The 576,716-nt window shown below is 39.6% G+C and overlaps 2 protein-coding genes and 1 pseudogene across 8 annotated transcripts; 1 reads left to right on the top strand and 2 right to left on the bottom strand.

Moving 5' to 3' along the window:
* Window positions 1-105,141: 105,141 nt before the first annotated feature.
* On the top strand, window positions 105,142-438,259 carry ABCI15 (trigalactosyldiacylglycerol2). Of its 7 annotated transcripts, none has more exons than XM_089438559.1 (7): window positions 105,226-105,649; window positions 105,776-105,881; window positions 105,997-106,583; window positions 203,755-204,084; window positions 278,795-278,910; window positions 436,711-436,801; window positions 437,882-438,259. In XM_089438559.1, exons 3-7 carry the CDS (start codon window positions 105,999-106,001, stop codon window positions 437,978-437,980), a joined length of 1,221 nt encoding a protein of 406 aa, XP_089294685.1. In that variant the 5' UTR covers window positions 105,226-105,649; window positions 105,776-105,881; window positions 105,997-105,998; the 3' UTR covers window positions 437,981-438,259. The 7 variants fall into 7 exon arrangements, with proteins under 7 accessions (XP_089294681.1, XP_089294686.1, XP_089294685.1 ...); XM_089438557.1 differs by having other exon boundaries at window positions 105,226-105,683; XM_089438555.1 differs by having other exon boundaries at window positions 105,142-105,279; window positions 105,365-106,583.
* On the bottom strand, window positions 310,070-339,906 carry LOC149152877 (ERAD-associated E3 ubiquitin-protein ligase HRD1B-like; annotated as a pseudogene).
* Window positions 438,260-536,676: 98,417 nt separating the features above from the next.
* Window positions 536,677-537,993, bottom strand: LOC149152875 (uncharacterized). Its single transcript, XM_089443627.1, has one exon. The coding sequence runs from the start codon at window positions 537,991-537,993 to the stop codon at window positions 536,677-536,679; it is 1,317 nt and encodes a 438-aa protein (XP_089299753.1).
* Between the last annotated feature and the right edge of the window lie 38,723 nt (window positions 537,994-576,716).

Below are 576,716 nucleotides of genomic sequence, written 5' to 3'. Positions count from 1 at the left end.
CATTTTCCAAATGCGTGTTCCATATAAAGCATGCCACAAGATCTTCACTGCCAAAGCCCGTCCAAATTTATCAATGTTCTTTAAACCTAACCTCCATCCTCTTTCCTCGTGGAAATGTCTTCCAACTGAACTAGATGTATCTCGTTTACATCTTTAGAACTTGACCAGATAAAGTTTGACATTATGGAGTTTATCTGCTTAATAATATGCTTGAGCATCAAATAGTGTATCCAATATGAATTAATATTCTACAAGACCAATTGTGCCAAAATCAACCTACCCCCAAAGTCAGTGATTTTAATGACCAAAATATAAATGTTGGGCCTCGAATATGCCCATTTTTCCATCGTACAAATACCATTATTCATACCTTAAATTCCTATGTTTTTAACTCATTTCACACTCTAATTCCACACTTTGTCGTTAATTCATATCCTACACTTCGTGGTTGATTATCATTAGTTTTCTTGACTTTTCAGTGATTAGAGATGATTTTGTCATGATTTACTAATGATGTTTTTTCCAAGTTTATTTACTACAGGGATTCATTGCCGAAATTCTTCATAAGTCAATTAAACTAGTTTCTACAGGTTAAGTACAAAATGCATGTAGATTAAAATCTCAATTTGTGATCAAATGAAGAAGAATCTTGAAATTCTGACAAACGGGTTTTGTTCAAAGCACCCTCATTCAAGTAAGCCGAAAACCGTTTGGCAAAATTCGTCATTGAGAAGTTATGGTCACGGGAATATTCCAGTGAAAGTTAAGTATAGAATCAGTGTCGAAATTTTGAGTTAAGTACAAATTTGTTGTTTGACGATTTTGGATCAGCCACAATTCCATATATTTTGGGTTGAAGAATTATTTTGTTTCTTTTTCAAGCTATATGGAGCTGCAATCAGATATTCTATATCTCAATAGTGCACATGGATCATGAGATTTCCCAAGACAATTTTGCCATAACCAATTCCAAAAACATCATTTGAAATGTATTTTTGTAATTTTGTTAGCATTTGGATAAGATCAAATCCTTGAGCTTGGGATCTCAAATTGTAAAATCATAGTATATATTTCAGTCATTCAGAGCAAGGGAGTGACAAGGAGTTACAAAGAGTTACATAGGAGAGGAAGCACAATTACATTTGTTGGTTGTTGTATATTAAAACTTTGTTTTTGGATGAATAAAGGATGATGAAGTTGTTGTAGCTTTGGTGTCCATTTTATGAATTGAGTTTAGACTTGCAACACATGGACAGGAAAGGCCGCCTGAACCCATCGTGTTTGCAAGGTTAACATAGATTATGTAAGTGTGTTTATTTCCTTTTTTATATTTAATTTCTTGCAAATGGTTTGAATCATATTAATTGTTTTATCAAATTATTTTTGCATTTTAGATTATGTAATTGCTTCCTGATTTATGGTGTGATCCCGGGAATAGTTTTAGGAAGTGTGTTTTGTTTCAATCAATAGATTCATATTTCATTTCCAAGTTGTTTGCTAAATAGTTTTCAGAATTCCAGCACTTCAATTTGTATTCTAGATTCATTTATGTTTTGTAGATCTGAGTAGAGGGCAGCAATTTGAGTAGAGGGCAACGAGTGCATTGTTATTGGTTTCATGTTGCAAGTTGTGGAGTAAGCACTCGATCGCATTATGTAATCGACCGCAAACTGCACTTGGTCGTATTCTATACTCAACTGCATTCTGTACTCAGCCGCATTCTGTACTCAACTGCATTATGTACTCAGGCTGCATTCTGTACTCAGGCCGCGTTTTGTACTTAGTTGCATTTTGTACTCAGAATTGCTCTGATTTAGTTAATTAGAAAAATCTAGTTTGGAAGCGTGAGTTGTGTGATTTCAATAGAGTAATTATCATAGTTCATCATTTGTTTATTTTGCAATTTATGGAATTAAAGACCATTTGTTAATAAATTGTGTTGTGTGAACAATTAGCTTTAGGCATAAATTTTATCTTTTACATGTTAAGTTATTTTGAATCAAGTAGCACTCGTTTGAATAGATCATTCATTATTTTCCCTGATTTCTCAGTAAGTTTTACTTAATTCATTATTTGATTGAAGTCATTCCTTTCCTTATCAATAGATTAGTTTCCAACTAGGAATAGAAATTTCATACTTAATCTAGGAATATATTTCAAATTTCATGATGTTAGTTTAGGTTAGATGCTATGATCTTACATTACCTATGCTTGTTCCTCGAAGTTTACGAGTCCCGGATTGATAATTTAATGTTGGAATTATAACACATAATTTTCCCAACATTTTTGGCATCGTTATTGGGGAGGTGCTAAAGGGATTAGAGCATAGTTTCTTTCACAAAATTTTCTATGTGGTGAGGATTTTTCAGGACAATCAAAGGGCGGAGAATGTACAGTAAGACGTGAGTGAAGAGCCACACATCCACTATTGTGGGGTTTCTCCAAAGTTTGGTTGTCCAATTAAGCAAAGTTTTATTGCAATTAGCAGTTTTTAATTCATTTAGATTAAAAATTCAAGCTCTTTAAAGATAAAAAAAAATTAGGGTGTTGTAAGAACCCCCGGGTACTGATCCATGTTGTGAGATAGGGATCATCAATTAGCAGGAGAAATTCAAAGAATGATTGAAAGCTTGAAGAATGTTCCTCGAAGTACTTTCTCAAATCCTAGCAGTAGTTGCGATATCTGCCTCTTAGTAAGAGTTCATCTTGACCACATTCGGGAAGTTATCTATTTTTCCACAATCAGAAAAAGATTTGGAAGTCTCCCTTGATTTATCTTGTCTATCCACCAAGGAGATCAAGTAATCATGTACCAAATCCAATGAAGAGCATCCTGCTAAACCTGAGATAGAGGAACTTTCACTGTGTCCATCAGCAAGCCTTGTATGCATTCCGGAGACCAATTCTCCAAGTTTTCCTGGCATGACTGAGGAGGGCTTTCAGAGTGGTTCAAATGAAGAAATGGGCCAATACCACCAGGATTACATCAAACATTGGTTCCAGATCACAATCCAGTCAAAGTACCACTCTCATCTTCAAGTACTCTTTGTATCACATCTTTCAAAGTTGTTGATTTTTCATGCTCATGTATATTCTAAATTTTATATGTTAAATCTGAGCATGAATATATCCTTGTACTTGATCCGCACATGGATTCATTGGAAGTTCTCTTTCACTTGAAGGAGGACATATTTTCTCCAGTATAGTAGGAAAGTTAGTATTGTAAATAAATAAATGAAAATAGTAAAGAGAAAAATAAGTCCTTTTGTGAAAACCAGTTTGTCTGGCGCAACTGGACAAGGACTTTGCTTGAAAACCAGGTAACTGGCGAGCAAGGTTCCCAATAAAGTTTGTAAATTTGTATGAGTTCTTCAAATCATGTATATTTCAAGTCATTATGTCTTGTACTTGTGTTGGTTGATGTGGGATCCCTTAAGGCCCACCTGCCAACAAACCTTGTCCCATTGACATCAACAAATTATCTGGGACCAAGGTTAGGGTTAGATAAGGTACCTAGGAGCCTGCATGCCTTAATGGTAGGTATCCTTGTCATCTACTAAGGAAATACATCAATGTTTCTTGGTGGATGAATTCTGCAGTCCATTCGACTTCGACAAATCCATTCATGGCTAGTAGAATGTACCTAGTGCCTTGATTCCCATTGACATCAAAGGTGGGATATCTCGCATTGGTTAACGACATCCTCAATGGTCGGTAATCCAATGATTCTTTCTTATGTTCGACATCGACATCATTTATTCACATATGCAAGATAGCACACGGGTGTATAGCGGTTGAAGACTATATAGTTTTAAGATCTCAACACAGGTTTGCAACAGTTTGGATTTTTGTATCAAAATTCCCATTGTCATTTGCAGTAGCAGTCACCTTTCCTCGGTTGTTTTGGGACACACAACTCCTCAGGCATGGGGGAGAAGGTGACCTTCAGCCTTATTTTTGACAAGGTTAATCCTCTCTGTGGACAGAGACTATCCCTCTAGCTCAATGAGTGGGTCTAGCAACTGAAGGGACAATCAACTAGACATCTTCCTAGATTATAATTGAAAAGTAGAACAAGAGACAAGGCCTACCTTTCTCTGATGCTAATCTGATTTCCTTTGTTGAGATTCTCAAACCGCTTGTGTCACGGACTTGTTCTTGCTTCTTTCAGCGTTTATGTACCTGCACAAGTGACCAAGAGATGACAAAGCATACCAAAACCAATAGTAAATCCAATAATAACCTATCTAGCTGATCAATGAATGCCAAACCAATACATACATGAACATATATATTTTGGGAAGATGAACCAGCAATTGTATTATTTTATCATTTTTGGGATTCAACTGCGTTAAGTAAGTCATTCAAACGTATGACCATTTCCATGAGAGGTAGTCGTAACTGACTAATTTCTCATGATTTTTGAATAGTTCACTTAGCACTCATTGCATCGGGTGATGCTCACAGGGGTGAAGAAGTGGGATTGAAACTAGTGAAATGTGGAGAACGAATCACATAGCATCAATCATCACTTCCGGGGCTTGCACCCCCCGATGTGAGCATCACCCGATGCAATGAGTGCTAAGTGAACTATTCAAAAATCATGAGAAATTAGTCAGTTACGACTACCTCTCATGGAAATGGTCATATGTTTGAATGACTTACTTAACGCAGTTGAATCCCAAAAATGATAATATAATGCACTGCGTAAATCCCCCATACTTAAATTGTATTATTATTTAAAGTATAAAGGGGAAGCTTACAACCATAGCCTTGAGGTTGAAAGGCTCTCCTTGAGTGGCAATACAAGTTCAAGCCAAGAAACTCTCCAACACTCCTTCTCCAAGTCTAATGAATAGCCTCTAAGCACAAGCTCAGAATAAGGGTGCAAATGGACATAGAGCAACCATTTGGGAATGGGAGAAGAGGAATTTATAAGCTAGGAGAGGGAGTTAGGACTCCTCCAAAGATAGGATTAGGCCCACATCTCAAGGAGGTAGCTCATAGGGATAAGACAAAGAGGTCAATTTAGGAGGATTCGACCTCATCTACCCGAAACCACCTCCATCTCGCCACTCTAGAAGCTTCTAGATCATGAAGCTTCTCATCCTCTTTGGTAAAATTACCTTTTTAGGATCATCGCGGGCATGATAGGGAACAAAGTGATGCCATCGCGGGTCAAACATGATGCAAAAGGCGACCATTGTGGTTTTGAGCTTCATAAGAGCAATGAACCTCATTCTAGGGTCTTAAGAGTTATTTCTTCAGGGAAAGCTCAAGACATTTTCCAAGCAAAGTTAAAGGAGGGATATGAGCTGTATACATGGATGAGTATATTGTATGATGGTCATGTTTCGGGCACTTCGGGGTATGTCACAAGGAAGTGCAGTAGGCGTGAAAAAATACTATGTAACACTTATTCAGCAGATCAGATCAGTAGTCACATTAGCTCCAGCCATTCCATCCTCCACTTCATCTTGCGGCACCGAGCACATCAACAACAAGGTAAAACTTGAGGTAAATTTGGCTTATGATTCTCTAATTCATTAGAAAGGTTAAAGAAACTTAATGATTCACCACTTCTCATTCCACGCATTTCATCTTTCATAAACCATTATCCTTTTATTTCCTTCCATTCATTACGCTTATACTCTGATTACAAGACCATGTTAAAAGCAAAATCCTTGTGGTATAAAAGTAGTATCTTTAGTGTCTTCTCCTCCCATGAAAAAAATCAGAGGATGAATTCATTACTACCATGAAATGATAAAGTAAACCACCTATAATACATTGGCCTTACAAAGGCAGAGTATGTAAGCACCCATTCACCATTTCCATCATCACCTCATTTTCATCCATCACCTCTTCGTCATCCATCCCTTTCTTGTCCTCAATTTGTACTACTCTGTAAATTAGTGTGATATGTTAATGTGAAGAGTTTTGCCCCACAAGGACCAACACCTCCAAGTATTCAAGCAGTGCTACTCCACAAGAACCGACACCTTCAAATATGCAAGCAATGTTGTCCCACAAGAACCAAGATCATCAAAATAATGTCAAGAATTTGTCAATAAGCAAGGGATTTGTTTGCATGAGGACATGCAAACCCTCAGGCAGGGGAGGATGTTGGGCCTTGAATATGCCCATTTTTTCGTCGTACAGATACCATTATTCATATCCTACACTTCGAGGTTGATTATCATTAGCTTTCTTGACTTTTCAGTGATTAGAGATGATTTTGTCATGATTTACTAATGATGTTTTTTGCAAGTTTATTTACTGCAGTGATTCATTGCTGAAATTCTTCATAAGTCAATTAAACGAGTTTCTACAAGTTAAGTACAGAATGGTTGTAGATTAAAATCTCAATTTGTGATCAAATGAATAAGAATCTTGAAATTTCGACACACGGGTTTTGTTTAGAGCACCCTCATTCAGGTAACCCAGAAATCGTTTGGAAAAATTCGTCATTGAGAAGAAGTTATGGTCAGGGGAATATTCCAGTGAAAGTTAAGTATAAAATCGGTGCCGAAATTTTGAGTTAAGTACAGATTCGTTGGGTTTGACAATTTTGGATCAGCCACAATTCCATATATTTTGGGTTGAAGATTTATTTTGTTTCTTTTTCAAGCTATATGGAGCTGCAATCAGATATTTTATATCTCAATCATGCTATGCATGGATCATGAGATTTCCCAAGACAAATTTTCCATAACCAATTCCAAAAACATCATTTGAAATGTATTTTTGTAATTTTGTTAGCATTTGGCTAAGATCAGATCCTTGAGCTTGGGATCTCAAATTGTAAAAGAATAGTATATATTTCAGTCATTCAAAGCTAGGGAGTGACAAGGAGTTACAAAGAGTTACATAGGAGAGGAAGCACAATTACATTTGTTGGTTGTTGTATATTAAAACTTTTTTTTTGGATGAATAAAGGATGATGAAGTTGTTGTAGCTTTGGTGTCCATTTTATGAATTGAGTTTAGACCTGCAACACATGGACAGGAAAGGCCGCCTGAACCCATCGTGTTTGCAAGGTTAACATAGATTATGTAAGTGTGTTTATTTCCTTTTTTATATTTAATTTCTTGTAAATGGTTTGAATTAGATTTAATTGCTTTGTCAATTTATTTGTGCATTTTAGATTATGTAATTGCTTCGTGATTTATGGTGTGATCTTAAGAATAGTTTTAGGAAGTGTGTTTTGTTTCAATGAATAGATTCATACTTCATTTCCAAGTTGTTTGCTAAATAGTTTTCAGAATTCCAGCACTTCAATTTGTATTCTAGACCCATTTATGTTTTGTAGATCTGAGTATAGGGCATCAATTTGAGTAGAGGGCAGCAAGTGCATTGCTATTGGTTTCACTTTGCAGGTTGTGGAGTAAGCACTCGATCACATTCTATACTCAGTTGCATTCTGCACTCGGTCGTATTTTGTACTCAACCGCATTCTGTACTCGACTACATTTTGTACTCAACCGCATTTTGTACTCAGGCTGCATTCTGTACTCAGACCGTAAACTGTACTTAGCTGCATTATGTACTCAGAATTGCTCTGATTTAGTTAATTAGAAAAATCTAGTTTGGAAGTGTGAGTTGTGTGATTTCAATAGAGTAATTATCATAGTTCATCATTTGTTTATTTTGCAATTTATGGAATTAAAGACCGTTTGTTAATAAATTGCATTGTGTGAACAATTAGCTTTAGGCATAAATTTTATCTTTTACATGTCGAGTTGTTTTGAATCAAGTAGCACTCATTTGAATAGATCATTCATTATTTTCCCTGATTTCTCAGTAAGTTTTAATTAATTCATTATTTGATTGAAGTTATTCCTTTGCTTATCAATAGATTAGTTTCAAACTAGGAATAGAAATTTCGTACTTAATCTAGGAATATATTTCAAATTTCATGATGTTAGTTTAGATTAGATGCTCTAATCTTGCATTACATGTGCTTGTGCCTCGAAGCTTACGAGTCCCAGATTGATAATTTAATGTTGGAATTATAACACATATAATTTCCCCAATAGTAAGTCTTCTTTCAATTTTTTGGATCAACCATCACCACTCTATAATACCATAATTGTTTGTTTTCAAGTGGAAACCAAGATATTTGAATCCCCTATCCATTTCCACCACCTCAACAACAAAAATACCAACAATCTCTGACACAGTGACATGTTTAGGAGATGCTTCAATCAAGATATATTTTGATTTGCTGATATATGGACTAGTTGCATCGCTAAAAGAGGAGATGATCTTATGTAAATATTTCCATTCCACTGTGGATACCTTCCCAAAAATTAGAACATCATCCACAAACATAAGGTGTGTTATGGATATATTTTTGGTCATCTTAGTACCCACAAAGGAACCCCTATTATGTGACTTGGTAATCAATCTACTCAATTCAACAATAACCAGTAGAAATAATGAAGGATAAAGAGCAGCCTTGCCTCAACCCCCTTGAGGCCTTAAAGAAACTAGAAGGCACTTTATTTATTGACACAACATAATTTACCGAGGTGATACAAGCCATAATCCAATCAACAACCTCCACAAACAAAACCATTTTTTTGTAAAACCATCCTAAAAACACCAATCTACAGAATCATATGATTTAATCAAGTCCATTTTCAATAACAGTGTCTTTTTTCTTTTTACCTTTATGGAATACATGCATTCATGAGAAATTGGAACTGCATCTTGGATTTGACAGTGTTTTGAAAAGAAAATTTGTTTAGGGGAATTAAATTTGGATAGTATATCTTTCAACATATGTTGCAATAATCTTAGAAACCATTTTATATGCAATATTGAACAGAGAAATAGGCTTATAATTCTTGAATGATGAAGACTTTGAAACTTTTGGAATCAAAGCAATAAATGTAGAATTTAAATAACCTGATATTTTACATGAAGTTGTCGATTCTTCAGTTAAGAGAAGCAGATCTAGCCCCATAATATCCTTGAAATGTAGGAATAATTCCACAATCCACCCATCCGGACCTAGCTTTTGTCCCTAGAAAAATACTTTAGAATAGATACCACTTCTTCAAATGTGATCGATTGCCTAAAAGCCACATTGTCCTCCTTTGTAAACATCTGAGGATATGTGTGAATGACCCCCAATTGAGTATAAATGTCCACCCCATCCCTAGCTTTATATATATATATATATATATATTCGCAAAATAAGTGATAGCTTTCTTATGTAGATCCTTTAGCTTGTAAATTTTCCTACTTGCTTTGTCCTCCATATCCCAAATAGTATTTTCTATCCTTCTTTGTGAGGTAAAATTATCAAAAAATAATATGTTGTTATCACCCCCTACAATCCAAAAGGTGTGGCACTTGAGCCTCCATTCTTCTTCTTGTTGTTTTAGAATCTTTCTCTTTTGTGATTCTAGTTCTATTGCCATTGGGTTCTTAGCATCCAAGAAGAAACCAGGATCTGATGGGTCAAATATTGATTCAAGTTCTCAGTCTATCTCTACTAATTCTTTTTTATTACTTCTCTTTTTTCCTCTTTCCCATCATCAGACCACCTTCCTTAGTTCTTTTAGCTTTAGGAAAACGATATACATCTCGGAAGTCTGTTTACGATATACCACTTTTGACCAAGAATCTCTAACTACATTCTCAAAGTCACTGTATTTTAACCATGTAGGATTGAATTTAAAAGGGATACCCTGCCAATCACATTCACCACACCATTGCAAAAAAATTGGAGAATGATAAGACATCATCAATGAGTTGACCCATGAACACATCATACTAAATTGTTCCATCAAGTTATCATGAACTAAGAACCTATCCAATCTTTTTGTAATCTCGTCTAAACCAATATGTCTATTCCTCCAAGTAGGAATATGAGGAACCGAAGAATATCCACCGAATGGTTCTTCACAATAAGCTTCCTAAATAAACCGTGTGATGGATCCAATTTACATCTCAACCCCCATATCTCTTCCAATGTGTCAGTTGATTGTATTTTGGATTTTTTTTTTGGTTTTTATACACAACAGGAAAGCCTATCATAACTCAGTTGTAAAACCAACAGTGGGGACAACCATCACTAGATCTTATTTGTGAATTCATGCTGACTCATCATAGTTATTCAAGGAAAACCATGTCACCTAGAATTTCTCGTTGGTGGTTCGTAAGGGAGCAAGATTTCACTCCTGCAAGATGCCTCTAAGTCTTGGGTCGTTAATCTGTTTCCTCATGTTCAAGGAAGAGAAGCTCTTAGCCAAACAAAAATAATGTTAAGATGATGTGATCATATTATTATTATTATTAAATTCATTTAAAAATAAATAAATAAAATTTATTTTACACATCTTAAAAAACGTTATTAAAAAAACACTACGACTAATACTCTAAATTTAAAAGCTAAAATAATAGTTTTTTTAACTTGAGAATTATATAGCAATTAAAAAATAAATTAAACAATTTTAAAACTATATTTTTTCAAATAAAAAATTTAACAAGTCGTATCTTACACATGTTAAAAACATTATTAAAATAAGCACTACGACCAATTCTCTAAATTTAAACTTTAAAATAATAGTTTTTTAAACTTAAGAATTATATAACAAATATAAATTAAATTAAACAGTTTTAAAACTATATTTTTTCAAATAAAATTTCTGCAAATATTTATGAACAATTTTAGATAACTTCTAACAACAATTTTAAATATAGCCCGTGGAAAGCAGCTCAATTGTCGATAGCCATATTACAAAGTATTATGTAAATTGTAAGATACAAAATTCAAATCTCCTAGGGGTGTGTTTACCCCCCCAAAAAGACAATTTAAAATATAATTTAAATGAATTTAAATATATAATATCTATTTTTAAGATTGGAATGAGAGAATCGGGTTGGCAGGACTAGGAGGGGTTATTTTATGCACTGACAATCAAAAGGAGTCACAATATGCTTGAGGTATGGGCATCTCTACCGAAAATCAAGCAGAAGTCTTGGCACTATGACAATGACTTGAAATAGTTAAAGCTAAAATAATTGTCAGGTCAATGGTCTTTGACGATTCAATGATAGTGATCAAATAGGTAAAGCAAGTTAAAGGAAAATCGGCTACTTCTCTTACTCCAATATAACAAAGGATATCTCTACAACTCAAACATTTTAAGGAAATTGAGTTTTATCATATATGTTTTGTGGATAAATCCGTTTTGCGGACAGAAGCAATCTCCCTAGGTTCAGTGGCTTAACCTAGAAACAACCAGACAAAATACAATGTCTTTCCCTAGAGATATTTGAAACATAAGAATAATACTTACTTGGAATCCAATGCAAGCTTCCTTCTTCTCTTCACTTGTTCCCTCAAGCCCCAACTTTGACTTCCAAAAGTAGAACCTGCAAATCAACCAAAACAAGAAAAGAGACCAAAATAGACAATATGATATATTCAAATAACTCTAAACAAGAGATAAAGGAATCTTATTCTACACATATAAAAGCAAAGGCGTAGTGTATGGGAAAAATACTTTGTATTAACATCAATAAATAAATATTACAACCCTTTTTAGGCCTTGATGTTGTGAATCTCTGCTAACTTTATCGTCCTTTCTTTGCCACAATGATAAGCCTCCAATCTCATCAATATCTAAGGATGGATTATGGACCTCCAAAGTGAAATAGGCAGCATAAGAGCAAGAATTAGAGTCTCCAAAATCCATCCAGACTCAATAGAAGGTAGTTCTTATATAAGATAAATGAGGAAGTTTTAGATCCACCGTACTAGGGCTAGATCCACTTTGAAAGGGGATAAGTTCCATGAGACAAAAGATAAAGCCTTACTAGTAGGAATTCAAGATCATCTTCAACAGTAAATGGAAGAATCAGCTCCCAAAGCATCCAGAAGGGGAAGCTTCAAAATTATATTTTATTTTACCTCATTTCCAAATGTCATCGCACTTATTGTAAAGGCAACCTGCGCTGACCAACACAACTTGTATGTGTGCAACCTGCACCATTGCAGTTTGGCAATAGAGTAAGTGTGATGGTGTCTTAAATTAGGGTTTTGAGCCATTGTAATATAGGATCGTTACAACTTTTAGGGAAATTTTTGATTTTGGTCTAGTGGGGGATTGATGCAAAGTGTAATGGATGGTGAGAGATCCAGGTTCAGGGCCTCTGGCATAACTATGAAAAAATGGCATATAACATATTTCCCCCTAAAGCATAAAGCCAAAGGTTGTGGATGAGGACTGAAGTGCTTTACTATGTGGAAATTTTGGATCAATTTACTAGTTGAGATAAATCATCAATCAATTGTTATAATACATTATTATCATGATATCACCGTTGAGGTAGACATGCCCATACTGAACATATAATCCATTTTACATGTACAATGATCAAAGTCATGTCCATTGATTATGCATTATGGACCCATGTTCGTAGGACTTTTTGTATAACTATAGCCATTATACTTCATAGATTTGTGTATGAATGTTGAAATCGCAGCCCAGATGGATGAAACTAGATCTGGGGTCTTCCATCTCGTCACTCAATAGTATGAATCTAACCATGTGAATATATGTCTTGAAGTCAAACATGGTAAATACAATCAGATTACCGGGCAATGATGAAAGTCGTTAATAGATGTGAGAGAGACCATCGATAATGATAATGGCCCTCGACATAATAAGCCTAATCTATGAGGTGTGAATAAATGAGTTTAAGTCGAACACCCCACAAAATCTTTCAGTCAAAGGCCATTGGTGAGAACCTGGCGCAAAAAGCAAGGAAACTTGCTATTGAGGTATGCAAGTTCTAAGGCACTGAGGGGAGTTTCATGATCCACTTCCTAGATAATGTACTGAAGTCGATAGGAAGCAATCCGTCATAGGAGGGCCTTGATGTATCCCCCATCAACGACATGAAATGAATACCAAGAATTGAGGTTGAATGTCATAATGCAGAGTTCATTCAGGGATAGATGGCATGAAAGAGGTTGTAGGTATTACAACAGACGTTCAACTAAGGGTGGACTTCTCTTGAACATATCAACTATACTTATATTACGAATACTTTTGATAAGGCATAATCAACAAGGAGGTGCCAAGCGGATTTCCCAACCCAAAATAATCACAGAGGTGAAAGATTCTCATGTTTAAGAGCGAATTACTTCCAAAAATTAGGTTGTATGCCATGTTTCCCCAAAAATTTCCTTCTAAGTATTTTTAACGAACCTTAGGAAGGAGTGGCTTGGTCTCGTCATGCTTGATGAGTCCTATGTTGTTTATATTTTATGAGTCCAGCGAAAGGGTAACTCAACTTATTTTTCATATTTAGAGAGTTTGAAATAAAGGCCAAAAATAAAACTCCGAGAGGTTCCTTTTTGTGAATTTAGTCCCTTGGGCCCAAAAAACTGTGAAACAATACCTAGGAGAACCTTTTAGCCATGTTTGACTAAAGTATTCATTTTTCATAAATAATCAACCCAGTCCATAAAAGGGGTAAACTTATATTGGGCAATCATCCTTTCATTTAATGTAACGATTGTGAAAGAGACAAGTGTTTGACAATCTTTTCATGTTTTAGGAGTCTTAAAAGAGCTTAAGGAAGACTCAAATGGGGTTCCTTTTTCGTAAGTGCTAACGAGCCCGAAAAAAGTGATAAAGTGTGCTCATCTGCCAAAATGACTTGCAGTAAAATTTTAATTCAATACCTGTACCATTTTTGTCAAATGTCATTAAACTTGCTCAAAAGGCAGTAAAATGATTAAAAATCTATGATATATGACATTAAATAGGTTAAAAATATTAAAAATGACCTATCTTTGACATAAAAAAGATAAAAGTGATTTCATTTTTACCATTTATCATTTTTATCATTTTGAAAGCTCTAAGAAGGTTTTGTGCCTTGAATCTTCTGGGGTTGATTGTGGCCATTCTCATGGACGGTTTTCAGTGTCACTTGTTCGAGGTAAGAGATATTTCCTTCCTCTACATTTTCATGGTTTCCATTTTTTTATTTCATGCACTTTTTGTAAAGTTTTAATAAAAATTTAGGGAGAGATTTCGCCCTCCGCCCATCGCAGGTTCCCTATATCGGGAGGTCTGAAGGCCTATTTTAATTAATATTGGAAAGTGCGGCTCATCACACCTACTGAGAAAGTTAATTGCAATGGGGACACACTAGCTTTAAGAATGAACTATGATGAGTGCTGTTGAACCTCAGAATTACCCTCTCCTTGAAAACTTTTCTCACTTCTTTCCCTTGTTTTTTCCATAAGAATACAGATCCCCGTCAATGATAAATGATAGATTTTGTCTTAAGGAGGGCATTAAATGATTGACATGTTATATTTTTATGTTTTTGCTATTTGAATAAGTTTTTGTAAATTAGCTATAGAACGCAGCCTATTTTGTAGCTAACTGTGTATTCCGTAGCTATTTCCATGGTCTGGCAGGTTCCAGGTGTCAAACAAAGAAACTAGTCACATGGGCATCTCTGGAATCGGCTCCACATGAATCCTATCCTAGTCACTCAGCCCAGATCGATAAGAAAGCCAGCTCAAGACCATAGTCAAAGGTGGAGTCAAACATATGAAACCCAGAAGCAATAGGACTCTTTGTCTACTCTTTCGTGGTTAATTAATAAATCCAATAGTTCTGTTGCAGCATTAACTTGGATCAGCCACCTGTGTTAATGGTTCTGTGCAACCATCTTGCTTGAATTCAAGTCACCTATAGCTGATCAAACATTTACGCAGTCCTGTTGTGATACATGTAGACCACCTGTAGCTAATTTTCCTCAAAGACAGTTATGAATATTTTCTTTTAAATACCAGTTGTACAGAACCGAGAGGGGTTCAAAGTTTTTGATGTATTAAGCTCAGACTTTCAGCTCTGTAATTTTAAACTTTTGTTCTTGTTTATAATATAAAGCCGTGTGTTGACCAATAATCATTTGAAAGAGCATTTTCAACTAGTTAGCAACTCAACCCAGTCAGTTGCAGAGGGCCCCTGCACTGAAGGAGGTTTTATTTTCATTTGTTTCTATTCAGTTTTAATTTCACCATTTGCTTTTAGCAGTGTTTCTAACTTAGGTTGATTTCTTGTAATTTGATTTCTTTTAGTTTTGATCAATACCATAATGTTAGAACTCAATTGTGCAGTCTTGTTTCTCCAATCCATTTCATAAAGGAAACGACTTTGTTTCTAAAACAAAGTAAGGTTGAAAGTAATGAGAATGCTTTATTGACTAGTTTACTCCCTGTTTTTTCTGTTATTTATTTTCCAGTTCAGATTTCAATGCACTGTGTTAACGAATGTTTTTTTATCACCATTTCAATTTGATGCCCATCCTAAACTAAATGGTTAAACATTCACCTTACATAATGGTTGAAACCAATCAATTACTTTCTACATGTTTTATTTTGTTCTCTAGATCATAAAGTACAAAAAGTTGCTTGTATTCCATCTCAAGAAGGTTATCTTTCAAAATTGAAGGTTAGAGTAACTAGAAGTACTTCAGTTAATTTCATTCTCTGTATTTATTTCAACATGCCTTACAACTTCACCTTTTAATTTTAAGGATTAGATTCATGACTTAGGATTAATGACAAGATACGACAAATGCTCTGTTTTACCTTCTTTTAACTTAGATTTTGACTAGTCTTAAGTTCTTGTTGCACCTTTAGGAAGTTTAGATTCAATTTCTCACAGTTCAGTTTGTACATCATTAGGAATCAAAGAACAGAAATCCCCAAAACAACATAAAATACAAAACAGCGAAGTAGGAAGGTTTAACTAAGCACATATAGTGTACTACACTTCATCAGCTTACAAACCTCGGTTGATAATTCATGCAAGCAATTTAGGACACTAAATTGACTAAACAAGTGCAGAGGAGCTTGAAAATTATGATATTTTAGCTATATTTCCCCAATTTTTTCACACTTGCAATCTAATTCATTTCTCCTTTGACATTTGTAGGTGTTTAGAAAAGCAAAAATGGTGCTATATTGGAGGGAAAGAGGACATGAGCTCCAAGATGTGATTGCATCAAATGAAATTGGGACAGTATAAGCACTGAGAAATTGTGGTTTGTTGAAATATTTCTAGATCCATGGAATGAGAGACTAGATGGATTTGTTGCAATATTTAGTGAGGATCTGGGATGTACAAGGACAATATTTTAGAAGTGGTGAACACATAGTGACCATAGATGTTGAAGATATCTATTTTTTACACGACTCTCACAGAGGGGTGCCCATATTTCTTTGTTTGATATCGAAGAGGCAAGAGTCAGTGAAGTACTATGTTGCTACTTACTGTGACAACTCTCAATCCAACAGTGATGGGAATATTGAGTTCAAAGACATTCATGAGCTTCCTCTCAAAATTATCTTATTCACTATCACATGTTTGGCCAATAGTGTTGCTCCTCATCTGGCAACTAAATCCAAGATGAAATATGCATTAGAGTGTTTGACACCTACAATTCTTAACTGGTGTGAAGGGGTAATGGCCAACTTGAGGGAAAAACTAAACGAGGTAAAAATCGGGCAGTTGAACAACTTTGGATATGGTTCCACTATAGTCTCATTCACCTTAGAGAGGATTCCACTACTATGACCCCATAGGATATCACGGGAGTTGCCTAGACCTAGACAGCCTCACATGAGGCAATGGGTAGACATGATGGCTCACCATGGGGGAGGACTTATGATGAGGTTCACTCCTACATTATTTAGATCGTTGCGAGAGCAATTGATTATGGTCAAGGACTATCCATATGTTGGAGTAGATTTCAGGGGAGATCCATAACTTGTCATACCTAAGGGTTAACAATGGGATGATGCAGGTAAAAAGCACTATCATTTTGGATTTTTAAGTTTTAAATTTTTTTTCTCTTTATGTGTCAGAGACTAAATATTGATTTTTTATACGAATATTAGACTATTGCAACCAATGGGCATGTCAATGCTCCATTGACAAGCACAATCACAGTTTGGATAGGGTGGAGCCGTTGGGGTAGAGAAGGTTTATCCAGACCTAGTAGAGACACTGGCTGAGTTCAAGCATCACATAGAGGGTTTGACCTGAAACATTCTGGATACAGGGATTGATGACATCCCTATCCGTTTAAAGATATATACCATAGGAGTGTCAACTCTTATTGGTCGATTGTTACGACGGGTTGCTCATGCTATTGTTTGCTATCACAAACATTACGACTAGTCACCTAGGACTTTTTAAGACACATTTTGTTTTTTCATGTACTGGGATATTATAAGCTTTGAGCCATATGTGTCTCAGACACACTTTTTATAAATTCCAAACACTATTTACAATATATATCTATGGAGATTTTCTACTCACTTCACTGTCATGTATAATGTATGATGATTATTGTGCTTTTACAAATGTTGCAAATGTCTACCTAAAAAATAATTAGCTAATGTTTCTATTAATGTATTTAGACGTCTTGGAACATGTTGATATTCAATGTAATCAACATATCTTTCTAGGAGGTGAAATCTAAAAACAAATCGTAATATCATTGGACTTCTAACTGAATAGATGTTATTAAAATGCAGTACCATGAGTTGAGAATCAAGCATGACAACTAAACAACGAATTCCATGTGAAATGGCATCAAATAATAGCTCGATCATCATGTTATACTAATTGATATTATTAGTTGTGCAACCGATACATATTCCTTGTAGACTTATCAACTTGTCAATAAGATCATATATTTCCCATGTTGCGAAAGAAGGGTTTTGAGTACTATGGCTAGCACCATTAGCATAACCAACACAGGGTTGGGGGAACGCCGACATTTACAAATCAAATGTAATACAAGATAACCATAAGTAGTAGAAAAATTGCAAGAAAAATACACTACAAACAAACCATTAAATATGTACAATATATACAATGTGACTATGTAGAAGAAATTCTCGACATAGTATTTTTTTAGGTACATCCCATTGTGAGGTTGCACCAAAGGAACTTCGTCAAGATATACTATCTCGTAGGCCCATTTTTGCAAGCATATATTTGACTAGGTATGGACCTAACCACATAAGTTCAAGCTTTTCAGATCCTAACTTCTCGCTTTCTTGGTCGTATAAAAGGACCAAATGACCTTATGAGAAGACACAAGGCTTGACATTCTGATCAAATTGTGTTTTAATGTGTTTTTCATGAGCCTCATTAGCCATCGCAGCATCACGATGAATCTCATCTACGCATGTTAGGTATATATCCTCGGCAGGGGTGGCGGGAAGAAGTTTGATGACTAGTCTTAATGATGAGATTATGCACTCAATAGGGAGAACAACTTCCAAACCATACACAAGTTGCAATGGTGTGAATTTGGTTGCAGTGCGACGTAGGTACGATATGCCCCCAATGTTGAAAAATGAAGGATGTGCCAATTCAATTTATGAATCCCTACCACACGTTGAAGCATTGTTTTCAAAACTTTTCTTATAGCTTCTATCTGGTCGTTGGCTTGCGGATAGTAGGGAGTTGAGTTGTCATGACATAAATCCAACTTGGAAATCAATTCAGACATCATGTAATTATGAAAATGTTTTCCATGGTCTGTGACAATGGCTTGCAGTACACCAAATCTCATAATAACATGGTTGAACATGAAAAGTGCAACAGTTTTTCCACTGATGTCGAATGTAGGCATCGCCTTGATCCACTTAGTGAAATATTCGAATGCAGCTATAATATAACCATTCCCCTCGGCTAAGCGAGGGTTACATATCATAAATTCGATACCCCATTTATCAAATGGTCCAACAACGACTAATGGGTGTAATGGAGAGGATAGAGCATGGGGTTTGGGAGTATATATTTGGCACACATGACACTTTTAGACGGCCAAGATACAATCTCTGAACATGGTAGGCCAAAAGTAACCAGCACGTAGGATTTTCTGTGTGGTAGCATAACCAAACATATGTTCACCACATGCTCTAGCATGACAGTCTTTAAGGGCATTCTGGACTTCCTCATGTGTGAGACAACGTCGAAAAATCATGTCGACACCGCAACGATAAAGAGTATCACCAATTATAATATAATGTAAGGCTTGATACCGAATGTGTCGTCGATCAGAACGAGTTAATTCAAGCCAGAAAGTTTGGGTTTGGAGATAAAATATTATATCTACATACCATGGATCAGAAGAATTGATAAGAAACAACATCTCATCAGGAATAAAATCTTCACTGGTAGTTTCTGCATCCGGGCAGGGAAAGTCACATACCAACTCGACGAAGACTGGCGATTTCATAGAATTGGATTTGACAAATTCCAAATCGAACTCTTAGACAATTACAATCCACTTTGAGTATTTTCCCTCACGCATTTGTCACGATAGTATATAACTAATGGGGTTGTAATCAGAAATGACAATAGTCTTGCGAAGCAATATGTAATGAGGAAATCTTTGGACATACTGCATCACTGCCAAAGCTAACTTTTCTACATAGGAATACTTGGTCTCATTATCTTTCAAATTTCAACCAAAGTAATAAATTGCATGTTCGTCGCCCGATTCGTCCTCCTATACTAATACCATAGTGATAATTGTACCATATGCAACAAGGTATAGAAAGTAATAATGGTGATAGTTAGGAGGATGTAGCAATGGGGCATGGGCTAATACATATTTTAAGGCATCAAATGATTTTTGGGCAACATCATCCCAACGAAAAGGAACTCCATTTTTCAATAACCGAGTAAAACCCTTGGTGATTTTTGTTTATTTAGGAACGAATTAATGTAGAAAGTCCACTTTCCCTTGTAAATGTTCTAACTAAATGAGGTTTGAAAGAGAAGGAAAATCGAAGATTCCCTGAAATTTCAACGGATCAATACAAATCCCAAGCTTAGACACAATGAAGCCTAGGAATCGACCAAATTCCACACAAAAACACATTTGTGCGGGTTTAAACGTATTTTATAATGTTGATATCATAAGGAAATTGCTCGAAGATGTGTAGGATGATCTTGACGATGTTTCGAATGGGCAATTATATCATCAAGATATGGTTGCACGATATGTTTAATGTCATGAAAAGCATAATTCATCGCTCGTTGAAAAGTTTCCCTCGCATTCTTGAGTTTGGAAGGAAGTTTTCTATAAACAAATGTGCCCCATGGACATATGAATGTGGTTTTATGTTGGTCATAAGGGAGTAGATTTAGTTGATTGTATACAAAAAATACATCCATAAACGAGAATATTTTGCTTCTAGCACAATCATCAATAATCTGGTCAATAAAGGGTGTCGCATAATTGTTCTTAGGACAAGATCAATTAATATCCCTATAATCAACACATAAGTGAATGGTACCTTGTTTCTTCATCACTAGGATGATATTTGAAACCCAATCAGCTAATGGAACAAAATATATAAAACTAAGTTGCAAAAGTTTTTCAACTTTTGCTTTAATTGTGATAGCTTTCCTCGTTTACACCAGACATAATCGTTGCATAACAGGTTTTGTATTTGGGAAGGTTTTAATTTCATGCACCACAATGTTTGGGTCGATGTCTGGCATCTCTTCATATGTCGAAGAAAACACATCATGGAATTCTTGAAGTAGGGCCTTATAAGTTTGAATCTCATCAGGAGAACAAGAGGCTCCTATGTGAAATTTTTCAACAATTATGGGCTTTACTAAGATGTCGATTCGAATGGTTTCCTCAATATTCCTCAAATTATTTTTAGAAATAACTTCATATACAAAGATCGAATTATGGGGGTGTACAGTAATCTCAAGTGAAAATAAGTCATTGAAATTATTCTCAAGGATTTAAAACTTGGGTAAAAAGGAGAAACGATGATGGTGATTGTCCCATAGTTTCTTATATGAAGACATGATTTCCTTGATGCTTCCATCAGTAGGAAAGACATCGTCGAAAGGGTCAAAACATGAAACGAAAATTAACTGTGAATACTAAGAATGTTTGTCAACCATGTTCACTTAGTTGTTTGTTTGGGTAATTATCAGGCATGTAAGGTGAATAGCTTCATAGGCTAATTCAATAGGATTGAGTGGCATGCGGTCACCAAAAGATTCGATATTAGAGTCGTTGGGTACTATCCATGGATCATATGGTTTTTGAGATGGGATAGTGTTAGACATGATCATATTGGTTGGGGCAACCGTAGTAGAAAATTCAGGATGCAGAATCACAAAAGTTCCCATTAAAGTTGAATCTTTTAATAACCCTACCCCAATGTTATCGTAAAGAAGAGACATTTTATCCACAAGTGGATTATTGTCAACAGTCTAGGAATTACAACATAAAAGGCGAATTGGTCAATCGTCACGATTTTCCCTTGATAAGGGAAGAGGATAATTAAAAATATGATAACAGCACATCTGTCATAGCGTAATTCTAGTTATGACCTAGTAGGAAGTTATAATCTTATGGTCCTTTGATGTCTTCTACCTATATTTAAATTATTTTAACTTCTAACTCGATGGGTAAAGAGTTCAATATTCCATAAGGATTAAAGTCTCTCCCGTAAAATGGTTTTAGGGTCATTGGTAACTAATAGATTGGTGGAGAGCCCAGGACTTTCCAACTCGATAGCGGCATGATAGAAGTGGAGGCACCCTCATCCACACTATTCAAAACACATTCTTGCCTCTAATAGCAAATTGAATCTTGAATGCAAGTTGATGCAGAAGTGTTATGCAAATGACCACTCCTTTACATTACATAAATGAACAATTCTTCGATGATTCAAATGATAAGACCTCCTTTACATTACATAAATGAACAATTCTACGATGATTCAAGTGACAAGATCTCCTTTATATGTATAGGAGTCTAAGGGGTCACAATATAATCAGAGTCTGCATAAGAATAATAATGTAAGTGCATAATTATAACAATAGTGGATTTCTATGGGGCACCACAATAACAATATGGGGGCTACATGGGCACAACAATAACAATAAGGCAGATACACTAGTATTATAGGGACCTAACATGCTCCTTTCCTTAAAATAAGGTGTTTTCCTCAACACTTGAGTAGTTTTGGATGCTTCTATATAAAATTCTCATACTCCCATGTGGAATCTTCAATGGGTAAGTTCTTGCACTTAATGAGATACTCTTAAATTGATCGATTCCGTAGTGGTCAGGTTCTTGTTTCCATGACTACTTCAGGCTCAAATATGATTTTTCCTTTTGCGTCAAGTTCTGGCAACGTTGTTTGAACTAGAAGCTTGCCACTGATAACCTTCTTTAAGCATGAAACATGGAAAATTGGGTGTACTTGGGAAGATGCAGGAAGCTCTAATTTGTATGCCATAGTACCAATCTTTTGCAACACCTTGTAAGGACAGTAGTACTTGCGTGATAATTTATTATCCTTCTTAGCTTGCTTGAGAGACATTTGTTTATATGGTTGTAACCTTAAAAATACTTAGTCATCTACATCAAAAATTATTTCACTGCGATGCTTATATTCCTGTTATATAATTCGATTCTGCACCATTGTGAGGTTATCCTTTAAGAGTTGGAGAATTTTTTTTTGATGCTTGATGTGATCTTCCACTACTTGAACCTTAGAATTTTCTCTTAAAGATGATGTGATGGATGGTGGTTGATATCCATAAAGGGCCATAAATGGGGTCATTTTTCCTGTAGTATGGAAGGAAGCATTATACCAATATTCAGCTAGAGGTAACCACTTGACCCATTGTGTGTTTTTATCATATACAAAGCAACGAATATACCCTTCCAAACATTTGTTCACTATCTCAGTTTTCCCATCAAATTGACGATGATAAGATAAGCTATGAGCTAATTTAGTACAAAGGCAAGAAAATAAGTACATCCAAAAATCCAGTGAAAATGGGATCTCTGTCACTTACTATAATCTTTGGGTTGCCATGAATCTTTTGAATTGTTTCCACAAATGCAGTAGCAATTGTATTGGCTTTAAAAGGATGAGATAATGCACAAAAGTATGGATACTTGGTAAGTCTATCAACTACCACCATGATGACACTCTTTCCTTTAGGCTTGGGTAAACCTATGACACAATCCATAAAAACCTCCTCCCAACGTTGACTTCCAATAGCTAAAGGTTGTAACAGACCCGAGGTCTTAATTGTCTCAACTTTATTTTGTTGGCAAACCAAAGATTATTCCACAAACTTTTGAATATCATATTTAAGGCCATCCCAAAAAAATTCCTTATTGACCCTATGGTAAGTTTTTAAAAATCTCGAGTTCCCTCCTAAGGGAGAGGTGTGCAATTCCAAATAAACTTTTGTTTGAGTTGGGAATTCTTACAAATATATAAGCGATCTTTGTACCATAATGAATCATTTTTCCGGCTAAATGTATGAGATGTATTGGGATCTTGTTGCAACTTTTGAATAAGTGACCACACCTCTTCATCATTCTTTCATTCATCCATTTCTTATGTTATCCGCTCAGGTTGGATAATAGAAATGGCACAAAGCAATGCTTCCACATCTTCATCCTTTCTTGAGAGTGCATCTGCAACAACATTTTGCTTCCCTATTTTGTAGATTATTACAAAATCATAACCCAACATCTTTGTCACCAATTTTTGCTGCTCTTCTAAAGATAATCTTTGTTCCAAAAAGTATTTAAGACTATCATGATCTGTTTTTACCTTGAAATGTCTTTCCATTAGGTAAGGTCGTCATTACAACAATAATCATCAAGACTCATGATGCCACTGGTTGGGATTCTTTTTTTGTTGAAGCAAGAGACTTTCCTTCTATATAAATAACCCAAAAGTAAAGTTACAATAAGTACAAAAAGGCTAAATATCTCAAGACCTACGAAACCAACGAGATCGTACTATCAAGGATGTGACCCACTAAACAACCTATAGGACAAGCTAACCGAACAAATAGTCCCCGCGATTACAAGTTGACCCAAGGTCAAAGTCCGCCATACCTCCCATCATAAACTCGCAAAGATTAAACAAACGCGCATCCCCCCAAACTAGCCCGAACAAATCTAACTGTCGATTTCCCCCACCAAAAAGGACGGCGCCGAGAGATATCGGAGAGCCGAGATGCAAGGTTTTTAAGGCACGATGAAGGGTGGTAAGGCGACCCCCACCCCTGCCACATGTTGAGAACCGAGTGGAATCGCTCTCAACGAACCAAAACCACTTACCATTTGAGAGCCTTGCGATCATAAGAAAACTGCTTAACGCCTGGTTTTCCGAACCGAAAGAAAAGTGCCGAGGAATTTCCTTTGTGGGAGCGATCCAGCCTATCAAACTACTGAAACTGACAATGGAGCTCGCCGCTGAGATATTCTGTAACTGCAAATGAAACCTTATGTCACCCTTCAAGAAACGAACGAGATAAGTTCCCTTGCCCCAAAGGAAGTTATCACCATGCAGAGAAAGCCCTTTTTCAAAGAGCTGACCACCGAAATGAGTGAGAACAGGCATCAAGAGCTTTTATCATACTCTGCCCGTCAAGCCAAATAATCAAAAATTTCCTTGTCCTCTATGGCTTGAGCATCGCAGAGAGCTTTTAGCCTGCTTGGAGGCATCTCCTGCCAATTCATTTCGATTCTGCAATCTGGATTAGTCACTCCTTGGTTGGCCAGTAGATCTGCAAGTTTATTGGCCTTCCTCCAAACATGATTGAAGCTAACCGTTCACAGACTCTGGAGATGTTTTTGGATTCTCTGGTACAATTGTATGAGTCTCCAATGTTTTGAGACCCTTTCAGGCATTGTTCCATAGTTGATTTTCTTAACTGCATTTATAGAAATCTCGGAGTCTGCTTCGATGAGAACATTTGAGCTGTGATTGAGTTTAAGAAGCTCTAGACATTGTTCCAAAGCCATTAATTCAGCCATGTTGTTGGTGGCTTTGCCTAAATGACAGTGGAAGATAAAAATTATTTTTCCTTCTTCATCTCTTAACACACCTCCATAACTTGCAGTCCCCGGGTTGCTTTTTAAAGCCCCATCAATGTTGCATTTCAGATATCCTTGAGGTGGAGGATGCCAGTACTCCTTTTCCCTTTCCAAAACTCTTTATTTTTTGTTAAGACCCTTGAGGATGATCTCATGCATTCCCAGCTGCTTGAGAGTTCTCAATTCAAGCGCAGTGGGAGGAATCGAGGGATAATTGTGCACAATGGTGGAAATGGTTTCCTTAATCTGCTTTAAGATCAATTCCATCAGGCAAAGAGGAGTAGTTTTTCCATCCTTGAAAATTCTCTTATTCCTTTCCTTCCAAACATTCTAGATAATGAAGCTTGGTGTCAAGGTCCAGGCTAAATTAAGGATCTCATACTCTGAAAAGTTTTTTCTCCACTTGTTCAGGGTGTTAATAATGCTTCCTTTATCTCTGTCTGTCTGTTGAAAAATGATGTTGAAAGAATCCCATAACCAGGTGGTATAGGTGCAGTTGTTGAGAATATGCTCCATTGTCTCCTCTTGAGCCTCACATAATTGGCATCTAGAAGGCCCCATAACCCCCCTCTTCTGAATGTTCTCCCAAGTTAATATTTTCTTGTGATGAACTAACCACATAAACAGTTTGATCTTCATCCATCCTTGGTGGCTCCAAAGTTTTTGCCAGGACTTAGCCAAAACGCAGGGATCGAGGTTAAGGGTAATTCTTTTTGCTTCTTTGATATTAAAGATTCCTTCTTTGTTTTGGCCCCATCTTAACTGATCCTGCCCATCTGTAACCAAGATCTTCCTCTGTTCTAATATTTTCATGAGTTCTTCTGTTTTTGCTTTTATGGGGCCATCCCCTCTGCATTTTATTTTCCTCCAGCTTCTCCATTTCTCAGTGTCATGAGGAAGATTCCAGAAATCCCTAACATTTATAAGTCCTTGGAAATCAGTTTCTTGCTTGATGCTCATAAAGTCCTCCCTTAACAACATTGGTTCTTGTTGCCATTTATCTTCCCAGAAGAGAGCTTGTTCTCCTGCTCTGATTTCCCAAAAGCTGTTGTTTTGTACTAGGCTCCTGTTATCCCAGGCTTTATTCCAGATGTGAGAGCCTTTTAAGTTCCCTGACATTCTGATAAGATCACTCGTTTTCCAGGAGCTTACATATTTTTCTTTCCAGGTTTTAGCCCAATGTGCCCCTGGTTCTTTAACCCATCTCCACCAGAGTTTGGCTCCTAAAACATTACTTAGAATCTCCTGATCGTCTAAGCCTAGGCCTCCATGACTTTTGGGTTTACAGATTTTATCCCAAGAAACCAGGGCCCATTTCTTTCTGGTTTCCTCCTTGCCCCAGAGAAAGTCTCTCTGAATGTTCCTGAATTGCTGTAAGACCCCTTTGGGAGCTGGCAGGGTTGATAAAAAGAAAATAGGGATAGATTGAAGAACTGCCTTCGTCAAAATCAATCTGCCAGCAAGGTTCAACGCTCTAAAAGTCCATCTTTTGATCTTGTCTTGCATCTTGTTGAGCACCAGTTCCCAGATACTTTTGTGCATTGGTTTATCCGTGAGGGGGATTCCCAAATACTTTGAAGGGAGGACCTCCCTTTGGAAGCCTAGAATTCTGGAGATGTTCCTTTGAATAGCAATGTTAGTGTTAAAGAAAAAAATGATTTGGAGAGATTGACTTCCATACCTGAGGCCGAGGCAAAGTGATTTAAGATTTTTTTGTATGTTGTAGCTTCCTTGACTGTGGGGATACCCTGCAGCATGGTGTCATCCACAAATTGTTGATGAGTCAAGGCTTGGCCGTTCTTCGTTAATTGTAGGCCCTTGATCTTTCCTAAGACTTTGGAATTTTTAATGGTTCGGCCCAATCCTTCCATCATGAGGATGAAAAGAAAGGGAGATAGTGGGTCTCCCTGCTTGAGGCATCTAGAAGGAGTGAAGATCTCCGAGGGTGAGCCATTTACCAGAATTGAAAAGCTGGGTGAAGTAACCAAAGCCATAACCCATCTGATCCAGTCATGGTCAAACCCAAAGGCGGAAAGGACCTTTTTGATATAGATCCAGTTCACCTTGTCATACGCTTTTGCAATGTCTAATTGCATGATCATATCGACCTACTTTTTACTAGTGAGAGAGTGAACAACCTCATGGGCCTGAATAATATTATCCAGGATTTGCCTTCCTTCCACGTAACCAGACTGTTCCCCGGAAATCAAAGAAGGAATAAGAGGTTTGAGTCTGTTGGCCAAGATCTTGGAACTAATTTTGTAAACAACATTGCATCAAGCAATGGGTCTGAACTTATCAGGAGTCAAGGCTAAGTCCTGTTTGGTGATCAGGGAGATGAAGGAGGTGTTGAGGGCTTTCAGAATGGATCTTCTTCTTCTGGAGTCCTCTACCACATCCAAAATATCATGTTTGACAACATTCCAGCAGGCCTTGAAAAAGTCCACATTAAAACCGTCTGGACCTGGAGCTTTGCCATTCTGCATATCTTTCATCACCGTACTGACCTCTGCTTCGGTTATTGGTTTGTTCAAGTTAAAGTTATCTTCTCTAGTTCCCATCCTTTGGTCTCTATCTAGATTATTTTCATTTGTGATGCCTCTAAAATGTTGAACCATCACAGCTTCAATATTCTTGTGAGAGGTCTGAAGCTCCCCATCTTTATTCAATATTGAGGAGATTCTATTGTGCATTCTATTGGCTATGGTGGAACGGTGGAAAAAACGAGTGTTTCGTTCACCTTCTTTGAGCCATTGAACTCTTGATTTTTGTCTCCAAAAGATTTCCTCTTGTTTGCATAAATTCTCCCAGTCAAGGTTGTGTTTTTCAGCTTGTTCACTTTTGGTTTTATCAAAACCATCTATGATCATTGCTTGATTTAGTTCTTGCATTTTGATCTCTACTGATTTTTTGTTTACAAAAATGTTACCAAAATCCTTCTTGTTCCATTCTTTGAGTTTGATTTTTATGTGCTTTAGTCTTTTATGGAGGAGGAACATCTTGGAGCCCTGAACCTGTAGATCTTCGGACCACCGTTTTTCAATGTTGCTGATGAAGTCTGGGTGGGAGAGCCAGATATTCTCAAATCTGAAGGGTCTGTTTCTAGGATCATCAATTCCCTTAATTTCCAATTGAATCGGCCAGTGGTCTGAGCCTCCAAATGGGAGAACACTTGCATATATTTCTGTATTTGTGAGCATCAGATTCTCGGAGATCAAAAATCTGTCTAACTTGGAGGCAACCTGAGCATTACCTCCTCTTTTGCTGTTCCAAGTAAAAAGACCGTTATGCGTTTCTGAGTCAACCATTTTCATGTCTTCTGTGAAAGAATGGAATCCTACTGAATCTCTACTGAGGATTCTGGTGCCTCCTTTTTTTTTCTGAAAGAGATTTAATCATGTTAAAGTCTCCTCCAATGACCCAAGGGATTTCTTTATGTCTGCTTCTGAGATCTGCCAGGGAGTTTAGAAATCTAAGATTCTCATCTATTCTCTGAGGACCATAGACATTCGTAACCAAAAAGGTCTCATACATCCCCATTGGTTGAATGATAGTTGATAAGTAATTTCTCGTTGCCTCCGCATCTACAATGCTGACTTTTTGGGGGTTCCAAAGAGTGAGTATGCCTCCCGCTGTGTTCTCTGCTTTGACTTCTAGAAACTCAAATTTACTGAGCCATTTGTTATGGATTTGTTTTATTTTCTGAATGGAGCATTTCGTTTCTTGAATGAAGATTATCCCGACATTGCTAGTTTCATTCTGTTACTTAGCATTCTTTGTTTTCTTTTACTACCTAGACCTCTGATATTCCAGGATATGAACTTCATAATTAAAGATTTTTAAAGGAGTAACTGGTTAGATCTTTCATCTTACCCGAATCTATCATTAGCTTTCCACACTCCATCAAGAGCTCATTTTGCTTTTTTCTGCCTCTTCTTCCCTGGATTTCTGGGGGCTAATCCTGGAATTAGTTTCATTGTTTTCACCCCTCCGTTCTCCTGTTTGTGGATGTTTTTACCTTTCTCCAGTCCTCGTTCTTGTGCTTTCCATAAAAACAACTATTGTATTCTGTGGCAATCTTCTTGAGGCAGAGAATCTATTCCTCCTTTGGTTCCTTGCATCAAGAATCCTTCCAGATCTAGGTTTTCCTTGTCGAGTATTTCTTGTAGTTCGTAATCTTCCAGATCTATTTCACTTTGGGTCATTTCCTGGTCCATTTCCATTTCTGTTTCACTTTTCCTGGCTTATTTTTGGGAGTCAATGTGTGGAGAATGATTTGTGTCCTCTTTTTTTCCTTTTTCTTTTACATCTTCCTCCTGATGTTGATTCTTTCTTGTGATTTCTTCAGGCTCTTCTAGCACTTGAAACTTATTATGACTACCTTTTTTCCCCTCAATATGTTGTTGCTTTGATCCCTTTTTTCCTCCCCTTCCTCTACTATACACTTTCTGAAAGCTTTCAGTGTCCTTCGATGTATTAAGTTTTTCTTTGTTATCTTCTTTGCTAAGAGGGCAGTCTCTTAACAGATGCCCATGTTCGTGGCATCTTCGGCATCTGAAGGGGATATGTTCATAGTCTACCGTTTGCACCCACTCCTCATCAAAAACTTCCAAGATAACTTCATCCGGAAGTGCTCCTGATAGATCCATTTCCACACAGATCCTAGCAAAGGAGGTATATTTTCCCCTTCTTGTGGCTTCAGAAGCTTTGACATAGCGTCCTAGTTTATTGCCAATGGCAGCCAACGATTCCGTTTGCCAATAATCAAGAGGTAGAGAGTAGAGCCTTACCCACATAAGAACCGAAGAGAAAGTCTCCCTCTCTGGGACAAAGTTCATTCTCCAAGGTCTCATATAGAGACCTGCAGCAGCAAAAAAATAAGGTCCTCCTTCAAATATTCTGTCTTTATCTTCAATGTTAGAGAACACTACTGTGAAGAATCCTTTTGACCCAAGATGTAGGTCAATGCTTCCTTTGGGCTTCCAATGATACTTGATCCACGTCTGTAAAGCCTTTTCAGTGGGCCATAGTCCCATGAATTTATAGATAATGGCGTAGGTTCCCATATGTTCCCTGTGCTCCTGCAGAGCAGGATCATTTAATATTACTCGAGGAGTGATTTCTGCTTTTGGTTTGCAAGGTCCTTTTTGTTTCTTGTCTCTTGCACCGAGACTTTTGTCTTCTTCCTCTTTGTCCTTTGTGCTGTTGTTTTCTTTTGTTCTGGTCCCATCTGTTTCCTTTTCATTGTCCCTGTTTCTGTAGTTCCTACCGTCTTCACTATTTCCAGGTGGTGATTTACTTCTGCTAGCCACTACATCTTTGTAGGAGGGAGCCGAGCTCCCTCCCCTGCCACTCTCCATTAGAATCGAACTCTGCTCGCTCTAGAAAACCTAGCCGCTTCGTTTCTCCTGCCGTCGCGTGCCACTGGTTGGGATTCAAACCTAAGTGGGGAGGATAATAATTATTCTACCTAACCACCAAAGGTAATCCCTATTAATAGTATTTACTATGCTAGTTATTTGCATAAATAAAGTACTATAATTAAAATAATATTTTTTATTTTTATTTATTTATTTGTGTATTTTTTAATTTATATTTTCTCTTTCTCTTTTTCCTCTTCACTATGATTGTGACTACTTTTAATTACTTTATTCAAATTAATTATGTTTTTTAAATTAATTATATTTATACTTCAATTTACTTTGAATTTTCACATAACTTTTGAATTCCATCTCATGATTAACATTTTTTTTAAGTTAGTTTACATTACCTTAAAATAAAAATAAAAATTACATCATTTCATCCATCACAGATTACCCAATGCAAGATAATACATTTATTGCGGGCCTGGTCCCAGAGCTCAATATTGATCATGTGTTTGTCCTTCTTCTTTTTCTTTTTTTTCTTGTGTACATCAATCCATTCCGAGGAGTTATCAGGAACAAATTTAGAGGATACAATGACTGCATTTCTCTGAGACAATTTTGCTGCAGGGAGTTTTACAATATTTGTTGTTTCCTTATCACTATCTAAGTGAAATGATCCACGGAGATGTATGTGCCTGCTCATTGACAAAGACAAGATCATGGTTGAGTCTCTTTCATTCTCAGTCGAGGGGTGGACCCCCTTAGCTAAGGGATGAGATTACTGCACATGTGGTTGAGTTGAGTCTTAAAGATTTGATTTGCTCACAGGATTCTTTTGTTGCTACAAGTTATCCTTCTTGTGAGCCAAAGAATTCTTAAATCATTTTAAATCTTTTGGTTCTTGCAATCTACAACTCTTTTTCTTATCATTCGGGTAGGGATAGGACCCTTTAGAAAAAGGGCAGACATTATGAAGGTGACCAGGCTATTGACATATCTTACAACGAAAATAAGTGTTCTCATAGTCCACCAGTTATGAATAAACTTTTCCCCTCCACTTGAGGAGGATTTTATTCAGCAACCCCTAGTTAAGATCTATTTCAACACAAATGTGTGCAAATGTGATAATGCCCTTCTCAAGAATTTCAATGTCTATATTAATGAATTGACAAAGTAAGTTTCTTACATCGGAGAATATTACTGGTTGTATCAAATAGGCAGATTTATGAAACTTACCGAGACTAGAGTGGTTAGAGCAATTATGGAAAGAAGATTAAAATATGAAAACCAAGGTTGAAATGAGAGACCAAATTAGCCCCAAACCAAGGTCTCAGATCAAAACAAATTTAATGGTCCTCTAAATTGTTGTATTATACCACAAAGAATCTTTTTGAAAATAATACAAATTCGTATTTGGGGTCCAATTCTAATGCGCTCATTCTTGAAGCACGGATATCGATGGCCAAAATCCATTAAAATGACAAAAAAATATCCTTTCATGCATAATCTACATAAGCCATGTTGGATACAATATTATTCGCTTCAAGAGACGGAATATATACTACCCAATCCACAAAAAATGTTGGCCTTGAGAGATCTTTGGGATTCAGAGGTGAAATCCTTAGCTTTAGGGCATCCTTAAGAATTTGGACTAGGAGGAGGAGGATGCACCCCAGCCTTTGGCTTCACCGTGTAATCCCGAGACTAGATAAATTGAGGCATCCTTGGTTATGTCATACTCATATAGCAATTTTGGATCTTGAAACTGCCTACATCCAGTAGGAGCCAAAAACAACCAAAGAGGATTCATATTTAAGCCTAAGCTCTGACTGCAAGTGTAGAGAAGAGATTTATGAATTTGACTTACAAGAAAAAATAACCCACTAGGATTGGTTTCACAAATATGGTAAATTCACAAGATCTAAGGTGATAACCTCATCTTGGATGCAAGAAGAACCCTGTAACAGAAGATATTTCCCATGATTCACTGCATCTTGTAGCAGATCAAGTTTCTTCAAATCCTAAACTTTAAGCAAATTATCCTCATCATTGGTATCATCTTGCTCATCCCTTGATTGAACCTTGGTTAGATTCTCCATGACCTTCTTATTAAGCTTAAACGAGGATCTTGTCTCTTGTGTTGGTTTCCAACCCTTCACCACCAACGGCCCAAACTTGCCAATATTGTCGATGGTGTCCTCTAATTAAAAATCTTGTTAGCAATAGATTGCACTAGGGCAAAAGGGGTTCTTTAACATCGTGATTTGTAGAATTAGGATTTCGAAAGACGATAAACTCACTAGGCTTGTGAACCCTCGCAAGCTCTAGTCACAATTGTTACATATGAAAACTAGAGGCTGAAATGACAATAACTAGAGATGAAGGTTTCAAATTGATTTCCCCCTCAAATCAATATGCCTGATATGAGGGCTACTTGTGGGAAACTAAGTAGGATTTACATATGTCCAAGGTGCCATCCACAAAGATAAAACCCCTGAGGCTTCTGAACACGCAATTAGGTTCATCATTATGCCTCATTATCAAGCCTGTTCAAGGCAAGGGGTCTATAATGTTGTTTTCCCATACAACAATGCAACAATTTTCGCAGATCGGTCTAGATCACATTGTTGGTAAAATTCCTCCACATCATTGGCGACGGCTTTGATCATTCCAGCTTGACGACCCTTGAAATCCTTGAAAACGTGTTCAACAATGCCGCCATTGTAATGTCCAACAACACCCTCCTTGCTTTGAATTCTTTCTAAAAATATGATTAACATATCTTTAATATAAAATCATGTTTTTATTTAATTCTTATATTTAGGAATTTGAAATGTAATTTTTTATTGTTTTAAATATAAATTATTTCATTACTTTTAAGGTGAAATTGAGAACTTATCTTTATTATGCCTGCAGGTAATACGCATATGTTTTTATGTTGACCTCTTATTAATTTGGTCAAGCTTGTTAGATACTTTTCAATTTCATAAAGTAAAACATTAATGAGCACCAAGGTAGCACAACGACCATCAATGTTTTTCCGTGCAAACCGTGGAAAAGGGAACATAGGATAATGTTTGACAACTAGGATAATGAGACTATAAATAATATCCCCGCCATCAAGGTGGCTCATTTTGGGCCTATCTTTGCATATAAATTAATATATCACTAATTTAATGACGTTGAATGAGATCGCGACTAGTAAAGCATTTTCATTGTCTCATAATGTAGATTAGGTTTTGACTTCAACATTTCACATATATGAGTGAAACAATATTACTGTAGGTTTATTTATTTAAAGAATATAAAAGATTAATTTTATCGATAGGCATTAGCAGAAAGTGGAAGAAAACATTTTGAGATAATTACAATTCGTGAGAAATTGGAACTGCGTCTTGGATTTAACGTTGTTTTAAAAAGCAGAATTGTTTAGAGGAATTAAATTTGGATAGTGTATCTTTCAACATATGTTGCAATAATCTTAGAAATTTTTTTATATGCAATATTAAATAGAGAAATAGGCCTATGAAGCCTTTGAAATTTTTGGAATCAAAGCAATAAATGTAGAATTTAAAAAACTTGATATTTTACATGAGGTCTTCTATTTTTTAGTTAAGAGAAGCAGATCTAGCTTTGTAATATCCTTTAAATGTAGGAATAATTCCACAGTCCACCTATTCGGACCTGGCTTTTGTCTCTGGCAAAATAATTTAGAATAGATACCACTTCTTCAAATGTGATCAGCCGCCTAAAAACTACGTTTACCTCCTTTGTAACATCTGAGGATATGTGTGAATGACCCCCAATTGAGTATCGATGTCCACCCCATCCCTAGCTTTATATAGATTCCCAAAATAACCAATAGCCTTCATATATATATCATTTAGCTTGTAAATTTGCCTACTCGCTTTGTCCTCCATATCCCAAATAAGATTTTCTCTCCTTCTTTGTGAGGAAAAATTATCAAAAAATATTATGTTGTTATCACCCCCTACAATCCAAAAGGCATGGCTCTTGAGCCTCCATTCTTCTTTGTTTTGTTTTAGAATCTTTCTCTTTTGCACTTTTAGTTCTAATGCCATTGGTTTCTTAGCATCCGAGAAGAAACTAAGATCGAATGGGTCAAATATCGACTCAAGTTCCTGGTCTGTCTCTATTAATTCTTTTTTATTACTTCTCTTTTTTCCTCTTTCCCATTATCTAACCACCTTCTTTAGTTCTTTTAGCTTCACGCAAATGATATCCATCTGGGAAGTCTGTTTATGATATACCACTTTTGACTAAGAATCTCTAACTACATTCTCAAAGACATTATCTTTTAACCATGTACGATTAAATTTAAAAGTGAGACCCTTCCAATGGCAATAACATTCACTACACCATTGTAAAAAAATTGGAGAATGACTAGACATCATCAATGAGTTGACCCATGAATGCATCATACTGAATTGTTCTTTCAAGTTATCATGAACTAAGAAGCTATCTAATCTCTTTGTAATCTAGTATAAATCAATATGTCCATTCCTCCGAGTAGGAATATGAGGAACCGGAAGAATATCCACTAAATGGTTCTGCACAATAAGCTCCCTAAATAAACCGTCTGATGGATCCAATTTACATTTCAACCCCCATATCTCTTCCAAAGTTTCGCTTGATTGTGATTTTGGATTTTTGTTTTTTTTCTTTTGGTTTTTTATATACAACAGGAAAGCCTATAATAACTCAATTGTAAAAACGGCAGTGGGGACAACCAACACTGGATCTTATCTACGAATGCATGTTGACTTATCATAGTTATTCAAGGAAAACCACATCACCTGGAATTTCTCGTTGGTGGTTCATAAAGGGAGCAATATTTTACTCCTGCCAGATGCCTCTAGATCTTGGTTCATTAATTTGTTTCCTTATGTTCGAGCAAGACGAGCTCTTAACCAAGCATAAACCATTTTATTATTATTATTATTATGATTATTATTATTATTATTAATTGCATTTAAAATTAAATAATAAAATTTTATTTTACACGTGTTAAAACACGTTATTAAAAAAACACTACGACTAATTCTCCAAATTTAAAATCTAAAATAATAATTTTTTTTTAACTTGAAAATTATATAACAGTTAAAAATTAAATTAAACAATTTTAAAACTATATTTTTTCAAATAAAATTTTCACAAATCATATTTTACACATGTTAAAAAACATTATTTAAATAAGCACTACGACCAATTCTCTAAGTTTAAACTTTAAAATAAAAGTTTTTTAAACTTGAGAATTGTATAACAAATAAAAATTAAATTGAACAGCTTTAAAACTATATTTTTTCAAATAAAATTTCCACAAATATTTAAGAAAAATTTTAAATAATTTCTAACAACAATTTTAAATATAGCCCATGGAAGGCAGCTCAATTGTCGATAACCATATTACAAAGTATTATGTAAATTATAAGATACAAAATTCAAATCTCCCACGAGTGTGTTTACCCACCAAAAAAATAATTTAAAATATACTTTTAATGAATTTAAATATATAATATTTATTTTTAAAATTGGAATGAGAGAATCGGGTTGGCAGGACTAGGAGGGGTTATTTTACACCATGACAATCAAAAGGATTCAATATGCTTGGGGTTTGGGCATCTCTACCAACAATCAAGCAGAAGTCTTGGCACTATGACAATGACTTAAAATAGTCAAACCTAAAAGAATTTGCAGATTAATGGTCTTTGACGATTCAATGATAGTGATCAAACAAGTAAAGCAAGTTAAAGGAAATTCGGCTACTTCTCTTACTCCAATACAACAAAGGATATATCTACAACTCAAACATTTTAAGGAAATTGAGTTTTATCATATATGTTTTGTGGATAAATCCCTTCTACGAATAGAAACAATCTCCCTAGGTTCATTGGCTTAACCTAAAAAACAACCAGATAAAATACAATGTCTTTCCCTAGAGATATTTGAAAGATAAGAATAATACTTACTTGGAATCTAATGCAAGTTTCCTTCTTCTCTTCACTTGTTCCCTCAAGCCCCGACTTTAACTTCCAAAAGTAGAACCTGCAAATCAACCAAAACAAGCAAAGAGACCAAATTAGACAAGAGATCAAGGAATCATATCCTACACATATAAAAGCGAAGACTTGGTGTATGGGAAAAATAATTTGTTTTGTATTAATAGCAATAAAGAAAGATTACAACCCTTTTTAGGCCTTGATCTTGTGAATCTCTGCTAAGTTTCTTGTCCTTTCTTTCCCATAATGATAAACCTCCAATCTCTTCGATATCTAAGGATGGATTATGGACCTCCAAAGTTAAATGAGAAAGATAAGGGAAAAAATCAGAGTCTCCAAAATCCAACCAGACTCTATAGCAAGTAGTGCTTTTATAAGATGAATGAGGAAGTTTTAGATCCACCGTACTAGGGCTAGATCTACTTTGAAAGGGGATGAGGTCCATGTGACAAGAGATAAAGCCTTACTAGGAGGAATTTGTGATCATCTTCAACAGTAAATGGAAGAATCAGCTCCCAAAGCATCCAGAAGGGGAAGCTTCAAAATTATATTTTATTTTACCTCATTCCCAAATTTCATCGCACTTATTGTAAAGGAAACATGCGTTGACCAACACAAGTGGTATGTGTCCAACCTGCACCATTGCAGTTTGGCAACAGATTTAGTGCGATGGTGTCATAAATTAGGGTTTTGAGCCATTGTAATATAGGATCTTTACAACTTTTAGGGAAATTTTTTCTTTTGGTCTTGTGGGGGATTGATGCAAAGTGTAATGGATGGTGAGAGATCCAGGTTTAGGGCCTTTGACATAACTGTGACAAAATGGCCTGTAACATATTCCCCCCTAAAGCACAAATCCAAAAGTCTTGGATGATGACTGAAGTTCTTTACTATGTGGAAATTTTGGATCGATTTACTGGTTGAGATCAATCATCAATCAACTGTTACAATACATTATTATCATGATATCACCGTTGAGGTAGGCATACCCATACTCAACATATAAGCCATTTTACATGTACAATGATCAAAGTCATGTCCATTGATTATGCATTGTGGACCCATGTTCGGAGGACTTTCTGTATGACTATAGCCATCATACTTCATAGATATGTGTATGAATGTTGAAATCGCAGCCCGGATGGATGAAACTAGATCTGGGGTCTTCCATCTCGTCACTCAATAGTACAAATCTAACCATGTGAATATATGTGTTGAAGTCGAACATGGTGGATATGATCAAATTATCGGGCAATGATGAAAGTTGTTAATAGATGCAAGATATACCATCAATAATGATAATGGACCTCGACATAATAAGCGCAATCTATGAGGTGTGAATAAGTGAGTTTAAGTCGAACACCCCACAAAATCTTTCAATCGAAGGCCAATGGTAAGAACCTTGTGCCAAAAGCGAGGAAACTTGCCATTGAGGTATGCAAGTTCTAAGGCACTGAGGGGACTTTAATGACCAACTTCCTATATAATGTACTGAAGTTGATAGGAAGCAATCTGTCATAGGAGGGTCTTGATGTATCCGCCATCAACGACACAAAATGAATACCAAGATTTTAGACACAATGTCATAATGTAGAGTCGGTTTAGGGATGGATGACATGAAATATGTTATAGGTATTACAACAGATGTTCAACTAAGGGCGGACTATTCTTGAACATATCAGCTATACTTATAAGGAATTGGCAGCATTTTCTCAAAGACCCATTATGAAGACTTTTGATAAGGTATAATCAAAAAGGAGGCAAGGAGATTTTCCAACCCAAAACAATCACAGAGGTGAATGAGTGTCATGTTCAAGAGCGACTTACTGCCAAAAGTTAGGTTGTATGCCCTGTTTCCCCAATTTTTTCCTTCTGAGTATTTTTAGCGAACCCTATGAAGGAGTGGCTTGGTCTCGTCATGCTTGATGAGTCCTACATTGTTTATGTTTTACGAGTCTAGTGAAAGGGTAGCTCAACTTCTTTTTCATATTTAGAGAGTTTGAAAAAAAGGCCAAAAAAAAAAACTCCGAGAGGTTCATTTTTCGTGAATTTAGTCCCTTATGCCCGAAAATGCACAAAACAATACCTAGGAAAACCTTTTAGCCATGTTTGACTAAAGTATTCAATTTTCGTAAATAATCAACCCAGTCCATAAAAGTGGTAAACTTATATTGGGCAGTCATCCTTTCATTTAATTTAACATTTGTGAAAGATACAAGTGTTTGACAATCTTTTCATGTTTTGGGAGTCTGAAAAGCGCTTAAAGAAGACTCCAGGGCCTTACTTTTTTGTAAGTGCTAACGAGCCCGAAAAAGTGATAAAAGTGTGCTTAGCTACCAAAATGACCTGCAGTAAAAATTTAATTCAATATCTGCACCATGTTTGTAAAATGTCAGTAAACCTGCTCAAAAGGTAGTAAAATGATTAAGAATCTATGGTATATGACATTAAATAAGTAAAAAAGATTAAAAATGGTCTATCTTTTATATAAAAAAGGTAAAAATTATTTCGGTTTTACCATTTGTCATTTTTACCATTTTGAGAGCTCTGAGAAGGTTTTTGGCCTTAAATCTTCAAGAGTTGACTGTGTCCATTCTCGTGGATGGTTTTTAGCGTCGCTTGTTCTAGGTAAGAGATCTTCCCTTCCTCTACATTATCATGGTTTCCATTTTTTTATTTCATGCACTTTTTGTGAAGTTTTAAGAAAATTTTAAGGAGAGATTTCACCCTCGACCCATCGCAGGTTCGCTATATCAGGAGGTGTGATGGCCTATTTCAATTAATACATGAAAATGCGGCTCATCACACCTACTGATAAAGGTAATTGTAATGGGATACACTGTCTTTAAGAAGGAAGTGTGATGAGTGCGGAGGGGCTTGAAAATTTTGATATTTTAGCTATCTTTCCCCAAATTTTCACGCTTGCGATCTAATGCATTTCTCCTTTGAATTTTTTAGGTGTTTAGAAAAGCAAAATGGCGCTATCTTGGAGGAAAACAGAACATGAGCTCCAAGATGTGATTGCATCAAATGAACTTGGGACAGTACAAGCACTAAGAAATTGTGGTTTGTTGAAATATTTCTAGATCCATGGAATGAGAGCCCAGATGGATTTTTGCAATATTTAGTGAGGGTCTGGGATGTACAAGGACAATATTTTAGAATGGGTGAACACATAGTGACCATAGATGTTGAAGATATCTAGTTTTTGACAGGACTCTCAAGGAGGGATGCCCATATTTCTTTGTTTGGATATCAAAGAGGAGAAGAGTCAGTGAAGTACTATGTTGCTACTTAATATGACAACTCTCAAACCAACAGTGATGGGAAGATTGAGGTCAAAGACATTAGTGAGATTCCTCTAAAAACTATCTTGTTCACTATCACATTTTTGGATGGTAGTGTTGCTCCTCATCTGGCAACTAAATCCAAGATGAAATACACATTAGTGTGTTTGACACCTACAATTTTTAACTGGTGTAAAGGGGTATTGGCCAAATTGAGGGAAAAACTAAACGGGGTAAAAATCAGCAGGTGGAACAACTTTAGATATGGATCCATTGTAGTCTCATTCGCCCTAGAGAGGATTCCACTGCTATGACCCCAAAGGATATCACGGGAGTTTCCTGGACCTAGACAACCTCACATGAGGCAATGGGTACACATGATGGCTCGCCATGGGGGAGGACCTATGATGAGGTTCATTCCTGCATTCTTTAGATGGTTGTGAAAGAAATTGATTATGGTCAAGGACTATCCATATTTTGGAGTAGATTTCAGGGGCAATCTTGAACTTGTCCTACCTAATGGTTAACAGTGGGATGATGCGGGTAAAAAGCACTATCATTTTGGATTTTTAAGTTTTACATTTTTTTTTGCTTTTTATGTGTCAAAGACTAACTATTGATTTTTCATGCAGATATTAGACTAGTACAACTCGTGGGCATGTCATCGCTCCATCGATGAGCACAACCACAGTTTGAATAAGGTGGAGCCGGTGGGGTAGAGAAGGTACATCCAGACCTAGTAGAGACACTGGTTGAGTTCAAGCACTACATAGAGGGTCTGACCTGCAACATTCTGGATACAGGGATTGATGACATCCCAATCCGCTTATAGATATATACCAAGGAGTGCCAACTCGAATTGGTTGACTGTTACGACGGGTTTCTCATGCTATTGTTTGCTATCACGAACATCATGACTATTCTCCTAAGACTTTTTAAGCCACATTTTGTTTCTGCATAAACTGGGATATTATAGGCTTTGAGCCATATGTGCCTCAGGCACACTTTTTGTAAAATCCAACACTATTTACAGTATATATCTATGGAGATTTTCTACTCACTTCTCTATCATGTATAATGTATGATGATTATTGTGTCTTTACAAATGTTGAAAAAGTAAATCTAAAACGTAATTAGCTAATGTTTCTATTAATGTATTTAGACATCTCGGAACATGTTGATATTTAGTGTAATCAAAATATCTTTCTAGGAGGCGAACTCTAAAAACAAATCGTAATATCATTGGACTTCTAACAGAATAGATGTTATTCAAATGCAGTGCCACGAGTTGAGAATTAAGCATGGCAACCAAACAACGAATACCACGTGAAAGGCATCAGATAATAGCTCGATCATCATGTTATACTCATTGATATTATTAGTTGTGCAACTAATACATATTCCTTGTAGACTTATCAACTTTTCAATAAGAGCAAAAACTTCCCATGTGGCGAAAGAAAGGTTCTGAGTACTATGTCTAGCACCATTAGCATAACCAACATAGGGTTGGGGGAATGCCAACATTTGCAAATCAAATGTAATACAAGATAATCATAAGTAGTAGAAAAATCAAGAAAAATACACTACAAACAAACCATTAAATATGTACAATATATACAATGTGACTATGTAGAAGAAATTCTTGGCATAGTATTTTTTTTGGTACATCCCATTGTGAGGCTGCACCAAAGGAACTTCGTCAAAATATACTAGCTCATAAGCCCCTTTTTCAAGTATATATTTGACTAGGTATGGACCTAACCACATAGGTTCAATCTTTTCACCTCCTAACTTGTCGCTTTCTTGGTCGTATAAAAGGACCAAATAACCTTATGAGAAGACGCGAGGCTTGACATTCTGATCAAATTGTGTTTTAATATGTTTTTTATGAGCCTCATTATTCATCGCGGCATCACAATAAATCTCATCTAGACGTGCTAGGTATACCTCCTCAGCAGGGGTAGCGGGAATAAGTTCGACAACTAGTTTTAATGACGAGATTATGCACTCAATAGGGAGAACAACTTTCAGACCATACACCATTTGGAATGGTGTGAATTTGGTTGCAGTGCGAATGTAGGTACGATATGCCCACAAAGTTGAAAAATGAATTGTGTGCCAATTCGATTTATGAATCCCTACCATATGTTGAAGCATTGTTTTCAAAACTTTTTTTATAGCTTCTACATGGTCGTTGGCTTGTGGATATTAGGGAGTTGAGTTGTCATGACGTAAACCCAACTTGGAAGAGTCAATTCATACATCATGTAATTATGAAAATATTTTTCATGGTCTATGATAATGGCTTTTGGTACAGCAAATCTCACAATAACATGGTTGAACACGAAAAGTGCAACAATTTTGCCACTATTGTCGATGTAGGCATCACCTCGACCCACTTAGTGAAATAATTGAATGCAACGATAATATAACCATGCCTCTCTGCTAAGCAAGGGTTACATATCATAAATTTGATACCGCATTTATAAAATAGTCCAACATTGACTACTGGGTGTAATGGAGAGGATAGAGCAAGGGCTTCGCAGGTATATATTTGGCATGCATGACACTTTTAGACGGCCAATATACAATCTATGAACATGGTAGGCCAAAATTAACCAACACATAGGATTTTTTGTGTGGTATCATAACCAAACATATGTTCATCACATGCTCCTGCATGACAGCCATTAAGGGCTTTCTCGGCTTCCTCATGTGTGAGACAATGTCGAAAAATCGTGTTGACACCGCAACAATAAAGAGTATCACCAATTATAATATAGTGTCAAGCTTGATACCGAATGTGTCGTCAATCAGAACAAGTTAATTTGAGACAGAAAGTTTGGGTTTGGAGATAAAATATTATATCTACATACCATGGATCAGAAACAACATCTCATCATGAATAAAATCTTCACTGGTAGTTTTTGCATCCGAGTAGGGAAAGTCACAGATCAACTCGACGAAGACTAGTGATTTCATAGAATTGGATTGACAAATTCCAAATCAAACTCTTAGACAATTACAATCCACTTCGAGTACTTGTCCTCACGCATTTGTCACAATAGTATATAACTCATGGGGTTGCAATAAAAAATGACAATAGTCTTGTGAAGCAATATGTAATGACAAAATATTTGGATAGCCTGCATCACTGCCAAAGATAACTTTTATACATAGGAATACTTGGTCTCATTATCTTTCAAATTTTAACTCAAGTAATAAATTGCATGTTTGTTGTCCGCCTATACTAATACCATAGCAATAATTGTATCAGATGCAACAAGGTATAGAAAGTAATCCTAGTGATAGTTAGGAGGATGTAACAATGGGGCATCGGCTAATACATATTTTAAGGCATCAAATGATTTTTGGGCAACATCATCCCAACAAAAAGGAACTCCCTTTTTCAATAACTGAGTAAAACCCTTGGTGATTTTTCCATATTTAGGAACGAATTTATGTAGAAAGTCCACTTTCCCTTGTAAACGTTATAACTAAATGAGGTTTGGAGGAGAAGGCAAATTGAATATTTCTTGAAATTTCAACGGATCAATACAGATCCCAAGCTTAGACATAATGAAGCCTAGGAATCAACCAAATTCCACACAAAAAACACATTTGTGCGGGTTCAACTATGTTTTTTAATGTTGACATCATAAGAAAACTGCTCAAAGATGTGTAGGATGATTACGACGATGTTTCGAATGGGCAAGTATATCATCAAGATATGGTCGCATGATATGTTTAATGTCATGAAAAGCATAATTTATCGCTCATTGAAAAGTTTCCCTCGCATTCTTGAGTCTGAAAAGGAGTTTGCGATAAGAAAATGTGCCCCATGGACAGATGAATGCGGTGTTATGTTGGTCATATGGGAGTAGATTTAGTTGATTGTAGCCAGAAAATACATCCATAAATGAGAATATTTTGCTTCTAGCACAATCATCAATAATATGGTCGATAAAGGGTGTCGAATAATTGTCCTTAGGACAAGATCAATTAATATCCCTATAATCGACACACACGTGAATGGTACCATGTTTCTACATCACTAGGACGATATTCGAAACCCAGTCATCTAATGGAACATAATATATAAAACTAGGTTATAAAAGTTTTTCAAGTTCTGCTTTAATTGTGATAGCTTTCTTCAAGTGCAACGGACGTAATCGTTGCCTAACAATTTTTGCATCTGAGTAGGTTTTGATTTCATGCACCACAATGTTTGGGTCGATGCTTGGCATATCTTCATATGTCTAAGCAAACACATCAAGGAATTCTTGAAGTAGGGTCTTATGAGTTTGAATCTCATCGAGAGAACAAGAGGCTCCTATGTGAACATTTTCAACAATTCTGGGCTTTACAGAGATGTCGAGTGGAATGGTTTCCTAAATATTCCCCAAATTCTTTTCAGAAATAACTTCATATACAAAGATCAGATTCTGGGGGTGCTTAGTAATCTCAAGTGAAAATAAGTCATTGAAATTATTCTCAAGTATTTCAAGATTGGGTAAAAACGAGGAATGATGATGGTGATCGTCCCATAGTTTCTTATTGGAAGATATGATTTCCATGATGCTTTCATCAGTAGGAAAGACATCGTCGAAAGGGTCAAAACATGAAATGGAAATTGATTGTGAATCCTAAGAATGTTTATCAACCATGTTCATTTAGTTGTTTGTTTGAGTAATTTTCGGGCATGTCAGGTGAATAACTTCATAGGCTAATTCAACAGGATTGTGGCATGTGGTCACCAAAAGATTCGATATTAGAGTCATCAGTTACTATCCATGGATCATATGGTTGTTGAGATGGGATAGTATTAGACGCGATCATATTGATTGGGGTGACCGTAGTAGAAACTCCGAGATGTGGAATCATAAAAGTTCCCATTAAATATGAATCTTTTAGTAACCCTACCCCAACGTTATTGTAAAGAAGTGAAATTTTATCCACAAGTGTAATATTGTCAGTAGTCTAGGAATTCACAATGTAAAAGGCGAGTTGGTCAATAGTCATGATTTTCCCTTGATGAGGGAAGAGGATCATTTAAAAATATGATGAAGGCACATCTGCCATAGCGCAAGTCTAGTTACGACCTAGTAGGAAGTTATAATCTTATGGTCCTTCGATGTCTTCTACCTCTATTGACACTATATTACCTTCTAACTCGATGGGTAAATAGTTCAATATTTCATAAGGATTAAAGCCTCTCCCGTAAAATGATTTGAGGGTCATTAGTGACCAATAGATCGATGGAGAGCCCAGGACTTTCCAACATGACAACGGCATGATAGAAGTGGAGGCACCCTCATCCACTACTGTTTGGAACACTTTCTTGCCTCTAACAACAAATTTAACCTTGAATGCAAGTTTATGCGGAAGTGTTATGTAAATGAACACTCCTTTACATTACATAAATGAAAAATTATTCGATGATTCAAATGATAAGACCTCCTTTACATTACATAAATGAAAAATTCTTCGATGATTCAAATGACAAGATTTCGTTTGTATATATAAGAGTCTAAAGGATCACAATATAATTAGAGCCTACATAACAATAATAATGTAAGGGAACAACAATAACAATAGTGGGCTTCTATGGGGCACCACAATAACAATATGGGGGCTACATGGGCACATCAATAACAATAAGTGGGCTAAACTAACAATAACAATAAGGGGGCTACACTAGTATTATAGGGGCCTGACATGCTCCTCTCCTTCAAAAAAGTGTTATCCTCAACACTTGAATAGTTATGGATGCTTCTATATAAAATCCTCATCCTCCCATGTGGAATCTTCAATGGGTAAGTTCTTCCACTTAATGAGATACTCTGAAATTGAGAAGATGCAGGCAGCTCCAATTTGTATTCCATAGTACCAATCTTTTGCAACACCTTGTAAGCACAGTAGTACTTGCGTGATACTTTATTATCCTTCTTAGCTTGCTTGAGAGACATTTGTTTGTATGGTTCTAACCGTAAAAATACCTAGTCATCTACATCAAAAATTATTTCACTGTGATGTTTATATGCCTGTTATTTCATTTGATTATGTGCCACAGTGAGGTTATCCTGTAAGAGTTGGAGAACTTGTTGTTGATGCTCGATGTGATCTTCCACTGCTTGAACCTTAGAATTTTCTCTTAAAGATGATGTGATGGATGGTGGATGATATCCATAAAGGGCCATAAATGGGTCATTTTTGCTACAATATGGAAGGAAGTGTTATACCACCATTCAGCTAGAGGTAACCACTTGACCCATTGTGTTTTTTTATCATATATAAAGCAACGAAGATATCCTTCCAAACATTTTTTCACTCTCTCAGTTTGCCCATCAGATTGAGGATGATAAGATGAGATATGAGCTAATTTAGTACCATGACAAGAAAATAATTACATCCAAAAATTTCCAGTGAAAATGAGATCTCTGTCACTTACTATAATCATTGGGTTTCCATGAAGCTTTTGAATTGTTTCCATAAATGTAGTAGCAATTGTATTGGCTTTATAAGGATGAGATAATCCACAAAAGTGTGGATACCTCGTAAGTCTATAAAATACCACCATGATGACACTCTTTCCTTTAGACTTCGGTAAACCTGTGACACAATCCATTGAAATCTCCTCTCAATGTTGACTTGGAATGGCTAAAGGTTGTAGCAGGCCCGAGTTCTTAATTGTCTCAACTTTATTTTGTTGGTATACCAAACATTGTGCCACAAACTTCTGAACATCATATTTAAGGCCATCCCAAAAAAAATTCCTTCTTGACCCTATGGTAATTTTTTAACAATCTCAAACTCCCTCCTGAGGGATAGGTGTGCAATTCCAAAATAATATTTTGTTTGAGTTGGGAATTATTACAAATATATAAGCGATATTTGTACCATAATGAATCATTTTTCCAGCTAAATGTATCAGATGTACTGGGATCTTGCTGCAAATTTTGAATAAGTGACAACACCTCTTCATCATTCTTTCATTCATCCCTTGCTTCGGTTATCCACTCAGGTTAGATAATAGAAATGGCACAAAGCAATGCTTCCACATCCTCATCCTTTCTTGAGAGTGCATTTGCAACAACATTTTGCTTCCCTTTTTTGTAGATGATTTCAAAGTCATAACCCAACATCTTTGTCACCCATTTTCGCTGCTCTTCTGAAGATAATCTTTGTTCCAAAAAGTATTTAAGACTATCATGATCTGTTTTTACCTTGAAGTGTCTTCCCATTAGGTAAGGTCGCCATTTCTTTAGTGCATGTAGTATTGCCAACATTTCCTTCTCATAAATAGGTTTGCGTAAATACTTTCCTTTGATTGGAAGGCTTTCAAAAGCAATGGGTCTTCCTTCTTGCATTAAAACAACACCAATTCAATTTCCTGAGGCATTACATTCCACAGTAAAAGCTTTTGTGAAGTTTGGTGTAGCTAAGACGGGTTATTGGCACATTGCCTCTTTCATATTTTTAAAGGCCTTTGTTACTTCTGGAATCCAATAAAATGCATCTTTCTCTAGTAATGATGTTATAGGTGCCGCTATTCTCCCATAATTCTTAACAAAGTTGTGATAATACCCTCTCAACCCAATAAATGCTCGAAGATGATTTATAGTTGTGGGGGGATTTTCCATTCCTTAATGGCTTTGATTTTGTTAATTTCTACCTCAACACCCTCATGAGATACAATATGACCCAAATATTCCACCTCCTATACTCCAAAGAAAAATTTGGAGGTTTTTGCATATAATTGTTTCTCCTCCAATAGTTTGAGCACCTTGTCAACATGTTGAACATGATCTTTCCAAGACTTGTTGTAGATTAGTATATCATCAAAAAATACTAACATAAATTTTCTAAGGAAAGGTTTGAAAATGGAATTCATTAAACCTTGAAATGTGGAAGGTGCATTAGCAAGGCCAAAATGCATGACCCAAAATTCATAATAACCCTCATGAGTTTTGAATGTTGTTTTTGGGATGTCTTCATTCTTCATTCTAATTTGATGATATCCTGAATGAAGATCCAACTTGGTGAAGTAAATTGCTCCATGTAATTCATCCAATAATTCACCAATGACAGGAATGGGAAATTTATATCTAACAGTGAGCTTGGTGAGCTCCCTATAATCCGGACACACGTGCCATTATCCATCCTTCTTGTGCACCAATACTACTAGAGAAGAGAAAGAAATTTGACTAGGTTGAATTATACCAGCCTCTAACATTTTTTCAGCCATACGTTCAATTTCACTCTTTTGTGCATAAGGATATATGTAAGGCCCGTTGTTTGGAAGAACACTTCCTGGAATTAAATGAATAGCATGATCATGATCATGAATAGGTGGGAGGCCTTTGGGAGTCTCAAACACCTTGGAATGATTGTCCGAGACTTTTTGGAGATATGGAGAAATAGATGATTTCGATGTTTTAACCTTTAGAGAGCATAATTGTGCAATTATGCCACATTAATCTTTCTTCAAAAGATTTTTCTTTCCATTAGATTTGATTATCTTCTTGGTTTCCCTATGATAACCCTTAATTCAACTTCCTTTCCTTCCCCAAAAGAATTCAAGAAAAGTTCTTGAAAATTAAAAGTTATCATCCCTAAAGATTGTAACCATGGGACTCCTAGTACAACATCAACACCGCTCATTGGAATATAAAGCATTAGACTCTTCAATACATATTAACCCATGGTTAGCTTGATATTATGGCACTTTCCAGAGCAATTTATAGTTCCTCCATTTGCAACCATCACTTGACACTCTGGTGTTGGATATAAGAAGCAATTCGATTCCTTTGTTATCTTACAATGAATAAAATTATGGGTACTACCCGAATCAATCAGCACTATTACCTTTTTCTTCTTGATATATCCTTCTACCTTGAGAGTTTAAGGAGTGGTAATTCTTGCCAATACATTACAAGATATGGTTGGATTCATTTCTTCTTTCTCTAGGATTGGTTCTTGGTGTATATCCTCCTATTTTGATGTTTCTTGTTCCTTTTCTTCCTTCTCTTCAAAATCTATGTAAAATAATTTCTTCTCAGCACACTTATGATATTTAGTGTATTTTTTATCACAACTATAAAAAATCCCTTTTTCTCTTTTTTCCTCCAAGTTTCATGGTGTCAACCTTGTAGGTTGTGGAAGATTAGGAGCATCAACACTTCCATCTTTATAGTTATGAGTGGTAGACTTATTTGTTGCCATAATTTTGCTTTCAATTTTTCTTGCCACTTTGAATGCCTTCTCCAATGAATCGGGTTCCCAAAGGTGAACCTCATGTTGGATGTTATATTTTAAAGTCCCTATGAAGATATCAATCCTATGCACTCTAGAATATCGATTACACTAATATTCAATTTTTGGAAGTCTTCCATGTGCTCCGCCATTTAACCCTTTTGATTGAGATTTATCAATTGGCTAAAGAAGGTGTTTCTCTTTGCATCTTCATAAAGTGCTACCATTTCCTCCATAAAAATTGGCCAGGTGAAAAGTGGTATATGAGAACAAATCCATCTATACCATACAAACTAATTGGGTTCTAAATATAGAGATACAATATGTAACTTTCGTGAGGGTTGCACATCCTGTAGATCAAAATATTGCTCCATCTATAGTATCCATGTTACCAGATCCTTGCCATCAAACTTCATCATATCTATCTTTGAAATGTGGTGGTTCTTAAACCCTACATTTGAGTCTCCAAAATAATAGTTCATATTCCTTTTGTCCTCATCATGATTTTCATGGATTACGTTGTCACCACCTGGAAGCCTTTCTTGCAACAACTTTGTCAATCCTTTCATCTTGACATTTGTCATTGCTTCCATGTATAATTTTAAACCATGCATGTCGTCTTTTATTTCTATTCTTAAACCATCAATGTCGCCTTTTAATCCATCCATGTCCAATTTTAAGCCATCCATGTCATCTTTGATTTCTCTTTGTGAGAACGAAATTTGTTGCACTTGGTCCCGTAATTTTGATATATTATGCTGCAATTTTTCCTCTTCATGCATCATAGTAGAGCTTTCTGGGGGCATAATAGGTGTAGAATTATTCATTTTGGAAGAATTTTAGAACCAAATACTAATATCTATTCTTCAATATTCCCTTTGAATCACTTCAAACTGAATTTTCAAACAAAAGTTATTCAAAATTTAAAAAATACAATTTTTTCTTGCTTTTTAAGAGCTCGATATTGAAATTGTTGTATCTCCATAATTTCATATTTCCAAGGTCTAAAATCCAGCCTTGTGGTAGCCATATGAATATTATTTCCAATTCCACAACTCAAACCAATATTTGATTCTTCATTATATAGTTATGCCAAATCTCCCACGATGACTTGATTATGGACTCGTTCAATAGAGCGAATTTGTACGGGATTCCACGTGTCACTGTTTCAACCTTTAGCCCTGAAATTTCTACATGAAAAACAACAGTTTGTTCACTTTCAGCCACTTTTTACATAATTCAAATCTGATTCCTGAAACAAAAGTTATGACGATTTTCCCTAGGTCAATTGTTTGAGACTGAATTCTGGAGCCTGCAAAAACCCTAACTTCTTTGGACCATATCTCAAAAAATATAGCAAACCAATATCTGAAATTCTTGAAAAACGTGCACCAGGATATTGGCTCCACATGGTCGCAATTTCATCTTCTGAATCTTCATAGAAAAAAAAAAATAGCGGAAATGTCACGGTGACCTGTTTGAAGTAGCAAAACCATAGAATCCACAGCTCTGATACCAAATGTTATGTAATCAGATCACAAAAAGATATATCAACTACTTAAAAAGTATCCTCTTCGAGGTGGAAACCTCCTTTACATTACATAAATGAACAATCCTTCGATGATTCAAATGACAAGACCTCCTTTGTATATATAAGAGTTTAAGGGGTCACAATATAATCAAAGCCTACATAGCAATAATAATGTAAGGGCACAACAATAATAATAAGGTGGCTACACTAGTATTATAGGGACCTAACAGGAATTTGGGCATATGGTTTTCTAAATTAAAGACAATTAGGCTTGAATCTAAAGGATCCACCCCTCCAATTATTGCTAATAACGATTTCCTCTATGCAGGACAATTTTGTAGAACTTCAAGGGTCAACATAACCAAAGAAGCCTAGGAAAAATATTCAACTATGTTATAGTTCTGGGTAGCTCTTTCATGAAGATTAAATAGTGACTTACAAATAACTCCTTTAGGAGGAGGTTTAATTGTTGTTTCAGTAGTTGGTCTCTCAATTTGTAGAGGACTAGATTTAGGTGGAGTAGAAGTGGAAGGTTTATCAGTAGCCTTTCCATTTGGAGGATTCAAGTAACCATAGTCCTTATTTCAAGTAGCCACCAAGACATATTCCTGACACATCACTATGTTGGAAGAATTTTGGGAAGAGGAGGACGACCCTTGTGCAACCATTTTGGTCTCCTGATTCGGGAAAGGATATGTCAAAATAAGAGATGTAGTAGACGTAAACTTTAAGAATCGATTGATTTATGCATGGTGCGAATATTCCTTGGTGAAATGATCTTCGTTGCAAATGATACTAGTGGAAAGAGGACTCGTAAAAGGAGAAGCATCGACTTGTGACATTTTCTCAGCAGATGGAAACATACCAGCAACAAGTTTCTCCCCAACTAGAGGATAAGGGTTATAAGAATTCCATTGCTCCCCAACTAGAGGATACCTAGGGTAAAATGGAATGGATGGTTTCATGTGTCCTAATCCACTAAGAAACAATCCATATTGTTGTTCCAAAGGAGTCTGGGGTGGAAGAGTTTGAACATGTTTTGAAGTACTCGATAAGGATGGATCATATGGTATTCCAGATGAGGAAGGTAGTGGATAAGTCCAATATCTAGTTGACAATCTCAAAAAAGTTCTAGACAATGATTAATGTCTGGGTGGTACTGATGGAACACCATAAAGGTGACTTTCCAATAAAGTGGTAAACATAGAAGTGGTTGACCCTATGGTTGATTAACTCATAATGATAGATACAGGTTTGGTGGTTGTTGTTGATTATGTCATGGTTGACAAATGAATGGGCACGTCAGTTTGCTAAGAAGAGTTCAAGAGAGAATTATACCAAGGATTGTGATGGAAATGAGAATTATACTGAGGACTCTAATGTGACTGAGTATGAAGCATGTCACTAGGAGGAACTTGATACAAAGGAGGAAAATCATGAACCAAAGGTATGCAAATAAGAGATCAAGGGCTAAGAGAATTTCTCTCAGGGACGTCTTCAATACTCAATAAAACAGCTGGAAGTAACTCAATTTCACCGCTTTAAAACAAAGGTTTCGAATAAGATATAGGCAAAGGAGTAAAAATATTGAGTTTAGAAATTACGATTTTGTGGTTCTTAGGGTTCAACTACTGTAGAAATTCATTGTAGATTCAAACTACAAATTGCAATGTGCTAAAACAATTGACTTGAATCTACTCTACTGATCAGCGAAAACAATAATTGATCAATGAGATCATGAATCATATAAGAGAAAGAACTCAATCACACATAACACAATGATTTCATGGGGAAAGCCACAGCGAAAGACCCCCGCTATCTATATATTGCATTAGTCAAAGAATTTGGATGAATACAATATGCTCTACTAAACCTGCACAAGTATTTTCTATCCTCTGCCTGATTGACTGCCTTTGGCCAATACTTAGCCAAATTCCCAGCCTTCCAAGCTCCTAATTCCTTGCGTTGTTCCTCGAGGAATTAGCCCCTATTTAATTGGGAAATTCCTCAACTATGAATTGCACAATCCTCATAGGCCTTCTTTTGATTGCATGCACCATCGGTTTAATTTAGATGATTTTACAACTGATAGTACATTGTCCCCGAACTTCAATCTCAACTGGGTCTTTCTCTGATCTTAAATGCATGAGTTAATTATGAGTGAATCTTTAATTTACTAGTTGATCACTGCAGGCAGCACCACACTACACTTCAGGCAACACCCCATTATACTACAAGCAACACCACATTGTACTATAGGCAGCACCACACTACACTTCAGGAAGCACCCCATTATACTTCAAGCAACACCACACTCGACTGCAAGCAGCACCCTACTGGACTGTAGGAAGCACCACACTACTAGACCTCCCACTAATTCCTCCATCAGTTGGAACTAGTTTAACTAACTTTAACTTAGTTAGACTAAATTAAATAATTACAACTCAAAATAAACTCAACTAGTGCTCCTAATTGTAGGAGACACTCTACATGAGTCTAGTTAGACCCTCAACTCGAATTAACCGAGCCAACTAAGTCAAATTAACTTAGTTAACTATTACAAGTTGCCATGGGATGTGGAATTACAATTTTTTCCCAATTTAATTCAAGGACAAAATTAAATCAGGATCTTTCTTGATGTTATTTTTAACATTTCTTGTTGTTATTTTCAACAACTACCTTAGGTTCCAAAGTCTCAGTTTCAAGAAGTTCATATTGTACAACTTCAAGTTCGATTGTTTCAAAATTCAACTACCTCAGTCTCTAACTCACTAGTTTCAAAATATGTAGTTTCGGGGTCGGTAATTTCCGAGGTACCGAGTTTCGTAGATTGAAATTTCTTAGATTTATGATGTGTTGATTTACCAGGCGTTACCTCTGAGGGTAAACCTTGCATTGTACATGAACGACGATGATGATTTTATTCCACGGTTAATTAATTAATTAAAACAATAAAATAAAAAAAGGGGTAACTAGGCATAGAGGATTACCAAGTCATTATGAACTGCAATATACCGTAAGTATGTGTAGGAAATTTCTCTGAATGTTGTGCTCGGTGTATCACAGATGAAAAGGTGGTCGACTTGGTTACCTATGGTGGGTTTGCAACCTAATGGGGACTTCTTATATACCTGGAGGTACGTGGAAGCATAGTTTGTGGTAGTGTTGTCTAATGCATAACCGTATGATGGGAGTGTTCTTATACAGTTGTCATATGTGGAACGCCTTCCTATATACCTAAAGGTACATGGAATAACTATCCTATATACTACGAAGTGAGTGGAAAACTGGCCATCCTGAGAATGTAATGTAAACTGTTAACAACAACTCGCACGTTTAGAGACATCGGAACACGTCTTCTAGCCTAAACCACTAGATGTGTTTTTAATGTTTTAAATGCTCCTTAGATTCATTGATAAATTTTAAAGTTTGTCTTGAATTAAGGTTTTGGTTTCAAGTGTAAAAGTGAATTCACCTGAACTCCTAAAATGCAACTAGCATGAGAGAACTCTTTTTCATTCGATGAAGATCTAACTAAAGGAAGGGAAGAGGTTTCAATTCAATCAATGCAGAAAACAAATCTTCCAAACAAGACCTTCAAAGACATTATTTCAATTCGACTATTTTAAAGCCTTAATGCATAACAATAATAAACCTTTTCTTTTGAATTTTAAATTTTCAATGTAAAGAAAATCAAAACTATGACTAGATTACTGAAGCAAAACCAAATCAAACAGATTAGAATTGTAATATGAAACATATTTTAAGGAATCAATAATCAAGCCAAATCATAACAAGTTCTAATTGACAAGAAAAACAAAAATGATTTCCTACCAAAGAGCAAACAAACTCAAATTTCTGACAAAAATGTTGGCTTTACAGAGAATAACACAGACCAGAGACTCAGAAAACCACAACAAGAAAAACAACTTTTTAAAGCAAGACAGGGAAACTACAAATTTTCACTTTCTAGTTATCATCGTATGTAATCTATGGGCACCAATGCGATGGGTCGCACTTAATGAACTGCAAAGTTGCACTGCAGCTCACTATCTCAAAAGGACAAGTGTGATGGGGCTAATTTGCACAAAAAGTGAAAGAAATACCCTCATCAAGCTCGAAATTTAATTTTCCAGAGCCAAATCATGGTCTGAACAAGATAAAAAGGGTCGACTACAAAGGCCTAAAAAATACGACAAAGAAAATCACCAAAGGAGAATGTGCCCCTAGTGGACTCACCAAGTTGTTTTGTGGATAAATCGCTTCTATAGACAAAAGCGATATCCCTAGGTTCAATGGCTTAACCTAGAAACAACCAGGAAAAATACAAAGTCTTTCCCTAGAGATATTTGAAACATAAGAAGAATGCTTACTTGGAATCCAATACAAGCTTCCTTCTTCTCTTAACTTGTTCCCTCAAGCCCCAACTTTGACTTCCAAAAGTAGAACCTACAAATCAACCAAAACAAGCAAAGAGACCAAAATAGATAATATGATATATTCAAAGAACTCTAAACAAGAGATCAAGGAATCCTATTCTACACATCTAAAAGCAAAGACATAATGTATGGGAAAAACATTGCACTTTGTATTAATAACATTAAATAAATATTGCTACCCTTTTTAGGCCTTGATGTTGTGAATCTCTCCCAACTTTCTCATCCTTTCTTTGCTACAATGATAATGCTCCAATCTCATCAATATCTGAGGATATATCATGGACCTCCAAAGTTAAATTAGCAACATAAGGGTAAGAATTAGAGTTTCCAAAAGCCAACCCAGACTCTATAGCAAGTAGTGCTTTTATAAGACAAATGAGGAAGTTTTAGATCCACCATATTGGGGCTAGATCTACTTTGAAATGGAATAAGGTCCATGGGATAAGAGATATATCCTTAGTAGTAGGAATTCGAGATCATCTTCAACAATAAATGGAAGAATCAGCTGCCGAAGCATCTAGAAGGGGAATCTTCAAAATTATATTTTATTTTACCTCATTTCAAAGTGTCATCACACTTATTGTAAAGGCAAATTGTGCTGACCAACACAAGTTTCATGTGTGCAACCTACACCATCGTAGTTTAGCAATAGAGTAAGTGGGATGGAGTCTTAAATTAGGGTTTTGAGCCATTGTAATCCAGGATATTTACAACTTTTGGGGAAAGTTTTTATTTTGGTCTTGTAGGGGATTGATGCAAAGTGTAATGGATGGCGAGAGATCCAGGTTCGGGGCCTTTTACATAAGTGTGACAAAATGGTATACGATGAATTGGCGAACAAAGGTACATCCTTGGAACAAGGAGCATTGGAACAATATCAAGAGAACATAATACATCTACCACTTCCATGAATTGTTGGAACAAACATACTACCAACAAATTTGAATATAAGGGAGATCAACCAAATCTCTCAAATCTAGAGATCAATGGTGGCGTGTCCCAGGTTTGAAAGTATTTACTCTCGTTTAAAGTCTGGCAGCATCTAGATAGGAAAGTGTAAACAATTTGAATGCCCTCAAGGCAATGTGTGGTGGCCTTAAGCGTGCTCGATGTTTACCATGAAGACATTAGCATTCCTTTTTTTTTTTCCAAAGATAAAAAATAGTGATTCCATTCATTATGGTAATGATAAAATTAAATTCTACATATTCATGCATTGGGTACATTCAAAATAAACATAGTTGGTTAGATCCCTGTAGCCATCTTAAATCAGGGAACAAAAATTTTATTTATCAATGAAGACACTAGCATTCCAATACATGGATCATTTAAATACACATATCCTCTGTATAGGGCAGCATTTGATTAAATTAATGGGAGAGATATACACAATGGGCGGTATGATCTCCAAGGATATGGAATTAACTGCCCTTCGTTGGTGGAATCGAGGTAGGATCTATCCTCATATGGCATTCCTCAGTGAATTTAATATAAGGATCGCACCAAACTACACTCAGGAAGTGTCCCATAGAGAAGCGAGGAAGCAGGATTCCAAAGGCCCTTCTAGAAGCATAATTTTGATCCAAGGCATTGTAGTGGCACACAGTGACATGAAGCAACTTGAATAGTCACAGGAAAAGATGAATCAATTGCTAGAAAGGCTCTTTGAGGTGGTGGAAAACATGTAGACTATTGCGAGAGAAAGGGAGGACCTGGTTTACAGGTGTTAGTTTTTATAGCACCAGATGTGTTCTAGACGCAAAATTTGGTGGAGAAGCTAGAATACATGAGATCTTAGAAACCATAAATCGTATCTAGAAATTCCACCTAGAAGTGACATCTCAATTAGATTATTAACCATTTTTTAATATTTTCTAAGTCTAAATTTAGGGAATATGATTAATTAATCAGTATTAATTAAGTCAAGGCAAGAATCATCTAGACACAGATCAATCCAGAGATGATCCTAGACATTGATAAACTTTTAATCTTGGTCGTTGGTGCTCCAATAAAGGATTATAAGAGGAGATCGATGTGGTGATGGAGAAATCACTAGAGAGAACTAGAAGTTTGATTTCTTAGCAGATTGATTTCCAGAGTAGCAACAATCAGTTGCTAGAGAGAGATAGAGATCGAAGCAATGAGCGAGAGGTAGAAACAGTGAGGCAGGAGGAATTATTCCAAATCTAGTGAGTGCATTTGCATAGCGGCAGAAGAGCCACAGAGACGCTGATGGAGGAGCAGCGCATCAGCTTCTAGAGGCAAGTTCGATTTGCTAAGAGGGAAGGACATCTTCAATTCCAAAGGTTGGGAAGGAGTCCCGGAGTGTCAGAGAAGCATCTTTCCAGCCAACAGAGGGAATAATGACTTCATCAGAGACTAGTCAAAGGCTTGACGTCACGAAGGTTGCGTAGATCAGCGCAGAGGCTGATGCAAAGGGTCAAAGGGTCGAGTTTTTGAAGGAAATTTGTGTCGAGGATTTCCCGTCTAGTGAGGAAATTCCTCACTAGATTTTTGCGAATATTTTTCTCTGTAGGATTTCTAGATTTCAGCATCTAGTTGTATTCATAATTTCTCACTGCTACATAATAATAAAACCCTCAGTGGTTGCACCGGTTTTCCCAAGTTGGGTTTTTCCAGGGACATTTGTCCAAAAATAATTGTGTTAATTTTATGTGTGTGTGCTACAATTCTCAATTTTTGGCGCATTATTTTATTTGTGAAGGTTGAAATGTGTTTATTTCGACATTTGTCGTAGCAAATAAATTGTTAAATTAATTAACAGTTACGAGAAATAATACCAGTTGTTGTAATAGGATTCAAGTTTGGAATTTTCACATGGTATCAGAGCACAGTTGATCAACTGACGAGCTTAGAGGGAAAAATAAGGAATTTCATTACACAGTGTGGGAAGCAGGCCGAAATTCCCAAGGGAAGCGTAGTCTTTTTCCAGGAGGCCCAGTTGCCTGAGGAATAACTATTTTTCTAAGAGAGAAGAAGAAAAATTTCATCCTTCCAGATCGAGTGATTCCATAGGTAGAGGGAGCAACTCAATCATTTCGTTGAGCATATCTCTAGTTGGACGCAAAGGTCTTTGCAACAGTTTGCTAGAGCAGAGCCAAAGTAGGGGTAGCGGAGAGAAGATTACACACAGAGGGAAAAATTTTCCTCAGGGAACTTCTAGTCTCAATAAATTCAATTTTCCTTGCAGATTAATAATGGTTGTGAGGAGATCTTCTCACTCCAGAAGGGAGTGCGAGTAGTAGAGCAGCAACTGAGCAAAAGGAAAGAAGAAGTTTTCATTAGTTCATTGAGATGGCCACTGTTGGGCTTTGTGATCAGGACAAGTTGGATGGAGCTTCAAACTATGTCATCTAGAAGGCAAGGATGTCCTTTCTTCTATATGAATATGGCCTGAAAGCCTATACGGATGCAATAGTGCCAGTTCCCCAGGATGCATATCAATAAAAATAATACAAGAAGGAGATGGTGTGAGTCAAGTGATTGATCTTGGATGGAGTCTAGGATCATGTTGTCTCACATATAGCGGGAGAATATACTGCCAAACAGATGTGGAATGCTCTCTCCACGTTGTACCAAGGTACTTCCGAGCAATGGAAGATGTACCTCTAGGAGAAGTTGAGACTCATCCGAATGTAGAAAGCGAAAGTCATAGACCCCTTCCTAACCAGGCTTTAAGAGGTTTGAGGCCAACTATCAGTTGTTGGGGCAGTGCCTCAACCCACAGAGCTAGTGCGATTAGCACTCAATAATGTCTTAGAGGATTGGCAGGTCATTGTCCAAAGCATATTGGGCAAAGACAGACTACCAGACTAGGATAGAATCTAGGCCGATTTACAGCAGGAGGAGTTGAGATGAGCTTTGTTAAAGAGCTCCATCAACGGCAGCAATAGTGGATCGAAGATGGTGAAGGAGGAGGAGAATGTAGCCCTCACATCAAAGGGTCCCAATAAGGGACAAGGGGACTAGAGGAAGAAGAAGAAGGACCTGTCAAAGGTCAAGTGCTTTAGGTGTGGTGAGCTCGAACACTATAGTACCAAGTGTCCTATCAGGAAGAAGGATAAGGAGGAGAAGCAGGCAGCTTGAACAGAGATCGATAGGCTTTCCTCTAGGTTGGAGGAAGACTTCGCTATGTTTGTTGATATACCCCCAGGAATGAGGTGGGGTGACTTGGTGCTATAGCCCCCGAGAGCTACAAAGATTGGGCAGGGTCCCTAAGGAGTCCACCTCATGGATAAATACCTTTCTACAGGGGCTGATCCGGATTTAAACAGGAACGCAACAAATTACAGAGATAACCATATACACAAAGATGCAGCGGAAATAATACTTCATTTCATTAATGGAAAATACTGAAATATGCTTACAACCAGAAATGGAAATAAACCAGCTAGGGCGATGGTAGCTTATCTCTGAGAAGAGATGTGATGGCTACATGCCTCTGAACTGTGTTACAATGAGGCTCGAAGGCCTATTTATTGTTGAGAAACAATGGAAAACCCTTAACATTCCAAAACCTAACCCTAGGAGATGAAACGCCAAATTGTGGGCCCCGTTTGGGGTAAATTGGTACATCAACTTCCCGGGGTCGTAACTTTGGCATATGATCTCCGTTTGACGCGTACAATAGCTCATTAGAAATATCTATCCGAGCACTATCATTGTTGGAACGGGTGTAGCCCCCGGATTCCCCAAAAAACGTCGTTTAGGGCCTCAAAACGGCTCCGGAAGTTCAGGACCTGAAAAACTGCTAAAAATAGTAAGTTGTGCTACAAGTAAGGAAACTGAAAATGATGAGAAAGACAATGATGGGGGTCCAGGTGTACTTGGCAGGTGGCCACCAATATCCACCTGGATCATTCCTCCCCCCTTAGGAAGCAATGGTCCCCATTGCGTTGAGCTCCCCCATGAGATGAGGAAACTTTTGCTGAACTTGTTCCCTGGGGAGCCATTTGCCCTGCTGAAGGAGTTGGCCTGCTTTGACAACTCGATACAGTTGGATATTCTGTTGGCGAGTGTTCTTGATCTGTGTGTCCATGATCCGATCAGTTGCAGCTTGTTCCATGCAATCTGGATTTAATTCTGTGGGTTTGAGCTGTTCTGCAATGTCGGATGTGTCTAGCAATGGTGGAAAGTATGGCCGAAGGCGGTCCACATTGAATAATGGGTGCAGGCCAAGGAATGGGGGAATGCTGAGATCAAATGCATTGTCTCCCATAGCCTTAGTAATGGTGTAAGGACCATATCGGAGTGGTCTCAATTTCCGATAGGCTCCAGTAAGGCGTTCCTTTTGCAAATGCAACCAGACTTTGTCGCCCACCTGAAACTTGTGTGGCACCCGATGTTGATCATGTCGCTGCTTGTACTTGGAATTTGATTTCTCAAGAATATCATGGACCTGCTGGCGAATATGTTGGATGCGCTCAATGAAGCTGGTGGCCTTATCTGTTTCGGACTGGACATGAGCTAAATTCATGTGAGTAGCTGCAAGTGGCATGGCCACATCAATGGGGCATAGTGGCTGGAATCCCAAACCCACCTGGAAAGGGCTATGGCCAGTGGAGCTGTGAAGAGCTCGGTTGTAGCTGTGCTGAACATAGGGGAGGCTCTCGTCCCATGTGCGTGGATGCTTTGAGTTATACATGCGCAGAATGTGCACAATCATCCTGTTGACAACCTCTGTCTGGCCATCAGTTTGAGGATGGAAGGCTGTGGACTTCGTGAGTTTGGTGTCCAGCATTGACCAGAGACTGGACCAAAATGTGCTGAGAAACCGACTGTCCCGATCTGAGATGATAGACTGTGGGATCCCAAAGTGCACCCACACTCGTTCAAGGAAGATTTTAGCAGTGGCTTCTGCTGTGATATTCTTCTTGTAGGCCATCATAATGGCCATCTTCGAGAACCTGTCGACGACCACAAAAACACAGTCATTTCCATGCTTAGTGGAAGGAAGGCCTGACATGTAATCCATGGAGATGGATTCCCAAGGTCGGCTAGGGGTAGGCAACGGGGTATAGAGGCCGTGCTTCTTAATGGTCGGTTTGGCAATGGCACAGGCAGTACATGATCGGATGTACTTCCCAACATCCTGTCGAAGATTCGGCCAATATAAATAATTTTGCAATACTGCCACTGTTTTCTCGACCCCGAAATGCCCAGCAGCCCGACTGTAGTGTGCTTCCCAAATCATCTTGGCACGCTCGCTTGAAGGAACACAAAGGTGACCGAGGTGGCATAATAGGGCATCCTGGAGGTGAAAATCTACAACATGCCGACCCTCCAAGAGTGTCTGGTATGTGTGGCCGAATTCTGGGTCGCTTTTGTAGAGAAGTGGCCAATCAGAAGTCTCGTGCCCACAAGAGTTGAGCACGGTGGTTAGCGCCATGATCGGTGGTCGACTGAGGCAATCTGCAACATTATTGGTGCTGCCCTTTTTATACTTGATATTCAAGTGAAACTGTTGCAGGTATGTAGACCACTTCTAATGGCGATCATTCTGCAATTTCCCTTGGGTCTGTATGAACTGCAGGGGTCGGTGGTCTGTGTGGATGACCGTTTCCTTCCCCAAAATGTAATGCTTCCATTGTCGGCAGGCCTGTACAATGGAATACATCTCTTTATCATAAGTGGGGTACTTCCGGACTGTGTCTGAAAGTGTTTCACTGTGATATGCCACTGGATGTCCATGTTGAGTAAGGACTGCCCCAATAGCATAGTCAGAGGCATCTGTCTCGACCTCAAATGGTTGTTGTAAATCTGGTAACGCGAGCACTGGTGTCGTGCAGAGGCGATCCTTCAACTCCCTGAATGCCTTCTGTTGAGATTCAGACCAGAAAAATTTTGCTTTCGCCCCTCCCTTGGTGACTTGACTCAAGGGCCAAGAAATATGAGAAAACCCCAACACAAACCTGCGGTAGAAGTTGGCCAGACCTAGAAAGCTGCGGAGCTCTGTTAGAGTGGTTGGAGAGGGCCAATCCCGAATGACTTGGACCTTGGCTGGATCGACATGCACCCCCTGTTCATCAATGATGTATCCCAGATACTGAACCTGGGTCATGCCAAAAGTGCATTTCTCCAAATTGGCACATAGCTTGTGTTGCCGCAGTGTTTGGAGAACCTGATGGATGTGGTGGAGGTGCTCTTCCCAACTCTGGCTGAAGATCAGAATGTCATCCAAGTATACTACTACAAAGGAGTTGGTGAGTGGCCGCAAGATGTCATCCATTAGCCTCATAAAGGTTGCAGGAGCATTCGTCAATCCGAAAGGCATGACCAACCATTCGAAGAGGCCCTCCTTGGATTTGAAGGCAGTCTTCCACACATCGGAGGGTTCAATTGGTACCTGGTGATATCCTGACTTCATATCGATCTTGCTGAAATATTTCGCCCCCTTTAGTTGGTCTAGGAGGTCATCAATCCGCGGGATCGGGTACCTATTACGGACAGTGATCTTGTTCAGCACCCGATAGTCAATACAGAGTCTCCACGTCCCATTCTTCTTCTGTACCAACACGATCGGGCTCCCACAGGGCGATGAACTCAGACGGATGTGACCTTTCTGCAGGAGCTCCTGAATCTGTCTCTTGATTTCATTGTTCTCCAGAACGGAGCGCCGATAAATTGGTCCATTGGGTAGCGGCGCACCTGGGGTCAGATCGATGGAGTGCTTGACTTGACAGTGCAGAGGAACCCCTGCCGGGGAGGTGAAGATGTCCTCGTACTCCTCCACAATCTTGTCCATCTGTAGTTGTCATGCAGAGGGACCCCGTTTGGAGGCCGCGGCCACTGTCTTCTTCTTTCCTTGAGGGCGTATCATCAGGAAAACAAATTTCCTGGTTTTGGAAATGATCTTACTGCATTGTTTTGCAGTAATCAAAGAGATGGCGGCAGATGGTGCTACCTCTGGTATTCTGAACAACTTATTTCCCAATGTAATAATAACAGCACGGGGCCTTGATTCATACACAGCATGTCGCTTCCACAAGTATGGTTGTCCTAGTAATACATCACAAACTTCAAGGGGAGCAATGTCACACAATACCTCATCCCTGAAGGGCTTGATGTTGTATGGAAGGCGACACTGCTGGCTCACGCGAAGATCTCGTCCTTGGTGAAGCCACCCAATGGTGTATGGTTGTGGATGTGCTATGGTCGATAAGCCCAACTGCTTCACGACCTCTGTCGAAATGAGGTTCTTTTGACTCCCGCTATCAACAATGAACTGTATCGGGGAGCCCTTTACCCACATCTGGGAGTGGAAGAGACGCTCCTCCTCCTCTGGATCTTCGGGTTCATTTTTCTGGATCTTCGCGGTAGCAACAGTGGCGTTGGGATCCGCATCAATGATCTGCTTCCCTTTTTCATACCCCTTATCGGGTTCTGACTCAGAGTCGGAACATGCATCTGATTCTGAAACCTTTAGCTCAGCCACCAGTGACTGCTTGGCCCGGCACTCACTTGTGTTGTGAGTGGAGCTCTTATGGAACTCGCACCATTTTCTAGTGTCCTTTCTCGGCTTCGCGGCGCTGTTCTTTGCTTGCAGCTTCGGTTGGTTGTCTTGGGTTGTCCCGCCTTGGATTTGTCCTTTGTTCTGTGGTTTAGGGGCACCTTTCCCCTGCTTTGGATTCGCAGATCCAAAGTCTCGCTTCTTTTCTTTAAACTTCTGCTCAACCTTGACGGCATATCGGTACGCTGCGCCGAGCGAGGGGATATTTAGGAATTGTATTTCTTCCTGGATGTACTTGTGCAGGCAGCCACGGTATTTGAGTATCAAATGTTGCTGCGAATCCTTGATACCCAACTTTGTGCGAAGGGTATGGAAAAGATTGGTGAACTTCGGCACGTCTTGGTCCCTTCCCTGCCGCAGCGTGGTCCACTTTATGTATTGATCCTCATAGCTTCCGACAGGGTAGTACTGCTCCTTGATGGCATCCCGGAACGAATCCCAGGTGGGTGCGGCTGAAAATAGTGAGCCAGTACTTTCATCCTTCTGCTCGCAGTAGGTTTCCCACCAGTCCTTGACGTGGGGGGCTGCTTTGAGAAGAGCAAAAACAATCTTTTCCCCACTCGAAAATTCATGAACAGAAAAATAACCCTCTAGCAGATTTAACCATTTATCTATGGCATCTGTGTCTATCTGACCCTCGAATATGGGGATTTCAAAATTAACTTGTACCTTAAAAGGTGTGGCGTTTCCAGAGTAGCTGCTGGAAGCCGATGCGCCGCTTCTGGATAGCCGCTAAAGGATCTGGGCAAAGCTGTCCATCATCGCGTTCCGTTGTCGCTCGAGGGCTTCTTCGAGCAAGATTTTGATGGGATCTCCTGCCCCCTCGTCTTTCTTCTCGTCCGCCATGGGAGGCCGTCGGGATTTGGGAGGCTGGTCTTGCAAAGGTTCAACCAGTTCAAGCCCTAACTCCTTATATCCCGACCTTGTTGGGGACATGCAAAGAAAAACAGAGAAAAAGCAGACCGCTCTGATACCACTCATCCGGATTTAAACAGGAACGCAACAAATTACAGAGATAACCATATACACAAAGATGCAGCGGAAATAATACTTCATTTCATTAATGGAAAATACTGAAATATGCTTACAACCAGAAATGGAAATAAACCAGCTAGGGCGATGGTAGCTTATCTCTGAGAAGAGATGTGATGGCTACATGCCTCTGAACTGTGTTACAATGAGGCTCGAAGGCCTATTTATTGTTGAGAAACAATGGAAAACCCTTAACATTCCAAAACCTAACCCTAGGAGATGAAACGCCAAACTGTGGGCCCTGTTTGGGGTAAATTGGTACATCAACTTCCCGGGGTCGTAACTTTGGCATATGATCTCCGTTTGACGCGTACAATAGCTCATTAGAAAGATCTATCCGAGCATTATAATTGTTGGAACGGGCAACATCAGTCCATTCCATGGACCCATGTTGCCCCCGGATTCCCCAAAAAACGTCGTTTAGGGTCCAGGTGGACTTGGCAGGTGGCCACCAATGGGGGTCCAGGTGGACTTGGCAGGTGGCCACCAATATCCACCTGGATCAGGGGCCCACAATATTTGGTAGCAGGATGGATTAGTGGCAGTTGAGGCAATCAGTACTAGAGTGACAGTTGCATACTAGTAGCAGTCAGAGGTTGGGGAACACAATGCAGCATTGACAGTAAAGCAAGTGGCTCAATGCAGAGTTTGCAGTAGCACAGATTCCCTAGTGACATTGCATATGCTAGTAGAAGTCAAAGACTCTAGAGACATATGCATCATACTAAACAAAGTTGATTTAGTATTTTGGATGCTTTTCAATTGCAAATGTTGCAGTTGCAACAACAATAGATGAGATGGATTTGCAGTGTAGTGGTAGTGTCAACAACAACACATATGCAACATATATCGAAGCTATGGAGTGGTTGGTGGGCAGTATGGCCAGACATCAAAAACATGATGGGAGATGATGTAGAGATAGTGTGTTGTGGCAAGGAGTGCAGCACTAGAACACATTACTCGCTAAGAGGTAGTGTTAGTTTTTGTAGCATCAGATGTGTTCTAGCCACAGAATTTGGTATAGAGGCTAGAATACATCAGATGTACAAAACCCAAAAATTGTTTCTGGAAGTTCCGCCTAGAAATGTCTCAATTATATTATTAATCATTCCACCTAAAAGTTCTACCTAGAAATCTCTCTTCAACCAATCTCCCACGTGCCATATTCCAAGCATGAATGTGGGACTCATAACCAACTGAAAAGAACCAAACAAGCAGGATGCTACTGGAATTCTTCACCTACACCGTGAGGAAATTTAGTGTCTCTTAGTCTCTCAGGCTTTACCGTAATCCACGGTATGATGTAGGGATCATTAGGCCCTACACTGAAACCCACCCTCTAGGCTTCACCGTACATCCCATCCTGGGACTACTAGGCTCAATGGAGAGAAAACCACCTCTTAGCTTTACCATATATATCGTAATTCACTGACAAGGATTCCTAGGCCCACTAAGGCACACAATCTTGGCTTTACGACAACCCACAGTCTGGCTCAGGGGTTACTAGGCCAGTGGCTTTACCATTATCCACAGTCTGGTTCAGGGACCACTAGGCCATGTGTTTGTCATTTCGGAGATCCACCCCACTGAGTTTTGAATCCATCTGACAACCCAACTCAACTGAAGTATGAGAACCCATCTCATCAAGGCTATCCGGAAATGGTAAGGCTAGGCCGAAAACATTGTCACACTTGAAAAAACTCATGCCATGACATAAGAGAACCACATGCAATACCATGCATGCCAAATCTAACACGGAAATCACATATGAAAATCAATACCTGCAAAGAATCCTATTGTATCTGCTTGATCATGCTCTTCCTTGCTTGCTTTTTCCTTCCTCTGGCCTTCTTTGCCTTTCTTGATCCAATGCCAAAGTGCTCCAAGAAAACTCTAAGTGTCCAAGGGTGAGAGAGAGAGAGAGAATAATGAGGGAGCTCCAAAACTGAACTAAAAAAAGGTACTAACTGATCCTCAAAAGCCTTTTTATCAATTAGGCCTCTATTTTCTTCATGTTCCATTATTTTCCTTCAATTTCCTCCTCACATGCAACTTGTGGCCTTTCCCCTTCCTTTTCTCCTAATTTCCATTATTTTCATAAATAATTGTGCCGAAAATGCCATTTTTCCTTTCCAAACCCTTAGCCATTGCCTTTGCCAATTTCCTTAGCCATAATAAACCAAATGAACACCCACTAGGATGTCTTGTCCAACATTTAGCTTGGAATAAGTGTCCCATCAATCATGGTGATTATTTTTAACTTGTATTACATGGAATTTTCACCAAGGTTGTTACATAACCATCCCCCTTGGGGGACACCATCATTGGTGTTCAATCACACATATACCTCAGCAAAACCACTGGAAAGAAAACATACTACTCATGGAGCTTTATAACACAGCTCGATGTAGTATGTAAAATGATCGCCTTGCTAAAATAAAACCAACATGACAAATATAATGACATGACACTCATACCACTTATTGGAGCTTAAAACATAGCTTATGGTGGTACTTACATCCACATACATATGTGCATATCATAACATCACACCAAAACATATACCAACATCATACCAAAACTACTTTTCCTGAACCAACAAACAAGAAGGATACATAGCTCCCATCTGATCTACCATTTTCCATGTAGCTTCATCGGTCCCAAAGTGCTTCCACTGCACTTTAACTTGCTCGATTCCACAATTCTGGAGCATGAGCACCTTTTTCTGCAATATACACTAAGGCTCTAGCTGGAATTCTCCGTCGGATTCCACCTGCAATACAGACCAATCAATCATATGATCAACATCTTTAACATACTTCTTAAGAAATGACACATGGAAAAAATCATGGACTTTCACTGTCGGAGGTAGTGCAAGTCGATAGACTACTGGCACAATCCTCTCAATAATGTTGAAGGGTCCATAAAATCGTGGTTCCATCTTGGCACATGATCCAATCCGTCAGGAGCTCTTCTTTGGTTTGATGCGCAGGTACACTTGTTACCCAACCTAGAATTCCTAGAACAGCCTGTTCTGATCTGCATAGCTCTTCTATTTATCCTGTGCTACCCTTAGATTATTCTTTATAGCCTGTATTTCTTGTTCCATGTCTGCCAACATGTCCGATCCAATCAACACCATGTTAACTGGATCGCTCCAACTAATGGGAGTATTGCAACTCCACCCATACAATGCCTCAAATAGACTCATCCTCAAAGATTCCCGATACCCATTTTTGTAAGCGAACTCTACCAATGGAAGATACTCTTCCCACTTTCATTGTTGATGCATCACATACATCCTCAACATGTCCTCCAATATCCTATTGACCCTCTTTGTCTATCCATCTGTCTGCGGATGATAAGTTGTACTGAAGGCCAACTATGTGCCCAAACCTGCAAATAACTCCTTCCAAAACTTGGAAGTGAACTTTGCATCCCTATCTGACACAATCTTCTTCGGAACATCATGCAATCTAACCACGTCCCTGATGAAGACCTATGCTACATCACTATCCGAGAATGTAGACTTCATTGGAATGAAGTGTGCACCCTTTGTAAACCTGTCCACAACAACCATTATGGAATCATGTTGTCTCACTGTCCTCGGAAAACCTATGATGAAGTCCATGGAAATGACCTCCCATTTCCACTTTGGAATCACAATTGACTATAGTAGTCCACCTGGATGCTTACACTTTGCCTTCACACGCTAACAATTGAAACATCTAGCCACAAACTCTGCTACATCCTTCTTTAGATTCGGCCAATAATAAAATTTATTTACTGCAGTCAATGTCTTTTGATAGCTTGGGTGACCTGAATATGGTTTCACATGAAACTCCCTCAAGATCACCTTCTTGAGCTCACTACTATCTGGCACATATATCATGTCTCTGAATCTAACCAATCCATATGTTGTAAGGCAATAGTCCCATCCAGTGCACTTGCACGTATAACTATACTTATACCACTACATGTACCTGTACCTATGCTACTACATGTACCTGTACTACCACATGGGCCTGTATTACCACATGTACATGTATATGTGCTTTGCTGCAACCTGTGCATAATCTCCATGTGCCTGACATCCTGCAGTCCTGCCTACAAGGTCTCATCCTGTAAGTCTATCCCATAGGAGCTCATAACTGCTAAGTGAATTACCTATATCCACCTGTTAAGAGCATCTGCCACCATGTTCTCCTTTCCTTTGATATACTTGATCTTGAAGTCGAACTCATTGATCATGGCCAATCATCTAGCCTATCGGGCATTCAGATTCAGTTGGTCAAGCAAATACCTCAATCCAGTGTGATCACTCACCAGTACAAAACTCCTGCAAAGAAGATAGTGCCTCCACATCTCCAATGCATGTATGATCACTATTAACTCAAGATCATGTATCAGGTAGTTCTTCTCGCGCTCGTTTAGTTTTTGTGACTCATAGCATACCACTTGTCCATACTACATAAGGACCCCACTAAGTCCTCTCTTGCAAGCATATGTGCATACTACATACGTCCGAATCTACAATCTTTAACACTGGAGCATGTGTCAACAACTGCTTAAGCTACTCAAAACTAGCCTCACACTCCTTTGTCCATTCAAAATTCTTACCTTTCGTCTGCAATGATGTAATAGGATAAGAAATTTATGAGAAGTTCCTAATGAACCTCCTGTAATAACCTGCCAACCCTATGAAAGATATCACCTCATCCACATTCATGGGAGATACCCTCTCCATAATGGCCCTTGTCTTTTCTAGATCTACTGCAATGCCCTCCTTGGAGAAAACATGTCCCAAGTAATGTACCTCAGTCTATAAGAAACTGTATTTGTTGAGCTTAGCATACAATTGATGTTCTCTCAACAATCTCAATACTGCTGCCAAATGCTCATCATGCTCTTCCTCATTTTTAGAATATACCAATATGTCGTCAATGAGCACAATAACAAACTTGTCCAAATAAGGACGCAACACACTATTCATCAAACACATAAATGTAGTTGGGGCACTAGTCAAACCAAATGGAACTATAACAAACTCATAATTCCCATACTTGGTTCGAAATGCGGTCTTGTAGATGTCCTCTTCTTTGATGTGTACCTGATGGTCTCCTGACCTCAAGTCAATCTTAAAGAACATTGTTTCTCCCTTCAGCTGATCAAACAAATCATCAATCCCTAGTAATGTGTACCTGTTCTTCATGGTCACTTTGTTCAACTGCGTGTAATAAATGCACAATCTAAGAGTACCATCCTTCTTCTTCACAAACAATACCGGTGCGCCCCAAGGTGAAACACTTAGCCTAATGTATCCTTTGTCCAAAATTTCCTTCAACAACAGCTTCAACTATACCAACTCAGGTTTGCTCATCTCGTAAGGTGCTTTTTATGTGGGCGCTACCCCTGGCACTAACTCAATAGAAAAGTCTACTTCCCTGTGAGGTGGCAACTCTGAAATCTCTTCGGGAAACACATCCTGAAACTGTTGTAGAACTAGGTACCTTCTCAAAACATCTGCATCCTCAACTTCCTTACCTTTGTCACTAGAAATGTGCACTGCGAATAACACACACCCTTTTTTGTGACTGTGCTTTGCCTGCATAGCTATCACCATCCTAACTGATGTGGCTTTCTTCTTTCCCTGTAAGACTCTTGGTTCCCCATTGTCATCCACACACTCAATGGCTTTGTCATAACAATCCACCTTGGTTCTATGAAGGTACAACCAATCCATGCCCAACAACATATTATATGATCCCAATGGTAATACATTCAAATGTGTTGCAGTAGGCATACCATTTAAATCAAATGCACAAGCTCTTACCCAATGATGAACTCGCTTCTTTGTACCTGTAGCCAACTGCATTAACCAAGGTTATGCATGCAATACCTTACTCAAACTGCAGTTATCCACCAAGTCAGGACTAACATAGCCATAATTAGATCTAGGGTCAATAAAAATAGATATAAATTGATAACAAAGCTTACCGTCCATCTCAATGATAGATGCATGGTGCTCTGCTTGTCTGTTTTCCACGGCAACATAAATACAAGGAATACTCTACCCCACATCCCCAACAGTCCTCCTGTGCATTGTATATCTTAGGCCTACCACCCTGATTTTGCGGACAATCTCTCCTAAGGTGTTCCTCACCACATGTCCAACACTCCAACCGTCTAGTATCATTATCTTTGTGTTGTTGTTGTGATCCATGTCCTTGTCTAGTCGGATTAAACTTCTTTTTAGGTGCCACATTTTCTTTCTCCCTCGCATTTTGAGGTCTTGTTGTCTTAAGCTGCCATTTACCTTTACCTTTGTCTTTCCCTTTCCATCCTTGTTGAGATTCATTCTTACGCTTTGACTGTTCATAGCAATGATTCAATTTCCCAATGACTTCCTCAAGTGACCAAGGCTCATCATACTCAATTCGATCTCTAAATGTTAATGGTAAACCAGTGACAAATTGTTGAACTTTAGCCTTCTCATCTGTAAGATGTGGTGCATACCTCAATAGCTCCAGAAACTTGGTTGTGTACTGTTCATCTGTCATTGACCTCATCTTTAGCTCATAAAATTCTTTGGCCTTACTGTCGTAGTACCTTTCTGACAAGTATTTCTTCCTGAAAAGCCTCTTGAACTCATGCCAACTCAAGTCCTTCATCCTGATGTCTCTGACCTGCTTCACGTCTTCCCACCAAATGTCTGCTTTACCTTTCAAGCTGAAGATAGTGATCTTGGCCTTCATATTATACGTGTATTCATGAAACTCAAAGAATTTGTTCATCCTAAGTATCCAAGCCTCTGCATCTTCCGACTTCTTCACACCTCCATCAAAAGTAGGTGGATTTGCTTTCTTAAATTTATCTGGCAAGTATCCCCTATCACTCCTCCTGTACAGATGATAAAGATGACGATCATGATGTCTATCCGAACAAGAACTAGCATAGTACTTGTACTCATCACCCCTCCTATCTAGAGTGTCCAATAACCTACAATCTATCACTGTGTCGGATTTACCCGACATGTGGCTACCAGGAGACCTACTGCCATATGCCCCATTAGTCATGTCCTCTTGTCCATGGTTGATCCGAAGTGGCCCTTGTTGATGCAATTCTGACAAACTTTGAAGGAGTGTTGCATTAACCTCTATTTGTTTCTCTTGTTCCTGTATGATCCTATCATTTTCTGCCTTACAACTCCTTATTTCTTCCTTCAATCTTCTCAATGTGGCTTCCAAATCATAAGAGTGCCCACCACGCTACTCATCTAATTCACAGGGAGAGTCTTTGTAGTCTACCACCTTGCTATTCATTTTGACCTTTCTCCTACAAGGCATAATATGTTAGCTAAACCAAATCATAATAAACCAACATACCTTAGTATAATTTGGGGAGGATACCTCATCTGCAAGATCATCCAAATCAGCGTGATACATGTATAAACATAATCATAACAACATATAAACATATAACAACTAAGTGCGCCAACACATAACATCATTCTAGCTAGAGTCCAGTCATCACTGCATGACCATATCACTACACATACTATAACTTATGCATGACGACATCAACCATACTAGTGTACGTGGACAATACACAATCATAAACATAGATGATACACCAGCATACATGTGGACAACACATCAACATAAACATGGACAACACACATGCATAAACACATATAATCAAGCATAAGCAGACAATACTTGTAGCAATAGGTAGAAACATGTAACCAAGCATACAAGAACGATACATGGAAGCAACATATAACAACATGTAACCAATCACACACTCATGACGACATACTTCATACAACAACATCCTCTTTCACATGGTGACATCACTACAACCATGACTGACACCATGCATATGCAAAAATCACATAGACGACAAGGATGATTAACACACGTGAAAACAACATGAATGCATTACCAACACACCACCCATCCAGTCCAAGGGGTGAACCATGCTTTGATACCACTCTGTAATACCCTCCTCCCAAATCTACCTAAGTAACTGTCCAATAGGGGTAAACATGTGATGAGAGGCTATTGTAATTGGATTCAACCTCCTAGGTGACCTTAAGGAAATGGAATCGATGGAAACACATCATACAGACCTTCCACATCAGCTATAGGACCCCTAAGAACCATCCCAACACTTCTGGTAACCAACCCCTGGGTCCCACTAAGGTTTTAGGTCACTTGACCTCTAGATGCTCCCATGCTATGGGCCTGACAGCGTCCAGGAGGCTTTGGACGCTCTCATGACAAGGCATGCTAGCATCCAAGGACTATTTTTCTTAGTGTTGTGCCAGCATCCCCGGGATTTGAGCCACTTTTTCAGGCCCAGATCCTAGGTCACTGCCTAGAATTGAATGACACCTTTAGAACAGAAAGATAACAAGGAAACAATGATGCAAATGCAAACACTTGAACAAGCCCTTAACCAAACCTCTACTAGCCATGACAGGAATTTCGTCAAACATGTCACGAATATGTAATCTACAAGTGTAAACAACAGATTTAAGCATAGGGGCCTCATACTTATCTGAGAATCACTATGAAGCATTGTTCTTTTATATCATTTGCTGCAATTTCATCTATTAGGTCATACATACATTGTTCATTCATTTACAAGTAAAAACACGATGAGAGCCATACATAATTATTGTCATAAAACATATACATAACCAACATAATACCAACAAAAATACCATGAATACACCAGCCATCAAATTCACATATAAGCTAGTACATTTACACATGAAAAACCAAGGGAATACATTTCTCATTAATGAATGAAGAAACCAACCGGGGACGGGACTACCATGTTCCACCCAACCATAGATTGGCTGAGACAAATCTCTCTTCAGCCAATCTCCCCCGTGCCATATTCCAAGCATGAATGTGGGACTCATAACCAACCGAAAAGAACCAAACAAGAATGGATGCTACCAAAGTTCTCCGCCTACACCATGAGGAATTTTAGTGCCTCCTAGTCTCTTAAGATTTACCGTAATCCACTGTCTGATCCAGGGATCACTAGGCTCTACACTGAGACCAACTCTCCAGGCTTTACCGTAGATACCATCCCTGGGCTACTAGGCCCAACAGAGATCAATCCACCTCTTGGCTTTACCGTATATCCCGCCATTCACCAACAAGGATTCCTAGGCCCACTGAGGCACACAATCCTGGATTTGCCGCATCCCACAGTCTGGCTAAGGGGTTACTAGGCTAGTGGCTTTACCATGATCCACAGTCCAGTTCAGAGACCACTAGGCCATATGTTTTTCATTTTGGAGATCCACCCCACTTAGCTTCGAATCCATCGAGAAATCTAGCTCAACCGAAGTATGAAAACCCATATCATCAAGGTTATACGGAAATGGCAAGGCTAGGTTGAAAACACTGTCACACTTGGCAAAACCCATGCCATGACAGAAAATAACCGCATCCAATACCATGCATGCCGAATGTAGCAAGGAAATCACACGTGCAAATCAATACCTGCAGAGAATCTTGTTGTAGTTTCTTGATCCTGCTCTTCTTTGCTTGCTTTTTCATTTCTCTTGCCTTCTTTTCCTTTCTTGATACAATGCCAAAGTGCTCCAAGAAACTCTAAGTGTCCAAGAGTGAGAGAGAGAGAGAGAGAATAATCAGGGAGCTCCAAAACTGAACTGAAAAAGGTACCAACTGATCCTCATAAGACTTTTTATAAATTAAGTTTCTATTTTCTTCATTTTCCATTATTTTCCTTCAATTTCCTCCTCACATCCAACCTGTGACCTTTCCCCTTCCTTTTATCCTAATTTCCATTATTTTCATAAATAAGTGTGCCAAAAATTCCATTTTTCCTTTCCAAAGCCTTAGCCATTGCCTTTGCCAATTTCCTTAGCCATAATAAACCAAATGAACACCCACTAGGATGGCTTGCCCAACATTTAGCTTGGAATAAGTGTCCCATCAACCGTGGATATTATTTTTAACTTTTATTACATGGAATTTTCACCAGGGTTGTTACAAATCCTTTGACCTCTAATTTCTCTCTTATTGTATTTGGCCACTTCTTGAGCATTGTTTTTATCTAGTACTAGAATTCGGCCTTTTTCACAGAAATTATAGTCCAAATGTGAAAGTTGTTTCAAAGTCAAACTTTGGTCAAATGAGGGAATATTCTTCCTTGTTTTGTCTTCGTCTTCTCTCTCCTTTCACTTGTTTTTTCGTCTTCTTCGCTAGGTTCAAATGTGATACTTGTTTAATGATGAATCTAATCCCAAATGAGTTAAACTTGTATGTTATATATAGTTGTCCAGGAGGATCAAAGAGATGTCTATTGGAGGTCCAAGCCAACTTGTCCGAGGAGGGGTGACATGGTCATCTTGTGGACTTTTGAATCAACATAAAAATTCAAATTCCTTTTCTTTTCAAATGTGCAAATGGGGCATGACTCAAATACATTTTCTTTGACTCATAATAAATTCTTTTTTACTCTTTAAGCATGAAGAACATGATTTGAAAAAAATATAATAAATATAAATATATTAATAACAAATTTATATTGTGAAGACCAATTCTAGTTACAACTTCAACACATGACCTTTGGTCTTACACGCCTATGAGTTTTGGGTTGGGGTTTTGGACCTTTTTTTTTTTCTTAGGTTTTGGCCCAACTTTTTTTGTAATATTTTTTTTAGTTATCAAAATGCACTGAGATGTATCTCTGCTCCTTTTTGGGTTTTTTGTGCGGACCCCTACAGTCTTGTTGTTAAGATGTAAATCTTCTTCAGGGAGGCTTGGTCTTTTTTGTGGCCACTCCATAGATCTGGGTTTTAAATACCCAGTTATGTGCAAAAATTATAGGCATATGTAAACGATTTTCATTTTAATGAAAAATTGTTGTCGAAGTTTTCTTTCTAAAAAAATCATCTTTGAAACATAATGAAATTACAATAAAGTTTTTTTTTTTTTTTTTTTTTTAACTTGAAAAAATTCATACTTTCTCTTTATTTACCGATTTTTATTTTTTCAATTTTATCTTTTCTAAATTTTAAAATATCATATTCATACACTTTTTATATAATATGTGAAAAGAAATTCATACTTTCTCTTTATTTACCAATTTTTATTTTTTTCAATTTTATCTTTTCTAAATTTTAAAATATCATATTCATACACTTTTTATATATTGTGAAAGTTCTTTTCACTTTTATTAATAATATATTTATTTAATACAAATTTATTAATATTTGTTTATTTGTTTCTTTAATTACAAGAAGATTGTATTAGTGTAAATTTAGATCTGAGGTGCAGTAAAAAAAACTAAAATTACATCAAAATTGCTCTTTAAGTGGAGCTAAAAGCGTATATTTTATAAAATCGACAGCCTAAAAGCATAGTCTTCCATATGCTTCCGAATATGGATTGATTTTCCAAAATTGTGCATATCTTTGTTTGTATAGAACTTAACTTAGAAGTGTTGTCCAACCTAAGGAAGATTCTAAATATCAAGAGGCATTTAAGTCTAAAGTTGCCGTGGAGGAGTTAACTACATTTGTTGTAGAGTCAAATATGGGAGGAGCTTCCTAACATGATAGTTTTAATTCTTCGATTTGGGAAATGTGTGTTTGTATTTCATCTTCCATTCCCTAGTTAAAGAAATGGGTATTTTGATTATGGAAGTCAAGCTAGAAGTTAAATGAAACTACTAGATCTGAGGTTGATTAATCTCCTACCACAATTTTTTTTATACTTCCATCTGACTGAAGGTATTATCTTGAGTGTTCTTTTTAGGATGCTGGGCCATTTTGGTTGGTGAGAGAATTATTGCAGAACTGGCTATCGCCTTAGAATATTTTGGAGGTTTCCTTAGAGAGAATTGGCTGAGGGACAAACTCAAGGGAAGTGCAAAATAGAGGAAATGTTTTCTATTCCTAAGAAGAATATCGAGAGGATGGAGAGCATTGGAGAGATCACATACACACTAAAATTAATACCAATAACATTGGGAGGAACTGCTTCCATGCCAATTGCCATATATGGGAACTATTATATGTTTGTCGTGTATGATGAGGATGACTAATTTGTTATGTGGATTATCATTTGAAACCCCCAGTTCATGTGTGTCGATTAGGAGGGGCAAAGTACGAGAGTGTAATGTAGGAGAAGAGTGAGAAGGAGATCTATGTTGTGTGCCAATATAGCCTCCATCTTGCCGGCTACTAGATCACCTAACCACGTCACCACGTTCCCTTCTAATGTTATGTGTTGTGTCATGGTTAGGGTATAGGGAAGAGGAAACCTTGACCATTGAGAATCTGAGTTCCAACTAAATGGTGTATGGCTTCATTTGCTAGAGTGTAACTCTTTTATTATGTTGATGTGGTACATGAAGGACTTGAAGTTCCTAAACACATATTAATGGTAGTCGAATATTTTTTAAGGTAGAATTGAGTTTGTCATTTGCTGGAAGCAAATGAGAGTGGATATTTCTGGTTATAAGAGTGGTTTCCCTAACTATTATGAGTTCTTTGAGATTTAATGGAATAACTTGCTTATTCCTTGGTATACTGTGTATGTCTCTACTTGATTGTTCAAGACTCTCCCTAAATTCCATGAAAATGATATTTTTTCAATTGCCCCAAGTAGCAAAAGCATCCCCACGCTTGCCATCACTAAATTCAGTATGATGTATTTATTATAATATCTAATTTAATAAAGATATCTAATAAAATATACAATTAAAAATTCAATTCATTGCGCCAAGAGGTGCATTCTACAACACATTATGAGGGTGATGTGTAAGTATGTCTGTTCAATAAAATAATAATAAAATTAAAAAAATTAATGTCGACCCTAAACAAACAAACAAACAAAATGAAAAAAAAAAACTACAAAACAGTTATCTCACACGTTTAATAGTTCTTTTATCGTATACGTTGAATTTTAATGGGTCATAAATTTACTTTCAACAAATTATTTTAATACATTAAAATTCCAAATTAGGTAAAATTTTAAACATCTTTACTATTTACTAAAGCCAATACCATTTCTTAAATCAAAGGAAAATGGTTAATTCAACACAAATAATTGAAAATCCTTCTCCAAAATCTTTTAATTTTTCTCTTAATTAAATATTTGTAAAATAAATCTTTAAAAGGAAGAATCTTATGGATATATTAAAATCTTTAAAGACATAAATATTTCCACGTCAAAGTTGTAATATTTGAAAATATTAATTTGATGTAGTTTTATTATAAACTTTGTTATCATGCCATGTAAAACACATTGTTAAATCTAAGGCGCAGTCTAACTTATAGACGAAATAACTTTTTTCATCAAAATGCGACAATACAATTTCATGTAAGATTGTGATTTTTTGTTGTTTAAAATACATTTTTGTATGCATAAATGAATTTAGCACCCCGAAAAACCCTCGAGGCACTCAAATTCTATAGATTAAACAACCTAAACTCGAGTTTCTAAATATATGTCGGGTTTTAACCAGAAAAAAGTAATCTAAAAAGGTCATTTTGTCTATAAGTTGGACTATGCCTTAAATCTAATATTAATATTAATATATTATAATATCAATATTAATATTATTAAATTTAATAACTTTGGATTAATACAATATTAAATTTGTTATATTATAATATATATTGTTATATCATGATATATATTAAATCTAGATATATATGGGAGGGAAGAACAAAGACATAAAGAGATAGGGGTGGAGAGATAGAGTGAGTGAGAGAAAGGCGGAGAAAGGGAGAGAGGGGGATAGGAGAGAAAGAGATAGAGAGGAAGGATGAGAGAGAGAGAGAGAGAGGGAGATAGAGGAGGAGAGAGGGAGGGATAGAGAGATGGAGTTGGAAGGGGAGAGAGGGAGAGAAGGAGAAAGACATAGAGAGAGAAAACTGGAGAGAGAGAGAGAGAGAAATGAGGGGGAGAGACAAAGGGAGGTGGAAGTGGAAGGGAGAGAGAGGAAGGAAGAGAGATAGGACATGACAGAGAGAGAGAGAAGGAGAGAGAGAAGGAGAGAGGGAGGGAGAGATAAGATAATTATATTTATGTCCAACTATTGACCACAAAGTAGATAAAAGGGACTATTGAGTACAATGATGCCTATACAATGCAGGAGAACCAAACGGTCTCCTATAAAATATACAATGCATGAATATAAATGATACAATGCATGAAATGCCCTGGCAGAGAAGATCCAAGAGCTAATGGGTATGAGGATCAAACCCATCTCTCCTAACATTGAAGGCTGAATGAAGAACATTGAAGAAACTCAACAAAGTTTATTGGCCTAATGAAGAGCCGGTGGAAAGTGTGGATTGTCCACTAAATTGTTTCCTGGGAGAGTTCGTGCGCTGCTGAGGGCTGGAGGACCCAGTTAGTCTCCCAGGAACGGATTTGAGATGGATCTACTGCTGAGATCTCGTGTGGCAGGGTGAGGTCCCACAGATCCTCACTAATCTAGAGTTTGGATATGTACTGGTATCAATTTTTCTCTTGGTGCCCTTGTCTAATGTTATTACCCTAAAAAATGTCGTGATCCTCTATGTGGGGTCTAATATGATGGGAGGCTGAAAAATATGCGCTCAAAAACTAAGAAACTCTTGGGAGGTTGTGATCCTTTATCAAAGAGATGGAATTGGAGGGGGTAGAGAGGGAGGTAAGAAGAAAGATAGAGAGAGAGAAAGGTGGAGAGAGAGAGAGAGTGATAAGGAAGATGGAGAGGGAGGGAGGGAGGAGATCGGGAGGGAAAAGAGATAAAAGTGAAGAGAGAGGGAGAGAAGGGGAAGGGAGAGAGGGAGGGAGATGAATAGGGTAGGAGATATAGATAGATATGGAGAAAGAGTGTGTATTTTTTGGGGGTAATATAAAGAGACAAAGGCAAGACAAAGGGAGATAGAGATATATATGGAAGGTGAAGAGAGGGAGGGGCAGAGAGATAGATATGGAGAGCGAGAGTGTGTGTGTTTGAGGGGGGTGAAATGTTGATTTTCCATGATCTTGGGTCTAGGTTAGAATCTTAAAATATCTGACGCTACCAAACCAAGAATCTCAATGATACTACTTTGCAAAGCGAAATATAAACAACAGTAAATCACACATGCACATAATATAGACAATTTTTTACATTTTTCAACCCATATTTGTTATATTAAACAACATATAATACATCAATCTGGGACTCCCATATGAGGGATAATGGCCCTCATACATCCACTGATACAAGAATACAAACTGGGGCTTGGTCTCAGTACATCTGTTAGACTCCGTCTTGTATGTCAAATGTGAGATTAATTATTCTTCAAAACCCTGTTTTGAAGAAGAAATCATTAAATGTGTTTTTAGAATATGTATCAAATTCTCCAGCTCTTCAAAAGGCAATAGCTTCCCCAGCTCCTATCTCTGCAAAAAACACAAACAGAAGAAAACAAAACATCATCAGCAATCAGCTTGTCAGTCTTCCATCAAAGTCAAATTCATCAAAATTTATCTCTTGTCAACTGCTAAAGGAAAAACCTGTCAAAGCAGTTGGCAATCACCTACTCTGCTCTTCCATTGAAGGAAATTTGCCAACAGGCACATGGCCTTTGGTCAGCACCTCTACTTCTTGTTGTTGCTATTGTTTTTCTATACAAACAACTTGGCGTGGCATCACTGTTTGGTGCATCAGTTTTTGTGCTTCTGTTCCCATTACAGATATTTATTATTAGTAGGACAAAGAAAATATCGAAGGAAGCATTGCAGCATACAGACAAGAGGATTGGTCTCATGAATGAAATTCTGGCTGCAATGGACACGGTCAAATGCTATGCATGGGAAAATAGTTTTCGGTCAAAGGTCCAGACTATTAGGAATGATGAGCTCAGCTGGTTGAGGAAGGCTCAACTATTGGGATCGTGCAACAACTTCATTCTGAGTAGTATTCAAATCATTGTTATTGTGCTTTCTTTTTGGCTGTATACTTTGCTTGGTGGTGAATTGACACCCGCAAAAGCCTTTTCATCTATTTCCTTCTTTGCAGTATTGAGAGGTCCACTCTATATGTTCCCAGTCTTGATAATTAAGGTTGTTAATGCTAATGTATCTTTGAAAAGACTAGAGGATCTGTTTTTGGCAGAAGAAAGAATATTGCAACCAAACCCACCCATTCAGTCAGGCCTACCTGCTATATCGATTAAAAATGGAGCTTTTTCTTGGGACACAAAGGCAGAAAAAACTACACTATCCAACATTCATCTCGATATCCCGGTTGGGAGTCTTGTTGTTGTTGTTGGTAATACGGGCCAGGGTAAAACTTCTTTGATCTCAGCAATACTTGGAGAGATATCTGCAGTTGCAGACACGGAGGTAGTTGTCAGGGGAAGTGTTGCCTATCTTCCACAAGTCTCATGGATCTTCAATGCAACAGTTCGTGACAATATCTTGTTTGGGTCTCCTTATGATCCATTACGTTATGAAAAAGCAATCCATGTCAGTGCATTGGAACATGATCTTCAGTTATTGCCGGGTGGTGATCTCACGGAAATTGGTGAGAGAGGAGTGAACATTAGTGGTGGCCAAAAGCAAAGAGTTTCTATTGCCAGGGCCGTATATGCTAACGCAGATGTTTATATATTTGATGATCCTCTAAGTGCACTCGCTACCCATGTTGGCCATCAGGCATTTGAGAAATTCCTCAAGGATGAACGTAGGGGGAAAACACAAGTTTTGGTTACCAATCAACTGCATTTTCTTCCACAAGTGGATAGAATTGCGGATAATGACCCTTCAGTGACTATATGTGAATGAAACGAACAGTGGGAGCAGTAAAGCAGTAACTAGTGTTGTGCATGGCATTGCAAGACTCCAGTCTCTCCACTCCATGCAAGGAAAAACCATTGAAGATCCAATTAAGAATGCACAATTTTCTTATTTGCATAATGTTCCTAGTGGGGATCTAGTCTACCAAGCCCTTGCAGTTGAATTTTGGGGTGGCTTTCTAGAGAACAAATCTAAAAATATTGTTGAGGAATTCGAGAGAAATGGATGTTCAACACAAAATGATTTTAGAGTTGGTCCTCATGCAGTTGGTTCAGATGGAAGCATATACCTCCGTACGTGGATGAGATCTACATCATGGGGAACTGGGGATTCTATTGCATTTTGGAAACAAAATTCAGGGAGGCAAGCACTGATCATTGCGAGAAACCTTGTTGTGGGAGATGCGAATCTGGTGGAAAGGGCTGTACTGAATTGCAAAAAGAAAAACCAGATGTTTGAAAAGACACAAGCCACAATCAATGTCGCACTGTTAAAAGGAATTCCAAGCAATATTGACCTTTTCAAGGAGCTTGTTCTACCATTTGCAATCATTGCTATCAATTTCAGAAAGCTTATATGTTGGGAGAAACCGTTGTTAACAATTTCATTTTTTGGAGTTGCATATACACTCATTTACCAGAATATGGCCAAATGATATGATAACAATTTGCAGCGACATCTCGGCTTCACAGAAATCGTGCGCTTCAACTAGCGACTGGCCTCATTACCCCGTACAGGATTTTGTTCCATGATTTTCGCCAGCGATTGATCCTTTGGAGATTTTGTGGGATTACGGGCGATGTGGCTCTTAGAAGGCGGATTGTGAGCTATTGCTGATGCTACCATATTGCATGTGGTTGGACGTGTTGGAGTTCGATGAGTGGCATATTATAACTCTGGCTATTAGGTCGTTCCTGCAAATAAATTTGAATTAAACGTTGAGTGCAACCATGCAAACCGCTCTCAGTACAGTTGTCACCATGAGCTGAATCGGCCGAATTTTAGTTTAAAGGTTGTTTTATTAAAATGGCAAATGTAACGTGGCAAGTTGAAAATAAGTCAAGGCTATCTATCACAGCCAAAGAATGGGATTCGATTTAAGACTTCAGTCCTGATCCTATGGAGATCTGCGCTCCAGTCTTGTCTCTTAATTAGCCAATTATCAAAAGATTTAGAGGAACGTTGTTCTATGTTTAGAATAGATGAAACGCCCTTTCCTAATTTTTGTAATTGCAGTTGAAACAACACCTTTGTTGTTGGGTCGATTTGTTTTTCCTTAGCAGCATGTATTTATTATATTAAAAATTCATTTGTAAGAAGAGGGTAGAGAGAGTTCTGAGAGCTGGTGGAGAACAGAGAGCTCCCATTGTACAGTTTTGACAGAGATTGTAATGAAAATACACAGCTCTGACTTTTGAGATTCCTGTGGTATGAAATTTAGCATAAGTTTTCCTTCTGTTTCATATGTAGCCTGTTATGTTTTCATTTCATTTCATGATCGTTTCCATTTGAACAAATGAAGTGTTAAGGTAGAATTCATAATTTTTATGCTCTGCCTTTAAGTTTGTTCATATTCAATGTTTTCTTCTGTTTGACAAGGATTCATCTTCTATGCCCTTGTCAACTCCTTAGCAGTCTTGCCAGTCCATTTAATCTCAATTTGATGTTAAATTTCTTGCCTACCTTGCCTCAGGAGATAATCTGTGTTTTTGATTATATTTCTCAGTTTCAAGCTGTTCTTTGCCCCATGCAGCCCAGAAAAACCCCATCATTTTATTAAAAACCCCTTTTTATCAATTTACTAGCCTAAAATCAGTTTCTTTTAAAATCATCTCAGCCCCTTTTGAAAACTTTTTGCTGAGATAGACTGGAGAGAGCCCTCTCCTGCCCCGTAGGGCTAGCTACGAGGCTAAGTGGTTTGATGTTACCTTGAGTTTCGCCTTCTTCAGCCTGAGGCAAATTCGAGCGCTAACAACATTAATGACCAATCTCCCCTCAACAAGATACTCTAACCATCTGGGTGATGTAGTCGAATCTCTCAGCTCCTCTCGGTCGTACCATGTACTTGCCTAGTCCTTCGGCTCTTGATTTGTAGCTCCTGCCTCTATCACTACTCCAAGTCCATATGGACACTAAACCTCGGTTTTCAATCTGCTCTCTAGTTGTGCATTAGTCCATCAAGGGCACAACACATCAAGACTCATGTCAAGTTGTTCACAACTCTATTTGTGAACAACTCTCAATTTACCCACTACTGCTCCTCACCTACTTAGGGACTTCAACCCATTATGGTCATCATGCGTTGCTCCGATGAAGACCAACATAGGGCACGGAGGGCTGCCACCTATCACGTGAAGATTGTCCATCTCTCACAATGAACACGAGCTAAGAGGACTACCCATCATATGTTCTAGAAGTCCTTCTCCACACACAAGTTTCTAGCTCCACAACTTGCTCTTGGCTGATCAGAACCTTGAGCTTCAACAACTACCTCTCTCGCAACTATCTTTGTCCATTAAGGTGTTGCTCACCAGGCTCCAACTTGCACACTACCACAATGTCCTCCAACAGGCCATAAGTTCCCAATCCATGTTAACACTTGATCCACTCTCACGCTACCCTCCAACAGTCTATGTTGTAGCATCTGCACCTAGTTAGGGCATCCTCAGACCTAGGAGACCCTTACACACGGATACCCATAGACTTCTCCAACTCTGCCCTTTGCTATGCAATAAAGGATCTATTACACAAATCTAGGCTCCGAACTTCACTTTTAAACTACCCACTGGTTAAGGCTTCTAACATGACACATCAACCCTACATCCTTGACTTCCACATGCTGCAATAACTATGTCCACACTAGGACACCTACATCACTCCATAGCGGGATATGCTCCTAAATAGAGTTCTTTCATGCCCAAAGCAACTCCAACAAATGGCTACCAACAAACAGCAATGTAGACTGATCCAAATCCGGTCAACTTCTTTGACCCAACGCACCTCCAAACGCTGCTCAAAATCTACTTGCACACTGTTGTTTGTGACTGTTCTGGTTAGGGCACTAAGGGAACACTGCTACAACCCTTAACTTCTCCAACAATCCACAAACAACTCTCTAGAAAATTGTGGTTTAGGCTGGGAGATATACTCCTCCTCCACTCCAAGGGTAAGGGCAAAAACCAACCCTTCAAATCGCCCACACAAGCCTTGTTGTTGTGGTAAGACTGCGGCCTACCACACAACACTTATGTTGTAATACGCTGCCCTGAAACACTACCATAATCCAACTGCAATCCTCCAAATCAGCCCCAAACAAAATTGTTTCCAACCCTTATGGCCTTGACCTAGCAACCAACATACTCGGCCTCCAACAATAGTCTTCAAACCCTGTTCTTCCCGTTGAAATAGTACTCCAACCCATGCTGCCATAGCCTCCCTTGTTGCGGCCTTAAAACAAAGATCTTTGTTCCTCCACGAGTTGTCCTCGAGGTATGCGTTGCACTTTTGGATGCCCTTTAAGTCTATATGTCACCCTCTATTTATACTAAATAAAGGGGCTACAAAATGTCATGTTCTAGGGGCTTCCACAACTTGTCACATGCTCGTTGCGTTAGAATCGTCTCACTGAGAGTTATCATCCTCATCCATCACATGTCGAAAACTCGTCACGGTTTTGGCCCAAACATCAATGGGTGAAAAACCCCAGGCTTGGGTTCTAAGCCCACAAGCCTACTTGTGGAACTTTGACCTCCAACCCTCAAACACTAGGGTTTGGAGTACCTCCCCTACACAAAAATCAACACTCCCTCTTAGTGAGGGAGGTACTTCCAAGACTAGGAAGTAACCATCATCATCTAGCGATGACACTAGCCCATCTGGCATCCATCACTGCAACATACCCTATAGAATGAATCAGGCAATCTTGTTAGTGCCTCTACCTCAACATATATGAACCTAAAGATCCCAAACCTCTGTAAGACTGCTCCCTCTAAGGCTAGACTTCTTGTGAGTCTACACGATCTCCACTGGCTCAATTCTACAAGCACTCATCCTCGTAGATCAAATACCACTCACGCAAATCCCTCCAATCTCGGATATGCAACATCACGATCCCATCAAGACTCTAGCCTGCCAACCTGTAGTCCATCACATGAAGCCATCTAGATCAACTTGATCTCGTCTAATCCAAAGAAACCCTCGAACTGTCCCAACCATCCATGGAAAATCAACGGAAGTCCATGATCAACAATTTGCCCTACACCAAACTGTTGTTCTCCAGGCTCACCACCAATCCACCAGAAACCCAAACCAATCTTGCTGCCAAGCTAGTCAAGACCACATATCCATGTCTTCAATTCAACCCTCTCTTCCATGATCTAGACACCCATAACTCCCTCTGAGTTGCTTCGTTGTGCACACTCTGATTCACCATCCCTCAAAGTAGCTCAGACATGCTCTGATACCATGTTGATTTTCCACGATCTTGGGTCTAGGTTAAAACCTTAAAATCTCTAACGCTACCAAACCAAGAATCTCAATGATACTACTTTTCACAATGGAATATAAACAATAGTAAATCACACATGCACATAATATAGAGAACATTTTACATTTTTCAACACAACTTCATTATATTAAACAACATATAATACAACAGTCTAGGGATCCCTTACCAGGGATAATGGCCCTCATTCATCCATTGATAAAAGAATACAAATTGGGGCTTGGTGTTAGTACATCGACGACCAATCTACCCTCAACAAGATACTCTGACCATTTGGCTAATGTAGTTGACTTTCTTAGCTCCTCTCAGTCGTACCCTGTACCTTCCCGATCTGCAACTCCTGCCTCTATCAATACTCCAAGTCCATCTGGCCACTAAAACTTGGTTGTCAATCTACTCTCTAGTTGTGCCTTAGTCCATCAAGGGCACAACACATCGAGACTCTTTTCGAGTTGTTCACAAATCCATTTGTGAACAACTCTCAATCTACCCACTGCTGCTCCTGAGCTACTTAGGGACTTCAGCCCACTATGGTCTTCTTACACTACTCTGATGAAGTAGTTGTGCCTTAGTCCATCAAGGGCACAACACATCGAGACTCCTATCGAGTTGTTCACAAATCCATTTGTGACAACTCTCAATCTACCCACTGCTGCTCCTCAGCTACTCAGGGACTTCAGCCCACTATGGCCTTCTTGCGCTACTTCGATGAAGACCAACATAGGGCACAGAGGGCTACCACCTATCACTGCAAGATGTCCATCTCCCACAATGAACACGGGCTAGGAGGACTACCCATCATCTTTTGTAGAAGTCCTTCTCCACACACAAGTTTCATGCTCCACAAACTACTCCTAACTGATCAAACCCTTCAGCTTCAACAACTGCCTCTCTCGCAACTACCTTTGTCCATCAAGGAGTTGCTCACTAGGCTCCAACTTTTCGAGCATACTGTAAGTGTACAATCCAAGTTCACACTAGATCCACCCTCACACTTCCCTCCAGCAGTCCACGGTGTAGCATCTGCACCTAGCTATGGCATCCTCACACCTAGGAGACCCTTACACATGGCTGCCCATAGAATTCTCCAACTCTGCCCTTTGCTCTGCAATGGAGGATCTATTGCACAAATCTAGGCTCCAAACTTCACTTTGAAACTGCCCACTAGTTAGGGCTTCTAACATGACACGTCAGCCTTACTTCCTTGGCTTCCATAAGTAGCAACAACTCTGTCCACACTAGGACATCTACATCACTCCATAACGGGATCTGCTCCTAGTTGGAGTTCCTTCATGCCCAAGGCGACTCCAACAAATAGCTTCCAACAAACTGCAATGTAGACTAATCCAAATCCGGTCAACTTCTTTAACCCAACGCACCTCCGAACATTGCTCAAAGTCTACTTGCACACTGTTGTTCCTGATTGTTCTGGTTAGGGCACACTACTACAACCCTAAACTTCTCAAACAATCCACAAACAACTCTCTAGAAAATTATGGTTTAGGTTGGGAGATACACTCCTCCTCCACGTTGAGGGTAAGGGCTAAAACCAACCCTTCAAATAACCCATGCAAGCCTTGTTGTTGTGATATGGCATGTGGCCTACCACACAACATTTATGTTGCAATATGATGCCCTTAAACATTGCCACATTCCACCCACAATCCTCCAAATCAGCCCCAAAAAGACTTGTTTCCAACCCTTAAGGCCTCAGCCTAGCAGCCAATATACTCGACCTCCAACAATAATCTTCAGACCCTCTTCTTTTCCTTGAAATAGTCCTCCAACCCATGCTTCCATAACCTCCCTTATTGCGGCCTCAAAACAAAGATCTTCGTTTCTCCACAAGTTGTCCTCAAGGTATGCATTGCACTTTTGGATTCCCTTTAAGGCTCTACATTACCCTCTATTTATACTAAAGAGAGGGGATCCAAAATGTCATGATCTAGGGGATTCCACAGCTTGTCACATACCTAAAATGCCTTAGGCCGACCTTGAGATACAAGTGTAAACCCATCATTCACCTTCAAAAATTCATTTCTCCTCAATGAAAACTTGAAATCGGATGATTTTCAGTGCGTTAGAATCATCTCACCGAGAGTTATCATCCTCATCCATCACATGTCAAAAAATCATCACGATTTTGGCCCAAACATCTATGGGTGCAAAACCCCAGGCTTGGGTTCTAAGTCCCCAAGCCTACTTGTGGGACTTTGACCTCCAACCCTCGAACACAAGAGCTTGGAGTACCTCCCAAGATACACAAAATTCAACACTCCCTCTTAGTGAGGGAGATACTTCCAATATGAGGAAGTAATCATCATCATCCGGTGACGACTCTAGCCCATCTGGCATCCATCACTACAGCATACCCTGTAGAATGAATCCAACAATCTCGGTAGTGCCTCTACCTCATCATATCCAAACCTAAAGATCCCAAACCTCCATATGGTTGCTTCCTCTGAGGCTAGACTCCCTCTGAGCCTACAATATCTCCATTGGCTCATTTCTGCAAGCACTCATTCTCCTAGATCAAATACCACTCGTGCAAATCCCTCCAATCTCGGATATGCAACATCACGATCTGTTCAAGACTCTAGCTTGCCAACCTGTAGTCCATCACATGAACCCATATCGCTCAACTTGATCTCATCCAAGCCAAAGAAACCCTTAAGCTATCCCAACCATCCATGGAAAATCAATGGAAGTCCATGATCAACAATTTTCCCTTCAACAAACTATTGTTCTCTGGGCTCACCACCAATCCACCAGAACTCCCAACTAATCTCACTGCCAAGCCAGTCAAGACCACATTTCCATGTCTTCCACTGAGCCCTCTGCTCCATGATCTAGACACCCATAACTCCCTCTCAGTTTCTTCGTTGTGCACACTCTAATTCATTTTCCCTCAAAGTATCTCAAACATGCTTTGATACCATGGTGATTTTCCATGATCTTGGGTCTAGGTTAAAATCTTAAAATCTCTAACGCTACCTAACCAAGAGTCTCAACGATACTACTTTGCACAACGGAATGTAAACAACAATAATCATACAGGCACTAAATATAGACAATTTTTTACATTTTTCAACCCAACTTCGTTATATTAAACAACATATAATACAACAGTCCAAGGCTCCCATACCAGGGATAATGACCCTCATACATCCATTGATACAAGAATACAAACTGGGGATTGGTGTCAGTACATCGATGACCAATCTGCCCTCAAGAAGATACTATGACCATCTGGCTGATGTAGTCGAATTTCTCAGCTCCTTTGGGTCATACCCTATACATGGCCAGTCCTTCGGCTCCCGATCTGCAACTCCTACCTCTATCAATGCTCCAAGTCCATCTGACCACTAAACCTTGACTGTCAATTTGCTCTCTAGTTCTGTCGTAATCCATCAAGGGTACAACACATCGAGACTCCTGTTGAGTTGTTCACAACTCTCAATCTGCCCACTGCTGCTCCTCAACTACTAAGGGAATTCAGCCCACTATGGTCTTCCTGCATTGCTCCGATGAAGACCAACATAGAGCACACAGGGCTACCACCTATCACTAAAAGATGTCCATCTCCCATAATGGACATGGGCTAGGAGGACTACCCATCATCTATTGTAGAAGTCCTTCTCCACACACAAGTTTCCTACTCCACAAAATGTTGATGGCTTATCAGACCCTTTATCTTCAACAACTTCCTCCCTTGCAACTACCTTTTTCCATCAAGGTGTTGCTCACCAAGCTCCAACTTTGACATGATCACACTGTCCTCCAGTAGACCGTAAGCACCCAATCTACGTTGACACTTGATCCACTCTCACACTGCCCTCCAATAGTCCATGTTTTAGCATCCACACCTAGTTAGGGGATCCTCACACCTAGGAGACCCTTACACATGGCTACCCACAAACTTCTCCAACTCCGCCCTTTGCTCTGCAATGGAGGAGCTATTGTACAAATCTAGGTTCCAAACTTCACTAAGAAACTGCCCACTGGTTCGGGCTTCTAATCTGACATGTTAGCCCTACCTCCTTGGTTTCCATAGGTTGCAACAACTCTGTCCACACTATGGCACCTACATCAATCCATAACGGGATCTGCTCCTATTTGGAGTTCCTTCATGCCAAAGGCAACTCCAACAAATGGCTCCCAACAAACTGCAATGTAGATTGATCCAAATCAAGTAAACTTCTTTGACCCAACACACCTCCAATGGACCTCCAAATCTACTTGCACATTATTGTTTGTGGCTTTTCTGGTTAGAGCACTTAGGGCACACAACTACAACCCTAAACTTCTCCAACAATCTACAAACAACTCTCTAGAAAACTACAGTTTAGGTTGGGAGATACACCTCTCCTCCGCGCTAAGGATAAAGGTTAAAACCAACCCTTCAAATAGCCCCATGCTGTTGTGGTATGGCGTGTGACCTACCACACAACACTTATGTTCCAATACACTGCCCCAAACAAATTTGTTTCCAGCCCTTAAGGCCTCGGCCTAGCAGCCAACATATTCGGCCTCTAACAACAATATTCAGACCCTGTTCTTGCCCTTGAAACAATCCTCCAACTCACGCTACCCTAGCCTCCCTTGTTGTGGCCTCGAAACAGAGATCTCCCTTCCTCCACAAGCTTTCCTCAAGGTATGCATTGCAATTTTGGCTGCCCTTTAAGGCTCTACTTCACCCTCTATTTATACTAAAGAGAGGGGCTCTGAAACTTCATGATCTAGGGGCTTCCACAACTTGCCACATGACTAAAACTCTTTAGGTCGACCTTGAAATACAAGTGTAAACCCACCATTCACCTTCAAAAATTCATATCTCCTCAACCAAAACTTGGAATCAGATTATTTTCATTGGGTTAGAATCGTCTCATTGAGAGCTATCATCCTCATCCATCACATGTCAAAAACGCATCATGGTTTTGGCTGAAACATCTATGGGTGAAAAATCCTAGGCTTGGGTTCTAAGCCCACAAGCCTACTTGTGGCGGTTTGACCTCCAACCCTCGAACACTAAGTCTTGGAGTACCTCCCAAGATACACAAAAATAAACACTCGCTCTTAGAGAGGGAGGTACTTCCAAGATTAGGAAGTAACCATCATCATCTGACGATAACATAAGCCCATTTGGCATCCATCACTGCAGCATACCCTGTAGAACAAATCCGGCAATCTCAGTAGTGCCTCTGCCTCATCATTTATGAACTTGAAGATCCAAAACCTCCATAGGTTTGCTCCCTTTGAGGCTAGACTCCCTCTAATCCTACACGATCTCCACTGGCTCAATTTTGGAATCACTCATCCACTTGGATCAAATACCATTTGTGTAAATCCCTCCAATCTCATATATGGAACATCATGATCCGATGAAGACTCTAGCCTGCCAACCTATAGTGAATCACATGAATCCATCTTGATCAACCTGATCTCGTCCACGCCAAAGAAACCCTCGAGTTGTCCTGACCATCCATGACAAATCAACAGAAGTCCATGATCAACAATCTGCCCTACAACAAAATGTTGTTCTCCAGGCTCACCACCAATCCACCAGAACTCCCAACCAATCTCGCTACCAAGTCAGTCAAGACCACATCTCCATGTCTTCAACTGAACCCTCTGCTCTAAGATCTAGACACCCACAACTCCCTTAGAGTTTCTTCGTTGTGCACACTCTGATTCACTGTCCCTCGAAGTAGGTCAGACATGCTCTGATACCATGTTGATTTTCCATGATCTTGGGTCTAGGTTAGAATCTTAAACTTTTTGATGCTACCAAACCAAGAATCTCAATGATACTACTTTGCACAACGAAATATAAACAATAGTAAATCTCACATGCACATAATATAGACAAATTTTTAATTTTTTTCAACCCAACTTCGTTATGTTAAACAACATATAATACAATAGTCTAGGGCTCCCGTACAAGGGATAATGGCCCTCATACATCCACTAATACAAGAATACAAATTGAGGCTTAGTGTCAGTACATCGACGACCAATCTGCCCTCAATAAGATACTTTGACCAACTAGCTTATCTAGTCGAATCTCTCAGCTCCTCTCGAGCATACCATATACCTACCCATTCCTTTGGCTCCCAATCTACAACTCCTGCCTCTATCATTAATGCTCCAACTCCATCTGACCACTGAACCTCGGTTTTCAATCTACTCTCTAGTTGTGCCTTTGTCCATCAAGGGCACAACACATCGATGTTGATTTGGGGTAGCATCGGATGTGCTCTAGCCATGAAAATTGGTGGAGAGGCTAAATCACATGAGATCTCCAAGACCCATAAATGGTTTGGACAAATTGTACCCGGTTTAAGAGATATTAAAATAATTAATATTTTTAATGGAGTTCCTAAGTCTAAACTTAGGAAAAATAAAATATTAATGGGTATTAATATAAAATTGGGTTAGAAGGTTCCAAAAGTCATGGATCAAGCCAAATCTAATCTTAGTCATTGATTAGAGATTTAATCTCGATCGTTGAAGGACCAACATGAAAAGTCTAAGAGGAGGCTTGAGGGTTAGTTGGAGAACACACCAAAGTGATCAGTCATTCATTTTGCTAGAGTGGGGTTGCTAAGCAAGAGTGAATTAGTGATCAGCAACGAGGCACAATGAGTATTGGATAGAGAGGCAAGGATAGTACTAAGAGACCAGTGCAGAAGCAGGGAGAGCGAGAGTAGCAGCCAGTTCAGGCCACGCAGAGCCCTGCAGAGACAACGCAGAGGCCAGAGGGACTGCGTCATCCACGCAGAGGCTATTGGAGTGATGCGGAGGGTCCCAGAGGCTGTGCAGTGCCTCAAAGGGCTGACACAGAGGGTCCTAGGGCTGACGCAGGTCAGCAGGAGGCTGACAAAGAGGCCAGAAGGGCCAATGCTGAGCTTCAGTTATGCCGGAGAGGGTTTCGTGGGACATGTTTTCTGAATACCTATTTCCGCATGTAGAGTTATTGTTGTCATGTATTTTTCTCCGTCATGCGAGTCGGTTAGGCACCCATTTGTACTCAAGGAAATACTGCATAATAATAAACCCTCAGAATAGCTGCACCGATTTTCCCTCATTGGGTTTTTCCGGGGACATTTGTCAAAAAATAACAGTGTCACTTGTGTGCTTGTTTTCTTTCAGCCAATGATTTGTAGATGTTGTGATTGTATTGTGTTTATTTTAGTATTTAAATGTTTTAAATAATTTGTTCAGTATTTACAAGTAGAAGAAATTAACCAGTTGAATACAGATTAATTTTCTAACGGATAGACTTAGAAAATTCAACACGGTATCGGAGCGTGGTTGCAGGTCACATGAGAGTTGAAGGCATCAACTAAGCAGAGTATTTGCAGCATAATGAACTGTCCAGAGTGACAGTAGTTGATCCTTGCAGAAGCAACAGAGGAAGGGTTGATGCAGAGGGACATCGTCATCAGTTTGGACCAGAGAGATGCCAACGCAGAGGCTGAGGAGGGTAGAGAGAGGCTCACGCAGAGCCACATAGAGACTAGGAGGGTTGATGTAGTGGCTGAGGGAGCTATTTTTGTTGTAGCTGGGAGTGCGTAGAGCTAAGAGGCTCAATCCTTGAGTTGCTAGGGCGAAGGAATTTGTGGGCAGTTTGCGAGAGCGAAGCTGGTGGGGTACTGTGGTCAGAACAGTACCTAACAGGGCAAGACCAAGGTAGAGGAAGTTGCTGTCAAGGCAAATTTCTAGCTAAGGAATCCGGATCAGTGTTGCAATTGCACAAAATATTGGAGAGGGGCAACTTGACATTTGGAAGAAGGATTTCTAGGAGGGAAATCGGGACTTAGAGGGAGTCCAGAAGTGAACTTCCAGACGAGAAGTAGAGAGACTCGGAGGAGTCGAACTGAGAACTTCCAGATAGGAAGTAGAGAGACTCAGCAAGAGTCGAACTGAGAACTTCCAAGTGGGAAGTAGAGAGACTCAAAGGAGTCGATAGAGAAGATCAGAGAGATGGTCGTGAATGGGCTGAGAGATCAGGACAGGCTGGACAGAGCGTTCAACTTTGTGGTCTGGAAGGCCAGGATCTTGTCCATTCTAGACAGATATCGTATCAAGGGCTTTGCTTGAGAGTAATGGCTATCCCATTTGACCCTGTAGCTAATGAAAGGTAGGAGGAGGCAATGGATAAGGCAAAGTGAATCATCCTTGATGGGGTCAAGAATCATGTGGTCGCACATATTACCGAGAAGGAAATGACAAAGGAGATGTGGGACACTTTGAAGACATTGTACTAGCATACTTCCGTGCAGAGGATGATGCTCTTGGAGAATCAGCTAAGGTCATACCAGATGCTGAAGGGAGAGTAGATAGATGTCTTCCTTGGTCAGTTGAAGGAGATCCACAACCAACTGACTTCTATAAGGGCCATGTTGGATCAGGAGTTGATGGTGAGGACCGCACTTAACGAAGTCTCCGAGGATTGGGAGACATTTGTCCATAACATATTGGGTAGGGCGAGTCTTCCAGATTGGGAAGAACTGTGGGTGACTCTTCATTAAGAAGAGATCAAACGGCTGACCAAGATGGGGAGTAGCAGCAAAGGGGTCAGGATCAAGAAGGAAGAGGAAGAGGATGCAGCTTTGGCATCTGCGGGAAAGTAGGAGAAGAGGAAGAAGAAGGACCTCTCCAAGGTCAAGTGCTTCCATTGTGGGGAACTGGGTCACTATGCGAACCAGTGTCCGAGGAAGAAGAACAAGGGAGAGGCTTCTGACTCTAAGGCAACGCCAGTGAAGGCAGAGAAACAAGTCGAGGAGGATGACGATTGTGCCATGAGTGCTCATGTGCCACTTGAGAAGAAGTGGGGAGACATCGAGCTGTAGTCAAGAGGACCACAGGTGATGAGGGGCAGGATCCTTGAGGTACCCAACCTCTTGGATTATACCTTGCTATGTGAGCCCCGAAAGTAGCAGGACTGGTAGATGTCGGTAGAGACAGATGCAGATGAAGTGGCGGAGAGTGCTACACTGCAGGAGTCCTGGGCAGCGCAAGGCTAGCAGGTTGCAACAATGCGAGAGGCACGAGAGTGTGGAAATGATGTAGGATGGCACAAAAAGGTGTGCAATGGTGCGAGATGCAGGGGAGTTGTTGCAGCAACACAGAGGTCAGTAGAGGGAGCACTTGTTAGCTGTAGAGAGAGCTTTAGCATCGGGAGTGTTTCTAGCCTGACAGAGGTGTCAGAAGTTGGGTGGATCAGTTACTTAATTCTCAGTAATTGAGTTGCAGTGCAGTAGCAGTATGCAAGTAGCACGATGCATCGTGATGAGAGGGGGATGCAGTGCAGATGTAGTGTTGGGAGGATGGACCAGCAACAACACGGATGTAGAGGGAGTTGTCGTATGGATGCAACAGTGGCAGTGGCAGGACCATGGGCAATAGTATAGGATGCAGCAGTGTATAGGATGTTAGGTAGGGAGGCGTGCTGATAGGGGGATGCAGTGCAGATGCAGTGTTGGGAGGATGGACCAGCAACAACACGAATGCAGAGGGAGCTGTCGTATGGATGCAACAGTGGCAGTGGCAGGGCCATGGGCAACAATATAGGATGCATCAGTGCAGAGGATGTTGGGCAAGGAGGCCTAGCATCAACATAGGTACTGGTGCTGGATAATCAAGGTGATGCTTAGTATGGAGTATTACTAGAGCACAATCCTCGCTAAGAGGGAGTGTTGATTTTGGGTAGCATAGGATGTGCTCTAGCCATGAAAATTGGTGGAGAGGCTAAAGCACATGAAATCTCCAAGACCCATAAATGTTTTGGACAATTTGTACCCAGTTTGAGAGATATTAAAATAATTAATATTTTTAATGGAGTTCCTACATCTAAACTTAGGAAAAATAAAATATTAATTGGTATTAATATAAAACTGGGTTAGAAGGTTCCAAAAGTCATGGATCAAGCCAAATCTAATATTAGCCATTGATTAGAGATTTAATCGCGGCTATTGAAGGACCAATAGGAAAAGTGTAAGAGGAGGCTTGAGGGTCAGTTGGAGAACACACCAGAGTGATCAATCATTCATTCTGTTAGAGTGGGGTTGCTAAGCAAAAGTGAATAAGTGATCAGCAACGAGGGGTAGTGAGTACTGGACAGAGAGGCGAGGACAGTACTGAGAGACTAGCGCAGAAGCAAGGATAGCGAGAGCAACAACAAGTTCAGGCCACATAAAGCCCAACAGAGACAATGCAGAGGCTAGAGGGACTGCGTCATTGATGTAGAGGCTGCTGGAGTGACGCAGAGGGTCCCAGAGGTTGCATAGTTCCTCAGAGGGTTGACGCAGGTCAACAAGAGGCTGACAAAGAGGCCAGAAGGGTCAGTATTGAGCTTCAGTTGTGCTAGAGAGGGTTTCATGGGACATGTTTTTTGAATACTTGTTTCCGAAGATAGAGGTATTGTTGCCATGTATTTTTCTCTATCGGGTGAGCTAGTTAGGCATCCAGTTGTACTCAAGAAAATACTGCATAATAATAAACCCTTAGAATAGTTGCATCGGTTTTCCCACATTTGGTTTTTCTGGGGACATTTGTCCAAAAATAACAGTGTCACTTGTGTGCTTTTTTTCTTTCTGTTGATGATATGTATATGTTGTGACTGTATTGTGTTTATTTCGGTATTTAAATGTTTTAAATAACTTGTTCAGAATTTACAAGCAGAAGAAATAAACCAACAAAATACAGATTAATTTTCTAACGGATAGACTTAGAAAATTCAACAATCGAGACTCCAATCGAGTTGTTCACAACTCCGTTTGTGAATAACTCTCAATCTGCTCACTGCTGCTCCTCAGCTACTGAGGGACTTCAACCCACTATGGTATTCCTGTGTCGCTTCGATGAAGACCAACATAGGGCACGGAGGGTTGTCACCTATCACTACAAGGTGTCCATCTCCCACAATGAACACATGATAGGCGGACTACCCATCATCTGTTGTAGAAGTCCTTCTTCACACACAAGTTTCGGGCTCCACAGACTGCTCCTAGCTAATGAGACCCTTGAGCTTCAACAAATACCTCTCTCGCAACTATCTTTGTCCATCACGATGTTTCTCACCAGGCTCCAACTTGGACATTATCACACTGTCCTCCAGCAGACCATAAGTGCCCAGTTCACATTCACACTTGATCTAGTGTCACGCTGCCCTCCAACAGTCAATGAGTGACCAAGTCCACGCTGTAGCATCTACACCTTGTTAGGGCATCCTCACACCTAGGAGATCATTACACACGACTACCCATAGACTTCTCCAACTCTGCCCTTTGCTCTACAATAGAGCAGCTATTGTACAAATCTAGGCTCCAAACTTCATTGTGAAACTGCCTACTCGTTAAGGCTTCTAACATGACATGTCAACCCTACCTCCTTGGCTTCCACAAGCTACAACAACTTTGTCCACACTAGGACACCTACATCACTCCATAGCGGGATCTGCTCCAAGTTGGAGTTCCTTCATGCCCAAGGCAACTCCAACAAATGGCTCCCAATAAGCTTCAATGTAGAATGATCCAAATCCGTTCAACTTCTTTGACCCAAAGCACCTCCAAACGTTGCTCCAAATATGCTTGCACACTGTTGTTCATGACTATTCTAGTTAGGGCACATTGCTATAGCCCTAAACTTCTCTAACAATCCACAAACATCTCTAACCACGGTTTGGGATGGGAGATACACTCCTCCTCCATGTTGAGGGTAAGGGCTAAAACAAGCCCTTCAAATAGGCCACGCAAGCCTTACTATTGTGGTATGGCCTACGACCTACCACACAACACTTATGTTGCAATACATTGCCAATAAACATTGCCACAATCCATTCACAATCCTCCAAATCAGCCCCAAACCGACTTGTTTCCAGCCCTTAAGGCCTCGGCCTAGCAGTCAACATACTCTACCTCCAACAATAATCTTCGAGCCATGTTCTTGCCCTTGAAACAATCCTCTAACCCACGCTGCCCTAGCCTCCCTTACTGTGGCCTCAAACTCAAACAAAGATCTCCCTTCCTCCACGAGCTATCCTCAAGGTATGCATTTCACTTTTGGATGCCCTTTAAGGCTCTACATCACCCTCTATTTATACTAAAGAAAGGGGCTCCAAAACCTCATGATCTAGGGGCTCCCACAACTTGTCACATGCCTGAAACTCCTTAGGCCAACCTTAACATACAAGTGTAAACCCATCATTCACCTTCAAAAATTCATATCTCCTCAATGATAACTCATAATCAGATGATTTTCATTGCGTTAGAGTCGTCTCACCAAGAGCTATCATCCTCATCCATCACATGTCAAAAACTCATCACAATTTTGGCCCAACTAACTATGGGTGCAAAACCCCAGGCTTGGGTTCTAAGCCCACAAGCCTACTTATGGCGCTTTGACCTCCAACCCTCGAACACTAGGGCTTGGAGTACCTCCCAAGTTGCACACAAATCAACAAAGGGAGATAGAGAAATAGATGGAAGCTGAAGAGAGGGAAGGAGAGAGAGTGTGTGTGTGTGTTTGAGGGGGGTGAGATAAATAGACCAAGAATGAGAGGTGGAGGGAGATATAAATATAGATGGAGGGGAGAGAGAGGGAACAAAATTTATTGCACTAGATTCATTGATTTCAGTGTATATGGTGATTTCTAATCCTATTTGTTATGAAACTAGCTCACGAAAAGATAGAAAAGATAGATCAACGACTTAGAAATCAGCCTCTTCGAGGGGGCAACCTCCTTTAGATTACACAAATGAACAATTCTTGGATGATACAAATGACGTCCTCCTTTCTATCTATAGGAGTCTAAGCAATCCCAATACAATCAGAACCTACATAACAATAATATTGTAGGGGCACAACCATAACAATAGTGGGCTTCTATGGGTACAATAATAACAACATGGGGACTATATGGGCACAATAATACAATAAGGGGGCTGCACTAATAACAATAAGGGTTTACACTAGTAGTATAGGGACCTAACATGCCCCTCTTCTTCAAAAAGTGTTGTCCTCAACGCTTGAGTAGTTATGGATGCTTTTGTATAAAATTCTCATCCTCCATGTGGAATCTTTAGCAGGTAAGTTCTTCCACTTGATGAGATACTCTGAAATTGATCGATTTCGTAGCTGTTGATTTCTTGTTTCTGTGACTGCTTCGGGTTCCAATATGATTTTTCCTTCTTCGTCAAGTTTTGACAATATTGTTTGAACTGGGATCTTCTGCAACTTTTGAATGAGTGCCCACACTTCTTTGTCATTGTTCCATTCATCCTTTTCTTCATTTATCCAATCTAGTTGGATAATAGAAATGGCACAAAACAATGCTTCCACGTCCTCATCCTTTCTTTAGAGTGCATCTGCAACAACATTTTGCTTCCCTTTTTTGTAAATGATTTCAAAGTCATAACCCAACATCTTTGTGACCCATTTTTGCTATTCTTCTGAAGATAATCTTTCTTCTAAAAAGTATTTAAGACTATCATGATTCGTTTTTACCTTGAAATGTCTTCCCATTAGGTAAGGTATGATGTTTGGAGGAACACTTCCTATAATCAAATGAAGATCATGATCATGATCACAAATATGTGGGAGGCCTTTGGGAGTCTCAAATATCTTAGAATGATTGTCCAAGGCTTTTTGGACATCTGGAGCAATAGATGATTTCGATGTGGGAACCTATAGCGAACATAATTGTGCAATTATGCCTCGTTTTTATTTCTTTAGAAGCTTTGTCATTCCATTAGAGTTGATTATCTTTCCAGGTTTCCATGCGATACCCCTTAATTCAACTTCTTTTCCTTCCGAAAAAAATTTCATGAAAAGTTCTTGAAAATTAAAGGCTATTGTACCCAAGGATTGTAGCCATTGGACTCCTAGTACAACATCAACACCACCCATTGGAATGGAAAGCATTGGGCTATTCAATACATATTCTCCCATGGATGGCTTCATATTATGGCACTTTCCAGAGCAATTTATGGTTCCTCCACTTGCAACCGTCACTTGACACTCTGGTGCTGGATATAGGAAGCAATTCAATTCCTTGGCTATCTTACAATGAATAAAATTATGGGTACTACCCGAATCAATCAACACTATTACCTTTTTCTTCTTGATATGTCCTTCTATTTTGATAGTTTGAGGAGTGATAATTTCAACCAATGCATTACAAGATATTGTTGGATTCATTTCTTCTTTCTCTAGGGTTTCTTCTTGGTGTATATCCTCTTCTTTTGACATTCCTTGTTCATTTTCTTCCTCCTCTTCACAATCTATGTAAAATAATTTCTTCTCAGCACAATTATGACCTTTACTGTATTTTCTATCATAACTGTAACAAAGCCCTTTTTCTCTTTTTTCTTCCAATTGCTGTGGTGTCAACCTTGTGGGTTGTGGAAGGCTAGGGGCAACAACACTCCCATCTTTATAGTTGTGAGTGGTAGGCTTCCTTGTTGCCATAATTTTACTTTCCAATTTTCTTGCCAACCTGAATGCCTTCTCCAATGAATCAGGTTCCCAAAGACGAACCTCATGTTGAATGTTATCATTTAAATTGCCTATGAAGGCATCAATCCTGTGCTTCTTTGGAATATCATTTACCCTTATATTCATTTTTTGGAAGTCCTCAATTTGCTCTACCATTGAACCCTTTTGTTTGAGATTTATCAATGGCTAAAGAAGGTGTTGCTCTTTGTATCCTCATAATGTGCTATCATTTCATCCGTAAAAACTGACCAAGTGACAATTTGTTTATGGGAGCAAAGCCATCGGTACCATACAAACTAATTGGGTTCCAACTATAAAGTTGCAATGCGTACATTTTGTGTGTTTTGCACATTATGGAGATTGAAATATTGTTCCATCTGTAGTATCCATGTTACGAGATCCTTACCATGAAACTTCCTCATATTGATCTTTAGAATGTGGTGGGTCTTTATTCCAACATTAGAGTCTATAAAATCATGATTAACATTTCTTTTGTTCTCATCATGAGTTTTCTCTACTACCTTTTCGCCATCAGGAAGCCTTTCTTGTAGCAACTTTGTCAAACCTTCCTTCAAAATTTCCACGTCGTTCTTCAAATCTTCAACGTTGTCATTCTTTGAATCACGATTAACGTTTATTTTGTTCTCATTCTGAGTTTTCTCTATTACCTTTTCGCTATTAAGAAACCTTTCTTGTAGCAACTTTGTCAAACCTTCCTTCCAACTTTCCATGTCCTTCTTCCAATATTCAATGTTGTTCATACCATCCATCTTAGCTTCCATGCCTTTATTTAAACCATGCATCTTATCTTCCATGTCTTTCTTTAAACCATCCATCTTAGCTTCTGTTACTTTTTGTGAGAGTGAAATTTGTTGCACTTGGTCTCATAATTTTGATATATCATGTTGCATTTCTTCCTCTTCTTCATGAGTCGTGCTAGAGCTTTCAGGTTGCTTACTAGTTGTTTCCATTTTATTTCTTCGAGGCATCAATTAATGATAATTATGCTTCACTATGCCCTTTGAATTCCTTCAAACTAATTTTTCAAACCAGACTTATGCAAAATTTTAAAAAACTACACACCCTTTTTCACTTTGTAGGAGCTTGATATTGAATCTTATGTATTTCTGAAACTTCGGATCTCCAAGGTATGAAATTGCAAACTGTGGTAGCCCTCTAAGTCCTATTTCCAACGCCACCAGTCTGACTAAAATTGGATTCTCCAAGAAAGCGTTATGCCCAATCTCCCAAGATGACTTGATTATACACTTTTTTAGTAGAGTGAACTTGTACGAAGTGCCATGTGTCACTATTTCAACCTACAGACCTGAAAAAAATGCTAAAAAAACTACCATCCGTCCTCTTTCTGTAACTTCTTACGAAATTTCAATCTGATACTCAGAGAGATAATTATGACGATTTTCCCAAGATCACTTGTTTGGGATGTAATTTGGGAGCCTGCAAAAACCCTAAATGTCTTGAACCATATTTCCGAAAATATAGTGAAACAAGATCTGAAATTTTGGCTCGAGATTAACTAAGATTTAAGCTCAAATGGGTTTTAATTTTAGTGTATGAACCTTTGTAGAAAAAAAATTATAGCGAAAATTCCACGATGACCTGTTTGAGATGGAATTCTGGAGCTTGCAAAAACCCTAACTTCCTCAGATCATATCTCCAAAAAATATAGCGAGACAAGATATGAAATCTAGGTCCGAGGATCATCGAGAATTTCTACTCAAATGGGTTTTTTTTAGCTTTTGAAACATCGCAGAAAAATGTTATAGCGAAAAGGCCACGATGACCTATTTTGGAGCAGCGAAACCCTAGAATCCAAAGCTCTGATACCAAATGTTATGAAACCAGCTCACAAAAAGATAGAAAAGATAGATCAACGACTTAGAAATTAGCCTCTTTGAGGGGGCAACCTCCTTTAGATTACACAAATGAACAATTCTTGGATGATACAAATGACAAAACCTCATTTATATATATATGAGTCTAAGCGATCCTGATACAATCAGAGCCTACATAACAATAATATTGTAGGGGCACAACAATAACAATAGTGGGCTTCTATGTGGTACAATAATAACAACATGGGGACTATATGGGCACAATAATACAATAAGGGAGTTGCACTAAGAATAATAAGGGTTTACACTAGTAGTATAGGGACCTAACACTATTTTATTGCTTGCATTGAAGGAGGTAAATTGAAGGAGACGTGAGAGAGAGAGGGAGACACAAATATGGATGTGGAGAGAGGGGGAGAGAGAGAAGGAGAGAGGGAGGGAGATAATGACATGGTTGGAGGGCACAAAGAGAGAGAGGGAGACACAAATATGGAGGGGGAGAGAGAAGGAGAGAGGGAGGGAGATAATGACAAGGTTGGAGGGCAGAGAGAGAGAGAGAGAGAGAGAGAGAGAGAGAGAGTAATGGGGGGAGAGAGAGGGAGATAGGAGAGAAAGCAATAGAGAGGTGGAGAGAGGGAGGGACAGAGAGATGGATTTGGAAGGGGAGAGAGGGAGAGAAGAAGAAAGGCATAGAGAAAAAAAAGTGGAGAGAGAGAGAGCGAGAAAGAGAGTATGTTTGGGGGGTGATATAGAGAGACATAGAGAAGGGGGGAGAGAAGGAGAGAGGGAGGGAGATAGTGATAGAGTTGGAGAGAGAGAGAGAGAGAGAGAGAGAGAGAGAGAGATGAGGGGGAGATACAAAGGGGGGTGGGAGAGGAAGGAAGAGAGAGAGGACATGAGAGAGAGAAGGAGAGTGGGAGGGAGGGAGACATAGAGTTGGAGGGGGAGAGACAAAGATGGGGGAAGAGAAAGGGAGAGAGAGAGGACGTGAGAGAGATAAGGAGAGTGGGAGGGAAGGAAAGATGGAGTTGGAGGGGGAGAGAGAGGGAGGTAAGAAGAAAGACATAGAGAGAGAAAGGTGGAGAGAGAGAGGGAGGTAAGAAGAAAGACATAAAGAGAGAAAGGAGGAGAGAGAGAGATAGAAAGAGGAGAGCATGAGGGAAGAGAGATAGAAGGGGGAAGAGAGGGAGAGAAGGGGAAGAGAGAGAGAGAGGGAGAGGAAGAGGGAGGGAGAAATAGATAGATAGGGAGAAAGAGTGTGTATGTTTTGGGGGTGATATAGAAAGACAGAGGAGAGATAGATAGATATATAGATGGAAGGTGAAGAAAGGGAAGAAGGGAGAGATACAAAGAGGGAGGGAGGGACATAGAGATAGATATATATGAAGTGTGTGTGTGTGTGTGTTTGGGGGAGGTAAGATAGAGAGACAAAGAAGGAGATATTGAGGGAGATATAGATATAGATGGAGGGGGGAGAGAGGGAAGAATATTTCTTGGACTAGATGCATTGATTTCAGTGCATATAGTGATTTCTAATCCTATTTTATTGCTTGCACTAGATGCATTGATTTCAATGTAGATTTTGATTTCTAATTATATTTGATAGCTTGTACTAGATGCATTAATTTTAATGTAGATGTTGATTTATAATCTTTTTGATTGCTTGCATTAGATGCATTGATTTTAGCGTAGATGTTGATTTCAGATTTGATGTAACAATTTGCATTGATTTTAGTGTAAGCACAAAAAAATTATTGACAATGTGCATTATTTTCGTGTTATAGTAATCCAACCTATTAATATTGGAGAGCAAGAGTGACAAGTTATGTTGTTTACTGCAATAGCTCGAGCTAAATATTTGAATGGTTTATGATTTCAACTGCCCTTTTCATATAATCGATATGAAAAGATGACAAAACTAATAATGTCACTACTAATATGCCAAAAGTTGTGACACTATGGAGTTAGAGGGACACTATTAAGAATTAATTAGCAGTCAAAAGTTGTGATTCCTAGAATTTCAAGAGTAATCTTAACGTAGTAAATTATTAAAACTACTCTTCAAGATATATTTAGTAATACTTTGAGGGCCACTATTAAGAATTAATTATTTGTCAAAAGTTGTGATACCTAAAATTAAATGAAATATATGTGCAATATCAATCATTCTGTAAACTATTGACAAGATTGTCTCCCTTCTTCATCACCAACTAATTATTAACATAGAATTACATACACATATAGAAAAATAACAAAACAACTATAACATTCACAAACATTACCATCAAAATCCAAACACATAAACACACAAACTACTCAAATCATCTAAATACAGACGTACAAACCAATCAAGGAAAGGAACATAGACTAAATTAAAGAAGAAAATGATATGTTAATGTCAAACAAAAAAACATAATGTAAACTTTAAAGTTTATCTCAAACATATACATAATAATAATAATAATCTAAAAATGTGACATTGTTGCACTCACCTGGACCAGATCCATCTAACTCCGAATTTATCATGTGCCGAGAAGGATCAAATCCCTTATGTGAAAACCTTTCTCAAATTCTACACTCCAAAAAGAAGATTTACACCTCAAAAAATTTGATCCCTCTCCATCCATGATAGATCCAAAATTAGATAAATCTAAATCCAAAGTTAAATAGATCAAAACTAATAAAACTAATCTTAAAACCAAATACATAAAACTAAATACACTCGAACACCAAAAACCATCATAGTAACTAAACTCAATTTATATATCCAAATTCTATTTAATATAAATAATGGAAAATTAATTATCGCTCACATGTAAAATTATTCCACCTATTATGGAGGAAGCGAGATGGGTTCCTTCACACTCCAAGACACACAATACAATTAGTTAACATAATCTAAAAACTACACAAATGCAACAAACTAGATCAGTGTAAGTAGTTGATTTTGTGTATCAGATTTTGAACCTCCATTTCAGTTTACCTAAAATACCCCTTAGGTCCTCATTTTTTCAATAATTTAACAGAGCTTCCTGGGATCGTTGAGACCAAACGTATTTCAAAAAGAAAACCATTGACACATGACAAGTACCGTGAAACATTTTTTTCTGTCTTCGTTTTAGTAAGTAAATGAAGGAATCCGAAATTTTATTGCGAAAGGTGAGGCCCCGCGGGGAAGCTGTTTATCCTTTGACCAAGCTGGAATGGGCGTTACTGCTTCCTGATAAACATGGGATTTGTGCAGGCACTGCGCTGTGGAGAGATCGATCATCCCATCTGTACAGTCCTACCCAAATTGTCATCATGAACCTTCACAAATTCATAACATCTACAGTCTGTTTGCTCTAATATAACCACCATTCCAAAGTGGGAGTGAGAAATATATTGTTTTGCTGTACCCCTTCCGAGCGAGCGAGAAAGCTTGCTGAGAAATGTGGAAGTGGTGTCTCCACGGATGAACAAAGAAGCTCATATATCTAATGTCTCTTCAGCATTTGGCCTAGAAATGTCTGTTTGCAGCAGCATTTGGGTCAAGTATCACTTCAATGAGAACAACTAATCGGGTGATTTCAGTAACTAGGTTTGGTATTGAATCTCCATTTGCGTCACTTCAGAAATTACTTCTCTGATTGAATACCCATCCGGTTCATTTCAGGGATCAGGTTTTGCCCTTTGGGTCAGTGCCAGGTCCTCCTAAAAGGGCAACTTTCTTCATATCTGGATGCTAGTTTCCTGAAATAGTCCCACGTCATCCTCAAAGGGTAACTTTCTTCATATCTGGATGCTAATTTGCTGAAATACATTTCAATTTTTGTTTTCAAAAGATGGGCTTAGATTTTGTTCACTGATGCTATTGACTGGTCTTATACACATAAGAAATGGAGAAGGTTGGAGATTTAATTGGATTAAAATCAATGCGAATAAACAATGGGAACGAAATTGCCAAAATGAGTACGTGCAAGGCTTTGATGTCCACTGGACCACTTGCTTCTCAAAATGTTGAATTTTTCGGCTTCACCCCAAAAGTCCTTAACATGCCACTGAAAAGGACTTTCAGAAGTGCATGTGTAAGGGCAAGCACAAGCAGCAGCAGCAGTACAGAACAAAACCCATCTTCCTCTCCTCCCAAGCAGAAGAGTCAACTGCTAGCAATACTTGACCTCCCTAGTACTGTGTGGAGGCAGACACTTAATCCCCTTAGTAACTTTGGATTTGGCAAGAAGAGCATTCGAGAGGCGGGTGTGGGATTGTTTATGATATCAGGGGCTGTCCTGCTTGCTTTTACAGTTGTTTGGCTGAAGGGTTTACAGCTTCGAACTCGGTTCAAGAAGTACCAGGCAGTGGTTGAATTTTCTCAAGCATGCGGACTTACAGTTGGGACGCCAGTTAGAATCCGGGGATTTACTGTTGGGAGCGTTGTTCAGGTCAGGCCGAGTCTCGAGAAAATTGACGCTGTAATCCAGGTTTGTGACTTTATTCATTTCTCTGCTAGACATTGTAATTTGCCACGCAACAAGAAAACTCACCTGACTCAGGACTGTCCCCCTTGCAAAAAGTGGTCAAATAAATCAGAGAACTTTCTAAATGTTTTATGCCTTTTCTTGCATTAGGGAAACCGCTTACTAGTTTCTTCTTGTTCTGACAGTGTTGTTGAGTGCATTCACGCCATTTCAGGCCAGCTAGATACATATACAGTACAGTTGATGACTGGCTGTGAAAGTTGAAAACAGAAGGGAATGGCAAATATAACTATATGCGTTGAACTTTTCAAATGCATCCCCGTAACCGCAACGTTTTAATCCCCGTTTTCAAATGCATCAGATTATCGTTTTTCATTGCCTTATATTGTCTCCTCCTTTGGCATTTCAGTGGGATAAAGGTTGAAGTTTTCATTTTCCCCGAAATTTTTACGCGTTCTTGTTTGTTTCTCTTCCTCATCTCTACCTTTTCTAGAATTTCATGCAATCCATTACTAAACCCTGTTGATACCGTAACTGGAAGCGATTTGAACCCAATTGGAGTTAGTCTGATTTCCATATTCCAATATTTGTTATCATTTATTTTTTAAATTCTGATTATAATGATTGAAGAACAAAGGCATAGCGCTTCAAAATTACTTCTCAAACAAGCCTTTGAAATATTTCTTGTTTTTTAATTGGAATAAAAATTGGTCATTAGATTAAAATTTTACATAGAAAATATGCTCGACAAACCACGACCAAGCATGCATTAGTGTCTAGTATGTTAAATTTCTGAACCCAGTAACCTGGTAATTTAATTCATAGCAGATTTATCACAGATCTGCTGATTAAATGTACGACTGGGATCGTAATTTAAACAAAAATATTTGGTGGAAGCACAACCAATCTCAATCACACATTATACAAAAGTTTCCTTCCCAATCAAACAGTTCTTCATTTCAAATAACTCCAGAACCTACTTGGGCTCCCTTACTGGGAAAATGGCCCACAGCAGAAAATACACATACAACAAGAACCTCGATCTGATCCAGTTGATTAAATCTTGCTTGGCTGATCTGAATCTCCCTTGCTGCTCCTTGCAGTTCCCTCGAACTTGGAACACTTGAATGGAAGTCCTTCGCCACCCAAATCACTGAGATGTCCTTCTCTCAATGTCTTGTGTTCACTCACTGTTGTGTCTTCCCCCTTGGCCTAGCCTTGCTTTTATTAGCTTTAAGTTATGATCGAATCCACAACCCCAATCTTCAAAGTGATTGACAATTGAGATTGACGATTGAGATTCATCTAATTCACCAATGCAAAAACCTTGCATTTCATTAGGTTAACTCATTTTATCTTATAAAATAAATTACTTTAATCGCTAAAGTAATTTGCTAAGGTTCAAGGTGTATTAGGCGACTTTTGCACGCCCAGACACTTAAGCCTGTGCAGAAGTACCTGCCCAAGCTACAAACATCAACGCAGTAACCACATAAATGCAAATCAGTTTCTAGATGGTTAACCTTTAATAAATGCTTTTTGAAATGTCCATGAATAATGCTGATATTTACCAGTCCTATCATCCTAGCAAAATTGATGCCATGTACAGCCTGTTACTGCTCACTGTCACATCAGCACAATCTCCCCACACTTTATGCCAACTCCTAGAAACCCATGGGGGCTGTCCAAAATCTACACTTTTCACCAACAACTGAAAGAGACCAGTGCATAGAAACGCCTATGTATGATGAAGGTTAGGAGTTAATAAAACAAGTGCTAAATCTGGTGTATGAATCAGTACAAACAAAAATACAAACTAGCACTTGAAATCCCACTCAAATATCACAAGAAACAATTACCTTTTATGCTCAAGAGTGAGGGTAAGTCACATACACTGAGTAAGATGATTGTTCTTTGATTACCACTTGATAATATGCTATGATTTGGACGAGCTTGCTCTTGTCCTGCACTTCCAGATTTGCAAAGTGGCAAAAAAACACAGAAAATCCTGGATTTGGACTGCCTTACAAGTAACCCAGAAGTGTGGTAACACACTAGGATGAAAGATGCTTGGGTGATTTTGCTTGGACACTAAGTTAATAGTGAAATAACAGCCCAACAGTGAAATTATATAGGTAAATAAGAAGCTACAGCAATCTGGAATAAAACTTGCATAGAAAAGAGGGCTAATCCCCTTAGTGGCAAGCCCAAAAAATCTCCCATTCAAAGTAAATCAATTTCCAGCACTTTGGGAGGTATAAGTCATTTCCAAATATGAATAACATGCATTTAAAACAATTAAAAAATGAAACTAAGGTTAAGTAGGGTTAGAGACAACTTTTCTCCACCAAACCCTAGGCTTAGGATTTCATCAATCCTTGAAAGAGCTTTGCTGTAATTAATTTCCAGAATTGAGAAAACACTTAAAAACCCTCAAAACAATGTTACATCAATCTTTTAAGCACAAACAAGGAGGGCCTAATTTCTCCTTTGGGCCAATATATCAATAATTTAAGCACAACTCCCAAGACATCTAACTTTAAGATGCAATCTAAGCTCGAGCTAGATAAATATTTTTTGAATTTTATATTTTATATTTTTTTGATTTTCTATTTTTCTATTTTTTATATTTTTTGAATTTATGGAAAAATAAATGACAGGAATTAAAATTTTGGAAAAACAATGGTTGGTTGTTGGGATTAGGTCTTAAGTGCGTTATCTCCACTAGAGTAATTGGGGTCAAGATGAATGCCCCTCTTAAAATTTGGTTATTCAATGCTGGTGGATTAGGGCAATCAGCTAGAACTCTAGAAGATAAATTAACCTCTTTTCTAATCAAAACAAGTCATGAAACGAAGGCCCGGTTAGAAAGGATCCCTCTAAAGGGGAAAGTCTTCAACCACAAGATCAACTATTGCATGAAATAAAGTCAAAACCTTTGCTAAGGAACCCTTGAGGGTATGGCCCAATAAGGAGGATTAATGCTTACCTCAAAACAATAAAGGAGAGGGTGAGAGAACAAACCCTTGACATTTCCTTCCAAGTGACAATGTTGCCCTTCAGTGGATCAATCATAGTAGTCTTGTATTATCACTATAATGCCTTTGAAAATATAGAAGAATAACCAAGAAAGAGAAACTCCAATAGTCAACACCAATGCTTCATGAAAATAATTATATTATGGCATAATGATCTCCAACAATTCACAACCATTTGGGAGGAGAGTGAGCCTTCAATTTATACAAGAGGCTCACAACATCTCTCCTCCTTTTGCTCCATAGAGTTAGCTAGGAAACTTCAAGAAACAAGTGACTTGTCATCCACAATATGCTTGGACTAAGTCATTACATGATAATTTGTTTTACATTGCTTAAAACCCTCAAAAGAGTTATATGTCTCATGAAGAGAGGTTCAAAATTTGAATTGCATGAAGAAGGCACGATTTGCTTGAGGAGGGTTCGGTTTTCCTTAGGAGGGGTTGATTTGCCTTAAGAGGACAACATTCCACTTGATTTGATGTTGCTTTAGCTTGAGGATGCTTGAAAGATGGAAAAATACTCCAATGTTCACCTTTCGGTGTCCAGTGTTCCTTTTTGAGAGTCTAACGCTCATCTTGGGTTTGAATTAGAACCTTGAGAGATGAACGTCCCCTTCCTTGTGAATGGATCCCTCAACTTCTTGCTTGAAATGGGCTTGGATTGGCTTGTGTGATGGAATAGATTCCTTCCTAGACAAGGGCGGCTCCAATGTTCACTTACTTTGCTTCATTGTTCACTTTATTACCCTTTAGAACCTCAACGTACACCTTGAAAGTGGACGACTCCTTGAATTATGCTTGATTTGATGCTTTAAGGCTTGAACATGGTCCATTGTTGTTACCAACTTATGGTTGTTTCTTGTTTCACCCATAAGTCACCTAATTGACTTGCCATATCATCTTTTAACCCCACGGTTGCAATAAAAGAGAGGTTGGCCCCTCCAAAGGGTATAAACTATAATATAGCTTCAAAGTGCACATTGAGGAGGGTGTTTTGCATGCTTTGACTTGGAGATAGCTTGGATTGCATAGGAGTGCAATAGGGCCTCTTTTTCTTGCCTTGGAGAATCTAACATATGCCTCAGGGGCCATGAAATGCATTTTGAATTGTGAGGCCATATAAAGTGTTGAGTAATATAAACCATGGCCAAAGGTCTCCATACATATGTTAAAATGGTCCATGTGGAGAAAATTATAGGTGTGCTAAAACATGGGTGTTTCCACCCTCACTAATCGAAATCACCTTTTACATGACACAAAATTGTAAGCATAAGTGAGTAATAAGGGCTCCTGTAAATAATGTGTTCTAATAGATCTACCTCCAAGGTCTTCGAAACCTACCCAGGATTTTAAATGCTCACGAGGTAGGGAGATACCACCCACCAAGGGGTAGTCAGTATGTAAGTACTATAGACCCAGAGGCAATGAAGATTACTAAAAGCGCTGGGCATGACCATCCAACTAAGGGGATCTGGGATACGACATAACCAACAAAAATATCATCCCACATGGCCTTATAAGGCAAAAAATTCTACACATTTGGGCTTATAATAACGTTGACCTTGACCAAAAATCTGTGTACACCGTAGAGGATCTAGGGTGTAACAGGGCCCAAAATAAATTCACCATAAAGGCATTGCAAATTAAACTAGTGGAGAAACTATAATATCAGGCCAATGGGACGAAGCGAAGTGTCATATCAAGCTGCTACCTGGATAGTGCCACGGTGGGAGGAGGGTTTTTATCCCTAGGGCTTAGCCCCCATTTGTTTGCTATGAACTTAGGATCCATGAGAATTGGTTGTCATACATTGTTTCCCTGCTCAAGCTTTGTAGGTTGCTTTGGTCTGGAGATCGCTAGAGGAACAATAAGGAAGTTATAAAACTAGGGTGCTTAAGGAATTTGGGCTAGAGGCTAGCTTTTATGCTTCTCTTGGTGCTCAAGAACAATATGTCAAACTCTATATTGAGGGTGACTTTTAGTAGAAGCTCAAGAATGAGTTGAATGGGCTAACTAGTGATCAACAAGGGGAACCCTATTGATAGTGCAAGGTACACCAACCCAAATCTCTAGCAATTAACACAAAGAAAACTTTTATCTTTGCCTTCCTTTGCACTTGAATTTGCAAGTGTAGATGGGCACATATGAAGGAACTATCATGTCAGGGAAAATATTTGCATTTTTGATTAGACATTTATTTATTGTTTTCCAAATATGATACAAAATATCACTGCTAATCATCTTCCATGCTATCTAAAACTCAATGGTCGACCAAAGTTTATCTCATAGAAGGATTGATTTCTAGGAAATGGGAGAAGGGAGCAACTAGCTATTGTAATGTCCTCTTCTAATTAATTTCTCAAGGGAGGGTGAAGTAGCCTATCCAACTCCGTAGGCTATAGTCATTTATAAAGGGGGAACCCATTATTCAATGTTATTGGGTAAACATTGGGTAAATTGGGGTATTTGGAGGAAAACTTGTGAAAGAAGCCAATTTTGGGGCAAAATGGAGGGAAAGTTGTTAGCCCCTCAAATTAAAATTAGGAGAAGAGACCCCAAAGGGAATCTATAAATAAGAGAGAGGAGAATCATTTTTCTCATCATGGATAGTTGATCTTTCTGATTTGTGACCTGAGGCTCCTAACGGTTTTAAGGCCCCTTATCTCTGATTGGTTTCAATGGTGAAAGATTCCACCTTAGCTAATCCCCTTCTCCTCATTTTGTTTAGCATAATGTTTGAAGCATCCTTTATCTATTATGGCAATCAAGGGTTTTTGAAGAAGGCTTTGTTTGGGCAGTAAAGGATTACTTTGCGGTAGTGCTGGCTTGTGAAGGCAATTATAGGGCAAGAAGGGTCTGCCAGTAGCAAACAACCCTAATCCAAGGCATGCAAAGGAGGCTTCCCGTAGCGACGAGGTCATTTGGGGGATAGTTCTTTGGCTACAAATCCCCTAATACCCTAGCTTGTGGCAACGACCCTCTTGAGGGTGATTTCTCTGTGGCAAATGAAGTTAATCAAGGCAGTGATGGCCTCTGAGGCCATTTACTATAACAACATGGTCATTTGAAGTTGTTTTGGTAGCAAGGAACTCGTCTTGTGGTTGTGGGCCACATTTGAGGGTTTTTAGGGCAACAACTGCTCTCTAAGACGATATTCAGATATAGTTTGTGGCAACAGACTGAGGCCAGGAGCTGAAGAAGGTAGTCTGGGCCAACGATGTTCACTTTAGAACAACAACAAGGCCCGTTAGGGCTGTCTGATGATAATACAACAACAAGGCAACGAATTTGTGAAGGCCAATTGAGTAGTAGCAAGAAGGAATTGTAAGCTAGTTAATTGTGTTGCTGATAGGGTAATTAGTATTATAATCCCTATAAAAGAATGCCACTATTTCTTAATTGTTGAGTGCTGTACAACATACTGTGCTGGTGTAACAACCCTAGGAAGTGAATCTGTGGGAATTGTGACCTGATATGTACTGTTGGTATTGTTGAAGATCATCTACTTGTTTAAATTGATGTGCATTCAATGTCATCTTTGCTGAATTGAAAATAGGATATTGTGATAGTAGTACAATATTGTCTTATGCTTCTAATAACCCTAAGGGAAATTTTCCCTAGGGATACTACAGTGATATCAGAGCTGTGCATCTTGCTAGCCTGTGAGCATATGAACCCTGGATGTTTCTGGGAGACAGGGAGAGCATTATAGTCTAGAGGAAGGGGGGTGTCCACAACTTAGTCATGGGAGGTAGGGACTGCTGGAAATTCGATTAAAAGATTGAATTTCTCTTCATGATAATTACTTGTGACATTTTATATATATGTTTTTCTATTTAACAATTACTTCATCATTAGGTCACCAAGCAATTATACATATACAAATATAAAGAAAGTGCACAACAGACAAGAGACACCAGAGATTAAGCCAGAGGCCGGGGAAAAACCCACAAGGGGAAAACCCATCAGCCCTTTCCTTATAGATTCTTCATCAACAAGAGAAATCCAAGTCAAACTAACCAATGAACCAAGTGCCAAGTCAGCCTCTAAACTCTACCATTTTTTGTCCACAAGATGATTAAGCAATCTACTTGTACATGTCTGCCACATCACAAAGATATAAATGCCATTGAAAGCTTTCTTCATTACAAGAAAGGTGCCACAAGAACTCGCATCTTCATAGAGGGGTATATCACATAAACTTGCATCATTATCACAAAGATTTGCATCATATATATATTGTGAAAGTTTCACTACTAAAATTCTATTACAACAACTTGGCGAATCTATCCAAGAAAAATATTGGCAAAAATTTACTGAGAGATTTTACACTCACTTCGAGCAATCTCGACACTGTCTAACCTCTGAAAAGCTAGCCGTCCAAGTGGTTTGCGCAGGCTTTGTGTCTCCCTAGCGCTTATTATCATACACACTGCCTGAAACAACTGTCAATCTAGCCATCCTGCCTACTATTGACAGGGAAAATGCTTCTCTGAGCCTCTAGATTTTTTTCTGGCCTCTGGAACTGAAAACATCTTCCTCTTCAACGGGATCGAACTGCTCTTCTGAAGCAACTGCACTGTCCCTTCATTGCTTCCTGGAGAAAATCTTGGCCTCCTCTTTTTGACTCTTCAGAACTGGAAAACTTCCTCATGATTCACTGCTTTTGCCCCTCTCTGTCTCTATATCCCCTCTTTGGCTCGAACTCTTCTGGTAGAATGCTGTTGCTCTCTGGAAAGTCAAACTGCCCAATGAAATCGATCTCAAGTGTGTATACCTTACCCATCAACTTCTTCTTATAATCTCATTATGGGACTCTAATGGCCAAGATTAAAACTTAATCAATGGATGAGATTATTTCCTAGTTGACCCATGTCAGTTTATGGAGAAATCTCACCTTCCTCAATTAATTACCGTTAATTAATCATTTTCCCTAAGTTAGACTTAGAAAAAATTTAATTACTGATTAATTAACTTAATTAAGAAGTCTCTAGGCGGATTTCTTGAAACCTATTCTGGGTTATGGAGTCCTAGTGTTTCTTAGCCTCTTTGACAACTATCTAGACTAGAACACCATCCAATGCTACAAAAACTAACATATATCACAGAAACTTGTGTTATCATCACAAAGACTTGCATCATATATGTATCACAGATACTACAAAAACTCACATCATATGTCCACAAGAACTCTTAACATGTATCCATAGGAACTCACATTACAGAAATAGATTAGATAATAGCAACCTCAGAGCCTCTGATATGTATACTTTAGATTCTATTCCTCAAACCGAATTCCTTTCCACAGAAGAGACCGAATTGATTGCCAAGTGGTGGAGGAATGATGCCAATATATAGTCGTTTCCTCATGCGAAAAGACACGACTCTTGGATAGGCCGACTTGTCATTTGGAGGGCCGACTTGGTCAACTTTGGAGGGACAAATGACACTTACAAAAATTCAAATTTTCTTTCTTTTGCAAGGGTCACAAAGAACATGCCCTTTTACAGTTTCTTTTGACCAAAACAAAGCATGAATAACATACTTGACAATAATAATAATAATAATAATAATAATAATTTTCCTTCTTTTTGTTTTTACATAAAATACATAAGCACAAAGACAATTATGAAGTTGGAAACTAGTTACAATTGCCAACACTCCCAATTAACTAGGGGGGTATTCATAATGACTCATCAGGATATTCTCAAGTTGAAGACCTGTATAAGAAAGGATCTAGATTGATAAGCATCATCGATGATAACATCCCCATAACCAACATTGTCAAATCACCAAGGCCTTGACAAGTAAGCTCTATCTCTCCTCTAGATCAGAGCACAATGCTGGGAGGCATTCAATAGGACACCACACTACATCTCCAAGGTACATACTCCACCTTGGATCACTGGAGTATGCCCTCCGCTGGACCATTGTTAGTCCACTAGCCCATTCTTTATCCAAGTCCATGTACTTGACTTGGGGTGTTAATTGATCCAGGTGGACATTGGTGGCCACCTGCCAAGTCCACCTGGACCCCCACCATTGTTTCTCTCAGCATTTTCAGTGTCCTTAATTGTAGCACAACTTACTATTTTTAGTAGTTTTTCGGGTCCTGAACTTCCGGAGCCGTTTTGAGGCCCTAAACGACGTTTTTTGGGAAATTTGGGGGCAATATTGGTCCATGCCCAAAGTGGTAGTGCTCGGATAGATCTTTCTAATGAGCTATTGTACGCGTCAAACGAAGTTCGTATGCCAAAGTTACGACCCCGGGAAGTTGATGTACCCATGTACCTAAACGGGGCCCACAGTTTGGCGTTTCATCTTCTAGGGTTAGGTTTTGGAATGTTAAGGGTTTCCCATTGTTTCTCAACAATAAATAGGCCTTTGAGCCTCATTGTAACACAGTTCAGAGGCATGTAGCCACCACATGTCTTCTCAGAGATAAGCTACCATCGGCCTAGCTGGTTTATTTCCATTATTGTTTGTAAGCATATTTCAGTATTTTACATTAATGAAATGAAGTATTATTTCCGCTGCATATATGTGTTTATGGTTATCTTCGTAATTTGTTGCGTTCCTGTTTAAGTCCGGATCAGTGGTATCAGAGCGGTTTGCTTTTTCTCTATTTTTCTTTGCATGGCCCCAACGAGGTCGGGATATAAGGAGTTAGGGCTTGAACTAGTCGAACCTTTGCAAGACCAGCCTCGCAAATTCCAACGGCCTCCCATGGCAAATGAGAAGAAAGACGAGGGGACAGGAGATCCTATCAAAATCTTGCTCGAAGAAGCCCTCGAGCGACAACGGAACGCGATGATGGACAGCTTTGCCCAGATCCTTCAGCGGCTACCCAAAAGCGTCGCATCGGCTTCCAGCAGCTACTCTGGAAACGCCACGCCCTTTAAGGTACAAGTTAATTTTGAAATCCCCATATTCGAGGGTCAGATAGATGCAGATGCTGTAGATAAATGGTTAAATCTGCTAGAGGGTTATTTTTCTGTTCATGAATTTTCGAGTCGGGAAAAGATTGTTTTCGCTCTTCTCAAAGCAACCCCCCACGTTAAGGACTGGTGGGAAACCTACTGCGAGCAGAAGGATGAAAATACCAACTCACTATTTTCAGCCGCACCACTTGGAATTCATTCCAAGATGCCATCAAGGAGCAGTACTACCCTCTCGGAAGCTATGAGGATGAATACATAAAGTGGACCACGCTGCGGCGGGGAAGGGACCAAGACGTGCCGGAGTTCACCAATCTTTTCCATACCCTTCGCACAAAGTTGGGTATCAAGGATTCAGAGCAGCATTTGATACTCAAATACCGCTACTGCCTGCACAAGTACATCCAGGAAGAAATAGAATTCCTGAACATCTCCTTGCTCGGCACAGCATACCGATATGCCGTCAAGGTCGAGCAGAAGTTTAAACAAAAGAAGTGAGACTTTGGATCTGTGAATCCGAAGCAAGGGAAAAGTGCCCCTAAACAACAAAACAAAGGAAAAGCCAAGGTGGGGCAGCCCAAGACAACCCGCCAAAGCTACAAGCAAAGAACAGCTCCGCGAAGCCGAAAAAGGACACGGGAAAATGGTGGGAGTTCCATAAGAGCTCCACTCACAACACAAGTGAGTGTCGGGCCAAGCAGTCACTGGTGGCTGAGTTAAAGGTTTCAGAATCAGATGCATGTTCTGACTCTGAGTCAGAGCCCGACAAGGGGAATGACAAAGGGAAGCAGATCATTGATGTGGATCCCAATGCCACTGTTGCTACTGCCAAGATCCATTTAACCTGAAGATCCAGAGGAGGAGGAGCGTCTCTTCCACTCCCAGATGTGGGTAAAGGGCTCCCCACTACAGTGCATTGTCGATAGTGGGAGCCAAAAGAACCTCATTTCGGCAGAGGTCGTGAAGCGGTTGGGCTTATCGACCACAACACATCTACAACCGTACACCATTGGGTGGCTTCACCAAGGACAGGATCTTCGCGTGAGCCAACAGTGTCGCCTTCCATACAACATCAAGCCCTTCACGGATGAGGTATTGTGTGACATTGCTCCCCTTGAAGTTTGTGATGTATTATTAGGACAACCATACTTGTGGAAGCGACATGCTGTGTATGAATCAAGGCCCCGTGCTGTTATTATTACATTAGGAAATAAGTTGTGCAGGATACCAGAGGTAGCACCGCCTACTGCCATCTCTTTGATTACTGCAAAACAATGCAGTAAGCTCATTTCCAAAACCGGGAAATTTGTTTTCCTGATGATACGCCCTCAAGGAAAGAAGAAGACGGTGGCCACGGCCTCCAGACAGGGCCCCTCCGCACGACAATTACAAATGGACAAGGTCGTGGAGGAGTACAAGGACATCTTCACCTCCCCCGCAGGGGTTCCTCTGCACTGTCAGGTCAAGCACTCCATTGATTTGACCCCAGGTGCGTCGCTACCCAGTGGACCAATTTATGGGCTCTCCGTTCTGGAGAACGATGAAATCAAGAGGCAGATTCAGGAGCTGCTTCAAAAAGGTCACATCTGTCCGAGTTCATCGCCTTGTGGGAGCCCGATCGTGTTGGTACATAAGAAGGATGGGACTTGGAGACTCTGTATTGACTATCGGGCGCTGAACAAGATCACTGTTCGTAATAGGTACCCGATCTCGCGGATTGATGACCTTCTAGACCAATTAAAGGGGGCAAAATATTTCAGCAAGATCAATCTGAAGTCAGGATATCACCAGGTACCAATCGAACCCTCTGATGTGTGGAAGATTGCCTTCAAATCCAAGGAGGGCCTTTTCGAATGGTTGGTTATGCCTTTCGGATTGACGAATGCTCTTGCAACCTTCATGAGGCTAATGGATGACATCTTGCGGCCATTCTCCAACTCATTTGTAGTGGTATACTTGGATGACATTCTGATCTTCAGCTAGAGTTGGGAAGAGCACCTCCACCACATTCGACAGGTTTTCCAAACACTGCAGCAACACAAGCTATGTGCCAATTTGGAGAAATACACTTTTGGCATGACCCAGTTTCAGTATCTGGGATACATTATTGATGACAAGGGGTGCATGTGGATCCATCCAAGATCCAAGTCATTCGGGATTGGCCATCTCCAACCACTTTGATAGAGCTCCGCAGCTTTCTAGGTCTTGCCAACTTCTACCACAAGTTCGTGTTGGGGTTTTCTCATATCACTTGGCCCTTGAGTCAAGTCACCAAGGGAGGAGCGAAAGCAAAATTCTTTTGGTCTGAATCTCAACAGAAGGCATTCATAGAGTTGAAAGATCGCCTCTGCACGACACCAGTGCTCACGTTACCAAATTTACAACAACCATTTGAGGTCGAGACAGATGCCTTTGACTATGCTATTGGGGCAGTCCTTACTCAACACGGGCATCCAGTGGCATATCACAGTGAAACACTTTCAGACACAGTCCAGAAGTACCCGACTTATGATAAAGAGATGTATTCCATTGTGCAGGCCTGCCAGCAATGGAAGCATTGCATTTTGGGGAAGGAAATGGTCATCCACACAGACCATCGACCCCTGCAGTTCATACAGACCCAAGGGAAATTGCAGAATGATCGCCATCAAAAGTGGTCTACATACTTGCAACAATTTCATTTGAATATGAAGTATAAGAAGGGCAACACCAATAATGTTGCAGATTGCCTCAGTCGACCACCGATCATGGCGTTAACCACCGTGCTCAACTCTTGTGGGCGCGAGACTTATGATTGGCCACTTCTCTACAAAAGCAACCCAGAATTCGGCCACACATACCAGACACTCTCGCAGGGTCGGCATGTTCCAGATTTTCACCTCCAGGATGCCTTGTTATGTCACCTGGGTCACCTTTGTGTTCCTTCAAGCGAGCGTGCCAAGATGATTTGGGAAGCACACTACAGTCGGGCTGCTAGGCATTTCGAGGTCGAGAAAACGGTGGTAGTACTGCAAAAGTATTTCTATTGGCCGAATCTTCGACAAGATGTCGGGAAGTACATCAGATCATGTACTGCCTGTGCCATTTCCAAACCGACCATCAAGAAGCAAGGCCTCTATACCCCGCTACCTACCCCTAGTCGACCTTGGGAATCCATCTCCATGGATTACATGTCAGGCCTTCCTTCCAGTAAGCATGGAAATCACTGTGTTTTTGTGGTCATCGACAGGTTCTCGAAGATGGCCATTATGGCGGCTTGCAAGAAGAATATCACAACAGAAGCCATTGCTAAACTCTTCTTTGAACGAGTGTGGGTGCACTTTGGGATCCCACAGTCTATCATCTCAGATCGGGACAGTCGGTTCCTCAGTACATTTTGGTCCAGCCTCTAGTCAATGCTGGACACCAAACTCACTAAGTCCACAGCCTTCCATCCTCAAACTGATGGCCAGACAGAGGTTGTCAATAGGATGATTGTACACATTCTGTGCATGTACAACTCAAAGCATCCACGCACATGGGACGAGAGCCTCCCCTATGTTCAGCACAACTACAACCGAGCTATTCACAGCTCGACTGGTCAGCCCTTTTCAGGTGGGCTTGGGATTCCAGCCACTATGCCCCATTGATGTGGCAATGCCACTTGTAGCTACTCACACAAATTCGACTCATGCCCAGTTCGAAACAGACAAGGCAACCAACTTCATTGAGCACATCCAGCATATTTGCCAGTAGGTCCATGACATTCTAGAGAAATCAAATGCCAAGTACAAGCAGTGACATGATCAACATCGGGTGCCACACAAGTTTCAGGTGGGCGACAAAGTTTGGTTGCATTTGCAAAAGGAACGCCTTACTGGAGCCTATCGGAAACTGAGACCAATCCGCTATGGTCCTTACACCATTACTAAGGCTGTGGGAGACAATGCATTTGAGCTTAACATTCCCCCATTCCTTGGCCTGCACCCAGTGGTCAATGTGGACTGCCTTCGGCCATACTTTCCACCATTGCTAGACACATTCGACATTGCAGAACAGCTCACACCCACAGAATTAAATTCAGATTGCATGGAACAAGCTGCAACTGATCGGATCATGGACACACAGATCAAGAACACTCGCCAACAGAATATCCAACTGTATCGAGTTGTCAAAGCAGGCCAACTCCTTCATCAGGGTAAGTGGCTCACCAGGGACCAAGTTCAGCAAAAGTTTTCTCATCTCATGGAGGAACTCAACGCAATTGGGACCATTGCTTCCAAAGGGGGGAGGAATGATCCAGGTGGATATTGGTGGCCACCTACCAAGTCCATCTGGACCCCCACCATTTTTTCTCTTAGCATTTTCAGTTTCCTTAATTGTAGCACAACCTACTATTTTTAGCAGTTTTTCGGGTCCTGAACTTCTGGAGCCGTTTTGAGGCCCTAAACGACGTTTTTTGGGAAATCTGGGGGCAAAATGGCCCTTCCCAAAGTGGTAGTGCTCAGATAGATCTTTCTAACGAGCTATTGTTCGTGTCAAACGGAGATCGTATGCCAAAGTTACGACCCCGGGAAGTTGATGTACCGATGTACCCAAACGGGGCCTATAGTTTGGCGTTTCATCTTCTAGGGTTAGGTTTTGGAATGTTAAGGGTTTTCCATTGTTTCTCAGCAATAAATAGGCCTTCGAGCCTCATTGTAACACAGTTCAGAGGCATGTAGCCACCACATCTCTTCTCAGAGATAAGCTACCATCGCCCTAGCTGGTTTATTTCCTTCTGTTTGTAAGCATATTTCGGTATTTTACATTAATGAAATGAAGTATTATTTCCGCTGCATATACGTGTTTATGGTTATCTCTGTAATTTGTTGCGTTCCTGTATAAGTCCGGATCATTAATCCTAATCTGTCACAGTACATGACTCAAGAATATCTGTCCAAGATGCTTATCCAATCCACCATTCTCCTTATCCATGCCCATATACTTGACTTACGACTGTTAGTCCTTGTCAAAGTAAATGACACAAGGAGGACTATGTGTCCAACCTCACATCCTCTCAACCTGGGAGGAGAAATCCACAAGCCCAAGCTTGCCTCAGATGTACTCATACTTCCCGTACATCAGCTACCTATTCAATTGTGGAGATCGGTTGTAGCTTTCTTGGCTCCTACATGCATCATATTCTTTAATCAGCAAGTGCTTCGACCTATCATGATGAATTGGGTTCTCTAACAATCTTCATACGACTTTGATTATTACAAAGTATCATGGTTGAATCCAACACGCCATCTAAAAATAAAATCCTTGCTCATGAAACCCATGAGTCAAGCATACAATCATTTTATTTTTCTTCTTTACATCAATTACATAAAAATCACAATTACATGTCATTATGAAGACCAAACCTAGTTACACTTTTCAACAAAGAGGTCTGAACATCAACCTTTGTGTAAGTGTCATAATCTTCGTATGAGTAAGGGTACAAACCTTCAACTATAATTTTAGAGATACAGATTTCAAACTTCAGATTTGGTGCTTTCATCTTTGTGAGAAGAAACACTTCTATGGTTATTCGCACATAACATATCTGTTTAAGGACAAGGAGATTTGTGCTTGAACAATGCCACTTCAGATATTAGCTATAGATCTTCGATCTTGAGGAGGAATTTGACCTCCCAGTATTATCATTAGTATGTGTAATAACAAGTGTCTTTGATACTCCAGTCATTCTACCAGATTTTATTTTAAAGGAACAATATTTTTGAGACTACCTCTTGGCTTCTTCTTGGGATCATGACTAAGTCTTTTGTCCTTGATGAACTTTTGGCTTCAACCTTTTGAAATATGTTCTGAAACTTGTTCGATCTTTAAAGCATATTTCACACCTTCTTTTGACCTTTTCCAAAAGTTTCCATTAGCACTTATATCATCTTCATTAATAGCCCCAAAACTTCATTGCAATTCTGTTAATAAATCTGATCACAAGATACCATATTTCTATTCTTAGATGCCACGTACTTAGGTAGCTCACATTTCACTGTAGTAGTAGTATCACAATAAACTGGTATACCCAGAAGTATATGTTCATAGTAATCTTAGATGTCACATAAAGGTTTTGCCATAGTAAGCTCAGTTGTTATAGAAAAATGTCATAGAGATTCAGATTGTCCTTTGTTCTTCTTTTCTTGCTTGAGCGAGGGTACACAAATCTCTTCTTATTTATATTTACTTCGGCCTTCTATTCTCCTTGAGTACTTCGTAGATTGCAGAAATGATGACTTGTATATTGTGTGTTATGTTCTCCAATTGAGCGATGATGTTAGGCCTATTCTAGTTCTCTTTTTCAATAAGAACTCTACTGTCAACCACAATCTCGACTTCTGGCGTATATGTTATTTATAATCTTGGCTAGTCGAATTCAGACCTTGTTCTTAGCTTTGAAACCATGTTGGAAATTCAATTGTAAGATTGAATTTCTCTTCATGATATTTACTTGTGACATTTTATATATATGTTGTTCTATTTATGTAATGTTCCAAACTTAAATAAACAGTGATGTGCAAAGCAAAATCGATTTGTATCACATAAAATTAAAACAATCAACAAATGCTCATAAAACTCCAGAAGTGAGAACCAGCTGAGACATTCTATTAATGAATGGAGCAAGTACAATAGTATGGAGAAATGCACCTAGGTTTGCCTCAAGGGCAAGCGTGACAAAACTTAGGTGATAAACAATAATATCAAAAGCTGGAAATCACTGCTCCTCTACTGCTTTGTGCTGCCCCCAGAAACTGCACTGCTGGCTAGAAAGGAACTGCAAGAATCACTGTCTCCGGTGTTTAGAAAATGCTGAAACTTTAGCTCTAGGTTCCTTGACCAAAACCAACAAATACCCAGAAAGGGTTTGGTCTGAATCCAACCTCCCATATTAGGCCTCCAATATGCGCTACGTCCTCCAAACTGCTCGAGAATGCAACCTACAAGGAACACCAATGAAATCATCCTCCCAAGCTCCGAAAATGAAGCAATCTCCTCCACTAATGCTTCCCTTAGCTTCCCCGACAAAGTTCAACCTCAAAGATTGATACTCTACCTCCCACGTGTGCACCAAGTGCTGCCTCTGCGCTGGCCCAGGAAGTGCGAAAGTCACACTGCAAAGAAGCACTCTCCTCCAGCTCCCAAACTCTCCAAAATGACAACAAACCTCCTATGCCTCCTCTCTGAAAAATCTCCCAACCAAACTCCACTGCAAGACTGTTAAAATTGGCAACTAGGGTCAAACTCCATGTGGGTCACCTCATTTATGGCCGCAAATATTTTTCCTAGTTTCCTCTTGTCGAGAGGTGTAGGATTGATATAAAGATCAACCGATTCCGACAAGTATTTATGGAGATATGAATTTATTTGTATATATTTGACAAATTGTCAAGGTCGGCTAGCAGTTAAATGTGTGGCACACATGCCCAGTGAATCATATAAATACAAGAGAGGTTGATTCATTTTCTCATCATCTCATCTCACTCATTCTTCTCTCTCTCCCCTTAGCTTTGGGTTATACAAGGAGCAGCTCACACGTGGGAAGAAGGAGGACGCATTAGGGCAAGGAGGACGTAGAAGCTACTGAAGGTCTCTTTGACCTGCGTTGACTCATCAAGGGTGCAGTTTTGGTGTGGCTGCCTCTCTTAGGCAGGGCACAGATTTTGGCACAAAAATTGAGGCAATCCGTCCACAAGTTTGACTAGCATTGACTGCCCTAGTTTTGGGCAGCAGGTTGACTTCAGTCAACAACAGTTTGACTGTGTTTTTGGAGCTGTTCAAGGGCTGTTTCTTCAGGCTGTTCGAGGGCTAGTTGACCGGAAATTGACCATGCATATTGGAGGTCAATTCCAACTCGTTTGACCAAGTTTGACTTCTGTTGATCTAGGGTTTGCTATCGCTGATATTAAATTACAGAATTCTGATTTTGTACTATTTTTTTCTGCTGAACTATTAAAGATAAAAGAAGATTTGATCAAAGGGTTTCCCCACATTAGAGTTTGTCTTTGGCTAGCCGCCACATCTTGTGTCTCTTGTCTTGGCTTGTTTTTTGTTGATCGTTTAATGTTCTATTTGCACTTTACTTAATGTATATGTGATTGCTAATCTGTGGCTAATAAGAAGAAAAAAAGTAAACTGCTCTAAGCATAGAACATACCATAATTTAACATGGTATCATAGTTGAGGTGAAGACAAAGCCCAAGCAAGAGCAATCACCGAAGAGAAGGTTGGCAAGGCTATCTTAAAAACTTCATGGGGTCCTCAACACTCTTCCCTACCGAAGACAACCTTCGTGAGAAGTCTGACTATCACGGATGGAAGATGTCTCTTGATTTGACTTTAGAAGATCAGGAAGTGTTGGACCATGTGAGAGGCAATATTGTTTTGCCTCCATCAAATGGATTCGCTGCCGCCAAAAGCAAGTGGTCTAAGGGAGAAGTCAAAGCAAGGAAGATCATCTGGGACTCTATCGACAAGCGCCTGGTGGCCTATGTTTCCAAGGTGACAACCTCCAAGGAAATCTACGATAGACTGGTGAGTTTATTTGAAGTTAATGATGCAAATCAAGTTCTGTTCCTTAGAAATAAGTTGAAGGAAATTAAGAAGTGCAAAGATGAGAGTATGCAAGCATATTTCTTAAGGATCGCTGAGATCAAGAATGATCTCCTATCTATTGGGGAAGTAGTTCCTGACAGGGAAATGACTATCACAACTCTTGGAGGACTGCCACCTGAATGGTATATATTCAGGACTACTCTTCTCAACAATAATGTCATCCTAGGATTTGAGGAATTGATGGCTAGATGTATTCAAGAAGAGACAAGGATGGAAGAGCAAGAAATGCCCGCACTTAAAGGCCATCCCTTTGCCTTTTCTTCTCATGCTAAAAGAAGAAACAATTTTGGGGCTAAATCCAAAGGAAAGGTTGGACCGAAGGGTGGAAGAAAAGGACGATGTTACAATTGCAATAAAATGGGCCACTATGCAAGGGAGTGCCCTGATAAAAGGGACTCACACCATGACAATGACCAAAATCACTCTCAAGGCAATCAAAGGAATGGCAGGTCCAATGGCAGAGGTAAAAGAAATGCCGAAAATCAAGGAAGAGGACAACCCTTCAAGAAGGCAAGAAACTCCAGGTATGAATCCAACGTTGTTAACAATAAGCAAGATGAATATTGTCTACCAGCGGCCCTCTCTACTACTGCTCCCTCGGACACGCTGGGAAATTGGCTTATTGATAGTGGTGCCTCAAGGCACTTCACTAGTTTCAAAGAAGCTCTCTCTAATCTGATAGAGAAGGAGACCAACCTAGAAATTGTTCTTGGGGACAACGCAAAATATCCCGTGAAAGGTGTAGGGAATGTCACTCTTCAATTGAATCAGGGTAATACAATTCATTTGCAAGAAGTCCTATATGTACCGGATCTCAAAAAGAACTTGGTGGCCGTTTCAACAATGGAAGACAAAGGCTACAAGGTAACCTTCATCGATGGCAAGGTACGTGTGGAAAAAGAATTTTAAAGAAGCTTTCACTCTTGGGTTTCGAGTCGATTCATTATATTAGGTCGGAGGAAGTCCGTTGGGTGTCATGTCTTGTGACACATCATTTCAGTCCGAATTATGGCATCAGAGGTTTGCTCACCCTCATTATAAAGCTCTACCCAATGCAAGACAAATGGTGACAGGGATGCCCGAGTTCCAAGTAGAGAAAGAAGGTGTATGTCCGGGATGTGCCGAAGGGAAGCTCAAAAGGGGACCATTCCCCTCAAGCCAAAGCAAAACCTCTGATATATTGCAGTTGGTTCACTCAGACATATCTGGTATGATGCCTGTGAACTCCTTGGGAGGATATTTATATTACCTCACTTTTATAGATGACTATTCTTGCAAGACTTGGATATACTTCCTGAAAAAGGAGGATGAAGTGTTCACTTGGTTTCGTCACTTCAAAGCCCTGATCGAGAATCAAACTGAAAAGAAAATCAAGATCTTAAGGACTGATAATGGGACTGAATATGAATCCAATGAGTTCCATGACTTTTGCAAAGAAGCTGGCATTAAGAGGGAGACTACAACACCATATAATCCTGAGCAGAATGGTGTGGCGGAAAGGAAGAATCGTACGATTATGGAAGCTGTTCGTGCTATGCTTCACGATCAAAGACTTCCAAAGTTTCTATGGGCCGAAGTTGCGAATACCGCCATATATGTGCAAAAACGATGCCCTCATCAAGCATTGGGTTCCAAGACTCCCGAAGAGATGTTCACTAGTAAGAAACCTGCTGTATGTCATTTTAGAATTTTTGGAAGTCCAGTATACTTTCATGTGCCGAAGGAGAAGAGGAATAAATTGGGTGCATCTGGAAAGAAAGGAATCTTCATGGGCTACAACGAAAACACTAAGGGCTATAGAATCTATGTGGAGGGAAATCGAGATTAGCCATGTTGTCACCTTTGACGAAGATATGGCTCTTAGCAAAGTTGACAATCTTCCTACTCAAAGGGAATCTAAAGAAGCTGACACTAGGGAACCAAAGGAAAAGGAGGATGAGACAATGCCCAATGTGGAAGAACCTATGGATCCTATTGATCCCCCTTCGCAAGAGCCTTCCTCTTCTAGGAAGAGGCCTTCATGGCTAAGGGGGACACTTGACGATGCTGAAGGGCACGTTGCACCCATGGGAACCTTCCGGGAAAGTAAGAAGCCAACCAGGCATCAGGGATACTTGACCATCATGAGCACGATCATCCAAAATGAGCCTTCGTCATTCGCAGAAGCTGTCAAGCATCAAGTATGGAAGGATGCTATGACTGAGGAATATGAGTCCATCATGAAAAACGATGTCTGGGATGTGGTCCCCAGACCCCAGGACAAAGCAATTGTCACTTTGAAATGGCTTTACAAGATAAAGCACGTAGTTGATGGAAGTGCGGAAAAGTATAAGGCTCATTTTGTCGCTCGTGGCTTCTCTCAGAAGGAAGGTATAGACTATGACGAGATATTTGCACCTGTTTCCCGATATACCACCATCCGCTCGATCATAGCCCTTACTGCTTCGCAAGGATGGAACCTACATCAGATGGATGTCAAGACCGCGTTCTTGCATGGTTCGATCAAAGAGGAGGTCTATGTGGAGCAACCCGAAGGATTTGAGATTCATGATCGAGAATCTCATGTGTGCAGGTTGAAGAAAGCCCTCTATGGGCTAAAGCAGGCACCCCGAGCGTGGTATGAGAGGATCGATAACTACTTGATGAATCTGGGATTCACTAGGAGTGAAGCCGACCTTAACCTTTACTTTAAGGTTGAAGATGACAAACCTCTCAAATTGGTGTTGTACGTTGACGACCTCTTTCTAACAGGTGCAGACCCTCTCATTCTCAAATGTAAGAGGGAGTTGGCTTCGGAGTTCGAGATGAAAGACCTAGGATCGATGCACTATTTCCTAGGACTGGAAGTCTGGCTGAAACCAGGGGAGATTTTCCTATCTCAAGGAAAATACGTGGTGAAAATATTGGAGAGATTCGGTATGGTGGACTGCAAGCCCGTGACTACCCCGATGGAGTTTGACTTCAACCAGTTAAGCGGTAGTGCTGCCGGACCTGTTTTACCAAATGCTACCGAGTATCGTCAACTCGTCAAAGCATTGATGTTCTTGGTGAACTCCCGTCCAGATATATGCTTTGTAGTCAACACGTTGAGTCAACATATGGTTGAGCCTCACCACACACATTGGATTGGTGCCAAGAATCTATTGAGATATCTTCGTGGCACAATCACTCATGGGTTGAGATACACTGCCGGAGATGTGAGACTACTTGGATATACCGATGTTGATTGGGCAGGTAGTGTGGTGGACCGAAAGAGCACTTCCGGGTGTTGTTTCTCTTTGGGATTTGCCTCGATATCCTGGATGAGCAGGAAGCAGAAGTCGGTGGCTTTGAGCACCGCCGAGGCAGAGTACATTGCTGCTAGTATGGCCTCTTGTGAGGCGGTCTAGTTGTGAAAGCTCTTCAGTGAGCTGTTTGGATTTACATTGGATACCACCATGATCCTGTGTGACAACCAGAGTGGGATTCGTTTATCAGAGAATCCCGTATTTCATGATCGCTCCAAGCATATCGATATCAGGTACCACTATATTCGGGATATGGTGTAGCGGGGAGCAATAAGGCTCCAACATATCGGTACAGATGAATAGGTCGTCGACATTTTGACAAAGCCCTTGGGAAATGTCGAATTCTTGACTTTCCGAGAACGACTTGGTGTCGTTCAGAGACCCTCTTATGAGGGTCAAGTATGATGTATTGAGCTCTGGGAGTTCCAGGGGGGCGCAGGGTACTTCTTGGAGCGACATGCGACCACAGGGCGACTCACCATCCTCTAGTGGTGCACTATGTACAAGGTGAAAGGTTCAACCTTCCCCAGTGACACGCTGTGGCGACTGAAGGATAGGATGATTAGTTCTCCTGTGGGCTCGGATGATTAGTTCTCTGCGGCGACTGTGGAACAGGATGATTAGTTCTCCTGTGTGCCAGGATGATTAGTTCCCCGTGGCGACTGTGGAACAAGATGATTAGTTCTCTTGTGGGCCAGGATGATTAGTTCTCCTGTGGCGATTGTTGGACATGATGACTCGTTCTCCTGTGGACAGGATGATTAGTTCTCCTGTCGAGGCATCCTACCCATGCAGTCTGGGACTCATGGGAAGTACCTCTCATCTAATCAATGAGTAGGGAAATGGGGTTAGGGACCATTAGTAGTACTCTCGATGGACACATCGTTGTATCTACCATATTCCCTATGCTAGGATGACCTCCATTGATTTGGGATCAGTGAGAGTGGTATGACACACTCTGAGACCGACTTCGGGTCAATGGAGGATGGTATGATACATCCTCGATCATTTCTTCTTCTTCATAGTTTGAACAAAGCAGAGTAGAGCAGAGCAGGGCCAAGCAGTACAGGGCAGTGCATTTGATGGCTGGAATAGTAGCGACGGTCAGACGGATTGCAGATGGAGTTCTCCCTAGTTGAGAGGGAGTGTTAAAATTGGCAACTAGGGCCAAACTCCATGTGGGTCACCTCATTTATGGCAGCTGATATTTTCCCTAGATTCCTCTTGTCGAGAGGTGTAGGATTGATCTAAAGATCAACCGATTCCGACAAGTATTTATGGAGATATGAATTTATTTGTATTTACTTGACAAATTGTCAAGGTCGGCCAGCAGCGAAATGTGTGGCACACATGCCCAGTGAATCATATAAATACAAGAGAGGTTGATTCATTTTATCATCATCTCATCTCACTCATTCTTCTCTCTCTCCCCTTAGCTTTGGGTTATACAAGGAGCACCTCACACGTGGGAAGGAGGAGGATGAATTAGGGCAAGGAGGACGCAGAAGCTGCTGAAGGTCTCTTTGACTTGCGTTGACCAAGCGTTGACTGATCAAGGGTGTGGTTTTGGTGTGGCTGCCTCTCCTAGGCAGGGCGCAGATTTTGGCACAAAAATCGAGGCAATCCATCCATAGTTTTGATCAGCATTGATTGCCCTAGTTTTGGGCAGTAGGTTGACTTCAATCAACATCAGTTTGACTGTGTTTTTGGGGCTGTTTCTTCAGGCTGTTCGAGGGCTAGTTGATCAAAAATTGACCATGCATATTGGAGGTCAATTTCAACTCGTTTGACCAAGTTTGACTTTTGCTGATCTAGGGTTTGCTACTGCTGATATAAAATTATAGAATTCTGATTTTGTACTATTTCTCTCGGCTGAACTATTGAAGATAAAAGAAGATTTGATCAAAGGGCTTCCCCGCATTGGGGTTTGTCCCTGGCAAGCCGCCACATCTTGTTTCTCTTGTCTTGGCTTGTTTTCTGTTGATCGTTTAATGTTCTATTTGCACTTTACTTAATGTATATGTGATTGCTAATCTGTGGCTAATAAGAAGAAAAGAAGTAAACTACTCTAAGCATAGAACATACCATAATTTAACAAAGACACCACAAGCAAATTCGACCTCCTCTTCATTACATCCTCCAGCAATACGAACCACCTAGAGATGAATGCAACTGTTGGAAACCACAATGAAATCCTCCTCTAGAAGAATGAAGAAAAACCTTCCTAGGGTGACACTCGAAGTCCCTCGAAGAAAGGGTGAGCTCTTCGCTTGAAGAGCTCGTGCTAAACAACAAGTGACTTAGCTAAGTAGCTCGAGCAACCAAAGAGAAATTGATATGCCAAAAGATGATGAAATGAGGAGAGTTGCCTTCCTTATATAGATTTCGTGGAGCACTTTTTTCCTCCGATTTTCCCTCCATCGTGGGCCCTCACTTAACCATCGACTTTTCCCCTCCATGCAATTCGAACTAGGGTGTGCGTATTTCCCTAGTGTGGGTGGCCCCCACGTGGAACTTAAACACAACAAAATAATTTTTCCTATGTCTAATCTCCTAATAAAATCGAATGGGCCCCACTATTTCCAAAATTGGCCCCAAAATGCAAAAATTAATCTTGTTCCAAATTAATTTACAAAGGGACATGACAATGCTCCCCTCCCAAATGTTGCTTGTCCCCAAGCAACTTCAATGCTGGATGCTCAAGTATGTGCTCCCCTTCCCAAGTAGCATCCTCATCTGGTAAGCTCTTCCAACGCACCAAGTACTCTCTGATGACCCTGCTCCTAAGCTTCCTCTCCTTGGTCTCCAAGATGGCCTCTGGCTCTAAAATCAGGTGCCCCTCATCATCAAGCGGAGGCAACTCCACAGCTACTGTAACCTGTTGCCCCAACACCCTCTTGAGGCATGACACATGAAAAATGTTATGGATCCTGCTCCCTAGTGGTAGCTCCAACTCGTAAGCCACCTCTCCAACCCTCCTGATCACCCTATAAGGGCCAAAGAATCTCGGCTGCAACTTCTCGACCCCCTTCTGCTTCAGCGTGGACTACCGGTAAGGCTGCAATCAAAGGTAGACCAAGTCCTCCTCCTCGAAATGCCTCTCTACTCAATGCCTATTGACATACATCTTCTGCTGGTTCTGCTCTGTCTGCAAGTTATCCTTTAGAGCCTTGAGGTTATCTTGGCTCTCTAGGATCCAATCCTTGGCCTTTGGGGCCCTGCTGTCTCCAAAAACAATGTCAGCAAAAGAGAAAGCATCATAACCATATAAAGCACGGAAAGGAGTCATACCAATGGACATGTGATGTGCGGTGTTGTAATAATACTCTCTCAGATGCAACCATTGAATCGAAGTCCTCTGCTGCCTTGTCACATAGTTCTTGAGATAGCCCCCTAACCACTGGTTCACCCTCTCTATCTGGCCGTCGGGCTGTGGATGATAGCTGGTGCTCGGGGTGAGCTCAGTGCTCACTAGCTTGAAATTCTCCTGCCAAAATCCTCCCATGAATCGACTGTCTCGGTCATTGACTATAGTCTCAGGGAGTTTGTGCAGACGAAAGACCTCCCTGAAGAACAACTCTACCACATGTGAGGCTGAATATCGTGTCGGTATGGCAAAGAAGTGTGCAAACTTGGTCAGTTGGTCGACCACCACAAAAATACAATCCTTTCCTTGCACCGAGGGAAGTTTGGTGATGAAATCCATAGGAATACTCTCCCATTTTCCCTCAGGGATGGGAAGAGGCTGCAAGAGTCCTATTGGATGGGTCAACTCTCCTTTGTTCCTTTGGCAAGCTTCGCGCTCCTGCACATCCCTCAACATGTCTCCTTTGAGGCCCTTCCAAGTGAAGCACTCTCTCACTGCCATATAAGTCTTCTTGAACCCCTGGTGCCCAGACAAAGGAGAATCATGAGCTGCTCGAAGGACGTGCTCCCTCAACTGGGATCCTGAAACCAGAAATATGCGCCCTTTGTAATAAATAACCTCATCCATTACCCTGTAGCGCTCATCTGCGTAGATGCCCTCCAAGATGTCGCACGCCCGACGATCCTTGGAGTACTCTACCAATAATTGAGCCTTCCAATCATGGCAAATGCTCATGAGTGAAAGTCTTGCTGGTCTCCTGGATAGTGCATCCGCCACCATGTTGTGCTTCCCCCGCACATACTCAATATCAAAATCGTAGGCCTGCACCTTGCTGACCCACCTCTGTTGCCTGTCATTGAGGCCTTGTTGCCCCATGAAGTGGCGAAGTCTATTGTGACCCGTCTTCGTCCGAAATCGGTTCCCCACCAAGTACTGTCTAAACTTGGCCAATGCATGCATTATGGCCAACATCTCCTTGTTGTATATTGAATATGACATCTCATGTGGTAGGAGCTTCCGACTCTCAAAAGCAATGGGGAGCCCTCCTTGGGACAAGACTACCCCAATCCCCACACCTGATGCATCGTACTCTAATGTGAAAGGCTGTGTAAAATCCAGAAGTGCCAATACCGGGCAACAACTCATCACTTCCTTGAGGCGATCAAATGCTGCCTGAGCTCCCTCTATCTACGCAAAAGCCTCCTTAGTCAGATTAGTAAGGGGTGCTGCCAATTGTAAGAAGCCCTTCACGAACTTCTAATAATAGGTACAGATGCCCAGAAGTCCACTTAGCGATGTCACATTCCGAGGCTCTGGCCAATCCCGAATGGCCCGAATCTTCTCCTCGTGCACCTTGACCCCATCTGCGCCTATGATGTGCCCCAATTAAAGCATCTATGTGTTAGGCCCCTATACTACTAGTGTAACCCCTTATTGTTATTAGTACAACCCACTTATTATATTGATGTATCCATGTAGTGCCCATATTGTTACTAATGTGCCCCATAGAAGCCCACTATTGTTATTATTGTACCCTTACATTATTATTGTTATGTCGGCTCTGATTATGTTATGACCCCTTAGACTCCTATATATAGAAAGGAGGTCTTTTCATTTGTATCATTGAAGAATTGTTCATTTATGTAATGTAAAGGAGGTTGCCCCCTCGAAGAGGCTGAATTCTAAGGCGTTGATCTATCTTTTCTATCTTTTCTCGAGCTGGTTTCATAACATTTGGTATCAGAGCTTTTGGATTCTAGGGTTTCGCTGCTCCAAACAGGTCATCGTGGCATGTTCGCTATAACTTTTTTCTGTGACGTTTCAGAAGTCGCAAAAAAAACCCATTTGAGAAGAAATCGCGCTGAACCGTGGGTCCAAATTTCAGAGCTTTTTGCGTGATATTTTTGGAGATATGATCTGAGGAAGTTAGTCTTTTTGCAAACTCCTGAATTACATTCAAAACAGGTGACCTGGGGAAAATCGTCATAACTTTCTCTCTGAGGATCGGATTGAAATTTCGTAAGAAGGTACAGGAAGAGGACGGACTATAGTTTTGTGTATATCGTTTTCAGATCCAAAGGTCGAAATAGTGACATGTGGCACTTCATACAAGTGTGCTCTTCTGGAAAGGTCTACAATTAGGTCATCTTGGGAGATTGTGCATAACTCTTTCTTAGAGAATCCAATTTGGATAAGACTGGTGGCATTGGAAAGAGGACGCAGAGGGCTACTATAGGTCGCAATTTCAGAACTTAAAGATCCGAAAGGACAGAGTTACAGTCGTTTCAAGGTCGAGCTCCTAAAATCAAGAAAAAGCAAGATGAGGAAGTTTGATGGCAAGGATCCGGTAAATTGGATACTTCAGATGGAGCAATATTTTGATCTACATGGTGTACAACTGTTACAAAAGGTATGTATTGCATCTTCATATTTAGAACCAGATCAATTTTTATGGTACAAGGGGCTTTGTTCTCGTAAACAACTTGTTACGTGGTCAATTTTCACGGAGGAAATGATAACACATTATGAGGATACAAAGAGCAACACCTTCTTTAGAGCAACACCACAACAATTGGAAAGAGTAAAAGGGATTTTTGACATAGTGGAAAGAAAAATTATGGAAACCAGGAAGCGTACCCCTCACAACTATAAATATGGAAGTGTTGTTTCTCCTAGCCTTCCACAACTTACAAGGGTTACACCACAACAATTGGAAGAAAAAAGAGAAAAAGGGTTTTGTTACAATTGTGATAGCAAATGCACTAAAGGTCGTAAGTGTGCTGAGAAGAAATTATTTTACATAGAATATGAAGAAGATGAAGAAAAGGATCAAGAAACATCAAAAGAAGAACCCCACCCCAAAGAAAGAAGAAATGAATCAGACCATATCTTGTAAAGCATTGGCAAGAATTACCACTCCTCAAACTCTCAAGATAGAAGGACATATCAAGAAGAAAATGTGCAAGAAGTGAAAGATCAAATCGAGAAAGAAGAAATGAATCCAACCATACCTTGTAATTCATTGTTCGAAATTACCACTCCTCAAACTATCAAGATAGAAGGACATATCAAGAAGAAAAATGTTCAAGAAGTGAAAGATCACATCGAGCATCAAGAAATGAATCCGACCATATCTTGTAAAGGATTGGAAGAAATTAACACTCCTCAAACTCTAGAGATAGAAGGACATATCAAGAAGAAAAAGGTTCAAGCAGTGAAAGATCACATCGAGCATCAACAACAAGTTCTCCAACATTTAAAGGATAACGCCACTTCGGTGCAAAATCAAATGAAACAACAGGTATATCAACATCGTAGTGAAAAATGTTTTGATGTAGGTGATTGGGTATTTTTACTGCTACATCTCAAGCAAGCTATTTATGAGAAGGAAACGTTGGCATTACTACATGCACTTAAAAAATGGCGACCTTACCGAATGGGAAGACTCTTCAAGGATGAGGATGTGGAAGCATTGTTTTGTGCTATTTATATTATCCAACTAGATTGGATAAACGAAGCAAGGGATGAATGGAAGAAGGACAAAGAAGTATGGCCACTTATTCAAAAGTTGCAAAAGATCTCAATTCAAACAATATTGCCAGATATTGAAAAGGAAGGAAAAATCATATTGGACCCTGGAGCAGTCACAGAAACAAGAACCCGACAGCTACGAAATCGATCAATTTCAGAGTATCTCATCAAGTGGAAGAACTTACCCGCTGAAGATTCCACATGGGAGGACAAGAATTTTATACAAAAGCATCAAGAACTACTCAAGCGTTGAGGACAACGTTTTTTGAAGGAGAGGGGCATGTTAGGCCCCTATACTACTAGTGTAACCCCTTATTGTTATTAGTACAACCCACTTATTATATTGATGTACCCATGTAGTGCCCATATTGTTACTAATGTGCCCCATAGAAGCCCACTATTGTTATTATTGTACCCTTACATTATTATTGTTATGTCGGCTCTGATTATGTTATGACCCCTTAGACTCCTATATATAGAAAGGAGGTCTTTTCATTTGTATCATCTAAGAATTGTTCATTTATGTAATGTAAAGGAGGTTGCCCCCTCGAAGAGGCTGAATTCTAAGGCGTTGATCTATCTTTTCTATCTTTTCTTGAGCTGGTTTCATAACACTATGTCAACCCAAACTCGCACTTGGACATCTTGGCGTAGAACTGCTATTCTTCCAATATACGCAAGACTGTCTCTAGGTGCTATAGGTGCTCCTCCCATGTCCTGCTGTAGATCAAGATGTCATCAAAGAATACTAGTACAAACCTCCTCAGCTGGCCTCTGAACACATGGTTCATGCACGACTGGAAAGTAGCTGGTGCATTGGTCAACCCAAAAGGCATGACCAAGAACTCGAAATGCCCATAATGACATCTGAAAGCTGTCTTCGGGATGTCTTGCTCCCTCACCCAGATCTGATGATACCCCAACCACAAATCTATCTTAGAGAAGTACTTGGCTCCTCTAAGTTCGTCCATCAACTCATCAATATGCGAAATGGGATACCTGTTCTTCAGCGTCTTCTTGTTGAGGGCCTTGTAGTCAATACACATGCGGAGAGTCCCATCCTTCTTCTTCACCAGCACAACTAAAGAAGCAAATGGACTAGAACTCGGTCTGATGTGGCCCAATGCCAATAGCTCCCTAATGGCCCTCTCAATCTCATCCTTATAGGCTTTGGGATGCCTACAGGGTGTAGTAATGACTGCCTGCACATCAGGCTCCAACTCTGTAGTGTGCTCAAATCCCCTGTCAGGTGGTTGTCCCGGCGGTATATCTCCAAAGACTACCGGATATCTATCCAGTACTGCCTATATGTCTGGATGTGGTGGCTTGGCCTTCCCCCCAACCTCTGAAATCCTCAGCTCTATTGCCCATGCTATGTCTCCATGCCTCAAATTGACCTCCATCCTGTGGGCCGAAATTGTCTGAGGGGGGTACAAATGCATGCCCCGAAGAACCACTGGCTTGCCATCCGGCCCAACAAACTCCATCACAAGCTGCTTCCAATCAGTGGTAACTCGACCAAGGGAATACAACCATTGGACACCCAACACCACATTGGTGTCTGGTACATCCACCACGAAAAAGTGGTCTGTCATCGAATAGTTCCCCATAGTCACTGTTAGAGCGGGAACATATCGAGTGCACTGCATAGTCCTGTCTCCTGGTATTAGGACTGAAAACCCCTCAAACTCTGCAGTGGTGATGCCCCTCCTCTGGACCATCTGAGCATCAATAAAATTGTGGGTGGCCCCACTGTCTACTAAAACTGAGACACACTGCCCTTGCATCGTACCTTTGATCCTCATGGTCAAAAATTTGGGAATCTCGCACAAAGAAGCTAGGACTCCCCCGGTTGGTGCAAAAGATGCTCGTCCTTGTGGTGGTGATCCCCTCCCTGCTGGATCCTTGCTATCTCCTCCACCAAGTTCCAACTCCACCTCATCCTCCTGATCGCTATCTGATAAGACCTTGATAGAATGAGCCTTGCCTGCAGTGCACCGATGGCCTGGTGCCCACGACTCTCGGCATGTAAAACATAACTTGCTCCTCCTGAGGTCCCCCCTGGTCTCATCATCCAACTGTCCCCGCCCTTGGGATGCTCTTTGTGCTGCGGGCGCTCTAGTGTCACTTCCCTTATGTGGGTAGGGAGTGCGTGAAGGAAATGGACCTCGAGTTTTGGGGCTGCCCCCCTACAAATCTCAAGTGCAAGACACTGCCTCCAGAAGAGTAGATGGTCTGCGTGACTTATCAAGTCCCCGCATTGGCTTTGTCAACTCCTCCACGAATGTGTATACTCTCCTTGCATCTAACAAATTAGGTACCATGGCTGAGACCCTCAAAAACTCCAAAATATAGTGCTCCGGATGTTGTGCCTTTCTAAGCTGAGTCAACTCCCTGAAGTGTGCCTCCGGATCCCTCCGATCAAAGCGCTCCACTACTCTTCGCGTGAAGTCCTCATAGGAGGTCACGCTAGCATGCCCCAGAGTGGACAATCCATGAAATCACCAATCGTGTGCCTCCGCCTCCAGGTGCAATGTGGCCATCTTGATGGCCTCTACTTCCGTCATCCTGTTGAGCTGGAAGTATGTGTCCAACTTCTCTACCCAAGCACGTGTTGTGCACTTGGTAGTGCCATCATAGGTAGGAAAATACATCTTCCAATAGAACGATGCAACTCATAGTTCTGCGTACCATGGCCTCCATAGCCCTTCCCTCTCTCATTTTGTTTGAGCTGGCAAAAATCTTTGAAAGATAGAGCCTCTTTGAAATCAGCTCCCATGGATTGCCACTCCCTGAAATGCTCTCCCATCAGAGATGGATCCTCTCCTCCACTCGTTTCACCCTGCGCCAAAGGTAGGAAAGAAGGTAGAGTAGCTCGAGTTGGCTCACTCGAAGATGGCCGCTGCGCAGTAGGTGAAAGATGATCAAGTTGTTGAGAGGCCCCTGAGGTCTCTCCAAATACAAACTCCTGGTGAGTGCTCTGCTCCCGATTCTGCATCTTAATCTCGTCTAGCATTTCCTTTTGCCCCTTTGCCAGATCGCTCAAGGCCTTCAAGAGACTGTCGAAGGCCATTTCCTCCCTACTCTTGGGCTCTCCCATATCTTCTGCTACAACTGCCTTCCCACGATCCTCTGAGTCTGGAGTAATTTCCAACTCTCTTTCCCTGCTTCGGTACCTTTGCCTCCTGTAAGTAATATTTTGTCGGTCCTCCTCACTCATAGGAAAGTTCCCCATGACTAAGCCAAAATCTGAGCTTTGATACCACTGTAATGTTCCAAACATAAATAAACAGTGATATGCAAAGCAAAATCGATTTGTAACACACAAAATTAAAACAATCAGCAAATTCTTATAAAACTCCAGAAGTGAGAACTAACTGAGCCATTTTATTAATGAATGGAGCAAGTACAATAGTATGGAGAAATGCACCCGGGCTTGCCTCAAGGGCAAGCATAACAGAACCTAGGTGATAAACAATAATCTCAAAAGCTGGAAATCACTGCTCCTCTAATGCTCTGCATTGCCCCCAAAAATTGCATTGTTGGCTGGAAAGGAACTGCAAGAATCCCCGTCTCCGGTGCTCAGAAAATGCTTAAACTTTAGCCCCAAGCTCCTTGACCAAAACCCACAAAAACCCAGAAAGGGTTTGGTCTGAATCCAACCTCCCAAATTCGGCCTCCAATATGCCCTACGCCCTCCAAACTGCTCAAGGATATGGCCTGCAAGGAACACCAACGAAATCCTCCTCCCAAGCTCCGGAAATGAAGCAATCTCCTCCACAAATGCTTCCCTTAGCTTCCCCGACAAAGTTTAGCCTCAAAGACTGATTCTCTACCTCCCACGTGTGCACTAAGTGTTGCCTTTGCGCTGGCCCAGGAAGTACTAAAGTCACACTGCAAAGAAGCACTCTCCTCCAGCCCCCAAACTCTCCAAAATGACAACAAACCTCCTATGCCTCCTCTCTGGAAAATCTCCTGACCAAACTCCATTGCAAGACACCACAATGAAACTCGGCCTCCTCTTTACTACGTCATCCAGTAATACGCACCACCTGGAGATGAATGCAACTGTTAGAAACCACAACGAAATCCTCCTCCAGAAGAATGAAGAAAAAACTTCCTAGGGTGGCACTCGAAGTCCCCCAAAGAAAGGGTGAGCTCTTCGCTTGAAGAACTCGTGCTGAACAACAAGTGACTCGGCTAAGTAGCTCGAACAACCAAAGAGAAATCGATATGCCAAAAGATGATGAAATGAGGAGAGCTGCCTTCCTTATATAGATTTCGTGGAGCACTTTTTCCCTCCAATTTTCTCCCCTTCATGGGCCCTCTCTTAACAATCGACTTTTCCCCTCCATGCAATTCGAACTAGGGAGTGCATATTTCCCTAGCGTGGGTGGCCCCAACGTGGAACTTAACCATGACAAAATAACTTTTCCTAAGTCTAATCTCCTAATAAAATCGAATGGGCCCCACTATCTCCAAAATTGGCCCCAAAATGCAAAAAATAATCTTGTTCCAAATTAATTTAGGAAGGGACATGACAATTTAGAAATTACTTCATCATTAGTTCACCAAGCAATTATATAGATACCGATATAAAGAAAGTGCATAAGAGACAAGAGACACTAGAGATTAGCCCAGAGTCCAGGGCAAAACCCATCAATCATTTCCTTATAGATTCTTCGTTAACAAGAGAAATCTAAGTCAAACTAACCAGTGAACCAAGTGCCAAGTCAGCCCTCCAAACTTTGCCATGTTTTATCCACAATATGATCAACTAATCTGCTTATACTTGTCTGCCACATCCACAAGAAAGGTGCCACAAGAACTCACATTAGTATAGAGAAATATATCCATAGGAACTCGCATCTTCATAGAGAGGTATGTCACAAAAACTTGCATCATTACCATAGATACTCGCATCATATATATATCACAGAAACTTGTGTTATCTTCACAGAGACCCACATCATATATGTATCACAGAGACTACAGAAACTCACATCATATGTCCACAGGGACTTGCATTATCATCACAAAACTATTAACATGTATCCACAAGAACTCGCATTACAGAAATGCGCATCATTATGGAGCTTTAGATCAGATAATAACAACCTCAGAGTCTCCGATATGTATACTTCAAATTGCATGCCTTATACTGAATTCCTTTCCACAAAAGAGACCGAATTGATTGCCAAATGGTGGAGGAATGATGCCAATATATAGTTGTTTCCTCATGCGAAATGACACTACTCTTGGACAGGCCGACTTGTCATCTGGAGGGCCGACTTGGTCAACTTTGGAGGGACAAATGACACTTACAAAAATTCAATTTTTCTTTCTTTTGCAAGGGTCGTGAAGAACATGCCCTTTTACATTTTCTTCCGACCAAAACAAAGCATGAAGAGGATGCTTGACAATAAAAATAAAAATAATATTTTTTCTTCTTTTTGTTTTTACATAAAATGCATAAGTACAATGACAATTATGAAGACCGAAACTAGTTTCAATCTCAAACAGGGACAAGCAAGAGAGCCTTTTCGGCATCTTGAATGAGCTATCAAGGGGGCAACAACAGATAACCCAAGGGCAATAACAAATAGCCCAACTACTAGCACAAGGGTAGCAACATATGGCCCAAGGATGGCAACAAATGACCCTTTTGTTTTTCCATGGTACTTGAGAATCTAGGTTAGGGTCTTAGAATCACTGACTCTACCAATCCAAATGCCACAACACTACTTTGCACAGTGGAACAAGTAGCAATAAATCAACACGTGCACAAATATAGACAATTTTTTACAATTTCAACAACCTAACTTTGTTATATTAACAAAATGTAATACAACTGTCTAGAGCTCTCGTACTAGGGATAATGGCCCTCATACATCCACTGATATAGGATACAAACTAGGGCTTGTTGTCAAACAATTATGACAACCAAACTGCCCTGAACAAGATACACTGACCATCTAGTTGATGTAGCACGCTTCACAATTGCCTTGGTCGTACCTTGAACATAATTGTTGGTCCTTCTGCTCCCAATCTATAGCACTCCCTCTATCAATGGTTCTGGTCCTTTAGGTCATTGAACACGACTCATCAATCTGTCTTCTAGCTGATCATTTGTCCATCAATGCATTAACACTTAGGCTCTTATGTTGAGTTGTTCACAATTCTGTTTATGAACAACTCTCAACTGCCCACTGTTGCTCCTCAACTCTTTTGGGACTTCTTCCCTCTATTTTCTTGCTGCGCTGCTCCAATCAAGACAAACTTTGGGCCAGAGGGTTGCCACATATCATTGCAAGATGTCCTTCTCCAACAATGAACTTGGGCTGATCTAATCTACTCACTTAGCTGCCCTTTGTCCTTCAAGATGTCAACACTAGAGCCTCCAACCTTCACCCTCCTTACAGTTGTCAATGTCCTTCTTGGCAACTGATCTAGGGCTACTTTCAGGGCCTACTTGTTGCCCTCCAACAACCTTAAGATGCCCTTGATCTAATCTGCTCACTTAGTTGTCCTTTGTCCTTCAAGATGTCAACACTAGAGCCTCCAACCTTCACCCTCCTTACAGTTGTCAATGTCCTTCTTGGAAACTGATCTAGGGCTACTTTGAGCACCTACTTGTTGCCCTCCAACAACCTTAAGATGCCCAATCACAATTTGTCCAAACTGAACTCTATCCACTAGCAACAAGACAACTCAAATATATCAACACATACCTTCTTGAGCTGGTGCATTTGTTGTAGGTTCTGCTACTTGGTTAGGGCTGATATCAATCAACGTCAGCCCTATTTTCTTGCCTCAAAACCCTCCCACAATTGCAGTCTTCCTTCCTTAACTTGCTGCTCCCATACGATGGCTCCAAGGGTGATTTGCTCTTGGTTTTAGGCCTTTTGGCCCCTCCAAACAACCTCCTTTAGACCTCGGCACCTTCTGCAATCACTTCAGGCATTTGCGGACCATAAATTAGAGAAAGATCCACACAAAAGCTTGCCCAACCAGCCCAAAACTCTTCCTAGAATAATCAGCCTAAACTTCTGATCACTTCGACCCTCAAACAGTGATGAAAAGACACTTAAGCAAGCTCCCTTTTCCTTCGTTGGGGTCTCCTTAGATCTGCGGCCACTTCAGATGATATGTTTCTATGTTTTGTTGCACTTGGATTTGTTATTTGAGCCTCAACGCCTCATCTATTTATACACTTCTCTTGGGTGCCAACGATTAGCCCTTAGGGTACACTTTAAGCCCAACCGACTTATCCTTTGTGCCACAAACTCACATGAAATATATAAAAATTAATATCTTGCATTGTAGAGCTCCTCTTATAGTGTTCTTTGCAGCCCCTAGTTCCTTTTAGGGTCCTCTATAATCTCCAAGAGTCAAACCAACAAAATTCAACATGGTTTTGGCCCAACTGCTTTGGGTACAAAACCCCCACCTTGGGTTCTAAGCCCACAAACTACTTTTCTAGAGTTCATTCCTCCAAAACCCCAAACCATAGGGCTTGGAGTACCTCCAAAGTTATAAATCTCAACACTCTCTCTTAGCGAGGGAGGTACTTCCAAGACTATGAAGTAACTCATCATCACTGTCACTGTTGGCGACACTAGCCCAACTCCTGGCGCCCATGACTCTAGCATACCCTAAAGTATGGAATACGCCCTTCTCGGAAGTGTCACTACCATTGGAAGTCTCTTGCTTCTTCTTCTCTGGAAATGCTTTAGGCCATTCCATGATTACTTCTTGCCAGCGGTAGAAGCACCCTTGCTCCCCACTGACTACGCACTTTTCTTGGGCTGCACATTCTCCCTCTAACCCTGCAAACTCCCTCTAGAACTCAGCTCCTTTTGAACCTTTGGAACCTGGACTTTCTTCTCTAGAACCTGTACTTGCTCCTCTAGAACCTGCACCCGCTCCTCTGGAACTTGCACTTGGTCTTGCTTCTTCTTCTCATGATTTATAGGCTTGCCCGTCAGCCTATATAGACCATGCTCTCTAACTCCAACCACAGCACCTGCGGAGCTAGAGCCTTTAGGCCCGAGTCTCACCTTTCCACCTTGGAACAACACCTCAAACCCCTTTTGATCGATCATTGAGACAGACAAGACGCTGAACTTGAGCTTCGGTACCCACGTTACATCCTGAACTCGCATCAGCTAACTTGACTCCGTCCTGAATGGCACAACACCAGAACCTCTGATCTCCTTTTGACTCTTGTCACCCATTGTCATGTGTAACTTCGAGTCCCACTCAGCGATCGTCTCAAATACATCCCGTGACCCTGTCATATGCTTTTGTTGAGAAATCCATTAGGTCAACAACTTAGGGTTTTATTTAATTGATTTCTCTTATTTTGACATTTTCTTGTGATGTCTTCTTATTAGTTCTTTTTTAAAATTATTATGTTCTTATGATCAAGACGAATGCCAAACAATGAAGATCACAAACACAAAAGAGGACACAAGATGTAGGCACTCAGCTAGGGCAAAACCCCTATGAAGGGGAAAACCTAGTCAAACTCTTCCACTAGTAAATTCAAATCAAATTGAGATAACTAGGACCTAAGACCAAGACAATTGATCTCCTTCACTCCACCAAGTCAACCCTTGACATAAACTCTTCAGATCAAGGCATCAAAATCTTGGCTTCTTTCCTGCAACTCCTGAAATTCAGCCTACACCTTTTGCTCCTGTAACTTGCCTCAGATTCTTTGCACGTGTGGCACATAAATACATAATTTTGGTCTTTCTTTGCTTGATAAACTTTCTTTTCTTCTTTGCTTGAGTTATTTGTCCTTTTCCTCCACTTCTTACTTCCTTCTTCTACACGAATTGCAATTTGAATGAATTTAATGATTGAGTTCTCAAATATGTCGAATTCCTCCTTATTTATAGTTTCTTTGAGCTGGTAGAATCCCTTCATGAGGTCCGACATGTCCTCTCTTGGGGCCAACTTGGTGGAGGAGGCATAAATGACATTTTTGTCTCAATAATAAATTTGTTTCTTGATTTACAAAGCCCAACAAGGGTCTATTACATGATGACAAGGACTAAGACTGTAGACACAAAACCTAGAAGCCTACAATGGAGGCTTTGACCTAGAGACAAAATAAACAAAGCATGAAACTCATGCTTAAATAATTTTTCTTTCTTTGACAAATACATTACATCATGATTCAAATACAATTATGAAGACCGACACTAGTTACATTCTTCAACAACTTCGACGCACCATTGTCGAGGTACCATGCAGTCTCATCAATGGCACCCTCAAAGAAATGGGAGATCCAAACAAAATCCTCACTCTCCAATCTCTTGGTGAGGTCATCTATCTCCGTAGAAGTGGTGATACCTACAACTTCCTTCCCCTTCTTCTTCTCTCCATCTCCTTGCTTCTTCCTTGGACACTTCGTGGAAAAATGACCATACTTGCCACAGTCAAAACAATTTATCTTATTCAATTTCTTCTTTTGCTTGCCCTTCATCCTTGCTACAAGTGCCATGTCATCATCAGAAGTCTTCTTCAAATGAAGATCCTCATCTCACAACTCTTCTCAAATGAAGTCATCCCACATCCTATTCCAGTTCGACAACTTCTCAATGGCAACGATCCCTTTGACTAACAACTTCCATTATGGAGTGAACCCCTTCAAAGTGATCCTCACCATCTCAGAATCTAAAATAGTCACACCGATGGCGACAAACTCATCTCGAACCTGAGACAATCTTGTCAGATACGAAGTGACCCCTTCACCCTTTGTCATCCTGGTGGCCTTCGACTTATCCTTTAATACCAACTGTCGATTCTTGTTCTTATTCTGGAATAGATCCTAAAGAGCTTTCCGCATCTCATGGGCATAGTTGTTCCCAGACAGATGAGGTATCAAAGGATCGATGACACCATCTAGGACGATCAACTTGGCTCTTGTATCCATCTCTTTGTACACTTCCATCTCCTTAGGGTTAGTCGATTTCTTGATCTCTTTCTCGACAAAGTTCCAGATCCTGTTCACCATCAGAACCAACATGATCCTTTTCTTCCAAGGGCTATAGTTGGACAACCCTTCCAACCTGTCCTCGAATCGCAAACCCACTGACATCTTCGACATTGTTGTGAGCCCTTTAACAACAATGTGACCAACTCCCTCTTAAGTTGTACTCTGCTGTGCACACTGTGACTCACTGGCCCTTCAATGTAGCTCTGATACCATTTTGTTTTTCCACGGTACTGGAGAATCTAGGTTAGGGTCTTAGAATCACTGACACTACCAATCCAAATACTACAACAAACTACTTTGCATAACAGAACAAGTAGTAGTAAATCAACATGTGCACAAATGTAGACAACTTTTACAATTTCAGCCACCCAACTTTGCTATATTAACAAACTTTAATACAACTGTATGGGGCTCTCGTACCAGGGGTAATGGCCCTCATACATCCACTGATACAAGATACAAACTAGGGCTTGTTTTCAAACAACCATGACAACTAAACTGCCCTGAACAAGGTACATTGACCGTCTAGTTGATGTAGCGCGCTTCACAACTGCGTTGGTCATACTCTAAACACAACTGCTGGTCCTTCTGCGCCCAATCTACAACATTGCCTCTATCCATGGTCCTGGTCCTTTAGGTCACTGAACGTGGCTCACCAATCTACCCTCTAGCTGATTATTTGTCCATCAATGCATCAACACTTAGGATCTTTTGTTGAGTTGTTCACAACTCTGTTTGTGAACAACTCTCAATTGGCCATTGCTGCTCCTTTGAGACTTCTTCCCTCTATTGCCTTCCCGCGCTGCTCGAATGAAGACAAACTTTGGGCCAAAGCGCTGCCACCTATCACTGCAAGATGTCCTTCTCCGACAATGAACTTGGGCTAATCCAATCTGCTCACTTAGCTATCCTTTGCCCTTCAAGGTGTCAACACTAGAGCCTCCAACCTTCACCTTTCTTACAACTGTCAATGTCCTTCTTGGCAACTGATCTAGGACTACTTTGAACACCTACTTGTTACCCTCCAACAACCTTAAGATGCCCAATCACAATCTATCCAAATTGGACTCTATTCACTAGCAACAAGACAACTCAAACATATCAACACATGCCTTCTGAATTTGGTGCATTTGTTGTAGGTTTTTCTGCCTGGTTAGGGATGATATCAGTCCATGTTAGCCCTAATTTTCTTGCCTCAAAACCCTCCTACAACTGCGGTCTTCCTTCCTTAACTTGATGCTCCCATATGCTAGCTCCAAGAGCGATCTACTCTTGGCTATAGGCATTTCGGCTCTGTTGTCGCTCAAATTGTACAGGTGTTGCGATAATGACTTAGGTCAGGGGATGTCATTCTGATCCCTGACCTCTCCGTTCTAGTTGTCTCCCAACAACAGGGTATGGGGGGTAGTCCCTATGAAATGTGAAGATGAGAGGCTTGTTGACAACCAACAAGTCTGGGAGACACGATTGAATGGCCTAGCTACTTGGTTAATTTTAGCAAGACTTAAAGATTAGATTAGATTTGAATGTGAGACCAATGCCTTATGGAGTCAACTTCTTGCTTATTATCAATTAGATGCCAAGTAACTGGATTAACAATCGCTGCTTAGAGGCGTGACTATCCTAGATGAAGTGCAAATCCTACAAGCTAGGTGAAATGCAGAATCTTGGTTGATTTAAAATTAGATGCTTATTTCTAAATGTAATCTTCCTCTCAACTATTTTGGAACTAGTCTCCAGAGTAGCTTGTGGAATGTAAGCCAACGGGAAGCAAGCAAAGGCTTGCTTAACGATACTTCCCCATGTGTTCCAACCACCCGATGCCTCCGGCGCTGCAGAGATTGTGGCTTTGACAACTGCAAGGTCATCGTGTTAACCACTAAAGAGGTGCTAAGTCCCTTAAGCTAAATTGAGAAAGGGTGGCCCTAAATATCTATCAACCAAGCTTATGCTTGGAGGTAAATTATTAAGTGCATAACTCACTTAGAATGATGTGCAAGCATTATGAGTGTTTCTTAAGGTGAGATTACTTAAATGTGTATTTAGTTATGATTTTCTTCAAATTAAGATATTAAGTACTTAACAATGTTTAAAACAAGTAATCTCAACCACAAGACAAGTGCCAATTTAACAAGTGCCAAAATGTACAAGAGATCCTTTCAAAACAATTACCCAAGTGCTCAAGACAAAATTATCTTCTACAAGATATTAACTCATAAATGATAACAATGATAGCAAGTAAGGAAACTTAGAGCACTTATCCACTTTAACAATTAGCCAACTATTTTCAATACATGATGCCAATGATAATTATTTGAGATGATGGCTTCACAATAAGATTGTTAATGATCTTATACAAGCCAAATTCCCAAATCGCTTAGTGACATTCAATTCTTGATTAAGAGCTTCTCAAGATATGCCAATATGCCAAGGATTTACAATAACCATAAACCAATAATGGCAAAGGAGAACAAGAGAAATTATTTAATGATTCACTTAGAAGCCCAACACTAATGCTAATTAGATTTCTCAATGCCAATGATTCAAACACTTCAGAGAGTAAGTTACTTGAATGCCAATTAGAGACGATTAGATCAAAATTCCCAAAGAAACTTGAATCATGCGACTTGAGATTAGAGTGCTTTAGTGAGTGAAATTATTAGATGTGATCTTATGAAACTTCATCCGACTCACAACAACAAATATGTTAGAAACCAATGGCAATTTTTACCAATGCTAATTATCAAGAAATCATCTATGCTACTTGTGTCCAAATGAGCATTGATTAACTTTTATGACAGCAGTGACAAGTTATGAGATCATTGAGCTATCAATGTGCTTAACTTATGCCAAATGTATCAAACAGTTTCCAAATGCCTAACCACACTTGCCAATATGAAATCTTGGATATTTTAGCCCTCTTATGATGTAATTATCACTGGTATATCAGACCTTAGAATGCAGAAATGACAAAGATAAAATAGGTGAAATTTACCCAAACAAAATTTGCTCAATTTATGCAATTCATTCCTTGGTGTGTTAGGCAATTTATGAATTGATTTTAGGGCACTTTTATGAGTGTTGTAGTACTGTTATGAATTGATTTGACTTGCTGAAGCGAAACAGAGGTAAAATGAGGGTTAGATGATCGAACCCTTGGGCTTTCGGCCTAGAAGAAGCTAGCCAAACTTGCCCAAATTTTGTCCAAGGGTTCGAGCACCTGTAAAAAGCAAAATTTGTGCCAAATACCACTACAAAACACACCAATATTCAGTCCTGAAATCAAATGCTCAATCAAAGATGAAACAAGGGCAAATGAAGGTAAAAAAAGGGCAATGCTAGGCCCTAGAGGGCTAGCGTTGAGGTGAAGAAAGGCTGCAAGGCCTTAAAGACCTGCCGCAAGCCCTAAGAGGGCTGCAACTCAAGGGAAATTCCCCTTAGGGACTGTGGAAAAGGCCAAAGGCCTAGCTAAAGGCCACGGGAGGGGCTACAAGGAGAAATGGAGGGCAATCAAGGGAAAGGAGGGTAGGTTGAGAGGAGAGGAGGGCTATCAGAGGGTAGGAGGAAGGGATAGGAGGAAGAAAAGGGGAGTGGAGAAGAGGAAGAAGGGGATGAAGGCCTGCGGCAGGCCTAGGACGGAAGGCAGAGGGCCTTATGGCTAGGCCTAAAAAGGCCAAAAATGCCCATGGCAAAGACTGCAAGGGCAGGCCGAGGCCTTTAGAGTCTTATGGCTAGCCTTGGAAGGCTAAAAAATGCCGACGCAGGGGCTTCAAGGGCTAAAAGACTAGGGCTAAGGGGGACACTGGGCCTAGAGGCCCTAAAAAAATTCAAACCCTTGCCAAAATTCGAATTTGCTTCAAATCTTCAACTTCACTGCAAAATTCTTCAATAGTTAGCCATGCAAAAGTTCTAGAGACTAGATATTACTCTCAAGGGCCTAGATCTAGCTCAAAATCCCCATCAAGTCTCTTTGAATCACTTGGATTTGACCTGCACAAATGAAAATACAAGTGCCCAAAACCCCTATATATACAAAAAATTTCAAAAACATCAAAACCCCAAAACCCCAAAACCCCAAGCCCCAGCTACAAACAAGGGTTAGAAAATAAAATTTATTTACAAAAAATAATTATACAAAATTTATTTACAAAGTATACAAGTGTATACAATGCTTGAAAGATTTTTTGAGGAATAATTTTTTAAATAGAATTTTGACAATGGCCAGGTGTACTTCGAAAAATAGATGTTAACCACAACCTTAGCGAAGTTAGAAAATCACATAAAATATTCGAAGTCCAAACAAGGTCAGCTTGTGCCCATAGTCTATGAACTTGGAGCCCAAGGGTTGGGGAACCTGCAAACTCTATATATTTCTTAAGAAAATCGTTAGAACATACAATGAATCAGATCACCTAAGATAAGCCCACAACTTACCAATAGAATGTTCCTATCATCTACAAATGAAATAACAATTCAAATATAATTGAAGCACAATATGGGAAAGCACATACCCAACACATACCACAGATCAATGAGACAAAGACACCATGAACTATACCCCAAAGTCTTTTATTATGAAATTCAAAATGTTCCTAGCAGGACTGTGGCTTCACACCAACATCTACAAAATTACATCAGACCAAAGATCATCATGATTCAAATAGAAGCAAAATGCCTTCTATTTATAGAGAAATCCCTGCAGGTGGAAAATAATGGCTAGTTGGCTTGGTCCCTGTCAAAATAATCTCGACAGTTGATAAATCTTTGATCAACTTTTAATCTCGGTCGTCGAAAATACTTCTTTTTGAGGAGTTTTCGAATTTCTCATTAAACCATTTTTTTATTAGTTCAAAAATAATTATTTTTGAACTAATTTCCTAAAAAAATTGACTTTGACCTAACTGCCAAGGTCCAAGGGTCCAAATTTTCTTGAAATTTCCAATATTCTCTTGGTGGGGACCTCCAAAAATTTAATTTCTTTTAGACCCACAATTTTTTTCATTTGGAGAAATTAATTTCTCTAACATTTTAATTTTGGCTCTAAATTAATTAATTTTCTGGCTTAGGATTTAATTTTATTTTTTGCCAGAAAAATTAATTAATCAATTCATGAGGGGGTTAGTTATTTTTTCACCTTCAAATATTTTAGCCATGGTGTCTAAGTATGAGGGACCATGCATTAAAATATTTTTTTACATAAGATTTTACAAATTCAACCCTCAAAGGGGGAATATCCATTCGTTATAGACCCTCACAAAACTTACCCAATTTTGTGACACAATATGATCTAGTAAACCAAGTGATTTTAATAAAATAATTTAGCCAATTAGCTTAAATTATTCCCAAATAATTTTTACAATAGACTCGACTAAAACACTAGGACTCACCTAAGACTCCGGTGATAAATTCCACCCTAGCTTTAGGGTGAGGCTGGAGGGAAAAAATCTGCCGATCATTCATGTTTAGAAACATAGATAATTAGTGAGACAAGAAATCCCCTAGGATGAAATTCATCGCCAAAATAATAGGCTTACCTAGGTTGTTACAAAAATATGCAGTCTTACTAGCATCATTTACATTACAAACTTGCAGAATGGGTTTACAATGACTCAATAAGCTCTTGGCTGATGATCCAGATCTTTGAAAAAATTCCTTCAAGTCTTTGGTTCTCGCTTCCTTGGAATGTTGAAAAAATGGGTGTAATAGACCCCTCCAAACAACCTCCTTTAGACCTCGACACCTTCTACAATCACTTCATGGATCTGCGGCGTGTAAATTAGAGAAAGATCCACACAAAAACTTTCCCAACCAATCCATAACTCTTCCTAGAATATTCGGCCTGCACTTCTGATCACTTCAACCCTCAAACAGTCATGAAAAGACACTCAAACAAGCTCTCTTCTCCTTTGTTGGGGTCTCCTTAGATTTGTGGCCACTTCAGATTATATGTTTCTATGTTTTGTTGCACTTTGGATGTGTTATTTGAGCATCAACGCCTTCTCTATTTATACACTTCTCTTGGGTGCCAATGATTAGCCCTTGGGGAAAACTTTAAGCCCAATCGACTTATCCTTTGTGCCACAAGCCCACTTGAAATATATAAAAATTAATATCTTGCATTGTAGTGCTCCTCTCTTGGTGTTCTGTGCAGCCCCTAGTTCCTTTTAGGGTCCTCTACAATCTCCAAGAGTCACACCAACAAAAGTCAATATGGTTTTGGTCCAACTCCTTTGTGTACAAAACCCCCACCTTGGGTTCTAAGCCCACAAACTACTTTTGTGGGGCTCATTTCTCCAAAACCCCAAACCCTAGGGCTTGGAGTACCTCCCAAGCTACAAATCTCGACAAACCCAATTTTTTTCCCAAGTCATGGCAAATCTAAACATTACAGACAATAATGTGGCTAATAGTGGTAACGTGAGTTTTGCAAATGGGAGCAATAATGATAATCCTGGCCCTTTCAACAACCTTGCACAAACAAACACAGGGGCAACTAGTAGAAGGAACCACATGCCTCTAATACCCCAGTTTCTTGATGGTCATGGGGCAACAGCCGAAGGAGAAATAGAACAAAATGGTGACTTTATAGAATATTTTCGTGATATGCATTGTTAGGGGAAGATGTACAGGCAACCATGACTTTTCATGAGTTTAGTAGCATTAAGTACGAGAATAGGCCCAAGGCACAATAGAATCATGATCTAATGCACAAGGTTGGGAAACTGTCCATTCCCTCTTTTGATGGGTCATCCAAGTGCTCGACAAGGGCTTGGGTACAAAAGCTAGACACCTACTTCCAACTTAACCCAATGTTGGAAGTAGATGCTATCAAATTTGCCACTTTGCATCTGGAAGGGGAAGCACATGAATGTTGGTACCATGGATTGGTCACTTTGGGAGATGTCAACATCACCTCTTATGATGACTTCATTCAAAGGTTGATAGATCGATTTGACCAAAAGGATCCAGATACACACTTTAGAGAGCTAGCACAACTCAACTAGATTAGGACACCAAAGTCTTGCATTTCAGAATTTGAGTGGATAACGGTCATGGTGACAGACATATCTGAGCAAAGATTGATCATGCTCTTCACGAAAGGTTTAGCCGAACCCCTGCGTGGTTGGGTCAAAGCCTTCAAGCCCACTACATTACAAGAAGCCATCACTAGGACACAAGATATGGGAGATGCAGTGCCTAAAAACAAAGTTCCATCCAAACCATTCATCTCTCAGAAGAACAAAGATGAGAAACCATTTTAGCAAGAATGGAACGGAAAGGACAGGTCGGACGATGAGACGTGGAGCGAGTTGAAGAGAAAGAAACTTTACTTTGCTTGCAAGGAACCATGGGAACTAGGTCACAAATGCTTGGGAAAGGGGAAAATCCACTATATTGAAGTAGTGTTAGATAGTGACAATGAAGATGGTACAACGCCAACACCAAACAAGGAGCCTAGCAGTTCCAATGAATAGTCCCTTGAGGAGACCCAAGGAGATAATAGACCCCTAAGGCTGGTACTGTCGCCTCTCTCTCTGGAGTCCCTAAATATTACACCTTCAGGATTAGGGGTGTCATACAGGGGCAACGAATCACAACTTTGGTCAATGGTGGAGCTACACATAATTTTGTTGATGCAGCTTTGGTGGCAAGGAGAGGTATTCCCACAAAAGAATTTGAGGGCTTCGACATGAGGGCAGCTGATGGATACACCATACAACATGACATGCACACAGATTATCACACATTTGAGCATGACACTAGGTAACTACACTTTCACCGATGATTTCTATGTAGTAGAACTTTCAGATACCAATGTGGTGTTGGGGGTTTAGTGGTTATATTCATTGGGAAGGTTCTCAATGGACTACCAGGTAATGGAAATGGAATTCAGGGCTTCGAATGGCAGCAGGGTAGTGTTGAGAGGTATGTCCAATGGTGATCCTTGAATTATATCAGACAAGCAAATGGAGGCAATATATAGGCATGGAAATGTAGCTGGTATAGCAGAATATTTAATTACAAATCAGAAATCAGTGGATAGCAGCCAACAGTATTTTGGTACTAACTTCTAAGTACAAGAAGAACGTTAAGGCTGATACACTTTCCAGGAAACCAGCCATATCCTCACTCATGGAAATCCCCAGAGATTGGAAAGCCCACCTTCCGATAGAATATTCCAAAAATAAGTTTGCCTGTGAATTGATGGACGGCCTCATCCAATGACAGGTACAGGGTAGAAGTTGAGGTCATTTTCTATAATGACAGGATATCTTTGGTCCCTGTATCTACACTCAAAGAGGAGATCTTGAAGGCCATTCATGACTACCCACTAATAGGACGAGATGAATAGTTCCTATCAGAGATTATATACACTTCTTGTCCTCACCCAATGGCCTGCCATGACATACCATCTGAGGCTACAGATGGGATTGAGGAGAAACCCTCCAACACACAATTTTCTGATATCCATATACAGGACCCTGGCTTTTTTATACAGCAAGGACAACCTTTTGATTTTATTACTGAAGGTCAAGATCAGAAGTTGCATCGAGTTGGCTTAAACTGGCAGTCCAGTGAAGGTTCCCAAGAGCATGTCTTGCGCCAGAGATCTTTAATTTCCACACACTTATGATTTGGAGAGGAGACAGTCACATGACGACTCTCTTCATCAAAGGGAGTGTATTTCGGGTTATTTAATTTCAAGGCAGGTATTCAAAAATAGTAGAAATGAAGATTTGACTGTGAATGGTGTTGGATCGACCCATATGGTGCATAACTCAGCATCTGAGATAAAGGTAGACTAGTAGTATACATTCAGGAGCAATTACTGAGGAGCTATGTTATTCCTCAAAAAACAATGAGCTGCAACTGTCTCTGCAAGACTCTGATTCACTTGTGCAATTCTCACAAGATGATATTGACAGTTTGGAATTCAAAGAAGCCAAGAAAAACAAACAACGGAGTTCTAAAGGTAGAGGGGCAGTTAAAGTGACCGTTGTTTCGAGTCAAAATTGGTAGACATTGAAGCATAGAAGTTCCAAGGTGCAAGAGTTGTCGTCATGGAGTACAACTCTTAATTGAGGGGTATCAGTACATGTAGCAGATGTGAATAATCAGTCAAACAGATTGCTTTTATTGCTGGGATATCAAGTGCAGGAAAGAATTATATACAATGGTGCCAAATATTCAGAGGAAAAGCTGCAAAAGATTAAGCTGATGATACAAAGCAACCTGTACCAATACCTTAGTATCATGCCTGGGACTCGTAAGTGTTTTGAGGAGGAAAGTTTGACAGGAAGAGATCACACTGCAGAGGATCGACCTACCTCATCAGGGCAGAGTGAACAAGAAGCTGATGTTCAAAGTATTTCTTCCATCAACCTGAGATTGAAGGTTTTTTCTGACTGGCTTCTGAAAATTGTGGTGATGGGGGATTTTGATACCTTTTTCCCAGCTGCCACATGTTAGTATGCCCTTGTGGTTGAGGAACTATGGAGGGACCCTGTAATTCAAGTTACATATGCAAGAAGAAATGAGCTGCATATCTTCCCTGATGTTGCTGGTTACTTCTTGGAATAGGCTGTTGAGGTATCAGGTAATGATTGTAGTCCAATGGCAGAACCTTATAATGAAAACATTGATTTTCCAACACCACTTGTGAAGTATCAGCTTATTAGAGTAAATGCTAAGGGATTAAATGAAGGATGTAAGTGGCTGGAAATGTTTGAGAATGTACCAGCTGTAATCTTATGTGTCGCTATGAGTGAATATGACCAAATGTGGGCTGACGACAACAGTGCCTTGAGAAATAAGATGATATTGGGTAAAGGACTCTTTGAACGATACAATATTCATTCTACTGCTAAATAAATATAACAATTTTCAGGAGAAGATCAACAGAGTGCCACTTACTGCATGTGAAAGGTTTAAGGATGCCAACCCAGTGAAGGCGCATCACAACAATTAGTCGCTGACCCATCAAGTTTACCATTATGTGGCAATGAAATTTAAGGATCTCTATGCAGCTCTCAGTAGCCATAAGTTGTTTATATGGCAAACGAAGGCTTGGGATCGTCTCACAGTGAATAAAGTGTTCAAAAATGTTTGTGGGATTTTAAATTGCGCTGCATATGTGTAAGGACATAACATGCAATTGCTTGAGGACAAACAATATCGGGAAGGGGGAGCTATAATGTCCTGTTCTAATTAATTGCCCAAGGGAGGACAAAGTAGCCTATCAAACCCTGTAGGCTATAGTCATTTATAAAGGAGGAAACCCATTATTCAATGCTATTGGGGTAACATTGGGTAAATTGGGGTAATTGGAGGGAAATTTGTGAAATAAGCCAACTTTGGGGCAAAATGGAAGGAAGCTTGTTAGTCCCTCAAATTGAAATTAGGAGAAGAGACCCCAAAGGGAATCTATAGATAGGAGAGAGAAGAATTATTCTTCTCATTGTGGATAGTTGATCATTCTGATTTGTGAGCTGAGGCTCTTGAGGGTTTTAACTTTTAAGACCCCTTATCTCTGATTGGTTTCAGTGGTGAAGGATTCCACCCGAGCCAATCCCTTTCTCCTCATTTTGTTTAGCATAATTTCTGAAGCATCCTTTATTTGTTTTGGCAAGCAAGGGTTTTTGAAGAAGGTTTTGTTTGGGCAATAAAGGATTTCCCTGTGGTAGTGTTGGCTTGTGAAGGAAATTACAGGGCAACGAGGGTTTTCCAGCAGCAAACAACCCTAATCCAAGGCATGCGGAGGAGGTTTCCTGTAGCAGCGACGTCATTTGAGGGCTAGTTCTTCGGATGTGGATCCCCTAATACCCTAGTCTATGGCAGCAACCCTCTGAAGGTGATTTCTCTGTGGCAAATGAAGTTATTCAAGGCAGTGAGCTTCCTACTTGAGGCAGCGAGGGCCTCTGAGGCCATTTACTATAACAATGTGGTCATCTGAAATTGTTTTGGAAGCAAAGAACTGGTCCTGTGGTTGCAGGCCACATCTGAGGGTTTTTAAGGAAGGGACTCCTCTCTATGACCGTATTCGGATGCAGCTTGTGGCAGCAGAGTGAGGCTGGGAACTGAAGAAGGCAGTTTGGGCCAACAACGTTCACTCTAAGAAAACAACAAGGCCCGTTAGGGCTCTTTGATGATAACAGGGCAACAAGGCAGCGAAGTTGTGAGGGCCAATTGAGCAGTAACGAGGACTTGTAAGCTAGTTAATTGTGTTGCTGATAGGGTAATTAGTATTGTAATCCCTATAAAATAATGCCATTGTTTCTTAATTGTTGAGTGCTGTACAACAAATTATGCTGGTGTAACAACCCTAGGAAGTGAATTTGTGGGAATTGTAACTTGATATGTATTGTTGAAGATCATCTACTTGTTTACATTGTTGTGCATTCAATGTCATCTATGTTGAATTGAAAATAGGATATTGTGATACTGGTACAATATTGTTTTCTACTCCTAATAACCATAAGGGCAAATTTTCCCTAGCGATATTACAATTGTGGAAGTTAAAGGTTCCCGATTGAGCAAATTTGGCTAAGCTGCAAAACTAGAGGAGGTGCTTAATGGTTTCATTCTTCCCACACTGAGTGAATGTAGGCTGTGGCACCCCCAAATAAATCAATTGTTTTGCAATGTTTAATTTGTTGTGTACGAAAGACCATGCAGAGAACGTCTTTCTGGGTTCGAAAGAGGAGTTCCAGATGGCCATTGGCCTATAAGCCAAGTTTTTGCTTCAACTCGAGTCTCCATATCTTGTTTAATCTTGTAGCTAATGTTGGTTATAAGTCAACCGTTGTTATAGGCAGTAGACTCACTTCTCTTAAATCCATTAGTCCAATTCAACCTTCAGCCACACCACCAAGCCAATGGCCCTTATAGGCCTGTTACCCACCAAAGTGGGTACCCCTAGGAGAACTTTTCTCCTAATCATCTTCTTCCAACCGACAGCCAACAGTCCTTGACAACCACCTTGTAGCCGATGTGATGTGCCATTTTATCTCCGCCATCTGCATTAGTTATGTGTTTCCTCGCCCATTTGTCAAGATCACATGTTAGGAGGCGGGCAATTGGATCCAAAAGGTATGTTATTCATTGTGCAATCGGGTACTTATGCTTGTTTTTCATTTGGGTATTTGGCATGGATTGTTGGGTGACTTGGAAGAAGGAAGGGTTTTGACCGTGGTTTTCTTCCCTCACCTTAAATGGGGGTTTAATCTTCAATCCTAGTCCAGTGGGACCTCCCCTAATGGCCAATGGCCTTAGGAAGGGCACTACTTGGGAAACCCTGATTGAGATATTGTGGTCTCTTTTTCCCATTCCATACTTATCACTTCCCTTCGTACATTACGAGCTCTATACTCCATCTCCCTTCTCTGGGTCCACATGACCATGGGTCCACTGGGTTCTAGCACACCCCCTCCCCTTGTCCACATATTTGGGTCGGGCCTGTAAACATTGCACCAAAAGTTGATGCATCTAAAAGAAAAGTAAAAATAATATCATGACCACAAGCAAGAAACAAAAGAAAAAAAATTATAAAATGCAAAAGATGGTTGGGACATTAAAATTAGCACGTGGGCAAAAGCCAAGCATGAGCTCTACCCCTTATCATTATGGCCATCACTCGGTTCCTAGGGCCAATGTTACCCCATCACATCAGAAAAGGAACCCTTGCATGTCCCAACCCTTGGTGGACGATGGACTACCCCACTTTTAAGGGGGTAGCTATTGCTACACATCATTCATAGCATGCTCTCAGTTCCTAGAGCTTTGAGCAGTAATACAAAAAAAAATCAAGAAAAAGGCAAAAGGCAATAAAAAGGGTTGGACAAAGGTCAGAATGTGGATTTCCTCATCATTGCTACGACCATTGGCTGACCCTCCATCATATGCTATCTACCCTATGTCCCAGACGATGGACTGGAGCTTTCCATCATTCATAGCATGCTAAGTAGAGCTTTGAGCCATCAAGAAAAAGGCAAAAGGCAATAAAAAGGGTTGGACAAAGGTCGGGGTAACTCATGCATCAACGATTGCTCCCGTGTCCTCATCATTTCTACCGACCATGGCATATGGCCCTGAGACCCTTATTATATCATATGCTACCCTTGCATGTGGTGGACGATGGACTGAGCTATTGCTACACATCATTCATAGCATGCTCTCAGTTCCTAGAGCTTTGAGCAGTAATACCTATTGGACTCAGGGTAACTCATGCATCAACGATTGCTCCCTCCTCACATCTATATGCCCAGAATGTGGATTTCCTCATCATTGCTACCACTTTGACCATGGCATATGGCCCTGAGACCCATTAATATCATATGCTACCTATTGATTGAAGGATGTACTTGGGACCTATCTTTCCCCTTAGGGGCTGGGAACACCTAATAGGGTCATTTATTAGCCACTCCTACCTAGGGAGGTAACACTATTACGTGATCAAAGCCCCAAATTTGGAAGGGAAGCCCTGTATGAAGTGTCAATTTTCCCTTGACTAACAAGCTTGGTCCACTTAGATGCACTAATGATTATTGTACCTAATGGTGAAGATGCAGCACTGGACATTGTGTGTGATTGGCAAGTGGTTTTCATCATGGGTTGGGCAACTTAACTGGGGCCCAAGTCCACTAGAGGAGCATTATGACACCCTACAGGTGAAGTGTTGAGAGCCATGGGACTCCTACCACTTGTAGAGCATCATTCCATTCCATGGGCACCTACAACACCCCAACAGTCTGCACTTTGCCCCACATTATTCATGAGATGATGCACTTGGACCAGTGTGCCCTAGCCAGTTTAGCAATGATCACATGGTTTGGTAGCTGATCCAAGGCCCAAATGAGGTTTGTCTCACTCCTTGAGACATGGGAGGGCTAACAACATCCTCTGAGCCCTCAAAGTTGGAGTAGAATCAAGCTATTCTACTACCAGGAAACCCATGAAACCCATTTTGTGCCCCAAACACAAAACTGGGGTCCATAGGATGATTTTCATGGAGATTTAGGGGCCAACCCTTAGATTATGGTTTTTCGAGCCCTTTACACTCACTTTGGCGCTAGAGGAGCCCAACACATGCCCTAGAAGGGCCGACACATGCATGAAATCAACATTTCGACCTTTTTGTGCGTAATTGTTATGTTTTTACATTGACTATGAGGTTGGCATGGAAACTCACTTAGTATTTGCCCATTATTTTATGACTTGAGGGGCTTTTAGACTAAAATTAGAGATCACTGGACATGTATATATTAGAGAGACCTCATTTGATCTCTCTCATCATCACACTTGGAGAATTCAGACCTTTTGAAGGAACTCACACTTGTTTCTTTGTGGCTATTGGAGATTCTTGGAATGCATTTTGATGTTTGGAAGCTATTTTGGATTGTCTTTGGAGCTATTTCTTTGGTGAATGGATGGATATACTACATGTTATCTTGTAAGTTCCTATTGTTCAAGATTATTATTTTGAATTGTCTAATGTATGGAATTGCCGCTTCTAGATTACGCTTGATTATGCCCTAATTTGTTGAAAATAATTTGGGAAGGCTATCTAGTTGAGAATTGAAGATGTTACTCATTGTATAACATGTAATGAATGTTCCTAGTGGAGGAATTCTTATAACTCTCCATCAAGCTCCATTGATCATTGAGTGGGTAAATGCTGGAATTTTGGTACCCCTACGACATCAAATTTCGGCCTCCTTAGCAACGAATTAGGCTTATCTTGAGGATCCTTGACTCCATATGCCCAAAGGACAAGGCATTAGTACAAGTCTTTGGTAATCAACTTTAAATTTCCTCCATAATTTTCTCTTTTCAAATTCGGTCCCTTTAAGACTAGGGCGGCAATCTAGGTCTTGGAGTGAAATTTTAGGGAAGATACTTTTTGGTGATTTGAGAGCCTAAACATCAAGAGATAGGTCTAGGCTACCTACCCTATCAATTTGGTGGGCCCTAGGTGTTGCTCTAAGAGGGAAACCCTAGTTTCTTCTCCCTCAACTTGAGGACTTTCTTGAGGGTTTCATTAGCCTTGGATTAGCTGAATATCATTGTGATAAACCCTTACCCTCGATTCTTGACCTTGTGAATACTAATTACCAACGAAAACCTCAAAAATCTAGGTCTTGAGCCTCCTTTTCTAGGGATTTCCTTTGAGAATGTTTTGCTTCTTGGAAGCCTTGAATCATTATTGAGCCTCTCTTTCGAATGAGCTTTAGCTTGATCACCTTGTGCTTTATACCTAGCATATTTATTCTAAGTTATCTCCTTCCTACCGGGACTCCTCCCATTGGTGAAAGTCCTCCTCCCATTGGTGAAAGTCCTTAAAGAGCAGGGGAATTTGGCTGAGGGGACATTGGGCCTTTACCCCATTGTTAGCACTTTGTCTAGCTTTTGTCTTGTAGGGTTTCCCTCTCCAAGGCCTGCTAGATTTTGTGGTAACAAGGCCAAGCTTTAAGAAAGATTGTCTAGATCAGGCCTGGCCTCTTCCAGTCTCTTGTTTGAGCAACATAAGGATCCCTGATAATTTTATAAACTTCCTAAAAAACTTATTGGCCAAAACCATGTTGAGTTCACAAAGGGTTTTCCAACAAACATGGTATTAATGACTACCAAAGGATGTCATCATTGAAGGCTAGGCAAACTACATAGAGTTACTTTTCTAAACCAAGTTGTGTTTAATGGCCTTGTAGGCCTTCCATTTGCTCTTAGAAACCGAAGCCTTGTTGATGACGAGAAGGTTAGGGGTAATCACAAGGGCTTGAAATTCGTATTACTCCAAATCTTTAGCCTAAAACCCTCCAAAGGTAATGCAATTCCTCAACGATTTTCTTCAAGATTTGTGTCCTCACCTGGCCCAAATGACCCATTTCATGCATAGGCCTTGTTATCACTCAAATTCTATGTTGGAAGTGGTGAAAGCTCTAATCCACGCCATATAATGCAAGTGGAACCTCGATAGGTCACCCACTGTCACCTCAACAACTCAACTTCATCTCTTTAGGTTGATTCTCCTTCGCCTTCAAGGGGGCTCCCCTACTAGGATCACTAGGGCTTGGTCAAGATGAGCACAAGGTGATGGAAAAGATAGCAAGATAACCTTAATGAAACATTGTTTGCTTGTTTTCTAAAGAAATAAAAAGGTGATGGAGGGACTTGAAGATTAGTGCCAGTATCCTTCAAGGTTGATGAAGTCAAGATGAACCAAGTGGTAAGATGAAATCCTCCCAGGTCAATATAACTGGTTGAATTAAAGGGAATGGGTTTGGTATTGGACGTAAATCGCCCCCATTGTTGACTTAACCCTCTTGGTGACTTTTGAACTTGCTTAGGAGTGGCCTCTCTCAGAGTGGCATCTCTAGCCTTCAACTCTTGTGTGCAATAGAATACCAAACCCTGCACAATTCAAAGTGCCCCTTTAGAGATGGTCCAGTTGCTTGGATTGAGCGACATGCAAGCAAAGGAAATCAAGCGGGGTCCTCCCCTAGTTGGCTCCTTCTACATAGCATATTAGCTCATCCATGGCCAAAATTGTTAGCCCTAGCATAATTTTACTTTTCACCAAGAGTGGTTAGAAATACAATATACCTGAACAACACATATAAAGGAAAAGGAAAAAAAATCTACTCCACACAGATTAGCCCTCGACAAAATTTGCTCTCAAAAGATATTTTCATTAATCTCCAAAGAGGGGTGCTCTCACGATCCAACCATGCGGAAATCCTTCCTTTATGTAAACGAGGAGACAAGTTTCCTTTACCATAAAATAATATTATTTTCATGAAATATCGTAGTCTAAGAGGACCAAATGTAGTTAAGACTAAATCTAATATAAAAAAATAAAAATAAGAGGGTGGCTTTGCCACATCTACAATGTTTACTTATAAAGACCCATAAAAGAGGATTGTGCATAACATATATAATTTTCGATAAGCCTCAAAATAGTTCCATTCCCCTTCCATGTTTTGATTAGGCCCATTGATCAAACTGTTACCCACTCAAACCATCATCAACGTAATAATTAAATAATTTGTTTAGGCCGTAAAGGCTAGGGTTACTCAGCCCAATTCTCATAAACATATCTCCTATACATTTCGAGGTCGTCCTCTAAAACAGGTTGGTAGTTTGTGCCCTAGCCGCGAGATGTGTGTGACCTACCTCTGCTAATCTGTCTGAATAGGGCATGTGACCCTGATCTTTTTCTGGTGTAGCCACAAATGCGGGCTACCAATCTGACTCCAAAAGCTCTTGACTCCAGCGAACTCTTTCGATCCCTCATGATGTGGCCATTCAAGCTCCCTTTGGTCATTCAATTAGGAGTTCATGTTAAAGCTTCGGGGTTCATATCATGTGTTCTCTCATTCTCTACCTTCGAAAGACAATTGGAGCACTTGCTGGGTTCGAGCTCACCAGATTCATGTGGTCTCATGTGGTCTCGATTTCTTCAATGCTACAATTTTTAGAGGATGTTCAGTTGTCTTGTACTTTGGCAAACCGATGTACTTCAGCATAGAGGATACACAGAAGCTCTTTCCTTTTCTGGGACTAAAGTATTTCAGGGCCACCTTTAGAACCCCTAATAATCTCATATACTAACTCATGGGTTTTTTTGTTGGAGAATTTAGTAGGGAAGCTATTAAACAATTCTCCTTATCCTTGATAAAAGCTTGTGAACTTATGTTATCTTCTTTTATTCTTTATTCGATTCTTTTCATCAAACAACTATCAAGAGCATAAATCATAAAAGACAGTGGACACAAAATATAGGCTCCAAGCCAAGGAAAACCCGTCCAAGGGGAAAACTCAGAAATAATCTCTTCTCTTCTTATAAAATCTGATCAAATAAGAAAACCAAGGCCCAAATACCAAAGTCAAACCTCCAAGCACCAAGTCAGCCCTCTAAAGATTCCTCCTTCAAACAAGCTCTAGTCAACAAGGTCAAAGAAAGCAAACTTAAAGATCCTTGGTCAAAGCAGAGGTTTGACCCTCTATTTCAGGCTTGCAGTTCGGACTTGCAATTTTTGGCTAAGGTGTCAAGTCAAGAAGGTAGGTTAGCGTAAAAAAGGACACTCAGAACCGAATCACTAAAAGGATCATCAAGAGCTAAGGTAAAGATCAGAAAAATCAGTTTGAAGAGAGGCATCAAAAGGAGTATCAAGAAAAGTCAAGGCATAGAAGAAAAACAATGAATCTTCAAGTATGCTTAAGGACCAAGTTCAAAAGGAGTCTAATAAAAATTCTGGGCACAAATATTCTCAAGATTTGATCTCAATATAGGAAGAAAGAGACAGTGATATTCATCTCTCTATACATAATCAAACTCTCTCCAAAGTCAAGCAAAGTTTTAGGCTACAATATTAGCTTTTCAACAAAATGAGTAGATCCTCTGTCCATGTACTTAAAGGAATAGCTTTTGAAGATCACCATATTACTGTCTCAAAAGACCGAAAGCCTAATGACATAAAAAGTGACCCTCTAGACATTGAGGAAAAAAGATTGTTCAAAAGACAACAAAATCTCAGAACCAAATTTCTAAACAACCTCAGAGAAAGATCGAGCTCCTCAAGAAGATCAAAAACATAATATTTTATCACTAAATCTCTGTGGCACAAAGAGTGCAGGCACCAATCATTCTTGTTCTCCGTAACACGATCAGTCTTTCAAGAAGACTGATACTCATTTATACATTCTGAAAAATATGGTGGAACCAAGAAATTACAAGTAGAAGAATCTCATGTTGAAATTCTGTGGCAAAGAAGTTTTATAATGTTAAAATTTGCAACTAGGGCCAAACTTCATATGGGTCACCTTCTATGAAACCAGATTCGTCATTTTTTCCTGAAGTGTCTGAATCATACGAATCAGACACGATTAGAGGGAATTCAAATCCCAAATTCGGGACACATCGTGTCCTAACGGGACACGCTCGAATCTGGGTCGTGTCCCATTAGGACACAACGTGTCCCGAAAACCGGATTCGAATCCGATGAAAATGAAACCCGCAGGCTTTAAAAACAACGCATTCCTTTTTTTATTTACCATTTTCTCTCATTCCTTTTGCAAACAGTGAGCTGTGGGTTTGCTGTTAGAAGTTTGGAGCAAGGAGCCAAGGGTTTGGAGCGCTCGGCAAGGAGATTCAAGCACCAGGTAAGTGCATTTCATCTCTATTTTTTTGCATTTGTATTACAACAGTTTGTATATGCATTTCTTTTACAAATTTGTGCATGTTTTGTTTATTTTTTTTACAGTATTCATGGCTCAATCAAGGGCAGCAGGTAGGGGGCAAAGGAAGGGGAAGAATGTCCCCATTGGAGATGCCCCTCCTCCCCCAATATCATCAGAGTCTGCTGCAAGTAATGTTGAGGGAAGACTTCCTCCTAAAGACAACATTGAGAAATATCCCTTGTGGAAATATGTCACAAGAGAGGATGGGCCAAGCACCAAGGGGAAGGGAGGAGGCAATGTGCATTGGAGATGCAACTTTTGCCACAATACTTTCACAAGCACATATTACCGTGTGAAAGGCCATTTGTTGGCTTTACCAGGTTGTGGAGTTGGAGCTTGTAAAGCTGTTCCTTTACAAAAGAGGAAAGAAATGGAAAAAGAGTTCACTGTTGGTATGGAAAATGTGGCTGCAAAATCAAGAAAAACCAAGAATGATGACCCCCTTCCATTTTTGAGGAAAGGCACCACCAAATTTCCATTTGAGAGTTCTATTGGGGGACAAGCAACGAAAAGAAAGGCAATTTCACTTGGTCCAATGGACAAGATTTTTCAAAAAGAGAAACGGGAAGAGCTTGATCTCACCATTGCCTTTTTTTCTATCAAAAATTCATATCCTTTAATGTTGCACACTCACCTCTATTTATTGAGATGTGCCGAGCTCTAACTCACGGTCTCCATCATGGTATGTGCCTCCTGGTTCAGAGAAGCTTAGAACCACATTGTTGATGAAGGCGAAAAAAGTGGTGCAAAAAATGCTTGAGCCTATTAAAGCATCATGGCCAACATCTGGGGTTAGCATTGTTTCTGAAGGATGGACAGATCTAGCACGACACCCACTCATCAACTTCATGGTGTCTTCCTTGAATGGTCCAATTTTCTTGAAAGCAGTGGATACACTTGGAGAATACAAGGATGCACAATTTATGGGTGAGTTATTTATTAAATTTATTGAAGATGTAGGTGTTGATTCTTGTGTGCAAATCATTACAGATAATGCACCTGTTTGCAAGGTTGCTGGCATGATTGTGGAAGCTAAATATCCACAAGTGTTTTGGACACCTTGCACTGTCCATTCATTGAACTTAGCACTGAAATCCATTGCTTTTGATGTGCATTGGATTGGTAACATTATTGAGGAGGTCAAGACGGCTCTTGGGGCCATGGTTATTTTTGAGTTTTGGTCTTTTTGGAGAAAGACAGATCAAGTAACCTCTAAAAGAGTGAAGGACACAGTGCTAGATGATGCTTGGTGGGAGAGGGTAGATCTAATTATTCAGATCATGGACCCTATCATTTCTTTGCTTCCATTTGCAGATAGAGAGAAACCCATCCTAGGAGAGGTTTATGAGGGATGGGATTCCATGATTGAGTCTGTGAGGAGCATTATTCTACAGAGTGAGTGCCCCGAGTATGAGACATCACCAGAGGCCTTCTGTGGTACTATACAAGGATATTCTTGTCAACAGATGGGACAAGAATTGCACACCTTTACATTGTTTGGGTCATTCATTGAACCCAAAATACTACAGCCATGAGTGGTTGAATGGTGGACCTTCCCGCAGATTCCCTCCTCACATGGATGGTGAAATCTCACAGGGGAGGAAAGATGCATTCAGGCGGGTTTTTCAAGATAGAGCATTGCTTGATGAGGGGGAGGATGCCTTTGCAGAGTTTTCCACTGGCATTGGTCGATTTGCATGATATGATGTGATTAGAGACAGGGGGGCTAAGAAGCTCTATTCTTGGTGGGCAAACATGGGGCAACAAGCCCTCCTCTTCAGCAGTTAGCCATGAGGCTCCTCTCTCAGGTGATTTCATCCTCTTGTTGCGAGAGGAATTGGAGCACATATGGGAATTTGTATAGTGTGAAAAAGAACAGGCTTGAGCAGTCCAGGGCAGAGACAATGGTGTATGTGCACACCAACCTTCGTCTTATTTACAGGCAGAGGGAAGAGTGGTTGAAGGGAAAGACAAAGATGTGGGATGTCTTTCCTGATGATATGGGTCTGGACAATAGTGTTGAGTTGGCATTGGCCAACATGGATCTCAATGATCCAGTGCTAGAGCCTGTTAGATTTGATGACGGTGATATTGTAGAGGGGTCATCCTCCACACCAGCAGATGCAGAGGCGACTATGGATACAGGGGAGGAGGAGGATGTAGAGGAGAGCAGTGGTGACCATGATGATGAGGACATTGATGCTGATTCTGATGATGACTATGAGGATTGATGACTCATGAGTCATGGGCTACCTATTGCCTTGAGGCTTGTATATCTATAATTGTTTTATATTTTCTATTTCTATTTGCCATTGGCATTGCACTACCTATGTAACACATTTTGATTTGATGACTTAATGAGAAAACTACAGCTGTCAGTGTCTTTATCTTACTATCTTGTCTTTCTCCTATTGGATCATTGATGAATTGAATATGTATTATGATTTATCATTTATGAATTTATAATTTATGATTCATTGATTTATCATTTATGATTTATGTGACGGTGACATGTATTTGAATTTTGTATGTACTGTGCATGCTATAATGTTACTAACTTACTTTGTAAACAATAAAACTAACATCTAGATGAAGATCTATGTTTGAAATCAATGAATTTGGATAATTAATGAGAATTTGTGTAAGAAATATCTAATTTTTAAATATATATATATATATATATATTATTTTTTTTTTAATAAAATAATATATAACGAATCCTACGTGTCCTGTTTTGAGGGGTCAACGTGTCTGAATCCGACACTCGAATCCCCATATCTTACAAATCCCAAATCCCCGTGTTAGGTTACTTAGGTCACCTTATTTATGGCAGCTGATATTTTTCTTGGATTCCTCTCTCCGAGAGGTGTAGGATTGATCTAAAGATCATCCGATTCCGACATGTATTTATGGAGATATGAATTTATTTGTATTATTGACAATTTGTCAAGGTTGGCCAGCAAGCAAATTACCCCCAACTCAACCTCAACGTTGCATTTAAATAGAGGAGACCTCAAGTCATTTGAGACACACAACATCTCATGATCTCTCTCCACTTGTTTGGGTTTGTCTTCTCTCAAGGAAGACGTAGTGGAAAGAGTCATCTAAGAGAGCCCTAGACGTAGTCATCAAAGGTGCCCTAGCCGCAGTTGAAGGGAGAGCCCTAGCAGCAGTCTTGAGAAGAGATCTAGCCGCAGTTGAAGGGAGATCTGGCCGCAATCAAAGGAGCCCTAAGTCGCAGTCAATAGAGGCCTAAAGACGCAGTCAAGAGAGGCCCTAGCCGCAGTCAAAGGGAGGCCCTAACGCAGCAAGAAGAAGCCTGTTGACAACGTGAAAGAAGCATGAGAATTTTGGGTGTGTTGTAGGTGACAGCGAGGGCATTTAAGGGCTGTTTCAGGGGTCCGTTTAGAGGACAAAGCTGCTGGTTGGAGGGCCGAGGCCCTGTTCTTGGAGGCCGAGGCTAGGAGGTTTGCTTGAGGGCTTGCTGGAGGGTGGACAGTCCTCCTAAGAAGCTGCCGCAGACCTAGTTAAGGTCCTGTTGAGTGCTGCAGCTGTTTTAGGGAGACTAGTCTATGTGTTGGGCTTGAAACTGCCCTAAAGGAGCAGCGTGGAGGGAAACATCCCATTGGAGGACAACCACAATCAATAGGAGCTATTCTGGGCCAGTTTGATGGGCTGTTAGGGACTGTGGTTAGTGCCCTAACCAGTCCCAGATTTGCAGCATTGCAGCAAGTTCAAAACAATCATCATTAGCAGAATGAAATCAGAATTATGAGCAGTGTTTGGGCTGATACATCTTGTTGTTGGAGGCCGAGTTGACTGAGCTTTGACCAAGCTTGATTGGAGGTCAAATCTGACTTGTTTGACCAACGTTGACTTTGCTGGTTAGGGTTTGCTGTTGCTGTCATAAAATATCAGTTTTGTATATTTGTACTATCTCTCTCTCTGCTGAACTATTGAAGAATATAAGAAGAATTGATCAAGGGTTTCCCCACATTGGGGTTTGTCCCTGGCTAGTGCCACATCTTGTGTCCTCTTGTCTTGGCTTGTCTTCTACTGTTTATGTTTATGTTCTATCTGCATTTTACTATCATGCTGATGTGATTGCTAATTTGGATATTGATATTGGGCTAATAAGAAAATTGAAGTAAATTGCTCTTAAGCATAGAACATACCAAAAATTAACATGGTATCAGAGCTGAGGTGAAGACAAAGCCCAAGCAAGAGTGAAAGAGAAATCACCAAAGACAGTTGGAAAGGACAAAAGGCTCAATGGGTTCCTCATCCCACTTCCTGGCTGAAGACAAGCTCCGTGAAAAGTTTGACTATCACGGATGGAAGATGTCTCTTGATCTAACATTGGAAGAACAAGAAGTGTTGGATTATGTGAAGGGTAAAATCCCTGAGCCTCCATCAAATGCACCGGCTACTACAAAGAGCAAGTACAACAAGGCTGAAGTCAAAGCGAAGAAGATTATCAGAGATTCCATTGACAAGCGTCTGGTGGCCTACATCTTCGATTTGAACACCTCCAAGGAGATCTACGACAGATTGGTAAGCATGTTCAAGGTTAGTGATGCAAATCAAATTTTATTTCTCAAAATAAGCTGAAGGATATTAAGAAGGGCAAAGACGAGGATATTCAATCCTACTTCTTAAGAATCACCGAGATCAAGAATGATCTTCTTGCGATTGGAGAAATCATATCTGACAGGGAACTTACTATCACTACCCTTGGAGGGCTCCCACCCGAGTGGTATATATTTAGAACCACTATTCTCAATAATGATCGAATTCCAGGGTTTGAAGAATTGATGTCGAGATGCATTCAAGAAGAAACAAGAATGGTGGAGCAAGAAATGCCTTTTACTAAAGGCAACCCTACTGCATTCTCCGCTCATGCCAAAAGGAGAAACAATGCAGGGACTAAAGGTCATTTCCATGGAAAGCCTGGATCTAAGGGAGGAAGGAAAGGTAGATGCTTTGCTTGCAATAAGTTTGGCCACTATGCAAGGGAGTGTCCAAATAGAAGGGACACATCACATGATGACATTCACACAATCATTCCAGGGGCAACTTCAACAACAACGATCAAAGGAATGATAGGTACAATGGCAAAGGGAAAAGGAATGCAGGACATCAAGGAAATGGTCGACCCTCCAAGAAAGAAAGGAACTCCAGCTATGAAGAATCAAATGTTGTTAACAATAAGCAAAAGGAGTATTATCTTATATCGTCCCTCTCTTCTACCTCTCCCCCGGACACTTTGGGGAATTGGCTTATTGATAGTGGTGCTTCAAGGCACTTCACTGGATACAAGGAAGCTCTCTCTAATCTAATAGAGAAGGAAACAAACTTGGAGATTATTCTTGGAGACAATGCCACCTATCCCGTAAAGGGTGTAGGGAATGTTACCCTTCAATTGAATCAGGGTAACACGATTCATTTACAAGAAGTTCTATATGTACCTGATCTCAAGAAGAACCTGGTGTCCATTTCAATAATGGAAGACAAAGGTTACAAGGTGGCATTCATCGATGGAAAGTTACGTGTTTGGAAAAAGAATTTTAAAGATGCTTTTACTCTTGGGTTCAGGGTTGGCACTTTGTATCAAGTTGCAGGAAGTCCATTGGGGACCATGTCTTGTGACACATCTCTACAATCTGAACTATGGCACTAAAGGTTTGCCCATCTTCATTACAAGGCCCTACCCGATATGAGACAGATGGTGACAGGGATGGCCGAGTTCAAAGAAGAGCATAAAGGTATCTGTCTGGGAAAACTTACAAGGGGACCATTCCCCTCAAGTAATAGCAAGACCACAGATATATTGCAGTTGGTCCACTCCGACATATCTGGTATGATGCCCGTAAGCTCTTGGAAGGATGAAGTAAACACTTGGTTCTGTCACTTCAAAGACTATGTGGAACAACCTGAGGGGTTTGAGGTTCATGACCGGGAATCTCATGTATGCAGGTTGAAGAAAGCTCTCTATGGCTTGAAGCAAGCACCCTGGGCTTGGTATGAGAGGATTGATAGCTATCTGATGAAGCTGAGATTCACTAGGAGTGAAGCCGATCCAAACCTTTACTTTAAGGTTGAAGATGATAGACCTCTCATACTGGTGCTTTATGTGGATGACCTCTTTCTGACAGGTATAGACCCTCTCATTCACAAACGTAAGAGGGAGTTGGATTTTGAATTTGAGAGGAAGGATCCGGGACTGATGCACTACTTCCTAGGGTTGGATATCTGGCAAAAGCCAGGAGAAATTTTCCTATTTCAAGGAAAATATGTTGTGAAGATATTCGAAAGATTTGGGATGGTGGACTGCAAGCCTGTGACTACTCTGATGGAGCTTAACTTCAAGAAGTTATGCGGTAGTGCTGCCGCACCTGAATTGGGAAATGCTTCTGAGTATCGTCAACTCATTGGAGCACTGATGTTCTTGGTGAACTCCCGTCCGGATATATGTTTTGTAGTTAACACGTTGAGCCAATATATGGTTGAGCCTCATCACACACATTGGATTGGTGCCAAGAATCTTATTGTAGCCTAAAACTTTGCTAGACTTTGGAGAGAGTTTGATTCTGTATAGAGAGATGAAGATCACTGCCTCTTTCTTCCTATATTGAGATCAAATCTTGAGAATATTTGTGCCCAATATTTTTATTAGACTCTTTTTATGCTTGGTCCTTAAGCATACTTGAAGATTCATTGTTTTTTCTTCTATGCCTTGACTTTTCTTGATACTCCTTTTGATGCCTCTCTCCAAACTGATTTTTCTGATCTTTACCTTGGCTCTTGATGATCCTTTTAGTGATTTGGTTATGGGTGTCCTTTCTTAAGCTGCCCTACCTTCATGACTTGACACCTTAGTTTAGACCTGCAATTTTCGGACGTGTGAGAGAATACAAGCTCAAAATCAGATTTTCTTCTTTTCCTTTGACTTCTTCTTGCTTCCTTGACCTTCACTATTGCTTCTTTCTTCTTGCTTGCTTCAGATCGAACTTGTTTCTTGTGCAGATCAAATGTGTGTCAAATGAGGTCGAAACTGCTTCTATATATACACATCTGTGGAGGTTGAATAATCTCTTCTAGGCTAACTTATCACTAGCAGTGCCGACTTGTGCTTGAAGGTCCTTTTGACTTTCTAGACATAAAAATAATATCTTTTACATGTCACAACTTACCCAATAGGGTCTTATACAAATGATATTGACTTTCTTGACTCGTGACAAATATTCTTATGACATGAAAAACCCTAGAAGCATGAAGAACATGCTTAACCTAGATGACCAATCAAAAGAAGCATGAAACACATGATTGAAAATAATATTTTTTCTTTTTTCTTTTGCTTGTTACATAAGATATACATAACGACATGAGTACAATGAGAATTATGAAGACTGAAACTAGTTACATTTTCCAACACTACCTCTTAACTATGGAGGTATTCATAATTGTGCAATTGGTACAGGGATATTCTCAAATTGAAGAGTTCTAATAGGAAGAGTCGGATTGGTAAAGCCATATTTAAGCATCAACATCATATCCAACATTGTCAAAAGAGTAAGGCCTTAACTTGACAAGCTCTATTTATATCAGAGCATAATATTGGGAGGTTTTATGTGAGACACCACACTAGCTCTCAAGGTACATACCCCATTAAGATGTTCACTAGGTATGTCATTTTAGGACTATTCTTATCTTGGATTCCCAATCCTCAAAGAATATCGGTCCTCTTTGACCACTCTTGTCTTGGATACCTGTCCAATCCTCAAAGAGTGTTGGTCAACAAGACTACGTCCTATCTTGGATTCTATATCCTTGAGGAGTATTAATCTTAAATGCTTATCCAATCCTCTATTGTCCTTCCTAGTGCCTTCACTAAGATGTACGACTGCTAGTCCTGGCCTAGTGCATGATACATAAAGAATATGATGTCTTTAACATCATTCCTTCTCAACCTAGAGAGGAGATCCTTATTCCCTCTTGATTGGGGAATAGATCCTTGCTCTTTCTCCTACACTTAAGGAGACTTCTTACTCCCTCTAATGCATAGAGGAAATTCTTTTACTTCCTTTCAATTAGGAAGCTTTCTAGTGTGTCTTCATCAGTAGATCAATTACTAGTTCTTCGTGGAGACCTTCAAGTAGCAACATGGCTCCTCTTCTTCTTTGTATCTTCATGAAATTGAGTTTTCATCTTTCTAAATGTACTGGAGCCAAACTGTGACAAGATTCGGGCCATCAACCTTTCATATCTATTTTCTCTAGTCATCATCCACAAAGGCATTGTATTTAGCTAATCAAAGTAGAGTTTAATCAATAACTATTTTTAGACATGAAAGTGATCTTCATCGGGTTATCTCTTTGTACTGCTACCTCTTAATCCCGAGATGATGTAAGCATCTTGATCAAAGCCATCCACTCAATTCATTTATTTATTGAATTGAGTTTTAAACCAATAGTTGTAGATATACTTGCCTCAATTGCCATTATGCTTTTCTGCAATTTCCTTCTAGGCAGCTAAACATATATTGACCAGATAACCAAAACCAAGACATCAATATCAAAATTACCTTAATATGATGGCCTCTTCAGATTTCTGTTTACTTCTGAGATCAACATCCTTTCGCATGGTCTATCTTCATCTTTTACCAAAGATCCTTCTCCATGCTAATCACTTGTAATCAAAATGCCCATGGAACAAATTGTTAGTTTTTGTTGCATCAAACATGTGTTCTAGTCTCGACTTGTGTCAGTGAGGCTAAGAGCACGAGACCTTCAAAACCTAGAAAAGGTTTCGCGAGATTAGATTGCGAAACACCTTAATTAAATTAATTAACCATCATTTAAATTTTTCCTAAGTCTAACTTAGGAAAACTAGTTAATTAATAACAATTGATTAAGGAAATGTGAGATTGCTTAAGAAACTCACAGATTGAGTTTGAGATGATCTTAGTCGCTGATGGGGATCTAATCATGGCCTTTGGTTCACCAACGAGAGATTATAAGAGCAAGACATCGGGGATGGAGAAACACATCTAGTGAGAGGGATATTAGGGCAAATCAAATTTCCCAGAGAGCAGAGATTCAACTAGGGAAGAATTTGAGCCAGTGATAGAGTGGCAAAAATTGAGGAGCAACAACAGAGAGATTCAGGAGGAGATTTCCAGTTCTAGAAGAGGCAACAAAGAGAGGCCGAGTTATTCCACAGGAGGATGCACAGGGGCTTGCGCAGAGCCTCAAGGAGGCAGTTCGATTCAACTGAGCAAGAGATCGATTCAAGTGTTAGAGGTCGGGATTTTCACCAAGAGGCCAAGTGAATCATTTCCAAAGGCAACAACATGCTGGACGTCTGATTTAGAGGCAAATCCGGGCAATGCGTGTGAGAGATTGTGCAGAGGGTGATGCAAAGATTTCCGTATTGGAAAATGTAACGATGCTCGGTCTTCATAATTATTATACTCATATCATTATATATATTTATTGTAAAAGAAAAAAGAAAAAGAAAAATATAGTTTTGAAAGCATGCGTTTCATGCTCTGTTTTTATTATTGTCAATTAGGTCAAGCATGTTCTTCATGCTCTAGGCTTTATTGAGTCAATATAATCCTTGTCATATGTATAAGACCCTTATGGGCACATTGTATCAAGATAGAAACATTAATTTTGATTTTAAAGTTTTATTTATGGACTACCAACGCTAAGTCGGCCACAAAGAAGCCCATTCGAACCCTCAAGATGACTATATATTAGAGAAGAATTCGACCTATTGTGGCACCAATCCAATCAAGTTCGATCTGCACTCAAGAAAGAAGAAAAACAAGAGCGAAGGCTAGAAGAAAAGAGAAAAATCCAAGTAAGAAAGAATAAACCCTAAATTTGACCTATACCAACTCACACATGCAAAATTTTCTTGGGATATGTGTGAATTGCAGGTCGAATTACAGACCTGAAGCAAGAAGCCAAAATCTTTTTCAAGTTGCAGAAAGACTCTTTTGACTCTTGTTGACTTTGATTCTTGAAAGGAAGACTTTGACTCGTTGGAGGAACCATCAAAAGGGAAAGATTTTGACTCTTTAAAGACACTTTGAAGAAAAATTTGATTCGTTGAAAGAAACACCTTGAAGAACTTTGACTCCTTGAAGGAAGATTCCTATTCTTTGGTACTTTGAAGGAAGACTTTTGAAAGTAGATATTTTGGAGGGCTAACTTGGTGTTTGTAGGAAGTCCTGGTTGTCTCATTTTGACCTGGTTCTATAATAGAATAAGAGTTTGATTGGGTTTTCCCCTAGAAGACGGGTTTTGCCTCGGCTGAAAGCCTACATACAATGTTCTATTGTTCTTGTGATCTTCATGTTCTTTTTGATTTGATAGTTGCTTGATGAAGAGAAGATAAAAGAAGATAACATAAATTAAAATTATCACAAACTATTATCAAAGTAAGAAAATATTTTTTGCCTTTTGATTTTCTAACATGGTATTAGAGCTAAGGTGAGGAAGGTAAAAGTCAGCTTGAACATCATTGTCCCAAAGAAAATTACAAGGAAGACTACTTTGAAAGGGACATTTGAAGACATCTTGGGAGATCTTACAATTTTTTTGGAAAATCATCACTTGTAAGGAAGAAGAAGTATCAATAGCCTTTGAAGCATCATAACCTTGAATCAATCAAAAGGCAAACTAGAAAAGATACCTATGACATTAGCATGTGTACCTATGGCATCATCAATGAAATCTGAGCACAAGCTTCAAGGAGCTTCAAATTTTAGAGCTTGGAAGACAAGGATGGATCTTATCCTTGCTAGGCACAATGTCTTAGACATTGTGTTAGGAAAAGTAAAAGAACCTACAAATGATGATGGAAAAGAAAAATTGAAGGAGAATGATATTTTAGCCGTGAGCCTCATTGTGGATTTAATTAAGGATAATCTAATTCTCTACATATCTGCTCAAGATACCTCAAAGAGAATATATGAAGCTCTCTCCAAACTCTTCACAATAAAAAACATTAGCGAAGTTACTAGCCTAAAGAATGAGCTTCGAACTATCAAGATGACAAAGGATGATACCATATCTTCATATTTTGTGAAAATCTCGCGTATAAGGGACGAGCTCCAATCAATTGATGAAATTATCCCTAATAAGAAACTTATAATATCAACAATTTAAGGTTTGCCCAAGTCATGGAATGCATTTGTTCAGCTGGCATCAATAGTTGGAAAGAAACTCCATCATTTGAAGAACTATGGTATGCATGTACTCAAGAAGAAGCTCGACTTGCTCTAATAGGAGGAAATCAAGAAGGAGAAAATGATATCTCAAATGCCTATTCAGCCCATTTAAAAAAAAAGGAGGAAATAAGAAATCTGACAAAGGTTCAAAGAAGAATCATCACAAGAAGAACGATCTATAAAAAATTCAATGTTTTTATTGCCATAAATTTGGGCACTATAGAAATCAATGTCCCGAAAAATCAAATGATAACAAGAAAAGAGAAGGAGATCATGCTAATGTTGCTCATACTGAAGAACCATCAAAGAAAGACTTGAAGTCTTGAGGATTACTAGTATTTTATTTCCTTTAATTCTAGGTCTTTAGTTTTTGTGTGAAACAACTTAATATATCATTGTTGTTTTGCTTGAAGCCTTAGTTTATAAACTTTGATTTGTAAAACTGGTAATAAGAGAGTGTGTCCAAAATTCCTGGACATGTTCTAGATATATCTCAAAAGATGTCTAGATCTATTCAAGATCAAGTGAGAGCTGCTGCAGTTCACAAAAATATAAGTATTTCTTCTTTCATATCATTATTTTTAATTTCTTCAAGTTTATCTAGCCTTATTTCTACTCAATTATAACCTTTCTTTATGATTTCTCTGAAAAGGATTGCAGGCAAATGAAGTCAAAAGATTATGGCTAGATTCAGAGGGAGCAGTCCAACTCTCAAGATAACAATAAGAATTCCACTTATGGAAGCATTGATAAGAAGTATCTTTGTTGAAAACAATCATTTAGTAAAGTATCAGGATCATTATATACAACAATATTATGGCATCATAAGGATCACAAGGATCCTCTACTACAATGGAATTGTAGCATGAAGGAAGTCTTAGAAAAACAATCCAAAAGGAAGGAGAAGATTGCTTGAGGTATGTTTTCTATATTGTCTTTGGATTATTTGAAAATATTTATAGTATGAAGCTTTTGAAGCTATTTTATAGATCTTGAGTTTAGGGTTTGCTGATATTTAGGTTTTTTCGAAGCTTAGATAGAAGTAAACCCTAGAAAACAAAAACCCTAACCCTAGTTTATTGTTTCCTCTATGAATCCCTAATTCTTGGGGTATGACATCTAAGGTTTGCTAACTAAATGTTATAATAGAAACCCTAATAGAGTTTTGAGTAGGGTTCCAGGGTTTGCACTAAACCCTAAAAGATGGGATGAAGATGGATCTTAGTAGTCCATGTCAAAACCCTAGGACCAAAATGTTTCCACTGTAAGCAAAAATCCTAGAATAACAAAATTTGATATCATGGTTCTTGTATATTGTGCTTGGTTTATTTGTTAATGAAGATTGCAGGTACATAAAAATGTTAGAAAGAGAAAGATGTAGAAACCCTAATGATGTTGAAGTTCTTATCTAATGAGCATGTTAGTGATTAAAGAATGACGCTGAATATGATGAAAAAGGAAGCTGTTTGGTTCCAGTTGATTGGAGGATCGATAAGTCCCACTGTTATATATTTGTGATAACCAAGAAGTATAAGGTTGACCAAGGTCCATGTCTCATATTAAGACTAAGCATATTAAGGATTAAGATGAGGACATATATTTGAGAAACATGATTGGATTGGTTAATACCTCTTATTTTATTAAGACATGATGAGTTGCTATACCTTAGGTTGAATAGCCCATATGATGATACTTGTTGAATAGTGTAACTAGGTTCGGTCTTCATAATGACATGTAATTATGATTTTATATAATGAGATGTAAAAGAGAAAAATAAATTTATTGTATTACTTGCTTCATGGGTTTCATGAGCAAGAGATTTTATTTTTGAGTCAAGACTCCCATTGAGAGTCTTTAGGAATTATTTGTCATCTAGTCATAAAATGATAGTCATTGTCATGCAATGAAGTCATGTTACACTTTGTAAAAGGTCAATCTTCTCTATGTAAAGTATCCTCCAAGACCTTGTCACTTATCCTCTTTTAGTCGGGCCTACAATGATGGAAGAACATGCTAGAAGAAGTCAGCCTCACTGCTTGTCATCATGTCGGCATAAGGGTCATGAGTTGAAGTATATTAATAGCCACACTCAACCTCACATAGAGGCAAACAACTCGACATACATTCGGTGAAGAGAAGTGCGAAGAAGGGAGAAGGAGGATTCTTCTAGGCATAACGAAGAAGATTTCTTCTAGGTCAACGAAGAAGGTTTCTTCTGGGTAAGCGAAGAAGAGTTTCTTCGGGGGATAGCGAAGGAAGGATTCTTTTGGGGTCAACGAAGGAAGGGTTCTTCTGGTGTACTTGTTCTGGGTGACCTAGATAAAGATCTAGAGACCGAGATTCTCTAGAGGAAGCCAATAAGATCATAGAGACCGAGTTTCTCTAGAGGAAGCCAGTGAGATTATAGAGACCGAGTTTCTTTAGAAGGAGCCAAGAAGAGCAGTTCGAGATCAAGAAGAAAGTCGAGAAAGCAGAGCTTCAAGGTTAGTGACAAGGTTCTTGGGAGGATACTAGAGTCAAGGGTCTTTGTCATGGTCTTGGTACTCATCAATTGAAGATCTAGAAGAAGAATTTTGCTTTGGTTTTCCTCTCAAGAGGTGAGAGGTTTTGGCCCTGGATGACAAGCCTACATATTGTCACTTGTCTTTTACTATGCATATTGGTAATTGTCTTGATGAAAAGAACACAATAATAACATAACGAAGAAAAGACTATAAGATAAAAAGTAAAAGTATATCACAAGCAATTATCAAGCAAAGCAATCTTTTAACTATTCATGCCCTAGATTTCTCAACAATACTTAGGGTTGGTATCTTGGTAGGTAGCCTTGATGATACCTAGATCCCTGTTAGGGTTTGTACCTTGGCAAGTAGCCTAGATGGTACCTAGATCCCTATTGGTATCTTGGTAGATGATAGCTGGAACCATATTAGGGTGGGTGTCTTGGTAGGTAGCCTAGATGACACCTGGATCCTTGATAAGTTAGTGTCTTGGCAGGTAGCCTAGATGACATTTGGATCCTTGTTGAGCTGGTATCTTGGCAGGTAGCCTAAATGACATCTAGTGTCTTGGCAGGTAACCTAGATGACACCTAAATCCTTGATAAGTTAGTGTCTTGGCAGGTAACCTAGTTGACACTTGGATTCTTGGAAGTACCTTGGCAGGTAGCCTAGATGCTACTTAGACACCTTGGCAGTCAACCTAGATGGTATCAAGATCTCTAAGCATTGCATATTGTGATTATGATACTCTTCTTAGAACATTTCAACTTGAGGTCAACTTTATACCATTAGTTTAATTATGAATACCTCCCTAGTTAAGAGGGAGTGTTGGAAAACGTAACTATGCCCGGTCTTCATAATTATTATACTCGTATCATTATATATATTTATTGTAAAAGCAAAAAGAAAAAGAAAAATATAATTTTGAAAGCATTAGTTTCATGCCCTATTTTTGTTATTGTCAGTTAGGTCAAGCATGTTCTTCATGCTCTAGGGTTTATTAAGTCAATATAATCCTTGTCATATGTATAAGAACCCTTATGGGCACATTATATCAAGTTAAAAAAAATAATTTTGATTTTAAAGTATCATTTATGGACTACCAACACCAAGTTGGCCCTGCCAGTGAAGTCAGCTTTAAGGAAGCCCATTCAAACCCTCAAGATGACTATATATTAGAGAAGAATTCGACCTATTGTGGCACTAATCCAATCAAGTTCGATCTACACTCAAGAAAGAAGAAAAACAAGAGCGAAGGCTAGAAGAAAAGAGAAGAATCTAAGCAAGAAAGAAGAAACCCTAAATTTGACCTATACCAGCTCACACATGCAAAATTTTCTTGGGAACTGTGTGAATTACAGGGCCAAAGATTGTAGGCCGAATTACAAACCTGAAGCAGGAAGCTGAAATCTTTATCAAGTTGCAGAAAGACTCTTTTGACTCTCGTTGACTTTGATTCTTGAAAGAAAGACTTTGTCTTATTGGAGTAACCATCAAAAGGGAAAGGTTTTGACTCTTTAAAGACACTTTGAAGAAAACTTTGATTTGTTGAAAGAAACACCTTGAAGAAGACTTTGACTCCTTGAAAGCAGACTCCTATTCTTTGGTACTTTGAAGGAAGACTTGTGAAACAAGATATTTTGGAGGGCTGACTTGGTGTTTAGTAGAAGTTCTAGTCAAGCATTGGCTATCTTATTTTGGCAGCTTTAAAGGGAGTCTTTGAGCAAAATTTCTAGATCTGTGCAAACCAACCAGACAGTTCGAATTGTTGGGTAGGAAATTCGATTTCCAGATCCAGTCAGGTGAAAATATTTGATTTTCCTGGTAACAACTCCAATAGGGAATGGTTTTGTTGGGAAGTAGTTCTGGTGAGCAAATTAGTGAGTTCGTTGAGCAGATATGGGCGTAGTGATTTTGCAGCAGTTTTCGCAGTAGCAAATCAATGCTGGGTGGAAGAGAAAAAGCACACAAAGAAAAGAAATCTTAGAATTTCCCTGAGGATTTCCAGATCCAATTTTATGGAGGAAATCTAGATTTCCATAGTAGAATGTAGTAGCAGGGTAGTTCTACACATTCCAGGAGGGAGTGCGAGTAGCAGAGCAGGAAAAGGGGGAGATTCCTGTTTATTTTCATAGATTTGATTTTTGCTGAAAGGGCCTCAACAGGATTTCGAGATCAAGATAGGTTTGATGGAGCCTCTAACTATTGTATTTGGAAATCCAGAATGAATTTCCTGCTAGATGAGCATGGTCTGAAGACGTATGCAGAAAATGTTGTAGCCATACCCACAGATCAACATCAGCTAGAAAACTACAATAAGGAGACAACCATGGTGAAGACGATGATCCTCGATGGAGTTTGAGATCATATAGTCTCACATCTAGTTGGTAAGAATACTGCCAAAGGAATGTGGGATGCTGTTGCAACGCTTTTCCAGAATCCTTCTGAGAACCAGAAGATGTTCTTGAAAGCAGAGTTGCGAACATCGCGATTTTTTTTGTGTGGCCGATTTAATTGCCGATTTTTTTTTTCCTCAAAAAATTTGCAATTTTTACCAAAAATTCGTGATCCAATCAGTAAAAATCGCGGGTCGCGAAAACAATGAGTTACAAAACCGATTTTGTGGTTTTTTTCCCTCATTGTTTTCAGACAAAGGGCAAGAGTGAGAGCTGAGGAGGAGAATTCATCTACAAGGGCAAGAGAGGAGAAAAGTGAAGGAATTTAACATCCCAGGCAAGAAAAATTATAGTTTCGACCAAGTTTCTTCAACAAAGTGTGGTTTTTAGGTATAAGCATCAAATTTGGCCATTTTTTGTTGTTTTTCCTTGGGTTTCTATTAGCCATTTATTTTCAATGATTTTTGATTGGATTTGATTGTGTTTTTTTTTCATTTTTGTTGTATATAGTGGAGGGTTTATTTTAGTCAAAAATGGAAAAGCTTGATTGTTAGATTTATTAGTTTAATTTCTTCTTGTGCCCTAGTTTTTTTCCATCATTTTTGCTTGGGTTTGAATGTGTATTTTTTCCATTATTGTTGCATTGAGTTGAGGTTTTTTTGTTGTCGTCAAAAATTCAATATGTTGTATGTAAATTCTAATTTTGTTGTTTTAACTTGCAATTTTTCTTGTTCAAACTTCAAACTTCAAACTTAATCTTACATTAAAACTCAAGAGTTCAACAAAGTTACAAACATGCCAAGGAAATTGGACCCTTTGTGGGAATTTGGTGAACTTGATGGAGGGTTTGACAGATCAAACTTGATTTGCAAGTTATGTGGGCATCATATGACGGGGGGGTATACAGATTGAAGTATCACCGTGCACAAATACCTGGACATGAGGTAGGGCCTTGCACAAATACAAATCCAAAAATCATCTGAAGAGTTGATCCAGATTTAAACAGGAATGAAACAAATGACAGATATAACCATAGATACAAAGATGTAGCGGAAATAATACTTCATTTCATTAATGTAAAATACTGAAATATGCTTACAAACAGTATGAAAATGAGACTAGCTCGGTGATGGTAGCTTATCTTTGAGAAGAGATGTGGTGGCTACATGCCTCTGAACTACGTTACAATGAGGCTCAAGGGCCTTTTTATTATTGAACAATAAGAGCAAACCCTAAACAACCAAAACCCTAACCCGAGGAGATGTAACACCAAGAGTTTATGGGCCCTGTTGGGGTTAGTTGGACAACCAACTTCCCGGGTCGTGACTTGGTCATATTAGCTCCGTTTGACGCGCATGATACCCCGTTGGAAAGATCTCTCCGAGGACTACGATTGAAAAGATGATTTTTCCACTTAGAGGATTTATCTATAAATAGAGTCATTTGAGTCTCAAGCCATCAGAGGTTTGGCTAAGAAAATTTTGTAGAAAAGCTAATGTAATGCTACTGTCCTACTGGGAACATTTTTTTGAATCATAATAAAGACTTTGAGGTCTAGTTCATGGTGTTTATTGTCTACTGATTTGTGGTATGTGTTGGGTATGGGCTTTCCGATATTGTGCTTAAAATTTTAAAAGTTTTTCTATTCATTAGATGGGGATAAGATCATTCTATTGGTAGATTTTGGGTTTATCTTAAGTGATTTGATTCGCCTTATGTCTAACAAGCTTTCTTGAAGAAAATATATAGTGTTTACAGGTTGTCTAGTCCTTGGGCCCCAAGTTCACAAACTGTGGATGTAGGTTGACTTTATTTGGACTCCGAATATTTATATGGTTTATTTAACTTCGCTAAGGCTGTAGCTTGCATCTATTCTTAGAAATACACTTAGCCATTTATCAAAAAATTTCATAAAATAATTTTATTTCTCAAAATTCTTTTCAAAAGCCTTGTATATTTGTACATTTGTAAATAATTTTGTATAATTTATTTTGTAAATTATTTTTCTAATTGGGGTTTTAGGGTTCTGAGATTTTTTGTATATATTGGGGTTTTGGGTATTTGTAAAATTTATTTTTGCAGGTGTGATCAAGCAAGAAGAACTGGAATAGAGCCCTTGAGGGTAAGATCTAGCCTCTAACTTTTTTTTGTAGGGCCAACCATTGAAGAATTTGCAATAAAATTCAGATTTGAAGCAAATTAGAGTTGGGGTTTCAAGTTTTGGGGCTCCCAAGCTCGGATTTGGTCTCTCCAAGGCCAGCGTCTTCCTCTCCCTGCCCTGCGTCATCTTTCTGAGGGTCTGCGTCATCTTTTTCAGCCCTTCCAAGGCTGGTTGTAGCCTCTAGGCCTCTCGGCCTTTCCTTTTTGGACCAACGTTGAGGGTTTAAGGCTTTTTCAGGCCTAGCCACCTTCCTCCTTGACCTTGGATGGCTGCCCTTAGGGCTAGCCATGGGCTTTTCCAACCCTTTCCTACCTTCTTCCTCCTCTACGTCCTCCTCTCCAGCTTTTGTTCTCCCTTCTTGGCTTCCTTTTGACCCCTGTTGGCCCTCATTCAGCCCTAAAACCTAGCCGCTAGCCCTTAGTGGGCCTTCTCCCCCTAGTGTCAAGCCTTTTTGGCCTTCTTCCGCCTCCTTTGCCTCTTTCTTGGCCTCCTAAGCCTTCTCTTGCCCAACGCCAGCCCTGTCGGGCCTAGCTGTAATATTTTCTTTATAACAGTGAATGAAAAGCCCTAAAAAACACATCTAATTGGTCAAAATACTTCAAAATTTGCATATAAAATTTTCCTAAATTTTTGGCCACTTGGGTATTGAGTATCTAGCATACATCTAGTTTTTAACTTGCTGAAATATTCTTGCGTAATTGAATAATCAGATCTGATATTTTCTGAATATCACATCTGAAAAGCCCTAAAAATCTAATTTTTCAGTTTGGCAAGCTTACTCTAAGTCTTGGGCATAATTTGACACTTTTTGTAGCATTGATAACTCACTGTTTACATATTTCTTACCGTTGCAATAAGTGTTTTCAGATCTGATATATCACTGAATATTGCATCTTAAGTGGGCTAAAATTCATTAATCTACTTTGGCAAGTCATTAAATTACTCCTTGGTCATGTTGTGATTCATATGTTGGGCAATTTCCTTATTTTAGAGTGATATACTTACTGCTGTCATAACATCATCATAAGTAGCTCTTTAATAATTTTTTGGGTTCATAGTGGTTTGTGTCGTTAAGCTTTAACAATTGCTTGTCTTGTGTTAGATTTTGAGAATTTGTTAACTTGGAATTAAAATTACTCACACATCTAAGTTCTAATCTTGTTAATGTTTTGAGTTACTTTGGGCATTTGAAATCTAAATTGAAGTATTTCTCTCTTATATAACATAAGATCATTAGTAATCTTGTTATAAAATCATTATTGGAATATCTTGAGTAATTGTGATTGGCATCTTGTGTTAATAACCATTGGCTAATTGATAAGTGGATAAGTGCTCTAAGATCCTTCAATTGTTATCATTGGTTAAATATCTTGTGCAGTGATCTATTGTTGGCACAAAGCAAATTGGCACCTTCTTGGTTGTGAGATTGCACATAACTCATTGATAAGTACTCTTGTCATTAACTTAAAGTACTTAACACATTAAGCTAATCTCAAAGCTAAGAATTTCACTCATTATAATTGCATAAGCATTCTAGGCTTAGCTTGCATTAAAAACTTACCTCCAAGCATAAACTTGGTTGATAGACTCTTAGGACAACCCTTTCTCATCTAACTTGAGGGATTCAACCCTTTTTAGTGGTTAACACCGTGACCTTGCAGTCATCAGATCCACAGTTTCTACAGCGCCGGAGGCACTGGGTGGTTGGAATATAGGGGGAGGTATCGTTAATCAAGCCTTTGCTTGCTTCCGTTGGCTTCCATCCCACAACCTACTCTAAATATTGATCTCAAAACAGTTAAGAGGGAGGTTCCATTTAGACTAGGTTTATAATTTTAAAGTAACCAGGATCCTTGCGTTACACCTAGTTTCTAGGACTTGCATCTCATATAGATTAGTTGATCATTTAAGCATCATTTGTCCATCCGATTACTTGGTCTTGATTTGTAATAAGCAAAAATTTCGAATCCATAAGGCACTGGTCTCATTTCTAAATCTAATCGAATCCTTAAGACTTGCTAAATTAAACCAAGTAGCTAGCCCATTCAACTGTGTCTTCCGGATAAGTTGGTTCCCAACTTGTCTTTCATTCTCTCATTTTCATAGGGTCTACCCCCCGTAGCCTGCTATTGGCAGACAACTATAACGGAGTGGGCGGGGATCATAGTGACAACCCCTACCCTGAGCTGTTGTCGTGATGCCTGTACAACTGAGCGACAACATGGCCCTTTAGTTAACTGTAATTTCCTCCAAATAATTTAAACATTGCTTCTATTTAGTCCGATCTTGGTTCCTTTTATACAAAGACTTTTGATGTACATTAAGACTATATGATACTTAGCCTTTCCTTACTTGTGTGCACAAATCCTTGTCCTATTCCATAGAGGTCTCAGTGCTTATAAAGTGACTGTAGTTTCAAGTTGGCCGTTCTAACTATGCTTACAGTGCCTCCAATCAACTCGGCACTAGGTCCTTTTAGTTGTTCAATTCCAAATGTCTTTCTATTCCTTGACAAAAATGCATAGACTTCTGAAGATTTTCGGATTCCTGAGGTGACACATTTTTCATATTATAGATATGAATTCTTACCATAATATCTATGCTTAGGACTTCGCTTCTTCTACCAAAGGATTCAACCTTGAATGGGCTATTAAATCTAACCTTTCGGTCTCCAGGAACGATGCTTCGATATTCTTCAAACTACTTCACTGTCTTGCTCAGGCTTGCGGCCTAATCACAGCGGTAAATGCTTTGTAGATATGCCCAGAATGTCAATTTCTTTGCTCAAACTTTCTTTCTAGGAGCTCAGTGCTAGGGAACTAGTCCTTGTTGAAACCTTCTAACTGCCCTTATGCCAATGAACCATGCTCTGATACTATGTTGAGTAATGTAGGGCAGCTTAATTAGGGCTTGTTTAAATTGCTTTCTCTTATCTTTGACACTTTCCTGTGATGTATCTTATCAATTCTTCTTAGTGGATATTATATTCTTATCTTCAAGACAAATGCCAAGCTGTGAAGATCATGAAAGAAGGAACACAGGATGTAGGCACTCAGCCAGGGCAAAACCCCCATGAAGAGGAAAACCTAGTCAAACTCTTCCACTAGTAAATCAAATTGAGACATCTAAGACCAGTAGACCAACAAAGAGACATCCTGTACTCCACTAAGTCAGCCTTTAATAGTGAGACTATCTTGATTCTCGAAGTTAAATGTCAACCCAAGTCAATTCTTCAAAAGGGAAATCAACCAATGTTTCAGTCTTCACCGTAACTTCGTCCTGCAACACTTCGGACCTATAATACCTTAGACTTCTTCGCATATGAGATAGGATGACAGGAACATTACAACTTCTTTTAATAGATAGATACTTATTCCATCTTTGCTATAGTTTTCCCTTCACTCTTTCAACTTCCTCGCATTCCTTCTTTTCACCTGGGTAATTGTAGATCGAAACTGCTAAGTTGCAGATCGAATAACACATGGATGGTCAAGTCACACTTCTTTATATAGTCAATGTAGCTTTCTTGGATGGCAGGCCGACTTGATGCATTTGATGGGGGTTGCCTTGATGGAGGCAAGGCCGACTTGATGGAGTAGGGGCAAGACTATTTTTATTTCTTGACATGAGAGGCCAAGAAGGGTCTATTAGATAATGATTTTGACTTTGACACAATACAAAAATCCTAGAGCACTAAATGGGTGCTTTGACCTATTGACCATTGACCCAAGCATGAAGCCCATGCTTTAATAAGTCAATTTCTTTTACAATATTTCTTTCTTTCTTTCTTTTGACAAATATAATACATCATGACTCATACAATTATGAAGATCGACACTAGTTACATTCTTCAAAATGCCTCAGTCTAAGATCAAAAGGATTGAAGCCCTTGTATAAGGTCAAAGTCATTATTGCATTTGTGAGAAGATCAAAGACTCTAACTTATGTTGATAGTATGCGAAAAGGCCTCATTTATTTCAACAGACTGAGGGATGCCTCAGTTTGAAGACCTAAATGTTGGAATATATAACTAGGTGCGGTCTTCATAATTATCATTGTATTTTTATCAATTTGTATTTTATATAAAAGCATAAAGAAGAAAAAGAAATTTCATATTAATTGTTATTTTCTTTAGTCAAAGCATGTTCTTCATGCTTCTAGGATTTATTGAGTCAAAAGAAAATTTTTTTAAGCATCAAAGAGTCAAAGTCCCATTTGGACTTGTAAGAAAAAGGGAAAAATATTTTTTGTCCTCCATAAGACCAAGTGGGCCCTCCAGATGGACAAGTTGGCCTACCCAAAGGACGTGACCCTTCGCATAGACAAACAACTATATATTGGCACATGTTATCCTTCATTTTGGCAAGCAATTTCGTTGATTTTGTTGCGGCAAGAAATGTGAGTTTTCTGAGGCAAGATATGCGAGTTTTTCTGTGGTATAGAATCTGAAAAGGATGCCAGTTCTTCTGTAACATATGACCTGAAAAGATGCGAGTTCCCGAGGCTGAAAAGATGCAAGTTCGTAAGGCTATTTCTGTGATGATATGCGAGCAAAGGAAGGATTTAATGTGTGTGAAGTGAGAGTCATAGAAGGAATTTAATGACTTTGATATGTGAGCCATAAGAGGACTATAATGCCTGTGAATGCAAGCTATAGGAAGGACGAGGATCTCTGTGGGACAGGGCATCTAAAGGACAAGCTTGTGACAGATTGAGTTGACCATATTGAGGATAAAACATGACAGAGTATGGAGGGCTGTCTTGGGGCATTTGTGGAGGTATTTGTCTTGGTCTTGGGTCTTGAATATCTCACTTTGATCTAATTCTATAAGAAGAGGAATTTTTTTGGGTCTTTCCCCTTGTGGGGTTTTCGCCTTGTCTTGGAGAGCCTACATCTTGTGTTCTTTGTCTCTTGTGTTCTTCATATATTTTGGTAATTGTTTGATGAAAATAAGATATTAAAAGAAATAATAAGCCAACAAATTCACAAATAATTACCATGACAGAAAAATCAACTCTAATACATAAGCATATTGTTTTCTTAACATTAAAGACCAAATTTTAGAAGGCCAAGAGTGCCTCAGTCGAAGATGAAGACCAAGAGGTCACAAATTTGACTAACCATGCCAACAAGAAGGAAAAATCATTGGAGCATGCCTTGTTTGGTAGGAGTAGTGTTAAAATTGGCAACCAGGGCAAAACTTCATGTGGGTCATCTTATTCATGGCTAATAATATTTTAATTAGATTCCTCTCGTCGAGAGGTGTAGGATTGATATAAAGATCATCCAATTCCGATAAGTATTCATGGAGATATGAATTTATTTTGATTATGGAATTATTATCAAGCCGACCTACAACTCATGTAGGCTCAGAAGCCCAACAGTCGCATCTATTCACCCACCAACGTTGTGTATATATATAAGAGGACTTTTCCTCATTTGGACTCACTCATCTCATCACATCTCTCTCTCTCTACTGCGCATATATGAGTCTCTTCTCTACTGCGCTGAAATGGGTCTCTCTCTCTCACACATTTGAAGCCGGAAACTGCTGAAACTGAAGCTGCAACTGCAGAAGTAAAGATTGACTTGCGTGGCCTAGAAGATCTCCTCTTTGGAACTGCGCTGTAGGTTCATCTGAACCTCCTTTGAAAGCCGCAACTTTTGGTGGTGGAATGAAGTCAATCCGACGAACGGTTTGCAAGATATCGACTGCCCTAGTTTGAAGCCGGAAACTGCTGAAACTGAAGCTGCAACTACAGAAGTAAAGATTGACTTGCATGGCCTAGAAGATCTCCTCATCTGAACTGCGTTGTAGGTTCATCTGAACCTCCTCTGGAAGCCAAAAGTTTTGGTGGTGGAATGAAGTCAATCCGACTGTCGGTTTGTGAGATATGGTCTGCCCTAGTTTGATAATGAAGCCGCTAATGCTGATGCTACTGATCTAGGGTTTGCTACTGCTGATATGAATCAGATTTATTGTACTATTTCTCTCTGCTGAATTATTGAAGATAAAAGAAGATTTGATCAAAGGATTTCCCCACACATTGTGGGGTTTGTCCCTGGCTAGCCGCCACATCTTGTGTCTCTTGTCTTGGCTTGTTTTCTATCGATCGTTAATGTTCTATCTGCACTTTACTTTATGTACATGTGATTGCTAATCGGTGGAATATAATAAGAAAAAGAAGTAAACTGTTATAAGCATAGAACATACCATAACTTAGCAAGTAGTCTTGAACATAAATTTTTGTAATGTTTTGTACTGACCTACTAAGCCAACAATGTCATTGTGCATAAGATCTACTCCTGAATTGTGGAAGGTCCTATACATAAAAGAAGGGATTGAACTGACTTGAAGTATTATAGATCTGTTATAAACTCATACCTGAAGGACTTTGTTGCCATGCAAAGCACATCACAGTATTGGGTTGTTCAAAGAAGAGTATGAGGCTTGAAATGTATACCCATACAAAGATTAACAAAGCTAGAAGTCTGTGGTTAGTTCTTGGAACAAGAGGTGCACATCAGCAATAATTTCATTCAAAGTGTTCTTAGACCTCAATGATCTCTTGTCAGCATAAAGGAACTATGTTAATGAAGACCAAGTATAGGCATGGGTGAAAAAGTCTGTGTTAAAAGACTTGTATAATACATTTATTTGGAAGCTGTTGATGTCTAATATGCCTTGAAGAATGAAAACTAGAACGCTGTGTCAATATTTTGGAAATGTTGTCTTATCGTATGCAGTTATAAATGGATCCTTAAAGAATCCTTTAAGGATACTTATATGAACCATCTTGGTGTATTCATGTATGATATGAGTAACCTGCGTGAGCACAATAAGTAATGACTAGAAGATGCAAAGTCTATAATATATCAGTGATATCTCTATTATTGACAAGATGACCTTTGAACTATAGTCCTATAAGTCTTGAAGAAAGCCCTATACCAAAATATATATTGGATAACTTCACAAGCATGTCACCAATATAAGGAATGACCCTTACAACAAAATTTGAAACTATAGGGTTCCGTGTTACCTTTGGAAACAATGTATTATATTCAAAAGCAGGGTGTTATTACAAAGCATTGACACCTTGCATTGTTGAGTGCAAATCCTGGAAGATGCACACCTTGATAAAAGAAGTTCATTGGATATGAAGCTTATAATGAAGAAGAGGTTGAATTCTCTTTTAAGTTTGAGACCAAAAAGACCTCTCAAGAAAGATAAGTAATGTGCAGAACTTGCTAGCTGAATTGATAATGCTGAAGTAATAATCAAGTATGATTGCACAATGGGTATTTGGATACTGAATATAATGCTCAACCCTAAATGATGGAATTTATTGAAATCGAGCTACTGCTACAATGAGTCTAAGGAAATTGAGTAACTTTTTTTGGAATAACCAAGTATAATCATTGAACAAAACTTGATTGATTGATGACAATGATGGATTTCATCACATGTGAAAAGGGCATATTGATTCTAGGGCTTTGACATTTGGATATCTAGGGTTTCTAAACCCTAGCAAGTAAAAAGGATTGGATAAGAAAGCCCTAGGGTTCATGGACAAAACCTTAGGATTGAATGTTTCTGCTGAAAGAAGAGAAACCCTAGCACATGCAAGGAAGGAATCACTTCATGCTAATGATGAGGACAAGGATGATAAAGTCACAAGATGGATGCCCGGAAGCTAAGAACAAGAGGGAGTTGGCATTCCCTATAATCCTCAAAAGATAAGTATTTTATTTTTCTCTTCTTTGATTATTACAATTGTTGTTGTTAGCTATTCACTTGTCTTTGTATCATTTGCTTGGTTGTAATTGTTCTTCCATGGCCTCCTAGTGAAGATTGCAGGTGCATAGTAAAAGCTTCCAAGGATTTTGCAAGCAGATGGAAGAAGTAGAAGAACGAAGCAAACCAAGAGGATTTCCCAGAACCATGATTTGTGTTAAGAGATATTGTGTCCAATGAGTTCCGAGCTCAAAGGGAGCAGATAAATCAACAAGTTTGAATTATACCTTGATTGTGTCGAAAGGAAGTCAAATGGATCTACGAGATCTAGCTGCTAGCATGCAACAGATGTCAACATAGAAGCAAGATTTGAGAAGGCTCTCCTAAAAAGAGGGAGAGGATCATGACAAGACATTTGCCCTAGTTGTTAGGTACACTTCTATTATCATTTGCACCAGGTTGATGCAGAGATTTCTTTCCTCAATAATTGAGGAGGAAGAAGTGTACATAGAGCTATCTCAGGTTTTGAAGTGCATGAGAAGAAGCCTCATGATTGAAGAAGACTATCACAAGCAGACACATTAGGCTTGGTATTTTTGGGTTAATGGATCAAGGATGATCCTATATGATTTGTCTTTGACGGAAACAAAAGAAATCGCGTGAGAGGGAGCAGTTGTGGCAGAAAGAGTTGCCTTTGTAATAGAAGGGTGCAGTCAGAGAGCCTTGTTTTAGCTTCAGAGGGAGTAGACCTCCAAGTTTGAGTTGATGGGCTGTCATTGACATTCTCATGTTGATATACTGTAAGGTAGCAATAACAGAGGGAATAACCTGTACTACCACAACAAGATATGTTTTAGTGTGAGAGGGAGCACCCAGTTAGGGCGACATAAAAGTAGCTATGGTGATGGACCCAGTGAAAGGATGTTGATCAGTTTTATGAGCCAAGTCATGTTAGTCAACATGGGTCGAAGTACCAACATGGTACAATTGGTCATGACAAAGTTAGTTATGATTTGAGGTTTGTCTCAAACAATAAAGTACAACTGTAGATTTCAGAGTGGGAGAGAGTGTTGAAGTCAGAAAGAATTTATCAAGATATTGCTTCAGTTTAGGCTCTGTTATAACTTCTTGAATGAGCAGGAAACAAACATCTGTTGAGATCGAGTATATTGCAGCTTGGTTGGCAAGTTGAGTAGTATGGCTTAAGAGGCTACTTGCAGGACTGTCTTGATCAAGTGCAGGTGACAACCATGATGATAGGTCGAAGCACATTGGGATCAACTACCACTTCATTCGAGATATGGTGCAGAAGAGAGCAGTGGAGCTCCAGTATATCTTCACTGATGAGTAGATAGAGAATATTCTTACGAAGCCTCTGTCCAAAAGTTTGTGTACTTCAGGGACAAGCTTGGACTTGTGGAGAATGCTTGTCTCATTGAGGAGGAGTGCTGATGACATAGCATCATGGACTGATGTTCTCCCCGTGTCATTATGACCTTGGTTGGAGAATGGTTTGATAGTGTTAAAATTGGCAACTAGGGCCAAGCTCCATGTCGGTCATCTTATTTATGGCAGCTGATATTTTTATTGAATCCCTCTCATCGAGAGGTGTAGGATTGATCTAAAGATCATCTGATTCCGATAAGTATTTACGAAGTTATGAATTTAGTTATGTTATAAAACAAATTGTCAAGTCGGCCAACAACTTGAGTAAGCTTAGAAGCCCAATAGACGTGTCTATTCATCATCTACGTTTTTAGTATAAATAGGTGAGGACTTGAAGTCATTTGGATACACACTCTTCATGTGATCTCCTCCTCACCACGTCTTGGGTTTTTGGTGAAGGAGAGACACACAAGAAGATACGTTGGATGATGCCCTAGCTTATATGCTGTAATGGAGACACCTAGCCGTTGTTAGAGAAGGAATTCATATGATGTAATGGGATATGCTGTAATCATACACAACAATATATACGCACAGACATTCATACGTTGTAATGGGATACACTGTAAACATACGCATATATATATACGCACAACACCTTATATGCTGTCATGAAGACATTTTCCACGCAGTCATGGAGTCATCTAAACGCAACTTATACGCAGTGAATAGAGACTCTCACTCACTGTCATGAAGACTCTTATAGGCACCAGCCGCAGATATAAAGAGGAACCACTGACAAGACATATAGCCACAGGAGAACGCAGTCATGAAAAGGAGCCGCAGTCACCTCCGCATGGTAAAGGGTTTGACTGCACAACTTGGGTGCTTGAGGAACAACAGCCTCAACATATAAATATGTAACTCGGTGCTCTCATTCCATACGCAGTCACAGTGAGGAGAACTGGGATTAATGAATTATTGAAAATCTGGGTACAAGGAGAAGCAGTGACGAGGGTTTCTAGCAATGTCTCTATTGAATGAAGATTATGCCTCAAGTCAGTCCTCGCAAAACGAAATAGGTCTTTGATGATGATCAAGAGATCCTTGGTATACCTGTAAAAGGACTCAGTCTCGATATAATGATAAATGAGATCATGAGCAGCATAATGATGCATGATGATATGAGCATGGGCAGCATGATGATAAACGAGATCATGAGCAACATAATGATGCATGATGATATGAGCATGGGCAGCATGATGATAAACGAGATCATGAGCAACATAATGATGCATGATGATATGAGCATGGGTAGCATGATGATAAATGAGATCATGGGCAGCATAATGATAAACGAGATCATGGGCAGCATAATGATGAATGAGATCATGAGCATGGGCAGCTTGATGATGAATAAGACCATGGAAGATGCAGCATGATGAGCAGCATGAAGATGAGAGCAGCTCAATCATCAAGGTTCAACACATGTGACAATACAGCATGGTGTCACACGGTTATGTGCAACAAATGGACGAAAAGCAGTACTATGATAGGTGAAGGAGTCACCTTAGAGAATTAGTTGAAGCAATATGTCTTCAACTAATTTCATGCGATATCAAAAGTCAAAATATTGACTTCTATTGTAAATGTACTATCTCTCTCACTTTCTTTGCTGAACTTTGAAGAACATAAAAGAAGAATTGATCAAGGGTTTCCGCACATTGGGGTTTGTCCTTGGCTGGCGCCACATCTTGTGTCCTCTTGTCTTGGCTTGTCTTCTGCGATTTATATTTATGTTCTATCTACAGTATACTTTTTGCTGATGTGATTGCTAATCTGGAAAAGAAATTGAAATAAATTGCTCTAGCATAGAACATACCTAAAATTAACAGATAGATTAGATAGCATCATGGTCTGACATTCTCCTTGTGTCATTATGACTTTGATTGGAGAATGGTTCAATGGACAAACATTCTCCTTGTGTCTATATGGCCTTGATTGGAGAATGGTCCGATAGAGGACAATATTCTTCTATAAGAAGAATAGTCCCAGAGGCCGCTTGGATGAGCAGGCGCCTCTCAACATCATGCTCAGATCTCTTTCTAAAGTGAGCTTATTTGGCATCAAGTTTAGGATGAGGCCTTTGGAGTTTCACCTAGACTATGTATGTGGACTAGTCGTTTGATGGTGAACTAAGACTGTATTGGGACTAGTCGTTTGATGGTGAACTAAGACTGTATTGGGACTAGTCTGTATGTATGTCAAGAGTACCATTACTGTAAGTCTGAGGTACCGACTACTTGATTGATGCTGGTAATAATGGTTATGATGATGCTTATCTTAATCTTGACCCTTCCTTAAGAGAATTTGTCAACTGGAGAACATCTAGACAATCATTATGAACACCTCCCTAGCTAAGGAGGAGTGTTGGATTCTATAGCTATGGTTGGTCTTCATAATTAATATTTTTATCATTGATGTACTTGTAACAATATATTTTTATATGTAAAACATGTTCTTCATGACCTCAAAAGAAAAATTGAATTTTGAAATGTTTGGTTTTGGCTCCACAAGAAATCCATGTCGGCCTTCCCGAGATCAAGTAGGCTTGGCCCCAAGGAGGCACCCATTTGACCCCTTGAAGAAGACTATAAATAAGCATTCGTTCACCCTCCAAAGAGGCAATTCGGATCACTCATCTCAAGCATATTTATGCGCATGTAAGGGAAGAAGGACGGGGACAAGAGGAAAAGAAGATCGAGATTTCTCCAGGTGTTTGACCTCTCTCTGCTCCTCGCACGTGTGAAGTGTTTTGGGCTGAGTTTCTATGGAGAAGTTTGAACTTTTTGTGATAGAGACAGGCCGAAATTTAGAGCTATTGCAGACCTTTGACTGAGCCTTCTGACAACTATTTGAGAAGGGTTGACTTGGCTTCTTGGTGGATAGTTTGTCTTCTCATCTTTCTGGTCAGTCTGTCTATGACTTTGATGCCTTTCTTTTTGAATTGATTCTCTAAGGAAAGGATTGCTGGGTTTTTACCCCAAGTGGGTTTTCCTAGGGTAAACTTTGTGTTGACTTTGTGCATTGTGATCTCTACTGTTCCTTTTATTTTTTATGGTTGAATTGCTTAAGTGTAATTGCTTGATGAAGAAATTGTAAATGCTATAAGAAGATATAAATCATCAGAAGTAATTATCAGTTTTCAAAATTAAGGAAGAAAGAAAAAAAGATCCTGTCACTAGTATGCCTTTGAAGAAAGCACACTTTGTTGAAGGAAAATAGGTTGAGTCCCTCTTCAAGGTTAAAGATCAAAACTCCTTTTCATAAGTTCAAGTCATTTGCAGATCCAACACTATCTTGTCACATAAACAATTGAAGACATGTTGGATTGAAGTTCTTGAATAAATTGATGTCATATGTACTGTTGTGTAGCTATGGGTATTTGAATGTTGAGACCTACTTTGTAAATATAATACTCAACCCAGAATGATGAAGCTTATTCTTTGCACATTGATATGAAGACCAAGTCTCTAAAGGCCAAATATTGTTGCTACTACAGTGATTGTGAGGAGGTCGAATTACTTGGTTTGGAGAGATCAAGAAAAATCATTGGACAAGACATTCTTGATTGATTGATGACAATGATAGAGTTCATCTCATGTGTAAAAACCATATCAATTTTTGATATTTGGATATGAAAATTGGAAATCTAGGTTTGAAAACCCTAGCAAGCTAAAAGGCTTGGATAAGAAAGCCTTGAACCTAGATCAACATTTCCATTGAAAGAAGAAACCCTAGCACATGCAAGGAAAGAATAATCATGCTGATGATGTGGACGGGGATAATGAAGTTGCAAGATGGATGCAAGAAGGCTAAGATCAAGAGGGCTCTGAAATTTCTCTATAATCGTCAAAAGAGAGTGCAGAAAACAAAAAGAGTTCATTAAGATATTGCTTCAGGAGATTTCTTGGATGAGTAGGAAGTAATCATTTGTCAAACTCAGTATTGCAGAGGTTGAGTATATTACAGCTGGATTGGCAAGTTGAGAAGTAGTATGACTTCAGAGGCTACTTGCAGGATTGTCTTGATCAGGTGAAGGTGACGACCACGATTACAGGTCGAATCATAGTGAGATCTAGTACTAAGACATGGTACAAAAGGAAGCATTGTTGCTTCAGTACTATTCTATAGTCAAGCAGATTGCTGACAAAGCCTCTGTCCCAAGATGAAGTCTATATACTTCGAGGACAAGCTTGGAGTAATTGAGAATGTATCTCAACAAGAGAGAGTGATGAAATTACAACATCCAGGACAGTTATTCTCCCTGGGTCAGGTTGACCAGGATCAGGGAAAATGGTCCAGAGTGATAACATTAGGGACAAACATTATTCCTGTGTCAATTATGTTGACCAAATTAGGGAGAATGGTCCAGCAGAGGACAATCATTCTTCCTATGTCAAGTATGTTGACTACGTTAGGGAGAATGGTCCGACAAAGGACAATCATTCTTCCTATGTCAAGTATGTTGATCAGAATTAGGAAGAATGGTCTTAGAGGCCCAAGAACACTTAGTTGAGTGGCTCACTTTTAACATTAGGCTTAGATTACTCTCTAGATAGGTTGAGTGAGCCCATTTAGCATCAGGCTTGGAATTACTTAGGTAGAGTGTGGCCTTTGGATTTGGGACTAGATTACTCAAATAGATTGAGTGTGTCCCTAGGTTTTCACCACGGGTCAAAGAGATTGACCAAGATGATGGTGAACCAGGACTTGGTTAGTATACCATGGGTTAGAGGTGTCGACTAGAATCATGGTGACTAGTTAATGCGAAAGATATACCATGTGTCAGGAGTACCAACCAAGATTATGGTGAGGATGCACCATAGGTCAAAGGTACTGACCAGAATTATGGTAACTTGTTGATGCTGATGATTTACCATGTGTCACAATTGTTGACCAGATTATGGTAATTGGATAATGCTAATGCTGTTGATTTACCATGTGTCAAAGTTGTCGACCAGATTATGGTAATCAGATGATGTTGATGCTAATGAACTGTTATAACCTTTTAGAAAAAATTGTCAACATGAGAACATTTAGATAGTCATTATAAATATCTCCCTAGCTAAGAGGGAGTGTTGAATTTTGTAGCTATGGTCGGTCTTCATAATTAATATTTTAGCCATTAATGTATTTGCAATGATAAATATAAAGCATGTTCTTCATGTTATTGTCAAAAGAAAAAGTTTAAGGCATGTTCTTCATGTCCTATTCAAAAGGGAAAATTTGAATTTATAATTTATAATTTTTGGCTTTAAGAAAGCCAAATCAGCCCAGTTAAAGAGGCACCCATTCAACCAACCAATCTTCTATTTATATGAGGCATTCAACCTCCTTCTCAAGTATAATTCAGATCACACATAAGATGATTTCTCTGTTCATTCAAGCAAGGTAGAAGGAGGCTAGAAGGATGAAGAAGCTTGATGATCTCTCTCTGTCTCATTTGACTTCCCACGTGTGGTATTTTCTTTGCTGCTGTCCTCACATGTGTGGAACGGAAGGGCCAAACTGTTGAAGTATGACTGAGCTGCAGGACCAAGAATTTGGGTGCAAAAGAAGGCCGAATTTCGGCTTTAGCTGAGCAGACCAGATAAATTCTCTAGGGTAGATGTTTGACTTGGCTAGGAAGGAGTTGGACCAAGTTTGACCAAGTCTCTTTGCTGGTCAGTTTGATCTAGTGGTTGACTAGATGATCTAGCTGTGTCTTTGTTGAAATGAAGAACAACTGTAAGGAAAAGGTTGTTGGGTTTCCCCCATGTGAGTTTTCCTAGGATAAATGCTTGTGTTCTTGATTTGGCTATCACTTTATGATCCTAATGTCTATTTTTGAAGATATTCTGTGTAATTACCTTATGATGAATGTAAATAAAATAAATATTAAATTAAGAAATCATAACAAATAATTATCTGTTTAGAAGACCTACGAAAAATCAATAACTTGAGCCTACATGACTCAAAATTAAATTAAATTCTTTTTCTTGGGTTTCAAGCCCATTCCTTTAGATCAAAGCCCCCAAACTTGGGTACCTTGCCCATAAGCTATCTTTTTGTGGGTTTTCTCCACTCAGAAATACCCTCTAAACTACTCAAATTTCAAAACTCCTTCTTAGTGAGGAAGGTATATCCATGTCCTTCTCATAGAAATATCCAACTCCATGACTTTCCTTGCATGCCCATGACTTCCTTGCATGAACCATGACTTTCCTTGCATGGCCATGATGTCCTTGCATGCGCCACATCTTCTTGTGCATGATCATGACTTGCTTTGTGTGATCCACAATTGTCCTCGCATGGTCTACAACTTTCCTTGTGTGCGTCATGATTGTCCTTGCATGGGCTACGACTTTCCTTGCACCACCACAACTGTCCTTGCATGGTCTGTGACTTTCCCTGCATGGCCTAGAAGACTCCACTCTCTTGCTTGAACCTTGAAGGTTAGACTTCCACTGGGAAACTGAGTCTCCTTCATAGTCTCCCTTTGAAGCCAGACTCGCTCTGAGCCTACACAACCTCTCCCCTTGACTCACTCTGCTTTCCCACCTGGAAAGTGCTGCAACAACTGAACTTGTGTCCTTTCAAGGTCAGTTCTGAGCTGTGGTTGAACACTAGGCCTAGTCCACTCTAGATCACCACAACTCAACTCTGCAAGTATCCTCATCCTCCTAGGTCAAATACCTCATATGCACATGGCTCCACTGCCATATGTGCAATTCTGCAACCGAATGAAGATACTAACTCACGATCAACCTGCCATCCACACGGAGGTACCTCATCCATGCCAAAGCACTCCTTAGTCCTTGCTAAGGCACCTTAACTGTCTCAACATACTTCGACAAGTCAACGAAAGTCCAACATCAACAACATACCACACAACATACTGCTGTGCACCGAGTTCTCCACCATTCCACCAAAACTCCTACCCTATCTCGTCACCAAGCCAGTCAAGACCTAATCTCCATGTATGTTGATTTGGGGTAGCATCGGATGTGCTCTAGCCACGAAAATTGGTGGAAAGGCTAAGCACATGAGATCTCCAATACCAAGAAATGGTTTGGGCAAAATCTAACTAGTTTGGGAGATATTAAAGTAATTAACATTTTTAATGAAGTCCCTAAGTCTAAACTTAGGGAAAATAAAATATTAATGTGAATTAATATAAAACTGAGTTAGAATGGTCCAAAAGTCATGGATCAAGCCAGATCTAATCTTAGCCGTTGATTAGGGACTTAATCTCGGTCGTTGAATTGTCAACGAGAAAAGTATAAGAGGAGGCTTGAGGGTCACTTGGAGAACACACCGAGTTGATCAAGAATTCGATTTTCTGGGGCAGGGCTTGCTGAGGAAATCGAAGGAGTGATCAGAGTTGCAGTTGAGGGGCAGTGAATGCAGTAGCAGAGAGGCAGAGATAGTACCAGGAGCATCAGTGCAGAAGCCGGGAGAGGGTTGACGCAGAGCCAACTAGAGGCCACGCAAAAGCAACCAAAGGCCATGCAGAGGCAGCCAGGAGCTGCGCAGAGCCTGAGGAGGGCCAGCGACAAAGGCTCCAGAAGCTGACGCAGAGCCTAGAGAGGCTGACGCTGGGCTAGAGAGGTTGACGTTGGGCCAGAGAGGCTGACGCAGACCCTAGAGGTTGACGCTGGGAGATTTCGTGGGGCAGATTGGGGCTGATATCTGTCTCCGACTGAGAGGTACTACTGCCGAGGGCATTCTCTATTGGGTGAGCCATTTTTGGCACCTAGATTGTATTCTAAAACTGCTTAATAATAAAACCCTCAGATGGCTGCCTCGGTTTTCTCGCATTGGGTTTTTTTGGGGACATTATTCCAAAAATAACGTTGTCACTTGTGTGCTTGTTTTTCTTCAGTTGATTATTTGTATGTGTTGAGACTGTACTTGTATTTATTTTCAGTATTTACATGGTAAATAACTTGTTAATTAACAAAACAAGTAGGAAGAAATAAATCAGAAAGTACAGGAAGGATTTCTAACAGTTAGACTTAGAAATTCCCACAGAGTGATCAGAGTTGCAGTTGGGGGGTAGTGAATGCAGTAGTAGAGAGGCAGAGATAGTATTGGGAGCATCAGCGCAGAAGTTGGGAGAGGGTTGGCGTAGAGCCAGCTAGAGGCAGCCAGGAGCTGCGCAGAGCCTGAGGAGGGCCAGCGTGCGAGACGTAGAGGCTCCAGAGGCTGACACAGAGCCTAGAGAGGATGACGCTGGGCTAGAGAGGCTAATGCTGGGCCAGAGAGGCTGACGCAAACCCTAGAGGTTGACGTTGGGAGATTTCGTGGGGCAGATTGGGGCTGATATCTGTCTCCGACTGAGAGGTACTACTGCCGAGGGCATTCTCTATTGGGTGAGCCATTTCTGGCACCCAAATTGTATTCTAAAACTGCTTAATAATAAAACCCTCAGATAGCTGCACCAGTTTTCTCGCATTGGGTTTTTCTGGGGACATTAGTCCAAAAATAACGGTGTCACTTGTGTGCTTGTTTTCCTTCAGTTGATGATTTGTATGTGTTGAGACTGTACTTGTATTTATTTTTAGTATTTACATGGTAAATAACTTCTTAATTAATAGAACAAGTAGAAAGAAATAAATCAGAAAGTACAGGAAGGATTTTTAATAGTTAGACTTAGAAATTCCAACATGGTATTAGAGCGTGGTTGTAGATCACAGGATAAATGAGGGCATCAGCAGCAGAAACAACTGTCCCGAGTGACAGAAGCCGTTCCTAGCGGAAAAGCAGCAAAGAAGGGGTGACGCAGTGCCTGCGTCATCAGTTCGAGTCGGGAAGAGGATCAATGCAGTGGCAGAGAGGAGCAAACCTGGCCTACGCAGTGCCCGGTCATCTTTTCTTAGTCAGGAAGGATTGACGCCCGTGGCCAGGAGGTGCGAATTTTTCTAGTACTGAGATTGTACAGAGCCTAGAGGTTCTAACCTTCAGTTTGTTGGGGCATAGGAGGCTGTGGGTAAGTTGCGGAGTGAAGCTGGTGGGGTACTGTGGTCAGAACAGTACCTAACAGGGCAAGACCAAGAAGGAGGAAGAGGAGGATGCTGCCCTAGCATCTAAGGGAAAGCAAGAGAAATGGAAGAAGAAGGACCGCTCCAAGGTGTTGATTTGGGGTAGCATCGGATGTGCTCTAGCCACGGAAATTGGTGGAGAGGCTAAAGCACATGAGATCTCCAATACCCAGAAATGGGTTGGGCAGATTCTAAACAGTTTGGGAGATATTAAAATAATTAATATTTTTAATGGAGTCCCTAAGTCTAAACTTAGGGAAAATAAAATATTAATGTGAATTAATATAAAACTGTGTTAGAAGGGTCCAAAGTCATGGATCAAGCTAGAGTTAATCTTAGCGGTTGATTAGGGACTTAATCTCGACCGTTGAATTGTCAACGAGAAAAGTATAAGAGGAGGCTTGAGGGTCACTTGGAGAACACATTGAGTCGATCAAGATTTCGATTTTCTGGGGCAGGGTTTGCTGAGGAAGTTGGCCTTTCCTCCTTTAACTGCTATAAACTCTAAACAAATGTGGCCTGCCTACATTACAAAGAACAAAACCTCGACCTCTTCTGATTAGAACTCTTCCAGCCTTGATTTAGCGCTAAAACAACTTAGCACCCTTCCTTGAGGTTCTGTCCAACCCTCAGTCACCTCAAAATACCTTGCTGCCAGCGTTCTCCACCTTGTTCTCCCTATCCTTAGGTCTCGGTCCAATGTCTAGAACTCAGTCAACCCCTTTTCTTCAACTTGGATGCCCTCGGTTTGTCCTATTAGACTGCGACATATTTTGTTTCTCCTACGGTTACCCAGGCAGGCGTTGGGCCTGTAACCTACGGCCTTCTATCACAGAGTTTTTCCTGCGGCCATCTATCAAACTAGCTTCGACTTGCCTTAAATCACACAAAACAAAGCTAAACCACCCTCGGCCTCTAGGTCTAGACCTCGTCCCTCAAAGGCAAAACTCCACTCGACATCCAAGAGAAAAGGCTTCCTCACTGTGGCTATCCTCCAAGCTTTGTGGCTCCTTTAGGGCTGATCCACTTCACTAATGAAGTCACATCTCATCCTGCACATAAGCCTTTCCATTGGCCTATATTTATACTAGTCCAAGGGTGTGAAACCCCAAGGATCATGTCCCTTGGCCTTGCTGGCCGAGCTGAGCCTACATTGACTCGAAATTAAATTATTTTTTCTTCTTTGGTTTCAAACCCATTCCTTTGGGTCAAAATCCCCAAACTTGGGTACCTTGCCCACAAGCTCTCTTTTTCTGGGTTTTCTCCACTCAGAAATACCTTCCAAGCTACCCAAATTTCAACATGCTAAGAATCTGAAACTGGTTAAACCCTTATGAAAAGAGTGGATAAAAGAGTTCTAGATCTACAAAAACAAAAAGCTGAAAAACGGAATAGCAAGCTAAATCTGCAGGAATCAACCACATATAACTTTATATTAGATTGAAAGAAAAGATTACTTCTGCAACTAGCAAAAACACTGGCTTGAAATTCAAACTCTATAACGAGAACAATGAAGTGCCTGTCTCCTTTATACAATAAGAGAAGAGGGGTACAATGACTATGGACACATCCAGTGAAGCGCTCCCCTTTGAAGAGGTCAAATCCTAACTCTAATGCATCTTGCACCCTCATGCATGGATAGGTTTCCCCGTAATAGAATACCCAATAAGGTGAAGTGAATGCAATGAAGCATGTGTCCTACTTACCTCAGGAACTGCACCCTCCCACATGGACAAACCCTACATGCAATGTGCCTTACCAACATTGGGATCTGCGCCCTCCAAAGATTGCTCATGCATGGGCCTCCTTGCATTGGGATCTGCACCTTCCTAATCTGGAACATGCATTGAAGCATGCAAGCAAATCACCTCACCTCAAGTTACTAAAGACTAATGCACCCTCATTAATGCACCGCCTTTCCAGTTAACAGAAGGCAACTCTGCACAAGGCTATAGACTCGAAGGTATTTGCTAGTCACGCTGCTGATGAAGGAGAACAACTCAGAGCAGGTAAAACTAACATAAATCTGGACTAACCAACACTTCAGATGCAATAAACCCTGATGACATCAGCTCTCCAAATTCTAGCAGTGTACTCCCGTTGCAACAGGAATGTTGGAACTTTCTTTATATAATTAAAAGCATTTTTTGGCTGAAATTTTCGGACCACTCAAAGACACTTGAATAGTTGTTGCTGACTGAAATCTTTCCACTGGACCCCAGTCCTCTACTTATGTTCAAATTTGCAATTTTAATCTCTTCTGTTGTTTATGTACATGGATTATGATATAATGATTTCATGTAATATTTGGTTGGAATATTTATTTTCTGCGTGTTTTTTGATATTTTCATAAATTGTGTAGTATGATAGACTTTAGGCAGGGCATGGCTGAAGTAAAGATCTTCCAGTTTCAAGGGGTAGTCAGAGAAGTACCTTGACATAAAACATCGCCCTCTGGCAAATTTTAGGTGTCATAACTCATTATTTCATCGAGAAATATAACTAGCATTTTTATAAAATATGAACCCAACAGTTGTCAATTTTCTTTATGTTTGATTGGACTCTAGGGATCATCTTATTAGCCTTTATATGTATCATTCTTAAACTCAATACCTCTTTTACAGGTTGTGGATGAAAAAGTTGTTATTCCTCGCAATTCATTGGTTGAAGTGAATCAGTCTGGTCTTCTTATGGAAACTCTTATTGATATCACACCACGCCCTCCTGTTCCTACACACGCAGTAGGTCCTCTTGACCCTAATTGCAATAAAGAAGGGCTAATTGTTTGTGACAGAGAGAGGATAAAAGGAGAGCAGGGTGTAAGCTTGGATGAACTAGTCGGGATTTACACCAGGCTGGGTCGGCAAATGGATGAAATAAGTGTTACCAAAACATATGATTTGGCAGAAAGGATTGCTTCAACTGTAGAGGAAGCGAGGCCTCTTCTTGCAAAGGTGTGCTTGTTGATTCCTACCAATGCCATATTTTCGAGATATTTCTTAGTAACATGATATATATTTTCATCTTCTTATTATCAGATGATAAAAAGTTGGCATGGAGGTGAATAGCATAAGCTTATTGAAGTGGATATATTTGCAAAGTTCAATGTACTCCGTAGTTGGATTAATTGATAAATTTTGGATGGAAGAATTTAAACAGCAAATTGCATCTTGCAGACAATAGTAAAATGCTTGTAATCCTTTCAAAATAATTAAACTGTTTCAAGTCATCACTAGTGGAGTTAAATACAAAATCAGCAAAATAGATTAATAAAATCGGATACAATTGATTAGTAACCTTTTCACCAGTCATGCTGGCTGTGTTAGATGAAAGTTATTTGCTGCAACAATTAATATTATAAATCTAGTGAATTTATTTTGGACCATGTTATATCAGCATTGTTATATGTGAAAATTTTGTGCTCAGTACTTTTTCTTTTTAAAACTTCAATTTTGTTTCTTTACCCTGCTGGGGCTTAAGCCATTTGTATTTGTTGGGGGAGGAACACTGTTTTTTCCACTATATTGGTTGATGTTCATTGCAAAGACTAGTATGTTTATACAGATTAATGTATTTTTGTCAAGATTTGTATAAATGCCCCTTTCCTGCCAAAACCAATGTTACCAGAACCGAACTGGTCATCGAACCAGTCAACCCCAAAACCGGGAACTGGACTGCAACCCAAAAAATGCCAGACCAAAAAACCAGCTGACCAAAAAATACATAAATATTCAAATTTTGAAAAAAAAGCATATATATATATTCATCTGCATCCATATAAATCCAAACCATTATACACAAATATGCAAAGTTTCTCATATACAAGGGTAAATATAACCAAAATAGCATTGAGTGCAATCCATCTCTGAACCAGAAATACTTCAACAAAGAGGCTCTAGATGGCCTCTAGTGTCTAAAAAAATCACGTTACAACAAATACCTACATATCATCAAAATCATTGCCTATATTGGGATCCTCGTCATCAATATCACCCTCTAAGCATTAAAATAAGATAGAAAAAGTTTAACATGTAAAGTTGAGATTTTGTTTGAGTGATGGGTATGTTTTTAATAGGATCATGACAGAGGAGTCCAGCAATCAATGGAACTAACATCAAGGTACATAGATGGCTTGGTGATCTTGGTTAAATGCTAGTTCCATACCCTCGTACATGATAGAATCTAATGGAAACGTTGCAATCCCTGCAATCATGAAATCCTAAAAACTGTTAGGTTTGCTGGATTTTGAGTGGGATCTAAAATTCTACTCTTTATGAAATCCAATGAGGTTGGAACCACTTGCAAACATCCTGAAACAATTTAACATTGTTGAGAAATCTAGGACAGCTTAGTTAGGACATTTAAATTTGATTTCTCTTTAACTTTGATAGATGCTTGTGATCTTCTTATTAAATTCTTCTTCTTGTTCTTATTATTATTATCTCTTTGATCATCAAAAAAACTACCAAAACATGAAAACATATAGACACCAGATGTAGGCACTTAGCCAGGGCAAAACCCCTATTGTTAAAATTGGCAACTAGGGCCAAACTCCATGTGGGTCATCTTATTAATGGAAGCTGATATTTTTATTGGATCCCTCTCATTAAGAGGTGTAGGATTGCTCTAAAGATCATCCGATTCCGATAAGTATTCATGGAGATATGAATTTATTTGCGTTATGGGACAATTCATCAAGGTCGACCAGCAACCAAATAAACCCCACTTGTGCTCAACGTTTTAGTATAAATAGAGGCGACCTTCAAGTCATTTCAACACACTTGGGATCTCTTCCTCTCTACTTGTCTTTGGGTTTTAGTAGGAGGAGAGATCCTAAGCAATAATGCTGCCCTAATCCAAAGGGCAGAAGCTGGAACTGCTGGGAATTGTCGGAATTGCCGGAACTGTCGGGAACTGTCGGGAATAGCTGGAACTGCCGGGAACTGTCGGAAGAGTCGGAATCGCCAGAAAAGCCGAAACAGCCGGGAACAATCGGAACTGCCGGGAACTGCCGAAACTGTCGGAACTGTCAGGAACTGCTGGATTAGCCGGAACAACCGGGAACTGCCGGAACTGCAGGGAACAGCGGGAACTGCTGGAACTACCGGGAATTGTTGGAGCATCTGTCTCCGAAGGAGAGCAACATGCAAGGGACAACTAACTAACATTGGGACAGAAGTATGGTGCAGCAGTAGGACAACAATGCTACATGGTGCTGCAATGATAAGCAATGGGACAACAAAGGCAACTTTGTGAAATGTGGTACAACAATGGGACAACAATGGTCAATGGCATATAGTGCACAACGGAACAACGATGGTACAATGGTACAACATGGGACAACTAGTACTTAGTGCTGCAATGTTTCATGGTGGACACATAGGACATCAAGTACATAGTGCTGCAATGGTTCATGGTGGATACATTGGGACAGCCATGACATTGTGCAACAGTGGCACAATGGAACAGCAAGCATGTGCAACATGGTGCTGCATGATGAGGTGTAGCATGATGACGAGATGCAACACAATGATAGGTGAAAGAGTCACCTTGGAGAATTAGTTGAAGCAGCATGTCTTCAACTGATCTCATGTATCATCTTGTTAGAGATAATCGATTATCTCATCTAGAAAGTCAAAGTGTTGACTTCTGTTGTAAACGTACTATCTCTCTCTCTCTCTGCTGAACTATTGAAGAACATATAAGAAGAATTGATCAAGGGTTTCCCCACATTGGGGTTTGTCCCTAGCTAGCGTCACATCTTGTGTCCTCTTGTCTTGGCTCGTCTTCTGCGATTTATGTTTATGTTCTATCTGCAGTTTACTTTAATGCTGATGTGATTGCTAATTTGGAAAAGATATTGAGCTAATTGTGAAAATTGAAATAAATTGCTCTTAGCATAGAACATACCTAAACTTAGCATGGTATCAGCGCTGAGGTGAAGGCAATGCCCAAGCAAGAGTGAAAGAGCAATCACTGAAGACAGTTGGGAAAGGACAAAAGGATCAATGGGTTCCTCATCCCTCTTCAAATTCACCAAAGGTGAAATCGAAGCAAAGAATATTATCAGAATAGCATTGCGGAATATGGCCTACCTAAAGATCACTTCATTGGGAAGACCGGATCTCAGGGTGGAAGGAAAGGCAGATAACTAGTTTGGCCATTATGTGAAGAAGTGTCCGAATGGCAGGGACACATCACTTGATGATGATAATAATCATTCCTGGGACATCTTCAATGGTTAGAGGAATGACAGGTAAAGCAGGTCATCAAGGAAACGACTGACTTTTTAGAGAAAGCAAGAAACCCCAGGTATGAAGAATCAAATGTTGTTTCTGATAAGATAAAGAAGCGCTATCTTGTATTGGCCCTTTCCTTCAGATTCTTTCGGAATCTGGCTTATCGATTATAGTGCTCCAAAGCACTTCAATGGATAGAAGGGTGCTCTCGCTAATTTGGTAGAGATGGAAACAATCATGAGATTATACTTGGAGCCGATGCCACCTATCCCGGAAAGGGTGTAGGAAATATTACCCCTCAATTGAATGAGGGTAACTCGATTCATTTATAGAATCTATTTTATGTACCTGATCACAAGAAGAACCTGGTGTCCATTTTGGAAATGGAAGTCAAAGGTTTCAGGGTGGCATTCATCGATGGAAAGGTACGTGTTTGAAAATAGAATTTTCAAAAGATGTTTTTACTCATGGGTTGAGGGTTGGCAATTTGTATCAAGTTGCGGGATGTTCCATTGGGGACCATGTCAGTTGACACATCTCATCTATAGCACCAGAGGTCTACTTATTATAGGACCCTACACGATGTGAGTCAGATGGTGACTCGGATGCCTGAATTCAAGAAGAGCATGAAGGTACATGTTTGAGATGTACCGAAGGAAAATCTTACAAGGGGACCATTCCCCTTATGTAGCAGGTCCACAGGTTTGGAACAACCCGAGGGGTTTGAGATTCATGATTGGCAATCTCATGTATACAGGTGGAATAAAGCCCTCTATGGCTTGAAGTAAAACACCCTGGGCCTAATATGAGAGGATTGATAGTTGTCTGATGAAGCTGAGATTCACTATAAGTGAAGCCGATCCAAACCCTTATTTGAAGTTTGTGGATGATAGACCCCTTGTACCAGCACCTTCTGAGAAACGACCTATTTCTGACAAGTGTAGACCCTCTCACTTGCAGAAGTAAGAGGGAGTTGGATTCCAGATATGGAATGGTAAACTGCAAGCCCGTGACTACCTTGAGGATCTTAACTTTCAGAAGTTATATGGTGGTGATGCCGGACCAAATTTGGGAAATGCCTTTGAGTTTCATAAACTCATCTGCATTGATGTTCTTGGTGAACTTCCGTTCGTATATATGCTTTGCAGTTAGCATGGTGAGCTCATATTTGGTTGAGCCTCACTAGATTGGTGCCAAGAATCTTCTGAGATATCTTCGGGGCACAATCTCTCATGGATTGAGATACACTGCTAGAAATACGAAGTTGCATGATTATTTGAATGCTGACTGGGCAGGCAGTGTGGAGGATCACTGAAGAACTTCTTAGCGCTGGTTCTCTTTGGGTTCTGCTTCGATATCATGGATGAGAAGGAAGCAGAAGTCGGTTGCTATAAGTACCGCCAAGACCGAATACATAGCTACGAGTATGATCTCATATGAAGCTGCCTAGTTGTGGAAGCTCTTCAGTGAGCTGTTTGTACACATGATGAATACCACTGCGATTCTCTGTGACAATCAGAGGGGGGATTCGATTATTGAGGAATCCTGTATTCGATGATTGATCCAGCAGAAAGACATCAGATACTGCCTTATCTGGGATATGGTAAGTCGATGAGCAAGGAGGCTCCATCGCATTGAGACTGATGTACATGTCGTAGACATTTTGTCAAAGCCTCAGGAAAGGTCAAATCTGTGACTTTCCCGAACGACTTGGAGTCGTTGAGAGACCTTCTTATAAGGGTCCTTGAAGCATAAAAACTATGCTGAAGTACAAAATACTGATAGCTTGTAGAACTGGAACACGTAGACTGGTAGCTTGAAGGCTTGAATATAAAAATACACACAGGTATTTTATATAATAATTTATTAATATATATAAAACGTATAAGATGATTTGAATGTACAATGAGGACCTTGCTTTTATACCTCAGCAGGTGACCTTTAGTAAAAGACATGCCTTTTCACTTAATTTAATGACTATTTAACCTAAATAATATTTAATTATTTAATATTTATATTTATTTTATTTATCTAATTGTTATCAATTATTTTCATAACATAGCCTCTTCCTTTGGAAGCTTTGTCCTCAAAGCTATATTGTTGGGGTTTTCTTCACTTAGTGTCTGTCGTTTTCGATGTATATAGTCTGGCCATCCTCTTCTTCTATAGCTCATCGGTAATATTTCTTTAGATTTTTTAGATTTTTTTTTTTAATAATAAGTCTAATTTTTTTTATTTTTTTAACAAGTCTAAATTTTTTTGTTTCAAACTTTGATATTTATATATATATATATATATTTTTTTAGAACTCTAAATTATATATATATATATATATATATATATATATATATATATATATCTTTTTTAATTAAATACTTAGAAGCTATATATTAATTATAATATAACATATAATTATATAATTAAATTCTATATAATTCTATATATATAGTTTCATATAGTTTTTTTTATTTTTTTTTATTTAAGGTACGAGGCGACGGTTGACGGAGACCAAAAGGTATGATGGTTGAAGTGGCTATGTATGGCGAGGTAGAAGCAGCGTGGAATTGGATGCGACAAGAAGGGTAACGAGACATTGATGCATGAATGACAAATGCGTGGATAGCGGAGGAGGTTTTTAGGACGGAGGGGTGTCGAGAGGTGCCGGTGGGCACAATCAATGCGGCAGACTGAGTCATCGACGCCTGACTGATCCCATCTCTCTCCTTCACCTTATGTTCGGTCTCTTCCTGGTGCTTCTTCGCAATAAGCCTTAGGGTTTCTTCCTTTTCCCTCTTGAGAGCCTCTTCTCGCATAATATCTGCATAAGTCTGGACGACAACATCGGGGATCTTGTCGCCCATGGTGAAGGCATCGTTTCTGTCGGGGGATTTTGAGCTAGCTATGGTTATCGCAAGTGATTTAGTGAAGTTGGGATCTTGGGTGCATATCTGAACCTGTTTCTTAACTGGGCAACCGGGCGCCATAGCGCATCTGTAATAACATCTCGGTCGCTGATTGTATTTTGTCATCGTCTGCCCGTATTTTCGCCATTGGCGCCATCGCTTATCTGATTAGACTGCATCAGATCAGTTACTTTATACATTACAGGAGAGCAAGAACATATCCAGTTTTTATACTCGACTTCGTATAAATGGGCATCCTTGTTTGTAGACTTGAAGCTGCATTTGTTGCCCTTCTTCCTTCCCATATAGAGATCGTGCAACATCTCCTCAAGTTGCTCCCGTGACATGATCTTTGTTTCCGAGACAAATAGGTTCTTTGTTTCCGTCACAAACAGGATGACGAGTACCAAGGTAAAACGCGGCATGAACCTGAAAATTGTAAATGTTTTGGGGACACTGACGGCAGTCGTAAGGGTCAAGAACGTCTCCAACACGATCAGATTGGAGATCCCCAGACAGGTAGCTACAAGTCCTACATAGAATTTTGCAGCCAAAATGAGTCCTCCCACAGATTGTTTGGAATAATGGATTTCCTGGCAGTCCACATCTTTGAAGAAGAAAAAGTCAACACAGGAGGTAACCCAAGTCCTCGTGTAGAAACAGAAAGCCATATATGGGATTTTCATACTCAACTTGCACAGAAACAAAACCATCTGTGGCTGATTTCTACTGAGAGGTGCCTCAATGATATGTTTCCCTTCACCATGTTTATTACCTTCCTCCAATGAGGAATCTGGAATTCTTTGCTTTCCTACTAACATAATGGTCTTGCAAGGAATATTTTCAGCATGCTTCTCTGCATTACACTGACCGATTTCAGCCCTTGTGAAATCTGATATTTGTTTTGGTTGCCCAATATTCTTTTGGTTAACAATTATATCAGCATGATCCTCAATCTTACTGGTTTTTATATTCTGCAATGGATTTGGCATATCAACCTCCATCGAAGTGTCTGTATCATGTTCCTTAATGGTTTCTCCTAATTTTGGAATGTCATCTTTATCATTTTGATCTGCATTAGCTCCATCTTCAACATTATAACTATTTAATGTTTCACCTTGTTTTGTTCTTTCATTCTCGTTATCATCTTCCTCTACATAACTTTTCTTTAGAGATGTTGAAACTTTAGCACATGATTTTTCTAATCTCTGAAATGTTTTTGAATACTAAATTGCTCGACGTAATCACGACGTGAACATAATGGCACATTGTGCGGCGAACTACGTTCAAAGGTCCGCATGATTATATCATGTGCCATGGCTTCGATACCACTGTAGCATAAAAATTTACGCTGAAACACAAAAGACTGATAGCTTGTAGAATTGGAACACGAAGACTAGTAGCTTGAAGGCTTGAATATAATATATATAAAATATATAATAATTTATTAATATATATAAAATATATAAGATGATTTGAATGTACAATGAGGACCCTGCTTTTATACCTCAGCAGGTGACCTTTCGTGAATGGGCATGTCTTTTAGACATGCCTTTTCACTTAATTTAATGACTATTTAACCTAAATAATATGTAATTATTTAATATTTATATTTATTTTATTTATCTAATTGTTATGAATTATATTCACAACAGTCCTGCATGTTGCATGCATTAAGCTCTGGGAGCTTTGGGGGGCTTGGGGTACTTACTGGAGCAACATACGACCACAGGGTGACTCACCCTCCCCTGGTGGTGCGTTATGTACAGGATGATAGGTTCCAACCTTCCCCTGTGATACCCCGTGGCGGCTGTGGAACAAGATGATTAGTTCTCCTGTGGGCCGGGATGATTAGTTCTTCCGTGGCAACTGTGGTACAGGATGATTAGTTCTCTTGTGGGTCGGGATGATTAGTTCTCCCGTGGCAACTGTGAAACGGGATGATTAGTTCTCTTGTGGGCTGGGATGATTAGTTCTCCCATGGCAACTGTGAAACAGGATGATTAGTTCTCCTGTGGGCCGGGATGATTAGTTCTCTTGTGGCAACTGTGGAACAGGATGATTAGTTCTCTTGTGGGCTGGGATGATTAGTTCTCCCGTGGCGACTGTGGGGTAGGATGATTTGTTCTCCTACCCATGTAGTTTAGGGCTCATGGGAAGTACCTCTCATATGATCAATGAGTAGGGAAATGGGGTTAGGAACCATAGTAGTACTATCGATGGATGCATCGTTGTATCTACCGTACTCCCTATGCTAGGATGACCTCTATTGATCTGGGATCAGTATGAGTGGTTTGAGACACTCTCTTGTGATATTGATCTGGGATTAATAAAACTGACTTCGGGTTAGTAAGAGTGATGCGACACATTCTCTTCAGATAAAACTGACTTCGGGTCAGTAGGGAATGGTATGAGACATTCTCGATCAATTCTTCTTCTTCATGGTTTAGCAGAGCAGAGCAGCGTAGAGCAAAGTAGAGCTCAATAGAACAGAGCAGTGCAGGGCACTGATGGCAGAGATAGTACAGTCAGACATATGGATCAGCGGATGGAGTTCTCCCTAGTTGAGAGGGAGTGTTAAAATTGGCAACTAGGGCCAAACTCCATGTGGGTCATCTTATTAATGGAAGCTGATATTTTTCTTGGATCCCTCTCATCGAGAGGTGTAGGATTGATCTAAAGATCATCTGATTCCGATAAGTATTCATGGAGATATGAATTTATTTGTATCATGGGACAATTCGTCAAGGTCGACCAACAACCAAATAAACCCCACTTGTGCTCAACGTTTTAGTATAAATAGAGGTGGCCTTCAAGTCATTTCAACACACTTGGGATCTCTTCCTCTCTACTTGTCTTTGGGTTTTAGTAGGAGGAGAGATCCTAAGCGATAATGCTGCCCTAATCCAGAGGGCAAAAGCCAGAACTGCCGGAATTGCCTGGAATTGTCGGGAACAGCCGGAATTGCAGGGAACTCCGGGGAACTGCCGGCACTGCCAGGAACTGTTGGAACTGTCGGAACTGCCGGGAACAGTCGGGAACAACTGGAACTGCCGGGAACAGCTGGAGCTGCTGGAACTGCTAGGAATTGTCGGAGCATCTGTCTTCGAAGGAGAGCAGCATGCAAGGGACAACTAACTAAAATTGGGATAGAAGTATGGTGCAACAGTGGGACAACAATGCTACATGGTGCTGCAATGATAAGCAATGGGACAACAAAGGCAACTTGGTGAAATATGGTACAACAATGGGACAACAATGGTCAATGGCATATAGTGCACAACAGAACAACAATGGTACAGTGGTACAACATGGGACAACTAGTACTTAGTGCTGCAATGTTTCATGGTGGATACATAGGACAACAAGTACATAGTGTTGCAATGGTTCATGGTGGATACATAGGGACAACCATGACATTGTGCAGCAATGGCACAATGGGACAGCAAGCATGTGCAACATGGTGCTACACGATAACGTGCATCATGATGACGAGATGCAACACAATGATAGGTGAAGGAGTCACCTTGGAGAATCAGTTGAAGCAGCATGTCTTCAACTGATCTCATGTATCATATTCTTAGAGATAATCGATTATCTTATCTAGAAAGTCAAAGTGTTGACTTCTGTTGTAAACGTACTATCTCTCTCTCTCTCTGCTGAACTATTGAAGAACATATAAGAAGAATTGATCAAGGGTTTCCCCACATTGGGGTTTGTCACTGGCTAGCGCCACATCTTGTGTCCTCTTGTCTTGGCTTGTCTTCTGTGATTTATGTTTATGTTCTATCTGCAGTTTACTTTAATGCTGATGTGATTGCTAATCTGGAAAAGATATTGAGCTAACTGTGAAAATTGAAATAAATTGCTCTTAGCATAGAACATACCTAAACTTAACACCTATGAAGGGGAAAAACCCACTCAAACTCTTCCACTAGTATATTTATATCAGATTGAGACAACCTAGACCTCTGGCGAAGACATGGAGTTCCTCCATCCACCAAGTCGGCTATTGGCACAAATTTCTTTACATCAAATCTACTTATAACTCGGCTCCTCTGCAACTTCTGAAGCTCAGCTCCTTCTCGGCTCCTCTGCAACTTCTGAAGCTCAACTACTTCTCGGCTCCTGCAATCAAAGATTTCGGTCCTGTAATCTTGTAATCCTTCTTTAATATACTCCTTCCTTCATCCTCTTTCACAAATAGCTTCTTCCTTTCTGCCTCTATGAACTTCTTTTCTCAAGAGAAATTGCAGATCGAAGTGGATTGTTATATATTTTCTCACAAGATCGAATGCTCCTTTATATATATTCTTCTTGCAAGGAGGACATGTCCCTTCATGAGGCCGACTAGACTTGTTGAGGAGGCCGACTTGAAGAATAGACATGCTGACATATAGGAGAGGGGGTTGACTTGGTGGAGGAGTTCCTTTGACACAAAATAATTTTCTTCTTTGACTGATACAATACAAAAATCCTAGGACACTCAATGGGTGCTTTTGACCTATTAACCATTGACCCAAGCATGAAACCCATGCTTTAATAAGTCTATTTATTTTATCAATATTTTTTTTTTGACAAATATTTATGAAGATTGACATTAGTTACATTCTTCAACACTCCCTCTTAACTAGGGAGGTATTCATAATTACATATATACAAAGGTACATGGAAGATCTCAAAATGGTAAGTTCTACGAAGAGTCACAACATATGTAGTGCTTCGGATTAGATACTTGACCAAGGTATCTAATCGAGGTGGGACTAAGGTGTGTTCCAAGCTTCGGCCACTCTAGGTACCATCAGGCTTCCACTCTAAGGTGCATATCCAAGATCAGAGCTCCAAGATCAACGCCACCCTTACTACTTCAAGATCTAGACATCATCACAGGCCGGCTAGATGTCCTCCCAAGCATCTTGTCGCCCCAAGATGCTTCATCTCTCCTTATCAATTAAATCAGATATAACCACCAATCCAAGCATGCTTCAATTCGTTCAACCTTCTTACAGAGAGATCTTGCACAATCACAACCCCAATTAGTAATAAACTTTATATATAAGTTAAATCAAACCTCCAGGGTTTTCAAATATACTAATGCTGTTTAGGTCATCATCATATTATCCAAACACATATAGGAAGCTTTCTTCCTTAACATTTATAGCGACACCAAACTCAGCCTCAACACTTCTTCCGGATCATCCAAGTGTTGTTTAAAACTTTGTTATTTACGAATATCTATCTGCAACTGCAAGGCTTCAACCATGATATTTATTCTTTCTTCAAGGCTTTTATTGTAGTCGTCACATTATGCCCTTCCTCTCAACTAGAGAGATATACAATTTCTTTCATCCAAGCTCCCTCTCAGCTTAGGGAAATCAACAACTTCGTATCATCGAAGAAACTTCAACTTATCAAGAATTCAGGAATATCATATTTTCTCATAACAAGGTCATCTATTCATATGTTATCATCATTCCCTTTTGAAGTCATTTTCAATTATGAACATTTTCAACATCTTGAAGATTATGTACCTGCAAATCTTCAACAAGTACAACCTGTTGAAGAAAAGTGTAACTAGGTTTGGTATTTGTAAATGTAATTTTGATCTTTGTACTTGTCAAGGAAAAGAAATATTATTTTTATAAATTATATGAATGAGTTTCTTGCTCATTCCATAGGTCTAGGAAAGTCAAAGAGTCAAAGTCGTGTGCAAAAAGCTCTTCTTGAGCTTATATGTAATGTAAATAAGTCAACCTAGTGTCTAGATCAAGCCCTCCAAGACATGCAAAATCCCCTTGAAGAAGGCAGCAAGCAAAATGAATTAACAAGAACAGTCATGTCGGCCTGCAAATGAATTAACAAGAACAATCATGTTGGCTCAATAAAAAGACACAACATTTCACACTGTCATGTTGGCTCAAATGCATAGGTTGACCACTATATATATGCGGCTAGGGTCTTCGCAAAAGAACAGGTGTAGAACTCGCATCCCTCTGAAGTTTTGGATGGCAGTTACAGGAAGGGTTTTGTATGCCACAGTAAGGTAATGTCGAAGTCTGTCCATGATGCAGCTTGTGTATTTTTCGGATGAGTACCACTGTCTCGACATCCTAGTTGCAGTCACTGTCTCAACATATTTACACTCTCAACATACTATCTCGGTACAGTTACAATCTCGGCTTAATTGTGATGAAGAGGACTTCGATGATCCTACAGTAGCACTCTCAATCTCGCAGTGACATGTTTTGGTATGATCCCACAGTTAGACACATTAACTTGACATATAATCTGGACGCAGTCATGATCTCTGTCTTTGTCATGAATATGTTGAAGACATAGTTATGAAGTCTTGATCATGTAAAAGTTCTTGGTGCAACTCTCATGGATACATACATATGGACCTCGTTGTTATGATGGTGATCGTGATGAAGGTGTAGAGATGATCTCAGTAAAGGCACAGTGTTGATCTCAATGAGCAGTCAAGGTGCAACAATGATGATCTTGGTAAAGCAATAATGATGATGATGATCTCAACAGTAAGAAGAGGATTGCTGTCTTGGTCTTGGAGTGGCTTGATAGGTCAAGGGTCATGGTCTTGGTAGTCGTCATTTAGAATCTCTATAAGAAGAAATTTGTGCAGGTTTTCCTCTCCAAGAGGGAGAGGTTTTGGCCCTGGAAAAAAACCAAACATCTTGTGTTCTTGTCTCTTTGTTTTGGTAGCAATTTGATGAAGCAAACACACACACTAATAATAATAAGAAGATCAAGCTACGATAAATTGCAAAAGCACTTCGCAAATTGTTATCGAGTCTAGAAGAATCACATTAATCGCACTTGCCCTAGATTCTTCAACACAACCATGTACAAATATATAGAAACATTATATCAACTATATCAAAGTTATGTCATTACAATGGAAGCATCAAATTAATCAAGCTTTAGACATCAAATACCTAAACCTAGTTAGGTTCATAGTCAACAACAATTACATCTTTTATATTTTGGACTTTCAACAACTTGCTAGGGATTTTGTCATAAATCGTAGATTCCATTAGCGATACTTAAAGCCTTTATATCAACAATTGAATCAAGTTAGCAATCCAATCATAACACTTATCTTCAATATTATGCCCTTTATGTCAAATTGTACTAGGGTTTTGTCAAAAACCTTAGATTTCATTAATTATCAACAATCAAGTTAGCATTTCATATCTAGGGATTCATTCTTATTTCGATCTCTTACTAGGATTTTTATCGTAAACCCTTGATACACATCTAACTTCAAAGATTAGATATACAACAATTTGATTAAACTAGGGTTTCAATCATGCAGAAGCTCATACAGCCATATTTTAATTCCTAGGATTGACTATTGCAAAGGTTTTGTCATAAGCCCAAAGTCACCAAACCCTAAAATCTAGGGTTTAATTATTTAACTTAGATATCACTGACAAACGCTAAATGGCTAGGGTTTCATAACATTAGCAAACTGTATACAAGAATTTCATTTCTAGACTTTATCAACAAACCTAAGTAGACTAAGGGTTTCATTATCATCATACCCTAAGCATCAAGAGACTAGGGATTTACAGTGAACCCTAAAGGTTAGTGTTTCACTAAAAATGATCAAACAAGAGATAGTATGATAAGGGTAGATTCAATCTAATGAACCTGACAAGAATCCTTATGAATCAAAACCCTAAAAATAAGAAAGTTTAGTTACCAAATGAAGAAGTTTAGTTACAAAGTTTAGTTACAAATGAAGAAGTTTAGTTAAGGGTAGTTACCTTGAGTTGCTCCTTTTTCAAACCTTGTAGGGTTTCCTTGAAGTGCTCCCTTTGAATTTAGCCATAATCTTTATACCTGCAATACTTATTGACAAATACAACCAAGAAAAATATGGGATACCAAAAGCATGATGTCAATTTGTTAATGTAGGGTTTGTATTTAACAATGGAGGATGAAATCCTAGGGTTTCCAAGTATAAACCCTAGATCTAGCAAAAAAATCAAATTATCTTCTCTTTGAATCAACACTAGGGTTTACTCAACACCCTAGATTACCTACAAACCCTAGAAGTTAAGAGTAATGAGTGATTAGGATTAGGGTTTCTATATGACTAGGGTTTTCATGTGCCATCTAGGGTTTACAATCTTAGATATCAATACCAATATCAACAACTTTCGATAATGAAGACTATAAACCCTAGAACCATATAAGCAACTAACCCTAAAATATCTCACGTTAGACCCTTTAAAAAATGAATATATTATACATACCTCATGAATACGTACCTTTGTCCTTCATGGTCATAGAAGTTGCTATAAGGCCTTCTTTTAGATGCCATGATTCTATTACCAAAAAATGGATAGACATTTCTTTTGAGACCTTGACTCACTTCAGATTTGGTTCCTCCAACCAATAGTGTTGTTACTCTTGACTTTCATGACAACTTTAGGTGTTCAAGGCGATCTTTTATCACTGCTTCCAGGGAGACTATTCAAATATCTTCTTCGTTCTACCAGTGATACCTTTCAACATGTCTTCAATAATATCTTTACTTTGCTACGGGTTTCCAAGATAGAACTTGATGATAAAGGGACTTATCACTGTTGCATTCCTTTACCGCCTGTGGCTTCTTTCGTAGACTAGACCCTAGGTCTAGAATTTCTCACTGCTTTACAGAGTGAAATGGATTTTGAATGCTGCTTAGTGTACTTGAGGTGACCCTCTAGTTAGGGCTTCCAAAATACTTATGTATGCTATCGAGGTTGATCTTCTGAATGAATTTTATCAACCACTGAGCATAGACTTTGAAATACTATGATGTTCTAGTTTTAAGTGTGTTGAAATATGTAACTAGGTTCGGTCTTCATAATGACATGTGTAAATCATGATTTTATGTAATTAATGAAAAGAAGAAAAAGTAAAATTATTTTGTTATGCTTGAGGCATGAGTTTCATGATCAAGGAATTTTATTTTGTATATCAAGCTCCCATCGTGAGCTATTAGGTTTGGTTATTAAGTCATAAAGCCTAGTAAGTCAATATCATGTAGTGAAGACCCATTTGGGCATGTTACATATTGTAAAAAGAGAATTTGTTTAAGTCATTAACCCTCTAAGGCCTTGTCACAAGCACTCCTTCAAGTTGGTCCTCAAACGAAGATGGAGATCATTCTAGAAGAGCATGTCGGCCTACTCACTTGCACAAGTTGGCCTATTTCATGGGCATATCACTATATATAGAGAGAGGACTCGGCCTCTCTTGGGCAACCATTCGATCAAGCATCTGAAATAGAGTAAGAAGTGCAATAATCACTAGAACAAAAGTCTCTCATCTAGCAAGGAAAGGAGAAGAAGAAGCCGAAGTGTTTTGAGTCTATTTTGGGTGAATATCTCTCACACGTGCGAGAAGGATTAGCACCACTTGTTGCAGAGGAAGCCAAGTTATCACAGTCACACTTGCCGAATTGCAGAAAGAGTCTCCATCTAAGCGAAGGTAATCAGGGGATAGATCCCTCACACATGTTGCAACTAGGGTTTCTGAAGAGGCCGAGAGTTGTAGGTCTGAACCAATAGGCCGAAATCTGAAGGGTGGTCGAGATCTAAGGAGAAGCAAGCAGTTTGACTAACTGATCCAAATGGATCCAAAAACACTCTCTAAGTCTTGAAATCTTCTTTAAATGCTTTCAAAGGTCAAACCGATCGCATGAAAACAACCCTTGGAATGGCGGAAAACACTACTAGGAAGCAAAACGACTGAGAAAACAATGGAAACAGGCGTATGGGCAGTTTAAAACAGCGTTGAATCGGAGCCGTCGGATATGGCCGATCAATGGTCTAGATCCGATCGACGAATCGCAATCGGCAAGGACGGACAAAGGATATCGGCACATGACATATATGTATTGTGATGGCGATCGACGGAGTCAACAAGGACCGTAGATCAAGCGCGCAGATTGACGGCCCACGTTGCATCTCCATGTCGCATCGGTAAACAACAGTGGAGCGCTTACCAAACGGCCCGAGGGTATGTGCGATGTGCGATTGCGATCAATCACATCGCAATGTCGCATCGGAGCAGCCTAACGAAGCAGGGCCGATACAAGCATAACTCGCGATAGCTGGACCCGATGGAAAAATAGGTGATAGCATATATTTTTTTAAGTCCGATATGTGGGATTTTACAGTGTTTCAATGTATTTTCGTTATTAAAGGAAATACAAAGAGACAGAGCCATTGTGATAAGCGACAACGACCAATGGGCATACCCGATAGGAGAATAGGGCGCAACTATGAAAGTTTGAAGTCCGACGGAAAAATGTTTTGGCGGATTTTCATAATTTGAAGGCATTTCTCTGTATTGACAGTCAGCGGTTGTTACAGGGATGTCAACAACCCAAGGCACTCATCCATTAAGAAATAGGTGGTCACCTCCCCTTTTGGCGTTATGCCATGATTGTAAGAGGGATTCGAGCAGACAGAGGCCTAGGAGACAAAAAGCCGGGAAGGAGAAACGTAGCCTAGATTGGCTTTAAAGCCACAGACAAAGAGCAAACAAGACAGGCAGTATTGAAGGCAGTGCTGAGACAGAGCTAGGACAAAGACAAAGAGCATTGAGGGAGTCTGTGTACTCAGAGAAAGCTTGAGAGGTTCAAGCAAAGCTCTTGTTGTTGCATCTGTTCTGTGTGAGGCTCAAATTGAGCTCACTGTTGTAAAAACTCTGCTTGAAAACATAATAGAGAGGCCACCATTGAAGGCTGGACTGGGAGATGTAGCCCAAGAGTATTGGGTGAACTCCTTATTAAATTTGCTGTGTTATGTGTTGTCTATTATGTTTTGTTTACTGCTTCATGGTCTGTGTATTTCGCAATCTTATCAATCCATTGCATAAAATAACATAGACAAATCCATGCATATGAGTCTGCAAAACCTTATTAATTGTCTTAGATCTCATTAACAGATCAAGTGGTATCCGAGCTGTAGGTTTACTAAGGTTAGACAAGCTTGTGCTGGATGGGTGAATGATAACTAGGTCAAAGCTCAAATTAGGAGAAGGAGAACAGGTTGAAACTAACCTAGAAATTGGTAGAATCTATCCTCAGAGAGAAATGGTAGAAGAAAACCCCTTGGAATCAGACTCTCTGTTCATGGACAGTTTCACGACAATGAGAGCCATGGTAGAAGAAATGTATCGAGAATTTAAGAAATGTCGAAGTGAAGACTCTTCAACCTCCAAACAAGACAAAGGAACAAAAGAATCTCTTATAGATGGCCATTCTGAAGGCAAAGGGAAAGGAAAAGAGGTTCCTTTGTCCACACCTCCTGACAGCCCTGAAAATAGAAAGAAGAAAACATCTATGATTAAATTAGATGTTAAATTTGATTTGCCAATATATGATGGAGAATTAAATGCAGAGAAGCTAGATAACTGGATTAGATAGATTGATGTGTATTGCAGGGTGCAGAGCATTGATTCAAACAGGAGTAAAATTCAGCTGGGCAGTCTATGCCTTGGAGGAATTGCCTTGGTATGGTGGGAAGGCAGGACACAAGCTGACTTGAAGAAGAATGGTAACATTCTTTCTGTCTGGAGTGAATTTGTTTCTGCAATTAAAAAACAATTCTATCCACTAGCTTATATGCAGCAAGTTATGATGAGTTGTAATATCCCTTATCAGGAATATTCCTCAAACACGAGCAAACTCCAACCAGAGATGGACTGGGAGGGCATCTACCAGATATGTCGCCTCTGAAAAGAGGACGAGGTCTGGAGGCTACCTGGCCCTTTCCAGACTCTGTCTAAGAGTATAGGAGAAAACACACAAGTGGTATAGTAGCCGGGAAGCTCAAAGAGATAAAAATAACAATGGTGCAACATATAACAATATTACCATAAGCAGATACTCAAGAAATGCAGAGAGAAATGCTAAGCCATAATATTATACTGAGTAATAGAGTAAGTACAGGAGGTGATCAGAAAGATGGCACCTCGACTTGCACAAGGCAAGTGAAGAAAGACACTCAGAATAGCAAGGAATGGCCTCTCTTTGAACTGCGTCCAAGCTGCTGGAGAACTGCTGTGTTGCTGCTGCTGCTGGAAATCAAATGAGGATTTGGGGTTGTTCCCCTCCTCAGAAAACGCTGAAACTCTGGAATTGGACTCAACTCAAGAAACCCAGAAAAACCCAGAAAGCTTTTTTGAAAGGGCCAACCCCTGAAAATCGCCCCCTTGAGGACCCACGCAATCCCTCAAGGCTTTGCGCTGCCACTGAAATAAACCCACCACGATTCTGCCTGAAACTCAGCCAAAATCCTCCAATATGCAAGCGTTGAACCCCTGCTCAACCTCCCAGCACAAATCCCCCTGCAAAACCTCAATCCTGAACTCCTGCCAGAAAGAATTGCGTCATCCCTCTCAAGACTGCGTAGTCATCTACAATGCTCAATCCTCCTGCCAAAATGCTGATGAAACTACTGCAAAAATACTGATGGAAATACGTTGCCCGAGCAGGCACTAGAAGTCCCCCGGGGCTAAGGGTGAGATCTCCGAACGGAGACACTCAATGCACTAAACAGTGCTACAGACTAGCTAAATAGGCAGCGTGCTCTAAGTCGAAGTGACCAGCTCAAATGCACATAATCGAATGCCAAAATGAGGAGGCTCCTCTCTCCTTTATAGCGTTGGCCTCTCTCAATCCCAAGGCTCACCTCCTCCAACGTAGCTTTCCTCTTGCCACGTGTTTCTCACCATCTGTGCAGTCACTCCAAGTGTCTACGTGGGCCCCTCCTCTATGTGGTTCTTTGGCCCCCCTTGGTTCACCTTTTAAGTTACAACGTTGTGCTACTAGGGAGTGTCTTTATTCATGAAGTGAGTATGTCCCCCTCTCCTCACCTTTTTATTTATAAATAGCTATAGAAGGCAAAATTGAGCAAAATCGAATATTCCAATTAGCCATGGCTAATTAGGAATATTACATGAGTTGGCAAACACTTCTTCAACTAAAGGGGCAAAGTGTACAAAGCTACACCCAAGAATTTAGAAAAAGAGCTTTGATTCTAGGCATTTCTTTAGACTCACTTGAAACTTTGCTGAAGTATATAGGTGGTCTACACAGTTATTTGAGGCACACCATTCTCATGTTTAACCCTACTAGCATAAATGAGGTATCTGTTCAGGCTACCCATCTAGAGGCTAGAGGCAAGAATGTGGGGATCATCAAAACCCACTGCAAGCAAGAACAAGGAGAAGAGGAAGTAGAAATGGAAAGAGAGAAAGGAAAATGCTGTACAAAAGGCCAAACCTTCATGCACTCACTGCAAGAAGGATGGACATGATGATGAACATTGTTGGTCTTTGCATCCGGAGCTAAAACCCAAGAAGTTCAATGGCAAGAAGAAGAAGACTGCTGCTGCTATACAAAAAGATTTGGGTTAGACTTAGGTGATGAAACAACAATCGCAACCATAGGTATAAAAGATAAAAATTCTGAAGTCTCTACTAGTAATTCTGCACAAACTATTGATAGTGAAGAAAATCAGAGGAAAAGACGTGAGCTTTTTCATATTAGAGTTATTTCCAAGCATCAAAAGATTGATACTTTGTTTGATAGTGGCTCACAAGTAATCTTAATTTCTGAAGCAATTGTAAAGAAGCTGGGATTACTAACCACACCTCACAAGAAGCTATATCCATTAGGTTGGGTATGTGATAAAGCAAAGCTACAAGTGACTAGACAATGTAAACTTAGGTTTTCTTTTGGGTCAATATTTGTAGATGAGGTTGATTTAGATATCGTTCCTTTGGATATATGTGGAATTGTTTTAGGAAGTCCTTACTTATATGATAGAAAAGCCATTTTCTATAGAGTTGAAAATAAGTATCAACTCGTTAAAGATGGAATCGAATATATTGTAAGAGCTCATAAACTCAAGAATAATTATACTCTTATAAACTCAGGGCAGATGAAAAGAATTGTAAATTCATGCAAACAATTTTTACTGATGGTTGTAAAGGAAAAGCACCTGATAAAACCAATTTATTTGAAGGCTGTAATGCTAAACAACAAGCTGATTTAGAAAAAGTTGTTTCAGAATATGATATCCTATTTCAAGAACTTAAAGGTCTGCCACCCAAAAGGGAAATGTACATGATATTAATTTGCAGCAAGATGCTCCATTACCTAACATCGGAATGTATAGGTTATCCGCTTTAGAGAATGCAGAGATCAAGAAGTAGACACAAGAGCTGCTCAAGAAAGGATTCATAAAACCAAGCACATCACCATGCGGATCTCCAATTGTCTTGGTGAGGAAGAAAGATGGTTCGTGGAGGATGTGCATTGATTACAGAGCACTGAATAAAATAACGATCAAGAATCGTTATCCTCTTCCTCGCATTGATGATCTATTGGATCAGTTGAAAGAAGTTGTTTACTTTTCCAAGTTGGACTTGCGTAGTCGTTACCACCAGGTCAGAGTAGCAGAGCAAGATGTGTGGAAGACTGCTTTCAAAACAAAGCAAGGGCTGTATGAATGGCTAGTTATGCCTTTTGGCTTAACTAATGCTCCTGCCACTTTCATGAGAGATATGAATGATGTACTCAGGCCTTTTATTGATGATTTTGTAATTGAATATTTGTATGACATTCTTGTTTTCAGTAAAACATGGGAAGAACATTTGAAGCATGTAAAGCAGACTTTAGATGTTTTGAAGAAAGACAATCTCTATGTTAAATTATCAAAATGTGAATTTGGTAAAACATCTTTGAATTATTTGGGTCATATTGTAGGGGGTGGTGAATTGAAGATAAATCCCTCAAAGGTCGCAGTCATTGTAAACTGGCCTAAACCCAAATCTGCTACAGAAGTTAGAAGCTTCCTAGGAGCAACACAGTATTGGAGAAAGTTTATTGCTAACTTTTCCTTAATTGCAGCTCCCTTACATGCTTTAACAGGATTGAACAAGGTGTTTCAGTGGGGAGTCAAACAGCAGAAAGCCTTCGACACGTTGAAATAAAAAATTAGTACAACACTAGTACTAGCATTGCCAAATTTTCAACAACCATTTGAGATCGAAACCGATGCCAGTGACTATGCCATGGGAGCATTGTTGATGCAACATGGTAAACCCATATGCTACCATTCTGAGACTTTTAATTCTGCAGTAGGCAATTATCCTACAGATGATAAAGAATTGTATGCATTAGTCCAGAGTGTGAAAAAGTGGAAACATTACTTAATGGGCAAAGAAACAATTATACATACTGATCATCAGCCACTTCAGTATTTGCACTCACAAACTAAATTGCAGCAATCAAGACACTATAGGTGGATGGGTTTCCTACAGCAGTTTCATTTAGTCATCAGATATAAAAAGGGCATACACAATAAAGTTGCAGATATGTTGTCCAGACCAATCATAAATGCATCTACTATACTTAAGCATAACTCAGTCATGCAGGAAAGCTACATTGAACAATATGCTCAAGATATAGACTTTAAAGATGTATATGCAGCTTTAAGTAATGACAAAAGGTAAAAGAATTGGATTACCATGTTAAGGACCAACTCTTGTATCATTTGGGAAAGCTATGCATTCCACAAACAGAAAGAGTTAACATAATTGGGGAGGCACATACTTCTCTGATATTGGGTCATTTTGGTGTAAGTAAAACAATTGCACAGCTGCAAAGATACTGCTATTGGCCAAGAATGCATGAAATAGTTTCTAGATATGTAAGAGGGTGTACCATGTGTGCTAAAAGTATGCCCAACAGTAGAAAACTAAGCTTGTACACTCCACTACCAGTTCCTTCCTATCCTTGGGAAAGTGTCTCCATGGACTTTGTTGGGGGATTGCCAAAATCTAGAAAAGGACATGACTATTTATATGTTATTGTGGACAGGTTCAGCAAAATGTGTATTTTAATACCTTGTAATAAGCAGATTATAGCTGAACAAACAACAAAATTGTTCTTTCGACATGTCTGGGTGCATTTTGGGTTACCCACTTCCATAGTATCTAATCGAGACTCCCCATTTGTTGGGAAGTTTTGGTCGAGTCTGTGGGAATTGATGGATACCAGACTGAAGAAGAGCACAACCTTTCACCCACAAATCGATGGCCAAACAGAGGTAGTCAACAGGACAGTGATCCAGTTGCTCAGGGGTTATTATAGCAAGCATCCCAAGCTTTGGGATGAACATTTATGTTATGTGCAACATGCTTACAACCGTGCTAAACATTATTCTACACAAAGATCTCCTTTTGAGACCTGTTTTGGTTTTTTACCAAGGTTTCCCTTGGATTTTGTCTTTGAAAAAGACATAGCAGTCGCTGGACACAGTGATGTGGACAAAGCAACCAGATTCATTGAACAGATCCAAGAAATTCACTAGGTAGTGCAGGAACAGTTGGAAAAGAGCCAAGCCAAATACAAGGCAAGGCATGATAAACATCGGGTGGAGCACAGCTTCCAAGTTGGTGATCAAGTTTGGCTGTATATCAGCAAAGACAAAATGCAAGGTGAAGGAAAGAAGCTAAAGCCAATAAGGTACGGGCCTTTTAAGGTACTTGAGAAAATTGGTGAGAATGCTTTCCGCCTTGATCTGCTAGCATACATGCACATCTATTCAGTGGTAAATGCAAAAAATTTAAGACTGTTTGTACCTTCTTTAATTGAAGATCCTTAAGAGCAAAGTCAATTGCCTTCCATTGATGATTTGTTGCCTGAATACCTCAATGAGCTGCAGGAAGATACAGTTCTGGACAGGAAGGTGACAACCATGCATAGAGGGGATGTTGAGTACCTAAGAATTTGGCTCAAAGGTTCAAAACCCAACACTGCAAAATGGATAGAGATTGGGCAAGTGAGGAAGATGTACTCTCACTTGAGTGATGCTTGAAAAACCAACTTTTGGTGGTCCAAAAGCCTTTTCAGTGGGAAGGTGTGATCCAAATGGATTCAAGAACACTCTCTAAGTTTTGAAATCTTCTTAAAATCCTTTCAAAGGTCAAACCGATCGCATGAAAACAACCCTTGGAATGGCGGAAAACACTATCAGGAAGCAAAACAACTGAGAAAATAGTGGAAACAGATGTATGGGTAGTGTAAAACAACGTTGAATCGGAGCCATCGGATCTAGCTGATCAACGGTCCAGATCTAATCGACGAATCGCAATCGGCAAGGATGGATAGAGGATATCAGTGCATGACATGTATGTATTGCGATGGCGATCGGCGGAGTCAACAAGGACTATCGATCAAGCGTGCAGATCGACAGTCCACGTTGCATTGCCATGTCGCATCGGTAAACAACCGTGGAGCGCTTACCAAACGGCCCAGGGGTATGTGCGATGTGCGATTGCAATCAATCGCATCGCAACGTCGCATCGGAGCAGCCTAACAAAGCGGGGCCGATACAAGCATAACTCGCAATAGCCGGATCCGATGGAAAAATAGTTGTATATTTTTTTAAGTCCGATATGCGGGATTTTATAGTGTTTTAATGTATTTTCGTTATTAAACGAAATACAAAGAGACATAACCATTGTGATAAGCGACAACGACCAATGGGCAAACCCGATAGGAGAATAGGGCGTAGTTATGAAAGTTTGAAGTCCGACGGAACAATGTTTTGGCGGATTTTCATAATTTGAAAGGCATTTCTCTGTGTTGATAGTTAGCGACTGTTACAAGGATGTCAACAACCCTAGGCACTCATCCGTTAAGAAATAGGTGACCACCTCCCCTTTTGGCGTTATGCCATGATTGTAAGAGGGATTCGAGCGGACAGAGGCCCGAGAGATAGAAAGCTGGGAAGGAGAAATGTAGCCCAGATTGGCTTTAAAGCCACAGACAGAGAGCGAACAAGACAGGCAGTATTGAAGGCAGTGTTGAGACAGAGCTAGGACAGAGACAGAGAGCATTGAGGGAGTCTGTGTACTCAAAGAAAGCTTGAGAGGTTCAAGCAAAGCTCTTGTTGTTGCATTTGTTGTGTGTGAGGCTCAAATTGAGCTCACTGCTGTAAAAACTTTGTTTGAAAACATAATAGAGAGGCCACCACTAAAGGCTGGACCGGGAGATGTAGCCCAGGAGTATTGGGTGAACTCCTTATTAAATTTGTTGTGTTATGAGTTGTCTATTATGTTTTGTTTACTGCTTCATTGTCTGTGTATTTCGCAATCTTATCGATCCATTGCATAAAATAACATAGACAAATCCATGCATATGAGTCTGCAAAACCTTATTAATTGTCCTAGATCTCATTAACAGATAACTAACGTTGACTCAAGGAAGAAGAACTCACTCAAAGAAGCTTGGTGTGTTGAAATATGTAACTAGGTTCTGTCTTCTTAATGGGATGTGTAATCGTGATTATACGTATTTAATGAAAAAGAGAGAAATAAATTTATTTTTTGTGTTCTTGAGGCATGGGTTTCATGCTCAAGGAAAAATTATTTTTAGGTCAAGCACCCATTGAGTGCTTTTAGGTTTGTCTTAAAGTCAATTGAGTCATTTTCATGTATTGAAGAGCCATTTGGGCATGTTACATATTATAAAGAAAAAATTATTAGGTAAAAATAGAGCCAAAAAACCCTCCAAGACCTCGTCATGGCACAAAGATCAAGCTGGCCTACATGAAGGGACAAGTTGTACTCCTCTCAAGCTTATAAATAAGAAGGAATTCGACCTCATTTGCATGCTCACTCAAGCAAGTTCGATCTCCTCAATATAGAAGCTTGAAAAGGACGAAGAAGAAGAAGAAGTTCAAGATCGAAGTTTTTGTGCCTCTCTCTCTCTCTTTCGTTAGGGTTTCTATAGTTTCTAGGCTAGACGAAATTCTGAACCTGCATCGAAGCTGCAAGGTTGAAGCTTCTTCTAGGTCGAAGTTGTAAAGGTGTTAGGTCAAAGCTATGAAGCTACTAGGTGAAAGTTGTTGAAGTTGCAGAAATTGTCACTGGGGTCGAAGTTGTTGGAAGGTCAAAGTTTGTTGCTGGAAGCTGTGTAAGGAAAGCTCATCAAGAAGGAACGATGACTTGGTCTTGGAGGGTCTTGGTCAAGGGTCATAGGTTTTGGAATTCGTCAATTGAAGTTCTATAAGAAGAGAGGGATTCTGATGGGTTTTCCTCTCAGTTGGAGAGGTTTTGGCCTTGGTTGATTGCCTATATCTTGTGTCCTATTGTCTCATTGTTCTTTATGATTTGGTAGCTGTTTGATGATAGATAACACTAATAATAATAAAGGAAAGAAGAAGTTAATCAAGTAAAGTAAAAATACATCACAAACAATTATCAAAGAAAGAGAAATTATCTACACTTGTTGCCCCCTAGATTTCTCAACATGGGATCAGAGCTAAGGTGACTTCATCAAGGGAAACATGAAGAAGTATACTATAGGGCCGAAGTATAAAGAGATCATCTTGGAAACATTAAGAGCATCAATCATCAAGAAGGACTAACCCTCTCATCATATTGAAAGGGAATAATTAAGAGCATCAAAGAAGACCTCAAAACCCTAGCCTATCCAAAGAAGGGTTCCACACTAGAAGCATTCTTGGGAATTTCACACATTCTACAATCATTATCACAAGGAAGGAAGAGCGAAGCACTTTTGGGTATGTTTTTCTAGGTTATATTCTCCACACCTGTGAAGTATTAAGACACCCTTCTGCAGCAACAAGTATTGAATTGCAGCCACCATCAAGAATCAAGTTTTGTGCCAAGAAAGGTCTTCTTTGCAAGCCAGAATAACAAGAAAAAGAAGTCAAGTCAAGTGAAGTAGAAAGGAGGCAAATTTGTCCATCTTCCAGCCACACGTGTGAACTAGGGTTATTGAAGAAAAGGCCGAAATTGCAGAACTGCTACATCAAGCTGAAATTCTGCAGAAGGGCCAAAATTTGATGTTGTGAAACAAGTTTAATTAGCATTGCCTTGAACGAAGAAAAGCAGGAAAAAGCGTTGTCATCATCATTGAGGAATCAATGTGATCTCCCTTTGAGCCAAGGATCGCTTTTGAAGAAAGACATTTTCACCAAGAAGACATCTTCTATGATCTACATCATCATCAAAATCAAGAAGGCATCAAGTTGAAGATTTCATCATCTAAGAGTATCTTTACTTGACAAGTAAGTATTTCTATATCTATATTTGAATATGTCAAAATGACTTCATATTGCAAGGAGAGCAACAAATTGGTTGGGTCGTCAAACTTTCTTGCATGGAAGAAGAGGATAGATTTGATCCTCATAAAAAATGAAGTCGTTGGTCATGTTAATGGTTTAATTGTCGAACCTCCGAAAGAAAAAGCTCAAGCTCTACAATATGAAGATATCAAAAGAAGAAGGAATAACCTCATACTTTATAAGGGCGTTAGAAATAAGAGACCAACTCCAAGAGTTGGGAGAAATAATGTCTGACAAGGAAATGACTACCATAGTGCTCAACGCACTACTAGAGGAATGGGGCAACTTCACATCAAGCATCTATGGGAAGAAGAAATCTACTCCATTCAATGAACTATGTTCATTGTATCAAAATCGAGGAAACCAGGTTGAAGGCAAAAATCAATGTAGGATCAAGCAAGAAAGCTCAAGCATTTGCTGCATAGTTAGAAGAAAAGGGAAGTTTGGGAAGCTTGGTCCTCAGAAAGGGAAGAAGAACATGTCGAAGGTTCAATGCTATGACTATCATGAATATGGGCACTACAAGAGAGATTTTCCAAAGCTCAAGAAGGACAACAAAAGAGGAAGGGAAGAAGCCGATATCACTAAAAAAGTGGAAGAAGTTGAAAATAAGAAATCCAAGGAGGAAGTAAAAGATATCTACTATGATTGATATAGTCTTCCTCACCTAGTTCTTTTCAAGTTTCTGTTTCAATTTTTCTATTGTAAACTATAACTATTGTTAGTTTTTGTAGCATCAGATGTGTTCTAGCCACGAAATTTTGTGGAGAGGCTAGAATACATGAGATCTCCAAAATCCATAAATCGTTTCTGGAAATTCCACCTAGAGATGACTTAATTAGATTATTGGTCGTTTTTTAAATATTTCCTTAGTCTAAACTTAGGGAACATGACTAATTAATCATAATTAATAAAGTTATGCTGTAAATCTTCTAGAAACTCACACAAATCAACTTCTAGTTAATCCTAGCCATAGATTAAGATCTAATCTTGGCTGTTGACGTCTCAACAGAGGGTTATAAGAAGAAAGTCGATGGGGCTTGGAGAGCACACTTAAGCAATTCGATTTCATGCACAGATCGATTTCCAGAGTAGCAGTAGTCAGTTGTCGGAGAGAGACTGAGTGAGATCAAAGCAGTGAGAGGGGTAGAGACAGTGAACTTGGAGGAAGGTTTCTAGTTCTGATGAGTGCATTTGCAGAGAGGCAAGTGAGCCATAGTGAGGCCAATGTAGAGCAACGCAGTAGCCTCTAGGGGCAATTTCGAATATGCTGGGGAAAGTTGAGTTTCAGTGCCAAAAGATGGGCAGAGGTTCCGGAGTCCAGGAGAGACATTTTCCCAGACAACAGCAGACCATACGACTTAAGGAGACACTGGTTTGAGCTAAGTGCATAAGTGACTGCGCTAGGGTGACGTAGTAGCTTCGCAGAGCTAGTTTGGACGACTCAATTTGAGCTGAGGTCAGAGTCCGAATTTACCTGTGGAATGAGGAAATTCCTCACTAGATTTTTCTTGCCATATTTTCTCTGTAGGATTGCTAGTTTCGGCATCCAGTTGTACTAAGATTATTTCACTACTGCACTATAACAAAACCCTCAGCTGCTGCACTGGTTTTCCCAAGTTGGGTTTTTCTGGGGGCATTGGTCCAAAAATAATAGTGTATTTTGTGTGTGTGCATCTATTTCTTCTAGCGTTTTGATTTCTTCCGCGATATTTGTTTTGTGAAGGTTGCAGTGTATTTGTTTCGATATTTGCGATAGCACACAACAAATAATTTTTTTAAGTAATTTAACAAATAGAAGAAATAACATCAATTGCTGCAATATGATTTAGGGTTAGTTGAATTTTCACATGGTATCAAAGTCGGAGAGGTCAGTGGCAGAAAGGAAGAGGAATTTCGTAGCTCTGCGCAAGTAGCAATGCGAAACCCTCAAAGGCAACACAATTTCCTAGCCAGGAGGGTCAATTCCTTGAGGAAAAATCGATTTCTTTGAGAGAGCGACAGAGAATAGGATTTCTCCAGTTCGAGGATTACCAGAGGCAAAAGGAACATCTAGTATTTTCCTTGCAGAGCATATCTCTAGCTGGACGCAGTATTTTGTAGGAGTTGCTAGTGCAAAATAGCATGAGGAGGAAGAAAGAGCACACACTGAGAGAAATTTTCCTTAGGGGATTTCTAGCTTCAGAAGTTCGATTTTCTCTTGCAGATTAGGATTTGTTGTGAGCATTTACTCACTCCAGCAGGGAGTGCATAGAGCCTAGCAACAACTAAGCATAAGAGAAGAGGAGGATTTCAACTTATTTTGCTGAGATGGCAATTGCTGGACTATGAGATCAGGACAGGTTAGATGGTGCTTCCAACTATGTCATCTGGAAGGCAAGGATGTCCTTCCTTCTAGATGAATATGGCCTGAAGCCATTCATAGATGCAGTGGTAGCTATCCCCACGGATGCAGATCAACTGAAGGAATACCGAAAGGAGATGGCGAGGGCAAAGAGGTTGATTTTTGACAGCGTTCAAGATCAAATTGTATCACACATAACGACCAAGGAAATGTGGGATACACTTTCCACGCTATACCAAGGCACTTCCGAGCAACGGAAGATGTACTTGGAGGAATCACTGAGATGCACCAGGATGCAGACAGGGGAACGCATAGACCCTACCTCACCAGGAATCAAGAAATCTGGGATCAGATGTCAGCTGTTGGAGCAACACCTCAAACCTTAGAACTAGTAAGATTAGCACTCAACTGTGTCTCCTAGGAGTGGCAACTATTCGTCCAAAGCATTTTAGGCAGAGAAACTTTGCCAAGGTGGGACAAGTTGTGGGCCGATTTGCAGCAGGAGGAGTTGAGGTGAGACTTAGTGAAGAGCTCCATCAGTGGCAGCAATAGCGAGTCGAAGCAGGTGAAAGAGGAGGATAACGTGGCCCCCGCAATGACGTGTCCTAGTTAGGGACAAGGGGAGCAGAGGAGAAAGAAGGACCTGCCAAAGGTCAAGTGCTTCAGATGTGGTGAGCTTGGTCACTACAACACCCAGTGTCCTCTCAAGAAGAAGGACAAGGAGGAGAAGCAGGACCAACAAGCAGCATCAATAGAGATCGATAGGCTTTCCTCCAGGCTGGAGGAGGACTTCGCTATGTTTGTTGACATACCCCCAGGAGTGAAATGGGGTGACTTGGTGCTGTAGCCTCACAGTGCTACAAATGGGTAGGATTCTTGAGGAGGTCCACCTCTTGAATCAGAACGTTGCTATCGGAGTCCACAGTGTTTCAGTAGCAGGATGGATCAGTGGCAGTAGATGCAGTCAGATGCCAGAGTGATAGATGCAAAGCCTAGTTGCATGTCAGATGCTGGGGAGCATGGTGCAGAGTTGGCAACAGTGCATTTGGCACAGTATAGAGTTAGTAGCAACATAGATGCCGCAGTGACAACAGTTAGAGACTCGGGGACAAATGTATCATATTGATCACAGTTGATTCAATATTTTGGATGCTTTTCAGTTGCATATGCAGTGCAGATGCAGTGTTGGCAACAATTCAGCAGGGTCAACAACAACACAAATGCAACATATATTAGAGTTGCGCAATGGTTGGCGGGCAACAGTATCCAGACATTAACAGTGTGACAGGGGATGATGCAAAGACAGGGTGTTGCTACAGGGGGCAACAACACTTGAACACATTCCTCGCTAAGAGGGAGTGTTAGTTTTTGTAGCATCGAATGTGTTCTAGCCACGAAAGTTTGTGGAGAGGCTAGAATACATGAGATCTCCAAAACCCATAAATTATTTCTGGAAATTCCACCTAGAGATGACTTAATTAGATTATTAGTTGTTTTTTAAATATTTTCTAAGTTTAAACTTAGGAAATATGACTAATTAATCATAATTAATTAAGTTATGGTGTGAATCTTCTAGAAATTCACACGGATCGACTTCTAATTAATCCTAGCCATAGATTAAGATCTAATCTTGGCCGTTGAATTCTCAACAGAGGGTTATAAGAAGAAAGTCGATGGGGCTTGGAGAACACACTTAAGGAATTCGATTTCATGAGTAGATCGATTTCCAGAGTAGCAACAGTCAGTTGTCGGAGGGAGAGTGAGTGAGATCCATGCAGTGAGAGAGGGGCAGAGACAATGAAGCTGGAGGAAGGTTTCTAGGTCCGGTGAGTGCATTTGCAGAGAGGCAAGTGAGCCACAGTGAGGCTAACGTAGAGCAACGTAGTAGCCTCTAGAGGCAATTTCGAATTTGCTGGGGAAAGTTGAGTTTCAGTGCCAGAAGCTGGGCAGAGGTTTCAGAGGCCAGGAGAGACATTTTCCCAGACAACAGCAGACTAGATGACTTGAGCAGAAGCTGGTTTGAGCTGAGTGCATAAGTGACTGCGCTAGGGTGACGCAATAGCTTCGCAGAGCCAGTTTAGACGGCCCAATTTGAGCTGAGGTCAGAGTCCGAATTTGCCTGTGGAGTGAGGAAATTCCTCACTAGATTTTTCTTGCCATATTTTCGCTGTAGGATTGCCAATTTCGACATCCAATTGTACTCAGATTATTTCACTACTGCATAATAGTAAAACCCTCAGCTGCGCACCGGTCTTCCCATGTTGGGTTTTTTCGGGGACATTGGTCCAAAAATAACTGTCATTTTATGTGTGTGTGCTAGTATTTATTCTAGCATTTATTTCTTCCGCAGTTTATTTATGTAGGTTGCAGTGTGATTGATTCAGTATTTGCTATAGCAAACAGTAAATAAATTGTTAAAAAAATTAATTTAACAATTTAGGAGAATTATTTCTAGTTGCTGCAATAGGATTCGGGTTTCCAAATTTTCACAACTATCATGGTAGGAATCATTAGAAGCATGATAGGATGCATCATGTTATGAGATGGCACCATAGAAGCTTATGATTGAAAGCAAGAGCTTGTGGCATCATCATAAAGAAGCATGAAATATAGCTGAAATAGGAGTCTATGACTATCACCTATAGAAGGATGTAGCTCTTGGTAACCTCATTAGAAGAATAGGTAGTACTTATGGGAAAAAGAAAGTCATCTAGTATAAATCTCATCATACATCTTTCAAAAGGGAGCATTTGCAGGATGAGGATGATCAAGATCCTCTGTTGGAATCTTCATGAAAAGGTTCACCTACTGGAAGAAGCAAGTGTCTTGTTGAGAATTCCACCTTGTATGGGATTCATGGAATGATGGTACGCTGTCAAAAGAAGTGAAGCAGGTCAAGGTGATTGAAGTTCTTTCAATCAAGGAAGTTGTTGAAGGAAGTCTAGATGACCAAAAGGAAGATATGAGGTATGTATGCTTGTATTTAATAAAATTGAGTCATGTCATATAGTTGTAGAGAGCATGGATAAATGCTCCACCTCATGAGCATGATCAAGAGAAAGGGATCTCCTGCTTTGGAAGGATGCATAAAGTCATGGTTCACACATTGACTAGATTAAAGCAACATAATATGTTCTCATATGAAATATGAGGTGGTTGACATAGTTGAAGGAACTATGATTGGAAGTTCTTGGGAGGAAATGTGTGAATAAAGAAAGGAAGAGATCATGAAAAATGAAACTATGGTGAAGGCAATCAACATCCAAGGACTAGAAGATTTGACTATGATATCTCCATGGGAAAGATATGAACATCCTGATAAAGTATGAAAAAGAAAGAGACCCTTGACATTGTATATCTTTTTGGAGATGTGTCAATATATATTCAGGATGCTAATGTAAACAAGGAGATGTTGTGATGAAAGACCATCACAAAAATATTTTTGATTTAATTTTCATTTTCTATCTTTGAATAATATCTGGATGGTCTAATGCAGGGCTACTAAGGAAGAGCTATAGATGTCATCTACAACTAAAACTCATGTGGTAGGATGAAAGATCCTGAAGGAAACATGATTCAAAGAAGGTAGCAAGGTATTAAGGAAATGCCAGACATGGACTAATGGATCACTTTCCAATGAAAGAAAGGATCACATGACTGACATAATTCATAAATGAAAGTGATGGATGGTCAATGCCCTATGAAGAAGTCCCAAAAAGATGAAGACTCCTGAATAAAGAAAAGAAGTTCATGACATCTAACGTAGGAGCTCTTCAAGTAGCTAGTTGTCCCATGATCTCCACCTAAAGAGCTGCTGGAAGCAAGTCCCTGGTCAAGAGGGTGCTTGGTCAAGTCCCTGATTAAGAGGGAGCTTGAGTACAGTCCTTTTATAGGAATGGGTGCATTCCTTCACTAGAATGGGCATATCCTTCATAATTGAGGGGGAGAGAGAAAAATCATTCTTGTCTTCACTTGGGAAGATAGAATGGAGGATTGGGTAAGCAACTGGCATTTGATACTCTTTGAGGATGTGGTAGGGCATCGTAGATAAGAGTAGTCGTAGAGGACCGATATTCTTTGAGGACTGTGAATCCAAGATAAGCATAGTCCCGATGGAACATACTCTGAGAGAACCTGTGTGGGGTATGTTCTGAGAGAGACAATGATGAGGGTGTCTATAAATCATTGGTCTCGCCAGCATTGTGCTTTGATATTTTGGAGAGATAGAGTTGTTAGTCAAGGCCTTGCTATGTGACAATGCTGGATGATATGATGCTATACAAATGGGTTACCAATTAGACTCTTCTTATGAAAATTCTTCAGATTGAGAATGTCCAAGTACCTTGTATATTAATACCTCCCTAGTTAAGAGGGAGTGTTGAAATGTGTAACTATGTTTGGTCTTCATAATGGCATATGTAATCGTGATTTTATGTATTTAATGAAAAAGATAAAAATAAATTTAGTATTTGTGTTCTTGTGGCATAAAGGGACCAACTACAAGATTTGGGTGAAATAATGTTTGACAAGGAGATGACTACCATATGCACTTCCAGAGGAATGGGGAAACTTTACATCAAGCATTTATGGGAAGAAGGAAGCTACTCCATTAAAGGCTCTATGGTCTCTATGTAAAATAGAAGAAACCAGGTTGAAGGCAAAATCTGATGTAGGATTAAATAAGCAAACTCAAGCATGTGCTGTTATAGCAAAGAGAAAAGGGAAGTTTGGGAAATTTGGTCCTCAGAAAAGAAAGAAGAACATGGCAAAGGTTCAATGCTATGGATGTCAAGAATATGGGCACAACGCGAGAGATTGTCCTAAACTCAAGAAGGATGTTAAAATTGGCAACTAGGGCCAAACTCCATGTGGGTCACCTCATTTATGGCAGCTACTATTTTTCCTAGATTCCTCTTGTCGAGAGGTGTAGGATTGATCTAAAAATCATCTGATTCCGACAAGTATTTATGGAGATATGAATTTATTTGTAATTACTTGACAAATTGTCAAGGTCGGCCAGCATTTAAGTGTGTGGCACTCTTGCCCAGCGTTGCATATAAATAGAGGGGAGGTTGAGTCATTATCTAAAACTCATCTCATCCTCTCATCTCTTCCTTCTCTCTTGGGTATACAGAGGAAGGAGGACGTAGATATCACGTGGGAAAGAGGACATAGCTAGGGTAGCATTGGAGGGGGACGCAGTTAGGACAACAAGGACACAGGAAGGTGCAGCAAGTGGTTTAGGCCTGCGTTGACCAACATATTGCCTCCATTCACTGGGGCTTGTGTGGGCAGCCTCTCCTAGGCTAGCTAAAGAGCTGAACAAGTCTGCGTTGATTGTTTAAGGGCACATTTATGACAATGTTGACTGGTTAGGGCTGGTTGCAATATGCTATAACATTCACTGCTGTTTTGACCATCTTACTTTCACTGTTTTGGGCTGCCACTACTTCTGTTGGAGATTGAGTTCTCCTAGGTTGTCTTGAGGACATTTTGGGAGTTGATTGATCCCTTTTGCTATTGTTGTTCAAGGGTTTCATTACTGCTGTTGTAAATCACTGATTAGTGATATTGTACTATCTCTCTCTCTCTGCTGAATTATTGAAGATAAAAGAAGATTTGATCAAAGGGTTTCCCCGCATTGGGGTTTGTCCCTAGCTAGCTGCCACATTTGGTGTCTCTTGTCTTGGCTTGTTTTCTGTCGATCTTTTAATGTTCTATCTGCACTTTACTTTATGTTTATGTGATTGCTAAACAATGGCTAATAAGAAGAAAAGAAGTAAACTGCTCTAAGCATAGAACATACCATAATTTAACATGGTATCGACGCTGAGGTGAAAACAAAGCCCAAGCAAGAGCAAGAGCAAGAGCAATCACCGAAGGTTGTTGAAGCTATCTTAAATAAGTCATGGGGTCCTCAGCACACTTTCCTGCTGAAGACAAACTCCATGAGAAGTCTGACTATCACGGATGGAAGATGTCTCTCGATCTAAGATTAGAAGAGTAGAAAGTGTTGGACCATGTGAGAGGCAGGATTGTTGAGCCTCCATTAAATGCATCCGTTGCTACTAGGAACAAATGGACCAAGGGAGAAGTCAAAGCAAGGAAGATCATTCGGGACTCTATCGACAAGTCCCTGGTGGCCTATGTTTCCGAGCTGACCACCTCTAAGGAAATCTACGATACACTGGTGAGTTTATTTAAATTTAATGATGCAAATCAAGTTTTGTTCCTTAGCAATAAGCTGAAGGAAATTAAGAAGGACAAAGATGAGAGTATGCAAGCATATTTCTTAAGGATCACCGAGATCAAGAATGATCTCCTATCTATTGGGGAAGTAGTTCCTGACAGGGAAATGACACTCACAACTCTTGGAGGACTGCCACCTGAATGGTATATATTCAGGACTACTTTTCTCAACAATAATGTAATTCTTGGATTTGAGGAATTGATGGCGAGATGTATTCAAAAAGAGACAAGGATGGAAGAGCAAGAAATACCCACACTTAAAGGCCATCCCTCTGCCTTTTCTTCTCATGCTAAAAGAAGAACCAATTCTGGGGCTAAATCCAAAGGAAAGGCATGACCAAAAGGTGGAAGAAACGGTCGATGTTACAATTGCAACAAAATGGGCCACTATGTGAGGGAGTGCCCTGATAAAAGCGACTCACACCATGACGATGATCAAAATCACTGTCAAGGCAATCAAACGAATGGCAGGTCCAATGGCAGAGGTAAAAGAAATGCCGGAAATCAAGGAAGAGGACAACCCTTCAAGAAGGCAAGAAACTCCAGGTATGAATCTAACGTTGTTAACAATAAGCAAGATGAATATTATCTACTAGCGGCCCTCTCTACTACTGCTCCCGCAGACTCACTGGGAAATTGGCTTATTGATAGTGGTGCCTCAAGGCACTTCACTGGTTACAAAGAAGCTCTCCCGAATCTGATAGAGCAGGAGACCAACTTGGAAATTTTTCTTGGGGACAACTCAAAATATCTCATGAAAGGCAAAGGCTACAAGGTAGCCTTCATCGATGGCAAGGTACGTGTATGGAAAAAGAACTTTAAAGATGCTTTCACTCTTGGATTTCGAGTTGATTCATTATATCAGGTCGGAGGAAGTCCGCTGGGTGTCATTTCTTGTGACACGTCTCTTCAGTCCGAACTATGACATCGGAGGTTTGCTCACCTTTATTATAAAGCTCTACCCGATGTGAGAAAAATGGTGACCGGGAAGCCCGAATTTAGATTAGAGCAAGAAGGTGTATGTCTGGGATGTGCCGAAGGAAAGCTCAAAAGGGGACCATTCCCCTCAAGCCAAAGCAAGACCTCCGACATATTACAGTTGGTTCACTCAGACATATCCGGTATGATGCCTGTGAACTCCTTGGGAGGATATTTATATTACCTCACTTTTACAGATGACTATTCTCGCAAGACTTGGATATACTTTTTGAAAAAGAAGGATGAAGTGTTCACTTGGTTTTGTCACTTCAAAGCCTTGATCGAGAATTAAACTGAAAAGAAAATCAAGATTTTAAGGATTGATAATGGGACTGAGTATGAATCCAATGAGTTCCATGACATTTGCAAAGAAGCCGACATTAAGAGGGAGACTACTACACCATATACTCCTGAGAAAAATGGTGTGGTGGAAGGGAGAATCATACGATTGTGGAAGCTGTTCGTGCTATGCTCCATGATCAAAGACTTCTGAAGTTTCTATGGGCCGAAGTTGCAAATACTGCCTTATATGTACAAAACAGATGCCCTCATCAAGCATTGGGTTCCAAGACTCCTGAAGAGATGTTCACTGGTAAGAAACCTGACGTATCTCATTTTAGAATTTTTGGAAGTCCTGTATATTTTCATTTGCTGAAGGAGAAAAGGAATAAATTGTGTGCATCTGGAAAGAAAGGAATCTTCGTGGGCTATAGCGAAAATACTAAGGGCTATAGAATCCATAGTTTTAAAAACCGGCGGAAAAAACCGGTAACCGGCCTAACCGGCCGGTTGGAGGCCTGGCCGGTCCGAACCGGCCCATCTAACCCGGTTTACACCCTCATGTGCCCAAAAATCGGCCCTAACCGGTAAAAACCGGCCGGTTTAGGGCGGAACCGGCCGGTTTATAGCAAACCGGCCGGTTCCGTCCTAAACCGGCCGGTTTATGGACAGCCCGCCGGTTAAAAGAAAAAGCGCAGCGGTTTTTGGTTTTAGGGGTGGTTTAGGGGTTTTGGGGGGCAGGGAAAGGTATTTTCCCTCCAAAAACACCCTCACACTTGCTATAAGACACCCCTCTCACTCTCATTTGTCTCACACAACTGATTTGGAGTGTTTGTGAGTTTGTTTGTGAGCTTGGAGAGTGTGGAGTTTTTGCTGAAGTAGTCATCTTGGAGTTGGAGTTGGAGCTATTTTGGAGATAGTGTGTAGCTGTCAGTGGAGTTGCCATCTTCAAGAGGAGGCTAAGGGAGCTAGTTTGCATTTCCAGGTAAGGATTTGCACTTGATAATTCCTCATTTGAGTCTGCTGTCCATGAATTTTTTTTTAATGTGTTATACTTATAAACTTCTCACTTCTATGATCTATCATCTATCATGTATGCTATAAACTCTCTACTTCTAGCTCTAAGCCTCTATGCTATCAAATTTTGTAGCTTGAGCCTTGCATGTGCATTTGTTTTCCTACATTTATCTTTGGTTTTCCATTTTGCTTAGCTGCAATTTTTTTTTAAATGGCAGATTTCTTTGCAAATTGTTATTATTTCAAGCAAACATGGCTCCAAAAGGAAAGGACAGTGCATGGGTTCATTGTGATGTAATTGAGGGAAAAATGATATGCAAATTATGCCATAAATCTATTGGAGGTGGGGGTATTCTTAGGTTGAAACAACACTTGGCTGGGGTAAGAGGCCAAGTAAAGCCATGTGATGCACCAAAAGAACTGTTAGGTCCTATTAGGGCAGAATACATTGCCAAGCTTGAAAAATTTTATGAGGATAAGGCTAGGGAGAAGGCCATCCAAGATGAAATTGCAAGGAAGAGGGAATTAATGGAAGCCATGAATCTTATGAAAGAAAGTGGGTATGATGATTATGAGATTCAAGACTCCACTTCTATCCCTTCCACCAATGACCCCTTTCACTATGTTCATCCTTCTGTTGGAGTTGGCCAACCATCAAAAGGAACAAAGAGACCAAACATCCAAAGTTATTTCTCATCTTCTGCCAACATTGCCTCTTCTAAATCTAATCCCACTTCCTCCCAGCCAAGTTCTCAACCCACTTTGGATCAACATTGGAAAAAACAATGCAAAGAAACTTCTCACCAATACATTGCTAGATGGTGGTATGATTCAGATATCCCATTTAATGCTGCTCGCTCACCTTATTACCAAGCTATGTGGGACTCTGTTATAGCTGCAGGAAAGGGCTTCAAAGGCCCTAGTATGCATGACTTGAGGGGAGCTCTTTTGCAAAAAGAGATATCTTCCATTGATGAGTATTTGGTTGAGTTTAAAGAGTCATGGCTCAAAACAGGTTGTTCCATTATGTCAGATGGATGGACCGATGGAAAGAACCGCACTATCATTAATTTCCTTGTTTCTTGCCCTCAAGGAACCATGTTTTGAAATCAGTTGATGCATCTGATAGGGTAAAAGATGCAAGCCTTCTATTTGAGCTTTTGGATAACATTATTCAGGAAGTTGGGGAGCAGCATGTTGTGCAGGTCATCACTGATAATGCCTCAAACTATGTTCTTGCTGGAAAGATGCTTGAGGCCAAATATAAGACCATATTTTGGACTCCATGTGCTGCACATTGCATAGACCTCATGCTTGAGGATATAGGCAAAGTGGAGTGGGTAAAAAACACTGTAGAGCATGCCAAGTGCATTACAAAATACATTTACAACCACTCATGGGTATTGAGCCTAATGAGGAAACACACTGGAGGCAAAGAGCTTGTTAGGCCTGCAATTACGAGATTTGCAACTCACTTCCTCACGTTGCAATGTCTCAATGGTCAACATAGAAACTTGCAGAAAATGTTTTCCTCTGAAGAATGGTCTGAATCTCGGTGGGCTCGTAGACCATATGGAAAAGACACCAAAAAGAAAGTGTTAGACACTTATTTTTGGAAAAGGTCTGTAGAGCTTGTGAAAATTACCGAGCCCATTGTTAAGGTGCTAAGGTTGGTGGATGGGGAAAGATTGGCCATGGGCTACATTTATGAAGCTATGGATCAGGCAAAGGAGCAGATACGGGCAGCTTACAATGACAGGTTAGCTAAATATGGCCGTATATGGGAGATCATTGATAATAGATGGAACAATCAACTCCATCGTCCTATACATGCAGCCGGGTATTTTTTGAACCCAAGGTATCACTATAAAAATCGGCTAGGAGATCAGCATGATGGGGAGGTCAGAGCTGGATTGATTGATTGCTTGGAGCGCATGGTCCCTAACCATGTAGACCAGTTGGAAATACATAGACAGCTTACTATTTTCAATCAAGCAAGTGGTACTTTTGGCAAAAACTTGGCAAAGATGGCAAGAGATGTGGACCAACCAGGTAAGCAATTCCAATTTCCATTTTCTTTTTCATTTCAAGTTAAAATTGTTTACGTTCTTTACAATTCAAATTATAAACTAAGTTACTAATTATTGTCTTTTTCTTTGCAGCACATTGGTGGGAGTCATTTGGTGGCCAGTGTCCTCAATTGCAAAGGTTTGCAATTAGAGTCCTCAGTCAAACTTGCAGTGCTTCAGGTTGTGAGCGCAATTGGTCTGTTTTTGAGCGCATACACACGAAGAAGAGAAACCGTTTGGAACAAAAACGGTTAAATGATCTTGTTTTTGTGCAATACAACCTTCGACTGAGGAGGAACCAAATGATGAGCAAATCACCTGATCTAGATCCCATTGTGTTGGACGATATTGATCCAACATCAGAATGGGTGGAGGAGACTGAAGATCCTGTGTTTGAGGCTGATTTTGATATCGACATGGCTTTAGCGGAGGATGAGGCAGATTATGTGGCGGCATCAGAACCAGGATCAGTAGCGGCATCAAGGAAAGGCAAGGAACCAATGGAAGGCACTAGTCGTGCAGGTCGAAAAACTCGTGCTTCCATTAGGTCCACTTCTATTGTCATTGGTGGCATTGATACTGATGTTGCAGATGAGGCAGAGGCATCCTCAGACTCTGAACCAGATGATGTCTATGTAGCTCCTGATGATGATCCTGTGTCTAGTAGTGGTGATGGACTTGATGATTGATCATGTGTACACTGTAGACTTGTAGTAGGCCAATGGCCTCATAGCTTGCAGCATTGTTTTTGGACTTTATAGGCCATTTAGAGCCTCATTTCTTATGTATTTTGCTATTTTGTCGATGATATGTATTGCACTCGGTGCCATTTTGATATATTCACCTTTGCATGGTATATAAATGAGCAAACTTTGCATATTTTGTCTCTATTGGCTTGGAATCATGGTTTTACATCTTAAAAATAGTTTTGTTTCATTAAAAATTAATTATTTAATGTATTTTTTAAAAACCGGTTCGTTTAGACCAAACCAGTGCCGGTTAGACCGGTTCCGGTCGGTAAACCGGTTCATTAGGTGGACCGGTCCGGTCACCGGTTCCGGTTTTAAAAACGTTGATAGAATCTATGTGGCTGGTCAAAGGGAAGTCGAGATTAGCCATGATGTCACCTTTGACGAAGATATGGCTCTTAGCAAAGTTGACAATCTTCCTACTTTAAGGGGATCTAAAGAAGCTGACACCAGGGAACCAAAGGAAAAAGAAGATGAGACGATGCCCGATGTGGAAGAACCTATGGATCTTATTGATGCCCCTCTGCAAGAGCCCTCCTCTTCTAGAAAGAGGCCTTCATGGCTTAGAGGGACACTTGATGATGCTGAAGGGCACGTTGCACCCAGGGGAACCTTCCGGGAAAGTAAGAAGCCGACCAGGCATCAGGAATATTTGACCATCATGAGCACGATCATCCAAAATGAGCCTTTGTCATTCGCAGAAGTTGTCAAGCATCAAGTATGGAAGGATGCTATAACTCAGGAATATGAGTCCATGAAAAATGATGTCTAGGATGTGGTCCCCAAACCCCAGGACAAAGCAGTTGTCACTTCGAAATGGCTTTACAAGATAAAGCATGCAGTTGATGGAAGTGCGGAAAAGTATAAGGCTCATTTTGTCGCTCGTGGCTTCTCTCAGAAGGAAGGTATAGACTATGACGAGATATTTGCACCTGTTGCCCGATATACCACCATCCGCTCGATCATAGCCCTTGCTGCTTCGCAAGGATGGAACCTACATCAGATGGATGTCAAGACTGCGTTCTTGCATGGTTCGATCAAAGAGGAAGTCTATGTGGAACAACCCGAAGGATTTGAGATTCATGATCGAGAATCTCATGTGTGCAGGTTGAAGAAGGCCCTCTATGGGCTGAAGCAAGCACCCCGAGTGTGGTATGAGAGGATTGATAGCTACTTGATGAAGTTGGGATTCACTAGGAGTGAAGCCGACCCTAACCTTTACTTTAAGGTTGAAGATGACAATCCTCTCATACTGGTGCTGTACGTTGATGACCTCTTTCTAACAGGGGTAGACCCTCTCATTCACAAATGTAAGAGGGAGTTGGCTTCTGAGTTTGAGATGAAGGACCTAGGACTGATGCACTATTTCCTAGGACTAGAAGTCTGGCAGAAGCCAGGGGAGATTTTCCTATCTCAAGGAAAATATGTGGTGAAGATATTGGAGAGATTCGATATGGTGGACTGCAAGCTCGTAACTACCCCAATGGAGCTTGACTTCAAGAAGTTAAGCGGTAGTGCTGCCGGACCTGTTTTACGAAATGCTATCGAGTATCGTCAACTCGTTGGAGCATTGATGTTCTTGGTGAATTCCCGTCTGGATATATGCTTTGCAGTCAACACGTTGAGTCAACATATGGTTGAGCCTCACCACACACATTGGATTGGTGCCAAGAATCTGTTGAGATAACTTCATGGCACAATCACTCATGGGTTGAGATACACTGTCGGAGATGTGAGACTACTTGGATATACCAATGCTGATTGGGTAGGCAATGTGGTGGACCGAAAGAGCACTTCCGGGTGCTATTTCTCTTTGGGATCTGCCTCGATATCCTGAATGAGAAGGAAGCAGAAGTCGGTGGCTTTGAGCACCGCCGAGGCAGAGAACATTGCTGCTAGTATGGCCTGTTGTGAGGCGGTCTGGTTTCGAAAGCTCTTCAGTGAGCTGTTTGGATTTACATTGGATACCTCCGTGATCCTATGTGACAACCAGAGGGGGATTCATTTATCAGAGAATCCCGTATATCATGATCGCTCCAAGCATATCGATATCAGGTACCTCTATATTCGAGATATGGTGCAGCGGGGAGCAATAAGGCTCCAACATATCGGTACAGATGAATAGGTCGCCGACATTTTGATGAAGCCCCTGGGAAAGGTCAAATTCTTGACTTTGTTGAGTATGATGTATTGAGCTCTAGAGCTCCAGGGGGGCGCGGGGTACTTCTTGGAGCGACATGCGACCACAGGGCGACCCACCATCCCTTGGTGGTGCACTACGTACAGGGTGAAAGGTTCAACCTTCCCCTGTGACACCTCGTGGCGATTGTAGGACAGGATGATTAGTTCTCCGTGGCGACTGTGGAACAGGATGATTAGTTCTCCTGTGGGCTAGGATGATTAGTTCTCCGTGGCGACTGTGGAACAGGATGATTAGTTCTCCTGTGGGCCAAGATGATTAGTTCTCCTGTGGCGACTATTGGACAGGATGGTTCGTTCTCCTGTAGACAGGATGATTAGTTCTCCTGTCGAGGCATCCTACCCATGCTGTCTGGGACTCATAGGAAGTACCTCTCATCTGATCAATGAGCAGGGAAATGGGGTTAGGGACCGTAGTAGTACTATTGATGGACGCATCGTTGTATCTACTGTACTCCGTATGCTAGGATGACCTCCATTGATCTGGGATCAATGATGCTGATCTGGGATCGGTGAGAGTGGTATGACACAATTTGAGACTGACTTCGGGTCAATGGAGGATGGTATGATACATCCTCGATCATTTCTTCTTCTTCATAGTTCGAACAAAGTAGATCAAAGCAAAGCAGGGCCAAGCTGTGCAGGGCAGTGCATTTGATGGCTGGGATAGTAGTGACGGTGAGATGGATTGCCACTGGAGTTCTTCCTAGTTGAGAGGAAGTGTTAAAATTGGAAACTAGGGCCAAACTCCATGTGGGTCACCTCATTTATGGCAGCTGATATTTTTCCTAGATTCCTCTTGTCGAGAGCTGTAGGATTGATCTAAAGATCATTTGATTCTGACAAGTATTTATGGAGATATGAATTTATTTGTAATTACTTGACAAATTGTCAAGGTCAGCCAATAGTTAAGTGTGTGGCACTCTTGCCCAGTGTTGCATATAAATAGAGGAGAGGTTGAGTCATTATCTAAAACTCATCTAATCCTCTCATCTCTTTCTTGTTGCTTGGGTATACAAAGGGAGGAGGACGCAGATCTCACGTGGGAAAGAGGACACAATTAGGGCAGCATTGGAGGAGGACACAGTTAGGGCAGCAAGGACGCAGGAAGGTGCAGCGAGTGGTTTAGGCCTGCGTTGACCAGCGTATTGCCTCCATTGACTGTGGCCTTGTGTGGGCAGCCTCTCCTAGGCTAGCCGAAGAGCTGAACAAGTCTGCGTTGATTGTTTAAGGGCACATTTATGACAACGTTGACTGGTTAGGGCTGGCTGCAGTATGCTGTAGCATTCATTGCTGTTTTGACCATCTTACTTTGACTGTTTTGGGCTGCCACTACTTCTGTTGGAGACCGAGTTCTCCTAGGTTGTCTTGAGGACATTTTGGGAGTTGATTGATCCCTTTTGCTATTGTTGTTCAAGGGTTTCATTACTGCTATTGTAAATCACTGATTAGTGATATTGTACTATCTCTCTCTCTCTGTTGAATTATTGAAGATAAAAGAAGATTTGATCAAAGGGTTTCCCCACATTGGGGTTTGTCCTTGGCTAGCCGCCACATCTGGTGTCTCTTGTCTTGGCTTGTTTTCTGTCGATCTTTTAATGTTCTATCTGCACATTACTTTATGTTTATGTGATTGCTAAACAATGGCTAATAAGAAGAAAAGTAGTAAACTGCTCTAAGCATCAAACATAGCATAATTTAACAAAGGACAACAACAAAAGAGGAAGAGAAGAATCCCATATCATTGAAGAAGTGGAGGAAGCTGACAAGAAGAAATCCAAGAAAGAGGAAGTAAAGGGTCTCTATTATGATTGAGATAGTCTTCCTCACCTAGTTCTTTTCAAGTTTTTGTTGTTATGTTGTATAGCTATCATGGTAGGGAGTACTAAGAAGCATGATAGGATGCATCATGGCATCATAGAAGCATACGATTGAAAGCAAGATCACATGACATGAAAGATAACTAAAATAGAAGTCTATCGCAGCCACCTATAGAAAAATGTAGCTCTTGGTAACCTCATTAGAAGCATAAGTAGCACTTATGGAAAGAAGAAAGTCATCTAGTATAAAAAGCTCATACGTCATTCAAGAGGAGCATTTACTGGATGAGGATAATCAAGATCCTGCATTGGAATCTTCACTGGAAGGTTCACCTATTGAAAGGAGAAAGTGTTTCAACAATTCCACCTTGTATGGGATTCATTGCGCTGAGAGGCGCTCTACACCCAGTATGGGGGTAGATCTCACATAAAAACGTAAACACGTAAACATGTAAACGTAAACGTAATGTTTAACATTTAACATTTAACATTTTTAACATAATGTCGGTCCTATTTAAAATCAATCTAATTATTATTATGTATAAACTCAATATAAATTTAAATTATATAGAGTTTTATGAACACTCAAAAAAGAGGTATTGTAAATAAATAAAAATATAAATAAACCAGAGGTATGGTAAATAAATAAAAATATAAATAAACTAGAGGTATGGTAAATAAATAAAACCTATTTTTATATTTACTCCATAAACCTCTTTATATTTACGAAAACTAAAAAATGAGGTTTTATTAATACCATGGGCCAAATTCCATATTTGTAAAAGAGGTATGGTAAATAAATAAATATAAAAGAGGTATAAAGAGGTATGGTAAATAAATAAAAATATAACAAATAGGATTAGAAATCAACATCTAATTATATACCAAACCTATGGGCCAAATACCATGGCAAATAAAAGAGATATGGTAAATAAATACAAATATAAAGAAACCGGATGTATGGTAAATAAATAAAACATCTTTTTTATATTTACTCCATAAACCTTGTTATACTTACTAACACTAAAAAAAGGTTTTATTTAGGTGAAGCCTATGGGCCAAATTATTATTAATACTACGCGAAAAAATATTATTAACCCTAATATTAATATTAAAAGATAAATATTATTGTTATTATTAAATTTAATATTCATATTAATATATTATAATATTAATATTATTAAATTTAATAATTTGGATTAATACAATATTAAATTTGTTATATTATAATATATATTAATATATCATGATCAATATTAACTCTAGATATATATGGGATGGAAGAACAATGACATAGAGTGATAGAGGTGGAGAGATAGGGGGAGTGACAAGGGAGAGATGGAGACAAACTAAAGGAGAGGGGAGAGGAGGAATGAGGAGAGAGAGAGGGAGAGGAGTGAGAGAGGTAGAGAAGGGTTAGAGAGGGAGAGGGAGACACAAAGATGGAGGGGGGAGAGAGATGGAGATAGGGAGGGAGATAGTGAGAGGATTGGAGGGTAGAGAGAGAGAGAGAGATGGGGAAGGAGACAGGTAGGAGAGAAAGGGAGAGAGAGGAAGGATGAGAGAGAGGACTTGCGAGAGAGGAGGTGAGAGAGAATGATAGAGACATGGAGTTGGAGGGGGAGAGAGGAAGGGAAGAAAGACAGAGAGTGAGAAGTGGAGAGAGATAGGGAGTGATAAGGGAGAGATGGAGAGGGAGACTGTATGTTTAGGGGTTAGATAAAGAGATAAAGAAGGAGAGATAGAGAGAAGGGGGGAGAGTAGGAGAGAAAAGGAGAGAGGGAGGGATATAGTAACTTAGTTGGAGAGAGAGAGAGTAATGGGGGAAGAGAGAGGGATGTAGGAGTGAAAGGGAGAGAGAGGAAGAACAAGAGACAGGGCTTGAGAGAGATGAGGATAGTGATGGGGGAAGAGAGAGGATTTGAGGGCAGAGAGAGAGAGAGAGAGAGAGATGGAGGAAGAGAGAGGGAGGTAGGAGAGAAAGGGAGAGAGAGAAGACTTGAAAGAGAGGAGGAGAGAGGGAGGGATAGGGAGATGGAGTTGGAGGGGGAGAGAGGGAGGGAAGAAGAAATACATAGAGTGAGAAGTGGAGAGAGAGAGAGGGAGTGACAAGGGAGATATGGAGAGTGAGTGTGTATGTTTGGGGGTGAGATAAAGAGACAAAGGAGAGATGGAGAGAATGGGGAAGAGAAAGAGAGAGGGAGGGATATAAGAACATAATTGGAGAGAGAGAGTGTGTGTATGTTTTGGGGGTGATATAGAGAGACAAAGGGAGATAGAGATATAGATGGAAAGTGAAGAGAGGGAAGAAGAGAGAGATGGAGAGAGGGAGGGAGGGATAGAGAGATTGATAGATATGGAGTAGGAGAGGATGTGTGTTTGGTGGGTTGAGATAGAGAGACAAAGAATGAGAGATGGAGGGAGATATAGATATAGATGGTGGGGGGAGATAGGGAAGAAGATTTCATGCACTAGAGGCATTGATTTCAGTGTAGATGGTGATTTCTAATCCTATTTGATTGCTTGCACTAGATGCATTGATTTTAGTGTAGATGTTGATTTATAATGATATTTGATTGCTTGCATTAGATGCATTGATTTCAATGTAGATGATTTATAATCCTATTTGATTGCTTGCACTAAATGCATTGATTTCAGTTTAGATGGTGATTTATAATCTTATTTGATTGCTTGCACTAGATGCGTTGATTTCAATGTAGATGTTGATTTCTAATAATATTTGATTGTTTGTACTAGATGCATTGATTTCAATGTAGATGATTTCTAGTTCTATTTGATTGCCTGCACTAAATGCATTGATTTCAGTGTAGATGGTGATTTCTAATCCTATTTGATTGCTTGCACTCGATGCATTGATTTCAATGTAGACGATGATTTCTAATAATATTTGATTTCTTGCACTAGATGCATTGATTTCAATGTAGACGATGATTTCTAATAATATTTGATTTCTTGCACTAGATGCATTGATTTCAATGTAGACGATCTATAATCCTATTTGATTTCTTGCACTAAATGCATTGATTTCCGTGCATATGGTGATTTCTAATCCTTTTTGATTGCTTGCACTAGATGCATTGATTTCAGTGGAGATGTTGGTTTACAATCGTATTTGATTACTTGCACTAGATGCATTGATTTCAGTGTAGATGTTGGTTTATAATCCTATTTGTTTACTTGCACTAGATGCATTGGTTTGAGTGTAAATGTTGATTTCTAATCCTATTTGATTGCTTGCATTAGATGCATTGATTTCAGTGTAAATGTCTTTTTCTAATCTTATTTGATTTCTTGCATTAGATGCATTGATTTCAATGTAGAAGTTGATTTTTGATTTGATGTAATTGGATGTATGATGATGGTACATTAATTTTAAAGTGATTGGATTAACATTGTGCATTGATTTCAGTGTAAGCATAAAAAATTATTGACAATGTACATTGATTTTTGTGTTATAGTAATTCAACCTATTAATATTGGAGAGAAAGAGAGACAAGGTATGATGTTTACTATAATAGCTCAAGCTAAAGATTTAAATGGTTTACAATTTAACCTGTCATTTTCATATAATTGATATGAAAAGATGACAAAAGTAACAAGGGTGACAATAAGAATTGTAGAAGACAATAGTTTGAGATTGATTTGTAATGGATTATATTCTTATTATTCACATTTTCTATCATTCAATACTATTATATTGTCACTTTACATTCAAAACTTTTATTTCAGCATTTTTCATCTTTAGAGTTATTAATAATATTCTTTAGAGTTATTAATTTAAGACATTTTTAGCATATTTAAAATGATTATATTAATATTAAATGAATTTACATATTATTGAGAAAATTAATCATATGTTCGTTAGATTTTCTTTGGCCGCACACCACTGAAACCAGCCTAGATCCATCTTAACTCTAGATCTATCCTGTGCTGAGAGGGATCAAATCTCTTGAGGTGCAAACCTTTCCTCAAGTTTTGCACTGAAAAAAGAGGTTTGCACCTCGAGAGAATTGATCCCTCTTGGCGCTTGATAGATCCAGAGTTAAGATGGATCTACGCTGGTGGAATAAAGGTATGATGTCATAAGATACGAACCAAGTCAAGGTGATTGGAGCTCTTTCAATCAAGGAAGCTGCTGAAGGAAGTTTAGATGACCTAAAGAAAGAAATGAGGTATGTATGCATATATTTAATGAAGTCATGTCATATGGTTGCAAATATCATGAATGAATGCTCTACCTCGAGAGCATGATAAAAAAAAAGGATCTCCACCTTTGGAAGGATGCAGGAAGGCATGATTCACAAATTGACAAGTTCAAATCAACATAATATGCCGTCATATGAAATATGAGGTGGTTGAGAAAATTGGAGGAACTGTGATTGGAAGTTCCTGAAGAAAAATGTGTGAAGAAAGAAAGGAAGAGATCATGAAAAATGCAACTATGGAGAAGACAATCAACATCCAAGGACTAAAAGATTTGACTATGATATCTCCATGGGAAAGATATGAAGTCTGAAAAAGAAAGAGACCCTTGACATTATATATCTTTTTGGAGATGTGTCAATATGTATGCAAGATGTTGATGCAAACAAGGAGATGTCATGATGAAAGACCATCACAAAGGTAATTTTGATTTAATGTTCATTTTCTATTTTTGAACAATATCTGGATGGGCTTATGCAGGGCTGCCAAGGGAAGAACTGTGGATGTCTTCTACAACTGATGCTCATGTGGCAGGATGAAAGGTCCTTAAGGAAACATGACATGAAGAAGGCAACAAGGCATGAAGGAAGGCCAAATATGGACTAATGGATCACTTTCCGATAAAAAAAAGGATGACATGATTGACATGATTCATGAATGAAAGTGATGGATGGTCTGTGCCCTACAAAGAAGTCCCAAAAGATGTAGGCTTCATATTAAAGAAGAAGTTCATGACATCAAAAGAGGAAGTCCTACAAGCAGCTGGTTGTCCCATGATCTCCACCTAAAGAGCTGCTGGAAGCAAGTCCTTGGTCAAGAGGGAGCTTGGACAAGTCCCTGATTAAGAGGGAGCTTGGGTACATTCCTTTTATGGAATGGGTTGGTCATCCCTGGTTAAGAGGGAGTGACAGATATGGTTCTCTACTTCATGTGTCATGCACTAGACTAGGACTAACAACTGTAAGTCTTAGTGAAGGCCATGAGGAGAGATAGACACATCATTCTTGTCTTCACTTGGGAAGATAGAATGGAGGATTGGGTAAGCATCTGACATCCGATACTCTTTGAGGATGTGGTAGGGCATCCAAGATAAGAGTAGTCATAGATGACCAATATTCTTTAAGGACAGGGAATCCAAGATATGAATAGTCTTGATGGAACATACTTTGAGAGAACCCGGGTAGGGTATGTTCTGAGAGAGACAATGATGAGGGTGTCTATAAATCATTGGTCTCGCTAGCATTGTGCTCTGATCTTGTGGAGAGATAGAGCTTTTAGTCAAGGCCTTGCTATGTGACAATGCTGGATGATATGATGCTAAACAAATGAGTTACCAATCTGACTCTTCTTATGAGAATTCTTTAGATTGAGAATGTCCAAGAACCTTGTATGGATTATGAATACCTCCCTAGTTAAGAGGGAGTGTTGAAATATGTAACTAGGTTCAGTCTTCATAATGACATGTGTAAATCATGATTTTATGTATTTAATGAAAAGAAGAAAAATAAAATTATTTTGTTATGCTCGAGGCACGAGTTTCATGCTCAAGGAATTTTATTTTGTAGATCAAGCTCCCATTGTGAGCTATTAGGTTTGGTTATAAAGTCTTAAAGCCTAGTAAGGCAATATCATGTATTGAAGACCCATTTGGGCATGTTACATATTGTAAAAAGAGAATTTGTTTAAGTCATTAACCCTCCAAGATCTTGTCACAAGCACTCCTTCAAGTCCGTCCTCAAAAGAAGACGAAGATCATTCTAGAAGAGCATGTTGGCTTGCTCACTTGCACAAGTCGACCTATTTCATGTGTAGATAACTATATGTAGAGAGAGGACTCGACCTCCCTTGGGCAACCATTCGATCAAGCATCTGAAATAGGGTAAGAAGTGCGAGAATCACTAGAACAAAAGTCTCTTATCCAACAAGGAAAGGAGAAGAAGACAAAGTGTTTTGAGTCTATTTTGGGTGAATATCTCTCACATGTGCGAGAATGATTAGCACTATCCGCTGCAGAGGAAGCCGAGTTATCATAGTCACACTAGAAGACCGAATTAAGGAAGAAAAAAAAGTTAATTCTCAAGTCGAATTGTAGAAGGAGTCTCCATCTAAGAGAAGGGAATCAAGGGATAGATCCCTCACACGTGCTGCAACTAGGGTTTCTGAAGAGGTCAAGAGTTGCGGGTCTGAACCTATAGGCCGAAATATGAAGGGTCGCCGAGATCTAAGGAGAATCAAGCAGTTTGACTAATGTTGACTCAAGGAAGAAGAACTTGCTCAAAGAAGCCTTGTGACATGGCCTTGGAGAGGTTAATAGGTCAAGGGACTTGGTCTTGGAATTCGTCTCTTGAAGATTATAAGAAGAAGAATTCGTTTGGGTTTTCATCTCAAGTTGGAGAGGTTTTGTCCGGTTGATAGCCCACATTTTGTGTCTCTTATCTCATGCTTATTTATGATTTGGTCACTGTTTAATGATAGAAAACATTAATATAATCAAGAGGAAGAAAGAAGCTAATAAAAGACTAAATAAAAGTGGCATCACAAGCAGTGATCATTCAAGAGAAATCACCTCATCCCTATGCCCTAGATTTCTCAACAAAGTGTACTCTTAGAGACACTCCTTTCGATGTGAAAGAACTGATATATTCTCCTTCAAAAATTCCACTTTCCTCTAGGTGAATGTTTAAGCTCGGACTATGTATATATGAAGGTTACATGATTGCTAGCTTCATGTTAGACCTTTCAAGGTATATTTGTGCCCAGAACTTTGTAATAGGTATCTTGGCTCCCCCTTTAAATTAGTCTTGACTTTGGATAAGACCATAGTGCTTGGATCTTTGAGAAATCACAAAATTCAAACCTTAATTTTAGATCATGACTAATGTGCCCAGGACTCGTTCTTTTCTTCAATGATCTCAGCTTTGTATGGGCTATTGGACTAGCCTTTTGGTCCTCTAAAACAGGGTTTATATGTTCTTTAAAAACCCTTGCTCTTCATACAGAAGACTTCGGCTTGGTCACTGTGATTAGGGCTTGCAAAAGTGCCTAGAATTGCAAACTCCTTCTTCTAGGAGCTCAGTCTTAGAGATGTATGTTCTGGATGTCTTGAAGCCTTTAGTGACCTTCTTCCTGCCCTTATACAAGCGAACCAAGCTTTGAAGCCATGTTGAGAAATCTAGGGCAACTTATTTAGGAGATTTAAATTTGATTTCTCTTCAACTTTGATAGATTCTTGTGATCTTATTAAATTATTCTTCGTCCTTTTTATTATCTCTTTGATCATCAAAATACTACCAAAACATGAAAACATATAGACACTAGATGTAGGCACCCAGCCAGGGAAAAACCCCTATGGAGGAGAAAAACCCAGTCAAACTCTTCCACTAGTAGATTCAAATCATATTGAGACAACCTAGACGTTTGACGAAGACATGGAGTTCATCCATCCACCAAGTCAGCGATTAGCGCAAATTTCTTTACATCAAATCTACTTATAACTCGGGGCCTTCTTTGCAACTACTAAAACTGGCCTTCTAAAACTCAGCTCCTTCTCGGCTCCCGCAATCAAAGATTTCGGTCTTGCAATCTTGTAATTCTTCTTTAACATACTCCTTCCTTCATCCTCTTTCACAAATAGCTTCTTCCTTTGTTAAAATCAGAAACTAGGGCCAAATTCCACTTTGGGCTATTCATTTGATGGAGATGATTATTGCATTAAATTCTTCTTTTTGAGAGGACCAAAATCGACCTAAATATCATCAAATTTAGACGAGCAGAAATGTGTTTTTGAATTTATGCCTACACGTGTAAAATGACAAGGTCGACCACATCATCATGTAGGCTCATGAAGCCCAATGGACGCGTCACTTCACCCTCAACGACTTGTATAAATATAAGTGACCTCTCACCTCATTTGGCATCATCACTCGCACATTTTCTTCTCTCTCCTTCTCTCATTGGTTCGTACAACTATTGGGTAGATATCTCTCACACGTGTGGCAAGGAGGATGAATTTTCTGGGAAAATTATAGGGCCGAATTTTAGGACTGTTGCAGGGGTTTTGTAATACCCTTAAGGAAAATTAACATTAAATATGCAAAGAAAAATAGAGAAAACAACATGAAACAATAACAAGCAATCAGTCCAGAAATTGACACCAAAAAAATGCCCTGTGTACTCTTTTTAATAATTAATGGAAAGAGGTGTACAAATAGGTGTTGGAACAAGTGCACCTGGGCTTACTCTAGGCAAGCTAGCAAAGCCCAAAAAGACAAGTGAGACACCCTCCTCCAAACCGCTGCTATGCTTCCCAAGTGGAGCATTGTAGATGGCCAGAAATATGTTGCTGCCTGAAAGGATCTGCTGCTAGGGCCCTCTCCACTGCTTAGAAAAATCCGAGAAATTAACCTCGACCTCCCCTCAATAAACCCAGAATAACCCATGAAGGGTTTGGCCAAAGCTTGACCTCGAAAATTCGACCCTCCTTGGCTTGAGTGGCTTCGCTGCTGGGCAAATCGAACCACCTATAGAATCTGTTGCTAAATGCTCCAAAAATGTTGGCAATCCCTGTTAGAAGGCTCCGTAGGCCTTCCCTCCAAGTTTCCACCTCAAACTCCACTCACTCCTCAACCCCCCAGAGTGTCTCTACCCAAGACTCCATAGTCCTTATGCTGCTGTAACACGGCTTCACTGCTGCTGGTACAATTTGGGACTAAGTAGAACTCCCTCCTTGGGCTAGCACTCGAAGTCTATCGAAGCAAGCGCTGGGTTCTTTGCTCGGAAACACCCTTTTGCTGAACAACACATGTAGAGTTGGCTCACTGCTCAAGCGTGCTATGTCAAGAGACAAATTTTGAAATGATAGATGAATGAGCAAAATGAGAGTCCCTCCTTCCTTTTGTCAAATTGCCTCCAAGATTGCCGATGTGGGCCCACATTGAATTCCCCTCGCCAATTCCACTCTAATGAGAGCGTAATTTCCATGTGGGCCGAAATTCCCTTGTGGTGGCCCCACGCTCCACCAAGGCCGCAATCTTTCATCGAACTCTAATGTTGGAGTGCCTCCTATGCCAAAAATTAAATGTGGGTCCCCTAAGCCCACTTCTCCTAAGTGTAACTATGTAATAAGCCAAAAATGAGCAAAATTGATATTTACTTAGTAAAATACTAAGTAGGAATATCACAGTCCTCCTCGCCAAAACGTTGCTTGTCCTCAAGCAACTACAATGAAGGATGTTGTAGTATCTGCTCCCCCTCCCAGGTGGCATCCTCATCCGACAGATTCCTCCATCGGATAAAAAACTCCTTGATGACCTTGTTACGCAAATGCCTCTCCCTGGTATCCAAAATGGCCTCTGGTTCCAGCACCAAATGCCCCTCATCGTCCATAGGGGGTAACTCTGTAGCTGCTGTAACCTGCTGTCCCAGTGCCTTTTTCAGGAAAGACACATGAAAAATGTTGTGCACCTGGCTTTCCGGGGGTATCTCCAACTCATATGCTACCTCCCCCACTCTGCAAGTGACATGATAAGGCTTGTAGAAGCGGGGTTTGAGCTTCTTGGCCCCCTTCTGTTTGAGTGTGGACTGTCGGTACGGTTGGAGCCTCAAAAACACCAAGTCCCCTACTTCAAATTGCCTCTTAGCTCTACCCCTGTCTGCATAAAGCTTCTGCTGGTTTTGGGCCATCCGCATGTTGTCTTTCAGAGCCCTCAAGATATCCTAACTCTCCTATATGCAGTCCTTTTCCCTTGGGGCCCTGCTGTCTCTAGACATAATGTTAGCGAAAGACAATGCGTCATAACCATACAGAGCTCGGAATGGTGACATACCTATGGACATGTGGTGCGTAGTGTTGTAGCAGTAGTCACCCAAGTGTAGCCACCGTATCCATGACTTCTGATGACCTATCACATATTTATGCAAGTAGCCCTCCAACCACTTGTTAACTGTCTCTGTCTGCTGGTTTGTTTGAGGGTGGTAACCAATACTCGGGGTGAGCTTAGTACCCACCAACCGAAATAGCTCCTGCCAAAATCCACCCATGAACCGACTGTCCCGGTCATTGACAATGGTCTTTGGGAGACCATGTAGTCGAAACTCCTCCCTGAAGAACAATTCAACCACTTGTGAGGCCGAGTACCGAGATGGGATGGTGAAGAAGTGAGCATACTTCATCAAGCAGTCCACGAGTATGTAGATGCATTCTTTGTCCTATACTGTGGGCAGCTCGGTGATGAAATCCATCGATATGCTCTCCCATTTCCCTTCCGGAATGGGAAGTGGCTGCAATAGGCCCGCGGTTGTGTCTGCTCTCCCTTGTTCCACTGGCATGTGTCACACTCTTGGATGTGCCTCAGAACATCATCCTTGAGGCCCTTCCACGCAAAGCGCTCTCTAATGGACCGATATTTCTTCATGAACCTTTGGTGCCCTCCTAATGGTGAATCGTGAGCAACCTGTAGAATCTTCTCCCTCAGTGGGGAGTTGGGTACCAAGTAGATCTGGTATCGATAATATATCACCTCGTTCATCACCCGATATCGATCATCTGTCACCAACCCATCAAGGACCTCACACGCGAATTGGTCCTTGGAGTACTCCACTAGTAACTACGCCCTCCAATCCGGGGCAATGCTCATCAAAGAAAGAGTGGCTGGCCTCCTGGACAATGCATCAGCCACTACGTTGTGCTTCCCTTTGACATACTCAATGTCAAAGTCATATGCTTGGAGCTTGCTCACCCACTTCTGTTGCCTCTCCTGCAACTGTTTCTGCTCCAAGAAGAACCTGAGGCTGTTGTGATTTGTCTTGACTTTAAACCTGTTCCCCACCAAATACTGCCTGAACTTGGCCAACGCATGCATGATGGCCAACATCTCCTTATCATAGATGGAGTATAGTAGCTCATGGGGCAGTAGCTTCTGACTCTCAAAAGCTATGGGGTGCCCTCCCTGCATCAACACGACCCCCACACCCACTCCTGATGCATCACACTCCAACACGAAAGTTGGGTGAAGTCAGGAAGTGCCAACATCGAACAACTACTCATGACCTTGAGGCGGTCAAATGTCTCATGCGCTGTAGTGGTCCACTGGAAAGCCCTTTCTTCGTCAAGGGGTGCTGCTAATTGGGAGAAGCCCTTCACGAACTTCCTGTAATAGGTGAAAATGCCTACGAAACTCCTCAGCATGGTCACATTCTGGGGCTTTGGCTAATCCCGAATAGCCCTAATCTTCTCCTCATGTACTCTAACACCATCCACCCCAATGTTGTGCCCTAGGTAGATCATCTTAGTCAACCCAAACTCCCACTTGGACAGTTTAGCATAGAATTGCTGCTCCTCTAGAATGCGTAGTATTGTCTCAAGGTGTTGCAAATGCTCCTCCCAAGTCTGGCTATAAATCAATATGTCATCAAAGAACACTAGCACGAACTGTCTCAACTGCCCACGAAACACGTGGTTCATACATGACTAAAATGTAACTGGTGCGTTGGTCAGGTCGAAGGGCATAACCAAAAACTCGAAGTGCCCATAATGGCACCAAAATGTTGGCTTCGGGACATCTTAGTTCCTCACTCGGATCTGGTGATACCCCGACTGCAGATCAATCTTCGAAAAGAACTTAGCTCCCCTCAACTCATCCATTAGCGCATTTATGCGTGGGATGGGGTACCGGTTCTTCAGTGTCTTCTTGTTGAGGGCCCATTAATCGATGAACATTTGTAAGGACCCATCCTTCTTCTTTACTAGCACAACTGATGAAGCAAAAGGGCTAGAGTTGGGCCTTATATGCCCAATTGCCAATAGCTCATGGATGGCCCTCTCTATCTCATCCCGATATTCCTTGGGATGTCGATAAGGAGTGGTGATGACGGCTTGCACTCCCGGCTCCAGCTCGATAGTGTGCTCAAACCCCCGGTTAGGTGGTTGACCCGGTGGTATGTCCCTAAACACAACTGGATACTTGTCAAGAATAGTTTGTATCTTCGGATGTGGTGGCTTGGGCTTGCCCCTAGCCTCTGAGATCCTCAACTCCACAACCCACTAAATGTCTCCATGTCTCAAGTTAGCTTCCATCTTGTGGGCTGAAACAGTTTGTGGTGGGTATGAGTGCATTCCCCGAAGCGCCGCGGTCTTGTCATCTAGCCCTACAAACTCCATCTCCAACTTCCTCCATTTTGTTGTGATTCTCTACAAAGCGCATAGAGTCACTGGACTCCCAACACCACATTGGTGTCCGATAGATCTACTACAAAGAAATGATCTGTCATGGAGTAGTTCCCCATGATCACTGTCAAAGCTGGCACATAGCGAGTGACTGCATGGTTCTGTCCGCAGACACAAGAACCAAGAATCCCTCAAACTTAGTTGTGATGCCTCTCCTCTGAACCAATTGAGCATCAATGAAACTGTGGGTAGCCCCACTCTTCACCAGAACTGATACACGCTTCCCTTGAATAGTGCCTCTGATCCTCAAAGTAAAAAATTTGGGTACCCCACGTAGTGATGCAAGGACCCCTCCAGAAGGTGCAAGAAAACTCCCCCTAGTGGTGGTCCTCCCTCCTGAGGTGTTGTGCTGCCATCTCCACCCATCTCAAAATAGGTCTCATCCTCTGCATCGCTATCAGAGAAGACCTCGATGTAGTGGGCCTTGCCCGCTGCACATCTGTGGCTTGGTGCCCACGACTCCTGACAAGTGAAGCACAATTTCCTCCTCCTGAGGTCTCTCTGGGTCTCCTCATCCAGCTGCCCACGCCCTTGATTGGCCCTTGGTGGTGGAGCCCTAGTGTCTTTCCCCCTTTGCTGGAAACCTTGTCTAGGGGGTAGTGGTGCTTGAGCCCTAGGAAGGGCATCTTGTAAATCTCGGGCTCTCCCTACTGCATCTTATAATGTAGTGGGCATGTTAGACCTCACTAACTCGTGCAATGGCTCTGCTAGCCCATCCACAAACATGTAGATCCTCCTAGACTTTGACAAGTCAGGCACCATCACAGACAATCGTAGAAACTTTGAAATGTAGGCTTCTGCACTCTCGGTCTACTTGAGCCTTGTCAACTCCCCAAAATACTCCTCCGGATCTTTCCTCTCAAACCGCTTCAACACCCTCCTGGTGAAATCATCATAAGCAGTTACTCCTGCATGCCCCAACGTGGTCAGCCCATGGAACCACCAGTCATGGGCTTCCCCCTCCAAATGCAACGTGGCAATCTTGATTGCCTCTCCTTCCGTCATTTGATTCAGCTGGAAATAGACATCCAACTTTTTGACCCATGCCTTGGCCGAGCTCTTGGAGGACCCATCAAAAGTTGGGAGAAATAACCTCCCCACAGTGCGTTGCAAGTCTGTCCCCTGCATGTAGCCTCCTCCACTTTGTCCCTTGGGCCTATTGTTGCCCTTTAGCTGGTAGAAGTCTTTGAAAGTAATGGCCCTCCCAAAATCAGGTCCATAGGACTGATACTCCAGGAAATAGTCCCCATAAGGTGCCTCCTCCTGCTCCGGTTGCCCACCAGCTCCAGATTGTAGGAATGTGGGAATGGTAGACCTAGGGGGTGTGTTCGGGATCAGTGGCATGTTGGCATTGAGAGATGCGTGGTGCTGCAAAGTGCCAGACCCTTCTCCATAGTGGAAATCCCCTTGGACTCCCTTACCCTTGTTGCCATTGCCATTTCACTGGCCCATTCCCTCAATGTTCCGAGATAAGTCTTGCACTGCCTTCAGTAGGAGTTGGGCAATCTCCTTTTCCTCATTCACTTTGGCTCCTCTATTGTCCCCCATGCTGGCTTCTTCTACCTTAGGCTCTGTAATCATAGGATCGGGGGCATTTCCAACTGTCTTTCCTTGTTTTTGTACCTTTGCCTTCGATATGTCACATTTTGCTTATCCTTCGGTGTCATAGACTGCATTGCTCCCACAGGTTGTGCCAAGTCTATGAGCTCTGATACCAATGTAATATCCCTAAGGGAAAGTTAACAGTAAATATGCAAAGCAAAATAGACAAAAACACCATGCAACAATAACAAGCAATCAATCCACAAATTGACACCCAAAAATTGTGCTATGTACTCTTTTTATTAATGGAAGGAGGTGTACAAGTAGGTGCTGGAATGAGTGCCCCTGGGCTTGCTCTAGGCAAGCTAGCAAAGACCAAAAAGACAAGTGAGACACCCTCCTCCAAACTGTTGCTATATTGCCCAAGTACAACACTGTAGATGCCTAGAAATGTGTTGCTTCCTAAAAATATCTGCTGCTAGGACCCTCTCCACTGCTCAGAAAATTCTGGGAAATTAACCCCGACCTCTCCTTAATAAACCCAGAATAACCCACGAAGGGTTTGGCCAAAGCTTGACCCCAGAAATTCAACCCTCTTTGGCTTGAGTGGCTCTGCTGCTGGGCAAATCGACCCACCTGTAGAATCTATTGCTAAATGCTCCAAAAATGCTGGCAATCCCTGTTAGAAGGCTCCCCAGGCCTTCCCTCCAAGTTTCCACCTCAAACTCCACTCACTCCTCAACCTCCCGGAGTGTCTCTACCCAAGACTGTGTAGTCCTTGCGCTGCTGTAGCTTTCCTCGCTACTGTAACACCACCTCACTGCTGCTGGTACGATTTGGGACTAAGTAGAACTCCCTCCTTGGGATGGCACTCGAAGTCCACCGAAGCAAGGGCTGGGATCTCTGCTCGGAAACACCCTTGTGCTGAACAACACATGCAGACTTGGCTCACTGCTCAAGCGTGCTATGTCAAGAGACAAATTTTGAAATGATAGATGAATAAGCAAAATGAGAGTCCCTCCTTCCTTTTGTCAAATTGCCTCCAAGATTGCCCATGTGGGCTCACATCGAATATCACTCACCAATTCTACTCCAATGAGAGCGTACTCTCCATGTGGGCCGAAATTCCCTTGTGGTGGCCCCCATGCTCCACCAAGGCCACAATATTTCATCGAACTCTAATGTTGGAGTGCCTCTTATGCCAAAAATCAAATGTGGGTCCCTAAGCTCACTTCTCCTAAGTGTAACTATGTAATAAGTCAAAACTGAGCAAAATTGATATTTACTTAGTAAAATGCTAAGTAGGAATATCACAAGTTTGACCAGCGTTGACCAAACACTTTGACTCATTTTTTGATTGTGATTTTGTGGGAAAAATTCGTTTTTGACAAGCCGTACAGATTGGCATAGAAGTCAAGAAATTCTGAGCACTTTGACTTGCGTTGACTGTAGCCCTGTTTCATTGCAGAAGTTGACTTAAGTTGATTGAGTTTGACAATTGTTTTGTGGACTGTTTTGACTACTATTTGACCAGCTGAAGAGGCAAAGTTTGACTGCCTTTGACTGAGCTTCAAAGGGGAAGTTTTGCTGTTGTGTTGACCATCTTTGAATTTTTGGTTAGGGGTGAGTTTGACTGTAGATTTGACAGGGTTGGCAAGTCAACTTTGACTTTTTGTACTCTCTCTGTTGAATATTTGATATAATAATAAGAAGATTAGATCAAAGAGTTTTCCCCATCTCGGGGTTTTTCCCTGGTATCCACCAAATCTGGTGTCCTCTTGTCATGGCTTGTCTTTTGCATTTTTATTTTATGTTCTATCTACAATCACTGTCAATGTGATTGCTATTGGAAAACTAAATTGGAAATTGTCATTGGATTGCTAAAGGAACATTGAAGTAATTGTGCTAAGCATAGATCATATCATTGTTAACTAAAATTAACATCCTTTCTAGCTCTACGAACTTCTTTTCTCAAGAGAAATTGCAGATCGAAATGGATTGTTGTTAAATATCTTCTCACAAGATCGAATGCTCCTTTATATATAGTCTTCTTGCAAGGTGGATGTGACCCTTCATGAGGCCGACTAGACTTATTGAGGAGGCCGACTTGAAGAATAGATAGGCTGACATATAGGAGAGGGAGTTGACTTGGTGAAGGTGTTCCTTTGACACAAAATAATTTTCTTCTTTGACTTTGATACAATGCAAAAATCCTAGAGCACTCAATGGGTGCTTTTGACCTATTGACCATTGACCCAAGCATGAAACCCAGGTTTTAATAAGTCAATTTATTTTAACAATAAAAAAATCTTTTTCATTCTTTTGACAAATAATCATGAAGACCGACACTAGTTACATTCTTCAAAAAATATATAATACAAAATTTAACATTACCATTAATTACATAGCATTAGTAGGGCCCTAGGGTTGAATATTATTCTGCCCTGTTAGAAAATCAGAAAGACATAAATATTTTCTTATGTTGATAATTACTTGCGATATTTTTATGTTCTTATTAACTTTCTTATGTTCATCTTTTATCTTTGTTTCATCAAGCAATTATCAAAAGCAAAACATGAAGATCAGGGACACTAGATGTAGGCAGACAACCAGGGCTAAAACCCCTATATAAGGGAAAACCCAGTTAAGAACTCTTGCTTCAGTAATTCAAATTGAGATGGACCAAGACCCTAGACCAACAAACTTTCCTCCTCCACCAAGTCAACCTTCCTAGATGATATAGTAGTCTCTTCTTATCAAGCGGCTCCAACCCAACAACAATCCAGAAATTCGACTTCCTAGTTATAGAATTTCGACCCCCAACATTAGAATTCCGGCCTCGTAGTTACTGCAAAATTTCTACCCCCTTCCAGCGACTGCGCAACTTCACACATGTGGGAAAGAGAGAGCAAATTTCGACTTCTTATGCTTGTGAGAGTCCTCCTCCTTAGCTATCCTTCTTCCTCTTCTTCCTTGAAATTCACACTTTTTCTGGCCCTAGAAGTTGCAAATCGAACTTGTTGTGAGTGAGTGACAAATGAGGTCAAGTTGCTGCCTTTATATAGTGATTCTGCTGCCCAGTTTTAGGCCGACTTGTCTAGTTTTGAGGCCGACTTGGTGGAGGAGGCCTAGAAGACTAATTTTAATATAAAATAAATTTCTTTCTTGACAAATAATTCCCAAGAAGGGTTCTTTACATTATGACATGGACAAGGACACTTGACACAAACCCTAGAAGCTTGCAATGGAGGCTTTGACCTAAAAATAATTGACCCAAGCATGAAACCCATACTTTAATAAGTCAATTTTAATAATAATAAAATTTCATATTCTTTCTTTTGACAAATACAATATTTTGTGATCTAAATACATTTATGAAGACCGAACCTAGTTACATTCTTCAAAACATGTTGAAAAATCAAGGAAATTGTAAATGAAGGTTGATTTTCCTTACTTGATAATGACTTGTGAATTTTGTTGGCTTCTTATTAAATTCTTTGTGTTCTTTTTTCTTCTTCAAGCAATTACCAAGATATAAGCATGAAGATCACAAGAGATAATAAACACAAGATATAGGCTCCACGCTAGGGCAAAACCCCATAATTGGGGAAAACCCAAACAATCATTTTCTTATAAAATCAGATCAAATGAGATTTTCAAGACCAAGACTAAAACAAATACCTCCATAAGATCCCGAAGTCAGCCCTCCAATCACAATCATGAACTTTCCCTTTAGATGCCTTTGTACCACATAGAACTTTGCCCTCCCTGTAGCTTGTAATTCATAGATCTTATGATCCTTCTCTAGCTCGCATAATACAATTATTACAGTTCTTTTGTGACACACATTACTGTCCTTCTTTAACTCACATTTCATCGTGGAAGTAGTTCTTCTTTAGCTCATCAAACTGCTCAAGAATAGCCTTTGTTATTTGCATATCTTTTACTGACTTCAAATCTCATGAGCTTCACATTCTTTCAGCGTCAGGAATTAGCATCTTTTCTTAGATTATATGATGCAGAGAACTCTCATGTTCTGCTCCAAAGAAACTCGCAAATCTTGCCTCATAAATTCGCATATCTTACTTCAGAATGACCACAAAATTCGTTTTATTTTGGTGGAGGATTCACGCCAATAAATAGTTGTTTGTCACTATGAAGGGTCACGTCTGTTTAGCAGACCAACCTGACCATCTGGAGGGCTGACTTGGTCTTATTGAGGTAATTTGACTCTTTTTGATTAAAAAAATTTTCTTTTCCTTTTTCTTACAAAGAGTCCAAATGGACTTTGACTCGGTCAAAACCTAGAAGCTTGAAGAACATGTTTAACTAAAAAAATAATAATAATATAAATCTTTTTCTTCTTTTTGCTTTAGTTACAAGTACAAAGATAAATATAAAGATCGAACCTAGTTACTTTTCCAACACTCATTCTTAACTAGGGAGGTATTCATAATGACTCAACAGGTCTATCTCAAGTTGAAATATTCACATAAGAAGGGATCCAAATTGATAAGCATCAATGATGATAGTATCATCATAGCCAACATTGTCACATTACCAAGGCCTTGACAGGTACACTCTATCTCTCCACAAGATCAGAGCACAATGTTGGGAGGCATTCCATGGGACACCACACTGCCTCTCCGAGGTACATACTCCACCTAGGATACCCGGAGTATGTCCTCCACCAGACCATTTCCCTCAAGGAAATGTCTGTCCATCAGACCATTCTTTATCCAAGTCCATGTACTTGACTTAGGATCTCCATCCTAATCCATCATAGTACATGACTCAAGAATGTTTGTCCAAGATGCTTATCCAATCCACCATTCTCCTTATCCATGTCCATGTACTTGACTTAGGATATCAATCCTAATCCGTCACAGTACCTGACACAAGGAGAACCAATGTCCAACCTTACTCCCTCTCAACCTAAGAGGAGAAATCCATGCTCACTCCCTCTCAAACAGGGAGAATGCATCAACAAGTCTCAGCTTGTGTCGGAAGTACTCATACTTCCCTTACATCAACTACCTATTATTGTTGTAGCTTCCTCAACTAGCCCTCTTATCACTGAGTTTGCTCATCTTGCAACTTCTTGAACTAGGGATCCAAATTTGCCTCCTTACAATCTATGATCCTGCACTTGAGGTCTTCACCTATTGCATCCAGAATTGTGTCCAACACTACTTCTTGCACTGCACTGCTTCTTGCCTTTTAAGATAGTCCATCACACAGTCCTTCAATGTCATGTCTCTTCTCAAACACATTTGTAACAGGGTGTTGCTACACAATTTTGCACAATTTTGGTTGAGCAAGAGAACTCATCATTTTCAACTTAGCGACTTAGGGGGCAATTCGACTTAATTTGGTTGCTAGTGGAATGTGGGGGTGTTAAGTTATGGTATGTTCTATGCTTAGAGCAATTTACTTCAATTTCTTCTTATTAGCCCAATGTCAATTTCACTGTTTAGCAATCACATTAACATAAAGTAAAATGCTGATAAAACATAAATAAATCGACAGAAGACAAGCCAAGACAAGAGACACCAGATGTGGCAGCTAGCCAGGGACAAACCCCAATGTGGGGAAACCCTTTGATCAATTTTTCTATAATCTTCAATAATTCAGCAGAGAGAGAGAGATAGTACAATATCACAAATCTGATATTTTATATCAGCGATAATAAATCAGCAACCAGCAAAGTCAAATCTAGTCAAACAGCCCCGAATTGACCTCTAGTCAACCTTGAAGAACTCGGTCTTCAACAACAAACATCAGCAACCCAAAATAGTTCTCAGTCAACAGTCAAAACATCAGCCTATAATCAGCAGCCTGCTGTCAGCCCTAACCAGTCAATGATGGTCAACTTTTTTGGTCAACGCTGGTCAACACAGCACCCAAACAACATGCGCAGGTCAATGCTTGGTCAATGCATCTTCTAACAGCCATGCACCTTGGTCAACGCAGCCTAGAAAAGTCAATGTTGCCCTAGAAAATAGTCAACGCTGCCCTAAATAGAATTTTCGTCCTTCCTCTTGCACGTGTGAGAGACACTGCGCCTACACTGGCCCAATGAGTGTGAGATGATGTGAAATAATGCCGCAAGGTATCTTCCTTTTATATGAATCGTTGAGATTACGCTGGGGGTGTGTCACGCACTTTATCTTGTTGGTCGACCTTGACAAATTGTCAAGAAATACAAATAAATTCATATCTCCATAAATACATGTCGGAATTGGATGATCGTTAGATCAATCCTACACCTCTCGACAAGAGGAATCCAAGAAAAATATTAGCTGCCATAAATAAGATGACCCACATGGAGTTTGGCCCTAGTTGCCAATTTTAACAGGGGGCGACCCACATTGGAATTCAAATTTTTCCATTTGAATAGCTTGGAGGGAAAGTCGAATAGGTGGATGGAGGGGCCCACATGAGGCAAGGGAGGCCCAAGGAGTTATAAGAAGGGATTTACTCCCATTTTGGGATTCATTCATACATCTTGCAAAGAAAATCACTTGATTGTTCACTTTGCTGTTTCGCTGAGTCGACCGACTATTTAGCCACGAATCTCTCAAGTGGGAGATTCAACCTAGAGAGGCAGTTCTACAAGGATTTTAGGAGTTTTGGGGCACTGAATAGCACCACCAACCAGCGCAGGGCAGGGAGTGCGTATTTCTGGACAGCCATAGAATACGCAGAGATCAGATTGTTTGCTAGAGAGTTAGAGCGCTGAGATAGCAGCAATAGACCAGGATTCTTGTTGAGTTTTGCAGCCAACAGAGCTAGCATTCCAGTGGTTCGAATTGCTAGGCTAGGGGACAGCGTAGAAGCCACTCAACAGTTTTCCGCGGAGCTTAGGAGAAGTTGTCTTAGGCCAAGAGCTCACCCGAGAAGTCAGGGATTGGATAGCAAGGGTCAACCCAACACTTTGGGGTCATTTCCGGGAGGATTTACACTGTACAGGCAGTTTCTAGCAGGTCGAGTTTTGTAGTTGCAGTTGAGGTTGGGCTCCAAGGGGGTCGAATTTCAGAAGTCTAAACCCGCGAAAATCCTTTCTGGGTTTTCTGGTTTTTTTGACAAGGATCCCAAATATAAAGTTTCATAATTTTCCAGAGCACCCAACACCTGAGGTGGGGTTTTAAGTCGTATATTTGCAGCAGAGAGTGTAGAATTGCTGGGGATTGAATGGTGCCTTTGGGGGTCGATTTTGGGAAATCCAAATTGGGGCAAACCATTTCTAGGTTTTTGTGGGTTTTGGCCAAGGAGTTTGTGGCTGATAATTTTCTGAGCACCGGAGGAGGAGTTTCTTGCAGTCCCTTTCCAGGCTGTAATGAAGTTTTCTAGGCAGCGCATAGCATTAGAGGAGCAATCATTTGCAGCATTTGAGATCATTGTATTATCACCTGGGTTCTATCACGCTTGCCATTGAGGCAAGCCTAGGTGAATTCCTCCATACTATTGTACTTGCTCCATTGATTAATAAAATGGCTCAGCTGGTTCTTAATTCTAGAGTTTTTATGAGCATTTGCTGATGGTTTAAAATTTTTGTGCTGTAAATCATTTTTGCTTTGCATATTACTATTTATTTAAGTTTGGAACATTACAATGGTATCCATCTACATCGCGTGGGGAAAGTTGACCAGATCAGGGCACCAGATCTCCTAAAAAGGAGCAGATAGGACAAAGATGGTTAAAGGGTGAGATCGGGGGCACTTTTGCTGGTGGAGACCTGGCTTTAGATATGAGGAGCCTAAGGAGGAGTTGAGCATGATGCTGAGAGCCCATAGAATGGTGAGGAGCGCGTCGATATACCTGGTGTGGCGCAGGAGTCACCTTTATTAGAGACCTGTTTGATAGCCCCAATTGACACCGTGGTGGAGAGGATAGAGCCTACTTGCATAGAGCCATTTGTTGAGGGGGTGCCATCCCTGGACGAGATGTCAACAATTGTTGAGGTATCTGGAGTTGTGACCGAGTTTATTGGTGATAGATGCCCACGACAGTTCCATCAGTTTCAGGCCGACCTTCTAGCATTAAAAAGGAAGGATACATTAGTGCGAGAGACGATTCTATCGCAGTACGAGGCACTGGAGGGCATGAGAGCGGTTTGTGCCGAATCCACGGCCAAATTGACTCACATTGGGGCCAAATTGACTCATGTTGGGGAGCAGTTGGATTCGCTACTGGTGTAACTAGAGTGCACGTTGGAGCGTGAGAGCAGCCCTCTTCGGGCATACATAGACGGTGCTGGCAACACTGTTAGGTTACCTTGGCCCATTGGACAGAGGGAGACAAAGCTACTTAGTCAAATTGTATGTATTGACCAGGATAGCGAGATAAGACGACCTGAGTTGCACAGGGTGCAACACCCACATGCTGGGGTTGTTCTATGTGTGGGAGTTCGTGTATTCGATCCTTCTCTTAGGGTTGGCTGGCAAGAGATTCTGAGTTGGTACCTGGTGGAGTGGACTATGGAGATGGTAGTGGACCTAGGTGGAGCTCAGCAGGAGTTTCCAGGCACTGGGGATGCTGGAAGCCCCGACTGGCATTGGGATCTGGGAGGGACTACCTATCATTTCCCATGTATGCTAGTTGACTACAACCGGGATGGTGCAATTGACCTAGCAGTTGAGCATGCACATTCGCTAGGGGAGTCTTGGTCAGCACCAGTGGCTGACTAGTTTATGGACAAACTCTTTTGGTTTTCTTGGTATGGCATTTGTACACGAGATCACTGGGTGATCAACATACTCTGGCAGGAGTTTGTCGGAGGAGGTGGCATTGGCAGGCCACCAGACGGTGCCTTGCATGGAGCTGGGGGCTCTTCACTTTTGTGTGGGGCATAAAGGACGTAGAGGAGCGGAGCAATGGTGGCATCACTGCTGACACATAAGGAGAGTCACTTCTTGGATCCCTTAGGGGGGATTTGGAGAGAAGATCCATTCATCAATAGGGATAATGATGCGATGGTGGAGGTGATGATACCGATCGGGCGTGGCCTGACACGTAGAGACATAGCTCTAGGCCATCATATCCAGGAATGTGGGGGAGCATCTATCGTTGAACAGTTGTCTATAGGTGGGCATGGAGATGCATGGTGGTGTGCTGTAGTGTGTTTAATTGTGTCGCTGAGTGGGAGTGCCTCACATCGCAGTGAGTACATGCGGGTAGTGACAGGTGCAGTGACACAGTTAGGAAGCAGGATGGTACATGATCGGATAACTACAGCTGAGGGCATCCAACAATGTACAGGGGTAGGTTGCAGTGTACAGTGTGCATGTCCAGGAGTACTGGGATGATTGGTGGTATGCAGAGGCGTATGGTGCTGCACAATGAGGTCTTGGAGTGTTGCCTCCAGGGACACCCATGGATGGAGATGCCGGGCATACCTTTGGCTGTAGTTCACCCAAGATCGATGGGGATACAGATGAGTGATACTTGATGGTATCTGCGGGGAATCACACTCTTGACCCTCTTCTACGTCACTTACAGTAATGAATGATCTGGTTGTTGTCCTTTCACACTTTGGGCACGAGCAACAGCGTACGCGGAGCTCACCCAAGATATTTGGATGATACTTGGTGCGATAGAGGGGAGACTTCTCAGCGGGGGCATTGAGCTGGTGCGTGAGTTGACAACCATAGGTCGAGGGATGAGGTGATCACCGACAGGGATAGCATATCATTCATCCCTGATCCTATGTTGGGAGAGTTGGTCACAGGGGAGACATGTTTCACTCTTTCCACAGCTCATGTCTGGACCATGGATGAGCAGAGGATACCGTGTTCGACTGAGATAGTTGTCCAGTATGTATCTAGGTTCCTGACATTGTATCGACAATTCTCTAGGGGGCGGGTAGCTGAACCAGTGAAAATGGTTGGTAGGAGCAGGATGGATCCACATACACTGAGTCTATTGCGTGTATCAGATACCCATCTATTGGTTGCATTCAAGGGGTAGCTATTTGGCACACGTGGTTTCTAGTGGTCATCAGTACTACACTGTGGCAGGCACCAGACAATTTAACATGCCTCATATTAGTTCATGATGTATGGATCCTATATATGGGTGGCATGCAGGGACTACAAATGAGGGCCAAAGGGATTCCATCAGTTGTCAGGGCTATACCGCAGCAGGATTGCCTATGGGATGCAGGGATTCAATTGATCGGTAGATCACTCGTGATGAGCGGAGTCGTGGAAGAGAGATATAGTTTGCTCTTGGGATGACACATCGGGGTTCACAAAGGGTTTCATCATATGGGGAGGTAGACATTCTCTATCGCTGCACAGGTTCGGAGCTAGATTTTGATGGGTAGGCCTTGGTGCCATGGAGATGCCCAGGAAGGATGTGTCTCTCCTCTTTCAGTATTCCACGATCGAGTTCCAGGAGAGGAGGATACTGTCTATGCACGATGGGGAGTATGACATAGTCAGAGTAGCGCAGCGTCAGCATGGTGGCACCACTCTGGGACTAGCAGGGCACTGGGGCGTCAAAACTCTTCACAGCGCAATAACCTTTAGGGATGCGTCGACTACTGCAGAGGGGAGATCATACAGATCTTCCATTGTTCTTTAGTGAGTCACTGATGGAGCAAGGGACTTCTGGGACTTGCACCGTGCAGGATAGTGAGTGGAGCGAGGGGAGCTTCATGTTGGACAGGATGGCCTGGGATCCTGGTATTGAAGGATTCTTTCATATCAGGACAATGTTGAGGTCAGGGACGATTCAGTGGCACATTTGGGACCCTGGCACATGTTGCAGTGGTAGTGGGGAGCAACAGTTAGAGAGGATGCTCGTTCAAGCATTGCTTGAGGAAAAGCGATTTTTGGAGCATTGGAAGAACTTGTCGGATGATGATGCTACCTGGGAGGGTGAGCACATATTGGAGCACCCAGCATTTGAGGTTGCTTGAGGGCAAGCAACATTTGGGAGGGGAGGACTGTCATGTCCCTTCTCAAACACATTTGTAACAGGGTGTTGCTACACAATTTTGGCTAAGGAAGAGAAGCCATCATTTTGGATTTAGGGACTTAGGAGGCAATTCGACTTAATTTAGTTGCTAGTGGAATGTGCGGGCCACCCACATGGGAATTCGAATTGGCCCATTCGAATAGCTTGGAGAGAAAGTCATATAGGTGGATGGAGGGGCCCACATGAGGCAAGGGAGGCCCAAGGAGTTATAAGAAGGGAGCAACTGTCATTTTGGGATTCATTCATACATCTTGCAAACAAAATCACTTGATTGTTCACTCTGCTGTTTAGCTGAGTCAATCGACTGTTTAGCCACAAATCTCTCAAGTGGGAGATTCAACCTCTACTTCGGGGGACCATTCGTGCCCGCCCTAGAGAGGCAGTTCTACAAGGATTTCAGGAGTTCCAGGGCAGTGACATAGCACCACCAACCAACGCAGAGTAGGGAGTGCATATTTCTGGGCAGCGAGAGAATACGCAGAGGGAGATAAAGGCCAACAGAGATTAGATTGTTTGCCAGAGAGTTAGAGAGATGAGATAGCAACAATAGACCAGCATTCTTGTTGAGTTTTATAGCTAGCAGTGCCAACGTTCCAGCAATTCGAATTGCTGGGCTAGGGGACAATGCAGAGGTCACTTAACAGTTTTTCGTGGAGCTTAGGAGCAGGTGTCTTAGGCTAAGAGCTCACTTGGGAAGTCAGGAATTGGATAGTAAGGGTTAGCCCAACACTTTGGGGGCATTTTCAGGAGGATTTACAGGTAGTTTCCAGCAGGCCGAGTTTTTCAGTTGCAGTTGAGGTTGGGCTCTAAGGGGGTTGAATTTCAGAAGTCTAAACCAGCGAAAATCCTTTCTGGGTTTTCGACAAGGATCCCAAATATAAAGTTTCATAATTTTCTGAGCACCAGAGGTGGGGTTTTAAGTCGTATCTTTGCAGCAGACAATGTAGAATTGCTAGGGTTGAATAGTGCCTTTGGGGGTCGATTTTGGGAAGTCCAAATCGGCACAAACCATTTCTGGGTTTTTGTGGGTTTTGGCCAAGTAGTTTGTGGCTGAAGTTTTATAATTTTCTGAGCACCGGAGGAGGAGTTTCTTGCAGTCCCTTTCCAGACAGCAGTGAAGTTTTCTGGGCAGCGCAGAGCATTAGAGGAGCAGCCATTTCCAGCATTTGAGATCATTGTATAATCACTTGAGTTCTGTCACGTTTGCCATTGAGGCGAGCCTAGGTGCATTCCTCTATGCTATTGTACTTGCTCCATTGATTAATAAAATGGCTGATCTGGTTCTTAATTCTAGAGTTTTTAAGAGCATTTGTGGATGGCTTAATTTTTTTTTTGCTGTAAATCGTTTTTGCTTTGCATATCACTATTTATTTAAGTTTGGAACATTACATTCATCTGACCGATTATCACAGTACAAGGTTAGCCAATCTATTGTTCAGTCAACCTTGAACAGAACTTGTCTGACCTTTCCAACTAGTCTCTATCAGTCAACGCAGATCCATAGACTCAAATAATTCTCCAAGATTACTAGCACAACCCACTTGATAGTGAATGTCCACTGCTTCACTGTCCTCAGGGTTTTCAAATATCTGCCCACACAATAGTGAACCAACTCTTGAACTCACTGTACAATGAGCTTCTTCAAGTCTGCCCTCTAAACAAACTCAGATCGGAGCCTGCACCATTCACCCCTGTCTAGGGCTTCCTTGTACCTGCAAAACACAACAGAAGTCCCTCGCATTGCACAGATCTAGGTTCCAAATCACTGCTGCTCATAATCTATGAACAGTCCACCACAATTTCAGTACTTTTTCTCATGCACAACCAGCCTCCCATTCTGTCCTTGTCCACCTGTATACCTATTACCTATGCAAGATTCCTGAGAAATGTGAGCCTATCTCAGAGTTACATGACTTCTGCTTTTTAGGGACTTGGCATTCTCTTCCTTGCACAGGAACAGGGTGCAATACTTGCTCTCAGGACAGACTCGAAGGTTGATTCTGTGCATAGATAACTGCCCTAACTAGGGCTTCAGATCCATAGTCCTAATACCTTTAGGACAGCTCTTCCTTCCTCATCTGCTTCAGCACTCTCTTTCACATGACAACCTTCTACTTGTTTTCTTGTCATAACCCTCTTCTCTGCCCAATTACTTTGCTACTCTGATCAGCCACTAGAGGTTAGCTCTGCGGTCTCACCACAGGTCTGCATATACCAGATTTAAAGACCTCTCTACTTCTGCACTGTAGCTTGAGGCAAAACTGTCCTCTAATCCTCACTCGCACAAGCCCTTGTGCGACTTCTTAACCAGCAGATTAGGGCCTCAGCCTTCCTTTCACAACTGTAGAGATCTGGCCCTTAGACGGACAGCAGAATCCTCCTTTAGAGACACGTCATACCTTCATGCACTGAGATCTAGCAAGTTTAAATGCAGAACTTCTGGGACCATATATTGAGGTTATGCACAACTGAACTGTGCCCTAATGAGGGCATGCCAATCCATAGATCCGTGACCTCCTTGAGCTCAACTGGTGTTCCAAGGGATGCAAGCCATAGAGATCTGCCTTCAATCTGGGCTAACTTGGCCCTCTCACAAATTTGAGAGAGGCCTTCAAACTTCCATGACTTTCCTCCTTGAGACTGCGGCTGCCTGAGGTAACACGAACTTCTTGAGCGACATACACACTTGGATGTATAACTCACCTTCCTCTTCTTAATCTTTACCTATTTCTGTTATAGCCTTTGAGTATGGTACTAGGCTGTTCATACTTCATTCAATTCTATCCACACACTTCAGGTCTCATAATTACAGTGCCTCAGAGTTCGGATTCTTCATTATTTTTATGCCATAGTAATAGTCGGATGCTTGTCACAGTATGTTAGGATCTTCGCTCTCAGTTCCACATTTTAGAGAGATATGTAGCTTTTATTCAGAATAGAAGATGCTACTAAAACTGTCTCTGCTTAGAAGTATAAGTTCAGATGGCTTCCATAGGATCAGATCTTCTGTCTAGGATTATCATAATGTCTTCACATTGCTTCTGACCTTCTTTTCATACCTTCTTTTAGCGGGGTGTTGCAGACATATGATAATGATCTTTATCAAAGGGAGTGATGACTGCTTCAACAATGATGAACCCGCTGCAAGAATGTCTTCAAGCAAAATGCCAACATAATCAAACCGTCTTCCAGTAACCTTAGCTCTGAAACCATGCTGGAAAATCAAGGAAATTGTAGATGAAGGTTGATTTTTCTTACTTGATAATTAATTACTTGTGAATTTTGTTGGCTTCTTTTTAAATTCTTTGTTCTTTTTCTTCATCAAACAATTGCCAAAATATAAGCATGAAGATCACAAGAGATAATAAACACAAGATATAGGCTCCACGCTAGGGCAAAACCCCACAATTGGGGAAACCCAAACAATTATCGTCTTGTAGAATCAGATCAAATGAGATTTTCAAGACCAAGACCAAGACCAAGACAAATACCTGCTTAAGATCCCCAAGTCAGCTGTCCAATCACTGTCATGAATCCGCCCTTTAGATGCCTTTGTCTCACAGAGAAATTCGTCTTCCCTGTAGCTTGTAATTCATAGACCTAACAATCCTTCTCTAGCTCGCATAATATAGTTATTACAGTTCTTTTGTGACACATTACTATCCTTTAACTCACATTTCATCATGGAAGTAGTTCTTCTTTATCTCATCAAGCTGCTCAGGAATAGCCTCTGTTATTTGCATATCTTTTGCAGACTTCAAATCTCAGGAGCTTCGCATTCTTTCAGCCTCAGGAATTAGCATCTTTTCTTAGATTATATGACACAGAAAGCTCTCATGTTTTGCTACAAAGAAACTCGCAAATCCTGGCTTAGAAACTCACATATCTTACTTCAGAATGACCATGAAATTCGTCTGATTTTGGTGGAGGATTCACACCAATAAATAGTTGTTTGTCACTATGACGGGTCACGTCTGTTCAGCAGGCCAACCTGACCATCTGGAGGGCCGACATGGTCTTATGGAGGTAAATTTGACTCTTTTTGATTAAACTAGAATTCTTTTCCTTCTTCTTACAAAGAGTCCAAATGGACTTTGACTCAATCAAAACCTAAAAGCATGAAGAACATGCTTAACTAAAGAAATAATAATAATAATATAAATCTTTTTCTTCTTTTTGCTTTAGTTACTTTTCCAACACCCCACTCATAAATTATTGTTTTTTTATTTTTATTAAATTAAATTTGTGTTTGTAGTTTCCTTGGTTGCATTGTATGGAACCGATTGGTTCCATGAAAAAAGGTCAGTTTGGTATTAAACCAGCATCTTCTGGTTCCATGGCACCTGTCGGACTGGTTTAGGCGTCAAAACAGTTGGACTGGCCAGTTCCACCAGTTCCAGTCTGGTTCTGATAACATTGGCCAAAACTACATTCTAAAGCATGCATGCCCCTCCCCTGTAATTAGCCAACTATTCTTCCCGTCATGTTTTTGCATCCCATATTTGTCCTGATTTCTCAATATTATTTTTTTGGAAAATTGATAACACTATTATAAAAAGTTAGCAGTATACAACAATATGGATTCCAATTTTTATATGATATCATCACTGACATAAAGCCATGATCTAACTTCAGGGAAATACAGATAATCCTACTAAAAGGAGCATTTCAGGGTCTCATTTCCAGTTTCAATCCCAACAGTGGTTGTATGGATAACACAGATCTAGCCATTGAGTATATATACATAAAAAACACATAAAATAGTGATGACACTTCAAAAAAACAATTTATTTTGAGCTGCCATTAAGAGTTGGCTTTAGGTCAATCAGTACCATGCCAGTCATGTGTTTCCTTGGCACCTGCAGACAGGTTCTGCCAGAAATGATAAAATGCAGTGCATACTGTAGCACAACATTACTGAACATCTTCTTTGGAAATGCTTACTCACATCTTAATTAAAGTAAGGTGACTTGGCTGCCACGGTTGAAGAAACCGTTGCTACATGCAGATATGAATAGATCTATCATCAGTACCATCAGCTTAGCATTGGAATACCTTTTGTGTGGACATGTCCTGTTCTGCTGCTTCCAGCAAAATGCTTAAATTAAAACCCTATATGCTTACTCATCACCCCACTATGGAAAATTATCTAAGATAGTTATTAACATTCTTACATTTCCATCATCAGAGTCCTGAGAAGAACGAAGAGCTCTGGGGATGGTACTCCACAGCCTTTTTGTCTTCCTACTGAACATATTCATTTAGCATGGGGTACATGAATGATGACACTCTTGCCTTCAACAAGTTATGTATATTATTCAACAATTATCCCAAGCCCTTTGAAGCTTGAGGAAAGCTTGGAAGAGCTCTTCAATTTGTCATCTCATTGTATGTTACACATGATAATTCTGCTATTTACATTTCTCTAGGAGTTTCCACTATTTATGTTTCTCTAGGATAAACTAACTAGTCATGTGTAATTCCACAAATTAAATTTCACGAGGAATTTTACTTTATTCATACCATTTTAGAGAGCAAACTATCTAGTTTCGTGCAGAAACTGAATGTATGCATGTCTATCTTGTTTAAGAATGTCCTTTTTAACTGTTATGAAATACTGATGAGGAAACACGTCCTGGGGTCATGCAAAACAAAGATCGAAGCAATGGCTGGGGATATTCAACCATTGTTGAGGGAGGTTCATGAGGGTGGGTTGCTGAAGGAGATTGAGCGCTTGACAAGGGTCCTTGCAGATACAAGTGGAGACTTGAGGTAACATAATATACACAATTTTTGTTTCAGCTTTTGAATATTTTACAAATACCAGTTTTTTAAAAGAAATTTTAATTCACCGTTCCATTCAGGATAATATCAAACATATTAAAGGTGGACATACATTTGAAACATATAATGCCAAAATCTTTTAATATTGTGACTCATTGATATCTTTCCTAGTTAAAGATGTCATCTTATTAGTAAAAACTTGAAATTTAAGGGATGTTTAAAATTTTGACATTTCTTGCTGAGGTCTGCTAGTTGAAAGTCTGCCCCATGTTATTATGCCATTGGTTTAAGCTCTATGGTTTTGGAGTACATTCGGAGATTTGTTTCTCTCGCTAACATCTCATTCCTCTACGTGAAGGGCCACAGATAATTTGCCACATTCATGCATTCTTTACATTCTGTCTGCTATCACACATTTTGGTGTTCTTAGTTCATGCTATGCTTTTTGGCATTGTTTAATTTTTTGCATCCAATTCTTTCACTCCTGTTAGACTAATGCTTTAATTTTTCCCACACAGCCATGGTTCTTCAGAATTTACAATTTCATTTTTTATTCCAGTTAACGTATCCCTGGGAAAATCCACAGAGACTTCCCCTCATTTGAAATTTTGTAGGATGATACTGTTGAGAAATAGGGAGGGTTGCGAATTAGATTAGATTTCTCTTTCTTTGATAACTGCTTGTGAATTTTGTTGGCTTTTTATTAATTTTTATTATGTTTCTTTCATCAAACAATTATCAAAATATAAATATGAAGATCACAAGAGAACATTGGACACAAGATATAGGGTCCAAGCCAGGGCAAAGCCCCTCCAAGGGGAAAATCCCAGAAAAATTCTCTTCTTATAGAACAGATCAAAGTGAGATATGCAAGACCCAAGACTCCAACCTTCTAGATGCCAAGTCAAACCCTCCTTATACACAGCAAATCCATCAAGATTCAATAGCAAGAGACCAGCAATAGATCTTCAACGAGATATATGGTATGGCAGAACTTCCACAAACCCTTCTTCAATTTCAGCCTTCAACCTTCCTACTTCTGTGAAATTTCTGAACCAATCCAGCGAATTGTGTGTCAAAATGAGCTCAACTCGCCCTCTATTTATACTGTCTAGAGGGGTTCGAATAGGCATGTCCTTTGGGGCAGGGCCGACTTGGCATCTAGAGGGGTTTTTGACCCAAATTACATATTAATTTTTTTTTTCCAGGCTATAAATAAGCCTGTCTTTGACCAATACAAATAATAATGAGCATGAAGAACATGCTTTAATAAAATAATAATTTGACTTGAGCATGAAACCCATGCCTGAAAAATTTTTTTTTCTTTTTTCTTTTTCTTTGATTTACATAAAATATACAACGACATAAGTACAAATATAATTATGAAGTCTGAACCTAGTTACGTTTTCTAACACTCCCTCTTAATGAGGGAGGTATTCATAATTCCATAACTGGTACAAGGATACTTCTCAAATTGAAATATTCTCATAAGAAGAGTTGGATTGATAAACCATCTTTAAACATCAATATCATAACCAACATTGTCAATTAGCAACATAGCAAGGCCTTGACATGACAAGCTTTAATTCTCCACAAGATTAGAGCACAATGTCGGGAGGCATACATATGGAAACCACCATAGCCTCTCAAGGCACATACCCCATCCAAATGTTCACAAGGTATGTCCTTTTAGGACTATCCTTATCCTGGATTCCCAATCGTCAAAGAATGTCAATCCTTTTTGGCCACTCTTGTCTTGAATACCCTGTCCAATCCTTAAAGAGTGTCAGTCCATGGGACTACTTCCTATCTTGGATTCCCAATTTTCAAGGAGTACCTGTCCCATATGCTTATCAATCCTCCATTCGCCCTCTCAGTGTCATACACTAGATGTATGCCAGTTAGTTTTGGCCTAGTCAATGACACATATGGAGAATTTGGTGTCCACCATCACTCCCTCTCAAACAGGGAGGAGGTCCATACTCTTCAATCATGGAGGAGACTTCTTACTCCCTCTCAATCAGGGAGACATCATCACAATCCTTAGCTGGTCTCATACTTCGTGAATGCATCAACTACTTGTTCTTCATTGGAGATATAGTTGTAGCTATAAAGCTCCTTTTTTCAGGTTACATCATTCCTGAGCTTCGACGAGATTCTTTCACATTCTATTTTCACGATACGGTTTCTCGGCTCCTAATAGCATCATGTCATATCAAACTTCGAGCTTCTTGGATCACATGGTTCATCTGCCATCTTCAAGGAGCCGAGCTTCCTCACAACTGCTAATTCGTCAAAGACTCTTATCAACTTTTCAATATCAATTTTGCTTTTAAGCCTTTCCAATGTTGAGAAATCTATAGGGCAGTAGTTAGGATGATTTCTCTTTCTATGATAACTGCTTGTGATATCTTTTTACTTTTTCTTACTTATTGACTTCTTCTCTTATTATTATGTTCCTTTATCATCAAACAAATACCAAGAACAAGAAGAACAATAGTACACAAGTACATAAAATATAGGTTGCAAGCCAAGGCCAAAACCTCTCCACTTGAGAGCGAAACCTGTAAATCTCTTCTCTTCTTATAGATTCTTCAATTGACGAATTCCAAGACCTCTAGACCAAGACCAATACCCTTCTAAGACCAAGTCCGACCTTTCCTGATGATGTGCTTCCGTTGTGCAAGTCAAACCTAATCAAATCTCTTCCAGCAACACAACTTCAACCCCCAACTTTATAATTTTGGCCTTTACTGCAGGTCTGAAATTTTCGGCACCCAGCAATTGCTACTGCATCCACATGTGTGAGCGCAATTTAGCCTTCCAAGGCCTCCCAACAACTTTTCTTGCTTTGCTTCCTTGTCTAGGGCTAGAAGGTGACCTAGTAGGCCCTTCTTCCAACAACTTTGATCCTCTTTCAACAAATAGAGAATTTTGACCTTGAAGCAGCAAACCCTAGCCTTCTTCGCACGTGTGAGATAGAATTAGCCCAAAAACTTCTTCCTTCATCCTCTTCCTTCTTCACTAGCCTTTTTCTGCTCCTCCTTCGCTTGAATGAGATGTGAAGTGAATGTATCTCAAGGAGGTCGAGTTCCCTCCTTTATATAGGCTTCTTAAGGTGGACGTGGCTCCTCAAAATAGGCCGACTTCTCAATTGCTAGGCCGACTTGGTCTTGAAGGGTATTTTGACACTTTTAATTACAAAAATAATTTTCTTTACAAGTTACAATGTGTTCGATGGGGTCTTCAACTTATGACAATCACTGTTTTGACTTCATGACCTAGGACAAACCCAAGAAGCACTCAATGGGTGCTTGACCTCTAAAATAAAAGACCTTGAGCATGAAACCCATGCTCCAAAAATAACAATAATAATTTTTCTTTCATTTTACAAAATACAAGAATCAAAAGTACATTTCATATTTATGAACACTGAACCTAGTTACACATTTTTCAACACTCCCTCTTAACTAGGGAGGTATTCATAAATGGTATATGGACATTCTCAATCTGAAGAGATCTCATAAGAAGAGTCGGATTGGTAGCCCATTTGTTTTGCTGGTTGGTTCGAAACACGTTGACTTATAGTTTCTTTGTGTGATTTCTACCGAAAGATCTCTCAACAACCAACATTGTCACATAGCAAGGCCTTGAATAACAACTCTATCTCTCCACAAGATCAAAGAACAATGCTGGCAATACCAATGATTTATAGACACCATCACCATTGTCTCTCAAGGAACATACCCTACTTGAGTGTTCATAGAGTATATCCTTTTTGGACTATTCTTATCTTGAATAGTTACTCCTCAAAGAATATCAGTCCTCGATTACTCTTATCTTGGATGCCCTACCTCATCCTCAAAGAGTATCAAATGCCAAATGTTTACTTAATCCTCCATTTTGTCTTCCCAAGTGAAGACAAGGATGATGTGTCTATCTCTCCCTCTCAACTAGGGAGGATATATCAACCAAACCAAGCTTGTCTCTCAAATATACAAGCTTCTTATTAAGAAGAGATTTTGTCAATATGTCAGTTACCTGCTCATTGGTGGAGATATACTGTAGCTGCAACACACCATCTTGTACTAGCTTTCGAATGTAGTGATACTTGTTGTTTATATGCTTTGTCTTTCCATGAAATACTGGGTCTTTAGACAATCTTATACAACTGGTGTTATCACAATGTATCACTGTAGGGTCCATTGGTCCTTCAAACAAGTCGGACAACAACTTCCTCAACTAGACCGCTTCTCTACTTACTTCACAGGTTGCAATATATTCAGCCTCAACACTACTTAAAGCAACCGATTCTTTCTTTTTTCTCATCCATGAGATCATGGAGGATCCCAAACTAAAACATCCTCCTGTAGTGCTCCTTCCATCCTGCTCACTGCCTCCCTAGTCGGAATCTGTATATCCAATCAAGTGGACATCATTCCTCCTTTCATATTTCAGGCAGTAGTGGATTGTACCTTGCAGATATCTCAGAATGTGCTTGGCTGCTATCCAATGATCATGCTTCGGCTCAACTTGGAACTGACTGAGAACATTTACTGCAAAACATTTGTCTGGTCGAGTACATCAGTGAGCCAATCAATTGTCTATACCTGGTCGGATCCAATAGGATTGAGTCAGAACTCCTTAGTCTTTTCAAGTTTGTGATCATGGGGTTGTCATTTGTTTACAATCCATCACGTCAAACCTCTTCAACATCTCGATCACATACTTCCCTTGTCCTAGATAGATCTCATCACGACCCTGCCAGACTTTTAGTCCCAAATAGTAGTGCATCAACCCAAGATCCTTCATATCGAATTCTATTGCTAACTGCTTCTTGCATTCTTGGATTCGACCTTCCACACTTGTCAAGAGAAGATCATCCACATACAAAAGAATAATCACAGGCTCACCTTTTACAACCTTGATGTAGAGATTCAGATCAACAAAACTCTTTGTGAAGCCCAATCTTTGTAGGTATGCATCCATCCTAGCATACCATGCCCTTGGTACTTGCTTAAGACCATATAATGCCTTCTTCAACCTGCAAACATAAGCCTCTTTATCTTTGACTTCAAATCCCAAGGGTTGCTCTATATAGACTTCTTCATCAATTGTGCCATTCAGGAATGCAATATTGACATCCATTTGATGTATATTCCATCCCATCGATGTTGCCAAAGAGACCAGTGAGCATATAGTTGTATACCTTGCTGTTGGAGCAAATGTCTCTTCATAATTGATGCCTTCTTGTTGAGAGAAGCCCCTAGCCACAAATCTTGCCTTATACTTGTCAATACTTCCATCTGCCGCATGTTTAATCTTGTAAAGCCACTTGGAAGTTACCATAGACTTGTCTTCAAGCCTAGGTATGATCTCCCATACCCCATTCTTCATTATTGATTGATATTCTTCATTCATGGCATCTTTCCATTCTTGATGATTGACAACTTCTTCAAAAGTGGATGGCTCTGCTTCTATTAACTTTGTCATATATGCTGCATACCCTGAATATCTTTTGGGCTTCTTGCTTTCTCTAAATGTGCCTTTAGCTACTCCATGACCCTCTGCATCTAATAGAGTAGATTTCAACCAGTTAGGTCTCTTTCTAGTCTCAGGGATTACCACAGGTTGTATAGGTTCATTGGGACCTTCATCTTTAGGATTCAATTCTTCTTTCTCCCTAATAACTTCCTCTTCAAATACCGAAAGTTCTTCATCATCAGAGTCCATAGGGAGATCCTTTGATTTCTTGAATGCAATACTTTCGTCAAATATCACATTTTGACTGAATTCTATTAGGTGGTCCTTCTTTTATGTAGATCCTATAGGCCTTAAAAGAATTACTGTAGCGAGCAAATGTTCCCTTCATGCTTGATGGATCCAACTTCTTTCTCTTGTCCTTTGGTATATGAATATAGACAAGACAACCAAAAATTTGAAGATGATCCACGCTTGGTTTCTTCCCAGTCAATGCTTCTTCAGGAGTCATGTTATCTAGTAACTTGTGGGGACTTCGATTTTGTATGTATACAATAGGCTTCGTAGCTTCATCCCACAAAAAATTTGGAAAATTTTGATCATGTAGCATAGCTTTTACACTTTCTTCAATGGACCGATTCTTTTGTTTTGCAACTCCATTTTGCTCGAGATTATATGGGACTATCAGCTCCCTCTTAATCCCAGACTCCTTATAGAAGGCTATAATTTTCTTGGATGTGTATTCTCCTCCAATGTCTTGATTCTCTTTTTTGTAAGGTTCTCTACTTCAACTTTGAATTCTTGAAATTTGATAAATACTTCATCCTTGGATTTCATTAAGTAAACCCAAGTTTTCCTTGAATGGTCATCTATGAATGTGACATAATATAGATGACCTCCAAGTGACTTTGGAGTCATAGGACCATAAACATCAGAATGAATAAGATCCAAGATATCTTTTGACCTTGAAGCATTGCTTACAAATGGTCTCTTGGTGTTCTTACCCAATGCACATCCCTTGCATACTCCTTCATGATCTTCTTTTAGTTCGGGGATTCCATTCACTATTGAATTTAGGGTTGGTAAGACTTTGTAGTGAAGATGACCAAATCTTCTATGCCAAAGTTCACATGGCCTAACTTCAATGTTAACAATCTGTAAAGTCTTCCTTCACATATCCCAATCATTCTTGCTTCTTCTATGCTTGAGTTTTTACCCCATACTATAACCTTTCCATCAATGAAAGCAACTCTATCACCCTTCCTTTCTAGAGATGAAATGGAAAGTAAATTCTTGTGCAAACCTAGAACAAATAAGATATTGTTGAGATGAATGTTTCCTCGATTTTCCAGCGCAAGTGAAGTTGATCCAATTCCTCTCACAGGGTCGCTTTTATTTTCACCAAGCTCTACGGAGTAAGAGGGCTTTCCTTTTGATAATGTCTTTAATTGCTTGTGTTGACCAATCATATGTCTTGATGCTTCACTGTCGATCACCCAAATATTCTCATGTTGAAATGTGCCAATGAGTGCTGAGAATATACCTTCATCCTTTGTAGATGTCTTGGTCACTTTCTTCTTAGAAGAAAATAGGAGATCCCATACTTTGCTTCTCTTCTTGAGTTGACTTGCCACCTTCGTACACTTATTTAGGAACTTCTTCAGTGTAGTAGAGATCTTCATTATGCCCTTAGCCAACCTTTGCTCTAATACCATCTTGAGAAATCTATAGGGCAGTAGTTAGGACGATTTCTCTTTCTATGATAACTGCTTGTGATATCTTTTTACCTTTTCTTACTTATTAACTTCGTCTCTTATTATTATGTTCGTTTATCATCAAACAAATACCAAGAACAACTAGAACAATAGTACACAAGTACATAGGATATAGGTTGCAAGCCAGAGCCAAAACCTCTCTACTTGAGAGGAAAACCTGTAAATCTCTTCTCTTCTTATAGATTCTTCAATTGACGAATTCCAAGACCTCTAGACCAAGGCCAATACTTTTCTAAGACCAAGTCCAACCTTTTATGATGATGTGCTTCCTTTGTCCAAGTCAAACACAGTCAAATCTCTTCCAACAACACAATTTCGACCCCTAGCTTTAGAATTTCAGCCTCTACTACAAGTCTGAAATTTTCGGCACCTAGCTGTTGAAGAGTGTAACTAGGTTTGGTCTTCATAATGACATGTGTAATTGTGATTTTATGTAATTGATGTAAAGGAGAAAAATAAAATTATTATTGTAATGCTTGTCTCATGGGTTTCATGAGCAAGGAATTTTACTTTTAGTGATGGCTCCCATTGTGAGTCTTTAGGATTTGTCATCTAGTCATAAAAGTCAATTTGAGTCTATGTCATGTATGAAGGACCCTTCTTGGGCATGTTACACATTTTTATAAGTCACTAAAAGAGTCAAAAGACCCTCCAAGACAAGCACAAACATCTCCTAGCAAGTCGACTTCAAGATGGAATTAATAAACTCCTCCAACTGACACGTCGTCTCATCCTCTTCAAGTCGGCTAATTTGAGGGGGAAACCACTATAAATAGGCAGCTTAGCCTCAATTCATAACACCGAATTTCAGTGAAGCAAAGGTCTGAAATAGAAGTGCGAAAAAGGTCATAGAAGATGGTCCTATAACCAACAAAGTAAAGAAATGGAACAACAAAGTCTTTTGGAGTGTTTTGGGAGTGTTTTAGGGTTGTTTCTTGTCACACGTGAGAAGAAAGGAGGCAACATCTGTTACAGAAGAAACCGAGAAGTACCAAGGTCTGCATGATCACTTGTGAAGTCAATTCAGCAAGCCAAGTTGGAGAATATAGCTATTCAGTCCAAGCAAAGAAGGTTAAGGGATTGGATCATCATATATCTCTCTCATGAGTGCTACAACTAGGGTTTCCAAGGAAGGTTGAAATAAGGTGCAGGTCTGAAGCAGAAGGAAGCCGAAGTTGAAGAGTAGTCGAGAAGAAGAAAGGAGCAAAAGGATTGTTTGTGTCTTGGTCTTGGAGTGGCAAATAGGTCAAGGGTCTCGGTCTTGGTGTTCTTCAATTGAGGTCTCTATAAGAAGAAGAATTTGTTCGGGTTTTCCTCTCAAGAAGGAGATGTTTTGGCCTTGGCTAATAGCCTATATTCCGTGTCTCTTGTTTCTTTATAGTTTATGCATTGGTAGTTGTTTGATGAAAAAGAACACTAATAATCTAAGTAAAGGAAGATCCTAATCTAAGAAAGTAAAAAGCATTCACAAGCAATTACTAATAAAAGAGAAATCACTTAATCTTGATGCCCTAGATTTCTCAACATGGTATCAGAGCTAAGGTGACTAAGTCAAGGAAGGGCATCTTATCAAGGGACACTCAAGGATCAAATCTCAAGGAAGGCATCAAAGCAAAGATCATCATGAAGTCAAGATCTACAAAGAAAGCATCAAAACCCTAGATCAAAGAAGTCTACAAATAAGTGTTGGGATCATCATCAAGAAAAGATGGCCAAAACTCCACATCTACTCAAGTTGAAAAGATATATGAATCAAGTTGAAGTGTTCATCCAAAGGAAGCTAGATCAAAAGGCGTTGTCATCAAGAATCTAAGGCCATCTCTCTCTCAAGCAAGATCACTACCATTGAAGACATCATCATCATCATCAAAAGATCCAAGGGATCTCCCTTTCTGTGGGATCAAGGATCATTATTGAAGAAAACTATCTTCATCAAGGAAAAGTTTTCTATCCTATATATCATTATCAACATTAAGGAAGCAACAAGGAGCATTCTATCAAGTAAGTACATTTATGCCCACATCTGAATCTGTCAAGATGTCTTTTTGCAAGGAAAGCAACAAATTGGTTGGGGCTTCAAACTATCTTGCATGGAAGAAAATGACAGATTTGAATCTCATTGAAAATGAGGTTATGGAACATGTCAAAGGATGTATCACTAAACCAAGAAAGGAAGATACTCAAGCTCTTGCAAAGTATATGAAAGGGGAAGTTAGGGCTCAAAGGATTCTCATAGAATCTGTCAAGGATCCCCTCATCCCATATGTATCCAAGCTCGAAACTTCAAAACAAATCTATGACAAAGTGGTAGAGTTGTATTCCGTAAGCATTGCTGGAGAAGTCATCTCATTAAGGAAAGAACTCTACAAGCTGAAGATGGCAAGGGAAGATGGAATAGCCTCATACTTTATGAGAATATCTGAAATCCGAGATCAACTACAAGATCTGGGAGAACTCATGTTTGATAGAGAAATGATTACAATTGTATTAAATGCACTACCAGAGGAGTGGGGTAACTTTAATTCAAGTATTTATGGGAAGAAAGAAGCAACTCCATTCCAGGATCTGTGGTCAGTATGCAAGATTGAAGAATCTAGACTAAAGGCCAAATTTGATGTGGGAGTAGGTGAGCAAAATCAAGCTTATGCGACACTGACAAGAAGAGAGGGAAAATTTGGAAAATCTGGTTCTCGAAGAAAGAAAAGGGATATGTCTAAGATCCAATGCTATGGGTGTCATGACAATGGGCACTACAAAAGAGATTGTCCTAAGATCAAGAAGGACAATAACAAAAGAGGAAGAGAAGAAGCTCATATCACCAAAGAAGTGGAGGAAGCCGAAAAGAAGAAGTCCAAGAAAGAGGAAGTAAGAGATCTCTACTATGACTAAGATAGTCTTTGTGACCTAAGTTCTTCTCAAGTTCCTAAGTCTTCTGCTGTAAGATATGGCTATCATAATTCGCTAAGAAAAATGATGGGATGCATCATGGCATCAGAGAAGCATTGAAAGCAAGAGCTCGTGGCATCAACATAGAAAACATGGCAGTCAACTATGGAAAGATATAGCTCTTGGAAACCTCATTTGTAACATAGGTGGCACTTCTGGGGAAGAAAGAAAAAGGTCATCTCATACAAGGCTCATCATACTATGTCAAAAGGAAACATCTGTTGGATGGGGATACTCTAGATCCTCAGGATTCTCTGATGGAATCTTCATTAGGTTCACTGATCAAGAGAGGAAGCAAGTGTTTCATCAAGAATTCCAAACCTGTGGAATTCATGGGTTGATGGTATGATGACATAAAAGGAGAAGCAAATCAAGGGATTAAAGCTGTTTCAATCAAGGAAGTTGCTACAGGAAGTCTGGATGACCCAAAGGAAAATGAGGTGTGTATGCTTACAATCTATATTGAAGAATCATGCCATATGGTTGTAGGTAACATGGATCAATTCTCTATCTTGAGAGCATAATCAAAGGAAGGATCTCCTCCTTCGAAGGAATGCAGAAATGCATGGGTCACACATTCACTAGACGAAATCAACATAATATGTCCTCATATGTAATATGAGGTGGTTGACTATAATTGAGGAACTCTGATTGGAAGTTCCTAGGAATGAAATGTGTGAAGAAAGGAAGGAAGAAATCGTGGGATATGCAACCATGGAAAAAGGCAATCAACATCCAAAGACCAAGAAGATTTGACTAGGATATCTCCATGAAAGATATGAAGACTCTGATGAAGTCTGAAAAAGAAAGAGACCCTTGACAATATATATCTTTGGGAGATGTGTCGATATGTATGTAGGATGTTGATAGAAACTAGAAGAAAGACCATCACAATGGTAATTTTGATGTAAGTGTTCATTTTTTATTTTTGATCAAATATCTGGATGGGCTTATGCAGGTTTGCTAAGAGAATATCTATGGATGTCTTCCACCAGCGATGCCCATGTAGTAGGATGAAAGATCCTTGAGGAAATATGGCATGAAGGAAGGCCAAATATGGATTGATGGATCACTTTCCAATGATGACATCACTGACTCATGGATGAAAGTGATGGATGGTCTGTGCCCTATGAAGAAGTCCCAAACATGAAGCCTCCTAGATAACGAAAATAAGTTCATGACATCGTGAAGAGGAGTTCTTCAAGCAACTGGTTGCCCCATCATCTCCACTTGAGGAGCTGCTGTAGGTCCCTAATTAAGAAGGAGCCTAAAAACAAGTTTCTTACTTGGTAGAATCTTGGAAGAAAAATTCCTAAGCCAAGAGGGAGCTTAGGTACATTCCTTTCGTAGCAATAGTACATTCCTTTACTGGAATAGATATGTCCTCCCTAATTAAGAGGGAGAGATAGACACATCATTCTTGTCTTCACTTGGGAAGACAAAACAGAGGATTGGGTAAACATTTGGCATCCGATACTCTTTGAGGACGAGTTAGGGCATCCGAGATAAGAGTAGTTGTAGAGGACCGATATTCTTTGAGGACTGGGAATCCAAGATAAGAATAGTCCTGGTGGAACACACCTGAGAACCCAGGTGGGGTATGTTTCGAGAGAGACAATTATGAGGGTGTCTATACATCATTGGTCTCGCCAACATTGTGCTAAGATCTTGTGGAGAGATAGAGCTCTTAGTCAAGGCCTTGCTATGTGACAATGCTGGTTGATATGATACTACACAGATGGGTTACCAATACAACTCTTCTTATGAGAAATTTTTCAGATTGAGAATGACCAAGTACCGTTATCAATACCTCCTTAGTTAAGAGGTAGTGTTGAAAAGTGTAACTAGGTTCGTTCTTCATAGTGACATGTGGAATTGTGATTTTATGTAATTCATGTAAAGAATAAAAATAAAATTATTATTGTAATGCTTGTCTCATGGGTTTCATGAGCAAGGAATTTTATTTTTAGCGATGGCTCCCATTGTGAGCCTTTAGGATTTATTATCTAGTCATAAAAGTCAATTTGAGTTTATGTCATGTATGAAGGACCCTTCTTGGGCATGCTACACATTTGTATAAGTCATTAAAAGAGTCAAAAGACCCTCCTAGACAAGCACAAATCTCTTAGCAAGTTGGCTTTAAGATGGAATTAATAAAATCCTCCAACTGACACGTCGACTCATCCTCAATCAAGTCAGCTAATTTGAGGGGGAAACCACTATAAATAGGCAGCTCAGCCTCAGTTCAGAGCACAAAATTTCAGTGAATCATAGGTCTGAAACAAAAGTGCGAAAAGGTTAAAGAAGATGGTCCTATAACCAACAACGTAAAGAAAAGGAACAATAAAGTCTTTTGGAGTGTTTTGGGAGTGTTTTAGGGCTGTTTCTTGTCACACGTGAGAAGAAAGGAGGCAACATCTATTGCAGAAGAAACCGAGAAGAACCAAGGTCTGCAAGATCACTTGTGAAGTCAACTAAGCAAGCCGAGTTGGAGAAGATAGCTATTCAATCCAAGCGAAGAAGGTTAAGGGATTGGATCATCATATATCTCTCTCATGAGTGCTGCAACTAGGGTTTCCAAGGACGCTGATATAAGGTGCAGGTCTGAAGCAGAAGGAAGCCGAAGTTGAAGAGTAGTTGAGAAAAATAAAGGCGCAAAAGGATTGTTTGTGTCTTGGTCTTGGAGTGGCAAATAGGTCAAGTGTCTTGGTCTTGGTATTCGTCAATTGAGGTCTCTATAAGAAGAAAAATTTGTTCGGGTTTTGCTCTCAAGGAGAGGTTTTGGCCCTAATTGATAGCCTATATTCCGTGTCTCTCGTTTCTTTATGGTTTATGCGTTGGTCGCTATTTGATGAAAAAGAACACTAATAATCTAAGTAGAGGAAGATCTTAATCTAAGAAAGTAAAAAATATTCACAAGCAGTTACTAATAAAAGAAAAATCACTTAGTCGCGATGCCTTAGATTTCTCAACACCAGCAACTGCCACTGCATCCACATGTGTGAGCGCAATTTAGCCTTCCAAGGCCTTTCATCAACTTTGCTTGCTTTGCTTTCATTTCTAGGGCTAGAAGGTGACCTAGTAGGCCCTTCTTCCAACAACTTTGTTCCTCTTTCAGCAAATAGAGAATTTCGACCTTGAAGTAGTAAACCCTAGCCTTCCTTCTTCACACGTGTGAGATAGAATTAGCCTAGAAACTTCTTCCATCGTCCTCTTCCTTCTTCGCAAGCCTTTTTTTGCTCCTTCGCTTGAATGAGATGTGTAGTGAATGTATCTCTAGGAGTTCGAGTTCCCTCCTTTATATAGTCTTCTTAAAGTGAATGTGGCTCCTCAAAATAGGCCGACTTCTCAGTTGCCAGGCCAACTTGGTTTTGAATGGTATTTTGACAATTTTAATTACAAAAATAATTTTCTTTACAAGTTACAATGTGCTCGATGGGGTCTTCAACTTATGACAATGACTCTTTTGAATTCTTGACCTAGGACAAACCCTAGAAGCACTCAATGGGTGCTTGACCTTTAAAATAAAAAACCTTGAGCATGAAACCCATGCTCCAAAAAGAACAATAATAATTTTTCTTTCATTTTACAAGATACAAGAATCAAAAGTGCATTTCGTATTTATGAGGAGTCAGGACTGAACGTAGTTACACATTTTTCAACATCCAAGTCATCAAATGTGTTGTTCACTCAATCCATGTTAAGCAACTGTCGGTACAACATCATTTAGCAAGCTCTTGTTCTAGCCTCTTCACATGTTTTTGCAATATGTCCTACTTGGGATCCTTGTCATATCAAAGTTACCAAATTATAATATCCTTTGGTCAGAGTGTCATCCCAAATTCTGTTACTTGCTCCCTCTGAATTTAATATTCCTTGGCATGCTCTATCTTCATATTGCAACAAGGTTCTGCTTCATATTTCAATCATCAATGTGTTCTTGGAAAGAACTTATCAGTTGGAATCATCAGGGTCCCTACAAGGCTACAACTCCCTCTTTCCATCATGCTCATCATTATCAAGGAGTCATCATTAAGCACAAGTCTTGCTTTACTCTTTTATTTCATTCTTCTCATCCTGCTTCCACAACCTTTATTATGTGCCTGCAATTCTCACTAGCAAGTACAACCAAGCAAAATATACAAAGACAAGAGCATGATGTTAATCCTGTCAATCTAGGGTTTCCATGATTTCTCAAAAGTGTACTTCTAGGGTTCTAGATACAAACCCTAGATATTCTTTGATCTAACCCTTATTAGGGTTTTTACTTTTAGCGGAAACACCCAGTCCTAGGGTTTTGTCTTTAAGCCCTAGGCTTTATCTTAATCCAATCCTTGCTAGGATTTAACACATACCCTAGGGTTTTATCTTTCAAAACTAGGGTTCTAATATCAAAGAACATTTAGCCTTGCAAACCCTAGATACCATTTCCCAAGAGCTAGGGTTTCCTTAGAGGGAACAATTAATTAGGGTTAGGGTTTTTTCTCCTAGGGTTTATCCAATTTGAACTAGAGTTCAAAAACATTAAATACCAAGATTCTTCAAGACTTCACAAGTTTTCAGGCCTACAAACCATAGATTCTCAAGATGTAAAGGAACAATTGCAAAACCCTAGAAAATCTTGACTAATAACATAGAACGCACATTAAAAATTGTACATACCTCTGTAACCTTACCATACCTGTTCTCCATTATTGTCTCTTTCTGTAATAAGGTTACTGTCACAGTTTTCAAGTCACTATTGCATGGATTGTAGTCATCATGGTCACTTTCTCACTGTTATATAAATTACTAATTTACTGCCAATCAAGATTATTGTTCTTCTTGTCAACATTGCTGCCAACAAAATCACTATTATGCATCAACAATCATTGTCGTCATGGTTATGTGAATCCTCAACATTCCTCCAAATCCAAATTAAATAGATACAAGCTACATGGGTAGAGCCATACAACGAGCCATAGGGTAGTATAACAAGCCTTTGAGAAATGTCGACACAAGCTATTATAGTATGTTGATATAGCCATTTGTATTGCTTCGTCTAATTTTATTGGTAGGTCGGTTTCATTGATATATCCTTCGTTTATGTATTTGAAATGAAGGTAATGTCGCAGTTTCTCAATCATGTGCTTCTGAAAATATGGACTTCTCGTCATCTGTTACAAAACTAGAATTAATTTCAGACTTTCCTTATAATGCCACAAAGATTATGGGTTTGTATTTGTTGTAGATGCTTCTTATATTTGCAATTTATAGTCTCGACCTTTCTTTTCGATATGTCACAAACTTCTGACAACCAACTGCCGCAACCTTGCAAGGTTGCTGTTGAGTTAAGTGTTGTCATACGAATCATATACCATTGATGATGCCATTGTAGTGTAGTCGAGTCTGCAAGCCATATACTACTAAAGCAATGCTACAAAGGTCGAACGACAGAACAAAAATGATGCATGGTGTCATTGAATATATAAAGATGTTCGAGTATGATTTACGTATCACTGTAATAAGCGATGCCACATACTGAATATATGCGTGCCATGTTATAAAACATATGTGAGTCATGCTAAGTCTTTTTATAAGTCAACGAGCTATTACTAGGTGCATCATGTGAGTTACGAGCATATTCGATCGTCAAAAAAGCCATATACAAGACATCAAGACCGAACCATTGTAGTGTGCCATCGATCATTATAACATAAAGTGTGACCATTGTAGAGAAATATAGCGATGCTACTGTTAGTGTATTATGATGCCATTATACAGATTGATGCCAAGAGATGATACCAAATGACGCCACAATAATTACAATTGCGATGCCACTGCAACACTAATTGTGATGACACATTAATACCAATTTTGATGCCACTATAATATCATAGCGATGTACAGAGGGTCGTAGTCACAGTAGCAAGCTAGAGAAAGAAGTATGCGGACCACTAAATCTAAGTTAATGGAAAAGCCCCTCCCAACCCCCGGAAACACCCCTCCCATCCCTCGTAAACGCTGTTCAACTTTTCAGAAACCGATACTGGTAATATATGCAGCTGAAACGCCATTGAAATGTTTCTGACTCGTTTCAGTGTTCTGGAAACGTAGGATTTGAGTTTTGAAATGTTTCAGAGGTTTTTAAAATTTTTTGGATCCGTTTTTGAAAATCCGGAAACATATCACAAAAAATTGTGATCTATTTTTGGAAACAAATCCACCTGTAAACGCTGAAAACCGGGAATAACAGTGGCTTTTTTGCGTGTGGAAATTTGGAAAAGTCACTGTTGAGGGCTGAGGACCCCCCCCCCCCAGAGAGGATTCAAATGTTGATGTGAATCTTAATTACATGGATGAAGACATATTTGATGATATGTAAATGTAATTTATGACGATGTTTTAAACTTTTGAATAATGAACATTGAGTACCATAATATGTCATATGATAGTAGACTGCTAGTCATAGTTCATTTTGTAATTTGTACAATGTAGTGTGCATTGCTAGTTTTGGTGATGATGACACATGATTTAAAATTGGAAATAGAAACTTGATGATATGTTGAATGTTATAATAATCATTAATGATGATGACAATGTTTATGTTGAATTCATGATGATGATTATGTATTTTTTAAATATAGAATCTAGATTCTAAAAGATGAATGGTAATGGGGAATATATATATATATATATATATATGTCGTTTCCTTAGCGTATTGTATTCATAATTTTTGAAAATCTACTGTATCCATTTCAAACCCTGTATCCATATCTCTTTCAGTGCAACCTAGCTGTAAATAGATTGAGCCACAAGTAATGATCTAAGCCATTGAAAAATTGCGTTCCACGGAGAATTAACGAACCAGGTTGCGATCTACCACAAAAACTCATCAAGAGCGAGCCACTGTTTATTATGACAGAGCTATGAAGAAATAGAACTGATCCATATTAATACGAGCACAGAGAAACATCGCAAGGTATTTGATGCGATTCATGTCATGGATAATTGTGCGTGCCGAGCTATAGAAATGTCTAATGCGAGCCTCAAATTTTTAGAATTGAAGCACAAAGCAAATATATTGATGTCATTGTTACAGAAATTGCGAGCCTTTCAGAGAATCCATAGTTCCACACTGTGCATGAGTAATGTCACGGTCCTCAGAATGTTGCGTGCCTTAAAACGAGTTATTGTAACGAGCCTCAGAGCGGGCCACCATAGAGATTGTGCATGTACCACAAATTGTATCCACCGAAATCAACTTATTATATCCACAGAGATACACGAATTGCTATCATACGAATTCTTACACTGAGATGGACATACAAATTCTTCCGTAGAGTTTTTGCTACAAAAAAGGAGGTTCGAGCCATGTTACAGAGTGCAAGCTTCATTAAATATGTAGTACCACAAAAGTGCGATGTCACTCAGAGTGACGTGCTATTGTTAAATATGTGATCTTGAGCTTGTAATGCATGCCACCGAGTCAAACCACATGATGTATTATGCTAATAAATTGATCTTCAGGCCTCCTTCAAACCAAAGCTCTGATACCATTTTGAGAAATCATGAGGTTTGCAATTTAGATTAGATTTCTTTCTTTGACAACTGCTTGTGAATTTTGTTGGCTTTTTATTAATCTTTTTTATGTTTCTTATCAAATATAAACATGAAGATCACAAGAGAACAATGAACACAAGATATAGGCTCCAAGCCAGGGAAAAACCCCTCCAAGGGGAAAACTGAGAAAAATTCTCCTCTTATAAATTCAGATCAAAGTGAGATATCCAAGACCCAAGACTCCAACCTTCTAGATGCTAAGTCAAACCTTCCTAAGGCACAACAAATCCATCAATAGCAAGAGACCAACAACAGATCTTCAACAAGAGATATGATAAGGCAAAACTTCCACAAACCCTTCTTCAATTTCAGACATTGGCCCTCCTACTTTTGCGAAATTTCAGAACCAATCGAGTGAATTGTGTGTCAAAATGAGCTCAAGTCACCCTTTATTTATATTGTCCAGAGGGGTTAAAATAGACATGTCGTTTGGGGCAGTGCTGAGTTGACAAGCAGGACTGACTTGGCATCTAGAGGGGGTTTTGACCCAAATAACATATTAAAAATTATTTTTCTAGGCTATAAATAAGTCTTTGTCTTTGTCCAATACAAATAATAATGAGCATGAAGAACATGCTTTAATAAAATAATAATTTGACTTGAGCATGAAACACATGCTTGAATTTTTTTTTTTCTTCTTTTTGATTTTACATAAAATACACAATGACATAAGTACAAAGATAATTATGAAGACCGAACCTAGTTAAATTTTCTAACAGGTGTCCAGTGTAAACCCTAGATTCTTCAAGGCACAAGGCCAGGTTAACAACAGGGCTCAAAGCCATTACAATTACAAAATATACTTGTTAAGAGCTCAACATGTCACTTGTGGGAAATTGAACCTGGGTAGGAAAGATAACACTCCTCGTCTCAACCACTTGGGGTAAACCCAATTGAGTATCATGGCTGCCCCTTGCATAGAAAGATTTCAACTATGGAGATAACAAAGTGTTTATTGCAGTAATAATCCAATCTTGTGTGCCTGGTAGATTTAACACAACCACAATAACAGCTCTAAATGATTTTTTCTCACACAGTCAGCTGATTATGGAGAAACAATTAATGAAGCATATCAGACAGAAAGTATTCTTATACTGACATACATACACTATGGGTGTTTGAATATGGGTAGAATATTAACTCTGATTTTCCTTTAAATAGAAAGTCTGGACAACAATGATAAGAACAATATAAAACCTTTACACCACAGATATCTGTGTACCAACCAACTATGACTAATGCCAATGAACTGATTGATCCCCTTTACTATCAGAAATTAAGGGTTATCTGTGTAATATCCTAAGGAAATTTTGCCCTTAGGGTTTAATGTTCATCCAATAATTCAACAACAGAACACATTTTTTCATTCATATAACAGTGGGAATCCATCTATGTAATGCACAGATATAAACATAACAGTAATATAATACTTCAACCAAACTTCAATATGCTAGGGCACCCAATGAGCAGTAGATTCAACCAATGATGCACAGTATAGTTCTGACAGCACTTCAACTACTTATGAAGTCTACTGTTTTATATTATTGACTGTGATATGATTCTTCAGCAAAGCCACAGTAAGTTAGGGTTGGCTGCCCACAAAAACAGTAGACTGGTTCCACTCAAAACCACCAATGTACTTCTAAGTGCAATGTCAAAATTTAAGAGTACTGAAACCAAATCAAAAGTGCTGTGTCACAACAATCTTTAACTAGCTACAAAATAATTAAGCAACCACTGAAACTTAGTCTTAGTACGAATTCTGCTGGCTGAGGATCTGATAAAATCACTTCCACAGGAACTCCGAGCCCCGTGCTGCCTTTAACAGTCTGTAATCAGCTGCTATAGTGTATCCACCGTTATACGGGTCCAAGAATAGGCTGCCCGCAGGCAGCCTGAATCTTAATCTTTAGTTGCAGAAGAATCCAGGCTGTTTCCTGAGGCTGGCCGCAACCCTAGAAGGGCCAATTACTAAGCTGCTGTACTCAAAACAGCCTCAGACGGATCTGGCTTACTTTGCTTTACCTCCTTAAACTATCCACAATGAGCCTCAATTATGCCTTCACCGTGCTTCTGAGTTTGGCCGCACTCAAGAAAGGGGTCTAGGAACTCACTGTATCAGAGTTGTATGTGCTGTGTACTTCCTGGGTGTTGTTTCCAGCACAAGCTTCCATTGGAGGGTCCTGGTGAACAGACTTAGGGCTTCGGTGCCCTAAAGCAGCTCTGGACCGAAATGCCTATGCTCAGATCAGACTCTTCTAACATCTGCAGGTGCCTTGCGTCCTCAGACTGGGCCTTGGTACCCTTGGGATGAACTCCGCTATCTTGAGGCTTCCTCAGCCAGGATCTTGATGACCAAACCCATCGAATTTCACAGAGGGAGATTCACTGCTTATGGACCTCCTTAGACAGATTGATAACCATACAATCCACCGAACTAGGCCAGAGGTGCTCCAATTGCTATGTTGTGCCAGGACAAGAACAAGAAGTGACTAGCTAGGGTGGGATCACCTCCACCGAAACTAGACAGAGGATTAGCGAGGAACTTACGGTTATGAAATATGAAAAAAATGAATAGTCCAACGCTTGAAAATAACAACTGGTTTGAAAGATATTCAAATCTGGAAAATACTACTCAATATGAGGGGTCAAAACTTAGATTTTCTTTTATGCAATAATTAATTTCCAACAAGCTAGAAATTGATTTTTCACCTCTAAAAATGTTCAGTTAATGCCCATAAGTGAAGAAAATTGAAGCGTTTGGAGATGTATACAGTATACCTTTAGGCTCAAAACCCTTGTGAGATAAGATAAGATAATTTTATTAACTTTCGATGAGTAACCACAAAAGTAGGTCAATGGGACTGTTGCCTCAAAATCTGGCAAGTCTCGTGAGAGGCCTCACAAGACAAAGGCTAGACCAAGAGACAAACCTCTTGCTCTTTAGTGGATTTTCACAAGGGAGGCTTCCCTATGTAGGTCACCTAATGAATATTCTAAAGCTTAAGGCTAGGAGGTTATGGGGATAGGTCAAGGAAAGGCATTCAACAAAAGAACAAGGCTCAAAATACCAAGGACAAGGCAAAGTGTATCCTCCAAAGACCTATCTAGCGTACAAGTGACCTAGGGTTTTGTGAATAAGCAATTATAACATGATTACCAAGGTGCACATGGCCTAGAAATGGCTTGACAGGATGATATGATCAGTATTAGGGACAACAAGTCTTCTAAAAGCTCTAGGTTGAAGCCTAGGTTTAGATTATGGTTTACCCTAGGGCAAAATTGTCTAGGGCTAGATTAGGGCTTACCCTAGGGCAAAATTACCTAGGGCTTGTGACGTCAACTTTAAAGGGGAAGAATTCACCATGGAAATGGAGTGATTTTGAGGCAATGAGTTGCAAATTGTTGATTTATGGTAGCATCAAATGTGCTCTAAGCCTCAAAATTTGCGGGGAGGCTAGGACACATGTATTTCAGAATACCCAGAAATCATTTTGGGAAATTCCACACGGAAACAATTTTATTAAAATAATTAATTATTTTTAGTGGATGCCTAAGTATAAACTTAGGAAATTAAAATAATTAAAGGGTATACTTCTAGAAGAAGACGAAGACCGAGTCCAAATGATCTGAGCGATTAATTGGAATCCAATTTGGTCCATTGATTACTCAACTGGAAGGATTATAAGGACTTCGATGGGCATTTGGAAAATACATCGGAGAGAGATCAAGAGATCGATTTCTCAAGAGAGCAGCGCAACAGTTGCCGGAGAAGTTACCAAGGAGATTTCTTGTAGTGAGGGTAGGGATAGTTTTCCGGTTGGAGAGTTTCCTGATCCCGGGATACATTGCAGAGAAGGTAGAAAGAGATCTAGAAGAGGCAGCGCAGAGCTTCAGAGGGAGTTTGAGATTCAACTGGGAAGTCGAGTTCCAAAGACAGAAACTGGGGTGTGAGACCGGAGGGCCAGAGGAATGAAGTTCCAGACAACAAAAGATCTGTGGAAGAGGTGGCGTAGACCCCAAAGAGGCTGCGCAGAGCTAGCGTGGGGTCAACCATCTAGAGCCTGGATCAATGTCGGTTCGCCAGTTATAGTGTGAGGTATTTCTCACTAATTTCTTTGCCAATTAGATTCTCTGTATCGGATAGCCAGTAAGGCATCCAAAGATTGTATTCAAAAACTACTGCATAATAATACAAACCCTTAGTTGTTGCATCGATTTTCCCACATTGGGTTTTTCTGGGAACATTTGTCCAAAAATAACAGTGTCATGTGTTGTGTATTTCTTTCTTGCTCAGTTTCTTGTTTTTGCATTTAATTTAATTGGTGAAGGTTGCAATGTATTAGTTTCAGTATTTGCTGTAGGATGCGGTAAATAATTTGTTTAGTAATTTAACAAATAGAAGATACTTAATCAGTTGCTGCAGTAGAAATTTGGGTCTCCAAATTTCCACATGGTATCTGGGCGTAGGTGAAGCAAGAGCACTAAGCAGTTTTCTGCAGCAGTTGTTGGGGCAAAAAAACCAGAAGGAAGGAGGAGACACTGTTGAGGGAATTTCTTCCTCAGAGAATTCCTAGGCAGTGAATTTGATTTCTCTATTGCTGAGCAACAACAGAGAGGTGCAAATCTACTAACTCCAGCAGGGAGTGCGTAGGCTAGCTAGTGCTGCGCATGGGAGAGAGGAGGCAGTTCGACATTTTGTTGGCAGAGATGGCAGCTAATGGGTTGCTAGATCAGGATCGGTTGGATGGTACATCCAACTATGTGATCAGGAAGGCAAGGATCTCATGTCTTTTGGATGAGTACAATCTCAAAACCTATTTCGACAGTGTGGTAGCTGTACTTGTGGATCCAAATCCCCTCAAGAAGTGCAAGGGTGAGATGGCAAAGGCTAAGCGATTGATCCTTGATGGAGTGAGAGATCACTTAGTGTGTCACATTGCAGATGTGGGAAGCATTGTCTACGCTATACGAAAGATCTTCCGAGCAACGAAAGATGTACTTGGAGCAAAATATGAGATCCAAGCAAATGCAGAAGGGGGAACACATTGATCCGTTCCTCACAAGGCTTTAGGAAATTTGAGACTCGTTGGTAGCTGTAGGGTCAACACCTCAGCTTACTGAGATGGTGAAACTGGCCCTGAATTCCGTTTCAGAAGAATGGCAAGTATTTGTCCAGAGCATCCTGGGCAGAGAGAGATTGCCAGATTGGGAAGGGATGTGGGCCGCTCTTCAGCAGGAAGAGATGAGGAGAGACTTAGTCAAGTGCAAACTTGATAGCAGCAGCAGCAATGGGATGAAGCCCAAGGAGGAGGAAGAGAATGCAACCCTTGCATCTAAGGGGCAGCAGGAGCAGCATAGGCGGAAGAAGGACGTCTCAAAGATCAAGTGTTTCTGGTGTGGTGAATTTGGTCACTACGCTACATAGTGTCCTCTCAAGAAGAAGGACAAAGACGAGAAGCACGATCCGAAGGTTGCATCCACAAAGATCGAGGAGGAGGAGTTTGCCACGATTGCCCAGATACCTTGAGGGGAGAGGCGGGGTGATCTAGTACTGTAGTTCAAAAGAACTACAGATGGGCAGGATCCTTGAGGAGTCCACCTCTTGGATCAATACATTGCTAAGGGAGCCCAGATCAGAAGTAGCAAGATGGACCAGTGTTAGTTGGTGCAGAGGAGTGCTAGAGTGGCAGTTTGTTAAAATTGGCAACTAGGGCCAAACTCCATGTGGGTCATCTTATTTATGGCAGCTGATATTTTTCTTGGATTCCTCTCATCGAGAGGTGTAGGATTGATCTAAAGATCATTTGATTCCGACATGTATTCATGGAGATATGAATTTATTTGTGTTACTTGACAATTTGTCAAGGTCGGCCAGCAACCAAATTACCCCAATATATCCTCAACATTTTATTATAAATAGAGGTGGCCTTCAAATCATTTCACACTCACTTCACTCATGATCTCTCTCCACTCGTTTTGGGCTTTGGTGGCAAGAGAGGTCAAGATGATGAAGGCCTGGACGCAGGAGGTAAGGAGACTAAGGGAGAAGCCCTAGCCGCAGTCAAATGAAGGAAATATAGCCGCATTCTGAAGAAGAGACCATGCCCTAGACGCAGATCAAAGGAGGCCCTAATTCTCTGTCCTAGAGGGAGACCTAGCTGCAGTAAAGGAGGCCTATACACAGCTGAAGGAGAAGCCCTCATACGCTGTACTAAATGCCCTAGCCGCAGGTCATGAAGGGACCTTAACTCGCTGTCACAAGAGACCCTCAAACGCAGCAAAAAGGAGACCTTGATCCGCTGTCTTGAGAGGCTCCTATCCGCTGTTCTAAGAGGCCTAAATCCGCAGTCTATTAGACCGTAATACACAGCTACAGGAGGAGACATAATCTGCTGTCAAGAGAGTCACATACGCAGTTTAGAAAGGCTCCTATTTGCTGTCATAAAAAGGTCTTATACTCAGCTCTCCTAGCCGCAGTTCATGAATGTCCTAATCCTGCAGCAATTAGACTCCCATACACTGCCCTAATCCGCTGAAAGATGTAGCCCTTATTCACAGCAAAATCAAGGTCACTACGTTGTCCAGAAGAGGCCTATCCACAGTAATCCGAAGCTAGAATGAGGCCCTAATAACACAGTCAAAAGAGAGGCCTCAAGACGCAGTTAAGGGATACTCTAAGCCACTGCTAAAGGATCCCTAATGCAACATGAATTGCTGTACGTGACATCATTGTAACAAGGTTATAACTAGGCATGTGTTAAAGATTTATTTAGGCCTGTTGGAAGGATCTGTAGCTTCAACTAGCTGCTTTGATAGGCTGCAAGCCATAGCAAGAAACTAAGGCTATTCTGAGGTAGCATTGCAGTGTACACTGAGTACAGGTGGCAGCGTGGATTAGGAGAGACTCTCCTAGGTGGACTGCAGCCCTTGGAGGGCTTAGTTGGCTGACAGTGTGGAAGGTTAAAGGGCTTCTTCTTGTGCCCTAACTAGAATTGCAGGAGCAGGCAATTAGAAGAATATTGCAGCAACATTGATTATCTACCAAAAGGATATGACTACAGTACTCTTCATGAGTGTTTGAAGTCTGTAAGTGTTGCATTCTAGAAGTACTCTTCATGAGTGTTTGAAGTCTGTAGGTGCTGCAAGCTATCAGTGGAATGTTGCAGCAGTAAGGAGGGCTTCTAGATTGATGATCTACTGCAACACTCTTATTGGTTGAAGACTGTCATGGGAATTCAGGACTGCATCTTTGAACTGTCATCATTAGTAGAATGATGGTCTTTCTACTGCTGTCATAAATATCAGTTTTGAATACTTGTACTATCTCTCTCTCTGCTGAAATATTGAAGAATATAAGAAGAATTGATCAAGGGTTTCCAACTTTCCCCACATAGGGGTTTGTCCCTGGCTGGTGCCACATCTTGTGTCCTCTTTGTCTTGTCTTTTCTTCTACTGTTTATGTTTATGTTCTATCTGCACTTTACTATCATGCTGATGTGATTGCTAATCTGAATATTTCATTGGGCTAAAACGAAAAATTGAAGTAAATTGCTCTAAGCATAGAACATACCTAAATTTAACACAGTTGTAGTGGCTAGGAGCGCCAAACACTGAGCAACACATAGAAGAATTGGTAGCAGTGCAGGGTCAACAACATCACAGAGGCTTCAGAGGGTTAGAGCAGAGACTAGCAGTAGTCAGAGCTCCAACAACATATCCATCATGCTGAACACCTGTTCAGTAATTTTGGATGCTTTTCCGTTGCTGATGCAGTAATAGTAGCAGTTGGAGAAGGTTGCAGTGTTGGCAGTGGTAGTGCCAGCAACAACACATATGCAAAACTTGAGGATTGCAGTATAGATGCAGCGTTGGCAGTGGCAGGGTCAACAACAGTACAAATGCAACATTTGCGCAATAGTTGATGGGCAGTGATGTCAGACATCAGCAACACAGAGGGAGATGTTACAGAGACCGGGTGATGCTTTAGCACGTTGCATTACTAGAGCACATTCCTCGCTAAGAGGGAGTGTTGATTTCTGGTAGCATCAAATGTGCTCTAAGTCTCAAAATTTGCAGGGAGGCTAGGACACATGTATTCCAGAATACCCATAAATCATTTTGGGAAATTCCACCTGGAGATAGTTTTATTAAAATAATTAATTATTTTTAATTGATGCCCAAGTATAAATTTAGGAAATTAAAATAATTAAAGGTTATTAATCAAACTAAGGTTGAAACTTATAGAAGAAGACAAAGATCGAGTCCAAATGATCTGAGCCATTGATTAGAATCTAATCTGGGCTGTTGTTTAGTTAACTGGAGGATTATTAGGAGGACTTCGATGGGCCTTTGGAAAATCCATCGGAGAGAGATCAAGAGATCGATTTCCCAAGAGAGCAGCGCAACAGTTGCCGGAGAAGTCATCGAGGAGATTTCTTGTAGTGAGGGGCAGGGATAGTTTTCTGGTTGGAGAGTTTACTGATCCGGCGATACATTGTAGAGAAGGCAGAGAGAGATCCAGAAGAGGCAACACAGAGCTTCAGAGGGAGTCCGAGATTCAGTTGGGAAGTCGAGTTCCAGAGCTAGAAGCCGGGGTGTGAGTCCGGAGGGCTAGAGGAATGAAGTTCCAAACAACAGAAGATCTGTGGAAGAGGTGACATAGACCCCAGAGAGGTTGACGTAGATTTGCGTAGGCTGACGCAGAGGTTGTGTACAGCCAGCGTGGGGCCAACCATCCAGAGCCTTGATCAATCGGTTTGACAGTGATAGTGTGAGGTATTTCTCACTAATTTCTTTGCCAGTTAGATTCTCTGTATCAGGTAGATAGTAAGGCATTCAACGATTGTATTCAGAAACCACTGCATAATAATACAAACCCTCAGCTGCTGCACCGGTTTTCCTGCATTGGGTTTTTCCAGGGACATTTGTCCAAAAATAACAGTGTCATGTGTTGTGTATTTCTTTCTTGCTCAGTTTCTTGTTTTCGCATTTAATTTGATTGGTGAAGGTTGCAGTGTATTAGTTTCGGTATTTGCTGTAGGATGCAGTAAATAATTTGTTCAGTGATTTAACAAATAGAAGATACATAATCAGTTGCTGCAGTGTATTAGTTTCAGTATTTGCTGTAGGATGCAGTGAATAATTTGTTCAGTAATTTAACAAATAAAAGATACCTAATCAGTTGCTGCAGTAGAAATTTGGGTCTCCAAATTTTCACACAAACCACATGTAGAACTCTTCGAAAAACTTGTAATGTTCCCTTTTTAAAATTTATTTAATTTCCCAGAAATTATTCTATGAATTTTCTTCGTAAAAAGAACTTAATAATTCTTTCTGAAAATTTGAAAGATTTAAAACCAATAATTACAAAGCGTGTAGATTTGTAAACCACAACTATTTATTTATTTATTACTAAAAGGCAAATTACATCAAATTCATTTTGGAAAGGAACCTGACAAATAGATAAGCTGGAGAAACCTTCTTTGGCTGGACTCCCCTGTCTGCAATTGTGCATTGCTTCAATCTTCTAACTAACACTCCAAAATTTTGTGCTTCCTCACTAAGCGCCAATGAGGAATTTGGTTGATCCTTCTAAATGACTAGCTAGGGTGTGTTTTGCAACACCAAAACTAATTGCCACCAACTAGGGTGTGTGTTTCAACACTGAAACTAGGATCTCCACAAAGGTTTCCCCTCACCCCATAAGCTACTAGAGCTCCTGATAAAATTAGCAAAATATCAATAGCCAATCATAATGCCGAAATGAATTCTTATCTTTCTTTTTATAATTTTCCCCATCCGAAAACCGTGGGTCACTTTTTAATAATAATGTAACTTTATAAGTTTTATTTCTTAGTTAAATCCATAGTCACTTAATAGTCCCCTTTTAAATTTAATTACTCACTATCACTTTTAGGATGACATTAAATAATTAAATTACTCATCTCGTCTCATATTCTCAAAAAGGGACACTACAGTCCTCCCTTCCCAAGATTGGTTGTCCCCAACAATCCAAACCTGTATTCCCAGGTCTCAGATAAGCCTAGAGAATCCCTGCTGCAATCCAAAATATGCATATCAATACCAGGATTTCAAGCATGCTTGTAGAATGCCCAACATATACTTGCTGCATCATTCAAATACTATGGAATCCAGTATTACTGATACACTCTGCCGTGCCGCAAAGCAATCCAATATGTCTCCGCTGCTCTAGTTGGATATAGTTACCAACTAAAAATTTGCTATCACATGAAAACCTGTCACATGTTAGTTATAGTGCTTTGAATTCAAATCATCAAGCACACTCAAATGTTTCCTGGAATAAATTTCACATTTGGAAGGTGCTGATCAACTCTAGGAAAATAAATCCATTTGTCGAGAATGCCAAGACCTTCTTTTGTGCCAGCAAATGCCTTCGCAGCAGCAGCAGGTAGCTGTAGCATCTTCTTTGCTAAACATAGACGCCCTGCTATTGTTTTTGCATTTCCACACGTCTTGAAGTAAAGCATCTTTGCTCAAAGGCTTTTGCTCCCCATCAAGAGATCCTTTGCAAAGAACAATGGAAAATTTTCTCGCATCAAGCCTCTTCATCATGTTTCTTACATTTCTTTCATTATCAGACTGCCTTTGTGCAGCAGCCAGAGCGTCAACCTCTGCCGTGGAATCCTCCGCATTTCCCAAAATGTCAATGATTTAGATAGCTTCTCGAAGACCACTCATCAGTGCACCACCAACAGTATCTGAATGCTCTTTATAGATTGCCTCCCCAACAAACAATAGACAATTTTCTACAGGCCTGCCCAAACTATCATAGTCCTCTCCTGAAGCACCAACTTCAACATAAGAATGAACACCCTTACTAAATCGGTCACTGCCCTAGTTTGTAGCAACAGAGGCAATGGGATCTAGTCCAACAGTTTCTCCGAACAGCTTCTGGAGTATCATGAATGCATGTGTAACATGATCAGAGGTTTCTAAATTCTGGCTATCTATGGGCCATGGCAGCCCGTCCAACTACAAGATCAGTCAGAACTGGTGCACCATGTAATATTCCTACTAGGAATATCCCAAAATGACCACTGAAAATTTCTGAGTTCTAGTAATTCTTTTCAGTGAAAAATTTCATCAAATACATTATGTGCATACTGCTGTAGGTGATTTTGAGGAGTTTACTTGAATGAATAAACATCATTTAAATCAAATGGTCATATGAAACACTTCAACCCAGCAACATATCTTTATTTAAAACTCAGAAAATATATAAAATTACACCAACAGTAAGAGATTTCTTAAATCTGAGAGCTGATATATACTTTATAAAATGATTACAAGATGACAAACGAACCTGGTTGTATCAGCAGTATGTGAAGGCTCTTTGAATGACTAATCTGGTCTCAAAATACATATAACCCGTCCTCTTTACGACCCACGAACAGAGGTACCATTCAGTGCTCAAACTCAACTCCACATACAAAGATAAAATCACTGGTAACTTGTCCCTCTTCAAGTCCGCTACAGCCACCCAACTCGACCCAAAGAATCTGTAGCAAGTCTCAACTAGCATGACTTTGACAGCAGGTGTACACGCACAGGGAAGAAGGGTATTTCATCTCCCATGCTCAACAAGAAATGTCACGGCCTGTGAGAATGATAGCAATCTCCAGTAATGAGATACGCCCTACTTAGCACAACACAATACTGTAAACTCAGACCCTCATGAGGTACATTCAGCTAGTGATGTTTAGGAGTGAATGCGATCCACACACAGAGGTAAACTCCTCCCTTTAATAACGAGAACTCGGCCCAGAAATTAGAGGGTGACTTGGTCTATGGAGAAGAAAGAAACTCGTCCTCTTTGAACTGGAATGTCGGTCCAAGCAAACCCAGAAATGCTCAGACCCTCTCATTGAAGGGACTTGGTCTCATAACCCATAATCTTGACCCATTGGTTTAGTGACAAAGTATGGCTCCTCTCCTCTAGCAATATCAACTTCAGGTTTGGCTTGGACATCTACCTGTAAGATGATACGTGGAAAATACAAAATCAGAAGATAAAATCCACTGATAACACCTTTTTACTTCTTTATCTTCTGCGAATATTTTTCTTCTTGATAGTGCAATGGTGAAATTTGAGTGATTCCAACCCTTGAACCAACTAGGGTGTATAGTTTCAACATCGAAGCTAGCTATGGCGGCTAGGGTTTTTCAAACCCTAAGCTTCTCTCCAAAAACTCTCCATGAGCTCATTTTTTCAAAATGCAAGTGATAGATCATAGAATGAGGAGAGACTCCTCACTTTTATCCTTTTATAATTAAGTTCTCACTTTTGCTGCCATTTTACTTTTTATATTTTATCAAGTCACTTTAGGAACTTTCTCACTTTGTAAAATGATAGTGACTTTTGAGTAGCCTAGGATATATCCCCCTTTTTACCTCTCAGGAAGTTATAATGTTTTCAAGGTTTAATGACCTATTTATAAAAGTAATATTAAATAAAAATTAGTAAACAAATTATATTAATCAATTACTAAAATAATAAAAGTAAACTAATGATAAAGTATTTTAATATAAGTCTAACCTTTATATTAAAATCAGAAAAAGGAAAGTTAATCAAAAATCAATATACCTTTTTAAAAAAGAAATGTATATGACACGACATGGGAAGGGTGTCACGAGGAAATGAAGCGGTGGGTGTTGGAGGAAGGACGACCACCGCCAAGAAACAATTTATAAACCGGAAAGAAGAGTTTGGGAAGGGGGGAATCAGAAAGAAGAAGGAAGAATGAAGGGGATACTGAAGAAGTAAACTTGAGTTACCTACGGAAGGAGAGCTGGTTGTTCTGAGGTTTCTGGGCACGGGGGAATAGTCTGCTTCAACTGAGAAGCTTACTGGACTGAGTAGCGAGGTTCTGCTCAGTTTGGCTGGGTGGTTTCGGTCTTTTGGTAAATGGGAGCAAACTGGAGGAGTTCTGAAACATTTTCATCCGCAGCAGACCAAGTAAGTACTTATCATCGAATCAAGCAATTAGTCATATGAAGTTTTGCATAAATTTAGAACAGAAATTTTTCTTAAAGTTTCATACTCTGTTTAGAATAGATAGCTCTATAAAAACTCCTTACAATATTTACAGTTCAGTAAATCTTTATAGTTTCAGAAATGGTTCTTTACATCAGCTCAGTCCTTACACAAGGCGAATCATGTTCCCTTATTAAATTTTTCCACGCCTGAGGCTACGAGAACTTATTAGGCTAGCGAAACCCGTCTTATTTTTCCTAAGCGGTTGGGGACATTACACACCAACTATTTTCTTCAGGTTCCAAAACATAAATCATTGGCCTCCTAACTCTGTGTTTCTGCAGTTGTTCCAAAGCAATCCAGATGATCATCCCAAAAAACCTTCGATAATTCCATCACTACATTGAAGACACCAAATCCAAGTTGTTGAATGGAGGATAATTTCCAATCTGGAAGAGCTGGTGAAAACTTCATTGAATTTTCTCTCAAGTGGCCAGGGAGTACAGTTATCATAATTACATCACCAACAAACTCTTGATTATTCTCAGTCTGAGAAGTAGAAACATCAGTATTTCCCTGGGGGATTGAGCTGAGAGAACTCTGTAGTTGCAAAACTGATTGTAGCTCATGTTGCAATGCCTCTATCCTTTGTCTCAGTAACATCTGCTGAATGTTCAATATTCCAGACCAGTTATTCAATGTTGGATCAAGAGATTGTGAACTGGATGAACGTGTTTTTGAATTATCATCTTTGGCAGTGCTCATAGCTGGAGGTTTACCATTAAGGTGGCTTATATTAGATGACTGGGATGATACAGAGGTACTTGCATAGAGACCAAGTTGTTTCCCGTGACAACTGAAGCCCTTTGTGCTGCTAACATTTGAGATTGAAGTTGTAACCATCTTTGCATCCCAAAATGGATCTACTCATCTATGGGTAAATCTCATCCAACCATCACTATTAGCTCCTCTTCCATGGCCCTCTCCAGAAGTGCCAACATTTTGTGTAGCATCAACTCCTTGAACCACACATGGCTGGGGGCAAAACACATACCTTGGAAAATAATTAATTGTGCCAGACTGTGCTGCAGAATATACAAAATAATTTCCATACTAGGCAGCAACTGCAAGAACATCTTGAATTCTTACTTGATGTTGGGTCCTAGAACTATTTTCCTCCTTATCATGGTGCATTTAGCAATCCAACATTGGCTTGTAACCCTGGTTGTTCACCTTCTGTTCCGGCATGTCGCTGTCCAGGCTGTAAACCCTGCTCTACTCCAAATGTTGCCGCTCCAGTTTCTGGAGCAATAACTAGAGACTTGCATGTAGGACAAGTCTGCGGTCTCTCAAGCCAGTAGTGTAGACAATGTACATGGAATAGGTGTCCGGTGTCCACATGGTAGTCTTTTTGCTGCAACCATTTCCGCACGACATATAATGCATGTGGCATCACTTTGTCCAAGTTCTACGTCAGTTGCATCTGGAAATTGATCATTCATGTTTGATGTAATTTTCTGGTATCTTATAAAGTCCACAACCTGGGACTTAAAATTACAAAATGTTTCATAGAGCTCCCCTATCAAGTGCAGTGGTGGGCCATAGTTTATAAATATGACAAGGAAAAAGAACAAGTACAAAGCCAAATGAAGCAGATCTTTGACAAGTTTAAAATTAAAGGTAAAAATTGCTTTACTTTCACATTGCCCTTCCATAAGCAAGTCACCTAGATAAAAGACGTACTTCAAGAACTTTGATATTGTTGTTGTGGCCAAGATCATAAACTCAAATGAAAAGAAGAGCTCCACTGAGGGTTATACGATATGATAGAGTTATACGAAAAAACACAATCTAGAGCAAGAAAAAATGTCATAGAGCTTATTATCTGAAAATGAGACAAGCGACATATAATTGTTGTTGTTTCGATATACTCTACCCTCCTTTGTGCCAACCAACGAAGTGCCTTAATCAACAACACAACCGTCGCCATTGCCAGAAAAGTTACAGAGAACTTGTCTTGGTAAATAGTAATTGCAAACAAAATCTCCATAATCTCTCGCCATGACTTCATTTCACTGTTCTACTTCAGCGTCACGAAGGGATCCGAGAAATAGGGTCTTGTTACCCACCATTTTGTGGGTGATAACCCTAGGAGATTTTTTTTCTCCAAGATGGTCCTCAGCCAGCAACCCCTTACAGCGACCAACTAGCTCATTGTGCCATTTCTCCGCTACTTGAGCCAGCCATGTGGTCCCTCATCCATTTGCCATGATCGTATGTTTGAAGGTGGGCCTCCCGAACCTAAGGGTATGCCTTGTCATTTGGTAATTGAGTATTGTAGTTTCCTTATCACGAACACTTTTGGGCATGGATTAATGGGGGGTTCAACGGAAAGAATCGGTTAGGTCTGTGCTCTGGTCCCCAGACCCCTTTTGGATATTAACCTTGCATTTTAGCCCCGTGGGATTTCTTTTACTGACCATTTGGCTTTAGGGATGGTATTTCATGGGAAACCCCGATTTTGGTTGCATGGTACCGCTCCCTTATCCACTTATACTACCCTCTTTACACTCTTTATCACCCCATTCATCATTTCTCCCATCTGGGTACACATTCCTCCACTAGGTCCACATAGGGTTAGCTTTCCCCTCCCCTTGCGCACACCTTGGGTCATGGCCTGGAATGATGCCCGGAGGTTGATGTAGTTAAAAAGAAAGATAAAAGTATATTTGGCCACATTCAATAGGAAAATGTACTACAAAATGCAAAAGATGGCCGAGAGAAACACATTTAGCATGTGGGCAAAAGCTAATACATAAGCTCTACCCCATCATCGTGGCCATCACCCTGGTTCCTATAGGTTCTAGGAACCTCCATCATATAGGAACCCATGATTGTCCCAACCTCTGGTGGGCAATGAACCAGCCTACCTTAAAAGAGGGTATTCGCTGCTATATCTTATGCATCATGCTCTTACCCCTTGAACGCCGAGCAACTAATCAAAAATAATCATAAAAAGGCCAAAGGCATATAAAGAAGGGTGGAAAAACCAAGGCTGGGGCACCTCATGTACCATGATTGCTCCCTCCTTTACATTATAAACCCAAGTGTGGGATTCCATTTTATTAGCTACCCTTGTACCCCTGCGTGTGGCCGAGGGCTGCCCTTTCTCATCCCCTGCATCATTCCCCTATCTGTTACATGCCACCACCTTTTGAAAGATGGACCTTGAATATATTATCCGCTTTAGAAGTAGAAACCACCTAATAGGATACTTTGTTAACCCCATTTGGAGTTTAGCAGACAATGGCACATCTCGAAGCCCATTATGAAGTCCTCGCCTGTGGTCCATGATTGATAAGCTCATTTACTCGATTTCTCTAATGACTTGTTGTATTGGAAGTCTAGGGGATGCATTGGATCTTATGCAGGATTTCATATGGTCTCCATCTTGGGTTTGCTCTCTCTATATGGGGTCCTAATCCTCTAGAGGGATACATTGGCACATGTAGGGTGTACGTTGAGAGCCATGGGCCTCTACAATAGTAGACAACTCTCCATGGATCCCCGAAGATGGTCAGAGATGCTCAAGATACTCCCATTGGACAAGGAAGATGCACCTGGTTCGTTTTTGCCCAGCCGGCCTCACAGATGTATCTTGCACTTGGCGGCTGACCCAGGACTTGTAGGACGATGTGGCATCCCCTACATCATCATCAGAGCCCTTGCAGATGATCTACATGCATCTTCGACTCATTTTGGAGAACCTCTTGGAGACCCATGAGGTTATTGATGTGCCACCACACCCATTGGGCGCAACACAGGTTTTGGAGAACAAGGGGAAAACCCCTTGGCCATCACTTCCGAGGGTCCCTCTCTTCATTATGGCAGCCATGGACTTCATTAGGCCTCTTAGAGTGCCCTACGACATGCATAGATTATTATTTGACCTCTTGAGAGGCTTATTCTTTCATTTATGAGTTAGTTTGGTGGGCTTGTCACCAAAAGTTAGATTATTAGAACATTATTTTATTTATGGGGCTTATGTAGGCCAAGGAGGCTAATTTGAACTCCTCATTAGTGTATAAATACAAGTGAGATGAGTTCATTATCTCATCATCACTTTGGATTGGATCTTTTCTCTTTCTTGAGAATTTCACACTTTTTCTTAGAGGATGAATTGGAGCTTTATGGTTGAATTTTGATATGTGGATTTGGTCTATCTTTGGAGCTTGTCTCTTGTCAAATTGTGGATGGTTGGATATACTCCATTACATGTAAGTACATGCTTTTAATGTTATTCTTGTTTTAATTTGTCATCTACATTAGACTGGAATTTTCGCTATTTTTAGGGCTAATTGATGCATGCATTCACTGCTTAAATTGTGGAATTTTGTCTCTATAATAACATCTCTCAATATATGGGCCATGTAATGGGAATGAAATCTCCTAGGGGTAATTCTATCAACGAATATATCTTGATAAGCCATCTACTTTTGCACATCATAGACTCCATTCTCCCAAGACTAAGTCACTGATCTACCAAAAGGTGGTCACCTTAAACCAACTTGTTTCACCTTTTCCTAGGTCTAGCCAAGTTGGGTCACCTAGGGCATCATTTTCTTGATGAACTAGCCCTCCAAAAAGTTCGATTTCCTAGCCCCTCCTGCGTTGGTGTTTCATCAAGACCTCCTCCAATTTTGAGGCCATTTCGACGGTGGAGTTTTGAGAAAAGCCAAGCCCTAGCTTCGAGATCAAACTTTTCCCTAGCATCCCCAAGGCTAGTACCTTATTGGATCAATTCAACACCTTTAAGTGAAAATTCTTTCTTTTATCCTTTCCCCCATCTTGTCTAGGGTAAGAACATCATTGGTTGCCATACTCTTTCCTCCTACCCTAGACTGGGTCCACTTGGTCCTGTGTGGTCCCGTTCCTTTGAAAAGACAATTCTTCAAGAACCATTCGGGATACCAATTTCAATAAGGATTTTAGGGATTGGGAAACTCTTTCATGAATCATATCCCCTAAACCTAACCCTCAAATCCTCTCATTCCTCTCCTAGAAGTCATTGTACCTTGCTTAGAAAGAAAGCAAGCTCCATCTTTCAAACTCTTCTGGAAAGGGAATTATTTTGGTCACTACATATCCATTCATTGATTTATCCTTCATCAGTGACTCCATAATATATGGGGTCTCCTCCCATCGGTGAAAGTCCGTAAATAGTAGGGAGCCTTGGTTGAGGTGATAGTGGGCTAAGTCTCCATTTGTTGCCCTTGGTCTAGCATTTTCCTTTTAGGTTCCCTGCTAGTTTGAGCGGTAACATTCTGGCGTTGTTGCCGAGGTCACGAAACGTGTGTTTTGTTCCCCATATGACATAATGACATATCATTATTGGTGACTCCATTGGAAGAACGATGCCCTAGTTCTTCATTGAACTTTAAGGTCAATGCTTGTAGGGTGAAGCAAGCATTTTTCTAGGCATCTTTAATTTCACCCTAGTGACTCCTACATATTTTTCATGTATACCTAAAATAGTTTGTCATTCTTTGATAAATTTCCCGCTTTGGACATTGCTAACATCCCTGGGCATCCTAATCATGTCGCGAGAAGGATGGTACGTGGAGTGCCCTTGTTTGATGGTGATCCACTCTCTGCAATGGACCACATAGAAAGATTTAATGCACATGCTTCAAGAGAGAAGGTTGTCCACCAAGATGTCCTTATGTTATTGTTCATGGGATCTCTCGGTGGTCATAATGTTGGAAATACTGAGAGGGGGGGTGAATCAATATTTCTTTTCAATTGTTATTTTTACCAATTAAAACATTTATATTCAGAACACAAGATGAACAACAAGAATAAATGCTTTTATTAATATAATTTTTGCAATAAAATAGGTACAATATATATATGATTCCAATCTGTTGCCAAGCACCAACTTGGACTTTTGTGAGGCTCCAACCTCCAGAGCGCCAACTTTGTTTTGTCAAGGAACCAACCTTGGACTTAGGAGCACCAACTCCTAGGACACCAATCCTTCCAGTTCTGAGGCACCAACCTCAAGGGCTCCAACCCCCTTCTGCAAACTGTCTGGATCTGTTTTGTCAAGGCACCAACCTTGGATATAGGAGCACCAACTCCAAGGACACCAATCCTTCAAACTTCTGAGGCACCGACCCTATTGTCAAGGCATGTTTGATAGTAATGTTCTGCTCTCAGAACTCTTCTTTACTGAGTCTTGTCTGTTTACAGCTTCACTGTAGTCTTCATGCTACAGCATCAATGCTAATCAGTCTTCATATGAAGAAGTCTATACAACTCTTCATACTGTCCACACAGAGTCTACAATAGCCATCATGATCTCTAATAATGTCTCCACACAACTTTAGTGAGTCTACTATTAGCTGCACTAAGCTCTGATTAATTCATCGCTGGTCTGAGCCTTTCACAGGTTAGCCCGATCAACAGAGTTGCTCGTCCGTCGGCTTCCTCCTGTCTTGCTGGACCTTCGGCTTCCTCTTGTCCTACTAGAGATTCGGCTTCCTCCTGCCCCGCTGGACCTACCGCTGCCTCTGTTTCTTCCAGTTTTTCCAACCTCTAAACTTTCCTTGTTCTCTGTTTTATATTCTTGATACACTTGACCTTTGGCTTCCTTTCTCCGCTGGCTCTTTGGCTTCCTCAACGCTCGCTTGATCTTTTAGCTTCCTCTGCGCTCACTCTTCGGCTTCCTCTGTCTCTTCAAATCCATCAATACACACAGGACACATTAATGTGGAAGAGAGGCCGAATTACATTAGTGTTGCATATTAAAAAATATCAGAGAGGCTTTTTTTAAAATATTCATACAATATACATTAATTGTTCACAGAAACCATATAAGAGAGACTATAGCCATATAGAGGTCCCACATGCCACGTCATCCTTTTATCGCAATCGCCGCTTTAATATGACAAGGCCTTAAGCCTTTAAACCCGGGACCATACAATATATCGGAATACAAGGATGCACAGGAAATACACGGAAAATATACCCTCCGAACACATAAGGCCGGACTTCAAATGCATTACGCCCGCATCTATAACTTCATTGGGTCCGCTCCTTCACAACTTTATCGCAATTGGCAGATTTGCACATAACATAGCCAATTCCCCGATACCCGGACGCGATATTATTTTAAACTGTTTTAATAACTCCATCGGGTCCATATATATATATTGCAATCGACGCTTTCAATGTGGCAAGGCTTTACAAGAGGCTTGCGATATGCAACGAATGCGATAATATATTAAGTCATATTGCAATGGTCCAGTCGGGTCCGTATATATATCGCTATCGCAGTTTTAACGTGACAAGGCTTAAAACACTGCGATACATAACTCCCGATATGGCGGACGCGATATATCATTAGGGCGTGATATAATAGGACCATCGGGTCCGCAACTGTATATCGCAATCGGAGGTTTCGGGGGTGACAACCCTTTGAGACGAGCGACACAGCGGATGCAGTATTACATTAGGGTAGTTTATAATGGAGCCGCGGGTCCATGTTATTATCGCATCTATATAATATATATACTCCTCTGTTCTTAACTTTGGTTAATGCGGACTTAACCCATAACCCTTTATCCCCTTTAATTCTATTATAATCCTCGTATAATGGGAATATACACAAACACACGGAAACTTACATTTTCCGCTTTTCCATAGCCTTGGCGCGTTTATCGATGCTTACCTTTATCAGACTCATTCTCCACCGTAGATTTCTCTTCATTAGATCTGATGGTTGATATTACACCCGAAGTTTCAAACAGTTCGTTGATCCTCTGCCGTCGATCACCTCCTGCAAGATCCAACGATTCACAAGGATTTTGGGTGGACAAATAGCTCGAGGATTACCCACCCGAAAAATGGTTTCCTGTCTCCTCCTCGCTGCTACGTGTTGCTCGGTTAATGGAATTGAACGCTCTCCTCTAAATACCACTTACCGCTTAGTGTCCGCCTAGAAACCACTGCCACTGTTACAAATCCGCCTTTTGGAATATAACCACGTGCATTCACTTTGAATTTAACCCGATATTATATACTTTAGCTCGATATATGTGGTTATATACTTTAACCCGATATATACTCCTCTGCTCTTTGTTGGTCTGATATGACTCCGTGATGGCTTTGGATGCACTGCTCCAATAACTCTTCTCTGATATTCCTTCGATATCGCAGGATATGGCTCCTCTGTTAACTGCTCTTCCGCTGGCTTCTCCTCTTGATGCGTGTTCCTCTTCTGATGGCTTCCGATACCGCTCCAATACCTCTTCTCTGCTTTGATAGCTTTGCTCTGATAGCTCCTATGACTTCCAATATTCTCTCCAATGGCTTGACTATCTTGGCTTTCCTCTGGTTTCTCCTCATGGCTTCTTGCTTCTGTTTCTTCACGGATCTGCTCTACTTCTCCTTGGCCTCACATCATTGTTTACTCATCCAGAATATTGCCATATTGACATCAATGACAATTTAGGTCAACAATCTCCCCGTTTGTTATTGATGGCAATATTCTTCTTCTCTCCCCCTTTGACATCAATGGCAAAGGAGTGCTCAAGGACTCCCCCTATCAAACTGTTTCTGTTCTTTATGAATTGTAGATCTTCATGAGTATGTTACTCCCCTTGTAATAGCGCTCTTCTTTTTACTGAAGATAGAGGGATTGGTGCTTTATCATCAATTAGCACATTATCCCCTCTTCATGTCTCAGAACTACGTTATCATGGCTTCAACAATGCTTAAGGATGCTCCACTTCAATGCTTTCAAACATATTGCAAATACACACACACCAAATGATCAAGTCCAGGTTTTTATGCTTCAATCCATATTTTGTTGTCTCCACAGTCAGAATTAAGAGGCCTTCATAGTCCGAATCAAGAGAAAATGGCATTGAAATTGTCTTTCTTGCTATCTCTCTTTAGATCATAGTTCCTTTGTATTTCTGTGCTTCTTCTTAAGTTACTGAGCTATATTTGACTGCACAATATTCTCCTTTCTATAGTCTTTTGATGAGCCATCTTTTCCTTGTGTTCTTGAAAAAAAAATCTCTGCAAGTTATCTCCACAAGTAGATTTTGATATCCAATCTGTGACTATCTTTTAAATTCTTTTTATTGATTGGCATCTTTTTGCAATGCTTCAGTTTTGTTAGATGCTGCCAACTGCTCTTGCTTCATGCTTCATTCCCAGATATATTTGTTTGTTTGAAGGTTGCCTCTATTTGTGTCCATAATCTACCTGTTCTCACATCAAATCCCTGAGTCGAAACATTTAACATCTGTAATATCAACACCATAGTTATTTGCCCTATTTCTCTAGTATTAGATGACCTTCTCTGTTGCTCCAATTACTACTTAGTGATCAAGTGGAAAACATCTTCAACAACAGTTCAAAGAATAGTTAAGAGATCAATTCTTCAATGGAGTGCTCCTGAGAGATGATCTTTATCAAAGAATGATTGTTAATATAGCTCAATAAGGATTTCATAAGGACCCTTTCACGAATAGCTTCTGCAATAATGATCAAGAATCACAGGCTCCCCCTAACTGTATGCATCATCTCTTTTGGCAGAGTCTTCCCATCAAATGCTTAGATTGTCAAAAATTAGGCCAATAACATGTGTTGTTCGCTGGAGAGTTCAAGGGACTTTCGGATTGTATTTGCTTCCTTCTCCATACTTGTGTAACTTTCTTCTTTTGCATGGTTCTAGCTTGTGTAAGAGCCCAAGTTAAGTTACAATCACGTGCCATATGACCAATGTTATGACACTTGAAGCATTCTACATTGTTCATGAATAAGAATTCATGATTTCTTCCTGCAAAATTGTTCCTTGGAGATTGTTGGGGACCATAATATCTATCTTTATGATATGATTGGGGACCATAACATCTATCTTTATGATATGCTTTACAATCTTTTGCCATGTGACCAAAGTTTGTACAAGAATAAAAATAACCAAGAAATAAACTTTGGTACCTGGGGGATGGAGATTTCCTTGATGTACTTCTAAAGTCTTTCTGTCTCGAGATCCTTTGATGATAACCATTGCTTCTAGCATCCTTGACATTATCTACATTTCTTCTTGGAGCAGGATTTCTTCCATTGTTGCCTTGATTTTTCTCCTTGTCATTGCTAGAATTGGGAGCATCACCATTTCTTTCTTGCTTCTTCACATCCCTTTTGTTTGAAGAATTATCATTCTTGTTTGAGGATTCACCTGCATACTCGAGACCTGATTTATCAAATTGACATCTTTGATGGCTGAGCATGTCATTCAAGGCTTGAGAGCTCTTCCTGGTTTTGTTCATCCCTTCAACCTTTTTCCTGAGGAAGACAATCTCTTCTTCCAATCTTTCACACTCATATTTCTTCTTAGCAAGTTGTTTCTTAGTTTCCTCGATATGAACAGCTTCATTTGCTTCTATTTTAAAGGGAGATGATATCTGGCTTCATTTTCCTTTGCTAGACTGCTCCATTTCTTCCTTGATCCTTGTAGCTTTACATGTTTCGACCTTAAGAAGTTTGATATTAGATTTTAATTTGAAGATTTCTTCATCCTTTGCTTTTAGTTGACATATCATGGTGTTTCTCTCCTTTTCTGCTTCATCGACCTGTTCTTCTATGATTGCTAATGCTTCCATTGTCTTCTCAGCTCCTTGTGCTAACTTTCTTGCTTCTTGTAGTTGACTTGACAAGGTATCTTCCCGTTTCTTTGCTTTATCCAATTGATTTGTCATGGATATGACTTCTTCATGATGCTTTCTTTTGTTTTGATGAAATTCCTTCTTAAGCTTGGCAAGCTCTTCATCCCTTTCCTGTATTTGAAGCTGGAAAAGGTCAACTTTCTCCCTTGTTTGGTCTTGGTCACTAGCTAGTGCTTTCTTCTTAAGTAACTTGTTTTCCTTTTTCAAACTGATAATCTCTTCCATGGCAGTTGTAAGTTGAGTGAGGAGATCTTCTACAAAATCTTCTTCATTCTCTTCATCTTCTAGGTCTTCTTTAGCCTTGATGTCATCATTCTCACTTTCAACTTCTATGATGGGTTCTGGATTTTCTTCTTGATTTCCATCATCTTCTTGACTGATGGTCATGGTCAATGCTCCTTTTGAGTGAAGGTCATGAAGTTTGTCCCATATACCCTTTGCTGACGAACATTTTCCTAAATTGTTCTTTATAGAATCAAGTAGCCCATTCAAGATTTCCTTCATTGCTTTTTCATTGTACTCCTTGGATTTTCCATCCATCATGCTATCAACAATTACTGATTTCCAGATTTCAATGCCTTGAGTCTTTAAGAAATTCCTCATTCTTGCTTCCCATATATTAAAGTTTCCATTGAACCATGGAGCCTTCTCAAATTGATTGTCTTCTATTTTAGTGGAAGAGGGAGACTCATCCTTAGGAGGATTGGAGACTTTCTTTCTTGATTTCGCCATTTGTGTTCTAAAGATCAACCTACAAGTTGTTAGGCTTTGAATGAAGGTACTGGCTCTGATACCAATTGTTGGAAATACTGGGGGGGGTGAATCAATATTTCTTTTCAATTGTATTTTTACCAGTTAAAACATTTATATTCAGAACACAAGATGAACAACAAGAATAAATGCTTTTATTAATATAATCTTTGCAATAAAATAGATACAATATATATATGATTCCAATCTGTTGCCAAGCACCAACTTGGACTTTTGTGAGGTTCCAACCTTTAGAGCGCCAACTTTGTTTTGTCAAGGCACCAACCTTGGACTTAGGAGCACCAACTCCCAGGACACTAATCCTTCCAGTTCTGAGGCACCAACCTCAAGGGCTCCAACCCTCTACTACAAACTGTCTGGATCTATTTTGTTAAGGCACCAACCTTGGATATAGGAGCATCAACTCCAAGGCACCAATCCTTCAAACTTCTGAGGCACCAACCCCAAGGGCTCCAACCCTCTTGTCAAGGCATGTTTGATAGTAATGTTCTGCTCTTAGAACTCTTCTTTATGGAGTTCTATTTGTTTACAGCTTCACTGTAGTCTCCATGCTACAACATCAATGCCAATCAGTCTTCATATGAAGAAGTTTATACAACTCTTCATACTGTCCACACAGAGTCTGCAATAGCCATCATGATCTCTGATAATGTCTCCACACAGATTTAGTGAGTCTACTATTAGTTGCACTAAGCTCTGATTAATTCGTTGCTGGTCTGAGCCTTTCACAGGCCAGCCCGATCAACAGAGTTGCTCGTCCGTCGGCTTCCTCCTGTCCTGCTGGACCTTCGGCTTCCTCTTGTCCTGCTGGACCTTCGACTTCCTCCTGTCCTGTTGGACCTACCGTTGCCTCTGTTTCTTCCAGTTTTTCCAACCTCTAAACTTTCCTTGTTCTCTGTTTTATATTCCTGATACCCCTGACCTTTGGCTTCCTTTCTCCACTGGCTCTTCGTCTTCCTCAATGCTTGCTTGATCTTTCAACTTCCTCTGCGCTCACTCTTCGACTTCCTCTGTCTCTTCAAATCCATCAATACACACAGGACACATTAATGTGGAAGAGAGGCCGAATTACAATAGTGTTGCATATTAAAAAATATCAGAGAGGCCTTTTCTTTTAATATTCATACAATATACATTAATTGTTCACGGAAACCATATAAGAGAGACTATAGCCATATAGAGGTCCCACATGCCACGTCATCCTTTTATTGCAATCGCCGCTTTAATATGACAAGGCCTTAAGCCTTTAAACTCGGGACCATACAATATATTGGAATACAAGGATGCACAGGAAATACACGAAAAATATACCCTCCGAACACATAAGGCTGGACTTCAAATGCATTACGCTCGCATCTATAACTTCATCGGGTCCGCTCCTTCACAACTTTATTGCAATCGGCAGATTTGCACATAACATAGCCAATTCCCCGATACCCGGACGTGATATTATATTAAACTATTTTAATAACTCCATCAGGTCCATATATATAGATATATATATATCGCAATCGGCGCTTTCAATGTGGCAATGCTTTACAAGAGGCTTGTGATATGCGACGGATGCGATAATATATTAAGTCATATTGCAATGGTCCAGTCGGGTCCGTATATATATCGTTATCGCAGTTTTAACGTGACAAGGCTTAAAACACTGCGATACATAACTCCCGATATGGCGGACGCGATATATCATTAGGGCGTGATATAATAGGACCATCGGGTCCGCAACTGTATATCGCAATCGGAGGTTTCGGGGGTGACAACCCTTTGAGACTAGCGACACAATGGATGCGATATTACATTAGGGCGGTTTATAATGGAGCCACGGGTCCATGTTATTATCGCATCTATATAATATATATACTCCTCCATTCTTAACTTTGGTTAATGTGGACTTAACCCATAACCCTTTATCCCCTTTAATTCTATTATAACCCTCGTATAATGGGAATATACACAAACACACGGAAACTTACATTTTCCGCTTTTCCATAGCCTTGGCGCATTTATCGATGCTTACCTTTATCAGGGTCATTCTCCACCATAGATTTCCCTCCATCAGATCTAATGGTTGATATTACACCCGAAGTTTCAAACAGTCCGTTGATCCTCTGCCGTCGATCACCTCCCGCAAGATCCAACGGTTCACAAGGATTTCGGGTGGACAAATAGCTCGAGGATTACCCGCCCGAAAAACGGTTTCCTCTCTCCTCCTCGCTGCTACGTGTCGCTCGGTTAATGGAATCGGGCGCTCTCCTCTAAATAGCACTTACCGCCTAGCGTCTGCCCGAAAACCACTGCTACTGTTACAAATCAGCCTTTTGGAATATAACCACGTGCATTCACTTTGATTTTAACCCGATATTATATACTTTAATGCGATATATGTGGTTATATACTTTAACCCGATATATACTCCTCCGCTCTTTTCTGGTCTGATATGACTCCGTGATGGCTTCCGATGCACTGCTCCAATAGCTCTTCTCTGATATTCCTCCGATATCGCATGATATGGCTCCTCTATTAACTGCTCTTCCGCTGGCTTCTCCTCCTGATGCGTGTTCCTCTTTGTTCCTTCTAATGAACAATATGGCTCCTCTGTTAACTGCTCTTCCGCTGGCTTCTCCTCTTGATGCGTGTTCCTCTTTTGATGGCTTCCTTGATGGCTTCTGATACCGCTCCAATACCTCTTCTCTGCTTTGATAGCTCTGCTCTGATAGCTCCTATGACTTCCGATATTCTCTCCAATGGCTTGACTGTCTTGGCTTTCCTCTGGTTTCTCCTCATGGCTTCTTGCTCCTGTTTCTTCACGGATCTGCTCTACTTCTCCTTGGCCTCACATCATTGTTTACTCATCCAGAATATTGCCATATTGACATCAATGACAATCTAGGTCAACGCATAACTTATGGTTGCATGATCATGAACCTAGGAGTATATCATCTATTGAAGAGTTTGTTGATGGCTTTCTTTGACATTTTCAAATACACCTGCATTAAGTATCCAAGAGGAAGCCTTGATCGAGCATCATCAAGACATTAAGAATCTAGGTAATGAGCAAGAAGACGATTTCTCCTTGGGTCCACATGATGAAAATGATGATTTTGAGGACACATGTGCTGGGAAGGATGAATTAATGGAAAGTGAAATTGAGACCAACGCTACCTTTCTCAAGGATATTAGTCCTGATGATTCCTCTTTTGAAAACTTTGAGGGAGATGATCCCATTAGCCCCTTGAAAGATGACATTGAAGATTATTTCCACATTGAAAAGGAGAAATGGGAAATTGCTGGTCCTCGATTTGATTATGCTCCCATTTACGACACCGACAAGGAGGATGAGGATGCAATTGGTGTTCCCTTCCCCTCAGGCACTATCTATGATGACATACCCATTGGTACCCTTGGGAAGGAGAATATTCATTTTCCCTTGCATAAAAAGGGGCAGTTGGAAGTGATCAATTTTCCTTTGCATAAAAAGGGTAGTTGGAAGTGATCAATTTTCCTTTTAGGAGAGACCCAATCTTTGATACTAAGGAAATTGATAAGGCTCCCACTTCTCCTGAGTATGATTCTATGTTCAAATCACTTGAGCCTTTAGATTATGATTTTGGGAAAGCAAAACTCATTGAATACAATATTTCTTTCTCCGTTTTCCCCATTGGTCGTCATCTTGAGTCTTCATCAAGTGATTGCCTCACCCCTGGTCATATGATCTCATGTAACTGTGAGCCCTTCCCTCCTCCAGAGTATAATGTCGAGGAGAAGCCCTTCATTGATTATACTTTTCATCCTTGGACGCACCCTCAGGGTTTTGATCACCCTATAGTCTCCCCTCTCCAGTGTAATCATCATGTGCAACCTACTTGTGTTTCTCCATCTCGTTGGCCTCCCTTTCCTACTAATCATAACCCAATGAAGGCCATAAGCCATGACGTAAATAATAAGGACAATGGTGGAAGTGATATGCCAGAAGCTGCCATCCATCAAATTTTTTTGAGCTTGGTTGTTGACATCTCTATATTTTGGTTGCAAGAAAAGATCTCACGGACTAGATCACATCCTTTTCTTACTTCTTCTCACATAATCATCCATGTGTGGGCATCATATTTTCCCACCTCCCACCCACAACATCCTCCATGTGTTTGGGTTTGCATTCGCTTTGGGATTTGCTACATGAGTGATCATATAGGCAGACATATTTATATTGACTTGATGATATGTTGGTTGCACTGGCTTTATGATTACACTTAATATTAGCCTTACTACATGCATGCTAGGATAGGATGCATTGCATGTTCCTTTTCTCATTTGAACTAACATCATATGATATTTCTCATGGTAGATTAGATGCACTTGGATTAAATTTGCATTATTTTTAGTTGATTTTATGGCCTAACATTAAGCATGTGCGATCATGAGACGCCACGAAAGCATGTTGGCTTGTGTTCTTCCATCTATTACATGTGCAAGTGAGAGGTCTACAGTAGCTAAGAGATTGCTGGGGTTCTCGTGACCTCTTGTTAAATTGGAAACTAGGGCCAAATTCCACCTTAAGACAACTCATATGATGGAGATGATTATTGCATTGGATTCCTCTTTTCGAGAGGTCCAATTTTGATATAAAGATCATCTCATTCTGACAAGCAGAAGTGGAATTTTGAATTTATTCTCTCTGATGCACAGATTGTCAAGGTGAACTTCAATCCAGTGTAGGTTCATAAGCCCAATAGATGTGTCTCCTCACCCTCAACGAAGTGTATAAATAGGAGTGACCTCTTTCCTCATCTGGACATCACTCATCTCATCACATATCTCTCTCTCTCCTCTCTTGATTGGTTTGTATAGCTTGGAGGCAATGTTTTCTAATTCGCATGTGTGAAAGGAGGACGAATTTCTAGGTTAGTTTGCTGGCCTAAAATTTCAGGAAACAGGTTAGCGTTGACCAACGTTGACTTGGTTACTTTTGACTAGTGTTGACTTCGTTCTTGAGGGCAAAATTTCGATTTTTGGAGGTTGCACTCATTGGCATAAAAATCGAGGTGATTGGGACAATTTAACTGATTTGACTTTAGCGTTGACTTTAGATTTGATTGCAAAATTTACAGTAGGGTTTTCTCTCCTTTGACTGGTTTGACCGATCTGTTTTTTCTGACTTTGACCCTCTTGGAAGACTGAATTTATCTATTGTTGACCGAGCTGCTTGGAGGACGACTTGGAGCTGCTTTGACCACTGTTGACTTTTTGGTTAGGGTTGCAGTTGACTGTTGATTTGACAAGGCTATTTTGGGCAAGTTAATTTGATATTTGTACTCTCTCTCTCTGCTGAACTATTGAAGAATAATACGAAGATTTGATGAAAGGTTTCCCCACATTGGGGTTTTTCCCTGGCATCTGCGACATCTTGTGTTCTCTTGTCTTGGCTTGTTTTCTGCACATGTTTTTATGCTCTATCTGCATTTATTGTCAAGGTGTTTAAGTTAATGTGATTGTTACTGGATATAATTGGAAATTGTCATTGGGCTGATAAGGAACATTGAAGTAAATTATGCTAAAGCATAGAACATACCATTGTTATCTAAAATTAACACCTCGTGTTCAAGCAGCTTCACCTACTTCTTCGAGAGATCACGTCCCAGTTGGAGGCAGGTGTTACCCACCATGTTGTGGGTGATATCCCCAGGAGATTTTTTTTTTTCACCAAGATGGTCCTTAGCCAGCATCCAACAACCCCTTATAGCCACCAACTAGCTCATTGTGCCATTTCTCCGCCACTTGAGCCAGCCATGTACCCATCTACCATGATCGTATGTTTGAAGGTGGGCCTCCCGAACCTAAGGGTATGCCTTGTCATTTGGTAATTGAGTATTGTAGTTTGCTTATCATGAACACTTTTGGGCATGGATTAATGGGGGATTTGGCGGAAAGAATGAGTTAGGTCTGTGCCCTTGTCCCCTAGACCCCTTTTGGATATTAACCTTGCATTCTAGTCTCGTGGGATCTCTTTTACTGCCCATTTGGCTTTAGGGATGGTATTTCATGGGAAACCCTAATTTTGGTTGCGTGGTCCCTCTCCCTTGTCCACTTATACTACCCTCTTTCCACTCTTTAACACCCCATTCATCATTTCTCCCACTCGGGTCCAAATTCCTCCACTGGGTCCACATAGGGTTAGCTTTCCCCTCCCCTTGCCCACACCTTGGGTCATGGCCTACAATGATGCTCGGAGGTTGATGGAGCTAAAAAGAAAGATAAAAGCTTATTTAGCCACATTCAACTGGAAAATGTACCACAAAATGCAAAAGATGGTCGGGACAAACACATTTAGCTCGTGGGCAAAAGCCAATACATGAGCTCTACCCCATCCTTATGGCCATCACCCTAGTTCCTACAAGTTCTAGAAACCTCTATTATATAGGAACCCATGATTGTCCCAATCCTTGGTGGGCAATGAACTGCCCTACCTTAAAAGGGGGTATTCACTACTATATATTATGCATCATGCTCTTACCCCTTGAGCTCTGAGCAATTAATCAAAGAAAATCATAAAAAAATGAAAGGCATATAAAGAAGGGTGGAAAAATCAAGGCTGGGGCAACTTCATGTACCACGATTGCCCCCATCTATACATTATAAACCCAAGTGTGTGCTTCCCTTTTATTAGCTACCTTTGTACTCCAGCATGTGGCTCAGGGCTGCCCCTTCTCATTCCCTGCTTCATTCACCTACCTGTCACATGCCACCACCTTTTGAAGGATGTACCTTGAATATATTATCCCCTTTAGAAGTAGAAACCACCTAATAGGATACTTCATTAACCCCATTTGGAGTTTAGGAGATATTGGCACATCCTAAAGCCCATTTTGGAAGGGACAACCATTATCAAGTCCCCACCTGTGGTCCATGATTGGTAAGCTCATTTACTCGATTTCTCTAATGACTTGTTGTACTGGAAGGCTAGGGGACGCATTGGATCTTACACAGGATTGCGGATGGTCTCCATCTTGGGTTTGGTCTCCCTATACGGGGTCCTAACCCTCTAGAGGGATACATTGGCACATGTAGGGTGTGCGTTGAGAGCCATGAGCCTCCATAGTAGTAGGCAACACTCCATGGATCTCCGAGGATGGTTAGAGATGCTCAAGATACTCCCATTGGACGAGGAGGATGCACTTGGTTCATTTTTGCCCAGCCAGCCACATAGATGTATCATGCACTTGGTAGTTGACCCAGGACTTGTAGGACGATGTGGCATCCTCTACATCATCATCAAATCCGTTGTAGATGATCTACAAGCATCTTTGACTCATTTTGGAGATCCATGAGGTTATTGATGTGCCCCCACACCCATTGGGAGCACCACAGGTTTATTGTTTGGAGAACAAGGGGCCAACCCCTTGTCCATCACTTTTGAGGATCCCACTCTTCATTATGGCACCCACAGACCTCATTAGGCCTCTTAGAGGGCCCTACGACATGCATATATTATTATTTGACCTCTTGAGAGGCTTATTCTTTCATTTATGAGCTAGTTTGGTGGGCTTGTCACCAAAAGTTAGATTATTAGAACATTATTTTATTTTTGGGGCTTATGTAGGCCAAGGAGATGAGTTCATTATCTCATCATCACTTTGGATTGGATATTTTCTCTCTCTTGAGAATTTCGTACTTTTTCTTAGAGGATGAATTGGAGCTTTATGGATGAATTTTGATGTGTGGATTTGGTCTATCTTATCTTGGAGCTTCTCTCTTGTCAAATTGTGGATGGTTGGATATATTCTATTACATGTAAGTACATGCTTTTAATGTTATTCTTATTTTACTTTGTCATATACATTGGACTAGGATTTTCGCTATTTTTAGGGCTAATTGTTGCATGCATTTACTGCTTAAATTGTGGAATTTTGTCTCTATTATAGCATCTCTCAATGTATGGGCCATGTAATGGGAATGAAATCTCTTGGGGTAATTCTATCAACGAATTTATCTTGATAAGCCATCACCTTTTGCACATCGAAGTATAAAAGCTACAAGATTGCTTCTCTTTGACCTAGAAGGCTAGCAAAGTAGTCTTGAGGCCTCCTTGACCAAGAACCAAAGGTCCTCACTCATATTTATCATAGACTCCATTCTCCCAAGACTAAGGCACTGATCTACCAAAAGGTGGTTACCTTAAACCAACTTCTTTCACCTTTTTCTAGGTCTGGCCAAGTTGGGTCACCTATGGCATCATTTTCCCGATGAACTAGCCCTCCAGAAATTTTGATCTCCTAGCCGCTCTTGGGCTAGTGTTTCCTAGAGACCTGCTCCAAATTTGAGGCCATTCCGATAGTGGAGTTGTGAGAAAATCCAAGCCCTAACTCCGAAATCAAAATTGCCCTAGCATCCCCAAGGCTAGTATTTATTGGATCAATTCAACACCTTTAAGTGAAAATTAATTTTTGATTATTTCCCCCATCTTTTCTAGGGTAAGAACCTCATTGGTTGCCATACTCTTTCCTCCTACCCTAGACCAGGTCCACTTGGCCTCGTGTGGTCCCTTTCCTTTGAAAAGAGAATTCTTGAAGAATCGTATGAGATACCAATTTCAAAAAGGATTTTAAGGATTGGGAAACTCTTTCACGAATCATCTCCCCTAAACCTAACCCTCAAATCCTCGCATTCCTCTCCTAGAAGTCATTGTACCTTTCTTAGAAAGCAAGCAAGCTCCATCCTTCAAACTCTTCTGGAAAGGGAATTATTTGGGTCACTACATATCCATTCATGATTTATCCTTCATCAATGACTCCGTGATATACCGGGTCTCCTCCCATTGGTGAAAATCTGTAAATAGTAGGGAGCCTTAGCTGAGGTGATAGTGGTCGAAGTCTCCATTTGTTGCCCTTGGTATAACATTTTCCCTTTATGTTAAAATTGGCAATTAGGGCCAAACTCCATGTGGGTCATCTTATTAATGGCAGCTGATATTTTTCTTGGGTCCCTCTCATCGGGAGGTGTAGGATTGATCTAAAGTTCATCTGATTCCAATAAGTATTCATGGAGATATGAATTTATTTGTGTTATGGGACAATTCGTCAAGGTCGGCCAACAACCAAATAAACTCCACATGTGATCAACGTTTTAGTATAAATAGAAGTGCCTTGACGCAGTCCTAGGAGGAGACACCTCTACGCAGTCAAGAAGGGTTCCATACGTTGTCTTAATGGAGATAAGATGCCATAGCCGTAGTCCAATCTAGGAGCTCAAGTTGTTGTTCAAGTGTGCCCTAATCAGCTATCAAGGAAGGGCTAATGCTGCCCTATACATAGTCCTAAAGAGAGGTAGATCTTGCCTTACCTTAGCTGTAGTAAGGAAGAGTGGTAGCCACAGGCAAGGGAGAGATTTGGCCGCAGTTAAAGGAGAGCCCTAACAGCGCTAAGGAGGAGGAGATATATCCACAGTCTTCAAGGTGCCCTAGTCGAAGTCTAAGGAGGCCTAACGAGCAACAAGTAAAGGACCTAATCCGCAGTCCAATCAAGGATACCTAGCCGCTGTTTTATGCAGCCCTAATCAGCAACACAAGGAAGCCTATCCTTGGTCTTTCATACGCTGTTCAGAGGCTCCTATACGTTGGCAGAAAAGGCCTTATACACTGATGCCCTAATCACTGTTTGTGAAGACCTTATTCAACATCAAGAAGACACATAGAAGGAGAGTCTTAGCAGATGTTATAAAGCCTAGTCTAGGCCGCAGTCAAGGAGGCATCATACGCAACAATAAAAGGATGTTAAGGTCTCTACCTACGGACAACAAGGGAATCCTTAACCACATCATAGATAGCCCTTGAACACAACAAGAAAGTGATGAAATGCATGACTAAACAAGCGTGTGTGCTGTAGGTGACAGCATGGAAATCTATGTGTGATGTAGGTGTTACAGTGGGACAATAGTATAGCTGTACATAGAAGCAATACATGGACAACAAGTACATAATGAACAAGGCACAGTGGGACAGCCGTGTAGCTGTACATAGCGACAATGGTTCATGGTGGATACATGGGACAACAAGTACATGATGCAACAATCATAGTGCAGTAATGGTACTTGGGTCAGTATGGTACTTGGTGCAACAAGTACACAAGTAGCTATGGTGCAGCAGGCACTGCAATGACAACATGGTGCAGTAGTGGCACAAGGTATAACAGTGTCAAACACTGGGACAACAGTGCAGCATAAGGTGCAACAATATAATGTGTACAGCACGATCATGAGGTCCAACATTGTGATGATGGGTGCAACATGAGGTGCAGCATGATGATGAGATGCAACACGATGATAGGTGAAGGAGTCACCTTGGAGAATTAGTTGAAGCAGCATGTCGTCAATTGATCTCATGTATCATTTTCTTAGAGATGATCTATCTAGATAAATCAAAGTGTTGACTTCTGTTGCAAGTGTACTATCTCTCTCTTTCTGTTAAATTGGCAACTAGGGCCAAACTCCATGTGGATCAGTTTATTTATGGCAGCTGATATTTTTATTGGATCCCTCTCGTCGAGAGGTGTAGGATTGATCCAAAGATCATCCGATTCCGATAAGTATTTATGGAGATACGAATTTATTTTGTTTATGTAATTATTATCAAGCCGACCAGCTCTTATGTAGGCTCTAGAAGCCCAACCGACGTGTCTATTCAACCTCTACGTTTTTAGTATAAATAGAGGAGGATTTGAAGTCATTTGGCAACTCATCTCAAGTGATCTCCTCTCCACGTCTTGGGTTTTTGGAGAAAGAGATACACTATGGATTACGATGGCCTAATATGATGATGCCCTAATGGATAACATAGTCATGAATCCACAAGCAATGGAGATGATACGCGAAGGGTAGCCGCAGTGGATTCAACGCTTTAATGAAGGATGCTGGCAAATGAATACACATTGGGCATAGAGATTAATACGTAGCCATGGTTCATGGGGACAGTCATAGTCTATGGTGACACTCAGCCCTAGCCGCAGGTCAAGCCTTCATCGCAGCACAAAGAAGAAAAGTAATACGCTGTTCTTGGAAAACATTAGCCGCAGGTCAAGCCTTCATCGCAGCACAAAGAAGAAAAGTAATACGTTGTTCTTGGAAAACATAGCCGTAGTTCATGAAGAGATATGCATCAACTCAGTCATGATATATGTTTTCCAGAAGACATATATACACGCAGGCCCTAATCCATAGTGAATCTGGCAACGTGGTTACTCACAGCACTTATACGCAGTTTATGAAGAAATACGTGAATTCATATATACGCTGGGGTGATATGCTATATGCTAGTCGATGGACAATGTATGTTGGTCAATGGGCAGTGATACGCTGTGACCTATCGGTAGCAATATATTTATATACGCAGGAAAACAACGTAGCAAGATATATATACATATATCCGCAGGCAATGGCAACATATATATATACACAGCAATAGAGAAGATATTTACCCACTGGTCATACACTGTTCATGCTGAAATATTTACGTTGTTCATGGAACGCAAGTCATGGTGATAATTACACGTAGTTCAATGGTAAACATTGTCATGGTATTAAAATATGTATTTATGTCAACAGAAATATATACGCATAGCATTCATAAGACAGTCAACGTTCTACACTAGTCTTAGAGACACTTAACATGTATACGCTGGGTATGAGAGACATATCTGCGCTGGTCATTAAAAGGAACAGCTGCAGTCATCAAGTGTAGTCGTTGTGATGTATCTGGCAGCGTAGAACAGGGTATAGAGACTCCAGTCACTCATACGCATTTCATGGAGACTCTTATGCACAGGTCATAGAGACACGCAACAATGAAAGGAAACCTATAGCTATGGAATACCAATACACTGTGTATAATGGGATTGCATGGAACTATAGCCTAGCTGCTTTGCTAGGCTGCAAGCCGTAGCAAGCAGCTAAGGCTGATGACAGTGTTATAGTGTTGCAACATGATGATGCACGGGGCAGCATAATGACGATGATGTATGGGCAGCATAGTATGATGCAGCATGATGGTGCTACACGGTAAGGTGCAGCAAATGGGCAAGGTGTAGCACTATGATAGGTGAAGAAGTCACCTTAGAGAATCAGTTGAAGCAATATGTCTTCAACTAATCTCTACAGATATCATAAGTCAAAGTATTGACTTCTATTGTAAATGTACTCTCTCTCTCTCTGCTGAACTTTGAAGATAAAAGAAGATTTGATCAAAGGGTTTCCCCACACATTGTGGGGTTTGTCCCTGGCTCGCGCCATATCTTGTGTCCTCTTGTCTTGGCTTGTCTTTTGCATATTATATTTATGTTCTATCTGCAGTTTATCGTAATGCTGATGTGATTGCTAACTGTGAAAATGTAAATAAATTGCTCTAGCATAGAACATACCAAAAATTAACATGGTATCAGAGCTGAGGTGAAGACAATGCCCAAGCAGGAGTGAAAGAGCAATCACCAAATACAGTTGGGACAAGACAAAAGGATCAATGGGTTCCTCATAATTCACCTAGGGTGAAGTTGAAGCAGAGAATGTTATTAGAATGGCGCAGCAAAACTTCTGATGGCATCACTTCATTGGGAAGTTCAGATCTAAGGGTAGGAAGGAAAGGTAGATGTCTTGGTTATGAGTTCGGCCCCTATGCGAAGGAGTGTCCTAATGGAAGAGATGCACGACCAACTCTTCAAGGAAGCAAGGAACCCCAGGAATGGAAGTTGAAGGTTTTGAGGTGGCATTCGTCGATGAAAAGGTACGTGTTTGAAAATAGAATTTTTTTAAAGATGTTTTTGAGTTCAGGGTTGTATCAAGTTGCAGGAAGTCCATTGGGGACCATGTCCATTGACTCAGCGCCGGAGGTCTGTGAGACAGATGGTGACTAGGATGCCTGAATTCAAAAAGAAGCATGAAGGTACATGTCTGAAATGTACCGAAGGAAAATATTATAAGGGGACCATTCCCCTCATGCAGCAAGTTCACAGGTTTGGAACAACCCGAGGAGTTTGAGAATCATGATCAAGGAATCTCATGTATACAGGTGGAAGAAAGCCCTCTATGGCTTGAAGAAAAACACCTCATGCATAATATGAGAGGATTGATAGCTGTCTAATGCAACTGAGATTCACTAGGAGTGAAACCGATCCAAACCATTACTCGAAGGTTGTGGATGATAAACCTCTCGTATCGACACCTATGTCTGACAGGTGCAGACCCTCTCATTTATAGGAGACAGAGGGAGTTGGATTCTGAATGTGGGAAGATAAGATGCAAGCTTGTGATTGCCTCGAGGATCTTAACTTTCAGAAGTTATATGGTAATGATGTCGGACCAGATTTGGGAAATGCCTCTGAGTTTCATAAACTCATTCGCGTTGATGTTCTTGGAGAACCTCCGTCCAGACATCTGTTGCAGTTAGCATGGTGAGCTCATATTTGGCTGAGCCTCACTAGATTGGTGCCAAGAATCTTCTAAGATATCTTCAGGGCACAATCTCTCATGAATTGAGATACACTGCCGGAAATATGAAACCACATGATTATTCGAATGATGAGTGGGCAGGAAGTATGGTCACTAGGGCACTTCTCAGTGCTATTTGGAATCTGCCTTGATATCCTGGATGAGCACGAAGCAGAAGTCGGTGACTCTGAGCACCACCAAGGCAGAATACATTGCTGATAGTATGGCCTTCTGTGAGACAGTCTGGCTGCTGAAGCTCTTCAGTGAGCTATTTGTAGACATGATGAATACCACTGTGAATCTCTGTAACAACCAGAGATGGGATTAGATTATTGAGGAATCTCGTATTTGACAATTGCTACAGCAGATAGACATCAATTACTGCCTTATCTGGGATATGGTAAGTCAATGATCAAGGAGGCTCCATCACACTGAGATGATGTACAGGACAGAGCCCTGAGGAAAGATCAAATTTGTGATTTTCCCGAACGACTTGGAGTCGTCGAGAGACCTTTGTAAAAGGGTCCTGCATGCTGCATACATTGAGCTCTAGGAGCTTTGGGGGGCTTGCAGTTCTATTGAAGCAACATACGACCACAGGGTGACTCACCCTCCCCTGGTGGTGCGCACTGAAACAAGATGATTCGCTCTCTTGTGGGACAAGATGATTCGCTCTCTTGTGTAGCAGGATGATTAGTTCTCCTGTGAGGCCTGGATTGATGTGTTCTCCATGGCGATTGTAGCAGGATTGATGTGTTCTCCTGTGAGGCTTGGATTGATGTGTTCTCCATGGCAGCCTGGATTGATGTGTTCTCCATGGCGATTGTAGCAGGATTGATGTGTTCTCCTGTGAGGCCTGGATTGATGTGTTCTCCATGGCAGCCTGGATTGATGTGTTCTCCATGGCGATTGTAGCAGGATTGATGTGTTCTCCTGTGAGGACAGGATTGATTAAGTTCTCCTGTCGAGGCATCCTACCCATGCAGTCTGGGACTCATGGGAAGTACCTCTCATCTGATCAATGAGCAGGGAAATGAAGTTAGGGACCATAGTAGTACCGATGGACACATCGTTGTATCTACAGTACTCCCTACGCTAGGATGTCCTCCATTGATCTGGGATCAATGATACTGGTCTGGGACTAGTGGTAGGAGTTGTACATGCTATGACGCTGACTTCGGGTCGGCTGGGACTGGTTTGGGACCAATGGTACATACTCCGAGATTGACTTCGTGTCAGTGTAGTACTGGTCTGGGACCAGTGAGAGTGGTACTTACTATGAAGCTGACTTCGGGTCAGTTGAGATTGGTCTGGGACTAGTGGTATGCACTCTGAGACTGACTTCAGGGCAGTGGAGAATGATATGACTCATTCTCAATCAATTCTTCTTCTTCATAGTTCAGCGGAGATGAGCAGAGCAGAGCAGGGCCAGCAGAGCAAAGCTAGCAGAGCTGAGCTGAGCAGAGCAAAGCCAGTAGCGCTGAGCAGAGCAGAGCCGAGCCAACAGAGCTGAGCAGAGCCATCTCAAATCACGAGCAACATATTAATATTAGCATGCATGTGAGGCCTGCATATGGTAGCTACATATGCATGCATCATATACATTGCACTAGTATATATAAATATATATACACATCGACTATATATCGACTATTCATGGAGAATGTCTAAATTTGAGATAAATGAATTAATTATCAAAGGTGTAAATTAAATGCCTAATTCTCGTAAATGGAAGAATACACACTCAGTAAGAAATATAGTTGAGGTTATTCATATGTTACATATATAACCCCCAAAATGTGTACTAATAAACTAAACCATATAAACCTTATGATTAAACTTGATATTTTATAAGACATAAAGTAATATGTAATATTTAAAAATCATCATGTTTTATATCATTTAAAATAAAGTACCATCTGTCATGATTAAAGTGATTGTGACACCATTCGATATATGAAGATCTGATTCTATTCAAAGATAAATATCTGAACAAGCGGTGACCGCCTTACATAATCTTATCCTTCATAAAGGCGGTGAACGGATGCCAGAGGGGGAGGAACCTCTGCTATAAAGGTGGGGGGGTGGAAGGACGAAGGGGAGTTTTTGGGAAGGAGAGGAAATTATCCATACTTCTTATAATTCGGAACTATTTCGGAACTATTGAGCTTGAGCCTTACTTGTTTTGAAGTCTCTGGGCACGGGGGAACGGTATGCTCCGGTTGAGAGGCATACTGGATTGAGTATCCAGGTATACTCGGTTCGGCTGGGTGGTTTGGTCATTCGGTAACGAGAGAAGTTCTGCAGCAGATCACCGCAACAGTCGTAGCAGGTCATCACTGCAACAGTCGTAGCAGGTCAGGTAAGTACTCCATCAAATCATAATACAGTTCACAGTTTCAGTAATCTTTACAGTTTCGGTAAGGACTCTCTACAGTTTCGGTAAGGACTCTCTAACTTCTTTAAAGTAGGACAGTCATTACAGGGCCAGCAGAGCAAAGCTAGCAGAGCTGAGCTGAGCAGAGCAGAGCCAGTAGCGCTGAGCAGAGCAGAGCCGAGCCAACAGAGCTGAGCAGAGCCAACAGAGCTAGGCAGAGTAGTGCAAGGCACTAATGGCAGAGATAGTACAGTCGTACATATGGATCAACGGATGGAGTTCTCCCTAGTTGAGAGGGAGTGTTAAATTGGCAACTAGGGCCAAACTCCATGTGGATCAGTTTATTTATGGCAGCTGATATTTTTATTAGATCCCTCTCGTTGAGAGGTGTAGGATTGATCCAAAGATCATCCGATTCCGATAAGTATTTATGGAGATACGAATTTATTTTGTTTATGTAATTATTATCAAGCCGACCAGCTCTTATGTAGGCTCTAGAAGCCCAGCCGACGTGTCTATTCAACCTCTACGTTTTTAGTATAAATAGAGGAGGATTTGAAGTCATTTGGCAACTCATCTCAAGTGATTTCCTCTCCACGTCTTGGGTTTTTGGAGAAAGAGATACACTATGGATTACGCTGGCCTAATATGATGATGCCCTAATGGATAACATAGTCATGAATCCACAAGCAATGGAGATGATACGTGAAGGGTAGCCGTAGTGGATTCAACGCTTTAATGAAGGATGCTGGCAAATGAATACACATTGGGCATAGAGATTAATACGTAGCCATGGTTCATGGGGACAGTCATAGTCTATGGTGACACTCAGCCCTAGCCGCAGGTCAAGCCTTCATCGCAGCACAAAGAAGAAAAGTAATACGCTGTTCTTGGAAAACATTAGCCGCAGGTCAAGCCTTCATCGCAGCACAAAGAAGAAAAGTAATACGCTGTTCTTGGAAAACATTAGCCGCAGGTCAAGCCTTCATTGCAACACAAAGAAGAAAAGTAATACGTTGTTCTTGGAAAACATAGCCGTAGTTCATGAAGAGATATGCATCAACTCAGTCATGATATATGTTTTCCAGAAGACATATATACACGCAGGCCCTAATCCATAGTGAATCTGGCAACGTGGTTACTCACAGCACTTATACACAGTTTATGAAGAAATACGTGAATTCATATATACGCTGGGGTGATATGCTATATGCTAGTCGATGAACAGTGTATGTTGGTCAATGGGCAGTGATACGCTGTGACCTATCTGTAGCAATATATTTATATACGCAGGAAAACAATGCAGCAAGATATATATACATATATCCGCAGGCAATGGCAACATATATATATACACAACAATAGAGAAGATATTTACCCACTGGTCATACACTGTTCATGCTGAAATATTTACGTTGTTCATGGAACGCAAGTCATGGTGATAATTACACGTAGTTCAATGGTAAACATTGTCATGGTATTAAAATATGTATATATGTCAACAGAAATATATATGCATAGCATTCATAAGATAGTCAACGTTCTACACTAGTCTTAGAGACACTTAACATGTATACGCTGGGCATGAGAGACATATCTGCGCTGGTCATTAAAAGGAACAACTGCAGTCATCAAGTATAGTCGTTGTGATGTATCTGGCAACGTAGAACAGGGTATAGAGACTCCAGTCACTCATACGCAGTTCATGGAGACTCTTATGCACAGGTCATAGAGACACACAACATTGAAAGGAAACCTATAGCTATGGAATACCAATATACTGTGTATAATGGGATTGCATGGAACTATAGCCTAGCTGCTTTGCTAGGCTGCAAGCCGTAGCAAGCAGCTAAGGCTGATGACAGTGTTATAGTGTTGCAGCATGATGATGCACGGGGCAGCATAATGACGATGATGTATGGGCAGCATAGTATGATGCAGCATGATGGTGCTACACGGTAAGGTATAGCAAATGGGCAAGGTGTAGCACTATGATAGGTGAAGAAGTCACCTTAGAGAATCAGTTGAAGCAATATGTCTTCAACTGATCTCTACAGATATCATAAGTCAAAGTATTGACTTCTATTGTAAATGTACTCTCTCTCTCTCTGCTGAACTTTGAAGATAAAAGAAGATTTGATCAAAGGGTTTCCCCACACATTGTGGGGTTTGTCCTTGGCTCACGCCATATCTTGTGTCCTCTTGTCTTGGCTTGTCTTCTGCATATTATATTTATGTTCTATTCGCAGTTTATCGTAATGCTGATGTGATTGCTAACTGTAAAAATGTAAATAAATTGCTCTAGCATAGAACATACCAAAAATTAACACTTTCTCTCTCTCTGCTGAATTATTGAAGAACAGATAAGAAGAATTGATCAAGGGTTTCCCAACATTGGTGTTTGTCCTTGGCTAGCGCCACATGTTGTGTCCTCTTGTCTTGGCTTGTCTTCTGCGATTTGTGTTTATGTTCTATTTGCAGTTTACTTTAATGCTGATGTGATTGCTAATCAGAAAAGGTATTGAACTAATTGTGAAAATTGAAATAAATTGCTCTAAGCATAGAACATACCTAAACTTAACACTTTAGGTTGCCTGCTAGTTTGAGTGGTAACAGGTCTTAGCTAGCTGCCATAGGAAGCACATTGCCAACCACCTGTTAAAGAGAAGCACATGATTAATATTTGAATTGGAGAGATAAACCATGGCTCGATAGAGTTGGTCCTCGCTGTGAAACACATGATATATCACTGCCACTGCTCCCACTACACTTGTCGTTGCATACGTCCCCAATCTCACCATCTTCTCAACTCTTCTTTTTGGCTTCGTGAGCTCAATGTCAATGGAATCATGGCACATATCCCCCATCAGATATAATCCATTAACAAAGTGTTTGTTACAGTCTCCTTGGAAGGTAGTACAAAACCTTTGTCTGTGCAATAAAACCCATTGAATTTGAGTGTCGCGTGAAAATGGTGTCACCAACAGCCCTATCTTCCTCGCTATGAATATATCAGGGTTCAAGGTTGTGGCTCTAGTCATTGTGAAGTTAATACCTGTGCTAGTGAGTTTTGAAGTGTTTCCAATATTAAGATACAGATCCAAGAATGGAAGACCCGAAGTGTGTGCAATATAATCAACGATTAGTCGTCCATCGGGGAAGTATCCTGTTGCATTGCCAAAATATGCTTTACCATTAGCAATGCGAACACTAGTGCCAACAACAACTGTTAATAAATTCCCTGCATCGGCCAGGGAATCTCCAAAACTGTAAATAACACTATAACAAACTCTCCTTTTACACTTTCCATTCCAAGTGACAACACAACCTTTTCGTGAATGCTGCAGAAACAACAGTATTACCAATATAGATCCATCTTAACCACGAAACTAGCAAGAGCCAAGAGGGATCAAATCCTTGGAGGTACGAACCTCTTTTAGAGTGGAAAAAATGAATAAAAAGTTTGCACACAAAATATTTGATTTATTTAGAAGCTGACTAGATCTGTAATTAACATTGATCTATACTGGTTATATATATATATATATATATATATATATATATATATATATATATAGACACACACACACACATGATGTGTAATTTTCATTGTTTAAATTGTATTTTTGAATTTATAAAATGGCTTTAATGTCGTCAAAATTTACTAGGAAACTTGGATTGTGTACACTACACAACTTCAACTTGCAATTCTAATGCATCATTTCTCGATTTCAAACAAAATTGACCAAAAAATATACATAAAAAAGAGCCTCAATGTAAAATAGTGAGATTACTTAAAATGTTTTAACCATATATATATATATATATTTTTTTTTTTTCAATTGCTTTATATAATGTATACCTAGTTTTCTTTAATCATATATCATATATACACATTTAAAATATTTTATTTATGGACTATGTTGTCCACATTAAAATGTTTTTTCTGTTATTAATACATTTTTAAATATAATTCAATATTAATTATCCTTCCTATTAACATATTTTATTTATGATTCACATTGATTTTTTTATTAATAATATTTTATAAACGCTACATATATTAATTTGATACTAAAAATTAAATAAATTACATATCTCCTTCAAGTTTAATATTTTTTTACTTTTAATTACTTTTCTCGCTTTGAACTATTTTATTATGATCAACACTAAAATATTTTTCATTTACATTCTCTCCATATACATATTGCATGAATTGGAGATTGAAATAAATTAGTCAACATCTAAGTCACATGACACGAGGACACGAGACATGGAGGACACGTAAATACGAGTATTCAATACGAAACGCAGTGACCTGGAAATAGGACACGGGGGACACGTTTTATATATATTTAATAAAATATATATATATATATACATCGAAATATAGTTTTTTATCCATATTAAATTGCAGGTTGCAGCTTATCTAATCAAATTAAAATATAATTACTTCTCAAAGTTCATAGTTCACTTTAAAAAAATAAATAGAATCAAAATTTACTATTTATAAATTAGAATGTGATATGCTTGGTCTTGATTCTGGAATATTCAATGTTCATTGTTCATGTACAACTTACAAGCACATAAGAAAATAACTAAAGTCTAATCCTATTGATTTCCTCTGCCCCTCTTGCGAGAAAATGCCACAGCTTTCCCTTTCCCTCTAGATGTAGATGCTGGTGGTGGTGGAGTTGGCAGTGGAGTTTGCTATGCTCTAGACACTGAAGAACTAGAAGTAGGGGCTATAGGAGGTAGACCACGTCCTCTACTGGTGGCAGGGGTAGCCTGGGCAAGGGGTGTCACCTGGAAACATTACAATCTCCCAATCCTGAAATCCTGAAAAACTGATATGTTTGCTGCATTTTGAATGAAATCTAAAATTCTACTTTCTACATATGAAATCCAATGAGGCTGGAACCACTCTCAAACATCCTGAGTCATTTCATGGTAATGTTAAAAATTTAAGTAAAAGGATGAAAATGAAGATTAAGGAGAATGTCGCTTTTTAAGAATTTAACATTACCATGAATAGCATATCAATACTAGGGCCTAGACTTGATCATTAAACTGCCCCACTCAAAAATTATTTGTTTCTTTCAAAAAAATTGCAGCTTATGTAGGCAACATTTTCTACCAACGAAATACGGGTTTTCCAAATTCAGGACACGACGAAAACCGGCGAATACGTATTCCATTTTACAGGACACGATAAAAACCGTATTCGACACGTATTAGGGCTGTTTTCGTGTTCAGTACATAAAATACGGGAGACGGGACCCTGGAGGACGTGTCCTGTGACTTAGGTCAACATGCATGTTTAAAATGTTTACTCAAGTCATGTACTGAAATATTTTTTAAAAGTTGATTCAAGTCATGTACTAGAATTTTTTTTATACAACTTTCTCATATTCAAAAGTGAAAATATAAGTTTTTTATTTACTTTTAGTTTATTTCTCGATAAAGTTGATATGAGATTATGATATTTCATATGAACATCTAAATATTTGATTTATGGTTGAGAGTGGGAGTAAAACATGTATCTTCATTTTATTTTATTATTGTAGCCGTAATTTCTTTTATTTAAAGATTTTTTTTTAAGGGATACATGTCAACTCGAGGTTGAGCATGGACGAAATTACACCTCCCTCATACTAGGCTGTAGAATGAGCCTCTTGGCTCAACCAAAAATATGGCAATATTAAGATTTATAAATCTCAGTTTGGCTTAACATTCAGCTGCCAGGTGCCCACTCTGGCCACACAAGAAGCATTTGTCTTGTTGCTCGGTTGTGAAGACAACCTCTCTCAGAATTGAAAAATGCACCTCATGAGTTAAAATAATCACATCAGCATCCAAGCCGTATAAGTAGTGTTGTGTGTTCAGGTCAACCCCAAGGAGATTTCTTTGAAGACTAATATTTTGCCCTCTAGGATCATAGTTTAACCTGAGATGTATGTAATATTGCATAGCAATAGATAATGTGGCCATCAATTCTGTACCATGATTTATTGCACTCTTGCTGTTAAGTGCAATATTATAGCATGAATCTATCATACTTAGAAGACACTCTCCATTAACTCTGAACTTCGTTGAAGCGACAACAGTTAGAAGCACCTTCAGAAGTTGCAGAACAGTGCTGTCTGTTGCTACATTATCCATACAGGCCATGTTTATGATGTTAGTAAATATTAGACCACCTTCCAAATGCTCATTTGATAAAAGCTTATGCTGACAATCATGACCAGGCTCAACGAGCTTCGGATTCTTTGTCCCAATTGCAATCATGAGTGACTGAAGAATAGGTTCTGCCTTTGGACTTTTTAATGTATGGCCAATAGTCAAAAGTGTTGTTGAAGTGTATTGCATATTGCATTTTTCACCATTTCAAGCTTTATTGTATGATGCCTGTTGTGGTAAATTTTCCAGATCTTATTCCTCACGGAGAAGTTGTTATTGGTCACCTTCATTCCAATTAACTGCAATGGGATCTGCAATATTCTATTTTATTTCTTCTTTCTCGAAATCTGCAAGCTCTTTAGCTACAACAGTTGTGGGCCCATTATCATTCTTCTTCTTGTTGGAATCAAGTGGCATTTGGAATGCCAATGCTCCAACTTGATCTGTCACTTGTGTCAGGTTCTTGTTATATTCTTTAAAATTTTAAAAGAATTATACGAACATTTTTTCTTCCAGCAACTAACTCGGAAGCATTTTTCTAATAAACCCTTTAGGTTGGCAGGGAAACCAGTTCTGATACCACTGTAATGTTCATTTTTAAAAATTTATTTAATTTCCCAGAAATTATTCTATGAATTTTCTTTGGAAAAAGAACACTAATTCTTGCCAAGAATTTGACAGATTTAAAACCAATAATTACAAAGCTTATAGATAAATTCCGTTGTAAACCCCAACTATATATTTATTTGTTAGTGAAAGGGAAATTACATTAAATTCATTTTGGAAAGGAACTTGACAAATAGATAAGCTGGAGAAACCTTCTCTGACTGGGCTTCCCTGTCTGCAGTTGTGTGCTAATTTAGCCTTCTAACTAACACTCCAAAATCTTATCCTTCCTCGTTAAGTGCCAATGAGGAATCTAGTTGATTCATCCAAATGACTAACTAGCATGTATCTTGCAACACTGGAACTAATCGCCACTAGCTAGGGTGTGTGTTTCAACACCGAAACTGGGATATCCACAAGGGTTTCCCCTCACACCATAAACTACTAGAGATCCCGATACAATTATCAAAATATCAATAACCAATCATATGCCTGAATGAATTCTGATCTTTCTTTTTATAATTTTCCCCATCCAAATACCATGGGTCACTTTTTAATAATAAAGTGACTTTATAAGTTTTATTTCTTAGTTAAATCAAGAGTCACTGAATTGTCCTCTTTTTAATTTAATTGCTCACTATCACTTTTAAGATGATATTAAATAATTAAATTAATTGTCTCATGTCTTCTGTTCTCAAAAAGAGAATTTACAAAGCAGAACGTGCTTGCCCTAGTTGAATTCAACCCTAACCCTAGCCTAGCGGCTTGCCTTAAAGGGCTGAAAAATTAAAGAGTGGGAGAAGAATTAGGTAAAAGGAAAATTTATGGTGGGACCACCTATGTGGAAACTTGATCTTGGGTGATGGAGTCTAGAGGGAGATTTACTTATGAAAAATCAAACCCTAGAAAGGAGTAGTGGATGATGAAAAGCCCTAGTTTTCATACTCTGACTATCATTTTATGAGGGAATAAAGTCATGAGGAGAGATTAACATGAAGGATTATTAACTGGATTGTCACACAAATCTTAAAGGGTAATACATACAATACTTTGCCAAATTTCAAAGAAATTATTCAATAAAAACTAGGACACAGAAACCTAACAATAACGATTGCATGCAATAGCCATAAAGATATTCAACAATATAGAATACTTACAAGAAAATGGATGAACCAATAATTTATTATTCCAAAATGATGTCTCCAAAGCAAGAGGATGTCTTCACAAGCAAGTACTCCACAAAAGATCACATCTCCACAAGATACAAGCCTATTTCATTTAGGCTGAACTATTTCAAAGTGGCCAAATTGATCCACAAGTGATGGTGAAAATGAAAGTGAGGTGACCTCTATTTATATGAGGTCTACCTCAATAAATTTCTAACTAATGAAGCCCCTAAAACAAGTTTGACATAAGAAAACCTTGGTTTACAAGCCAACCCACTAGGTAAGTGTCAAATAAAGCAATAAATGCCCACACGTGTTAGTCGTAGCCTCTAAGAAGGCTGATGTCATGCCATTTTAGGGCTCCAAATGCCATGTCAAGGTGTGATGAGGTGTGAAAATATGTTAGAGTGCTAGAATCCTCCAAAATTTGAGGACGGTCCCTCAAAAGCTCCTCTGGGGTCCCAAGTCTAGCGCGGGTGCCATCATGTTAGCTCCATGGGTCTCCAACTGTCAAAACATGGCCTCCTCTCTTTAGTGTTAGGGCTTATCTAGGTGCAACAAACCCTTCCTAGTATCTCAATGGGAGGCCATCCTCATCTGGGCTTTGAATCAAGTCCTTCCCATTAGTTTGTGTCAAGGCCAGCTTGGGGGCACACTAGGTCTAGTGGTGTCATCATGAAGAATACTCAGCTCTAGGTCAAAGTAGATCAATGCCCTGGGTCATGAGGGTGCTCCAGGACATGTAACATCTGCTCATGCTATCAGGATGCTCAACTCTCTCAATGCTACAATTGCTAAGCCATATATCTCTCTGAAGGGGCTTGGGCACTTGTGGAGTGGGTGCCCTGTGTTGATTTGTGGTAGCATCGGATGTGCTCTAGCCATGCAAATTGGTGGAGAGGCTAAAGCACATGAGATCTCCAAGACCCAGAAATGGTTTGGGGAAATTCCACCCGGTTGGAGAGATATTAAAATAATTAATATTTTTAATGGGGTTCCGAACTCTAAACTTAGGAAAATTAAAATATTAATGGGTATTAATATAAAATTGGGCGAGAATGTTCTAAATGATATGGATCAAGCCAAATCTAATCTTAGCCATTGATTAGGGACTTAATCTCGACCGTTGAAGACTCAATAGGAAAAGTATAAGAGGAGGCTTGAGGGTCAGTTGGAGATACACCAAGATTGATCAGTCAGTTCGATTTTCTGGAGTGGGGCTTGCTGAGAAAATTCGAACAAGTGATCTGTTGCAGCGAGGGGCAGTGAGTACATAGCAGAGAGGCAGAGATAGTGCCTGAGGGTCAGCGCAGTGACCAAAGAGGTTGACGCAGAGGCAGTTAGAGTTACACAGAGGTAGCTAGACTGTGCAGAGGCTGAGGGGCCTGCGTGGGTGATGCAGAAGGCTAGAGCGCTAACGCATAGAGCTAGAAGGATGATGCAGGGGCTTTAGGAGTGACGCAGAGGCTAGCAGGGCTGACGCAGAGCTGAGAGGAAGCACCAGGAGGAGTTTCGTGGTGCAGACTAGGGAATATTTGTCTCCGAGAGGAGGTATTACTGTCGTGTAACAATCTCTGCTGGGTGAGCCATTTCGGCACCTAGTTGTAATCAAGAAATTTGCATAATAAAACCTCAGAACTGCTGCACCGGTTTTCTCGCATTGGGTTTTTCCGGGGATGATTGTCCAAAAATAACGGTGTCCCCTATGTGTTTGTCTCAGTATTTCAGTTGTTAATCTGTATATGAGTTAAGGCTGCATCTGTGTTTTTTTTTCAGTGTTTATATTCATAAATAACTTGTTAATGTAATAAACAAGTAGGAGAATTTAAACTAGAAGATGCAGTAGGGATTTCTAACGGGTTCGACTTAGAAATTTCAACACCTTGAAGGCTTGGGCTGCAATGGACCACCTGAAAAAAAAAAAAAAAAACTCAAGTGAAAGCAACCATCCATTAGAGACTAAGATCATATATGCATCTAAGTGGACCAAACTTGAATGTTAAGGGCATGTTAATAATTCAAACAAGGACCACCTTTCGTTATCTCACTAGACCAAGTCCTGTAAAGGTGTTCCCTACCTTGATAGTGGTGGCTAATGGTCGACCCTATTAGGTGCTTCCAACCCTCATGGGAAAGTAGCAGTTCCAAGGTCCACCCCTCAATTGATAGGTGTTAGTGTAAATGTATATTAATGAAGGGGATAGGCTTCATGGCCAAGTGCCATGGTGAAGGCAAGTGCCATGGTCAAAGGGACTACTGGTTGGGAGTCTACATCCTGAGTGTATGAATGTAAAGAAAGGAGCAATTGTGAAGGCATGAGTTACCTTGCTTGGCCTGCTTTTTCCATCCCTCTTGTGCACATTTTACTTCTTCTTGATGATGCTTTGTATTATCACATATAGCTCAAGGGTTAGGGCTTTCTCTTTATGATGTAGCATTTATATTACCCCTTAGAATGAGACAATCTATCGCTCATTACTGTTGGGACTGTGAAAATTCCAAAATTGCAATCATATTGCAGCAACTGGAAATTATTCTTGTAATTATTAATTAATTTTAACAATTTATTTGCTATGGAAAATACTGAATAAATCACACTGCAACCTTCACAAATAAAATACTACGGAAATAATAGCATTGGAAACTGAGAAAATACTAGAACACATAACTCACAAACAGATCACAGATCAATACACCAGTACTTTTGACGTGGTTAAAACCCTCAAAGAGGGAAACAGTCCACGGCCTGAGCCAACGCGCCCACTTCAGGGAATTTATTAATAAAAGAATGAAAATTTACATAAGCTTCTCTCATGAACGGTTAACGTACAAATGACCCTCCATGCTCTTTAAATAGAGATCATGGACCAATCGGGTGTTAAGCCACGGATCAAGTGTCGATAATACCGAGGAGAGAATGAACCGTCAGATCACTACATATCATGACCGTCGGATTGTAAGTTACAAAATGTACATAGTAAAGAAACACACTTTACCTAACTCTATACTAGACCAAGTTATACTTAACTATTTCCTGTGTCGGAATATCCTAACATCCCCCCTTAAGAACAACTTGGGATAGGATTGAAGGATTTACAAATATGACACAATAGGAGAAGGAAGGAGGCACTAGAGCCTATCCCCCCTTAGTGACAACTTCCTGAACTCCAACCATAAATCAAAGTTTAGTGAACTTCGCCTCTGTGAGAGCCTTTGTAAAGATGTCTGCAACTTGATCGTCTGTTGAACAATATTGCACTTCAAGAACATGGTCTTGAATGAGCTTTTTGATGAAGTGCATGTGTAGTTCAATGTGTTTGCTGCGCTGATGTTGGACTGGATCTTTGCATAGTTGAATGGCACTTTGATTATCACACCAAAGTGTAGTCGGATGTTGCTGTTGAAAGCCAAACTCTGACAGGATCTGACGAAGCCACAAGGCTTCCTTACTAGCTTCTACAGCACCACGATACTCTGCTTCTGCTGAAGAAAGAGAAATGGCACCTTGTTTCTTGCAAGCCCATGTAATAGGTCCTGAACCAAGAGTGAACACATAACCTGCAGTAGACTTCCGATCATCAGGGTCACTAGCCCAATTGGAATCAGTGAAACCAACCAATAGAGGCGATGCTTCGGCACTGTATTGAATCCCAAACTGAACTGTACCTCGAACATAACGAAGTATTCTTTTAGCTACTTTCCAATGACTTTCACGTGGGTTTTGCATAAACTGAGCAACAAGGTCGACAACAAAGGAAAGGTCAGGACGAGTATGGGTTAGATACAAAAGTTTTCCTACAAGTTGACGGTATAAGGTAGCATCAACTTCAAGAGAAGTACAAGTGACTGAAAGTTTGACTCCAGACTGAAAGGGAGAAGGGGTTGGCTTACAGTCTTCCATGTGAAAATGGCGTAGAATATCACAGGCATACTTGGACTGGGAAAGGGAAATGCCTTCCTTGGATTGCAAGACTTGAAGACCAAGAAAATAATGTAAGTGTCCTAAGTCTGTCATTTCAAACTTCCTTTTAAGGCTAGACTTCACATGGTTTATAAGGTTGGGATCACTACCAGTCAAGATAAGATCATCAACATAAAGAACAAGAATGATAAGAGACTTGCCCACTTTCTTGGTGTAGACAGTATTGTCAGAATGACACCTAGAAAAGCCATTTTCTAAAAGAAAGTTATCCATTTTGGCATACCAAGCTCGAGGAGCTTGCTTGAGACCATAAAGGGATTTCTTAAGCCGACATACAAGGTTGGAGTCTGTTTGTATAAAGCCAATAGGTTGTTCCATATAGATTTCTTCATGCAAGTCCCCATGCAAGAAGGCGGATTTAACATCCATCTGATGGACTTCCCATTTGAAAGAGGCAGCAAGGGAAAGAACAAGGCGGATAGAGTTCATTTTGGCAACAGGGGAGAAGGTTTCAGTATAGTCAATGCCTTCAACTTGTGAAAAATCCTTAGCAACAAGACGAGCTTTATGTTTATCAACTTTCCCATCTGGTCCATACTTGGTTCTGTAAACCCATTTGCATCTAACAAGTTTTCGTCCCTTTGGTAGAGGCACAAGATCCCATGTATCATTTGCCAATAATGAATGATATTCTTCATTCATAGCTGCTTCCCAATCTGGATGGCCTGAAGCTTCTGCAAAGGTGTCAGGATCATAATTCACTGAAGCTTGAGCCAGTAAAGAAGAGGCTCTATCAAACTGAGAACGTGTATGTCGCTGATCTGTAGGATCACCGGCAAGATCACCTGCTGCATCCCGAGTAGCATGGACCCATTTTGGAAGCTGAGGAGCTGAAGGAGGATCCTGAGAAGGTGGGGGAGGATTTTCATCCTCACTTTCATCATCTGAAGAAGAAATATTTTCAAAAGTAGAAGAGATAGGGAGAGGTGGCACATCCGCCGAACTAGGCTCGTAGACCAATATATTTTCAGCAAACTTTACATCTCTTCTAATGATAACATTTTTGGACTTAAGTGGAATAAGTCTATATCCTTTGACATCTTCAGAATATCCAACAAAAATACATTTTTCACTCTTAGGTTCTAAAGCTTTATGTTTCTCATCTGGAATATGGGCCTATGCTTCACTTCCAAAAACACGAAAGTGACTTACATCTGGTTTAATTGAGCTCCATGCTTCTTCTGGAGTGATATTCTTTAAAACCTTAGTAGGAGTGCGATTTATTATGTAATTTGCACAGTTAATTGCTTCTGCCCAATAATTAAAACTAAGTCCTTTAGATTGAAGCATACAATTAGCCATTTCCTTTAAGGTGCGATTCTTCCTTTCAGCTACACCATTTTGTTGTGGAGTATATGGAACAGTATGTTGCATTTGAATTCCATTCTCAGTGCAAAAGTTGATGAATTTGTTGTTAACATATTCTTCGCCATTATCAGATCTTAGCTTAAGAATTTGATGTCCAGATTGTTTTTCAACAAAGGCCTTAAAGGCCAAGAACATGTTAAATACTTCACTCTTGAGTTTTAAGAAGTATACCCAAGTGCGTATGGAGAAATCATCAATGAAAGTTAAGAAATACTTGCAGCCAGAGAATGAAACAATTGGAAGTGGACCACATAAATCACTATGCACGAGCTGTAAAGGGGTTGAGGCGTGCCAAGAGGCACGTTTTTCAAAACTGTCCTGATGATGTTTTCCGAGTACACATCCGGAACAAACACCATCTCTGCAAGATACCATTGGAAGACCTGTCACCATATTTTCTTTACATAGATTCTGAAGAGAGCGATAGTTTAAGTGACCAAATCGCTCATGCCAAAGTTTGCTCACTTCATCATTATGAGCAACAAATACTGAGGGAAGATTTGATGACCCAAAGTTGTGAAACTTATACAACCTTGTAGAATCATCAGCAATGCTAGTAGCTAAAATCTGTCGAGAATCTCTTAGGTCCTTAATTACAACATCGTGAGGTGAAAATTCAACGATTTTACCTTCACCTGAATGAGTTATCTGATATACAGATAGAAGGTTGCAGGATAAGGTTGGAACACATAATACATCATTAAATTGACCATTGTTTATATGAATAGTTCCAGTCCCTACAACACTAAGATATCTATCATCACCAACATATATATATTTGGTGTTACAATCATTTAAAGAAGAAAACATGGCTTTGTTTTTGGCCATGTGATAAGAAGCTCCAGAATCAATGAGCCACTCATGAGAATGAGAAGAAGAAGATACATTTAGTGCATAGCCAGACCGAGATGCTTGACAACCACATGCAGAAAGTGCCATTCCTGAAGATGAAGTTGAAGTTGAAGAGTGCTCCAAATGGATGTTATGCTTCTTCATTGCTGCTTCCAAGGCTTCCATCTTCTTAAAGCATTTGGATTCTAAGTGGCCATCTCGATTACAAAAGTTGCGATGTCTATCAGTCTTCTTCCCTTTATTTTTATTTGTCTTATCATTTTGTTGAAATGATTTTTCATTTTGAGGCTGAGATTCCTTAGGACCCTTGTTTGGTTTAGGACCATTCCTTTTAGGATACAACTTCTTAGGATTCTTTGGATTTGGTTGCTGCTGGGTGGCTAACGCTTTCTTGGAAGAGTTTCCAAGATTAAGAAGACCAAGGTGTAAGAGTTTTTCTTGTTCTCTTATTAAAGAATCACAAAAAGAATCAAAGGAAGGGGACTTGTAGTCTTGTCCTTGAGAAATGAAGGCTTCTCTTGTAGAATGGAAGGTGGAAACAAACACAGAGTAGGCTGGTCCCAACTTAATAAGAATGGAATAGATTAGGTTACTATCTTCTTTCTTAACCTTAACACCTTCCAAGAGAAGTCTAAGGGTCTTGAACTTGGACAAAAAATCTTCAATGCAAGAAAAATTATTGGGGTCCAATGTAAGCAACTCATTTTCAAGTTGATGGGCTCTAAGTTCATTTTTGATTCCAAAAACTTTAGTAATCTGTTTCAATGCTTCATCAGGAGTATCAAGTTCTGCAATATGGAATCTAAGATCTGGAAAAATAGACATCCCTATCAACCCACGTGCTTGATCTTGCCTATTTTCCCATTTAACTGCCTTATCTTCATCTTTCGGTTTGGTTTCTTGGCCTGTGGCCATTCTGTAGAGACCTTTACTTCTAAGTAAATCCACAATGTATGACCACCATTGGAAGTAGTTGGTGCTGTCAAGAATAACTTGGCATGGACTTTCCATTTTAACAGAAATTGAAGCTATAGATGCTGAAACTAAGTGTTCTAATGGAAAGATCTCGAAAAATTAGGGTGTTTCAAAAAAACGGTTCTGAAAACGGCTTCCGTATGAAGAAGTTATGGCTTTTTGAAGAAAATTTGATGAAGTCGCCGACGAAGTGCGGGAATGTGCGGAAATGATAAATCCGCCCCCACAAAAAGGAGACTTGAACTCAAGACCTCTACTCTCATAAATTAGCTTTGAACCAAGTGAGCTATACAAAAAGTTTGAGAGAGAGAGAGAGAGGGGGGGGTTGAAGCTTTGGGTTGCGTGCTTGCTTTGAGAAAGGTCTTTTTCCCTACAAAACAAAAAACACAAAACCCAACACGGGCATACAAGAAAAAACGAACCTTGCGGCTCGAAGTTAGCTTTAGCCGGAAACTAAATATTTTCCGAGATCACACTAAGGCGCAGCGGAAAAGAGCATACGCATGAGAAAAATCCTTCCTTTCTGTTTCTGATTTGCCCAGATCGCACAGAGTCGCGGGGCAAAGAGCATACGCAGAAATGAAAGGTATAGATCCGGTAATAAAAAAAACTAAATAAACCGAAACCGAAATAAACAGAGAGAAAATGACTGTAAACTGCAAATAAACACTGTATGTAGGAATTTACAGGGTAAGTTCCTCAGAAAGAACACCAAAAGGACACCGCTCACAACCAGATCACAGATCAATACACCAGTATTTTTGACGTGGTTAAAACCCTCAAAGAGGGAAACAGTCCACGGCCTGCGGCAACGTGGCTACTACAGGCAATTTATTAATCAAAGAATGAAAATTTACATAAGCTTCTCTCATGCACGGATTACTCGAACAATGACCCTCCATGCGCTTTAAATAGAACTCATGGACCAATCGGGTGTCAAGCCACGGATCAAGTGTCGGTAATACCGAGGAGAGAATGAACCGTCGGATCACTACATATCGTGACCGTCGGATTGTAAGTTACAAAATGTACAACGGTAAAGAAACACACTTTACCTAACTTTAAACTAGACCAAGTTGTACTTAACTATTTCCTATGTGTCGGAATATCCTAACATCCCCCCTTAAGAACAACTTGGGATAGGATTGAAGGATTTACAAATATGACACAATAGGAGAAGGAAGGAGGCACTAGAGCCTATCCCCCCTTAGTGACAACTTCCTGAACTCCAAGCATATATTGAAGTTTAGTGAACTTCGCCTCTGTGAGAGCCTTTGTGAAGATGTCTGCAACCTGATCATCTGTTGAACAATATTGCACTTCAAGAACATGGTCATGAATGAGCTTTCTGATGAAGTGCATGTGTAGTTCAATGTGTTTGCTGCGCTGATGCTGGACTGGATCTTTGCATAGCTGAATGGCACTTTGATTATCACACCAAAGTGTGGTTGGATGCTGCTGCTCAAAGCCAAACTCTGATAGGATCTGACGAAGCCACAAGGATTCCTTACTAGCTTCCACGGCACCGCGATACTCTGCTTCTGCTGACGAAAGAGAAATGGCAGCCTGTTTCTTACAAGCCCATGTAATAGGTCCTGAACCAAGAGTGAAGACATAACCGGCAGTAGACTTCCGATCATCAGGGTCACCAGCCCAATCAGAATCAGTGAAACCAACTAATAGAGGAGCTGCTTTGGCACTGTAATGAATCCCAAACTGTACTGTACCTCGAACATAACGAAGTATTCTTTTAGCTGCTTTCCAATGACTTTCACGGGGGTTTTGCATAAAACGAGCAACAAGGCCAACAGCAAAGGAAAGGTCAGGACGAGTATGGGTTAAATACAAGAGTTTTCCTACAAGTTGACGGTATAAGGTAGCATCAACTTCAGGAGAAGTACAAGAGACTGAAAGTTTGACTCCAGACTGAAAGGGAGAAGGGGCTGGCTTACAGTCTTCCATGTGAAAATGACGAAAAATATCACAAGCATACTTGGACTGGGAAAGGAAAATACCCTCCTTGGATTGCAAGACTTGAAGACCGAGAAAATAGTGTAAGTGTCCTAAGTCTGTCATTTCAAATTTCTTTTTAAGGCTGGACTTCACATGGTTTATAAGGTTGGGATCACTACCAGTAAGAATAAGATCATCAACATAAAGAACAAGGATGATAAGAGAGTTGCCCACTTTCTTGGTGTAGACAGTATTATCAGAATAACACCTAGAAAAGCCAGATTCTAAAAGAAAGCTATCCATTTTGGCATACCAAGCCCGATGAGCTTGCTTGAGACCATAAAGGGATTTCTTAAGTCGACAAACAAGGCTGGAGTCTGTTTGTATGAAGCCAATGGGTTGTTCCATATAGATTTCTTCCTGCAAGTCCCCATGCAAGAAGGCAGATTTAACATCCATCTGATGGACTTCCCATTTTAAAGAGGCAGCAAGGGAAAGAACAAGGCGGATGGAGTTCATTTTGGCAACAGGGGAGAAGGTTTCAGTGTAGTCAATGCCTTCAACCTGTGAAAAGCCCTTAGCAACAAGACGAGCTTTATGTTTATCAACTTTCCCATCTGGTCCATACTTGGTTCTGTAAACCCATTTACATCTAACAAGTTTGCGTCCCTTTGGTAGAGGAACAAGATCCCATGTATCATTTGCCAAAAATGAATGATATTCTTCATTCATAGCTGCTTCCCAATGTGGATGGCCTGAAACTTCTGCAAAAGTGTCAGGATCATGATTTACTGGAGCTTGAGCCAGTAAAGAAGAGGCTCTTTCAAACTGAGAACGTGTACGTCGCTGATTTGTAGGATCACCGGCAAGATCACCTGCTGCATCCCGAGTAGCACGGACCCATCTTGGAAGTTGAGGATCTTGAGAAGGTGGGGGAGGATTATCATCCTCACTTTCATCATCTGAAGAAGAAATGTTTTCAAAAGTAGAAGAGATAGGAAGAGGTGGCACATCCGCCGGACTAGGCTCGCAGGCCGATTTATTTTCATCAAATTTTACATCTCTTCTAATGATAACATTTTTGGACTTAAATGGAATAAGTCTATAACCTTTTACATCTTCAGAATATCCAACAAAAGTACATTTCTCACTCTTAGGTTCTAAAGCTTTATGCTTTTCATCTGGAATATGGGCCCATGCTTCACTTCCAAAAACACGAAAGTGACTTACATCTGGTTTAATGGAACTCCAAGCTTCTTCTGGAGTGATATTCTCTAGAACCTTAGTAGGAGTGCGATTGATTATATAATTTGCACAATTAATTGCTTCGGCCCAAAAACTAAGACTGAGTCCTTTAGATTGCAGCATACAATTAGCCATTTCCTTTAAGGTGCGATTTTTCCTTTCAGCTACACCATTTTGTTGTGGAGTGTATGGAACAGTATGTTGCATTTGAATTCCATTTTCGGTGCAAAAGTTGATGAATGTGTTTTTAACATATTCTCCACCATTATCAGTTCTTAGCTTAAGAATTTGATGTCCAGATTGTTTTTCAACAAAGGCTTTGAAGGCCAAAAATGTGTTAAATACTTCGCTCTTGAGTTTTAAGAAGTATACCCAAGTGCGTCTGGAGAAATCATCAATGAAAGTTAAGAAATACTTGCAACCAGAGAATGAAGCAACAGGAAGTGGACCACATAAATCACTGTGCACAAGCTGTAAAGGGGCTGAGGCGTGCCAAGAGGCACATTTGTCAAAACTGTCCCGATGATGTTTTCCGAGTACACATCCGAAACAAACACCATCTCTGCAAGATACCATAGGAAGACCTGTCACCATATTTTCTTTACATAGATGCTGAAGGGAGCGATAGTTTAAGTGACCAAATCGCTCATGCCAAAGTTTGCTCACTTCATCATTATGAGCAACAAATACTGAGGGAAGATTTGATGACCCAAAGTTGTGAAACTTATACAACCTTGTGGAATCATCAACAATACCAGTAGCTAGAATCTGTTTAGGATCTCTTAGATCCTTGATTACAACATCATGAGGTGAAAATTCAACAATTTTACCTTCACCTGAATGAGTTATCTGATATACAGATAGAAGGTTGCAGGATAAGGTTGGAACACATAATACATCATTAAATTGACCATTGTCTAGATGAACAGTTCCAGTCCCTACAACATTAAGAGATCTATCATCACCAACATATATATTTTTGGTGTTACAATCATTTAAAGAAGAAAACATGGCTTGGTTTTTGGCCATGTGATAAGAGGCTCCAGAATCAATGAGCCACTCATGAGAAGGAGAGGAAGAAGATACATTTAATGCATAACCAGACTGAGATGATTGACAACGACATGCAGAAAGTGCCATTCCGGAAGTTGAAGTTGAAGTATGCTCCACATGGATGTTATGTTTCTTCATTGCGGCTTCCAAGGCTTCCATCTTCTTAAAGCATTTAGATTCTAAGTGGCCATTTCGATTACAAAAGTTACAATGTCTATCAGTCTTCTTCCATTTGTTTTTATTGGTCTTATCATTTTGCTGAAATGATCTTTCATTTTGAGGCTGAGTTGGTTTAGGACCATTCTTTTGAGGATATGACTTCTTAGGATTCTTTGAATTTGGTTGCTGCTGGGCGGCTAACGCTTTCGTGGAAGAGTTTCCAAGATTAAGAAGACCAAGGTGTAAGAGTTTTTCTTGTTCTCTTATTAAAGAATCACAAAAAGAGTCAAAGGAAGGGGCCTTGTAGTCTTTTCCTTGACAAATGAAAGCTTCCTTTGTAGAATGGACGGTGGAAACAAATACAGAGTAGGCTGGTCCCAACTTAGTAAGGATGGAATAAATAAGGTTACTATCTTCTTTCTTAACCTTAACACCTTCCAAAAGATATCTAAGGGTCTTGAATTTGGACAAGAAATCTTCAATGCAAGAAAAATTATTAGGATCCAATGTAAGCAACTCATTTTCAAGTTGATGGGCTCTAATTTCATTTTTAATCCCAAAAACTTTAGTGAGTTTTTCCAATGCTTCATGAGGAGTCTCAAGTTCTGCAATATGGAATCTAAGATCAGGAGAAATAGACATCCCTATCAAACCACGTGCTTGATCTTGTCTATTTTCCCATTTTGCAGCCTTGTCTTCATCTTTTGGTTTCTTCTCTTGGTCTGTGGCTATTCTGTAGAGACCTTTACTTCTAAGTAAATCTTCCATGTAGGCTATCCATTGGAAGTAGTTAGTGCTGTCAAGAATGACTTGGCATAGACTTTCCATTTTTAAAAAAAAAACTGAAGCTGAAGATGCTGAAAGTAAGTGTTCCAATGGATAGATCTCGAAAAATTAGGCTGTTTTAAAAAAAACGGCTCTGAAAAAAGCTTCCGGATGAAGAAGTTATGGCTTTTTGAAAAAAAATTTGTTGAAGTTGCCGGCAAAGTGCGCGAATGTGCGGGAATGAAAAAATCCGCCCCCACAAAATGGAGACTTGAACCCAAGACCTCTACTCTCTTAAAATAGCTTTGAACCAATTGATCTATACAAAAAATTTGAGAGAGAGAGAGAGAGAGAGAGGGGGGGCCTTGGTTTGCGTGTTTGCCTTGAGAAAGCTCTTTTTCCCTACAAAACACAAAACCCAAAACCCAACACGAATATGCAAAGAAAAACGAACCTTGCAGCTCGAAGTTAGCTTTAGCCAAAAAACTAGATATATTAAAAAAATGAACCTTGCGGCTCAAAGTTAGCTTTAGCCGAAAAACTAAATATTTTTCTCAATGTTTCTGATTTTCCGAGATCACACTAAGGTGCAGGGAAAAGAGCATACGCATTAGAAAAATCCTTCCTTTCTGTTTCTGATTTGCCTAGATCGCACAGAGTCGCAGGGCAAAGAGCATACACAGAAATGAAAGGTATAGATCCGATTAAAAAAGGCTAAATAAACCGAAACCGAAATAAGCAGAGAGAAAATAACAGTAAACTGCAAATAAACACTGTATACCTCCCGATCTGAAAAATGACGCAACTAGGGCTACCGGAAACCTTTTCGCGTGAAACGAAAGGGGTTCCTCACTGGAACAGATGCTCCGAACGCAACAGAGCAGTCCTCTCGGCCCGAAAGCAGTCAGAAACAGCAGATCTAGGAAACGACAGTCGGATGCAGTTCTACCGGCTTCAGATTTGGATCACCAACGGACGCGGCCCTCAAATAGCTCTGATACCATGTAGGAATTTACAGGGTAAGTTCCTCAGAAAGAACACCAAAAGGACACCGCTCACAACCAGATCACAGATCAATACACCAGTATTTTTGACGTGGTTAAAACCCTCAAAGAGGGAAACAGTCCACGGCCTGCGCCAACGTGGCTACTACAGGCAATTTATTAATCGAAGAATGAAACTTTACATAAGCTTCTCTCATGCACGGATTACTCGAACAATGACCCTCCATGCGCTTTAAATAGAACTCATGGACCAATCGGGGGTCAAGCCACGGATCAAGTGTCGGTAATACTGATGAGAGAATGAACCGTCGGATCACTACATATCGTGACCGTCGGATTGTAAGTTACAAAATGTACAACGGTAAAGAAACACACTTTACCTAACTCTATACCTAACTCTAAACTAGACCAAGTTGTACTTAACTATTTCCTATGTGTCGGAATATCCTAACACTGTATACCTCCAGATCTTAAAAATGACGCAGCTAGGGCTACCGGAAACCTTTTCGCGTGAAACGAAAGGGGTTCCTCACTGGAACAGATGCTCCCAACATAACAGAGCAGTCCTCTCGGCCCGAAAGCAGTCAGAAACAGTAGATCTAGGAAACGGTACTCGGATGCAGTTCTACCGGCTTCAGATTTGGATCACCAACGGAGGCGGCCCTCAAATAGCTCTGATACCTTGTAGGAATTTACAGGGTAAGTTCCTCAGACAGAACACCAAAGGACACTGCTCACAAATAGATCATAGATCAATACACCAGTACTTTTGACATGGTTAAAACCCTCAAAGAGGGAAACAATCCACGGCCTGAGCCAACGCGACCACTTCAAGCAATTTATTAATAAAAGAATGAAAATTTACATAAGCTTCTCTCATGAACGGTTAACCTACAAATGACCCTCCATGCTCTTTAAATAGAGATCATGGACCAATCGGGTGTTAAGCCACCGATCAAGTGTCGTTAATACCGAGGAGAGAATGAACCGTCGGATCACTACATATTGTGACCGTCGGATTGTAAGTTACAAAATGTACATAGTAAAGAAACACACTTTACCTAACTCTATACTAGACCAAGTTATATTTAACTATTTCCTATGTGTCGGTATATCCTAACAATATGACAATTATTTTTGGACAATTGTCCCTGGAAAAACCCAACTTAAGAAAACCGCTGCAGTAGTGAGGGTTTTAATTGTTATGCAACAGTGAAATCTGAGTACAATCTATGGATGTCAAATTGGCAATCGAAATAGCAAGAATATCTAGCCAAATTTATCTAAGGGAATTACCCTTCTTTTGCAAGAAATCCTGACACAACTTCCCTTCAGAAAACTGGCAGTTCAAACCCTATTGTGAGCCCTTCTGCCCTGTTTCTGTGCTGTCTCCCACACGTGTGGCTCGAATCTTCCTCTGATGAAGTTGTTTTGCCTACCTTTGCTGAGGAAATCGTCTCTCTGACACTCTAGACCCTTTGTCTAACCTCTGGAACTAAGAACGAATTTCTCTCCAGTAAAATCTAGTTGCTTCTGAAGCAACTGCGCAGTCCTCTACGCTGCCTCATTGGGAATAAATCGGCTTCCTTGCTGCTGCCTCTTCGGATCTGGAAAACTTCCTCTGGATCACTGCTTCTATCCCTCACTGACCCTGCTTCGATCTTTGGCTCTCTGATAAGTACTGTTGCTCTCTGGAAATCGATTTGCCAAGAAAATCGAATTGCAGAAGTGTATTCTCATCACCACATCGATGCCTTCTTATATCTTCCTACTGGGACTCCAACGACGAAGATTAAATCTTAATCGATGGCTCAGATCATTTGTAGATCGATTTGTGTGATTTTCTAGACTATTCTCACCTTGACTTAATTAATTCTGATTAATTAACCAGTTTTCCTAAGTTTAGACTTAAGAAACATTAAAAAATAGGCTAATAATCTAATTAAGTCATCTCTAGGTGGAATTTCTAGAAACGATTTCTGGGTTTTGGAGATCTCATGTATTCTAGCCTCTCCACCAAATTTCGTGGCTAGAACACATCAGATGTTACAAAAACTAACAGGGACATGCAAAGTGTCGATTTGGGGTAGCATCGGACATGCTCTAGCCATGAAAATTGGTGGAGAGGCTAAAGCACATGAGATCTCCAAGACCCAGAAATGGTTTGGACAGATTGTACCCGGTTTGGGAGATATTAAAATAATTAATATTTTTAATGGAGTTCCTAAGTCTAAACTTAGGAAAAATAAAATATTAATGGCTATTAATATAAAACTGGGTTAGAGGGTTCCAAAAGTCATGGATCAAGCCAAATCTAATCTTAGCCGTTGATTAGATATTTAATCTCGGTCGTTGAAGGACCAACGAGAAAAGTATAAGAGGAGGCTTGAGAGTCAGTTGGAGACAACACCAGAGTGATCATTATTCATTTTGCTAGAGCAGGGTTGCTAAGCAAAAGTGAATCAGTGATCAACAGCGAGGGGCAGCGAGTATATTAGGAGACCAGCACAGAAGTAGAGAGAGTCAGAGCAGTAGTCAGTCCAGGCTACGCAGAGGCCAACAGAGGTAGCATAGAGCCCAGAGAGACTGCATCATCCATGCAGAGGGCAGAGGGAGTGACGCAGAGGCTCCTAGAGGTTGCGCAGTGCCTCAGAGGGTTGACGTAGAGAGTCCTAGGGCTGACACAGGTCAGCTAGAGGCTGGCGTAGAGGCCAGAAAAGCCAGCGCTGAGCTTCAGTTGTGCCGAAGAGGGTTTCGTGGGACAAGTTTTCTAAATATCTGTTTCCAGATATAGACGTATTGCTGCCGTATATTTTTCTCTATCGGGTGAGCCGGTTTAGGCACCTAGTTGTACTCTGATAAACTACATAATAATATAACCCTCTGAATAGCTGCACCGGTTTTCCCGCATTGGGTTTTTTCGGGGACATTGGTCCAAAAATAACGGTGTCACTTGTGTACTAGTTTTCTTTCAGTTGATGATCTGTAGATGTTGATACTGTACTTGTGTTTATTTTCAGTATTTAAATGGTAAATAACTTGTGAAGTAATTAAACAAGTAGGAAGAAATAAACCAGATAGTACAAGAAGAATTTCTAGCGGGTTAAACTTAGAAATTCCAACACAAAGGTTCCTTTTGATGTAAAGGAGCAGCTATTGGAAATCAAGATTGTTGTTAAACCAAAACCCATAGGTGTTAGTCAATGATCACATCGCTAGAGATAAGGATCCATGAGAGGCAATTAGTCCATTTCGTAAAACACATGAGGAGCGTTGGTTTATCCAATGTCCAACAATCTGCACCCCAATGCGAGTCGGGTGTGTATCGAACTCATGACCTATGCTCTAATTGTTGAAAAATGTGTAACTAGGTTCAATCTTCATAAGTATGAAATGTACTCTTGTAAATAATAAAATGAAAAGAAATTATTATTATTGGAGCATGGGTTTCATGCTCAAGTTCTTTTATTTTATAGGTCAAGCACCCATTTTGTGCTTCTAGGGTTTGTCCTAGGTTTAAGAGTCATTGTCATATATTGAAGACCCTATGGGCACATTGTGTCTTGAAAAGAAAAATTTATTTTGTCTTTAAAGTGTCAAAATACCTCCAAGATCAAGTCAGCATAAAGAGCTGTGAAGTCGGCCCACATGAAGAGCCACGTCCACCCTTCAAAGAGCTTATATATAGAAAGGAAGTCGTCCTCCAATAGACACACTCACTCATCTCATTCTCTATGCGAAGAAGAGGGTACGAAGAAGAGGAAGTCAATGAAGTCGAAGTGCTTGGGCTAGATCTATCTCTCTTGTGAAGTCGAAGTTAGGGTTTTTGCGGTGGGTCTATCTCTAGTTCAATCGTGAAGGAAAGAGGGAAGGAAAGGCAAGCAAAGGTCACTTAGGGAACCTCACTAGCCCTAAGTCTCAAGGAAAGGCAAGCGAAGAAGAAGAGAAGGCTACTAATGGGAGATCGAAGTCTCTAGGAGGAGTAGTAGCAGTTTCCATGAAGCAGAATTTCGGATCTACTGTAAGAGGTCGAAGTCACTGCAGCAGGAGGCCGAGTTGATCGTGACCTTGGAGGGTATTTGTCTGAGTCACTAGGTCATGGTATTCGTCAATTGAAGAATCTATAAGAAGACAAGAGATTTATGGGTTTTCCCCTCAAGAGGGGGGGTTTTGGCCCTGGCTTGCAGCCTATAAACTGTGTCACTGTTCTTATTGTTTTGGTAGTTGTTTGATGTATCACACACTGTAACAATAAGGAACAAAGCTAATAAGTAAAAAGGTAATACAAACAATTATCAAGTTAAGAGAATTAACATACTTATTGCACTATTGAATTCTCAACGCTAATACCACTTGTTGGGAATTATGATTGCTGTTATACCAAAACCTGCAGGTGTTAGTCACCGATCATATCGCCGGAGATAATGATCCATGAGAGGTGGTTAGTCCATGTCACGAAACACACGGGGAGCATTGGTTTATCCAATGTCCAACAACATCATGTGCTCAAGAACTAGGTGATGGCTAATAAAGAGGGTAGAGCTCATGCTAGGCTTTTTCCCACGTGCTAATCTTATGTCTCGACCATCTTTTGCATTTTGATTCTTCTTCTTTTTCTTTCATTGTGGCCTTGATATGTTTTTTTGTTCTTTTCGCTTCATCAACACCCAGGGAAATAGTTTTTTGGCCCTACTAAAGGAGTGTGACATGTGGGTGTCAAATTGCAAAGAGCCAATGTCAAGTTAGACTCGAAGAATGGAGGCGATATATGAGTGTTACCCAACTAGCTCACAAAATAGAAGAAGAGATAGATCAACGAATTAAAAATTAGCCTCTTCGAGGGTGCAACCTCTTTTACATTACACAAATGAACAATTCTTGGATGATACAAATGACAAGACCTCCTTTCTATATATAGGAGTCTAAGGGGTCACAAAATAATTAGAGCCTACATAACAATAATAATGTAAGGGCACAATAATAACAATATGGGGTCTACTTGGGCACAATAATAACAATAAGGGGCTACACTAGTATTATAGGGACCTAACATGCCCCTCTCCTTCAAAAAAGTGTTGTCCTCAATGCTTGAGTAGTTCTGGATGTTTCTGTATAAAATTCTCATTCTCCCATGTGGAATCTTCAACGGGTAAGTTCTTCTAGTTGATGAGATACTCTGAAATTGATTGATTTCGTAGTCGTTGCATTCTTGTTTCCGTGACTGCTTCAGGTTCCAATATGATTTTTCCTTCCTCGTTAAGTTCTGGCAATATTGTTTGAACTGGGATTTTGTCACCTATAACCTCCTTTAAGCATGAAACATGGAAAACTGGGTGCACTTGGGAAAATGCCAGAAGCTCCAATTTGTTATCCATAGTACCATTCTTTTGCAACACCTTGTAAGGACCATAGTACTTTGGTGATAATTTATTATCCTTCTGAGCTTGTTTGAGGGACATTTGTTTGTATGGTTGTAGCCGTCAAAATACCCAGTCACCTACATCAAAATTTCTTTTGCTGCGATGTTGATCGACCTGTTGTTTCATTCTATTTTGTGCCAAAGTGAGGTTATCCTAAGTGTTGGAGAACCTGTTGTTGATGCTCGATGTGATCTTCCATTGCTTGAACCTTAGAATTTTATCTTAAAGATGATGTGATGGATGGTGGATGATATCCATAAAGTGCCATAAATGGGGTCCTTTTTGCTGCAGTATGGAAGTGTTATACCACCATTTAGCCAGAGGTCCACTTGACACTTTGTGTTTGTTTATCAGATACATAGCAACGACGATATCCTTCCAAACATTTGTTCACTATCTTAGTTTGCCCATTAGATTGAGGATGATAAGATGAGCTATGAGCTAATTGAGTACTCAAACAAGAAAATAATTCCGTCCAAAAATTTCCAGTGAAAATGGGATCTTTGTCGCTTACAATAATCTTTGGGTTTCCATGTAGCTTTTGAATTGTTTCCATAAATGCAATAACAAATGTATTGGCTTTAAATGGATGAGATAATGCACAACAGTGTGCATACTTGGTAAGTCTATCAACTACTACCGTGATGATACTCTTTCCTTCGGACTTGGGTAAAACTGTGATAAATTCCTTCTTGACCCTGTGTAAGTTTTTAAAAATCTCGAGTGCCTTCCTAAGGGACAGGTGTGCAATTTCAAAAGAATCTTTTGTTTGGGTTGGGAATTCTTACAAAGATATAAGTGATCTTTGTACCATAATGAATCATTTTTCTAGCTAAATGTATCAAATGTACCAGGATCTTGCTGCAACTTTTGAATGAGTGCCCACATTTCTTCATCATTCTTCCATTCATCCCTTGCTTCGGTTATCCAATCTGGTTGGATAATAGAAATGGCACAAAGCAATGCTTCCACATCCTCATCCTTTCTTGAGAGTGCATTTGCAACAACATTTTGCTTACCTTTTTTTGTAGATGATTTCAAAGTCATAACCCAACATCTTTGTGACACATTTTTGCTACTCTTCTGAAGATAATCTTTGTTTCAAAAAGTGTCTTCCCATTAGGTAAGGTCTCCATTGCTTTAGCGCATGTAGTATTGCCAACATTTCCTTTTCATAAATAGGTTTGTGTAAATACTTTCCTTTGATTGGACGACTTTCAAAAGCAATGGGTCTTCCTTCTTGCATTAAAACAACACCAATTCCATTTCCTGAGGCATCACATTCCACAATAAAGGATTTTGTGAAGTCTGGCATAGCTAAGATTGATGCTTGGTGTTAGTTTTTGTAGCATCCGATGTGTTCTAGCCATAAAACCTTGCAGAAAGGCTAGCATGAATGAGTTCTCCAAAACCCAGAAATCGTTTCTGGAAATTCCACCCAAAAGTGTCTCAATTATATTATTAACCAATTTTTTAACTATTTCCTAAGTTTAAACTTAGGGAATATGGTTAGTTAATCAATATTAATTGAGATGTGGTGAGAATCATCTAGAAACCCACATGGATCGACATGGAATTAATCTGCACTATCAGTTATGCTTTAATCTTGGCCGTTGATGCTCCAATAGAAGATTATAAGAAGAAGTCGATGGGTAGATGGAGAACACACCAGGGCAGATACTCAGTTGCTCAAGCAGATCGATTTTCTCAGTGGTTGAAGTTTGGCAAGAGAAAATCGAGTCAGAGAGTGAGTTGCAGGTGGGAGAGAGAGGGCATTAGCAATAGTCTGAGAGTGCAGGACAAATCTGGAAGGGGCAACATAGAGGAGGGATGCAGTTCATCAGTGCAGAGGAGTGACGCAGGCACTACGTAGGGGGTGACGTAGTAAGGCCAATGAAAGGGTAGAAGGTCCTTTTCAGGTCAAGAAAACACTGTGGAGTGTGAGAAATTCATCAGTAAATTTCTCTCAGTGACTTTTCCTCTATTTTGGCTATCCACATCTTGTACAAAAATTATTGCTGAAGATTAATAAAAGAAACCTTCATTTGCTGCACCGATTTTCCCACATTGGGTTTTTTCGGGGACGATTGTCCAAAAATAACTATCATTGTGGTTATATACGTGCTAATATTTTTCCTTGTATTTATTTTCCTCATAATTTTATTTGTGAAGGCTGCAGTGTATGTATTTCAATATTTGCCGTAGAAAACTACAAATAATTTGTTTAAGTAATTTAACAAATAGGAGAAATATTATCGGTTACTGCAGTAGGATTCAGGATCATCAAATTTTCACATGGTATCAGAGCAACAGGTAAAGCAGGAAGAGCTCAGTTGCAGATGGAAAAAGGATTCCGAAAGCATTGTGTAGGCAGCAATTTGAAACCCTAGAGAGGCTGCGCAGTCCATTGGCTATGTGGGTAGATTTTCGTGGAAAATTAATTCTCTATGTGAGTTGACGGAGAATAAAATTTTGCGGATTGAGATTTGTCAGAGGTAGAGGGAGCAGCACAACAGTTTCCATGCAAAGCAGGACGTGTATTTTGTAGTGGATAATTCAGTGTTGAGAAGGAAAAGTAAAACAAAAAATTATGGATAGTCAAGAAGTGTTAGAATTACCTTCCAGATTGGAAGATGAGTTTGTGTGTCTGTCAGGATCAACATCAGCTGGTGTCTAGTATATTGATAGTGGAGCTTCAACTCACATGATTGGAGTAAGGGAATATTTCTTGAGCTATCAAGAGGAGCAAATGGACTTCCAGATCACTATGGGCAACAAAACTAAGTGTACTCCAGTAGGGAGAGGCACCATAGATTTTCAGACGAAAGCAGGAACCAACACTAGCGCCACTAATGTACTGCATGTGCCAGGATTGGGTATGAACCTAATTTTAGTATCCCAGTTGTAGGACAAGGGGTACAATGTATACTTTGTGGGAAAGAAAGTATATGTCAAGCATCCTAGCTGGAAGAAGGTGAGACAAATTGGAGCTCGAAGCAACAAGCTATATAGATTGCAGATCGATTATCGAATGGCATCGATAGGAAGTCATAACAACAGTAGGAAGGAAATGAATGAACTATGGCACAGGAGGATGGGACACTTGCACCATGGAGCACTTAGGATGCTCAGAGAGACTATAACAGGAGTTCCAGCTCTCAGCACCGAGCACGATGATCTATGCCAAGGATGTGTACTTGGGAAGTATGCAAAAGAAGTGTTTCCCAGAAGTGACAACAGAGCTAATAACGTGTTGGGATTGATACATTCAAATATTTGCAGCCCTATGTCCACCAGAGCTCTTAGCGGTGGCGAGTATTTCATCACCTTTATTGATGACCATTCCAGAAAAACCTGGATCTACTTCTTAAAGACCAAGGATGAGGTCTTTGATCGTTTCGAGAGTTCAAGGCTCTCATAGAAAACATGACAGGGAAAAAGATCAAGGTACTACGTTTAGATAATGGTGAAGAATACACGGATAAGGACTTCACAGATTTCTGTGCAAAGGAAGGTATCAAAAGAGAGTGGACGACTCCCTACAATCCACATCAAAATAGAATAGTGAAATGGAAGAATAGAACTATAGTCGGGGCAACAAAGGACATGTTGTATGATCAAGATTTTCCTAGATTTCTATGGGCAGAGACATGCAGCACAACGGTGTACATCCAAAACAGGACACCTCACAGAGATTTGGGGAAGAAAACGCCAGAGGGAGTCTTCACTGGGGAGAAACCTGAGGTAAGTCATTTGAAGATTTGGGAGTGTGGCCTATTGTCACATTCAAGATGAGAAGCGCAGTAAGTTGGATTAGACTGCAGAAAATGGGTATCTCGTAAGATATAGTGAGACCTCAAAGGCATACAGAATCTACATTCCTAGCAATAGGAAGATTGTAGTGAGACGAGATGCAAAGTTCATGGAAGACAAAGATTTCAGAAGATCTCGAGAGATGCCTTCAGGAGATCAGTCATCAGATGTTCTGTTAGTTCAACAGCAATAGGGACTGCAGGTAGAACAAGCAGGGGGACAGTCACATGATTCGAGTACAGTGACTAGTATCAGCATCTCCTCAGTAGTAGGAGATCCAAGAAGTTCTCAACAGACAGAGCAACATGAACAGGTGGAGGAACATATTGAACCTCCCACCACCAGTGGTAGGACCAGTAGGGAAGTGCGTCAGACCTTGAAGGACACAAAAGAATTTGTCGGAGCTCCTAGAAGCGACGAGAGGCAACATAGGCAGCCTGGCAGATACTAGGCCTTGGCGGCTCAGGTTGTAGAACCCTCTAGCTTTCAGGAAGCCGCACAACATCAGGGGTGGGTGGATGCCATGGTAGAAGAGTACAATTCTATCATGACAAATGACGTTTGGGAGGTGGTGCCTAGACCAAAAGATAGATCAGTTGTGGTTCCATATGGATCTACAAGATCAAGTATGCTGCAGATGGCAGTGTAGAGAAGCATAAAGCTAGATTGGTGGCAAAGGGGTATGCACAAAAAGAAGGAATAGACTATGAGGAAACTTTTCACCCCAGTTGCTAGATATACCTCTATCAAATCCATCATATCCCTAGCAGCACAGATGGGATGGGAAATTCACCAGATGGATGTCAAGATAACATTCTTGAATAGGGTGATAGAAGAAGAGGTGTACATAGAGCAGCCTGAAGGCTTCTAAACTCATGAGAAGCACATTCATGCTTGAAGATTGAAGAAAGCCATGTATGGGCTCAAGCAAGAACCCAGGGCATGGTACGGTCGGATTGACAGTTACTTGCAGCAGTTGGGATTCATCAAGAGTGATGTATATCCCAATCTCTACTATCTGATGGTGGAGAATGAGCCTCTCATTCTAGTTTTATATGTAGATGATCTGTTTTTGACGGGATCATTGGGGCTCATAAAGGATTGCAAAATGAACCTTGCAGTAGAATTCGACATGAAGGATATGGCATTGATGCACTATTTTCTAGGGTTGGAAGTATGGCAGAAGAATGGGGAGACCTTCCTTGGGCAAGGGAGATATGCTACAGAAATTATGAAGAGATTCAAAATGCAGGATTGTAGACCCATGGCAACATCCATGATTAACAATTGGAAAAATATAAATGCATCATGGGACATGGAAGTTGACCCCACCTTGTACAAATAGCTAATTGGGTCACTCATGTATGTGGTCAACGCCAGGCCAGGCATTTGTTTCGCTGTCAATACCCTTAGTTAGTTCATGATGGAACCTAAAAGGGTACATTGGGCAGCAACTAGGCACATTCTAAGATATGCGCGTGGAACAGTCTGACTCGGGTTGAAATATAATCGAGGAGATGATGTCAGGTTGAGTGGATTCACAGATGCAGATTAGGCAGGTAGTTCAGTGGGTAGGAAAAGTACCTTTGAGTACTGCTTCAACGTTGGATTAGGGATGATCTCTTGGTGCAGCAGGAAGCAAAAGTCAGTAGCACTGAGCTCAACAGAATCAGAGTATATGGCGGCCAACATTGCTACGTGCGAAGCCATATGGCTTAGGAAATTGCTGGTGAGTTTGTTCAGGAAGAAAATGGGAGCGACCAATGTTTACTATGATAATCAGAGTTGCATAAAACTCTATGAGAATTCAATATTTCATGATAGGTCGAAGCACATTGATATCAGATGTCATTTCATTAGAGATTGTGTTCAACGTGGGGCAGTCCAGTTGCAGTATCAGACATAGTCACAAAAGCTCTAGGGAGAGCTTAGTTCATCAAGTTTAGAGAATAGATGGGTATGGTGGAGAATCCGTTTCAATAGATTCTCAATAGCAGTAGTTGAGAGGGAGGTGCAGTGCAGATGCAGTAGTTGACAACAGTTCAGTAGGGTCAACAGTAGCATAGATGCAACACATATCAAAGTTGCGTAGTGGTTGGTGTGTAGCAACAACTAGACATCAATAGTGTGACAGGAGATGATGCAGAGATAGAGTGTTGCTACAAGGGGCAACAACACTAGAACATTTTCCTCGCTAAGAGGGAGTGTTAGTTTTTGTAGCATTGGATGTTTTCTAGCCACGAAAGCTTATGGAGAGGCTAGAATGAATGAGTTATCCAAAACCTAGAATTCGTTTATGGAAATTCCACCCAGAAGTGTCTCAATTAGATTATTAACTAATTTTTTAATTATTTCCTAAGTATAAACTTAGGGAATATGGTTAATTAATCAGTATTAATTGAGATGTGGTGAGAATCATCTAGAAACTCACACAGTTTGACAGGGAATTAATTTGGGCCGTCGATTATGCTTTAATCTTTGCCGTTGGTGCTCCAATAGAAGATTATAAGAAGAAGTCGATGGGTAGATGGAGAACACACCAAGGAAGAGACTCAGTTGCTCAAGCAGATCGATTTTCTCCGTGGTTGGAGTTCGGCGAGAGAAAATCAAGTTAGAGAGTGAGTTGCAGGAGGGAGAGAGAGGGCATCAACAATAGTCTGAGAGTGCAGGACAAATCTGGAAGGGGCGACACAAAGGAGTGACGCAGTTCATCCACACAGAGGTGTGACGCAGGCACTACACAGGGGGTGACGTTGTAAGGGTAGCGAAAGGGCAAAAGGTCCTCTTTGGCCAGAAAAACATTGTGGAATGTGAGAAATTCATCAATAAATTTCTCTCAGTGATTCTTCCTCTATTTTGGCTATCCACATCTTGTACATAAATTATTGATGAAGATTAATAAAAGAAACCCTTATCTGCTGCACGATTTTCCCACATTGGGTTTTTCTGGGGATGATTGTCCAAAAATAACTATCATTGTGGTTATATATGTGCTAGTATTTTTCCTTGTATTTATTTTCCTCGGAATTTTATTTGTGAAGGCTGCAGTGTATGTATTTCGATATTTGCCGTAGAAAACTGCAAATAATTTGTTTAAGTAATTTAACAAATAAGAGAAATATTATCAGTTACTGTAGTAGGATTCAGGATCATCGAATTTTCACACTTGGCACATTGCCTCTTTAAGATGTTCAAAGGCCTTAGTTGCCTCCGGAGTTTAAGAAAATGCATATTTCTTCAGTAATGTTGTTAGAGGTGCTGCTATTCTCCCATAATTCTTAACAAACTTGCGATAATACCCGCTCAACCCGAGAAATCCTCGAAGATGCTTTATGATTGTGGGAATTTTCCATTCTTTAATGGCTTTAATTTTGTTAGGGTCTACCTTAACACCCTCATGAGATACAATGTGACCCATATATTCCACCTTCTATACTCCAAAGAAACATTTGGAGGTTTTTTTATCTAATTGTTTCTCCTCCAATAGTTTGAGCACCCTGTCAACATGTTGAATATGATCCTTCCAAGACTCGCTGTAGATTAGTATATCATCAAAAAATACTAACACAAAGTTTCTAAGGAAGGGTTTGAAAATGGAATTCATCAAACCTTGAAATGTGGAAGGTGCATTGGTAAGGCCAAAAGGCATGACCAAAAATTCATAATGACCCTCATGAGTTCTAAACGCTGTTTTCAGAATGTCTTCAGTCTTCATTTTAATTCGCTGATATCCTAAACGAAGATCCAACTTGGTGAAGTAAATTGCTCCATGTAATTCATCGATGACAGGAATGGGAAATTTATCTTTAATAGTGAGCTTGTTGAACTCCCTATAATCCAGACACATGCGCCATGATCCATCCTTCGTATGCACCAATACTACTGGAGCAGAGAAAGAACTTTGACTAGGTTGAATTATATCGACCTCCATTTCTGCAACCATATGTTCAATTTCACTTTTTTGGGCATAGGGATATTTGTAAGGCCCGACGTTTGGAGGAACACTTCCTAGAATCAAATGAATAGCATTATCATGATCACGAATAGTTGGGAGGCCTTTGGGAGTCTCAAATACCTTGGAATGATTTTCCATGACTTTTTGGAGATCTGGAGAAATAGATGATTTCGATGTTTGAACATCTAGTGAGCATAATTGTACAATTACGCCCCGTTGTTCTTTCTTTAGAAGCTTTGTCATGCCATTAGAGCTAATTATATTTCATGGTTTCCCTGTGATACCCCTTAATTCAACTTCCTTTCCTTCCCAAAAAAATTTCAAGAAAAGTTCTTGAAAATTAAAAGCTATCATACCCAAATATTGTAACCATTGGACTCCTAGTACAACATCAACACCACCCATTGGAATGGAAAGCATTGGACTATTCAATACATATTCCCCCATTGTTAGCTTGATATTATGGCACTTTCCAGAGCAATTTATAGTTCCTCCATTTGCAACCATCACTTGACACTCTGGTGTTGGATATAGGAAGCAATTCAATTCCTTGGCTATATTACAATGAATAAAATTATGGGTACTACCTGAATCAATCAATACTATTACCTTTTTCTTCTTGATATGCCCTTCTAACTTGAGAGTTTGAGGAGTGGTAATTCCTGCCAACTCATTACAAGATATGGTCAGATTCATTTCTTCTTTCTCTGGGGTTGGTTCTTAGTGTATATCCTCTTCTTTTGACGTTTCTTGTTCCTTGTCTTCCTCCTCTTCAAAATCTATGTAAAATAATTTCTTATTAGCACACTTATTACCTTTAGTGTATTTGCTATCGCAACTGTAACAAAGCCCTTTTGCTCTTTTTTCTTCCAATTGTTGTAGTGTCAACCTTGTAGGTTGTGGAATGTTAGGAGCAATAACACTTACATCTTTGTAGTTGTGATTGGTCAACTTCCTTGTTGCCATAATTTTGCTTTCAACTTTTCTTGCCACCTTGAATGCCTTCTCCAATGAATCAGGTTCCTGAAGGCAAACCTCGTGTTGGATGTTTTCCTCTAAAGACCCTATGAAGACATCAATCCTATGCTCCTTTGGAATATCATTTACCCTTATATTCAATTTTTTGAAGTCCTCAGTGTGCTCCACCATTGAACCCTTTTGTTTGAGATTTATCAATTGGATAAAGAAGGTGTTGCTCTTTGTATCCTCATAATGTGCTATCATTTCCTCCATAAAAATAGATCAAGTGACAAGTGGTTTACGAGAACAAAGCCATAGATACCATACAAACTAATTTTGTTCTAAATATAAAGATGCAATGCGTACTTTTCATGTGTTCAACACATCATGTAGATCAAAGAATTGCTCCATCTGTAGTATCCATGTCACCGGATCCTTGCCATCAAACTTCCTCATATTGATCTTTGGAATGTGGTTAGTCTTCAACCCACTATGTGAGTTTCTAAAATCATAATTTGTATTACTTTTATCCTCATCATGATTTTCGTGGAGTACCTTGTCACCACTAGGAAGCATTTCTTGTAGAAATTTTGTCAAACCTTCTTTCAAAGCTTCCAGGTTCCTTTTCAAATATGTTTTAAACCATCTTTCAAACCTTCCATCTTGACATTCATCATTGCTTCCATATTAGATATCAAACCATCCATCTTAGGTTCCAGTTAATTTTTGGTTACTCTTTGTGAGAGTGAAATTTGTTGTACTTGATCTCGCAATTTTGATATATCATGCTGCATTTCTTCCTCTTCTTCATGTGTCATAGAAGAACTTTCTGGTTGCTTACTAGGTGTGTCCATTTTTTGTTTCGAGGCATTTTGAAATCAAACAATGATATCTATGCTTCACTATGCCCTTTGAGTCACTTCAATCTGATTTTTCAAACAAATGTTATGCAAAATTAAAAAAATACACACCTTTTTCTTGCTTATTAGGAACTTGATAAGCTATTATATCTCTAAAATTTGGAATCTCCAATTTCTGAAATTTAGTCCTGTAGTAGCCCTTTGAGTCTTCTTTTCAACCCAACAAGTTAGACCAAGATTGGATTCTTCAAGAAAGAGTTATGTCGAATCTCCCATGATGACCTAATGATAGATTGGTTCAGTGGAGTGAACTTGTACGGAGTGGCACGTGTCACTGTTTCGGCCTTTGACCCTGAAAATGATACCCATAAAACTATAGTCCGTCCTATTTTAGTCACTTTTTACGAAATTCAAATCCGATGTTTAGAGAGAAAGTTATGATGATTTTCCCTAGATCACCTATTTGAGATGGAATTCTGGAGCCTGCAAAACCCTAACTTCCTAGGATTATATCCATGAAAATATAGCAAGACAAGATCTGAAATTCGTACATGAGGTTTACCAATATTTCTATTCCACGTGGTTGCAATTTCAGCTTCTAAAGCTTTGTAGAAAAAAACTTATAGCGAAAATGCGATGATGATCTGCCTGAAGAAGCGAAACCCTAGAATCCAAAGCTCTAATACCAAATGTTATGCAACCAACTCACAAAATAGATGAAGAGATAGATCAACGACTTAAAATTAGCCTCTTCGAGGGGGTAACCTCCTTTACATTATACAAATGAACAATTTTTGGATGATACAAATGACAAGACCTCCTTTCAATATATAGGAGTCTAAGGGGTCACAATATAATCACAGCCTACATAACAATAATAATTTAAGGGCACAATAATAACAATAGTGGGCTTCGATGGGGCACAATAATAACAACACGAGGCTACACTAACAATAACAATAAGGGGCTACACTAGTATTATAGGGACCTAACGACGAGGCTTGTAAATTGGCATGGAAAGTGTTGAGTAATGGTATAAGGGATAATGAATACACTATCTCAACCATTGTTTTCCAAGTAGTGTCTCTCATATAATCCTAAAGCCTTGAGGGAGGTCCCACTAGAATAGAGGTAAAGATTAACCCCCCTGTAAGGTGAGAACAAATTTACAGTCAAGATCGGTCAATCTTCTAGAGCACCCCTTTGTCCACACTAAATGCCAAGAACAAACAAGTATAAGCACCTAATTGCAAAATTTTTAATGTACCTTTGGAATAGTTGCCCACCTTCATCCAAGTGGTAATGCCAAAAGGGGAGAGGCATAAGGATGATGCAAACGACGGAGGCACGTGGCATATCATCGTCAAATAGTGGCTGTCAGGGGCTATCGTTTGGCTTGCTGTTTGACTAGATGTAAAAAGAAAGAGAAAGTTTTCTCCTATGGGGTTACCCATTTTGGTGGGTAACAAGGACTAAAGAGTACTAGTATGAATAAAATGCAAGAATGCAAGCACATCATCTAGGAAATGATGAAAATATTACAAAGAAAGAAACCTACATTAGAACAAAATCATAACATATGTATAAAACCGTGACAAAGGGACAGTGATACAAAACACAAAGTGACTCCTCTAAGTCTTGTTGGAAAATGTAACTATGTTCGGCCTTCATTAATGTACTTGAGTCATCATGTAATGTACTTGTCAAAAGAATCAAGAAAATATTTTTTATTATTATTATTGTGACTTATTAAAGCATGGGTTTCATGCTTGGGTCACCATGTTTTAGGTCAAAGTCGCCATTGAGGACTTCTAGGATTTATTCTGAGTCAATAGAGTCATTGTACTTTTAAAGAGAGCCTTCTTGGGCTTTTGAATCATGTAAAAATGTTTAATATTGAGTCAAATATGATTTATGTATCCTCCACATCAAGTCGGCTTAAGGGAGATCAAGTTGGCCTAAGGACCCTAATTTGACCCGCAAGAAGCCTATAAATTCAAGAATTCATTTGGAGCATCAAATGTCAAGCAAGTTCGATATCTCAAGAGTAGTTGGAGAAGTGCGAAGTCTATTGTCGAGAAGCCGAAGGAAGTGCGAGTTTGGGGAAGTCTAAGGAGAGGAAGAAAATTGAGATTTTTGTGCCTCTCTCTCTCTCTCTATTTCGTGGTCTGGATTGGGAGATCAAAGTCTGCTAAGTTTCATTGTTCCCGGAAGCTACTGCCTAGTTGAAGTTGTTGGAAGGGGTCAAAGATCTAGAATGTTGACTTGGTGTGGAGGGAAGGTCTGGTCTTGGTCTAGGGTGAAGAGTCTCAAAGAATACTATTGAAAGGAAGAATTATCTTGACTGGGTTTTCCCCTCGAGGGGGGTTTTGCCCTGGCATAGTGCCTATATCTTGTGTCTCTTGTTTTGTGATCTTCATACGCACATAATATGGTAATTGCTTGATGAAAGATAAGATAATAAAGAAATAAAAGAAGGCAACACATTCACAAGTAATTATCAAGAAAGGAGAATCAAATCGTAATATAACTACTTTGATTTTTCAACATGTTATCATAACTGAGGTCAGGAAGTGTCGAAGATCACTTTGTTGGCATAGATTCTCCCTCTATGATGAACTATATAAGAATGGGTATCAACACCGTTGGAAGCTGGATCAAGAAGGTCATCTACTACTTATTTAACAAGGCCAAGGATCAAGGATTCTTGGCTGCTCTTACAGGCTCTCTTGCTGATGACAATGCATGGATCATTGATAGTGGAGCACCAAGACACATGACAGGTGAAAGTAAACAACTTCATACACTATCAAAGGAGCCATCTTCTCATGCAGTGGAATTGGGTGACACCAAAAGCTACGTTGTTAGAGGCCTGGGTTCAACATCGTTGAAACTGGATAATGGATTGAAGTTGCATCTCAACAACATACTATATGTTCCAGGTTTGAAAAAGAGTTTTCTTTCTATTTCTTGTTTAGAAGGTAAAGGGGAAAGAATTTCTTTTGTTGATGAAAAAATATTGGTTTGGGGAAAAGACTCTAGTGTTGATAATGATAGGGTCATTGGAGTTCATGAAGGAAGTCTTTATAGAGTCATCACACCACCTCCTCAAGCTCTGGTTCACATGGAAATAAGTCCCATTGAGCTATGGCATAGGAGGTATGATCATCTACATTATAAGGTCATCCTTACTCTAGGTAACATTCATTGATGACCATTCTAGAAATACATGGCTCTACCTTCTCAAGACAAAAGATGAAGTATTTGATAAGTTCTAGGAGTTTAGGGCTAAAGTGGAAACCCTAACTGAAAGAATGATGTAAACTCCGAGCTCTGACAATGGTGGGAAATACACTTCTAAGGAATTGATTGCATATTGTAAGGAAGCAAGTATTGAGAGGGAGCTCATTGTTCCCTATTATCCCGAACAAAATGGATTGGGCAAAAGGAAGAATAGGTCAATTGAAGAAGGCATTCAAACTATGCTCCTTGATCAAGATCTACCAAAGTTCTTACTGGGAGAAGTGACGATGACAATCGTATACATTCAAAATAAGAGTCCTCATAAGAGTCTTGATAATACAACACCCGAAGAAGTATTCATATGAAAGAAGATGAGTGTGGATCACCTCTTAATCTTTGGAAGTCCAACATGTTTTCTAGGAGTTTGAAGAGAGCTACCCAAGGAAAGGTTGGTCAAGAAACAAAGGTATGCCTTAAACTATAATACATTGATTTCTTTATATTAAAGGTTTATTCATTTGACAGTCTATTACTAACATTGTTATGTCTAGCTATATTGAATCATAATGATTCTTGTTCTGGGTGATTCATCACTTGATAAATCTACCCACCCCACTCATATTCTTAACTGATTTTGTAGAACCCTAGACAGGTTCTGGAAAACCCTAACCGAAGGGTATGCTAATGTGAATGTATGAAACCCTAAACTGCTTAGGGATATTGTGAAATGTTGTTTGAAGTTTTTATTGATGATGTCATGTTTGGAATTTTGGTATGATTAGGAAAACCTAACTTGTTAGGGTTGAATGTCAAGGTATAAAATTATGAACCTTTGAAGTTTTTGGTTTGCTATGTTTCTACATTGAACCCCTAGCTCATCAGGGTTTGGTGGAATATGTAAGCAAGACCCTTATAATGTCATAAATAATTGCCTTGGTATGTGTGTGTTTGTCTGATCAAACCCTAGTCTTATCAAGTTTGTTATATGTCTAACTTCTGTTGATATTTGTGAAGTTGGGTTTGACTAACACATGATATGCATGATGAGGTAACCCTAGGTATATATAGATATGTCCGTTTGGTCAAAATCCTAGCTTGGTCTAGGTCAAATGTATTAATGTTGTCAGACATATGATATGCTTATGCATGTTAATGAATTCCTAGATACATGGGTTGACCTAGTTATTAATGGTCATAAGTTTTAGGATTTAATAGAAGTCCTTGTCTAAAATTCTAGGATGATGAAATTTGGAAATCTAGGGTTTTGCAGCGAAACCCTAGTAGTAGTTAAATTGTCTAGTATGTGTGATGTAACAATCTGAAATCTATTTGTTATTATTGAGATTGTGAAAATGGAATTCTAGGGTTTTGGAGTTGAGCCTTAGTAGAAGTAAAAATCTCTAATGTATATATGATAATTTGAGATTTGTGTAAGATTGTTGAAATCTGAGTTTTGGTTGATTGATGGTTGATCGAAAATCTAAGGTTTGCAACGAACACTAGTGGAAGCTGGTCATGTTAATGACTAAGATGTGATTGACTTTGATTGATTCTTTCGTATGAAATCTAGGATCTAGTAATCTAACATATGAATTCTGAAAGTTGTTAGATGCCTTGTAGATCTATATTTGTTTCTAGGGTTTGCTATATGTTGTAGTAGGGTATGTTATACCTTTGAAAGAAGCATTGAAACCCTAGACAAAAGGAAAGTTGTTATGAAGTAGTGTAGGGTTTATGACAAAGTCCCTAGCAAGATGTTGAAGAATATATCTCTCTTGTTTGAAAGTCTGGGTATCTGATATGTATAAATTTGAAATGCTTCCATGATTTTGATATGGCTAACTTCATGCTTATATAGTTTTGGTTGTACTTGCTATCTAAGTTGTGCAGGTACACAATCTTCAATTTGGTGAAGATGCTCGATATGATAAGCATGACGAGGATGATCACAACTCTAATGAAATGATTGGAAGCCACGAAAGATTCTCTGATGTCGAAAAGAAGAAGTTGATCTCCCTGAGGAAGCATGAATGAAAGAGATCTCCCTAAGATTAAGAGGGAGTCTGTATAATAAGACGCTCCTTGGTTTTGATTGAAGGATGAATTTCGGCAGATATGTTGCTGCATGAGAAGTAGGAAAGCATATGATTGAGGAATCTTTTGTCAAAGATTCGGTTGATAGTCCTAATGAGTTGAGGAGCAACATCTAGAATGACCCCGGAGATTTGTATTATGTACATATGAAAGTATACTATTGTTTGGGGTTATGTTTGTATAGGTGAATCTCTCGAAGTTTTTGATAGCATGCTGGCTACCGATTAGTTTGATCGGGAGAGATTTGCTCCCCTTGATCTGCTGGATCAAGGGGTGATGAGGCTTTGTGAGTGAAGCATTGCTTGGGAGGACATCTTGCCGACACTTTGTGTTGATGTCCCGAAGTTGGAAAGGTGGTGTTGGTTATTGAGCTCTGTTTTTGGATACACACCTGGATCTTTGGGTTGGTGGTTAGCAAGTAAGCCTGATGGTACCTAGAGGGGCTGAAAGCTTGAGTCCACCTTATTCCCACTTGGATAGATTGCCCTGGTCAGGAATCTAGTCCATGGCATTGCGGTGCCTAAATTGTTGAGAGACCAATGGATAGATTTCCCTGGTCAGGAATCTAGTCCGTGGCATTGCGGTGCCTAAATTGTTGAGAGACCAATGGATAGATTGCCTTGGTCAGGAATCTAGTCCATGGCATTGCGATGCCTAAAATTCTTCATGGTTCATATAGTTTGAGATCTTCCATTGTATTTGTACATTATGAATACCTCCCTAGTTAAGAGGGAGTGTTGGAAAATATAACTATGTTCGGTCTTCATTAATGAACTTGAGTCATCATGTAATGTACTTGTCAAAAGAATACAAAAAAGGATTTATTATTATTATTATTATTGTGACTTATTAAAGCATGGGTTTCATGCTTGGGTCACCATGTTTTAGGTCAAAGTCCCGATTGAGGACTTCTAGGATTTATTCTGAGTCAATAGAGTCATTGTACTTTTAAAGAGACCCTTCTTGGGCTTTTGAATCATGTAAAAATGTTTAGTATTGAATCAAATAGGATTTATGTATCCTCCACATCAAGTCGGCCTAAGGACCCTAATTTAGTTGGAGAAGTGCGAAGTCTGTTGCCGAGACGCCGAAAGAAGTGCGAATTTGGGGAAGTCTAAGGAGAGGAAGAAAATCGAGATTTTGGTGCTTCTCTCTCTTTGTTTCGTGGTCTAGATTGGGAGATCGAAGTCTCCTAAGTTTTGCTGTTGCCGGAAGCTGCTTATTGTCGAAAGCTGTTGCATAGTCGAAGTTGCTGGAAGGGGTCAAAGATCTAGAAGGTTGACTTGGTGCATAGAGAAGGTTTGGTCTTGGTCTAGGGTGTAGAGTCTTAAAGAATACTATTGAAAGGAAGAATTATCTTGACTGGGTTTTCCCCTCGAGAGGGGTTTTGCCCTGGCATAGTGCCTATATCTTGTATCTCTTTGATCTTCATACACACATAATATGGTAATTGCTTGATGAGTGATAAGATAATAAAGAAATAAAAGAAGCCAACACATTCACAAGTAATTATCAAGAAAGGAGAATTAAACCCTAATATAACTACTTTCATTTTCCAACAAGTCTAATGGCTGAGGGTGTGAGGCATGAAGTGGGCATTGGCTTGCTATCGGAGTCCCTTAGAACCTTCAGAGAGCTGAACTATATGATCTTTGGGTGGAGGGGGGGTGTGTATGAGAGAAGAATACTCCTAACATCCAAGGTCGAAAGAAGGAAACTCTGAATGGATCTCTAGTTGCTCCCCTGCAGTGTTGCGGGGGAGCGCCCCCCCCCCTCGAACCCGCTCCCGAATCGCGCTCCGGGCGGGAGCGGCTCGGGAGCGCGCTCCCAAAATCGCTCCCGGACGGGAGCGATTTTCGGGAGCGCGCTCCCTTAAAAAAATTTGCGCTCCCTGGTCTGTTAGGGAGCGACACAGGGAGCGATCGCTCCGGCGCTCCCGGAGCGATTTTTAATGCCCGGGAGTGATTGCTCCCTGATCGCTCCCGGACACTAAAAATCGCTCCGGGAGCGATTCGAGCCGGGCCGGGAGCGGTTCGGCGGAAAAAAAATCCGCCGGACCCGAAAATAAAAAAAATTTAGAATTTTTTTTTAGTTTTATAAGCCCAATGGGCCAAAAAAAATTCATTATAACTTCATTGAGCTTGAGTTTGGAGCTGGAGCAAGAGCAAAGGAGCGAAGAGCAAGTGCTGAGGAGCGAGGAGCAAGTGCCAAGGAGCGAGGAGCAAGCCTGCAGAGGTAAGTAACCTAGTAATTTGGTTAGTTTAGCTGGTTAGGTAGTTAATTTAGTTAATTTAATTTAGTTGTTTGAGTTTAAAGATCATGTATTTAAATTGAATTAATAAATTAAATTAATTAATCCCAATAAATTAAATTAATTTGCAGATTCAAGAATCAAAACCCTACAAACATCAAACACCATGGACCTGGCTATATTTATTGGCATTTTCCTCTTCCTGGTCCCTTTTATGGTTATTATGGTGCTGGAGAGTAGGAAACGGAGGGGGCCCCAAACTGAAGAGGGGGATGAAGAAGCCGGAGAAAGTCAAATGGGTGAAAACCCCAGTGAGGAGGAGCTGGAGGAGGGTGAACATGACCCTCAAAAAACTAAACAAGACCAAACTCCATTGTGGAAATATGTTCACAGGGCTGAAACAGGGAGAGGGGGTGGAACCACTAAATTTCATTGCCCCCATTGCAACACTGATTACACAGGTTCATACACGCGTGCTAGAAGACACCTCTGCGGGAAAAGGCCATGGGATGGAGAGAAACAAATAGGAATCAAAACTTGTACAGTGGTGTCAACAGCAGATAGAGCCAAATACATAAGGGAAGAGGAGGAAGCCCAATACAGAACAAAAAAATCAAGGGGTTTCTTTGAACCAAGCTCACAATCACAAAGTACTCCTTCAGCATCCTCCCAAGGCAGTGGATATGGACATGGAGGCACAGGGTCATCATCTTTAAGGCGTAGAACCATATCAGATTTCCTTGATGAGGGGTGTAGGAATGATGTGGATTCAAAAGTTTACAGGTTTCTCTATGCATGTGGGATACCATTCAATGTTCTACGCTCACCTTATTGGCACGAAATGGTTTCTGCCATAAATGATGCCCCTAAAGGATACAAGAGCCCTGGGTATGACAAGGCAAGAACCGTTGGCCTTGATCATGAAAAAGCAAAAATATCACATTCTTTGAATAAAATGACAAGTTCTTGGACTGACCATGGGGTGTCCATTGTATCTGATGGATGGACAAATGTAAAAGGCAAGCCATTGATAAGTGTTCTTGTTGTGTTTGTTAGTGGTCCCATCTTTCTAGCTGCACATGATTACTCAGACAAGTTCAAGACCGCATCAACATTGCAGAAGCATTACTTGAAACAATTGAGCGTATTGGCCCATACAATGTCATCCAAGTCATCACTGATAATGCTCCTAATTGTAAGGCAGCGGGAGCAATTATTGAGGATAAATACCCGAACATATTTTGGTCTAGATGTTTGGTTCACACATTGAACCTTCTGTTGCATGATATTGTCAAAAACAAAAATGAACAATACCAATGGATTGGTAATTTGTACAAGAAAGGCAAACAAATGATAAAATTTATTACAAATCATAGCAATACCCATGGCCTTTTCCGCAGTCACTCGAAATTGGAGTTGCTGAAGATTGCGAGGACTAGATTTGGTAGCTATTAGCTCACCTTCAGGCGCCTTTTGAAGGTAAGAGAGGCATTAGCTAGCATGGTATCAAGTCCACATTGGCAGGTGTTAAAGGAAAGGGCTACAAATGTAGCTGACATGGCAGGTTTTGAAATGGTGGAGGAGGCCGCTCTTGATGGGCAGTTTTGGACAAGTGTGAGGCAGTTATTGGATTTCACCAAGCCAATTTATCACATGATTCGGTTTGCAGATACAGACAAACCAGTGATTGGCGAGGTGTATGAGCAAATGGATACCATGTTGGGGGAAATAAAAGACATTGTTCATAATAAAGATCCCAACTTGTACAAACTGATTCATGATTGTGTGTGTGAACGGTGGAATAGGCTTAACCTTCCACTACATTGCTTGGCGTATATCCTTACGCCAAAATACTACTCTACATCTTGGTTGGGCCAACCTGCAGCAGGGGGTGGGGTTAGGACCAAACCTCATTTAGATCAAGAGGTAACTAAAGGATATTTGGAAGCATTAGAAAAGTTGGTACCTGATAGGGAGGAATGTGCAGCTGTGCGCCTTGAAATAGGCAGATACTTCAGTGGCACTGGTTTGTATGGTAACTTCCATGCAATGGACGACAAAGATAAATTTGAATCTCTCACATGGTGGGAAACATATGGCGGCCACGGACTTTTGCCAAAATTGGCAAAAAAGTTCTTTCACAGGTTGTAAATTCCTCTTCTGCAGAGAGGTGTTGGAGCACCTACAGCTATATACGTAATGTGAAAAGAAACAGACTCAATGAAAACCGAGCAGAAAGCTTGGTTTATGTGCACTACAACTTGAGGTTGTTGAGTCATTACTGTGATCGGGCTAATGAGGATCCCACATATAAAATTTGGGACAATCACCCAGAGGATGACAATTTGGGAGGATGGCATTGTACATATTGAAGAACTAGAAGAGGAACTTGTAAGGGATGAAAATGAAGCAGCAGCCATGCCACCTCCACCTCCACCTCCACCATCCAGTAGCAGTGCTCGAGGTCCGAGTCTTGTTCCTTTGCTGTCGCCACCTCCATCTACACCCTCACGTGGAGGTTCTAGTTCTGGTCGTCGGTCTGTGCGGGAGACTCCTAGAAGACCACCACGACCTGCTTATACTCCTGGAGATTCTCGTGGCAAGGGCCACATGTAGATTTACAGTTTACTTGTCTTTTTTAGTTTCTATTAGACTTTAGTTTTCATAACTGTTGAGTTTTGAGTCCTTGACTCTTGACTCTTGACTCTTTCATATCATAATGATATTTTTTGTAAACATTATATCACTGTGACAATGAAAATTTGAAGTTTGAAGTTGGGCCTTGGCAATTATAACTCATTGGTAATTATTGTGAATTATGAATATGATGCTTTTTGAAAGACTAAAGTTGTTTCATTTCATCTCATTATTCATGTTTCATTTTATAAATTTTTAACATTTCATATCATGTTAACAGTTAGAAGTTAGGACTTAGAAATATCTTCGATATTACTTCTTGTAATGGTTAAACTTAGCTTACAAGTACAACTTTGGTGATCAATGATGATAAATGTTATTGAATTTTCAATTCTGAAAGCTTGAAGTTGAAACTTTAATATTGAATTTGATGAATCATGATTTATAAGACTCAATATGTTGCAGTTGTAATATGTATTTTACTAACTTGTGGACATGGTTGATGACGATTATAATTTCTAGATGATTGATGTGATATGGTTCAATGATCAATATATGTTTTTTTTATGTTTTTTATGTCTAATTCATCATTCGACATGTTTTTGTTGACATATATATATATATCAAAAATTAAAAAATATAAAAAATATATATATTTTTAAAAAATCGCTCCCGGATTCGCTCCCAAACCGGGAGCTTCTGAAAATGGTCGCTCTCGCTCTCGCTCCCCGCTCCCGCTCCCGCTCCCAAGTAACATGGCTCCCTTGGATTTGGGAGGTAGATTAACGAGCATGAGGTGCTCTACTCTGGAGCCGTCTAAAGTTGATCTCTCTAATGCTCTGTGAACATGTGGCTTGATGTACTAAAGTTGTGCCTCGAAAGATTGCCTCTTGATGAGAGCCAGGGAACCATACCCTTTTACTGAGTAGAGGCTGGAGGGCTTGCCACAAACCAAAAGGAGGCAATGCGAATTGTACTCTAAAGTACATGTAAGCTATGGGTATCCCAATCTTTTCCCCTTAGTAGTAGAAATGTAGGTTTGTAAGAGAGCTCTTTGATGCATTGAAGATCAAGACCTTGGTTTTACCCAGGTTGATCGTAAACTATTAGAGATCACAAAAACCGGCCAATGCGTTGAGTTGTCTCTGTAAGCCCTCGGGAGTGGAGGCCAACAAGGCCAAGTCATTGGTGAATAGGATTAGGGAGATCAACATGTGATGTAGAAGACATCCATTCCCCTCTTGTATATGCTTATGAAGGACTAACTCTATCTCATCAATATAGATTGCAAAGAGGGTCGTATGAGGGGGCACCCCTATTTTACCCCGATGGTAATTTGGATGAGGTTTGAAAGGTCATTTTCCATCTTGAGGCATCCTAGAACTGAGTCATATAATCTCATGATGGCTTCCAATAGAAATCTAATATGCCAATGGTATGGAGTCACTGGAATAATGCCTCTCTTAGGACTATGTCAAATACTTTCCGGAAGTCTATGGAACAACTGTAGACCTTCTAGGAGCGATGACGAGCCTCCTTAATAATGGCACAGAGTGTGAAGATGTGATCAAGCATTTGGTAGTTGGGGCAAAAGCCTGCTTGTCATTTGGCCCTGAGATGACGACTCTTTAGCTCCTTAGAAAGTCATTGATGCTAGACTATGGCATAGGGCTTGGAGAATATATGGCCCACCATGATAGTATGGTAGTTGTTTGGATAAGTATTGATTCTTGATTTTTGGATTAGATGAATAATATGTTTGGTCCACAAGGGTTGGAAGCCTAAACACATCACATGATGAAACCCTTCCTCATGAACTACTTTGTTGGTACACACAACTCTAAGTGCTCTCTTGATGTCTTTCTCAAAGAAAAAAGTGGCAAGCAAAGGTGGGGGATGAGTCGTGAGTGGGAGGCTATCCATGAATATCATGGATGTGGTGTGGGAGAACATGGTCTTGGGGTCAAGGTTAGGTGAAATGGTATGTGATCAAGGAAAAAGGGTGCACCAAAAGGCTTTCAGGGAGTGGTGGAGCGCATCACAAAGTTCTCGTCATCTCTAGGAGAGAAATGTTTGTTTTTTATGACGAAGGAGATTCTGATATGTTTTGTGGAGACGAGGAAAGGAAGATGGGTCATGAATGAGAGTGAGTTGGAGTTGTTTGTGGAGGGATTTGTATCCATTATGAAACCAACAATTCACAGGGCAAGAGCCAGGGTAGGTTTATGGGAGTGATGGCGAGTACATTGGGGGTATAACTCAAGTGTTGCTTCCATGAGGATTGGGGGAAGTATCTCATATTTGGTTGTGGTGGTGTCCAATGACCTGAAGTGGGAAATGGGAGATGGGGGCGAGCGAATTCTTAAGGCTGGTGGTGTAAGGTGCAACATAATCTCTATCAAAGAGAAAGGTGTTGTGGGAGAAGGAAAGTAGAGAGGGAGAAGGTGAGGAGGGCGTGGTTTGCTAGAGGGATGTAAGAAACTGAGAGGTGTTGCATGTATGGGAGAAGGTCTTGGTTGGCCAAGACATAGTCAACCACACTGGCTCCCCCACTACGGGGGAAGCAAATAAAAGGCTAAAGCTCCTAAGCTTGGAAAACAAGGGAGCCCGTTTAGAATCATTAAACTATGGGATTCGCCCAACTACAAGAGGTGCCTCCCATAACCTGTGAGGGGACTACTTATGTTCCATGAACCCCTATGAAGACCCATAGGCTTTGGCTCTAGCTCTTGGAGGCAAAGTGTGTCCTCGACTCTATTTTGAAGAGGTACTTGTCATTTGGCCCAAGGGTAGGAGTATCCCAAAGAGCTGAATCATGGATGATGGCCTTGAGATCACAAATAACTGCCCACTTCCCTTCTTTTCGTGTAGTTATGACCTGATATGTAGATAATTTGAGTTCCGCTTATTGGGATTTCATGAGGTCTAGATTGAGGAAGATCCTTTGTGTGGGCAGGAGTGATGTCAATATTCTCTTAGCCCATAGGGCTCTAAGTTGGTCTTTGGGTGTCCGGAAAGGGAGGAAGAGCATGGAGTTGGGGCTTGTTTCCCTTAAGGAAATTTCCCTAGAGATACATTTAGTTGGGCTGTCTAAACTTGTTTCTCCATCCAATCAACTATATTCTTGTGCTCATTATCTTCATGGATTTAGTGATATATCATACCTAGTGCCCAATTCTCTAAAAGATTAGTTGTGCTATGTGATGCTGCATGATACTTCAGGCTATAGTTGGTATGGTTTCATTGTGTGGATTCCTTTAGAAATGATGCTTGAGTTTTGACTTTCTTGTGAAGTGTACTCGGCATTAAATGGATACTTTATCACATATAATTAAGTAAAGATGTTACCTTTTTACTATTTCAAACCATGTCAGGACATAATTGCCCTTGGATAAGTATGTCTTAACCTAGGCCATTAGGTACAACTAGGAATTCAAGGCAAGTAGCGTAGTTACATTATCTTCATACTTGACACTTTTCGTTAATTACCCTTCATTTCATCCATAAAATCTATACTCCTAACTGATGGGAAACTCATTGAATGTCACCAAAAGGGTCAAAAAATGAAGAAAAAGAAGACAAGATGCTTGAGTTTTGACTTTCTTGTGAAGTTTACTTGGCATTAGATGGATACTTTATCCCATATAATTAAGTAAAGATGTTACCTTGTTACTATTTCAAACCATGTCGGGACATAATTGCCCTTGGATAAGTATTCTTAACCTAGGCCATTAGGTACAACTAGGAATTCAAGGCAAGTAGCATAGTTACATTATCTTCATACTTGACACTTTTCTTTAATTACCCTTCATTTCATCTATAAAATCTATACCCCTAACTGATGGGAAACTCATTGAATGTCACCAAAAGGGTGAAAAAATGAATAAAAAGAAGACAAGAAAAGTGTGGACTTTAGATAAATAAGAAAAAATAACGGTAGTGAGGTCGTGAACAAATCACGTAAAATACAACTACTTCACTATGGTCCCCCTTTCCAAAGTCCTAAGAGAAAAATGCATATCTAAAGAAAAAAAGGACTAGAAAAATTAATGAATAATCAAAAGAAAAGAAAGGGGATGTGTGTGCAGACTGAAGTAGTAAAGACACCCTCTTAGAGAAGGTTTTGCCAAGAAAATGAAGTCTCGTAGCCACAGTTTAATTGACTAGTTGGACCAAATAAAATGAAAAAAAGAAAACTGCTAGCCACAGTCTAATTGGTTGGTTGAGTAAGATATAGACCCATTTTATCATCTAATGACTTTGAGCATTCTCCTATAGGTTTCCCCTTTATTCCCATTCCATAAATTTATGTAATTTACCTATTTTAACCAGGATGATTAAGGAAATACCTTATGTTCTATCCCGTAGATACATGTTATATCTTGTAAAAGATATAACCTTGTCCTCCATGGTTTATTTCCTGTAATTTGGTAACATTGGTTTAAATTATTTGATCTATGTTGGTACCTAACAACTGGTCGAGGCTTGATGTGTCATCATAGATTTAGGGCTATGCATTGGAAGTCACATTAGTTGATATGGATGATTACATGACACTTCATCATTTTCAAATAGTGTACATAAGCATTCATGTTCATATGATTATTTGGAGGATTATTTCTCAATATTTAATGTAAAATTGAACTAGTTGGTCATCGAACACAACTAGTCTCAATTATTGAGTTTCTAAAAGTTTCAAAAAAGTGCTTTGACCACATTATTATGATAGAATATTCTAACATATCTTCTAGAAAAGACACAACTTTCTTTGTCCACTTATTGTTTATTTATTATTGACTTTATATATGGACAATGGTTAGTTAGAAATCAGTTGGAATACCACTTATATTGAACCTCTTGTTTTCAAGAACCCATGTTATTGTAATTGACAGTTTATATTAAGGATCTGAATATCTCCAACACTCAATCGTAGGCAGATTAATTAGCACCCCGATCAGTTAAAAATAAATTTCTTTCATTTAAATTTCAGCTTTAGGTTTATAAAAATTTATAAATTTTCTTTAGTTTTCCTAGCAATTATTTTAGTATCACTCACATGTTACTTTTTTTTAATAATTTTTTTTGTTTTAAAGAAATTTAGATAGAATTTTCAATAATTTTCCTTTTGTCTAACTAATTAAATTAAATACTTTTTATTTTTATCCTTGATAAAGGTTTTTTTTTTAATAGTTTAAGTTTAAATGAATTAAAAACAAATTAAAAAGAGATTTGAGGAAAGGTAAACAAACTATTAAAGGGAATCTGATGGATAAACGATTCACACATTAAAACTCTCCCCCTTCTCATGGTAATCCTTTCTCAGCAGCCCATCGATATTTTTTAATTGAAATTGATTCTTAAACTACTTGAAAAAAAATGAAAATGACAATGATCTCCAGAGCGTTGCAAACTTGGTCATGTTGCAAAATGGTTGAATGAAATTTTATGATGGTGCGTAGGTGAATTGACCTCTAGGTTGGGGCCAATTTTCTCCAGTGTTTTTTTGCTTTCTCCAAGTCGCTTTGATCCATGTGATTCCACAATATGATTTATTTGTTGCGTGGGACAAGTTTGATAGACAAATCTATGGTTTGGGTGCATGTCACATGTCAGATTTCTCTTTGGAGGGTCGAACTAGGGTCTGATAGCTCAACCTTTTACGACAATTAAATCTACAAGATAAGATAAGACGATTTTATTTATGTTCAACTATTAACCACAAAGTAGTTTAAAGGGACTGTTGAGTACAATGATGTCCATACAATGCGGGAGAACCAAATGGTCTCCTATAAAAGATACAATGCATGAATATAAAAGATATAATGCATGAAGTAAAAAAGATATAGTGTATGAACATAAAATATACAATGCATGAAATGCCCTGCCAGAGAAGATCCAAGAGCTAATGGGTCTGAGGATCAGACTCATCTCTCCTAACAACCGAGGCTGAATGAAGAACACTGAAGGAAACTCAACAAAGGTTGTTGGCCTGATGAAGAGCCAGTGGAAAGTGCAAACTTTACACTAAATCGTTGCCTGTTGGAGTTCACACACTGTTGAGGTCTGGAGGACCTAGTCCATCTCCCAGGAATAGATCTGAGATGGATCTGTTGCCGAGATCTCGTGTGGTGGGGTGAGGTCCCGCAGATCCTCACTGATCTAGAGTCTGGATATGTATTGATGGTCTCTTGGTGCCCTTGTTTGAAGGTAGTACCCTGAAAAATGCCGTGATCCTTTGTGTGGGGTTTGGTCTAATGGGAATATGTGCTCGAAACTTGAAGGCCTCCTGCATATATAGGGCCAAACATCTCTGATCAGGATACCTGAAAAAGTCAGCGAGGGTCTGAGAATCTCTGAGCAAGCAATGAAACCTTCCTCTGATCTCATAGTAGATAGGGCATCCAAAAATGAAGTGCACCTCAGTCTCCACTTCCTGTAAATGACATGCCTAGCAGATTTTGTCTGGTTTATCAATTTGGTGGTCTGTCTCTACTCGAAGTCTATGAGAACCTATTCTGAATTGGCCTAGAGGAATGCGAAGAGCATGCATCCAATGGAGAAACGCATACTGGGGTCGAACATTGAGCCCGTCTCTCAACTCCAAGAAGTGCTTAGCGTAGAAGGCCATTTTTAGGCGCAAACCCCTCGAAGGATTGACCCAGGTGACCTGGACGAATTGCCTGTAGATTTCCTCCCTGATGATCTTGTTCAACTCTTGTCTAGTAGGTAAAAGGTGACCATGAGCATCTAAGGAATGTCGAAAAGGGGGGAGACAATCCAAATGAATGCCCACTGACTCTAAGAGATATGAAACTTCTGTAAACCAACATTTGGTCCAGTCTGAGGGAGTAGAACGGGCAATAGTCTCAAAAGAACAATATGCCAAGTAAGGATATTGGTCCCTACTCTTTATCAAGTCTGCAAAACCCCAGACACATTGCGAGAATGAAACCAATCTGAAGTCTGTCTCAAGCGGAAAGGGCTGAGCTTCAAACTTTGCAAGGATGATTTGTTGAGTTACTATCTATTTGCATGTAATGATGCGGCGGAGAAGAATCTGGACTCTCTCAGTTGAGGCCCAATTTGACTCGAGTAAAGATGGTCCCCAAATCTTTAAGCCATATAGAATAGTGGGACGGATCAAGGTGTCCATGAGGTTCATTTTTGAAGAGATGTCCTGGAAATGATGTTGAAAGCATTGTCTCTTGAGAAGGGCTAAGGATCCATATCCTTTGTTGATACGAGTGGGTGATCTCAACCTCCTCCCCTTTGAATAGGAAGTGAAGGTCCGAAGTTTTCTTCACCCCATTGAAGATCATAACCTTGGTTTTACCTAGGTTGACTGTCAGTTGTCGAAGATCACAAAACATAGCTAGGCATCCAATTGACTCTGTAATCCTTCTGGGGATGAGGAGAGGAGGACCACGTCGTCAACAAAGAGTGGAATAGATATCAAAACCTGGTGAAGGAGGCAACAATCGGTGTCCTGGATATGCTTGTGTAGAAATGCCTCCAACTCATTAATATAGATCCCAAACATGGTAGGGGACAATGGACAACCTTGTTTAACCCCAATAGTGCTTCCGATGAAATCAAGCATCCTATGAACCGTGCGAAGACAACTAAGGACAAACTCATATAGGTGCATAATAGTTGTCAACAGGGTCGCAGAGATGTCAATGTCTCTGAGTCTGTGGAGTAAGGCTTCCCTTGCAATAGAGTCAAAAGCTTTCCGAAAATCTACGAAACAATAGTAGACTTTCGAAGAGCAGTGTCATGCTTTCTCAATCATGATGCAGGGGGTGAAGATGTGGTCAATGGTCTGATGAGCCGGTCAAAAACCTGCCTATCCCCTAGCTCTGAGTTGTCTCTGCACTGGAGAGTTTCCTATGTAGAACAATAGCATACAACTTCGAGAACGTGTGACCCACCATGATCGTTCTATAGTTATTGGGATTTGAGTTGGAACCGATTTGTGGATCAGATGGATGATGTGGTGTGACCATGATGGTGGAAAACCTGCATAGACTACATGGTTGAAGAGATCATCCAAGCAGCTAACCAACGCACGAGAACTGTGATTAAAGAACTCTACTTGGTAGCCTTCCTCATTGGCAGCTTTGCTATTGTTCATCACCCAAATGGCCTCTCTAATATCTCTTTGAGGATAGATAATAGGAAGAGGGTGGGGAGGTAACATGAATTTGGGCTTGCCGAGGAATATCATAAAAGCTGGAAGTGTGAGAGAACATGGATGTAGGGTCAAGGTTAGATGGAAGAGGGGAGCGTCGGGGAAGGATGGTACGCCAAAACTGTTTAGGGGAGTGGGCAAGGAGAGCAGAAAGTTCCTGTCTTCTATGAGAGACAAAGAGTCGTTTCTTGCGGCGAAGGGGATGATGATAAGAAGCTTTGAGGTCAGAGTAGAAGGGTTGAGAATGGGTGAAAGCACACCGAAGTTCTCGATGTAGAGTCTTGCATTCATCATCGTACCATTTGTTCATGGGGAAAGATCCAATTTTTGTTTAGATGGAAGTGGAATGAGTGGAGTGGGGGAGGGATTTGAGTGATGCTTCCCAAATGGCAGATGAAAGACAAGTGTATTTAGTGGAAACAAAATCAAGCAAGGAGAATTGGGTTTCCAATGGGAGCATATTGCGTAGGGTAGAGGAGAAGATGTCATAGTCGCCTTCGTCAAATCGAAAAGTGGTTCGGGGTGGGCCCCGAGGGGAAGGATGGGGTGGAAAGGGAGGGTCAAACCGGAGAGAGAAAGAAAGAAGTGCATGATTGGCAAGGGGATTGGGGGAGACCGAGAGATGGCGAATAAAAGAGAGCGAGTTCTGGCTAGCGAGGACATAATCAACTACACTCACACCCTCGCCATATGGCCAACATGTGAAAAAGTGGGAGTCTGGGAAACAGGGGAGACCATTTAAAATCAACAACTTCTGGGATTCCCCCAACTGCAATAGATGCTTACCATAAACTGTAGTGGGCCCTAAAGCATCATCTGACATCCGGTAAAGCCCTACTGAATTTGGATTTATCCCCTGGGTATAAAGCACATCCCCTAATCGATCGTGGAGAGGGATCTGGTGATCTCTAGTACGAGCATTGAAGTCACCTAGGAGGATGACTTCCCCATCAATAGAGTACTGAGCTAAGTTGCAGGAAACATAGGGCAAGGGGGCGTTTCCGTACGGAAATGAGTACGAAACACTGAAATGCGTGTGGTATGGCTCTAAAACACGTTTTAGGTCGCATTGCCACGTTTCACGAAACTGAAACGTGGCCAGTACGGCCTGAAACGCGTTTCAGGGCTGTATGACTCACGTTTCAACTTTTTACTTTTGTTTTTTATTTTTTTTTATTTTTTAATTTGTTTTCTAATTAATTTTTAGGTTATCCTAGTGATTTCTAGTTGCTTCTAGATGCCTATCTAAAGTTATAAAAGTGAACTTTTGCCCTAGTGTTGATATGCAGTTCATCAGGAAGTTTGAGGCATATGTAGTTCATGGTAATGTTAAATTCTTAAAGTAAAAGTGAAATTCATTTTCATTTCACTTTTACTTAAATTTTTAACATTACCATGAAATGACTCAAGATGTTTGAGAGTGGTTTCGCCCTCATTGGATTTCATATGGAGAAAGTAGAATTTTAGATCTCACTCAAAATGCAACAGACTTATCTGTTTTTCAGGATTTCAGGATTGGGGGGATTGCAATGTTTCCATTGGATTTTATCATGTACTAGGGTATGGAACTTGTATTTAATCAAGAGAACCAAGCCCTCTATGCAGGGGAGACTCTCAATAATCAGGAGCATGTAGGGTACTAGGGTATGAAACTTGTATTTAATCAAGAGCACTAAGGTCGTTCGACTATGTAGGAGGAGACTCCCAATCAAGCACAAGACAAGAAATTAGAAATTTCTCGTGGCTGATTTTGGATATTTCTATTTTCATTATGTGATTATTCATGAGTAAATGTGATGTAAATTCAGAGACTTATAGTTTATGCATTGACAGTTGACAATTTTATCATAATGTAATAAATTAGAATATATCATATATGCCTTATGATTGCACATATTTCTTAAATGTCCTAATATATATATATATATATATATATATATATATATATATATATATATTCGCGTTTCCCCGTTTCCAAAATTTGGGGAGGTTGCATTTCGTATCCGTTCCCGTTTCGGAAACTCGTACCCGTTTCCCCGTTTCATGCAACCTTGGTACTAGGTGATGCCGGTGTACAAGTCTATAAAGGGGTCCCCATTTGAGTGATTATGGATGGAAAATGTTGAAGAGGTTGGGGAAAGAAACAAATTGCAATGTAGATGTCCCTCGGAGGAGAGACTCTGACACTAATCTGAATCCACATAAACCTGGAAAACTCATCTTCGACTACCAAAGATACCTTGTTCCAGAGTGAGTCACTAGTCAAACAAGCAACTCCACCTGATCCTTTGACCCCTCCCGAGCTCCTCGTCTCCTACCTACAAACTGAGAACCAATGGTAACCTGCAATATCTGGGAGAGGTCGAACATGGCTTGCATGAGTCTTGGTCATGAAGAGGATGTCCGCTAATTTGGGAGCGTCATACACAAGTCACGATGATGAGCATAAAGATCAATTGCCATGCCAACAACAGACATAATTGCTTATACCTTGTCGTCTCCCTAAGCAAGCCTGCCATTTGGAACCTCTAGTTCGGGGTTCCCATCCAAGTGGGAAGGAGTCCTGAATAACTAGCCAAAGATTCTTGATAATTGCCCATTCCCTGCCTTTCGTGTTGCCATAACCTGTTCTCGAAATTTTTTAAATTCCATAACTTGTGCTCGGGTGAGGTCCTCATCCAAGAAAATCTTGCTGGGAAGAGAAAACAACTTCTGCTTAGGCTTGAGGGCGCGGAGTTGATCAGATGTAGTCCATAACCCGAGGAAGAGAGTAGAGATGTAGCCCAGACAGGCTTTGTCTAGAGCTATATCGGGGAGTCTAAGGGTATCCTGAAGGAACCTAGCCACGACTTCCATAGGATTTGGAGAGAGGTGAGGTAAGGGGAGACCTCTCACTTGGAGATTCAATTCTCTTGCCCGTCTGGTGCATTCTTCCACAAGTTTGCTTGTACCACCTCCTTAACTGCTGCAAGAGGGGTAGGAGTTTTATTCTTCCCCCGAACCACTTGTGTCCAAGAATTGATGTGTGTCTCAGTTTCTTGTTTGAAGGTGGCCTGTTGGGATCGAATTTCTTCCTACTTGCTTTTAAGGTTGAGAATCTTTGCATGCAATGCATCATTTGGAGGATGGAGAATTTCTTTCTCTTTTCTTTTATGTATTATCTTCTTAAAGGATAAATTATCCCCTTCCACCTCCGAAACTTTGGCAGAGAGGGTGTGTATTTCTAAACGAAGCTTGTTGATTTCAATTTCTAGAATTTCCATTTTCCGTAGCATTTGTTTTACCTGGGCTGTCTAAAAGGAGAAATCCGACTCCATGGTTATATCGACTCCATGGACCCCAGTTTCAAGCTGTACCCCTTGACCCTCAGCCACGATTTCTTTGGGTTCAGGCGACGCTGGCGGCTCTGACAAGTTTTCAAAGATTTGATTGACGTCCATGTCTAAGTCCATCAGAGGTCTTGTATCAAGCTCGACACTTATCTCAATGCGTTCCCACTACCTGGAACCCCAAAATGCAACTGTTCGTTTCGCTGCCTTAGTCGCTGCTTCGCTAAGCCGATCTGGAAAACGATTGCTCACGTTGAAAGCTCCGTTCTCTTTCCACTAGAGAATAAGCATACATGCATGGATACTCCTATTGCAATGATCCTAGTAGATCGATGGCTACCCGTAGTTGCTTCTCCTTTGCCAAAATCCACCGAATCCACGAGCCAGATCGGATTGCTCACGCTGAATGCTCTGATCTCTGTCCACTAGAGAACAAGCATGCATGCAAGGAAAACTCAATGGCAGAGAAATAATTAATTAACAGTTACCTGGAGAATGCCAGAGGACTCGAATGCAGAGAAGAGAAGATCATTAACCATTCATGTTCAAAGCATTGATCTAAAAATGCACTGCATTCACACCAACAATGCAATTGATTGTTGCAGAAATCATGTCAGGAACCCTGATCCAAAATGGATTTTGGATAGACTCCTAAGTCTAAGTGTTCATCACAGAGGAAAATGAAAGTCCAAGGAAGTTCCTGGACATAGCCCCATTGCCGAGATCTTTTCATTCTAAATCTACTGCAACTTGAATGGGCAAAAATGGACTTAGGATGTAGAAGTTATCGCTCAAAGAAGATGTCGTTTGTTCTTAGGAAAAAGAGGCGAAATCCCCTAAAAATGACAAAAAAAACCCTTATAAAGGGAAATCACATCGGAACAAGGCGAAGGGCCGGACTTAAGCGGAGGCGGAGACCCCTGATTGGCCGATCCGATCAATCGGGTTGGAGATAGGCCCGCATGCGATATCGGGACCCTGGACTTGGCGATTGCGATCATGCGATATGCTGATCGTTGATGATCGGATTGGCGATATCGACGTCAATGGATTGGCGAATTGGCATCGAAGATGCCATGCGGAAAGACCCCTGGACTATGCAATCGCGATATGGTTGCATCACAATATCGCCTCGGAGCATTACAGAGGAGCAGGGCTATATATATGTATATATATGTATATATATATATATATATGTATATGTATATATATATGTATGTATATGTATATATATACATATATATATGTATATATGTGTATATATATATATATATATATATGTATATATATATGTATATATATACACATATATATATATATATATGTATATATATATACATATATATATATATATATATATATACATATATATATGTATATATATATGTATACATATACATATATACATATATATGTATATGTATAGATATACATATATATATATGTATATCTATACATATCTATACATATACATATATATGTATATATGTATATATATATATATATATATATAGATGCGATCGCTAGATTCGATAAGTTTTCAAAGCCCGATTGTATAAAATTTCAGGTTCGGGAATTCGGATTTTCACGTATTTCCCGTGTATTTGGGATTTTACCCAAAACACATATGTGATGCGATAAAAGATGAACTCGGACCCGAAAGGTTTATGAATGCATATGTATAACATTTCAAGTCTGCCGTAAAGCCATTTTGCTGGATTTTCAATGTTTTAATGTATTTTTCAAATAGAAAGGGAAACCACGAAACGAGCGGGATTTCAGGCGGGCCATAGGCGGTAAGTGGTTTTGGCTGGGCTTCGCCTGAGCCCATACACTGGCTGCCACGTGGCTAGGTGCCGAAGAGAGAGAACCACCCTTTTCGGGCATGTAATCTCCGTGCGTGTTAGCCACCCGAAATCAATAACAGCCATTGATCAACAATCACTTGAGATTGCGCCCAAAGACGGATCTGAAGGGAATATAGGGCAGAACTAATGATTTTTGAAGTCCGATAGACCGCGTTTGGGCGGATTTTCCTGTGTATTTGTGTATTTCTCTGTGTAAACAGGGAACGACTGTTTCTGAGGATTTCAAGCGTCGATGGTTCCTTCCGTTACAGAAAAGGTGGCCACCATCCCTGAAGGCGTTTAGCAATGATTGCTAACGCTCAAAGGGGGATTTGAGCGGACAAAGACAGGGAGCCAGATGGTCAGTCGAACAAACAACGCAGATAAGCCACAGAGGCACAAAGGAATGATTGAACGCAAGGAAATGGCAGAGGAAGTCGAAAAGCCGGGAAAATGCCTCAAAGGAGCCCAGAGAGCTCAATTGAAAGGGGCAGTTGCAAGCTGAATGCTGAAAGCAGTTGCCGAGCTGAGAGAGTAGAGAGAGCAAAAAGCTACTACGCAGAGCAACCGAGGGAGTCACTTGGAGGTCAAGTGAAAAGCTAGAGAGCTGCAGAGAGCCAAAGAAGCCAGAGCCGAAGAGCGAGAGCCGGAGCTAAGAGCTAGAGCCAGAGCCGAGAGCCAGAGTGAGAGCCGAGAGCCAAAAAGCCAAGAGCTTCAGAGCTAGGGATAATATGGTGTCTAAACCCATTGTTTCTATGTAAAACATTGGAGTTGAGCCAAGAGCTTGTAAAAAGAACTTAGACCATAATCCCAGAGAGCCTAGTTGAGTTGACTAGAGCTCAAGGAGATGTAGCCCAAGAGTTTGGGGTGAACTCCATATTAAATTACTGTCTTATGTGTTTATTATTTGCTGCACTGTTGCACTGTTACATGTATTTACATATCAGCACAAACAACAGATTTTAAAGCATATAAACAGTTAAAATAACCACAAGCATACACCTATTTTTCAAGTATATTTACTTCTGCATTGGTTAATTATTTGTGACTTGGGAATATATAAGCTTTGGAAGTGGGAGAGGTTCTTGTAAGTTAGACAAGAAGCCTAAGTGCCATTTTCAGATCAAACCCCCAGGACCACGTCCGATTCCACTGAATAAAAAACGCAAAGAATGCAAGACAGAAAGTAGCTTCGCCTTCCCACCAAAGAAAGAATCACAGAGCTCAGATCTTGTTCACGCCGAACTGTGAATGGTTACGATGCACTGTAGATCGCTTTGAGATAGAGATCAATGGAGGCATGCGTAGAGAACTCAAAGGTTTGATATAAATTTATTTCATATAAAGTTGGAAATGTAGAGGAGGAGAGCACCATGGTCGCAGGGCTAATGAGTAGAAGCGTCTCAAAATGGGCCTTCCTGAATTCTTCCAATTAATGGAAATCAAACCCTTAATTTTCCTTTATCTTAAGACTGGTAATAAATTGTGGTGCTCGGCCCTGTGGCATTTCCCAAACAAATTGTACAACCTGCAACATCTCCACTTAGACTAGAAACATGGAATAATCTCGGTGGGTGCTTGATACAGAAATAAATATTTTATGTCTTCCTATGTGTTGCCTGATTACCACTGAATAATTGCTGAATAAACAAATAGCAGATTTCTCCTCAAAAATATAATAACCCTAGTTCTGCGTCCATAACACATCCCCACAGTGTGTCACAAATTAGAGTGTATGGGTTTGATCTTCATGATTTGAGTAAGAAATTTAAATTTCCAGTTTGTTTAAGATAACCAGTGGGACACATTTGCTCATATTTCATTATTGTTTTGTGCTGTGTTAATAATTTTGCAATATCTGGACAACACTCGCTCACATGCATCATGCGTTTGTGAATTTTCGGGCATGACAAGGATTAGGTTTATGAGCAATAATATGTGATATTGTCAGATTATTTCTTTTCGGCGTGCAACGTTAAAATTGATAATACATTGTTAATGCACTCATGATATTATCCCTTCAAAATTTATTATTGGTTGATATTTAACATATTTGCCAAGTAATTCAATAGATCTGTGAGATTTGACATAAAGCTGATGAATTGTTATTTAAATAAAAGGAATTTTATCCTTATATCAATAATATCATAAACCCATAGTCTCACACTAGCGTATGGTTATTTGGCAACTGTTGTTCATCTTTATTGGTGTTGAATGAATTATTGAACAATGATGTGATATTTTCTTGCAAATTTGATACTCGCTTTATTTGTTAAAAGTAAACACTCTTGTTACATGGTTTAAATATAGCTAAAGAAACACAATAATGCTGTACATGATCACAACATATTTCTCGGCAAGAAATTCATTAGAGGTTTTTAGTAGTGATGCAAACATATTGCTCTTATCGCGATAAAATCCCGAAATAACGATGTTTTGGCCTAGCCAATGTTCGCTGATTTTTACTGATACTCTCCCGATTCTTATGATATTTTGGTTTTCTGGACCCTTTCTGATTTTATCTTATGCCGATGTTTGTAACATTGGTTTTTAGGCTAGAGACATGCGCCATAAGATAGCAACAAGATTTGTCGTTAGACATTTAAAATTGTGGTTTGTGAGGCATGTATGCAGGGATACTTAAGACTCTAGGAGGCTACTCATTGAGCTTAAGGCTCTCCTTGTTGGAAGTCTAGGTAATCCTTGTTGGTACCCATTCGAGTAGTATTGCATTAGACAAACTTGAATATAAACATTACTTCAACATACCTTGAGTATATTGGAAATACCCTTAAGTCTCCTGAAACCAACCATTCGCATGTCTGACTACTATAGTGCACTAAAAACAAGATTTAGGAAGACTGCCCTCTCATACTAGCCCTTGTTGGTATATTTGAGTGCTATAAAACCAAACATACCCTTTCTATAAGTCATTTCTTGCCCAAAAATTCAGAACTTTAATTTGTGTTATTTGATCAACATTTACGCTTTTATTGTGAGCTTGAATCAATAGTTCATGGATGCATCTTTTGTTTGTGGAAAATACACTGCTTAAATCATATGGTTGACATGTTCTAATCACATCACCAAATTGCTTTAATAATCATTCAAAGAATCAAACACTGCACCAAATTCTTTGAAAAGTAAGTCAACATTTAATCCAAGTCATACTTTCTCTCATACTAAATGATAGGCTTAGGATTAAGTATAGGGAATCCCCCCTTAAGATAGGAAACCATTCCTAGAGCTAGAAGAGAAGGGAAAAGCTTTCGAGGTGATAGTGGGTAGCTTTCCTGATAGTTTCCTTAGGTTTTCCCCTTGGTGAGGTTAGGAATTTTACTCTAGGGAGAATTTGAGAGATAATAGGGCCAATCCATGCCTGCTCAAAGGGTGAGGTCCTTCAGATTTAAGGCGTCGTGAAGGAATGAGGTGCCTATCTACAAGGGACTCAAAGGGGCCATGGGAGTGGGGTGTCTTTGTACTCGTAGATTGAGTTCCTGGACTTGGCGTAGGTGTTCCTCTTTTAGTTTTCCCTGTACCAACCCTTCGATCACATTGAGTGGGGGAGGTTGTTCCCTTTTTCGGACCACTTCAACTCAAGAATTGAGTCTTTGTTGCTGCATTAGTGCCTCTTGTATAAATATGGCTTGCTGTGACTTCATCTTCTCTTGTGGAGTTTTTATTGGAGTGCAAGGGAATCCTCCATTGGTTTCTGTAAATACAAGTTTTTTTGTGTTCTCATTTCAAAAATCTGTTGCTTGAGGTGTATTACCTTTCAATGGATCTATTTGTTTTCATTTTCAAGAAATTCCACCCTTTGTAACAAGTTGTTGACTTGAGAAGTCCAGTATGAAAAGTCTTGCTCCATGGCAATATCGGTTAGGCTCTAGAGTCCCTATCTACTATCGTGATTGCTGAGGCTTTTTGCAATGGTGACGGTGGGCCTTCCTCCATTCCTTACTCCATGACATTGCTAACCCTCGCGGCTAACGCTTTGAACCACCCTGTAATAACCTTCAAAAACCCTTGAACCTTGTTGCAATTGGATTATAGTTGCAACAGGTCGTGGGATAAATTACGACCAACTGAAGGTAATGGGTGGCTAAAGTTAAGGTCTCAACAAGAAAGTCATGGAAAGGGTTGTGGCTAGCAGAGGTGCGTGAGCTTGGGTCGCAACAAGCCAAGGGTCGTGGAAGTGGGTCGGCTGCTACTTTGAAACATGTCGACTGCTATGAAACTCATCCAAGTCAAAACCCCACGAACCATGTTGTGGTTGGATTACAGTTGATTATGAAAGGTAACCACAGAGATGTTGAAAAGTGTAACTAGGTTCGGTCTTCATAATGACATATAAATATGATTTTATGTAATGAGATGTAAATAAAGAAAAATGAAATTATTTTATTAACTTGCTTCATGGGTTTCATGAGCAAGGATTTTGTTTTTGAGTCAAGACTCCAATTGAGAGTCTTTAGGATTTATTTGTCATCTAGTCATAAAATGTAAGAGTCATTGTCATGTAAATGAAGTCATGTTACACTTGGGAAAAGGTCAATATTATCTATGTAAAATATCCTCCAAGAACTTGTCACCAAACATCTTCAAGTCGGCCTACAAATGATGAGGAAGCTGCTAGATCAAGTGACCTAACTCCAATTGTCAAGTTGGCCTAAAGGGCAACGAAGGTGGTGTATATATAGCCTAACTCGTCCTCTAGTTGAAGACAAGATCTTGACTAACTTGGGACAAGAAGAAGTGCGAAAGAAGGAAGAGAAGTAACAATACGAAGAAGGAAGAGAAAGAGAAGTACGAAGAAAGAAAGAGGATTCTTCTGGGTAATATGAAATTAGGGTTTCTTCTGGGCCAGCGAAAAAGACATTCCACTGGGACAACGAAACTTTCTTTTGGGCAACAGTTTCTTCCGGGTAGTACAAAGTTCTGGACAACAATTTTTTCTGGGAAGTGCAAAGTTGAAGCAGCAAGAGAAGGATTCTTCAGGGAGGTCGAAGTAGAGATCTAGAGATCGAGTCTCTCTAGAGGAAGTTAGGAAAGACCTAGAGGCCAAGATTCTCTAGGGAAAGCTGAGGAGAAATAGTAAGAAGAATAGAGACCAAGTTCTCTAGAAGGAGTCGAGGAAAGCAGAAAGAGAAAGGCAGAGCAAAGGAATAGGCACAGTATCAAGGTTGGTGACATGGTTCTTGGAAGGATACTAGAGTTAAGGGTCTGTGTCATATCTTAGTACTTATCAATTGAAGATCTAAGAAGAAGAATTTTGATTGGTTTTTCCTCTCTAGAGGTGAGAGGGTTTGGCCCTTGCTGAAGAAGCCTATATACTGTGTCACTTGTCTCTTTTATTATTATGCATACTGTCTTGATGAAAGAACACATTAATAAGCTAACAAGGAATTGAATACAAGAACAAGAAAGTAAAATAACATCACAAGCAATTATCAAGAAGAGAAATTGCTATCTACTACATACCCCACATTTCTCAACAAGAGATACAAGCCACAATTCTTTATGGGAGGACGAGAGAAACCTTCACATACTTATGAGCCACAAATGACTCCTTAGATCAGTTTACTGTTAGTTGTCTATTGGATTTGCAACTAGGAGTCGGGATGGATGATGAGAGCATGGCGAGAGAATGAGTTTCTCTCTCTATGCAAATCTGTGGCTGTAAATTGAATTTACAAACTTGTAAAACACTTGTATAGCTGCTTGAATTGTTCAACCTTCCTGCACAAGACAAGCAAGCTATACCTTCTAGGCCAATTAGATAAAATTAAATTGCAACCCAAGTGATGAAACTAGTTGAAAAATATGAAATTAAGTTTGAGCTAGTGAAATATCTTTTGTTTTTTGTATTTTCTAGATTTTTATATTTTAAAATTTATAATAAACAAAATTTTGGAGAAAGGTTTTGTATCTTTTAAATAATTGGTTGTGAGGTAAGACTTACCTTTGCCTTGTTAATTACCTCTTCCAATTCCAGATTGTCATCACAACCCTCTCTAAATCAACCTTGTATTTTGGACAAGAAAGTGAGTTTGGAGTCTTGGCCTAGTCACTTTCACTCTTATCTAAGATGATTTACTGGTACCAAACTCAACTAGGAGCAATTCCCTCTTGGAATACCTTTGGTCAATTGATCAACTATGGAATTAGGAGAGATATTGTCCTTTGAGGAGAAATCTATGATAGGGGATACTCCAAAAAGCAAATTTTCATAATGCTAACCCAACAAAGAGAAGGTGAGGCCTAAGATCCCAACCCTCCTCTTTCGTATGACTATGTAGCCCTTCGATGGATCGATCCATTAACTTTGTGTAATTTGGAGAAACCTGCAAAATATCTTATGAAAGCACAATATCTAACAATAGCCAAGAAGAAAAAGATTTGAAAAACCAATCCACAAGACAAGTTGTTTGCACCAAACGAAGTTCTTATGGTAGCGTAATGATCTCACATAATGGTGAGGGACTAGCCTTATATAATTTTGCTTCTAATTGCTAGTTGGAACCCTCTCCCAAAATGATGAGAAGACTTGTCATTCACAACTTGGACTAAGTCTCTACAATGAGAAAATAATATTTTACAAGAAAATATTCCCACAAAAGGGGCTTGATTTGATTACAAAGGCTAAACGATTAGCTCTAGAGGCTTGACCTGTTGGATGGAGGCTCTTCCTTACTTGAGTTGACTTGAATTGAGTAAGCTAGGCTTGATTTGAGTTGAAGCGACCCTCCAATGGCTAGATAAGTCCAACAACTTGCTTGGCTGGCCTTAAAACCTCCAATGTCTTGCATTTTGATGCCCATTGTCTCTATTGGTGAAGTTGACTTGGTCCATTTGCTTGAGTTAAGATGCCTTTTCCTTGTTAGCTTAATAACTTGCCTTTTGCTTGAGTAACTTGACTTTTTCCTTCCTTGACTTGGTCCAACTTTCACTTTATTCCTCTTGAAAAGCTTTCTAAGCCATCACAAATGTGGTTGACCCCTCATTAAATGAGTCCCATGCATAGATCTCCATCGCCTTCTTGCTTTGACAATTTTGACACATGGGTTGAATTGAGAGAATTTTGTAGATCACTTTTGGTACCTTGCATACCTCATTTCACCAAGATTTGACCCTTATTTGCCTCAAAGAGAGGTCACACATGCCACAAAAGGAAGATGGTCCCCTTTGACTAAGGATGTCTCCCCATTGCCTTGACATTTTTCAAAAATACCATATGGCATATTAAGTACGATTTATGTTAAGAATCCGAGTCTTTGTTGATTTTTGACCCCGCTAGACCCTATGCATTGGAATCCATAAATTGCCTTGGGAAATGTGAAACGCTGGAAAATGTGAGACTGCCATGTTGAGAACTAAAAGCGAATGATATATCATGGCCAGAGAATACATACATACTCAATGACACATGACCATGTGGACATGACATAAGTGCACTCAAGTCATGGGCTGGATTGGCGCTACACATAGCAATCACCCCTACAAAAACAATGGCTCCTCTAAACCATGTTTCCAAGTGGATCCACGCTATGCCCTCCAATCCTATATAGGGTGAAAGGATCTAAGAGTGAAGTCTTAGCAGACTAGGCATGGCCAACCACAATAGGCCTAAGACACCACAATACATGGTCAACTTTTTGGATAATGAGCTGATGTCGATAGGAAGCGACCCATCGCAGGAGGACTTTGATGTATCCCTTATCAACGACACGAAACGGATATCAAGATTTGAGACAAAATGATGTTGATGCAGAGCTTGTTCAAGAACGACAAACATGAAGTAAGGCTTAAGGTATTGTAACAAATGTCAACTGAGTGACTTCTCTTGAACATATCGGCAACACTTTATGGAGTTGGCAACATTGACCCAACAACCACATAGATGAAGTAAAAGAGTGTCATGTTCAAGGGCGACTCACTGCCATTAATATGTTAAGTACCCCGTTTCCCCAATTTCCCCAACCATTTCTGGTTAATACCTCTTTATTTTTGGCAAGCTTGAGGAGGATGACATATACTTGACCTATAAGTTCATCCTTCATATGAATCCTTTTGAATATATTTAACGAACCTTGAGAAGGAGTGGTTCGGTCCCGTCATGTTCAACGAGTTCAACACTGTTTGATGATTTTATGAGTCTAGCGAAGGTGTAACTTGACTTCTTTTTCATGTTTAGAGAGTTTGAAAAATAAGAGAAAAAGAAAAATCCAAAGGTTCCTTTTTGTAAATTTAGTCTCTTGAGTCCGAAATGCATAAAACGATACTCAGGAGAACCTTTTAGTCATGTTTGACTGAAGTATTCCTTTTTCGTAAATAGTTCATCCCAGTCTGGAAGAGGGTTAAATTTATATTGGGCAGATGTCTTTTCATTTACTTTAACAAGTTTAAAAAGATATGTGCTTGACAATCTTTTCATGTATTGGAAGTATGAAAAGAGCTGAAAGAGAACTCCAAGGGGTTCCTTTTTTCATAAGTTTGCAAAGCCCGAAAAAGTGATAAAAGTATGCTCTTTCATCAAAATGACTTGAATTGAACTTAAAATTTATATCAAATCCTTCATTTAGCCTTTAACTTGCTCAAAACACCACACAAAGATTAAAAATATATGTTCCATGGTAAAAATAGGTCAAAATGTCAAAAATATATTAAAATAATGATTAAATTTGCCATAAATAGGAAAAAGTAAAAACATTTTTTACCATTTTCATTTTACCTCTTGTGAGTGAGCTCTGAGTGCATTTTAGCCTTGAACGTCAGCAGGTGATTGCAGCCAATCCAATGGACCATTTCTAGTGTCGTCAGTTCGAGGTAAGAAATCTATCTTTTCTCTTCATTCTCACAATTTTTTATTTTCATTTCATCCAAAATTTTGAGATTTTTCAGTGATTTTAGGTGTTAGATTTTCGCCCTAGGCCCATTGCACCCTCTCTGTATCGAAAGGTGCATTGTGCCCATTTGGTCAACACTGGGAAGGGCGACTCAACGCACTTGCCGAGAAGGAAAAGTGCATGGGGGTGCTCTGTTCTCTTAAAGACAAGTGCGATGGGCACAATGAAAAAAAGGTTTATGATTTTTACCTAAATTTCTCTCAAAATTTTGAGAAAGACTTGTTCTAAATGTTTTTTCTCATGATTTTACTGCTATTCACCAGAGCAAAAATGGTTCTAATCTGGAGAGAAAGAGATTATGAGTCCCAAGATTTGGACGTTGCCAATTACCCAACAACAATACAAGCCTTAAAGAATTGTGGACTCCTTAAGTTTTTCTGGATTCTAGCCATGAGAGCTCAGCTTGAGTTACTGGAATCTCTGCTTAGGGAATGGGATATTTAGGGACAATGCTTCAGGATCAGAGCACATACTATGATGATAGAGGTAGAAGATATCTATTTTCTGACAGGGTTGTCTCAAAGAGGAGCTCCTATCTCATTATCTGGTATGAGAAGGGGTGGTGAAATTGTCAAGGACTACATAGTTGCGCACTGTAGACCCCGTTCTCAACCAACAAAGGATGGGAAGATAAAGATTAAGGTTGTGATTTAATTGCCTCTCAGGACGATCCTCTTCATTATCGCTCAGTTGGCTGGCAGTGTCACTTTGCATTTGGCTACCAAGTCCCAAATGCAATATGCATTGGAATGCATAGAACCTATTGTGTTTAACTGGAGTGAGGGGGTGTTGGAAAATTTGAAGGAACAACTCAATAGAGCAAAGGATGGGTGACTGAAGAACTTTGGATATTGTTCTATTCTGGTATCATTTGCTCTAGAGAGGATACCACTACTTCATCCTCAACATTTCGCTCAAGCTTCCAGGTCCTAGGGTTCCACAAATGAGGCAATGGGTAGATCTTATGTCTCGTCATGCGGGTGCATCTGTGATGAGTTTCACTCCCACTTTCTTTCGATGGTTGCATGTGCAACTCATTATGATTAAGGACTATCCATATGCCAGAGTTGATTTCCGAGGAGACCTAGAGCTCGTTTTACCTATAAAGGCGAGCGATGGGATGATATAGGTAAAACGATGTCATTTTGAATGTTTTTTTATTTTTTGTGGATTTTACAATTTTTTTATGTTTTCAATGTATCAGAGACTGACTATTGGCTTTACATGCAGATATTGGACTGGTACGACTAGTAGGCTCGTCGTATCTTCATCGACGAGGAGAGCCACAACTTGCACCAATTGGAGTCGCTGCAGGGGCAAAGGAGGAGATGCAGGATCTCAACATAGGTGAGACTCTTGTTGAGTTTGAGCACCATGTTGAGGGATTCACTCATAGTGTGCTAGAGACTCGGAGTGCCTGAGCGCATCAGTCCACTGCTGTGCAAAGTTGCCCGCATGATTGTCTGTTATTGTGATCACCATCAGGACTAGTCTACTAGGAGGCCTTAGAGCCATATCTTGTCTACATGTATATTGATATTATAGGTCATGTGGCCATATGTGTCTCGGACATAGTATTTTGTAAAACCAAACTCTATATACAATTATCTATTGATGTTTTCTATCTTCTCTCTCTTCTTGTTCAATGTATGATGTTGATTGAAATTTCTACATGTGTTGCAAAAGTCTTTCTAAAACATAAGTGGCTAATGTATCAGTTAATGTGTTTAGACTTCTAGGAATATGTGATATGAATGTAATCAAAATCTCGTTCTAGAAGACGATCCCTTAAAAACATGCGAAGCAGGGTTGGACTTCATACTGAATAGACATTGTTCAGATGTAGTACTATGAGTTGTGAATCAATTATGACTATCAAATGGCGAATGCCACGTGAAATAGTATCAGACAATAATTCGATCATTGCACTATACTCAACGATATGTTTAGTTGAGCGACTGATACAAATCCTTTGTAGACTCACTAACTCGCCATTTTTAGCATAAATAGCCCATGTTGCAGAGGAAAAGTTTTGAGTACTACAACTAGCACTATTACCATAACCAACATATCACTGAAGGAACGACCACATTTGCAAATCAAATGTATGTACATAGTGACTATGCAAAGGTAATCTAGGCATAGTATTTTTTAAGGTACAACCCATTTTTGGGTTGCGCCAAAGGGATTCCATCAAAATCAATGAGCTCATAAGCCCCTTTCGCAAGTACACGTTTGACTATATACGAGCCTAGCCACATCGGTTTAAGCTTCCCATCCCCTAACTTATTGACTTCCTAATCATACAAAAGGACTAGGTCACCTTCCAAGAAGGCACGAGGTTTAACATTTTTGTCATACTGTGCTTTGATGTGTTTCTTGTGGGCCTCATTGGCCATTGTGACATCGCGTTAGGTTTCATCTAAGCGTGCTAGATGCAAAAAATGCTCCTCTTTTGCAGAAGTTGCAAGAAGAAGCTCGACGACAAGCTTTAAAGATGGAATCTCACATTCGATGGGAAGGAGTGCTTCTAGACCATACACCAATTGAAAGGGTATAAATCCAATCACCGTCCAAACAAATATTCGGTATGCCCACAAAGTTGAAAAAAGAATGAGGTGCCAATTCATTTTATGAATCCCTATCATGCGTTGCAGCATTGTTTTCAAAACCTTGTTAATGGCTTCTACTTGCCCATTGGCCTGTGGGTAATAGGGAGTCGAGCTATCATGTTGAAGGCCCAACTTGGCAGTAAGTTCAAACATCATGTGATTTCGGAAATGTTTACCATGGTTTGTAATGATAGCTTGCAACACACCAAATCTAGCAATGACATGATTAAAAAGAAATAATGCAATTGTTTCACTGATGTTGTTGTATGTAGGCATCGCTTTGGCCCATTTGGTAAAATAATCTACAACCACAATAATGTAGCCATGCCCCTCGACCGAATGAGGGTTACATGTCATGAAGTCAATGCCCCATTTCGCAAAGGGACCAACAACGATAATAAGATGCATAGGAGTAGGTGGAGCATGAGCTTTACGATCATAAATCTGGCAAGCGTGACACTTTTGGACTACAAGGATGCAATCTCGAAACATGGTGGGCCAAAAGTAACCGGCTCGCAAAATATTTTGGACGGTGGCATAGCCAGACATATATCCACCACATGCTCTAGTGTGACACTCATTGATCTGAATCGGACCCTAAAGAACTCTCTAAGTTTTCATAACTCTGTAAAATTCATGCTAAAGTTTCAAAGTCTTACAAAGGTCGAGCTTATCATAAATATCCTCGAATAGTTGTAATTTGTGAGCAGCGCCAAGCAACGAGGACCCTCGGTCAAGTGCGCAGATCGTTGGCCCATGGTAACGCGCGCTGCCAGGAAACAACAAAACAAGAAGTCTTTTTGAAAAACGAGGGAGGTTTCTGATATGCGATTATCGTCGGGCAAACCCCTCAGAGAAGAAAAAGCCCCGAGCGACAGGACCAAAAAATCAAAAACTGTACGGAATTCGCAGATTCTGTCAGAGGTGGGTCCCACATGAAAACCAACAGGATATTGGAAGGGCTTCGAGCGGTAAGTGATTTCAACCGAGTCCCTCCCGATGCCACACACTAGGTGCCACGCGTTCGGCGGAAGAGAGAGAAAACCGCTCACATCGGACGGGTAAACGTCATGCAACTTACTCACCCGATATGGACAAAGACTGTAGAATCTGGAGGTTCCAGATCGACGGCGGACATACGATCCAATGGATGATCGGATTCAGCGGGGTAAACAGGCCGAATTGTATAAAAGTTTTAAGTTCGGCGTGAACAATGAGTTGGTAGAGGAATCATGTTCGCGGGCATTCTGGGAAGTTAAACAGTTTAAACATTTTCAAGAGAACTGACACTCAGTTTGTTATGAAATAGGTGTCCACCTCCCTGTAAGGCGTTACACAGTGATGATGATGCCGAACAGAGGAATTCAAACGGACAGAGGCAGGAGAACCAGAGCGCCGGGAAGCAGAAACGAACAGACAGAAAGCAGATTGGCTTTAAAGCCACGAACTGACAGAAACAAAGCAAGCAAGGAGAGTTAGTCAAGGCAAAAAGCCAAGAGCAGAGAACAGAGAGAAGGAGCCGAGCTGACCTGAAGGCAGCATCGAGCCAGACAGAGCCAGAGAGAGTCAGAGAGTCTGTGTACTCCAAAGAAGGCTTGAGAGGTTCAAGCGAACTCCTCTGTACATGCCTGTCATGTATGAGTCTCAAATTGGGCTCATACTACTATGACCAATGGAGGTCGAGTCTCAGTAAGGAGAGTCTGTGTACTCCAGAGACTTGGGGGATCCAAGTCCAGCCCCACTGATTTATATCTGTTGAGTGAGACTCAAATTGAGCTCACTGTTGTAAAAACTCTGCTTTGAAAACATAATAGAGAGGCCACCACTGAAGGCTGGACCAGGAGACGTAGCCCAGGAGCATTGGGTGAACTCCTTATTAAACTTGTCGTGTTTACATGTTTGCCTGTTATGTTTTCTCTAACTGCTTCAGTGTCTATGTATTTCGCAATCTTATCGATCCATTGCATAAAGTAACATAGGCACATCCATGCACATGAGTCTGTAATACCTTTAATTCTTTGTCCTGGATAAATTCCAAATCAAGTGGTATTAGAGCTCTAGGTTACTAAGGTTAGACAAGCTTGTGCTAGATTTTGTTGTTGAATGCTAACTAGATCAAAGCTTAAATTGGGCGAAGAAGAGTTGGTTGAGACTAACCTTGAAATTGGAAGAGTCTATCCTAAGAGGAAAATGTCAGAAGAAAGTCCCTTGGAATCAGACCCTCAGTTCATGGATAGTTTCATGACCATGAGAGCCATGGTAAAGGGAATGTATAGAGAATTTAAGAAATGAAGAGAGGAAGATTCATCAACTCCAAACGAGATAAAGGAGCAGAAGTATCCCTCCTCCATGACCACTCTAAAGGAAAAGGGAAAGAAGAAAAACTTCCCACACCTCCTAGTAGCCCTGAAAACAAAAAGAAGACATCTTTGATTAAATTAGATGTTAAATTTGATTTACCAATATATGACAGAGAGTTGAATGCAGAGAGGCTGGACAATTGGATTAGACAGATTGATGTTTATTGCAGAGTGCAAAGCATTGATTCAGACAGTGGTAAGATTCAGCTGGCCGGCCTACGTGTTGGAGGCACTGCCTTGGTATGATGGGAAGGCAGGACACAAGCCGACATGAAGAAGCATGGTAAAATTCTTTCTGTCTGGAGTGAATTTGTTTCTGCAATTAAAAAAGAGTTCTATCCACTAGCTTATATGCAACAAGCCATGATGAGTTGGCAAACTCTTCGGCAATTAAAAGGGCAAAGTGTACAAAGTTACACTCAATAATTTAGGAAAAAAGCTTTGATTCTAGGAATTTCTTTAGACTCACCTGAAACTCTGCTGAAGTATATAGGTGGTCTACACAGCTACTGAAGGCACACAATTCTCATATTTAATCCCACTAGCATAGATAAGGTATCTGTTCAAGCTACACATCTAGAGGCTAGAGGCAAGAATGTGAACCCAGAAGTTGGGGGATCATCAAAACCCATTGCAAGCAAGAATAAGGAGAAAAGAAAACAGAAATGGAAAGAGAGGAAGACAAATACTGTACAAAAGACCAAATCTTCATGCACTCACTGTAAGAAGGATGGGCATGATGGTGAACACTGCTGGATTCTGCATCTGGCGCTGAAACCCAAGAAGTACGATGGCAAGAAGAAGACTGTTGCAGCTATTCAAAAATATTTGGGGTCAGATTTAGGAGATGAAACAACAATTGCAGCCACAGGTATAAAAGGTAAAAATTCTGAAGCATCCACTAGTAATTCTGCACAATCCACTGATAATGAAGAAAATGAGACGAAAAGACATGAGATTTTTCATATTCGAGTTGTTTCCAAGCATCAAAAGATTGATACTTTGTTTGATAGTGGCTCACAAGTAAATTTAATTTCTAAAGCAATTGTAAAGAAGTTGGGATTACTAACCACACCTCACAAAAAGCCATATCTATTAGGTCGGTTATGTGATAAAGCACAGCTACAAGTGACTAGACAATTTAAACTTAGGTTTTCTTTTGGGTCAGCATTTGTAGATGAGGTTGAGTTAGATATTGTTCCCTTGGATATATGTGGAATTGTTTTAGGAAGTCCTTACTTGTATGATAGAAAAGCTATTTTCTATAGAGCTGAAAACAAGTATCAACTCGTTAAAGATGGAATCGAATATATTGTAAGAGCTCATAAACTCAAGAATAATTATACTTTCATAAATTCAGGGCAGATAAAAAGAATTGTAAACTCATGCAAACAATTTTTACTGATGGTTGTAAAGGAAAAGAAACCTGATAAAACCAATGTATTTGAGGGCTGTAACGCTAAACAACGAGCTGATTTAGAAAAAGTTATTTCAGAATATGATATACTATTTCAAGAACCTAAAGGTCTGCCACCCAAAAAGGAAATAGTACATGATATTAATTTGCAGCAAGATGCTCCATTGTCTAACATCGGAATGTACAGGTTCTCCGCTTTAGAGAATGCAGAAATCAAGAAGCAGGTACAAGAGTTGCTCGAGAAAGGGTTCATAAGACCTAGCACATCGCCTTGTGGGTCTCCAATTGTCTTGGTGAGAAAGAAAGATGGCTCATGGAGAATGTGCATTGATTACTGAGCACTGAATAAGATGACGATAAAAAATCGTTATCCCCTTCCTCGCATAGATGATCTACTAGATTAGTTGAAAGAAACTGTTTATTTTTCCAAGTTGGACTTGCATAGTGGTTATCATCAGGTCAAAGTTGCAGAGCAAGATGCATGGAAGGTCGTTTTCAAAACAAAGCAGGGATTATATGAGTGGTTGGTTATGCCTTTTGGCTTAACTAATGCTCCTACTACTTTCATGAGAATAATGAATGATGTACTCAGACCTTGTATTGATGATTTTGTCCTTGTATATTTGGATAACATTCTTATATTTAGTAAAACATGGGAAGAACATTTAAAGCATGTCAAGCAGACTCTAGATGTTTTGAAAAAAGAGAATCTTTATGTTAAGCTCTCAAAATGTGAATTTGGCAAAACATCTTTGAATTATTTGGGTCATATTGTAGGGGGTGGTGAATTTAAGATAGATCTCTCTAAAGTTGCAGTCATCATAAACTGGCCTAAACCCAAATCTGCTACAGAAGTTAGAAGCTTCTTAGTAGCAGCACAGTATTGGAGAAAGTTTATTTCTAACTTTTCCCTGATTGCAGCTCCCTTACATGCTTTAACAGGATTGAACAAGGTGTTTCAGTGGGGAGGCAAATAGTAGAAAGCCTTCGACACCTTAAAAGAAAAGATTAGTACAGCACCAGTGCTAGGACTGCCCGATCTTCAAAGACCATTTGAGATTGAAATGGATGCTAGTGACTATGCCATGGGAGTAGTGTTGATGCAGCATGGTAAACCCATATGTTATCATTCTGAGGCATTTAATTCTGCAGTAGTTAATTATCCCACATATGATAAAGAATTGTATGCATTAGTACAGAGTGTGAAAAAGTGGAAACATTATTTAATGGGCAAAGAGACAGTTATACATATTGATCATCAACCGCTTCAATATTTGCACTCACAAACTAAGCTACAACAATCAAGACACTATAGGTGGATGGGTTTTCTACAATAGTTTCATCTTGTCATTAGATATAAAAAGGGCATACACAACAAAGTTGCAGATATGTTGTCCAGACCAATCATAAATGCATCCACTATACTTGAGCATAATTCAGTATTGCATGAAAGCTACATTGAACAACATGCTCAAGATATAGGTTTTAAAGATGTATATGCAACTTTAAGTCATGGCAAACAAATAGAAGAATTGGATTATCATGTTAAGGACCAACTCTTGTATCATTTGGGAAAGTTGTGCTTTCCTCAAACAGAAAGAGTAAAGATAATTCGAGAAGCACACACTTCTCTAATATTAGGTCACTTTGGTATAAATAAAATAGTTGCATAGCTGCAAAGATTTTGTTATTGGCCAAAAATGAATGAGACAGTTTCTAGATATGTAAGAGGGTGTACCATGTGTGATAAAAGCAAACCCAACAATTGAAAACTAGGCTTGTACACTCCACTGCCAATTCCTTCTCATCCCTGGGAAAGTGTTTCTATGGACTTTGTTGGGGGACTGCGTAAATCTAGAAAAGGTCATGACTATTTATATGTTGTTGTGGATAGGTTCAGCAAAATGTGTATTTTAATACCTTGTAACAAACAGATTACAGCTAAACAAACTGCAAAGTTGTTCTTTCAGCATGTATGGGTTCATTTTGGATTACCCACTTCCATTATATCTAATCGAGATACCTATTTGTTGGGAAATTTTGGTCAAGTTTGTGGGAATTGATGGACACCAGACTGAAGAAGAGCACAACTTTTCATCCGCAAACAGATGGCCAAACAGAAGTGGTCAACAGGACAGTGATCCAGTTGCTCAGAGGCTATTGCAGCAAGCATCCCAAGCTTTGGGATGAACATTTATGTTATGTGCAACATGCTTACAACCGAGCTAAACATTCTTCTACATAGAGATCTCCTTTTGAGACCTGTTTTGGTTTCACACCAAGGTCTCCCTTGGATTTTGTCTTTGGTAAAGACATAGCGGTTGATGGACACAGTGATGTGGACAAGGCAACCAAGTTCATTGAACAAATCCAAGAGATTCACTAGGTAGTACAGGAACAGCTGGAAAAGAGCCAAGCCAAGTACAAGGCAAGGCATGATAAGCATTAGACTGAGCATAGTTTCCAAGTTGGTGATCAAGTCTGGCTGTATATCAGCAAAGACAGAATGCAAGGTGAAGGTAAGAAGCTGAAGCCAATAAGGTATGGACCTTTCAAGATACTTGAGAAAATTGGTGAGAATGCTTTTTGCCTTGATTTACCAGCTTACATGCACATCTACTTAGTTGTTAATGCAGATAGCTTGAGACTATTTGAACCTTCATTGATTGAAGATCCTGAAGAGCAGAGTCAATTGCCTTCTATTGATGATCTGTTACCTGAATATCTCAATGAGTTGCAGGAAGATACAATTCTAGACAGGAAGGTGAGAACTACGCGTAGGGGGGATGGTGAGTACCTGAGGATTGGACTCAAAGGTTCAAAACCACACAGTGCGAAATGGATAGAAATTGGGCAAGCGTGGAATCTTTACCCTCACTTGATTGATGTTTAAAAACTAACTTTTGGTGGTCCAAAAGATTTTTCAGTGGCAAGGCCGTGATTCGAATCAGATCTTAAAGAACTCTCTAAGTTTTCATAACTCTGTAAAATTCATGCCAAAGTTTCAAAGTCTTACAAAGGTCGAGCTTATCAGAAATATCCTTGAACAACTGTAATTTGTGAGCAGCGCCGAGCAATGAGGACCCTTGGTCAAGTGCACAAATCGTTGGCCCATGGTAACGCGTGCTGCCATGAAACAACAAAACGGGAAGTATTTTTGAAAAACGGGGGAGGTTTCTGATATGCGATTAGCAACTAGTCGCTAATTACATATCACCGGGCAAACCCCTCAGAGAAGAAAAAGCCCCGAGCGACCGGACCCGGAAAGTCAAAAACCATACGGAATTCGCAGATTTCGTCAGAGGCGGGTCCCACACGAAAACCTGCAAGATATTGGAAGGGCTTCGAGTGGTAAGCGGTTTCAACCGAGTCTCACCCGATGCCACACACTGGGTGCCATGTGTTTGGCGGAAGAGAGAGAAAACTGCTCACATCGGATGGGTAAACATCATGCAATTTACCCGCCCGATATGGACGAAGACCGTAGGATTTGGAGGCTCCATATCGATGACAGACATACAATCTGACGGATGACCGGATTCAACGGGGTAATCAGGCTGAATTGTATAAAGGTTTGAAGTCCGGCGTGAACGATGAGTTAGCAGAGGAATCATGTTCGTGGGCATTCTGGGAAGTTAAACAGTTTAAACATTTCCAAGAGAATTGACACTCAGTTCGTTATGAAACAGGTGGCCACCTCCCTGTAAGGCGTTACGCAGTGATGATGACGCTGAACAGAGGAATTGAAACGAACGAGGCAGGAGAACCAGAGCGCCGGGAAGCTGAAATGAACAGACATAAAGCATATTGGCTTTAAAGCCACGAACTGACAGAAACAAAGCAAGCAAGGAGAGTTAGTCAAGGTAGAAAGCCAAGAGCAGAGAACAGAGAGAAGGAGCCGAGCTAACCTGAAGGCAGCATCGAGCCAGAGAGAGTCAGAGAGTTTGTGTACTCTAGAGAAGGCTTGAGAGGATCAAGCAAATTCCTCTGTACATGTCTGTCATGTATGAGTCTCAGATTGGGCTCATACTACTGTGACCAATAGAGGTCGAGTCTTAATAAGGAGAGTCTGTGTACTCCAGAGACATGGGGGATCCAAGTCCAGTCCTACTGGTTTATATCTGTTGAGTGAGACTCAAATTGAGCTCATTGTTGTAAAAACTCTGCTTGGAAAACATAATAGAGAGGCCATCACTAAAGGTTGGACCAGGAGACGTAGCCCAAGAGCATTGGGTGAACTCCTTATTAAACTTGTCGTGTTTACATGTTTTCCTGTTATGTTTTCTCTAACTGCTTCAGTGTCTATGTATTTCGCAATCTTATCGATTCGTTGCATAAAGTAACATAGGCACATCCATGCACATGAGTCTATAATACCTTTAATTCTTTGTCCTGGATAAATTCCAGATCACTCATTCAAAGCTTTCTCGGCCTCCTCATGAGTGAGGCACCATCTAAAGAACATATCGACACACGACGATAGTGTGTCGCCAATTATAATGTAATTTCGAGCCTGGTATTGAATACGTCGTTGATTAGAGTAAGAGGTATTTGGCTGGAAAGTTTGGGTCTTGAGATAGATAATGATATCTCCATACCATGGATTGGAGGAATCAATCAGAAACAACAACTTGTCAAGAATAGAATCATCAAATGTAGACTCAATTTTGGATGAGGGAAGGTCGCATATCAGTTCAACGAAGACTAGGGACTTCTTAGACTTGGATTTGATGAATTCCAAATCAAACTCTTGGAGAATAACAATCCATTTAGAGTATTTTCCCTCCAGCAATTGTCGTGACAAAATGTATGTCATTGTGTTACAATAAAAAACTACCATAGTCTTTCGAAGTAGAATGTAGTGGCAAAACCTCTAGACATCTTGCACAACTGCCAAAGCTAACTTTTCAATGTGAGTGTATTTGATTTCAGTGTCATTTAAATTCCGACTCAAATAATAGATAGGATGTTCGTCCCCTAGGTCATCTTCTTGGACCAATACCATGGCAATGGTGGTAACAACGACATCGAGATATAGGAAATAGTCACATTGATAATTAGGGGGATACAACAATGATGCTCGAACTAGAACATCTTTCAAAGCATCAAAATATTTTTGGGTTGTATCATCCCAATGGAAGGGAACCCCTTTTTTCAATAGGCAAGTAAATCCTTTCGTAAGTTCTGCGTAGTTCGGGACAAATCTCTGTAGAAAGTTAGCCTTCCCTTGGAGGTGTTGTAACTGAACAAGTGAGGAAGGTGCAGGAAAATCAAGAATCGCCTGTACTTTGAGTGGATCAATACAGATTCCTTGCTTCGACACAACGAAGCCAAGAAGTCTACTGGATTGGACACAAAACACACATTTGTGCGGGTTTAATCTGATATTGTAATGTCGACAACGTAGAAAAATTGCCTTGAGATGCATCGGATGATCCTCACGATGTTTGGAGTGGGCAGGTAAATCATCCAAATAAGGTTGTACAATGTGCTTGATATCGTGGAAGGCATAATTCATGGCCCTCTGGAAAGTTGCACCAACGTTCTTCAAACCGAAAGGGAGCTTATGATAGGCAAACGTGCCCCATGGACAAATAAATGTAGTCTTATGTTGGTCTGATGGGAGTATGTTGATTTGATTGTAGCCAGAAAAACCATCCATAAATGAAAAAACTTCGCTTCTAGCACAATCATCAACGATTTGGTCAATAAACGAGGTAGGGTAGTTGTCTTTGGGACAAGCACAGTTAATATCCTGATAGTCGACGCATACTTAAATCGTTTCTTGTTTCTTCATTATAGGGATGATGTTGGCGACCCAATCGGTGAGAGGAACCGGGTAAATAAAGCAAGCACGCAAAAGGTTTTCAACCTCTGCTTTGATTGCAACAACCTTCTTGGGGTGAACCGGACGTAAGTGTTGTCGAACTGGCTTAGCATCCAGATAAGTTTTAATTTCATGTACTACGATATTCAAATCAATACCTGGCATCTCTTCATATGTCCAGGTGAAAACATCGTGGAATTCTTGAAAAAGGGCTTTATAAATATTGACCTCATCAGGAGAACAAGATGCACCAATTTAGACATTTTCGATAACTCTGGGCTTAATTGAAATGTCAATAAGAACGATCTCTTCAATATTCACAAAGTTTTTCTCGGAATCAATGTCATGAATAGAGACGAAATCCTTAAATGTCTTAGTAATATTGGGTGAATAAATATCTCCAAGATTATTCTCAAGGGTTTCAGGCAAAGAGGAATGATGATGATTATTGTCCCATGGTGCATCATCTGACATCATGATTTCCATGATGCTTTCATCAATAGAAGATGTACTCGCAAAAGGGTCAGAAGATGAACCAAAACCTCGAGAATGATCAACCCAATTTATTGAGGAATTGAAATCAGAATTTGCCAAATAGGCCGAATAAATTGCTTCATATTCAAGCTCAATGGGACTGAGTGACATATGGTCACCAAATGTATCAACATTGGAAATATCTGGTACTATCCAAGGATCGGATGGAAAAGTACAAGAGGAAATCATATTAACAAAGGCAACCGGATTTGGAATGTCAAGAGGAGGGAGTGAAAAAGTTCCCATCAAAGAGGAATCTTTCAGCAATCCAACTCCAACATGTTGATAGGACTGTGGGGATTCACCCACAAGTGGAATGCTTCTAGTAGTTTGAGAATTATTGGCAAAAAAGGTAAGTTGGTCGATGGCCACGATGCCCCCTGGTGAGGGAAAGCAATCATCCTAAAATAGGTCGAGACGACAGCTGCCATGGCATAAATCCATGTGTGGCCCAGTAAAAGGTTATAATCTAAAGGTCCATCTATAACTTCAACTTCTACTGAAATTGTTTTGCCAGCTAATTCTACTTGCAATGTATTCAAAATTTTGTAAGGTTTGAAACCTCTTCCATCAAAAGCTTTAAGAGTGGTGGGTGACTGATTAAGTTGTGGAGAACCAATAGCTTTCCAACAGGAAAGGGACATGATACAAGTTGAAGCACCTTCATCCACAATTGTCTGATGGATAGTTTTACTTCGAACAACAACTTGGATCATGAATGCTAATTGGGGTGGAAGTTTGGGAGTATGATTCTCATGATTAAAGACCACAAGATTCGAATCCGACGGATCTATCCCTCCAATTACCACAAGTAAAGACCTCTTTTGGGCAGGACAATTCTGCAATACCTCGAGAGTTGACATAGCAAAAGGAGCTTGGGCCAAGTCCTCAACTATGTTGTAATTTTGTGCAGCTCTCGCATGAGGATTGAATGCGGATTTGTGAATAACGCCTTTAGGAGGTTTAATGGTTAATTCAATTGGTATCACATTTGGAGAAGGATTCGAAGCAGATTGAGTGGAATTGGCAGGTTGATCAGTAGCCTTACCAGTCGAGGGATTCAAGTTATCTTGTAGCCACCATGATCTCATCTCTATGTTTGGTGGAAGATAACATCATAACCTAGGAAGAGGAAGCTGGATCTCGTGCAACCATATTCATCTCCTGGTTGGGAAAGGGATCTGTTAACACAATGGGTGCGTTAGATGACAACTTTAGGAATTGATTAACTTCTGCCTGATGTGGACAGTCCCGAGTAAAATGTTCCTCATTACAAATAAGGCAAGGGTAACGAGGTTTTCATTTGTCCTCAGGAGACTGATTATTTTGTTTTTCCTGTGAAGAACTGTGTTTCTTCTTCTTTCCTTTACCTTTCTTCTTACTTCCGAGTTGCTGAGACTTGCCTTTTGTAGATTGAACGACATTAATCTCAAAAGTAATGGCATGAGTAGTAGAGGATGGGTTTTGAGTAGCCACAATAGGATATGAACCAGATAGTTTACTCATTGTCTGTTGACTAGCAGAACCAATCACACCATCAGCGACATGTGATTCTTTAGTGGGAGGTGGTGGAACAATATGCTGAGGTCGCGGAGCATTGGGTATCTTGTCGTAGAGCATGCTAGATTGAGTATAAATCAAATCAAGGTATTGGGCATGAGCAATGACTTGTTCTTTAGTAACAACTCTGCCTTTAGCAACATCTTCAGTTATGGATGGTAACAAGGATTTGATAAACCATTCAACCAATAACTGATCAAGAATGAAAGTTTTGACCAACCAACGTCGACGCCTCCATTCATGAATATGATCAGATATATGAGTGGAGTCAGATTGTTTCAAAGAGGTTAAAAGTTCAGTTCCAATTTCATATCAGATAGGTAATTGATAATGGGTCAAAAATGTAGTTGCCAAGGCATTGAAATTGTTAAATGAAGCTTGTGGCAATTCAACATACCACTTAGTTGCCATACCAGTAAGAGTTCTTTGGAAAAGTCGTAAACAAATTGAATCATCATTTAAGGAGTTGGATGAACACCATAAATGATATGTCATAACATGAGTAGATGGGTCTTCTTCAAGATTTCCATTGAATTTCGGAATATCGCTTGGCAATTTGGTAGGAATGGCTGGCCACAAGGAGAATGTGAAATAGGTTCATTCATTTGTCGGGTTAAATCTAGTAACTCGAGGGTTGCCACGAATGGCAACTGCCTATTAAAGTCTTGTGGAGGATATCTTGGGTATGACGGAATGGGTTGAGCAACCAGAATTTGCATTCTAGGATAAGGAGGATTTTGATAACCAGGATAAATGTAACTAGGCTGTCCAGTTCCTTGATAACCTTGAAAAGGTTGGAATGGTTGTGTTTGAATCTGTTGGCCTTGATAAGGCATTTGCGGAATAGTAGTTTGACCAACAGGTATTTGTGGGATACTTTGGAATGGTTGCCCAGAGGGATTTTGCATCATCCCTACATTGGGTTGATTGGTTGGTACTTGGGCCATACCATATACAGGTTGATTCACTTGCATTTGAGGTATAGACTGACCAAGTGGTGGGGTTTGCAACGCACCTTGAAGAGGCTGGGTAGGTGGGATTTGAGAGATCCCAGATACCAGTGGAATAGGTTGTGTTTGAGATACAACCTAGACAGGTTGACTTACTTGAGATAAAACTTGGGCAGGTTGAGGTATAGATTGAATGGGTTGGAAAGTAGGAACTTGGGGTGTGACTGAGGCTGGTTGAGAAGCGGGAAGTTGATTCAAAATCAAACTGGGTTGAGTAGGCAATGTAGGATTCCAAGAAGCCATTCCTGGGAATGGAGGACTCAAATAAGATTGAGCACACATTTGTGACTTTTGATCAGGAGATGGAGACAAGGCAACAATAGCTTGCCCCCTTGCTAGGGGATAAGGAATATATGGAGGAAACTGCCCTCCAGGAGGAGAGTACCTAGTATAGGATGGAGTAGGTTGTTGTAGATGTCCCAATCCACTAATAAATGAGCCATATTGCTGCTCCAAAGAAGCGTGGGGTGCAATAGGTGGAATAGATGGTGAGTTGCTCATTAAAGAAGTAGCAGATGTTGATTTGGGGTAGCATGGGATGTGCTCTAGCCATGAAAATTGGTGGTGGAGAGGCTAAAGCACATGAGATCTCCAAGACCCATAAATGGTTTGGACAGATTGTACCCAGTTTAGGAGATATTAAAATAATTAATATTTTTAATGGAGTTCCTAAGTCTAAACTTGAAAAATAAAATATTAATGGGTATTAATATAAAACTGGGTTAAAAAGTTCCAAAAATCATGGATCAAGCCAAATCTAATCTTATCCGTTGATTAGAGATTTAATCTCGATCGTTGAAGGACCAACAGGAAAAGTATAAGAGGAGGCTTGAGGGTCAGTTGGAGAACACCAAATTGATCAGTGATTCAATTTGCTAGAGCGGGGTTGCTAGCCAAAGTCGAATCAGTGATCAACAACGAGGGCACTGAGTATTAGGCAGAGAGGCAAAGACAGTGCCAAGAGACCAACGCAGAAGCAGAGAGCGAGAGGCAGCAGCCAGTTCAGGCCACGCAAAGCCCAACAGAGACATTGCAGAGGCCAGAGGGACTGCGTCATCCATGCAGAGAGCAGCTGGAGTGATGCAAAGGGTCCTAGAGGTTGCACAGTGCCTCAAAGGGCTGACGCAGAGGCCAGAAGGGCTAGCACAGAGCTTCAGAGTCATTGGAGGGGGTTTCGTGGGACAGGTTTTTTGAATACCTGTTTCCGAATAGAGGTATTGCTGCCAATTATTTTTCTTTGTCGGGTGAGTCAGTTTGTCACCCAGTTGTACTCAGGGAAATACTGCATAATAATAAACCTTTAGAATCGCTGCACCGGTTTTCCCGCATTGGGTGTTTCCTGGGACATTTGTCCAAAAATAACGGTGTCACTTGTCTGTTTGTTTTCTTTCAGCAAATGGTCTGTAAATGTTGAGATTGTATTGTGTTTATTTCGTTATTTATATGTTTTAAATAACTTGTTCGAATTTAACAAGTAGAAGAAATAAACCAGCAGAATACAGATTAATTTCTAATGGATAGACTTAGAAATTTCAACATGGTATTAGAGCGTGGTTGCAGATCATAGGAAAGATGAAGGCATCAACTAAGCAGAGCATTTGCAGCAGAACCAATTGTCCCGAGTGATAGAAGCTGATCCTAAAGCGACAGAAGAAGGGTTGACGCAAAGGGACTGCTTCATCAGTTTGGGCCAAAGAGAGGCTAGTGCAGAGGCTGACGAGGGCAGAAAGAGGTTCACGCAGAGACCAGGAGGGTTGACGCAGTGGCTGAGGGAGTTGTTTTTGCCAGTGTTTGGGATTGCACAGAGCCTAAAGGCTCAGTCCTTCAGTTGCTGAGGCATAGGAAGCTGTGGGTAGTTTGCCGGAGCGAAGCTGGTGGGGTACTGTGGTCAGAATAGTACCTAACATGGAAAAACCAAGGTAGAGGGAGTCGCTACCGAGGCGGATTTCTAGCCAAGGAATTCGGATCAGTGTTGCGGGTGCACAGATGATCGGAGATGGGCGACTTGACGATTGGTAGAAGGATTTCCAGGAGTGAAATCGGGACTCAGAGGGAGTCAAGCAGAGAACTTCCAGGCGGGAAGTAGAGAGACTCAGCAGGAGTCGAAAGGAGAACTTCCAGAGGGAGGTAGAGAGAATCAGAGGAGTCGACAGAAGAGCAGCGAGATGGCCGTGAATGGGTTGAGGGATCAGGACAGGTTGGACGGGGTGTGCAACTTTGTGGTCTGGAAGGCCAGGGTCTTGTCCATTCTGGATAGGCATCGCATCAAGGGCTTCGCCTTGAGAACAATGCCTATCCCAGTTGACCCGGTAGCTAATGAGAAGTACAAGGAGGCAATGGCCAAGGCAAAATGCATCACTTCCTTGATGGGGTCAAGGATCGTGTGGTCCAACATATTGCCAAGAAGGAGACGGCAAAGGAAATGTGGGACGCCCTGAAGAAATTGTACCAACATACTTCCTTGCAGAGGAAGATGTTACTTGAGAATCAACTGCAGTCATACCAAATGCCAAAGGGGGAGTAGATATATCACTTCCTCAGTTGGTTGAAGGAGATCCGTGACCAACTGACTTCCATAGGAGCCACGTCGGATGAAGAGATGTTGGTGAGGACCGCACTTAACGTGGTCTCCAAGGAGTGGGAGACATTTGTCCAGAGCATACTGGGCAGGGCAGATCTTCCAGATTGGGAAGAATTGTTGGCGGCTCTTCACCAAGAGGAGATCAGGCGGTTGAGCAAGATGAGAAGTAGCAACAAAGGAGTCCAGATCAGGAAGGAAGAGGATGCAGCTCTGGCATCTGCGGGAAAGCAGGAGAAGAGGAAGAAGAAGGACCTGTCCAAGGTCAAGTGCTTCCACTGTGGGGAACTGGGTCATTATGCGAACTAGTGTCTGAGGAAGAAGAACAAGGGAGAGGCGTCTGACTCTAAGGTGGCGCCACTGAAGGAGGAGAAGGAAGTCGAGGAGGATGACGATTGTGCCATGAGTGCTCATGTACCTCTAGAGAAGGGGTGGGGAGTCATCAACTTGTAGTCAGGAGGACTACTGGCAATGAGGGGCAGGATCCTTGAGGTACCCAACCTCTTGTATTATACCTTGCTATGGGAGCCCGAGAGTAGTAGCAGGATTGACGAATGTTGGTAGAGGCGGATGCAGATGAAGCGACAGAGAGTGCTATAGTGTAGGAGTCCTCGGGCAGCGTGAGGCTAGCAGGCTGCAACAGTGCGAGAGGCACGGAGAGTGTTGCACTAGTGCAGGATGGCACAAAGAGGTGTGCAACGGTGCGAGATGCAGGGAGTTGTTGCAGCAACGCAGAGGTCAGTAGAGGGAGCACTTGTTAGCGGCAGAGAGAGCTTCAACATCAGGAGTGTTTCTAGCCTGACAGGGATGTCAGAAGTTGGGTGGATCAGTTACTTACTTCTCAGTAACTGAGTTGCAGTGTAGTAGCACGATGCAACATGATGAGAGGGGGTTGCAATGCAGATGCAGTGCTGGGAGGATGGACCAGCAACAACATAGATGCAAATGGAGCTGTCGTGCGGATGCAACAGTGGCAGGGCCATGGGTAGCAGTACAGGATGTAGTAGTGCAGAGGATGTTGGGCAGGGAGGCCTAACATCAACACAGGTACTAGTGCCAGATAATCAGAGTGATGCTCAGTGAGGAGTATTACTAGAGCACAGTCCTCGTTAAGAGGGAGTGTTGATTTGGGGTAGCATTGGATGTGCTCTAGGCATGAAAATTGGTGGAGAGGCTAAAGCACATGAGATCTCCAAGACCTGGAAATGGTTTGGACAGATTGTACCTGGTTTGGGGGATATTAAAATAATTAATATTTTTAATGGAGTTCCTAAGTCTAAACTTAGGAAAAAAAAATATTAATGGGTATTAATATAAAACTGGGTTAGAAGGTTCCAAAAGTCATGGGTCAAGCCAAATCTAATCTTAGCCATTGATTAGAGATTTAATCTCGGTCGTTGAAGGACCAACAGGAAAAGTATAAGAGGAGGCTTGAGGGTCAATTGGAGAACACACCAGAGTGATCAGTCATTCAATTTGCTAGAGCGGGGTTGCTAGGAAAAGTTGAATCAGTGATCAACAACGAGGGGCAGTGAGTACTGGGCAGAGAGGCAGAGACAGTGCCAAGAGACCAACGCAGAAGCAGAGTGAGAGGTAGTAACTAGTTTAGGCCACGCAGAGCCCAGCAGAGACAGCGCAGAGGCCAGAGGGACTGCGTCATCCATGCAGAGAGCAGCTGGAGTGACACAGAGTGTCCCAGATGCTGCGCAGTGCCTTAGAATGTTGACGCAGAGGGGTTTAGGGCTGACACAGAGGCCAGAAGCATTAGCGCAGAGCTTCTGAGTCGTTGGAGAGGGTTTCATGGGATAGGTTTTTTGAATACCTGTTTCCAAATAGAGAGGTATTGTTGCCAGGTATTTTTCTCTGTCGGGTGAGCCAGTTTGACACCCAGTTGCACTCAAGGAAATACTGCACAATAATAAACCGTCAGAATCGCTGCATCGCTTTTGCCGCATTGGGTTTTTCTAGGGACATTTGTCCAAAAATAATGGTGTCACTTATGTGTTTTTTTTCTTACAGCTGATGATCTATAGATGTTGAGATTGTATTGTGTTTATTTCGTTATTTATACGTTTTAAATAACTTGTTCAAATTTAACAAGTAGAAGAAATAAGCCAGCAGAATATATATTAAATTTATAATGGACAGACTTAGAAATTTCAATACTGGATAACATTTCAGATGAAGATGACAAGGGAGAAGTCCATGGACTAGTTGACGCACTAGAAAAGCGTAACTAGGTTTGGTTTTCATAATGACATATAATTATGATTTTATGCAATGAGATGCAAAGAAGAAAAATAAAATTATTATATTGACTTGCTTCCTAGGTTTCATGAGCAAGAGATTTTGTTTGTGTCAGCAAGAGATTTTGTTTGTGTCAAGACTCCCATTGAGAGTCTTTAGGAATTATTTGTCATCTAGTCATAAAATGTTAGAGTCATTGTCATGTAATGAAGTCATGTTACACTTTGTATAAAGTCAAATTTGTCTATGTAAAGTATCCTCCAAGACCTTGTCACTCATCCTCTTCAAGTCGGCCTACAACGATGGAAGAACATGCTAGAAGAAGTCGGCCTAACCTCCATCTATCATGTTGGCCTAAAGGACATATGATGAGGTGTATATATAGCCACACTCGGCCTCCATTAGAGGCAAGCAACTCGACTTGATCTCGACAAGCAGAAGTGAGAAGAAGGGGACAAGAGAAGTTTGAAAAGGAAGTGAAGAAGGGAAATCAATGATAGGTTTCTTATGGGCAGTGCGAAGATAGGTTTCTTCTGGAGAAGCAAAGAAGAGATTCTTCTGGGGCAACGAAGGAGGTTTCTTCTGGGACAACAAAGGAAGGATTCTTCTGGATACCTGGTAACTAAGATAGAGATATAGAGATCGAGATTCTATAGAGGAAGCCAGTGAAATCATAGATACTGAGTTTCTCTAGAAGAAGTCAAGAAGTAGCAGTGTGAAGGATAGAGACCAAGTTTCTCTAGGAGCTGAGGAGAGCAGTTCTAGATCAAGAAAGGAAGTCGAATGGAAGAGGCAGAGCATCGAGGATAGTGGCAAGGTTCTTGGGAGGATACTAGAGTGAAGGGTTTGTGTCATGGTCGTGGTACTCATCAATTGAAGATCTAGAAGAAGAATTTTTGATCGGGTTTTCCTCTCAAGTGGTGAGAGTTTTTGGCCCTGGCTGACAAGTCTACATATTGTATCACTTGTCTTTTGTTATTGGTAATTGTCTTGATGAAAAGAACACAATAATAACATAACAAAGAAAAGATCATAAGCTAAGAAGTAAAAGTATATCACAAGCAATTATCAAGCAGAGAAATCTTTTAACTATCCATGCCCTAGATTTCTCAACATGGTATCATAGCTAAGGTGCTAAAGTCAAAGGAAGGGCATCTAATCAAAGAGACATTCAAGGATCGTGTTTCAAGTAAGGCATCTAAGCAAGTCAAAGGTTATCAAAACAAAAGATCATATCATCTTGAAGAGAGTTGAAATCCTAGAAGCATTTCTAATCTACGCTACAAGAGAAGTTGAAGTATCTTGAAGGCGAGAAGGCATTATCATCATCTTCAAAGCTATAAGGCAAACTCCCTATCATTGCATCAAGGATCCTCTCCTTGACCTTGAAGAAGATCATCCAAGGAAGCAACAAGGACATCCTCATCAATCACCATCATCAAAAGGAGCTAGATCAAAAGGCGTTGTCATCATAAAAGGAGCAATCTCCTTTATTGAAGAAATACTTTTTCATTTAGAAGAAGATCATCCAAGAGGGAGCACTAATACATCTTCTTCAACCATCATCAAAGTGATCAAGTTGAAGATTTCATCTTCACTTGTCAAGTAAGTATCATTCATTCTTTAACCAAATTTGGTAAAATGTCTTCATGTTTGCAAGGAGATCTATAAGCTGGTCGGGTCGTCGAAATTCCTTGCATGAAAAAGGAGGATAGACATAGTCCTCGAAGAAAGTGAAGTCATTGAACACATCAATGAAAAAGGTCTCCTCTGAATACATAGAAGAGTATCAAAGGGCTCAAGGGATTCTTATGTAATAAGTCAAAGATCCCTCATTCCTATATAGTAGTATTGGATACATCAAAGAGATATATATGATAGGCTGGTAAAAATATTCTTTGAAGATGTGATAAAGAAGGTCACATCACTTAGATATGATCTACACAAATTGAAGGTATCAAAGGATAAAAGGTTATCTTCATAAGATCTTAATTGCAAGGTCTAGGAGAGATAATCCTCATTGTTCTAAATGCACTAACTCATGAACAAGGTAACAATGTCTATGAGGATAAGAAGGCTATACCATTCAACAACTTGTGGTTTCTATGCAAGATAGAAGAAGACAGATTGAGGGAAAAAGTGTTGAAGGATCAAATGAATAGATTCAAACATCTTGTTGAAAGGAAAGAAGAGCATAGCTGAGATTCGATGCTATGGATGTAAAAAGTATGAACATTACAAAAAATATTGACCTAAAGGGACAATATCAAAAGAAAGAGAAGAAGCCCATATCACCAAAGAAGTGGAGGAAGCCAAAGAGAAGAAGTTCAAGGAAAGAGGAAGTAAGAGATCTCTACTATGTTAAGATAGTCTCCCTCACAAAAGGTCTTGACATAGCTTCTAAATCTTATGTTATAGGATATGGCTATAATAAATAATAAGATGCATCGTGGCATCATGGAAGCATTAAAAACAAGAGCTCGTGACATCACCATAGGAAACATGAAGTATGTTTGGAACAAAATCCTTGGCAGTCAAATATGAAGAATATAGCTCTTGGGAACCTCATTGCAAACTTAAGGAAAGGAATAAGTCATTCAGGACAAGGCTCATCATTCATCCAATCAAAAAGAAAACATTTTCCGGATAGGGATATGCAAGATCCTCAAGGTTATCTGATGGAATCCTCATCAGAGGGTTCACCGATCTAGAGAGGAAACAAGTGTTTCATCAAGAACTGCAACTTGTGGAGTTCATGGGATGATGGTATGATGACATAAGAGATGAAGCAGGTCAAGGGGTTGAAGATCTTTTCAATCAAGGAAGCTGCTGAAAGAAGCCTAGATGACCTAAAGGTAAATGAGGTATGTATGCTTGTAGTTAATATTATGTCGTATGGTTGCAGATAACATGGATCACTACTTCTATCTTGAGAAGCATGATCAAGGGAAAAGGATCTCCTCCTCTGAAAGAATGCAGAAAGGCATTAGTCACACTAGATGAAATCAACATAATATGTTCTCACATGAATCATGAGAGAGCTGACTACAATTGAGGAACTCTAATTGGAAGCTCTTGGGAATGAAGTGTGAAAAAGAAAGTAAGAGATCGTGATAGTATGCAACAAAGGTAAAAGGCATGCAACATCCAAGTCCAAGAAGAGTTGACTATAATGTGTCCCAGAAAGATATGAAGACTCTGATAGGAGTCGGAAAAAGATGGAGACCCTTGACAAAGGATATCTTTGGGAAATGTGTCAATCTGCATGTAGGATGCTGATACCTACAGGAAGATGTCATGATGAAAGACCATCACAAAGGTAATTTTGATTTAAGTGTTCATTTCTTATTTTTGAACTAATATCTGGATGGGCTTATGTAGGACTACCTAAGGGAAGATCTGTGGATGACTTCCAAGAGGACCATATTGAAGGATGTAAGATCCTTCCAGAAAATATGGCATGAAGGCAAAATGACATAAAGCAAAGGCCAAATGAAAAATCTGATGGATCACTTTCTGATGAGATGAGGACATGACTAACTCATGGATGAAAGTGATGGATGGTCTGTGCCCTATGAAGGTGACCCAAAAGATGAAGACTCCATGACAAAAGAAATTAATGACATCATAAAAGAGAGGAGTTCTTCATGCAGCTGGTTGTTCCACATGAGGAGTTGCTATAGGTCCCTAGTTAAGAGGGAGCCAGAAAAAAAGTTTCTTACTTGGAAGAAACTTGCAAATTCCTTAGCCAAGAGGGAGCTTAGGTACATTCCTTATTGGAATATGGCCTCCCTATTTGAGAGGAAGAGATAGACATGACATTTTGGTCTTCACCTGGGAAGATAGAATGGAGGATTGGGTAATCATTTGGCATCTGATGCTCTTTGAGGATGAGATAGGGCATCCAATAGAAAGAGCAGTCATGGAGGACCGATATTCTTTGAGGACTGGGGAGTCCAAGATAAGAATAGTCCTCATGGAACATACCCTGAGAGAACCCGGGTGGGGTATGTTCCGAGAGAGACAATGATGAGGGTGTCTATAAATCATTGGTCTAGCCAGCATTGAGCTCAAACCTTATGGAGATAAGGAGTTGTTAGTCAAGGCCTTGCTATGTAACAACGCTGATTGATATGATGCTATACAAATGAGTTACCAATCCGAATTCTTCTTATGAGAAATTCTTCAGATTGAGAAAAGTCCAAGTACCATTATGAATACCTCCCTAGTTAAGAGGGAGTGTTGAAAAATGTAACTAGGTTGGGTCTTCATAATGACATATAATTATGATTTTATGTAATGAGATGTAAAGAAGAAAAATAAAATTATCATATTGACTTGCTTCATGGGTTTCATGAGCAAGAGATTTTGTTTGAGTCAAGACTCCCATTGAGAGTCTTTAGGAATTATTTGTCATTTAGTCATAAAATGTTAGTCATTGTCATGTAATGAAGTCATGTTACACTTTGTATTCAATCAAATTTTCTATGTAAAGCATCCTCCAAGACCTGTCACTCATCCTCTTCAAGTTGGCCTACGACAATGGAAGAACATGCTAGAAGAAGTCAACCCAACCTCTAGTTGTCTTGTCAGCCTAAAGGACATATGATGAGGTGTATATATTGCCACAGTCGGCCTCCATTAGAGCCAAGGAACTTGACTTGATATCGACAAGCAAAAGTGCAAAGTAGAAAGGAAACAAAAGAACAAAGAAGGGGACAAGAGAAGTGTGAAAAAGAAGTCAAGCAGGTCAAGCGAAGATAGTGTTGGAATTTCTAAGTCTAACTGTTAGAAACCCCTCATACACTTTTCTAATTTATTTCTTCCTACTTGTTCTGATTAACTAACAATTTATTTGCCATGTAAATAATAAAAATAAATACAAGTACATGCTCAACACATTACAGATCATCAATTGAAGGAAACAAAACAAGCACACAAGTGACACCGTTGTTTTTGGACTAATTTCCCCGGAAAAACCTAATGCTGGAAAACCAGTGTAGCTATCTGAGGGTTTTAATTATTAAGCGGTTTCAGAATACAATCTGGGTGCCAAAACCGGCTCACCCAACAAAGAATAATCTCGACAGCAGTACCCCTCAGTCAGAGACAGATGTTCCTGCTGAAACCCCAGATAAACACTCCGACAGCTCCAAGCTCCAATCTGCCCCACGAAAACCCCAGCGTCAGCCTTTAGGAATTGCGTCAGCCCTTTCTGGCCCAGTGTCTGCCCAGCGTCACCCTAGCTCGCCCTGCGTCAGCCTCTAGAGGCACTGCGTCAGCCCTTAGAGCCTCTGTGTCACCCACGCTGGCTCTCTGAGGCACTGCGTAGCTCCTGACTGACTCTGTGTGAACCTCTGGCTGGCTCTGCGTTCCTCTCTCCCGGCTTTTGCGTTGATCCTCCTGGCACTATCTCTGCTTCTCTGCTTCTGTATTCATTGCCCCTTAGCTGCAACTCTGATCACTCTTTCGACTTCCTCAGCAAACCCTGCGTCAGAAAATCGAAATCTTGTTCAACTCGGTGTGTTCTCCAAGTGACACTTAAGCCTCCTCTTATACTTTTTTCATTGACAATTCAACGGCCGAGATTAAGTCCCTAATCAACGACTAAGATTAGATCTGTCTTGATCCATGACTTCTGGACCATTCTAACTCAGTTTTATATTAATTCACATTAATATTTTATTTTTCCTAAGTTTAGATTTAGGAACTCCATTAAAAATATTAATTATTTTAATATCTCCCAAATCGATTAGAATCTGCCCAAACCATTTCTGGGTATTGGAGATCTCATGCGCTTTAGCCTCTCCACCAATTTTCGTGGCTAGATCACATCCAATGCTACCGCAAATCAACAGATAGGTTTCTTCTGGGCAGTGCGAAGATAGGTTTCTTCTGGGGCAGCGAAGAAGAGATTCTTTTGGGGCAACGAAGAAGAAGTTTCTTTTGGGGCAGCGAAGGAGGTTTCTTCTGGGACAACAAAGGAAGGATTCTTCTGGATACTTGGTAACCGAGATAGAGATCTAGAGACCAATATTCTCTAGAGGAAGCCAGTGAAATCATAGAGACTGAGTTTCTCTAGAAGAAGTCGAGAAGTAGCAGTGTGAAGGATAGAGATCGAGTTTCTCTAGAAGGAGCCGAGGAGAGCAGTTCCAGATCAAGAAAGGAAGTCGAAGGGAAGAGGCAGAGCATCAAGGATAGTGGCAAGGTTCTTGGGAGGATACTAGAGTCAAGGGTCTATGTCATTGTCTTGGTACTCGTCAATGGAAGATCTAGAAGAATAATTTTTGATTGGGTTTTCCTCTCAAGTGGTGAGAGGTTTTTGGCCTTGGCTGACAAGCCTACATACTATGTCACTTGTCTTTTATTATTGGTAATTGCCTTAATGAAAAGAACACAATAATAACATAACAAAGAAAATATCATAAGCTAAGAAGTAAAAGTATATCACAAGCAGTTATCAAGCAAAGAAATCTTTCAACTATCCATGCCCTAGATTTCTCAACAAAAATATTCTAGATAATGACTGGTAGCCAAGTGGCACTGACGGACCACCATACAAATGGGTTTCTACTTCTAGTGAAGTTGCAAACATGGAAGTAGCTGGAACTTCGGTTGACTCACTTATGATAGCAGATACGGGTTGAGAAACCGTCGTTGACTCAGTCATGGTTAAACTTCTCAAAGACATTTATCGAGGGAAACTCAAAGGTGAGTTGAAACGAAGAGTGCTAGGTGAAGGAGCTTGTATTGGAGTATGAGGAGTATGAGAATGATGAGCTGGATAAAGAGGGGTCCCTTTTAAATGTGTTGAAGAATCTAGGGCAATTAGGTGTAGAGTGCTTCTTCGAGACTAGATAACAATTTGTGAAGTCTTTTTACAATTTGTCTTTTGTTAGCTTAATCTTCTTCTTCTCTTATTAATGCATGTGTGTGTGCTTCATCAATCTGCTATCAAAACATAAAACAAGAACACAAGATGTTTGCTCTCTACCAGGCCCAAAACCTCTCTTCTCTTGAGAGGAAAACCCTTCAGTAAGTTTTGTCTTATTGAAGCTTCTTTCTTGATCAATGCCAAACCCTAGACTCTTGACTAGAAGATCCTCCAAGCACAAGTCAAGTCCTTTCTTTTCTTTGCACTATGTTTTCCCGACGCTTTGTCTAACTCCTTCCGACTCTTCGTTCCCCAACCCTTCGTCCTTCTTCTGGCACTTCGTTCTTCCTTCCACTGTAAGTAGATCTTCTAGAAGAGATACTTTTACTTAATGATATCCTTCACCGAAGGATATTCATTCCTTCTCTTGATCATCTGAGTTCCTTCTTGATGTATGGTGGTAGGCTTAGTGTGACAACACTACAACCCTAATTCTTGCACATGTGAGAGGTACCCTAGAGAATTAGGGTCCTTTTCCTTCGCTAGAGAGATAGGCTTCTTCGCTTGACTTGGGAGGCCTTGTAGGCCTAATTACAAACCCAACCAATACTAATTCATGAACTGTTTGATCCTGTTGTCATACTCGCAAACTTACCCTCCTCTTCTTTGCACGTGTGACCGTTTCTAGCCCTAGAAACAATCCTCTTCACTTTAGCCTTCTTCCTCTTTCCTTCGCTTGTCTTGGAGACCCTTTAGACTAGGCTTTCCCTTCTCTTTTTCGGCTACTTCCCTTTGCCGATTTTAGAGATATTTCAGTGCATTATAATGGAGTGGACAACCTCTATATATAGAGGACTGTCCCTCCTTTTAGGCCGACTTGAGGATAGTCTGCAGGCCGACTTGTTATGCTTGCTTCAGATGGATTCTTTGGTGGTGTAACATGCTTGAAGGAGCTTCTTTGATGGTGCCTTTGCATAGTAGGGGACTTGACTTTGCTTGGAGGTGACTTCCTTGACACTTATACAATGTAACATACCCTTAAGGTCTTTAACATAATTCTTTTGACCTTTTGATTTACCTATAGCACTTTAACATGTGCTAGACTTACATCAATGAGCAAGAAACTCATTGACATATATTATAAAAATAATACTTTTTTTTTCTTGAATAAATACAAATATCAAAAGTACATTTATGAAGACTGAACCTAGTTACATTTCCTTCAACAAAATGGATAGGAGATGTAGGTCGAGACCCTTCAATAATTTCCTCAACACTCAAAAGACCAAGTGGAAGTTCTTCTTTGTTGGGACCGAAATATACAGGTTGTGGTTGGGTAGAAGGCCGAGGAAGAGAAAGAGAAGGTCCTGAAGTAATAGGTTCAGTTAACTGAGGTTCCTCAAGTTGTATAACCTCAGGTTGTAATGTATTTGAATCTGGAAGGTTCAATGACCTCAGGTAGTGAAGTTTCAAGGTTTTTAGTTTCGACTGTGTTGGACTCACCAGCTAGTAAAGATGTAATTTCAGGATCAGTACTTATGGGAAGTGATGATTCTGGTTGATTGATTTCAGATGTAGTTCTAGAAGGGGAAACTTTCGAAGTACCAGTTTTGGTAGTTTGCGTCTTTTTATTCTTTCAATGACCATGGGTTGCCTCGGGAGGTAGAGGAGGCAATCTTTGCATTCTACGCGAACGATGGGGTTGTTGAGGGTGTTCTTCCACAATGGGTTAATAAATTTTAGAACTTTAAAAACACAAAATAAAACAAAGGGGTAACTAGGCAAAAAAGGATTACCAAGTCACTGTGAATTGCAGAATACTATTTCCAGTATGTGCAGGCAATCTCCCCAAACGCTGTGTTCGGCATATCACAGTGGACAAGGCGTCCGACTCGGTTACCTATGCCAGGACAGCAACCTATAGGGGACTTCCAAAATATACCCGGAGGTACATGGACACGCATTCCATAGTAGTTTTGTCTAATGCATCTTGTATGATAGAAAGTATTTGTATATACTTTTCATACGTGGAACGCCATCTGATATACCATAAGGTATGTGGAGAACGATTCGATATACTTACGTACGTGGAATACCAACTACCCCCAGAATGTAATGAATGAAAGTAACGACAACTCCTATGTTTAAAGACACAGAAACACGTCTCTAGCCTAGACCTCTATGTGTGTCGTTAATGTTCCAAATGCTCCTTAGATTGATTGAGTAAATTTTAGAAGTTGATCTTCAATTATGTTTTAGTTTCAAGGCTCACTGTACGAGTTCACCTGAATTCCTTATGATGCAACTAGTATGATAACAAGAACTCTTTATTTTCAATGAAAATCTATCTACGAGAGGGAAGAGACAAATAATAATGCAACAATCAATGATGCAGCAAACAAAGCTTCCTAAATAGATCTTTCAATGCAACTGTTCCAATTCAAATTCAAACCCTATATGTAATGCAAATAATGAAATTATTTCTTTTCTTTCCTTTTAATTTTGAAATGCAATGAAAACTAAAATGTAGCTAGATCATTGATAAAAGAAATCACACAGAATGAAATTGTAATAAAAAAATTTCTTCAAGTAATCAATGATCAAGCCAAATGTTTACACCTAATTGGTAAGGAAAAAGAAAAAATCAAAGAAACTCTCATCAACCTCTAACAAAATCAAATGTAAACACTATGATGGTTTTACAGAGACAGACAAAATTCAGAGACTCAAGAAAACCTTTTGGACCAAAGCAGAGCAAAGAGCAAGGCAAAGAAATGCAAATTTTTGCCTCACAGGTGCAGAGAGGGCACTAGTACCAAAAGAAAACCCTTTGTAAAGAAGATATGCCTCGACTTGGTGGTTGAGTTTCCTAGACCCCAAACAAAGGATGTTTCTAGGTGCCCCTCCAAATCAAGAGTGATTTCCCCTGCTCCTGCCACACCTTTCCTGGTCTTTAGCTATCAGGTCTTGTAGAGAATACAAATATTTCCTAAACTTTTAGTCCTCTTTTGGGCAATTTTCGAGTTTAGTGTACATCATCTGTAGTTTTTTATGAAGGTAATTATTAAGTTTCAAGTTTCTATTTGCTCTGGTCAAAAGTCATTTTCTCTGAAGAAAAGCACAATCTTATGGACATCTCTTCCACCTCTTTCCTGCCATGTTTCCATAATCTGGGAGGTTGACTGCTCAGAAATTCACGATAACCTCAGTTAGCAGCAACCAAGCTAACATGTTTTACTGACATGCTGTAGCAACATTCCTTTAGCATGATCACTCTTCCGCAATCTGGTTGAATCATGGTTCACTGAAGTTTTTTTTAGTTACTGCACTTGCTTCACAGGTTGATCTTGATTAAGTCATTCCCATTTAGAATATAAACCGACTGTCAGACCTTCTATTCAAGCCCGAGCATTTACAAACTTCTATCTGCTTATTCCTATACTCCCTCTCCACCTCACTTAACACTAGTATCCTGAGGATTCTCACTTGAGATTTTACATTATTTTGTCTTTCATATCTATATTCAAGTATAAATTCTCCTCTACTAGATGGATAGTTGATTGTAATGTAATTCTTATCCTAAATGATAGAACAAATTGAATCGATGTTTGTTTCCTGGTTTTGATGTTTTTGTTTAAATGGGGCATGGATATTAATTGCAACGTTAGCATAAGGTTGCTTGTTGAAGCACATGATCTGAAATATGTGCCTATGAATTTGCTATGGTGAATTAGTTTCAAAATTAATGTGACCTTTTCTCTGGATTGTGCAGAAAATTGAATTCCTCAATTTTGACCCCAGAGAACACGCAGTTGCTTCGTCAATCAGTCTCCACCCTAATAACGACACTAAAGAATATAGAGGTATGTTTGAGCTTTGTTCAATATTCAAGCAAGCTTATGAAAAGATGTTATCAATGGTCACTTATGAAACTAATAAAGTTTAATTGGAATCCATGTGTAAACCTTCTCTCAGTGAGCCTGATTCCACAGATTGCCAAGGATAAAAAAAATTGTATGATGAGCATCTCTTTCCCTAAAGAGAAGAAAACCTTGTCAAAGTAGTAAGTTATACATTTGATCTCAACTTTTCTATGAAGATTAGATAGGGTCTCACAAGTGCAGAAGTAGCCTCGCAATCTAAGTCACCTCTGCCAAAAGCTCATGTCTCTCCAATACTGTCATATTTTATATATGTGATATACCCCACAAGTAAGTTCTAAAAGTCGGCAGATAAAGTCCCACTTTGTTTCTAAGTTTAAAAGTTTGGATGCAGTCAGACCTGATCTTTCTAGCATGACATTTCCTCTCGAGGGTTTCTTCCTCTGCATTTGAAAAAATTACTCCATTTGGCTCCTGTTGAGGGTACCAATGTTGTCCCTGCTTTCCTTAAATTGTCGAGATTGTTACTATTTTGAAAGATGTGGGAATAATAGAGATCTCCTGCCTACCCATTTTATTCCCCGCTCTGAGCAAGGTATTTCAGCGATCATGAGAATGGAGAGAGAATAAATTTAGTTATAATTGACTATGAAATCCCGTGCTGTGCTCTTTAGCCATCATAAGAGTAAATATATTCTAGCTAATTTGGGAAAGCTGCCAGCTATAATTTGTCAATCCCTATAAAATCCACCTGTTGCTTCTAACTTTAACCATTTCCACCTTTCCTTTTTTCAGCAATATCTGAAGTGCAGGGATTTTTATCTTCTGTTCTTCCTTTCTTCCATTTTGATGAGGCTATCAATAAAAAATAGAATCAGTTTCATTGCTTGCACTTGCTGTAACGGTATAAGAATTGGATCTTCCATGAATGCATTGATAACTTTGTCTTATGGCATTTTCTGATAAGAATAGGGAATCTAATTCGCACTTCAATATGGATTCTGGAAGAACAATTTCGTTCTACCATATCTATTCTCTAATGTTGTGGCATGGCATGCACAGAGTATTAGTGGAGACATATCTGGAGTGACAGGGGATGCAGCTACCAGACATAACTTGAAGCTACTGATTCAATCTCTCAGCAGGCTTCTTGTAGATTAGAGGAAATATATTATTTATTGGGAGGCTTCGACTATTTTGACCAGTGATTAATAAGCATGTTTAGACTGTAAGTGCAGAATTTGTTAATAAGAAAACGAAGAAAGCTAGAGAGTACTCTAATACCATTATTAGAATTGTTCATGACTTGCTGTAAATTGTATGAAATAACATGTAATATCACAGCGGAGCTAATAAATTTAAAAGTTTGTTAAACCAAGCAATGTACCACTTTAGGATTAAGCCCATACGGTCTTTCAGAGCTTTTATAATGACATTTATCCAAGCAGAGTACATGGAACATGGCAATCCACTTCTATTCACCTTAATAGGAAGTTGAAACTAATAATTCGCTAGAGTACTCTATGAGAATATACTTTTATCATTCAGTGTTGTTTAGCACTATTATCCTCTAGTAACCATGCCATTGATATCCTTCTTTGCACATTAGGTGTGATGGCTTGTTTTGCGAGCATTCCTTTCATCCTGTGCGAATGCATATAGTTGCATTTCATCCATTTAATTTTTACGAGTTATTTTCTTCATTCTCTTACGTATTTTGATTTGATGATTGCTTCCCTTGTTCTTCCATCATTATGGTATCGATATGTTAAATCTTGAATATGGGAGTGATTGTACTTGCTTTTCTGGAATCCATTATATTTTGGCTCCTATTCCGGCGAATCCTCAAAAGAACGCAGATATTATCTTGCTAAGCCACCAAATTAACATGTTTTGTGAAGTGGAAGGGGCTAGATGTCTTGGAAATTGGAAAATCAAAAGGAACTCTAGAATGTGGAAATTGTCTAATTGGATCTCCATGACATAAAACCAAAATATTCAGATTATTACATATGTTTCAACACTAAAACCTTTATTATTTATATGTGTGATGACATGGTCATGTTATTTATGGGGATATATGTATAACCAACATAGATCCTTCTTAATTCTAGATCTACCAAATGTTAAGGGGATCAAATCTCTCAAGATGCAAATTTTTTATAGTGTGTAAAACTTGAGCAAAAGTTTGCACCTCGAGAGACTTGATTCTTCTCATCACTTGGTAGGTTCTTAGTTAAGATGAATCTATATTACTTCTTAATAATATTATTTATATTATATAAATTTCACATCTTTATATAAAAAGTATTTTCATTTTTAATTTTATTAAAACCTTGATTTAATTTCTATGGAATATCTGCAAAATATTTCTAGTACTGAGAATAGAAGGTTTAGATATTAATGTTATAAAATTAAATTAAATTAAATTAAAATATTTATAAAATATTTTGATTGTGAAATGGGTTATGGTTTTTGGGACATGTGGTATTGATAATTCATGGTATTGGCCTATGGTATTGTAACAAAGTCTATTTACAAGTTAATAATATCCAAGGTAAAGTGGAGGTGAATCTTGTTATATAATAAGTTTATTGTAAGTATTAAGTTTTTATGTGCTTATTAATTAAATTTAAATATGATTACAAAATCATTATTTTAACTTATATGGTACAATGGATATAGTCACTATTTATATGTTACATATTTTAATGTGATATGTATATTATGATTTTCTTCCATCTAAAAAAAATTGTTCATAATTTTACAGATAAAAACAAAATTACAATATAACAAATTGAATTTTATTATTTTCATTACTTCAAATTTTTTATTATTAATTGAGCCAAGATTTAAATGTTTACACTCATTTATGGACATTACAACATCTCCCTCATATTGGGTTGTATACTACTTTTAACCTTTTATTATTTTTTAATTGAGCGAATGTGTAAATGTTTACATACAAACATTTACACCACTACAACATTGCCCCCATATTGGGTTGTAGAGCACCTCTTGGCACAACCATTTCATGAGTATATTTTCTTTCACGATTTTAAAATCTTTTGGTAAACTATTAATGTCTGCTATAAACTGTGTTCTACATTGGAAGAGAGTTGGGACCTGGGAAGGGCTTGGGCAAGGCGACGGGAAGGGGGAGTGGTGGTAGTAAGGCTAACCTCTTGAGCATTTATCATCTAGCTTGTGCATGTATTACTCTTTGCTAGGCCATTTTTTGTTTTTCAAAATGGATGCCTCATATGGTTGGAATATTCATCAATATTGAGAAGGTGGGTGAATCAGTATTGGACAATTTTTAACTATTTTAATTATATCATGTAAACATTAAATAATTTACAACACCATTCAACAATGCACAACATCAAAGACATAACACAAGAATTTTTAGATGGAAACCCTTTTGGGAGAAAAACCACCGAACACTCTTAATATAAGTCTTAAAGATTACAGTAACATGAAATTCCAACTTCCAAGATTTTCCAGCAACCACTCGAAGGAGACTCCAACCCCTTGATATATCACCTCCAACTAAAAGGATGCACCAAAACCATGGTCATACCAACTCCAACTTAAAGGATGCTCTAACACCTTAGTTTTATCAGCTCCAATTGAAAGAATGCTCCAACACTCTGGTTTTATCAACTCCACCTGAAAGGATGCTCCAACACCCTGTAGCTCCAACTTGCCCTCACACCACCCTGCCACCCTGAAGTGTTCTCAGGCTCCAACTTTAAGGAGACTTTAATTTCCTTCTCACACCACCCTGCCATCCTGAAGTGTTCTCAGGTTCCAACTTTAAGGAGACTTCAATCTCCTTCTCACACCACCTTGCCACCCTAAAGTATTCTTAGGCTCCACTGGAAGGAGACTTCAATCTCTCCCTTGCACCACTCTGTCACCCTACTCAGCAAGCCACCACTTGCCCTGATGGTAGAACGTTCAATTCACTACAGTGGACCATGTTTCACAATTTTCAGACTGAACCCACTATTTCCTTTTCTGCACAACCGAAAACAAAATCTCTCTGTAATGATCAAATCAACTTTACTTCAACATGTTCATCCAATGGCAAACCCTACCCACATACTTCAATAATCAAGATGATATAAATCCACTTCTGAAACAAAACAACAAACTTTGCAATACAAAACAAATATGCTTTTGCTCACCAATAGCTAACCTTGTGAGCATAGAAGAATAATTAATGACCAGTCTACCACAAGTCTCCGAGATAATATCAAGTCAACAAAGACAATAAGTCTTTGTACTTTGCAACACATCAAGCCCTGATCTCAACAAATTTTTCCCAACCCTAATGTTGTCACTCATTGCAAAATGTGTTTTCAGTGGTCCAAAGTGAAAAAGAGCAGTGAAGTTTGAAGCCATATTCGAAGTCACATAAGCTTTCAAAGCTAAATCGGCGCCCCTCCATTGCATTGTGCTCGGAATGAGCTTTCTAACGCTATATGGAACTCAAATGGAACCTAGAATCAAAAGATATGACCTGTTAAAAATGAGGGTTTTGTCACCTTTAAAAGAAGGAAAGAATCGCAGATCAGAGGTCCGGGAACATATCGCAAATCACAAATCGGCGGATCAGGCGACGATGAGCCAATCAACGCTTCGTATAACAGAGCTCTGACATCGGCTATTGCACATTAGCAATTTCTCATCAGTAGCACTAAGCACATATCAGCATATCGTCGATTGGAGGCTCCAGTGGTCCTACATATCGGCGATTGCAAATGTTAGAGGTCCAAGGCAGTGATCAGGCATATCGGCGGGGTGAATTGTCGATCGACGATCGTGACAACATAAATATATCACAAATCGCAAATCAGAGGATCAAGCAGCGGGGCATATCTGCGGTTCCAACGACATGACATGTCGACGATCGCAACAGTGCAAGATCAGTGCATTGCAATCAATGATGAAACAAATGACACCCTTCCAAAGTTTCAATTGTGATTAAAAGTGTCGGGATTTAAGCCGATAGTGAAAATCATTGGGAAAGGGTCAAAAACATTTAATAAAGGAAATCAATGCAAAACTAGGGGTTGGCGGGCCTTTTTCTCTGGTAGAATATCATTGAATTCGATAAATACATGGTGGCATTGACATCAGCATGATGTGGCAATATAGAGGACACATGGCATGCATATCTGGCATTTTCAAGGGTCCAAAGAGGGTATATTTGGGTGACACATGTCACCACTAAGTAAGTGACATGTGGTAGTGATGATGTCACATCGACAATCGCAAATCAAAGGTTGAGGCTTATCGACACTTTGTAACACAGTGCACACATGGGAAAGTGCGATAAAGGGGCTCTGATGTGGGGGTTGGTCTGCGGTCACAAAGGCACAAAAAACCAATTGCGAAGCTGGAGGCTGAGCACTAAAGGACTATCGCAATCAGAGATTGCAAGCACATCGTGGCTGCAATATAAAAGAACCCCGACTGGAAACCTCCGATAGAGGGGCTGGCCCACAGTCACATAAAGAGCTAAAAGAACCAGGGCTAAGCACGAAGGGTGATCGACGATCGGTGGTTGTGGTGTGCATCAAAAATGAATTGTTCACTGTGAACCTCTGATTGGGGGGCTCCGATAAGGGGGCTAGTCCGTGGTCACATAAAGAGCCGAGGAACCAAGGGGTAAGCACTGAAGGGTTATCACAATCGAACATCACAAACGAGTTGTGGCTCTAATATAAAAACCCCGATTGTGATCCGTCAATCGAGGAGCTCCGATATTTGGCTAAGCGCGCGGTTGCTAGCGAAACTTAAAGGAAAAGGGGCACAAAGCACTTTATAAAAGGAAAAAGGCCCCTAGACAAGAGTCTAAAGGCTCTAGTGCCTTAGGGCTAAGCTCCAAGTCACAGCCCCCCGATCATATGAGAAGAAAGGCAGAAGGGGGCCAAAGGAGATCGAGACTCGTTGTTTTATAACGCCTCTTAGTGTAAAAGTCTCGATACAATGATGCCTCGATAACGTGGTATAGAGCTTTAAAGGCAGATGGGTTGGCAGCTGAGACTTTGAATAGAGGTATGGAGCAGTTGCAAATCGATATGGGCTAATCCTGTAGAAGCCCCTGCAACAAGAAACCAAGGACTACACGGGCCGTAGAAATGAATTCGATTGCTTCGTTGCACGTCTTCGAACAGTAAATGGAGGCATGGGACTCAGGAAGACTTAATGGCTCAACATGGGGCTCCACTCAGATACACAACGAAGGACTGTCAGGACAACCTCCACTTCTACTCTGTAACAAGCAACCACAGTTGATCGCTATCAGCTCTAAAGAGTGGAGATGTCGGGCAGTTAAGGCGAAAGCGACAGGAATCGGTTGAGCAATAAGAAAGGCACATCATGATAGAGACATGGCCTGATCAAAGGCCTTCACAGGAACAATAGAGGGACATCTTCCTCCATCATCATCCAATTTTCCTTTTCTTATTATTTTTGTAATTTCTGTTTATTTTCAACAAAGGAATCAAATCCTTGGAAATCATTTTGGGGTAGCAAAACTATTGCACATCGAGGCATCTAGTCGATCAAACAGCGGGCCCTTGGCTGAGATATTTTGTAAATGTTGATTCAAAGCCCCCTTCTCTGTATAAATATGGGTGAGAAAAACTTAAGAGAGGCTCCAAAATTCTGCACCCAGAGTGGTCCAAATTCTTTGGTTCCATTTTGGTTCCAATCACTTGTTCATGAGGGATTTGAGCTGTAGATTGTTGAATGTAAATGGACTGGTGAATGGGACTCCTTTTGAAGATTAATGAAACTATTTGGTGATTCCAATCATGGTAATGTGCAATATGTTTTCCCCTCTGTAAATCTCATTTCATATATGTTTTTCTTTCTCCGAAATAGTGTAATGAAACTGTCGGTTTCTCCCTGAATCATGGATTTATCTAGGCTGCTAAATAGCGAACAGTCCCTGTGTTTAAGATAGAGTTACTTCTGTTAGTTTGTAACCTGCAGTACCTGTGTACAAGATAGATTTACTTATGTTATTCGATTAATTTGCAGTACCTGTATACAAGACATATTTACTTATGTTATTCGATTAACCTACAATACTTGTGTGAGCTCAGATTTACTCATGTTGTTTGGCGATAAAGGTACCCATGATCTATCTGGCATGAAACCTTCGTTAGCACTCTACTATTTCTACCATTCCACCTCCTCGCTCTTCCGTATTTCTGCTGGAACATCGTGGCTTAAGATTCTGCATTGCAATCAGCCCTATGCATCGATTCCCTCCTCCCTTTCCTCCTCTTCACTTTACTGCAATGTTAATATTAAGTTGCTTGTTGTTGTGTGTCGGCCATCAAAACAAGACATTCCTCCTTAAGATCAACCCGATTTGCCCCCTGAACATTCAAATCCATGTATTGGCTTGAGTTTACCTTAATGAAGGCCTATTGAACCAAGCCCCCTTTATTATCTTTTGAATAACATGACAATTGGAGTGCTACCTGTTAGACTCCGTCTTCTCAAAGTCCTCTGTCAGAGTTAAATTGACAGGTGACAAAGGAAGGGTGATTGTTGTGCAACTTGTATCTAGTAATCTTAATCATGAAAACCCATGCTCTTTTACTTGGTCTGCTGAAAGAGAGAGAGAGCTTGGAAGTGAGAGATACTCTTTTAATAGTAGGTCAATATGGTCGCATTGTGGTGGTTTCTTGTAATAACGAGTTTGAGGATAATTCATGTTTTATCTCAAGATCATCTAGTAAACAAAAAGCATTATTTGAGATTAACCTGGACAGATGCAATTTTGATATTCGTGAATGGGAGGTTCAGGCACCACTAATATCAGTTTGTATGTTGGGTTCCCAACATCTATGTTACTGTGCTGGATCTCAAGCTTTCATTTCATTGCTGTTTGAAGATAGAGATACACAGAAGTCTATTGACATGGCTATAGAAAATTTGCCAAATCAAGGTGCAGTATGAAGGTCACTCCTTTTCCTGTCATGGTTGTCTCATCAAGGACACTAGCTTTTGAGGATTTCCCAGGCAGTTCAGAAATAAATTCTGTTGAAAATTTTCTTCAAACGCACATCTGTCTACCTGCAAGGATAAGTTTAACTCTGTACAACTGCACTACTTATTCGCTGTCTTCACATTGGACTTTAATATTGGAGCTTCACAATACTGGTGTAAAAAATGGTACAACCACCACATATTCTAGTATAATCAACAATGGACTTGTTTTAGCTCATGATGCTCAATGTATCATTGAGTTGGATGTGAAACTCCCCAGCTTGCACTCCGGACCCGTAAGTGTATTCACATATCTTTGCCATGTTCATGACTACCATGAACTTCTCCATGAACAGTCTTCTAAAGACCAAGGGGAGAAAACAAGCACAAACCATCGAGGAGGTTCGAAGCACCCTAGTATGTCACAGGTAAAGTTTATTATGACAATGTTCGAGGAGCTTTTTCTGGCACATTGAATGTCTCTAGTGGGACAAGTAAAAAACATCTAAGGACGGCTGCGGATGCTCTTAAAATATGGAAGGAATTTCTGCTTGACGACGTGGTGGAGAAAGGAATCCTATCAAGGAAGCTCTTATTTGGAGATTGAAAAGCTGTGAAGAAATTGGCCACTCTCAAAACAGAAAGACCAGCTTGCACAGTTTTCCAGTGGACCAAGATCTCATGGATACAAATATGACAGATGCTAAAGCAGTGGAAACAAAGAAACAGTTAGAGGTCTATGCCATCAGACACAATAATAGCTATCATTATTTTCAGAGGGCGAGCTTCAGGAGATTCTTCAGTAGTGGACAATAAAGAATAAGTGCAGGAAATGTTAAGAACACTACCAGATCAAGAGGAGACCATTCCCAGTAAGGCAGCGGAGTGATTTACTATCGCAGCTCAATGATTTCAACTTGCAAATGTGCTCACCGACAATTGTCGAGAGATTTGTTTAAGCTGGCTACATTGATTGTTTTTTCACAGTATGCCAGAGTTTCTTCAAAGTCCAAGAACAGGGGAGCTCTGCAGTATATTCTATCATTTTAAACTTTGCCTACGATAGATGGAAGAAAAGATGCGTTAACTGGGCTCTAGCAGCGAGGAAGAAAGTAAGAAGATGCGATGTCTGTGATGTCATGTTGGTTCTTCTCAAGTCGCCTGCCACAATCGAGAAGAACGTATCAATTCGTTCGCCTTTCAATCCATTTTCGTGGTTTCAGCTATGGGAATCTCACACACGCAGGGCCCTCAATTCAAGGATCACAATCTAGATTATTCCCTGGATCTATTTTGTGGACATATTCTGATGGTAGAAGAGCAAATGGTACTCAGAAATGGATGTTCAATACAAAATGATTTTAGAGTTGGTCCTCATGCAGTTGGTCCAGATGGAAGCATATACCTCCGTACGTGGATGAGATCTACATCATGGGGAACTGGGGATTCTATTGCATTTTGGAAACAAAATTCAGGGAGGCAAGCACTGATCATTGCGAGAAACCTTGTTGTGGGAGATGCGAATCTGGTGGAAAGGGCTGTATTGAATTGCAAAAAGAAAAACCAGATGTTTGAAAAGACAGAAGCCACAATCAATGCCGCACTGTTAAAGGGAATTCCAAACAATATTGACTTTTTCAAGAAGCTTGTTCTACCATTTGCAGTCATTGCTATCAATTTCAGAAAGCTTATATGTTGGGAGAAACTGCTGTTAACAATTTCATTTCTTGGAGTTGCATATACACTCATTTACCAGAATATGGCCAAATGATATAATAACAATTTGCAGCGACATCTCAGCTCCACAGAAATTGTGTGACTGGCCTCATTACCCCGTACAGGATTTTGTTCCATGATTTCCGCCAGCGATTGACCCTTTTGGAGATTTTGTGGGATTACGGGCGATGTGGCTCTTAGAAGGTGGATTGTGAGCTATTGAATGCAACCATGCAAACCTCTCTTAGTACAGTTGTCACCATGAGCTGAAAGGACAGGATTTTAGTTTAAAGTTGTTTTATTAAAATGACAAATGTAACGTGGCAAACTAAAAATAAGTCAAGACTATCTATCACAACCAAAGAATGAGATTCGATTTAAGACTTCAGTCCTGATCCTGTGGAGATCTGCGCTCCAGTTCTTAGTCTTTTTGGTTAGTCATTAGAGAATTTCAAGGAGAAGGTTGTTCTCTTTTCTAATTTTTGTAATGTCAGTTGAAACAACGCCCCTGTTTTGGGTCGATCTGTTTCCTACAGATAGTATTATTTTTATTGTAAATTCTTAGTGTAAGAAGAGAGGAGAGAGGGAGAGAGTTCTGAGAGCTGGTGGAGAACAGAGAGCTTTTATTGTACAGTCTTTGACAGAGATTTAATGAAAAATACAGCTCTGACCCGTGAGATTCCTGTGGTATGACAATTTAGCATAAGTTTTCCTTCTGTTTCATATGTAACCTGTTGTGTTTTCATTTCGCTTCATGATCATTTCCAATTGAACAAATGAAGTGTTTAGGTAGAATTCATAATATTTTATGCTCTGCCTATAAGTTTGTTCATATTTAATGTTTTCTTCTGTTTGAAAAGGATTCATCTTCTATGCCCTTGTTAGCTCCTCAGCAGTCTTGCCATTCCATGTAATCTCAATTTTGATGTTAAATTTCTTGCCTACCTTGCCTCAGGGGATAATCTGTGTTCTTGATTACATTTCTCTTCTCAAACTGTTACTTTGCCCATGCAGCCCAGAAAAACCCCGTCATTTTATTAAAAACCCCTTTTTTATCAATTTACTAGCCTAAAATCAGTTTCTTTTAAAGTCATCTCAGCCCCTTTAGAAAACTTTTGCTGAAATAGATCGGAGAGAGCCCTCTCCTGCCCCATAGGGCTAGCTACGAGGCTAAGTGGTTTGATGTTGCCTTGGAGTTTACCTTTTTCAGCTTGAGGTGAAATTTCAAGCGCTAACACTACCGAAACCCCTCAATGATATTCTTCTATGCACTTCTCTCTCTAAGATGTCCTAGGAATTGGTCTACAATCAACCCAGAGGCTCTCTCTAGGAAGCCTTTTATGTCTCCCAAAGCACTTGTGCTACGGGTGCGAAAATAAGCTACAACACCTAGCATAGACATCAACTTAGTTTTACTTAGGGATACAAGACAACGTCAACCCCTGTGTCAAATCTAGTACATAAAACCTAGCAACAAACAAACTTCACTCTCAACGTGTGTCAACAACTCATAATGACCAATCCTTGTTACTAACAATCCTCAACAACATATTCATTGTTTATTCATTAAGTTCAATAAACAAGGATGTGAATTAGCTATCAAGAATAGTAGCAACTAACATATAAACTCCAACAACAAATTAGTAGTGATATTACAAGCCTCTCTTGTCATCAATGCACTTTATGCAACATACATACTATCAACCTGGATTTTAATAGCTTTAGCAAATTGTTAATGCAGGGATTTAGAGAACAAACTTCTCTCAATAGTAAAATAATCACCAAGTCAACATATTGGGCACAAACTATCCTCACAAACAATTTTGTTATGGTAGTGCTAAATTCAAAGGGACGTGAGGTCTGATTAAGTCGCTGAGTCAACTTTTCATTTATGCCTTATAATTATGCTCACATAACAATCCATCACTAAAATCATATCATATCTCTGCTTACATGGCCAAGATATAGGAGTTGTTTACAACCTGTCAATCCAATCAATATTCAAGAGCTGCGTGAGACATTGATCCACATAGCCATACAAGAGTTGAATCCAAATGAGCAAGAACATAGTTCAATACTGTGGTTCTTCCATGTCCGACCAATTATTCTTATTGTGTCAATCCCCATTGCATACAACACTGGATTTTGGCAACTATAACCTACCCAATGACAATGCAATGTGGAAATAGTTTTGAAAACGCTTGTCCTCTGCAGTGCATGGAAATTCAGAACCCTGCATCGTATCACATGTAAATATTATATATTAGAATCAAAACAGTGCCTCTTCTACAAAGTCTCGACCATTGATGTTTGTGGTTAGGTTCTAATGACACAATGACAAGGACATTTAGTGCATTGAGCTCTAATTATTACTAGAAGAAAAACTCTGTAACGAACCTTAACCAGAACAAGACAAGAGTTTGGATTATATGTAACTAGGTCAGGCATAAAACCAAAACTCGACCTTTATAGTCATATTTTGAACCTTCACCTGTTAACTCATCTTTGAACTCATAAAGCCCTAGAATAGGGTTGAAACAATGCTTAGAAAGAACCTCTGATGTACCTTAGATAGGCCAAAAATTTGTCTCAGAAACACTGCTTTGCCCTAGTGAAATCACCATTCAAAAAGGAGAAATAGTAAATCCCAATAAGAACTTAAGAAACTCGAACTCTACAAATCTGTGTTGCCCTAACCTCAAAAGTTTAGAGAATGATAAGCTTGAAATTCATGGACTTGGGGGTGAAATGAGGTCCATATTTACACTTGAAGGAGGGGGTCAATAGGGGGGTCGACATTGTTGAAGAATCAAGGGCACTTATAGTGTGATTCTTCTTGACTTGATAACAATTTATGGAGTCTTTTTACTTTTCTTGTTAGCTTAATCTTCTTCTTCTTATTAATGCATGTGTGTTTACTTCATCAAACTGCTACCAAAAACATAAGAACAAGAACACAAGATGTTGGCTCTTTGCCAAGGCCAAGACCTCTCTTCTCTTGAGAGGAAAACCCTTTAGTAAGTTTCTCTTATTGAAGCTTCTTATTGATCAATGCCAAACCCTAGACCCTTGACTAGAATGTCCTCCAAACACAAGTCAAGTCCTTCCTCCTTTCTGCACTTTGTTCCCTGACACTTCCTTCTTCCAATGCTTTGTTTCTCGACACTACGTCCTCCTTCCAACTGTTGTTAGATCTTGTTACACTTGCTCTAGAAGAGATACCTTTGATGAGACCCTTTCCTTATGATTATCCCTTCTCTTCACCAACCAACGAACTTGTATGACTGTAATGGGAGGGTTGTTATAACAGCAGAGACAACCTCCTTCTCTTCGCACATGTGACTGTAATAGGCTTTAGAACAACCCTATTACCTTCACTCTTCTTCCTTGCTTCCTCGCTTGAGTAGGAGGCCCTTTAGGCCTATGTTTTAGACCAAACAAAGATAGATATAAGGTTGTTATAATGCTATGGTTATGCCTGTAGGTATACTTCTAGTTCTCGCACACGTGACTGTTTTCTACCCTAGAAAACAATCCTCTTGACTTTGGTCTAGGCTTCGCCTTCCTCGCTGCACTTGGAGACCTCTTCTTCGTCCTTTCTTCACCATTTTCTTGCCTCCTTACTTCGCTGATTTCAAATAGAATGCTTGACGTTGTAATGGAGTGGACAACCTCTATATATAGAGAGGATTGTCTCTCCTTTTAGGCCGACTTGAAGGTCGACTAGAAGACTGCTGGCCAACTTGACATTTATAATTCAGATTGCTTCTTTTGTAGGTGTCGTTGTATGGAGGAAACTTGTTGACTTTGCTTAGAGGTATTCTCCTGACTTTAATACATAAACATACATGGTGTAACATTCCGTTAAGGTCTTAAACATTTTCTTTTGACTTCTTGAGACACCTATAGCACTTAACATGTGTTAGACCTATTTCAATGAGCAGGAAACTCATTGACACATATTATAAAAATAATATTTCTTTTCTTGAATAAGTGCAAATATCGAAAGTAAATTTATGAAGATTGAACCTAGTTACATTTCCTTCAACATACATGCCCTTCAAACCTGGAGCCAACCAAACCCAAAAAACAAAATTTAAATTTTCAAATTTACATTTTTATTGAGTCGACCTAACACCCCTTTTGAAATGATTTCTCACTAAATGTTTTCTCCTTTTGAGGCCAATCTCATAGTAAAATTTTCACTTATGAATGGTTGACTTGGTCAATTAAGACACACATAAATTTCCATGAATTTTTAATGCTAGACTGAACCAATCACAAAGTTGTTTTTTCATTCCCTTAGGGGCACTGTGACCAAACTTTGGGGCTTCAACTTTGAAGGAGCATATCTCCTCAATCAAGAGGAGTTATGAGGCAAGCCACCTACTATTAGAAAAGACACGATGGGTATTATCATCCTATGATGGTCTTGTTTTCCAATTCATTGATCTTGCCATTCATCTTCCTCATCAAATGCAGAGCATCCTGACCACATCTCAAGGGCTTCTAAAATTTTGGGCTACCTTCTCTTCCTTCTAGGGATTCTTGTCCATTTTAGCTTCCAATTAGTGTAATATACTTACGTATGTTAAAATCATTCAATGATTGGCATTGTCATCAATGGAAACACCATTCAACAATCTCCCCCTTTTTCATTGACGACAACACACATACTCTCCCTGTGATTACTACTCCTACTGTATCCATGCTTCTGATCTTCCTCTCCTAATTTCTCTCCCCCTTTGACATCACTAGCAAAAGGCTAACTCCCCTTGACGAAGTATCTCCTTCTGTCTTCCTGTAATATGCCTTTCTTCCTTGGACTATTTCTCTCCTCTTTTCACGTTGAGCCACCTATGGCTTTTCACTGGCTGATTCCACCTATCAATATGCTTCAATGAGAAGAGCCACAAATTAGTTCATGACTTTTCTTATCGAATCTTATGCTGAAATGTACACGATGCAGATATAATGTTGATCTTCAAATTGTCGGAAAGATAGATCTTCAAATATGCTACTACAAAGATTCCCCCTCTTCAACATTAACAGGATAGGGAGTCTTCAAGCTGGATTATCTAGAATGATATATGAACCCGCCTTGTTGCAAGATCATTCTAAACCTTGACATCTACCTTTGTTCCTATAAATTCGTCATGATTTTGTGACTTTACAAATCCTGAGAGCATGACCTTTGAGATTTCTTCATTCACCTAATCTTCTTGCTTTTTCTTCTCCAAACTTCTTGTACCTGATATAAGAGTTTTTCTTCATGGAAGATTCCATCATGCTTCTGAAATCACGAGCTATGTGTCCATAGTTATGGCATTTGAAGCATTCAATGTGGTACCTGAATGATGGAGCAACTGACGTATATTCTCTATTGATGGAGCCATTTGAATATTTGTCTTGTGTTAATGCAAACTTGCTTTTAGCGTTTTGATAATGATCTTGGTAATCATCCCTGTCACAAGCTTTGCAATCCTTAGCTGTATGCCCAAAGTGAGTACTTGAAAAGAAATACCCAGAAAATACGTAAGTGTACCTAGATGCGATGTCTTGCCTTGATGATCTTTTGAAGACTTTCTTTCTTGGAGGAGGATCAATCCTTGGTTGTTCCTTGTCCTTGATTACCTCGACATTACTTGGAGAAACAACAATTTCAATCTTTTCTTGTCTTTCACTTTGATTTGGAATTTGAAGGATTTTTCTTTCAAGCTTTTCTTCAATCTTGCTTTGTGGGTTCTTGGAACCTATGCCTTCATTAAATGGAGCTTTACTTTCTTCTTTTTCCTTCATTTTAAGTGGGCAATTTCTTGATCCTCTTCGTTAATGACATTATTCTTCTTTTCAACATCCTGCATTTGCAAAATAAGCTCTCGTTTCTTTTGAGCAACTTAATCCTCATACTTTAAAACAATTTCCTTTAGCTGGCTTGTTAAGATTTTGTCTCCCTGTTTTGCTTCCTCAACTTGAAGTTTGTTATAGCGGCTACAACCACCTTCCAAAATTTTTCCTTATCTTTGTTTTGGAGCCTCCCTACTAGCCATCCTTAGCAACATGTCTTGCACTGTCCAAGTACATAGGCTTTAGCTGAGTTTCAGTGGCTTACCAGCCTGTGTTGGTCAACTTGTTTTCCTTTCCACCCAAAGGTTGACACTCCAGACTTAGTCATTTTCTAGCTAAGGTGCTCACCTAGAAAAATGCACAATCCTGGAGGGGAACCAATCTTCCTTCCAGAAATTACGCAATCCAACTGGGCTGCCTATTGGGCTCTAGAAACGCACAATGCAGCTAGGCAACCTTCCCTCTAGAAAATGCGTAATTTAGCCCAACACTGGGCTTCACCTCAGAAAATGCGTAATTTTGACTGACAACCAAGGCTTCAGTCTAGAAATTACACAATGCAATAGGAACAACCAATCTTGCTCAATCCAGAAACTGCGCAATTGTCTTTCCCAGGCTTGCATACTGTTGCATGTGCTCCCAAGTTGACTAGTACCCTCCAGGATTGAGCAATTTTAGTTTGCATGCATGGGTTGTTTTTTTACGAAAAAGAAAAAAAGCAAAAACAAAAAACAAAAATCATCCCTAGATTTTAGGGATCCATTTTTAACAGCTGGAGGTTACATGCAAAGCCATTTTAGAAACCTCCCGCCAAGTGTCTCTTTTTCCTAGATTTTTGGCATGCGCGTCATAAGCCTTGATCTTATCAAACTTATTTATTCGAAACTTCAGAGCTCATTCCTCACATCGATCTTGGAGCTCTGACACCCCATATCGCATCTAGGAGCATTCGACACATTCAACTCAATTTTTTCGAGGTAAGTATGCTTTTCATGTCTTTTGCTGCTTTTCTGTTGCTTTTTGTATTTCGCTTTGTGTGAATGTTGTTTTCTTGGTTTTTTTGAACACCTGTTTTCGTTTTAATGCATGTTAGCTTGTAGAAGCACTGTTTCAAGTTTTTCATTACATCTTACTATTCTCGCATGCATGACACTGCTTCTGCACTAACGGTTGCCGTTGCGGTGACTATCTTCACACACACACTTGCTTTCCCGTTTTCTGAATCCTACACTCATTGTTTGCATGCATGATCATTCACTATTGTTTGCACTTAGATTTGCCATGCATTCAGAACTTTTCATGTTTTCAATCGCCCATCAGTGGGTCTGCGCTGCCTTGGCTCGAACCTTGCCTTGTTCGACTAGAAATGCACATTTCTGAGAGTGAAGGATCTACATTCCCTCCAGGAACTGCACAAAGCTTGCCCAACATTGGCCTCTAGGCTTTCTTTGCGCAATTCTGGGAGGCAATGCCCTGCTAGCCCCAGAAATTGCGTAATGCAGTTTGTTGGGTTTGCATGTCATTACTGACTGAAATTGCGCATTGCATAGTTTGAATCCTCAGTAGGCCATGATGGACTGTGCATTGCGTAGTTCCAGTAGTTAGTCAGCCTCCTGACAGCCCAGACTATGCCTTGCGCAGTTTTGGTAGTCAGTCTCCCAACCTCCCAGTGAAAATTGTGCAATCTTCCCTGTCAGTCACTCGGGTATGTTGCATGACAATCCTCATGTTGCTTTTGATTTTCAACTGACAGATTGCTTGTCATGAGTGTTTCTATGTCTCTAGGTACCATAGGTGTTCATCCGCCTCTCAGCACTTCAGGTACAATGGCCTCCAAGAGAGAAGATTCAAAGGACACCGTTGAGAGCGCAACTAGAGATGCATCTAAACAAGTGTCTATGAGCTTGCCTATTTAAGAAGACACCAAGATGTTCAAAGACAAAGATATCAAGATGAAGTGACAGGACATCAATGATACATTCTCAGACACATTTGAGGAAAATCTGGAAGACCGCAAGGTCTATGTCAACATTCACAAGTTTGGCTCGTACCGGATTGCATGTAGGTATCCCACGTTTCCATACATGGACATGATCCACTGGGTTGTCTCACATATTGATCCCGAGACAATGGTGTTGAGCAGTTTCATTGAAACACAACTTGCTACCTTTAGGGCGAAGGACTTTCAGGAGATGTATCACTTTCCATAATCGACGATCATAATGGAGAAACCCTTCAACGAACCCAACAACAGTGCAAACTCAAGAGATATCTTGCAGAGTTGGGCGAAAGAGCCAGCCAAGTTCAGGACAACACCCAGCCAGGTTTATAAGACGAAGATACTACAGAAGGCATATCAGTACTTGGTCGTCTTTGCAAGCCACTTATACGGCCAAGAGAGCACATATACCTTCCCGTAGAGTTGGGTGATCGCGTTGGACCAATTGGCCAACGAAGGAAGACCTTGAAACTGGCCTGACATGTTGGTTCTCAAGTTGAAGGAATAGGTGACAGAAGCCCGACATCCACCCAAGGGTCAAAAAGTGGAGATATACATGTCCTCTTACATACTGGATGCAGTCTATGCTCGTCAGCAGTTCCCAGGCTTGGGTTGGGCATGGACACCTTCGGAAATATTTGTGCACACTTATTGCAGATTGTTCTTCGAATGCAGATTCCGTGGAGTTATCATACAGTTGTCAGACCACTTTGTCACCCCGGTGTACAAAATGATATTTGAGCAGGATCCACCTTGCATGTCACAGGCAGCGATGGAGGCATTGATCGACATAGCAGATTGGTATGCCTCACCCCTTGGCACCTTCATACAGATGTACAACGCAGAGAAGGCTCCGCATGTTTTACCGAAGTCTGCCATGGACAAGCTCACCATGCAAGAGGTGTCCACATCTTGACAGGGTTGTCAAGCACCTTGGCCCGCTCTTTCTTTGTGGATCGGGTTGTATGAGATCCGGAATCTCAAGCATGCTGAGGCCAAGACAAAGTTCAAGAGATTCACCTTCGACACTATAAGTTTCAATCTGTATGACCCGCATTGCTTGGTAAAGGACCACTGTTCGAGAGTGAAATTTCTTTGGATCCATGGGGCGTTTAATTGGCTTGAGGAAGACCCATGGAGATATTGTTATCACTCCTCTAGGCTCAATGAACCAGTCGACATAACTATAGAGTGGTTAGCAAAGTAGAGGGAAGCAACATCTCAGAGAGCAACATCATCAGCAACAACAGAGGGTAGCAGACCTGCGCATGACAAAGGCAAGAGGAAGGTTGTTGATAGCGCAGAGGCAGAGTAAAGTTTCAAGCTCAAAGCAGATCCACTTGTTTTGAAAGCAACTTTGGAGATTGAGGCTAAGAGGCAACAACCCGACAAGAGGATTGCGCAGAGGCTAAGAGAGAAACAGAGGATGGAGGAAACATAAGAGAAGTTGCAGGAGTTGAAGCGGCAACTCCAGGAAGAATAGGAGTTGCGCAGAAGAGAGAAGGAAACACAACAGAGACAGGTACATCAGGAGGTGCAACATGCACAAATTGATGAAACTGCGCCCATACAAGTTATAAACTTATTCAAGAAGCTGGCACAAAGTAGACAAAGTGAGCAGTTGCAGGAGTAGGACTTAGCTCAAGAGATCGAACAGATACTAGAGTAGATGGACATGGATATGGTCAAGCCAGAGTCAAATCAGAATGTTGACCTCATGCCTCGGAACCAAGAGGTCACCCCACTGGCTTCACCAGATCTGGAAGCAGAGCAAGTCCCAAGCGATCAAGGAGACATAGAGATCCTTGAAGACAATTCGGAGGCAGAGATGCACAACATATCTTTTGACAAGTCACAACACAAAACTGTGCAGTCACATAGAGTGCCCACTCTGGATGTTCACATATCTCCTACACAATTTGAAGAACGAGTGATTGTATCGGATGTGCGCAAGCATCCACCAACATTGGTCGATGCTACCAGAGCATATGCCGAAGCCACCAATTCGAGTGTTAGATTCTTGATAGTTGAGAACGAACGTATGGCGAAGGAGTTACAAGCGGCCAACAGGGAGGAGAACAGGTTACAACATCCGCCATAGCAGAGTTGAAGAGAGCGATACTAGATGAAGTATCTTCTTTCGAGATAGTCATGCAGATGTTGTATTCCAAATTCGTCATCGTGCATAAGTCAGTTGTCCATCTCAATGGTTGGCAACAACACTGTGCTAGGAGATCATGCATCTTGTCAAATCTTGATACTGTTTTCGATCGCATGCAAACATGGACAATGAGGTACAAAGGAGCCCCATCGCACTTGCCAAAGATGATGAAGCCAAAGGCAGTAGTGTTGAAGGCACGCATCCAGATTCAAATCCGAAATTATGAGGAACTCCCACAACTCATCACCAATTTGCAGGCTTCACATGCACGGGTGTTCAGAAGCATGGATGTCATTGTGCACATGCACGCAATCCCATCCATTGGCACACTCACCGAGGCAAAGTCAAAGAACCAAGTCCCACTGGAGCTAGACATGTGCTTTGATGAGTTGATGCGCGTAGCCACTAGAGCAAACTTGGAGATCAACGTAGACACTATGCATCAGTATGTTGCTGGTCCAGCTGCACTCAAGACTATGATGCCCATGACATCAGATGAGTTGGAAAGAGGTGCCAAATCAGTGTACTCGGATGCAACGGATGCAAGAGTGCGCTTTCAGCAGGATGTCACCATTGAGCATGTAGACACCATAACAGACTACCAAGCTTGGCATCAATTCACCATCGTCGATCATCATGAAGATGTCGAAGATTTAGTCTTCCCACAACTGTCTGAGTCTCAGTAATGTCTTTCATGGCTTACTCAAGCCTATTTTGTCTCACATGGGTACATGTGCAGATTGTAATGTAACATCTTGTAAAAGTGAAAGACGAAGTGTCGATAGTAGAGTGTAACAGTCGTACTAATTGAAGAGTCATGAGGGTAGGTGAAAAGTCATAAAGGGGAATGTCAAGGGTCACCCCACCCTTTGCTATTTATAGAACCTCATAACTCATTATACAGGCTTTTGAGAGCCAAGCTACCTATAGGTGTATCTTAGAGAAAGCTTGGAGTGTATTGTAATGAGTGTTGGTTTCTCCATAGTGTAGAGCTAGTATATCCCTTTGGAGGCGCAGGCAGCAATGACTGTAACGTTCCGTTGTCAGGACTAGTGGTTGGTCATAGTTGTATGTATGATTGGAGCTTTCACTTTTTTAATATAACAGAGCCATCGTATTTCATGCATATGTTGTTACTGTATTTCAACTATCTTGGTTACTCTAATGATATATGTATTTGCTCTTTACGCATGTATGTATGGACTTTTCTATATATGTTTATATGAATCTTATTGAGATGTGTTGTTGGTTTAACCATCACTTTGGATCGTTGACTAACCTTCTTTCTAGCTTGTGATGTATCTCTCTTGTGTGTTTCCTTTCAAGCCACGTGTTGTCACAAGTTTCTAAGGGGCGCACTCATACCCCGTTACGTGTGTTAGACCCAATCATGCACCTTCCTTAACCTGTTGCGCATGTCACACCCTTGCCACCAACATGGACATCTTACTCACCTCTGTGCACAACCGCGGTCAAGGCGATACCATACTACCTGTTACACAAAATATTGTCACCATGACTATTTGCAGTCAGTATGGGTCTATCATCATTCATACTGTCCTCCTTAGCAAGTCTCAAACCTCAACTCTTCATGTCAAGCTTTATAAATAAGAGAAAGACTTTGAAAATCAATAAAGCTTTGGGTCCGCACTTTCTCTTATTGTTACCTGCGGTCCCGCACCCCTTGTTCATGTTACCTGCGGACCTGCCCGCTCTATCTCTAAAAGAGTGGGTGCAGACCCCTATGAAATTAAAAAAGGTGCAAGTTTATTCTTAAAAACTCACTTGTGGTTAATTCTGGATGATTCTAGAAGGAATCTTGACATGGATGGTTCGCTCCTAGGTGGTTCATGCATCCCAAAACTAAAGGAGCTAATCCCTTGATGAGAGGAGCTTATCCCTTTGAAGGAGGGCTTTATCCCTTTGAAGGTGGACCTAGTAACTTCCCTCCATTGCACTATAAATTAAGGCATTGGGCTGGTTGCTAGGGAGGTTAGAAGCTGAACATTTTTGAGGGTAAATGATGTTGGAATTGAGACTTCCTAGATAAGCTTGAGAGGAGAGATTACATACCTTTTGGATTCATTGGGAAGAGAGTGAAACTTGTCAAAGTAGATGAGATTTTTTCTGGACCTTGGGAGGAGCTTGTACAACATCAAGGCACCAAGGTTGTAAAGTTCTTCTTTGATTAAAGTTAATACAATCAGATTCATTTTTCTCAACAAATTGTCTTATATAGTTTGTTTCATGAATTCCTTGATCATCATGATAAATATGCTTTATTATATTGGCTTTTCAGGTGCTATTTAATGTGTGTGCTTGTTTGTGTTTGCAGATTCTTTACAAGGGAGCTCATTTGGATCAACGGAGCGTGGCTTCCACAAACTTGCACTGGACCCAAGGTAGGCCTAAAACACTTGTTTGCCTTTACTTATAAATTGCATATTTAGAGAAAGATAGAATTTGTTTGGTTTGCTTGTCGCTAGATATCATTAGATACTAGGGAGGTCGGTCTTGTCCGCAAGAACGACTTATCCGGCCGACAAAATGGCGACTCCGCTGGGGACTTAATTTTTTTTATTTTTCCTTTGCTTTTACTTTGACTTGAGAAACTGTGTTTTTGTTTATGTTTTTGGCTTGATGTGTGTGGGATTGGGTAGGTTTAGTAGATCTTGAATTATTTTTTGTTTTTCGTACTTTTGGGAGAGGACCGTACCCTCTGCTTGTAACACAGTGCAGACATACCTGCACTTTTGCTTTACACACAGAGCAGTACCGCACCTGGGTAAACTGCGGGCCTGCGGCCCCTGTCAAAATTTTGAAAAACTTGAAATTTTCTCTTTTAGTCAGCTTAAGATTTGTTTATGTTTTTTTAGCCTCTTCCCAGATCTGCACGTGACTTGTCAGGAACTTTTCTTAGGTTCATTCCATTGGCATTAGGGTTTTAGGTGAAATTCCTAGAAGTTTGGTGTGCCGGGCTTGATTTTCATTTGGTCTTGTTATAACTCAGAGCTCAGAAGCCTTAGAAACCTCAGATCACCTTGGTTTTTGCTGGCCTTCTTATGAGTTTGACCGTTTGGTAAAATCTCTCTTTGTTGAGGAATCCATCTTGTTTTTCTCTTTGCGAAACTTCGAAAGGACTTGTGTTGAAAGTTTTGGATTTTGTTTTTAGAAAAGAAAACAAAAATTGGTTGTTTTTTGACAGATTTGTGATTCTGGACAAATTAGTCCTTAGTTTTCTTATAGCTAAGTAAAACATCCTTGAAAAGAAATCTTGTAAGCTTTTACTTCAAATAGTTTTTTAGAACTTATAGATCTCAAGATTAGATTTTTCAATAGTTTTGAGTGTTTTATAAAAATAAAAAAAATCTCTTTTGAAAAAGTTTGTTTTGGTAGTATTTGAGTGTTTGAAAGAAAAGGGAAATTTTCGTGAGCATAACTAGTTGTCTCGTTTTGAGTGTATTGGAAAAGACAAAAAGCTCTTCTTTTGATTTGATTGTTAAGGAAAGATTTGTTTTTTACAAGCATTTGCATTCTCAACTCTTTCTCTAGCAAGGAATTCATTGAAGAAAAGGGATTGTTTTTTATCTTAAGTGCAATTTTTAGTGATTTGGAGTCGAGTCTTCACACCATAAGTTTCATCTCCGCACCTTTTGACTTAAAAAAAAACCAATAAAAATAACGCTTAAAGTAAAATCTATTTAGTAATATTTTTATTTCTAGGGCTCTTTATCACCAACATAGTTTAGGCTAGTATCTTGGAGTAGGGAGTAATTAACTCTCCGAGATAGTAAAACAAACAAGTAGTTGTATCTTGGGGTAGGAGATAAATTCCAATTGTTACATCTATGCTCTGGAAAAGCTCCTCTTAAAGGAGAAGCACGATATCATATCTGAACCAGTGTGGGAATCAATCCTTCCTCATTGGGAACGATAGAAGATATTCACATATTAAAAACGGTAAACCTCGGATTGACCATTGTCGAGGAGCCTGGGGTCACTTGTTGGTAAACCTTGGATTATGTCAAGGAGCCTTTAAGGAGATTGAGCTTGTTACTCTGCCCTTGCATGCGTATCGGATCGTAGACTGTTCCCCCAGGTATATTTGTTTCCGTTGGTGACCATAGTGACCATATTCTATAGGATTCTTTCTTAAGGTGACGGTGGAGGGAAGATCCCACTGTACCTGGAGCAGACGTCGGTTAGACTCACTTGTATTTTTTGGGGGGTTCTCTTCATTCGAGACGGTTTAGTGGAGAAACTTGTGTTAGTCTATTCATTAAGCAGGTTGCCGGGGTAACTGTTCCAACCGCCATTTCTGTATTGAATTCTGCGACGTTGGATTTCATCACCAACTAGTGTTTTCGATACGGAAAGTTACTGTTTGTGTGTGGTTTGATCTCCTAGATTCTTTAGGCGTGTGATTCAAAATTGTTTGGTTCTTTAGAGGCTTTAGGTGGTTTTCATTGAAGATTTTTCTTTGTTTGCGTGTGAAGTAGTTAAAATATTTAATCGTGGCTGAATTACCGAGGAATTCCCGTAGACTTCGGGGCCAACCTCCTGAGTTTTCACCAAGCTAGCTTGAAGGGATACGAGCCCTTGTAACTCCCAGTGACAGTAGAGTTGGGTCACCTGAAGGAGGAGAGTCTTCATTAGTTGTACATCCTGATTATCAAGCTCTAGTAGCAGATTATAATCCGCAATCTATCTCATTTTCCGAAGTTACTGGTAGTTTTTCATCTACTACTGATTTAGCTGAGGAACCTGAAATATCTGAACCTGAAATTGAACCTGCTGCTATTCCAACATCAGGATTTGCCTCTCCAACTTCCAGTGGTCCTGGTTCACCCAGGGTAGAAAGAGTAATTACCCAAAATCTTCCTTCTGGACTTATAGCTATTGAAAAACTTGTTACTCTGGAAGAAGGTATCCCTATCCCTAAAAATCAACCAGCTATAGAACTTAGGGAGCGTGAATCGATCTTTTACAGTCCACCTAGGAGGGACGCTTGGTATCTTTCATTGACCAATTTTTGGGAAAACCTGGGACTAATTTTTTCACCACCTCGCATTCCTTTTCATCCCACACCTAGGGGTTATTATCCTCCGTTAAATATGTCAAGACAATCGTCCATGTTTTCTCAATCTCCGTAAACCTTTTTATACGGTGGTCCTTCTGTTCCCTTTGGGTATCAGTCACTTACTGGTACTTTTTCAGGAGCATCTCCTCAACCTATTGAACAAGGGTTATTAACTGGTAATAATGGAACTAAGCCGTTGAGTGTAGAAGAAATTCTTATGATGTCAGGTACTATTCCTAATCCGCAACCTCAAGGTGGCCAGTTACCGCCTGGGGGGCAGCCTCAAGGTCCTCCATTATCACCTGGGGGGCAACCTCAAGGTACCCAATTACTGCCTAGGGGGAAACCTCAAGGACAGTACATACCTATGAGACAGTACATTCCTCAAGGTCAACCCCAGACTCAGTATGTACCTCAAGGTCAACCCCAGTATCAATATGTACCTCAAGGTCAACCCCAGTATCAGTACGTGCCTCAAGGTTATCAACCTCAAGGTCAGTACGCAACCCAAGGTTTCCAACCACCTTCCGGTCAATTATTTGTCCAAGGAGCTGGAAATGTACCTTTGAATTATCAACCCTACCCTCAACCCGGTTATGGTCCTCAGTATTCTCAACCTGCTATGGGTTCGTACCCCGGAATGAACTTAGTGTGGGATCCATCTCAATACCAACAGATCTTGCAAATGAATGTGCATTTGTCATCTCAAACTGGACAACCCTTGGTTTCTGGTTCAACCCAGCAACCTGTCCAGTCTACTATTCAAACTTCTGCATCTTCTGTAGTTTCTCAGCCTAGGCCTAGTACGTCTCGTACTCCGCCTCAAACGACTGCTGCAACTGTTGCAACATCTGTTCAATCTACCCCACCTACTTCTGGAGTATCGACAGCTTCGGTTTCTACTGTTCCTGTATCAACTCCTCAAGCATCTTTACCTCATTCTGGATCCACAATTCAAACTTCGGTTCAAATGCCTGTAGGACAATCTAGTCCAAGTACGGTTGTCACAAGTCAACCTCAATTTACTTATCAACCGTACTAGGGACAGTACCAATTCGGTCCTGCTGTGTAGCAGCCAGTCTATCAGTATCAACCGTACCCTGGATATACATATCAGCAACCTCAACAACCCCAGTACGGTCCGGTTAATCCTGGTTTTCCGGGAGGATATAATATCCCAAATGCAATTCCAATTCCTAGTTATCCTGGATATCCTCCTCCTGGGGCTGGTCTCATGACCCAGGGTTTCAGGGACCTTAATTGTCAGTTATCGTTCATTGCAACTTTGGACTTGCCTGACTTGTCGCGCATTATGAACGATCCAATTAACTATCTTCCGTTTTGGCCGCCAATGCTGAATAAGTTGCCTAGTGATATTCCTAAGTTTGAAGGCAAATCAGGAAAGGACCCGTCGAACCATGTGATGACTTATCACCTCTGGTGTGCGTCTAACTCCATTTCAGATGATTCAATCCGTTTAAGGCTTTTTCAACGTACTCTAATTGGTCTTGCGATCAAGTGGTACATTGAGTTACCGCGAGCCACTTTTAATAACTTTAGTCAGTTAGCTACTTTGTTTTTAACTCATTTTTAGTTGCCAGTCAGATATGACAATGGCACAAAATTATTAACTTCATTAAAACAGTCAACGTCCACTTACATTCAGATCACATTCATGAATGGAGACGTTGACGACGTTTAGTGAAAGTTTTTATTCTGGATCAGATCTTAGCTGAATGGTTTGTCAAATCTTTATTACCGAAAATCACTGAGGATGTAGCTAAGGCAAGAGTCGTTACTGAAGAGAAAGTAATTGCTCAAGCTCAGTACCTTGACTTAGTTTATACGTAGTCAGGTATGTTACACGAGAAAATCCCCGGCCTTCCTAAACAAAATCAAATAACTGTAGCTCCTTCAGGGTCTCATGTCACTGATGGTATGATTGGTACGGTTAATACCAAAAGTAAGAAGAAATATTCCAAGAATTCTTCTCCTATCATAAATTTACCAGATTCCCTGACAGGAAATTCTTCCGCGGAAATTTCTGCCGATATTCATGTTGTAGAATCATCTACAGCCAAATCAAAATTCGGTGGTAAAAAGAAAGGGAAGAAGAAAAATAAAACAAATAAAAATTCAAAATAGAAAATAGAAAAAACGGAATCTACTAATGAGAAATGCAAACCTCATTATCCTTGTCTCATTTGTGACGAAGAGCATTTTACAAGAGACTGCCCTCATCGCGCTGAGGTTGCGAAAATCGTCAAAGGTTCCTAAACGCCTGTTGTTTTGAAAGATCCTTTTCCTAGTCAAGACAGTAAGATGATAGGTTTTTCCTCAAATGCCTCAGAAGAACCCATAATGATGATGTCCCATGTTAGGATTGCGACTCGATGGCAAGATTATGGAAGTAAAAGTCCTGTTGGTGGTAAAGAAGCATAATCTTCTAATTCGAACCCATCAACTTCAACTCCCGGTTCCGATCCACTACAGATCGAGAAACCTAACCCAGACTTAGTAATCAAACTGCCCTCCAAGGGTATACTTTGAAAGTCAGCTTTCAATCCACATGCGAGAGCGGCTCAGAACTATAACATTGTTGAAGATTTGGCTATTTCACCTTCAACAATGTCGACTTTGGAGGTGCTGCAATCATGTCCAACACAACATAAATTGCTATTGTCGGCTATAGGCGCTGTTGACGTTCAGGACTCGAACCTTATAATTTTCGATTTAGAAAATAGTACACCTCGCTTACCTCATTAAATGGCTTTCCAGATTCCAGTGTTAGTAAAAAACAGACCTTGTTATAGGACTGTGATTGATGATGGAGCCTCAACGTGTATTATATCGATCCAGTGTTGGAGATCGCTTGGTTCTCCTACACTTAATCAATCACTGATGATTCTAAAGGCCTTTGATGGCCGTGGGTTCCATCATTTTGGCATTCTACAGGATTTACCTATAGGGGTAGAAGGCAAAACTGTTAATCTAGATGTGGAGGTGGTTGATGCCCCTCTAGATTACAACCTTCTCTTGGGTCGTAGTTGGTCTTATGCTATGACAGTTGTTGTTTCATCGGTCTTTCGGCTTATAAAGTTCCCTCATAATGGAAAGATCGTAACTATAGACTAGCTAACTTACTTTTCATCCGACCCAGCCTCTTCTGAAAGTATTCAACATGTCGGCAAAACAACTATCCCGTATAAGGATGTTGGAGTAGGACTAGTTAAAGAAACTGGTTTACTAGGAACTTTTCCCTTTCCTCCTCTCAACGCATCGTCTTATACTGCAACTATTCATATGATTTCATCAGACACTATTGTTTATGATGATCCTTGGATCGTACCTTCCGAATCTGAGATAGATTCATTTGGTGATGTTATGCCTTTGAGTCCATATGAAATTGCGTATCAGGCCATGCAGTCGTTTTCCGACCCTTATTCAACCGAAATTGACTTAATGAATGTGGTCCATGAAGAATCACTTTCAACATCAAACTCAGATTCAACAACGTTTTCCGAACTTGTTCACACTGATGAGAAAATTCGTGAAATCCTGTGTGTTGATGATTTACCATGGGAAGATCTTCATCATAGATCTTCGTTTTTACCTGAGATTGATCGCTTTGAAAATGATTTTTCATCTATTTTTACGACTGAATATGTCAAGGAACCTCAGAATCCAATGAAAAATCCTGATTCTGAGTTAAATTTGGGAAACATTTCTCGAACTATTCCTATTGATATTTCGGTTAAGCCTGGAATTGTTGAAAACATTCATATAGGTGCCTCTTGTACGGAAGATGAAATTCAAACATATAAGGCCCTATTTCAAGAATTCTGCGACGTTTTTGCCTGGTCATATGAGGAAATGCCAGGAATTGACCCAACAATTGTTTTTCATGAAATCAAAACTTACCTGGATGTTAAACCCGCCCGGCAATGTTTGCGTCAGATCCACCCACGAAAAGCTGCTGCTATTAAAGCAGAAGTTGAAAAATTACTTAAAGCAGGTTTCGTTTATCCAATTCTGTTAACGGATTGGGTATCGAATATTGTTCCTGTTAACAAAAAACAAGGAACAATAAGAATATGTATCGATTATAGGGATATTAATCGAGCCTGTCCAAAAGACAATTACCCAACTCCCTATATCGATCAAATCATTGATGATTGTGCCAGCAGTGAAATATTCTCCTTCATGGATGTTTTTTCCAGATACAATCAAATAAATATTCTACTTGCTGATCAACCAAAAACAGTTTTCATTTGTCCATGGGGGACATTTGCTTATTGCAAATTACCTTTTGGGCTCAAGAATGCCGGGGCAACTGTTGGTATCATCCCAAGACCCCTTTTTCCTCCTAAAAACATGTCATTTACCCATTCCTTTTCATCATATATTCCTTAGAATCCTTGAAAATTAATTATTAATAGTCTTATAGTTATTAAAATGCATTGGAATTGATTTAGGGATTTTATGTTGAAGAATTAGAAGTTTTTGGTGAAATGGTTACAGGAAGTTCCAACATCCTGTAATGAGCTCATTGTTTGACATGTGTCACAGCAGCTGGACTAGAGCGAAAGGCATGGATGAAAAATAGAATGTCCAAGGATGGACAAACACCTATCTTACAGCCGGATCGACTCTCCTACATGCGCGGTCAACCCAGGTCAAAGCATGGCACACTGGCGATAAAGGCAGAAACAACAGCTCATCCTATCTTGATTTAGTTTTTGTTCTTTTTGATCAGTTAGGATAGAAACACTTTGAAAAGCTTGATGTAATAAAAGCGGCAACAGCCAAAGTACGAATGTACATTCATTAATGACATGGTTATGTAAATACAGTTGGAGTAATGGATAGAGGTTAATCGTTGTATCGTTCCAAAGACTCTGTTTTGAAACTTAATACTAAGAACCAGTTACAGTTCCGATTTGTGTTTCGTGCATTGAGCTGATCTTCAGTCGATTATAGTCCAGTGTACCTCTGGAGTGCGGACGGGCCCTGCGCTCAACCGGTACACTGTTCTCTCATTTTATTTGCACTTAGGTTATTGTGTGGTTTACACAGTAGTCACGCTTGATTAGATTTCGATTTCAATAGATATTAAAGGGTTTGCACAGCAGTTACAATTACTTGGGTTTCTATTTCCATAGCTTTCGACTTCCATTGAATGTATATGGTTTGCGCTTATGGTTGGTTTGCGTTTATGGTAATGCTGGACAGTCACCACTGAGATCTGGAAAGGTGTCCTGTAAGGGATTCGATCCCTGTGTGTCTTTTCAAAGCACTGTCATAAACTTTGCTTTTATTTCACAATTCATTTATGATCTCTGTATATTTTGATATTGTATAAATGTTAGCGAATGCTGGGTGTTTACTGAACAAGGGTTTTATGTGTAATGTCTTTGTAAGAAGATTGAGATCATTGTTGCAGTGATACGCAGTGTTTAGTTTCAGTGTGTGATTTGGTAAATGCATTTAATGATAGCATTGTAATCAGGTATATTAGCAGAGTGACCTGAGTGTTTGATGATAGGTGACATATTCCAGTCTTCCGTAAAGGAGCCCTGTGACCTACATCATAACCACTTAGCCAACAATCCTTTATGTCTATATATTTTAGACGCATGCCTCTAAGCTTACGCATCCTGGTCGATATTAAATTTAATCTAGCCTAGTACCCTAGCTAGAACACTACGTTTTGGCACCGTTGCCGGGGAGGCGTACTTAAAGGATTCAAACAAAAAGAAAAAAAAATTCAACACATAAAAATAAACAAAAACACAGTTAGAAATCATGTTCATTTATGCCTAGATTTAGAGACAATCAAGGGAGATTTGTAAAAACCCCCCACCATCTAAAAACTAACCCATCATCATCAGGAGCAGACTCTGTAGGGAATACAACACCAGCTGAGGAAGATATCCAGACATTGGAAGAAAGATTTTACTCAGGACAGAAACTTACTCTTATTGAGAGGGAAACTTTATTCACACATAAATCGCAGAAGAAGCCCTTTTCTAGACCTTCTACACAAGGAAAAAGTAGTACAGTTACCGAACAATCTTCTTTTCTCCTTTTTCCACCAAGTGACACTGACACAGAGAGACCAATTAGAATGACTGAGGAAGGATCTGGATCAGTACCTCGCCAAGGAGATGAGGAGGAGTCAACTTTTAAGTTCCCTATACAAGAACCACAGGAGGATGAGGAGATCAAAATGAAAAATATACCCCCATCCGTGCTACCCAATTTCTATGGTATGGCTTCAGAGGATCCGGACTCTTTCTTGTTCGAGTTTGACATTGTATGTCGAACTTATGGCTATACAGATGATGCCCATCGGCTTAGATTGTTCCCAGCCACACTAAAGGCATCAGCCTTGAAATGGTTCATGGGGCTTGGTGAGCATGCTATAGTTGATTGGGATGGTATGAGGAGAATATTTCTAAGGAAATATCAGCCTTATTGCAGATCCAAAGACTCTAAAGATGATATCTTTAGAATGAGTCAGCAAGAGGATGAAACCTTAGAGGAATATCTAGAACGGTTTGTCTACAACTTACAAAAATCTAAACACCGAACTATGCCTCCTGATCTGGTCCGCACAATATTCTTGAAAGGTATCCGAGAGGAATACATGGATGATCTCAACTTAATGGGCAAAGGTGACATTTCTGCCTTACCCTTTGAAGAAATCGCTGAGTTGTGCGAAAAGTATTCAAGGAGTAAAGCTAAAATGGGAAAGAGAGGCCTGTCATCAAGGGTCACAAAATCTGCCTCTGCAAGTGTCACTAGGGCCGAAATAGGGAATCTTTTAGAAGAGTTTAAAACAGATTTGTTAAGCACTCTAGGGAACCAAATTGATACTTTAAAAGCCAAGAAGAAACAAGAAGATGAAGATCATATCATGGCTATTTTCTGCCCAAAGTGCCGAAAGAAACATGCATTAAAAGATTGCCCTCTAGAGAATATCCAAGTTTGTGCTTTCTGTACTGAACATCATGATATGTTTAACTGTCCTAAAGTTAAAATTTTGCAGAACTGTAATATGGCAGCCAGTACAGAGATGGAAAACGTGTATTATATGGGCACAAAGCGACCATGGCAGCCAAGGCAAGCACCCCAAGGTATGTTTCCTAATCAAAATCTGCAATTTCCTATGAATGATCAAATGTATGCACAAAACTCATGGAATGTACCCATGCCATGGCAGCATCAAAACCAACCACAAAACCAATGGAGACCGTCTCAACAGTACTCCCAATCTTATAATGCATATCCTCAATCATACCCACCTTACTCACAGCCATATCAACAGTACCAACAGCCATATCCATCACATTCTCAACCATATCAGCAGCATCCTCAGCAAGTTGTCTATCAGCCCCAACCTCCTCAACAAGCACTGCCTGCTCCTCCACCAATAAATGCACCACAACTGCAATTTCCAGCTAACTCACAACCTCCCAGACCCACTCAAATTCCTGCTCAAACTGTCCCAAATCCGAATAATAGAGCAGAGAGGCCAGCCTATAACGTAGAGGAAGGAACCTCATATTCCACACTGCCTTTGCAAAACATTAATTTGAGGTCTGGTAGGGTGCTCCACAAGGATTCTCCAATAACAGATAAGCAAGAAGAAAACTCAGAAAAGGAAAATGAAATGACAAATCAAACAAAACCAAACAGTGATACCAAAGACAAACAGATGCAACCACTGCATCCACCTTTTCCAGACCGATTGGTCCAAGTAAAACCACCACTGTCTATACCACAATTTGATGTCTTAGATGAGCTTAAAAATGTCTACATAAAAATCCCACTGCTGCAAACTATCAAAGACATTCCTATCTATACCAAAGCCATTAAAGACATGTGCCTCAAGAAGCCTGCTAGGAGAAGACTTGATCCTCAAACCATTCATGTTTTAGGAAATTTAGCAGGCCTTATGACCAATACTATCTCCATGGAGAAGTATGTTGATCCTGGCATTCCCAAAGTGACCACCATCATTAACAACATACGGATTCCAAACACTTTGATAGATCTTGGAGCCGCAATCAATGTCATGACTCTTGAAACCATGAGAACACTCCAGCTCATGAATTTGCAACATACCACGATTGTTCTTGAACTAGCTGATAGATCCAAAGTCATTCCTGAAGGGATTTTGGAAGACATCATTGTCTCACTGGACTCTTGGGAATATCCAGTGGATTTCCTAGTCCTTCAACCCAAATCCAATTTAGGAGGACACCCTATCATTCTAGGTAGACCATGGTTAGCGACTGCTGATGCATTTATAGGATGTCGATCAGGCAACATGATCATTTCAAGGGGGACCGAAAGGAAACAACTCACCCTTTATCCATCGGCACAATCACCAGTAGTAACACATAACTTGTGGCTTGATGATAAATTTAATGATAAAGAAGAAGTACAATCTGTTTTTAGCATTGACCAAATCTATGATTTCCAGGAAGACAATAATGATTTGGTAGAATTATTTCTTTCTCAACCTGATATGTCTGAAAACTTGAGAAATGAACAATATCATGCTGCAGATTTACTTCTGGCTCAAAACTTTCAAGAAACATGCTCTATCCAATCATTGCAAACTACATTTCACGACATTTTTCCAGTTCAATCCATCACCAATACACAGAGTCAAATCATAGAGATCAGTCCAGGGAAAACTCTGAACATAGGCAACCACCTAGACTCATCTCAACAAGAGAAATTGATTAAACTCTTGAGAAAATACCAAAAAGCTTTTGCTTGGGACTATACCGACATGCATGGGATTCACCCCGACACATGCACTCACCACATCTATACAGATAGCACCATTAAACCAGTGAGGCAACCACAGAGAAGAATGAACCCCATGCTCCAAGATATTGTCAGAGAGGAGTTGCAAAAACTTTTGAGAGTTAATTTTATATATCCTATCTCTGACAGTCAGTGGGTATCCCCATTGGTGATAGTGCCCAAGAAGAATGGTAAGTGGCGCATTTGTGTTGATTACAGACAGTTGAACAAAGCAACGCTCAAAGACTACTTCCCACTGCCATTTATTGATCAAGTGTTAGACACCCTAGCTGGCAAATCATCATTTTCTTTTCTTGATGGTTTCAGTGGCTATAACCAGATTAGGATAGCCTCTGAAGACCAGGACAAAACCACATTCACCTGTCCTTGGGGGACCTATGCCTACAATGTTTTTCCATTTGGACTTTGTAACGCACCAGCTACATTTCAGAGAGCTGTGTTAGCTATTTTCGCTGATTTAATTCATGATTGTGTTGAAGTCTACATGGATGATTTTTCAGTATATGGCAATTCATTTGAACATGCATTAGAAAATCTTGAGAGAGTTTTGAAAAGATGTATTGAAGCTAACCTGTCCCTCAGTAATGAAAAGTGCTTTATGATGTTAAACGAAGGGATAGTGCTAGGCCACTATATTTCTTTTCAAGGCATCCAGGTTGACCCAGCCAAGATCCAGATCATAGCTGATTTGCCAATCCCACAGAATCAAAGAGAGGTAAGAAGTTTTCTTGGGTATGCAAGCTATTACCGCAGATTTATTGAAAATTTTAGTAAGATAGCTTTACCTTTGTTTAAACTTCTAACCAAAGATGTACTTTTCAACTGGAATGAGAACTGCCAACAAGCATTCGAACAACTCAAAAAGAAACTATCCACCGCACCAGTCTTGAGAGGGCCTAATTGGAGCCTACCATTTCATATCTTTACAGATGCATCCGACACTGCAGTAGGTGCATCCTTAGGCCAAAAAGAGGAATCTTGTACTTATGCCATTTATTTCATTAGTAAAAATCTAACACCTGCAGAGCTCAACTACACAGTTACAGAAAAGGAAACACTTGCCATCATTTATGCTGTGAATAAATTCCGACATTACATAACTGGTTATGAAGTCTTTGTACATACTGATCATTCGGCCATTAGACATTTAATGAACAAACCAATAACTAGTGGCAGAGTTACCAGATGGTTACTATTGTTACAGGAATTTAACATCACAGTGTTAGATAGACCAGGCAAGGAGAACCAGGTGGCAGATTTTCTCTCTAGACTGCAAAATCCAGGTGAGGTTGTTCCAGTTGAAGATTCTTTTCCAGATGAAAACTTATTTGCAATTTCCATAGTAACTCCTTGGTATGCTGATTTGGCCAATTATTTGTCTACAGGAAGGACACCTCCACACTTTACTGCAAAGGAACGGAAGAGACTAGTCAAACAAAGTGCTAGATATTCATGGCTTAATGGCAACTTATTTTACACTGGTTTTGATATGATAATTAGGAGATGTGTAAGAAATGATGAGGTCATTGATATTTTAAAATCTTGCCATGATGAACCGTGTGGTGGGCATTTTGCAGCGAAGCGGACAACATTCAAAGTTCTTACTCTTGGATACTACTGGCCATCCATTTTCAAGGATGCCAAGAAGTATGTAAAGAGTTGTGACAGCTGCCAAAGAATGGGCAGGCCCACAGCTACCGATGAGATGCCCCTTCAGCCCCAAGTTCACTTAGAGCCATTTGAAAAATGGGCTCTAGACTTCATAGGACCCATCAACCCGACCTCTAATGGTAAGAAGTACATCTTAGTATGTACTGATTACGTCACAAAGTGGGCTGAAGCAAAAGCACTGGTTAGAGCCACCGAGCACACAGTAGTGAATTTTCTTTTTGAAGAGATTTTTGTGAGGTATGGAGTACCAAGGGAAATTGTCACTGATCAAGGTACTCAATTCACCTCAAAACTAGTGAAGGACATCACAGACAAATACCAAATCAAGCATAGGAAAAGTACCCCTTACCATCCACAGGCCAATGGGCAGGTGGAATCAACAAACAAAACTTTGGAGGGGATCATTACCAAAACTGTTGCAATGAACAGGAAAAACTGGGAAGAGAAACTGAAAGATGCACTCTGGGCTTACCGGATTACATGGAAAGATACCACAGGATTTACACCATACCAATTGGTGTACGGTAAGGAGGTAATGCTTCCTATTGAATTCCAAATCCATACTTTTAAACTGGCTGCAGATTTACAAATTGATTTGGACCAAGCACAAAAAGAAAGAATCCAGCAGTTGAACCAGCTGGATGAGATGAGGCAGCAAGCAGAAGAAACCACCATCCTCATGCAAAAACATAGGAAGCAGTGGCATGATGCACATATTAAGAAGAAGCAGTTTAAGGAAGGTGACTGGGCTTTGCTTTTTGACTCAAAATTCAGAGATCACAAAGCCAAGTTCACCACCCATTGGATGGGCCCCTATGAAATTGTTCAGGCTTATGACAATGGTTCAGTCAAGCTCAAAACTATTGATGGCGAAGATCACTCCTTCACAGTCAATGGTCATCGCCTGAAACTCTACACCAAGCCCATCAGCAAGCAAGATTTTCTCCATACACTATCTCAGCAAAGAGAGGTTGAGGTACTGCAGCCCTCAGCTGCAGTATCACTGCCTTAATTTCATTTCCTTTCAATTTCAAAGTTAATATATATATATATATATATAAAACAAAAACTTAAAAAAAAAAATTAAAAAAAAAGAGAGAATATAAAAAAAATAATGGGTTAGATGTGAAAACCAGTCTCTGGCGGGTATGAATTCTCTTTCTTTTGTTTACAGTTTGCTTTATCAGCTGAATCATGACTTGAGGACAAGTCAAAATTTTAGTCGGGGAGAGGCATCAGCACTTTGTTCTTTTATCTCTCCATTGTAAATTCTTAAAGAATTCTTATTCTATATCTTCACTGTAAATTTCCAAAGCAGCTTGTTCCAGCATTCCAGAATTCAATAAATAAGCTGTTTTGTCATTGTTTTATCTCAGAGGGACCTGGTTATAAACATTATGCAGGGGGACCTGTTTTGTCCAGACAACTATGCTACCAACACCAGCAGTAAGGGACCTGTTTAAGACATTCAGAAGGGACCTGTTAAAGAAATTGACACCAAGGGCTACCTCAACAGAATTTCATCAAGTTTCTACAAGGATTTGGGCATCAAGGCTCCATCAAAGGCACAAGCTCAGTGAACCTGTATCAATATAAGGAGCTGCATGAACATTTCCAATTTTTCTTAAAGGACCTGTGCATTCAATCTTCCTCAAAGGACCTATTACAACAAGCAGAAGAACAGTCAAAAAGGGACTAGCTACTCAGCATGTCAATACAACAATGACCAACAAAAGAGTAATTTGTTTTTGTTCTTAAACATTTAATTACTTAGATTGATTTTTAATGTAATTTTGATGACTGTGAACTGTTATGATTGATTTCAAGGATATCTACATTTCCTATCATCCCTTATTCCACCGATTCTCATCATTCTCATAACATCAACCCATTCATACTTCTAAAACCCATTATCAACACATCAACTTTGTCATACATTCCACAGTCATACCAACATCCTCCATCTGACCGAATACCAACTGAAATGGGACACGTGGCGGATTATGTTTTTAAATATAAAGGAAAGAGACAAATGTAAAAGCGGCCTATCTATTTCATTCCACACAGCCAAATCATAGTTCCACCACCCAACGTACCCAATGATTCAAGGGACTTCCCGAAACCATACCCACCATTATATATACATGCTCCCAACGTTCTTGTGGTGACATCTGTGTAAGCGTACAACACTCCTCTGTTTTCAAATGAATGAATATGCTGTGAAGTGAGTACAGCCGGTTATCCCACAGTCATTCTCGCACTTGATTCCCATAATTTTCAAAGTATAATCGGGAGCAGTGAGCGCCGGAAGAAGCATTATCATTTAGGTTCGATTATTATCATTTGGGTCCGATTTACTCAATGAGGAATGGGAGCGGTGAGCGCTTAAAGAGAAAGTATAACCACCCTGTTGCGATTTCCACTACAGTCATAATACAGTCGACCAACCGAGCATCATATTGAAGACTAAGGAAAGCGGTATACCAGGTAACCAGTTTGAAATTTCTTTGTTAAAATTGTAAGAACATAAACAGAGAAGGGTTAGAAGCACGACCCTCTGCCACCATGACTAATAGGGTCAAACCAAGTGTGTTCGACAGTTCACAATATCATGAGGATTGCATCGAAATTCTTAGAGAAATACAGTGGTTACCATTCCTAGAGAAATTCCATGGAAGCAATGAGGAAGTTACCAAGCAATTTGCCTTCACCTTCAATGGAGAAAAAGCCCTGATAGGTAACTTCTCATTCAGGGTTTCAGAGGATACTATAGCTCAGGCAATAGGGATTAGTCCAGAAGGGGAGAAGTATTTTAAAACCAAGCAATTTAAAGAAAAATCGTGGACACAGTTTATGTCTAAATCTAGAGTCTCATCAGTGAACTGGAAGAAGGGTGTTCCAAGAAGCTGGTTGATGCATCCTTGGGATGAGATGGTCTACATCCTTAAAAAATTCATAACCTTTGAAGGCCGCTACAGTATTGTCTATCTATACCACATTAAACTACTCCTCCATTTGAAGAAACAATGTGTTATCAGTATACCATATTTTCTGTTACAAAGTTTAACCAAGATGTCCAAGACTATCCAGAAGCAGAAGGGGAATGAAGACAAAAGCCTGTATCACTTTGGCTTAATCAAAATCCTTATTGAGCATGAATTGCAGAGAAGAGGGAAGCCATGGAAAGAATTTCTAGCTGTTAATCAAATTAGAGATGAGGAAGATAAAGAAGAAGTGCAAGAGGACTCAGGGTTCATGAAGGACATTGATGAAGAAATCCCAGTATCCAAAACCAGCAAGGCACCTCTTCCTGTGGGCAGCATAAGGACCAGGAACATGAAAAAGGAAGATGCTAAGAGGGCCGAGAAAGATAAAATTTTCACCACTTACTCACGAAGAACAAGGAGGACACCAAAAGCCCAGTTGCAAGAAGACCAGCTGGAATCCAATGCACCTGCACAAATGGATGTTGAGAGTGGTGACCACTCACTACCAGGACCAGAAGTTGACATAGAGGTAGAGAGCAATAACAAGCAGGAGAAATGTTCACCACCTACCATCAAGAGACAGAAGGAACTGGAAAAACAAATTGAAGAATTAAAGGAAGAGCTCATGGAAGCTAATATGTTAGAAAAAGTTATCAAGAAGGAAAATGAAATGCTCCGGGCACAGAGTAAAGAAACTCAGAAGAAGAATGAAAAGTTAAAGGAAAGAATCAGTGAACTGGAGGCTGAGCAGACTGAGATCTCTAACTGGGCCACTAAGTGGTACAATCAGAAGAAGACCCTCAAAGAAAAATACAAAAAGTTAAAACAGGAGCTCAAGGGTCAAAAAGATAACCAGGTGAAACAGAATGTGGACACCTTGCTCAAGGCAGCAGAGATCCAGTCAGGGACAGAGTTCAAGGGAAGCACTTCGGGGATAGCATGAGGACATGCTAATTCCTTAAGTCGGGGAGAGATGTTGGTATCATCCCAAGACCCCTTTTTCCTCCTAAAAACATGTCATTTACCCATTCCTTTTCATCATATATTCCTTAGAATCCTTGAAAATTAATTATTAATAGTCTTATAGTTATTAAAATGCATTGGAATTGATTTAGGGATTTTATGTTGAAGAATTAGAAGTTTTTGGTGAAATGGTTACAGGAAGTTCCAACATCCTGTAATGAGCTCATTGTTTGACATGTGTCACAACAGCTGGACTAGAGCGAAAGGCATGGATGAAAAATAGAATGTCCAAGGATGGACAAACACCTATCTTACAGCCGGATCGACTCTCCTACATGCGCGGTCAACCCAGGTCAAAGCATGGCACACTGGCGATAAAGGCAGAAACAGCAGCTCATCCTATCTTGATTTAGTTTTTGTTCTTTTTGATCAGTTAGGATAGAAACATTTTGAAAAGCTTGATGTAATAAAAGCGGCAACAACCAAAGTCCGAATGTACATTCATTAATGACATGGTTATGTAAATACAGTCGGAGTAATGGATAGAGGTTAATCGTTGTATCGTTCCAAAGACTCTGTTTTGAAACTTAATACTAAGAACCAGTTACAGTTCCGATTTGTGTTTCGTGCATTGATCTGATCTTCAGTCGATTATAGTCCAGTGTACCTCTGGAGTGCGGACGGGCCCTGCGCTCAACCGGTACACTGTTCTCTCATTTTATTTGCACTTAGGTTATTGTGTGGTTTACACAGTAGTCACGCTTGATTAGATTTCGATTTCAATAGCTATTAAAGGGTTTGCACAACAGTTACAATTACTTGGGTTTCTATTTCCATAGCTTTCGACTTCCATTGAATGTATATGGTTTGCGCTTATGGTTGGTTTGCGTTTATGGTAATGCTGGACAGTCACCACTGAGATCTGGAAAGGTGTCCTGTAAGGGATTCGATCCCTGTGTGTCTTTTCAAAGCATTGTCATAAACTTTGCTTTTATTTCACAATTCATTTATGATCTCTGTATATTTTGATATTGTATAAATGTTAGCGAATGCTGGGTGTTTACTGAACAAGGGTTTTATGTGTAATGTCTTTGTAAGAAGATTGAGATCATTGTTGCAGTGATACGCAGTGTTTAGTTTCAGTGTGTGATTTGGTAAATGCATTTAATGATAGCATTGTAATCAGGTATATTAGCAGAGTGACCTGAGTGTTTGATGATAGGTGACATATTCCAGTCTTCCGTAAAGAAGCCCTGTGACCTACATCATAACCACTTAGCCAACAATCCTTTATGTCTATATATTTTAGACGCATGCCTCTAAGCTTACGCATCCTGGTCGATATTAAATTTAGTCTAGCCTAGTACCCTAGCTAGAACACTACAACAACTTTTCAAAGAGCCATGTCTTAAGCGTTTCATGAAATCAAGCACATTGTGCAACCCTATCTCGATGATTTACTTGCTCATTCATTACATCGAGCTGATCATCTCATCCATTTACGAGCAATCTTTATGAGGTGTAGGAATTATCGAATTAGGTTGAATCCACACAAGTGTGTTTCATGTATAGAAACGGGTCAGTTACTAGGGTTTGTTGTTTCGAAAGCCGGCATTCGCGTCGATCCCTCGAAGGTTGAAGCTATTGTCAAATTGCCTCCTCCTTCGAGTCTTCGCCAACTCCAAAGTTTGCAAGGGAAAGCAAACTTTTTACGTCGATTCATTCCTAACTACGCCGAGATCACAAAGGGTTTTACCCGGTTGTTGAAACAGAATACTCCATTCTTTTGGGATGAGATAGCTGACAAATCTTTTGATGCACTAAAACACGCGTTGACCCATGCACCGTTATTGCATCCTCCCAACTACAACCAGGACTACTTCTTATATCTCGCCGCCTCGCATTCCACCATTGGAATGGTGTTAGTTCAGGAAGATGAATTCGGTAGTGAACATGTGATATATTACCTTAGTCGAACTTTAAATCCAACTGAGCTAAAATATTCACATGTGGAGAAATTGGCATTGGCAGCTGTTCAAACTGTCCAACGTTTTCGTCATTACATTTACTACGCAAAACTACAGTAATTTCCGATTGCAACCCTATGATCTATATTTTGACCAAGCAATTGCTAGGGGGAAAGTACTCCAAATGGATTGTGATCCTGCAGGAGTTTGACTTGGAATTTGAAAAGTCTAAGTCAAAGAAATCTTTAGTTTTTGCGGAGTTGATGTGTGACTTCCCGCGTGCTGACACAGAAACTGTGGCAGAGGAGCCCATTGCGGGCGAATCCTTGTTTCTAATCAGCACTTTAGATCCATGGTATGGAGATATCATCGTTTATCTCCAGACCCAATCCTTTCGGCCAGAAATTTCAAGATTAGAACGTCGGAAAATACAATTCCAGTCCCAACAATTCAAAATTATTGGAGATACACTTTATCGTCGTGGGGCGGACTCTATTTTCCGACGTTGTTTAACTCATGAGGAAGCTAAAAGGGTTCTAAATGACTGTCACTCTGGAGCGTGTGGTGGTCATATGTTTGGGTTTGCCACAACCCAAAAGATATTGCGCGCTGGCTATTTTTGGCTGTCTTTGTTTAAAGATTGTATTAACGCGGTCCGAAAATGTTACAACTGCCAAATTTTTGATCGAAAGATGCACACTCCACCTGCTCCTCTCCACCATATAATTGCCGTCGGTCCTTTTGCGAAATGGGGTATCGATTTTATTACATGTAACCTTCACTCGGTCGAGGGGCATGCGTATATCATCCTTGCGGTAGATTATTTTACCAAGTGGGCCGAGGCGATGCCTACATTTGAGGCAGACGGCAAAACTGCTGTTATTTTCGTGTTCAATCATATAATTGCTAGGTTTGGTGTTCCACAAGCGATTATCACTAATCATGGGCGTCATTTTTGAAATATTATAATGACTGAACTTACAGACCAACTTGGCCTGCGTCACGACAGTTCAACTCTATATTATCCACAGGCTAATGGTCTGGTTGAAGCCATCAACAAAGTTCTAGTCATCATGATCTGATGAATCATTGGGATTCATAGGTCGAATTGGCATAACATGATATTTTCAGTGCTTTGGGCGTATTGAACCTCAGTGAAAACGTCAACCGGTTTCACTCCTTTCCAACTAGTTTATGGTTTGGAAGCTGTGTTACCCATTGAATGCGAAATCCCGTCATTGCAAATGGCCATAGAATCACTTCTAGCCACTTCCGAAGAAGAAAAATGTTTGTTGTACTTGGCTCAACTAGATGAGAATCGACGTGATGCTGCATTGGCAATCGAAACTCATGCCAAACGTATTAAAGCTCAGTATGATCGAAATGTTACCCCTCGTAATTTTTCAGAAGGAGACCTAGCCTTATTGCACGATCAAGAAAATGATAAGTTAGGTGCTGGAAAATTCGTACCCATGTGGCACGGTCCTTATGTTGTTAAGCGAAAGTTGGCAAAAGGGGCCTATGAATTGGTAGACTTTGACGGGGTCTCTTTAGGTAAACCCAGAAATGGTCTTTACCTGAAGAGATATTATGCTTAAATCTGGGTGTGGAGATTTTTAGTTAGGTTAGTTTTCTTTCTAGCTGGTTTGTTTTAGATTAAAAAGTGTGCTTAGCTTAGAGAGTGTTTTTTGTCATTATTCCCGCTTATCTTGATTTTACTCTTGATATTGTAGATGTCGACGTCTCTCCAAACATACATTGGTTTTGCTGATGGTGCTTGTCATAATACACAAAACATTTCTTCCGTAGCTTGGGTCATCTATTCGTCCTCTGATGAGTTGGTATCTATGCATGGGGTAAGCTTCGGTCAAACAACGAACGACATTGCAGAGTATAGTGCAGTGATTGAGTTATTATCTGAATCCATCTCATTTGGGATTCGGAGTTTGATTGTGAGGTTAGATTCTGAACTCATTGTGTTACAGCTTAATAGAGTATATGCCATTAGAAATACAGTGTTATTGAGATTTTTGAGAGTTCGTATCTTGGAACGTAAATTTGACTATATTGAATATTAGCATATTCCAAGATATTTAAATACATTAGCAGATGCAATTGCTTCTCGAATGTTAAGTAGACATTCGCAATAATCATACAAGTAAATTTGAAAACATTCCATAATATGTTTTACAAGATAAGTCGGTAATAGTGATATAGTATAGCATAGAAGTGTGTCAAATATACATCATCTTCGATCATAGGTTGAAAAACACCTTATGATCGGCAAAAATGATAGTACAAAAAGAAAAAAATGTCATATGAGTCTACAACATGCGATTATCCTATCACTGGTGATGATCACGATACGAAACCACTGTACGGGCCACCCTACAAAGGAACCTCCTGAAAGGTCCTGGGACCCCAATCACATAGCGCTGTAGCCTAAGAGGAATGTCATCTATGCTGGTCTCTGGAATGTCTGCTGTCAAATGCTCTAGATGACTCTCCAATTCGGCCAAGGTCTCTGTAGATTCGTCCTGTGGGGCTGGTGCTGCTGCAGCTGGCTGTTTCCTCTCATAGGGCCGGAGAGTGGTTGGTCGCCGTGGACCTACATCTGCATTTGAAACTTTTACTATCAATTTTGGGACGAGATAAAAACAAAAAAAAATTAAATTAGAAAATGTTGAAAATGATTTTACCTGAGTCATCCCATTACTCTCTTGGTGGAAGAGCCATGTCTATGTCACCACGATAATCTACCCCAGCATAAGGAAAATCCTGAATGGAAAATACTTGGTTCTCCAACCAATGAAAATACTCAGGAGTAAATCGAACGACTTCTGTTCCCTCCTCAGGATGACGAGCCATAACTGCAACCCAACGCATCAGTTTGGGCTCTCGGGGAAGTCCAGCTCCAACGGTAAGATGTTATGGGACCAGCATTGGGACCCTCTATAGACCAAAGCTCACAACTAAAGCACCATATCCAAAGGTCTTCAGTTGTTCGTTCTTTGCTCTAGTCAGTAGGCCTTTCATATTAGCCAACACAGCCTCACACCAGTTGAAGATGGTGCCTCGAAAGCAGTCTACTTCCATCCGCATTTGGGATCCAGTGGCTACACGTAGTGCTGCGCTTCCGTAGAGCCTGGCAACAGTAAACGAATCACTTTGAGCTCATGATGGGATATGGTTTTGATATCAATCCCTTTGTCTCTAGTTTGGTCATTGCAAAACTCTAGCCGGAGGCTATCGACAGACTGGCCACCTGGCCTAGTCCCGAATAGAGTGAAATGTTCACCTCTCTTAGGCAAACTAGTGAGAAAGTAAATGTCTTCTGGCTCCATTTCGAGCTGGTGGCCACCTATAAATAAGCATTGGTCCTGTATATTCCACCTGTCTACCAGCCACTGCAAAAAGTCCACCTGGGCCCTCATGCCAGGTATGGCCCAGAATTTGTATAAACCACATGCCTTCAATGCATCAATCGAAGGTTGATGATTAATTGTGGCGAGATATACATCCTCGTGCTCTTGTTCCTACCAATCAAGCATGATGCATACCCTACATTCAATAAAAAGGCAGATTAGAATATCTAAAATCAAAATTTTTGGGTGGAATTTGAAAAATTTAGGTTTAAAAACCTTTGCTACGGGGACCACACCCTCTCTGTTAGAGACAGTGCGTAAGTCCGCACTCTGCCTTCACGGCAGGTGAAGACCCCTGACTTTTTTCTCTTTACGAAAAAGTTGGGGTCCGCAGGTTTCCTATGCTATGCCTGCGGACCCCCGCGCACGGGTTTTTAACCTAGAAATTTCCTAAAAAAACAAAATAAAACCCTAAAAACAATTTTCAAACGGATGAAATGAAAGAGTAGGATGATGTGGATTACTTGGAGGAGACAGCGTTCGATTCCAACAGACGGATTTTCCGCAATCTTCACGGGAAGTTTCTGACCAAAAGCTCTATTTTCTCACTCTGAAGTCAAACGGTAAAAGATGAATTTACAAAAGCCCTTTTTATAAGCTTTTTTGAATAAATGAGTTTTTAATTTGTTTTATTTTCACTTTAAAGAGGTAACTTTTGAAGCATGTTTATCTATTTTAAACATGTATGAGTAATGTTTGAGTTTTTGTGCAGGATAACGGATTTTTCAGGCAAAATTGGTCATTTTCGACAAAAAACATTAGAGTCACCTTTAAGCTCTTTTCTGACTCCTAAAATGTGAAAAGATTGCCGAGTTTTTCTTTTTAAGCTTGTTAAAACAGAACTAAAAAGACGGTCCACTTACAGCTCTTTTCTGACCGTAAAAAACATGAAAAGATTGCCGGATTTTTGTCATTTCAAATTCGATATTGGGTATAAAACGACGTTTCATTGATCGCTTTTTTACTTTTTTTGGATTAGAGGCACTAATTATGAAAAGTACTCCTTGGTCGTAATGATCAAGCGGTTCTGTCAAGTATTATTTTATACTTTTTCGGGCTTGGGAAACACAAATTTACGAAAAAGGACAACCATGGAGGTTTCTTAAGTTTTTTCAGACTCTCTAAAATTGAAAAACGCCGAGTTTCTCCTATACTGGACTCGTTAAAATTTAACAGTAAAGGACCTGTTCAATTACAAACAGGAATGGACCACTCCTTCTTAGGGTTCGAATTTAAACTAAGTTGGACTCATCCGAAGGATGAGCTTATAATCAAGCAAATGTTATCCTCTTCAAGCTTGTTAAAAATAAAGAGGTACTTGCCAGAAATGGTGGGGGAAAAGAGAGAAAGATGAGCCTGTTTGTCATACTTTGTAACCACTCTTGAACAAGACACTTTTATTCACGTAGGTTGGGAAATCCTTTGCCTAACAGTTGATCAAACCATATTGAAAGTCTTCAGCCGGTTTCTGGGTATTAAATTTGGGTCAATTGTCACCAAACCATCTGCTGTGTCGTTATGTGTTCAAGAGGTCAGTGCAAATAAACCATTCATTTGCAAAATATTTGTCATCCATCTTGACCATCCCTGAGTCAGTCCTTGCAACTAGATTTCTTCAAACTTGATCTATGATTTCGTGTTGTGGGCTTGCCTACGACGGATCGCTTTCTATCGACTTCAGCTCATTATCTATAAAGATGATCTAGAAATCGTCAATACCTTGGGATTTGCATGCCTCAATGGCAGGTTTCTCGCCTTCGATGATAGGTTGCATCATTGACCTTCGATCAAAGGATTCCATGATATGTTCGACATCAACACATCTATTCACATCTCATGGATTGTACTGAGTACTTTGAGATCCATTGACATTACTGGTGGTTTCTCTCACACTTGTTAATAGTTTACATCATTGATTGGTAATCAAGTGGTTTCTACCATGTTCGACTTCGACACATTCATTCACATGGATAGAATCGTACTATTTCAGGAAGTAGAAATCAAGACCCTGGATCTAGTTTCCACTATCTAGGCTGCGAGGAATTTTGTATTCATTATACAGTAAACCATTCATAAGCAGATGGCTGCGTCCATACTGTGTCTACATGTGTCTATACTTGTGATGTATTACAAGATCATTCCTATATCAGAGCAGTAGTTAGTTTTCTAGTCAGTTTTGATCTGAGTATGGGAATGCCTACCTCAACGATGATATGATCTCATATATATATTATGTATTGAATGTTTTTACAGGTTCCAACCGGGCTCTCCACAAGATGATCCTCGAAATGATAAAGTACTTCACTCTTCTTAGATGATAAATGAAATCCTAATCTACTATAGACTTCACACTTTAGGGGGCAATCTGTTACACAAAATATTGTCACCATGACTATTTGCAGTCAGTATGGGTCTATCATCATTCATACTGTCCTCCTTAGCAAGTCTCAAACCTCAGCTCTTCATGTCAAGCTTTATAAATAAGAGAAAGACTTTGAAAATCAATAAAGCTCTGGTTCCGCACTTTCTCTTACTGTTACCTGCGGTCCCGCACCCCTTGTTCATGTTACCTGCGAACTTGCCCACTCTGTCTCTAAAATAGTGGGTGCGGACCCCTGTGAAAGTAAAAAAGGCGCAAGTTTATTCTTAAAAACTCACTTGTGGTTAATTCTGGATGATTCTATAAGGAATCTTGACATGGATGGTTCGCTCCTAGGTGGTTCATGCATCCCAAAACTAAAGGAGCTAATCCCTTGATGAGAGGAGCTTATCCCTTTGAAGGAGGGCTTTATCCGTTTGAAGGTGGACCTAGTAACTTCCCTCCATTGCACTATAAATTAAGGCATTGGGTTGGTTGCTAGGGAGGTTAGAAGCTGAACATTTTTTAGGGTAAATGCTGTTGGAATTGAGACTTCCTAGTTAAGCTTGAGAGGAGAGATTACATACCTTTTGGCTTCATTAGGAAGAGAGTGAAACTTGTCAAAGTAGAGGAGATTCTTGCTGGACCCTAGGAGGAGCTTGTATAGCATCAAGGCACCAAGGTTGTAAAGTTCTTCTTTGATTAAAGTTAATACAATCAGATTCATTTTTCTCAACAAATTGTCTTATATAGTTTGTTTCATGAATTCCTTGATCATCATGATAAATATGCTTTATTATATTGGCTTTTCAGGTGCTATTTAATGTGTGTGCTTGTTTGTGTTTGCAGATTCTTTACAAAGGAGCTCATTTGGATCAACGGAGCGTGGCTTCCACAAACTTGCACTGGACCCAAGGTAGGCCTAAAACACTTGTTTGCCTTTACTTATAAATTGCATATTTAGAGAAATATAGAATTTGTTTGGTTTTCTTATCGCTAGATATCATTAGATACTAGGGAGGTCGGTCTTGTCCGCAAGAACGACTTATCCGGCCGACACTACCCTACTACTAGGACTCCTACACCAAACAATTTGAGGTCTAGTTGGGACTTCTTACCAAGGAGATCCCTTGACATGTTGGCAGGTCCAATGCCGTCAACAAAGTCTTAGGAGGGAAACTTCTTCTGTTGCTTTGTCAAATCCTGCATCTTTTCCTTCTGCCATTCATTTTCCCTTTTGATCTTGTTTATTTATGCCAGAACTACATCAAGTTCCTTTTTCTTTTGAATAACTTCAACTTCAAGTATTTTATTTTTCTTCCTTATTTTGTTAAGATCACTTAAGGCATTGGTCAATTCTCTCTCCATGTCCACTTTTTCTTCTTTTCATGGTTGCTAGGATCTTTGCTTTGAGTATCATCATCATCTTCTTCTTACACTGCATACCTCTTTAAGTAGAGATTTTGAAGCTTCTTTTGAAGATGTTTGATCGATGAGCATTAGCCTACATTGGATTTCATAGAATCTGGGAAAGAACTTAAACTAACATTCATGGCTTTTGAATTGTACCTTCTTCATTCATCAATAGATGTATTTCCAGAAACAACAGAGTGCCATACCTCATATCCAAGAGCTCCCAGATAGGCTTACATTCTACCCTTCCAAAATTCAAAGCATGATTCATCAAATAAAGGCGTTGGACCACCATGTTTATCTTCATTAGCAGTAATAGGTCATGAATTTGGTGCATTATTGAAGACTTCATTTGATCATTTGGATGCGTGCTTCCTTGACTTTCCCATCTCTGATCTCCAGGGATTTTCCTTCGAGTTGTTACGCTGCAACTGAAGGAACCTGCTCTGATACCAATTGTTGGAATATTCACCAATATTGAGAGGGGGTGGATCAATATTTGACACTTTTTAATAATTTTTATTATGTCATGTAAACATTAAACAATTAAAAACACCATTCAACAATGCACAACATCAAAGACAATAAACAAGAAGATTTTAGGTGGAAGCCCTTCCGAGAGAAAAACCACCAAACACTTTTAATATAAGTCTTAAACGTTACCTTCAACAAAACAACCTTCATCTCTACAAATTTGTTCCAAACCTAGCGTAGACATCAACTTAGTTTTTCTTAGGGATATAAGACAATGTTAGCCCTTGTGTTGTCAAATCATAGTACATAAACCCTAGCAACAAACAAAATTCACTCTCAACGTTTGTTAACAACTCATAATGACCAATCCTTGTTACTGATAATCCTTACCAACATATTCATTACTTATTCATTAAGTTCAATAAACAAGGATGTGCATTAACTGTAAAAAATAGTGGCAGCTGACATATAAACTCCAATGACAAATTATTAGTGATATTACAAGCCTCTCTTATCATCAATGCACTTTTTGCAGCATACATACTATTAACCTAGCTTTTAAGCAACAAGTTGTTAAGGCAAGGATCTAGAGAACATACTTCTCTCAACAATAAAATAATCACCAGGTCAACACATTGGGCACATGATATCCTCATAAACAATTTTGTTATGATAGTGCTAAATTCAAAGGGATGTGACATTTGATTCAGTTGCCGAGTCAGCATTCAATTTATGCCTAATAGTTAGGCTCACATAACAACCAATCATTAAAATCACATCATATATTTTCTTATATAGCCATGATATGGGAATTGTTTACAACCTGTCAATCCAATTAATATTTAGTCACTGCATGAGACATTGATTCATGTAGTCATATAAGAGTTAATCCCAAATAGAGAGAATTTAGCTCAATCTTGTGGTTAGTCCATGTTCGACTGGTTATGTTTATTGTGTCAATCCACATTTCATACAACAATAGATTTTGGCAACTACAACCTGTCCAATGATAATGAAATGTGTCAATAGTTTTGGAAACACTTGTCCTTCGCAATGCATGGAAATTCACAACCCTACACTGTATCATATGCAAATATTATATATTAGAACCAAAACAATGTCTCTGCTATAGACACCTGGCCACTGCTATTTGTGGTTAGGTTCTAATCACACAATATTAAGAACATTCAGTTTATCGAGCTCCAATTATAACTAGAACAAAACTCCACAGTGAACCATAATCAAAACAAAACAAGAGCTGGGCTTATGTGTAACCAGGCCAGTCATTAAACCATAACTTGACCTTCATAGTCATATTTTGAACCTTCGCCTGTTAACTCACATCTAAACTTAGAAAGCCCTACAACAGGGCTGAAACAATGCTCATAAAGAACCCCAGTTAGGCCTCATATAGGTTGAAAATTAGTCTCAAAAACACCGCTCTGCCCCTGCAAAATAACCATTCAAAAAGGATAAACAATAAAACCCAAAAGGAACTTAAGAAACTCAACCTCTACAAATCTACGTGCTACCTTATTCTTAGATGTTTAGAGACTGATATGCTTGAACTGCATGATTTTGGAGGTGAAATGAGGCCCATATTTATCCTTGAAGGACTGGTTCAATAGGGGGTTGACATGCCCTTCAAAATTGGAGATGACTAGGCCTAAAAATCAAAATTTAAATTTTTCAAATTTACGTTCTTATTGAGGCGACCTAACACCCCTTTTGAAATTGTCTCTCAATGAATTTTTTCTCTTTTTGAGGTCGATCTCATAATAAAATTTTCACTTTTGAATGTCTGACTTGGTCAATCAACAACGGCACAAATATCCATGAATTTTTAATACCAAATTGAACCAATCATAAAGTTGTTTTTTCAATTCATTGGGGGCACTGCGACCAAACTTCGAGGCTTCATCTTTGAAGGAGCATATCTCCTCAACCAAGAGGAGTTAAGAGGTGGTCCACCCACCATTAGAAACAACATGACATGTATTATCATCCTATGATGGTCTTTCTTTCCAATTCATTGATCTTCCCATTCATTTTCCTCATTGAATGCGAGGCATCTTGACCACACCACAGGGGCTTCTAAACTTTTTGGCTTCCTTCTCTTCCTTCCAGGGCTTCTTGTCCATTTGAGCTTCCAATTAGTGTAATCCAGTGATGTATATTATTAGCGTTCAAAGATTGATGTTGACATCAATGACAAAACCTTTCAACACATACTTCATCATTTGATTTCTTTCATGGGATTGATATTAATATGAAATAATGAAAGTATAAGCTTTTTATTGAGTAGATCGGTAGGCAAATACATCTACTTTTTAAGCCCTTTTGAGAAAACCATAGGTGTGAGTGCCACATAATAGGCTTCATGCACTACCCAATTCTATTGGGTTGTCCTAATTTTCACTTTCATGCATCAACATTCGAGTATTGTTGTTTCTCTCTACCTTCGCAAGCTGCCTCCTTGACTCACTGGCAGGTAATGATTTTAGTTCAAAGGAAGCATCCATGGTAGTGGATGCAGTTTCAAGATTAGAGCTAATTGCAGGTGGCAAAAGTACCTCCCTCCCTAAGAGGGAGTGTTGATGTCTATAGCTTGGGAAGGTACTTCTGCACAAGCCCAAGTGTCTAGGCATGTAGAAGTCTCCCAAAGTCTCCTTAGGACACTTGTTCAAGTATTGAGTAAGTTGCTATTGTAACTTAGTCTAAGTCTAACTTAGGAAAAACATATTATTCATTATGTTGGCTATTCAGCTAAATAAAATTAGGAAAAGAAAAGTATTTACTTTAGTGATGTTTTACTGTCAATGGTTGATCTCAAGTGAGACAAGATCTAATCTCGATCATCCATCAATTTGGATATTAGGGTTATGGATTTGGATCAATGATATGTTATAAAAGAAAGGCTAAGGGGAGGAGAAAGACACACTATACAATGACACAAGGCATTGAGAAAGAATTTTTCTCAAGTGAGGAGTGAGATACTCAAGTGTGACAGGTTCGAGGAATGTGTGGGAGTGTAACATAGGAGATCCAAATCAACCAAGAAGATCAAGGATAGATCTAGGGCTTGATTAGTTGTATTAGATCCAAGGTATTTTGTATATGTATTTCCCTCACTTGGGCCATTATCCTGGGGCAAGAGCCCAAGTAGGTTAAGATTATTAATTTAGTGAAGAATGTTGATTGGGTAGAATTTGTATGTGTCATATGTGATTGAGATTGGTTTTGTAAATGTGCTTTCATTAAATATTTTGTTAAGAATGAACTTAGTTGTACTTTTATTCAATAGATTTGTGATAAATATGGTAGGAAATAATTGCTAGCTTTTGGGTTCAAGAACTTAATAGATTTATCAAGTAGTCCTTTAAAAGGTTTATGTTTACATGATTTGAGATTTCCTTTCAAAATTTTGCCAAACTTTACTTTGATGATCCAAAGGGTTTTGAGGGGCGGTTTCTTGCTATTCTCTCTATGCTTATTGGTTGTCCAAATTTTTCTTTAGAGATATTCTATCCTTGATTTGATAAGAGCCTTAGAGCCATAACAATGTGTGGTTTTGTCCGCCTCTTTCCAAGGAAGGGTGTTGATACTCTTATTATTTTAATTAGATATGAGCCATATAGCTCTTGTAATGTGTGGTTTTGTCCTCTTTCCAAATTAGGTTGTTGATATTCTAGTATAGTTCTCACCTAGAGTTACTCTTTATAATAATATTCACCTTTGAAAATTGTATTGTTTTCTCTAGCCATATGCTATATATTATGAATCTTGAGTATACTTTCCACATCTTATCTAGAACTTGGATTCAAATATGCTTCTTGATATATTGTAGATGATCGTTTTAGTCTTCCTTAAGCATCCTTTGCATTTATTTATTTTAGGTTTCAACATCTTCCAATAATATGATTTTAAGTGGTGGCCACCAAAAAAATTGTTTGTGTTTTTCCCTCATGTGCTTAAAACAATATGATTGTCCTTTGAATCCCCATTTTATTAGATTGTTGTTTCCTTTGAAGAAGTTAAATTTTTAATTATTGTAAAAAAATAAGTATACACAACTTTATTTTGACTACACAACCACAAAATTATGCTTCAACTTTGAGTCTTATAATAGACCAAACTTATCAAGGAAAAACTAGACTAAACTTGAATGAAAACTAAAAAGTTAAATTGTTGGTGCAAGGGAAATATTAGCTTAAACAACAAAAGGTCCTGAATTTGAAGAGTTACATATTGTTGGTTAATGGACCTCTAGTCGAGATCCAAAGAGCTTGGGTAGAGTTGGCTGCATCTAAAGCTTATACATGAAGAACTGGAATTTCCTATAGAACCTTGAAAATCCACCAATACAAGCTCGAGTATAGTGGATTAATAATGAGATTTACATTATTGTTTGTCAATGAGTTGAGTAATATATGATTTAATTTAAGGCACCATTTTATAGTTACCCACTGCATAGATGTTTTTATGATGTGTCTCACAAAAGCACATGTTTTCACTGATGAATTTTCCTTATAACCCATATTTGGTCTATGTCTAGACTTGATCATAAACACACTGATGGTACTCAACTAAAATCACTTTTCATAATGGAAATATAACAACAATAAAATGAATTAAATACACATATTTATATGGCCCAAATATCAACCTTTATTAGTCCATTAATAAAAGAATCATTAGGGCTCCCATACCAGGGATCATGACCCTTTAGATCTCTAATACAACTAGTATACATAATATACAAAAATTAGGGCTTGAGATATATTCCATTAGATCTACAATCTGCCCAAAAAATCCAATGCATACTTGAGCTACTGCCTTCAACTCAATGTCCTTGGATTTTTGCTGTCATTGGCAACTATCCTTCTACAACCATGCTACAACTTATTGATCCGCTAAATATGCCTCTTCAGATCATATATCTGACTTTCTTCCTGCAAATCTCACACTCCAACACTGAGATCTGACTTTCTTCTTGCAAATTTGACCTTCTAATAGTTAGATTTGACTTTATTCTTGCAGATTTGACCTTCCAGCATCGTCGCTAGATCCTCCTACTCTACCTCCTCCCTTTTGGCAACAACTCATTTAGTTAACTAGATCATGGAGAAACTCGGCCTCCTTGCTACTGTGGCTCCTCAAACGCAGATCTTCAGCTATGTCGTTTAGCCTCCCTCTCTCCATAAGTGAAAATCCACCATCACTTGAGTGTCTAGGCCTTTCCTTTGGCCTCCTATTTATAGTCTTCCTTTAGGTTATTTTGGGAACCCTTAGTCCTTTAAGATTTTTCCTACTCAACCCTTTAACCATAAATTAGAATAAAAAATTAATTGACTTGGGTCCAAACCCACAACTTTGGGTCGAAACCCCAACCATTGTTAGAAAATTAGAAAGGCAAAAATATTTTCTTATGTTGATAATTACTTTGATATTTTTGTAGTTTTATTATCTTCTCTTTATGTTCTTATTTTATATTAGTTTCATCAAGCAATAATCAAATCAAAACATGAATACTGGTGACACCAAATGTAGGAGTGCAACTAGGGCTAATACCCATCTCTAGGGGAAAACCCAGTCAAACTCTTCCACTAATCAAATTGAGATAGACCAAGATCTTAGACCCAAAGGACCTTCCTCCTCCAACAAGTCAACCTTCCAAGATGATTCAACAAAATTCAATGGTATCTTCTTGTCCAACAACTAAAACCCAACAAAAATCCAAAATTTTGTCCCCTAGCTACAAATTTTTGACCCCCAGCTACAAAATTTTGGACTTGCAGTAGATTCAGAATTGCAGCCCCAACAACAACCCATAAACTTCGCACATGTGAGAGATAGATTGCCTAAGAATTCAATTTAAGTCTTCCAACTTCTATCCTTCTCCAACAACTTCACTACATTTTTTTGCTTCTCCTTCTTATATATAGGACTTGATGAGTGAGTGCTCCAAATGAGTCAAGTTGCTACCCTTTTATAGTGGTTTCTGCCTCTCTAGTTAGGCTGACTTGTCCAGGTTGAGGCCGACTTGGTGGAGGAGGCCTAAGTGACCTATTTTACATTAAAATATACTTCTTTCTTGATAGGTTATGCCCAAGAGGGTCTTTTACATATTGACATTCTAGATACCATCAGGATTTTAAGCTCTAACACTAACCCAGGGATGTAGGTGTTTATCCAAGGTCGGTGTTCCATGACCAACGTTACCCTCCCTACTTCGGGATTTGGACATAAACACATAGGCTGGCCAGATGTCCTCCCAAGCATCTTGTTGCCACAAGAAGCTTCATCTCTCCTTTTCAATTAGATCAGATATATATCCACTACTCGAAGCATGCTTCAAATGTTCAATCCTTTTACAGAGAGATCCTACACATCCAAAACCCCAATCAGTAATAAACCTTCAAATATATATACAAGTAAACACAAACCTTCGGGGTCCTCAATCATTCCTATGCCACTCATATTAACATCAAGTTATCTAGCTATAACTTGTCAGAAGCTATCTTCTTTTATTTCTTTATCAACACCAAATACAACCTCAATTACTCAATCAAGGATTTTGTTTGTAACCTCATGAATCAAGAACATTCATTTGTAATACTTCCATTCATCCTCTGGTTTCCTTCTTTCTTCAAGGTATTCATTATGACTGTCATAATATGCTCTCCCTCTTAACTGGGGATATATATATATTTTCTTCTAACCATGCTCCCTCTCAACTTAGGGAATCAATAACTTCCTTCTTTTATAACATCAAAGAAACTTCAACATTTCAAGGCTTCACTCTTTATCATGGCATCAAGGTCATTTTGATCATCATCATTCTTGTAGCTTCCTTCATCATGCTCATCATTAAGAAAATCTTCAACATATTGAAGATCATTTACTGGCAAAACTTTAATAGAAAGTACAACCAAATACAAACATACAAAAGAATGAAGTTAACTATATCAAAATCATGTGATTACAATGGAAGCATCAAAACACTCAAACTTTAGACATCAAATACCTAAACCTAGTTAGGTTCATAATTAACAAGGGTCACATCTTTTTACATACTAGACTTCAACTACTTGCTAGGGTTTTGATATAAACCCTAGAATTCATCTTTTAGACACAAAGCCTTTGATTCAATCAAATAACAATCAAATCATAGTATTGTATATCTAAGGTTTCAACAATATGCTTTTAGAATTACATGTCAAACTTTACTAGTAGGGTTTGTTGTAAACCTTAGGTTTTTATCATCAAAGCTAAATCATATCAATAATTGAAAACAATATCATCATGCCCTAAAATGTCAATCTCTTCCCTAGATTTTATCAACAATGAAGATAACATACTTACATATACAAATTTATGATGCATTAGCATTTCACAACAATACTTACTAGGTAAACCCAAGATCAATACAACGAACAATTTTTGCTAGGGTTTCGATCATACAAACAAATATACATCTAGGGTTTCATTCCTAGGATCTTAATTTAGTTATTGAAAGGGTTTTTGTTCATAAACCCTAATTCACCAAACCCTAAAAATCTAGGGTTTCACTATATAACCTAGACATTAACAACAAACCCTAAAGGACTAGGGTTTTTACCATAACATTATCAAAACCCTAAACTTCAAAAGAATAGGATTTCTGGACTTTATCCACAACCCGTAAGTAGATTAAGGTTTCATTATTTAATATTGACATACCCTTAGCATTAAGAGTTTATGGTTTTACAGTGAACCCTAAAGGTTGGGATTTCACAAAAGGTCAAATGACAAGAGACAATATGACGAGGGTATATTCAATCTAATGATTAATCACCCTAACAAGAATCTTTATGATTCAAAACCCTATACATAAAGATGTTAGTAATGTACAACAAATTTCAAAATAAGAATGATCATATCTTTTGTATAAAGAAAACCTTGCAACAAATATTTTATGACATAACTTGAATTGTTCTTGAACAAACCTTGTAGGATTAATTCTTGAAGGACTTCCTTTGTAACAAAAATTCTTTCATGATTCAAGTCTTTCTTTTCAAGTCTTCTTCATAACCTTTGTATATTTTGCAAGCTTTCCTAACCAAGGAAAATATAAAAGGTTATTAGCATACAATACAAACAAATCTTGATATGAGGAGGAAACCAAACATAAAAGAGGAAACAAGGAACAAGATACTTATCTTTTGGTAAAATGGTGAAGGCTCCCTCTTAATCTAGTCCTTTGAGGGATACCTATACTTTAAACAATTCAAAAATGTTCTAACAAGATATATTAGACCTACAAACTCTAGAAATCAAAACATAAAGGAAAACATTACAAAAATTAGAATAGAAGACTAAGAAGGATATGTAAGAGAGGACTTAATAGTATAAGTCTTTGACTTCCGATTCTTTAGTCTTGTTCTTCTTAGGTGGAGCTTCATCAGTAACATTTTCTTGTTCTTTATCTCTCTTTTTGTTCCTTGGATTCTTAGGACATTGACTTTTGTAATGTCCCATTTTGTGACAATTGTAGCACTCAATCTTTGATAGATCAACCTTCTTCTTTAGTCCTTTGAACTTCTTGAATATTCCCTTCTTCTTGTGATGAGCAAAATAGGCATTATAGTTGTTGTCTTCTTCATCCTCCTTCTTGTTTTTTACTAATGATATTTAGACTTCTTCTTGATTGCATGCATTCCACATTTGTTCAAAAGTTGGAGTATCCTTCCACCTGCTAATTCCTTATGCAAAAGAACTCCAAGATTTTGGTAGACCTAGAAGAGCAACAATCATGAGTTCTTTTCTAGTACAAATTCATCTGTTTCTTGGAGTTCATCTCTTATTCTATATATCCTTACAAAATATGATGAAACAATATCATCTTTAGGCATTTTTATTGTCCTTAGTTCATTATTGAGGCTTGCAATCTAACCAATGTCCTTGATGGTAAATAACTTGGAGAGGGATTCATACATTTCTTGAGCGGAATCTATATTGTATATGTATGGGATTATATTTTGCTTCACTCCATCTACTATCAGATTCATGGCCAAGATGTCGATCTCCCTAAACTTCTTCTTTCCTGCATCATCTATGGGTTTCTTAACTTTTCCTAGAACAAGATCCAAAAATTTATTCTTAGCGAGAACAAGATCTATCCTCATCTTCCATGCCCTCTAGTTGTAGGCTCCTTCTAGCTTGTTTTTTGTATTCATTGTGGTTGATATAGTCTCTATAGATAGTATGTTTTTCTTTATATGATCATTTCCTTAATGATCTTCTTTTGTTCCTCCTTCCTTAACCCTTATTTCAATAGATCTTCAAGCTGCATTTCCCTTCTTCACCTTAGTTTTGATACCATGTTAGAAAATGAGAAAGGCAGAAAGGTTTTCTTATGTTGTGACATTCTTGTAGTTTTATTATCTTCTCTCTATGTTCTTCTTTTATCTTAGTTTCATCAAGCAATCATCAAATGAAAACACAAAGATCAATGACACTAGGTGTAGGCACTCAACCAAGGCTAAAATCCCTCTCTAGGGGAAAACCCATTCAAACTCTTCCACTAATCAAATTGAGATAGACCAATACCTTAGACCCAAAAGACCTTCCTCCTCCACCAAGTCAGCTTTCCAAGATGTTTCAACAAACTTCAGTAGTCTCTTCTTGTTCAACAACTACAACCCAAAAACTATCCAGAATTTCGGCCCGTGGCTACAAATTTTCGACCCCCAGCTACACAATTTCAAACCTGTAATAGATTCAAAATTTCAGCCCCAACAACAACCCATAAACTTTTCACGTGTGAAAGATAGATTGCCCAAGAACTTGATTTAGGTCTTCCAACTTCTTCTATCCTTATCCAACAACTTCACTACCTTTTCTGCTTCTCCTTCTTGTAGATCGAACTTGATGAGTGCTCCAAATGAATCGAATTTCTACCCTTTTATAGTGGTTTCTGCCTCTATAATTAGGCCGACTTGGTGGAGAAGGCCTAAATGACCTATTTTACATTAAAATAAATTTATTTCTTGATAGATGAAGCCCAAGAAGGGTCTTTTATATATTGACAAAGACAAGGACTCTTGACATAAACCCTAGAAGCCTACAATGGAGGATTTGGCCTAAGAACCATTGACCCAAGCATGAAACCAATGCTTTAATAAGTTAATTTCTTTTATAATAAAATTTATTTTTCTTTCTTTTGACAAATATTTTACATCATGACTCAAATAAAATTATGAAGACCGACACTAGTTACATTCTTCAATAACCACTTGGTAACTTGCCCAACCCACTTTTGGTGTTCCTTCTCTTGGAAATACCTTCTGAGATAACCAAATTCCAACATTTGCATGAAACAGAGATAACCAAATTCCAACATTTGCATGAAACAACCTCTTTGTAAGCACATTTCCATACATTGCTTAGTATGAATAATGCTCTTAAAGGTCTCAAGGTGCAACTGTACTCTATTTGAGGTAGCCTCTAGGTGAAATTTTATTTATCTAAAGGAGCCCCATGAAAATAATTTGAAGTTTATCCCCTTTTTGCATATGACATGGGGCCATGAGCCCATCCTTGAAAAATCATCACTAAGCACCTAGAAACAAAAATGTAAGTAAGAGGATGATGAAGAACATGGACAACGCAAAATTCAATGACAGAGAACTCAAATACAAGGAGAAAGGAAATGGAATCTCTTCCACATCACTATCCATGATAACATTGTGGGGAAGATGGTATGGCAATACACTACAATTAGAAACATGGGGTATGATTTAGCCTTTTATTTGGAATCAGAGAAAAGAGAATATGGGATAGGTTTGACACTTATATAAAGTGTAAGTCATCTAATCATCATCATTGATGTAAGAGGAAGGTTAATGAAATTAATTAAATGTTCAAGATGTTCTAAAAAACGTAAAACTCCCTCTCGATGCATGGCCTAATATATTGTTATATGCAAGAGGATATAGGTATATGTTTGTCCATTATGTGAACTAGGATCCTCTTTGATCCAAAATGAATCATTATACTTTGTCATTTATTTTGTTGTGTGTTTGGATGAAAAAATTGGAGCTATTGTCTTATTGGCTCCATTTAAGGGGAAATTCATTGGTAATATAGGGCTTAAAACCTTTCAAAGCTTGTTTAAGGAATCAAACAACTCATTTTGGGGTTAAAATTTTTGCAAAAAAAACTCAACAACCCCTTAGTGTTGTTCTACACATAGATAACTTTCCAATGATGCTAAGTTACATCAATTAAAGTTCATATGCAAATGCTATGCCTCTTGCAATGACCTTTTTTATTACCACCATGATACCAAGTGGGTGCCATGTTAGCCTCCATCACACACAGATGTGGAGCTTGTCATGTGTAAAATTTCAAGAAGATTGTAAAGGCTCCAAAACCCTAAGTCTAATCAAGGTTTAAGACTAATCAAGGGTTGTTTCATGCAAATATCTTAACCCTATCCTTAAACAATGATCAAGTTATATTAAACACTAGGAAACTAGGAAAGAAAGGGGTTCCATTCTTACTATATTGTTATTGTTCCATAGTTGAACATAGCTTTTGGGAGTGGGATTTTGGAGCAAAACAAAGGGAGTAAAAGATCTTATAACAACCATATTGGCCATAGTGTCCACATTAACTCCATAGTGAGTACCACATTTTTTGTATTTTGCATTTCATCACTAAGAAGAAAACAAGAGCATATACCATACCTTCTAGTTCGATTTTCTTGTATTGGGATTTCCTAGGGGAAACCTTGTGTTCATTGTGTGTATAGTGTATTATTTTCTTGGATTTCTTCATTTCAATTTCAGTGATTTCAATATTTTCATGCATTAGGTTAATAATATTAAATATAAATCAACCTTAGAGAAAAATCACAAATATAGATTATCATAGTAGTTCCACAAACAAGAGATTTCATCTTTTATATGCTAAAAAATTGTTTTGACATTGTCAACATCAAGAAAGACAATGACCAAATTTGGGTTCTATTGGAACACTATGATGTATATACCTCCATTGGTAGGTTAAGTAGAACCTTAAATCTCCCATTCTAGATGACACAGCCTTGGTGCTTATGAGCATTTCAACACTTCATCATGTTAGACATTGACACTAATATCTTACCTAATATAAATGACATGGTGATGAAGCATTGCATGACCTTGATAAACACCTTGACGATGTTTTTAACAATAAGTTCACTTCCCACTCTAGGGAAATTTCACTGGATTGAGTAGACTTTCCATGCATTCTTCCCATCTTTTCACATTTCGGTAATGAGCACACAAGCTCAAACTTATCAAGGAACCCTCATGCATGTCACAAAGTGTGCCAAACTCACTTTAAAATTCATACCTCCCTTTGGTTTTGTCCTTAGAACAAAAAGTTCTCAACCTTAAACAATAGTGCAACTAAATGCAACTTTAGAAGATGAGTGTCTTTTTTGGTAACACAACAAATATAATCACTTAGAGATGAGCACCAACTCAATCAAGTGGTAATGAGATCCTCTTCTTTGTGGACATATTTCTAATCCAACAAAACTATGACTTTAGATAACTATTGTTTCTTCCATTGTTGAGGGTGAAAATTCTAGAGCCATTGTTGCACAATCTAGAGCACCAACCTTCACCAAGTGCATGCATTGGGTATATCATTAGCCACAATGGTATCCACACTAACCTTGATGTTCTTCTAGAATCGTTTTCACTACATTGTTTCTTTGATTAATATAGTTACCGACTTAACAATAACCAATGTTCTTGTTTTCTAAAGATTACATTTAGTGGTTATTTTTACCACAATTACAAAAAGTGGTGCTATTGGTAACCACCTTTATATTTTTTGTTGAGATAAATTTTTTGATAGTTTGAATCTTCTTATCTATAAATAAATATTTTTTTTTTATTTATCAATTATTTTAATTTTTGTTATATATATATATAGAGAGAGAGAGAGAGAGAGAGTAATGCTACCCTTCTAATTATTTTTCTATATTAAAAAATAAAAACATACAATTTATCTTTTTTAACAATTAAAGAAAAATAAAAACATAAAATTTATCTTTTTTAACAATTAAAAAGGCATCTTTTTTTATTTATTATTTTCATCTAATTAAACATCATTAATTAATTTAATATACTAATATACTATACATTTTAAATATAATGAAAAATATTATTTTAACACAATTCACCTTGATTTCATTGTAAAATGACTCATTATCACTATAAATGCATAACACTAATTTTAGCCATTTAGTAAAAATATACATTTTAATGTTAAATGTAATAAAAGAAATAAACATGTTGAAAACATTTTGATATATATATATAAAATTCTTTTTCTTTAAAAATAATGTTTGACATAAAAATAAAAAATAAACTATAATAAATAATATATCAAAAATATTTATCAAAAAAAAATATAGATATTTATTTTTATTATAAAATTTTAAAGTGAAAACATTATAATTATTACTTATCAACCATTCAAAAAATTGAATTTGTTTTTTAAGAACATCTTAAAATCAGTGTTGTGAACATCTCGATTACATCATGATTTTTTGGCCTAGCCAATGTTTTCTAATTTTCACCGATATTTTCCCAATTTTTATGATTTTTTGGTTTTCTAGACCCTTACCAATTTTATCCCGATGTCGATATTTGTAACATTGCTTAAAACTAATCAGCATTATCAAACCTAATTTCATTGTTTTCAATAAGAAAATCATCATTTTTTTGGATGCTATTATATGCTTCTAATGGGTTATAAGGTTATTCCATAAGGGCTTTGATATCTGCAAGTTGTCAGAAGTGATCCTTCTAAAAATTTCTTTCAATGATCGTTGATGTTCTCACAATTTTGCTTCATGTGATTCACTAAAATCTCTTTACTTCAAACCATCTACTTGCATTTTATCTCAAAGTGCATTATTACCTTAGTTCATTAATGAATAAATTTGCACTGTGGTGCATCAATTTTCCATGCATATGTAATTTCTTCATTTTTGTAAGAAATATTTTAATGTTATAACTAATCACCAAAAACATTTTTTTATGAATTATGCAACTTAAAAATCATAAGAAGTCAATGATTATGATCCATTTCAAGAGGAACCTCATTTTAGAATGAATAGAATATAAAACAAAATATGATGATTCCAAGACCAACTCTCCTTGGTGTATGTAGGAGATAAAGGGTACAATTATAATAAAAAATATAATTAAAGGTTCTAGCCTACATAATAAATAACAAAAAAATGTAATAATTTAATATCTAGGGCTTAATAAGGGGTTTTAGGTTTAACATGGGGTTTATCTAGTGCTTAACATGCCCCTCCTATTCAAACAAGTGTTGTCCTCAACACTTGAATAACTACAAGTGTTTTTGCATGAATAACTCATATTCCCATGTCGCCTCTTTCACTGGTAGGTTCTTCCGTCTGATGAGGTACTCAATAATCGCTCAATTTCTTAGTTGCTTAATCCTTATTTCTAGGATTGATTTTGGTTATAATATGATTCCCCCACTTTCATCAATATCTGGTAAAATAGTTTGGAATGAGATCTTGTCATTAATTACATTCTTTAAGCAAGAAACAAGGAAGACTATATGTACACGTGAAGATGGAGGCAACTCCAATTTGTAAGCCATACTTCAATCCTCTGCAACACCTTATAGGAGCCATAATAACTTGATGTTAATTTATTGTCCTTCTTTTGCTATTTGAGGGAAATTTGTTTATATGGTTATAGTCTCAAAAATATGCAATCCCTTACTTCAAATTCACTTTCATTGTGATGTTGATTTGCTTGTTGTTTCATCTTATTTTGTGCTATAACGAAATTATCCTTCAATAGTTTGAGAACCATTTGTTGGTGCCCTATGTGGTCCTCCACTACTTGAGTCTTTGTAGTCTCTTTCAAGGGTGATGTGATGGATGGAAGATGATATCTACAAAGCTTCATAAAATAAGGAATTTTTTTTTTATGAATTATTGAACAATGTATTGTACCACTATTATGCCAAGGACAACCACTTGATCCATTATGTATGTTTATCAAATGTAAAGAAATAAAGATATCCTTCTAACATTTATTCGCAACCTCAATTTGGTCATTGGATTGAGGATGGTAGGATGAATTTTAAGCCAATTGAGTACCCAAACAAGAAAATAATTTAGTCCAAAATTTCCAGTGAAAATTGGATCTTTGCCATTTACAATAACCTTTAGGATTCCATGTAGCTTTTTGAATATTTCCATGAATTCTTTTGTGACTGTGAGGAAGAGAAAAAATGGGCATACTTTCTTAGTGAATAAACCACTACCATATTAAGATTATTTCCTTCATATTTGGGTGAATTTGTAATAAAATCCATTGAAACTCCTTCCCAATGCTGGCTTGGTATGGCTATAATGGTTGTAGGAGCTTTGGGGTCTTGATTGTCTCTCCCTTATTTTGTTGGTAGACCACACATCTAACCATAAATTTCTGCACATTTGCTTTAAGACCTTGCAAGAAAAAATCTTTCTTGATCACATGGTACATTTTCAAGAACCCTAAATGTCCTCCCATATGAGATGTGTAATTCCAAATAGACCTTTTGTTTGAGTTGAGAATTCTTACATAAATATAAACAATCTTGATACCGCAACAAATCAATCTTCCACATAATTTTTTGTTTTTGCATTGGTAGTCCTCCTATAGTCATTGAATGATCTTGCATACCTCCTATAGTCGTTGAATGATCTTGCATACCTTCTTATCTTGCTTCCATTCTATCCTTGCTTCTTCGACATAGTTAGATTGTGGAATGGAAATAGAACATAATAAATCCTTTGTGTCTTCCTTTTTCCTTGAGAGTGCATTGGGGCACTATTTTGGCTTTCCTTTCTATGGATAATTTCAAAGTCATAACCCAGCATATTTGTAACCCATTTTTGTTTCTGTTTTGAAGATAGTCTTTGTTCCAAGAAGTACTTCAAACTATCGTGAATTGTTTTTACTTTGAAGTTATCCCTATTAGGTATGGATGTCATTTCTTAATTGCATGTAGTATGGCCAACATTTCCTTTTCATAGATGGGTTCAAGTAATTTCTTTCCTTTATGTTGGCTACTTTTAGAGGCAAGATGCCTTCCTTGCATCAAAATTTCACCAGTCCCATGGCCTAAGGCATCACACTCCACAATGAAGGTTTTTGTGAAGTCAGGTGTGTCCAGGATGAGAGTTGTACACATAACCTCTTTAAGTTTTTCAAAAGATTTGGTTGCTTCTTGAGTCCAAGAAATTATTTCCTTCTTTAATAATGTTGTTAGAGGTGTTGCTATATGACCATAATTCTTGACAAACTTGCAATAATAGCTTGTCAATTCTAAAATTCCTATAATTTTATTCAAGATTTTGGGAATTGGTTATTTCATCATAGCTTTAATTTTTTAGGGTCCACTTTGACACCCTCATGAGAAACCATATATGACCCAAATATTCCACTTCTTGAACCCCAAAGGAACACTTGGAAGGTTATGCATATATTTAAGACCATGTCCACATGTACATGCTCTTCCCGAGATTTGTTGTAGATTAATGTCATAGAAAAATACTAACAAAAAAATTCTAAGGAAGGTTTTGAAAATAGAATTCATCAAACTTTGAAATGTTAAAGGTGCATTGGTATGTCCAAATAGTCGAACCAAAATCTCATAGTGACCTTTGCGTCTTCTAAAAGCTTCTTGCCTCATTTTGATTTAATGATAACCTGAACAAAGATCCAACTTAGTAAACAAAATTGCCCCTTGCAATTCGTTTAATACTTCGTTAAGGATAGGAATAAGAAGCTTATCTTTGTTGTCATTTTTTTGAATTGTTTGTACTTTGGATAGGTAAGCCATGAACCATCCTTTTTATAACCATCACTACTGGTGAAGAGAAAGCACTTCGTCTAGGTTGAATGACGACAACCTCTAACATTTCTTGAACCATACACTTCGTCTCATGCTTCTATGAAGATGGATATGACCCGTAAGGCATAATATTAGGTGGTACACTTCCAGGTTGCAAATGAATAACATGGACATGATCTTGATCATGTGGAATACCTTTAGGCATCTCTCCAAATACCTTGGAATGATTCTTAATAATTTTGAAAAGATCCATTGGAGTAGAGGATATAGATATTTGAACATCTAATAAGAACTATTGTACAATTACACTGCAATTCCCTTTTTTGAGTACTTTGTCATTCTATTAGTGCTTATCAATTTATAGGGTTTTCCTTGGATATCTCTAAGATAAATTTTCTTTTCTTATACAAAAAACGCATAAAAATATATTGAAAAGTAAGGGCCATTGTTCTCAATGATTATAACCATTGTATCTCTAATACAAAATCAACACCATTCATTTGGATTGCAATCATAGGACTATCGAATAAATACTCCTCCATATTAAGCTTAATACTTTAGCATTTCCTTGAACACTTTATGTTACCTTTATGTACACTCATTACTTGAAATTATGGTTCTAGAAATATAAAACAATTGAGAAGTTTTGCCAATTTGTAATTGATGATGTTAGGGACACAACCTGAATCAATCAACATTGTTACCTTTTTCTTTTTGATAGGTCCTTCTATCTTGAGGGTTTGTGAATTACTAATTCCAACCAATGCATGAAAATATATTGTTGGAGTAATATTTTCTAGTTTTAGATCTTGTGAGAGTTCCAACTTTGGATCTTCTTCGTCTTAATGGTCTATGTATACCAATTTCTTCTTGTTACTATACTTGTCGCAATTGAAACATATTTTGTTTTCTCTTCTTTCGTCCATGTTCTAAGGTGTCAAACTTGTTGATTAAGTTAGGTTAGGAGAGGGAGCATGATGTTCTCTATAGTTGTTACTGACCACTCTTCTAGTGGCCATAATTTTACTTTCAACTTTCCTGGCTAGACATCAAGAATGTTCCAGGGATTTAGTTTCAAAGATACACATCTCATGTCCCATGATTTCCATTAAAGTTACCATAAAGAGGTTTATCAAATTTTCCTTTGAAATGTTCTTAACCCAGAAATTCAATCTTTGGAATTACTAAATGTGCTCTATAATTAGACTTGCTTGAAAATATTTACCAATTGATTGTAAATTGTATTTCTCTTAATATCCCCATAATGTGTTATCAATTCCTTCATTAAAATGGATCTAGATACAATAGAATCCTTTTTCCTTTCACAAAATCATTGATGCTATATAATTGATCTTGTTCTAAACACATGGATGAAATATTTACCTTTTATAAAGTTGTCACTTGGTGTAGATCAAAGTATTTCTCCATCTAGAACATCCATGTTATAGGATATTATTGTCAACCTTCATCATGTTGTTCTTAAAAATAAAGTAGTTAATTGGTGCTGACTTGAAGACTTGGTGGTGTATTTTGGATTGGAAAATCATGGATATTTTTGTGATTCAATATTTGTGTTCTCCAATTGTGATAAAATACCCTGCATATGTGATTGAGTTTCAACAGAATCGTTCTCCTTATTTTCATGATTTCCTTGGATCTCCATATACTTTTTAGGAAAACTCTTTGAGAGAAGAATATTTTCCATGGAATTCATGTATTTTTGTATTTCTTCCTTGAGGAATTTTCATTTTTCTTTCTTTACATATTGTACTTATTCCTTGTTTTCCTCCATATTTGTTTATTGATCCTTGCACCTATGACAACTGACTTTCTAACTTGAATACTTGGTAGAATACATATTCTATTTCTTCATAAGTCATGGATGAGGATTTTGGAGGTTTAAGTGGTGAAGTAACTTTTGAAGCACCCTTAGGAGCCATGTGAGTAAATAATAATACTCCTCTTTTTCCTCTTGCACAAATTTTGAATCACTAAAAAGTAGATCTTCCAATAAAACAATGTACTAATTGTAAGCTACATACCTTTCAAAACCCTAATTTGTAGACTATCTGGATTGTTAAACTTTGTCCTGATATATTTTTGGAAATTTAGCCCTTATTTATCTAAATTTCAACTTACAGTACTTTGATATGTCTTCTCTGCAATTCCATAGGTATGACCAAAATTTGATGTTCCAAGTGAAAGTTATGATAACCTTCGCAAAACTTGTTGAATTCTGACCTCTTCCCAAGAATGAATTTGTATAGTGTGCCATGTGTCCACTTTTTCAAATATGATTATGAAATTTTACCCAAATTAATTTAGCATGTTTCCTCAAAACCTTGGAAAGTTCATGAAGACCACTTTTATCTTTATGACTTTGTTAGTTGAATTATAGTTCATAGCAAACATATGCATGAATTCAAGAAAATGATGAGTCATAGGCAGAATTCCTTGGGCTAGGCCACATTCTCATATAGTAAAATTCTCTGTATTTTCAGTAAATCTTGGAAACTCTTCGTTTCTAATTCTTCAAATGTCTTGACAGATAAATTTGTCTCAAAGGTATCTTGGTCTTTATGTAAAAATGATTTAATATCAGGATTTTCTGAAGTTTTCTCTTTATTAATTACTAATAAAACTTTTAAGGCCATTTTCCCATTTGTAAATGCCTAAGCTAATTTATGCACATACATGATTTTTCTTTATCCAACATGTTAGTGTCGGTCATGATGCCCTCCATCAGTGATCAAAAAACTCTTTGCATATGCATAAGTAGGTGTCTCATCGATGTCAGTTTTGCATTCCATTAGGCATGCCATAAAACTGATGGAGGAGCTGGTCCTTGTTCCCTTCTTGGCTTTGCTGGATCAGGTCATATCAGTTAATGAACTTGTGTCACGCTTGTTTTGTTTTGTCTTGAAGTCCAAAGTTTTAGGTCTAGGGTTTCGGTCAAATGTCATTGCAAGATCATGAGTCAGAGGTCCATGGGTCCCCAGCAAACCGGAAGGAGGTATGTAAATATTTTTCATGGATATTTTCATCAGGTACACCTCATTTATACCTTGGATTTAAAAACCATGTTTTTAAGCCAAGGTCATGTCAATTTTGCAAAAAATAAGGAAATTTCAAAAATTCTTCACAATGCCGGCAATAACCCTGGTCTCCTCGCCAGAGTCCATCAGATGGTCAACCTGCAAAAAGAACGGAGTTAAAGCACCCAAAAAGTCAAATTTAGGACAAAGTAAACTCAAAACAGTGTTAAAAGAAAGTGCCAAAATAAAACATTAGAAAGTGGGTTTGGTAAGTAAATTTTTTCAAATTAGGCTTATAAAGAGTCAAATTCCCTCTAAAACACCCTCATTGTGCATCTAAGAGCTTGCAAAGAAGAGTGAGAGGGCGAAGAAGGCGAAAGGAGGCAAAGGGCAGCAAATTTGAACCATTTTCAGGTGCGCGACCTGTCAGAGGGCGTGCGCGACCAGTTGGGCAGTGCGCGACCAGTCAGCAGCTCCTTCGCAGTGTTAATTCCTAACGGGCGCGACCAGTCAGGCTGTGCGCGACCAGTCAAAGCCCGTGCGCGACCAGTCAGGCTGTGCGCGACCTGTCAAAGCCTGTGCGCGACCACTCAGCCTGTCACTCACAGAACCACTTCAAATTTTCTCAAATCGCCCTCTTGCTTGCTAAATTGATCGAGCATACTTCTTAGCATTTTTGCAGGCAAGGGCAGCAGTTAACTTTGTCTATTTTCTCCACTTTGCTCAAAAGCACCATGTCAACCACTGAAACCTATGAGCAAGGTGATGACCGGTCTTCTTCCACAGAGGTTGAGGTACAGCAGAGGCCTCGTAGGGGTGGCAAAGGTGGTCATCATAAGAGAGAAGAGCCCACATCTTTAGCAGAATTACAGGCCTGCCCTTTGGCAGTGAATTGTTTCCGATACATGTCATGTTTGCAGTTTTGTGAGAGGCTTGCTCAGATCCAGCATCACAGGGAGTTGGCCCACTTATTTGTTTTGCACCTTCATGATGGGCAGGTAACTCTTGCAGGGGTGAATTTTGTGCTATCTCCGGAGGTGATTTCAGAGGCTACCGGGATACCAAATGTGGGTGAAGTGTGGCCCAAGCGCAAAATGCTGGATTATGTTTATTTTGAGCCATATGTCAGGCCAGCATTCATGAGCCACTTGTCGGGGTTCTTTCCTTTCAGATTCCTCCGGGGGGAGTATGCTCCGATCATGCGGCTTATCATGCATTACTTCACATGTGAGGGGAGATTTTCACAGGTCTTCTCTTATCACATTCGCCTGTTGATGCACTTTACCCGAGTGAGGATGATGAACATCCCGGTTTTCTTCTTCTAGGACATTCAGAGGATGGTGTCCGTGTTTCAGAGGCGGTTCCCAGCTCAGCAGTATAGGAGTTTGTGCCATCATGGTCTCATCCAGCTCATTGTTTCCCATCAGTTGAGTCAGCAGGGCATTCCATGGGCAGACTTCATTTCTCATGAGTTCTTTACAGTGCCAGCACAACCACACCCAGAGCCAGAGGTCATTTATGAGGAGGGAGGTCCATCTCACCAGCCCGAGATCATTGTTCCGAGACAGGTTGCTTCCTCACCTCAGGTCACCTACCAGAGAGGTCATAGGACCTTGTTTGCAGCAGCTCGACGAGTACTTTCTCCACAGCAGGTGGAAGGGGTCTCGCCATCATCATCTACAGGTCAGCGAGTGTTATCTCCACACCAGGTGGAAGGGGCCTCGCGTTCTCCATCAGCAGTACGGGAGGGCAAACAGCCCATGACAGAGGAGGAGAGAGTCAGTGACACACAGGTTGACATCATTAATCTTGATGCTCGCTCCCCCACTTCAGATTTGCATGAGATCATCCGACAAAGAGAGGCGGAAAACCGCTTGTTACAGCAGAAGCTCGACATGGCCCAATGGACAATAAACTATCTTGAGCAGCGCAACAAGCAACTTGAGGATGAGAAAGAGTTGGATGAGCTGTGGAGGATTCGAAGTGACCGAGTCATCAACCGTAGGAGGCCCGGTGACTTGCTGCCCAAGGAGAGGGAATCCATGCTTATCCGTGTGAATGCACACTTGCAGAGGCTGTTAGAGAAGGCAAACGAGGACAAGAGGTTGCTACGAAAAATGAAGAATCACTATTGGGCGAGGATGCATGTTTGCAAGGCGAAAATGAAGATGTTCCAAAGGAGGTTGTCCGAGGCCCGTAAGAGGAAGAAGAAGACCAACCCGCTCCGTATCTTGGCTGAGGCCTCTCTCACTCACCATGATACTCATTAGCATCCTCCTAGCAGCAAACCCACGAAATTTTGAGAGTTTTGAAGCATTTTGGCATTTTTGGGAATTTTACAGGTTTTGGCCATTTGACTGGTCTCACCCCGCGTGCGACCATACATGGGGGCAACTCAGAACGGGGAAAACTTTGCATTTTTGGAATTTTCATGCAAAAACACACTTGCCTATGGATGGGTTTCAGATCTTATGGAGATTTGGGCTTCCAAAAGCTCAAAATACATGCAATTTTTGACTTTCTGCCCCTATTTTGAGTTGCAGAAAGCTGTCTTGGGAGAAATTACTTTTGAGGGGTCAAATCAACTCCAAATTTAGAAATTCCAGTGGGGTTGGAAATTAGACTCGCAGACCTTTCCAACGAGCTATCTTGTACCTGATTTGGACACCGGGAAGGCCCTCAAACAGAGCTGTGAATGTGCGCGACCAGTCAGAGTGATGTGCGCGACCTGTCAGGGAAATTTGCCTGTTTTGACCAGTTCGGCCAGCAAAACACTGTTTTCATCTTGGTTGACTTTTGAGGCATGTAAATGATGGATTTTTGTGTAATTTTCATGGCACTTAGATACTTTTACTCTCCTTGAACACTTCTAGAAGATTCTTTGATGTAAATGGTAAATATTTAATGCATGGATAGGTTTCCTAAGTTTTAGAGGCAAGTTGTTTTGACTGCCTATTATCTAGTGCTCAGTTTAGAATTAGTTGAAACAGCTCCTAGGAAGCTGAGCTCGACCCCTAGAGGTGGGGAAAGGAGTTATATCATCTATATTATGCCTTCTCTTGCTCATTTTCATGGTTGGACTCTTGAGGGAGAAGCTCCTATTGTATATTTTACTTGTATCTCTGCAATTTGAGGAAAAGGAAGACCAGGGTTTTGCAGACATCATTGGGATTCTTGTGGACTCTTGTGTTGATGGTGTGTTCTCTTATTGTAATTGTAAGTGTGTTTGTGTGTTCCATCTCTTTCTTTACTGCAGCTTATTAAACAAATGAAGTGATAAAGTTTGAATTCATGCTTGCCATGCTCAGCTTTCAAATTTGTTTAATGTTTATGTTTTCCACTGTCTAGAGAGGATTCAAAGTCATTGTTTGCCCTCTTTAGCTTCTCTTTTTTCTTCCTTGATCATCCATCTCAGCTAAAGGCATCAACACAAACTCCTACCTTTCCCCAAAGACCCACCTGCAAAACCTGAGCTCAATCCCTGCACCCTGAATTGCACTCCCTCCAATTGCCACCAAAAACCCCCAAATCAACCTTTTAATCAGTTTACTAGCCTAATATCAGTGTTACCTTTGATTGGTCATCTCACCCCATTGAAAAATTTGCCGAGATAGACCGGAGAGAGCCTTCTCATACCCCGTAGGGCTAGCTACGAGGTGAAATGGTTTGATGTTGCCTTGAAGGTTTACCTTCCTCAGCCTAGGGTGAAATCTCAAGCGCTAACATAGTGGCGACCATACTGGGGAGAACAACTTGTTTGTTGATTGATGTGTTTGTTTCATAAGTCTTAGACAGAGCCTGAAGTTACGCCAGGTAGCCCTCGAAAACGCTCTTGTTTTAGATCAGCGTAAGTAGATAAACGTTGCTTCAGTCAATCTTCGTGAGCTTGTGAATACAACACTATATTTGCATTTTACCCCAGTACATATATCAAGTTCAGATCTGATTGTTGATAGTGGACAACGATCAGACACTTGCAAGGCTGAAATCATTCACTGGCGACTCCTTCACTGAAAACTCCAGAGATCAATGCTTCATGGTGACTTCACTGCAGAGAGATCAGTAGCTTTGAGATTTTCAAGATGGATCGGATTGCAAGAAGATACGCTCCCTTAAGCTGAGATCACATCCCAGGTTTTCCAAATAAAATTCCGAAGGTAGATTGGTCAAGGAATTTACCTACATTTAATGATGATGGTAAGAAGGATGCTGCTTTACATCTAGTTAGATTTCATATGCATATTCGCAAGTTGAAGGTTGATTTTCCTGAAGATTGCTTGATGAAGATATTCTTGGCCACTCTGGAAGGTAAAGCTCAATCATGGTATGAAAGTTTGCCGCCTGCTTGTATTTACTGCTTAAAAGATTTTCATGCCTTGTTCATTGAAAGATATAAGGACTCTTATCCATCATTGAATTTAGTTCAAGACTGTTGCAAGCATGCCTATAGTTTTATTGAAAGCCTTGAGAAATATTATGAAGATGATAATTTCATGGATGAAGAGATCATGGAGGCTTTGTATGAGAATCCATTTCAGCAACATGATGAAAACCTAGTGGATACCCATCAAGATGATCAGGAAATTTTGCAGCAGAATCAAGATCAGCAGGCTGAAGATGGTCATATGGCTGAAAATGATGAAAGGGAGAATGACATTTCAGATCTGCCCATAGAAGACAGCAGCATGCAAGTAAGTCCAGTGCTGATTGTAGAGTGTGATAATGTCCAGTCAGCTACTTCAGAACTACATTCAGATTGTGATGACCAAGAATACCTTGTGCTGAATCTTGAAAGGGAGAATTTTGTTGTTGAGACCATAGACAAAGTTCTTGATCCAAATGTCCTTATGCCATCAGAACAGAGCCTGCATGAGGAGGTAATTCAGCCAGCTCATGAACAACAAGATGAGATCTTTGTTCAAGTAAGTGAAAATTCTTCTTTCAATCATAATTTGGATAGTTTGATTGCCATGTCATATGAAGATGATCAACAATGTTTCCAAGTTTCAGAAGATTAGGACTGTCATTCAGACTCTTCATGTTTTGAAATGTTATTTCAAGAAGACAAGACTTGTTTGAGCAAAGGAAAACAGAAGGCATTGTCTCCTTTGTCTGAAGAGGAGATAGATCAGCTTTTGAAAGGTCTTGTTACAGCCCAAGCTATAGCAAATTTGCAATGCACACATAGTCAGGAAAGTGTTGGGGAAAATTCTTCCTTTGTTGAAGAAGATGAGTGTCTTGTAGATCAGCAAACCGATAATGTTGTCCTTCACAAAGATGATAATCCCGCTGTCATATCATATGAAGATCACCTACCATATTGTCTGACTACCGAAGATCATAGCATACAGGATTACCTTTCAGATTCTTCATATGTTTCATGTGCTGAAATGTTTTTCCAAGAGGAGATCTGCTCATCCATTTGTTCAGAGATTTTTGAAGCCCATGAGCATACTTTTATTGAAGCACATGATGAAGGTAGATCAGAATTTGAAGCAAAGGAAACCTTGTTCTTTCAGCCGGAGGTGGCAGTGGCAACTCTTCATGTTTTCCACGATCCTCTAGTAAGTTTGTTGCAGCCAGCAGTGATAGTGTTTATTGCAGTATTCAGTGATGAAGGAGACCATGGTCAACTATGTTTTTGGATGCTCAGTGATAGGTTTGTATTGTTGACCAGAAGATCTAATCAGGAAAATCAATCAAGAAGGCATCTGCTTGATTGGTTGCATTGGCATTTTGATATAGTTTGATGTATATTGTCTTGTAAGCAACACAGGTGGTTGTCATCATGATTTCAAATCTTGATGGACTGCTGCCCTTCAAAAAGCTTTGTAAGTTCTTGTTTTAGTTAAGTCAGTCATGAGTCATTTGTGTTTGGTCTGTTGAGTGAGTTTTTCAAGTTATTTCAGTTTGCCATCGAGTCGGTTTGAGTCAAGCTTTAGTTAAGTTTCAGTCAGTTTTCAGTCAAGTTTTCATTCAATAAATGTGTCAAAGTTTTGTGTCAAAGGTGTAAATAATGACTCCATCGCCCAATGGTTGCAAGCACTGGTCTGCTCTCCCAGATGTCTAAGGTTCTTGGCACCTCCAAGGAGCTACCATCCCCATTGGAGCCAATGTTAGTGTCGGTCATGATGCCCTCCATCAGTGATCAAAAAACTCTTTGCATATGCATAAGTAGGTGTCTCATCGATGTCAGTTTTGCATTCCATTAGGCATGCCATAAAACTGATGGAGGAGCTGGTCCTTGTTCCCTTCTTGGCTTTGCTGGATCAGGTCATATCAGTTAATGAACTTGTGTCACGCTTGTTTTGTTTTGTCTTGAAGTCCAAAGTTTTAGGTCTAGGGTTTCGGTCAAATGTCATTGCAAGATCATGAGTCAGAGGTCCATGGGTCCCCAGCAAACCGGAAGGAGGTATGTAAATATGTTTCATGGATATTTTCATCAGGTACAGCTCATTTATACCTTGGATTTAAAAACCATGTTTTTAAGCCAAGGTCATGTCAATTTTGCAAAAAATAAGGAAATTTCAAAAATTCTTCACAATGCCGGCAATAACCCTGGTCTCCTCGCCAGAGTCCATCAGATGGTCAACCTGCAAAAAGAACGGAGTTAAAGCACCCAAAAAGTCAAATTTAGGACAAAGTAAACTCAAAACAGTGTTAAAAGAAAGTGCCAAAATAAAACATTAGAAAGTGGGTTTGGTAAGTAAATTTTTTCAAATTAGGCTTATAAAGAGTCAAATTCCCTCTAAAACACCCTCATTGTGCATCTAAGAGCTTGCAAAGAAGAGTGAGAGGGCGAAGAAGGCGAAAGGAGGCAAAGGGCAGCAAATTTGAACCATTTTCAGGTGCGCGACCTGTCAGAGGGCGTGCGCGACCAGTTGGGCAGTGCGCGACCAGTCAGCAGCTCCTCCGCAGTGTTAATTCCTAACGGGCGCGACCAGTCAGGCTGTGCGCGACCAGTCAAAGCCCGTGCGCGACCAGTCAGGCTGTGCGCGACCTGTCAAAGCCTGTGCGCGACCACTCAGCCTGTCACTCACAGAACCACTTCAAATTTTCTCAAATCGCCCTCTTGCTTGCTAAATTGATCGAGCATACTTCTCAGCATTTTTGCAGACAGGGCAGCAGTTAACTTTGTCTATTTTCTCCACTTTGCTCAAAAGCACCATGTCAACCACTGAAACCTATGAGCAAGGTGATGACCGGTCTTCTTCCACAGAGGTTGAGGTACAGCAGAGGCCTCGTAGGGGTGGCAAAGGTGGTCATCATAAGAGAGAAGAGCCCACATCTTTAGCAGAATTACAGGCCTGCCCTTTGGCAGTGAATTGTTTCCGATACATGTCATGTTTGCAGTTTTGTGAGAGGCTTGCTCAGATCCAGCATCACAGGGAGTTGGCCCGCTTATTTGTTTTGCACCTTCATGATGGGTAGGTCACTCTTGCAGGGGTGAATTTTGTGCTATCTCCGGAGGTGATTTCAGAGGCTACCGGGATACCAAATGTGGGTGAAGTGTGGCCCAAGCGCAAAATGCTGGATTATGTTTATTTTGAGCCATATGTCAGGCCAGCATTCATGAGCCACTTGTCAGGGTTCTTTCCTTTCAGATTCCTCCGGGGGGAGTATGCTCCGATCATGCGGCTTATCATGCATTACTTCACATGTGAGGGGAGATTTTCACAGGTCTTCTCTTATCACATTCGCCTGTTGATGCACTTTACCCGAGTGAGGATGATGAACATCCCGGTTTTCTTCTTCCAGGACATTCAGAGGATGGTGTCCGTGTTTCAGAGGCGGTTTCCAGCTCAGCAGTATAGGAGTTTGTGCCATCATGGTCTCATCCAGCTCATTGTTTCCCATCAGTTGAGTCAGCAGGGCATTCCATGGGCAGACTTCATTTCTCATGAGTTCTTTACAGTGCCACCACAACCACACCCAGAGCCAGAGGTCATTTATGAGGAGGGAGGTCCATCTCACCAGCCCGAGATCATTGTTCTGAGACAGGTTGCTTCCTCACCTCAGGTCACCTACCAGCGAGGTCACAGGACCTTGTTTGCAGCAGCTCGACGAGTACTTTCTCCACAGCAGGTGGAAGGGGTCTCGCAATCATCATCTACAGGTCAGCGAGTGTTATCTCCACACCAGGTGGAAGGGGCCTCGCGTTCTCCATCAACAGTACGGGAGGGCAAACAGCCCATGACAGAGGAGGAGAGAGCCGGTGACACACAGGTTGACATCATTAATCTTGATGCTCGCTCCCCCACTTCAGATTTGCATGAGATCATCCGACAAAGAGAGGCGGAAAACCGCTTGTTACAGCAGAAGCTCGACATGGCCCAATCGACAATAAACTATCTTGAGCAGCGCAACAAGCAACTTGAGGATGAGAAAGAGTTGGATGAGCTGTGGAGGATTCGAAGTGACCGAGTCATCAACCGTAGGAGGCCCGGTGACTTGCTGCCCAAGGAGAGGGAATCCATGCTTATCCGTGTGAATGCACACTTGCAGAGGCTGTTAGAGAAGGCAAACGAGGACAAGAGGTTGCTACGAAAAATGAAGAATCACTATTGGGCGAGGATGCATGTTTGCAAGGCGAAAATGAAGATGTTCCAAAGGAGGTTGTTCGAGGCCCGTAAGAGGAAGAAGAAGACCAACCCGCTCCGTATCTTGGCTGAGGCCTCTCTCACTCACCATGATACTCATTAGCATCCTCCTAGCAGCAAACCCACGAAATTTTGAGAGTTTTGAAGCATTTTGGCATTTTTGGGAATTTTACAGGTTTTGGCCATTTGACTGGTCTCACCCTGCGCGCGACCATACATGGGGGCAACTCAGAACGGGGAAAAATTTGCATTTTTGGAATTTTCATGCAAAAACACACTTGCCTATGGATGGGTTTCAGATTTTATGGAGATTTGGGCTTCCAAAAGCTCAAAATACATGCAATTTTTGACTTTCTGCCCCTATTTTGAGTTGCAGAAAGCTGTCTTGGGAGAAATGACTTTTGAGGGGTCAAATCAACTCCAAATTCAGAAATTCTAGTGGCGTTGGAAGTAGACTCGCAGACCTTTCCAACGAGCTATCTTGCACCTGATTTGGACACCGGGAAGGCCCTCAAACAGAGCTGTGAATGTCCGCGACCAGTCAGAGTGATGTGCGCGACCTGTCAGGGAAATTTGCCTGTTTTGACCAGTTCGGCCAGCAAAACACTGTTTTCATCTTGGTTGACTTTTGAGGCATGTAAATGATGGATTTTTGTGTAATTTTCATGTCACTTAGATACTTTTACTCTCCTTGAACACTTCTAGAAGATTCTTTGATGTAAATGGTAAATATTTAATGCATGGATAGGTTTCCTAAGTTTTAGAGGCAAGTTGTTTTGACTGCCTATTATCTAGTGCTCAGTTTAGAATTAGTTGAAACAGCTCCTAGGAAGCTGAGCTCGACCCCTAGAGGTGGGGAAAGGAGTTATATCATCTATATTATGCCTTCTCTTGCTCATTTTCATGGTTGGACTCTTGAGGGAGAAGCTCCTATTGTATATTTTACTTGTATCTCTGCAATTTGAGGAAAAGGAAGACCAGGGTTTTGCAGACATCATTGGGATTCTTGTGGACTCTTGTGTTGATGGTGTGTTCTCTTATTGTAATTGTAAGTGTGTTTGTGTGTTCCATCTCTTTCTTTACTGCAGCTTATTAAACAAATGAAGTGATAAAGTTTGAATTCATGCTTGCCATGCTCAGCTTTCAAATTTGTTTAATGTTTATGTTTTCCACTGTCTAGAGAGGATTCAAAGTCATTGTTTGCCCTCTTTAGCTTCTCTTTTTTCTTCCTTGATCATCCATCTCAGCTAAAGGCATCAGCACAAACTCCTACCTTGCCCCAAAGACCCACCTGCAAAACCTGAGCTCAATCCCCGCACCTTGAATTGCACTCCCTCTAATTGCCACCAAAAACCCCAAAAACCCCCAAATCAACCTTTTAATCAGTTTACTAGCCTAATATCAGTGTTACCTTTGATTGGTCATCTCACCCCATTGAAAAATTTGCCGAGATAGACCAGAGAGAGCCTTCTCATACCCCGTAGGGCTAGCTACGAGGTGAAATGGTTTGATGTTGCCTTGAAGGTTTACCTTCCTCGGCCTAGGGTGAAATCTCAAGCGCTAACACAACATATATTTTGTTAAGAAAATTACTCTTTTTAGAGAAAAGGGTTTCTATTTCAATACCTAGATATTAGTGCGTTTTGATGCTTTGGACAAATTGAGATTATACCTTGTCATTACAAATAATGTGGGCAACTATAAATCGTTGGAAATTCTTTGTGTAATTTGATGAAGGTTTATGGGGAATGATGATTAATTAATTAATTTATAATATTTATTTGTTTTAAAACAAAATACATGTGCCCCTCTTTTATTAGTTTGTGATTATTTTTGCGTTAAGGTGTTTTTAAAGTTTCCAACTACCTCCTTCGGTGAGTTGGCATCTGAAACCGTTAGTGGTATCAGATGGACTGGAGATTGGTTTTAAAAAAATCTTTAAACACTTGTGGCCAACAAGGAAAAGGAATGTGGAAAAATGTGGTTTAAGCTTTTACCACAGTATCAAAGCCTTTTTTTTCAAACTATGTTGCGTGCTACTTAAAATTCCACAATTAATTTAAATTGTCATTAGGGGAATTTTGAGGTCTAAAATGGGCCTCCTAAGGAAAATAATAAAATAATAGTTAAAATAATAAAATAAGACTTATGAAATTTTAAAGAAAAAGAAAGAACTACTTTTTATTGTATTTTCGACTTATCTCCTTGTAGGTTCACTCAAATTTCAAGAGTAGACACCCGTTGGATGTAGAATTAAATTCCACATCCAACGAGTACCCACTCTACATACTTCTGAGTAGATCCACATCGAAAAAAATTGAAAATACATGAAAAAAACATGTTGAATACATTTTTTTCATGTATTTTCAATTTTTTTCAATGTGGATCTACTTAAATGTATGTAGAGTGGGTACTAATTGGATGTGGAATTTAGTTTTGCATCCAACGGGTGTCAACTCTTGAAATTTGAGTGAACTTACAAGGAGATAAGTTGAAAATACATTGAAAATAATAGTTTTCTTCTTTCCCCTCTCAAATATTTTCACCTGGGGATGACAACACCATCGTGAATCATATTGGTTCTTTAAAATCAATTTCGTTAGTACATTTTTTGTTTTGAGACTCATTCCCTTAATTTGATCTTTCTCACACCCTACAGTTGGATTTATAACTTTATATCTTGGATAGTTTTGTCAGAAATACTCTTCAGACGCAATTTTAAACCCTTTAGTAAGTATTTTAAGTGTCCTTCGATTATGTTTTAATCTCTTTGTGATTCTATGATAACTACTAAATGCCTTTAGTCATGCTTTATCCCTATTTTAGATTGATAATAGTTTTAAAGATAAGTTGTTTGCTAACTCTTATTTATGTGGATGCTTTGTTGCATATTCAAATAGTGAATTTTCATTAGAAATTGAGGTTTATTCCCTTTGTGACATCAATGAGTTCATAAAAGGTTTGAAGCAGTGTGCTATGTTACAACAAAATCTTGCACTTCTTTAGATCAAGTCTAAAAGCTCAAATGTAAAACCCACTACACCTTAGAGGGGACCATTCTCATCTCACTAACTCTTCTCGATTATGGATAGTTCTCCTCTGGCTCAAGGCATAATGTCCCCATCCACTTAGGAAGCATAAGGGGATGAATCTGCTAGCCTAATTAAGATCTTGTAGGCTAGGATGGGAAAATTAATCAAGGGAACATTATTGGCCTAGGAGAAAACCTTATAAATGTTGAAGGGCGGAGGGGGAGGGGGCGGAAGGGGATACGAGTCCTAGGCTAAAGAAAAGTCATTTTTAAATTATAAAGTGGGAAAAACCACTAAAGTGGGTTTATTAAAATAAAAGGTAAATAGGTGGAAAAAAGTTCAAGTGAGTTATAAAAATGGAAAAATGAGGAGTCTCTCCTAATTCTTGCATTTTTTTCACTTGAAACATATAATTTCGGGAGAGCTATTAAGAAAGAGACTAGGGTTTTTGAAAATCCTCATTCTGGTTGTTGGTTTCGGTGTTGAAACTATACACCCTAGCTAGTGTTGGAGAAGAGTCACTCAGATTATGATATTGTGCTACATTGTTAAAGAAGAAGTCATTGAAAAGAAGGAGTAAGTCATAGGTGTTATTAGTTGATTTTATTATCTGATTTTTAGTGTTCTATGTTTCTTATATAGGCTAAGCTCACACCTTCCAAGAGGTCGAGTTCTATCACTTCCGGAGGGCCGAGCACTTCCATTTCTTAGAGGGTTGAGTTCTAAGATAAAAGGGGTTGAGTTTCACATCTAAAGGAAGGTTGAGTTCATTTCTGTGTAGTTAGCCAAGTCTGTTAGCAAAGAGGCCGAGTTTTGTGTCCCTCTTACTACCGAGTTCATTTATCAGAGGGCCAAGTTACTGCCTTTTTTGAGGGCCAAGTCTAACCCTTTTGAGGTCGAGTTACACCTGCTACAAGAGGCCAATAATCTCTTCCTTTTGTTGGCTGAGTTGACTATTGTTAACAATATGTACGTGGGAGTTGAGATCTCTGTGGAAAGGGTTGAGTTTACAGTAGCCTTGAACCTAGTACTCCTTAAGACTATTCTACTTGTGCCATACAAGGAAGTTACTGATATATGGGAGTTTGTATTGCGGAAGATTTTACCAGGTTCCTCTTTAATAGTAAGCATTGTAATATCTGTTACCAAGCTAATAAAATGATTGGGCATCCTTAGATCCGTTTCTATTCTAATTTTGGGTTGTTTTCAGTGGAGGAAAAATTATTTTATCATTGTGGCAAACATATATAAGTTGTATTTGTATTTATGGGCTTATTATAAATCACAAGTTGCTAATTTGAAGTGTTTATTAGTCAATTTTTATCATTGTATATCTCTATGTGATATTAAAATTATAAAAATTCACCTACAACCACATGTATGAAAATTGTTTGAAGAAACTCCACAATGACTAACTCAAACAAAATCATAGAATTTTAAGTAGAATTTTGAGATATTCAAGAGGGGGGTTATCTTACACAAGAGGATTTCTCCCCAGGGTAGGATTGCTTGGGATGATACTTCTAGGATTTGAGTTCAAAGGAAAATTCCCCAAACACACATAATCAAGGGACTACTAGATGGTTTTGGAAAGGAAACACTCATAAAACAATTTTAACGATTATATAAAATAAAATTGGGGATGGAGAATAGAAGATTAGTGCTTTAGCTTGCCAAAATAGTTTTTTGGCATATGGGTTCAAGGAACATACAATATTGAAAGGATTTTATGGAGTATATACAAAACTCAATAACAATTAGGGATTTAAGTAAACCAACTTTCCATAGGGTTTTGAATCAAAAATCTCAATTTTCACAGAGAATTAAGGGAAGGAGATAATATGCTAGTTGCTTAAAGACATGGACGAAAGGTACTAAATTTAACAAGTATCATGAAGAAAATATCATGCTAACATGATTAATACATGCTTTGCCCATCCAAAAAAAATCAAACCGGGATAAAATGTGTTAACTTACTTCATTTTGCATTCATTTATCCAAGCTTCACCATAATAATCCATAAAAGAAATCAAAATCCACATCAACAAATTCCCAAGAAATTCATTCAGTTTATCCATCCACAGACAAATCGTCAGAAAGAAAAATCACATAAATTTCATACATTCTAAGATATTTCTTCCCCAAATCCAATCATAATCAAATAAGAGGAAGTGCACCTCTATTTATAGAGGAGGTTCTTAACTTCACTCACAATAAAATATTATTTTTTGGACTAAGATCCCTTATTCTAGCCTATGAAGGGGAAAAGACCCTCTTCAACAATTAAATAATCTAAAATAATACAATTGAGTACTTCAAATAATACAATGTAAGGGCATTTATGCCAGATGTACAAAAATGAAGGGGCATAAACCCACAAAAGGAGGGTGAAAATTCGATCTTTTGGGAAGTGTATAGCCTCCAAAGGCCCTTTAATTGTGTGCCTTCTTCACAGAATCTCTCCATAAAGCCTTTGAAGTGGACACATAGTTACACAAATCCCCACAACATCCTTTAAAAGGGGATTTTTCAAGCCATATCAACCCACAAGGTAGACCAATTGTTCCAATAGCATGTGTAATCAAGCCCTACAATCCAACAAGCCCTAAAACAGGGACAACCATTTCATGAAGGAAACAAAACCTCCAAGTGTTCCTCAAAGTAGGCAAGTGGGCTTCAATGATAGAATCTAGCCTCCATGTCATCATGCAAGTCGGGAAAGTCCTCCAAAATTTATCCCATGGTATTATTTCCTTCCTCAAGTGACATCCAATTTTTTCCTCACATGTGACACGTGGACTTCCAATTATGGATGAAGGGGCTCCATTGATTAGGAATATCCACCAATAAGGGTCATCTCCTCTCTATTAGCTTCAAATATGCCATGTCTAACCCTTAAATCCCTTCATAACCTTCTTAAACTCTCCATTTGGACAAGTTGGCTTACAACATAAATAGGTTAGCTCTAAGCTTGTCATGTAAAAATCATCCTTTCAAATTGGTCTTTTTGAGTTAACCCATCAAATTCCAAATTTGAATCTTAACTTATACAAGCATGACATTCCATTTTCATTAATAATCCCTTTTTAGGATAGATCACTCCTATAGAATGTTATGAAATAAATATATTACAAGATTTTATGCTCACTAAGGAAAGTGAATTGGACCAAACAATCTAAATCAACCCTAAAATGACATGGGTCTCATCACTAGACTATCCCCATCCTTCATAATGCATACAAAATTGTTTATATCTTATACAAAAATTACCTAAAGTGGGGATTTTTTTATTTCTATTTTTGGATGTCACTTCGAGTTATTAATACCAAAAAAGTATCCCAACCCTTTCCTTTCCATTGCTCTTGCATTTTCAAAATAAATATAATAGGAATTGCAAATGAATAGATAGGATTTATACCTTGTCAATAAACCACCCACATATGAAATATGATTGAAAAGTAAGAGAATCTCTATGGTATGCTACAAGTCTAAGGAATATTCATATGGGCCCCCATAATAGGTAGATAAAACCTTTATTACCACTTCATTTCCAATGCCTTTTGGATGCAATTATTTTTAATCTTTAGAGTTTCCATTTTACACCATTTTATTATCTAGTTTTTCTAACTACACGCTACTTAGAAGAGTTGTTGGATTCACACTTATACTAAGAAGGGAGGGCAGGGAGGGTGAATTAGTATAAGAAATTTTATTATTTATTTAAACGATCTTGAATCATAACAAAACAATCTCACATATGGAAGACAAGATATAAATGGAAACTTCTTTATAACAATTTTTTATAGGCACCAACCTACTAATACAAACTTTGTAGGCACCAACCTTTTTCTATAAACTTTGTAGGCATTGACCTACATAAGACACCAATCCCCGTAATGCAAGATTTATAAACACCAATTTATATGAGTCATCAATTCCTCTGCTACAAGATTTATAGGCACCAACCTACAAGAGAGGTCAATACCCTCTGTTGCAAGTTTTGTAGGCACTAACTTACATGAGACACAAATCCCCTCTGTTGCAGGATTTGTAGGCACCAACCTACAAGATATGCCAAACCCTTATGTTACAATATTTGTAGGCACCAACCTATAGGAGTTACCAATCCATTTTGCTTAAAGATTGGTAGGAACCGACCTACAAGAGATGCCAATTCCCTCTGCTACAATATTTGTAGTCACCAATGTCCTTGATCTCACATCTGTCCAACACTGAGAAGATTTCGATTCATATTTTCAACCAACAACACATTCCAATAAAATATCATTTCGTTAGAGAGAAAGTCGCTGAAAAGAATCTCAAGCTTGAATATGTTGGCACAAAGGAACAAATTACTGACATCTTTACCAAACCATTACCTCGTGAAGCATTTGGGTATCTTTGCCAAAAGCTTGGGATTCTCCCAAGTTCTCATTAGACTCTTTCTCTTATCTAACTAAGAAGAAAGGGGGAGTGGAGGTCTGTATAGGTCTGTAGGATGACAGTTTGTCAGGGGGAGTACTTGTGTTGCCATCAATTCCAAAGGGGGATATTGTTGATCAATGGTTGTCATTAACGTCAACCCAAGTAGCACCAGGTTCTACCCCAATATTTCATGGGATTTCATTAGGGGAATTTTGAGGTCTAAAATGGACCTCCTAAGGAAATTATAAAATAATAGTGGAAATAATAAAATAATATTAGATTACATCATCAAATCTTAGAGGGAAAAAAAGAAAAAAACTACTTTTTCAACTCGTATTTTCAACTTATCTCCCTATGGGTTTACTCAGATTGCGAGCGGGAACTCTCGTTGGATGCAGAATCCAATTCCTCATCCAAGGAGTACCCATGTTCCATACTTCTGATGGACCCTGCTACATGAGAAATTAGAAATACATGAAAAACGTGATTGCAATCACATTTTTTCATGTATTTCTCATTTTTCGTATAACAAGGTCCATCAAAAGTATGCAACATGGGTACTCCTTGAATGAAGAATTAAATTTGCATTCAACGAGTACTCCCGCTTGAAATTTGAGTAATACCTTAGGGAGATAAGTTGAAAATACAAGTTGAAAAACTAGTTTTATTATTTTATTATTTTTTAATCTTTTTACTTTTTACCCAAAAATGGTGAATCATCCCCCGCGGTTGACATCATCATATTGAATCCTATTGGTTCTTATAAGTTTTATTTTGGTTGTACATTTTTCTTAGGAGGCCCATTTTAGACCTCAAAAGTTCTCTAATGTTGACTTGACAACTCATCCTATTCTGAGTCAAGGATCTTCTAGATGGATTCTACTCGTGGATATGTTTCCATTGATATATGGCAGAACACATAGTTCTTCACGGTTTGAGATTTATTCGTGTTTGAAGTTAGTAACCCCAGTTAGTGGGCTAAAACCCCACGGGGTTGTGGCATCACACTCATCATTGGTTGTGGTCATCGAATATTCAATAATTAATAATTTTTTATGCTCCTAAAATCCCTCCAATATTCACTTGTTGAGGATCCTCTCAACTCAAGACATATCTATAAATAGTGACCCTCGTATCCTCCTCTAGCAAGTACTTTTCAATGAACTGTCTTGTGAGAATACCTCTGGTATTCGTTTTGGTGACCTACGCTCTAACGAAATGATATTTGATCAGAATGTGCCTTGTTTTGGAATGCATCACAAGATTCTTGGAGATATTGATGCCACTGGTGTTATTGCAGAAGATGGGAATAGGCTCATCAAGCTTGTCTTGAAGATCTTGCAAAGTTTGCTTCATCCAGAAAACTTGAGTACAACAAGCATTTGCCACATCCAAGAAGATTAGTCTGCAAAGGATATGCACAAGTAGAAGGCATTGATTTTGAAGAAACATGTGCTCCTATTTCCAGAATGGAAGCTATGTACACATTTCTTGCTAATGCATGCTCGAGAAAAATAAAGGTGTACCAAATGGATGTTAAGTCAACCTTTATAAATGGTGAATTGGAAGAAGAATTTTACATTGAACAACCCAAAGGTTTTCTACTTTCTGACAAGGAAGTCTACGTCTATAGATTAAAGAAGGCACTATATGGTCTCAAACAAGCTCCTAGAGCTTGGTATGCTCTTCTTGATGGATATCTACATCAACAAGGATTCAAGAAAGGAAGTGCAGATGACAATCTCTATGTACAAGTGGATCAAGATAACCTAACAATTAGCGAGTTATATGTGGATGATATAATCTTTGGAAGCAATAATGACAGATTAAGTAAAAACTTTGCCAAAAGTACGCAAAGTGAGTTTGAAATGTCTCTACTTGGCGCACTGACATACTTTTTAAGGCTTCAGATATCTCAGTAGAATATCATTTATGGTATCCCAAAGGAAATGATCTAGTTATCCAAGCCTATAGAGATGTAGATTGGGCAAGAAGTTTTTATGATTGAAAGAGTACTAGTGGAGAAACATTCTATCTAGGTGGTTTCCTTGTTTCATGGTTAAGTAAAAAGCAGTCTTCAATCTCGTTATCCACAATGGAAGAAAATATATCGTGGCAACAACTTGTTGTACTCAAGTTCTCTAGATGAAGAAAACTTTGCAAGATCTTCAATTTAAGTTTAATGAGCCTATTCGCATCTTCTGCGATAACACCAGTGCCATCAGTTACTCCAAGAATCCTGTGATGCATTCCAAAAGAAAACACATTCTAATCAAATATCATTTCGTTAGAGAGAAGGTCGTCGAAACCAATATCAAGGTTGAATATGTTGGCACAAAGGAACAAATTGTTGACATCTTTACCAAACCATTACCTTGTGAAGCATTTGAGTATCTTTTCCAAAAGCTTGGGATTCTCCCAAGTTCTCATTAGACTCTTTCTCTTATCTAACTAAGTAGAAAGGGGGAGTGGAGGTGTGTACAGGTCCACTGAATGATATTTTGTCAAGGGGAGTTACCCTTTACCATGGATGATGAAGGGGGAGAGAAGGTAGTAGGAAGAGGTGTCATGATATCTGGGGGAGTACTTGTGTTTCCATTAATGCCAAAGGGGGAGATTGTTGATCAGTGGTTGTCATTGATTTCAACCCAAGCAACAGCAGGGGCTAAACTAATCTTGCATGGGAATTTTGACTTGACAACTCATCCTATTCTGATTCAAGGATCTTCTAGTTGGTTCTACTCATCGAGATGTTTCCGTTGATATATGGCACTCCACGTAGTTCTTCACAGTTTGAGAGTTATTCGTGTTTGATGTTAGTAACCCCAGTTAATGGGCAAAAACCCCATGGGGTTGTGGCATCACACTCATCATTTGTTGTGGTCATTGAATAGTCAATAATTAATAATGTTTTATTGTCGTAAAATCCCTCCAACATTCACTTGTTGAGGACCCTCTCAACTCAAGACATTTTTATAAATAGTGATCCTCATATCCTCCTCTAGAAAGTACTTTTCAACGAACTATCTTGTGAGAACACCTCTGTAATTTTTTGGCCTTCATGAACTTCTAATGTAAGATATGTTGCAGGGTGTTTAAGTTTTCGTTGAGGTTTGGTTAGGGCACAAAATTATGATCAAGTTTGAAGGTTTGTTTTGAAGCAAGTTTAAAGGCTTGGATTCTAGGATTTCGCTGCTTCAAACAGGTCATCGTGGAATGTTTGCTATAACTTTGTTTATACGAAGCTTCAGAAGTTGAAATTAAAACCCATTTGCTATGAAATATTGCTGAACCTCGTGACCGAATTTCAGATCCTGGTTCACTATAGTTTCAAAGATATGATCTAAGGAAGTTAGGGTGTTTGCAGGTTCCCAAATTCCATGTCAAACAAGTGACATTGGGAAAATCGTCATAACTTTCTCTCTGAGCATTGAATTCAAATTTCATAAACAGTGATAGAAATAGAACAGACTGTAGTTTGTTGGCTATCGTTTTCAGGGCTGAAGGTCAAAACATTGATTTTTCCACTGGAAAAATCGTAATCTTTCATTAACTTGAAAAATTACATATTGTAGATGTGATATGCATATGTTGTATCTGTCTAGCCCCAGAGGGCTCAGTCAAAAATTGAAAGTTCTGCATAAAATAACTGTATACTGTCCAGAACATCACGCAGGATGTTCATATAGAAGAGTTTTTGTTTTTTGTTTGTACATTTGCCACGCAGGGCCATACATATATCCTGTATAATATATTCAAAAATTAAACATTTTCAAAAATTTCAAAAGTTCCAAAAAGATAACCAGATCATGGGCTCTCGGCCCTGTGATAATGTAGATCTATGTAAGGGCGGTGATAGTAATGGTATTCATTTGGCCCTCACTGTTCCTGGATCAACCACTCTCCTCTGGGTAGTATCGTGGCCGCCTTGGATAGCTCGTCAGCACAGCTGTTATGTTCCCTGTAAATATGATTGCATGTGATATAATTAAATTGAGCCTTGAAAATGTTTATTTCATCCAAAATATTACTGAGTGTGTGTATGTGACAAGCAGTAATATTATTGAACCAATTTATAATGATCTTCGAATCTCCAAATATATTAATGCTCATGCAGTTATGCCCCAAGGAGAAATGCAAGAGGTGACGAAGGGTGATGAGTTCAGCGAAATTGTTCGTTCCAGCCCCTAATCCCATCTTAACTTTGAAGTAATGATGATCACTAATGTGAAGGATGAATCCACCACCACATCCCTGTTGTTGTGTTGCGCCATCAAAATATGCCCAAGGGGTATTTTTATCAATAAATGGAGGAGCATGTGGCCTGCGGGCTCGGGGTTGTGGAGGCTCAGGCATCTCATTATATGCCGATATTATACAAGTTGCAGTGTGTGGCCAACACACAGGTTTGTTGTCAAAAATGAAGCGATTCCGGGCCAGCCAGAGATGCCAGCTGATAATCAAAGGGAGACTTTGGAGCTTAGACCCTTTATGTCGATGGTACCAGCTTTCCCATGCTTTGTTAATGTCTTCACCTTCCCAGAATCCCAAGAAGCGAATAGTAGAGGATATATTTTGCCAAAGATCAATCAAAGCTGGACAATTCAGAAACAAATGTGTAGTCGATTCTGATGATCCTTTGCATAATGTACACCAAGTTGGCCCGTGGAAGGATCGATGCATAAGATTATCACCAGTGGGAACTTTATTTTTAAGAATACACCAGAAAAATAGTCTGGTCCGAGGAGGCGCAGTAAGTTTCCATATAGACTTCCACCAGAAAGTGATCAAATCTGGAATCTTGTGTGAGATCAGGGCTAAATAACCAGACTTTGGTGAGTATATACCACTGTCCGAATGATGCCAAATGAGTTCATCCGGGCCCTCTTTTATCCTGATATGAGATTCAGTTAGAGCAGAAGTATAATCATGCCATTCTTGATGCCAACATTGTGGTAACTCGAGCTGTAAAGCGGATTTCCATCTTTGAGCAAAAAAGGTTGAATTATGAGGATCCGCAATATTTGCAAGTACCTTGAGCTCGTGTGAATGGAGATGTTGTATAAGATCTCTGGACAGCTGGTATCTTCCTCCACTTCCAATCCATGGATCTAAACCAATGTGAGCCTTTGATCCATCATTTATTCTCCAGACCAGATTATCCCTGATGAGTGGCAGAGAGTGTAGGAGAGCCTTCCAGACAAATGAGATGCCAGATTTGGGCCAACTAGGCAAACGAATCCAATCCATAATTTTCTGAGGCCAAATGTACTTGTGATATGTGATGGTAGTCCAGAGATTCTGTCTGGTTAACAAGGTCCATCCCATTTTGGCAGCAAGAGCTTGTGCGAATATAGGCAGATCTTTTAGGCCCCAGCCTCCCCATTTTTTGGGTAGTGCTATCTTGCTCCAGATGACCCATGCAAAAATCCATTTGTCCTGGTTCCCATTCCAAAGATATCTGTTGCAAATTTGTTGTAGACGGGCCAAGATGCTCCTGGGAATCCAAGCGAGTGCCATCCAAAAAACAGGAGTGGCCTCAAGAACAGATTTTACCAGGACAAGTCTACCAGCTCTGGATAAATATCTGTGGCTCCATATGGTAAGCCTTTTCTCCAATTTTGTGACTAGCCAAACCCAATCAGCTATTTTCTGGCTGATGGGCTTAATCCAGAACCCTAGGTATTTGAGTCCCCGGTCTAGTGGATTGATGCAGTAAGGAAACAACTGATGAGAAAAATGAGTCTCTTGGATGGAGTTTCAGGCAAAAGTTATGGTGTATTTTGAGTGATTAGCTAGCATCCCTGTTATAGACAATTTTGTGCCTCGCAGCACGGAGCATGAAATGTCGATAATTACAGGGATCCTCAGTCCCTAAACATGTTGTTCTTACCCCTAGAAGAACAAGGTCAGCAAACCACAGCACTTCCCATCAGTTCTCCACCTAAAAACACTCAAAAATAGGCTATTTTTGGATCATGTCAGCTGCTCCACTGAGCATCTGCGCTGGAATGCAACTGCTCCTCCTTGTACCTGCGCTGAAAGTCAAATCTAATGAAGGCTACCTGCGCTGGGTGAGATTGGCCAAGTGGCACAGTCATTCTGCAAGGTGTCAATTGCCCAGGAAGCTTCCAAACTGACACTTGGTTCAAGGAATTCGCCCTATGATGAGTAAGAGGTACTTGATCTCCATGTGGAAGCAAGGATCTCCAAGTGGACTCAAGAACTGAAGTTTAACTGAAGAGAGAGAGGACACTAGTCAGCTTTATGCCAGCCTCAAGCTGACTCATCCTTTCTTCTTCTATCCTATATATAGAGCTCTTCTATGAGGTCTAAGGAGGCTGGAATTTTGTGCAAAGCAAGGAAGTGCTGTTGGTTTACAGTTAGAGCTATTGGGTGATTGCTTTTATAGAGGTGAAGAGGAGATTTCTTGCTGCTGGGGAGGTGCTGCTGGATTGGAGCCATTGATGGTTGTAACCTTCTCAGAACCCTTTTACTTCTATCAATAAAGCTTTGAATGTTCTCCTATATACTTGTATTGCATTGATGTATTGTATTTACTTGTATATCTGATTCACTCTAATCCATGCATCAGTTATGAGTACATGTTTCTTGTAGTTTTCCTTCTCTTGTTTGTGCAGGATCTTTGTGTAGCTGGGCCGGCAAAGGGAGCAAGGAGCTGGGAACAAGAGACAAAGAGAGAGGATAGGATCGACAAAAGCGAAGGATATCGGTTGGTCAATATTTTCTTCCTTCTCTGTACTTTCATAAAGGAAAATATCAAAGCTTTACTTTCAGTTGTTGCTAAGGACTGTCACCCTTAGAGTAGGGATAGGGTCATCCGAGTCGGATACTTTTCCCCACAACAAACTGGCGACTCCGCTGGGGAGCCTAGTATCTTGTTGGTGTTTGTAGTATCTTTGCTATTCATTTCCTGAACCAAAGAGTACCGAATCGAAAAGCTTTTGACTATATCAAAAGCGAAGTAGAGGGGCTGCTACTCTTGCTCATTTTTTGAGCAGATTCATGATTTGAAGGGTTGATCTACAAAAGACTCTTGTACTCTTTGTGATAGCTTTTCATCCTCTTGATCATCCCTTAGCTTGTACTTGACCTATAGCTTTTTATTTCAGCAAAAACAGTGAATTTTTGAGCTTTTTATGACCCGGAAATCCTTGTAAACGCAACTCTCGTGTCTCAGTGCAGGCTGTCCACAGGCAGTCTGCATTCCAGCGCAGGTACTCCCTTCGGGAACTGCACTGAGAGTCAATTTCACAGACCAGAGCCTGCGCTGATCCAGTTAGGCTATGTCTTCCTGAGGTTTCCCATTGTGTCTGAGCCCTGTTTTCACTGTTGTTTTGCTGCTGATTGCTTGTCATTGTACTTGCTGTAAACCAACTTTCCTTGACATTATTCCGCCTCAGTTGTGTGATGAAACTGTGATTGTTCTTTCAGTATTTCTTGTTTCAGTTACAGTTTCCCATTGTGAAAAGCGAACCAGGATAGCTGTGGCCTCTTAGATCCTGAACTGTAAAAGTGTCTTTGTGATCTTAAGAGCTAGTTTTATTACTGTTCATGGCTGTTTGAGTTTGTTTGTTTTTCATCTTGTGGTTTGAATCTATACATTTCCAGTGTCTAAACAAGTCGATCTTAAGGTGTCTTTTGATTTTGGACAAGCTTGTTTACTTTCGCTTGAAATTAGATTCAAAGTTATACAACAGTTTCCTTTTTGTCTTACATCAACATTAAGGATAACGAAAAGAAATATCTGCATTGTGCATTTTGCATTTGACTGTGTGCTTGACGATTTAGGAAAATTTGCATTTTAGTGTGTGTTCTATGATCTGTGAGAAAAGTTGATATCCTCTTTTCCCTCAGTAGATTAAGGTTTTCAAAGTTGAAAGATCGAAAAGTTTTGCTTCTCATCTTAGATTGCATGTAGGAAGTTGTATATATACATCTCGTGGTGATCCTTAAAGGCAAATTGCTAAGCAAGATCAACATTAAAATAAATCCAATTTACATAACAACGCTTTGTAACATAACGCAAACATCTAGAGGTCTAGGTAGAGACGTGTTCCGGCGTCGTTAAACATAGTGACTGTCGATCTCTACGAAGGTGGGTGATTCCTCCTGAGAGTCGGTGGCACTAATACGGACTTGTGCTCCCACGTACCGTCGCGTATATATTGGGAGACCCCTATAGGCAATTATCCTTTATCCATAGGAAGCCGTGTCGACCGCCCTACTGATCGCGATGCAGTGAACACAGCATTCACGAAGATCGACCACCCGTACCGTAAAACGTATTCTGTGGTTTCGCGAAAGGTTTGGCACACCCTCTGCCTAGATCTCCAGAGCAGTTTCTTTTGGCCTTTTTCAAACTCTATAACTGAAAAAGTCCAACCGAGCATTTGTCACTTCGGGCTCGTTAAAACATCGAAGGCGACTAGAGTCATCTTTAGCTTTTTCTCGACTCTTAAAACATGAAAAAGCAAGTTTGTGTCTAAAAGCGTCGTTAATAAAATTTATTTTAAGCGGAACAAAATCACCTGTTATTCCCACGTTGATCTTTCAGTTGAAAAGTATGGAGCCCACCAACCAAGGAGGCAACCTTGGCGGAAGTCCAAATCCCTTCTCCTCTTGGGGAGATGTTGGTGCGCCTCATATGGCAACATTGTCACTTCCAGGATTGACAATCGGCCTCCCTGTATGGCTCTTTTCAACTAATGTAGTCCAGATCGCCACTAATCCTGAGCAATCGAATCAACAGTCAGACCAGTCTAGAGCTACCCGCCAGCCTTCCACTTCTTACAATACTTCCTCTGATCCTTCATCTTCGCAAGGTAGAGCTGGCAAAAGTCAGCCTCCCAAGGAGAAGAAGGAAAGGAAGAAGAAAGAGAAGAAGAAGAAGGAGCCTAAGGCGACTGGGGGCAAGCAAAAGACATCTGACGAAAACCCACCCACTGCACAGACCGGGCCTAAATCGCCATGTGTCATATGTAGAGGAGACCATTTCCACAGAGATTGTCCCTGTATTCCCCGGATACTAAGGGACTGGTCCCCTCGTCTGCACAATTCGGGGGCATCAACCTCTGACAATCAGGTTGATGGCTTTCCGTCAACCAGCGAAAGTGAAGGATCAAGACAAAAAGGGGGAGTAAGATTCCCCTGTAAGTTGTGTGAAGGTAGTCATGCCATCCACCGTTGTCCCTTCTTAGACGAAGCGAAGAGAGTTTTGGAAGACTGTCCGGTTTCACCGGTAAAACTTCCTCCTGGATACAAAAAACTCGTGCCAAGTCCTTCGTTGGTTGAAAATACAGCTGGCCCGCTCAAGTGGTCGGCTGAAGCGTCAGTCACTGAAAATGAACCTACTGAATCCAGACCGGACGAAAGTCCAAAGGTCGATATGGCAGTTGACCCGGTTCTACCTTCAGAAGTTTCATCTTCAAATGACACCGTCGCCGAAGAATCATCTTCATGCGACACCCTCACTGGAGAGAATAAGGATGACACCATCCAGGTTCTTTTCATCAGCACCGACTCTGATGAGCGTCAGGGCAATGCGCCCATTCCTTTATCGTAGGAAGGAACATCATCAGGGTCATATCCGGCCGTATATTCGGTCCCACCACCAAGCAACCTGGTTGTATCCTTTGATTGGAATCAACTAGGCAGACCCCGGTTACCAGCCAGTGTACCATTCAGAATCATTGTCCAGATCTATAGAATGATCATGGCTGGTACTATCATTGATGAAGGGGCGTCTGTGAGTATCCTTTCCTCTGTTGCTTGGAAAGCACTGGGTTTCCCGGCGCTTTTACCTGAGTTAAGAAATCTCTCAGGTTTTGATAAAGGAACCAGTCGACCATTAGGAATCCTCCCCAATGTGCCTGTTACATTGAAAGGGAAGACCGTTAATTTGAACGTGATGGTCGTCCAAGGACCCTTGGATTATAACCTACTCCTTGGATGTGACTATATTTATTGCATGGGAGCGATAGTCTCCTCACTCTTTAGAGTAATGTGTTTTCCACACGAAGGAAGGATGGTCAAGCTCGTAGACCAACTTTCGTTTCCGGGATCTCGCATCGCAAATAGTCAAATACCATTCCTAAATGGTCTGTTCACTCAAGATTCGCCTCCACCCCCGGTCCTCCTTCCCGATGAATGCGAGTGATTCGGAAAGAAAGACTGGAACCCAGGGGGCATGCACCCTGGTCTGCTTCGGGCAGAAGAAACCCTGGGTGTAGGGTAGAATTTCCGCAGAAGAATGGACTAGTCCGTACCCCGTCCGGCGGTGGAAGAGGGGTTGTTCTAGAATAATATTCTTTTGTCAAAGTTATGTGAGTGAGATAATCAACTTCTCGCTCCCCTTGTCTAGATAATCAGGATACCGAGGAAGGGGACCATTTGCGGTAGCAAGTAGTAACCATCTTTGAAGACAAGCCTCACCCATTAAAACATATGTTTTGAAGGATAAGTAGGGGCAGCCTCCAAAGAAAGAGATTCTATTGCTGCAACAGGTGGTCGCCATCTTTAGTAACCTGATGATAGACATCGCCGAAGAAAGAGATTGATTTGCGGAAACAAATAGAACCCTCTTCGGATAATAAGAAAGAGGCAAGCCTCCCTCAATAATACCAATGTTTTGTCTTTGAGTAGTGTTCTTCTCTTGTCACAAATAGCTGTTCGTTAAAAGTTGGGCCGACGGGAAGACAAGTACCGCGTAAGACCCCTTAAAATAACGAGAAGACTAGTATCGTTAACATTAGATTGGCAAGATGACAAGTAGCTGTGAACACCCAAAGAAAAGCAGAGGTAGGGGAGAGGAGGGGCAGCCTCGAAATTCTATCCTATGTCTGGGGGCATGCAAACTTTTGGAATGTGAGCGAGGGACGACTATTTATTTTTTTTAATTTTTTAGGTCCTCCCTTTAAACCTGTAGGTCTAACCCTTTAAACTCGTAGGATTAGCCGTTTCCGACCTTGCATGAAGAAAGTCTGTGGGGCAAAGGTAAAAACTTGCCAAAATTGGAGCATAGCTTCGTGAGGTAAAGCTCCTTAAAAAATAGCTATCTCACAGGAGGCGTTCTTATGACTGGTATATCGAGCAGTTTTAGCACATAGTTCATGCTCGTTAAAAAATAAACGCAAGATCCGAGCAGTTTTAGCGCATAGTTCATGCTCGTTAAAAAATAAACATAAGTTTATGAGCAGGCTTCCCTTCAGAGTTCAAGCTCATTCTGAAAAAATGAACCGGTAAATAACCTTTTGAGATCGTAAATTCAGCAGCCTTAAAAGCCTTGGTCGTGTTTTCATCCATCACCTCCACTGTCATTTGGCCGGTCGTTCACCCCCATATGTGTGTTTACCCATTTTGAGGAGCATCTGTGAAGAGTGATTTCATCTAGCCATCCTTGTGACACTACCGTGATTGGAAAATTCCAATTTGTACCTGGAATCTGCTGCTATCCCTGTTTATCACTCGTTCCTCAAAAGACGAGTCTTCTTTGAGCTCTTTTCACTGACTCGTAAAATATGAAAAGTTTGCCGAGTTTTGGCCTTCCAGCTCGTTAAACAACCGGAACGCTATCCCTCCTCTAGATTTTAATCTTTTTGGACCTGAGGGATTATTGCACAAAAAGATCGAGCGCTTGTTTTGTTCGGCTCGTTAAAGCAATCGAAAATTCATCCCTTCTGTATTGTTTTATACTTTTTCGGACTTAAGGGATTAGATGACGAAAAAGGAATTCTGGAGTTGACTTTATGTACCTTTTCAGACTCTCTAAAAATGAAAAGGACCGAGTTTTCCTTGTCGTTAGACTCGTTAAAATGATTAAATAGCGACAAACTTGTCTTTAGACGAGAACGAGTTTCCCTATCGCTAAGCTCGTTAAATCATAGCGACGGGCTTGCTCGAAGGGCAGGTTATAGAACAAGCATATGTTATCCTCCTCAAGCTTGACAAAAATAAAGAGGTACTGGTCAGAAATGACTGGGGAAAAAATTGGGAGAACATCAAAGCTTAATGGTAGCAAGTCGCTCTTGAACATGACACTTTTCTTCCGTACCACATCGGGTTGGGTTGTTTCATTCACCGGTCTCATCACCATGGTCTTCGCCAAACCATCCACATTTTGGGGTAATGCTACCAATCCATCGCATCAGTGTCGTTATATGTTCAAGAGAGGTCATTCTGAAAGTGTCAACCGTGTCCCATCCACTGCCATACATTATCCTTCATCCATTCATGATCGCCACCCTGAATCATATGTCACAGTTTGTTTTCACCTCCACTAAAATCATTAGCTCCGTTCCGTGTCATTGATGTGGGATTCATTAAGGCCCTCCTTTGACGGATCGCTTCTTGTCGACTTCAGCTCATTATCCAAGAAGTTGATCTAGGAACAACCCCATCAGTACTTTGAAGCTTGCATGCCTCAATGGCAAGTTTCTCACTTCCGGCGACAGGTATACATCAATGACCTTCGACCAGAAGATTTTGCGTGGCGTTCGACGCCAAGTCCTTTATTCACGCCACGTGAATTGTATTGCAGTACCTTGAGGGTCATTATCATTATCGGTGATTCCTCTCGCGCTTGTTAACGGTTTTCATCATTGACCGGTAATCAAGCGATGTCTTTCCATGTTCGACTTCAGCGAAATTCTCACATGGATCGACTTGTACTTAGAGTGAAGATCGAACGAGTTTGAAGACCCCGGATCTAGTTTCATCCATCCGGGCCGCGATACATATTCAGGAAATATAAAAGCATTTGTCATGTACATCATTGCAGCAGATGATCATCCTACTCAAAGGATGATAATTTCAGCAGAAAATTATCAGTCTACCATCAGACGATCGTCTGTTATATGTACCAAAATGTATTTATAAAGTTGAGCATGGGAATGCCCGCCTCAGCTAGATCATGAAAACAGAATGAAAAATAATGTATTGTATTGTATTGTATTACAGGGCGCCTCCTCAGCACTGGAATGAACTTCGGACCCTCTAGATAAAGCATTTCACCCGATAAACGGCCTCATACTTTAGGGGGCAACTGTTATAGACATTTTTGTGCCTCGCAGCACGGAGCATGAAATGTCGATAATTACAGGGATCCTCAGTCCCTAAACATGTTGTTCTTACCCCTAGAAGAACAAGGTCAGCAAACCACAGCACTTCCCATCAGTTCTCCACCTGAAAACACTCAAAAACAGGCTATTTTTGGATCATGTCAGCTGCTCCACTGAGCATCTGCGCTGGAATGCAACTGCTCCTCCTTGTACCTGCGCTGAAAGTCAAATCTAATGAAGGCTACCTGCGCTGGGCGAGATTGGCCAAGTGGCACAGTCATTCTGCAAGGTGTCAATTGCCCAGGAAGCTTCCAAACTGACACTTGGTTCAAGGAATTCGCCCTATGATGAGTAAGAGGTACTTGATCTCCATGTGGAAGCAAGGATCTCCAAGTGGACTCAAGAACTGAAGTTTAACTGAAGAGAGAGAGGACACTAGTCAGCTTTATGCCAGCCTCAAGCTGACTCATCCTTTCTTCTTCTATCCTATATATAGAGCTCTTCTATGAGGTCTAAGGAGGCTGGAATTTTGTGCAAAGCAAGGAAGTGTTGTTGGTTTACAGTTAGAGCTATTGGGTGATTGCTTTTATAGAGGTGAAGAGGAGATTTCTTGCTGCTGGGGAGGTGCTGCTGGATTGGAGCCATTGATGGTTGTAACCTTCTCAGAACCCTTTTACTTCTATCAATAAAGCTTTGAATGTTCTCCTATATACTTGTATTGCATTGATGTATTGTATTTACTTGTATATCTGATTCACTCTAATCCATGCATCAGTTATGAGTACATGTTTCTTGTAGTTTTCCTTCTCTTGTTTGTGCAGGATCTTTGTGTAGCTGGGAACAAGAGACAAAGAGAGAGGATAGGATCGACAAAAGCGAAGGATATCGGTTGGTCAATCTTTTCTTCCTTCTCTGTACTTTCATAAAGGAAAATATCAAAGCTTTACTTTCAGTTGTTGCTAAGGACTGTCACCGTTAGAGTAGGGATAGGGTCATCCGAGTCGGATACTTTTCCCCACAACAATCCCAGTAGCTGATGAGAAAAGAGAGAGAATCTTGGAAAAGGAGCGGGAATCCCGAATACTACCATCAAGAAAAATAAGAACATCATCCACGAAAAGTAGATGGGTGAGGAAGCAGTCATCAGATATCTTAAGTCCACAAAGATCACCTTCTCTCTTAGCCGATGCAATCAATCGACTGAGACCATCCATGACAATCAAAAAAAGGAGGGGTGAGAGGGGGCATCCTTGCCTAAGCCCCCTTTCAGAGTGAAAAAAATGAGATGCAGACCCATTGATGAGAACACTGAAAGTGGGTGAGGTAATGCAGGCCATGATCCAGGTGATGAAATTGAGGGGGAAGCCCAAATGAATAAGAAGCATCTTAATGTAAAGCCAACTGACACGGTCAAAAGCTTTTTCCAGATCTATCTTAAGAGTAATGGCTTTATGGTGTTTGGTCTAGATAGTATGAATGGCTTCTTGGGCCGAGCCAATAGCTTCGTGAATCTGTCGATGTTCAAGAAAGGAAAATTGTTGGGGAGCAATATGACGAGAGAGGATAGGGCGGAGGCGATTTGCAATGATCTTGGAGATGATTTTGTAAAGACAATTGCACAAAGAGATGGGTCGGTAATCATTAAAGGAGGATGGGGTGTCGGACTTTGGGATGAGGGTGATGAAAGTCGAGTTGATAGCATTGTACAGAGATCCAGACAATCTGCACTCCTCCACTACCTTCAACAAATCTTGTCCTAGGAGGTCGAAGAAGGCTAGGTAGAATTCAATGGTCCAGCCATCCGGTCCTGGACTCTTGTCCTTTTTGAATCATTTTAGTGTGCCTTCAAGCTCACCAGATGTCACGGGAGCGAATAGTGCCTCTGCCTCATCCTCATTTACAAATCTGGGGAAGTGCCCAACAACATTAATGATATCAGCAAGATTCGAACCAGGAGGGCTTTTGTATAGGTTCTTAAAATGAGTAGAGCCAAGGTGGGAGAGCTTATTGAATGAATCAGCCACACCTCCTTCAGGTAGAGGTAGATTCCAAATGGTGTTTGTAATCTTTCTACCTTTTGCATAGTTCTGAAAAAACCTAGTATTGTCATCCCCTGCTTTCAACCATATGGCTCTACTTTGAAGACGGATGGATTCCTCTCCCTTCTGGTTCTCAAGTTCAACCAAATTAGATTTGTCTTCTGCAGTGATAAACCCAAAACTTCGCTCATCGAGCAGAGAGCAGAGCTCTGATTCTATATGTAATAGAGTCGAATTCTCCCTCTGATGTTTCTCTCTAGCCCAGTTGATAGAGAGATGCTTGAGCATCGATAAGTTTAAACAGAATCCTTTTGCCATGGAGTCTGATCTATCGATCAGGTTTGCCACCCAGAAGTCTAAAACCATACGAACATAAGTAGGGTCCTGAAGCCAGACATGATTAAACTTAAATGGGGCTTTTGGTTTGTGGTGAGGCCCCAATATCTCCAGATAAATGGGGGAGTGATCCGAGATACCCCCAGTTCCTACCCATTGTTTATAATGATGCAACTGTTGTATTAGTGGCCCCTTCATGATGAATCTATCTAATCTTCGAGCTAGGGCAGCCTCACCCACCCTCCTATTCCTCCAAGTGGGAAGAGGCTTGTTCATAGGGACATCCATCAAATTATACTGCTCCAGGAGGTCAGTCATAAACCCCGAGATAGAGTCCACTTGTGCCATAGATCCCCATGATTCACCATAACCTAGGGAGAAGTTAAGGTCGCCCCCTATAATGATGTGATCAGATGAAAAAATAGATAGTCCAAGCAGGTGCTGCCAGAAATGCTCCCTCTGTTGGCAAGGTCCATAGATGTTGACAACCCGTAGGTTGGTGCCAAGTTCTGCCAAAAAGAGATCTAACCCCAGAAAGCCCTGACCTCCCCAAGATGCATCAACCCTGATGGTTTTGGGATTATATCCAATGGAAAGACCGCCAGACCTCCCCATAGCATCCAATGCCATATAGTGCCATCCCGGGGAAATAGAGTTTAAAGAACTGGTGATGAGATCAGCTGAGCCTAGGGTTTCTTGTAGCATAATGATGTCAACAGGTTCGATCTCAAGAAGTCTGCGCAGGGCTAGTTTCTTGGAGGCACTAGCCATGCCTCGGAAATTAAAGGAAAGGAATTTCATGGGGGAATGCTACCAGGGGTATTCAATGCTCTAAGAACCCCATCAAGAGTAGATTGATGGCCAGAGGCGACTTCAGCTCCAGCACGTCTGATAGCTTTGGAAAGATCAGATTTTCTCCCCCGAGATGATAGAGAGGCTGGACCAGGTATAGAGAGACCCAATTCAGTAAGATGTATCGGAGAGCCACTAGGTAGTATACGAGGACGGAGATTATAATGATGAGATTTTGAAACCCTAGACGAAGATGGTGAAGAGGAGGATGTGGATAATGAATGCAAAGAGGGTGCGGAAGGTGCAATAACAGGGGAGGACGACATGGTGCAATGAGCCACAGAGATGGAAGGTGCAACAAAAGAGGAACAATGAGCAATACAAGAGTTAAGAGGAGTGAGAGGAGTACCCAAAGCTTTGGCAGCTTCAGCAGCTGCTCGAGACCTGGTGAAAGGTGGTGAGGGTGTTCTTTGATCTTCATCCACTGCCTTAGGAGGAGGATTGTTAACCGAGGGAATAGGGCCCAGAGCTGGTGAGCGTTGGATGGCTAGAGAATTGATCCTAGATGGTGCTGAAGATGGCTTAGGGATATCCTTTGGTTTCTTATTAAGGGGGCAATCCTTGAATATGTGTCCCACCTTGTGGCACCGTCGACAGTGAAATGGAACCCCTTCGTAGTCCAATATCTGGATCCTGGTATATTTCCCCCATTGAAGCGTAATCTTCTCCTCCAAACCCTCGCGAGTGTCTAAATGAACCAGGATACAAGCAAGAGTTCTATTTCTCGATTCCACAAAGGTGCGGTCATGATCCAAATATGTACCTAGGGCATTCCCGATTCGGACGAAAACCTCCTCGCACCAATACTGTAGCGGGAGCCCTGGCAAGCGCACCCATAAGGGTCCGGCCCCAATTTGTTCTCGCTCAGGATCAAAAAGAGGGCTCCATCTCTTGAGGAGGATTGGAGCCATCTCGATGTGCTAGTATCTGGCAAGAACCAAATCTATATAATTCTCCTTCGCAAAGTGAAGGGCAAACCAACCCCTAGGTAGAACCTGAACCTCAGGCAGGTCTTTGAGTAATCCGCCCCAGATTTCCTTAACCCATAATGTGAGCCTCGTAGCCGAGTAAGCCCTTCCGCGAACATGTCCGACAAGTATTGTGCTGGCCATAGATGCTGCTTCTCCAATTGCAGAGGTCTCACCGAACCGGATCATAATATCCTTGGAGGTCATCTTCACACACTTAGATTTTCTCTTCCCTGTGCGAGGTGCAGATGGGTGTTCCGTCAAAGGGTCAGGGGAACCTTCCAGTGGGATGGATTTTGCAGACTTGACCTTGACAGCCGGAGTCTCGAAACAGCCCGACGGCGAGTGTTGAAAAGAAGGGTTTGGGGCCACCGAGGAAGGGATACCCGCAGATGTAGCAGTGAAGAAAGATGAATGAGGGTCGAATGAAGGCGATGGAGGCATATTCGCAGTCAGAATGTGTAAAGTCCTTGGGGATAAAGGGGGAATATCCAGAGCAGGGGATTCAAGAGAGAAAGACCCGGAGAAAGGTGGAGCAGAACAGTGCTCCGACAAGGTAACCACCGGCGACAAGATCGGCGGATAAGGGCCGGAAAGGAGACTAGGGCCAGCTGCCGCTGATGAGAAACAAGGGAGCCCGAAAATGACACGATCCGGCTGAGGGTCCTCAAAATAATCGACCTCCTCAGTCTCCATCGAATCCTCCAAAATACAAGCTGGGATCGACATTCTGAAAGCGACGGATGGGGCAGCAACGGGGACAGCGGGTGATACTATCGGCGATGGGTACTCAGCTCAGTAAATGTGAAAGTCTACAGTAAGACCTAGGGTTTTACCCAAAACTCTGTTGAAGCCCCGAAAATTGGGTCGACAACAAGGGGGATACCCACCCGGTCCAGACCTTGGTTGGAAACTCCTTATCCGTTTGGTATAGCGGGTCCGACTGGGGATAATGGGACCAGTTTCCCAATTTAAGGGTGTGTGTGTGTGTAGAGTTGGATGATGCTGATCTAAGAGTACTTAAAGCTAATTTAATTCAAACTAACTAACTCTATGCTATTGTAATCTAATGAGAAACAACACATCTAATCTACGCTAACCCGGGGTGTATTTCTTCTATTATGAGATCTAAAGAGATTTCAAACAATAACTGGTAATAAAGATCATTCAGCTATCATAAGAATAGAAATCAATTAAGATAAACCACTTTGCATAAAAAGTTAGGCAAAACAGTTGTGAACAACATATCACATAATAAGTTATTCATATATCAAACATAAATAAATGACTCCACCGTACAAAAGTGCCAAATGGTAACTCACACATTCATGTAGTAGCATATAAACAACTAAAAACTGTATATCACTTTAAGAATATAAATAGAAATGGTCAAGAGATAAAAGTACCATTTATGACTGGTTCCACTCATAAGCTTCAAGCAACAATGATTTATCTCTCCTTGCTCTAACATCTACTAAGAGTATAGAAGTGCAACATTAGTAGTAGATATCAAATGCAAACATTAATAAACCTTGATCCATCCATTCATCAAAACCCCCTCCGAGGGTGCAAAAGTGCATGTTTTGAGGACAAGTTTTTGACAAATTTCTGGACCCTTCTCCAAATGCCTGAGAAGGGTTTAAATACTGCTAACTAATTAACTTAATTACATAAATTTAGGATACGATTTTAAATGACCGCCCTTCTGCTAAAGCAAAACTATTTCTAAAAATTGAATCTAATTCCTAACCATTTTTGTATTTGCTCCTTAGTGCTGCAAGCATGCAACATTCGCCTGGGAAGAGTCGGCTGGTCGTCTTCTGCTTTCGTTTGAGCTACGAAAATAGAAATAACAAGCGCTGGCACCACTTTCTGGTGAACTAGAAGATATTTTCGAGAATCTTCCTCTGGCCGGGTGTATTCACTGCGTGTATACTTGGTAATAACCCAAATTTTTCTCAAACTGATTTTGCTTTTGCTATTTCGGTTTCTGGCCTTGCGAATGACTGAACAAGTTAGGGACTTTGCTCTCTGAGCAATTTTCTTAACGATGCGTGATTAGCGCTAGGCGCTAATCGCACATCGAAAACTGCCTCCATTCTTTGTTTTGGGATTTTCTGGTGCGCTTTCCTTCTTTAGCGCCTTTTTTCCTTTACCGAGCATAAGCTTCAGGATCTTTTGTAAACATGTTGCTTTTGTGCGCTTTTGACTCTGAGCGTTGGATGGCCTATTGACATCAGCATCTGTTGAGTGATACTCTGGAATCTGTGGTCCTGTTGCATGCGGCATCCGTTTATGAAGGCATCTCTTCTCTGTTCTCCAAGCATTGACGCTTTCCCCTTTTCCTTAGATGTTTCCTGCACATTGCTTCATGTTATTTCCTGTCTTACAGTTTACGCAAAGGAAAAGAGTAATGATAATAAAGATTGACATGAAAGCTTTAAGCTCTTATGAATGTATAAAATCATGACACCCATAGCGAACTGGCTCTTCAAAAAACACAAAACTGTCCTTCTTGAATACTTTGGTGTACATTCATTAATTTATTTTAAGGCGCGCGCCCAATTTTGGTTTACGGACAGCTTTCCTTGAATACTACGCCGAGGAAAATTTGCAATGGGTGATTTCTGCGACTCGCATCGCAGCATCGCGGATCGCGTCGTCAAGATGTGTCATCGCGGAAATTCATGATCGCATTTATCGCAAATCACATTCATCGCAGATCGCAGCATCGCGGCATCGCAGATCACGCTTAGTCATTCAATCATTGTGTGCTGCTTACGCGATGTTGCGATATGCGACGTCGCATATCGGCCGTCGGAGATTTCTTAATATTTTTCATTTAAGAGTGCTTCATAATGTATGCGATGCGATGAATTTTGCGTCGCTTCTTCGCAGTTTATTATGCTCATAAGAAAATGTTTTATTCTCTTCTCGCGATGCGATACAGTTTTAAGGAGTTGAATACAAAAATTTTCATAAAATGTTTTTTTTTTTTTGGATTTTTTATTAAGGGTCCCCATTTGCTTGGTGTTATTGCTAATACCAAACAAAGAGGGGGGTTGTTGGTGGCCACAACAATGGCGATTCACTGGGAAGAACCAGTTATCTCTACTTTTCTATTGAATTCTAACTTCCAAAGCAGAAATTTTTTTATAAATCTAAATTTTGTTATGGACAGATAGAGTACATTATGCCTTATCCTATCAATGATATTTTGTTTCAACCTTTTTCTATTCCAATTGTTTGCTTCCTCAGGCTTTGTCCTTGTATTTACATCAGCCATTACTTGGTCTTTTAAAGATAAAATAAGGTCTTCTCTGTGTGCTGGCTTTTAAAATATGTTCATTTGTCGTAGATAGAGCCTCTGCTGCCAGCAGGCGTCCATAGCCTCGACAGGGTTACCTGTTACCCAGCAATGATCCTTTATCCTGCTTAAGGCTATTTACAACTTTTCAGAGAAAAACCCATTTTGACACTTTTTTCCTTTTTTATTCTCTAAAGAACAATGTCTTGGTTTGGTTGCCAAATTATGACACAGTCATTCACTTGATTTACACTTTTGCTAAACAAGCTGGCTCGTGATGAGACCCCTTTTCTTTTGATTGCAACAATCTTGAGTCGTTGCCTTGTTTTGGTGGACAGTATTGGCAAAGTCAGCAAGTTATAATATCTGTGATCATGATAAGCCGGCTCGTGATGAGACCTCTTATTCTTTGAGATATAGTGTTTTCTCGGATTGTTCCTCTGAATGCTGCGATTTTCTTTAGCGGGGAGGAAATCATTGTTTTTCCTTAAGAAAGCTCTGGACGACAATAATAGAGTTTGAAAACAACATTTTTACAGAGAATCTTTATTTTATTATTGATACCTTTCATTGTGCTGATATAAAACAATTTTTTGCCAAAGGTTGCTTTCATCAAATTTTTTGAAGTTGAAACTAGTATCATATCTAGGCTAAAGTTTTTTTTTTTTTTTTTAACTCTATCTGTCAATAATAAAGATCAGATTTTTCGAAAATTTTTACTATTTGTACAAGCGAAAAAAAATCAAAATCTGATAGAGAATTGGTGTCTTTTTCGTGAACTCCTGTAGTAACCATCTACAACTGGTTTTATTTATAAGAAAGAAAAGAAAAAACTAAAAATATCCTACAAAATAGAAGAATAATCTTCTATGGAAAATATATTTTAAGGATCTGTCCATTAACAGGCAAAGAATCCCTTCTTCCTGCTAAATCCTGCAGCACAAACGTTGATGGGCCTATGACTTCTACAATCTGAAAAGGACCAAGCCACATCTTCTGAAATTTTGTATGTTTGCCCTTTTCTTCATGAGCCTTATCCCATTTCAAAACTAGATCTCCCATCTAAAATTTTTTCCTGGTCATTATGCTTGAATCAAAAGAGGATTTTATTAGCGCTTGGTGATGAGCATGGGTTTTCTTAGCTTGTTCTCGTTGTTCTTTTAATTTAATTATTTCCATTTGTCTTAATTGTAAGGAGGAAGTAGATACTTCATCGATGTATTGTACTAAAGACAAGGAGGGGATCACTAAGTGAGTTGGGAGAACCACTTCCTTCCCATAAACTAAATTAAAGGGAGAAGTGCCGATTGAAGCTTTCTTCGTTATTCTATCTACCCATAAAGCATTTACCAAAGTTTTGTGCCAATTCTTCTGGTTCTGGTCAACTATTCTTTTAATAATCCTGATTAGGTTTTTATTTGTTGACTCAGCCAATCCATTACCTTGCGGATAGTAGTTGGCCGAATATTTTAGTTTGAACCCTCTTTTAAGTGCAAACTCAGTCATTGCATTCCCAGAAAAGTATGAGGCATTATCAAACATTAAAGCCGTTGGAAATCCAAACCTAGTGATTATAAATTGATCTATGAATTCAATGATGTTTTCAGAATTAGCTGTCTTGAGAGGAACTGCTTCTACCCATTTAGTAAAATAATCTGTTGCCGTGAGGATGTATCTATGCTTCTTAGAAGAGTGAGGAACGATCTCACCTATTATGTCCAAGCCCCACTGACTAAATGGTTGCTCGATGTTTACCGGCTGTAGTGGCATGGACGGTTTCTTTTGTCTCCCTGCAGTAGTTTGGCAGACTTGGCATTTCCTCACGTAACTGTGTGAGTCTTTGAACAGCGTGGGCCAATAATATCCTGCACGTAAGATTTTATGTGCAGTAGCATCTCCAGCATAGTGTCCGCCTGCTGGCCCATCATGGAGTTCTTACAAAACCTTTTCGGCTTCAGTTTTCTCAAGACACCTAAGAAGAATAGAATCGTAATTCTTTTTAAACAGAACATCATTTATGAGCTGATATTGTTTAGCTTTCAATCTCAGAGCTCTTTTCTTAGTGTGATCCAGGTGTGATGGAGCATACCCATTCTTAAGATAATAAATGGGGTCAGCATATAATGATTCTGCATCGTTTAGGCTTACCTAATACATTTGTACCTCTTCAGATGAATTTTCAGGAATTTGCGATGCTCCAGCCAACATTTTGCAGAAGCCTTAACCTCTTACAATGCTTGTTGGTTTGATCTCAAGGTCGTATTCTTGTAAAGCAGTGATCCAATTTGCTCTTTTTTCACCCACATCCTTCTGTACTAGAAGATTTCTTACCGCTGGAAACGGTACTATGACCTTAGTATGGGTTTTAAGTAAGAAAGGTCTGAAATATTTGACCACTTTGAAAACAGCATATGCCTGTTTCTCCACGTCTGAATAGTTGAGTTCAACACCTTGTAAATTCGAGCTAAAAAATGTGATTGGAGCTTCCGCTTTCTCTTGATTTGCTTGAGTTAGAATCGCAGCATATGATTTCTCTGAGGCAAATGTGTATAAGATAAAAGATTCTGAAAACTCGGGGTTGCTAAAGATGGAGCGTTAATGATAGCTTGTTTGATCAGGTTGAATGCTTCATGCTCATCTTGACCCCATTTAAAATTTGAATTCTTTTTAATCATGGTTTGCAAAGGAGAAACAATTCGTGAAAAATCTGGGACAAATCTCTTCACAAAATTGATTTGACCAAGGAAATATTGCATGGCTTTTTTATTATGAGGTAGGGATATTTTAGAAATTTCTTTGATTCTGTCAGGCTCAATGTGAATACCAGATTTTGACACTATGAATCCTAGAAGTTTTCCTTCACTTAACGCGAAAAAATATTTCTTTGGGTTAAGTGAAATCCCATACCTTAAACATCGTTGAAAGATTTGTTTCAAGTCTTTGAGATGGTCGCTTCGCTTCTTGGAGTACACTGTTATATCATCCAAATAAATTACTACAGATTTATTGACTAAACCCTTGAATGCGATGTCCATGGCTCTCTGAAATGTAGCGCCGACATTGATCAAACCAAATGGCATCTTCCGATATGCGTATGTGCCCCATTTAGTTCGGAATGTTGTTTTTAACTGATCATCGGGATGTACCAGCACTTGATTGTATCCTGAAAATCCATCCAAAAAAGACATTAGTTCTGAGCCTGCTACTGCCTGTAATATCTGCTCCATAGGTGGGAGGGGAAAATTGTCTTTTTGACAGGGTTTATTGAGATTCCGAAAATCGATGCAGATTCTAATATCTCCGTTTTTCTTTCTAACGGGTACCATATTGGAGACCCATTTGGAATGTCTGACGGGGAAAATTATTCTGGCTTTTAATAACTTATTTAGCTCAGTTTTTATCTGATTTTCTAAATTGGGGTGGATTTTTCTGAGTTTCTGTTGGACAGGTTTTTCGTTGTCAATCATAGGGATAGTACGTTGAATGATAGAAGTGTCGTATGTCTTCAGCTCATCGTAATTCCAAGCAAAAACATTTTTGTATTGTCTCAAAAGACGAATATACGCTAGTTTTTCTTCAGGGGCTAGGCTGTGGCCTAGATTAATGTTTTGTGGTTTATCATCGGTTCCTAGGTTTACTAATTCATAGTTTAGAGTTGAACTGTAGAGCTTAGAATTGGTAGACCTTTTAAACCGACTTTTCAAATCGTATACGTCTTCCAACTTAACCGCCGATTTAGGTATAGCATTGTTGTATTTGTCGATCGTGATGGTCTTCGTCAATTATTTGATTGGAGTAGGATCCTTCAGAAGTGAGGAAATTTACAATATCAGGATCGTCATTGAATACTCTCCAATTTGTAATGTTGTCAGGGATGGACGGTCTAAAGATTAATTCTATTGAGAATCCATCTGGACTAAAATCTTCAGAGGGAATAAGTCTAGAGGCTACGTTAGCTAAAAGGTCTGCGCTCGCATTTTGGAGTCTTGGGATTGACGAAATATTGAATGCTATGAAATGCTCAATCAGATCTTGTACTAAAGATTGATAGTGTTTCAAATGACCTGATAGGCAATGTATGGTGTTACGTACCTGTTTGACGACAATCTCAGAGTCTCCGAAGACTTGAAGATACTTGACGTTCAACCCGATTGCTTTGTATAGGCCTTGCACCAAGGCCTCATATTCCGCTGTATTGTTTGTGCAATCAAATTCAAGTCTGCACGTAAGCATGGTCTTATTTCCTTCTGGACTAATCAGAACGCATCCTGCTCCTACTCCTTCGTTAGATTTAGAGCCATCAAAATATAATTTCCAAAACAAAGATGTATTTACAGGTTTATCTACAAAATTAACACACTTTGAATTATCAGTTTGGGAAATTTTTTTGACTTGGGACAAAACTGAATTTTCTAAGTAAGGTGATGTATGAGCATTGAAATTGCCGAGGAAATAATCTACCGAGTAATTGCCTATGATACTGCTGTTATATGCTATTGCTTCATTTTCTCCCTCCAATTCCGTTACTATGTACTTCTGGTGTAACTCTCGTTCAACCTTTATTTGATTCAGTTTACCATTGTAGGGTAACCACATGTGCGACCAGTCGGTTGAGAAGTATCCATGGAGTTTTTCGGACCAATCCCTGCTAAGAATCAAGCCATAGAATTCTGGGATATCAGCTACTATAATGTCAATAACCTGACATACCTTCGGGTTGGACGACAATCTTATGGTTACTTGATTAAGTTCACCAATCACTTCGACTTGAGATCGATCAAGCTGAACTATGCGCACTACGGATTTTTGTGGTTGAACATTCAACTTGGCACATATTGATCTGGGTAAAATATTCGTTGAAGCACCAGAATCTACCAAACAATTGTGCACATTTTTATTGAAAATTTCATAAGTGAGAAGAAAAGGGGGAGTGTGAGACCTTGATCTTCCTCCAATCAAGGCGATGTCATTTGGATCAATATTATTGATCGTGTTGGTTGGAGGTCTTCCCATGTTGTGGGAAGCTACAGCTGTAGGCAAAGATGTAGTAGGCACGACATGTAATTCTTTCATCATTATATTCTGTTGATGTTTCAATTTGCTCAATTCATAAAGAGTGATATTAGCCCTAGTCTTTTTCATGTCATCAATAATATTGTATTCCATTTCATCCGACACTATCAGTGTTCTTGATGGAGTTGTTTGATCTGGTTGGACTGGGTTAGATTGAGTCGCTTTAGCGGTCGTTTTCTTTGTTGCGACTTTATCTTTTGCTGCAGGGTTTGCGCCCTTATGCTTAGGGGTAGTTTGGGGAGGATCAAGTTGATTTTTGCTTCGTGTGCTAACCGGAAATGCTTCTTGATCTTCTTCTTGTGGGAGGATGAAATCCCACATTCCTTGTAGTTCCACAACTTCTTCGTCATCGGTCTTCCCTTCAGTGGTACTCTCTTCTTCTTCCTCTTCTTCGGATTCGACATTTGAGATAACATTGGGTGGTTTCACATCCATTGAAGGGCCTCTTTTAAAAGCTCTGTAGGGCTTTTTTGAAGAAGTTTCTGCTACTTGTTTTTTTATGTCAATCATCTCATTGGACATGGTCTTTAATACTTTTTGCAATCCTTCCAAATCGAAAGGGTCTTTCGTTTGTTTCTTCTTGGAGTCTTCCTTGAAGGTGACTTTTTTAGATTTGCGTTCCTCTATCGCAGATCTCTTTTCCAGGGCTACTACGCGTTTCTCTACTGTTATCGCCTCTGTCAGGTTTTCAACTAAGGTTGTTTTATTTTCCCTATCCACGAAGATTGCTAAGTTTGATGGTAAGGCCATAATATACCATTCACATCGTACTTCTTCGCTGGGTTGGGAAGCAGTGGGAATTTTGTTGAGGATCTTATTGAACCGTAAATTGAAATCTTTGATGGGTTCTCTAGCCTCGGCTTTAAGATTGGATAGGTCATTGATTAACGTTGCCGTTGATCTGTCATCACCAAACTTGGTAAGGAATTGACTTTGAAAAATGTCCCAACTTGTGATAGACCCGGAGGGTAATGAAAAGTACCATGACCCGACTGTTCCTTGCATTGTATAGGGAAAAATCCGGACAACAGCATCCTCGTTGGTAACTCCGTTGAGATTGACAGAAAGCATGAAATTGTTAATGTGCTCTTCAGCTAGCATGCCTGCTTCTGGATTGAATTTGGGTAGCCATTTCTCAGGATGGGCCGGTATTTGGCTCAGGGGTGGAGGCATTAAAACTGCCCCAGGATTGTTCCATGGAGACTGGGCCATCGTTGAGCTGCTAGTAAATGAAAGTGCAGAGGATGATCCCTGAGGCTGGGAAGATGAAGATATTATGATCTTAGATGATGGAAGAAGAGGGGTTGTGGAAGATGGATGGGTGGTTTGGAATGAAGATGTGGGTGGCTGACTTCGCGGTGAGGGAGTTGAAATGGACGATGTAGATGAAAGAGTCTCACTGTCAGACTCTTGTGGTGTTTTCCTTGCTCTTTTCCTGGCGGGGAGAGGGAATTCAGTTGGCTAGATGCCAAATTTTTCACTCTTTAATCTGGTCAGGGGATGAGCAGGATTGTACTGCGAAGTCACGCTACTTTGAGATTTATCAGACCTTTGTGTAAAAATAGAAAATCCCTGGAGTTTGCGAATCAGAGTTTGAACTTCAGGGGGTTCAATGGTAGATTGGTCTGAAATATTAGGGTATGTAGCAGCGGTTAATACTCGAGCGACTTCTGACTCTGGATTTAAACATACTGGGGAAGTCGGGGGAGTTGATGAGGGTGATTTACTCTCAGAATGGTATTTAGATTTTGATTTAGGTGCCATTCATAGTTCGGGCCCTCCTTCTAGCGCCAAATATGTTGAAGCCCCGAAAATCGGGTCGACAACAAGGGGGATACCCACCCAGTCCGGACCTTGGTTGGCAGCTCCTTATCCATTTGCTATAGCGGGTCCGACTAGGGATAATGGGACCAGTTTCCCAATTTAAGGGTGTGTGTGTGTGTGTAGATTTGGATGATGCCGATCTAAGAGTACTTAAAGCTAATTTAATTCAAACTTTTAAACTAACTCTATGCTATTGTAATCTAATGAGAAACAACACATCTAATCTACGCTAACCCGGGGTGTATTTCTTCTATTATGCGATCTAAAGAGATTTCAAACAATAACTGGTAATAAAGATCAGTCAGCTATCATAAGAATAGAAATCAATTAAGATAAACCACTTTGCATAAAAAGTTAGGCAAAACAGTTGTGAACAGTATATCGCATAATAAGTTATTCATATATCAAACATAAATAAATGACTCCACCGTACAAAAATGCCAAATGGTAACTCACACATTCATGCAGTAACATATAAACAACTAAAAACTGTATATCACTTTAAGAATATAAACAGAAACGGTCAAGAGATAAAAGTACCATTTATGACTGGTTCCACTCATAAGCTTCAAGCAACAATGATTTATCTCTCCTTGCTCTAACATCTACTAAGAGTACAAAAGTGCAACATCAGTATCAGATATCAAATGCAAACATTAATAAACCTTGATCCATCCATTCATCAAAACCCCCTCCGAGGGTGCAAAAGTGCATGTTCTGAGGACAATTTTTTGACAAATTTCTGGACCCTTCTCCAAATGCCTGAGAAGGGTTTAAATACTTCTAACTAATTAACTTAATTACATAAATTTAGGATACGGTTTTAAATGACTGCCCTTCTGCTAAAGCAAAACTATTTCTAAAAATTGAATCTAATTCCTAACCATTTCTGTATTTGCTCCTTAGTGCTGCAAGCATGCAACATTCGCCTGGGAAGAGTCGGTTGGTCGTCTTCTGCTTTCGTTTGAGCTACGAAAATAGAAATAACAAGCGCTGGCACCACTTTCTGGTGAACTAGAAGATATTTTCGAGAATCTTCCTCTGGCCGCGTGTATTCACTGCGTGTATACTTGGTAATAACCCAAATTTCTCTCAAACTGATTCTGCTTTTGCTATTTCGGTTTCTGGCCTTGCGAATGACTGAACAAGTTAGGGACTTTGCTCTCTGAACAATTTTCTTAGCGATGTGTGATTAGCGCTAGGCGCTAATCGCGCATCAAAAACTGCCTCCGTTATTTGTTCCGAGCTTTTCTGGTGCGTTTTCCTTCTTTAGCGCCTTTTTTCCTTTACCGGGCATAAGCTTCAGGATCTTTTGTAAACATGATGCTTTTGTGCACTTTTGAATCTGAGCGTTGGATGGCCTATTGACATCAGCATCTGTTGAGTGATACTCTGGAATCTGTGGTCCTGTTGCATGCGGCATCTGTTTATGAAGGCATCTCTTCTCTGTTCTCCGAGCATTGACGCTTTCCCCTTTTCCTTAGATGCTTCATGCACATTGCTTCATGTTATTTCCTGTCTTATAGTTTATGCAAAGGAAAAGAGTAATGATAATAAAGATTGACATGAAAGCTTTAAGCTCTTATGAATGTATAAAATCATGACACCCATAGCGAACTGACTCTTCGAAAAACACAAAACTGTCCTTCTTGAATACTTTGGCGTACATTCATTAATTTCTTTTAAGGCGCGCGCCCAATTTTGGTTTACGGACAACTTTCCTTGAATACTGCGCCGAGGAAAATTTGCGATGGGTGATTTCTGCGACTCGCATCGCAGCATCGTGGATCGTGTCGTCAAGATGTGTCATCGCAGAAATTCATGATCGCATTTATCGCAAATCACATTCATCGCAGATCGCAGCATCGCGGCATCGCAGATCACGCTTAGTCATTCAATCATTGTGTGCTGCTTACGCGATGTTGCGATATGCGACGTCGCATATCGGCCGTCGGAGATTTCTTAAGATTTTTCATTTAAGAGCGCTTCATAATGTATGCGATGCGATGAATTTTGCGTCGCTTCTTCGCAGTTTATTATGCTCATAAGAAAATGTTTTATTCTCTTCTCGCGATGCGATACAGTTTTAAGGAGTTGAATACAAAAATTTTCATAAAATGTTTTTTTTTTTTTTGGATTTTTTATTAAGGGTCCCCATTTGCTTGGTGTTATTGCTAATACCAAACAAAGAGGGGGGTTGTTGGTGGCCACACCAAACTCTTACGGAATCCTGCAGTAATCGACATCCTCCCATAATATTTACTCCTCAAAAGTTGATTCACAAGAATTATAATGTTTATCAATATAAAATATTTCTATTTAATTTTCAATGTAAATCCTTAAGATATCAAAGAAGTCAAAACACTGATATGTGAAACTTCATACAATTTTTCTCTACTAAACCTATCTATAATTAGGTCATCATGGGAGATTGGGCATAACTCTTTCTTGAAGAATCCAATCTTGATCAGACCTGTGGGGTTGGAAATAGGACTCAAAAGGGTACCATAAGACGAAATTTAAGACCTTGGAGATTCGAAATTACATAGATACAACAGATTCAATATTGAGCTCCTAGAAGGAAAGAAAATGTATGCATTCAAGGATTAATGCAGTAACGACCACACATCAACAATCAAGGGTAAGTCTGCTACAACAAGGTATGTATGATTAGTGTTTGAATTCAAATTTTGAGTATCATCTTTGACATATGTTTTTGTAGGACATCGTAATTATATTTTTTTGTATTTGTTTGGGTCTTGCCTGTTAATGCATGTGCAGGAAGGATGACACTTTCAAACAACTCAGACACATACTAGAAGGACAGGCAATGCCAAAGTACCATTACTTGAAGCAAGCACAACAATACCTCAGTAGCTGCAAGTGATCCAAGAAGAAATGTTGATTCAATTGTCAGGTCTTGTCAAAAAGGCAGTGTTGTACAAGAGTCATCATTGTAAATTTGTAAAAGAGTCATCATTGAAAAAATCATTATTGTAAAAGAGTCAATCTACCTAGAGTCAAAGAGACATTGTTGGTAGGTATAGGAGTCACTATTGGGATGATTTGATGGTTGGGTTGCAGGTCACAGTGTGATTAGGTGTTTGATCAAGTACAAGAAAATCATTGTAAATCATATTGTATCATGGATCATTGTCCCTGGTATGGGATTCCACACTCTTTTCTCACTTCTAATCATTATAGGGTGGCAGGGAGGTGCTAGGTAGGTGCATGAAGTCGCCTACAAGTTGGATCCTGTGAACACTTCAGGGTGGTAGGTTGGTCTAGGATGTTGGGGCATCCATTCAGTTGACTATTGAAGAAACCAGGGCGTTGCAGCATCCTTCCAGTGGGAGCTGGAGAATAATGATTTTCTAGAATTCTAGGAAGTTGTAGCTTTCATTCCGGTTGGGGCTGAATATTAAAGAATTTATTAGAATTTCATTTAGTGGTTTTTGACCCAAAGGGGGTTTTCCACCTAAAATTCTTGTGCCTATTGTGTTCTTTTGTTTACTGTTGTTACTGGATAAACATTAATAATAATTGAAGATTAAGTAATGCTTTGAAAATATTTAAAAGTGCTAATTGCTGAGGAATACTGATTCACCCCCACCCCCCCTCTTAGTATTTCCAGCAACCAACCTATTGGAGACACCAATCCCCTATGTTGCAAGTATTTATAGGCACCAACCTACTTCATTGGGTATGCTTGCTACTTTTTCCTTCACTGGGTTTTTTGGTTGCTTCTACCTTCACTGAGCATTCTTGTTGCTTCTTCCTTCACTAGGTATGCTTGTCGCTTACATTCACCAAGTACGCTTGTTGCTTTTTCCTTCACCAGGTCTACTTCTCTCAAAACTTGTCGTTTCTTACTCTTCCCAAGAATTTTTTTTAAAACATTTGAAATTCTTACCTAAGGTACTTATATATGTCTCCTTTCATCTTTGAAATTTTCACTTTCTGAAAATTCCTAGAAAATAAGTGATAGCAAAAATGACAAACTAACATATTTGAAGTAGATTTAAGGAGAATTTAGGAACTGTAACTTCGATAGGGAATATGTCTAAAATTATAGAGAATCAAAGTTTAAAATTTCTATTACAATTCCTCAAATATCTCATCTCTATCTCCTCAGTATTTGATAGTATGAAACATCTCAAAAAGAAAGTTATAGTAAAAATTCCAAGCTGATATGTTTGAATAAGATTTTAGAAGCATTCAGGAATTCTAAATTCCTTAAAGCATATCTCTGAAATTATAGCAAACCAAAGTCTGAAATTTCTAATAGAGGTAACTAGAGATCTCTTCTTTGCCTCCTCAAGATTTCACAGTATAAAACATCTCAAAAAGAAAGTTATACTGAAAATTCCAAGATGGCTTGTTTGAAGTAGACTTTAGGAGCATTCAAGAAGCATAAGTTATTCAGAGTATATCTTTATAAATATAGCAAACCAATGTATGAAATTTATAACATAGCTACAAGACGATCATTCCTCCATCTTCTCCAAGCTTCATGGTCCTAAACACCCCAAAAGAAAATATGTAGCTAAAATTCAAACTAACTTGTTTGAAGCAAATTTTAGGAGAATTTGAGAACCCTAACTTCCTCAAAGAACATCTCTAAAATTTTGGTGAACCAAAGTCTAAAATTTCTACCACATGTAAAAGAAGATATCCCCTCTATCTCCTCCATTTTTCATAGACTGAAACATCCCAAAATAAAAGTTATAGTGAAAATTCCAAGATGACACATTCACTCCATAATTCAAATTTTCACTCCACCTTTAAGACCCCAAGAGTATTCCCTAGTTGTAGTTTCACACTTAAGATCTCTTCCTTTTTGGATGGTCTTGAAATGCACTCATATATCCTTTATCTATAGTGTTTCTACGTTCACTTATCTGGATGAATTGTAATTTCTGGTTGGGTTGACCTAATAGAATCTTTCATATCTCCTCATTCCTATGGAGTTAGAGGGAGTACCATATACCATTGGAAATTTCTCAAAATAATATTTTCAACCATATATCCTATTCTCCCATTTTATTTAGGTATTTAGAGTAAAATTTCCTTTAAAGATAAGGTATCCAAATTGGGAATAAAAAAATTGGGTATCTAAAAAATATTTCCAACAATCATCTTATTGCAATCTTTGTCTCAGTGATTTTTAGTCCCCCCCCTGTATTTAACATCATTGACAACAATAATTCCAAAAATATCCCAAATGAAAAGTTATAGCCAAAATTCGAAGATAACTTGTTTGAAGCAGATTTCAGGAGCATTTAGGAACCCTAACTTCCTTGAAGCATATATTTGAAATTTTAGTGAAACAAGTCTAAAATTTCTACCACATGTATAGGAATATATCCCCTCTATCTCCTACGAGCTTCACAAACTAAAACATTCTAGAATAAAAGTTATAGCAAAAATTCCAAGGCGACTCATTCATTCCATAAATAAGATTTTCACTCCACCTTTAAGACCACAAGAGTATTCCCTAGCTTCTATTGCACATTTAAGATATATTCTTTCTTAGATGGTCTTGAAATGCATTCATCCATCCTTTATTTATATTGTTTCTACATTCACTTATGTGGATGACTTGTAAAACTGGTTGGGTCGACTTGTACTTTATGGTTGGGATGACTTAACAAAATCTTTCATATCTCTTCATTTCTATGGAGTTAGAGAGAGTTCCATATATAATTGGAAATGAATCAAAATAATATTGTTAACCATATGTCCTATTGTCCCATTTTATTTAGATATTTCGAGTAAAACGATTCTTCAAAAATAGGGTATCCAAAGTGGGAATAAAAAAAATTCAGTATCTAAACAATATTTCCAATAATTCTCATCTTTCAATCTTTATCTCAAACATCTGTAGTCTCCCTTTGTATTTGACATCAATGACAACACAATATTTAATAACCTCCCCCATTGTCATTGATGGCAACCCTAGACATTCATGCACTATTGTTGTATAAATCCCCCTATCTACAATTTCTCCCACTTTGACATCAATGTAAAAGTGATACTCCCCTTGTCTACAAATTCTCCCTTTGTCTGAAACTTCTCCCCCTTTGAAATCAATGGCAAAGGGTTACTCCCCCTAAGCATTTTCTTTCCCTTATTGATTATTTGGGAGAGACATAACTCCCATACAAAAATTTTCTCCTTTAACTTTGTTGAGGACATATACAATACTTAAGGTCCTAGTTTCTTTTTCCACCAATCTTCTTGAAAGTACTTTCTTTATTTCACATCCTTTGGAATGAAATGTGAGATCATATCCTTGATCAAACATTTGGATTACTTAGATTTTTTTTTTATACCTTCAACTTATAGGACATTCTAAGTTTTAGTATTTTTAAGATCAATAATGATTATTTCATTTCCAACTATCCTTGGTTATGCATTATCTCAAAAGGTAACATTGTGTCATTTTTCTTCTTTTAGGGTAAGAAATTTAATCTAATATCATGTCATATTTTTTGAACATCCACTATTAATAAACCATTTTCTTGCTTCGATTTGAGCATATAGAGGAAGTCCACATTCCTTTTATTCTTCTTGCATCATTTTCCATGACTTTATGCAATTTTCTCCATGCCTGATAATATCTTCTTCCTTTCTTTGTTTAGGAAACCATATCATGATGCTTGTATAATCGCATGCTTTGTGGCTACAATTATTACACTTGTAACATTCAATATGATCCAATAGAGGAGCAAATGAATCGTATCTTCTAGCACCACCTTCATTAAAACTTCTAGTTTCGCTGCTCAGAAAACCATTCTTTGAGGTCTTGAGGTCTATTTCTCCTATAACACTAACAAGTTTTGCTTCAAGGTTTACTTCACCATCAATATCATCATCCTCTAGATCTGCTTTCTCATATTGATTGTCTTCATATTATTCATCGACAATATTTGCATCAATGGAAATGAAAATAAGTTCTTATGTTTCAGTAATATATGCATATTCATAACTCTCTTATGAGAAGCTACGATCTTCTCTAGAATAAAAACCTTTATTCTTGGAATACTTTTCTATTTTGGGTCTATAAGACTTTCTTCTATTTTCATGCTCTTTTTCATAATAACTATCCTCACATTTTTCATATGGAAATTTAGCAATAAATTCCCTATTCTGCCATAATTAAAACATTTGAATTTGAGCTTACCTTTGTATTTTCCAAATCCTATTTTTGGCATCTCAAAAATTGTGCTTCTTTTGCATCTGATCCATTTATTGGAATAATCACCAGCTTTAATTCCTCATGTCTTGTTTGAAACTTTAAATTTTTTTTCCTTAAGAGTTGACTTTCCTTTTTTTATCCTCATCTCGTATGCACTAAGAATCAAATTTAGTTCATCCATCTTCAGATTTTCCAAATAATTCATTTCTCTACTAGTTGAGACCTTTGCATCAAATCTTAAGGGGAGATATTTTAACATCTTTTGTACAATCATTTATTCCTTAACTTCTCCACCAAGTCCTATAATACTATTCACAATATCATCCACACAAAGGAATTAGGATGCAATATCTTCTTCATCTTTCATTTTCAAACTCTCAAATTGTCTTCTATGGGTCTAATTTTTTTCCTTCTTCACCTTGTCATCTCCTTCATAGCTATTTTGAAGTTTTTCCCAAGCATCCTTTATAGATTCACAATGCATTACTTTGATAAACTCTTTATGATAGCCACAGAAGATAGCATTCATTTGTTTTGAATTATTTGCACAAGCCTTCTTACCATATTGATTAAATGGAGAAGTTGTTGGGGCTTTATGACCATCCACTATATATTTCAAAATTTCAAAACCAAGAGATATTAGATAAGTCCTCATCATTACCCTCAAGAAGGCATAACATGTTTTGTTGAATAATGAAGCTCTGTGTGTGAAAGAAAAGTGATGACCAACGAGGTCCCTCTAAGATCTTTCTTCCAATTGTAAGAATGCTTATGAAGGAACCACCTTTGATACCAATTGTTGAATTAAATATTATACTGAGAGGGGGGAATGAATTAGTATATGACAATTTATTATTATAACCAAACAATCTCACATATGGAACAAAAGATATAAGTGAAAACTCATTTATAATATATCTTTGTAGGAACCAACTTATTGATACAAAGTTACAAACTTTGTAGGAATTGACTTATTGTTACAAACTTACCAACCTATGAGAGACACCAATCCCCCATACTGCAAGATTTGTTGGCACCAATTTATATGAGACACCAATACCCTCAGTTGCAATATTTGTAAGCACCAATATATAAGAGAAATCAATCCCCTATGTTGGAATATATGTAGGAAATAACTTGTAGGAGACACCAATCCCCTTTGTTGCTAGATTTGTAGGAACCAACCTACAAGAGAAACTAATCCCCTCTATTATAAGATTTGTAGGTACCAATCTATAGGAGACACCAATCCCCTTTGTTACAAATAGTTGTAGGCATCAACCTACTTCAATAAGTCAGCTTGCTACTTTTTCCTTCACTAAGTTTGTGAGCTACTTTTTCCTTCACTAGGTATGCTTACTAATTTTGCCTTCACCTTGTCTACTTATTGCTTCTACCTTCATTGAGTCTATTAGTTTCTTCTCCCTTTACTAGGTCTACTTCTCTCAAAACTTGTTTTTGGCACCTTCCCAACAATGTACTTGTACAACATGCCACATAACCAATTTTAAAAATATGATTCTAAATTTTTTACCTAAGGCACTTTTGTATGTGCCCTTGGATATCTGGAATTTTCATAGTCTAAAAAGTTCCAAAAATAAGTTATAACAAAAATGGTAAATTGATCTACTTGAAGCATATTTAAGGAGCATTCACGAACCTTAACTTCCATGGGGCATATTATGAAACTATAATGAAACAAAGAATACAATTCTTACCACAAGTACCTAAATATCTCATCTTTGTATCCTCAAGATTTCATAGTCTGAAACATCTCGACAAGAAAATTATAGGAAAAAAACCAAGTTGACTTATTTGAAGTAGATTTATGGAGCATTCAGGAAGCCTAATTTCCTCATATCATATCTCCAAAATTATAGTGAACCAAAGTATGAAATTTCTACCGCAGGTATTTAGAGATCTCTTCTCTTTCTCCTCATGATTTCACAAAATGAAATATCTCAAAAAGTAAGTTATATGGGAAATTCCAAATTGATTTGTTTGAAGCAAATTTCAGGACAATTCAAGAAGCCTAACTTTATCATATCATATCTCCAGAATTATAGCTAATAAATTTTTGAAATTTCCATCATAGGTACACAAATATATTTCCTAAATGTCCTCCAAGTTTCATGGTCTGAAACATCCCAAAAAAAATGATAGAGAAAATGAAAATTTGACATGTTTAAGGTAGATTACAGGAGCATTCAAGAACTCTAACTTCCTCAAAGAATATTTATGAAAATGTAGCGAATCAAAGTATGTAATTCTACTGTAGGTACGTAAATATATCCCCTCTACCTCATGCAATTTTAACAGTCTAAAACATCCCAAAATAAAAGTTATAGTGAAAATTCCAAGATGGCTCATTCACTCCACAAATAAATTTTTGCTCCACCTTTAAGTCCCCAAGAGTATTCTCTAAATTTTGTTACGCACCTAAGATATATTCTTGCTAGGATGGTCTTAAAATGCACTCATATATTCTTTATTTATAGTGTTTCTATAGTCACTTATGGGGCTGAGTTGCAAAACTAGTTGAGTTGACCTGACATAATGTTTTAGATCTCCTCATTACTATGGAGTTAGTGGGAGTGCCATATACCATTGGAAGGGTATTGGAATAAAATTTTCAATAGTATATCTTATTCTTCCATTTGAGCTATGTATTTACACTAAATATTCCTGCAAAGATAGGGAATGAAAACCATACATTAAACTAGGCATCCAAACAATATTTCTAACAATCTTGATCTTGCAATCACTATCTTGGACATTTGTATTCTCCCCCTGTCTTTGAAATCATTGAAAACAATATTTCCAACAATCCCTCACTAAATTTGACATCAATGGCAACAAAATATTCTACAAGACCACCATTTTTTATCTTTGAGTGTAAAAATACACATATCCAAAGAATTATTCATCACTTTTGTACTTAATTTGATCCTAGCATGGTGTTTGAGATATGCTTGTCCTATCTCGAAAATAAAAATTATGATGATGACATAAAATCAATTACTACATCTTTTTCATAAGAACCAATGATAACTATAACCCTTGGATATTTTGCTATAATATTTTTAGCACCCATGGACTCATATACCAAGAAGCTATTGATGGAATTTATCTAGGCATCGTCCCTTGGTGCTAGCACAACAACATATCTTAGAAGCCCAATATCATGGAAGGAGAATCCTTATTATTGAATCACAAAGAATAATGCAAGGCTTTATGAATATCCATTGCATGTGGAACTCAAGAACTTAGAGTGCAAGTAGTTGAATCAATCACCATAATTTCAAATAGTTATCCAACACGACCCCCCTTCCAGCCTCATATTTGTATATAAAACAATGATGATACAATGCCCATAACCATTCTTCAAAGTGAAGAAACATAGAACACATTGTAGCAAAGATTTTTATAGAACCTCCCCATTTTTTTTGTCCATTCTCTATTTATATCATAGGCCACTAGTAAAGACAGGAAGTTGGAGGTTTTGTAGATTTTTTTTTTTTTAGTGTGAGAAAACCTTGATGCTCTTTATAATATAATGCCTTGGTTCTTATATAATGAGGAGCATATATAGCCATTATATTTACAAAATACCAAAATATCATTTTTTATTTGTAAAAATATAAAATGTATAACAATGTTGCACAATAAACTAAGAGCACTAGTGTGTTGTACAAGAACACACTTTATTGAGATAGAAATTTATTTCACTATTCAATTAAAAATAATAATTTCAAAACTATGAAACTTGAATGATGCATCTAAATAACAAACATCTTAGTGCGTCTCAAATATTAATGCACTGAAAACATTAACATTGTGCCCAATAATAATATGAATACATGATTTTATAAAATAAAGAATTCCAATCGATGAGTTATAATTACTAAGAGGCATTAATGCATCTATGAACAAAAGAATTGCATGATTAAGAATCTTAAATTGTAAAACATAGAATTTTTATTTTGATAAAGAAAATAGTTTGTTGGTGCATCTATTCACATTGTAAAGCACAAAGACGTCTACGTGTCTCACAATCCGATCTAGGGTAAATTTTAAAATCTCTTTGATGCGTTCAATTCAACTAACATCGCGATGAAACCATGCTTTAAGCACACAAAGATGAGATAAAATAAAAAAATTATCAAATTTAATTTTATTATCACAATTCCTTCTTTCTGTGTTTCCAATCTCTCACAACCACATGTGCTCACAATGTAATCTCACATCTACCCAAGTAGTTGACCAACTAGGGTAAATATGCAACAAGAGGCCACTATAATGGGATTCAACCTCTTAAGTCACCTTAAGGAAGTGGAATCTACATGAAACACACCAAATAGACCTTCCACATCAACAACAGAACTCCCAGGAGCCATCCCAACCACTCAAGTAACCAACCCCTGATACCAACTGAAGTTTTAGTGCATCAAATCTCTGGACGCTCCCTTGATATGGACAAGGGTGTGTCTAGGAGGCTCCAGAAGCTCCCACAACAAAGGAAAGCAAATTTCCGGGGAATTTTTCCCCATTTTTGTGCCTATGACTTCGAGATTTGTGCCACTTTTTAAGGCCTAGCATCCAAGTCATTTCCCAGAACTCAAAGACAGGTTCAAAAATGAATTTACACAATAGAATAATGATACATTTGCAAAAACATCAACAAATACTAGATTAGACCCCTATTAGCCATGACATGCATTTCGTCAAACATATCACAAATATGAAATCTACAGGTCTTAACAACAAGAATGAGCATAGGGGTTTCATACTTATCTGAGATTCTCTATGAGACATTGTTTCCTTATCACATTAGCTACATTCTCATCTATTAGGCCATAGATACATTGTTCATTCATTTACAAGTAAAACATGATGAGAGCCATAAATAGCCACTGTCATAATACATATTCATAACCAACATAATAACAACATAAATACCAAGGAAGAAACAACCATATAATCCACATATGAACCAGTATACTCATGAAACAACAAGGAGAAATAACCTCATATTAATGAATGCAACAACCAACCAGGTTTCGGACTTCCACAAACCACCCGACCATAGATTAGCTGAACGAAATCTTTATTTCATCCAATCACCCCCATGCCATATTGCAATTATGAATGTGGGAATTAAAACCAAACTCAAATAGGGATTCTCGAGGTTACACCACCTCACCCTCATTCATAGAACCAGGATTTACCGCAATCCATCTCGGATCACTAGGCCATAAAACAAGCATGGATGCCACCAGATTTCTCCACCTACACCATTAGGAATTTCCATGTCTCCTAGTCTCTAGGATTTACCGCAATCCACACTGGATCGTTAGGCCCTAATCGAGACTCCGGCCTATAGGCTTTATTGCATATCCCACCATTCATCAACAAGGATTCCTAGGCCTAATCAAGGGCAACCACCTCTAGGATTTATCGTATATCCCACCATTAACTAGTCTAGGATTCATAGGTCCACTTAGGCACACAATACTTGGCTTTACCTCAACCCATAGTTTGGTTTAGGGGTCACGAGGCTAATGGTTTTACCACAATCCACAGTCTAGTTCATGGATCACTAGGCCATGTGTTCTTTCTTTCGAAGATCCACCTAACTTAGCCTCGAATCCATTCGACAATCCAACTCAACCAAAACATGAGAACCCCATCACACCATGGCTATCTAGAAATTGCAAGGTTAGGCTAAAAACACTATCACACCTAGAAAAACCCATGCCATGACAAAAAGGAACCACATGCAATATCATGAATTCCAAATCTAGCAAGGAAATCACACATGCAAATCGATACTGGCAAAGAATCACGTTGTAGTTGCTTGATCCTGCTCTTCCTTACTTTCTCCTTCCTTCCTCTTACCTTCTTTTCCTTTCTTGATCCAATGCCAAAGTGCTCCAAGAAAAATCTAAGTGTCCAAGAGTGAGAGAGAGAGAAAATAATGGGAGAGCTCCAAAACTGAACTGGCAAAAGGTTACACCGACCAAGCCTCAGAAAAAACTTGCCAACTGATCCTTAGAAGCCTTTTTATCAATGAGGCCCCTATTTTCTTCCTTTTCCATTATTTTCCTTCATTTTCCTCCTCACATGCAACCTGTGACCTTTCACCTTCCTTTTCTCCTAATTTCCATTATTTTCATAAATAAATGTGCCAAAAATTCCTCTTGCCTTTCCAAAGCCTTTGCAGTACCTTTTTCAATTTCCTTAACCATAATAAACCAATGAACACCCACACTAGTATGTTTTTCCCAACATTTAGCTTGGAATACGTGTCCCATGACCTTGATCTTATTTTTTCTTTATTAACTTTTACATGGAATTTAAACCAGGGTTGTTACAAGCAATATTTAGACAACCACCTAGTTTATAGTGGTCTATAGTGTTCCTTCCTCAGTTGTATAGCTTCACATGTTGTTTCAATTCATTTTTCACTTTTGGAAAATAATGTACATCTTCATTTTTTTTAGCCTCTTTTTTTTTTCCTGTTTTCTACCTGGTGTACTTAACTTGTTTGAGCCTCACCAGTACCATTGCTAATGCATCATGTGAATATGTTGACATGGTGCATATCTTATTTAGGGATACTCCATACATGATTCCTACCTAGGGATGTGCTATCTGAGGTAGTTCCCTGCTTCTAGTGCACGTGGTCTTTATAAGGAACCAGACATGGATAGTTTTAGGGTAGTTAATTTTTTTTTATTTTTTTTTGAATTGCAATGTATTTATTTGTTTAGGGAGCAAGAGTACACCAAATAATATGAAGCCTCGATGTGTCATATATAATAGAGCATTGATGTGCTAGACATGATAGAGCATCATAACAATACTAGTGCACCATATAACATAGACATTGTGGGTATTACGGTGCTTGTTATATAATATAGAACATCATGTGTGTATGTACTATTTAAGGCACACTAGTTCACCTACTAAATTTCCTTGCTTGACATAACCATCGGTGCACCAAAATACATGGATCACCATGAAAAAAATGGTGCTTGTTGTCAAGGTGGCACCCCATTGTTGGTGTGCATGGTCTCTATAAGGAACGACACATCAACAATTTTAAGCTATGTAAAAAAATATTTTATTTTTAAATTTTTTTAATTCTAATATGCTTAGTTGTTTAAGGAGCCCCAATGCACCGAATAATATGAAGCCCCAGTGCATCATATATAATAGAGCATTAGTGCACCAAATATGATAGAGCATTGTAATCATACTGATGCACCACATAACATAAAGCACGATGGCTATTGTGGTGATTGTTATCAGATATGAAGCACAATGTTTGGTGCATATGTACTATTTAAGGCACACAATCTACTCGTTCACATTTTTTTTCAAAAAAAAATTATTTTTAGTTTTGATAAATATAAATGGCTACATAAGAATCTAAACGACCCTAAGTGTATTATAAATAAGAAAAATATTAAGAAAAAAAATAATCTGTGATTAGGGGCGTTAATATCCAAATTAGTCAAACTCACCATCTCACCGGGAATATTTCTCGGCTACACGATTTAAAATTTCAGGTTAACTGGTGTGGTTTACATGTATAACATTGTGAGGTTAACTAACAAATTTGAATTTTCCTTTGGTGGGTAGTTTTTCCACCCATCTCAACTTACCCGGATGAACTTTAGTCATCAGTATTCCCTGCTCTCGTCGTGCCTTTGTGACCTCCCTCACAATCTCACGAGTTGAATTTAGGGGGGCATTCTATATCAAACCATATCAGACATGATTCTAGATTGAACCAGAATGGATTGCAAGATGATGGCATTCACTAGTAAGAGACATTTAAATTTATTTGTAGATTGATGTTTTTTTTGTTTTATATATGCTTCTATTTTAGATTCTCATGAGCTTTATCTAGGTTTGTTGATGAAAACCACTGAAAAATCTTTGTTACGTTTAATTTTGTAATTTCCATTGTGCATTTTTTCTAACCAGGTTGGCTATATTTTATGTAGAAATCTTTTAGGACTCAAAATAATTTATTAAACCATATCGGATTCTCTAGGTCGCCTGCCTTGCTTGACCTCCTATGAACATACCAGGCCATAAACCGATCTAATATCAGATGTGATTCTAGATCAAACCAAAAGGGATTGCAAGATGATGGTAGTCACTAGTAAGAGACATTTAAATTTATTTGCAAAATGATGATTTTTGTTTTAGATATGCTTCTATTCAGGATTCTCGTGACCTTTATCCATGTTTTTTGAAGAAAACCACTCAAAAATATTTGTTACATTTATTTTTTAATTTCCATTATGTTTTTTTTCTTTTCTAACCACACTGCCTATATTTTATTGTATAAATTTTTTAAGACTCAATTTATTTTATGTAGAAATCGTATCCAACACAAGGAGAAACAAAATCGAATATTATATTAAGGGTTAGTATATCGTTTATATCATGCATAAATAAATTTATTGCTTTACCCATTGTTGGTTTCCAATTCAGAGATCTCATGTGTAACCTGTGTAGCCCATTTGGGCATATTGTCATTACTGCAGATTACATCATTTTATAGAATCAATCATGTTCAGTACAAACTCTAATCCATTGCCACATAAAGAATGAAATTTGTTGCCTTCAGAAGTTGTGGAAGAATCATTTTGAATACTTGTTGAAGAAGATGTTAGACAAGAAAAACAAAGATAAATGAAGCAACAATTAGCCATACAAAGACAAAAGCCACAAAGATGATCTAAAATTGCTAAAAGTTATTCTCTGAGTGATGATGAAGTAGAGTCCAATAATAATGATGTCTAGGTCCAACTTAATAATATAGGAAAACATTATGAACTCCGATGTCACTCATCTATATGGTCTGTTAGGGGCAAGGCTCCAATGTTTGATACAATTTCTCTTCTTAAAGGAGAAAAATATTTATAAGAGATCATTATCTGCAAATTTACTGATGAGTCCCATAAATTAAATGTAGAGTTGACATGACTGGATCCTCACAATTACCATCCAATTCTTTACATTGTTGGTACTAGTGGCACATGGAAATGTAGTATGGATGATTTTTTGGCTATTCAAATGGCGTATGCAGATGAAACTGGGAAGCTTATGTTGCACCATCCTTCATTGTCTGAAATAAAATCACAGTTATATTTGAGTGGGTCAAATGAATACTGTTGAAATATGTAACTAGGTTCAGTCTTCTAATGAAATATGTGATATTGATTCTATTTATTTGATGTAATGGGAAAACAAATTTATTATTGTTGATCTTGAGGCATGGGTTTCATGCTTAAGGAAATTTATTTTTATAGGTCAAGCTCCCATTGAGAGCTTCTAGGTAATTTCCATATATGAAAGACCCATTTGGGGAATGTTACATATTGTAAAGAAATTTATTTGAGTCATTGTAAGAGTCAAAAGACCCTCCAAGACCTCGTCACAAGTGCCCAACAAGTCGGCCTAGACATGATGACAAGTTGGCTTAATTGCATGGGTAATAGTATTATATAAAGAGGACTCAACCTCACTTGAAGGAACATCTATCAAGCATCCACAAAGAAGAAAGAAGTATGAAAAAGGAAGGAATAAATCCTCTTTAGCAACAAAGAGAAGGAGAAGAAGATTGAAGGTTTCTAGTATTGTTTTTGGGTCCCTCCACTCACACCTGTGATTGTACCTAGGGTTCTGTAGTGGGGTTATATCAGACTTTAAAGGATCCAAGATTAGGTTCAAGAAGGAAGCTTCATTTCTAGCCAAAGTCATAGGGAGAAGGGTGGAAGTCTAGTGAAGGAGAAGAGCCTCATAGATATACCCCATCAAGCACTCACATGTGGCATCTTTGTATTTACAAGTAGGCCGAAAGTTATAGGTCTGTGATAAGAGGTTGAAATTCAAGAGAAGTCGAGAATAGTGGTGTAGAAGACAGATTGACTAATGTTGAATTGAAGAAGGAAGAAGAATTATTTAAGGAAGCTTTGTGACTTGGTATTGGAGAGGTTCTTGGTCAAGGGTCTTGGCCTTGGAATTCATCAATTGAAGATTCTATAAGAAGAAGAATTATGTGGGTTTTCCTCTCAAGATTGGAGAAGTTTTGGCCTTGGCTGATAGCCTATATCTTGTGTCCATTGTCTCATTATTATTTATGATCAGATAAGTGTTTGATGATAGAAAACACTAATAATAAACAAGAGAAAGAAGAATCTAACTAAGTGAAGTAAAAATATATCACAAGTAGTCATCATTGAAATAGAAATCATCTATACTTACTGCCCCTAGATTTCTCAACATGGAATTAGAGATAAGGTGATAAATTCAAGGAAGGAAAACTCAAAGAAGAAAACTCAAGGACTAAAGTACTAGAATATCATCAAGATCATCAACCATCGAAAGTTACCTCTCATCTCAAAACATACTTCAAGGACAAGGATTGCATCATCATCTTGAATAAAGTCTCTAGAAGAAGACCTACAAACCCTAGTTTGCTCAAAGAAGGATTCTACACTTGAAACATTCTTGGGAACCTTGCTCAATCATCAGCTCAAAGAAGGAGACCTCAAAATACCCTACCTCCACTTAAATTGAAGAGATATATAAATCGAAGCATCTTAAAATCTACTCATCGAAAGGGAAGCAAGAAGAAAGGTGTTGTCATCATCAAGAATTGAAGGTGATCTCCCCTCCTTGAAGGATCATATTTTTAAGAAATAAATCTTTATCAAGAAGAAGTCCTATATTACCAATATCATAATAAAAATCAAGAAGGAAGAAGATTGAAGAGGAGTATCTTCACAAGTATATTTATGTATACATCTGAATCTATCAAAATGTATTTTTGAAAGGAAAGCAACAAGTTGGTTGGGGCTTCAAACTTTCTTGCATGGAAGAAAAGGACAGATCTAAACCTCATAGAAAATGAAGTGATGGAACATGTTAAGGGATCAATCTCTGAACCTCCAAGGGAAGAAGCTCAAGATCTTGCAATTCATGAAAGGGGAAGTAAGGGCTCAAAGGATTCTCATAGAATCTATCAAGGACTCCCTCATTCCCTATGTATTAGAAACATCAAAATAAATATGACAAATTTGTAGAATTTGTCTTTGTAAGTATTGTAGGAGAAGTGATCTTGTTAAGAAAAGGACTCTACAAGATGAAGATATAAAAAGAAGAAATAGCTTCATACTTTATGAGAGTGTCTGAAATAAGGGACCAACTACAAGAGTTGGGAGAGATAATGTCTAACAAGGAAATGAATACTATAGTGCTCAATGCACTGCCAGAGGAATGGGGTAACTTTACATCAAGCATCTATGGGAAGAAGGAAGCTACTTCATTCAATTATCTATGGTCACTATGCAAAATTGAAGAAACCAGGTTGAAGGAAAAAAGTGATGTAGGATCAAAAGAGAAAGCTCAAGTATATGCTGCCATGGTGAAGAGGAAAGGAAAGTTTGGGAAATTTTGTCCTTAGAAAAGGAAGAAGAATATGGTGAAGGTTCAATGATATGGATGTCAAGAATATGGGCACTACAAGAGATATTTTTCCAAACTTAAGAAGGACAACATCAAAAGAGGAAGAGAAGAAGCCCATGTCACCGAAGAAGTGGAAGAAGCTAAAAAGAAGACATCCAAAAAAGAAGAAATAAAAGATCTCTACTATGATTGAGATATGTCTTCTCCACCTAGTTCTTTTTAGTTATTGTAATATATGGCTATCATAGTAGGAATCATTAGAAGCATGATAAGATGCATCATTTTAGGAGATGGCATCATAGGAGTATACGACTGAAGCAAGAGCTCAAGAAATCATCATAAGAAGATTGAAAGATAGTTGAAGTAGAATTTTATGATAGTCATCATTAGAAGGAAGTAACCCTTGATAACCTCACTAGAAGCATAAGTATTACTTATGGGTAAAAGAGAATCATCTACTATAGAACTAATCATATATCATTGGGAAGAAGCATTTGCAAGATGAGGATAATCAAGATCCTCTGTTGGAATGTTCATTGGAATATTCATTTCGTGGAAGAAGAAAATGTCTCATTGATAATTCCACTTTGAGTGGGATTCATTGTTTGAAAGAACGATGGTATGATGACAAAGGAATGCAACATGTCAAGATGGTTGAAATACTTTCAATCAAGGAAAGGAAGTTGCTAAAGGAAGTCTAGATGACCAAAAAGAAGGAAAGAGGTATGTATGCATATCTTTGATAAGATAAGTCATATATTTGTAGATAACATGGATAGATACTCTACCTCATGAGTATTATCAATTGAAAGGGATCTATTTTGTTGAAAGAATGCATGAATTCATGGGTCAAATATTGTCTAGATGAAATGAACATAATATGTCCTCATATGAAATATGAGGTGGTCGACAAAGATGAAGGAACGATAATTGAGAGTTCCTAGGAATACGTGAATAAAGAAAAGAAGAGATCATGAAATATGTAACTATGGAGAAAGAAATCAACATCCAATGACTAAAAGAATTGACTATGATATCTCCATGGGAAAGATATGAAGACCTTGGAAAAGTCTGAAAATAAAGAAGACCCTTGACAAATGAATATCTTGGAGATTTTTCAATATATATGTGTGCAGCATGTTGATGTTAAAACAAGAAGATGTCATGATGAAGGGCCATCACAAAAGTTAATTTTTGATATGATGTTCATTTTTAATTTTGAACAATATTTGGATGGGTTGATATAGGGCTACCAAAAGAGAGTTTCAGAATTCACCCACAACTAGTAAATCATGGGAAGGGATGGAAGACCCTGAAGAATACATGATATGGAAAAATTAGTAGTATGAAGAAAAGCCAGATATGGTCCAATGGATCACTCTCCAATGAAAGGAAGGATCACATGACTGCCCTGATTCAAGAAGGAAAGTGATGAATGATCGATGCCCTACAAAGAAGACCCAAAAGGTGAAGGCTCCATAATATTAAAATGAAATTCATGACATCAAATGGAAGAGCACTACAAGCAGTTGAAGGTCCCATGATCTCCACCAATGAAGAAAGAGTTGTTGTTGGAAACAGGTCCATGGTTAAGAAGGAGCCTGGAAGCAAGTTTTTGATTAAGGAGAAATTTGGAAACAAGTCCACGATTAAGAGGGAGCTTGGGTACATTCATTTTATAGCAATAGGTACATTAATTCATTGGAATGGGTATATCCTCCCTATTTGAGAAGGAGAGATAGACACATCATTCTTGTATTCACTCGCGAAGAAAGAATGGAGGATTGGGTAAGCATTTGGCACCCAATACTCTTTGAGGATGTTGTAGGGCATCTGAGATAAGATTAGTCATAGAGGAACAATATTCTTTGAGGACTGGGAATCCAAGATAAGGATAATCCTAGAAGGACATACCTTGTGAACACCCAGGTTGGGTATGCTCTTTGAGAGACAATGATGAAGGTGTCTATAAATCATTGGTCTCGCCAGCATTGTGCTCTAATATTGTGGAGAGATAGAATTGTTAGTCAATTCCTTTCTATGTGACAATGTTGGATGATATGATGCTATACAAATGGGTTACCAATCAGACTCTTCTTATGAGAATTATTTAGATTAAGAATGTCCAAGTACCTTGAATGGATTATAAATACCTCCCTAGTTAAGAGGAAGTGTTGAAATATGTAACTAGGTCCTGTCTTCATAATGACATATGTAATCATGATTCTATGTATTTGATGTAATGGGAAAAGTAAATTTATTTTTGTTGATCTTGAGGCATGGGTTTCATGCTCAAGGAAATTTATTTTTATAGGTCAACCTCCCATTGAGAGCTTCTAGGTAATTGTCATGTATGAAAGACCCATTTGGGGGATGTTACATATTGTAAAGAAATTTATTTGAGTCATTGTAAGAGTCAAAAGACCCTCCAAGACCTCGTCACAAGTTCTCAACAAGTCGGCCTTTAAAAGAATATATAGACCTATATAAAAGGATATTTCAACCTAGACATGATGACAAATAGGTTTAATTTCATGGGTAAGAAGACTATATAAAGAGGAATCGACCTCACTTGAATGGACAACAATCAAGCATCCATGAAGAAGAAAGAAGTGAAAAAAAGGAAGGAAGAAAGCCTCTTAGGAAGCAAAGAGAAGGAGAAGAAGATTGAATGTTTCTAGTATCTTTTTTGGGCCCCTCCAATCACACATGTGACTACATATAGGGTTTCCACAGTAGGGTTATATCAAACTTTAAAGGAGCCAAGATTAGGGTCAAGAAGGAAGATTCATTACTAGCTGAAGTCACAAGGAGAAGGGTGCAAGTCTAGTGAAGGAGAAGAGCCTCATAGATCTGCTCCATCAAGCACTCATGTGTGGTATCTTGGTAGTTACATGTAGGCCGAAAATTAAGGTCTATGATAAGAGGCTGAAATTCAAGAGAAGTTGAGAACAGTGGTGTAGAAGACAATTTGACCAATGTTGACTTGAAGAAGGAAGAATAATTATTCAAGGAAGCTTTGTGACTTGGTCTTGGAGAGGTTCTTGGTCAAGGGTCTTGGTATTGGAACCCATCAATTGAAGATTATATAAGAAGAAAAATTATATGTGTTTCCCTCTCAAGCTTGGAGTGGTTTTGGCCTTGGCTGATAGCTTTTATCTTGTGTCCATTGTCTCATTGTTATTAATGATCTGATAGTTGTTTGATGATAGAAAACACTAATAATAAATAAGAGAAAGAAGAATCTAACTATGTGAAGTAAAAATATATCACAAGCAGACATCACTGAAAGAGAAATCATCTACACTTGTTTTCCCTAGATTTCTCAACAAATACTACACAAAAAGTGCACTGCAGTCATCAAGCGAGGATATTTCATGGGATCTAGTTTAGATGTGACTCCCTTATTGGGAGATGCTCATTTTATTAAGATTGGAAGAAATAAATTCATTCAAATGGATGGAATTATGGCACACAACACAAATCCATTTGCTTTTACCATAAAGGCATGTGTGCATGTATGTATTTATTATGGAAATTTGCATGGTATGTTTCAAGAAGAGTCATTGAAAAATTCATATCCTATGCAAGTTTTGAATTGTTTAGTAGATGTGAAGACTGGTGTAAATTTTTGTTGGGTAAGAATATTTTAAAATCATGTGGATCTTATTGGTAGAGGTCATCATATTCCTGAAGGTGTGGATTTGCATCCACGTGAGGTGTTCTATACAACACAAGGATTATTGATATCAACTGAAACCATTGATGGTAGGCATACATGTGTATCTCTTTAATTCACATTTTTCATTTCATATAAAGAAAGTGTCTTTATAGTATCTGTTAGTACTTGAGTGGGATTCAAGAAAAATTGTGGTTTGTCACTTCATAAAAATGTTCAAAAATTTCAGACATAGTCTAGGAAAAAAATGGAATTACAATATCTAATCTTTATATTACAACATTTTTATATACAAATTTAGCTCTCTTCTAAAAGTATCTGAAAGTATTGATGTATCTATTTCTTGAAAAAACAAATTGGTTGGGAAACTGTGCCAAGAAATCAACTCAACCTACTTTTGGCTCAAGTTGGCCCTTGAACCAGAGGCGGATCCCTCAAATGTTATGAGGTTAATTAACTATTCATGGAAATGAAAAAAAACCCTCTAAGTAAGTGGCCAGATTTAGGGGTCTTTTAAGAGGTGGTTGCTTAGGGTTTCAAATCCCTACTTCAACAAATAAATCCCTCTATTTTAGAGAGCCCAATCAAGGTGCCAACATCCAACCATGAAATATTAATGACAACTTTAAAGAATAGGAAAGAAGACTAAAGAATATATCAACTAATAGTCATATTCATTTTGAATATATAGGCCAACTAATACGATTAGAAAGTGCGAGAATATCCTTCAGCAACTCAACAAAATATAGATTAATATTTTGCAGAAGGAAAAAATCTAAAGGTACAGATGGACCAATATTGACAGAATTTCAATTTACTCATCTCAGATATGAATATAAATTTGGTAAGGCATTTAAGGGAGGTAAATTCTAAAACTAATCTTTCACAATGATCTACACAATTTCAAGATATATGAAGGAAAAAGACAATGAAACTAGAAGTACTCACATATGTAACAAAGTCTGTCAGAAGCTAAAGCCATAAGTCTTTTATTAAACTTTAAAAATATGAGGCTTTACAAAAAATACAAGTCATTTTAGGCCCAAAATCCAACCCTTACTTATTATGAATGATCAAATATATAGGAAAACACCATCCTCAAGTTGCTACAATATTTTAGGAATAAAATCCAAAAATAGACTAAAAATAAATAATATCTCTAATTTGTTGCAAGAAAATGGAATTAACTTCTGACATCAAATCTAGAATTTGGTTCACTGGTGTTGATTCTCCTCCTTTAAATACGAATTAAATCCTTTGTCCTATGGTCCTCTGCCATTTAAAACTGAAGTTGTTGAATTTTCTTTTGAAAATCTGCTAACCTCCCTTTAAACAGGGTCAACCCCGCCACTTATTCATCCAACTGTCCTTTTATCTCATTTCAAGATTGAATGAATGTTATTCGTTTTGGCTACTTTGTCAATTGATGAAGAACATGGTGAACATATTTATTTTCCCAAAAATAATAACAACGAAGAACATTTTGCTCAAACGCTTAGTTAAAACCTCAACTTCTCCAAACATATAAAACCATTTATACTTGAAGATGCTTTAGGCCTCCCAAGAAGGTACCCGTTATTAGAATCTTTGTTTACACTTGCAACTTACATGGTCATAACCTTTACCTTAACATGGAAATTTAGATTTAAGAAATCTGAGGTCTAAAGCGGTGGTACAATACATATCTTTTATCATCTTGTGGTTATCATCTTACCTTAATGGAAACTAAGTGATATATACTATGACAATTTTTTGTTTGTAGATGATTCTCTCTAGGATTGTTGCAATGCCTTTTGATCCATGGAGGTTTTGCTCCAAAATTTTTGTGATCCTAATTTTTTTTTCATTTATACCTATGGTAGTTGCAAGTCATCAACAACCTCTATAAATAAAAAAATTACATCCATCCACATATTGAGTAAACCCAAGAATCATGGAGTTCCATGTGACTAAGTTGAGTTTTATAGAAACCAAATACACCTAAAAAAAATGCTTGAGTGAAATCCCCTAATGATGATTGCCCAGTGGAAATCATCCCATTAGAACCTTAACTTTTGTTGTAACCTTAATTGAAATATCAAGAAATTATCTTTGCATAGTCAATTCCCGAGGTCGATGAGTAAAGAACATTCATTTTTACTTAAGGATGTGACATTGCAAATAGATTTTTTGTTGGAGGGCATGGCCCATCAATGCCGATAATCCAATAATATGCCTTAGTTGGAGCATTTAAATGCTACATAATAGATTGATATATATTCATTATTGATAAAGAATGTTTAAGATTGGCAACCAAGTGAGAAATTCCCTCCTTAGTGAAGCCCTGCAACCCTTAAGGAGATGCCTCTTCAACTTGGGAAAAATCAAATTTTCACATGGAAAAATATTATTATTTCTTTTGGTCGAAGTGAATATGAAAAGTACAAGTCGCCCTAGAGGGAGAAATTGACCCTCCTCCAGAACATATAAATGGACCATCATTGACTTCACTTGGAGGCATCACATCACACATCACTTCATCATTTAGTTCATACACTTTTGAAATTGCAGGGTTGAGTTCACATGTGTGAAGGAGAGAATAAATTCTATTTGACTGTGTTGACTTTTTGTTTTAGGCATACTTTTACCAACGTTGACTTGGGATATTTTGACTTGGTTTGACCAAATTTTTGGATCTATTTTGGAAAGTTGAATTCAGGGAGAATTTGATTGAATTGTTTTGGTCAATTTGACTTGTTTGAATGTAGGTCTGAAGCTAGGGTTTGATCACAGGTTGACTTTATGAGTTGAACATATTTGATGGTAAATTTGTGGACTATTTTGACTGGGTTTGACTTAACAAGAGAGGCCTAAAAATTATTGTTGCCTTGACTGAATTTTTATGAGAATTATTTATCATTGACCTTGACTAGTTAGGTATGTCGTTCACTGTTGTTGACTGTACTTAAGGGCTGAAAATTGTGGGATTGGTGCTTTGACCAGATTTGACTGTTATGCTCATCATTGATTGGTTATTAGATTGCTGACTTGGATAGTCAAGGCTTTGACCTTTGACTTGTTGATGGATGTACTTGGACTATGTATCTCTCATGAACATTTGATGAATATCTAATAAAAGAAGAATATGGTTGAGTTTTCGCCCTTGTGGGGTTTTTCCTTGGTATTTAACCTAAATCTATATGTCTCATTGATCTTGGTTGTCTTCTATTGTGCATGTTGTTTATTGTTCTATATACATTTGCTTATTGTTATTGGGTGATTGAAAATAAATTGGAAAAGTGATTGCTATTGAAAGAAGAAATTGTTTAAGTGATTATTACATCATAGAAGATTGTGAAAATTAACAAAGAATACCCTACCATATCAAGAGAATTCATAAAAGATCTTGTATAAAACCACTCCACAACCAAACCATGATTTACTTACAACTTAGCAATTTCCTTACATGTAGTTATCATGATTTTTATTAAAGGTGGAGTACTTAATCTCTTTCTCTATCATGAGCTTCTCAATATTGATCTACAATACACATGCTTTATTCAAAGATTTTAGCCTAGGAAAATTTCCGGGGGTTGATCCATAAGTGTGTGGGGAAATGGGTAAAATCATGTGGATCAATCGCCCATCTCAAATTTCGGGGGTTGATGTTTGGGGAAATGGAGAAAATCACGTGGATCGATCACCCATGAATTCATTTAGCCATACACATAGAGTATAGGGACACACAAGTGCAGGAGGTGGTTAATTAACTAGTGGAGTGCTACCATTCCTAAATGGAATGTTGGATGGGACATTCTAAATGAATTGTATGTGATTTGGGTGCCCAAATACAACAAAAGAGATCCAATTGTGAATCATATTATTATTGGTGTATTTTTGGTTAACGAAAACTATTTTTTTCTTATTAAATGTTTATAGGAGAGCTTTGGAACCTAATTGGGCTGATAGGGCCATGATTTAATGTATGTTGGGTGAAGATGACAAACAAGGGAAAAGGAAATTTGTGGGGGATTATAGAGCAATGAAGGGATTCCATAATTATTTTGGTAGCCAATTGTGAGACATTTGGAGATGGTGGAGGCCCTAGGCTTAGTAGGTAGAGGATTTCTCTAATTATCTCATGTTTTTGAAGTAGAGTTTCCTTCACCCTACCCATTTCACGGAGAGTTGACAATTGTCCCCTCATGGTATCAGGGTATAGCTAGAAGGTGGTTTGTGGTAAAGATTTTATGTTCACCTAAACTGTGGGTGGGAAAAGCTTCATGTTATCTCAATGACGACAAAAGATTCAATTGAAGTGTCTTATTTGTATCATATAATTCCTCAATTTTCATGTGAATTATGTTGGTAGATAATGAATGGATATTGCTTGCTAGGTATTGAATTTGAATAATGCTTTCATGGTTGGATATGGTGGAAAATGGGAAATAAGAGGCTTTAAAATGTATTGCGTGTTGTCACTCTTGATGGAAAATCCTAACTTGGCTCTTGGAAAATTTACCTAAGTTGGAAAGTTGAATTAGCACCCTTAACATCCTGAGTTGGTATGACCACTGATTTAGGATAGTAAACCTTTATCACATCGTTATTTAACAATCATGGATCATAGTTATTCCAAGGAATCTTTCAGTAAGCTTGCTCAAGGAAAGGATGCCTCAATTTGCTCATAAACCATCCTTCATGAATTGAAATCATTAAAATTATAAAGAAAAATAATAAGCTTTAATCTTCACAAAACATTTAAAGGCAAGATATTATTAATATCTCTAATAATTTCATAAATCTTAGAAATTTTATTTTGAAAACATTTTTGGGGAGTTTACTCTATTTTTCAATGAATCACAAAACCTTGGAGCTTCTTATTAAAGCCTATGAACCACTAGGAACTTGTGGGAAATAGTGCACAAGTGGCCTTGAAACTCAATCAGATATTGAAAGCAAAAGCAAATCATATAGAGGAGTTAAACCATATTTTGTCATCCTTGAAATAGACTTTTAAAAGCCTTGCTTCATCTGATTCAAGTTGAATGATAGACCTTCTATACATCCTAATAATAAGAGAATAAATTGTTCTTTCTAGCCTCACCCTATTGCGAGTCT

Source organism: Pinus tabuliformis, chromosome 9 (genome assembly GCF_031772625.1).
Source record: "Pinus tabuliformis cultivar Carrire ecotype Pingquan chromosome 9, CPIR1, whole genome shotgun sequence".
NCBI lineage: Eukaryota > Viridiplantae > Streptophyta > Pinopsida > Pinales > Pinaceae > Pinus > Pinus tabuliformis.
This window is presented reverse-complemented; position numbering and strand designations above follow the sequence as displayed.

Excerpts from the sequence above, each read along its gene's own strand:
- ABCI15 (XM_089438555.1), top strand. The coding sequence starts at position 105,999 with ATGGAGAAGGTTGGAGATTTAATTGGATTAAAATCAATGCGAATAAAC. Across the intron at positions 204,085-278,794 it reads CGAGGCCTCTTCTTGCAAAG|ATCGAAGCAATGGCTGGGGA; the intron begins GTGTGCTTGTTG and ends TGCAAAACAAAG. Across the intron at positions 436,802-437,881 it reads CGACACTAAAGAATATAGAG|AGTATTAGTGGAGACATATC; the intron begins GTATGTTTGAGC and ends TGGCATGCACAG.
- LOC149152875 (XM_089443627.1), bottom strand. The coding sequence starts at position 537,993 with ATGGCTAGTGCCTCCAAGAAACTAGCCCTGCGCAGACTTCTTGAGATC.